The sequence below is a fragment of the Cyanistes caeruleus genome, chromosome 5 (genome assembly GCF_971803275.1).
Source record: "Cyanistes caeruleus chromosome 5, bCyaCae1.hap1.1, whole genome shotgun sequence".
Lineage (NCBI taxonomy): Eukaryota > Metazoa > Chordata > Aves > Passeriformes > Paridae > Cyanistes > Cyanistes caeruleus.
The window spans coordinates 57,098,269-57,547,548 of NC_141705.1; the positions used below are offsets into that span (position 1 = coordinate 57,098,269).

At 40.1% G+C, this 449,280-nt stretch overlaps 7 protein-coding genes and 4 long non-coding RNA genes across 63 annotated transcripts; 5 read left to right on the forward strand and 6 right to left on the reverse strand.

Moving 5' to 3' along the window:
• Positions 1-9,187: 9,187 nt before the first annotated feature.
• LOC147653145 (uncharacterized) lies at positions 9,188-23,018 on the reverse strand. The gene is made up of 2 exons (XR_015286874.1): positions 22,753-23,018; positions 9,188-14,688 (listed from the first exon to the last, which is right to left on the reverse strand). It is a non-coding gene; the product is annotated as an uncharacterized LOC147653145 (long non-coding RNA).
• Positions 23,019-57,930: 34,912 nt separating this feature from the next.
• ANAPC10 (anaphase promoting complex subunit 10) lies at positions 57,931-91,030 on the reverse strand. 6 transcript variants are annotated; one of them, XM_086889390.1, is made up of 5 exons: positions 91,009-91,030; positions 84,039-84,155; positions 82,645-82,735; positions 81,789-81,909; positions 57,931-58,311 (listed from the first exon to the last, which is right to left on the reverse strand). In XM_086889390.1, the coding sequence occupies exons 2-5, from the start codon at positions 84,151-84,153 to the stop codon at positions 58,081-58,083; spliced, it is 558 nt and encodes a 185-aa protein (XP_086745516.1). In that variant the 5' UTR covers positions 84,154-84,155; positions 91,009-91,030; the 3' UTR covers positions 57,931-58,080. The 6 variants fall into 6 exon arrangements, with proteins under 6 accessions (XP_086745516.1, XP_086745513.1, XP_086745515.1 ...); XM_086889387.1 differs by lacking the exon at positions 91,009-91,030 and adding an exon at positions 90,545-90,628; XM_086889389.1 differs by lacking the exon at positions 91,009-91,030 and adding an exon at positions 90,394-90,473.
• On the forward strand, positions 89,923-107,728 carry ABCE1 (ATP binding cassette subfamily E member 1). Of its 4 annotated transcripts, none has more exons than XM_086889351.1 (18): positions 89,923-90,362; positions 96,802-96,966; positions 97,276-97,361; positions 97,871-97,968; positions 98,352-98,469; positions 100,372-100,509; positions 100,654-100,723; positions 101,793-101,889; positions 102,840-102,929; positions 103,515-103,636; positions 104,291-104,512; positions 104,930-104,989; positions 105,074-105,132; positions 105,304-105,414; positions 105,504-105,646; positions 105,740-105,862; positions 106,844-106,955; positions 107,199-107,728. In XM_086889351.1, the coding sequence occupies exons 2-18, from the start codon at positions 96,864-96,866 to the stop codon at positions 107,244-107,246; spliced, it is 1,800 nt and encodes a 599-aa protein (XP_086745477.1). In that variant the 5' UTR covers positions 89,923-90,362; positions 96,802-96,863; the 3' UTR covers positions 107,247-107,728. The 4 variants fall into 4 exon arrangements, with proteins under 4 accessions (XP_086745477.1, XP_086745476.1, XP_086745475.1 ...); XM_086889350.1 differs by having other exon boundaries at positions 89,928-90,172; XM_086889349.1 differs by lacking the exon at positions 89,923-90,362 and adding an exon at positions 90,737-90,980.
• Positions 107,729-109,375: 1,647 nt separating this feature from the next.
• Positions 109,376-135,050, reverse strand: OTUD4 (OTU deubiquitinase 4). Of its 11 annotated transcripts, none has more exons than XM_086889344.1 (22): positions 134,408-135,050; positions 132,788-132,871; positions 129,779-129,829; positions 129,423-129,469; positions 127,579-127,651; positions 127,028-127,109; positions 126,653-126,797; positions 124,691-124,748; positions 124,191-124,308; positions 123,900-123,964; positions 122,136-122,236; positions 120,728-120,852; positions 120,430-120,610; positions 119,699-119,864; positions 118,778-118,898; positions 117,054-117,109; positions 116,417-116,500; positions 115,694-115,832; positions 114,564-114,643; positions 114,374-114,488; positions 113,672-113,712; positions 109,376-112,010 (listed from the first exon to the last, which is right to left on the reverse strand). In XM_086889344.1, the coding sequence occupies exons 1-22, from the start codon at positions 134,570-134,572 to the stop codon at positions 110,784-110,786; spliced, it is 3,324 nt and encodes a 1,107-aa protein (XP_086745470.1). In that variant the 5' UTR covers positions 134,573-135,050; the 3' UTR covers positions 109,376-110,783. The 11 variants fall into 11 exon arrangements, with proteins under 11 accessions (XP_086745470.1, XP_086745466.1, XP_086745473.1 ...); XM_086889340.1 differs by having other exon boundaries at positions 116,342-116,500; positions 134,408-135,026; XM_086889347.1 differs by lacking the exon at positions 116,417-116,500 and adding an exon at positions 116,342-116,389 and having other exon boundaries at positions 134,408-134,961.
• A 3,026-nt stretch (positions 135,051-138,076) lies between these two features.
• SMAD1 (SMAD family member 1) lies at positions 138,077-241,141 on the forward strand. Of its 14 annotated transcripts, none has more exons than XM_086889365.1 (9): positions 209,094-210,159; positions 210,801-211,024; positions 212,786-212,945; positions 217,911-218,534; positions 230,089-230,346; positions 232,963-233,079; positions 235,891-236,112; positions 238,094-238,350; positions 239,735-241,141. In XM_086889365.1, exons 4-9 carry the CDS (start codon positions 218,135-218,137, stop codon positions 239,876-239,878), a joined length of 1,398 nt encoding a protein of 465 aa, XP_086745491.1. In that variant the 5' UTR covers positions 209,094-210,159; positions 210,801-211,024; positions 212,786-212,945; positions 217,911-218,134; the 3' UTR covers positions 239,879-241,141. The 14 variants fall into 14 exon arrangements, with proteins under 14 accessions (XP_086745486.1, XP_086745487.1, XP_086745490.1 ...); XM_086889362.1 differs by having other exon boundaries at positions 209,224-210,159; positions 212,641-212,945; XM_086889358.1 differs by lacking the exons at positions 209,094-210,159; positions 210,801-211,024; positions 212,786-212,945 and adding exons at positions 197,406-197,653; positions 198,974-199,056.
• On the reverse strand, positions 154,965-159,570 carry LOC147653146 (uncharacterized). The gene is made up of 2 exons (XR_015286881.1): positions 159,166-159,570; positions 154,965-159,068 (listed from the first exon to the last, which is right to left on the reverse strand). It is a non-coding gene; the product is annotated as an uncharacterized LOC147653146 (long non-coding RNA).
• A 22-nt stretch (positions 241,142-241,163) lies between the features above and the next one.
• Positions 241,164-266,921, forward strand: MMAA (metabolism of cobalamin associated A). Of its 9 annotated transcripts, XM_086889372.1 has the most exons (9): positions 241,167-241,256; positions 242,184-242,895; positions 243,005-243,135; positions 258,343-258,819; positions 259,828-259,950; positions 261,016-261,186; positions 261,480-261,565; positions 261,911-262,060; positions 263,355-266,921. In XM_086889372.1, exons 4-9 carry the CDS (start codon positions 258,399-258,401, stop codon positions 263,640-263,642), a joined length of 1,239 nt encoding a protein of 412 aa, XP_086745498.1. In that variant the 5' UTR covers positions 241,167-241,256; positions 242,184-242,895; positions 243,005-243,135; positions 258,343-258,398; the 3' UTR covers positions 263,643-266,921. The 9 variants fall into 9 exon arrangements, with proteins under 9 accessions (XP_086745500.1, XP_086745498.1, XP_023782052.2 ...); XM_086889374.1 differs by lacking the exons at positions 242,184-242,895; positions 243,005-243,135 and adding an exon at positions 243,175-243,422 and having other exon boundaries at positions 241,164-241,256; XM_086889371.1 differs by lacking the exon at positions 241,167-241,256 and having other exon boundaries at positions 242,353-242,712; positions 242,822-243,135.
• On the reverse strand, positions 253,868-257,821 carry LOC147653147 (uncharacterized). The gene is made up of 2 exons (XR_015286880.1): positions 257,366-257,821; positions 253,868-255,651 (listed from the first exon to the last, which is right to left on the reverse strand). It is a non-coding gene; the product is annotated as an uncharacterized LOC147653147 (long non-coding RNA).
• Positions 266,922-268,334: 1,413 nt separating the features above from the next.
• Positions 268,335-283,303, forward strand: LOC147653148 (uncharacterized). Its single transcript, XR_015286878.1, has 3 exons — positions 268,335-271,454; positions 278,264-278,415; positions 282,729-283,303. It is a non-coding gene; the product is annotated as an uncharacterized LOC147653148 (long non-coding RNA).
• A 456-nt stretch (positions 283,304-283,759) lies between these two features.
• ZNF827 (zinc finger protein 827) lies at positions 283,760-438,700 on the reverse strand. Of its 12 annotated transcripts, none has more exons than XM_086889326.1 (22): positions 438,122-438,700; positions 432,657-432,823; positions 430,725-430,819; positions 428,407-428,552; positions 419,080-419,143; positions 416,293-416,364; positions 396,999-397,097; positions 391,010-391,125; positions 390,731-390,929; positions 358,856-359,866; positions 354,868-355,040; positions 344,940-345,423; positions 333,026-333,259; positions 321,309-321,560; positions 320,557-320,614; positions 315,951-316,054; positions 297,414-297,551; positions 295,690-295,861; positions 294,082-294,248; positions 290,980-291,171; positions 290,708-290,885; positions 286,199-287,885 (listed from the first exon to the last, which is right to left on the reverse strand). In XM_086889326.1, exons 8-22 carry the CDS (start codon positions 391,079-391,081, stop codon positions 287,078-287,080), a joined length of 4,242 nt encoding a protein of 1,413 aa, XP_086745452.1. In that variant the 5' UTR covers positions 391,082-391,125; positions 396,999-397,097; positions 416,293-416,364; positions 419,080-419,143; positions 428,407-428,552; positions 430,725-430,819; positions 432,657-432,823; positions 438,122-438,700; the 3' UTR covers positions 286,199-287,077. The 12 variants fall into 12 exon arrangements, with proteins under 12 accessions (XP_086745457.1, XP_086745452.1, XP_086745454.1 ...); XM_086889332.1 differs by having other exon boundaries at positions 286,885-287,885; positions 290,695-290,885; XM_086889328.1 differs by lacking the exon at positions 297,414-297,551.
• Positions 438,409-444,501, forward strand: LSM6 (LSM6 homolog, U6 small nuclear RNA and mRNA degradation associated). Of its 3 annotated transcripts, none has more exons than XM_086889391.1 (4): positions 438,409-438,527; positions 439,729-439,841; positions 442,611-442,724; positions 444,229-444,501. In XM_086889391.1, the coding sequence occupies exons 2-4, from the start codon at positions 439,748-439,750 to the stop codon at positions 444,261-444,263; spliced, it is 243 nt and encodes an 80-aa protein (XP_086745517.1). In that variant the 5' UTR covers positions 438,409-438,527; positions 439,729-439,747; the 3' UTR covers positions 444,264-444,501. The 3 variants fall into 3 exon arrangements, with proteins under 3 accessions (XP_086745517.1, XP_023782054.1, XP_023782055.1); XM_023926286.2 differs by lacking the exon at positions 438,409-438,527 and adding an exon at positions 438,721-438,796; XM_023926287.2 differs by lacking the exon at positions 438,409-438,527 and adding an exon at positions 438,780-439,189.
• The last annotated feature ends 4,779 nt before the right edge of the window (positions 444,502-449,280 follow it).

Below are 449,280 nucleotides of genomic sequence, written 5' to 3' on the forward strand. Positions count from 1 at the left end.
GTGTCACTTGTACAAAACCTACAGCAGTTCCTGCCAAACACAGCTCTAAATGTTCCTTGGAGAGCCAACAGTAAACCCAGTCTTTGTAAATATATCAATAAATGTGGTGTACATGCTGTAGTCAGGTTTTCTAAGGTATTAATTAATTACGTGTATCTGCAGAACTGGTGCCCCCATCTCCAGCTCTAATTGCAGTTTCTTCGTTCACTACTTACCTACCAACTATCAGGTTTCCTTTGCACTACCTGAAAACTACCTACTGCAGCTTTTACAAAATCTTGCCGAAGAAAAGAAAGCAGAGCAGCCCCAGTGTGCCCATCCCGTGGTCCTTAGAAGTAGCTGCTCATGCATCAAAGATTGACAACACTTTAGCCAAACATATCTAAAAGACTTTAACCATGTCAATCTCCAGTAGTAAAATCATCTCTCCAGGCCAGCAACATGCAGCAAATTTTCCCTTATAGAAATTTATCAGTGTTCATTTAGTGAGTATTAAATCTGAAATTACAGCATATCTGATACTTGCATTTCTGTGTCTCACACATTCCAGCTCCGAGGAATAATTACATTCGCCTTCCATATATGTTTGCCTGGGTTTCGAGTGACCTCATGCCAAATGGAAATTGGTTGAGGAATCTTGGTTAAGTGCTCAGAGAACAATGGTCTGCATTAAAAAGTGCATGCATAATTTTGCACAATGTAGATTCAACTGACAGTCCATTGAAAGACATCTTGGGATTAAATGAGCATGAAGACCAAATTGCCCTCTCACCCCAGAAAAGGGTGGTCCCTTATAGTCACATGAACACTTCATTGGCTAAGCAGTGTGACCAATCTTAAAATGAACCCTGTGGTAGCATCTGTAGGTTAATAGCAGCTCTTTGTCTCCTCTGCTTTCTGCCTTTAGTCTTCCCCCTGAATTCCATCACAAAAAGTTTTACAATTAAAAAATGTCCTGACAACCATTTTTGTAAATTGACCTTAGCATCTAATCTTTCCTTATTCAACGTGGGTGACAAAAATGTGAACTTCTCATGAATGAGCCAGCTGTCTAAATCTGTCACACAGCACGGTTTTATTACACTCCTCATAATCAGCAAGGCAAGAAAGCTGCTGAAGTATTTTACTTTCAGTTTAAATATCTGACAGAGATAACATCTTTAACACTTTCTTCAATGAAATATATTTAAAAATAAACCCAACTTTTACTCCACTGTGACATGTTATTTTCAACAACCAGCTGGGAAGATGTGATAGTTCTTTTTCTCACTGCTTAATGCCTTAAAAAACACCACAGATGGCACCTAAATTGAAGATTCACAATACTATATATATGCCACAGTCATGCAGAGAACAGAAAACAACGATCTTGGAGTTTTGATCTTAATAATAAATACAATTTAGTTTACTAGGGAAATCCAAAAATAAAACTCCATTAGGAGCTAAGAACTAAATCCAGGCCTCATTCAAATCAATGATAAAAACTCACATTGACTGTGCTGCAACCAGAAAATCACTTTCAAAATTAAACAAAATTTAAGCAAAATTCTTCAGATTGTTTTATTTTAAAAAAAGAAAAATCTGCTCTGAGTCATTCCATAAAAACTTCAAAACTAAGATATAATCTAAGTGAAGGTTAGGGGGAGAGGGGAGATAGTTTGTGAAACTGTTTTGGTTCATTTTTAAATCATCTTTTATATTGTGTGAAAGCAGGCATCCTTCTTCATAGGAATTCCCAGTGGAAAAGAAGTATTCTCATAAAAAAAAAAAAACAAACCAAAAAAGACACAAAAAATCCTAGTTGCTTATTTATCAAAAGAAAATTATACTATTAAAAAGAGCGAGCAAACCCCAGGCCTAGCCACCCAAGATGCTGATATAAAAAGGGCAACTGCAGTAATTGCCCTGAGAATTGGCATACAAAAAAACAAAAAAAAAGGGTCTGTAGAAAGCCTGTTGCCAGTTAGGTCATTCTGCAGCCATTCTCACACAACCTCCGAGAGTGTCCCAGAATAAAACTGAGCTTATAAATGAAACTAGATAAATGAGGCAATTAGATAAGGGCCTCCAGAAGGGATTTTATGTATGTGTTCGAGTTGTCTCTGTCTCTGTGTCTCTCTCTCCTAATCTTTTATTCCATTCATTTCTTCCTTTATTCGGAGATACTGCCTCTCTGTTCCCAACACATTTCAAGCATTCTTTCTGCCTTTCTGCTGCTAAAGGAGAACAAACGTACCTGTTGCAAGAAACATGACTCTCCCTGATGCCTGCTAGTGTTAAACCCCTGCTTTATTATTTTGGGACAGAAAACTCATCCTTCTCTCTTTAAATGCTGCTGATCAGAAAGAAGGCATATTATTGGAATATAAGGAGAAACAACTTTACTCCATAGATAAAAAGATGTTATGCAAAATCAGCTCCAAATCGTTTCACTCCATTTCAGAAAAACAGTAAACTCATTTTTCTACTATGCCCAATAAGAAATACTAGCTCAAAGCCTCCCACTCTGGGAATAAATTTCTTCTGTTAACAGACAGGAACACAGATCCAAACCCTTTTTACCTTTAAGTCCTCGCACTTTATTTCATTGCAAATGAAGTGTAAGTCAGGTATAAATAAGAATATAAATTCTGTATCACTGGCATGACACCTCTGTGTATCTATCTCCCTCTTTCACTCACTTGTCCATATTTGGTTTTGCAGCTCCTTCCTTTCTAGACCCACAGCAAACATCAGAAATCCCTGGTTGCTGCAGGGGCTTATTATTTTTGAAAGTGCCTGACAAATGTGTGCATCAAAATCTTCCAAGCAGGCTGAGGCTTTTATCTTTTGGTCATTCCACAGAATTTTGTTATTTTATAGTGACTTCAAGCACTGTGTCTTTGCTGGGCATTTACAGTTCAGGTGTACCAGCCTCACACAGCTCAGACAGACAGACTGAAGCTGGAGGAAGGCAGAAATCACTTCAGTCACTGTGCTTATCACAAAGTTACCCATTGCAGTGACCAGTGATCAGCTGCCTTATCTGAAAACCTGAATGATGTCCCTGGCATGATGAAATGTAGCTTTTCAGTACACATTTTCTCTAATTTGGGTTGAGAAACAAGGACCTTTTCCTGTAAAATTATGCAAAATGGAGACACTAGAAATATGAACAAGGAATTCCACAGGTGTAAAGTTGCACTATGGTGAAAGTGAGTATTCATACATGTAACTCTAATTGCATCCATGAAATAGGCATTTATAAGATTAGTTCTACATGGAAAAAACAAGTCTAAGGATAGCCTGTTCTGCTAATTTCTCTGTAACCATGTAAATTCTTAAAAGATATTCATGCATTTTAATTTACTATCCTTGAGGTTATCTATGTATCAGTTCATTTAGGAATTATACCATTTTGATCTTCTGTCCAACTTAAAAGTTGTCCTTTGTCTTGCAAAAAACAGGAGGAAGCCAAGTGGTAAATAAAAACTAATTATATTCATTTTCTAATATTAAAAAAATATAAAGTAACATTCTCATAAAAAATGCAGACAGCCCTTTAAATTTATTTCAATTCAAATTTGCAGAAAATTTCTACCAAATAATTTGGGTTCTGGCTACAAAAACCTGATAAATAAATATTTCCCTAAGTAGTTTTGGGACAAAATGTTTCAGAAACATTGAAAAATAAATTAATTATTAATTAATTAATTAATTATTATAATTATTAATAAATAATTATTAATTATGTTTTGCTGTAAAGTTTTGTTCTTTTCAGCAACAGAATAATTCAGTGAAATAAGGCACGTACTTTTTGGGATATAGGTGTGAAACAGCAGAAGCCACCTGAAAGCTTAGTACAGGATTACTTTAATCTTTCAGGGCCTGACTCCAAGCCCATTGATGTCAACTGATAATCTCCTATTGACTTCATTAGTTATAGGATTAAGTCCTTAAAAGATATCCACTTAGCTGGCAGAAGATCTTAACTTCAGACATCAGTGCACACATGACCTCTCTGTGTCTGCATCTGCAGCATTAGACCGATGTTTTGTGGACTAAGAGTGCAGACCCAGCCCTGCAGAAAGCCCAGCAGAGCTTTCCAGTCCTCCTGGGTTTCCTTATAGGTATTGCCAGCATTTACACAAAATCTACCTGACTTCTTGAGACTTTTTAACTGTCCAGCAATCAGCTGATGTGGAAGCTCACCGTGACTCACCTGCTCCCCTGAGCTCTCAGTCATGAAAAAGTAATGAAAAAGATTATTCTATGTTACAGACATTCACAAACATTTAATATTCTGGCTTATATACAAATAATGTGTGTCTTTATCTATTCTCTACTGCACACAGACAGGCTTTCATAAACAAAATTGTCAGACATTCTTGCACAGACAGCAAGCTGCATTACCAGAGCAGAGTTTTATTTCTACTGATAAAATACAACTTTTCCTCATTTCCATCAACGCATTATCGAGAGAGTCCAGTGTATCATATAGTAAAGTTCCTTCTGTGGACTATGAGATTGTCCTATTTATTTTCATTTTGCGATGAAGTAAATAAATATTTTAAGTGAAAAACTGCTTAAATTCCCAGGAAATTTCAGACAGGCAGCATCAGCTAAAGCATGTGAATGTACACAATGGCTGTGCTCACAATATTCTTGGAAAAAAGGCAGAGAGAGTTGGCTGGTTTGGAGACAGGGTTTTTTTTTTTATGTAGGATACATTTTACAGTAGGACAAAAGGGTGTTTTGCATCACAAGGCAGTAACAAACAAGCCCATTTTCTGAGTGTTCCTAGGAGGAGCTGCTAAAAAGAAAATGCTCTAGGCAGTCAAAACTGGTGTGCAGAATGAACTTAATTCCTATCAAGACATACTGAGACCAGAAACCACCTGGTATTAAGTCACCAGCTGTAGCTTGTAGTGCTCTCCATTAGTACCAGAAGCAGTAACCCTACCCTGTGAATTATCCAGAAATGCTATTAGCTGCCCCCCACAAAATATACTGCAGAATTAAAACTTCAATTCCCCTTTGAGGACAATTAGGTTGTAATGGGAGCCAAGCAGAAAAGGAAGTAACAAACTTCTGTCACTTGAGAACATTACTGTAGTGGCATTCCCCTGTTCAACTAGTTTTATTTCATAGGTACTGTATGTACATTTAAGATGTGGGAAAATAGCTTAGAAAATATCACTCAAACTGGGTTTAAGCATCTTCAGTAAGCTGAATTACACTACTAAGCATATACAGGCACCGATCTAGCTGGGAGCACAGGAGTAATTTTAAGCATATGATCCTCACTGGAGTCATGTGCTTAACATTATTAATATAATTAAGTGCTTTCTTGGTCTGAGACCTTGCAAGTCTACCTACACAGACTCCATATGCTATATGTGCATTTCTTTTTGGGGAGACAGCAGGACTGAAGTTTCCAACAAGAGAATTCAGTTGCTGTCTGTCACAAATTCTATATAACCTGAAATAATCGCATCTTTGTGCCTCCACTTCCCATCCAAAAATTAGTGAAATCAATCCTTGTAAAGCGCTTTGAGCTCTTCAAATGAAAAGTGCTATAAAAACTACAAATTATTATTATATTATTGAACACCATGTATGTATACACACTATTATGTAATATATAATATATGTATAATGCATATAAATTCTAACAAATGTATTTGTGTAATATCTGAGAAATGGAACAGTTGTATCTGGAAGTGATAAATACATAGAGTTGGATTTATTGTTAATCTGTGGATTTAATGATTTTTTTTAGACAAAAGGATGTTTAAGTGTATAATTTCTTTTCTTAATTTAATATATTTATGTAAATGCATGCCTGAAGTTCTGATTAGATAGTTATTCTGTGTCCCTTAAGCTAATAAAATATATTAAACTTTATCTTACTATATAAGGTACACCTGCTGCTTTAATTTTTTTTTGTTTTCATATTTTTTATGACTAAATGCATAATTTAATGTTCATGAAATTTTAATTTTAATCGGCTCTTTGATCTTTGCAGTAAAAGCAAAACGCCAGCATTTTATATATTCTTTGAAATGTACTCTAGTTTTATTTATATAAATTCTAAGATGCTTTCACAAAATGTGAGTGAACACTGCTATTATTTTTGGAATGGGAAGTTTGGAATGGCGTTTCCTGGACAGAAAATTATGACATCCATATTGAAAAGATACCTGTTGCCTGGCAAGCAGTATGTGGGCAGACATGCAGCTGGAACAAGGGGATTTCATGCACAGGCTTTGGAAGTACAGATATCTCGGAGAATTAGTTCAGCAACAGTGGGAGAAGCATTGGAGTCATTTATTTGTTGTTTATTTTGTATCTTCAGAGGAGCACATCATCAAATCAATGTATGTTAAATCCAGAGGCACCGTTTCCAGTGGTTTAAATGAGGGCCATAAAACATGGATGCAGTGTGGAATTCTGTCCTTTTCTCCCCATCCAGGTTCTGTTCCATTGAGCTCAACACCTGAGCGTGCACATGGGAGCAGGGCCAGCTCCACACATCTAACCCCCTGTGTTTTATCACACAAGAGAACAATTAATCATCACAACACTTAAATGCAAATTACACTTGCATCTGGGACAGCAAAAACCAGTTGGGATAGGGAGCACTAAAGAGCCAAGGGCTTCTTCACACACCAAGTTTGCTTTGGTGGTGTGAAATGCTGTTGAATTAGTCTTACACATTTAACTTACCTAAAGCCTTTAGGCTGTCCTGTGTTTATTTCTTAAACTAGAGAATGAAGCATTACCAACTCTACAATATTGATGCTATCTCTGTGTTTCAGATTGAAGCCAAAATAATCTTGAAATTTTCATGAAATTGTTTTTCCATTTTTTAGCTAGCTATAGCATTACTGATATGGGCTGGTGGCCAGCCAGAGAACTAGGATCCAAGGAAAATTTGAACTTCACCCAAATTTGAGGATATTTGGAAACTGTATTTTACTTCAGCTTCTCAATGAATAAATACAGCAGTTGCAGAAATGTTCTTTTAAACATACTTTCTTGAAAATTTTCTTCATTTGAAGAAGTGCTCAAAACAAGAAAACAGCTGAAAGATGGCAAATAAACAATGAAGAAATCCATGAGGATTGTTCTGATTTTCAGTGTGACCTATATATTAATGTAGAGAGTAAAAAGAATTCTGTGAGTTTTGTACATAATTACAATAAATACAGTGCAGCATGTAGTTCTGGTGACATCATGAGTCACTGAGTTTGTTCTTGTAATTTATTAAGACATTATGAAAACCCACTGACATATTTACAAGCCTTGGAATTAACAGCTACCTTTCATTCCTTTTACAACACATAAGACATGAATTTAACTTAGAGAATTATATACACTCAGCTGTGTACAGCAGGACTGTAATTCTACCTAGAGCTTCTGATGGTATCCTAAACCTGAAGGGCCAAATTCTGAATTTGCCTTTGGATTTACCAAAGGAGGTATCCTTGGCCTCTTGAACAAGGCTTGTGTGGTTTGCCAAAAGCCATCAGAACTTTCAAAAGGAATCCAAAGCCTGAATGCACAATTCAGGAACATATAATGTTAAAAGTAAAGTTACTACTCATATATTTGATTAAGTACTTAATAACTGTTCCCAAAATATATACTTTGAACAATCTCCTGTCTTTTTATTGCCTTCTTTTTATTTCCCCATACAGCTCTGTTCCTTAAGTCCATGGTTCTTTATTTTTCTTACAGTATGCTGCTTCTCCCTTCTGTTGCACTATTTACAAGTGTTTCATGAGACTGACTATAGCGCAAGTGCATTTTTTTCTGTTTTACTTTAATGAAAACACTAAGTAATGGATCAGCCCCTGGTTTAACTGTGAATTAAAAATGCACCACAAGTAAGTAGGGTAGAATCTCTAGGATGCCAAGGAATCATTTCGGTCTATGTGGTTGGATTTATTTACTTTGGGGGAAGGGTTGGTTTGAGTCATATTTGATGACATGTCTACAGATGACATACATCTCTGGCAGAACTGGGCAAAGTGGGACATAGCTTTGGTTTGGAAAACCTCACTCAACAGTGGCTTCCTTGTTTGCTTGTTTTGGGGTGGTTTCTGAGGGCTTTTTAAGTTCTTTTTTTTGTTTATTTTTTTGTCTTTCAGAGCTAGGACTACTCCTGGATTTTGCATGAATTTCAGAATTTTGGGCTAAAACAGTTGAATGAATGGCTCTTACACTGATTCAACATTCAGTAGTCAAAATTTCAGATATTGTCAGTGTTTCAGTCATCTTCAACTGTTGTTTATCTTCCATTAGCACAAATTCACTGATATCAGCATTGTCAGGAGGTGAATCGGGCTAAGCAGCGGCTTTTCCTTTTCACTCATTTTACATCACTTTAAATGCATTTCACTCAGAAGTGTCAGTCACATTTCCCACAGTGAAACTGGTGTCCTTAACCTAGCACAGTTTGCTCCAGTTGTACACACTGGAGCAGCTTCTACACATTTTCCCTTTCACCATGCACATCTGATTACTCAGAGATAGACCGAGGGAGGGAATGTAGGAGTTGCGTGCCTGTCCTTCATTAGAGCAGGAGGTGTGTTCTCCTTTCAGTGTTAGAAAACTGGGATTCTGTGATATATATGCAAGCTATTTCCACTTCAGGGAAAGGGAGCATACACGTGAATCAAATGTCTGCCTTTGGTTTGGGAGATTTATAAAGAAGAGATCCAAACTGCACAAACTTTCCTGCAGTGGAACTCATGCTTTCCTGGTCGGATGAATAGAACAGGTGCAGACACAGCTTTCAGGCCTTTAAACTACACCAGCCCAAATAAATTACAGCCACAGAGCATGTTCAGCAATTTCAAGCAAACATTAGAAATGCAATGCCCATGGTGCAGATAAAGTGCTTATGAAAAAGGTGGATGTAACATCTGTACTGGCACTGAACGCCTGTTCTAAAGTAATAGCTGCAAAATGCCTCCTATAAAGCATAAGACTGTTAGTACAGCTGCAGCTTTTAATAGCTATTGAATTTCTTGATCAGGGAGGCAGGTCCAGAGCAAGGGAAATGGACAAGTGAAACTATAAACTGCTATTTTACACCTATGAATGTAATATCAAATAAATGTGGCCAAACCCACTTTTATTTTTTTAAGAAATTCATCCCCAGAGAGCCTCATGCTAGATCTTAGCTAGCAAGCCATCAGAAGGCACTTATGTCAGCCTAACCCTGAGGTTTCCAAGATGCATAGCTGTACAGCCTGCATATATATATATATATTTATATTGCTTATTCTATCTGTATATATATATATGTATATCTTGCTTATTAAATCTGTAACACAAGCCTGCACCCACACATGCATGCTAAAACCTCATGCATCATTTCTGCACTTACTCAGGGCTATTTGGTTCTAGATCAGTGCAAACAAGCAGTGAAAAGATAAAACAATAGGCAGTTTTTAAGATGGTTCTGCAAGAAAAAATTATACCGAAGAGACTGAGTTGCACAGACTTCAGTATGGGCAATAGGATGGAACCAGTAAACTCATTACCATGTTAACTTATTAAAATTATTCCAAAAAATACAGCTGTCTGGCATTCTCTCAGGTTTCTTATTTAAATACCTTAGTAGTAAGATGAATTCATGTCTAGGAGGCCCCTGTAAATTACTAGAATCATTTTTACTTTGCATTTATAATTACAGCTTTTTGTTACTGATGGAACTTCTATGGAATTACCAGATTTTCAGTATGCAGATAAACTGCATTTTAATATTTTTAAGCTTATTGTCTTGCAAATTCTTCACATCTCCTATTAGCCTGGAAATGAAATCTCTCACTTAATACTCAGGCAGCAGTGGTTGCTGAAACTGCAGATTCACCCAAAAATACCCCAGATGGAGCACTGAATATTCACAGAATATTCTGAATTGGACCCACAAGGGTCACTGAGTCCAACTCTCCAGGAAAAGGCCCATACAGGGATTGAGCCCACAGCCTTGGTGTTGATTTGTCTCAAACACAGATTAGACAGGATTGGTTTGGTTGTTTTGTTGTGTTCAGGAACACTTTTTCCTCCAAGAAGACAGCAGTTTTCAAGCTGATGTCTACCCAAAGTGTGTCCCAGGCCTGTAAACCCTTCTGAGCCCCAAAGAACAACTTTATCTACCCAACTTCCAGTACCACTTAAATCTCCTGGCACCTGATCTCACTGTGTTTCTTTTAATATGGCTAATTTTTTTTTCTAGCTGGCACACATGCTGAGAAGTACCCAAACAGATAGATAATTATCTCCTTCTAAAAGCAATGCAGGATAAGACATACAGCTGCCAAAGCTTGCTTGAGACCTTGGAGAATCTTGAAAAGTTAGTCCTAGCCAGCACCTCAATTAACTTCATGGGTGGTGGTGCCAGTTTAATGATAAGAACACCACAATGATTCTCAAAGAGGTGGATCTGACTTCTGGTTACTTCCCAAGAAATTGTTTTGACTGCAGTCTTTTTGGTTGAATCCAAGGCACAGTAAAGCCAGAAGTGATAAAAAGCAGTGGATCAAAAGAAGAGAGGGAAGAGCACAGTCAGAATCTTCTGGCCTAGAAAGCTTATTTGAAAAGTGTAAATTAGCCCACTGAATTAGTCCTGCTAAGCAATTTAGATATACACACTCGAGGAAGCAAGACTGAGTGCCCCCAGTGCCTCCTTCCAGGTGAGTCAAACTCCCTTTTCTGCCTCTATGCTCTGCTTTTCCAAGTGGCCTGCTTGCTGTCTCTTCCACACTTCTTCACTTGGTCCTCTCTGGGGCACAGCAGATCTGAAATCTCCAATAAATTTTGTAAAAGGATTAAGGGAAAAACCCAAAGTATTTTTTAAAGGGAATAATCAGGGATTTTTACAATTATTACTATTTCACAAATTATAAAAGCCCCATTTCATAGCACAGGCAGAGCATCTCCTCCCCTCTAATAAGAGCCCACCTGCAGTGCTGCATCCAGCTCTGGGGACCCCAGGGCAGCAAAGACAAGGACCAGAGGAGGGATGCAAACATGACAGGGGGGATGATGCTCCTGTGAGGAAAGGATCATCATCATGAGAGAGCTGGGGTTGATCCAACTGGAAAAGGAAAGGCTCTGATGACACCCTGCTGGAGTCTTTGAGTTCTTGAAGGGGACTTGTAAGAAAGATGGGAGCAAACTGTTGAGCAGGGCCTGTTGTGACAGGACAAGGGGCACTGGTTTCAAACTAAAGGAGGGTCAACTTAGATGAGACATGAGGAAGAAGTTTTTTCACAAAGAGTAAAACACTGGCACAGGTTGCCTGGAGAAGTTGTGAATGCCCCTATCCTTAGGAATACTCAAGGCTGGACAGAGCTCTGAGCAGCCTGATGCAGCTGAAGACATTCATTGACTGCTCACTGCAGAGTGGTTGGACTAGATGGCCTTCAAAGGTCTCTCCTAACCCAGACTATTCTGTGACTGTGATCTACAGAGCAGAGAAGACTAAACAGAAAAAGCACAAAGCCATCGCATGAACCGCTAAGAAAACAGTGCCAACACAAAAATTACCAGCTGAGAGATACAAATTTTTGGTTTGCAAAATCCACCTGCCAGAAGAAGGTCACAGAGTAGATCCAGATCTGTTGACATCCACAGGAGCTCTGCCTGTCCTTTCAGAGACGCCAGCACACCAAGCCAAGAGATTAAAATCTGGTGAAGCTGAATAGAGACTTCAGGAAGACAAGTTCAGACGGCAATGGGCTTCAGTGGAGCGCGTGATTATCACCGTGAGCTTTGAGCTTCAGTCCCCTGACAAATAAACACTCCAATGGAAAGTTCAAAACAAAAGATTTGCCAGATGATGGAAATGAAACATTAAAACCCTGCTGGATTATGTGAATACTTTCATACATCTTTTGAACAGGTAACAGAAAGTGTTGAAGTGTTTTCTGTATTATAAAAGGAAAGACAAGTCTTTGCTGAAGATTTGAGTGACTACTGAGTTGAACAGAGGCCTGGGAGACAGCTTTGAGTGAGCTGGAGTATGAGCAGTAGCCCAGTGGTGGCATCAGGAAGTCTGGGGCAGCAAAGAGACATCCCAGGTAAGCCTGTGAAGCTCTGAAGGACTGTTTTACCTGCGAGCTGTATCCTAAAGTGCTTACAGACCCCTCATTTGGAAATGTATTCTGCTGCAGTCACTGTTAACTGCAGCACAGACACAGCAGAAGGCTCATCTTCACTATTGTTACTCGTTTAAGCAGAATCTTCCAGAGGTCAGAAAATGATGGCTCAAATTAATAGAGATGAATTAATAATTCATATTAACCTTTTTATAAAGAGTAAAAAGAAGCAAATGGGATTCTGTGCTCTGACTGCTTTGAAAGCTGCCTGCTCAGGAAGAGCTTTCTTTCAATTATATGTAATGGGATTATAAGCACATTGTCCTCAGTAAATTTCTTCTTAGAAATAGACAATGCTGATAAACTTTCCACAACAGCTATAAAATACAAGCAATTTTAAACAAACTAATATTCTCTGCATTGCAAATATTCCTATTAACATAATCAGAGCAGTGATCAGCACTCCTATAAAATGCCAGTGCACTATAGGATAATGTTTGAAGTAAAAAAAATGGATTTTGCCCATGTAAAATATTTTCAACTATTTCAATTAAATGTACAATTCTCCTGCATCTTCTGGCTCTATTTCCTGCTGTTATAAAACAGCAGCTACATTGCACTTCTACCACACAGATAGGTTAGCTATTATTACTTAGCTCCTGCTTTTTATCTGGTCACAAAAGCATAAGGTTTGGCCTTCTTTCTGTTCATTCTTGGTGACCAAATATTTCAAGTATTAATTTGGCTGCAGCACAGTTTTGCACACACAGCATGTAAGCTGCTCAGCACAAAAGAGAAAAGAGATCTGCAGGCCCAAATCCTGCCACCAAGTAAAAGAGAATGAAGTTGAATCCCAGAAATCAATGATGTGCTGTATCTGATGTGCACACTTACACAAGTGTGTTTAACTCTTAAAATTTGGCATGCATAGAAATTATACTTATTTGTAAATTAGAGGATCCTTAAGCATCACCCATATGTGTACAAAACACATATTTATTAAGATATATTAAAGTGATGCCTCAGAAATGTAGATGGTTCAGCATATTAAGTCTAAGAATACATCTGGAAGGGGTAGTCCCATCTATCAAAAACTAAACAGGTGTGAGAACATCTGGGAGTTGCTTTCAAACTGAAAAAATTACAAGACATCTTGCAGAAGATGCTACCTGCAATGTCCCATTCTCAGCATCAACTGGCCATTACACCACAGATAAGAAATGAAAGAACATGGACCAAGGGGTTTCACATCCTAAAAAAACACTAAGGCTCAAACTGATTTTTTCAGCTTGTTTCTATCAAGGAATGACCATAAGAATTTCCAAGCAATATACAGTAGAATATTTGAATAAGAGGAATGGAATAAAATGCTGAGAAAAGGAATTAGAACCTGATTTTTAAAATCCTTCTCATAGAAAAATGATGTCTGAACAAACTTGAATGTCTGGCTTTTATTTCCTGATCCTGCAAATTGCCCTACTTGTCAGCTTTACAAGTATAAGCCATTGGAATGAGCACAGAGCATCTGCTCATGGATTTTTAAATTTCACATATATAATATTTTCAGAATCATATCTTGACAATAAAAAGATTCTTTTCATTCCTGCCTTCCTATGATATGATGTGACAACCTCTCCAACGTTCAGGAAACAAGAGTATCCTGAGTTATTCAGCATAAATGTGTTTACATTTTTTTAGGCATATCAGTCACTTGCAGTAGTTTTTTCTTTCTCTCTCTTGATTAGTACATATCCTAATGCCTCAACAGCCCAAACATGAATGTGAATAGATAAGCTAAAACCTGAAAATTTCAAGAGCAGTGCAGTGCGTGCTTTCACCTCTCCCCCTTTTAAAAGTGTCAAATGCTTCCTGACATGCTTGGGTCCATGGAAATGGAACATATTTTCTCATTACATTAATTAATGGGTCTGCTTGGGTGGTATAATTCAGTATAAATTTCCTTTAGTATTCTGTCATACCTAAAAAGGATCTTATTTTTGTGATGTCTTTAAATTTTTATGACTTCTACTCTGTTTAGTCTGTGTGTAATCCTTCTTTTGAAACTTAATGTCCTAGAAAATCTGCAGGTTTCTCTCAAAACTGGCACACTCTGTAGTTTACAGTCATTTCTTTTTCTTGCCTTCTTAGAACTCCCTGCAAGTCCTTAAGGTGTAGTTCACAGCTCAGGGAATTTATGATTACATCTTCAATGTGAACCCAAGCACTGCGATACATTAAACCTGACAAGATGCCGTTCATTAATCTCTGAAATACAGCCAGGTGTGATGTAATGAAGAGAGGCTTCCAGCTCAGAGAAGCCTAACACAGCTCCCAGCTCAGCTTGATGGTGGCTTCCTTTACCTCATCTGGGAGAAGGACTGCCTGGGTGGGGACTCTCCTGGAAGTGTAATTCCAGAAAAATGTGGTTTGGGGAAAATGAGAAGGGGTAATCTCTTGCTGTGCCAGTGCTTCTCTAACAGCTCAGCTTCTGCTTTCCTTCCATTTCCAGGTTAGAACACTAACTTGGTCATGCTGTCATGAACCACAACTTCCCAAGGAAATGGTTTGATGGGCTGGAGGTACAACTTTATGCCTGAAAAAAAAAAAAAAAAGGAGCATTTTAAATATTGGAGTCTCTGCTAGCAGTGAAAGCAACAGCAGGCTCAGAACACAGAGCAGCAAGTGCTACAATTTACACAAATTGTTTAATCAAAACAAGGCTTTAACTAGTTGTGACAATTTACTCCTGGTTTTTTTTAATGTATAATTGCATCATTTCAAAACAAAAAAGGGTAAAACCAGAGAAAATATAAGGAAAAGCTCACATCATTAATTCAAATCTCAAAATAAATTGATACATGTTATTACCCAATTTTACTTCATTAACAGCACATGGGGAATACACATTGAGTAAAAATAAGGCTTTGAAACTCATCCCAATCATGGCAACAGAAGAAACTTTGTGAATGAAACTCATATTCCTGAATTGAAAAACAAACAGATGTGTTTTTTAAATGTGGAAAGAAACTGTGAAAATAAATTTATATAGAGTCCATAATTTAGCCTTTTACATCCATGAAACATTGAAGTCCACATCCTAAAACATATTAGGCCACTAAGTAGATTTGCTCTCTGCAAATCATAACCAAGTTGGTTATTGCAGCAGAGCAAATCTGATTGATTTTTCACAGGTTACTTGATTTGATTCATTTTAGGCAGCTACAAAGATAAATTTTGAGAACAAAGATAATTCCTACTATATCTACCCCAGAAACAAAAGACAGGACTTCTCAGAAGTAAAAGAATTTGGGCAACCTTTGTACTACCTTTTGAAACTTCTAGGAAAGAATGAAGAGCAAGACTAGCCTTGCATTTTCTTCTGACCATGGAAAAGTTATGAGGAGAAGGCTCCTCTTTTTAACTTGTCTTTCTAATTTTTTTTTTTGTAATTATTGTTATTATTACTTTATTAAATTCTCTCCTGTTTATTTCAGAAGAGATTCTTCCTAGCTCTTTCTGACCTCCTCATCATGGACAAAGTGAAAAACACAGGATAGAATAGTAAAAAAGATTGTGGAACTGGAAACAGACAGAAGATAGCCTGGATTTCTATCCTAACATGCACAGCCCCAGTCACTGAACACAACTTTTAGAAGAGAAATTACATCAGTAAATAGATAGGAATACACTGGGATTAGTCTGCAGAAAAATATTGTACCTAAAACCTTAAGTGTCTAAAGGATTTTACTGTATTTATGCTCAGGGCATTCAAATACTTTTTGCAAATATTCTGGAAATTTGCTTTCAGAACTGATTTAGGCAGATACTGATGGACACTCCCAGAAAGTGAATCATGTATTTAATGAGAAACCAGATTTTTAGAATTGCATTCATGCATTAGATTAGAAATTTCTCTTTTGGCTACGTTGCCTATCAAGCTAAGTTTTAGTATGATATCAAATAAGTACTGCCCTGATTAGTTGGTTGATTATCACAGAATCATAGACTGGCTTGTGTTGGAAGAGACCTTAAAGACCATCCAGTTCCACCCCCCTGCCGTGGGCAGGGACACCTTCCACTAGACCACGGTGTTCAGAGACCCCTCCAGCCTGGCCTTGAAGACCTCCAGGGATGGGAAATCCACAGCTTTCCTGGGAAACCTGTTCCAGTGCCTCACCACCCTCACAGCAAATTATTTCTTCCTATTATCTAATCTAAACCTGCTCTATCTCAGTCTGAAGCCATTCCCCCTCTCCCTGTCATTCCATGCCCTGGTGAAAAGTCCTTCTCCAGCTCTTTTTCAGCTCCCTTTAGGTGCTGGAAGCTGCTCTCAGGTCTCTCTTGAGCCTTCCCCTCTCCAGGCTGAATAGCCCCAGCTCTTACCATTTCTTTAAATATATATCTCTTATTTAATGACATTAATTGAATTAAACATATAAAAATATTAAATTACTCACTCCAACCACTTGAGAGTATCTTAAATCTTCAGAATTACTTTGAACTCGCTCACAAAGAGAAGAATAGGTGATGCACATCAAATTAAATATCCCACAAGAAGAATTAATTTAGCAACGGTCAAGGTATGTTGCAACTTCCCCAGTTAACTTTGCATTCCTGCCCTGAGTTAACATTACATCAACTCTGGATCAATTCCTGCCTTGCAAGATAATTTGACACAAGAGTACTTGCTTTTGCTAGAGGTGTGCTACCAACGCTTTATCCTGATCTGTCTCAGCCTTTCCAGACTGTTTTCTGTTGCAGGAAAGGCATTTGGCAAAGCTAGAAATGTTTCTTGTGAGATAAATATTTAAGAAAGCAATAATTGTGAAACAAAAGTACTCCAAAACTGACACTATTCACCACATTTGGAGGGGTTTTTTTTCCCAGCAATAGCCAGATTTATCACATTCCAAGACTAATAATAAAATTTAAATTCTCTTGATGCCTGGCTCACAATCTTCACTAAAATACTGAACCCTCTAGGCCTCTTCCTGTACTAATGCTACATTCATTAAAAAAATCACTAGACCCAAGCATGATGGTACAACTGTGGTCAATCATTTCAGGTAGGGGTGGACCCAAAGCCATTAGTGAATTAGTTACTTAATCCCAGGCTGTGTAAAAACTTGGATCCACCATGAAAACAACTGGTAGAACAAATCAAGAATACCTACTCATACTTCAGGAAAACTTTAAACTGAAAATTTTGCCCACAAGAATGACAACTACAGAAACTGGCTGCAGCCTTAGCCTTGCAAATAGTGAGCCATTTATGGTTTCAAGCTGAAAGAGATATCAGGTTTAGATTAGATATTATGAAAACATTCTTGACTGTGAGGGTGGCGAGGCACTGGATCAGATTGCCCAGAGCAGCTGTGGCTGCCCCATCCCTGGCAGTGTCCAAGGCCAGGTTGGATGGGGCTTTGAACAACCTGGTCTAGAGGGAGGTGTCCCTGCCCATGGCAGGGGGTTGGAACTGGATGATCTCTGAGGTCTCTTTCTATCCAAGCCATTCTGTGATTGATTCTATTATTCCATTACAAATGATACTGAAGGAATTTGAATGCTTAGATTCCTTTTAAAATTTTGAAAACATTAAGATTTTTATGTTTTTTGAGAAAGTCATCAAATTACTCACACAAGAAATAATGCAAGAGTTACTCTGAGCCAGGTTTTCCTCTCAAAAGTTCACTGATACGTGGAGAATATCTACAACTGATATTTTGTATTTCCACAGCCTTTATACTTCCCTGAAGCAAAATAACTTTCTGACAATTGTGTATTTAACATCATCTTAAATTAAATAATTAGACAATATCTCAGAATACAACCAATTATTGTAACAATTTAGGCTACTAGTCAGGAAAGGGATTCACACTGGATGCTCTTGGAGACTGTCAGAAATACCCTTCATCACTTCAAAATGCAACTGTTATTCCAGATTCCAGAAGCAAAAAGACAAAACCTCTGTAAATTCCAGGTCTCTTGCAAGAGCAAGGGAGTTCTCAAAAATCCTTCCAATGCTACAGTGTTTCCAGTGTCATGGCCAACAAACCCAAATCTCAGCTACAGAAGGAAATGAAGCTTTAACTAATTACCTTTCAATAGCTCCTAGAGCTGTTGTACAGATGCTTTATTCAGATAAGTTAACAGCAAGTCTACACTGCCTTCTGAATAGAAAATCTGCTGTTAATACCAGAAATAAGCAATATTCTCTAAGAGTATTGACACCAGAACTATTCTCTCTCTTCTTTTTCTTCTCGGTACTTGGCTAAAAGTTACGGGCCAAATTTTATGTTCTAAAATTAAATCTTGGCACTCAAAATTTATACCTTTATGTCACCTCCCACCCAAAGTTTCAGATAACTTTGAAAGGGCCAACTAATTCTCTAAATATATCATCAATATTAGCTACATCTTGCGGAAAAGGAAGCAAAGCTGGCACAATGAATCTGAATCTGATTTTTAACACTGACTAGTCTAAAGTCCAGGAACAAACCATTTCTATTCCTGGAAGACTATGAATATAGATTCTGAATAACAGCCACTAGGTTTGAAAAAGATACACTAAAATAGTGCTCGGCAGATGCGGAAAAACATGGCTGGTATTATCCAATAGCTACTTCTTTTTCTGCATTATCTCAGCCATTACTCCATCCTCAGTTCTGTAGGAACATCCACCACTCACAGACATATTTTATGTAACAACCTCTCTTTACCTGTAAACAAACCCTGATCTTTGCAGAAGCCTGTCCCACGCCACTCTGCAGATTCCCCAGAGCACAAATGCATGACTTACGGGAAAAAGTTTGAGATATTTATTCATTTGTGCTGGCACACCTGACCACACTTCTCAGTAAGTTTAATACAAAACCCCAGGTGAAGCAGGAGGCTTTTCTAAACATCTGTGGGAGTCTGTCATACCTATGCCCACGAACTATTTGCCCATTGAGCTATCCAAAAGCTGTCACGGTCTTTAAAAAGTCAGGCTCTACTGAAACAGAATCCTTCTCTAAACAGAGTGGGAGGTTAACTGATTTCATTCTATCTGCTTCTATTCTTTGATTTTATCTTTTAATATTAATATCCTTGAGACCACCCATCAGCTAACCTGCTTAACAAAACTTACTGCCCAGTTATCTGATCAACAATTGCAGTGAGGCAGAATTCCCTAAAAAGACGCGTAAGGTAATTATTTAATTACATTCTTATATCATGGATCATTCTATTTGATTTTTTTTTTAATCTAAATATTCAAAACAATATAGTGGATATAGGTTCATATTTAAGATAGTAGGACACTTTAGCACTGAGATTTGATTCAACAAGATACTTAAAGCCAAGTAGTTCTACTTGGATTAGTTTGCAAATTGTAAGCCCCAAATCTCTTACCATTAGAACTTAGTAAAAAAAAAAGAAATTCATCCTCTTTAAATTTTGAAAAATTAACTTGAGTGATATAAAAATAATTCCTATGCAATATGCAAGATTTACTGAATGACCTAAAGGTAAAGGAGAATGGAAGAACTATTTGTGGAGGACTCAGTAGTGTTAATGTTAATGTTTGAACTTGAGGATCTTAAGGGTTCTTTCCAATCCAAATGGTTCCATTATTCTATTTTTATTTTATAGTCTTTATCCTATATTGTATATGCCATTTGTTTCAAACTGATTCTAAATGAAGGAAAGCTAAAATGGAGCATTGCTCAAGTTCTATGGAGCCTCATAAGATTGTAAAGCAAAGGAGGTTTGCATTACAGATATTAAAATAGCTGACTTTTCCATCTGAACAGCACACTACAGTCCAAATCATAGGAACACACTCTGAATGCATGGCTGCTCTGGAAATGCACCTCCATTGCAGGGAAGGAAATATGGGATTAATAATGTTCGCTCCGAGAGCAGAATTTACCAGTTGTAAAAGCACAAAACACATGCTATATATTGATTAAAGAAAAAAAAGGTCCATCTAGTTTCATTGATGTGCTGTCAACACCATGTCACCAAGTCCCCAGAAACGTGCCACCTAGTGGAGCCTGTACCCATGTCCTGCAATCCAGGAGCAGCCAGACCTGCTCTGGTGCCTTCTGCTACCTTGCCTGGGAGAACTGCTCTGCATTCTCCATTCCCCTCACTGCAAACCTCCCATCCTCCTCTGCCCTCCCTGCAAAACTTGCTCTGCTTACAATTTAACCAGAAGATTTCTAGAATATCTACTACTCATGACTAAAAGCATTTAAATAAACCCTGAACCAATTCCAAAATTAGTTGAGTACAGAAAAGTGTGCAAACAGGAAAAGTCAAATGCAGCACTTTCTCTGCTGTCTGCCTAAGAGTGGAACCTGCATGAGACATTATTCCAGTATAAGAACATTTTTCCAATATCAGATATTCCTTTTCCCCTAACCAGAAGTAAAGGATGGAGATGATGAGAAAAGAGCTTTTCACTGCTAAACAGGAAGACAGACACACACATAACTTACATGCCAGAGGAAACAGCTGGGAAAATTAATCTGGGGACTGAAGAAAGCAGATGAGACCAAATAACAGCCAATTTCAGCTACCTAGAAGAGGGTATCATCTGAGTTGAAATTCTACATTAGTATGCAATTTTCCACAGGATGACTTTATTTTCCAAAGATCCCAAGCACTTCTGAAGGCAATACGATAATTGCTCCTATAAATTCATAGCACCAAATCACCTCCACCTTTCACCAAAATCTAATTGATTCTTTTTTCCTTGAATTTGAATACCAAAATACGTAGATTCTTTCAATCTTATGTTATACTTAAAGAGTGGAATTTTTTTATGAAGTTTCACTGTACACTTTTCTTTTGCATGGAATTTTCTGAGTTTAAAGATTGTTGCTTCATGTAGGTACAGTAGGCAATAAGCATAAGAAATTTCAATACAAGTAGAAAGAACATCCAGAGAAATATGAAATACATTCACATACTGAGATTCTCTGATCCATATAGATCCATATAGATAGACCTTAGAAGAATCACCCATAGACCTTTTTCCCTCTCTTCTTCAAAATTATTTGCAAGTAAATATAACAGTTAAGAAGCAAAGGAACATAACCTACCTCCCCCCAGACAGCCCTGCATGGAACCACTGGGGTTCTAGTCCAACACATTATAATTATGAATTTTTGGGAAATGTGTAAGTATAGGCATTGCTTTACCAGTCAGACATTAATGGCAGTGCACAGGTTTCTAACACAGATCCAGCCAGTGCTCTGTTAAACTCTCTGTTTGTGCTTTGAGAAGGAACAGTCTGTCCAGAGAAAACAGGCTAGGCTTGGTGATAAGGGGGGAATGCAGACACATCAGAAAGCATCCATGTGTTAAGATCACAGGGCTGTTTGTTAAGCATCTGCTGAGGAAAATTAACATCATCTAGATTTTTACCATGTTGCCCTCTCTACTATGGTGAGGCTCAAATGCTCCACTTGAGTTGCAGCTGCTTTATTTGAACAAATAAAAGAACAACCAAACAAAGATAAATTCTTGCCATGTGTCCAGTTTAAAAGGCTCAATTGGAAATAAAAGCTATAGAATGCTTTCAAACACACATCCTCACCCCAAGATACAACAAGTTCTGGGGAACAAAAATCGGCTATATTTGTCATTTCTTGTAAAAAATAAACTCAGGTGGTTATTTTTTCCCCCTCCTATCCCCAAAGCCTATGTGTTTCTGCTTCCAGGACCCTAGCTGGTAGATTGGAAAGGGGAAATGTTTTCACCTTAGGCAGGTGCAAAGATTAATAAATTATTCTATAATATCATGGCAGCTGCAAATTACCTGACTAGTCTAGTGAAGATTAATTTCCTTTTCTCCCACAATCTCAAATAGTGATTTCCTCTTCTTGTAAGAATATTTGGTATTGTGGTCAAACTGTAAGCAGAGCCACAGTATTTCAGACTTTTGTGCAATTCAATTTTCTTTCATGAGAAATAAGACTCCTCAAATTTGTGTCAGCTGGGGGAAAAAAAAAATCTAATCTAATCTAAAATGAAGAGTCAATTTTAATGAGAAAGCAGAAGCAAATTAATGGTTTCTAATGGTTTCTAAACTCTAATGGTTTCCCCAAACACATGCCCCCTGTGCTGTCCAGCACTGTCCATACCCACAGCCAGCCTGTGCTGTGAGACACACAGAGTTCCACTGCAGTGAGCCTGGACCAGAGCATCCATCAGGAACTAACGAGGGATGAGAAAAGCAACTGGTAACAGTTAAAGCAAGTGTTCACAGGCTGCTTTGCATGGGTTGCTCTGCATTCTTTTGCAATGAACAGGGAAAGCTGTGATTGGCTCCATATGACTGGCAAAGGTGATGATAACATGACTTATGAGCAACCTGCCACGAAAAGTATTTATCTTGCAATATATGAGGTGTGCACGAGGAAAGATGCTCCTCTAGAGGCACATCACACAGTAGTTAAACACACAATTTAGTGAGGTGATTATAAAATCACCTCAATACTCATGTAAGCAAAGAACTTTTGCAGCCACAAGGCAATCACAGGTATCAGAACTGTGATGAAAGTAGTGGATTTTGTTCAAGTCCCACTTTTAGAAACAAATCTTTATTTAATAATCTCAGACCTTGAAACCAGCACAGCATGCCAAACTAATGACACAGGTATCATACTTAGAGAAAGTGATAGAACTTTCCAACTCAAAAGGAACCATCATGCTTCCTGCTGTGTGACACATTACCACAAAGGCCTCCTCTTGGCTTCTTCTGTTCTTTTCCAACCTATTGTAGTCTGGATTCTCTCTTACTCGTTGCAATTTTGGTTGTTTCCTCTTTCAAGTTAAGTTTCCAGATGTTGCTCACCCAATCTTTCCCTGCCACACAGCATCCTTTGCCTGAACTTCTCCACCATTCCCTTCTGTGTTTCCCCCCCACTATTCAACTCACAATCTCAGTCAAGATTTTGAAACCTGTTGTAAATTATATTAATTGGCAGTTCTTTCCTGCAGCTGTGTGCATTTCTTAAGACCACATACTTACAGGGCTTGGGGGAGTGGTTCTTTTTTGCCTTCTTTGGACGAGTTTTATACTAAACCAAATTGCACCTGGTTCCAACACCACCTGAATAGTCATGCTGGTACCTTTCAGGGATCCTAGCAGGGACAGGTTTATAATTATTTTGTTCAGTATTCAAATGGGAGAGAGTTGTATGGGAAACTTATGAGGAAAACTGGATTATGCAGAACATGCTATCTTAGGTAGCTCATCAATTTTTTTCCTACATGCTAAATGCAAAAATACATTAATGAATAAAGAGCTTTAACAAACATGAGTCATGAGGTTGCCTGGTAAAAAAGTGAGGCCGTATGAGCATGGGCAAGGAGTTTTATTAGCCCTGCTAATAAGGAAAGTTTCTATTTTTATTTAGAATCAATTTAACCCACATAGTTTAGAAAATAATTATTTAGAAAATAATTTAGGTTGCCTTAAAATTACAGTATTAATTTTCACAGTTCATTTTATAATATGGCCTCAGAAATTAAAAACAAAATCCTGAAATTATTCAAAGAAAATATGAATAAAACCTTCAAGTCAGACCACAGCACTGTAGTATGCCAAAATAAAATCTTGAATCTGTCCAATATCTTTGAGTCCTAACAAAATCATTCAAGAAAGGGTACTGTTTCTTTACATATGCACTACAAAATCAGTAAGGAAAAAGTAACTAGGAAGAGAAAATTAGAGGGAAACTAGAGGGAAAATTTTGAGTTTAGATATTATTGTGACTTTTCAGTTTGAAATAAGGAAAAAAAAACCCTAGCTTTGTTGAAAAATGAAAAAGTGCCATCCAAATATTTCATTTAATAGATATATCTGAATCAGAAAGCTCAAAACCATGGTGGCAGAATAGCTGTAACCAGTAAGGTTATCTGTAGAAGACACTTTTACTCTGGCTTCCAATACCTCTTCCCCAGTAGAGCTGACCAGTCTAAAATCTCGACAAGACACATCTGGAGTCATGCAGGGAAACTGAAATTGCCTCCATCAGACATAATCGAGGCCCCAGCAGTGACATATCCTCCCATATTCAGTGACCAGTGATGCAAGCAAAGCCCTGCTCATTCCCAGCTCTGTGTCCCTGTCCCTGCTGCCCTTTCCCTATGCCCTGTAGCACTCTGGCTCCCTCCTATACCATTTCCCCTCTTTCCTTCATCACTTTCTTCTCACCCAAATAAAACAAATGGCAATGGAGCTCAAACAAATGCTGTTACTTCAACAAGAGCACTAATGGTGGTCTCCATGCAGTTACCTATCTCCCCAGGCATTGGAGGAACCAGGTATCCCTCAAATCTCTCTCCTTCTGCCAAACAGGTTTTAAATTAGTCAGTGTTTCTAAAAAAATATCATATGCTAAATTGTGAATAGAGTGAAAAATGTAGCAAGTAGCGACTGTCCCCATGCATAGAAAAATAAATTTCAAGTACTTTCTGGCTGCATTTCAATTTCTGTTGGCTTTAGTAGACATTGGAGGGTAAAGAGGCTGACAAATAGCTTTCTTTTCATGTCTAGTAGAAGAATGATGCCACCAACTCCAAATCCTACAGATCTTTGAGCTTGAGACTCTATTGGCAGCTTTTGAATGGCAGCATACTGACAAATTTACAGATGAATACTAAAACTCATGCAAAATGAAATAAGTTAATCTCATTTGTTTTCATCTGTTTTAACAACAGATTTTGTTCACATTTCCTCCAAGAATATACATTATTAAATTAGGCCTACAAATGCACTATCAAAACAAGTACACATGTCACTGATTTAAATTTTCCTACACGCTTTTTCTGTATCTTGCTGTGCTGCCAGGTTTCTAACACAGAGTTTCTGCAAACAAGGAGCTTGGACAGGGTTTAAATTGATGACTATTTGAAAGCAGTGAAGCTCCACAGCATTAGACCAGGAGGTCTGGTGATGCTGTGCACAAAATAATGTTCTTTAAAAGTAACCCTGTTTCTATTGAATTAACATGCAATAATACAGAAATGACATGCATTTTTTAGGATTACATGCAAAACCCTGACAAGCCAAACTTATCTGAGGTTTGTCAGTGCCCCAACACGGCTTTAGAGTGATTCACCAGCCTGCTGGCCAATCTATAATGAATTAAGAGAGCTTCAGCTGCATCCAGGGTTCAAAACCACTTGGGTTCAATTATCATCCAGTCAACTAATAAAAAATACAAATATTTTTATTTTTAAAAACAAACTTGCACTATCGATTGGACTGTGTGGTTTAAATCAGCTATGGAATTTGGACAAACAAGTAAGAGCCATTTTACATAGCCAGCTGCACATCAAAAGTAATTTTGCAACACAAAAATTTTCTGGCCAGACCTGCCTTTCAGACAGTTATAGATCCCAGTGGAGGCATGGGAAGACCAGAGTTCAAATTCAGTTTACTATGGCAGTTCTCCCAGCTCTGAATCTCAGCCATGTGACTGGCAATGCTTACTGTCACCACAGGGGAGTCTTAAAAGGGAAAAGTGGTAGCTCTGACATTCAAAGAAAAAGCAAATACTACCATACAAAACTCGTGTAAGAGTAGAATGTTTCTCAGCAGAATTTCAAGCTGTTTCTTAGCATTGTGCTGGTACCTCATTGTTGCTTGAGAATGACTGCAGACATAGAATAAATACAATTAACCCGGAAAAGTGCATTTGTCATCTCACCTGCCTCACAGCACACCCCAAATGAAGCAGATACACCATGAGGAAAAGGTAAGAGACATAATTCCTACATTTACATTAGCAAGCAGAGTTACTGAAGTCCATCCCCTACTGACAGAGCAGTTACTACACTGACGGCCTCGAGGACCCGACATCCCCGTACAAATACGCTTCTTGAGACTTTCTGGTTCAGAATTGCTTTAGTTTAGGTTTGTGGATAGAAGACCAGTAGATTCTGAAGCATGCACTCCTGGAGTAGAAGTTTCTCTTGAAAGGAATCCAGTTTTTGTCCTCGGGGACTTCACTGTGATACAAACCAAAACCGCAGCAAGTGGATACTACTGTGTTGTTTGTTTCAAAAGCACACCCATGGTCTGTAATAAACATGTACCTGATGTTTAAAAGCATGAAAAAGTGTTCTAGGGGAAACAAACTAGTACCTATCATGATCATGCTCAAGTCATAAATATCTATCATCACAGCAGCATATCCAGTCAATGGATTTAATACTTCTGTGGCTATCTTAATGCCAGTGCAATATTTGGAATGAATACGTGGCATTTAAAGGTTTTTTTGCAAACTTTCAAGTCCTTTCTTCCCAAATCCAACATTACACCTGTTCTACCAACCACTATTCTTTTGTATTTTTCACATTAAAGGTAATTAATGGAGACTTATTTCAGAGAATCACAGATTACTTAGGGTTGGAAGGGACCTCTGGAGATCATCCACTCCAACCCCCTGCCAAGGCAGGGGTGACACAGGAACAGGTCCAGGTGGATTTGGAATGGCTCCAAGGAGAGAGAGACTCCACAACCTCCCTGGGAAACTATTCCAGTGATCTGCCACTCTCAGTGTAAAAACTTCTTCCTCAGGTTTAGGTGGAACTTGTGTTTTGGTTCATGGCCATTGCTCCTTGTCCTGTCACTTGACAGCACTGAAGTGTCTGGCACCATCCTCTTGGCACCTGCCTTTGAGATATTTATGTGCATTGCTGGGATCCCCTTCAGTCCTCTCTAGACTAAACAGGTCAAACTTCCACGGTTTCTCCTCCTAAGAGAGATGCTCCAGCGCCATCATCTCTGTGGCCCTTCACTGGACCCTCTCCAGGAGCCCCTTGCCTTTCTTGAGCTGAGGAGCCCAGACACAGCACTCCAGGTGTGACCTCAGTAGGGCTGAGGAGAGGGGCAGGACCACTTCCTCCAGCCTGCTGGCCATGCTCTTCCTGATGCACCCCAGGATGCCATTGTCCCTCCTGGCTGCAAGGACACACTGCCAGCTCGTGGGCAACCTGTCATCCATCAGGATTCCCAGATCCTTTCCTGCAGAAACACTCTCTTCCTCTTCTCCTTCTGTTCACTTCTTTCAGCGAATTATTTATACTGAATCCAGCACCATGAACTTGAACACACAAACTACATGTTTATATCAATATAACTTGAGTACTGTTAATCCATCTCGAGTCAAATAGGAAAAGGGAGCCCAGGCACTGTAACTTAGCCCTACAAAACATTTCTCACATCCCTATACACCCAGAAACATTTGTAACACAGAGGTTGAGAATTTTAGGGGATCTGACACAGACATAGCTTCCTAACTTCATAACTGAGAAGTATCAGAGATGAGGAGTGACAGTAAATCTAAATTCAGAATACTGGCATTATTCAAACTATGCTGGTTGGTTGTGACATCAGCTAGTCTATTCTGAATAGAGTACCTAAATCTGGCCAGTGCACAATAATAGCCAAGATGAGCATAAATGCTGTTGTCAGAGAAACTTGTTGAGAAATCAAAATACAGCATAATAATGCAAACAGATAGTGTAGTTTGTGAGGAAAACCTATGCAACTCTGTAGTTGATTTATATTTCAATATTTGAGGTTGCTAGGTATCCAGCTTTCTGTGCCAAAAAACATATCAAATATGAGCAGATTGACAAGATACTTATTTTAAGGAGTAGTTTCGGGCAATAATGAGCAGGACTGACCCATTACTGACAGAAACAACCTCTCTTTAGATGCCTTGGCTTTACTCATTTGTAAAACTGGAAGTAATGACCTCTTCTCAGCTTTAGCATAATGGTGATTAAGCATTTAATCCAAACCTCTGGCAAGTTAATAAGCATTGCTAATCACAAATTGGAGGAACTGAGGAACAGGCTGACCCTGCAACAAGAAACATCATATTTTACCTCTTCTGTCACATCTGAAAATCTGTAAACTTATAAATGCAAAGTCATAAACTATAATAGAAGATTAGTGAACAAGAAATTTCCTTTCCATCCAACAAATTATTGAGATTTTGTGCAGGTCTTTCCATTGCCAATTTTAAATGACACTTTTAATGTACACTTTAAAAACAAATGGAAATTATGTTTTCATACAGCTGCCAATTTGTACAGCTCAGACACAAATCTGAAAAACTTTCCCTGCAACTGTCTTCAGCTTTGTAATTTTTTGATAATTTAGCATCATTCTCCACCAACCATACAAATGTCATTGACACATCTCTTTGTAAAATGTGTCTCCAGCTCTGTATTTACAGAGCCAGTGGCAGCTATGACAATATGGCATTGGCATTTGAAGGTGGTTTTGCAATCAAAAGTGCACAGAGGAACAAAATGTTTCAAGGGTATCAGACTACAGAAGAATTTTTCATCTCTAGATGGTGCGTGACCTCAGTCAGGTCATCCCAAGCTGGTGTGACAGTGACTCCCATAGAGCAGATTGGTGCTTTAACAGTAACTATCAGACAATCAACCATACCAATAGAATTACTGCTGTAGCTGCCAGCATCTGTGAAAAAGCCAACCAAGAGTTCAAAAACTACATGGGCATTCAAAAGCCTACCAGACACTGTATTTTTTTCAAGTGACTTTTATAATTCATTTTAAATCTTCCCTGCTGACGGCACTGCAGCTTAAGAATAAGAACATTTAAACTTGTTTCAACAAGCTATCTCCAGGATGAGAAACAATTCTGTTGAGGTATCAGCGAGCACGGTATTTGGTTAATTATCCTGCCAAAAAGCTGAGCGATTAGCTTAGCTAAGTGCCAAATGTAGGGAGCATTGTACAAACACAGCTACGTGTGTTGAGCCTGTGCTGTACAATCACCAGATTGCAGCACTGTCAGTCTGCTACGTGCAGGGCTGAACTGGGCTTGTGTGGCAAGGCCTTGGTACAGGGGTGGCTTCTGTCAGGAGCTGCTTTGTGATGGAGCCAGTGCCAGCCTGGCTTTGGGATGAACCAGCCGCTGGCCAAGGCAGCCGTGGTGGTAACGCCTCTGGGAGGATGTGTTCCAGAGGGGGAAAGAGCTGCTCACAGAAGCAAATTGCAGCCAGAGAAGAGAGGAGTGAGAACACATGAGAGAAACAGCCCTGCAGACACCCAGGCCAGTGCAGGATTGGGGCAGAGGTGCTCCAGGTGCCAGAGCTGAGGTTCCCCTGCAGCCCCTGGTGCAGCTCTTGGGGAAGCAGCTGCAGCCTGTGCAGGACCATGGTGGAGCAGAGATCCCCCTGCAGCCCATGGAGAAACCCACACTAGAGCAGTGGGTGCCTGAAGGAGGAGGTGACTCTGGGGCAAGCCTGCACTGGAGCAGGGTCCTGGCAAGACTTTCAGATCACGGAGAGAGGAGCTCACACTGGAGCAGGTTTGCTGGCAGGACTTGTGACCCTGTGAGGGACCCATCCTGGAGCAGTTCTTGAAGAGCTGCAGCTTAGATAGGGCTCAAGCTGGATAAGTACATGGAGAACTGTCCCCTGTGGGAGACACCCCACACTGAAGCAGAGGGAGACTGTGAGGAGTCCAGGAAGGAGTGGCAGATGAAGAGCCTGCAATGCCCCTTCCCTGTCCCTCTGCACCGCTGCAGGGAGAGGAAGTTGGGAATAGGAATAAAGTTAAACCCAAGACAGAAAGAAGGTTGGGTTGAAGGTGTTTCTAAGATTTAGTTTACTTATCCTACTCTGATTTGCCTGGCAATAAATTGAATTAACTAACCCAAGCCTCATCTGTTTTGTCTCTGACAGTAGTGGGTGAGTGATCTCTCCCTGTCCTGATCACCACCCACCAACCTTTTGTCATATTTTCTGTCCCCTGTCCTGCTGATGGAGTGGCTTGGGTGGGCACCTGGCATCCAGCCAGGGTCAACCCACCACAAGAGCCTAAATTCATATACTAAATGGTGGAAAAGCTGGTCTACACAAGATATGTGCACAGAAGAAAATAATGGATTTTGGCAGGACATAATTGAAATTGCTACGTCAAACCCATACTCATACTTTTTTAAACCATTTAGGAGACATATTTCTGATACACAGCTTATAGATAAAATCATAATTAATCTATTGCTTTCCATGCATTATTGTCACTTACTTTTAAAACAGTAGCAAAATTTCTTCTCAAAGAGAAAAGCAGTGTGCTGTTTTTAACCCTCAGATTGGGAAAGTTCTGAAAAATATTACAAACACATCAAATTGTTTCTTTGCATGTTTTTCATTGCAAAAATTGCAAAAGTTAGAAGGCAGTAGGTTCACTAGAAGGCTTCAACAAGTGCTTCCTAGCTCCAGCTACTTGGGTTCCATGCAATACCAATTTTTATCTCTGAAAAGATTATATTTCAATGATAAAACCTGGCAACTGCACCAGAAAAAGCTGTAAAGATAAAAATATATGTCACAAGATTGTAGCCCTCAGAAGGAATGGGACTATTGTTCTACCACACGTAGACAACTACCAATCAAAATTGCAAAAACAAAATATTTCTGTTATTTTGAACAAATCAAAAATGGCCCACTAAGGAAAACGCAACTGATTTTTTTTTCTTTTTTTTTTTTAATTTTCTTGTTAGTGTATTTTCTGTAAAGAAAAAATTATTTATAGGGAAAAACATTTTTTTGTTCACAAGATATAAAGAATATATCATTCCCCACATTATTTAAAATTCTGTTTTTACCAGGAAAAAAAAAATCTTACATAGAGTGTACTTAATATTCTTTTAGGTTAGGAAAGTCCCTCCTTGGAATCAGGCCTCCCTAGTACAATGGCAACAGTCAAACTGAGCCTCCATGGGAGCAAACAGGCTCACCAAGATAGCAATTCACAAAGGCAGGAAAGACAAACTTGTTAAAAGGTTAACAAAGTTATAAGGAGGAGAACATATTCTGATTCATTCTCCTGGCTGCACCACAGCCAAAGGCACTGCTGTCCTCATGGGGAAAGTCAAAAGACACCAGGCTTCTAAAAGCCCAGAGGGCTAAAAATGGATAAAAACCAAAAGTAATGGCTTGAAGCCATCAGTACATTTCCTTCATTTGCAAAAAGAACTTCAATATGTGCTCGAAATGCTTTGTTTTAATTTGTTAGCTGTTCTGCAAAGATCTCTTGATAATACAGAATTTTTCCACAATAAATGTTGGCCAGAAAAAGTTTAGAGTTTTACTCTATCGTTGAGCATTTACAAAATAAAATAAATTTAAATAAGTCAGGTTGGCCAAATGCAAACCACAAATCAAAAAAACCACCAAGCAGGACCATCCTCCCTGCCAAAGCTTAATGTGACCTAATGGGAGAGCTGTAAGAGGTTAGAGTTGGTTTTTTATGTAGTTTCATGTAATATTTGGCAAACCAAACGGGCTGGGTCAGGACTCCTGATCCTTAAGCAAACATTTGATGTAATTTTTTTTCACTTTTTCACTATAATAATACTCTGCATTCTGCCCTCCTATGACCTCAGCCCCTTTTCCCCAGGGTGGGTCGGATTTAGAACCTCCTTCTTCACTTACGAGTGCCATTTGAATCAGCCCCTTCCAGATGTGTTTCACCTCCACCCACAACAGGCCCTGCAGGTCCAGCAAAGTGCCGAGAGGGAAAGGAGCACGGGGAGAAGGAACCGTGCCCTGGCAGCACATCAGTTGGCTCCCAGCTTCTGCCTGAGTTTATTATTCATAGCACTGGTGGGAGGGCAGGGGGCAGGGTGACTCACACAACATCTTGTCTAAATTGAAAACCAATATCAACCCACACCCCTGCAGCCAAGCTGTGGTGGGTCACTGTGGTCAGCTCTGCATCCAGGGGGTGTCTGGGCCCCAGGGATTTGCTGCTCCGGGCTGAGCAGGTCACTCAGTATCACTGAAATGGGAGAGAACAGCAAGTCTCTCTTTCCCTCCAGCCCCTTCAGAAAAGTGACCTCCACTGCTGGTTCCCTCTGAGACAAGTTACTTAGTGCTTGTGACAAAAGTGACAGTCACTGTGAAGTTATTTCAAATATTTTATAATTTTCATTAAATATACAGAAGACAGTATAAACCCCCACCCCAGCACTCCAACTTAATGCTACCCTAAAAATATATAAAATTACATAACCATCTTAACCAGAGTCCATCCAAGTAGAAAAAGAAATGTTATTTAGCTTGAACTACACGGTATTTCAAATGCAAGTGGACAAGAAAATTATGGTCCTAATGAGAAATTGAAAGAGTAATGCAGTATGGCAGAAGTAAAGAGGTATTTTCTTTCAGGTACTACTGTTGAAAAAACAATAGTTTAGCTGTATTGGATTCAATTGCAAAGTATTTGCCTAGCAAAGTTAAGAGTCAACATGTGCTCCAATAATATTTTAAACTAAAAATTTCAGCGTTTCTGCCACCATCAGAGAACTTAACTACCTCAGGATATGTGTGTATCTTCAACAGAGATGATATGACTTTTCTCACTTGCGCTGCTGTGCAGGCTTTCCCCGTTTAACAATTCTCTATAACCTCACCTGCTGCTTGCCCCCTTGTGCTATTTTTGATGACCAAACACCTAATCCTGTTGTCAACACACCCTGCCCCGAAGAAGGTAAGGACAAAGTGAAAAGCTACAAAACCCCAGCACCTGGAACAGGTGCTCCCAATGAAAAGGGAGCTGGGATGTGGATCCATCAGCGCTGGCCCAGGGTTGCCAGGGAACCTGCTCAGTTGAGGAGTGATAGGAAGCTCCTGGGATGCTCGGGGTTGTTTCAGCCGCCTGGAGCGAAGCAAAGGCAGTGAGGACAATAGGAAATGTGCTGCCTCTATGCTTCTGCAACTTGTACCTCCCAAGAGTTCCTTCCTGCCTGGGATCCAACAGGGAGGAGATGCCCCATGTCTCCTCCTCAAGAGTGCCACAGTGGCCCCACGTGGTAAGTAAGGAAAACTTCAAGCAGAAACCTGCAAGTCTTCCTGCGGCCAAGTCCAAAATTGAAGGAATGTGTGACAAAGCTGCCAAAAGTGTGACACTTGGCAGCTCTCCCAGCTGCCTTCTACTACTTCCCTTCTAGCCCCCAAAGTATCTGTGATGTGAGTAAGGGGCACTCTTAAGTAGCTGTTGGCCCTTTCCCACTGCAACTGCTTGGAAGGACTCTTGGCTTCTTCAGGCGTCACTGGGTTAAGGTGCAGAATGTGGCTCCTGGGCCCTCTGCCCATTCCTATTCAGATGGTGGAAAGCAGCACAGGAGATGGCTGGCTCCTCCTGAATTGAGGAAAGTTTCTAGCAAAATTAGGCTCCTTTCTTCGCAAAGCTACACAGAAGAAAATAAAGCGACAGCCAAAAATCTCTGCCCTCGCTTTCTCTGAACCCCAGTGTCAACTGGAGTTAACTCCCACTGAACTATATTCCAGCTGAGGATGGGAATATCTCACTGTTCACATCTGTTCCACAAACCAATACCTGAGGTATTGTGCCTTCACAATCTTTTTTTCCATACCTTCAATCCCGACACCTTGGAAGTGAAAAATGTTGGCTTTAGCTCTTTTCCTTGTAGACAGAACAACTGCACCTCAATAAAGTCATAACAGTCATATAGAAAAATCTCTCCCTCCTTACCCTTCCTTTTAAGCTCTTTTCATCTGGCTAAAATTGAATCAAAATTATTTCTTCACAGTTTATATTGATATTTCTAATATTCCATCTCCAGAGGGGGTAAAAACCCATTAAATCACCAAAGTGTTCCATATTAAGTTACACTCTCCACTAAACTGAATGTCTCACTGACTCTTATCCATGTAAGGATAATTGTATTTCACAGGTTAACAATAAAAAGTATAATTATATGTCATCTTTTACCCCAAAAGTTGAGCTTTGTGCAGGTATTCAACCAACACCTCTTGCTACTAACCAAGGTAAAAGGAATATTTCTACACACAAGAAACAACTCACAGAGGAGCAGAATAAAAATGGAAATGTATCTAAGTTATCACAAGGATAATTTAATTATTCAAATTATAATTTCAGTTGGCATAGATATATACACATAATATTTGTAAAATGTTTGAAATGTATGAGCAATGCTTTCATATCTTACTGATAACTTGGAGGGCACAGGCATGCAATTATTTATGAAATTATCCAGAGGGAAAAGCAGCACTGCATTGTTTCAAGTGTGCTCTTGCAGTTCTTTGGAACATTCCATTCTGCTATGCATCTGACATTACTGAGTTGAATTTGAGATATCTGACATACAAAGTAGACATCATAGCTGGTTGTTTTGTCATTTTTTTACAGCCCAGAAGGTAGAGCCTGATGTAGGGATTTAAGTTCTAACACCTCCTGAGTCATTGGCTAATTGTGTGAAATCAGCAAAGTCTATTGGTCCCTGTAGTAATCCCTGCTGGTAAAGAACTACCTCTTGTGACCTCTGAATGAAATGTAAGGTGTAGCCATTGCTGAGGTGACCTGAGGAATCTACAAATAAGTTTTAATATAAACAGGGCTATGTTAGAGAAACAACTTTTGTGTTTCCAAACTACAGACAGATACTTATACAGAAGATATAGATGAGATATATTGAGGCCCAAATCCCTACTCTGAGTATCCTATCATTACAAAGACCCCTCAGGAAGCTGTAGGCCAAAGTAAGACCATTTGTTTTACATGACCAATGTCTTTGACAATTGGATACATCAAATTTAAATGTGTTTCAATATGGAATTTTTCTCCATCTTGTCAGTGTGCTTTTAATAGAAGCTTTCTTAGCAGGGAACCACAAAGAATTTAGTTTAGTACAAAAGATAGTAATTTCTGCTGGGAAGTCCATTGAAGAATAATTATTAAAAAGCACACATCTTTCCTTTTCTAGAATTCTGGGTCTCCATTTGGCCCTGAATGCCAGAAACCAAATGTTTCTTTTCCTACCTGTTATCCCTAAAGAAGCAATCATAGAAAAAAAAATCATACAGAATTTTTATATTCCTCAAATTTCTGTAAATGCAGACACTTTCCATCTTCCTAAATTGAGAGACCTCACACAAAAGTTAATGCTGCTCTTTTTTAAGATCCTATCTCCATGTTTATCTCCCTCTCAGCAGCACAAGTTCCTTAGGAGCGTAACTCCACTCAAACACTCAAGCTCTATTTACTCTGCATGTCAGGAGCCATTTCCTTCTGAGAGGAATTTCAAAATGGAAAATTGGTTTTCTCAGTCAAGATCTGACCATTGAGCCCTCTGTACAGCGTTCAGAGCCTGGCAGGAAGTTGCCTGGCTTGAACTGGAAACTGGAAAGAGGGAATCATTTTCATTATGCATGTATCTCTTCCCTTGGTTCTCTTTGAGTTACTTAGCTTAGAATTGCCATCTGTTTACACAGTAAGATTATTTTTAAGTGTAGGATTGAGGTTTTCTTTCACATATTTAATTTTCTCCATTTTAAAAATAATTAGAATCTTTTTTGAAGGAATGGGCTACTTGAGCACTGCCTTAATGTAAAGGGAACATTCCACTTACCTGTACTCAGGTCTCTCATGAGTTAGTATTTGATATTCAGTGGCCTCCAATATAAACTTCATTGTATGGGTGAAAAGTAGCATATCAGCACACAGCAGAGATGCTGCCCAAGAATTCAGTTTGTTTCAGAGCCCTGAAAAACACCACCATGATTTTCAAAAAGTTGCTAATTTCACCACAAATCAAGGAGGCATGGTAACCCCAAAAGAGGATGGAAGCACTGGTCATCATTCCACAGCTTGCTGTTGTATCACAGCACGAGGGAGACAGGGAGAGGGAACAGTATTTTTTTACAAGTGTACAGAATGTTCAAATCTGCTTAAACACAGGGATTTTGAAGAACAGGATTAGTGAACTAAACCTGCTGTTCTACACATCCCAAACAAAAGTAGTTCAGTGACATAGTGGTACCATAATTGCATCAGGGGGCCTGTCAGAAAATTATTGAATAGCTGAAGCATTAGGTATTTTAAAATTTATTATATTTTGTGACCAAACTGGCAACTGCAGAGGGGTTGGGACTATATTACAGTGCAATAAAAACCTCATAAAACATTTAAACAAACTCACACATCTGCAGAGAGATGGGAGGTATTATGTAATGCAAGTCATTGCTAAAGTCACCTCTCACCCTATGAGCTGCCGCAGGAGCAACGTTCAGTATAAAGTACCTCTGTGGTTTCTCACTCTGTCTCACTCACTTCAACCCCCAAAACACACTCAAACACGATCCTGCATGGATGTTATTTACAAAAAAGACACCCTGGGTTTGAGTGTGGCTCGGTGCTTTTTTCAAAAACATTAAAAATAATAATAATAATAATAATAATAAAAAGTTTAAAATAAACACTGAAAAAATCTGGAATTATTTTTGTTTCAAACAAACAAGTGTGGAGGCAAAGGAGATCCAAATCTTATTTCATCTTAATCCCCATACTAAGGAGGTCTTGGATACAGGTCTTTCCTTTAACTCATATCTAACAACCTCCAGAGGATTTCACTGGATTTAATAAAGACTATTCTGTGGACAAATTCTTGACCTACATCCTAGGCTGGCATTCCTATTGTGTTTGTTCTTAGAAAATTTAACAAGAGCTCTACAGCATTCCTTTTGCAGATTGCCAGAGAGCTTATGTCTCAATTATATGCAAATGCAGATGATAATGTGTGAGGTAGGATCCACAATTTCACTCAGGGGACTACCTCAAAACCAGTCCAACAATCAACAATACTCTGTCCAAACCACAAAAGACAATGAGAGATGAGTGCTTGGAATGTTTTAAAAAATTATGGCTGCCAAATTGTTTGAAGGCAGTCAGGAATGTATACTGAGTTCTCATTAGAGCTCCTCCCTGGCTGCTCTCTTCACTGCAACATATTCAGATCAGCTCCCAGAAGACCCTTGATGAAATATTAAGTTACTGAGCTGGAAAAAACAAATATCTTCAAAGTTTCATTTCTTTCATTCTTGATTTTGTACTGACCTACTCTGAGACATGACACAACATGGGATAAGAACACTCTGCAATGCAAAACAGCATAACCACCACCTTTCCTACTATTGAAAATAGCATTATTTTTTGCCAGCTGGAAGCTGAGCAGAAGCTTTGTAAAATGCTGAAATCCTTTGTAGCCTGGTGGTTTATGTGAACAGATATTATCTTAGAATACTGAAAACTTCCATCCACTTTCTTGTTAACTCGCTTCTTTTCAGCTTTTATTTTCTAACTTAAAAACCACATTTTCATGAATAAAGGTGCAGACCAACAGCATCTATAACCCAAACTGTTAGCAGTAAAACCACTGTAAGTAGCATTATATGCTTCAGCTTCCTCTGGTAACATGTCATTAGTAAGAATATTCCAGCACACGATAAAGAGAAAGGGATGAATGAATGGAAAAAATTCTGCCCACAAAGATGATTTCTAGGCTGCTAAATTGTTCCCAAAGAACAATTCAAACACAAAAATCTTTTTACAGTTTTAAAAATATCTTTCAGAGCTATCATGAGATAAAAGGTATTAAAAAAAACCTGCTGAAGTCATATAAACTCTAAATAACTTACCTACATCTCTCCCATATATTATTTGAATAATCTATTAGAGGGTAAATTTACACGGTGTCTCTTGTTTACCAACCTACCATAAAATCATATTGTGACTTTAGAATGGAAAAATTTTGAACTTTTTAATATTTTGGAAGAGACCTGTTGGGAGTTAGGTGGTCTTCTTCTGCATCTGTTTCTTCTTCTGCTTCTTCTTCTGTGTCTTCTGCAGGGGCACCCACAGGGGGTTTGTGAAGCAAAGCCTCTCCTCCATCCTTTCCTGTCCTGGACGAGAAAGCTGTCACGGGATCCCTGGTTCTGTTTTCTTGTTATTGCTGTAGTTATTGTTGTTTGTTTGCCTGGTTATACCAGTAAAGGACTGCTATTCCTATCCCCAGATCACTGCCTGGGAGCCCCTTGATTTCAAAATTGTAATAATTCAGAGGGAAGGAATCTACATTTTTCATTCCAAGGGGGGATCCTGCCCTCCCTAGCAGACACCTGGCTTTCAAACTGAGACAAAAACCTTGTAAAAAGTTCCAGCTTTATCAGCTTATCTAATGAAAGCAGCTTAGCTCTCCTATGAGACTCTTCTTCTTTAATCCCATGTAGTGCAATCCCACAGAATGTAATGGAAAGCTGTTCACTGAAGCACAGAACCCACTTGGCTTTGGGAAGAGCAATCTATAGAGGATATTAGGGATATAATGTCTCCATGACACCACAGAGTGGTGGATGCAACATTTAAGCAGGAGAATTCACCAAATCTACTTTGGACTTCTGACTGAAGAATTTTCAATGTCTGTGACTGGTAAAGCTCAAATTCTCCTCCAGTGGTTTTGAAAGATCAACATGCACTTCAAAATTACAGTATAAGACCTCATAAAATAAGCTCCTGGTCTTACACTTTTGGGAGCTAGCCTAGCTGGACTCTGTAGGGAATGTGTTATCTCTGCTTAATCCTTTAGGCAGATCACTGCCAGCATGGTTCCCACAAGAATTAGTTCAGGACTAGTCATAGTTTATAAGGGCATTCTAGGAACCACTATGCTGGTTTGGGAGTACAAAAGCTCAGCACTACTGTTGCTATCTTTCCTAACCATCTCTTGGTATGGCTGCTAAGAGAGTGCTTCGTGTCAGTATTTTATGACTGTCTCTCAGCAGTCCTGCAGTTCCAAATTAGGCTTCTCTCCAAAAGGAAGACTATGTGTACAAAACAAAAGCTTTAAATTACCTTTGCTGACATGAAAAGATCTGGAATGCCAGTGATGAATTAGATACATTCTAGGGTCCATGTAATTTTTTGTACTGAAAACTTTAAATACTTCGATAATGTACATTCTATAGCTCAGTACCTGAAAGCAGTAATGATGATTGTTTATGGGGAAAGAAAAATAAGAAACAGGTAAGCATAAGTGATACTTCCTGGACACATTGTCCCACATCTAGCCATGTGTGACTTAAGAGAGTTTATGGGCTATTCATGTTATCCTTCATCCTCCAAATTCAGCAGATGACCATGAATTTATCTGAAAAGATAAATTCCCAAAAAGAAAAAATATTCAAATTAAATAAAGTTAAAAAAAGAGAGAAGTATAGTTCCAAACTTTCAACCAGCAACAAGTTAATTGCTCTCAGCTGAGAAGCTTCAGTGTGAGACAGACCAGGCTCTAAAGGTTTGGGTAGCTGATGTACAGCACAATTATTACAGCTTAATTCTACAGGAATGTATGTTCAAGCTATCTCAGAGAATTGCTAACATTCCTAACAGACAACAATCACGGCGTGTTTATAGATATCAACCTATAGATTTGTATTTCATTAAAATGAAGTTTATTGTTCATTGACATCCACCTTCTGTTGGAAAGATGACTTTTTAAAACTTATAGTGCAAGCTCAGTAAGTTCTTCATATCCCAAGTAAGTAAAATGCCATCTTTACTAAAGTTCCTCTGATGGAAGTGTTTCTATATTTTTCTGATGTAGAAACAAACACTAACTTAACATTCTCCCAAGAGTGCAAAAGTACAAGTCATTCGATACCTGAGTACATTCTAAAATATTTATCAATAACAATTGAACAAATAAACAAATATATCAATAAAAATTGTGTTTGTTTTTCTAGGACAGAGTATCAAGGAGTTGCATCTTAGAGCAATGCACAATCCAAAGTTTCACAGTAGCATGTAATGTATAAAATATATAAATAGAATTTTTTGCTCATGAAACATCGATGGAACTGCCAGAATGAAAAAATAACCCTACCCTGAGAAATAGAGTGACATCACAGATAAAAACAAGGACATAGATATTCAAGGAAAATGCACTTTTCTTTAAGGAGCTTAATCTCCATTAAGTGAGGGATTTTGCACCTTATTAAGACCGCAGAACTTCTAAATACAGAGCACAGACTAGCTGTAGATTTCTTTCAAACTAAGTAAGACAAGCTACATATAGAAAATTGATCAGCCATGGTTTTTATTGTGCACTCAAGAACAGAGAGAATCCAAGCACAAATAACAGCATCTTACTGTTAAAGCAAATGCCATTTATAAGACTGTGTTCCACTAAGTGTAGAAATCACACAGTGTAGTTTAAAGGCTATTTTATAGTATTCTTGGAGGAAATAAACCACTGTTCTCATTAATCAGTCTCCAGTCATATGCAAGAAGCAGCACAACTGCTGTACCTGATGTCCTTGGCTGCTGTAAATTACAGTAATTCTGGGTCAGTAAATGAAGACTCTTCAATTGATATAACAGCATAAATCTAATATCAACTATGGGAAGTTTAGTCTAGCTTAATATTCTTTCAACTATGTATGAACTGATAACTAAATCAGTACATATAAAATTAATATATTTCTATAGGCATATATAAGAAGGAAGTAAAGACTGGAGCTGATAACTTAAAAAGTGTCTTCAATCCTGTATCTCTATCAATACCCCTCAAAAAAAAAGTTTCCATGACTGTGATTGTCAAACAAAATGTAAGAATGTTGGTTTGTTTGTGAATCAACATTATTGATGAAAAATAGGAACAGATTTAATTATGAAGTCTAATTTTTATTCTGTCTGCTTGTTTGGGAACCAGACAATCGGAAGGATGTTACAAAAATATTTTTGAAATTATATGGAGACTGATATTCTTCCACAGAGTATGGAAGGAAAGTAAGTATTCCACAGAATAATATGCTAGTCTATTGAATTTTACAGCTTGAAAAAATTCTCTAAAATAGTAGATATTTCTATTAAAGTTGTTTTTTGGATTTATTTTTTTTTTAATCTCTTTCTTCCTTCATTTTCCACACAGTAGAAACATTAGAAATTCTAGACTTAATGACAGTATGTCAGAGGACATGCCCTCTTGGGAGAAAATGAGCTCTGGAGGTATCACCAACTAAGTCTTACACTTTCAACAACTGTTCATTACTCCAATTAATCCAGATCCTGAATCCTGACTTGCCAGAGAGCAGCACATCACACAACTGAGTGGGAGACAAAAATTCAGCTTTAAATACAAAGTATTCAGTCTCACCCTATGTCTCAGCAGTAACTAGAGCTGTTTCAGCAGCTGGTGACTGCTGTGCCCATGTGCCCACACCATCTCAGTTTTCACAAATCTTACTGGAATTTGAGCAGAGGTGAGGCAGGGGCCACACTGGTACACACACAGGCTGAACTAACTTCTATCTGGCTTTTATGCCTGCATAAATATGCCACAGTGGTGCCTGGCAGCTTATCAGCAGGCCTAGTGCCTGCTGAGTGTGTAAGGAAAGTAACACCTGGAAATTCTCCAGCTATTCATAATATTACTCCTCAGTCAGAGGAGGCCTGACTTAAGATTTGAAACAATTGTCTTGAAAGTGGACATGAGAAAAGTCTACAACCACAGAAGCTTATCCAAATAACAATTATGCTTCAAACTTCATTGATATTGGATACACTTGAAATGAAGGAAATGTAAGTCCACATTCTGACTTCTTCATTCCTGTCAATTAGACTAAGTATACACACCAAAATCTGTGTGAGTGATTGCTTAAAACATCACTGACTCCATCTCAGTCAGCCTGGTCTCCTGGAGCAAGATAGTGGGTTTTTTAATTATTGAGAGACTTGTTCTATTTATACAAAAAAGATACAGAACAGATGATAAGTTGGTAAGTACAGGCTTATTTAGCCCATTTGGTCCAAGAAAAACCCACCTGCACAAAAAAAAACTCTTCTAGCAAGGGACTTAAAAATTTTTTTAAAAAAATTTTTGGTTGGGGATTAAATGGCTAACTGTATTCCCATTACCCTTTAGAAGCATGAGAAACTCAGGAGAAGAGGGTGGAGTAAGATGAAAAGAAGTTAGTTACTCAAGAACAGTTTACGCCAATTTAAAAAAAAAAAAAAAAATAGAATTCTTTCCAAAAACTGGGAGTTTTAAGTGAAAGTCACAATCTGTGTTTAGACCATTTGTGTGGGATTTCATGCTGAGGAATGTATTTGCTTACTTTTCAGGAGAAGCAGCCATACTTACCATAATCCCAGAAATATATGAACTCTATTAAAACACGTTTCAGTAGCACAGCCCAGGAATTACCACTCCACAGCACAATTTTGTACAGAGCCACATTACAACAGGGCTTTCCTTCTTTTCCTTTGAGCATTTCTTCCCCTCCAAGTAGGGCTGTGGAGATCACCCACAAGATCCATCCTTGAGAAGGGTTTTCTGTGCTTAGGCTTCTGCTCTAATCTATTATAATATCTGCATTATAATAGATAATGTCTCACTTGTCACTTTAGTAACATCAGGACTCTAAATGAAGAAAGGGCCCAAAAATTCAAATTTGTTCTCCCTTTCCCAGAGCTTTCAAGACACCAACATTGAGCCTGAGTCTCAATAAACATAAAGATGTTGTCACAGAGAATCAGAGCTATATCACAGAAGGTATTCCCTGAAGCAGCTCCCAAAGGTTTGTTGTTTTTCCAGAACAAACAACTGGAAACTGTTCTGAAACCAGAGTTGCAGGCTGGCTATCTCAGCTCCCTTGGCAGTGTTTGGTGAGAGACTTCAGGAAAGAGTCCTCAAAAGGAACAAGTTGAGCATGGAGCCGTGTAAAACTCATCTAGAACAAAAGCCTTGGAGATGGATTTGCTTTACTCCTGCAACTAGAATACATTAACACAACATGAACAGAATGCCAGTAAAGCTACACCAGCAGTGTACGTGCTGTGGTTTCCAGGAGGGATATGTCAGGACTGGGGTGCAGACACAGCCAGCCCAGAGTCCGAGATGGTGGTGCAGATGTGCTCCTGAACACCTCCCTCTGGACTAAGGGGGAAAGTAGAATTCCCTCTCCCTCACCCACCACCACCCATGTGCAGGACCAGAGCTCACCAACCTTTCTGATGCAGTGATTTCAACCCACATCTGTTGGGTCAGAAAGGACGTAAGAACAAGGAAAGCAAGGGAGGAAAACAGTTTATTGATTTTTCATGTAAAGCTGACCCACTTGAAGGAAATGTTCATCAGGCCAGCAGAGGGAAGAGAACACAATTTTTCCTAATTCCTAGAGACGTGCCCAAACAACCAGACTAGAGTATTTTCCTCTGCCTGTTCATAAACACACACACCAGTGACTCATAACTGCTAATTAAAATCAGATGTGGGTGATTCCATAGACAGCCAGAGGAAATAAACCAGTGAAAATACCGGTCCTATGGTTTTCTGGCATAGTCAGACAATAGGGTGGGCATTTGGAGATTAAAAAACTGTATTAAGAAGTGATGGATGACCTCTTATTTAGTCCTTTAAAAATTGACTTTGTGACTGAGGCCAGAGCTCACACAGATACAGAAATACAACAAATTCCTGAGGCTTCTTGGGGCCCAGAGGAGCCCAGGAAAACACCATTTCAGGTTTACTGGTACAGGTATCTCTTGGAAATTTGCACAGCTAAACTCCATTCCAAAAGAGAGAGAAATTCATCCCTGTTGTTACACCTACTTTATACAACATTTCTGCCAAGTTCTAAATTATCACTGGGGAAGAGAAAGCTTTAACTAAAGTGCCTGAAGGACCTTCAAAAAACTAGCAAAACAGAGCATTTTTCTGGCATTCTTAGGTTTGCTTCCCATACACAAGTACACCTAAAAAAGAATCTCTGACCAATTGAACAAAATCAATGTGACGTTAATGGAAACTCAGCTTTTTCCTGTCTTCTGGAGGCAAAAGAGCATTGTCCCCTCTCTTCAAGACAAACCATCATAAACTAGACTGGCAACAGCCTGGCCTTCAGAGTATCTTACATTAAATATGTCAATATTGCTTTTATCATTAATTATATTTTTGTATTGCAGAAATTTTATTTTTCTCTTGGATTCTTATTTCCCACAAATAACTTTCTTTAAGTTATATACGGCTTCATATGTGCTATGCACATCCAACTAACAGAGCAATGGATGACTCACTCCTTTCCCATCATTAGATTAAAACAAATTCTGCATTTCATGTCAGGAGAGGAGTTGATTTGGTGCAATTTGCCAGCGCCAATCTCTAGTCCTACTTGGAGTTTGCCATCATAGTCCCTGTGCCTCACCTTGTATCAGGATCTGGGAGACAGCAGGTGTAAGAGAAGGCATGGTTTGTTAGCATTCTGCCACACAGGGAAGACTTTTCCTCATGAAAACTCCTACTCCTAAGTGTTCTTGGTACTGAAAATCTCCTCAGCAGGATGGAAAAGAGTCTTTGTTTTGGTACAGATTTGTTTCTTCAAGTTTGACTGAACATCAGTTTTGATTGACCATAAATGTCAAAACCAAACACCTGTAATGTTCTGCATATTTTATACTCTCTGAACACTTTGACTTTAGAAAATTTTACACCATTTTATGACATGTAATAGTTATTTCCAGAGCAATAAAAGTAATTTTCTACTCAATAGCCACCTCTGACGCATGGAATAAGCCTTGAGCAAAATTAGGTCTCTGATATGTCAATAAAATATATTAAGTAGAGATTAATGAGCTAGATCTTAGTCTTTAAGTTAAACTTGCAACAGTCCTTCAAGAGAGGTTTGACAAATATTGTGTATATTATTTAATGTTTAGTTGCACTACTGACTTTTAGGAGATTGATTCTGCTAGACATGTATGAGAAACAAAAAATGCAAACTGTCATTATATAGATTGGTGTGCCAAGACTAAGCCATTTTAAGCATAAGCTGAAGCATTCAGTATCACAATGCTTTCTGCATGGTCCTGCAAAGTTCTTTGGAAGAATTAGACATAAAATAATCATACAAATCCAGAAGTTGTAATTTGTGATTAGAAGCAAAGTGCTACAAAAACAGGAGTCTGTTTGATTTTGCCTTCCTATAAAAAGAGGAAATGGCAAGTGTGTGTTTAGGGAAGATTAAAAACTAAAAGTCTGCTGAGTTTCTTTACCATCACAAAGGTTTTTCATCAACAACTATTTCAACTTTCTATTATTTTGTATTACATTATACATAACCTAAAAAGCCACTGTGTTTGGAGGTTTAATGGACAAATTAGTGTAGAAAGTGCTGCTCATCACCAAACATAATTTTCACTACCCACACCTCTTGTAACTTCCTGTGAATCAGCCAGCATATCCCTTTACTATTATTCACTCAGAATTTTTTGAGAATGATAGGGCACAATGATATCGTGCTACCTCATCCACTTATAGAGTTAATAAAATGTTAATGTTGCAGCAGTTTTTAAAAAAACAAGTTTTGGTCCTAACCCTTTGAGTGGAAGTGTCCTCAAGCACACTGTCATTGACAAAAACCCCTGATTTTGAAAGTTATTTTTTCTTCTTGGCAAAGTATAGCCTAACAGTGCCTTTACTGTAGTCTTGCATGAAAATAATAATTTTTTCTGTACTTTTCCTATGACAAATTTATTTTTCCTATATGCTTTTACTGGCTGGTGCAGTTGGCATGGCTTGACTGACAATGAGCCAGAAAGATGTTGAGTGTAGGGAAAACTCACAGCTCTCTCAGCTGCTGGCACAGGGGAGGGGAAGAGCACAGCAGAAGTGATGCATTCAAGCAGAGCCCTGTGAGTTAGCATTCCCTGCCTGCTGGCTTGGGAACACTGATGCCAGTGCATGCAAATACAGATTATTCACATCACTGTAAACTAACAGAAGGTGTTGGAAACTAACTGCACAGAAAAAAACATAGCAAAATGTTGTAAGTATTCATTAATTGTATGAGCAAGTGAGTGCTGTTATTTGAGCCCAAGATTTTAAGAGGTGAAGTTGATTTGCAATCCAAAATGTGCTATCATGCTTAAAACAAAACCTGCCAAGGATGTCTACAGGACCTGTAATGTTTTACTGTGTTTTGTTACCAGAACAGAATTATAGCCTTATTAGGACACCAGTCTGATGTATTCTTATAATTTATGAGAGCACCACTGGATCACAACACTGTAGCTGAGTCTTAGGGAGAGCACCTTAATAATTCTATGTGGTGATAGAGTCTATCAGGTGATACAATGCCAAAGGAAATAGTAAAGTTGGTGGTACTGAACAATAAATTTGTGTGACAACAACTCATCTTAAATCTCCAGAGTCCCAGTTCACTGTTAGCTGGGCATTAGTGATTTGAAGGTATCACTAACTACAACTTGAGTTCTAAGATGACATTTAAAGAAATTTTGTGAATTTTCATCTGAATTTTCATATGAAGAGGAAACACCAAAATATCTCTCTGGTAAACAGGTTCCTCTGATTTTTAAACAAATCCTAGTTATGCATGTGCCTTCAGAAAAGTACATTAGAAAAAGTTAAGGAAGTGAAAATATCATGCTTTGCAAAAAACAGAGGAAAATCCCATTGTCAGCTGAGAGAAAAATAGCTCTGAATCAGTGAAGTTGAATAAGAATGAACACATGGTTCTGATCTAAAAAAGCCCAGCAGACCTAATAATGACATAGGACAACATTATAGGTGATAGAACAAACATACAAGCAAGATCAGCTAATTATCCAGTCCAACAAATGCCTATAAATTATTCGTCTTTTTACTTCAGTGGAGCTCAGTAAGGTATGAAATTCAGGAGAAAAACAAAAGCATACTCTAACAAGAAGCAGATACCAATTCAAAAAAATTTATCTCAATAAATGCTTAAGTGACACGGACAGAAGAACACATACATAAAGAGCTAAAGCACTTTCTTTTTGGAATCTGTGATGACAGAAACCAAGATGAATATGACACTATCTGACTGGCCTAGGTTTACTTGTAAGCAGTGCTGGCCAAAAAGTGCATTTAATAGAGTGTATCTAAGATCCAGTTCTGCATGTGTTTGAAAAGGAATGGCGAGGAGGAATACAGAGATCTTCTGCAAACACAATCAAGTAGATACCAGAGCTAGAAGTGGAAAAGATTTAGAAACTACATTACTTGTGATATTTTTGAAAAGCAGGAAATGACAAGTAAGTTCTGTGGCAAGGAGTTTATTTTAATGGAACAGCAGTAAAAGGAATGACACAGTGGAAGCATTTTGTGTGGTCCTGTTCATATTTTCACTGGATGGACAGAGTGCTGATTCCACCATAAGCTTTTATTAACAGCCAAGTCCGACAAGATGTGATTTTAAGCTAAAATATATACATATATAAATTGTTTATTATTTAAATTTCAAAACAAGCATAGCATTCAGTCTAAGAATTAAGCTCTTGCCAATTTTATAGAACATAACACTATGAAGGTTATGTATCAGTCTAAACATTTTCTTGGTGTACTGTGATGAGAAAACAGTTAGGGTCTTTTCCCCTCCTCCTTTCTTACACATACTCCTCCTCAAAATTTTGCTTTTTGGTGTTACTGAAATGCAATAATTATCAAATCACAATGTTTCTATTCTCAGTTGGCTTCACATTCTGCACAAGTTTTGCCAACAGCAAAATGCTGAAGAACTTAATCACTGAAAAATGTACAAATGGCAGCAACAAATAAATCCATAAGATCCATTTAGTTTAACAACCTGTCCCTGACAGGACCCCAGGGAAATATCCAGTGGGTCCTTTAATATTTTCAAGCACTTTCTAGTGCTTGGAGGGTGCTCAGAACAGCAGAGAAAAATCTTCACCTTTGAACCCAACACACACATTCCTTTTCCTACATTTTTTGTCCCCTGTAGTCACTTTGTTTCTCCAAATTCTTGTTTCCCTTATCATTTTCCAAGCAAAAGTTGTTAGGTCTTGTTAGGGCTTGACACCATCCTGCTCCTAGAAAGGCACTGGTACAGACCAACGCCAGCAAGCAATTCCCAAAGGAACAGAGTAAGAGGACAAGCATGTAATGGTATTTCACCATTACACCAGTACTCCAGAAATCTCCAAAAATTTACAGCCTTTCTTTTGGATTTCATAATCTTCAAAGGATTTTTCTTCCATGAATTTCTTCAGTCCTGTCTAGAAACTATGCAAAAGCTCAAAATGTCTCCAACCTGCTTCAGCCAGGCTTAAGCTACACAGCTTAAATACAGCTTTAAGAACAATATACTTTTATTTATTTTGAACTTCTGCTGACATAACCTGATATCCCCTTATTTTTTTGTACTGAAAAGACATAGGGAGGGGCAATGAAATCAATCCCTACTCACTCCACAGCATTCATGATTTTAATTAGTTCATTTGACAGTGCTCAGCTTTTAGCAGGCTGCTTTTGAACAGGTGTGTGAAACAAGGAATTACATTCAGAAAAGGGATTTGTCTTGAGGTAGCACGCCTTTCTATCCCAATTCACCCACCCAGATGGTAATAGGAGCTACCATGAATTAGGTGGGGAGAGACCTTTCTGTGCCTTAATTATCTACCAGGATGAACAGATTGGCTTGGGTTGTTTTTTTTCTTTGGCTTGGGTTCTTTTTTTCTTTGGCTTGCTCTTATTTTGGGTTGAGTGCTTCAGGACCACCAGAGCACAAAAAGGCTCCATATGATCCAAATTGTCTTTGTCAAGTGCTTGCTTGCCTTCAGCAGAGCTTTTGCATTTAGAAGATTGAGTTTAGAAGTTCCTGATAGCCCAGATGTGCTCTGGTATTTGAAGGCCAGACAGATATTCGTACCTTGAGATAGTCAGGATGGTTGAAAGGTCTGTCTAGCAAAGAAAACCTTGCATGACAGAAAAAAATGGCTTTTTAACACTTTTTAATAGATTTGGCACATTACAGCCTTACACCAGGAATCAAGAACCATCAAATAGCCCAAAAAATGGCCTGCAGTAATGAAGGTATGCCCAGGTTGAAACCCAGTGCAAATCTAAGCGGAAGGGGAAAGAAAGAAGAAAGAAAAGTTTAATGGTGACAGAGCTCAAAAAACAAGAGTGTGAATAAGCCTGGCTCACACGAGCAGTTCAGGAGAACAGGGGCAGGAGGAGTTACTCTGCTCCTTTTATTACCACACAGACTGCACACTGGGGAAGCAGATTCACAGCAGGGTGCGGCAGACAGTGCTAGGTTAAAACCCTCTCAGAGCTCACCCTGGGACACTGCTACTCCAGCACAAATCCCCCCTGGAAGCTATAAAAAAGCATAAAAGAAAAAAGATATTTTCAATACAAATACCCTTGGCAGACTGTACCTATATAGAAAGATACTTCAAGTAGACTGGGGAAGCAAATAAATTATTTTTAAAACCCTGAGTCTATAAACCCCAAATAAAAATAGCTGTTCCAATGTACTGAAGCTTAGCTAGTTTCTGTAGAGAATGAATTTTATACCAAATGGGAAGGTCCACACAAAGTGACAAAGCACATTGCCCAGAAGATACTATTTGGTGAAATGTGAAACATTACCCAGGGTTCATTCCCTCGCAAATCTCTTCCGAGTTTCTCAAAACTTAGCCAAATTGCAACTCTGTTAGCTGAAATTTCCCATACCAGCTGTCTGCCTCAGGCTGAATTTATTTTTGAAAACTCCAGCCAAAACTATTCAGCCATTTTAGAGAAATACTCTCACAATCTTTTATTTGGAAACTTTTAGCACTCGAATGCTTTAGAGTTTCTGAAATGAGATGGGAACAGAGAGAGAGAGAGAGTAGGAGATACACATAGAAATACATAGAAGCATTTATGGAAGTCTGCCCAGTTTTGGCCAAGCCTAAAAATGCCCACCCCACAGAGCAATCCTGAACATCGTCTGGTGTGAAGTTATGGGGCAAAGACAACCTTTTTCTGTAATAGCTGCTTTCAGGTATTGCATCCATGGGCTGGGTTGAGTATTAGAACCAAAAGCAGATAAATCTCTCCCCTGAGCTCTCAATAATCTCATCATCTGTGACTTTAGTGGGATGGGAAGAGAGCTGACAGCAGAGTATGTATTATGCAATGTGGGGAGGAAGCATGTGGTATTAGCTGGGAAAGAAAGGAAAATCTTCAGAATTAGGAGAGGGAAAAAGGAAAATTAGGGGATTCAGAGGGGATACTGAGAAAATGAGTAATGGGTGAGAAAATGTATGACTAAATATGCTGCCACAGTGACTGGGAAAGGGACAGAGACAGAGAGCTCTGAGGAAAGATAATGGGGGTGAGAGGAAAACTAAAGCCTAGGGTGGAAAAGCACTCACACTTGGAGATGAAACTGGGGCTAGTTTGAAGACTGGGGAGGAAGCAAGCAATGCAAATGAAGAAAGCAGGGTCCAGACATGATGACTTCTAGAGAAAAAAAATTGGGGCTGCCATCAGAAGCTAGATAAATCAACTAATTGAATGCAAAGTTTTGTCCCCAATAAGTGAATTATATTGCTTTTAATGGAATTTTTTTTTTCCTCTTGAGCTTCATAGAATGAATGATGCAAGCAAGCCTCTGCCTTCAGCAACATCTGAGAATGCTGGGTACTCTCACTAATACTTTAGAAAATCTGAACCAGAGCTCTCAGAGTAAATCCTTCAAGACACAGACAATGAGTGATCACCTATGAAAATATTCAAGTGACTTTGCTAGAGTCATTGTGTGGGAAAATAAAGATGTAGTCCAACTTTCCAAACAGCAATCTGTCTTAATCAAAAAACCATGTCCTCCCTTTCTGCAAGACTTCACCTCATTCACTTCATACTTTCCAAATTTCCAGAAGAGACTGAAGTAATAGACTCCTTTTGCTATGTGATTTTGATTCACTCCTAAAATAAGGTGGGGAAAAATAGAATTCACAATCATATGCAAAAGGCAGCATAAATTATGGGAAGAGGAAGATTGTATAATCCTGATTTTTGACAATTTAGATAAACCTGTCATTGCAAACTTCCCAAGACATGTGTATCAATCTTTTTCCACTTAACACGCAAGAACTCTCTCCTGGCTTGCACTGTTCCACTGGTTTAACTAGGTTGCCTTTGCCTTATGTTAACATGAGAACACAGTTAATTATTCTATCTGGAAGAAATGAAAACTGCAGTATCTGCAGGAAAGCAGTCTGAACAGCCATTTATATACTCAAAAAAATATTACTGAGAGATCCAGGGATGAGACAAACATTTTCCTGCTTTTCTCAGATATACCTAGATGAATTTATCTCCTTTGAAAAGTACAACTACTTGATAAAAAGTCTTCATAAAATATGAAAATGAAGGAAACAAATTAAAAAAACCCATCACAAACAAGGAAGAATTAAAGCAAAATGTTACCACAGGTAGAAAAATGAGATTAGGGAAGAATTAAAAATACAATTAAAAGAAAAATTATTTTTTTTATTACCAACCTCACTGCTTTATTTTAAGGCCTTAAAAAAACTACATTGAATAATCAGAGCATGGAAATAAAGTAGAATTGAGAATGTAGGATACAGCAACATCTGTGCACATGTGCTCCCACTGTAATTTTACATCTCTACCTACTAGGAAGGTTTAGAATAACTTGAGACATAGTTGAGAAGTGACAGACTATAAAGACTCCTGGTTTTTCAAGAAATTAATGCTAGAAAATCAAACAGAATGAAGATATACATAACTTGTACTGAGAGGTGAGCTATCTCTGCTAGAAGATTAACAGTAAGCTGGAAACTTTCAGTAAGAATTCAGTTTAAACCTTTGTCTCATTCACACCTTTCCAATGGAAAATGCACCTTTACAAAGTGCTGTAATTCTCTCCTGTCAACTGCCAAATAATGGGAAATAGTACCAGATAGAACAGATAAGTATAGCATCTGAAATATTTAATCTAGTCTCAACTGAAAGTAGAATAAGCTTTAATACTGAATACAAGCGATCATGAGATCCTGGCCTAGCAGTAGGTATTCTATTAAAAATCACACTGCATTTGAAGATAAAAGCATTGTAAAAAATTAAAAATCCTGCCAACCAAAACATGAAGATTCAATTAAATACAACTGAAAGATTAGATTGTATGGGTTTATTTGTTCCTAATAGAAATTGTCTTCAGAGATGTGTGCCCCAGATTAAAGATTCTACTCTGAAGCACCAGAATGAACACTTCTTTATTTTATACCGATTTTCGCTGGCAACAGGAGAGCAACCTGAAGCAGCTGTGTAGACAAAGAGGTTAAACCTCTGCAAAAGAGCAGTAAGCTTACCTTTTACTTGAAATTTCTAGTCAGTTTAAGCAAAGAGAGAAATACATTTTTAAAGGAAATGCACAAATGCAGAGAACAAGACAATTCCTTTCCTGAGGTGTTTTCTGATTAAAATGCCCAGACATTACTTTGTCATAAATTATTTGCTTGTCATGGTAATGTTTTTTCTAGGGTGAATGAGAATCATTTATAGAAGCTTCCCTCTCTGTTGCTTCACATTACAGATCATATGCCAGTACAAAAATGTGGTAAATATTGAAATAAAACAGCCGTTAGGAATTTTGTTTAGATCATTCTGCAAGCTAGACATTGTCACCTACACAGTATCAGTCATATACTAAAGAATATTAAATATACAAAAAGTGAAATGTTGAAAGAGCTCTTATGCTTTCATCTTCTACAAGGAATTTTTACCTTCTAATTGTAAAAGATTTCAACAAATTACACGTTCATACTATATTGCATGTGTATGGAATTCACTCCTAATTTTGTAAATTGAAAGAAGCATTTGAGAAAGAAACTTCCAAAACTGCTCCAGGTTTGCCTCTTTATATCTAAATAACTGGGAAGTCACTGATCCCATTTAATTTCCTTAAATTAGAGTATTAAATATTGGCTAAACTGTTCCCCTAGAGTTATTTATAATTATTATTATTATAATCATATAGCTATTTATAATTAAGAACAGTAATTCACTTCAGTGGGATCAGAGTTCAGGTATTTAATGTTTCCAGTGATCCCAAACTTACTTTCTCACTTCATATAAAATTATGTCTGGATTATATCTTCTAGCAGCATCAAGTATCAGCATAATTTTCATTACCTGGGCTTTGGGTTCAGGGCTCTTTTTCCCCCATTCTTCCATTAAACTAAACCACGCTAATATTGTTGAGTGTTGCAAGAGAGGTTTATTCTTTGGTGCAAATGGAGAAACTGTCACAGCCAATTGTTGGGCTGACGTAAAACAGCCCGTTGAAATGTCAACCTGGAGTTACGGCAAAGAAGTCACGTGAAGGATGACTTTCAATTTGCTTCCATGAACAATGTTTAATGATGCTTTATGCAGCTTTATAAAAGCACCTTAACACCTTTCTGATCTAAACCAGAACACTTAAGTATTCCAAACCAACAGCAGACCACCCAATACCTTTGCCTGGAAGCCTCAGCAATCCCAGCTTTAGAGGGACATAGTCTTGATATTACGAACATTTTAATTGCATTTAGATTATTATCTCATGCTCCAGCAAAAAAAACACTATTGCATTTAATTAAAGAAGTAATGTGATAGTTAAATATTAAATAAATGGTTATTTTTGTGTATGCATGCAAAGGAATGCAAAGCATTCTTTTAATCAATGCATCAGTGTTAATTAGCCATTAACACAGAATGACAAAATTTAGGAATAAGAGCGCAAAGGTTACCAGGAATTAAACAAGTCAGGCTCTGAAAGCACAGCACTGCACTGTTTGCTATAACCATGGGCTCTTCAGAGCCCCACACCTCTACTTCCCCCATGCAGGCAAGCACATGCTGAGCTCACTCTGGGTCATCCAGTGATCCCAAAGAATTCAGATACATTCTCCTAAAGGTGCAGAGCTTACTGGTAAATTCAAGGAAAACATCCACTAAAAATTCTCTCCATAATTCATTTACACAGCAAAACACAGTAACACTATAATGACCATTTATTCCTTTACCTAAGCCTGGCAGAGGAATGAACTCTTCTTCTGTATATTACTAATAAGACCCATCCTGAAAATACAGGTTATAGAAAAACCCAATCACCATTTTGAAGCAAAGACACATATTTATGGTTGACAAATAGCTAAAGTCTTCAGGATTTCCTGAGAAGTTTACTAGAGTAGCTTCTGACTCTCCTTCTTTCTTTATAGGTTGTAATGCAATTCAGCTCTAATGAGGCTGTTGTATCACCCTGACTCACTTCAAGGTGACATGAATTGCCTGAGCACCTGTTTCACTTGCAGTTCTTGTGACAAGACAATTACAATTATTGGTGGCCACTGCTGTATGAAAAGTGGGGATTTTTCAAGCAATTACCTACTGCCTAGAGCTGTGGCTTGCTCTATTAGGTGAAGCAACAATTTGCCTCCCCAATATCCAGTAGCTCTCCATGGTCCTTCAGTCTCTTCCATCACTTCATTCATTATGCCCAAGTTCACGAGTTTTTGCTAATCAGTCCTGGCAATCTCAGTATCTGTCTCTCTCTAACATATAAACAGATTTCAAGCGTAAATAATGTTTCAATTACTTCCCTAAATTGTTTTGACACAGGTGAAGAAAAACAAGTACCACCAGTAAGATACTTCAGGGAGGCAAGAACAAGCACTGAGGCTCAGCTGAAGAGTTTCAGTGGTACATCAACAGTCAAGAGTGTTGGCAAAAGCATCTCCCCCACACATTAAACAAGAAAAGCAAAACCCAAAGTACAGTTTAAACTTTTAAATGTAATTACATACAGAAATTGCATTACTGAAAAAACTGTCTTTGAAACAGGTTCATTATCTAAATATCAGCTTCACAGTGAAAAGAGAAAACAGACAGTGATAAGACTTCAACTTTCAGCTCTGCCAGAGATTCCCTATGTGAATTCAAACAAAACATAAATGTTTTGCTGTTTTCCATTTTAGAAACCAGGAGCAGCAAATACCTCTTTTATCCTTCTCCTGCCATCTGCCTTTTTTATTTACACTGTGGTACTAAGAAGACACACAGATACGACTTAGTCAAAACACAGGTACTGTCCCTCATTACACCAGGAGTTCCTCAAGGTCCTGGTCACTCAATTACCTCTCTCTTCTTAGTGTCTGCAAAGGAAATAAGCTAAAGTTTAGTTAAAAGGAAGGTTTTTACATTTACACTGGGAATCAAATTTCTGTTCTGTGAGGCAGAAAGGCCTAGTGACCTTCCAAGAAAAGGTTTTAAATCCCATAAATTACTACTATTTGAAGCATTGAATCAGATTACTGCCAAGTCATGATTTTTCAGAACAAATACATCTTCCATTTAGTCTATCATTTATTCCAATATTACTTTTACTACTTGGTAGTTATCAGGTGCTTCTTAAACAAGAGAAAAAGAGAAAGTGATAAGATTCCAGGCAACTGTGTGTCTGAAAACAATGAGCCAGTAAAAGAAGCAGCAGCTAAACACAACATATGTGTAAGTAACTTCCCGAATGACTTGGCAGCCTGGTTTGTCTATCCCAATTCAAACACTAAGTGCAGTATTCATACACAGAGGCAGCAACTTGCTTTATTTTCAGACACACTCATCTAGGATCTCATCACTTAAAAATCAGCAGCCTTATGTCACCAAGTGCCAAAAATGTTAAAAAACAAAAGCACTTCCACAGATGTTAAATACCAATGCAATGCAATGTATCTACAAATGTTACAAAGCAACACATAAAAAATTCATGTAGATTTAGAATGGTCACTGCACTTGTTTCCAAGTAAGCACAGATTCCTTCCCCAACAGTAAAGCTTGACATAACCCAGCTTACCATGCGTGTCATGGGTTCTTAAAACCACTTGAACACAATCTGTAATTTCACAACAGAAGGATAAGTAGTCAAGCTGCACTTCAGCTTATTCAGCAACACTGCCAGAAATAACAATTCCAAATTTTTGACACAAATTCTGGCCCTATGTCCTATATAAGGATATAGCATTGATGAGCATTAATGGCTTGAAAAAAAATAAATAAAAGCTAGAATAGCTTTCTAAAGATCAAAAAAAAATATGCCTACTGATGGCAGGACAGAAATAAAAATAACAAGGTTGTGCTGACAGGCTTGTTCCTAGTTTACTGGATAATGTTTGGCACTGAGGTATCACTTGCAGAGCAACATGTACGAAAAGATAAATGTTACTGACCACAGCACAAAATTACCACAGAATTATCTGTGGTAGAATCCTTAAGCATGGAATAGTGGCTTGATGATGCAAAGCTAGGATGGATAACTGCTGTCTTAACTTCTGGGAGAAAACCAGGAAAACTCCATGCCTAATAATCTCCTTTCTTAAAAACCATCTATAATCTACCAAAAGTAACTAAAAATAATAAATAAATAAATAAATAATAAAAATAAATCCAGGAGAGGTTTACTGTTGTTTTTTAAACAGAAGAATATGAACTGCACATCAAATGTACATAATTTGCATCAATTAAGTGAATAGGTAAGTTCAACTCCCAGAGGCTAGATAAGAAAATCCACAGAAGTGACAGACTTGGTGAAAGGCACAAATTCAGCCAGCTTCTGCTGAACAGGACTTCTGCACTTGATCCATCCTTTACAGGGAAAGGTAAAGTACCATTAAGGTCCTCCTGAAATGATTGAATCCACATTTAGATAGAAACCCCAAACTAGTCATGCACTTCTCTACAAGGCTCTTTATCAGTAAATGCCCTGTTTAATGACCCTCCTTAATACTGTGGAGTTCAGCCAGAGATAAAACTTTTCAGTAAATAGCAGCTTTATCAAGTATATAAAACAAATTGCAACAGTTAAATCTTCCACCTTCTTTGACAAACTTTCTATTTTCCTCTATTTCGTCTCCTTTCTCCTCTGCAGGATGATATATTATTGTTTTATGAGCCTCCACTATTATTAGTCTTCCCTTGCTCACAATTAAGAGTGACAAAAGTTTTAGTTTGGATTGACCTGTACTCTCCCCATTGACCCTCAACTTTCATGGTGCTTGTGAGGAAGAATGGGTTTGATCAGTATCAAACATTTTAAAAGAAACCTTTGTACTTCAACAACATCTCTTTCTAAAATCTACTCAATTTTTTAAAACATTAAATAACTAGTAGTGATTAGATTGTGAGACATTAGTAGAGATGTTAAATACTCCTGCTTACAGCAAGCAGACAGAGCACACATTTTCCTTGCAATGCCCTTTACTTTAAAATATGCATTAAAATAATTCTGTGCTCTGAACATGAGATTTCTTGTGTCATACTTGAGTTCCCAGTACTTTAGAAGGTGCACTGGACCACCACATGCATTCCCACACAGCTGTAGGATGCCAGAGCATTCCTAAATCGCCTATTTTCAACAGCTATCATGTTCTAGGTGACCTACACTCATTGTGGTGTACTACAGATACCCTATAGATGGAGTACTATAGATACTCAGTGTATCTATATAAATGTATATACTACATTGAACAAGTAGGAAAGGTTTGGTTTTCTTCATGTCATTGTCATCTTCACTGAATTGTCAGTCACTAGAACAGGCTCCCCAGGAAAAGGGTTATGGCATCGAGCCTGTTAGAGCTCAAGGAGCATCTGGACAACATTTAGCCATATGGATTTGTTTTAGGTAGTCCTGCAGGAAGCAGCATCAAGTCTAATCTTTCTATGTTCCTTCCAACTGGAGATACTCTGTAATTCTATGATTTACTTTGCAGTTACAAAAAGGCTAAATCCATGCACATGGCCAATGAGCAGAAACAACCCTCTAGAGAAAAGGGTACATTAGCATAAGCAATAATGGGAAAATACTACTGGTATGTCTTTAGATTGTGTCTGTTCAAGAAGAGGAGTAGCTTCTACAAGTGCAATTTTTAGGTAGAGGAATGAACTATTTCCATGCATGATCATTAGCAGAAGAAATCATCCCTCAAAATACCCATATTATATAAAATTAATTATTGATTCTCATCCTGTCAAATACATTCTTCTAAGAGTGCCTGGATTGTTTTTACCCCTCTCAGAGAGTACAAGAGCACTCAGACTCCTAGAAAAAGAAACAAATTACAGACTACACCATAGTGTAACAGAAGATTATCTTTATTTCAAAATTGTACAAAGTATAAACATATAATTACACTGAAGTAAACCCTGCTCTTTGAGTATCTGAATACTTTAGCAACGATATAGTCATGAAAAAATACCTTTATTATTCCTCATGAGGACATTTCATCTGATGGAGCGATACATCATGAAGTCAATTGTTGTACATCTGGGAAATTTACCAATGGAGCTCTCCTCCACAGGGGTGTACACTTTGATTTGCCTCATGTGAGTGTCTCTTCCATTTTGGTGATTTGCGAGAACAGCAATCTGGATCATAAAGGTGCGAATGGGCTTCTTGTGAGTATCTGTTAGAGGAACATGGATCCAGCCACTGGGCTCCACTAATTCCAGTTGCTGCCAAAAACAAGACAGAAGAGCAAAACATTCAGAAACAGTTCACATATTTCATATAAGTGATCACATATTAAACCCATTTAATAAAGCGGTCTTGTTAATCAGATTTTAGTTATTTTTTCAAATTAATTTGAAATAATAGTTGAATATCACAGCTATTTTACTGCTCATGTAAATATATACAAATTAATTTGGTTTTCTGCAGTTATGTTTGCTTTTTCCTTTCAGAACCTACTCCTCATTTTGTGCCCCAATCTTAAAATAAAAATCAATATAAAAAAATACGGACTTCAGGATAAATTCAAGAAAGTAAAGTGTAGCATTTGGACCTCCTTACTGAAGAACGATGCTCAAATGTAACAAAATATGCATTTTAAATTGTTTTAATTAATAATTTAATAAATAATTTAATTAATAATTGCACTCTGAAGTACAATATACTAGAGTGACTTATGTAGGAAACTAAACACACATAGAGCTCTGGGTTGTCAGAAATTCTTTAGATTATTAGAGGTACTAGGAAAGAGGACAAAGGAAAAAAGAGAGGATACCTCAAACTTCATCTAACAGATGCCTGACCAATTAATAATTGCTGCACAACCATTAAATCAAAATCTTATCACATTTGACTAGCCTTTTATATAACATACCCAGTGTGACATGATTTTTTCTTTTTCAATTTTAATCCTGCTTAAACCAATGTCAAGGCAAGCAAAGAACAGCATTTTGTTAACTCTAAACCGCATCACTGACACAACAGATTGCTGAAATCAAGCTGGATGCTATGCAGAGCATGGTAACAGCTTTTGTTTAAAGCTAGCTGCCCAACATCAAAGCACAGCTCAAAACACACATGGAAGAGCACACAAGCAAATAGAAGTCTTGTGGGGGAAAGAAAACAAAACACAAAACAGTTGCCCACCAGCAAGTGGATTCACACTGCTAGGAAAATAAGAGTGCTGTTCTTAGCAGCTGAGTTCCCCTAAGAAGATGTATGTGCTTTGAGCAGCTCAAAATTCTCATCTTTCTCCCAAAAATACTGCATGGCACATCCTGTCAAATGCCTTGTTTATGCTGAAGTTTTCAAAAGACTCATCTGAGAGCTACTGGGTCAGAGGCAGCAGACACCCTGAGAAAACAACCCAAGAAACAAGCAAAAAATTTGATGAAGACTTCAGCTTAAAGTCGCAGACAAAACAATCTTTTACACCTCCACCTTAAAAGAAAGAACAAGAAAAAAAAAAAACAACAAATAACCACAACCCAAAACTCTCCACTGCTGCAGACTCTCCAACAAATTATTTCCAAAGCATTAAATTCACTAAACCTTAGCAGCAAATCATTTCACTCTGGGAGCTAGACATTTCCACAAACATACAGTCACTTATTTGTTGTAGTGCTTTCTCTTTCAAAAACTTTAATTTTTTATTTTTTAATTTTTTTTTATAGGAAACTTTAGGTAATGGCTGACTTTACAAAGGGATGAAAAAAAAAAGATGTCTTACTGAAACAGCTTAGAAAGGGGAAATTTATCATGGTGAGGTGGCAGTAAACAGCTTGAGCAAGGATGATTTCCATCTTCATAGTAAACAGAGAAGAATGATCCTCCTAACATTTTATTCAACTACTACTAAGGTCAAGTGACTGTGATTTTGAAGAGAACTACAATTACTCGTAATTTAAGTACTAATTAAACTTGCATTTTAATATTATTCTCAAAGTTTACAAATTTCGACTGTTAATTCAAAGTGGAAAATTTAAGTTCAAGAGCTAAGATACTGAGATTTTTATGGTTAGATCAGTGTGAAATAGATTAATTAACACTAAGTAACTTTTAGTGAAAATAAAAAGGTATGAGAGATAAAAATATGGCATATTTTTCAATGCTTTGTTCCATCCCTGATCAAGGGAGGTGGTTATATGCTCTATTTACAGCATGTTATTTTCCAGTCCTGCCACAAAGGCAACTAGTTTCTCCCCGAGTCTTTTTACAGAAATGGGACAAGTCATTCCTTCACCTGTAAAACTGGCAACTGAGGCATTAGGTTAATTAGACTAAAAGGTTCTCTGGCTCCAGATGTCAAACTTCACATACTCTGAGCTAGTTTTTACTGTCTTAAGTGAAATACAGGGTTTTACAGGAGGTTTAGCTCCCACTGAGTTCACTTGCAGTTCTGCATTTCTGCAAATGGATACAAGTGCTCCAGCCAGCCACAACACGGAGTCTGAGCAGGAACAGTCACTTGCATGCCTCTTGCAGAAACACCACCACGACTGAGCACAGACAGCACACAATTCATCAAGCACCACTGAACTGTCTTAGCCACAAAGACTTTTTTTATTTCCCCAAATCTCAGCTTCCCTCACTCCACATTTTTCAACTTCCCTAACAGATGAATACACAGCCTTTACTTGTACAAATCCTGGACTCATCCTCAAAACAGGCCCCTTTCCCCATTCCAGTCAAACAGTTGCCTCTTGGACAAAACACACAACACTTGTGATGAAGTTGGAGGCTACAGTGTACTAAATGCAAATGTCAGCGTTAGACTTCAATGTCTGAAAAAAGTGAGCTCTTGATTTCTGCCCACTAAATTAACATTCCTGTACTACCTGTATGCATGACTGTATTTGAGTCTAACCTTTTTTTTTTTTTTTTTAATTGATGCTCACATAGTTGATGCTCACATTAAAACCTTGGTACCCGCTTAACTACTGAGGTTTAAATGCAACAAAACCAAACTGAACATTAAGTAGAAAAGGAAGTATTGTTTTGCCAGTATGATACACACATTTTCTGTAACCAAAGCAATGGTATAAACCAGACATACACACTCTCCCAAATTCTTCTCCTCCACATCTGTCATGCTCTTTCAGATGAGTGAAACAGTTTTGTTTTCCAGAGGGCTCAGGTCCATCACCAGGGAAAAGGAACAGGACATGGGAATAGGCAGGGGTGATACAAGACACAATGCTGCCCACTCCTAGTTCAATGTCAGCACCCAGACCCAGCCGTCACAACTCCTAGCAGAAGTGGGATGAAATATGCAGCTCTACTCTGCCTGAAGCATTCCCAGTGTGAACAGAATCTAAAGGAAGCTTACTGTGAAGTTTTAAGAAATTCCTATTAAGCCCATGCAAATGGCAATCTTTCAAAGCCTTGTAAACTGGTCTGGAAATTTGGGTGGATTTTTACAGGGAGGCAAAAGGCACATCCTCAACACAAAGGCTGAACTATTGCCAAATTTCAAATCCTTGCTTTAGAGCTTGGGGGCACTGGAGCATCAAAGAAGGACACCAGAATATTCTCACACAAGCAAAACAGCATACTTTTCCCTAGCCTTGTTCTTGGAACAGAAGTGCTTTGGCCGAAACTTTCAAAAAATTCAACCCAGAGAAGATTTCTGGCATGGAAGAATCTGTCTGAAATTTGGCAAAAGTCAAAGTAACCAAGAGTTAAGCCTTAAAATGGAAAGGGTCACACAACCTTAAGTACAAGTGGCACTGGCAGCTCCACCCATAATAAATACTTTACTTGAAATCCATTTCAGCTGACTTTGCCCAAAGTCAAGCTTGTTCTTCAAAAGCACAGACCATTATACATATAGACACACACACATATACAGATATAATATTTCATCTCAACTCTATAGCATCAGTCCACTACCAGAAAATATCAGATTAAGTTTCCTCCTGTATTTTTAATCTTATCTAGATCATTAAGACTCAGTTATAATCAACTGTCTTCCAAGAAATTGAAAAAAATCAGTTTTATTACTAATCACCCAAGTAAAATTAAAAATTCAGAATTTCTTTCTGTTATGTGTTTTTCTAGAAAAGTTTTGTTTTTTAAAGAAAAGGAAAGCATAGGAATGAATCAGTGCAAGTTCAGTATTGGTAACTCAGGACAGTTCCTGCAGCTTTAGACTAATCTTAATGTACAATATACTAAAAGCCAGGGGTTTGTGGCTTTTTCATTATTTGCTTCTAATACTATAAATTTTGCAACAATTGGAAAACAAGACCATAAAGTCAAAACAAAAGAACAAAGGGATAAAAATCAAAATGGAAAAATCACTCACTTGTCCTTGTTCTTATACTCTAGCTCTTCTCCTGCTTTCTCTCCACTGCTTTCTTATTTTTCCTGTCCTCTGTGTGCTACAGCTTTACACATGGACATATACTCTCAGCTCCAGGAATCCACATTACTTGGAGCCAAAGGAAAATTAATGCTCTCAATGGAATTCTCCTCCCCAGCCTATTTAACAGCCCCTTTTCTTCACTTTATTGTACAGTCCCGAGATTCTACAGAATTCCATACATATTTGGCAAGGCTACTATTGCAAATAATGTGTGTCCTACCACAGAAGATGCAAACCACACAACAAAATAAAAATTAAAAAAATAAAAAAAGACCAAGGCAACTTGAGGATACACTTCAGAGAGATGACTAAACACAAGACCAGAGCTTTTAGGAGGAAGCTGCTTCTACAATCGCTAGCCTCTCCTTACGGGCTAGGAAGTTATTTACCCAAAGAATACTTTTCTAGTGTATTTATCCTACCTAAATTGAATATTGACCTCTTTTCCATTCTCAGTGATATTTTGTTTATATTCTGTGGTGTCTCCAAATGGCATATAACTCTAACTGCTACTTCTACTAGAGTTACAAATGCAACCCAAGTTTTTGGCTGTGTTTACAGTAGGCTAACACCCTTGAAATAAGGCATGATTTTTCCTGCCCTTTAAAGGTATCTTTTGTAAAGATACAGAAAGGGAAAAACTCACTGTAAGTAGTTTCATTCAGTGTAATTACAAACACATCCCAGATATATGCTAGACAGGGCTCCCAGCTCAGGGGAATAAATATATATATATAGGAAGAAAAAGCAGCTCACATTTTTCCTCTGGGAAGCATGTGCAGAAGAGGACCTATGTACTGACAGAAAGCTGAGAATTCTTGCTGCCATCACAGCTTCAGCATGAAACATGATTCTGAGATGTTTGTACCTCATCAAATTTCCGTTTCATCAACTTTACTACTAGATTCAAATGTCTGTGAAATAAAACAGCATTTAATTTTACTCCTTCTACTTTTCTCATAAAACTGTTAAAGCTGCTTTTGTTTTAGTGACTCAGCCAACTCTTCTTCACACATATAATTTTGTCTCTCTATGTGCTTAGCTAGTTCTTACAATACAGGTTTTATAAAACCTAAGCTTTTCAAAGCAGGTGTTCTCAATAAGTAATGTATTCTTCCATTCAGCAGATTATAAAACTAAGTTTCAGGGAAAAGAAATGCTATGTTCAGAAATTAAATATTTATCAATATACGAACTTTCCCATGCAGGAAAAGGCTTTTTCCTGTTTAGCCATTGTTTTTTACAGCTATCCAAAAGTATGTTTCCACAACAACTGGCAAGGAGAAAGAAAGCTTGCTTAACTTCCAAAATTCTGTTTCCATAACTGCCATGTCCCATCATTTAGTTACCAGGACTAAGAATCTGTGTGCCTCTGCATAATTCCAAGTATTGGAACTGTCAACACATGAAGTAGCAGAGTTTGGGCTTCAGCCATCACTTCACTTAGGAAGGAAGAGAACCAGTTAATAGCAGTGATGCACCAGTTCCAGGAGAAAAAATGAAGCATGTCCAAAAGAAACTTGCTGAGTTCCAAGTGAGCCAAAGGAGGGACACCACATTAGCAACTTAACAGGGAACACAGCAACAGGCTCAAAGGACCCACTGTGAACAGCACACTTGTGTGCTCGGATGAAGCAACGACCACCTAAGGAGGTGCCTCTGTGGTCGTAATCACCCACGTCCTTGAACGGTCAAGAAATCTCATTTCAGTCCATTAGGCAAGAGAAGTTTTCCATTCTTTTAAACAGCAGTTCCTTAAGAGTCTGAAGGAGGACAGTCCACCCCTCAGAAAGAGTCAGCTGTGGATTTGGGTAGACAGGAGACCCATTGCAGAATAAACTATATTAGAGAGAAAAAGCTACATTAGAGAGTGAAACCTACAAACACTAAAAATTCCTATCTTTTAGTATCCTATAGGCTCTTTGTTCAAATTAAGTGAAAGAAAGAACCCTTGGGAAGACTGGGAAGGTTGAAAAAAGGTCCAAAAGATCCTCGCAAGAAGTTTTACAGAACCTCCTTCAGACTACTCCGCTCCAGATTAAAACACTAAAAAATAATAAATGCCCAGGTGCGTTAGAAAGTTGTATGCAATTAAAATAAAGACAACTAAACACTCAAACCAAGCTGTAAAGAATATGTATAAAAAGGAAGAAAAATAAATCTGGAAAAGCAAATCCTTGGTGGTCAAGGATTAGGATTCACAATGCTCAAATACAGATTCTTATACCACTTTTCCAAATTTCCTGTTTGGATTACTTGAGCAGCACAAGCATGTTCGACAGCTTAAGTGGGTTGTGTCCCATTGCTGCTTTCTGAAGGGAGCAGATGATGCCAGTTGAGCCATGTATGATACAACCTAAACTCCACTTGGCAGAATGACTCACCAGCCAACTCATGAAATGGTCTTTGTGACTGGTCTATTTTGATATTCTTTAGAACTGGGTGTCCTGATTATCATTTCCCCATACAGTTAAAAAGGAGCCCTTTTATTTGATTCTGCTGCGAAACCAATGCAATATCTTTTAAGATGTACATAGCTGATTCAGGTAGAATTTCAGTATTACAACAGGAATAAAAGTTAGGAAAAGCTGAAATTTAATCCATGGAATGGTAAACAGGGAAAATCAGCTTTATGAATGCCCTGATAGTCTGTCTTTGAAATCTGCTGAAGTCAGATGACAAGCACATAAGAGGACAACAATTAAGTCTTAGGCATAATGGGGAGCCTCTGGTGAGTAAGTGTGCACATGAGCCTGCTATCAAATGGAGGAAATGGGGGTACAATGGCACACACTGTGCAATACCAAGAGTTTTAGGACATGGATTCACAGGAAAAGCAGCTCTTTCAAAAGCACCAAGTGATGAAGAATCCCATATAATGATGCCTGCAAAGGGGTCAAGGCTGTGCTGCACTGCCCATATACAAAATTCCTGACAGATGAAGTCAAGGATGGACTGGACATGCATGGAGGGGCCCCTGTCCGTGGTACTTAAGCAACCACCACCCTGCCCATCACACTCCTACCTCTGCTTCTTGCACTTCTTCCACCACTGCACTTGCACAGTCAGGTACATCCAGCCTGACAGACAAATAAATAACCTGCCAAATGCTCAACCTCTGTGAAATTGTCAGCCAGAACTGACTCAGTTGCAATTTCAGAAAATATTGTCTGCCTAACTCTGGGTGGCAGGGAAAAAAAAGCAAAGGAAAGGAAAAAAAAAAAAAATTGACAACAGTCTTTGAATACTTCATTCTCAAGAACGTGGCTGAAAACAGCTCTTCATTCTAGAAAATTTGCCTGCAGAAACCATCAGGAATTTGTCACAGATTGTTTACTAGGAAAGTCCTTCTGGAAGAAAGAAACACTGTTTTCCTGTTTGCTGTGCCATATCCACTTTTTAAGTATGTTCTGTGAAGAATAATATATAGCAAGCTCAACATTTATTACAAATATACTTACCCCAAGATATATATATATATTGCTTCAGAGAAGGACAAAAATGTTGAACAGCCTTGGACAGTTTGTTTTTAACTAATTTTCTTTTCATTTCAGTGAGGTCATTTGTACTTGCACATAACATTTTATGCTGGACACATCCATAAATTAAAACTCATTAGTTAAGGATTACTATGCTGTGTATGTTTTAAGTGGCAACTGTTTTATCCACTGGAACTTCAGGAAAAAATAAAAAAAATCTCCTCCGTGTCCCTTTGAAAAGCAGAATGATCCAACCAGCAAGTACAGAATGACAATGCAGTCTAGAATGGAATTTCATATGTGCAAGTACGGAATTAAAGCCTAAAACTCCGAGGCAAACCTTCTACCCACAGCAGGAAGCTTTCTAAGTTTAGTTTGGTACCATCTAAAAGAGGTTCCACTTAAACAGGAATCTGTTGCTCCAGAAGGAATATTGTCTCCAACTGAAATCAGTCAAAACAGCTGTGAAATTTTGGATCTCTGATTTAAAGAAAAATGGGTTTCATAACTCATTTGAGAAGGGAGTGGAGGAAGGGAAGGCAAATATTCCCTAAATGCAGTAGTATTCTCCTGCAGGGACCTAATCTCACTCCACATCTGTCACACAGGAATGCCAAACCTTTGCAAGGGCACTGCAACTCTGAGAAGATTCCTGGTATCAGGAGAAATCCTTCACACCTGAAGGGACTTGGCTCCAGTGTGAACCTGTTACTTACCCTGAGCTTGGCAGACAGCATGCTGAAGATGAAAAAGCTACAAAAAAACTCTTAAGCTTATGCTCTGGAGTGGTGACCTGGCTGACAGTATCAAAAAACAGGTAATGCAGCCCAAAACAAGCTTTCTGCCTCCATTTGCCTATTTCTGGAACCTAAGTTGGTCAAGTTTTAGTTGCAGACATATTGGCACAGACTGCAGCTGGACAGACTGGCTTTAAAAATGAATAGTAAAAAATCCATGGTTTGCTGCAAGTCTTTTCAAAATTCCAGCATTCTGAAAGAAGAATAAGGGACTTTTTAAATATTTTTTTTAACCCAGGGTACTTTATAACTCAAATTATCAGCAGCTTGTAGCATTATAGATGCAGACGTGAAAAAAGAAAAAGTACTTTTAAAAAACAACAAAAAATTGCTATAAAATTACTATAAAATATGTAGCAAACACTGAACATTGCACATTTAGAAAGAAGTGCAAATCTCATTTAGTAAAAACAAATGTTTTATACCTTTAGGGGAGCACTTCAAATTGAAGTTCATCTCACTGCAATGTTTCTTCATTTTAAGGACAAGTAAGTAACTAAGGAGGAGGCAGGTGCACAAGGTGACTGTAGGGATACTTCTAAGTAAGAACCTGGCAGATGACCAACAAATACAAGTAACTTTCAGTGTGCTTTTGAAAACCCTCAGTAACTTTCACCTGATCAGAAGCTTGGAGAAAAAAAAAAAGAAGCCACTATAACTTTCCCTATTCACTCAAAGAAATAGCACTATTTGCATTCAAAAGTTTTTAGCCATAATACAAAATAGTGACAAAAGTATCAAAAAACCCCACCTGATTAAGTATGTGTAGTAAGGTTTTCAAAACAACAAAAATAGGGCACACAATTTTTAAAAATTACTTAAGACAATACCTTATTAGCGCTTTTATTTAAGTTTGTATCTTAGTCACAAATTTGAATTTTCACCCCCCACACACTGAAAGCCCTAAGATTTCCATACAGTGAGGTATCAAAATCTTAGTCCCTCCCTTCAGAGCAGCACCCATCCAAAGTAAAGACATCACCTCCTACAACTTCCAGGTGAGTCAGGCTGCTCTCAGGTAAGAGAGCAGCACTTCAACCATCTACTGAAGAGAGACAGGGGAAACCAGTAATGAAAGAGTAGGCAGCTACACAAAGAGAACAGAAACAGATTGAACTGGGGTAGTGGAACATTCTAGTGCAAAGTCTGAATGTATATTTTAAAAAAACATTCTGAAGCTCAGGTGAATTTGCATTACAAATGGAACTGCTGACTGAAGAATGGGACAAAGCAGCTGCCTTTTGTGAAAGGTAACAGGCTGAACTTGATGTCTTTTCTTCCAAGAAAGGAAGTATAGACAGAATTTTCTGTGAGCACAAAACAAGTGCTCTGAACAATGGCCTTGTATAAGAGTATACATATACACACATATGTTCATATATAAGAATGAACATATTAAAACCTAGAAGATAGAAATGCATAAAGGGAGAAGTCCTATGAATGTTCTTCAAACTAGAACTGCTGGGTACAAGGAGCAACAATACAATTGTACTCTATGGGTGCACTGCACAAACTGATTGCAAATGGAAGTTAAGGCTGGAAAACATTTCTGGGAAATAATTAATTTTACAAAGGGGCAGAAGTTTGCAAATTCAATGAAAACTGTATTGCAGATGTCTGCAGTTCCCATCCTAACATACATAATGGAAGGATATTATGTTTGTGTGAAAGTGCAAAAAAACCCAGGTCATAATTTACCTTCAAAATTGTTTAGCCATATTCAGGAAATATGTCTAGACATAGCTACAGTTAAATTATACAAAGAAAGTATTTGAAAAAAAAAAATTATGCAAGGAATACTAAAGATTTAAGTGTCTGAAAACTGGCCACACTGAGTTAATTCTGCATCAAACCATCTCAGATAACTTAGTGGCAATAACCTAATGACCACATTTCATGCCATGCACTTTGCATCCCAGAGAACGCAGAAAATTAAAATGGGAAAAGAACAAATGTGAAAAAGATATGGGAATATCATGATAGTTAAAAAATAGTCCATAGCAGTAGTAGCAGCCAGCTGCTAGCTCTCAAGGACTCTATAGGTGAGGGGAAGAAGCTGCATCAAAACCAAAAAAACCCACCTCATTCCCCTCACTGAAAAGGGCTATTACTACATATTGAAGAGAAGTAGATTTCTGATCTTCTACCAGAAGGCAGACCCACAAAACTGCATGTCTCTATCTCTTTACCTGTTACACAGGTAGTTCCTGAGTGATTTTATTTGTCAGGAAAAGACTGGAACAAATTATACCTGAGTGCTACCAGATGAAAAAGACCCTACTCACCTTTTATCAGCAAGAGGACAAGCTGTTGCTTTTAGACACAAAAAAGCACTGGGGTTAAGGGAAAGCATTTCTCCTGGTTTCACAGGAATGGCTTGTTTCTGAGAATCACAGAGGGTTGCCTCTCCTAAAATCAAGGCATTTAAAGACCTTAAACCTCTGTAAATAATCCCCAAATCCTGCAGAAGTACCAAATGCAAAAATTCTGTGTCTGGATAAGGAGTCTGTGAACGCTCAGTAAAAGCAAGTGGGGAAAAACCTGATAAACTTCAAGATTACTGAAGTGTGTTGTAGCACACACTAAGCAAATGCAGAGTAGCATTTCACAGGATCCAGAGCATAATGCACAGTTCACAGAATATTCACCCATTGGAAACAAATGCCAAAGACTGTTGTGAAAACTATTTGTTTTGAAAATTTAAAATGCAGTGCAGATTCTCATCTCAGAAAGTTCCCAAATTCATAAACACGTCTCACTGGAGATAAATTTTCATATGAATGAATATTAAAAGAGAAGAAATATATCTGTCAGAGGTTCAGCTAGATAGTTTTATGCGAGCCAGAATACACTTCTAAATTTGCAAAGCTGGAATCAGAACTGTTACCCAATGGAAGCATTTAATTTTAGATCTAATCAGAATTTTTTTAATGTACTGAAACAAATGCAGTAGTTTTTAACTTTTGCTTTTGTTTTCTTACAAATCAATAAGAATGCATGTCCAAAAAAAAACCACAAGGCTTTTTTCTGTAGTTTTATGTGGAGGTCAGACTCTAGATTCTGCTTCTTTCAATCTAGATGAATTTTACTTCTTGACTTCTTTCTGGGAGTCAAAAATCCCTCAAGTCACCATTCACTCAAAAACTGTACAGTTAAAAAAGGTATTTAAATGATCATATTAAAAGGTATTTAATTATTATATTAAAATGGTGCTATACACTGTTGGGCAAATGACTCCCTCACTGCAACAGCATTTCTGCTACAAACAGGATCTGGAATTGCCTTAGTACTACATGCTCCAGACTAAGAACATGAGCTCTTTACCACAAACTGTGTAAGAATTAAAATAAAATTACATCCTAAGTATGCTCCTGAAAAATAAGTGGGCAGCGGAAAACAAAGCATGAGAATGAGATAATTAAAAACTTGTTTACAAGCCAGCCTGCTATGTCCTAAGTCTAGAGCTACTGTAGGGTGTCATCTTTCTGCTTAGCAAAGTGCAGTCAACAACAAGCAGATGGAATTGGACTGCAAATCTGTGTAGTCCTGTGGTTACATATGCTACTCTGCTTAATTTATTTCTGCTATGCAAGTAAATCTTTAACTCCTCATGACAGTATAAAGAAATAGAAGAAAGTCCAGTAATTCCACAATAGAAGTTCCTACCCCAGCAGTGCCAGATTTATCAAAAGCTGATTTATGATTTATGTCTCTGTTACACATGGTAACCATAATAACCAGAACAGAGACCTGGTCAAGGAGAGGGAAGCCTACTTCAAAATTTTACTATATCATTTCTCCTGATACTGAATTGCAACTCTTTTTGAAACAATGAAAAAATAAAACACGATTTGATTTTTACCTTACCAATTACACTCAGCAACATCATCTTACTAAGAAGTAACAATTTAATCTCAACTAAGACAAACAAATTAGTGTTTTCTGCATTTGCTAGGGGAAATAATCCAAAAAATCCTTCATACCCACAGTTGAATTTGATCTCTGACAGATAGAGATCAAATGTGGTGGTAAGCTATAGCAACCCTCAAAGGGGGACAAAAATAATTATTAAAAAAGAAGTATTAGGGGCTCAGCCACATTCACTCAAAAACTGTGACTAAGAACAGCATTCATAAAAAGCTTCAGTAAAAACTGTATTTGTTAACATTCCTTTAACATGAGACATAAAACACTCCAGAATTCATTCTGAAATTAAATAGGACTGTTAGATAAACCTACTTTAGGAATTAGATGAAGGCAGCTAGAGCACACAGGCTCTCAAGCCAGACACATATGCTACATTATTATTCTCACTCCACCCTCTCCTGTGTGTTCACACAAAAAAAATGGAAAAAGCCTGGGAAAGGTTTTTCCGATTCAAACACATGATCTTGGTTATCTTATGACAGATTAAGACAGAGAACAGCCCTCAGAAAGAAATAAATTTATACTTCATATCTATAGAAACATTTCCATGCAGTACTTGAGATAAAGAATAGGATAACACCACATCCAATAGAATTTAGCAAATAATTGAATTTAGACCCTGTATAGCAGTGTTCTCATCAAAGCTACACGCAGACCCTGACCAAAATAACATTTCAGTAATTACGGGAGCAAGACCTCCCTCTGGAAAGAGCTGCCATGGTGGTAGCTCTGAAGCAACTGAGTCTCTTGCTCCAGAACTCTGGATTTGTTCTAGATCTCTACCACCTGCCATGTAGCATTTTCTTCTGAACACTGAGGGTTGCTATAGCTTACCACATCAACACAATTCCTTTTCAGAACTACTTTCCTAGTGAGACCGTGAAAAAATCTCAGTTTTCCGCTAGAATGTCAGGCTTCAGAATGAAAAAAAAACAAAACAAAACGGCTAATTGTAATTATAAAATCCCCCCACATACCTACATGAAATACACTTGTTCCTTTATTTCTACCTGATTTTATGGAAATTTTGGGGGGTTTTTTCAGTTTTTTTTTTTTTAAGGACTGACTTGAGAAAGCATGGCACATCCAGTGTATTTAATGGATTTGTTTTGGGGTTTTTCTAATCCTAATTAATAGCATCCCCAGATAACTTTGCCACAAAGCAGTATGTACTACAAATAGCCAAGTGTGACTTCATTTATCTGCATGCAAATAAAGGCATTATAATATGGAAGCCACACATACAGAGAATAAGTGTTGGGCAAACTGGATAATAATTTCTTCTAAACTGGGCCACTTCCTTCTTCCACTCTGCTGCCAAACTGTTGGTTTGGCAAAGGGTGGTGAACACAGTCACAGGAGATTTTCAGCTGCTGGTGCCTACAAGTTGTTCAAGCGAAACAGAAAGTGAGGTGCGCTGGGCCAGCTGACCAGCACCAGTTGAGATGGCAGCATAAAACTTTCTTAGGTATCCAAAAATATTCCCAATCCTTTCATATCTTTTCTTATGTTTAAACCAAATTAAATGTTGTATGCTGGCTTTACTCTTTGGAGGATTTCAATACTACATAAGTAGCAGCACCCAGAGGGATCAGAATCAGTCTTGGATTTGACCTTGCTGCATGCATTTAGCACTTCAAGGTTTTTGGAAATATCTAGTGCTCCCTCCAAGGATTACTCTCCACAGTTAAGTCTATGAAGGCAATCAGGTAAATCAAAGATGATTGTTTATAATTCCTTGACTTTATCTTCCCAATCCTATTTCACAGTGTAGAAAAAAATAGCTTAAAGGCAAGAAGTTTTCCAATAGTGAGCAACCTCTCCAGAAAGAGGAAAGCGGGAGTGAGCAGCATCTTACTGTCAGCTTTGACACAACTGTTTTACATCCTTCAAGCAGAAGATGGTGGTGTGACTCCCACAATGTTTTCACATTTGGAATCCAAAACCAGAGGAGATAATTTTGGATTACTCAGGCCTATGTAGCTTATAGAATGGGAAAGAGCATGACTATAGAATGTGGTAGGGTAGAAGAAGAAAAATGAGATGGAGAAATAGGTCTTTATTTAACAATTTCCACGCAGTATGCAGGGCCCTTTACTACAGAAAAATAGAATTTCCCTTCCAAACACAGGTCTGCTGCACTTTTCCAAGATCTCCTTCCTAAAATGCTGCCTTCCTGAGATCAAATAAATGTCCTTTGTTCCAGACAGTTTCTTCAATGGTACCTACCTCCTTGCTCAGCTAAATAACTGGAAGGTCAGGTGTCTAGAGTCCACTTCCCCAAAAGCCAATAAATGATAACAGCCAGACAACAGAGATTTTCATTTTCCCTAGTTCAAAACTTGAAGCCTTATGTCACCAGGAACTCTTTCAAACACCTGAGTAAAAAGCTGCATTAAACAGTTTGCTTACCAGGGTCTCCATCCTTCTGTCCAAGTGCAGAGAGATCAAACATAAGAGATGAAGTAGAAGTTGGTACATGCTCCAGTTTGCAAGTGCACAGTATCACATGTTTTCTAAACCACAGTTCAAATGAATTCTGATCAACTGAGGGGGTTCACCTGACTGAGCACCATGAAGATGTTCTAGATGAGCATCACACTGACACCCACCATAAGCTGTAATGCTGGAGGCACTTCAATGTTTTAAAATGTCAACTAGGCACCACACTTTCATTAAAAAAGGAGGGGGAAGGAAGGGAAGGAGTTAAATATTGAAGTAGGGAAACTAAGTATGTATCTTCTGTCATGCTGTCACCTCCCCCTCCATCCACCCACCTTATTCCACACTCCCATGTTCAGTCTTCTAGAGAATGCCTAAATGAAGAGAAGAGCAGAGATCTTTCTTGTTGCAGTTGTTATGTTGCCAAATCTCTGCTTGCATCTCTTACTTCTGAAACATTAATGATTATCTGCAAGAAGTATCCAGTGAGTCTACGCTGGTAAACTGTAATTAGAAATCCATACAAACTTTGAAAAACCATTGTCCACCGAGTATCCCAGTGCACTCTCCAAACACAGAACCTTTATTCCAACAGGAACTTCCAGTAAAAAATGATGTGTGAACAGCAGACACTGATGTTCACACAAGCTTACTGCATACAACCCAGCAGGCGATTTTTCTGGTTTTTTTGGATTATGCCCTGGAGGTGCTGGCACAATGGTATTTCAATACCATAACTGCTTATTTCTCTGTGTGCCAGCCTCTGAAATAACAGGTAAAAAGAAAAAAAATACACATAAAACAAACATTCTCTTTTTTAAAATTACAGGAATCACAAAATGAAATGTTTTTAATTCTCTAGTTCAAACGATGTAATTTATAACCATGACACAAATAGAGAAGAAGCACAAAAGAAGGGAAAATACAGAAATAACATAACGTTCCCAAGGTTCAGTTTACAAGGACCTCACACAAAGTTTTTTTTTTTGCAACTCTTACTAGAAACAGTATTATTTGCTAAAAATGCAGTAGCTGCCAAAAGCTATGATCCATCTAAAGCAAACATGGAAATAGAGTGTTAATGCTGAAGAAAGACAGAATTGAGTATACAAGTTTTCTTTTTAAAGTGTGGAAGCAACTGCAGTACAGAGTTAAGTTTGTTTTTCATCTTTCTGAGCAAAAATTGATTGCATTTGCAGATAAGCACCTAAATTAGAGGGAAGTGCATTAAGACAATAACAGAAGTAATCAAATTTCAAACTTTCTAATTAAACCTCTTTTTCCTGCAGAAGGTTATTGGGAATTCAACACTAGCCTTGGTTCACATGATAGAACAATGGGAAAATTTTCCGAATGGTTGAACGCTAACCCTGACAAGTGTGGAGAGCCAACTACAATACATTATATGGTAGCATAACCTGCCACCCACGTTGCTGAGAGAACAGCTTTCAAACACATGCACCGAGCTGTAAAACCACAAAATCCCTTATTACACATTGTCCCTTACTTAAGGTGAAATACACTATTCCCCCCCGCCTCCTTTTACAAATCTTGGTGGTTTTTTTTAAACCTTCATCTCTGAAGTTTATTTAGCAGCTAACTAGACCATTTTTCAGACTTTATTTTCCAAATGCCATTTTTCCTGTTTTGTTTTCTAACCAAAATAAAATCATGTTTTTATAGTACACAGTGAAGCCTGTTGTGTCTTACACAGTTGCTTTTTTTTAAATACTACTTCCACCTGTGTGACATTATCCAAACTTTTAAAAGGAAATGTCTAATATATGACTAATTCACTTGTGAAGACTTATTTCTGGAGTGAAATATTTTCCTTTTTTTTAATGGGAAGATACATGACTCATCACTGGGTAAAGTAAAAAAATGGTTCCATCGTGCTTTTGATTGGAAGACCAGATATTCTGATATTTACTGTGATTCTTTTCCACTGTTATGCAATCTGAATATATTCAAAAAGATAAACTGCCACAGCCTGTGTGGTTATAGACACCGGCATTCATGGAAGTCAACCATTGCTGCAGAATGACAAACACACTCCACCCTCATTACAACATGCTGTAGTTACCAGCCAAACACCTTTGCCTTTTCTGAAAAGGATACATTATAATAAAAGCAGACCAGCAAACAAATCATACAGGGGGACCCACGGGACGGTAAAAGTAGTAACAACTGGTAGAAAACATAACTCTGAATATGGAAAGTGAACTACTCAATGACTCGAGGAATGCATACAGCCTCGCGCTGCAAAAGGAGCCCATGGAAAACTGCTGGTACATACAACTTTCTTGGTTAATGATTCCCCCCTCCTGCCCCCTCCCACTGCACATGTCTGCTGCCTGAATCACTGCATTCCAAGATAGTTAGAGGATATACACAGTTTCTTCAGGGGTTTTCAGTTGCAACTTTGCTGGCAATGGGAATTTTATTTGCAAGTGTTTCTATTCTACTGACAAGGTCAATTAGTCCAACGAACTATTGGTTGTTCTGTCTGATAGCTCTGTGTATTTATTCAAGCAAGCACTTTTATAACCCACAATTGAATGCAGACAGTTACCCTTGTAAACACGACTGTCCACTGGGATTTTCACTGCATTTTGAGCATGTAAAAGAAAAACATGCTTTTCTTCCCTCAGCCTGATAGCACATAAGTTTGACTACAACTTGGAAATTTCAGGCAGTGAAGGCCATGGGGGCTACTGTTTTAAATAGATAAGATCTACTGTACATCAATACACATATTTGGACCAATTCCTAGGAGCTAAAGAACACAGAAATTTGACTGATCCATCTAAGGGCTGTAAAAATTTGGTAATGCTATCAAAGGGAGACAGATCAGCATCTCTGCTCTGTCCAGGTGTAAAAAAGAAAAAGAAAAAGCTATATGCAAGAGCTAAAGGCTACATAAAATGTTTTCACAAAACCCAGAAGCACAATGTGTGTGTGTGTGTGTGTGTGTGTGTGTGTGTGTGTGTGTGTAAGTCAGCTTCAGAAGTTAGTTGGTAGAGTTAAAAATAAAATTAGGAAGAAAAAAGATTGTTCCACAGCTCTAGCCAGAATTTTTGTACATGAGCAGCATGGCCATGCCACTGGCAAAATGTGTGAAGAGGAAAAATGACAGCTCCTACTCTCACAGAACTTTTATTAACACATATATGTGCTCCCATCACCACACAGGTACTCCCTTCAAAACAGTATCTTCTTGTGAAGAAGAGATCCTTCATTTATACTAATTAGGAATGGTAATGGGGCTGGTCTATTGGTACACTGATCTCCATTATTGAAGTCTTCCCTGAATAAATCTTTCAGAGATATAGAGAAGGTAAGAAACTATCGAGGAAAACCAGCAGTTTTTCCCCTAACTAATATAATTACTACTCTACAACAGTAGTATTATCCTACATACTTCAGAAAAGTGCTAGAGAAAATTCTCACCAAAATTTGCAGTTGGTTTTCAACAGAAGTTCGAGCATCTGGCTCCTTCTCCTCACACACAGAGCACAATATGCAACCTGCTCATGTCCACCAGAGAATTTAAGTACTGTAATTAGAATACAATAGTGAAAGCTTGCATTAAAGCCAATGAAAAATTCCCCTGACATGCTGGAGAACAGTTTACCTGCACTGATAAAATACAGTTTAAAAAATCTGAATTTTTAAGCCACTAGTACCAGAAAGATTTTTACACAAGTAAAATATTTAACAAACAAAGAATTGGGGGAAATATTTTCAAATCCTCCTACTAAAACTTCATGGATAGAAAAGAGATGAAACAAGGTAATCAAACACTTGCTACAGGAAGAGAAGGTGGTGGTGTGACCTAATTGTGGCCTTCCAGTACCTAAGGGAGCCTACAAAAAGAGAGAAACAGACATTTTACAAGGGAATATAATGATAGGACAAGGGGGAATGGCCTTAAACTAAGGTTTTGATTAAGCATCAGCTAGAAATGCTTTACTGTGAGGGTGGTGATTTTCCAATTTCTTTCCCACAGTGGAACTTAAAAGAATAATCAAGAAAAAGATTGTGAGTGCAGGAGAGGCTTTCACACATATGTAACATTCAGTCCTTCGATCAGCTCCTAGGCTCTCTGTACTTGAGTTCCCATGAGGAAAGCTCTGTACTTCATCAACTTGCTGCCTTCCATAGAGCTGTTGCCACGTTGTTTCACATGGCTTTTCCTCTGCTTCAGAAAGTAGTCAGACTGACATAATTAAAAATACAGGGCCTCTTTAAGGTACCCTTGCCTAATTGAGCCCCTCTGTGGCAAGAAAAGATTTCTTCATAGAGCTGTTTCTGAATGCTCAGATACAAAAAAAAACACCAAAACTTTTACATGCAACATGTACCAGAAAAACCATGTTTAGTTTTCCTCCACAGGAGAGGTGCTTATTCCTCTTGAAATACCATTTCATAGCAAAGTAAGATAAAAATGCTTAAAAATTTTATAGTGTGTGGGCCAAAATAATCTTACATTGTTTTACTAGCTCTAATGTGGACCTCCCTATTTGTATACACACATGTCATATGCATAAAATGCAATTTCAATAACTGCATTTTGCATGACTGCACAGTAAGCTCTGCTCTGATGTCTTACTATTCCACAGTATCAAAGGGCAGGAAAATTGTAATCCTGTTCATAATTTCCACAGTTTGAAGCATATATTAGTTATTTCCATAAGCACATGAATGATGAAAAGGTCATATCACCTACAGTGATGATGATATTGGCAGAGACAGTAATGTTACATCATTTAATTTGCCTTCTTTTTGTAAAGATGAGTTCATGTGAACATCCCAGTTGGGGATTCACAAAATATCCTCTGCTGGATAGTGGAAATTTGTACAGAGTACAAATAGGAATAATCCTGCTTCTGAAATTTGATTCTTACCCTTGACATCAATCACAAGGCTTAATAACCAGCTAATACCAGTGGAGCATTCTACTCCCCACTTTGCAGATTTCCAGCACCAGTAAACCTAGATGTAAGGAACAAGTCCTTTAGATGTAAGGAACGGTCCTTACTGTGTGCATCCTGATGAAACAAATCCATGCCCAGCCAGCATTAACAGCAAGATAACAATAAAAATGAACGACTGGTGTGATGATTGTGTCTATGGAGCATCCTAGAGATAGAAAGACTACAGACTGAAATTCTATAAAGTTCACTCAGACTTTTCTTAGCATGAAGAGTAGTTTTCAGAAAGCAGACTATTTTTAATTGACATGCTGAATGTAAGGAATAATCAGTGGTCAGAAATGCCTCTTTTCTTGAATGGAACAAAGAACACAGAGGAATGGTTTCTAACCAAAGTACCTGAAGCTTAGTCAGGAATCTAAAGGAGTAGCAACTCACTACTCCACCTTCAGTGGAAAGCAGTTTAAAATGCACCTTAGAGATGTTTGATTGGAGACTCACAAGAATACATTTTCTTGGTTGATTACCTTGCAACAGCCCTATGACAAGCTAGTCCTCACTCCTCAGGATCTAAGTCTACTTCACGTACAGAAAAAAGGTGAAGATTGCTTACTGCTGGATTTCAGAAAATCTCTGGCTAAGTCCAACCTCTTCACTACAGTCACTGGACACCACACACCATTACTGTGGGGTCACTTCCTTAACTACCTCTTGGAAAAGCCTCCCAGCTTGGGCATTCCTACAGTTGGTAAATCCCCTCTCTAGTGCAGAATCTCTTCAAACAGTGAAGAAGGAGCCCTGTCCGTGGTGCTCAGCCACAACCCCACACCATCAGGGAGGCTGCTGTTCTTGTACCTGGTTACAAAACACCAGGCAAGGCCAAAAGGGATAAAAGAAAAACTGAAAACAAACCAGAGAGCAGGCCAAAGGAAAAGCAAACAAAAAAAACAAACTCCAACAAAAACCCAAAACAAAGACCTCTGTTGCCATCAAAGGTGTATTAAGATTTCACCCAGTTTGTGTAAAGACCCTACATTACAGGCTGACAGCAGAAACCACTGTAACTACAAGGTGTGTATATACATACTATATAAAGAATATACCCTGAAATACTACCTGCACTCAGCATCAAAGTAATTAACCTTCTTATAACAAGATGAACTCCTGAATATCTAAATGTCTCAGAGAGGTACAAATGCAACAAGCAGGTGAGCATCACTTGAAGAGACCAAAGATCCCTCACAGAGAGCATTTCACTCATATCCTTTGCAGTGGGTTATTTTCATATCATGGAAAAAATAATAATTTTAATTATAACCTGAGCAGTCTGGATGCTGTTCCAAAAATGCCACTACAGAGTATCTTGTCCGTCCAGACTGTTTGTACCATCATGTGGGAAAACTTCACAACTGGAAATGAGAAAAATATTTGCTCTCCAAGCTTAATAGCTGTGATACAAAGGCACCATCGGAGAAGGCTGAATTCACACACCTTAACTGTAGCAAGCAAGGGAATAATCCTGCCAGATTTCAAGGGCCATTCTCACCCTTACAATAGGGTACAAACGAGGGGGAAGAAACCTTTTATTCAGAAAAAACATTCATCTTAGGTTCCAAAAAAGATATGCCTACATACCAGAATACAAACTAAAGCTTATCTTTTATTTGTGACAAAGTTTAGCCTAACAGCATATTGCATTGTGTTGAAAACTAGACCATTAGGAAAGAAAATACATTCATTAGACACTATGAGTTGGGCAAGCATCCATGGAAAAATATAAAATGCTTTAGCCTGATTTTCCACCCAGTTAATCAGTACTGAAGCCAATGGAATCATTGTATAATTAAGCAGATTTCTGTAAAGAGCTCATAACAGTTCACACTGCTTTAATAACCTCCCCATGTGTCAGAGAAGCTGAAGAAAGTTTCAGGACTGAAGGAAAATTTAAGGAACAGTATCAAGTAGTTTAGGAAATATGAAAATTGATAGCAACATGTAACATCATGGTGATGACAGTCACAAGCATTTTACAGCATCAGAGTATTGTATCTCATTAATAAGAAGCGTGACCATATTTTCTCCTCAGTTTGGAAATAAAGAAAGCACATGAGCATGTGGTATGCATAAGAATTACTCTGTCATGGATCATATTATAGTCACATTCATATACCATAAAAAAATGCTAGTAACTTGTTTCATATAGAAGTACCATTTTTAACTACATACATTATGCATAGGATCCCGTGTTTGGCAAGAAAAGAGCTAAAGAAATACTGCCTGAGACACTGGAGAAAACTAATACACTTGTTACACATTTTATTGCTTTATAGATCTTTAATATATTAATACCACACATAACCTCAAGAGCAGAAGTTTACCACTGTGTGAGAAACTTAAGTTAGGCAACGAGCTGTATAGTGCTATGCTAAACATGATTACAAAAAGAATAATCATTTAGTTGTTGAAAGGGCAGAAAAAAGCGCAAAAAATCAAAGTAATAATTAAGGACAACAATGACATCTAGTGGACACTCGGGAAACTGACCCGCTGCCTAAGAGGGGACGGGATCCAGCTGCTGTTCTTTAGATACTGTGTAGCTCTCAAATTGCTACGATATAATTAGGAAGATGGAAGGGCAAAATTTGCAGTTGATGAAAGTCAAAATAACGTGGTTATTCATTTCTTCCAAAAGAATACTTAATTAATTAAATTAAAGAAAAATAAAACTTGTCCAGAAAGTCTAAATCATTTAAGATTTAGGATAAAAGTAGAGGTCAAAACTTGAGAGAACATCACAAATCATTGAAAGAATGTAGATAAGATACATAATGCTAACAGACATGTCTGCTACACTTCTTTTTACTCACACAGCGTCTACAACCTTCTACTAACAACTTGCTCTTGGGACTTTCGAGTTGTTTGGACTGAAAACCAAAGTGAAAAAAATAAAAATTCCAGGAGTAAAAATTCAAGCCACCATTTAGCACCACCCTTTTCTCATCATTCCAATCCTTCTGTTATTGTAATAGCTGCCATATAAGGCTGGTAAGTTAAACCTTCCCGAAATACCAGACAGTAACTGCTGAGCTCCAGAGAAGAAGAATTTGAAACATGAGGCTACCCTGACTCAGAATGAGCAAAGATACCTGCTTATGAGTAACCCAATTAGTTTCCAAGGTGGACTTCTACCAAGATCATGGATTATTTCAAATTCACTTTCACTGTTAAATAAAGGTAAACAAAACTAAGACTCAAAGCAATTCAGATCTTATCGCAGCTCTGACTAGAAGCATCACCATAAAAAATACTGGATTTGATAATTTTTTTAATAAAAACACTAACAAAACACTACAGCTCTGTCTCATTCAAAATCTTTAGCAGATCTGAGGAACTGAAAATTGGATTTTGCTTCACATTGTTAAAAAACCACATCCCATCCAAAATTTCTAGATCTCAGTTACTGCCCACTATGAAAAAGAAAAATAAAAGAAAAAATACTCAAAACAAAAACTTAATTTATGAGCATATTCAATTATAATGATGTTTGGTAAAAGAGTCTGATGAAAAAAAACCCCAGAAACCCGACTACTAAATTTACAAGATAAAAACTAAAAGCAAACATCAAAATAAACCCAGACATTTCTCCCCCTTCAAGCCCAATGCCATATTTTACTTCCAAAAACCACTTTATTACATCAGATGTCCTAACAAGAGAGGGATGTGTTTAAGACAGAATGCAAAGCATCATTGACCTACCCGGATTTCCTGTAGATTATGAAAATTATTTCCTACTCTGACAGAGATTTTGCTTGGAGTGTAACTTTCATCAGATTTGTAGTCTGCATAAATACATAAGGTCTTCACTGTTGTTTTTCTTCTGCAAGAAGCAACACAAGCTATGTAAGCATCATAAAGAAAAATATTCAGGATGAGTTTGTTGCTAGCTTGCAATAACTAAGGATTTAAACGTTCTGAAAATGAATATAAGTGTGCCTAGTGATTCCTAAGAAACTTTCTGTTGAAGAACTAGATGACTTTCCAAATTACATTATGCACACAGTTGAATTTCACCATTCTCCTTTGCCTGCCTTCTAAAATGTCAGTACAGCCAGAAACAAATGCAAATAAGCACTTGGAAATCATGAAACTTAGGTTAGGCTTTTCAAATATGGACTCTTTTATTAGACCAAGGCCTTCTCAAGAAAATAAATAAAAAAGGATAAAATACCTAATCTCAAGTTTGGTTAAAGAAAAAGTACTGAAAGCATCCTACACAGGACAGAATAAAACTCATCTGTTACGTTACATAGGAGTTATCTATCCTCCAAATGACATTCAAAGACACAAAATCAGAATATAAGTCACCTTATATGAGTAAATGTGATGCTGTCACAAGTGACATACCATTAAACATTCCTTTTCGTTGCTTATTTAGGCATTTAGTGATCACAACATGTGAAAACCTGATTCTCAGAAATGCTATCTGACTTACCAATTGGGTAACAGAACTAACCCAGGAGTTCTTGCACTTCCCAAATTCCTATCTTGGTAAACAGTAATCGCTATAAAGTTACACAAAGCACCCTAACCCACAGGGAGTATATTTTAATACCTAAATTGGATGTTCACCAAATGAGGCTGAGATCCATCTGACTGCCAGTAAGTTTCTAGATTATCATCTCGTAACTGATCCACTCCAAACCCTAAGAAAAAGAAAACGTGATAATATTGAACATCCCTTTTCTGTGATGCAAATGTACCTCTACTTCACTTGTTACAAATTAATGTCTCCCAAGTTACAACATATTAGGAAATATTTCTAGATATCCAAGGTGCACCTATGCTATTTCTGACACAAAACTTAAATAGGGAAATCTGCAGAAACTCAATGCTATTGAAGTCTGTGGGGTGTGAATCCATGTCAACATGACCTGGAATTCCCAATGGTTAAGTAGTAACCCATACTGTTGCCAGAGCAATAATTAACAGACTTTTGGACCTCTTCTGTAATTTAGCTGCTGAATTAAAGAAAAATCATTAGCACAGACTATTCACTGTAAAATTTTAGCCAAATATAACATTTTTTTCAAGTCATATCCTGAAAATTTTTTGCTTTTTCAAGTACTAGCTAGAACAGGCAATAGATGGCAATAACAGCATTCCTAAATTAATGACATCACATTTGAAGAAGCATCTCCAACTTCCTATTTTCTATTCCCTCATTATCTGTCCTTTTACTAATCACATCCTTTTATTGATTATTCATACTAGTTGCAGTTTTATTATAGCAGCTGAAGTTTAGTGTGCAATAAAAAGTTTCCTTCAGCCTGTTTAATCAACAAAATCACAAGGTATTTTTCTCCAATATTCCAGGATTTCATACAAAAGTCATTCAGCCTGGGCACAATATTGTGACATAAAGGGATCACTGACCCTAGGCTGCAGCAAGATAGCTGATCAATTCCCAACAGATATTTATGAAATAGCAACTCAACCATCCCAAAGGGAAAGAACACAGATTTTCAGATATTTTGCACCTCAGGACCACAGGTCCATTTTACTTGCAGGGTTTTAGGGCCACCCTATAATGGCTAAGCCCACATAGAGTTACGAACAGCCAGAACATTTAGGTCACCCAGCTGCATGGTCATCCTTAGTTAAAAATGGAAGACACCCAGACAAATGCCAAAGCATAGAAACAATTTCACTGTGCTAGGTGTGACTCTGTTCACATGGCTTAGTTTGTTCACTGTGTAAATAATAAAAAAATTAAAAATTAATATAAAATATAAAAGAGTTCTGTTTAGTTCATGAGAGATAGTCCCTCATAGCAGGATTTCTGATAGTTTTCTGAAAGTTATAACTTTCATATTGTAACACATATAGAGAATGCCAACATTATTTGTAGTGACTACAGCCTACACTACAGCAGTTTTATTGTTGTGGATGTATTCCTCCCAAAACACAAATGTATATTCAACATTTTACACCACTGCTGTGATTTACCTGGCTTACAGGATGAAAGAGACCAAACTGCTTGTGAGCCTATTTCTCTAACAGTACCAGTCCTCTCTAACTGCTTTGGATCAGCACCAGGTGGGGTCTTGTTTGGGGTAGTCATTTCTAGTGAGAGAAAACAAGTAAGTTAGTTGACACATTTTTAGCTTCATAGAAAAATTAAAGGATTTTGATTGTTCACATTCTTTGGCCTCACACTTTTATTACAGACCACAGAATATGTGGTTTATGGATATGCACACATACATTTTTGCTTATCTGTAGAATGTTTTATTTATATAAAGTAATACATATAAATATATAGAATATATATTTGTAATATATAAAAGAGGTTCCACATATACATAAATTTTGTGTCCTTAAGAATTCAATACATACTTGGAACATTCATAAAAAATACTTTACTTTCATCATTCTAATTTATGCATACAGAGTTAGTCAGGGTTTCAGAATTTCGTTTTTACAGTTCTGGTTTTTAAGAAATTTAAATCTAAAATGTTGATTTAAAGCCTAGCAGTACAACTTCATTCTCTCCCACAGACACGTTTAAAAGTTCTCCTAATCTACAAATTCAGAAACTAGAGTAAGAGATATTTCTCCCCTAAAAAACTCCCTAGGAAATGGGAGTTTATACAAATTGTATAATTTGTAGCAATTGGTAATAGCCACATTTATTCACAGACCATTTCTTTAACTTTACAACTTAATCTGGAGTCATTAATTTGTGACTTGCATTGTTCAAGTAATCACATTCAGTCTCAACACCCAGACTATCATCACATACACGACAACTTAATTAAGCTGGGTTTTGTATAGTACAGAGCACTTTACTATATCCTAGGAAGTAGCTTAAAATGTTAAAAAAAAAAAATTCCAAAGAAACATAAATTCCACAGAAAGAACTACATTAAAGCTTAAAATTAAACATAGAGCACTAAAGAATCAGGGAATTAGAGTTGACCTCTCATCCTTTGCTTACATGCATGACATCACGTCATGCTCTGCTAATCTCAGAAAAGTCTTCCACTGCCTCTCTCAGACAGCAAATAAGGGACTGAGTTAGGCTGGGACCCACAGGATCCTGGCCTTACCCACTACAGAACTGACACCAAGCAGAGACAACATTTTCTATGTACCAATGACACTGCAGCTAAAAATTCTTTGTGGGACACAGGAAATCTGAATTCTCCAGTGCACCAAACACTTTCTATTGAAATTCCTTGAGTAATTTCTTTTAATTTTGCAAACATAAGACTTGACATATTTTATCTGCCTTCTCATATACAAGACTCCAATCCTAACTACCATAAACAAAATCCAAAGAAATAATTGCATGTGTAGAAAAATCTAAATACAACAGCAAGTGTCAAAAAAGGCTTCAGACAAAATCCTTGTTCAAACACCATCCTCTCAGAAGAGAAGTTGGACACTACACAGTTAATCCTACAGATGTCATATATATATTCACAGACATATTAACGCTAATGCCATCTAAACAAAAAACAACCTTGGAAAAAACATTTAGTTCACAGCTACTTGAAAAACAAACATTTTTCACAGAATCACAGAACGGTTTGGAGTGGTGGAAGCAACATTCAAAAATTATCTAATCCAAACCCCATGATGCACCAAAATTCAAACTATGTTTATTAAGCACTGGGGAGACTATTACCCAGGACTTGTGAATTTTAAAGCCCAAATGACCTTCCAATCCAAACTCTGTGCAATTTTTTTTTTTTTACTTTTGTGACAGTGAACTAAGAGAGGTTGAGTTACATTCATTTTCATTCTCAGATTTACACAGACAGCAAAAGTTTTGTTCTTCCAACCTCTAAAAATATACATAGAAAATTCAGCCTCACGAAGTAAAGCCAAATTGGTCACTTGTAATTCAACTGATCACATCTCAAAAACATCATAGAAAACATCTTTTGAATATTATCACCAGCAAGTCTGGACATTCTCTTGACTTCAAGAGAAAATTAATGAAAAACTCCAAATAAGACACAATGACCATGCAAACATCCCATCAAAACCCACCAAAATAAGGTAAATCACAGAAATAACATTACTCACTCAGATTACATCACAAAGTTGATTACACATGCTTTTAGAAAAAAATTACTGGAATTTTCAAAGTACACAGAATCCCTTAAGATAATGATGCTGAGACTTCTTATAACACACAGCAAGTTCTAAGTAACTTAAAAATGCAAGACCTGTATTGCACTGATTCTCTAAATTTGGAGGCATTACATTTTGGGGGTTTGAAATACAGCAAGAAACACCATTCAGGTTTCCTTCTGTTTTAAACTGAGCTTATTTCTTTCTATCTAACAGAGAAAGCTTCTCAAACCCCAAAATTTCAACTCCAAACCACTGCTGGCAAATAAATCAGCCAGTAATAATCAGTACATATTGTACTAGAATTGTACTAGTGATGAGAAAGCCTGAAAATTTTCAATGGTTGAACTAAATGAGTCAGATTTTCATGACAGAACTCCTGCTCAAGAACAATACATTCTGGATTGCTTTGCTGAAGCTCCCCAATACTCTTAGAACTTTAAAACTTGAAAACTGATAGAAGTATAAAGGAAAAATAATGCAGCAACAGGCCAGCTCACTCAAGTAACACTTCTGGACGTTTTACTAGCAGAAGTAAAAGTATCTCATTTTAAATGAGACATCAATACTTAGCTCTAAAGGAATTTAATCACCTAATAAAATTTTTCTTTGCTTTTTCAGGTCGTGTAAAAACAAGTAATTTTTTTAGAAGGACTTCTCCTTGACATGTGCTGAAAAATGGAAAGACACACTGCATCTTTAGAAGCATTGGCTAGAAACATCTCTGATTTTCCAATTCGGTTATTCCAAAAGATCATTAAGAGACTGCTGTTTCCTTATTAACAGTGTGACTATATGAATGTCTTAATGACATGATCAAGGCCACACTTCCATTTTGCCATTTTCCACTCTGTGGTTTGCACATCCTTTGATCAAAATAAACAGCAGCTTTCCCACCCCCCCGCCAAAACTCTATCCCACATTTTCCTCAGAGAAGTTTTCTCTTTTCCAGAAAACATCCCAGCCTTGTGAAGTAACAACCAATTGAAGATGTTTTAGCAAGCAGTTTATGAAGAGAGTGAAATGGATTTAAATGGTTGGACAGTCTGCCTTCCCCAACCAAATCAGACAGGTTGTTCTCAGGGTACCAGCAGAAGACACCTTTGAAAGGTGCACATCTGGAAGCAAACCCTTGTGTAAGCACACAACACACCCAAGAGGATTCAGTGAAGGATACATTGTGGGCCTTTCCTACTAAAACTCCATAAAAATCCAAGTTCAAGGAAATCTGCAGATCCCAAAGCAGTTTTCCCCTATTAAAACTTGTAGTTCCACCACGTTGTATGCACAGAACTGTTTAAATACACACATGTAAGGGCCCTTGAGAGAACTGCATGTACCTGAGAGATTCTGTCCATAGAGTTACTTCTCCAACAAGAGATTTGTGGACACCCAGCCTCAGGTTTCATCAACCTGAAAGGTTTCCTTTAGCATCCAAATCAAGTATCACCTTCTAAAAACAAGCATCTCTTGATCTACAGAGAACTCAAAGACTTGTTAATCACTGGCCTTTATGTAGCAACCCTTCTATTGATGTGAGGGCACTCATCAAATTTGCTCTAAGATTCTTCTTCTCTTTTTTCATAAAGTGTCTGTGCCTTTCAAGCTCCCCTAACAATGTTTAACAAACCTAATATTCTTGCACAGTCTAGGTATTCAGCACTATTGTTTAAAAAAATAACCAGACCACTTTAGCTAAGGCCCTTTTTCAGCAGAGTAATCACTTCCCTTGTCTTTATATTTACTCACACTTGTTAATGTGACAAAGCAACACCTGGCTGGTTGAAAGAACGTAATTTCTAATTGATATTTGTTTTACTATGCATTACAGTGCTCACATGCAGTATAAATGCCCAGTATTTTTTGGGATACTGCTTGCTGTTCACTGACACCCTCTCCACTAACCAGGCCTCTGATTTTTTATTCCTGTGCTCTATTCTTCCCTCAATTCTTGTTAACTGAGCTTAGTTATGCTGATTATGCTACTGAGATTAGTTACGCTGATTACCAATCTTCTCAAGAAGGTTTTTAATTCCAACCCTTAGATGCACAGTGCTTGCAATCCTTCTAATTTTGCATTCAACATTATGGGAAACAGTGAAAACAGACTCAAAACTGAACTCTCCGGAAGCACGTTTCATGACACCCCTGCTTAAAAGTGAGTTACGTCAGCTTCAAAAGCTCTTAAAAAAGATCTTTAAAAAGAATTATTTTTAGAGCACACTTCAGTAGCTTGAACAATGGCAGAAATCCTGTAAAATTTAAGACAGACTCCTCACATTCCTTCCTTATTAAATGCATTGGCTACTGTAAAAACAGAAAAAGTTTGATCCAGACTACTCTTAACAAACCACACTAGAGTATTTTCTGTGTGCACACTGATGTTAATTGTCCTCTACTTACTGACAAATTCCCTTCCCAAGCCACCTCCTCAGAATCCTTCAGGGGATCAGATATCATATGGCATTTCTTTTTTTTTTTTTTTTTTTAGAGGTATTACTCTGATTACATTCCAATCATATACTTTTATTCAGTTTTAGCAAATATCTGACTACAGCCTTTCCAGGAAAACTGAACAAAGGCTCCAGTGACTACATCAGCATTTTTGCAACACCCATATGACTGTTTTTCCTGTTCTTAACAGAAGGGAATTTCATGCCTAAGGTACCCTGATTTTCTTAACTGCACTATTCATTTTACTACTCATTTATAAGCTCTTATCACTGCTCTCATTTTCTTTGGCTGGACCCTTGCTCATCTAAGGCCTTTAAATATCTCAAGATACATCTGAAAACCAGTCACCCACTATGCTTCCTATTTTTTTAATCAGATGGAGGATTAAACAGTAAACATTCCAATTACTAATGTTTAATTAATATTTAATAACGGTAGTAAAGTGTTCAGCAGCACCCTAGTTCAACTAGTTCACCTGTACATTTGATCCTTCAGATTATTCTGTCAATAAAACTGTAATACACTCATTATTTTTACCCTGCCTCCAGTGCATTGCTTTAAGACTGTTATTGAAATCTAAGCCTGTTCTTTCATTGTCAAAAATATACTTCACTAGAAATAAAGATAATTATATTAGCAATTTTATACATATATTCCTAATCAACCTAAAAAAAAAAAAAATTTAATAGTTTTGTTGAAGCCCAGACTTTCTAAAGTTACCTGGTAAGGCTACAGGCTGTTCCTTAAAGGAGGCAAGCACATATTTACGAGGAGTAAAAAGTGTAAATATTAGGTGGAAGCTGTCGTGAAAACCAACAAACAGACGACGAAGCTGCTTTGAAAAACCAACTGGTAGCCATCCCCCCCCCACGACTTGTTTGTAGTGCTTTCAATCAACATTAATTATAACTGCAACAATTATAAATCGATATAATGAAAATTAACCAGGTTTACCATGCTATATTGCGGCTGTGTCCCCCAGGCCTACAAACGGCTTTAGTATGGGAAATGAAGCAGCAGCACCTACTCACGGCACGGGCCCCGCCGGATCCCAGCCCGGGCTCCGCTCTCCGGCCGCGGGGGCGATGCGAGACCCCCGCGCGTACAGTGGGAGGGACCCAGCTGGGCAGCCCCCAGACCCGGCGCGAACGCGTCGCCTCAGCCAGCCGAGCTTCTGCCTGTGCTGGACCTTCCTCCTCCTCCTCCTTCTCCTCCCCCCGGTAGAGCCGCGGCTCCCACCTTTCCCACCTGATCCCGCCGGGAACAGCCGCCGCCACCGCCGCGGAGGGGCCGCAGTGCGCGCGCGCCGCCCCGCCCGCTCCCCCTCAGGCGTCGGGGCCGCCCCTCACAGACGCCATGGGCGGGGCGGGGCCGGCGGGAGCGCCGCGTCCCGGCTCCTCCGCTGTGGCAGCGAGCGTGGGACGTGCTCGGTGCTGGCTATGGAACCTGAGTTCCCGAGGTGGGCTCCAGGAAATGCGTCCCCACCGGAAGGAAAACGCGTAGTCCCAGTGTTTCAGATGCAGATGATACGCTGCCCAGGGCAGGTAAAGGCCAGCGAGACCTTGGTGTCGTTGCACCCCTTGTGTGGGAGCCATCCTTGGCTGTAATCATTGTTGAGGATGGTATCCTTAGTGAGGTGATGGGCTCCCGAAAGAGAACGGCAGTTCTTCCCGGTGGGAATGAAAGCACGTAGCCCCAGTGTTCCAGGTGCAGAAGACACGCTGCCCGAGGCAGGTATAGGCTAGCAAGACCATTCTATCTTCACCTTTCTCGTTGTATCAATCCCCGGGCGTATCCGATATTGGAGCTCAGTTCCTAATGCCGAAACCGCGGTCGTGAAAGGGAATGGCAACACCTTTCCTTGAGAAGAGAAGCACCCGATCTAACTGTTGCTGCTGCTGCCCGCCACCACCTACCCAGTGAAGGCGGAGGCCATGGAGACCTTTCTGTCCTGGGAACGCGCCGTGCCGTCCCGGGGACTCCCCTCGGAGCGCGGCCGCCGCTCGCGGGGCGGGCTCAGGGAGCTCGGCGCCCCGGGACGCCGCGCTCTCTCGGCACGGCCGCGCTCTCGGTCTCCATGGTGAGGAGGGCCGCCTTTCCCTCCCCTGCTATCCCCGGCGAGGGCCGCCCTTCCTCCCCTCCCCTCCTCTCCGTGGCGCGCGCCCAGGCCCCGCCCCCCGGGCCCGACGGCCATCTTGGCCGGGTGGCGGTGGCGGCGTGAGCACGTTGCGCGCGCGGGCCCGCGCGCGGGATCACCGGACGCTGCTCCCCTGCCGCGGCGCGAGGGTGCCGCGCGCGCGCGCTCCCACCCCGCCTCCCCCCGGCCCCGCCGCACCCCCCTCAGAGCTCCCGGTAAGTTACGCCGGGGGGGAATTCCCACCTTCCCGCACGGGAATGGAGGCGGTAGGAGAAGGGCCCCCCTCCTCATGCCGAGCTGCCGGCCTGGCCGCCGCCTCTGGGCTTGGCCTGGGCGGCGGCCTCGCCCGATCCACCGTGGGAGAAGGGTCAGCTCGACCGCGCCCCGCCCGGGCCTCAGGGCCGGAGGCTCCCGGGGATCGGGGGTCGCTGCCGGCGTGGGCACGGCCCGGGCCGGCACTGCCTGCACACGCGGTACGTCATCCCCGGCGCCTCGCGTTTTGTGCCATCCGGGGTCAGAGAGCGCCGTCCCTGCTGCTGCTCCTGGCCGCGGGAATGGCTTCCCTGGGGATGCAGCGCGGGATCCTCGCCTGCTGGCGGTGGCCTGGCTCTGGGAAAGGGAGCCGGCATTTTGCTCCTGTGAAGACCGGGAACTTCCTCCTCGGGGTGGGGGGAAAGCCGTATTTTGCCTTCTTCTGGGGGAAGCTGATATCCACGTGGGTGCTTGTGGGGCGGTGAGGAGATCAAGCCTTCTTGCAGGTGCGATAAGATAGCGGGGTAAGGCCGTTTTCTACGAGGTATGTGTAAAAACAAAAGAAGTAGGCAGGGCTTTTCTCAAGGACCATGGTGGTGTTTCCTGGCTGGAATGCAGTTGGATACTTCACCTGGAAGTTCCTGTGACAGTTTTCACGCCTTAATTTAAGTTTCCCTGCTGTGGTTCCTTCCATAAACTGCAGTCCTAAACCAGGTCGTGAAGTACTTTCATTAGTTTCATTAGATTGCTAATTTATGGGTTTGTTCTCACGAATTTCACTTCATGTTAAGGGGAAATGTTAAAGATTGAGTGATAATTAATACTCCTTAGCACAAGCTAAACACACCCACTCGTTGTGCAGCGTCAGTATATTTGACCATGCGCTTTCATGTTAACATGTTTTCTTATTCATGTCGTGTCTTATGAGTAACATAATGATTTAATACAGTAGGGAAATCTGGGACAAAGATCTAAACTTCTTTTTTTACATTGCCTCAGTTTCTAAAACAAATGTCAAAACCTTAAGCATAGACTAGTCCTTGTATCATTTACTATTGTTCCTGCTTTGATACTTACAGATGTTGTGATCTCCCATATGCAGTTTGGAAATCTGTTTTAGATTTCATTTCAATTTTCGTTGCCTATTCCAGTTCTTGGCTTTCTTGTTCTTACTATGGTGTGACTGTATGTAGTCCATCAGCAGTGGAATTGAAAGGCAATTCTTGAGCTTGTTTTCAATGGCAGCTGGAAATGCTGCTCATGCTCACTTCTTTCCACAGCATTTCTCTCTGAGGTCTGATGCAGTGTAATTTTATAAAATGTTTACTGGTTTTGTGCAAAGTAACTAAAGCATGGCACAATCCTGAATCCAGACCTTGCCTTCATATTTTTCATTGAATAGTTTCTGCTTCTGCTTCAGTCTTCATTTACTTTTAATGTTTTAATTTTTCTTTGTTCAAGTCTGAATAATTCAGTGCAATTACAAATGCTTCTCAGTCATAATTTTCTTGACTTAGGGAATTATAATTTAGCTTTAATGCCTGTGGAAGAAATAAGTATTATTAACGCAAGCACATTGCACTTGTTCTACAGATTGTACATTGCTGTTGCCTTCTGTGACAGATAGCAAGGTCTGCATGTGGGCTGCTTGGGCTGCTTTTTTTTTTTTTTTGTAATCTGGTGTGTCAGGGTGTGCAGCAGCTGTGTCAGACAGCCTAAGAATGCTGACTTAGAATGCTTGTGATAACATGTTTTGTGTTTTATTTTTAGACATGGTTGATTTTTTGTATTAAATGACATAATTTAACATAATGGGCAGCTTTTGGTTCAATAGATGATACTGGCAGGCTTTTTAGAACTTTTTTTTTCTCTAGCCAGCATTCTCTCCTTCCTTCACCTGTGTTCTCAAGTCCATTCTGGGAAGATTTTCTAATGCCACACCATCATCATTCACTACTTCAAAACAGCTGTTTACCCTAGTAGTTGGTAGAAAATTTATACTTTCATACTTCGTTTTTTATTCTGTTCTTCTTGATATGGAAAGGAGAAGCACAGTCATGAAATCAAATGCTTCTGAGTACCTGTTTCTCCTGGTCCTAAAGAGCTGGCTGTGCTGCTCAGTTACTGATACTGTAACACTGCTGATCTATGTTCAATGTCCTGAGAGTTCTGCATCTGTTCCTTGGAATCAGACCATCCTATTCCATATGTTAATTTAAATGCCACTCAGCTGACTGGATGTAAATATGTAACTTGAGTTCAGTCTGGTTTTGGACAGTTTATTTGTTCCTGAGTTCTAAGTCAATATTATTATTTTCTTTTGTGGACAGTTCTCATTGTAGACATCAGCACAGTCCTGGAAATATTGCAGAAGTTAAAGGAGACAAAAATTTGAACACAGTTAAGACCACTAGAGAGTTTTGGATAAACTGACACTTCTGTCACATAGATGGAAGCAGAGTGGGAGGAGTGTGCATCTTCATGCTGCTTCATTGCTTCTATTCCCCCCACCACATACTCTAATAAATGCTTAGTGTACATAGTCCTATGACCCCTTCAAAACTAGTCATCACAGATGGGCATTTTCCCATGTAAGTTAGAATTAGGAAAAAAACCAAACTTGGCTGTTTCATTGCTTACCAACCACAGTCTGATTCAGCTGTGAGTCTGATTCAACTTCAGTCTGATTATCCAGCCAAGACTGTGGAGAGCTTGCTGAGGAGGTTGGCAAGAATTGCTTGTTTCCAGCCTTGGTGTTTGAGAGCAGCCCCATCCCACTCTCCTGCCTTGGAGCTTCAGGCTAAACCCCAGCTGGAAGGGTGGGTGGCTGAGGGGAGATGTCCAGGCTGCTCTTGGCACTGCTCAGCAGGAACTTTGAGCAGGGTTTGGGGGACGGGGGAGGGCGGGCTGCTGAGCCATGGCAGGTTTGGCTTCTGGGGCTCGCCTGTGCAACCTACAGAACTGGTTCGCTGCTGCCTGCAGCTCAGGTGGAAGATCCACAGTTCTCTGTCTGTTCAGGCCTTGGAGAAAGGGCTGACCCATGTTAGGCACTTCCTTTGGGAAAACAGAGAGGGAATGATTCACCCCTCTTCAAATACTTCAAATTCTCTTCACAGTGTAAACTGCAGGATTTTAGTGACAAGCATTGGGATGTCTTCCCAAAGAATGTATCTTTATTTGAAGTAATGACAACATCCAGTATCTGTCCCCAAGAAGATTACCCTGACTCAAGCACCTTTATAGTCTTCAAAAATAAGGCTTGCAGTTTGTTGTTTTCTGATGTATTAAAATGAGAACTGCAGACCCATTATTCCATGCCTGTTGGCCTGGTCTATGGATGCAGTTTCAGTGTTCAGCCCTACTTTGTCAGTCTGGTTTGGCAATACAGAACTGTTGAATCACTTTAAATTTATTTTTTTTTAATATTCAGTCATTTATTTGAAAACATCAGCTGTGTTAATAGGACTTTCTGGCTTAGGAAATTTGAAATAGTAAAGAAAAAAAATTAAATATAAGTAGAAACGGCCACAATAAGGTTGGCAGTGTGACTAATAGTTACATTCATTTATAGGTGATGAAGAATATCTTTTGATACTAGTTTAAAAATACTTTGGAAACTGAATAAAGGAATAAGACTACCACTTTTAAAAGGAACTACTTAAAATATTTGTACCTGTGGTAGTAATGCATTTAAGGATACAATAATGTCTGCTTTTCTGACCTTTGCTGTTGGCTATCCATCTTCTAGATATTGCAGTGGTATCTGGAGGATTCCTTCCAACTGAAGTTTATAGGGTAGAGTTTAACGTGATAAATGTGCCATGCACCCATTTTATTATTGCTTCCTTCAGAAGTTTGCAAGTCACAACCTTTCTTCATCCAGTAGCCATATGTAGTAAGTATAGTCTGTAAACCACTGCAGGATGTCTTGGTTTGGTGAAGCAAAGGTAAGCTGGACATCCAACAGAAAAAACTTATTTTAATTAGAAATGTTGGAATCCTTTGGATGCAACTGCACCTTTGCACTGTGTGAAAACCTGAAGTACTTTCAGACGGCTTCCCAGTTGTATCATTGAACTTGTGAGACAGCATTGAAATGATTTTGAACATTTTTGAACATCTGTAGGGCTGCCATCCCTTTATTTAGTGAGATGAAAATGCTTTGTACTTTATGGCATCTATTTTTACCAAAAAAAAAAATAAAAAATTTTGTCATCTGTAATACCTTAAAATCTTCCAAGAGCCTCATAAGTCAGTTGTCTTTGTTCTGGAGCTGGAGGGAGTTGTCCTTAGGTGTGCCTTGTTCATAGGAAGATAAAAGTTGTTACTGTTATTTTCAGTATTATGAGTGAATACAGTAAAGGAAGTATAAATGTACTGTGTTCCTGAGGGCTTCATCTACATGTCTTTTAAATATTTCCAGGAATGGTGACTCCACCACTGCCCTGAGCTGCCTGTTGCAGTGCTTGTCCGTCCACCTTTCAGCAAAGATAGTTTTCCTAACATCCAATCTAAACCTCCACTGGTGAAATCTGAGGTTGTTTCCTCTTATCCAGTCTCGTGTTATTTTGGAGTAGAGCCCCATCCCCCACATTGCTATACCCTCCTTTCAGACAGTTGTAGAAAGTGATAAGGGTTCTCTTGAACCTCCCTTTCTTGACTAAACCACCCTCAGCTCCCTCAGCTGTTCCTCAGATCTGTGCTCCAGACCCTTCCCAGCTCCACTGCCCTTCTCTGGGCTCGCTCCAGCACCTCTGTGACCTTATTTAGTGAGGGGTCCAGAGCAGGACACAGCACTCCAGGTGAGGCCTCACCAGTGCTGAGTACAGAGGGACAATCCCTGCCCTGCTTCTGCTGGCCACACAATTGCTGATCCAGGCCAGGATGCCATTGGCCTTCTTGGACCCCTGGGTACAGCTGGCTCATGGTCAGTCCCTGTCACCAGCACCCCCAGGTCCTTTTCTATCAGGCAATTTTCCTTACAGTCTGCCCCAGCCTGTGGCACTGCCTGGAGTGCCACATGGGCAAGACTCAGCACTTGGCCTTGCTGATCCTCAGCCCATGGATCCAGCTTGGCCAGATCCCTTTGCAGAGCCTTTCTATGTTCTTTATAAAGAATTTTACTATTTGAAATCTATTATAGGCATTGATACCATATTAGGAAATGCAGAATGTAACTGTAGTTATTCAAATACTAATGAAACTCGGGATTAAAGAATCAAACATCATCATGAATGTGTCCTTACATTGACTGCTTTACTTTTTATATGCAATTACAGATTTTCACTTTGAAAACTGGTTTACATTTGATACTGTTTTAATCCTTTAATACAGAAAATACAGTTTGTAAATGTATATTCTAATCATATCCTTGGAGTAATAGTTGTAGTTACAATTTGACAGTGTGAACAATGGTGCTTTATACAAGACAACTTGTAAAACTAAAATTTGGAGCTGTATAGATTCTTATGTTCTTACTACAGTGTGATTTTTTTTTGGAAACAAATCCATTTTCAGATACAATCACAATTTTATTTTTACACTGGAAAAATAGTAATGGGATGGAAAGTTGATGTTAAAAATTTGTGCAGCTGTCTACACATCAGTACCCTTGTTATTTGTATCTCTGACTTTGCTCTGTTTGCCACATTGCTTAAAGGAGGAAAAAATAAAATAATTTTGCATTTTCCAACTCTGCACTCCACTAGCAGTAACTTACGATATGTCTGTTCTCTGTGCCGTCAGTAACATGGTCTCTTATGTTTTGGATTTTTTTTCTTTAAGGTCTGGAAGACTCCCACTACTCCTTCTAATTGGTGTATGTGTTTAACCCTAAATTGTGCATTATGGCAGACAAATTAACAAGAATTGCAATAGTCAACCATGACAAGTGTAAGCCAAAGAAATGTCGTCAGGAATGCAAGAAGAGTTGTCCTGTGGTTCGAATGGGTAAGAGATACAATGTAACAAAGTATTGAAGCAGTTTGAGATGGTTTAAATCAGTTTTACTAAAAGGAATGAGCTTTTATAACTGATAGATTGTTGTGTATCATTCAAGCTTTTCTTTATTCATAAAGCCTTTAGAAATATCACTAAAGGCGTGAACAATTCATAGTAATAGTGACACTTTTCAAGCCTTTGGATAATCTGAAGCTTCAGTGAACATTTATCAGTTACATGTTCCTCTGTGGAATTTAGTAGGCAGGAATTCTGATTAACCAGAAACTTAACTGACCTTATCTTTATTTTTCTCACCAGGAAAACTTTGCATAGAAGTCACATCACAGAGCAAAATAGCATGGATTTCAGAAACTCTTTGTATTGGTTGTGGTATTTGCATCAAGGTAAAAATTAAACTGCTTTATTTAAAGTGCTAAATTTTCCTAATTTTGCTATTATATTTAGTAATGCATACTGTAACTTCAGAAAGCAGTTTTTCTTCCTGGACTAATCAGACCAAGTTAACTTACTGTTTATAGAAAGTGAAGAACTGCCACTTGACTGAGCTGGTTGGGTTGCAAGGTGTGGGTTTTGTTTGTGGCTTTGGTTTTGCTTGGCTTTGTTTGGGTTATTTGTTTGTGTCTGTAGACACCTAGCAGCAGAAAGATGTTATTTTGTGAAAGGTGGAAAATATATGCAGTGTGCCTTATTTGTATGGTAGACTGACAGTCTAAGTTGCAGACTATTAATTTGAAAAAAGTGGTATAGAACTTCCTTGTCAGTTTGACCATGTAAAGGAAATTTGGTAGAAGTCCATTAAAAAATGTAAATGCACAGCTGGGTGCAGTACAAAACATAGGCTTTTGTTAATAAATTGTGTGCACTAATAATCTATAATTCATATCAATTCCAGAAATGTCCTTTTGGAGCCTTGTCAATTGTTAACTTACCTAGCAACCTGGAGAAAGAAACAACACATAGATACTGTGCCAATGCCTTCAAACTTCACAGGTATTTTATTTTTCAAATATCAGACAAAAAATCCAAGTTTTTGATAGTGTAAACATAGTGCACATCAAAGTGTACTTGGTTCTTACCCCAGTAGCTTCCTTTTAGAATGTTGATTACATTTTTCTCATTAGAAAGTATTATAATGAAATAAATTTGCATTAGGGATCATTTTACAGAGCCCCTATTTAAAAAAAACCTGTCCATAAATATTTCTTATGCTCTTCTATTTTTAAGGAATTTGATATAATTTGGGTTAGATATTTGCAAGTTTACAAAGGCTGTAATAATCAGAGTCTGAAAATGTGCTGCAACATTTACTTGACCACTAAATGTTGGTGTGTGATGGCATGAATCTAACACAAACTTATCAATGTCTTCTACAGGTTGCCTATCCCTCGTCCAGGTGAAGTACTGGGATTAGTTGGAACCAATGGTATTGGAAAATCAACTGCCTTGAAAATTTTAGCAGGAAAACAGAAGCCAAATCTTGGAAAATATGATGTATGTATCAGCAATAAAATAGAGTTAGCTTTTTTAATAGCTGTGTTTATATTTTTGGACTGAGCATTTTTATCTGTGAGCGTGATAGATTTGTGGGGATGTTGGCACTTTGTCTGTTCACAGCCAGTGACCTACCCCACGCAGGACCAATAGTAGAAGGTTATTGCTAACAAAGGCTTTCTTGCAAATGGTGTGTATCTCTCAAGAAAGATAAGGGTACTAATTGTAATTGTAGCTCACAGAAGATAAAAATCAGAGGTAGGTTTCTGTCTTGAAGTCACACTTAAGGGCTTGTTTTGGGTTTTTTTTTTAATACCAGTCTTTAAAAAATGTCAAGATTTTCTCCCTGCATAATTCACCTGTTCCCATCAGGGATTTCCATAGCCCAAGTATTAGAGTTTCCTCTAAGGTACCTTTGTTTTTATCTGAACAGCTCAAGTGTCTATGAGCACTTACCATGTGTCCTTGGGATCTCTTAGGCATTTTTATCTTTGATTCTTTTGACGAAGATTTCTCATAAAGTATGTTGTTACTGTAAGTTGTGGTTGAGGGTACTTTCCACTGTACACTTGAATACTGAGCTCTGAAAAATCCTTAGTTTCTTCGTGTTGCTAGTTACTTAGAAATAAGTAAGAGAGTTTTTGAGAACCAGACATGTTCTTGAAAACAATTTGTAATCTGCTGGTATCCATGGGAATTCATAATCCATTTTCCTTTGTGTTTACTCCAAGTCAAACTCCAGCCAGTGAGCAAAATATTTTACAAGAGCTTCTTCACGTAGCACTACTCCAAAGGGTGAATACATTAGAAAAAAGACATAAATAATAACTATTAGGACTCAGCAGTATTTCAGATGCTACTTCCTTATCTTCAGATTGCACAGGGACGATTGAATTCTGATGCACGCTTTTGTCCTTCAAGAAGCACTTGCAAGAACAAGTGTGTTCAAATTTTCTTCAGCAGTTGCTTTACCTGAAAAAGTAATGTTTAAATAAACTGCTCATTTCATGGCTGCTACCTAAAGCTGCAAAGAAATAATTATTCCCCAGCTACATTTTACATTGTCTTTCAAGTTTGGTTTATATTATTTTGTGGACTTCTTGTTTCAGGTGTTAGTATGGCAGAAATAGCAAAACTTTTGACTTTCTGAATGTGTACTTAATTGAATTACCATGCTTCCAAAATCAGACTTTGCTGTGAAGGAGCCATATCAGTATGACCACAGAAACACGTGGTATGAATTGAATCTTCCATGTTGCTTCTGCTCTAAAACTGATGAAGCATTTCCTCTGTGTATTTGCTTGGTTTGGAAATACGACTGTGTCAGTCTGATTCCATACTGTTTATCATCAAAGTAATTAACTCAGCACCCCTCAGAGTAGTACAGTTTGCACTTTTTCCTGGGTGATTGCTCTGAACAGTTGCTTTTATTTTCAGTTTGTCATTTTTTCCTTTGTTTTCTCCTTTGGTTTCCTTTGAAATGTTTGCTAGAAGCAGAGAAAATTACCAGATTTGTTGCATCTTCTGTGCAAGTTTGTGCTTTTATCATTCCAGTCCTTTTCCTTTGGATTAGCTGTATCAGATAGATAATAAATGTGGTTAGACTAATCAATGCTGTCATTTTCCCCATGAAGTTGTTTCAGTTTAGTAGCTTCTTAACTGTGCAAATTTAATTTTTTTTTTGAAAGCTAGTGAAACCTGGGAAAAAAAGTCTCTAAACTTTGTTTTTAGAATGTTTTTTGGGATTTCTTTGGTGTGTTATTGTAGTGGATTTGGGTAAAAGCAGCACAGTTATCTTACAAGCAGTGTATTTATTTGCCTTATTGATTTGAATTTAAAAGTAGGGGGTTTTACTATGTTTTTAAAAGGTATAAGTAAACCCAGGCTTTAATTTTGTCACAGGATCCACCTGACTGGCAAGAAATTTTGACTTACTTCCGAGGATCTGAATTACAGAATTATTTTACCAAGATCCTGGAAGATGACCTTAAAGCTATCATTAAACCTCAGTACGTGGACCAGATCCCTAAAGCTGCAAAGGTGAGACATTCCATGAGTTAATAGAAAGTTGTGAGCTTCTTCTGTAATACTTCCCATGTGTTTAAAGGTTTTATTGAGCAGCATAATTCAGAACTGTCTGAAATTTTTAATGTTGGTTTGGTTTCTTTATTATTTATCATGCAGGGAACAGTGGGATCAATTCTGGATAGGAAGGATGAAACTAAGACACAAACTGTTGTATGTCAGCAGCTTGGTAAGTAATTTTGTACAATCAAATTTTAAAGCATTTGAGAAGTTCATATTTATGGAAACAATCAAGTTACCATAATGTGATAGAACATGTAAATTATACCAACTCAAAAAAAATAAGAAAAAGTAAAGATGCTTTAGTGTAAAGCCCAGGGCATGCTGTAATATGAATAACACAAATAATACTTTCTGGTGGCAAACTAGCTGATACATGGTAGTTAACAATCTAATCCAGTTTCTGTTTCATAGTAAAAAGTGCTTATTTTTAAATCTGGAAAAATTCCATCTAACATCTCCTGTTCTTGCTTGCTCACAAATGTGGCAAAATCTGAGCATCCCCCTGGGAGAACCACTGCATGTAAAAAATATTATCCTAATATATCACACTCCCCACAAATCTTGTATGTGTCTAATTCTAGTGGGAGTAACAGTGACTTCTGAGATTAATAAAATTAATAAGAATATCTGCACAGTCCAACCCTAGTAATGTTTTGTAGGTGTTTTGTATTTAGTTGTTACTAAATTTAGTTGTTGCTAAATTCACAATGGGATTTTTTTTGGTGGAACTGGATAGTGAAGGTGGGGCTGCCATTCTGCCACCAAGAACATGGGCTTTGAGTCCCACTTAATTTATTTAAACTGTTCTTGAAATGAGGTGTTCATTAAACTGCTTAGAAAATACCTGCTTCACCCATGTGCTGTAAGGTTTGAGGGACTTGATTTTCCTGAAAATCAGAGCTCTTCAGCCAAGTCGGACAAGAAACACTTTCAGAACTGGTATAGTTTCTTTTTAGTGCCAGAAATCTTTACCAAGTATTAGGTGGAAGAAGAAATAGGATTTAGTCCTTCTGCATGATAAGAAACAGCCATGCTTCGTAACTAATGCTGCAGGAAAATCATAACTTGCTGTGATTTAGTATTAGCAGTATGATACTGATGCTGTATAAAGTGAATGCTTATTCTCCTTGTTTTCTTTTCTGTAGAATGTTTGCTATGTTTATACATGTTTCTGTAAGTAATAAAAATATGTTGTTTTGATTATAACATACCTAAAATTAACCACTTATTTGCAGACTTAACACACCTGAAAGAAAGGAATGTTGAGGACCTTTCAGGAGGAGAACTTCAGAGATTTGCTTGTGCAGTTGTTTGCATTCAGAAGGCTGATATGTATGTTTAATTTACTTCTGTTACACATTACTTCTAATAATCTGTCTCAGAATATGGTCCTCAAATTTACACTTATTCTTAACAATAATACTTCTGTTTGAAATATTGAAAACTATTTAAGAATTATTAAATGACGTTTAAAAAATATTAAAAAAACAGCTTTTGGCAACTCACCAGCTGAAAGCCATATTTACTTCATATGTAATCTCTGGATTCTGTATACTTTTATTTATCTGAGTGGAAATAGCTGATTTCAGAAGCCGGTGTTAGATTTCAGCATCACAACCTCATAACCTCTTTCTAATCCCACCTAAATGTGTCCTGTTGGACAGCACACCTCCCTTAGCCTCTGAATGAGAAAGGCGCAGCTGCTTCTCCACCTTTTGGAAATTTAGTCCTTCCTCTCCTGTCTTGCAAGCAGGAAATTTCTGCCTAATCTTTGTAGTTTCCTGACTCCTTGAGACCAAGATAGCAAGATCAGAGGAGTTTACAGTGTTTTGGCTTTTTTTGCTTTCATGAATTTTTGCTTGGTCGGTTTTTTCTGCTTGGGCTGTTGTTTTTTGTTTGGTGTGAATTTCAAGTGGTTTTCCTTGTTCAGTTTTCTATTTTTGGAAGATGTCCTTCTTGCAGTCTTCTAAAATATTTTTGAACTTTTCAGTTCATGTTAAATTTAAGGTATCTCCGAGTGAGTGCATGGGAATCCTAAATGCTGATTTTTGTAACTTTTGATAACTTTGTCACAACTTCTGGGAAAGTAATGCTTTACTCACTTTCATATGACAGTCTGCAGAGAATGAAGGCAGGTGTGCACAATTCTCATTTTTTGTCTTGCTTTCTCAGTAAAAATAATTTTTTATTTCCATGTATTTAATGGTTGAAATGCTGATATTATGTTTGAATAAGTAGAAAGCTTGCATTCACTAAGACTTCATTTTTCCTTTTGGGATTAGCTTCATGTTTGATGAACCTTCCAGCTACTTGGATGTCAAGCAGCGTTTGAAGGCTGCCATTACTATTCGATCCCTAATAAACCCTGACAGGTAAATACAAGCTTCAGATATTTTGCCAGACTGTAACAATGCATGACTTCTTACAGAGGGAAGAAATACCCAGTCCATCCTCTCAGAAGTGCTCACTTCTCAGTATGGTACACTAACAAATGCTTCAGATATTCCAAGTCAGTAATGTTTTATTCTTTTACATTTTGGAAGCATATTTCCTGTCTCATTTCAAAATTTTGTAATAAGGGTGGGAGAATACTGGTAGTTGCTTTTCACCTGAATATTGCTGTTTCATCCCTTTCTCACAAAGATTTTTTTCTTCTTTTTTTCTTAAAATGTGTTAAGTATTTTTCACTCAATCAGCATCCTTCCACTTACTGTGCATAAAGAAGTTGCCCATTTACACTGAAGATGGACTTCCAATTTATCATTCATGAATTTATTGGACAGTTTAAAAAATGCTTGTGAGAGATTTGAACTCTTTCCTTTTTTAGTATAAAGTGAAGAAACCATATTAACTAAAAATCATGTTGATAACTCCTGTTGATGCAAGACTAGAGTAAGAAAAAAAGAAAAATGTTTTACATTTAAGTAAAAAAGCATTTCTCTGGCTCTGTTTTTCAGGTACATTATTGTTGTAGAGCATGATCTAAGTGTGTTAGATTATCTGTCTGACTTTATCTGCTGCCTGTATGGTGTGCCAAGTGCTTATGGTGTTGTTACCATGCCTTTCAGCGTAAGAGAAGGTAATTCTTGTCATATTTCTCTGTTTAAACATACCCAAAAGAGACAGCAAAATGGCAAATGGCAGTTGTTTGCTATATAAATATGTCCTCTTCCTGTTACAGTTCAGTAATGAAAAAACTTGATTTTTTGCAGAATTTCTGTGTTGCATGATACTAAACTTGTAACTCAACCCAAAAGCCTTCATTATGAGATGCCCTTTTTCTCTTGCTATGGACATCATTGATGCTTGCAGGTGTTTTGTAAACAGTGGAGTTACACAAAAGACCCTATAAGCAGTAGAGAAAGGGCAGGAGGGAGATTGCACAGTACAGAGGTGTATAAGTGTTCAGTTGAATTAACCCTATTTGTAGTACTGAGACTCAGTGAAAACTGGCTTTGACAGAATGGGCCCGACAGCAGGAGTTCCTTTAAACTCCACACACATCACTAACAGTGGGTTTTCAGGAAGAGCTGCTCCAGCCCTTCTGGTTTTTTTCATTCACTTTGCATAATGTGCACACCTTAAACGAGGAGGTCTTGTTGCTTCTTTTAACATAGCATTTAAAATCCAGCATTCTCTTTACCTGAATGGAATTTACAGCCAGGAATTGAAATTCATCTTGTTCTACTTTGTTACTGACCTCTTTTAATGATCCTTTTTCCTCCCATTATAGGCATAAATATTTTCCTAGATGGCTATGTTCCAACAGAAAATCTAAGGTTTCGAGATGCGTCTCTGGTATTTAAAGTAGCTGAAACAGCTAACGAAGAAGAGGTTAAAAAGATGTGTATGTACAAGTATCCAGGAATGAAAAAAAAGATGGGAGAATTTGAACTATCCATAGTAGCTGGAGAATTCACCGATTCTGAAATTATGGTGATGTTAGGGGAAAATGGTAAGTGCAATTTGTGTTGGAAACTGCTTCTCCAGCCCTGAATATGCTCTCTTCTTCACTTAGGGAGCCAGGTTTCAAAATTACTGGGTTTGAGTCAAATTGAGCTGCTTGTTTCCTGGTGAAGACACCACAGCATGAGTCCCCTGACTGGGGAGAACGTGAAGTTGCTGAGTGTTAACAGTGCCGCTGTGTTTGCCTGTTACCCCATTTAAAAACTTAGGTGGCAGTTTTAAGATGTCTCTTCCATTTGAAAAAGCAAGTAGTAACAAACACTAGAAGTTAATATAGGAATTCTCAAAGCAGTCTAATTTTAAAATGTATTTATTAAATAGTCTTTGCTGTTGTTGTTCTATCAGTGACTTAATTGTTAGAGGTTTAAATTACTAAAAAGTGATTAATGTGTAACTTGTATTTTAGGAACTGGCAAAACAACATTTATCCGAATGCTTGCGGGAAGACTTACACCTGACGAAGGAGGTAATGTGTTACACCCAAGCTGAAACCTATTTTAAGGATACTGGAAATTTTCTTTTTTACATTATTAATTTTGTCTTTTTATAGGTGAGGTTCCAGTCCTAAATGTTAGTTACAAACCACAGAAAATCAGCCCTAAATCTACGGTACATTTCAGTCCTATTTATTATTGTGTTTGCTACAAAATGCACAGATGGAAATTCTTTTATGCCTCTTTTACATCTGTATCTATTTTAGATAGATAATTTGTTTTATTCTGTTTCTGCTTGTTTTCTTGTGGTGCATAAAACTAAATAACAGCATTTTCTTTTTGTTAGGGAAGTGTCCGTCAGCTGCTGCACGAGAAGATCAGAGATGCCTATACACACCCCCAGTTTGTAACTGACGTGATGAAACCTCTTCAGATAGAAAACATCATTGACCAGGAGGTATTAATTTCTTGAATCAACATCTTCATTGTCTTAACTCTCCACCTGTTCCTGAACTAAGCATGGCCTTGTTTCCCCCACACCACCAGGTTCAGACGCTGTCTGGTGGTGAGTTGCAGCGTGTGGCGTTAGCTCTTTGTCTGGGTAAACCTGCAGATGTTTATCTGATTGATGAGCCCTCAGCATATCTGGACTCTGAACAGCGTCTGATGGCTGCCAGAGTCATTAAACGGTGCGTACACATGGTGGGCAAGGAACTGAAATTTGCAGTAGTATTACGTTGAGTTCACATTACTGTCTCTTTTCTTCTTTCTCCTCATTTCAGTTTCATTCTCCATGCTAAAAAAACAGCTTTTGTGGTAGAACATGATTTTATCATGGCTACATATCTTGCTGATCGTGTGATTGTTTTTGATGGCATTCCTTCCAAGAACACACTGGCAAACAGGTGAGAGATTATTTGGGATTAATAAACGAGATTATTATCTCTGCCTACAGAAATTTAAGATGCATCCATGTCTGTCTCAAGGGTTCTGACTTTTGTTTTGAATCGTGAAACAGAAAATGGGATTGATCCTCACTTACAGGCTGCCTTAAACTAGAGTTGGGGCAGGGTTGGGGAACATAACCAAGCCCTCAAGAACTAGATCAGCCTTAAGCAACTGCATGATGGCTAAATTACAGTTGGAAGAGACCAAGGAATGAGAAAAGTACGAACTGTAAACTACCCTTCTGAAAATAACTTTCAGATGTATTAAAAGAAAGCAGTGTACTAATGGTACCTGTATGCAGTTGTAGTGAAGGGCAAGTCTTGATGCCAGCATGTAGTGTGCATTGTTTTACTCTTTCAGAGCTGTCCCTTTTGATGTCTGCTTTTGTTCCTGTAAATAATTTCACATAGATTACAGAGACTTTCTGATGAGCAGCCTTATCAGAAACCAGGCTTTTAGAACAGTGAGTACTTGGCACAAGCCAGAAGAAGTAAATACATTGGTCTGCCATGTGTCTGCAATCCTCTGCTACCCTGGCTTTGGTGGTATTCTTCCCAGAACACACATGTTGGAATTCAAAAATCAAAATCATTCACTCATACTTGAGAAAGCAATGTTACGATCTTTGTTAGATTTGTGAATGGTGCAAGTGTTGGAGGTTTTTTCCTTGAATATAAGTAAGTGTGCCAGCACAGTCGTGTAGATACAAAATAAAAAGAAAGTAAAAGTCACAGCTGGAAGCCACCATGAGATACTACTCTCATCTTTCAGCAGCTTCTGAGACAGGGTTCAACTAGAAATGTAGCACTTCATGTTATGTCAAATACAGCTCACATTTGCATTTCCAGACCTGAGTGAGCTTAGGACAGAGATCAAAGTTGCCTGTAATCATAAAAAACTTCTAAAAATGTAGCTAAAATACTCTTCTCTCTCAACAGTCCACAGACTCTTTTGGCTGGAATGAATAAGTTTTTATCTCAGCTTGAAATCACTTTTAGAAGAGACCCCAACAACTACAGACCAAGAATAAACAAACTTAATTCCATCAAGGTAAGAGAGGAACATCTTTACAGTACAGGAGCTGTGATTATTTAATATGAAACCAGATTTTAAAATATGGAACAAAATGAAGACTGACAGGGCAGTTCTGCTGTGCTGGAAAAACAGCAAGTGTAAACTAGGAAGAGGAATAAGGGAAGCAGAACGGAGTTTAGATAAGTGTCTTTTATTTAGTTATGTTCAAGTCTGCCAAAGACTACTTCAAGTAATGGTGACCTTTTTTCTCTTCCCAAGGACGTGGAACAAAAGAAGAGTGGAAACTACTTCTTCCTGGATGACTAAATATTGAATCCCAGCATCTTTTTAACTGGCATCCAGACATGCACATTGAAATCTAAACAGCTGTGATGAGATGGCTCAGATCAGGTTTTAGAACAATTAATCTTTTGGAGCTTAAAATCTCTTGCTGCATTTAACATGAGACAGTAGCAGTAAACATCCTAGTCTGAGTAAAACTGCCACTTTGTATATTTTGGTGACACAGCCCTATTTTCAGTGTAATAATTTCAAAATAGACCACCTTGAAATTATGCAAATGGGTCTCCTGATTTTTCAAAATTTAAGGGAGGTTTTCAATTCAATATATCCTACTCATGTACCAAGTACTGACTGAACTTCCTCATTTTAAAATAAATCTTTGAAGCCGTTTTCTGTATAAGATGAAAGTTTACTAAGAATGTTACGCTACAGGAGTGACTCCTTTTAAAAAGGTTAAATCTCTCTGGCTGAGGGTTTCAAAAATAAAATATCCACCTAACTTACAACTCTTCTGTGACACTGCAGAATTTCTTCAATTACTTATTCAGAAGCATGTATATTTATATAATCTCACACACCCTTTTCTCACATTGTAGCGCACAAAGATGCAGTACAAAGAATGTAAAAGAAGGTAGCTACACCTTTTTTTAATCTGTCCCTGTGCGCGTTCTTAGACCTAGTGAGATGAAAATAATCAGTGAAATAATCTAAAAGAAATATATGGCTAAGATGCAGAAATTACTTTTCCTTAAAGTAAAAGTATTGATCCTTATTATGAAAAAAAAGAAATTAACTTAAAAAACCTTGTTAAAAATTGACTTCCATATAAATGGAAGTCCTTCAGGGAATCATTTAAAGGAAAGTTTAAAAGTTCCTGCTTACTTAAGCAGACACATAAAAACAACTTTCAGCTATGTATCTTAAAAGGAAGGGTATTTTTCATTAAACATTTGTCTGCCTTTACTGGCATGTGAAAAACACGGCTTTGTCCGTTGTTTACAATTTTGCCCCAGAAGCTACAGAAATAAGTTGGGGTTTTCTGTGATTTGCCATTCTGTGTGTTAGTAACATGGTTATTTCAGAACTCTGGCAGTACTGAGTACTGTATATACAAACTACCTCCCTCTGTCTTGTAACAGCAATGCACCTGTACCACACCTGCAGAGGGACTCCCTAAAGAAGCAGAAGTATTGCATACATCCTTACACAACCACCCTGATCAGACAGAAACTTCAAAAAGCTGACTAAACTTGTTCTCTGTATAGCTTAACTCCCTTTGGACTGATGTTGTGTGATCTTTTCTATCAGTTGTAATAAGGATAAGGTAAAAGATGTGGTTCAGCTGTGTGTCACAGCTCATTATATACTAAATATTACATATGTTAACAGGAGGATCCTGCAATCTAAAACATCTTGCCCCAGGCCAGAGGTTGGGCCAGTCAGTCTACTTCAGCAAGAGAGGAAACCAGACTTACTTGATCAGCATTGGAGAAATTCTATCTGCACCTTCCAGTCCTTCACTGTCCTAGAGTAGAAAGGCCGTGTGGACCCAGCTGAAAGAAGCTGGCTTTTGAAAGCAAATTCTAAAAGCACATCTCTCCCAGTTACTGTCATGCCTCTCTTCCCCAGTGTTTCCCCATAAATTCCTGCAGGAAGCGTTACCACCTTCATTCTTGCAACAAAGCTTGTGACGAACTAGCTGCTCTAGGAGAGGATGATTAGATCAGTGATTGCTGCACAAATTTCGGTTGTCTACAAAAGCTGGAGTTGAGAGTTTAAAATGCATCAGAACAGCCCTCTTTACATTTTTGAATGGAGCTGAAATAAACAGAGAAACACAATGGTAACAACAGTTAAATCCCTCAGAGCTTGTTCTCTACCTGAAAATGTGAAGATTGCCTCTTTTGAAATCCTGAATACATTTCTGAATGAAAAAGTATTTAGATTTTAAAAAGAAAAACCAAAAAGCTTCCAGCATGACCCCTATCCCTACAAACAAGAACTCCAAATTAAGTTTATGGCTTCTATTTCTTCGCTGCTTGCCAGACCCTATTCATCATTCTGCTGCTTACTACAGCTGCTCTGTAAGAACAACACTTCATTGAATGCCATTGCAAAAGGTTTAAATACATTAATATAATTTAGAAAGCAAATGAAAAGACAAAACATTTATTTTAATTAGGGTTTTATACATAGCATGCATCTGAAAACAAACTCTTTATCATGTAACTATCACTCTGGTTTCTGCACCAAGGGTGTACAATCTCAGACACAATGAATGGGTACCATCACCTACACTACTGTATACAGAGATATAAAAATATACACAACAGTTCAATTTTACAGAGCAACAGAGCTGAGTGAATACTGTGCACACTGCACTCTCCGAGCCTGGACAGCTGAACATCCAGACTGCAAAGGCAACAGGAACACTGGAGATCGTAACCGGGCTCAGAAGAAACAGCATCAGAACTCTGACACAGTGTAAAAATATAAGGCAGAAGCCACTTTCTTCTGAATTGTAGGGAAGAGCAGAGCACACTGAGACTCTCCATTCTTGCTTTTAAAAGTAGTTCCAGCAAGGAGTTGTACATGCAAAACATCAACAGTGCAACAACAAAAGAATACTGAACAGTAGCTCAATCGTACAAACTTAAAAAAACGTAACACGTACTTTATGCATCTCCTCACAAAATATCTAGGATTTGTCAGTGCATTAGTGTTAAAGTGGCATTAAAAAAATTTCTGCTATTATAACAGATGCAGAATTATTTTGGAAATGCATAGCATCTACATTTTTATTGTCTTTGTAATTATTCAGTTGGCATAGGCACCATTCTAGTCACACCAGCATTAAGAAGAATTCATGGTGGAAACAGCCATTCTTATCAGTTCATACACAGGTATTCTTGACTGCTTGTCTTGATTTTGATTTCAACAAATAAATGCTTTTTAAAATTCAAAAATATACCCTATGATTATGAAAAGAACTATATACAACATACCTAAGACACAGGGTTAGCTGGCTGCCATACGTGTAACACACAAGAGAAACATTCAAGTTTGACAGATATTTTTTTCTTTTTGAGATGAAAGGCCTTTGGGTTGGAAGCATATCAGAGACAACAGTGCAGTAGGCTGAGAATTCCTTTAGCTCAGTTCAGAACTAAGGCATTGAATGATAAAATATACATTTATATTTGGTGCAATGTTACTGTCAATTTTAGAATCTAGATCACATCAAATGCTGTCATTTGTCACTCTAGTAAACGCACATACCCATCCTCTATCACAAAGGCAAACCTTTTGGGGAAAAAAAATAACCCAATACTAAACCTACTTTTTTTCCTAATTTGACATTGAAGAAAAACTGCTAAGCCAAACAAACTCTAGAATCCCCCCAAAAACCCTATGTAGGACTTGACATCCTCCTAGTCTTTACTTGCCACAAATTAGCCAAAAATTAAACATATCATTGAACTTCAATAAAAAGAAATTAAGATTTTAAACTGCTACTTCAAATTATTTTTGCTTCTTAAATTTTCCAATTATCCACTCATTTTATGCTTGCTGCCCCCTCTGATTATCTCCCAGTGTTGCCCTTCTCCTGTCATTTCTATATGGCTGCCCTCTAAAGTTTCTCTGATACTGGTAGCCGTCATCTCTGCTTCTGCTGGGTGGTCCTTTCCAGGCCTCCTCGTTTCTTTGGAACTGGTATCCTCCCCTGCTGGAATAACCCCGGTCAGGTCTGGGCCTTCTGCCTCCTCCATAAGTCTGGTTATAGAACTGCTTGGATCTGCCACTCCTCAACATGTCGGAAACCTCAGTGTCATCTTCAGAGCTCTCTTCCCTCGTTCTCTGGGCCCTGCTTTCCGTCTGCACGTTCCCAGTGCCCTTGGACTCTCTCCCTTTAGCAGGCTTCTCCTTCCGGCCAGGAGTGCCGGGTTTCAGTTCGGTTTTGGGAGGTTCTGCCAGCAGTGGCTGCGTGCTGGGCCCTGCCGTTGGCCGCTCTGGACCCTGTGTCTGCGGAGGGCGATGCTGCTGCCCATCTGCTTTCTGCTTAGAAGCAGCCGATGGACAGGTTTGCTCCAGCTGAGGTGCCCTGGCTGAAGCGTCTTTCGGAGTCCCTGCAGCAGCCACTGGGAATGGGACAGTGTTGGAGCTGCTGCCAGTGTTGCTCTTCTGGAGCTGCTCTGCACAGTTCACTCCAGGAACTGGAGGGCTGCATTCTTTGCCCACATACATGCTGGCAGAGGTGCCAACTGCTGCCTCTTTACCCTCAGGTGACAAGACAACATTAGGTCTTGCTACTGAATTCTCAATGAAACCCTGAACTGGGTACCCATACCAGAAGTGAGGAAAAAAAGGAGGTGCTATTGGAACAGCTCCTAGAAAGTGATTGTGTCCAAAGGGCGGCTGCGGGAACATATTCTTCCCTCTCAGGGACTCCTCGTAGTTCGCATGAAGAGCTTGCGCTGGATTCTCTGGTTCGACACAGACCTGTCCTTGACTTTCTGTCACCTGAGCTGAAGGTATGATCAGAGGCAGTGATGGAGATCTGTCAACCTGTGGAATCTGACCATTGGACCTGGCCTCGGTCTGGACAGCAAAGTGCCTGTTTGGTCGTGCGGTTTCATTTTCGTTCTGAGTGGGAGCAGCCTCCTGGAACCAGGGGTTGTGCGGATACACAGGAAGGGACACATTTGGGTACATTCTACAAGCAGCTAAATAGGCCTGGTGCAGGGGGTACAGGTAAGAATGGGGTGCCCACATGGGACAACTGTATGCCTGCAAGACAGCAGGGGGGGAAAAAAAACATAATCAGTTATTTGGTCTTTTGAATGTTCAGACAGACATAAAAACACACCAGTCATTTACCATTTTGAAACATTTAATTATAGGAGATAAAAGTTAATTTTCTTTACAGTGACTGCCCTCAGTTCTAAATCCTATGACTCTAGGATGGTGTTCTTATTTTTTGTTTTCCTTCCAAATGCAGTTGAAATGGTCAACAGTTACTTCAATTTCTATATGGTTAAAGACAAAGTTTGACACAGTAAGTCAAATGTCACAGTTATATGTTATAGTCACAACTATATGTTTGAAGAGAAACATTTCAAACTAATTTTCCAAAATCACAATTATTGGCAATTATTCTACTGGCAATTTATTTATATTGGCAAGTTATTCTATTAGACCTCACTTTGCAAAGGCCACAGCACTGAAGTTATCCACCTCAGATCGTGACCCCTTCCCTTTCCCCTACCTCCACCTTAATGAGCTGGACTCTGTAAACAGTCCCTGGAGCAAACCATCCTGAAAAGCCTAGACAGGCCTCCTCTGCAGGAGCCCCTCCCCTCTAAATGTGCAGTGGAAGGGTGTGGGCAGGGCAGGGTCTGGAGCAGAGCAGTAGACAGACAATGCAGAGAGTATTTCCCGGGCCTGCTGTACCCTGAGACACCAGCGGAGCAGCACAGCTGCTAGAACATAGGCTGGGACCAGCAGATGGTGCTGAAGTACCAAAAGGACAGGCTAGATCCTAATAATCCACAGTAGCAGTAAGGAGGATCCCAAGACTGTTAGCTTAGGAAACTCAAGCTGTTTAAATGCATTGTGGTGACACTTGCTAATTAACAACTAACGGACTTCCTATTAAGCACAGAAACTTATATTAGGCAGAGGTATCAAATTTACATTGGAAACTGTGCTGAATATTCCCTCTTTCCATGCCCAGACACCAAAGAATATTGTTGCTATGGCAAAAGTCCCTTGAAATAAGCCCAAGCGCTCTCAGCACCTTGCCCCAAGTCCTTTGCCTGACATAAGGAATAAGAAAGTAAAAAAGGAACATTTTTATGTGCAGAAGGGAGAAATAAAGCAAACAGCCAGTCCTTGCCAAGCAATGGAAAACGTTGGCTGAACCTCTTCTCCAACCACACACACAGATTTGCATCACATTTACACATACACACTACTGTAATTACTGAAAAAAGTGAAATACTGTTATTAACCTGAGCAGAAAGAACAGATATGCAGGTTACTTAAGGAAAAGATTTTGGGATCTGTAGTGCAGTGGCTTTGCCAGTACACAGCCAGGGCTGCACTCTGAGGGCATTTTCTCATTCCCTATGCATATGATCTGAAATAAGCATCTTCACACTTAGGATTTATCTGGGACTTTGAAAAGCACAATTTGCTGGTCGTGCAGCCAGAGCTGGAAGCCAATAGTTCTCACTATGCTGGTGACATGAATTTGACTTTTGCTGACTTGAACTGCACTGTGGACAATTGCTGGAATCCCAGTTAACAGAACACAAAATAAGAAAGTACTTCAAACTGAAAGATGCACTTGAAATGTACAGCAACAAAATGTCCTGCACTCCAAGTTCCAACAATTATTTACAAGCGATTTTTATAACAAACGTGAAAACATAAGTTTGAAGACTTACCTTCACACCAAGATTGAAGAAAAATCTAAGAATGTTCTTATCTAAAAAAACAAGAACAAAAATATTTATGAAGACCTAAAATATTTAATCTGATACAAAAACTGCATAAAGTTCCATTTCAGTAGAGAACACTGGTGTAAAGTTATTGCTTGTCTTCAGTTGATTAGTTGGGGTTTTTTGCCACAGGAAGATATCTAGAACACAACAGCAGTTTAAATTTCAGCTTTAACAGTCTGTGAACTAGTTTTTAAAGAAACAGTTCACTAAACAAACACCACTGTGCAGTCAGACATGAGATGTTCTCTATGGGCATATGTTGCATTCATAGTATGCCAAAACCTGTATTTACCCAGATTAGTAAGGAAATACTCAACATCTTTTAAATGACATGAGCAAACCTATTACTCTGACAGGAGCAGTTCTCCAAAGACAATTCTTTACGTGCACAAAACCTCAAGTTATGGTGGGACAAGCTAAGACACAAAATCATCCTACCAGATTTCCAGGTGTGACCACTTGAAAGTCACAACATTGACACTGCAAACTAAAGAGATACAATTCTGTTCAATATTCCCTCCCACATCTTAAATCATTGGATCTTTTGACAAAGAATGACAACAGGACCCAAAAAAGTTGTGTTTATCTACATTTTAAGAAAAGAAGACCTATTTGGAAAAGTGGTGTAAAATTCACACTTCTTACCTTTAGGTAAGTCTTCCCCAGTACTGCACAGGGAGTAAGGAGGTGCAACGGCTCTTTCTCCCTTTTCATTAAAAGGGAATCCAGGGTATAGCGGATCCTGATAGGGATTCAGAGTCTGAGGCAAAGGCATTAAAGGCTGGTTAACTGCTTGTAGCCACACAGGAACTCCAGCAACTGAAGCAGATGTTACCTGAGCCTGTGATACAATAGAGTCAGGTCCCGTTGCTGGTCCTGGCATCAGTGAAGAAGCAGGTATTTGGGTTGGAATACCTAGAGGGAAAAAAACCCAACAAACATACATATATATATATAAATAGAACAGGTATCAATATAAATGGATATATGAAATATGAATAATGAAAATATAATTATGGAACATGAATATATGAAAATATATATGTATATAAAAATAATCACAAACCAAAAGACATCAGAAAAGCAGGATTCAAAATGCAGAGAATAGTTTTCAGAAAGAATGAAACAAGTAGGTTAAGCTTTCCAGAAATAGCTAAATTGATCCTATGCTTCTTTTTAAAACTAGGAATGCCAGAAGGAAATAGGAAGGAGAAAAAAATGGGGGAACTGAAACTTTTATGTGAATCACTGAAGTTGTCATTCTGACTAGTCATTTAGAGTCAACTCTGAATCTGAGCTTAGATCAACTTGGCTGCACATCTTCTGTCACGGATACAGTCAAGTGAGACAGGATTGCCTCTGTCTCATGTGAACAAAGGAGGCTGATCTGAAAGCTGGTTCTCGTACAGAAACAGCAGTGTGAGAGAAAATGCAGCACCTGATCTAATGAGCACTATTGATCCTAAGCTAATTCCACAGACCACAAGATATGCACAGCACACAAAAACCCATTACACATGCTTTGCAACTCAGGTCCAAATGGATCTCATTAGTTTCAGACATACAAGCCCCAAGCTGAGGCCTCAGTCAACCAAGGAGTCTATTATTACATGGGACACAGAGCACAAACACTTACCAGGTTTCAACATGCTGACAATATGTTCTACCTTAAGCAGATCCTCAAAACTCAATGCTATCCCACTCAAGAGGAAAAACAGCCAATTAAGTACACTACTCTCTCATACCTTCAGGCTGGGAGTCAAGCAAACTATACATACAGGCAATTAAAGATGTTAGAAGTCTCACCAGCTTTCAGCAGTGAGAAAATACATTCCTATGAATGTCTGCTTTTGGAATATGGAATTTTATGAGCCAGTGTCTCCTGGGGGTATCTTCAACTTAGTAAGAGGGTTGAAGTATTTCCAGGGTTAGTAACTTCTGATTAATGTTAATATTTCTGCAAACCTGCTGGTCCATATGTTGCTGGCTCACTTGGCCAAGCTGGCACAATGGCTGGTACAGAAGGCACTGCTGGAGGTAAATGCACCTCAGAGAAGACTGGAGAGGGCGTTGGAGTTATGGTCGGCAAGCACTCCGTCAGGTTCTGTAAAAACAAACAAATCTAAATCCCATCATGGCTGCTGACCCTGATGGCTCAGTCTTATCCAGACTACCACCATCCCCACATGGAGGTACTAACTAGGAACATACCCAAAGAAACCTGAGCTGCATCACTGTGTGGAGAGCTCTGCTCTGAGTTCTGTCCAACCATGCCTGTACCACAGAGCCATCAGTGCTGGAACCACCTCCTCATGCTTTAAGTATCTCCCACCCAAAAGAAAAGCCACCCTCAACAAGCAATTACCAACAACCTCGGAGAAACCTGATAAGGAGAAGCTAAAGAATTTAAAGGGAAAAGCACAGTTACCTTGGTAGAAAAGTATGAAATAACCCCTCTCTCAGGAAAGAATAGACATACTTTTACTTTTCTATCAAGGGCTGTCCTTTTACAATCTTTATACTTGACATAACAGATTCCTAACTGTAAATATGAAATTTTAGCATTATCACCATAATGACCATGTAATTAAAAGCCAGTATTGTAATACATACGTGGCTGTGATGAAGCTCCCCTTTGTCTGAAGTGTCCTGACTGGAAAACTTTGAAATCAAACAAACATTTCTTACTTGCTCAGCAAGAATCGGAGAATCTGTTTTTACTTGTTCCAAAGGAGATGAAGCTTTTGGATAACTCTCATCTTGACTATTCTTCTAAAGCAAAGTTAGAAACAACATACACCGCTAGTCTAATAGTCAGATTAACTTTACAAACAGTTATTCACAAAATAATAAAAATAAACCACACTCCATACAAAGTGGGCTAAGCACCCATCACATATTATACTAGTGTGACATTTTGCTCATTGAAAGGACAGCAAAGGTTAAAAGCCAACAAGAGGCCACAAATCTTCACTGAACTTCAGAGCTCATGGTCTGTTAGCACAGTAGCTATTAGCAAACATCAAATCTTCTGTGGTCCCATTATACTGAAAGTACAGACTGTACTAAGCAATTACAAATCCAGATTCGTAAGTGCTCTCGATAGCCCAGGTTTGAGGACTCCAATTGCAGAAAAAGACTATGTATAGATTACAGGGCTGAGGAAAGCTGACAGAAATACAAGCCTCCAGCCTTAGGAGTATTTCACTAAAAGCTCTAAAGCAGCAGCAGCAATCACAGCTCTGAAGGCAGCTATTGCTCTGCTAATCATGTATCAGAGAAGCAATAACATTAAAAAAAAATTTGGTCTTTTCTTTAAGATTACCTCAGATGAATTTGGCTCAAGCTTCTGACTTAAGTGGATCTGCCTGGAATTTGACTCTGCAACACCAAGACATAACCTAGTAAATGAACCATTACACCACTTATGGCTATCACAACTTAAGCCAGTTAGTTTGTCTTTCCAATATTAAACTTTCAAAATCAAACCTGTATCTTAGTATATATTACTTCAGAAAACTTAAATTTGTAATTTTACCAAAGATCAAAGCATCCTAAAACAAACAGTTGTTCGGGCCGTAAAAGAGCAGCTACTTCACCCTGGGTTCTCCAGGCTCTACAGGAGTTCTTTACTGATGTTTGGAAACCATTTCAGTGATGCTTGGAGAAAGCAGGAATAAAATGCAGCTGTCCCTTTAAATATATTAATCCTAAATTGCTCCTAATGAAACAGAAGTTTGTACTTTGCTTAAAGTGAAAGTGTCTGATCGGCATTTTCATATTCAAGTGTTAAGATAACAGAAGCTCAAAGTCTTGTCTACTTCTGACTGAGTAAAAACAGTTTAGAAGGTTGCAGTGGATTAAAAGATCTAGGAAAGTTTCCAGACTGCTTCACAAACCTTCACTTCTCAAGCACCAGTAAACAGTTCAGTGGAGAAGACAGTGTTGAAAAACAGTCATGACATAATAAGATCTGAACAAGTTCTTCACATTCTGGCTTATGCTCAGACCTGGCTACCACTGCTTATCAATCACACTCATGCCCAGTTTATCAATAGCAGATACAGACTTTTAAAAAGCTTGTTATATACTCTGTCACAACTAGACAGGAGTATAAATGGAAACAGTATTGATTTTGAGAATTACTGTCAAATCCCTGAGCAGCAATAAGAATCCCTGAACACTCAGAAGGAAGTATACTTGATTCCCATAGGGCTGTTAACCTAGTTTCACAAGAGGCAACGCAATCCAGAGCGTCACAAAAAGCACATGAAGCTGAACATGCCATGCCCTTCATGATGCCAAATCCATGATGACACTGGAGTCTTTACTTTCTCTCCAGCTTTCTCTACATGAACATTCCTTAAAAACGTGAATGCTCCTTTGCTAAGGTGGAAAAAAATTCCTTTGCAATTAGCAGAGATTGGCTAACTACCTTCCTCCTGGTACCCAGTTTTCATCTATTACTGCCATGTTCCACTTCCTCGCAGAAGAGGAAAAGCTTTAAGTCCATGAAGAGAAGCTGAAGTGTTGTAACTGACTGGGAGGAGGGAGAAAACCCAAACAAAAATTTAACCATGTGACAGCATTTTCTACTGTAAACAGGTTTGTTGTTTCCAACCCTTCTGTACACTGTCTTCTCCCTCTCCTGTACCATTGTATACTAATTCTTAACCATGCCACAGTGAACACTTTTACTTGCTTTTCTCATAAGTTACTCTTAAGGCTTCTTCCACTGGCACTTTCTGCCACACACTCTCCAATTTCAAAAAGATCGAATTTAGGGTAGCTTTGATAAGTCTGTTTTGTTTCTCTCATTTCTCTTCTCATTTATTACAAAAATCCCAGCCAGAAGTCTACTCTCAGCCACACTCATGATGCAGGGAAATGTACTTTCCTAACTCCAGCCCAGTTTAGTTTGGTACTGCTACTTAGGATAACTCCCCCCTCAATGCCTAAACAGATGCCTCATTTTGAATAAATTCTGAGGCTGGTAGCAAAACCAAGCAAACAAAAAAAGAGACATTATCTAAACCCATTTAGTTTTACCTTTCTCCTTCTGCTCTTCCACCTCTGCTGTCCACTTGCTGTTTCTTCTTTCACTATTCGAGAACTTTTTCTGGTTTACATTATCCACAGTCTGTGTAGCAGCCTGACAGACTGACTGGTTCTGAAGAAGTTGACAAAAGCAGAAATATCACTTTATGTAATTAGTCCAGTGACACTTCACCATCACCTGCTATGATACTATAATGCCTTCATGACAAATAATATTTATGTCTGTGACAAGCAGAAAGGGGAAGGGGGGAATCTGGCTCAGTAGCCTGCAGATTCATCCACTCTTTCTCCTTCATTGCTAAATTTTGCCAAGTGTCCCTTAAGAGCATTCATGTCACTAGCTGAAGTGACAAAATCTGTTTCACTCAGACAAGAAATCACATCCTCCTCCTGCAAGTGAGCAAATACAGCAAACTGTTACTGCTCAGGGGGAAAGAGCAACCTCTGTCCCTTAGGCTTCAGTCTTTCACCTAGTCATTCTTTCCAGCCTTATTCTTGTTTACCACATCTCTAGAACAAACCTAAGTGGAGAGTAGCTCCTTACCCACAGAATCTGCTCACTTCCCCGGATGTACTGAGACTCCCACCTACTTTCATTAAAATTGCATCAATAGAATGATCTCTCCAAAATCCTACAGCCACAGATGCTCATGTGTCTCCCATAATTACATTCCTAAAGCCCTGTGTGGTGGATGTTCAATTATTCCCAAGATAAACTACTATGTGTATTTTCTTATCTTTAACATATAAAGCATCGCAGATACCTGTATTTCTAATTACAAAGTGAGTGCAAAATAAATATTCCTCATTTTTGAATTGCAGTGTGATTCAAGGACAGCAAACCAATGGCTAATGAAAGGTTCACAGACAAGTATGGAAAATGCACTGTTAATTACAAGGAATACAGCATACATTGCAAAGAGCAGGAAAAGCTTGTTCATCCCGCTGCTGGATCTCATAAAGGGAACGGGACTCCTCTATGGCCTGCTTCTCCCTGCGCTCCTCTGGAGACAGCCCAAAGTAGTTACAGTCCCTGCTGCCATGGCTCAGCTCCTCACTTCGCTCACGCTCCACTTTCCTGGTGGGAAAAAACAAAGCAGGATCACTTGGACTAAGAAACTCCAGATCAAATCCAGTACAAACTTGTGGGTTAGGAGGGAAAAAAGATGCAATGATGGAAATAGAAACTCTACTGCAGCAGCCCAAGGAATCAAAAAGTCGCTGCCAACAAATGCAGGCAAAACACTAAGAGTGTTTCAGAGACTTCTAACTCAGAATGCAAAGCAGCCCCCTATGACAGATTCAGCAGAAGCTGAGAGAAGATCTTAGCCATGCCCAATAAGCACTTGCAACATTATTTCAGCCCAACCAAAAAGAAAAACAAGTACAACAAAATCCACACTAACATCGATGTTCCAAGAAAAAATATGTGGCTTTGTAGTCAGTTTCTGCCATGCAAGGAAAAAAAAATGATTATAATTTCCTGTGCTTGTGTGTATTCTTAAGGACTTGGGACACTCCCTAAGAATTCAATGGCAACATATTTCAAAAAGAGTATGCAGGAAGCATCTGAAGCAGGCACCTGGGCTTCCAGAAGCTCAGTCAAGAGTTCAAGCCAGGGAAGATGCTGTTTGCAGTTTTACCTTGCAGACTGGGAAGGATTCCTGATGGGAGCTTTTTGCTCAGTTGAGGTCTGATGAGGTTGGGGCCCAGAACACAAGAACTGATGCTGCCTGGTTCCCACAGTATGCTGAAGTCGAGGAGGTAGTGCTGACTGGGGTTTGATTGACTTGCTCTGATTCTTTGGCCCTCTGCACTCTGCATCTGTGATAGCAATGTGAAAACAGGTAAGACTTTAGTTTTAATCATTTTTCTTAAGCTCTATGGGACAAAACATCTGACAAAGAAAATTCTGCCACACTAAGACAGGTACAGTCCTACCAGGCTGAGCATTCTGCCCCCATGTTGGGTAAAACTTTTTTATCTTCTTCCCTGGCACAGTGTTCCAGCCCTCCATAGGAGAGGTCTGTGGAAGAGGTTTAAGGCTCTTCAGTGAGACAGCATGCCTACAAAACAAGGAATTATGGAGAGAATAATATCTTAAAAGACCAGACTGGGACTTGCATAAATTAATACTACATGTTCATTAATACTGACAGATCTTCCCATTTTTGAGAACATTGCATTTAAAATCCTTTGCATTTATGATTACACTCAAGCAATGTGTAGAACAGCAAATCCTTTTTTTTTTTTCCTTTTTACATAAAACTGGTAGGTTGACACAAACTTATCAGTAAGGAATTATCAGCCATTTGTGAAGTGCCTATTGTAATGTCTTCAGGGCAGACAGAAAAAGGGGATGGTCACAAAAAGCAATGTACTTAAATAAAAGCAATATACTTAGATAAATTTATTACCAACACTGCAACAGGTGCCAGAATTGAAAGATGTTACATTGAGGGTGCATATCCCAGAACAATTGCTGCCTTTTTAAGTGAGGATGCTGTAGGATGCTTCAAGCAACTATTTACATTATTTGAAAGGCAGACATGGAAACGGGTTAAACTCCAATTTAAAATGGATTCAAACTGCAAGATAATCTTCATATCTTGCAGGATGTTTTTTTTAATAGAGATTAAATGAGATTAATGGGCATCTTTCTCATTTACCTTGATTGAAAGTGTTTCCTCTTCCCAAAATACAATCAATGTGTATTTTTTTGACCCAGAAGTGACAGGACTTACAGCAGAGCTCGGGATGTCTCAAACTGCTCTCTCCCAGCACCCTCCCTACCAAAACACCCCAACAAACAACAAAAAAAAAAACAACCCACCCCACACAACCAAAACCATCAAATCCACAGCAACAACCTTAATTTGTCCCAGGTGGGGCAAAGATGATGCTGATCTAAACAGCAACTCTGTATTAAAATCAGGCATAGCTACTCAACCACCAGAGGAGCTCAGTGCTTTAACAGACCTTTCAGTATGAAAAGCTTGTCACAAATCCAGCATCTAATTATTGAGTACAAGCAACACCTTATTAGCCTGGTAACAATCTGTTTAGGATTGAATCTTGTGCACAAAAAAATAAAATTAAAACACTATTAATGTAGTTACTGTTCTACACTGCAAGTAATACCCAGACTACTTGGCACTACAGAAAGGAGTATGAAGTGATAATCAATTTTTCTTTTTTGTTTAATAGTATGCTGTTTTCTTAACAAATTTGTGGTAGTACTGTTCCAAGTAACAAAACAGATACATTTCAGGGGCTGAAGTTTAACTCTGAACCAAAGTAATGCTTTGTTCGGTTTGGTGCTCCCTCCCGAAAGAGATTAAGCACTCACTTTGCTCCAAGCTCTTCTACAAATACAACAACTGGCCCATTCTGTGAAAAAACTTCTTGAATATGGGCATTATAAAATTTCCCATTATGGTCTAAGCGCACCTGTAGAGAACAAGAGTAAGAAAAAAAAGTGGATTAGCTCTAAAGAGGACTGTGAGAAGAAGTCACTTTAAAATATCAACATTAGAAACACAACTTTTCCTCTGGCCAACTAAAGACCTGAGAAATACACACACAGTTTAGTAAATGAATCAAAAACAATCTTCAATCTCTATGGCTTCTTCAAAAAGAAATAAAAATCCTGTTGAAACAAACACACGCACAACACTAAACAAACAGCCCACAAACAAACAGCTTGCTGGGGAACGCTATTTAATGAAATATGCTTTTCAAAACCACATGAGAAAGTTAAAAGCAATCGTGCAGCCAGGCTTTTCAGCTTTACTGAAAACACTCTTTCTCACAATACAACTCAAAGCTTTCCCCCATTAAAATCCACTTCACTTCAGTGAGATGTAGTCTAATTAGGAACATAATGAACACCATTTACTTCAGGAGTTATTTTCAAAAGGTTTTTTAAGAACAACTAAAAGAAGTTCTTCAGACATGATCATAGTACTATGTTTGACTGACATTCTGTGATCTTAAAATTATTCTGTTGAATAAAAAATAATTTTCTTCATGTTTCACTATAGTATTTGGCTTTACAGTTGTATTAATTTGGCCAACTTTAATTTCACTATTCATGTTTTCTTCCCATGTTTTCATATTATGTATTTACTGTCTTGCCACATACATATGAAATTTGACAGAGAGAATGTACTAATTACCAGAGTGTTTTCTCCTAATATTTGTACCCTTCAATAAATACTACACAAGACAGCCTTAGGGTCATAAATGCAAATTTTAAGCCTATTAAGTACTATTAAGCAATAAATAATCAACTCAGTATTAGGTTGGTTTGCGGGCCAGGGTGTTGAGGGCTTGTGGGGTATTTTGTGGTTGGGTTTTTTTTTCAGTTTGGAGATGTGTTTTCCCTGCAGTTTAGTCACTATGGTTGATTCCATCACACAAATAAAAAAGTACAAACTAAAAGAGCCCCTGTTTTGCATGATTACCCCAACCCCCAATTGAATATTTTGTCATTAATATTAGTAACTTTAATAGATGGTCAAATGTCCTAGAAAGAAACATGTTTAGCCAAGTACCACCAGTTTAATTAACACGCCTAAGGAGACTAATCTACAAACTGAGAATTTCATGTCAAACCTTGTTTCTTCTTAAGCAGCAACACTTCATACAAATCTTAACAGAATTTGAAAACCAATTGTGTAACACACTTGCAACACCCTGAGAGGAAGAATCATCCAAAACTTCAGGATTTGCAGTAATTAAAGCAAGCTGTACTTCATTACTTGGAAGTACTGAGATTTTATCAAAACTAGTAAACAAAGAGGAATCACTATCTCCAATGTCAGACATAAATACACGGATCTACAGTTCCATGCTTAACATTGAGACTCCCAGTCATCTTATTACATATACTCTTGGAGTTAACTTTGTGGAGCAAAATTGCACTGATCAGTCATACGTATGCTGTAAGTCATGAACACTGCCAACAATTAAAGAACAAGTATATCCTCCTGAAGACACAAGCCAAGAGTATTTAGAAAGTAGCAATATCAAAATAGTTATCAAAGAGGGAAAATGGCCACCTTGAGCAAAATGTTAATGTGTCTCTAAACTACAATTCAGTATTACTTACTTTACATTTATCTCCAATGGAGTATTGCATGCCAGCAGCAATAGAGAAATCTTGTTTTTGCTGATCTGTAAATACAGAAGCAATAATATATTGTTAGTTTAAATATACAAAAAGGATTACTTTCTTGATAGAGTAAAAATGCAAACCAGGTGTTCAGGCCCTAAATCTGCCCACTGACCCATGTGAGGAAAATCAAACTAAACCTAAACTGCCACTTGCATCAGTTCTTCGGGAGGGCTTCACTTCACACAGCTTTCAAAAGCTGCAACTTTGAAGTATTCTGTTACTCACCCCATTTGGATCGGAGCCAAACATCATATTCAACGTTTCTGTAAACCAAGGGATCAAGTGATTTCAGAACCTTTTTAGGCAACACCAATGAGGTGGGATTCCCATTGCTCTCAAGGTGCTGCACGGAACAGAACAAAGTGCTAAATGGTCAACTACACAGACATATCCAGCTTTGCATTTTTCAATCACAGTGCTCAAGCCTTGTACTGAAATATGGAAATGCTAAAAATACATAGAGCATAAAGAGCTTTGAAAAAAAAAAAATTAAATGGTGTTCATTTAACCATGCCAGAACAAATCTAAGAACTAAGCAGCACTAAAAAGGACCCTGTCCACCTCGCAGCACATCAAAAGTATACATTACTTTTCGAAGAAACAGGTAATTTTTAGAATATTATATATTAAGAAAGCTATTAACTATCTCTCATGAATATTAAATACTAAAAAATATAGCTGAGTACGAGTTATTAGAAAGAAAAGAAGTCTCAATGGACAAATACCTTGTTGCCAGAAAGAGACTTCATTCCATTCATATCACTAACTGTTGTAGCTTTACTTCTGTAATAGGACAGAGAAAAGTTAAGTTTTCATAATGAATTACAGCATTACTAAGTCCTGAAAAACAGGTAAGACACATCTAAAAGGGGATAAAAATAGTGAAACTACAATTCTCTTTATGTTTTCCTGACAATAAGCATATCAAGGACTATACTCATATCTTGAAATGAAAAAGCTTTCTAAAATAAAAAACTGTATTTCTTTATCAAAGTAACTTAAAAATAAGATTTTGGATTTAAGTACAAGTTTTAGGAAGTCTATCTTAATGTGTGCTTTGTTGTCACTCATGAAAAAAAAAAAAAAAAGCAAGGGGTAGAAGACCCGGGAAACACAAGTCCTCTTAAAATTTTTGCAACTACATGAGGAAAACATTGCAAAGTAGACATAAAAAAACTCTTAAAACCAAAACCTACTCCATTAGTTAACTTCCATCAGGCACTCTAATTTACTCTTTTTTTCCACACCTGACATCACTGGAAAAATACTTTCCACAGAGAAAGTCCCAAGTATTTTTCCTACAACAGTTGTAGGCAACTCTTAACATTAACTTCTCCCCAGAACTATTGCACTTATTAACAACATAATTGAAAAGTTTGTATTTATAAAATGAAAAGAATCTTCTGGAAAACTAGCTAATGAAACATGATGAAATCAACTTTAAGACAAGCAAAAGATTTAAGACTTCATAAACTCAGCAAAGTGTCTGTTCATTGGGTCAAGAGTCACATATACACATGCCAGCCCCTGCATTATAGGACATATGGTTTAAATCAAAAACATTGAGTTCCACAGCCTCCAGTGAGCATATGACCTTATTTCCAAAGGTGCTAAGGAGGTTAGCAGGATATTTTCTTAGGAATTCCAAAGATACAGGGTTAGGCTACTGCATTTGAATCCCAGGAAAGCTCCAAGAACAGAAAGGAGTACAGGTTTCCATCAGCTGACATTTAGCTATAATAATTGTTTCCTGAGGCAGAAATACTTTGTATTTTAATTGGCAACATTCCCTAGTATTTTTTTCCAAACGTGAAAAAAAGATAATCCCTTTCCCACAACTTTTTTTTCCTGTGATGATTCCCATCATCTTCCTCTCTGTTATTTTCAACCTGTGTGAGAAACCGGCTCCCAACAGCTCCAAGAACTTCTTCTGCCACATGCCACACAGCAGAGCCCTAGAGAAGGACTGTAACAATCAGTGGGAAGAGGGGACATGATCCACTGATACAGAACCATCTCCACAGTTTCACTGGAATTTCATACAAGCCAGAATTAAGAATCCTATCAAACAGAAGAAAACCTGCCAATATCTAAGTGCAAAAATGGCACTGTGGGTGATTGACTGTGCACAAGGAGTCAGCTCAAATTCTCGAAGCTTGCTGAAGAATTCAGCAAAAAGCAATACAAACCCACTTCCCTATGATCAAGATCAAAATGGAGCAAGCTATATCTGTATATCTCCACTAGCTTCACCTCAAGCAGGTATTCCAGTCCCCAGATGTTTGGAAGCCACGCAAGCTGGATCGGATTCCTGTAACTCTACTCAGCTGCAGAGTGAGCCAAGTCATTCTCACAGTTTACCATGCCAGACTGGCACACTAACAATTCTCCCAGGGAATTCTGCTACTCTAAACAGGAAGAGGCACATGTTGCAATGGCAATAATTCATTATGTAAAGAGACTGAAAGCTAGACTGCAGGAAGAACAGAGGAAGGCCAGAAGCCTATCCTTAGGGAAGTAAAGATTACACATTGCATTCTTTCACACTTCTAACCCTACCTCTTAGTGCTTCTTTTCTTAGTAATTTTTAAATGTTTTCAACCCTCATTGCTGGATTCCACTACTCGCCAGAAACTAAGAAAACTCATTTAAGATGTGTTCACAGGCAACTTTTCAATTTCATTTACCTGTAGTTGTCATCTTCTGAATCCGAAGCAGACACTTCACTGCTCCCATTACTTTCCTCTGTCACACCAACAGCGCTAAGTTCTGCCATAATTTTCTTTACATCCATATCAAACACTTTCTCATAGAGCAACTCATACAGCAGAGCTGGGTAAGGGGAGGAGAAAGTGGAAGAGCAAAATCAATTACCAGCTAAATCACTTTTTATTCCACTATTTCAGATGCTAATCATACAGGCATTGACAACTCAAACTGAACACCAAGCTACCAAAAATGACGATAACAAACTTCCATACAGAGCCTTTTCAGGAGACCTAATACTGATAGCTTTAAGATTTTTAGCAAAAATATATTTTTAACTAACAGCTAATACTCACACTGGCACAGAGCAGCCTTCTCTGCATACTCTATGGGATACACAATATCATAGTGGTTTCCATTTGAGAAGCACAGCAATACCTATTGAAAAAAATCATATGGATGTTTTAGACTTTGCAATTCACTTGATTTTTCATAAGCACACCCTTTAAATTTAAAGCACCCATGTGCTTTGTTATCTCTCAGGATCTCAATGTATCAATAAAACAATCAAAATTTTTGGTGGATGTCCTTTAAACCAAACAGAATTTGAACAAAAGCCAAAAAAAATTCAATACAGAATTTTCAGTGCCTGAAAATTGATTTTTACATAATTTTGTACTAGTAGAAAGATATGCCTCACCCTAAATACATCCCATCTATTTAAAAAGAAGTGTTACATGTATTAACAGCACAGCTGCCTTAAACAGACACAAAACAAACTCCTGAAATTAAATTCTCAGAACATTTCATTGTGTTGAATAATAAAGTCACATGCAACTACTTGCTGTTTTTAAAGAAGTCTTACTTCAGCACATCACAATAGCCATAGGTTTGTGGGGTTTTTTACCTTATCAGAAAAACCATTTTCAGTTACACGTGAAGGAGAAGCATTTGGCTCCTGGTATATTATGAAATCTTTCCTGGGGGGGAAAAAAAAAGTAGCAGATAAGAATTTATTTTAGAAGTAGTATCAGTAAAAATTTGAGCATTGAAGTCAAATTCAAGAAAGATACATAACCACAGTTATGTATAATCACCTAGTGATTTCTCTGCTATAATCAATCTCTGTCATGATTTTAAACTTAAATATTTCTCTCTCTCCCTTTCATCCATAATGTTCTCTTGGAGTTCTTCGCTTAACAACCTGTCAATTCCTACAACTTCTTTCTCACACAGGCAAAAGTGTTATCAGTCTTGCAAAATAACTAAGTATATTCACAGTTTCTGGATTAAAAAACAAAAACTTTTTACAACTACTCAGAAAAGGCAATTCTGAGAGGAAAAGAAGACTCATCCACTTCAGGGAGCAAAGAGAAATTTACTAGATAAGTGACCTATATTTGTGCGAGGTCTGAGGAGTGAAGTCAAACCTATTTGTACTGAATTTCTATCCTATACCTGAAAAGTCTGAAAGTCACTTATTGAAACAGAACAGGAAATTCTTACTTCTGCTTCCCTTAAGTCTGCCAGCATGCAAGAAAGAAAGCAACACTTTGCCCATAACTCTATCACTGTTCCTACTTTCCCTGAGATTCTTAATTGCCTTTTCAGTAGAAGCCTGTCTTCCCAAAACAAGCATGGCAGCAACTAGCCTTGTGGCCTCACCTCTGCAGTGAAATACCACATACAAGTTGCATCTGTGCCACAAAACCCTCATGTTGCTTTCAATGATAATTAAAAACACCCACTATTATCAACCAGGATTTGTCGTTATTCATTTATCAGCTGTGGCCCTGGATACCAGTGTGGCACGACTACAAAATAAACTACTCCTATTTAGGAGAATACATTTCTCGTGGCCCGAAATACAACAGATCATGACCATCACATCATCTGATGTGATTAAGCATCCAATTCTGCTGACTTAAATGGAGATATATCCCTCTACAACCTGGCTCAGTGTAACCATCAGACCTTCTCACTAAACCTCTTGAGGCAAGCTTTGCTCTGACTTCCAGCTCAGTCCTCCCCCATACATGCAGGACATGCAACTCCAAGCTGGCCCATTGACCTCACAAAAAATACAAAGATAGAATTCCATGCAATTTCCCACACATAACACCCAAAGTACCCAAAGGTAATATTTAACTAGCTTGATTCTCTCCTCTTATCAGCTGTCTCACCTATGGACAAAGCCATTAATTTACAGTAAACATTTTGAAATTCTGAATTTTTAATGGGTTTATAAACAGCAGACAGTGAAGATGCTGTGGATTACTCACTGTCTTCCACAATAATTAGAAAGCAATAATAAATATTCAACACATTGTTTCTCACTACTTTGTGAATAAAGATTTAGTACATAGGAAATAGGTACAGCTCACATATAAGCAATAGGGTTAGAACTAAAGACTTGGTGAAAGACAGGAAGAAAAGCAATTTTAACAGGAAAACTAGGCTATTAAAATTAACAAAATACAAACTGTATGAGATTACCCACAACTGGCTGTGCAGGCGAGATACATGGCATTACTGCAAACCTGTATTCACATCGCAGATTAAATGTCATTTCCTAAAGTCAGTTCTCTATTTTAATTTAACCCCTTGACAGATGCAATTTTCAAATATATTTATAATTTTATGGAGGACTATGGTATGGTATAACATAATTCTATCTTTGTTGTTCCAACTGATTTACTAACAAAACAACAGAACTTATCTCAGTAAAACATACTTGAAAGGTTTTCTTACTTGTACATAAGAGAAAGGGCACTTATTTCTACTTGTCCAACCCATTCCTGTATTGAAAACAAAAGAAAACCAAGTTCAAACAAACATACAATTATACCTCCTCATAAGCAGATCAAGAGATGCAAGAAATCATTGTTGAAAATAAATATATGAACACTGAATCTAGAGTTCAGCAAGACATAAAAACACAATTCCCCAAATCATTTTACAGTAGTGAGTACACACATAAAACTATATATTCACATATTTCAAAGACCTCCTAAGCTCAAACACACTTAAGAGGAAAAAAAAAATCCAATTAGCCATCAACTTCAGCAAAAGTACTTGCTTTCTATTATAAATGAGGTTTAACATACCTGTGGATTTTCCAAACTTTTTAAATAATCTTCAAATGGCCCCTCTATGAACTGTATTTAAAAAAAAAACAAAAAAACATCCAGCAGTAATTAGTCATTTTTAGTAGTGCAGCATATGGAATCCCCAACCTGTGACCCACTGTACCAATGGGAATGTACCACTGAAAATGGAAGTCTCCCCTGCCCTCAAAAAGCCTACAAACTAAATATAAAGGGATGTCGAAATGAAGAAATGAACAGCCAAACACATAGGTTTGCCTTGCAGAAAATAACCACATAAACAGCTTTAAAAATCATCACACGAGTCAAAATAAAGCAAACAAAACCCCCCCAAACAGAAACTCAGCAGCCAAATAGGGAATCTGGAAAAAAGCAAAGATTATGTCATGTAGATGTTTATAGGCAATTCATCTCAGGCATGCAGAGCGTCACTGAAGAGAATAACTGTGGACTTGAATTCAAATATCCCGTTCAATCAACAGCAATGGACAATGAGAAACAGGAGTCACATTTCCATAGTATGGAAGCAGTGGTAAGATCTAGTACAGCCAACTCAGACAGCACTTTTTTTTCTGTTCTCTATCACCTCAAACTGCTTTTACTTTCAGCAAAGGATGCAAACAATCAGGCTACATTTCAAGTGCCAGCCCAAGAAAATGATCCTTCAACTGCGTTCTCTAACATACATGAGGAGGCCAAATTCAAATGTGCCAAGAGCAGAGAAAGGTGCTACAGACAACTTCAAAGTGTTTCAGCCACACTGGCCACAGAGAGGCTGCCTTTAAAAACTGCTCATTAGTCACAATCTGTTTGATTTACTTGAAATAAAGATCCACAGAGGTGCAAAACAAGAAGGAAATCCCTTTGTGAACTTAAATTAGAAGCTGGATGGTCTCTTTACCCACAGTGAGTAAGAAACAAGATAAGGAGAACTGAGTGGAGTAGTGAATTTAAAAGTTCTGTTTAGCCATTTGGAAGTGAGAACTAACAAACCTGGCCATCATTTTTAATTTAGATAGAAGCAATCATGTGTGAAGTTGAAAAAGATGGATCAGCCCAACATGATCACAGACAGCGGTTACTTTTTGTGTCAAAATTAAACTGAAGATTTGCACAAAGGAAGAAATGAAGGACATCAGGAAGTTCTCATAGGAAACTGAAAAGTTAGAGAATAAATGTAACACAGCAGCAATTCAAGATAACACTTCAAGAAAGGCTGAGGATGGAAATGAAGATGGTGGCTACACTCCTTAAATCTTGGTTTTAACAGTATCAGTTGAAAGAAAGACACAAATTCAAGCTGAAATTATTACAACAGACAGAAGAGAACTTCAGGAAGCAGCACCATGTCAATAAAGCACAACTACTGTGGAGGCAGCAAGTGAACAGCTGAACCAGGAGATTAGGGAAAGAGACATTTGTTGTTTATGCTGTTTGGGTTTTTTAAAGAGAGAAAACAGTGCTGTATCCCAGACAGAAAACAAAGCAGAGTGAGAGACAGAGGCAGCAAAAGAGATGAGCAGAGCTGAAGCGAGGTACCAGAGGGACGAAGAACACTGGGAAATGAAAACAAATATGAAACACCTACTCTCACAAGAAACTTTTAAAATGGAGACTTTTCAGACGGACAGCAAAGATGGACAGAGGAGAGGTCACACCTTGGGAATGTATGAATGGAATGTGTGAAGGGAAATAAAGAACACTGGGACCAGGAGTTTGGATAAGAGAGACCAAAACAATACTAAAACCATGCTAAAACCAGCTAGGGCTAACAAAGCAGGGATCGGAAACGATAATATGGGAAACAACATACACTTAAGAGTCAAAAAGGGCATGGAATTTCAAAACACTACACAATGGAACAAGAGAACAGGAGTAGAGAAGCAGATACTGGAGTCAGCGGGGTAATTCTGGAAAGAAAGGGATTAAAAAGTCCGCAGTGAAAAAATGACCTTAAGAAGAGAGACGTCCAAGAGTCAGAAACAACTGGAAGGAGTCAAGTCAGAGCAGCATTGTCCTAGAGAGTTCTGTTGTATTATATATCATTATATATAATATATATATGTACATATGTACATGTATAATTATATCATGATATAATATATCATTAATTCCTGATAACTTCCACATGGTATGTGATCACTTACATTTGAGCTGAGAGTACTAGGTCAGAAATTATAGCACAAAGACACACCCTTATTCCTGCTTTCCTTCTCCTCCCTATGCCAGTGCATACCTAAAACAGTCTTTGTATTTTGGGTTCAGTAAATTTAGAACAGAAAAATAGAGTAACAATTTTCTAGTAGCAGATCCTTACACATACTCACTCCCTTTCTGTCTGTCCTGGAAATCAGGTAACAGTATGTACACTAGAACTCATACAAACACAAAGAGAAGCACCATTATTGATTAATACTCTTTTAAAATGAAGAAAAAAAAAAAAAAAGGAATTTGTAGTGACATAGTGATTAATACTGACAGCATTGACCAAATATAATGAATATCAAAATATTTTACATCCAGGGTTGATGAAAAACTTAGTTACAGATGTTTAGGGAAGAAAACCTACAGTGCCAATGCATAATAAACTGCAGACCCTGGAAAGAATCTCACTAATCTCATCAGTCAAATCCTTCATATATTGGAAAAGCAATTAATTAGCACAACAAGAATATTTTATGACTTTTATTAAAGTAGGCATTATACTACACTAAAATCCAGATTATAGTAGCTTCACTATAGACCACACTGAAGATTAAGTTTGCTTTCCTTTCTTCATGAGCACTAAAAACTCCTCCTATACCACATCACTCCAATCCAAGGAGTACACAAGTCTCTCCAGGCTTAGAAAATGAGTAATTACCACATATGTGCTAATTAATTTAAATAGCACCGATATTCAGCTACAATGAATATTTGCCACAAACACAGGGAGGTGCAAAATATACCTAAGCAGAAGGAATAAAGTAACTTTTCTTAAATGCTAACAAAGAAAACAAAAATACTTACTGCTTCAAATTTCTCCCTATGTTTTCGAAGATAGTCTACACAAGCCATCCTAACATCAATGTGCCGAGACTGAGAGTACAACACCTAGGGAGAGAGGGAGAAAGAGAACAAGGTGACATTGGATCTCAGGAGTTTTGATGACAGGCCACAAATAATTAATGACTGCTGTCTAAATACAGGCTTGGAAATACTCTAGTTTTATTTTTAAGAATATTTAATATGCATGCTCATTCAGCAACAACATCTTCAGGCAAGTCAAACTTCTATTACTTAATAAAAAATTAAGTAACTGCAGAATTCACAGGTTTGCTAAATTCAAACCTTCAATTTTATGAGGATTTACGAAGCAAATGAATAGCATTTATTGTTAATCTTTAACTGCCTTCTTTGTAAAAGACTTCAGTTAACTGAAAGGAAGTCACAGCAGGAATGGATGAGGAAGTCATCTACCAACATGCATTCATTCAAACTAAGTCCAACCAAGTCTCACAGTGCATGTTTACCTTCTCTTCAACAGGCCTGTTGCCCAAACAGTTTTTTGGAAGCCAGGAATTCAGTTCCCAATATGACGCCCACATTCTACCTCCTGTTCAAATCTCTATTTGAAAACTACTACTTTCATCACAGGTTCCAAGTTATCTCAAGTACAACACAGGGAAGTTCCAGACAATTTAAGTTGCAGTGTCTCTTGAAGTCCTTACACACCACCCTCAAAATAAATCACTTCCAAATTCAGTTTTTCTGAATGAAGAGTGCACAAATTAGACCAAATTTGCAGATAAACACTTAATAACTCTCAATTCAAGACCTTAATTTCTTAGAGGTCATTTCCAAACTAAATGATTCCATAATAAGAACGGGATGTTAAAAATGTAATAGCTGAAAAAAAGTTCTATCAACACTTGAGTGTGAGAGAAACTTTCTATGTATTAACTTAAAAAGTCAAAATAGCAATATATATATTATATGTATATTTCCTTGAGATAAAAAAACACCCACTTCCAATCGATAGTGTTTGCTTGCCTGAACTTATCAATTCAGTGGGGAAAGGAATTTTTTTTTAAAAAAGTGATCTGTGTATAATTAGCACAGGAATCTGGGTTCCCACAATCAGAAGCACCAGAGCTCCCACTGCTGTTTGCTTGTACTTAAGACAAGATGACGCTGTCGCTTTTTTCCTTTAACACTAACACTGAAATGGGGGAGGGGAATTCAACAGGAAGAACAGAAAATAAATTACTTTCTCAAATTTTATAGTCAACTAATTAACAAAACTAAGAACGTGGCTTCTCAGCTCTTTCCACTAAATTCCTTTTCCTAGACAATCTCATACCCAGCAGCTGTATTCCTATGTTGAGATCTCACACTGAAAAAAGCTCTGAGGAGGCGGTGGAAGGTCAAAACAGATAAGGATTTCTTGGTGGCATAAGGCAGCTGCACACATATAACTTCTCTCACCTCACAAGGTGGAAATCATTTTAACAGTCACGTTTTTCACTGGCACATGACTGCATAACCTTAACCTATACCTGTCTGCGTTTTAACACTAATTACCACCCACTAATGAGATCCACTTCCCATGCTTTCGTGAGAAGAAGCTTTGTTTATGTAACCAGTTACCTGCTCGGCCACAGCCCTGAAAAGGCAGGACCCATCCTTGGCCACTTTCTTCCTGTACAAGCCCTGAGATCGCAGGTAGCGGTCCATGGACGTGTCCCCGGGGGCGTCCCCGCCGCTGCCGGGATGGCTCTGCTCCCCTCCACCGGCCCTGCCCGCCGCATCCATGTTCACCGAGGAGAACGCCGGACCCCTCCTAGTCCCACATGGCGAGGAGAAGCCGCGGCGCAGCTCCGGGGCCGGGCACAGGTGCAGCGGCCGGAGCCGGGGGCAGCGCTGGCCCGCCGGCAGCCGCAGGAGCAGCGGGAGCAGGAACGGGAGCGGCAGGAAGAGCAGCAGCCGGCTTCACGTTGTCCACTCGCATGTGGGGAGCGCGGAGAGAAGCGGCAAAGTTTCCTGCGCAGCCCGGACTCGCAGCTCCGTCACTGCCGCGGCTTCCCGGCTGCTGCCGCGGGCCGGGGGCAGCTCCGGCGGGTCCCGGGGCCGGGGGGAGCGGGCGCGTCCCGGGCGCGCAGCCGGCCTGCAGGCGGAAAACAAAAGGGAAAGGAAGGACACGTGCGGCCCGCCGGGAGGGAGGGAGGGAGGGAGGGGAGGGCGCAAACAGGAGCGTAACCTGGCGCTTATTTTCACTTTCAGCCCGGGCGCTGCTGGGAGCCGTAGTCCCGGAGGAGGAGGAAGCAGAAGGAGGCGGACACAGCGCCCGGGGCCGGGCTGTCAGCCTCGCCCCCGGTCAGGATCATTTCATTGCTTCTTGGTTTTAGAACCGACACGGGTGGGGTGGGGGGTGAAAAACTCAACATAACCCGGTAGTGTGTGCCCGCAGCCCACAAAGCCAGCTATATCCTGGGCTGCATCCAAAGCAGCGTGGGCAGCTGGGCAAGGGGGGGACATTCTCTCCCCTCCGCTGAGACCCCACCTGGAATACTGTGTCCAGCTCTAGTGCTCCCAGCACAAGGAGGACATGGAACTGTTGGAGCAAGTCCAGAGGAGGCCACGAGGTTGATAATGGGAGTGAGGCACCTCCCCCGCAAAGACAGGCTGAGAAAGTCTGGGCTGTTCAGCCCGGAGAACAGAAAGCTGCATGGAAATCTTACAAAAAAGTTTCAGTATCTGAAGGAGACCTAAAAGCAAGCAGAAGAGGGACTCGGAATTGTAGTGATGGGACAAGAAATAACAGGTTTAAATTCACGGGGTGGAAATTTAGGTTAGGTATCAAGAAGAAATTCTCCACTGTGAGAGTGGTGAGACACTGGAGCCAGTTGCCCAGGGAGGTTGCGGATGCCCCATCCCTGGAAGTGTTCAAGGCCAGGCTGGATAAGGCTGTAGGCAATCTGGTCTAGTGGGAGGTGTCCCTGCACAGGGAAGTGGAGCTGGGACTAGATGATCTTTAAGGCTCACTCCAACCCTTTCACATTCTATGATTTTGTCTGAAATCTAACCACAGTATGTGGGGTTTGTGTGTTTAGTTAGGCTTTGCTTGGTTTGGGGTTTCCCCCAAAACAGATGAGATTGTAAGATTATTTTTTAACTCCATCCACTTGCAAGAAAGAAGATCAAAATAAAACAAAAATAATTAAATTAAAAATTAATTAATTTTAATTAATTAAAAATGGATTAATTAAAAATTTATTTTAAAATGCCACAGACATTCAGTATTTTTAATGTATTACTTGTATGCCACTCTTGTAAGATGCCCAAACATTTGTATCACAATTGCATGATTAAATTTTGCTTGGCATTGTAAACAGGATTTAGAAGGTTTTGATGCACAACATGTGACAAGAAAGGATGCTCTTCAAACTTGTAAGGCTGACAGTAATAAGCCTAGGGAGGGTGGTGACTTGAGATCCCTAGGTAATAATAATATTTATTATTATATATATTATAATAATATATTATACATTATTATAAAATTACTTAATAAACACAAGTTATTAGGCAGCCCAAGTCTAGTGCTCCACCAGCTCCTTACAAGCAGCATCGTTCCATCTTTCATAACAGAAGCTCAGGTTTGCCAGAAAGGAACAAGAAACAAATGCCAGTTCCTGGGATCTCTGTAGACAAGGAGAACAGAAAGTGAAAGAAGCGAAAGCAAAGCTCTACCCACAGCCAGACCTCCAAGACACAGGGAGCTAGTGAGGCAGCATGGGGATGGATATTTTAGACAAGGAAGGGGATAAAAATACCAGCAAGGGGCTGGAGGAAAAGCTCCAACTTCTCCCCAGAAGATGGGAAAGTTCATCTAACAAGGCTAAACTAAAAGCAATTGCTGCCACTGACTCAGGTGCCACATTAATTCAAGAAACTCAGCATAGCAGAGTCCTGCATGTAAGAGCTGCTTCTTCTGTAGAGAAAAGAGATTTGGAAAGATACTTTTGAGACCTATCAAACTGGTGTCCAGTTACAGAGTTTCTTAGGAATATTTTTCCTCCTATTTTTCCTCAGTCTATTTGTCATGTGAGAGGCAGAACTATGCTCTAATATTTAACAAATCTGTCTTCTCATATATTTCAGCCTTTTGTCATTGTGATTCTAAAGGCTGGTGAGGGGAAGGGCAAATGCCTTTCATCACATCTGTTAGACTCAAGAATGCCTATACACACTAGGCCATTCAGTATGTGACAAGATGTAAATGTGGTCCTGTTAAGTGAATACACAGAAAATTAGAGCATTAAAGTCTTCTAGTTGTCAGTATTTTAAAATCCTGCTCTTCCTGCAATCAGCCCCTTTAGCTGATCAAGTGATGACGACCCACAGATTTTTTTTTCCAAGTGCTGCTATACAAGAAACAATCCATTTCTAGAGGTTTAGTCCTCAATGAAGAAATCTACTCCATATGCAAATTTGCTAAGGCTCAAGGATAAATGCCTCCACCCAAAGGCACCTGAAACACCTCAGCATTAAAATAAATGCTCCATCAAGATAAGAATGACCAAATTATAACTCAGGAGTTATTACAGATGTTCTAATTAGAGTTCCTACAGATGCTCTCATTAGAGTTAATACAGATGTTCTAAATAACCAGTAGCTTTATTAACACTTTCAACCAGCACTTGTACCACGTGCAGCAGCTCCAGCCACGAGTTTCTCCTCTCACTGCCCATACCCTGAATCAGCCCAGGAAGCTGACTCAAGCTGAAAAAATTTTTTCAGGGGGAAAAAAAAAAAAAATAAAAATAAAAATCCAACTTTATCTTTAAACCAAGCTTGGTTTTGTGATCCAGGTCACGGTCTGCCTGTCCCAACACCTGGGCCAGCAACCTTGGGGAGAGCAGCCCGCTGTTCCCCCGCCTCGCGCGCGCCCTTTCCCGGTTCGCCACGCGCCTCCTCCCACCCGCAGGTCGGGCACGGGCGGCTCTGCGGGACAGGCCGGGGACAGGCACTCGGGCAGGGCCGGCCCCCCGGCCTCCCGCAGCCGCGGCTGCAGCCCCACCGTGCCCTGCCCGCCCGGCCGCCCCCCCCCGGCACCGGCACCGCCGGGGCCGCACTCCCGCTGCCGCCGGCTCATGGCACTTACCGGCCCCCTCCTCCTCTTCTCCCTACGGGCGATGCTGGCAGCGGCGGCAGCGCCTCACGCTCCTCGCCTCGCCGCGGCCCCGGCACTTCAATCTCCCGCGGCGGCCGCTCCGCCCGCGTCGCTCCCGGTGATGCGCCCGCTGCCAGCCCCGTCCCGTCCCGCCCTCCCGCCGCGCCGATCCCCCCCGCCCGCTGTTGGTTTGTCCCGCCGGCCACACCTGCGGCTCGCACCATTCGCCGTGCCGGGGGGGGCGCCGAGGTGGAAAAGAGGCGGGCGGGGGGCGCGCCCGGGCGCCGGGGCAGCGACCGGGATGTAGCGCTGGGATGTTGCGCTGGGATCCGGCCCCGGTCGGCTCGGAGGAGCCGAACAGTGTCCAGGGGAGCGTCAGGCGCCTCATGTCGTCCTCACCCGCAAGGCCCGCAGTGGTACAGCCGAGAAACCTCTCCTTCCCCTCACCCAGCAGGTCCCAGCGAGGGGCGGGAACTGCCATGTGCCGGCGCTTCCCTCGCTGCGCAGCCCGGCCGGAGCAGCCCGCTCCACCTCTGGGGTGCAACGCGAAACGCTTCTAAGCCTTTTCCCGACGGGCCATTTTTTTCTTAGTGAGGTAACAGCCCGGAAAACAGGTGTGGGGCAGGACAGGGGACAGCCCGCGTCACGCCGGCCGCAGGGATCACGCCACAGCCACACAGGTCGGAGGGGACATCCCACAGCCGCTTGCACTGCCAGATGGAGAAGGTGCTGCTGAAATGTGCCCTCTCTACGTGCGTGCAGTAATTGCGTATATTTCTGAAATATAACCATATAAAAATAGTGTATTCTCATATTTCATTGCTCTTCCTCGGAAATGCTCTAGCAAACATGAAAAAATACGCGAAATGTTTGCAAAGCAGTAGTGGGAAGGTTGTGAGAAGAGTAACCAAGTGTGTAGCAAATTCAACCATTTTCTTTGTCCCCTGACTGAAAAGGTTGTTCAGGCTGGGAACTGGAAAGCAGCGTGGCCAGCGAGGCGAGGGAGGGGATTCTGCCCCTCTGCTGTGCTTGGGGAGAGCCCACCTGCAGGGCTGCCTCGGCTCTGCGGCTCCCACCATCAGAAGGAGCTGCTGCAGCGAGTCCAGAGGAGAGGCTGTCAACTTGTTCAGAGGGTTGGAGCCCCTCTCCTGTGAAGACAGGCTGAGAGGATTGGGTTTTTTCAGCCTGGAGAAGGTTCTGGGGAGACCTTACTGCAGCCATTCAGCACCTGAAAGGAGCTACAAGAGAGCTGCAGAGGGATTTTTTACAAGGGCCTGTAGCAATAGAACAAGGGGACATGGCTTTCAACTGAAAGAGGGAAGGTTTATATTAGACACTAGGAAGAAATTCTTCACTCTGGGCGTGGTGAGACACTGGCACAAGTTCCCCGGAGAAGCTGTGGGTTCCCCATCCCTGGAATTGTTCAAGGCCATGTTTGACGGGACTCTGAGCAACCTGATCTAGAGGAAGGTGTCCATGCCTGTGGCAGAGGTGCTGGAGCTAGAACCCCTTCTATGATTCTGTAAGTCAGCTGTCCTGGCCATGCTCCCTCCCAGCTTTTTGTGCACTTCCTCACTGGCAGAGCATGAGACACTGAAAAGTCCTTGACTAAGGGTAAGCTTACTACTTAGCAACAACCAAAACATCAGAGTATTTTCTCATGCTGTATCCAAAACAGAGCATTGTACCAACTACTTTTAAAAAAAAAATTAACTCTATGCCAGCCAAAGACAGGACATCATGGCAGAAGTGTTGGAACTAGGTGATCTTCAAAGTCATTTTCAACCCAAACCATTCCATGATTCTGTGATTCTCTGATCAGCACTCAAACACATGATCAAGCCAAAGAGTTTAGGGACCATTAATAAATACATACTTCAAGCTAGCTAGCATGAATATTAATAGTGATGATAAAGCCTGGTGCTTAAGGGAACATAGTTTAAAAAAGAAAAAAAAAAAGAGGGTGATCTGGTTAGGAAAAAAAATATTTTAAGTTGTGTATTTGCTTAGTAGTCCATGATGAGATTTGTGTCCTGTCAAACCCCAGCCTGAGAGACAAAGGATGTTAGAGTTTGAGTTGTCCCAACCCCTTCTGAACTGAATCTGAACAGCCTGTTAAAGGTTTTAGTTTAATTCCTCCATGATACCATTTTATTTATGGATGTGTGAGGACTAACTTGGATTTATTTCTGCTGATGAAGACTAGACCTGGATTTCATGTCCCTCATGCAGAACAGAGGTGCAGTTATAGCAGAATATAGAAATGGTTGCATTATTCCTACATGCTGTTTATAGCTGACCGCATCTTTGTGCTTTATGCATGAGCCAAAGATTGTACACTCCCAGGATCTGCATTCCTGCAGTACATCTCAGGAAACTACAAAAATGCAGTCTGCTTGACTCTGAAATAATTATTCCTCAAAAATTTAGTAATCATGTAACATTTTGGCTTCTGGAGAGCTTTGATCAAGGCTAGAATTTTAAAAGCTTTAATGCCACATCAGATTCAAGCTGCTCAACATTCAGGTGGCCAGCACCCAAAAAGTGATGGGCTGATGGCACGGGCAGCAGCTTTATATCTCAGTACAACAGTGCTGAGAAGGGCTGGTTTGAGTTTGTGGAATGAATTCCTGTGGGAGCAACTAATTAATGCTGTCCCACATAGAATGAAAAAGACAGGATAAATGGGCTGCATGTGACATGATGGTCACACTTCTTAGTTATACCAGAAGTGTTTTTTACGCTGCTGTGGAAGGTGTAGCTTCAGATTCTGGGCAGAATATCCCATTCTCTAATTCTCAAATTAGTCTCTAATTTGGGGAAGAATATTTTCCTTGGTTGGATTTTATTTTAGACCAATGGTTACCACTCAGCATAACACAAATGACAAAAAGCATGTTGTGGTAAAAGCTGTTCCTTCCACCCTTGAGGAACACTTCATAAACTGTCTTGAAGATGGTGTTCTGAAGATTTGTAAAGTCAAGAACAGCTGAGAGTTGAGGCAAGAAGGTATTTGAGGTAAATTGAGGCTTTTAAAAGCTTTGGGAACTCATGAGTGGTTGTACTGTAAGCACAGAAGGAAGATGGCAGAACCATATCCATTTAAAACAGCGTTTTTAGTGGTTTAAGACTCGAACATGAGTAACTGTCTGTGAGCTGGGGGCTGCCACTTCAGGTAATGTGAACGGGTAGGTACATTGCACTAAAAAATTACTCTTTTCACAGTTTCTTTATGCTATCAGAGCTTTGTATAGGGTTAGTGTGCCAAGGTTTTGGCATAGGAAGCCCACAGGGGTGCCTTCTGCGAGAGGCTGCCAGAAGCTTCCCACACGTCCAAGGGAACCAATGCCATAATCCTGTTTACAGAAGTAACTGTGTGACTGCAGCTAGAAAAAAACAGGAGTCTGGCAGCAGTGTTTGCAGAAAAAATATTTCCTGTAGCTTGGAATGAGTAAACAGTAACACTTGGAGGAGTGCTTTAAATCAGTCGTCATGAAAATTAGTCTTAAGCCAGTGAACAGAAAAGTTTGGTTTAAAATTATTTTTTTATAGTAAATTACAGTTGTGTCTTAAAGACTGATTTTTAACTGTTTGGTAACCATTAAAATGTACTGATTATGGTCTTCATGCATACTTTACCATTTATTTTTGATAGCAAAGAGGATATGGTATAATTACACACATCTGACACATTTCAGACTTAAACATAACATTTTAATTTGTACATATATTTCACTATTTGGGAAGATGAGGACTGTTAAATTAATTTTTATTCTTTTTTCCCCCCAGGCAGTTATTACACTTTTACATGCGCCTCAGTATATGATACAGTTCTTACCAAACTCCTAGTGGATAAATATGGGAATTGAAAGAAAATAATGAGGGAAAAAAACCCTCTTTATAGTTGCTTTTGGTTGAATAGGATTACTGTAAATGCATTTGGTCTTTCTTCTTAAGGAGATTGTCTAAATATGTTTTGCATTGAAAAAGATTTTATTAAAAAAATTGAAGTATACTTGCAGGAAGAGAACGTGATTGGTTCATCAGTTGTTCTAGTGTGTAGAACTAGTAGAGATCATCCTGTAATCTCCACCTCTTGTTTATTTATGGATGGAAATAATGAAAAAAAACCAAAACAAAACAGCAGAGGTAATCCATTTAAGCAAGCTGGTTGAATGAACAGAAATGAAGGGAATACTGCCACCTTGCTTACAGAAAAAGATGCTTGTCAGAAAGTGGTTCAACGCTTCAGCAAATCAAGATTAATCCTTCAGCAGCTTGAAGAGAACATCCATACTTCCTAATAATGCTACTTCTGTAGTATTAGTATTATTCCTTTGTTTTGCAAAGCAAACACGTTTAAAATTAAATTTCAAATCAATCAACCTGATTGATTTTATTTTTATTATTTTATTTTAGAAACCCAGAGAAGTTAGCAGGGAAGAACTATTTTTTTGCCTTACATTTAAATTAGGCACAAAATCAGAATCTTCCAGGAACCAGGTACCTCTCTTCGTGTGTAAGGAGGCTGTGTGTGATTGGGGAAGCCTGTCTTTTTACAAGGCAAGAAAAAAATATCATTAAAATATATAAATATCTGATACTGCTGCAGCATATTTATTCTTTGAAGTGTTTTGGAAGGGGTAGCAATTCGTAGCAGTATCAACTTTGTTTAAAGTAAGTGTGAGCGCATGAAATTATATTCATTAATAAAATCAGGATGTCACGTTACTAATAGAGCTCTAGTGGTAAATAGTAAAAATACAGAGATGGACTTGTAAGAGCCAATCTTTCTGAGTAATGTCTTTTTTTATCTATATTTTGGCATTCCAACTCTAGCCTTCTGTTGCCTCTGCTGTTCTGAGCCCCAGATCGAGTGAAAATCCGCGGCATTTATAGGGCAGTGGTTTTCCTCTGGCTGGTGCGGCCGGGGGCCTGGGCTGTAGTTCAGCTTTTGGTCGTTAGATGCCGGCAGCTCCCCGGGAATTTTGGGTGTTCAAGTGTGAGGTGAGAGCGCAACAGGGACTTCGGACTGGTGTTTTGGTAGAGGAATACAGGCAGTGCACTCCATGCGTGCTGTCTGACTCAAAAAAAACCCCAAACACAATCTCCCTCCCCCAGAAAAACCCAACAAAACAAACCAAAACCACACCACAACAGAAAAAGAGATTTTTGACTGAAAATGGAGGATGCAGCCCAGCTCCAGAACAATAATGTCCATTTCTCTGAGCCCAGTCTGTCCCCAGCCATTGTACTACAACAACTCTGAGGTGTAAATAACGCAGCAGGGGACTGTCAGGTTGTTCTCCCATTTATTCTGCCTCTGCCAGCTGAGTACAGGCACAGAGCTGCACTGTTTTGCTGGCTTGATGCCACAAGAGGCTCTTTGTATGCATTAGTGGCTCCCTGTGCTGTGGCACGGTTAAGTCCCACTGTTGATGTGTGCAGGGACAGAATTATGTGCTTGTGATTAAGATAATGCAAAGGAGTGCCACTGATAGCACCTGCTTTGCTGAAAATACCACTGTGTTCCTGAGTTTGTCAGTGACTGGGAGTGATGCTCTTTGAAACTATGGATTTCCCACAGGCTGTGTTGCATTTCAGTGGGATACAGGCCTTCTGCATATTTTCAAGTGCAACATTCATGTGCACTTTTTGTAAGAGTTAGTATTAATTCAGCTGATGATGACACTTCGGGGCATTTAAACTGTGTATGCCTCTACTACAGGATGTTTTCAGTGATTAGCCAAGTTAACTGAATAATGCATTAACTGAAAAGGAAAACAATTAAGTAAGGCTGCCGTAGTTAACAATGTGCAGTTCCTCCCTTACTTTTAAGGGAGGCCCTAAAAGTAAAGGCTTAAGAGACCTTTTAAGCTTTTTACATCTCGGTCTCAAAGCGCAGAACTTCTTGAACAAGAGCTTCCCTATCCATTTTGCAGATGAGGAAACTGGAACAACAAAATTTGATATGTACATGAGGAAGTGTATATATATTTGATATATTTGATATATCATGCAGGAAGTGTCTGATACATCTGGAAATGCAGCCTGGGTGGGTTCCTGATCTCTATTCTTGTGCCTTTGCCGCCACATTAATTTTTCCATTTGCTGGACAGCTTTATATGGTAATAGAGGCGTTGCTGTTTTTCACAAGACAGTCTGAGCTGGTGTCCGGATTAGAACAATGGCCATGACAACTGTTTTCTCTTTGATAAAGTACCATAAAAATGCACAGTGCTTTCAAGCAAGCACATGTGTCAACAAAAAACGCAATGCCTGTTGCTTGACTTAAAAGTTTCCTTTGTGAGCATTGAGTTCAGACTTCACAGGATGCTAGTCCATGGATTTCCACTGTTTTTTTCTGAAGTCAATGAGGCTGCAGCTGTATAAGTGAAGTCTGAATTTTGCCTTTAGTTTCAAAGTAAGCATTTAATAATCAAGTAGACATCAGGGTGTATTTTGTGCTGGCGTTTAATGATATGCAGCACTGCATTTGAGAAGGCTTTCACTGCAGCTGTGTCTCAGCTTGACTTGCAAGGTTGCTAAAGGAATGTCTTTTTCTTGTGCCATATTTGTCTTGCTCTTTTTTTTTTTTTTTTTTTCAATATATTTGCTTTAGAGAACAGAACCAGACTTAAGCATCTGTTTCTCAATGAGGTTGGGTATTTTTGGGGGGATGTGGGGGTGTTTTCACCCAGTGTTACAGATGGTTTCACTAAAGAACGTAACAGTTAACTGAGTAGCCCAAGGTGATTCAGTGAACTGATGCTAAAAATGTTAAATTCTTCTGGCTCCTTGTCTTTTAAACTTGTCCAGCCACTAAATCATATGGGCTCCCAAACAAAATGAAACTTTGGGAACTGGAAGTCACTTTTCATACTGTCTAATTGCCATTCTCATGTGGGAAAATTAGTCTAAAAAACCTGCCTGGGAATGCTACCGAAATTGTTTTAATAATGTTAAACAAACTCCTTGCATCAAATAATTTATTATCTGTTGACAGTAATTCACACAGAGTATACATAGGAAGAGTTGAGCATGTTTTACTGGACCAAAGCAGGAGTGTGTGAGGTGATGTTATATTGATCTGCCCAGCAGAAAACAGATGCTGTTTAAGAAAAAGACAACAGTTTCTGCCAGTATAGAAACAAAGGGAAGAATTCTCTCAGAAAAGCATCTTTTCTCGTATAATGATTTTAAAAGACAAATATTTCCAGTTACTCAAAATTTTTCTTTCCAGCAATTATTCAAAGGCTTTCTTCTCTCTATGCTTTTCCCTTTCCCATTCTTTCTGTTCCAGTTAGGAAAGTGTTATGATAACCAAGACAGTTTGAGGCAGTAAGTGAGGAAAGGTTTGTGATGAGAATTTGTTATTAGACTGATAGAGTGGTAAAAAAATAACCATAGTTTAAGACACAGGTGTGATCTGGGGAAAGATTTGTTTGTTCAGTACCTTATCTGTGTTTGTTACTGTGTCACCTGGTGTAATAAAAGAAAAAAACTCCAAAACCTTGACATTTAATTTCCATTTGTCTGTCCAATTTCTCTGCCCATCCTCTGTTTTCAACTCTGAAAACAAAGGGTGAAACAAATGGAGACAAAATATGGAGAAAGTTGAATAGAAAGAGAATGCTAAAACTTTTTTCTTACATATTCATGGTGGGAGAGTTGTTGTTTGCTTTTGGTAGAGGGAGATGACTTCCAGTAGCAAAACATTGCTTAAAACCAAATGAGAAAATGCATAAATAAATTTTGCATATAAATTTATGTAAGACAAAACCCATTAAATGAAAATACGTACCTCAGTTTAAAGTTGATCTCACATCTTTGTGTCTTTTAAAAAATGCCAATTTATTTTGCACACCAACTTTTAAAACAAATTATGTTTCTTTCAGTTATGTGGCTTACAATGTAGTATTAGCTACTGATGTAAAGGTATCTTCCCCACATTTCTTCTTATTTCTTTTCACTTTCTTAAAATACAAACTGTTTTATGTAAATGCTTCTCTAAATAAAAATCTTTCCTGATTTGTTAATGAAAGGAAGATAAAGATGTCTATTCCAAGATGGGCTGACACAGCTGTTGCATAATCAACTATTTCAGGATAACGATTCTTGCTCAGATAGGCTTTTCCAGAACAAAAAATCGGTTTACTCCAAAATAATAAATCTTTTTCCAGAGTAGAATTACTCTTCACTGATTAGGCTCTTGTGTGCTGAAATAAAATGCTTACCTGAGAATAGGTGGTTCAACCAAATAACCCCTTTGTAACAAGTATTTTTGTTAGTTTCTCTGGTGCAGCTCAGGTAAGATGTTGGCATTCCCAAGGTTTTGATAAAAGGGGAAATTATATAAGTTTTTACTGAAACAAGTGCCTACCTGGCTCACTGTATCATTCCTAACTCACTGAGACAGACAGTATGGAATTTCAGAAGAACAGTAATTGGGAGATATTTCTCTACAGCAAAATGTTATGGTTCAGGTGGAGATTGCTTCACTTCTCGTTCAGTAACATTCACATTCCATTCTCTTCAACATTATCTTATCTACTCTAGCAACAAACTCAGCTGATGTGTTTGGCTGGCACTGTTCACTTCTGCTTTGAGTCTTGGCCACTGGAATTTTTAACATTTCCAAAGGGGTTTCCAGGGGTTACAGTCTCAGAGCCCTTCCTGCTGACCAGCAGATCATCATCTCATCCAGATAGTAGTCCAATGCTCAGGCAGCAGAGTGGTGACTGAGGGAGACAGATAATGGTCTTCTGCTAGATTAATCACATAATTTCTGTCAAATTACTCAACTTTCCTCCACTGGCACTGGAACTGAGACTGTCTCTATTCCCGACAAAGAGTATTCCCCTATCTTTGGCTGTATTTTAAGCTTTTCCAACTTGTGCAGGCTATCTCTGCCTATTATTTTTCTGACATCATACATTTTGCTGTCAGTAATCCTGCAACACACAAATAATTTGTTTTTTATGTCTGTAATTTATGCTCCAGAGTTGAGTAAATTGCTGCACTTCAGACCCAATCCAAAGTCTAATTAAGTCATTGGAAACATTCCAGTTGACTTCACTAGGCTTTACATCAGGACCATAAGTAGTACTTGCCTGCCACTGAGTCAGAACTTATAAAAGGCAAACAAAGCAGAGCACTTTTTTTACCATTCTTAGTCAGAAAATGCCAAGGTAAGGGAAAACAGCAAAAAATAATCCAACTAGTTTAAATTGCAACTCTTTCAGCTCCTAGTCATAAATAGTGCTTCATTCAATTTAAAAAACAATAAAAAAATCTACTTTAGCATCACTACATTGAAGGATTTATGATGAAGTTTCTTTAATTTCTGGTTGGGTTTTTTTCCTTTATTTTAATTGCCTATTTAGTGGATTCTATATCATGCTAACATGAGTAAAGCTCTTGTGATTGCTAAACGTTGCTTTTATTTTCAAAGTCTCATTTTACATGTTATGGACAGAAAAGTACTGCAGCTAACACCAAACGTGTAACTCAGTTGATGGACAAGAAAAATTAAAAGGATAAGAAAAAACCCCAATATTTATTATTTCTTCTACAGAATTCAGATAGCAGTGTGAGAAACAGAGACTCTTGCTCCTCCTAGTAATGCTAACAATTGTGCAAACCGCTAAACCTCTCTTGAAAAAACTGAACTTGAAATGTTTAAAAGAAAAAACCCACCACACTGATTTTTTTCCCCCAGAGGTGCAGCAGATTCTGTAAGGTAAACAAGCTGTAGCACTGTGCTGTGGGTGCAGGTGGCTAATTAGTGCTCATCCCTATCTTTAATCCCAGGGGAAGGGAGAAAATCTTTTAAATCTCTCTATCAAAAATGGATGTAGTCAAGCTTGAAAGGAGGCCATGACAAGCTGACTGTAGAAGCTGTGTGAACAGTTAATTCAATTAGATCTTTAATGCAAATATCTTTGGAATACAGTTGCATTTGCATATCCCTCAGCTAGGACTTAAGTCAACATTTTTAGTACATTTTTCAGCATTCACTCAAATTAAATTAGTGAAACATTTGTGAAATGTAACTTCAGCATCTAGAAAACAACAGATTAAAATACCATTTATGAACTAAATTAAAAAGAATATGAACTGAGTTTTAGGGTGCCAGGGAAGAATCTGAAGAACCTGCCACAATCCAAAGAGCTGGATTCTCACTATTCTAAACAGGTCATATAAGGTCAGATTCACAGATTTAATTAGGTGTCTAATTTCCTTTGGCCTTCTTAGTGATGTTACAAGGATCTGGTTCCTAGCTTTGCGGGTCTTGGTTCTGTGGATGTTTTTCTCGACAGCATGTCCTCAAAAACAGAAAAATAGGGAAGGGGAGGAGGAGAGCTTTTAATGTTGGATCAGCTCTCTGCTCTGGTTTATTATTAATTTCCACAAACAATCGCCGTAGAACAAACAGGGTGTGGGCACAGCCGTGGAAGTGATCAGGGATGAGGAAAGGGGGATGGAAGCACTTAGCTCTGCCCGTGTGACAAGTAGCCTTGGAACCGGAGAGCTTCATCTCCTCAGGCCTCATCTACACCACAAAGTTTTCCAAGCAAAGTTGCCTCATGTTCCCACACAAGTTTGTAAAGCTGGCAAAATAAAACCCTTGCTCTGGGTGAAACTTCCCATAGCACAGCGGCCCTCAGCCACCAACCACTTTGGTCATGACATGGCAGCAGTGGGGCCCAGGAGCTCCTGCAAATAGCAAACATTTTTTAAGCAGTCATTTTTTTATATAGAGGTGCATATCTAACAGGTCTTCTGAGAGGTGATGGCAAAGTGTTCTGGTTATATAGATAATACCTACTGCTGTTTTGTTCCATTTTTCTATGGAAGTGAGCCCTTTGCAGTCAGACTGCTTGTTACTGGTACTGTACACTGTAATAATCTTTAAATGCTTTCTATCAGGAAAATCTTCCATTTAAGGACAACATGTAAATCATAGTTATCAAGTGTGAAATACCCAAGTTTAAAAAAAGAGAAAACATTTTTTATTCCCATATGGGAATGAGAGGAATGAGAGAAAAAAAAGCATTTTCTCTCTGTGAGCAGGTTTCCAATTGAATTGCATTGAGACACTTGTCTATTGGTGTTATAGCACTTACATTGCATGGTGACTGATACTGCATTGCTTGGTAACTGTTTGGACAGGAAAAACAATGTAGTAGAGAAGCAGAAACACCTGCAGTAAACCAGCTTGGTGCACACAACAGCAGGAAATCCTTGTGAATGCAACAAGCGCACGAGGTAGATACCATAGCAAAGAAGCCAAAACCAGGGTAAATATTTTGTGCTAATTTCCTTATGCAAGATACTTGGATCAGTTGCAGGCTCCTGTGTTTAAGCCAACAACATGTTTCTTTTCTGTGAACACTGACAGTGGCATGTGGTTATGCAGAGAAGTCCTCACCAGGGAAAGCAGTGGAACTGAATGAAAAGTTTGTTCTTGTTTCTCACACAATGTTCAATCAAATACACTAAATGGAGAGAATGGGTTTATTTTTAAAGCTTTATTTGTTGTCTGAAGAATGTCTGCTGCACAAATAGGATGACTGTTTGCATTTTGGAGCTGGCATTTTTCTGTTATATCAGTTCAATTCTAGAAATGCTCAGTTAGATTTGCACAGGAGCATTCTAAGTCCTCACAATGTCTGCATTTAGTGGAAAATTGGGAAACTAGGCCACGACATACAAATGTGTGCATCTGTACTAATATAGGCTAGGCTAAGGCATTCACAAACTTTTGATAGTAATTCTCATTCTGATGGCAGCTGCTGAGAACTTTGTGGAACAACAGCCTGATTTGGAAAAAGAAGACCAAAATATGCATAATTTCAAAATTAGGAAGGCTTCTGCTCTTGGTTTATGTTATTACCCTTCTTTATACAGAAGTATCAGTAAACACACTATCATGATAAATTTTATCTCAGTCATAATGAATGTGGTTCTCTCCTCATCCTTGACTATAGCTATATAAACCATTATTATCAAAAGAACAGAAAAAGCTAAGAAATCTTTTCATACTTCTTCACTGACTCCATCCTCATCAAAATATGTTATTGCTGTTATCTGCACATCATTTTTCCTGAGATCGTAATTTCTGTCAATTTTGAGTTTAAGATCTCTTTTAGACACTGATCAGATTGGCCCTTTATTTCAGCTAAAAGCCCTTACTCTGTGATTCTGTGATTATATAGATTTAAAAACCTTTTTCTTAAAACATTTCTAAAGATCCTTTACAAATTGCAATAGCTACTGTTGATAGATACAGGATGTAACACTATGGAATAACTATTTTATAAGAAGAGAAATAATGAACAAGCAATTCAACCCTGCAGCACTAGCCCTTCTTTACTATCAAATCTTTCCATATGCTTTCAAACACCACTTCTATCTAGACTCTGCAAAATTTGAAAATAATGTAACTTTAGACTGAGAAATGTTGTCCCTGTCAGCTGTAGTGAGAATAATGTACAGGAAAAGGTGATGTAATGATCATATCACTTACATTATTCTCTCCCTAATGAATAATCTTCCACACTGAGGATGAGCTCACTTACTATTATTGGAGCCACATCTGTAGGCCACAGCACACTCTGCTGAATGTAGCAGAGTTTTGATGCTGTATAATCTGTCTGTAGCTAACACTTTTCATTAGAATTGCAAAACCATTATACGTACTACATATGGAGTAAATTTTTCTCATGAGGAATTGGACAGAATCAAAGAAACAAAGCTTTTATTCACAGCAGTTGTACTTGGGATTCACACACTTCCTAAGCACAGCTATGTCTTTCTTTGAAAACCAGTCCCAGACTATTATTAGTTTGAAACATCTAAAACATGTGATGGATGTTTTTTGTTCTTATTTCAGCCAGAGCTCACATGATCAGTATAGTAGTCTGATTTCAAACTAAGGATAGAAAAATCTTCCCTATTTCCATTCCTATTCCTATTTGTACCTTCAGTTGCAGACAGTCTGTGTGCTCAGTTGTGCAACTGTGTAACTGACTTATGTAATGTACTTTCTGTAAATGATGAATCATATTCTTTTTTATACCTGGTAATATGAGCACGGCTGGGAGTCAATTTGGAACTCAAGAAATAACATAATTAGAGCCACTGAGTAATGTAATTCTGTATTACAAATGTCTTGAATACACAAGCTTTTATTAATATTAATGAAGCAAGACTGGACAAGGAAGAATACAGTGTGTGTAGAAGTATAAAATAAATAGTCTGTCCCATAGAATAGGCACATTCCCTTATGCTGTTCTGTTCATGCATCCAATCCAGTAATTGTACTGGCTGGAAGGAATACTGGGAACGTTTTAGGCTCTGATTCAGGAAAGGGTTAAGCACATGCTTAAAATGGCACGTGTTTCTGTGTGTTTTGCTGAGTGTAGTACTAGCAGCAGAACATAAGAGACCAGATTGCCTTTTTGTGGTGGCAGTGTGTGTGTGTCTGTGGGAGCAGTGTTTCTATGGATAACTATAAATTTCTCATTTAAGTAGGAATGGAGTTTTCTCATTTCAGTGTTTTGGCTCTGTACTCATAAAATCGGTTATAGAAATCAATTTTCATAAAAATTTTTGAACTAAAAATATATCAAGGATTGCAAAGGAAACTTGAAAAACATTCCTCTTCCAAATATGGTCCTAACACTGGGATCTTCCCCCTTAGCCAAACCACCTGTCATCACAAATCCCAAACTAGACTTATTTATGTGTGCCCCCTGGTACACAGGCAACCCCTTGTGCAAGCAGTAGTTACACCGTTCCAGATTAGGGAAGTTTGCCTCCAGGGGCAGTGATGGCTCCCTCAGGCTGCCCCACACTGACATGGATGTCCCCATTCTCACAACAACTCTCCCAGCTCCCAGACCCCCTCGACTGCTCCGGAGCCCTCTGGCTCCCCGTGTCCCCTCACAGAAGGAGCCTGTGCTGTCCCTATGTGTGCAGGTAAAGTGGATGAGTTGCTGGCCTGATCTGTGGCCCAGATATGCACCCGGATATCCTCTCTGTGGAGAGTTCTTCCCAGGTGACTCCTGCTGGACGCTGGAGCAGTTTATCACATTTGTGCTGAGGTCTGCTCCATCATCAGGACTTGCTGGACTGTGGTAACAGAAAAGTTCCCGGTTTGGATTCAGCCTAGGAGGTACCATAGCTCCTTGAGGATTGCCTGCCTTCTATCCCTGTGATTATCTGTGGGAATGAAGCACCAACAACTGGCATTAGTGGAAGCTGGGCCACTCACTGTGAGAAAGACATTGACTGGACTGGAGTGAGTCCAGAGAAGGACGACATATCTGCTGAAGGGTCTGAGGCACAGGTCTGGTGAGGAACAGCTGAGGGAGCTGAGGATGTTTAGCTTGGAGAAAAGGAAGCTCAGGGATGACCTTTTCACTCTCTACAAATGCCTGAGAGAAGTTTGGGAGGTGGCCTCTTCTCCCAAGTAACAAGCAACAAAATAGCCTCAGGCTGTGCCAGAGGAGGCTGAGATTGGACTTTAGGAAAGATGGTGAAGGGTGGTGGCTGTGCTTCCAGGCAGTGGAACAGTCTGCCCAGGGAAGTAGTGGAAGTATACTTGGAAGTGTTCAAGAAACATATGGTTGTGCCACTTGGGGTCATGTTTTAGTGGTGGATTTGGCAGTGCTGGCTTAACAGAGGGACTTGATGATCTTAGAGGTGTTTTCCAGTGTTATCAATTCTGTGATTCTGTAATCCTATGTGTAGAAATTCTCATTTGCTTACTAAAATTTGAACTGGACTCATTGCAATGCAGTGACATTTTGTCTTCCTCTCTTATGCTTAACTGGTCATCTATCACTTCCATCACAAAACATTTTAAACTTTAATTTTTGGGATATTGATGTTTCTTCTAGATTTACTAATCAGAGCCACAGTGCTTGCCTTGACACATTTTATAAACATTTTTTATGTTCTGTTTCTATTAGCTCTCTTTCTCCTAGCTGTCTCCTCTCCATTTCCTTTGAGAGGCATCAAGACTGTTCCTCTGCCCTATTTCAAGACCTGAATAATTCTACAAAATTAATGCATGATGTCAAGTATGGGTAGAAATAAGCCATTATGTCCCTCATCACTGTATTAGTCATTGATTTATTCAGCTCACTCTCAACCTTCATACAAATATATCACATCTTATAAAATTTCTGTCTGTTGCTATTTTTAGTGGATAAACATAAGCCAACAAAATAAACATTTCCATTCCATAGTATGAGATAGAACGGAGGAAAATATATTTGGTTCCTCCTATTTATTTCAGTTGTCCAAGTATTTTTTTTCTCAGTGTTTGTGTCTAGTTTTTGCCTGTGTAGACATATTTCTATAAATTGTAGAACAGGTCAGTTTTATTCTGTGCAGTGCAACACCAAGTGAAAGCATCAGCTTCTACACTCTGACTACAAGCCAGTGACTAATTTTCCTCTCTCTCAGCCTGCAAAATATTCAGAAGTATATACATGTATATATGTGCATTTTTTAACTACAATATATTTTTTCAGGGAATGTGAAATTTCTATAATTGCACCAATGGGCGCAATAAAATAAGAGTACAGATGATTTCAGCTTGCACAGAGTGAAAGAAGTTTGTTTTCCCGTAGTGCAGCAGGTAAGGAAAACACATGAAACCTTTTTGTTGAAAAGGGATGATGTTTCCACGTGTTTTACAAAAAGTACTTGTTTTGTAGATTTTCTTAGTTCCACGAAAAAAAAAATCAGTCCCAAGAAGAATGAATGGAATGCAAAATAGAAATTAATCTCTTTACTGTAAAGAAAATAGTGAGGGGGTAGAAGTAGATAAGTCAGAGACACTGGTCAGGCTGCTTTTGTTCCCTTCAGTCCTGCTTCAGCATTTACTTCCATGCCTCATTTCCAATCTCAAAGCTGGATTGTCTGCAGCAATGCTTGAAAGAGATTTTTTTTTTCCTTGATTTGCAATTTTTCAGTCAGTCCTTAATAAACCGGTGAATGACTTGCAAAAAACATGTGATGACAATGTGCTTTCTTAGAAGCATCTGACATTGAAGTATCTGCCATGCAATCTGGAGTTTTTTGAAAAGTCAGGAGACTGCTTACTGCCTGTTATGCTCTATAGTAAAAGACAGTCCAAAAAAGAAGGTAAGTCATTGGAATTCTGGTATGGCTATAAAAAGAAACCTTCTTTCAAGCATAAAAATTATGAGTTCAGCTTTTATTCCCCCCTGTAAGAATCCAGATTAAATAGTTTCTGAAGTAAATCTAAATGGTTTTGTTTGAAAATCAGATTGAAAACCTCAACATCTTGCATGATTTAAGTGCTTTCTTATTCCATTTGGGTTTGACATACCACAAGAGTCAGACACTTTTGTGTTCATGTTTCAGTAAGCACATTATTCAGGATAAATCAGTATTTACACATGAAGTGTCTTCACAGTTAATGTTAAAAGGCAGATACTTCTGGGCTTAATCATGGTTACTGGTTATCAGTGCAGAGCAAAACCGTGGGACAGCTAAGAGAGAAGTGAAGTTCAGCTCAGTGGAATACAGTTACCCAGGCCAGATTTTCCCTATTCATCTTCCATTTCAATCACAGAGTGCTACAAGATGTCTCTTTTCCTGGTGTGGAACCAGCTGTATCCTGCTTACACACATGGAATCCACTGGGCTAGGACACAAGGGATACAGTGTCCAGCTCAATCTTGCAATGGTATTCTCCAAATTAAAACTCCTGAGAGAAACACAGTTTTCTCAACCACCTCTCTAGGGCACCTAAGAACAATTGCAAATCATCCCACCATGTTTTCTCTGTCCAATATGAACTTCTTGACCCAATTCCACTATTGTGAATATACAAGAAGATACATTCTAAGAAGAAAAATAGCAAACACCTAATAAGATATTTCCCAACCAAACAACCCACTGCATACTGTTCTACGAGCTAAAAATTATCACATTTCTAATTTAAATTTTTTTTTTTCAAATTCTTCAATAATACAGAATTAGATTTAATTTCCAAATAAAGTAGTTTATTAGAACAGCTGGTTTCACACACAAAAGCTGTGAGTGAATATTAGCTCTTTATTAGTTATTTCAAGTGCTTTGAGATTCATGACTAATGTATGAATTGTAGAGAGGATTTTATTTAGCCTAAGATAAAATTTGTGATTGATTCTTAAGTTCACTATTAGTAAACATCCATTTGCCATCTTTGAGGACAGATGTTTAAACTGTCAGAAAATTAGCTGTAATTTTAGCTGTCTGATACACAACTAAACCCAATACACCAATAGTACAAATATTGTAGCTACTGTTAAAAATCCCTGTATTGCAGATAAGAAATCTGGCTTGCTTTTCTGTTTATATGATATATTCTGATAATTGAAAACTTAAATATATACATTTCAGTATTTTTTTCATTTCACGTTCCCTTTATTGTACCAATACTTCTGACTGAGGATTTTTGAAGCCAACAGCACTAAAATCCATGCAGTTCCTGAGAATGTTCTCCTCACTCAAGCTTGCTGCCTAGTGCCAGAGAATTAATAAATCACGTAAAAGGGAGAGTTAAGGAACAACTTGACAGCTTAGGAAGCACTCTCTGCCCATGGGTTCCCTATTATGTCTACTCCAGTGGTGCAACTCTGGGCTCTCACCAGATGCAATCAGCCAGATTTCTCACTTGGGGCAGTGGGGACAGAGAGCCTATTCATCCCTCTGCACCGTGCATGGGCAATTCCCAACCCCCCAGGCAGATCTCCAGGCACCTCAGAGCCCCATCTGGTAGCCATTTGGATCATGTGAACCCAAATATTATTTGAAACTACCTCTACCTCTTTCTTCTTTCACTAGGTCCCATTGTTGTGATGGGACATGACAGCTGATGTGAAGCCCAGAACTTATTTCATGTTACAGCATTAGCAGCAAACAGTATTGTGAACTTCTTCCAGCCTTCTCAGAAGCTTGAAGGATGCTTGAACATGGAAGCTGCCAAATTTCATCAAAAGTTTAGATAAACTGATAGATTTAAGTATCTGTAAGATAATATTTTTCAAAAACCTCTAGGAAAGGACTTGGGTAATTATTAACCATTTTGGTTACCAACATCAAACATAGTTGGCAGTGAAAGACATGTAAATTGTAGTTCTATCCTGGTGTTTGATGGGTTATAGCAGAATATGATTAGAAGAAATATTTCCATCCCTAGGCAGCAGTGTCTTCCACCTCTCATTTTACAAGTTGGCACTGTATTATAGATAACAATAAATGGGAGGAACTAAGCAGATTTTTCAGATACTTTTCTGACTGTCACTGCCTGTAAATTAGGGTACATCATGCAGTATTTAAGCTTACTTACGTAATACCAAGTTCCCCCAAATTTTAATCAATTTGTCAGTGAGATTGCTGTAGAAATAGATCTGAAAACAGGAAAAGGTATGATATAATCAGAAGAGAAATGAGTCATATTTGCTGCCCTGAGGTCTAGGCTGACCTGTTGCCACCATACACTCAAAGATCTTAATTAGCTGGTCAATTGTAAAATGCATGTCTTGGTATATGGGGAGTCTTCATCTGTGCACAAAAAAATGGATTACATCAGCTTGATTTGGTTATGAAATCAAAGGGAAGGATTTTAAAGTAAGAATTTTAACTAAAGATTGACTGGAATGACTCAGATTAATAAAATGAGACTTTGTAAATACAGGGAAATTATAGTAGTTATATGGTTAGTCTGAGTAACAAATGCCTTCTTTAAGAAGAAGGTGAAGATGCCTTAATTTTTGCCAGAAATTAAGGCTTACCAATTCAGAATTTATCTACCTTAGATCTTGCATCTAAACACAGGAAAATCTTCATCTCTCCAAGTCCACTACAGGTAGTAGTAATCTCCTTACAGACAAGGAAAGCCATAGTTTACCTGCATAAATGCCAAGGAAAAGTCCTGAAATGTGTAGCTTGAAATCAGAGCTGTCACCACCAAGTTTCTTCAGGGAAACACCTGACTTCGATTCATTCCTTGAAGATAAGCTTGAGAAATCTGCTTTTCACTGGGGCAGATCTTGAGCTAGAAGTATCCTGTTATCAGATTTAGCTCAATACAATAGAAATCCAGTGAAGGATGCACAGGGTTTGCATCAAAATGAATGTAAAAGCTCTTAGGATCATATTCTGATATTGTCAGCTCCCCATCTCAATTTTGATGTCAAATTTCATTAATTCAACCCTATCCTAATCCTAAACTGTTTATGCTTTTGCATGGTGCCTCAGTGTATGACACAGGCTTGCATATTTAAAGACCTAGAAGGCAATATTAAGAATTGGTTGGCTCTTAGACCTTTAAATATGCCAGAGTGTTTCAGAGCACTCCACTGAACTGCTGTGAAACTTCAAGCACAGCTAAACCCTGTTACACTTCACTACTGCTGGTGCACTTAATAATAGGCCACCAGAATCCTCAAATGTGGTGCCGGGATCACTTCACTAACCTAAACTCAGAGGTGGTGCCAAAGGAAAAATCCTACTCTGCCCCAAGGTGTGCATTTCCACAGCCTGCCTCAGGCTTGACATAGGCACTAGAGCAGCCAGGAAACAGCCCAGATGACAAAATGGATGTGGCTTAAAACTCTCACTAGACGGGAAGGATCCTTCACTAAAGAACTGAGCTAGAGTAGAATCCTTTCTGTATCATATAATGATTACGTGGGCTTTTTAAGATACAGGCTGAAAATCTTCCTGGCAAAAAAGGGTCCTCAGACCCTGACCACGAACCAGCTGTGCCCAGGGGGCCAAGAAAGCCAATGGCATCCTAGCCTGGATCAGCAATTGTGTGGCCAGCAGAAGCAGGGCAGGGATTGTCCCTCTGTACTCAGCACTGGTGAGGCCTCACCTGGAGTGCTGTGTCCTGTTCTGGGCCCCTCACTAAATAAGGTCACAGAGGTGCTGGAGCGAGCCCAGAGAAGGGCAGTGGAGCTGGGAAGGGTCTGGAGCACAGGTCTGATAAGGAAGGAAGTCACAGAAGTCCCCTAACTGTGTGGAACAATGAACAATGGCATGTGAATAGATTCTTATTTTGAGAATATTGTTGTGACATAAATTTGTTCTAAAAGGCACTGTAAAAAACTAATATTACGCAGAGGCCTATAAAAGTGTAATTCAAAGGACAAATGTTTCAACTGAGTCAATGTAAAAAGTAATCTGCAATATTAGGTCATAAATGAAAATGAACATACAGAGACTTTTGTCTCCAATTACTCCCATAGCCAGAATATGAGACATTTCGGCAGAGGCCTATGCAAAGAATAATCTTTCCTTCAAAAAGCTCAAGATAGTGATAGTGGGAATCCTACAAGCCAACAGTGGGAACAGACTCATCAGTATTTGTGTGGGCATGCACACAGTCTGTCTGTGCTAAGCTTGGCTGAAGCCACTACTATGAGTCACTCACAAATTTAAACAAAAAGTGTTGTGGAAGATTAAACAGAGACTGAATAAGGAGTTCACAGTCTTCACCGTGTGTATTTAAGATCCTGTTAATTTTACTACAGATTGACAACATGAACAAAGCAAGGGAGCATTTAACAAGTGTTGAAGACAAATGCCTTCAGTGTTCCAGGTTTTGCCTCATTCTCCCTTCTACTCCTTGCAGCAAACTGAAGGCACCTAAAATAATTTGTTTAAAGTAAGTGTTTTCTCATCAAAAACTCTCTTCATGTTTCAGTGCGGCTAGCTATGTTGGCGTAGTAGAGAACAAAATTTAAGGTGTTCTGTTTGGAAAGCTTATTGACAAGTATTTTGAAAATTTAGGTCTCTTGCCATTTTCCTTACTGAGGAAAGCAGAAAATTGAGAAGGGATATTTCCAGGTTTGTAGGTGGAAAGACAGTAAGATGGGGCATTTCTGTCAGCTTTATATAAACCAAAGAGGTAGAAAGCAATAGCAAGTGATACAATAGCTGTGTTATTCTGTTACTTTACCAGTAAATGCTGGTAGTTTCAGAAGGATGAAGAAAAACCAGGACTGATTCTTCACCCTTCCTACTCTGGTTTTGTAGATCTTTGATGTTCAAGACCTGGTACTCATTACCTGGTGCCTCCAGAAATGGTGCCATTCTTGGTATCTAGAATAGATAAAAAATAAATACAGTTTAATATACTAGAGAAAGGAACTTATCTTCTTTGCCTTTTAGGTGACTGTCTAGTTAAGTTTGTACTCACACTGTGGATGTTTGTCAGCTGCCCCTCTGGAAGTAACAAATGCAGGCGATCCTTCCATTATCTTGTAAATTAAATTACATTCTAGTTAGCTGAGATGTGACACCACCAGTGTATTGCAGCACATAGTTCAATCCGATTTCATTTTTCTCATCTTTGTGTGCCACTTGTAAAATCCAGATGTGTTGCCAAGCTCTTCAAACACATTTCCAGCAGCAACATGAGCTGAACAAGAGCCTCTCATGCCTTGACAGACTCCTCAGGCAGCTGTGTGGGTGGCTTTGGAGTTTCTTTGTGGTCTTTCATGTGGTTGAGTTGCTGATGGGCTGTTTTGTCTGCTTTGCCCTCCTGGGTATCAGTTCCCTTTGATTTTGAGGAATTTACACATCTTTATCCATCTGAGAATACAGTTCTGTGTAAAACTCTTCTGAATTATGTAGAATCTACTTCTTTGTTAGAAAAATGTATCTATCCATGACCTGGATTACAGTGGGATTGCATAAAACCTCGAAATCTGACACTGAACATTTGATTTAAATTATATTTTTTTATCTGTATATAACAACAGGCATCCTTAAAAGGCACAACCTGATTATAGTTTATGAAATATCAACAGAGTAACAGGAAATAGAAATTAAATGTTTTCCTGTTTAGTTTCTCAAGCTAAATTTTGTGACTGCTGTATCCAAACAAATCATAGGTTTAAAAGATGTTGTGTAGAAACTGAATGGCACTGAATTGTGATTTTAAACAAACTGTCAAAATGTTAAGAATACTCTTGTTCTTCCTTTTTTCTTTTTTTTTTTTTCTCCTGTCTGTGATCCTAAGAGTTTAGGGGCACTGTTCCTCCCTACCTGTGTGCAAAATAGTACCACATGTAATCACATTCCCTCTTACTTTTGCTTTTTCCCTAGACATAATATATAACACAGAGTTGTACTGCATGGTTAATATGCCAATAAAGATTTTTACAAATAGGTAAGATTAGTCCTGGGCTCCTGAAAATCTTTGCTTTGAACTGCTGAAGTGTGACAAACTGTTAGATGTAAAATCTTGGAGTGTTTGTCACCACTGATAGCCTGTTACCACTTGTTACTGAGCTGGGCACTGGTTTTTTCCCTGAGGGTGGCTGTTTGTCAGGGAAGTTTTATCACAGCAGGGTTCCTGACACAACAATGTTTACCGTGTAGCAGGAACAAATAAGTGCTCCTGGCATCTGCAGATAAATATGGAGAATGTGAACAGCGATGACAGAAGGCGAATGTATTTATGATAGCTCAGCTAATTAGTATGATTAAATTAGGAACAGATGGGATAAACTGCAGCATACAGTCTAGTATTTTTTCTTGACTCTGAGTTATTTTAGTTCACGTGATATTCTGAGTGAAATGGAAGAAGCCTTTAGGCTGAACGAAGCACACTGTTGTAGTAAGTAGGATGACATAGTAAATCTTTTTACCACGAACTCCTAGGCTATATTGTTCTAAGTCTTTATGGTCTAGGGATACAGGAAGTTCTCTGACAGTAGAAATAGTAGCAGTGAGCATATGTTTATTTCTCCCTGTGATAGACTTGCTCTTTTCCACTGGCAAAACTTTATTTTGAAGCTCTGTTAAAATTACAGTCCCATAAACTGGTTTATATTCCAAGCATAAATTTTCAATATACTGTTTTTTAAAAATAAAAACTCAAGTAAAATAAAAAGCCCTACAGAACTGATACTGTAAATGACCACATAGCTCTCTCCCTCTCTCTCTCTCTCTATATATATATATGTATGTATATGTATATATATATATATATATAACATAACCAGGTCATAATAATGACAGAGCCGGTTCTGTCCATCCATTAACTGCATAAACTGGAATTTACTGAAAGGGTTGCGGCAAAAAAGGGGGGGTTACAGGTCTGCTTTGATGTACCAGTGAAGTCAAGGCTTATCCCTCTCCATTTCACACCATGGAAAAGTTTGTCTGCTTAAGATGAGTACAGGTGAGAGCTACCTAGAGATAAGTCTGGGGCAATGCTGGCCCACAGGAAGCAGGCGAAGCAAAGCTGAGAATTGTGTCTGTTTTTGTCACAGATGATACAGAACTGCTGCCTTTGTTCTCCATGGGATTAGTTTTACCTTTTGACCAAATCTATGAACCAAATCTGTGATAAAACACTGTTGAGCTGAGCGTGGTTATTATAATTTGCTGCTTGGCAGGCATGGTCTCTTTTCCTTTCATGGAGCAGCAAAGAGAGCAGGGAGGAAAATGGGATGCAGAACTCATTTCTCTGTGTGAAAGTGCCTCTCAGTGCTTCATCTGATAAATAAACCAGTTTGTACTCTGCCCATCCATCTTGTAGAAGGGAAGGGCCTTGAGCCACGCTCTTGGCCTAAAAGAGATGAGGCATGGATGAGAATAATAGACTCATCAGCTGTTACATCAAAAAATGGAAAATAATTAGTAGACATTTTGTACTACAGTGGTTCTGTCTGTATTGATGATAATTTCACCATCTACCAGGCAGACTGTTAAGAGAACATTGCTTTTCAGTAATGGTGCAAGGCAATTGGATTAGGATCTATGAAATCATGGCTACATGAGATATTCAAACACACCATTTGAGTCTGCATTTTTCTATCTGTTGTGGTGCGTTTTCAGGCAGATGTTGTAAATTAGCTATAAAAATATTAAAGGCGGGCCAAAAATCCATTCTGGTATTTTTGAGTGTGATGTGGAATCCACACAGACTTGCTCATACAGACACTGAAACTGATATGACTCAGCAAAGACCCTGAAGTAACTTGAAATTATTTTCTGCTGCCATTTGCCCACTTCTTGGCTTACAGCCTCAGCCACACATCTTATTAGCTTCCCAGAAATCTGTGAAGTGTAGAGCTCTGATGCTTTCCCTCAGCCACAATGAGACATGAGTGCTTTAACCATTAGTCTCCTTTAGCACACCAAATAAATACAGCCTAGTGAATTTGAATTAGGAGACTTGTCAATATAGAATTGCAGCACCTTGGCAAGTTACAGTTTAGAAGTAAAATTCATAAGGGAACTTCAAGGACGCAAAAATTTTGCTGTGTCTTTTAAATAAACTTGTCTGTATCACTGGTGAGTTATCAAGTGTTGCCTATTGAATGCATAAAATATTGTCTCCAGTTATGGTAAAACATGCACACTATTTTAATCAATATTGAAAGTCGTTATTGAGAGGATTTTGACTGTATCTGCTGACAGATAAATGTGCATGAATAATGTACATAGATATGCTTTTACTGCTCTGCCAACTTTCTCTTCTGGAAGAATAGATGCAGCTAATCCAAGTAGCTGTACAGAAAGCAGGTTTTTGTTCCTATTGTCCTGAATTGTTTGTATATAAAAAATCTAAAAAGCACAGTCCAAATCATGGTCTTCTACTCAGCAGCTACATCCATGTGGCCATGTTGTTAAGGAACTGAGTTTGAGCTGTGTGATAAAATAACAAATTTGTTTCCAGCCTGATACCTGCCGACACGTAAAGTGTGTGACAGCTGGTGATAATCTGCTGTGAAAAATCAAACTCCCTTCCCCTCTGTCCTCACAGTGAATTTCTGACAGGCTTTCTTGATGCTCCCCTTAAAGTAGAAGAGCTGCAAGTATTAAAAAAAATACTTATTCTTGAGGAAAAATAGATTCTGAAAAACAGGGAGTCCGTGAGCATAAAGCTGCTATTTGGAAGCACTTTGCCTCACCGTCTGTGTGCGTCCCAGCAGTGTGAGGAGAGGCGGGCTGCTGTGTGTCAGCAGTTTACCTCATCAGGAACCCAATCCTAGGGGCTATTTATTGGCCTGGCTTTCAGAGCAGTGATGAGGACACGAGTCTCAGCACTTTTTATAGTTTTGGGTGGAAGGACAGAACTGCTGCTGTGAGGGAAGCCCAGTAAGTATTTCTCAAACAATCTCTTATCTCTATAAAGTGTCTCTTGAAACTTAAGTTTTAAGGAAGTTGAGCCATTTACACATGAGCACCTTCCAGGTGTCCTTAACAAAACTTGAGTGATAATTACTGAGATTTGAACATTGCTAGAAATAAAGTTTATTCATGCACTTGGAGCAGATTATCCTTTGTGAAAATGACAATATTTGAGCTAGCTGGCAAGTATATTATTGTTGCTTGTAACACACCTGGTAAACTAAATATAGCAGTGTGGGTTACTTCATTCAGGATGAGAGGACATAGTCTGAAGATGCACGAGGAAAGATTCAGGTTGGACATCAGGAGGAATTTCTTCACAGAAAGGGTGATTAAACATTGGAATAAACTGCCCAGGGATGTGGTGCAATCACCATCCCTGGAGCTGTTTAAGAAAAGTCCCATAGTCTGGTTGACATGGTGGTGTTCAAAGGTTGGACTCAATGATCTCAGAGGTCTTTTCCCACCTAATCAACTCTGAAATTCCCTTATTTCTTATTGTAGGCTGCTACTCTGAAAAAAATACTATGAAAATACATCTTGAAGTAATTCTGTAATAAAAGGAACTATCTTGGCTAACAGGAGGAAATCAAGAGCACACTTTAGTGAGTCAGACAAGGAACTGGAATTCATAAGAAGGAGCACTTGGGTTAAGCCAGAATTTGCTGTATATACAAGAAAAGATTTATCCATACACTTCCTTTCTTATAACTGATGTCAGTTGTGTACTGAAGTCTGTTGTGTGATAGTCTGTTGTGTACTAAAGAATGTCTGTTTGGCCATGAATGCCTAGCTCAGCCTTTGCAATACCTAGGAAGCAGGTGGTTATCCCATCAGAATACCAGTGTTAGGTACCCAGGCCCTGAGTGGTGTCCCTGGAGAGCCAGAGCTCTGAGCAGGTCACTTTGGTGATAATGTGAGTGGAACCTACATGTGATGGGGAGCATTTGCTCAGCCCCCTGCTGAGCTGATCATCACTGCTTCTGTGTCAAGTCTTAGTGAGACCACAAGCCCCATTTTGGCTAGCAATACAACCTTTTCCATACAACTACATTTTTGCTATATATTTTTCTGGTTTTTGTACTTAGTCTACATCATTTAGAAACTTTCCATGGAGCTTCTCTGTCTTGCAAACATAATGTTTGTTGCACCAGCAACAAATGTTTAGGTGTATCATACATCTGGGTGTATGCTATCTGTGGTTATAAAACTTCCTTTGTCTACGTACTACAATGTCTGGAATGAACAGAGTAATATAGCATTCTCCAGCTTATTTGCTCTCTATATGACATGTGCATATGTTCTCAGTTTTCTCCAAAGGGACTGCCTTTTCAAGTGCTTTGCATGTCAAGAGATACAGGGATAAGTGGAGGCTGATGAGTTACACAAGATGCAGTAATATTTCTTTCTAGCTCCATTTTCAATGGCTTCCAGCTCTACCCAGATAATCAATGGATAATGAACCTTGTAAAAATACTAACACTGGCAATGTAATTTTTGAGATTTAGAGCAATGCCGAGCCTAAGGTGGCTTGAGGCAGAAGTATACAGTTCCTTAGGTATGCTTCCAGCTATCTGTATCCTTTCCTAATGTTAATTTTTACATAATTGCTTAAGAATTACAATATACTTGCTATAAAATAAAGATCTGAAGTGTTTATTACAAAAAGAACTACACTGAAGAGAGCTACATTGACAAGTCTGGAAACAACCAAAAATACAGACTTCTGTTTCATATGGTGGCTATTTTCTTTAAACCAGAATAGCTAAGAATTTTCTTAAAACAGTATCGAAATCCTGTATAGACTGAAATACCATGAAGTGTCTGCAAGAAAGATTTTAGTACAATAGGTTAACTGAATGAAACTGGAAACACCAAAGTCTAGTGGCTTTTTAAAATTGTTTGGAGTCAGAAGGCCTAAGGTCTCCTCTTATCCTGCAAACAAGCAGTTTCAAAGAATATTTATCAGATGATAGATATATATCTATTTCTATATCTCTAGATGTATGTATGTATATATGAGTTCTGCATGACACCGCTAAATGACTTGACAGCCGTCTCTAAATGTGTATTTCTGATACCACTGCTCACTTTCAATAATTGCACAAATAAAGTTTGGATTATTCTGCACTTCATTCAGCTCAAGTATAAGGTAAGCTGCAGCTGGGATTTGTATCCATGAAGATGGTAGGGTTTATTTCTCTCCCTTTTAAACACATTCCCTCGCTATCAATGATGCCAGTTCAGAAAGCAATATGAATCTGAGTATAAATTTAAGCATTTTAAATCTAATGTCATTAGCTCCTGTAGATCTCAGGCAGGTTTTTTTAAATTATTTGCAGACAGGGTTCTCAGCTACATTAGGATTAATAAGCTTTTCACCCTGAGCCTTTCTAAGCAGTTAATCCTATGCAAAATCCACTTTCACACTCCTGATAGCTCTTTTTTTCTTTTTTTTTTTTTTCTTTTTTTTCTGCTTGTTTGTAAGAGCTTTTTTAGGTTATTTTTAATTCATTTATGCATCTAAAAATATTGGAATGTCAGGTTGGCTATCGCAGGTTTAACCTTACTGCTGAGGTTTGATTACAGGTAATGGAAACAATATAACCATTCTAGGGTTTTAAAGTTAAAGTTTAGCACCTTTGAAAATGTTCCCAAGTACAGAGGAGTTTATTCCTAGCTGTGGCATTGGCATCTGCTACTATGTTTTCTCATTAGTTCATTTTTTCAAAATCAGTGAATGCAAATATTTGTGAAAGATGAAATTTGTTCAACAATCACACAAAAATTCTGGTATAAATGCATCTGTGGTCTCTGAGAAGAACTTATGTATAGAACAACATGAGCATATAGGTTCTTTATGACAGGTATTTTTCTGTTTGTTTTATCTCTTCAACCCTTAACTTAATCACCTGGCTTTTAAAATCCATTGTCTATATGGTGTTAGAACTTAGAAAGAATAAACCCTGTAGGTTAAAGTCCATCATGTTCATTTTCCTGAACAAGCAGTAAAAAAATTTGTTATGTCCCAACTAAAACTGAGAACTGTAGTAGTGATAAGCTCTTTAATAATATTGATATTTTAATTGATACTGGTAGGATTCAAGGCCAACACATAACAGTGACTTTGCAAACTTCTTCAGATATTTCTGTACATGGACCTTGTACAGGCACAGATGGTTCCTCTTTAATTGTTGATAACAGTCTAGGTCAGGCTCTCTATTTGCAGATTCACAAAACATTCTTTATGGCAGTGCAGCTATCTGCCCAGCAAACTTTCATTTGCTGGTTTTAATTCCTTATCTCTCTATGACCCTCTGGAAGCCACCCAGAGACATCTTGAATTCCACAAGTTCCTGCATTTTTGTGGCTCAGCAGCTGAAAGTTGTTCAAGGTTCTAGTCCTGTCCAGGACCTGATGAAAAAACTTACAGAAAGATTATCTCAAAAGTCTGTGCACTTTCACACATGCACAGACACAATCACTTTTATTTTCAGTATAAAATGTTAACTGAAGTTTATCAAAGTTCTATTATTTCTTCAGCATGTTAAAATATGAAGAGTAAAATCTATGTATGTTTTCCAGCTTATATTCTCTTGGTTTCAATCTGCATTTAAAACTACTGCTCTACCTTGTGTTGGGATTTGAGAGGCTGAAACCATGGTTTTCCCACAGATTTTGATGTGACCTGGCCAGCAATAAAACTGCCTATGGCTCTGAAAAACCATGCTTCATGCTTGCCTGCCTAGTGTCGTTGGCCAGAATAGCTCTTCAGAATAATTGTGCATATGTGTACTGTCATCCAAAATAAGTCAGTGATTTTGTGGAATAAAAATGTCACAGTAGGAAGTCATTCCAGGCTGACACCACCATTCCAGAATAGCTGCACTATTCACTTTTCCTGTGAAGTCCTGCAGTGTTGTCCATGCTTTGCCCATGTCTTATTGCCTTCCCTGATCAAAAACTTCCACTTGCTCACATAAAGTAGATTTTTAAAGGAAGAAAGATATTAATGGAAACCCCCAATCTCTATGCTAGCAACAAATATTAGCTCAAATTAGATCATTTAAAACCAGTGACATTCTGGAAAGGTGTTTCTCTCCTCACTCCACCATCACATACAGTGACACTATTTTTTATCATGCATGTATCAATTATGTGTAGAACAGTTTGGGGAGAAGTGACCTTAAAGATTCTCTAGTTCCACCCACCCCTGTCATGGGCAGGGAGGCCACCCATTAGATTAACTTCCTCAGGGACCCCATCCAACACCTGAACACTTCCAGGGGTGAGGCATCCACAATTCTCTGGGCAACCTGTTGCAGTGACAACACAGCATACTCTCAGTAAAGAATTTCTTCCTACATCCAATCTAAATCTCTGCTCTTTTAGTGTAAAACCATTCCCCCCATCCTATCACTATCATGTAAAAAGTTGCTCTCCATTTGTTTTATAAGCTCCCTTTTAGATACTGAAAGGCTGCAATAAGGTTACCCTGGAGCCTTTTCCATACTGAACAACCCCAGCTCTCTCAGCCTGTCTTCACAGGAGAGGTGCTCCAGCCCTTCATCACCTTCCTCTGGACTTACTCCAAGAAGTTCATGTCCTTCTGATGGTGGGGACCCAGAACTGGCCACAGCTTATGACACAGACTGGACAGTGTTGCTAAAACTAGAGGTTGATGAAGAGCTAGGAAATAATTTAGAATAATATGTTCAGAATATTTGAACATAAGAACTGCTCACATGAAGACAGATGAATCCATGTTGCCTAACTTCTGTCTTGGAGCAGCAGTGACCAGTGAGAAATGCTTAGGATAAAGACAATAAGCCAACAGACAGTACTACCTGCTTGTTAATTCTCTGAGCTTGTGTGCCATCGTGTTCAAAAGGAGCTGGAAGATCAGGTGACCCCTGTCAGTGTACTAGAGCATGCTAAACAGTTCACCCACGTTGCCCCATTCAGATGTTAGGTCAGGGTATGATGTGCTAGGACAAACAGAGTCATCACATACTGGATTTGGAAATTCTTTCAGACAGCTGCTGTGCCAAGGCCAAATGGAACCCAGTGAGATAAACCTGACTGTTCAAGGTCGAAACCCAGGAAAACAAGGACTCTGTTATTTAGGCCAAGTGCTGGAATGAGATGGGCTGGCCTAGGGATGTATTCATTTTTCCGTCGGTTTGCATCTTCTTGTTTGGCAGAGTGTCCCAGAATGTGGAAGGTCTGACTGACTTTTGTTTTTCTCATAGTCTCAGGACAATATTCATAAAGGGGGACTCTGTGGATTCACAGATGTTTAATAATTTCATGCTTCTGCCTTTCCCTGACACATACCTGATGGGCATAAATAGAGAAATATTTTCAGAGTCTTTGCCCTTTCTGCATAAAACTTTGTAGGAATCTAATTGCCTTGAGATGTTTATGCTTTATCAAATCCAGCTGCATGGATGCAAAAGGTACTCAAGGTGACAGAAAGATGTGCAGAGAGATACTGGGATCTTAATGGTTTTGTTTTCATTAGGACAAAAAGTAAAGAGAAATTTTATTAGGCACTCTTAAGAAGTCCAGTAACCTTTCAGCTTTCCAAAACTCCTAATGATAAAGGGAAAGTCTCAAAATTGTTAATGCAACAGGCCTGTCCCATAGCTTCTCCAAAATGGGTCTTTTTACATGAGGAGAGTGGTTCAGCCTGAAACCTGAATTCCATCAGAGTGCTAAAACAAAGAGCTCCCATTCTCAGACAATGCCTTTAGCTTAGTAACCACAGGGAGGGGAGAGATGTATTATTGCTGAGGTGGGAGGTATCAGGATTCCAGCAAGCTGCTGCTCATCTGGAGTACACTCACTCCATGTGCATCCCATTGATTCCTCTGTTGTACTTAAATCCTAAGAGTCACAGTGGGTGTGCAGATAACAAAGAGGGGGTATGCATGCTCTGAGTTCTATATAGGGGTGCTGGTAGAGCTTTTCAAGGTGTCAGAGGCTGTTTATTTAAGAGAAATAGCTGCATAGCACGACTTTAATTTGTAACTTGGGCAAGAAAAAATACAGTCTGGAAGACATCTCTAGAAAGCTGTCAATCCTAGTCTTTTTTTAGCCATACAGGTATCTTTTTCATGTATTATTGATTAGATCATATTGGTCTTCAAACTGGATGTGCTGCCGTGGAAGCTTTTTCTGTCTGACAGCAAAATCATTACGACTACCATCACAGCTATTACCTTTGCTAGTAGTCAAAGTAAGAAGATAAAGTACCAGCTGGAAGTAAAGGCTAGCATTTTGTAGATTCCCAAAGCCTGTGACTGCCTATCCTCTCTAGTTTGTGAGCCCTGGAAGATGAAAGAGATTTTAAAATACTTCTGGTCTTTCTCCTTACAAAGAGTGCCTTGAAAAGATAGCATGATTTAAAAAAAAATCACTCAGGTGGAAGACTGGTCACAGATTTTTCTGAGATTTAGTAGGTTATTTGTGGTTCTCTGTCAGAAACTTATATGTGGAGAGAAAAACATAGCTGTATGCCACAGGGTTTGCTGGGAAGGCAATCTGTGATGCTATCAACCAGAGCAAGAGGTTGTGGCAAACTCCCTAATAGGTATCAGGAAGGATAATCTGAGTATAACACAAGGTGCAGTTTGACCAGGTTGAGCAGAGAGCACTGGTAGTAACTATCTGGCTGGCCTATGTAATATAGGTCAAACATTCAAAGGACCTAAAATTGCATTATGTGTTGCATTGTGGTGTTATGGTATCACTGCTTACAAGGTTTTCTTGTTCCAAGAAAGATTGGATAGGATAGGAAACCTGGACCTTCTCCTACTGTGGAAAAAATAGAGTTTCAGAACCTGTTTTATGTATTGGCAAATTCTGTAGGCATTACACCTTTAGAAGATTTAGGACAAAAATTGAAAGTGCTTCTTTCTGGCAATAGGGAAGATACTTTCAGTACCAAGCTTTTATTCTGAAACCAGGTATAAGCAGACACATTAAGAACAGCTCATCATTTGTGCTGTGCAGGCTCCTTTTTACAGACAGATATCTTTCTCCAGTGCCTGTGCAACTCACCCCTGCAGGGACTCTGACCAGCTCCACGTTGCTGCTCATAGCTGACATGCTGACACTCAGTGGTAGGTGGTTTTTTGCATTTGAGCCAGAGTGTCTGCACTACAAGTGTATTGGCCAGCATTCTGCTCTGTGGGTCCCTCTTGCCGTCAGTGTTGTTGCTGTCACTTTATCTTTGCTTGTCTGGCTGCTTCTACTAAAGATGCTCTTTAATTGTGGTGGCAGCTAAATGTTGGGAATTTGATAGCCAAACACTGAGATGCCAAAACAAAATAGGCCATGTTTGAAAATGTAAGGTCTCCATCCTAGTCCCATGACAGTGTCCCAGCATCATCCCAGTACTGAAAGGTTGCTGAAAGCCCTAGACCTTTGTTATTGGCCCTACTTTGTTATCTATTGAATTTCTTTAAAGCACTGTCCATTGTTTTCTGCCAGTCACTCCTGATGAAGTGTTTTTCTCATTAGCAAGGCAACGCCATGTGTAATCCTGCCTGATTTACAAGAGAAGATACACAACAGCCTGGAGCTGAAGCTGCTCCGCTCCTGGAATGACTCAGAAGCAACAACATGAGTGGTACTACCAATATTAAATCAAAACTGTTGGAGTGTCTGGGGCCTGTTTCAAAACACTTGTGTTCAAATGGCAGGGAAAGGGTACTGCAGAGAAATCAGGTTTCACTTCTAAAACTACACCTGAAGACAGATACCAGTACCTGCTGTGGAACTGAAAGTACTGAAGGCAGAGGAATGCATTTATGTTGTGGACAACATCAACTATAAATCTTAATTGTCTGTGGCATTTAATAGTCTAGAACTCAGCTCAACTTGTAGGCAGCATCTCCTCACCTTTTACTGCTGTTAGCTCAGGCCCTGACTTGTTTGGAGAATTGTCATTTGAAAATATTATGTATGCCAGCAATTATGCCAAACTGTTCTGTCAGTGGAGTGGATCAAGCAGTCAAAATGATGCAGCATTTACAAAGTGCTTAGTTTCTCATTTGCTTACTGCAGCATATGAATAAACATTAAGCCGTGGTCTACTCCGAAGGAAAACTTTCCCACAAATTCTTAGCACTTCTAACCTATATTTGGGATATTTAAAAATCGTTGGTGGTGTGCAGCTCCAGCTCTGGGGACACACTGCACTTGGAAAGTGATTATTGGGCTGGGACACCCTTCTTCGCTGTTTCCAGTTCAGGATCCCGATGTCTCTCAGGCTTTGCTAACAAAAAAGGGTTTCCTTCCAACAGCGCTGTGGGAAAAACACAGCTCCATTTGAATATTGTCTGTATGACAGCTTCCTCGGGCTCTACAGCTGACAGCAATCCTGATTAAGGGCTACAGGTTCAAAAAAAAATCTCACAGTAGGCAAGGCCCTGCTGACTTTTATTAAAGTCACTCACATGATGACTACAAAATCAAGAGTTGTTTTTCCCATATAAAGACCTGTTTGAGAAAAGGTCTTCAGGAAGAATTGTTTAAATACAAACTAAGTATTGGAATTCTTTAAAAAAGCTGCCACTCAATTCACACTAGAACAAAGTCTGAATCTTTAATTCAAGGATTTCTTTTTTTCAATAGAACATTAAGTAGATTAGCAAAACAAAAGCATTCATAGCTCAACATCCCTGCTGCCTGTTGTATCTTTTAAACAAACCCATTTTTGAGTTTTCCCTTTGGAACTTTTTCCCTAGACTGATTAGCCAATGTTTGTTGTCTGTAGTTTTGTAATTTCCACATCTTGGGAGAAATGTAAATTAAGGCAACTTTATTATCTCGGAGCTTTGTATTTCCGTGAAAAAAAGGCAAAAGGTTTACTGTTAAGGCTATGTGTGAAAAGTCATCTTCTCATATGTAGAGAGCTCAGCCCTCTGTCTTTGTTTTGATGTGGGTGTGGATTAAGCATTTAACAAAAAGTGTTGGTAAAGTTCACACTACCTAATGTTTTTGTGAAAGCTTTCTTAAATACAAACTTTCTAAAATAAAACATAATTCGAGGCTTCTCAATAAACAAACATATTTTAATTCCTTCTTTAACTCATTGATACTCACCTGGGAGCCTTTACTCAATTTTAATACTGTCTGCATCAAAAAGATGTTCTGTGTTTTATATGTGAAAGCTTGAATGATTTTCCCATCCCTAACACTTTTTGTAGTAGAAGACATTACTTCTTCCTGCAAACCTTGGTTTATTATACTGCAAAGCATAGCAGAAATAGATGGAATTCAAGAGGTTATTATGGAGATATTTTTGAATGAGAGTCTGAAAAGATCAGAATCATTTTAGAGAGGGAACCAAATACCTGGCAGAGGTATTAAAATAAAAATAAATAACTTAAAAAGCAGAAAGGAAATAAAACTGATCTGGTTTCATTGCACCAGTTTATACGCTCGTGACCAGACTGAGGTTTGTGTTAACTGTATTTCTGTTGCACTGAAAATAAAGTTTGTATTAATTTTACCCTGAAAGAGTACAGCAATACACAGCTTTTCTTTTTTAAATATAAGGGATTAATAGTTTTACTAGGAAACTTCTGTGGTTTGAAAACTCCCCAGAGAGAGGCTTGCTTCCATTTCTTTTGCAGTCAGGTTAACATCACTTCCTACATCTGCATGGTTATACCATTCATACATGACAAACATGGGCAGGTCATCATGGTTTGTAATTAGGATGTGTTTTTAGGACTCAGGAAGGTCTTATTTTCCAACACCAATTCTATAACTGATTTAATGAATAATTGTGGGCAAATCATTTGCCCTTTCTACTTCAGATGCTGCATTTATAAGATCTCACCTCAGGAATAACATCCAATGAGGTTGCGTGTGATCTTTGATTAATATAAGAATGTTCCTTGTGTTAAAAAATGATTAAAATTTATCTCACAGATATTACAGGCAATATCATTATATACTGCAAACATTTTTGAATGTCAGTGGACTGAGACTTGGGAATACATTCTGAGCTGGAACAGTAAGGAGCTGATAATTTTCCTGTGGGGTTTTTTGTCCTTAATAGGAGAACCAAGCTTGTCTTACTCACACTTTGGATATCAATATGACTGCTGTCTTGAAGGATGGGATTGGTGACTTGCAGAGTAGGAGTTGTGAAGTGTTGCCCTATGAGGGTAACTTTCTGCAGGATGCAATAGAATTCTGTGATTTCTAGCAACACTAGTGGCAATTACAGGTGAAAAATATTGCCATTGCCCTGGAAAAATGGGGGCATATACTATTAATTTTGACCTTTTTTTTTTAAGTTAATATCTATTATTTCTATCAAGAAATAACATTCCATAGTTCTTTGCTTTAAGAATAGATTTATAGGGGAAATGGGAATAGTCTGTTCAGGTTTTCCACATTCACTAGGCTAAACCTATCTGCCCAATTGCATTCCATGGCATCCAAACTGCAGCAGTGATTTTAAGAAGCCCCCAAACAAACCACTAACTTCTCTTTGCAACTAGCTTATCCTAAAGCATTTAACATGTATCTTTGTAGAGCCCAGTAAAGCAAACACTTTGCCCAGTTAGTAATTACCGTGAGTAATTAACTGTTTACAGTGTTCTCAGGAAAAGCGTGACATTTTGTTAATGTTCTACGGGAGCATAGAAATATAACCAAGGGAGAAGTTTGTTGTGAGCATCGCAAAGATAGCTGACACAGAAGAACTAGGGGAGATTGTAATGCGGGAGAGAAGGAAGGAAGATTAATTACTGATACATTTGTTTCCTGGCATTCACCTTTATGGTTTCAAATCTTGTGGTAGCATCTCTCCTCCAATCCATGAAGAAATATGGAGGTCTGACTCCTGTAAATTCAGTGAGTTTGTAACAAAGATGTGTTCTGTAGATAGCATTTTTTTTGTTAAAAGCAGTGTTTCTCTTGGGTTTTCAGAAGCAATTGCCTTTTCCAGGTGCGAGATTTCCATTTTACTTAACCCAGCACAGAATTACCATTTTGCTGGCTTAGTGAAAACTCTGTAGCAACTGAAAGCAATATTCCTATTTCATTTTTCTGATTCTGACTGGGACCTTTTTAAAAGGATATTCTTCTGCTAATAAAAGGGAAATTATTATGACAAAGTGATACAAATCTCATAAATGCCAGGCAGCTGTCTGGCTAAGGACAACAATGCATATTAGCAGCAGGATATTGATCTGATGTGTATTTCAGTCTTGCACTTCTCTTGGGCCAGTGTATCACCTCTCCAGGGAGGTCTGCCTAATGTTTAAAGGAGCTTTAAAAAGGGAGAGAAAATAATATGCATATCTTGGGAGAGAAGTGGGAAGAAAGAAGAGGGAAAGGCAGCTGACTGGAGAACATACAGCAGTAGATAGCATAGTAAGTTGAAAGCGGGGAATAACTTGGCTCACAGAAAAAGCCTTTGCTTTCAAGAGCATCCAAAACACTGCCTCCTCCTCCTCCTCCTCCTCCTCCTCCTCCTCCCCTGTGCCCTTCTCTCTGCTGGCCCAGGGTGAGCCACGCTGCTGCCACAGCATCCCGGTGGTTCTTCCTTGCCTGCCAGAGCCCAGGCTCACCGGTTTGGGCACGGCAGCTGTGGAAGGCAGCTCGGAAGGGCAAGGCTGTAGGGCAAGAGGTGGTTGTCTCAGGAGGTGCCTTAGCAAGCAGATGATGCAGGTATTAGGGAAATGAAGGGAAGGGCCCGGAGGCAGTGCTTTGATGAGGCTCTGAGGAGTGCAGAGAACCAGCTAGAGGTGCTGGGGGCTCCTGCTGGAACATGGGCAGCAGGATTGCCTGGATGAAGCCTGCACATACACTGCTATATATTTTTTCATGCAAAGACTTGGGGCAGGGAGAACAGAAGGTGGGCATTGTTTCACTTGAAGAACTGGAGCGCCTGGGTTGGGGTAGGCAAGAAAGTGAAGATGGGAATAAACAGGAATGGAACAAAGAAGGATGACAAAAGGACTGAAAATGTGAACAATATTTTAAAAAAACAAATAGGAGTTGGAAAACTTCCCAAAGCTGGGAGGTTACTTAAACTGGTCATTACTTAAAGGTTGTAGCAGCCTTGAACTTTTTTTCTCTTGCTTTAGCAGCTTGTGAAGATTGTTTTGGGAAGCAAGGCTGGAGGTAAAGAAACCACCTAAAGCAAAAAGTGGAACATCTCTCTGGCTAGCTAAGGATGGAAGAATTTCCTGTGTCTTTGTTTCTCCAGAAATGATGCCTGGTCATTTTAAGTCCTTTGTCATAAAATCTTTCATGTAAGCAATGTGTCCTGCTGCCCAATATTAGCAATGGCTTTGTCTTGATAGCGAGGTTGTCTTTTACTGATATGAAGTGGTTAGGAAATATACCTCCTTCTTGTGAGGTAGCTCAGTGAACAAATGCAATTTTTTGGAATACCTGACAAGATCTGCAATTGTGTTACTTAAAACAGATCAAACATCCCACCTGCCTCAGTGGACTACTGTGGTGTGGAAGGAAGAGTCAGTGGCAGGAGCAGAGGAAAACTTAATGCCAATGTTTCTGCAAAATCCACATAATTCTGTGAATCTGTATAATTTAGAATCCTAAATTACTATTCTACAGTGGCTTTGTTAGAATATTTGCAAGTTTCTCAAAATTCTTCCTTCTTACTGACATCGATTTGAATTTGCAAATTGTTTTTCTCACCTTCACTGATCACTTTCTAATACCATACCTGAGGATGCAAAGGCATGACTCAGTGGATTATCACCTGTTTATTGTAAAGTCAGCATATGGACCTCTAGAATCCCTCACTCTTTAGATGTCCTTGTCTAGACTTGGATAAAATCTTAATTTTTGAGAACAAGTTATCTAGCTTCAGCCTAATTATCTAAATCCCATAACCATGCTATTGCAATTGCCCTGTCAGTATCAGAAATTTAGACTGTGTTACAGCTCACTCACCAACAAGCAACAAAATAACCACTCTACTATTGCACTGAAGGGCAAACTTGACTAGTTTGGGGCAGGTGTTAAAAAGAAAATGGGGAATTTTACATCTTAAGGGGCTCTGGACAGTAGAAAGATAATTATTGGAAACTAACTCCCCACTTTCATGGCTCTCAAATGTGTGTTGTGCCTTCACTTTTGAATCACTTCTGATACATGCTGCATGTTGTTACACTCTTTGTTCAGACTACTTGCTCTGCAAAAGTCTAGACACCTTTTTTTACCTGGATCCCTTTTCTGCTCAATTGGTGATTTGAACTGGCCTAGGAAAGGGGTCTGACAATCTCTGAGGAGTGCAGCTGGTAAGCAGAGTGATCGTGCTGCTGTGAGAAGAGTGGGGAGACCAGGTGAGCAGCAGTGGTGAGCTGTGAACTTCATTTCCACCAACTGAACAATTTTGGAAGGTTTAACAAAGCAAAGATGTTCTGACAGCAGTGGAATCCATGGTGACCACTCTAAGAGCCTCTCCTAAACTGAGCCCTGTTCATATGGGTCATGAAAAGGCAATAGATTGAGTTACTGCTTTGCTTGCCTGGGCATCTTGATTTGGCTTGAATATGTTTTGAGTTCCACTGAACTTTTTTCTTCAGAGGGACAGAAATCAAGGTAACTTCAAATATTATTGAACTGTGGCACCAAAATGAGACATTGCTCACAGTTAATTGGGCAGGTCTGTGACTTAATCTCCTGCCTACTGCTGAAATAGTTAACGGTGTTGACATGTAAATTATCTTTACTGTTCATTTAATAAAGAGCAGAAGTTGTTTCTCCCAAACAGGTACAGTCCACCCAAGGAACCTTTACACAAACACCCCAAGACTTGCTCCTAGCTACCTGGTTGCTTAATTACGTGCCCCACCTCTTCCTTATCAGACCAGGAACCCTATTTCATCAGCAGCAAAACTATCACAGACACAACATAGCCAGCAGCGTTCCTTGGATAACTGCAATCCCTTCACCTCACACACACTGCCAAAACACTGCTGGCCAACTCACTGTCAGGGGACACGGCTCTCACAGTGGACAGACCAGTGCTAGGCAGAGCCTGCCTACCACAGTGCAGATTTCACCAGGGCTGGAATATTTGGACATGGCAGAATTGCCATCTCCAAGGCCCACATACCTTTCCAGTCAAATCTGTCAGCCGAGCAACCCCAGTAATCAAAACTGACAACAGCAATGGGAAAGAACCTCTGACACTATTTTACTTCTGCATCCGTCCCAGTCAGGTGAACAACTAGCTGCCTTTGGGCTCCTTTGCTGCTTCTGGAGCCAGTTTAACTGGTTTGGATCTGGCATGGTCTGCTCTGCCAAAGCCAATACTGCCTGGGGCACCCAGGACAGCCTGCTGTGCCTGTTGGTAGTGCAGAGGGTGCTTTGCTCTTGCTCGGTAGCTTTTCTGTTCCATGCTGGATGATCGTCTTAAGAAGGTTGCTACAGATTTGGATGTCATTGATTGTTTTGTGACTGTTTGGGTGAGTTTTGAAATTGTTTTAAGCCTTGGCTTGTTTAAAAATACAAAATGCTTGCATAAATAATGAAGTGGATGGAGAATTCCTGTTTCTTAGAGCTATCTGCTATTATAGACTTTAACACAGAAATCAAATTGCCTGTGTTCTGGCACAATGCAGGAAGATGCTCAAGGATGGGAATATGCCATGGGGAAGCAAAAACAACAGTGGGGATTTCTGTAGGGAAAATATCTGCAAATATCTGCTTAACTATGGCATCAGTCAGATGAGCATATCCCACTACCTTTGTAGCTTGGCTGTGAACCAGAGAAGGGAATTAAGTGCCTTTATTTTTCTTTCTTACAGCTTGATTAGGTCCCTTATTCCCATTCCCAGGCACAGCTGTGCACACTGGCACAAGGGAAAGGGTGCTGTGAGTGAAATTTGGACAGGTATAAACTCTCTGTGTGTATTACAGCATTCAGCTACACAACAAGCCAGTATTACTGCTGAAGCTACAGCCTGAGGCACTACCTCCCCCCAGAAATAAAAGGGGGCAGCTGGAATATTTTTGTTGTGCCTGAGTTTGGATATCCACTTTGCAGCATAGTCCCAGAAAGTGGCAAAGCTGAAGGAACAGGATGCAGCAGCTTGAGGTCGGGACAAACAGGAGGGGGATGCTGGGAGTTCCTGCAGCCTCAGTGTCTGCACAGGGAACCACAGCCTTGGGACTTCTGATGAAGTAATATATGTGAAGACTTGGACAGTAACTCAGCACAAATGAAGTTGTAGGTGTAATGATGTTTTGAATCAACACAAACTAGTTCGAAATTTAAATCAATGACAAGTGCTTAAAGCTATCATTCAGGATAGAACTACTACTGGCATAATGGTCCACAGTTTTGAAATGCAGATCAGCAAACCTCTCTGAAGGCCATTTGTTGGGCTTCCTGTGAAAGTGTATGTGGTTCCTGAGATAGGGCTTTAATGCAAAATGTGTATCAGCATATTCTTAACTGTAGGTATGTGAAATCTTGTTTACCTGCATGGCTGAAATGAAACCTAGGATGTTGTTTCACAATACTTTTTTAGCTGACATAAGCCAGCACTGCTGCCCGAAATAGTGCAAGAGTGGAGTTAGAAGATCCAGTTGAGCCAAACTAACAGGTCATTGCTGCTGAAAGGGGGAGGTTCTTCTGTCCTTCTCCTCAGCCTGTCTCCCTGCCTGCTGGCCAAGCACTACTTCCACTTCTCTTTCCCTGGCTCTGTATTCCTCTGTTCCTTCAGTGAGCCGTTCCAGCTCCAATGCACTTAAAACACATCAACAGCTGTCCCATAATTTAATGAGCTGAGCTGGCTCACTACAAGGTCACTTGGACTTTAGGGATGCACAAGCAAGAAGGACCTGGCTCCACAGCTACAGACAGGTGCAGAGGAGAGGGGGAAGGAGGGTGTGGGACCGATGTTTTTGGCAGCAGCAAACTGGTAAATCGGCTTGGCTGCCTCTTCTAGCTGCAAGCAGAGCTAACCCTGTTGCAGTCTCACAGAGCTCTTGGGTTTCTCTCCCCCCACACTCCATCCCCCTCCTTGTGCCAGCACCAGCATTTGCACAGCTGATGAACTGTGCCAGGCTCCAAAGCCAAACCAGCCAAACCATTGCCCAGATCTAACCAAGATCAGCTTCACCGATGAATGACAAGCAGGCAGGAGGAGTGGGGCATGGGAGTGGAGGGAAAAGACTCAGGGATTTTATTTCAGCAGCAGAGGCTGCTTAAGGTGTTGGTGGAAATACATCCCTGCAGGCATGCCACTGTGGTTAAGCCCTAGAAAATGAGGCATAACCGAGTTTCCAGAGCAGATTTGCATGAAGCTCAGAGGGTAAAGTGGATTCCTCTGTTTCACATTTTGTACCCTGACTTCTTCCAGACGGTTAACTTGACCCAGTTATGCATCTCAGGCAACCCCAAATTTCTCCTCCTGTTAAAATCACTCTGTGATTTAGTAAAGGGTATGGAAATTAATCACTTTGTCAAACAAGTGGAAAAAAATACAATGCCTTTCAATTTTTTAACATCTTAACTGTTTGTTTGCCAGATATTTGTTTTCAAACATAATAACTGTTATTACTGCTGAGACAAACACAATGCCAAAAGCTAAACTGGATTCACTGTCAATTTTGTATTTTAAGTTCCAGTTACCCAGGCAGTCTGTTTTCAGTTCCAAATCATCACAAAACAACCAGTTTTATCTTCTCAAGAAATGTTGGATTTACTTGAAAGAACTTCATAGATATTAAGAGATTCTTGGATGTGCTTTAGTGTTGGCTGTAATGGCTGAAGCTTAAAAGCTTGAATTTTAGATTACACAAGCCTAAGGAGGGTAGAGCCAAAAATGGAAAAGCTGGAGTGATGATGTGAGTGTAGCCCACACATTGACTGCAGGGCTGAATGCACAATCACACTTTTCCTCAAGAATAGCCTTGATAAGCTGTCCCACAGAATGCTCATGATGTGACTGGGCTTGGAGGAGGAATGGTTCAACAGCTGGGCCCCTGAAAGGAACATCTGTATGGCTGTAACCTGCAGGGATATGTTGGTGGGCTGCAGCCAGAGGGAATAATGATGATGTGGAGGGTGTGAGGCTACACTGAGGCTGCCACCAAACACCACCTTCAGGGAAACCTCACCTCCAGCTGTGGCCTTGTTCACATGTATTTAGGACAACAACTTTTTTATTTATGATTGGGAAAAAACCCCCTCACTTTTCCACATTACGGCATCTTTACTGCATTGCTTGCACATTTAAAAAGCTCTTTATTATTTGTTTTATGCTGGTGTTTAGCTGGCTGTTATTAGCTAGGTATGCTATTTTAATGTGCAGGAATTTTCTTTTATCTATTTTCTTTCTACCTGTGAAAGTAAATTGAGCTTCTTCTGCAACACCTGCAGGACACTGAAATTTTCTTTCTGTATACATGTATACACAAACAACTTCAGTGTTCATGGGGAAAAAAAGAAGGGTCAAGGAAAAGGATGAATAAAATTAATTTTAAAATATTTTTAAAATCACTTTAGATTTTTTTTTTTTGTGCTGCAATTAGGCTTCTGAGTTCCCTTGCTCCAAGTAATCCCCTCCATTAATTGAACATCTAAATTAACTCTTGGAATGACAGACTAGATTAAATCAGAGTATTTTAAAGATGCATTTTATGAGAGTCAGAGCCATAGTTATCACCAAATGCAAGAAATTATTATAAGTCAGTCAAAATTTGGGGCAAGTAAACACAAATCCAAAATGTTCATTCCACGAGTGCTCCATTTAGTTTGAGGCAGGTTGGCCATGTACACAGATTTTTAGCATGCTATAAAATGCTTTTAGGAACAGGCCATCTTTGGGCAAAGTCCACTATCTGGTAAGAAGCAGGAAGAGAAGAACTTTTTCACTGCAGAAAGAAATATCAAGAGAGTAAGAGACAAGCCCATATTATCACATTACTCATGGTAATGATGAACATCATATTTCATGGTATTAGAGCTATTTAAAAAGCATCTCCTTCAAAGCAGCAGCTCTTTTTTTCAGTCATCTAAACCAATCTTGCTGCTGCAGCCCTTCTTTTACACTAGTGCTGACATCTGTCTGAGCTGCCCCATTGTGCTCATCCAGCAGAAAGTAAATTCAATAGTTTTCTGCCACATAAGGAGTACCTCTACTACTCCTAACATCTATCACCATTACTTTTGCTTACCATGTGTCTATAATCCCCTTCTCAATTCTTCTTGCTATATGAAAATGTTATTTGGACAAGTGAAAATGGTTTAAAACTAAAAGAAGAGAAATTTAGATTAGATGTTGGAAGAAATTCTTTACTGTGCGGGTGCGGAGGCCCTGGCTCAGGTTGCCCAGAGCAGCTGTGGCTCCCCCATCCCTGGCGTGTTCAAGGCCAGGTTGGATGGGGCTCTGAGCAGCCCAGTCTAGTGGGAGGTGTCCCTGCCCATGGCTGGGGGGCTGGAATGAGATGATCTTTAAGATCCCTTCCAACCCAAGCCTTTCTATGATTCTGTGGTTGCTATGATTCAATTATTCCATTTCTGTAAGGTTCAAGTTATATTGGTGACTTTGCAGAGGAAATCACATGGCATTTCTTCATCTTGCCCAATGACTATTACTAATTAAAATTGACCCTTTTTTATGTTTGTTCTTGCATATATTTGTTTGATATGGGTTACCAATTTATGGCTTTGTGTTCTTAAATCTCTTAGTACATTAAAATTGTATCAATTTGCACTGCCAATTTGAAATTTCACCTATTTTTTTAAACCTAAATGTAGTTTTATACTACAACAAAGATAAAAAGGAATACAAATATTTTATGAATTAAAAGTTCCACTATTCAAAATAAGGGCAAGTGTTACTGCATTTTTTATTTGGTTGAGCTTTTTTATACACGCTCAGAACATAATTTAAGAACAGCTTCCATATTTTACAAGCGTGGGGCAATAACATACAAATCCCCACTGACACCTGAAAATTTAGAACCATATTATTCAAGACTGTTATACTTCAGGGATTTTAGTATTTTGTGTCATGCATGCTGCTGAAATAAAGGCACATTACACCTATGCAATTTCATCACCTTGTCATTTAGACTGGACCATAACATGACCTGAGATGATGCAGGCGGGGAAAATACAACATACCACTCATTTCACTAACTCACATGCAACATGCTGAAAAATGTTGTTACTCCCTGTGAATAACCCTGTCATACCCACTTCTACTAAGGCTTCACAGCTTAGTCCTTGGAAGTTGCTAGTGGGGTTGAAAATGATGAAGAATGATGAAAATACCATATGAATTAAACTGTGAATCTCTCTGTCCTCTCTCAGTGTGTTCCCACTGTTGCCTTCCCTCACACATGGTGTTGTAAGGCAATTAATATAAATGGAGATTATTCATTTTGCTCATCCCAGAAGTATGAAGTTTCATGAATGTATGCCAAATTTATTGTCTCATATATACTGTAGTTCATGTTTACCCATGTTTGGAAGTTTCAGAGAGCGCATCAGAGGAAAATAGATGTAGTTTTTCCATTGCACAGTGAAGTAGACACGTTAGTCCAACATTATACCTGTGTCCTGTTTTAATATCTTTGTTAGTTTAAAGACTCCAAGTCCCTCTGGGAGTGTCACAAATCCACATAATGTCCCTCTGTGCTGGATTTTTGTGTTTCTATCTCTGACTTAGTAGACAGATGTGAAAAAGCCTACAATGCCAGATAACTCCCTAGTAACCACACAGCTGCAGATGTTGAAGAGAGCAAGTTGTTCTGGCTAAGGTCAGTATTCATTTGTGCTCAAGTCTTTCCTTCCAGACTTGCTGTTTTTTGATGGCATAATATATCTTACTGGTATTTTGGGCTGATCCCTCCCACATTGATCAAACTGTTTCCCCATCTGTGGCCTCTTCTAGTATAAAGTTGCTTTTCCTGGGCAAGGGGAATAGTCTTAATTCACGGACAAAAGCAAGACTGGGTTAAAAAAGTTTTGTTACAGCGGAATTTCAAGGCTTTATGATCTTTTATATCTACAAGAGTATGTAAAAGCAGTTTCCTCTCTACCTTCATCTTGTTATTTCTGCTCAAAAGTTCAAAATAATCAACAGAAAAGAAATTCTAGTTTTCTTTCGTCACAGGCCAAATTCTGAACACTCATGTCTCTTTTTCCTCTTCCCTTTGATCCATCTAAAATTCTTACCAAATTCCCATTCTGCTGTGACCCCTGGTTTGGCAGAACCACATGTTAAACTCTGTTTAATGTAAACAGAAAATACGAAATAAAAGAGCTGCTTTGCAGTCAATTGGCATTAGCTAGTGGTCATTCACAGTAGGGTAATGTGGTTGTATAGTGCTTTAAAATTTGGGGTGGGCTGGGTAACCACATAGTTTTAAAAGCTATTTTTAAACCATAAACTTGTCTTGTTTAGCTTGGACAACTGTCTTTCCCATAAAAGAAAAAGTTAGTTTTAAATTTTTAAAGCATGTTTTAAAATATTCTATGTTAGTGAAGGTAATTCAAAGTCTTAAAGTCCCTTCTAGCATCCTTCCGAGTTTAGTAGGAGTCTTCCCACCTCTGTCAAACATCACTGGATGTTGAAAAAGTACAAGCATCCCACCTTCAGTGGGAATGCTTGAAACACAACATGGAATGTTGCAGGCACCAGCCTTTTTGCTGTTCACCAGAGAGAAAAGTTATAGAGCTGCTCTAACCTGGCACTTTTAGCAGTTCTTACTAGTTCCAGCTCAGTACCATGGTCATGAAGCTGAAGGGCTTCAGCCCAGCTTGGAGCATGGAGTAGGAGCAATTGTCATCTGCACAAAACAGATTGTGTTGCTATACCTACAAAAGATCACCCCCCACACACATTGTCCAGTGTTGAATGGATCTATCAGATTAGGCCAGTGCCCCAGAAAATAATCTACTGGCTCTGGGATTAGAGCAAGAGGAATTCATTTGGAAAGGAATTGATTCAGGTTTGGAAAAGAGTACCAAAAGAAATGTCATAACCTACTGGAGCAGGCTAAGAATGGTACCAGTGCTATGGTTTCCTTGGTATTATTACACAGAAATCAATTGTGCCATGAGATCAATGCCTGTCTGTGTAATATATGCTGTAAAACTTTCCTTACCTGGCACATAAACACCAGGTTCCTCACAGGAGAATCTCAGTATTGGCCCATGATCATGACTGGGAAAAGACTTTTAATTGGACAAAGGACAAAGGACACAGGTCTTAAACTAAAAGAGGGTAGGTTCAGACTAGATATAAGGAAGACATTTTTATGAGGGCCGTAGAACACTGGGAAGGGTTGCTCAAAGAGGACGTGGATGGCCCATCCCTGAAAACATCCATGGTCAAGTTGGATGGGGTTCTGTACAACCTGATCTGAAGATGTTCTTGCTGGGGGGTTGGAATAGATGACCTTTAAAGACTCCAACCCAATCCATGCTGTGATTCTATGACTTGTGTCACAACACACAGCATTGTGGTATTCATGCCTGGTGATGGAAACAGCTATTTTGTTTCTGCTACTTTACAATTTTGCCTGCAGGTTTTCCTCCACATGCAACAAAGGTTCAGTGTTTGCATTTAAGGCAGTGCCAGAGGATTTTTTTTTTCTTCCTTGTAGCCACTTGCACTAGAAACAAAAAGACAAAGTCAGAGGGAAAAAATGTATGGTCTCAAGGAAAAAAACAAAACCAAAACAAAACCAAAACCAAAACCAACCAAACAAACAAAAAAAAAACCAAAAAATCTTGCTCTTGCAAAATTCAGATAATTCAGATCTGGAGGAAAAATATGAGGAGACTATTGTTGTTTGTAATTCAGTGACCAGGGGTCTGGCCAAAGCATGCCATGGCTCCCCCTCAGCTAGTGTGCCTGTGATTCTCCCCCTGTGGTGAAAGGCAAAGTGGGAGCCTGATGAGTGCATCTGTCTTGCTCCAAGATAAGGCTGTAAGGTAGCTGGCTTGCACCCTCAGGAGTTCAGGAGCGTTCTGGATCCTTAAGTTGAGGTCTAGTTACTGTGATCTTTAGTAACAATAAACCAGCATGTTAACTGAGTGGGTTTAGTGTGGTTGTAACCTTTTGCATTCTTTGGACTTTGCTGTTTATCTGGTATCAGATACACATTTAAGACACTCCCTAGATCCTGGTTTTGTTAGTGTATCTCTACTGCTTATGCCAGTGGTTGTGTTCTATTCTGAGAGGTGTTACTTTGTCAATATACACTGCCCCTTAAAATCACTCTTATTTATTGCCTACAGCACACATGCAATACCCATCTTGAGCAATTTGCAGATGATCTCTTGGAAATGCTGCCAAAATTCCAGGAAGGCTTCATGATGGTTCCTTTTACTTGCTGGATAGAGTGTTTAATGGCAAGCTCATTTCATAAATGCTTGCCATGTTTGTTCAGCTGTGCACCTGCTTTGGAAAGAAATTTGCAGTGGAGCCTGGTGCTGCCCTCACAAGACAGAGCAGGATCGCACCACGAAGCAGAAATTCCAGTTACCAGGTTTTGCAGATGCCAGATCCTAAGCTTCAGCTCTCCAGCACTAAGCTGCAGCGTGCCACGGATCTCATGCCAGAATCAAGGTTGCCTGTTCATAGTATAGACATGTCTTTCATGTTTGAAATTATGTCTAAGGAAGAACCAGAGATAAGACAGATATTGGCAAAGGGAGAGAGGAGAAAGGAATTTCTACACTTATTAGTCATGTTATTGAAGAAAGAGGGAAGATTTTATCATGCCTGTCTTGCTGAAAGCAAGGCTCTGGGTTCACAAGACTGCTGGCTAGAGTGTGTAACCGAGCCTACTTTCCTACAGGTTGATGCTCCAAGGCTACCACTGCTTTCCTCACAAAAAGGGGCAAAAAGGTCTGTCAGCAGGGTGCGTGCTGCATGTGTGCCTCTGTTGGCATGGCCTAGGTGAGAATGAAACTGGCACTTTATCTAACCTTCCTAAACTGTGTGTGTGGTGGGGGAGACCACAGGACTAATCCCCTCAGGGATGGGAGGAGAGTGATGGAATGCCCGCTCTGCTGGCCACATCTGCTGGATGAAAGGGCTGAAGTCCTCCCAGCTACCCACTGCTTGGTAAACAGGTACCTCCTGATTAAAGCACTTATCAAAAACGAAATAATGACTAATAGTGTGAAGGGAACTACAGCATTCCTACCTATGGAAATCCCTTTAATGGACAAAAAAACAAAACAAAACAAACAAAATAAAAAGGACTGACTAATGGGTTTTGCTCTTTCACTGGTGAGAGGAGCATGGTCCCTTTAAAAGCCTTGGCCTCCTTTTCTAAACGCTGTTGCTGAGCTGTGCCCCACCCCTGCATAAGCAACACCTGCATACCTGCAGGGTATTGTCTTCTTGATAGCTTGTACACCTTAATAATACCTGGTGGTGGAGTGGTCTAGGTTTGGGATGTTTCTCTATCCAGCCTATTAATGTAAGGACGCTGAGGTAGCATCTGCCAGATCCCTGGTGATGTAATAACACACAGCTCCTAATATCCTTTTTACAGCATTTGTGTTCTTGGTAGCCACTGAGCTGATGAGTTTTAAAAGGAAAAATAGGCACACAAGGTCACCTCCCTCCAAGATAAACTCAAATGGCAAATCTTAGCAAGCAGAACACAAAACAATTCCAGATGATGTGCGAGCTGTGCACCACAGTTTTCTCATCAAACCAATCGTGTTTCAGTTTTGCAGTGTTGACTGACTGTTTATGACATATGTTCAGCTGAACTGGGGTATGTGCAATTGCTGTGGATACAGAAATGCATGACATGTCCAGGAATCCTCAAAGTACAGATCCTATGCGGTCTGAGGAAGTCTGATGGATTTTAAGGAGGAATGAGGCATTTGGGAGTGATAGAATATTTGAGGCTTCCAGAAATATTTCTTCAGCATGCTGTATATATGTGCATCGCTCTGGGAAGAAATAGCTAGCTTGCAGAAAAAATGTAAATGGAGTAAATAAGATGATCTTTTGACAGAATTAATGAAGTCTTCATTGTGTGGGAAGGGGAGAGAGAAAGAACAAAATGTTAGGGGTTAGATCAGGGAAGTAAATACACAGAGAAAAGTAGTTCCAGAGCATAAACACAATGCAAGCTGCAGAAAGAGACATAGAAGAAACAAATGTGGGGTTTACTGGATTAGGATAACAGGAGTCAGGGAGACGGTTGGCAGGGAAAAAAATCAAGCCATGTGCATGCCCACCAGAAAGAGCTGCACAAATATCAGCCATGCTCTCCAGGACCAAAGAGCAAGTGCAGTGTTTCAGTGTGTGTTTGTACAGTGTATAACACATGCAATTTCACTCCTGATTACTAGTAAAAGACAGTGTATACACAATCAAGAATTATCACATAAAAGCCCCAGTAGGAAACACAAGACAAGGGGTTGGCAAACCACTGGCTGACCTAGTCTGTCACTCCTTGTTTTGTTCCCAGTTACTCATTGTAGAACTAATTAGTGGCAAATTGCAGAACTGAGGTCATTAAGACTTAGAACTCCTTGCATCTTCCCCACCTAATTTTAAAACCAGCTAGAGTGCTTTGGTAAGTTTCCTTTTTGTAGGCAATGCCACTGCATTCATACCCGTCCCCCCCTTCATTTTGGCATTTGCAGATGGCCACTGCCATTAGGAGGGCTTCTTTAAAGACAACACACTGGCTGGAGATTTCCCAGAGACAGGAGACACACTGCTGTTCTTTCCTCCGGACTGCAGTCATTCCCTGGAATAGGTGGGAGCAGTACCCAGATTCTGCCCCTCACAGTTCACATCCAAAGGACCTTACTTGGCTGTAGATGGAAAACCGAGCTGCACTAGGAAAAACTTCCAGGATGACAGGCAGCTCTGGAAAATCCAATCAGCTTTAAAGAGAAACACACTGCATTCAGCTGTCTCCGTACTGATAATGAGCATTTACAATCCCGAGATTCTGACAACTGCACCATGCAGGGGTAATTGTCTGTTATAAATGGCACAGGAGTAAGGAGGAGACCAGTGATCTGTCCTTAACGTGATTATACACCACAAACCATAAGGCAGGCATTGCTCCTCTGATTCACTTTCAGCAAAGATGAATGACCATAAAGCAAAGAAAAACAAAAGTCAAAACAAAGCACACAATATGGGGATGCTTTGCAGACTAAAAAAACCTAGAAATTAATTCTTTTGTAGACTGATAAACTGCTACATCAGAGCAATTCAATCATAGAGAGAATGCAAGCCTTATAAATTCATTTTGGCCTTAGCATTCACTCTGCAGCATCCTGCACCACACAGCATGCAGGAGGTGTTCTGCTGAGAGGGCAGTTGGAGAGCAGAGTGAGTCCTGGCCACTTGAAATCACCAAAATCTGTGAGGATCATATCTCTGTTTAGCCCATCATGTAATTTCAGTGTCCTGGCTAAATTTCAGTTTGATACGTTACATTCTGAGTACTTAATTTCCCAAGTAACATGCCTGTCATCATCCTTGATGATTTGGAGATAAGAACTTGTATGTCTTTTTTGAGAATAATAGCTACTCATAAAATTCTACTCTAATACTATTTTTTCAGGCTGAGAAAAAGATACAGAATTGAAACCGAGGAGCTGAAAATCATTATAAAAATGAAACCACATTAGACCAGCATCTGGGGAAATGAGTTGAGGTAAAGATTGTTAGGTGTGAGTGTAAATGGATGGGAAATGTGAATGAAAAGGAATGTATCTGTAAAGCAACAGATTATATAATTTACTTTGTTTTGCATGTGTCTTGCTCAAAAGTTCTCATGATGTTTGCAGTCTTAAAGGAATTTAAATTTCTTGGGTCTGGTGCCCTAGTATTGGAAAGCTTTAAAATGGGATTTTGCAGGGAGAAGGCTAGCAGGTTGTACTAGGATCACAGAAACCAAACAAGCTCCTTTTCTCCATTTATGTTGCCTCTGAAAATGTCGTGTCCACAAGCAAAGGCAAGCATGATTTATTTAATTAATCACAAGGCATGACTGTAATTTTATTTCTCGTCTGAAAAATGAGAAATGTGGATCCAGCAGTACAGGCCCCCTTCTGCATAACAGACCAGGGACCTGTTTGGGTACCTCAGATGTCTGGGAATCTAGCCTAAAATCGGGACTGTGCCTTGGGACCTCTGTCAGATAAATACTAAATCCCAATCCTAAACTGTTCCTTACGGTATCCATGTTTTCCCTAGAGTGTGTCTCATCTGAACACTGACCAACCTTGACCTATTTTGTGCAAGATTTGATTAGATCACAGTGCAAGCCTGCCTAACTGCAGGCCATAAATTGCAATCCTCCATCTGGTCGCTCTCTGACAAGTGAACGTGGTCCATCAGCGCTGTCCCCCAGGTGCTGCAGGCTTGGGCACATGAGCAGGGTGGAGTAGCTGTAAGGTCCCTCAGGATGTAGGGCTCATGTCCTGTGCAAATGGACATTGTAGCAGCTGGACCAGCTGTGCACCAACTGTGAGGCCTCTTTGATTGCAGGTTTTCAGACAGAATAAGGCAGCATTGCTATCCCTTGCGGTTTCTTTCTGGGGCTTTCTGTGGTGATGTCCATGCTGAAAGTTTGATCTTTGTAAATATGATACTTTTAGATATCCAGATAAAATGCTTCACACTGGAAGCTACTAGTGGTCTCAAGAGGCAAATGTGCACCTAAATTCTTTTTTCTTCATTTACTCTCCCTTTCTAAAGAGCCACTGACTGTGGTATTTAAAGCCATGGAGTCCTTTCCCTTCTCTCTGACACCTCCAACACCAGCAGGGTCTCTGGATGTGCATAGGGTGCTTTGGTCCTTTAAACTACAGTATTAGTGGACTGAGATCATCACTTGTAATTCAGTGATGATTTGTGGAATGCCCAGTGCTTCCCTCATTGAGACTATATTGATTTTATGTGTTTAGAACATCATCAAATGTTAATTGTCCTTGGTGTGTGCTTTGGGCAAAGTATACATAGAAAATATCAGTGAAACAGGTTAAGTATATCGGAAAAGAGGATAAAAAAACGAATGCATTTATTTGTCAGGGCTGAAAATACTAGAGAATTTTTTTTGAGAAGCTCTAGTGCCGCTGTTCACTCAAGATGAGAGCTTAAATTTGGCAGGGAAAGGGAAGATGAGGGATGAGCTGTGTTGAGGGATGAGCTGTGAGTTGCAAGGCAGTCTTAGTTTTGCAACTAAGTATTGCAAAACCAGCGTTCATAATGGCTAGCTCCAGCATGAACCTGGGGAGAAAACAAAATAACTCCCCACTATTTGATCACTATTTGTTCTGTTCACTGAGTAAGACAGGGTCTTAAGGAAGGAATATATATTGAGGTGCACTCAATTAAAGACAGGATGCACTCAAACTGAGTGGTTAACTAAGATTAAACTAGCAATGCTAATTTTGACTGGTTGCAACTTTCAAGTATTTAACTTGTTTTTTTTTAAAAAAATTTACTTTTACCTATGTGATTTGTGTAACATTTTGTGAAGTGTGGAGGGTTTTTATTTAAAAGCTTCTCAAACCTGTTTGTCAAAAATTTGGCAGTTTTGGGTCAAGCAAGAAAATAGTGGCATTTAAAATTGGTCTAAAAGCTTTTGTCGTGTGGGCAACCTTTTCCAACACTTTGTTTGGGACTGCCAGGTTGTCTGAAACCTGCAAGGTAGTTTCCTCTTCAAAGTGCAAACGGAAACTAATGTAACACACATGCATTCATTGTCAGGGCTGTCTGCTATTGAGAACTCACTAAGAACCCATTGCCATGTGATGACTAATTAAATCTGATTTACTTACTCTCCAAAGTTCAGTTTCTTCCACGCCTTAAGCAAAGAGCAAAGGAAAACTCTAGAGAATAGGGGAAAGAAAAAAACCCATGGGAATGCAGGCATTCCCATGCTGAGCTATCGGCTTCTTTTAAGTCAGCTGAGAATAACTCTGTCTTTTGAAGAGTCAATGAATAATTTTTGGTGGGATCCTTGCAATTCTTTGGCCTCTGGTTGGTTCATGAACAGCAGAAGAGTAACAAGTCTTTTTCTTTTTACCATGTAGTGCAATGTATTAACAGCTGCCTTTTCTAATATGCAATGATCACATCAGCTCACTGAATTTCTCAGTCCAGTCACACATGCTCCATGTCAGCCCTCTTTGCTGGTTAGTGCAGTTCTAAAACCATCTTTGCAGTTATGCTCAACATTAAAACATTTTACCTTGGCTTAAAAAAAAAAAAAAAAGCTTGCTCAGTCTATAACTAAGTTTCATAACCACCTTAAACTGGCTGAAGTCAACAACACAATCAAAAAGATAAGTTTCACCCTTCCTCCTACCTCAGTCCTGCCTCTGTACAAGATCAGCACAAGGATTTGGACAACTACACAACAAGCCGGATCAGGAAACTGATACAAATTAAAAACGAACTTGGCCCCTGAAACATTTGCTCTCCCCAGCCATCTGAGTTCCCTAGGCCTGTTCAGCTCGCAGCTGCACAACAACTGTGCCAGCACAGAGCGGGTGTGTGACACGGGCTTAGGGCTGAGCAGCCCTTGTGGAGGAGGGAGGGTGGGACTGTTTCACTACTGACTTATTCAGCCAAGACTGACACTGAGCTCAGGCAAGCTGACTTAGAATCCAGAGCCTTTTTCCTTTTATGTTTTTAATCATTATACAGAATGGGCCGAGTATTTTCTCACAAAATATCAACAAAAACATGGAAGTAAAGGGATGCATTTAGATGCAGTATGTGTCCTTTTGTTAGTCTTCCAGTGGTGTGATACAGTAGTCTCCTCTTTGGGTATAAATGAGACAGAACCCTCTATTGAGACAGTTACCATGGTTTTTCCAGTCTTCACATATTGCCACGAGCAGTCCTGCTCCAAGGCTCCTTATCCCATGGGTGCTAGGGCAGCTGTGTGACCACGGCAGTCAAGCTGTGCCACACAGCCTCTCACACAGCCCAGGCATTTGGGCACTGCTTGTGCAGCCACTACAACCCAGGGACCAAGAAATAACACCTCAGGATTGCCAAACCACCTTTGATTTCTTTTCTCGTAGAAATTTTGTCTCTGCCACCTGTCTGAATAAATTTTAATATATCATTCTCTGGTGGTTTTCGCAACAAGATGTAACTGGGACAAGGACTGTAAGAACTTGAAAACAGTAATTAAAGTGGGAGATAAGATTAATCTTAGCGGTGTCTTCCAAGAAACCAGCAATAGAGCTAGGCTATTCCAGTTATGTAAATCTTTTTAAGCTGAATGATTGAAGAGAAATTAAATTTTCAAAGAACCAATAATGTTTGATTACATTGAGTCCATTATCCCTTGCTGAGGTGATAGGCAGGAGAAAGTGAAACTGCCTTCAAAAGCTTCTATGTGGATTCAGGCAAGATCCAAAGGGAGAATTCCATGCTCTAGGAAGTACAATACTGGTGCAGTGCAGCTGGCAGGAATACTGGGCTTCATGGAAGCACGTGATGAGCCATCAGAGCAGAGGGCAACCTCCCTTCTTTACCAGAAATGTAACACTGCTGGAGCAAAGTCCTTACATCAGAGTCTAATGAGAAAACAGCCAATAAAGGAGATAAGGGAGTGCCCTGCTTAGTACTTTGTTTCAGCCCAAACCTTACAGAATCGTAACTCTTAATAAGGACCTTGGCAGCTTTAGCTGGGCACATTAATCTTAAGAAAGTAATGAATTTAGTTCTGATTCCTATCATCCCAATGGTGGAAAAGATGAATGACTACTCAATCTGATCAAAGACCTTTCTGGTATCTGCAGATTTATTTATGGCAGAAGCCTTATTTAATATAACAGAGGTATACATGTAATAACCTTGTAAAATTACCAAGTTCCACATTTATTCTGTACGAATCCCACTTAATCATGGTGGGCCAGTTTAGGAAGAACTAGTGAGAGTTGGGTTGGATTCTTTGTTCTTTTGCCTATAACAGTGAGTCAGAACACTAAGGCAGGTCTCAAGAAGGTATTTGACTCTATAGAGTCAAACTCATGCAGGGTTCATTCTAGAAAATGGCTAGACACCCCAAAGCAGGACTATAGAGAACCCTCGTGTCACAACTGCTGCCTACAGGGCCTTTCACAACTTAGTTCCTTTTTTCCTGTGCTTGTACTGTGGCTAGACAGGACCTCGTATGCAGATGGGCTTAGAAAACCATATGCAGTGCTACACAGTTACAATGACCTCCTAAAAAATTCTCCTTACCTTCTCCCACATGCTGTCTTCTGCCTGAGGCACGTTTCCCAAACAGACCTGTGTAGTTGCTAAGCAGTCTGCATATCCTATGTGAATAATGCTGAGGTGGGAGGCTTGTTTAATACCTCACCTACTCTAAGATGAAGCAGACAAGCCATGAAGGATAGAGGGTGATAAATGGTACCAGCCAGCCAAAGAAAGAAGGAAATATTGAAATCTAGTATCCTTAGAAAGCTATTATTCTTGAGAGAACCGCCTCTTCTCTCTGAAAATATTGTTGGTATTTTCCCACGCTAGGACAACAGTGTAATGGCTGAAATGAAAATTACTCCAGTGATTTTAATGCAAATAATAAGCTGTGTGTTTGATATAATTTAATTATTTAATTATCCATGAAACTCTTAATTTCTGGTAGAAACCTGGTGTACATGAAGGTGAAGCAAAGTTACTGACTTTGGAGCTAAACCGTCTCCAGAAGATGCTCTCCATCCCTGGAACCTCTTGATTAAGCCAGATGAAGCATGGCTGAAGTTAACAAGAAATACCAAATCATAACCTGCAAACAAACTTGGATTTTAGAGGAAGATAGAAAGCTAATAGTTGTTGTAGCTACATCATTAGTAGTAGTAGTATTTCTTAAATACTTGTTACATAATATGATATTATAAAATATATACTATAGCAGCATAAGGAATGTCTTTTAGCAAAGCCTTCTGATAATCGGTTTCTGAGACACAGATTTTAAAGGTGATTGGGCAGGTGCTTGGTGAGATGTTAGAAAGTGTCTATGAGATTAAAGTTTCATTTGAGAATCATATTAGAAGTTTATCTGCGTAAGTGCCCCAACTCCATTAAAATTCAGGTTCACTGGCCTTATGACTGGTGGTGTCATCAGACTGTGCACCTAATCTGATGAAAAGACAGGCTGTTTACAGAAGGAATAGCTCTTCTCTTTCTTCATTTGCCCCAGCCTCACGGCCTGTTTTCCTTGCACCAGTCTGAATGATTATGTAGTTTCAGAGCAAAAAGAGAAAAAACCCATTCACTGCTGCCTCTTGGGGTAGCACAGTTATTCAGCCCAGTGCAAAGGAGGAGCATCAATGTGCAATGTAAGACACTGCTGATACTACTCACCCACAGAGTAATGGGCATGGACAGCCAGCTCTGACTGCACATCCTAAAGCAGGGGGCAGACCTGAAGTTTTGTTCTGGCCAGTGTGCCAGAACAGCCCAGCCAGGGAAGCCTCAAAGTAGGTCTGACCAGGGCACACTGTTTCTGCCTTGTCCCCTGGCCTTCTCACACCACTGCTCTGTCTGAAGCCAGGTCTACCCAGCCCTCTCCAGGACAACCACTCTGGTTATTAAACACCAGCAAAAGACTCTCCTAGGCTGTTTTCCAGCCTTTTTTAGGGAAAGCAGCATATTAATCTGATCCTCCCCAAGCCTCAGTGTAAGTAGAAAATAATTTAATTCTCTCATGCCAAAGCCTACCTACCAGTCAACCCTAACAACAACAAAAGCAGTAAAAACGTGGTTTTAACAAGACACCTGACAAACTGCAGTGCTTCCCTAATTATCTCCTTGTCATATCTGTTTAGTGTGAATCATGAATTGATACTTGAGCAACCAGGATCCAGTGGATGGAGTTTGTGCCCGCCAGGTCAGCGTGCAGAGCAGAGCTCAGGCACACATAAGGGCTTTTCCATGTATTCCTCTGCGTGAGACCATTTTACCGAGACTGCCAAGCTCTGGGGGCAGATACTACTGCTGCTTCCACTACTCTTGATCCAGGCCACCTGGACCCAGATTAAGCACCACCACAGTACAAAAAACAGTATCAGGTTCATGTTTCTTCTGTACCTTGCTTGCAAATGTCTTCATTACGCTGACAAAATTTAAAGACCTTTCAGTTTGTCTTGAGATAAACTTTACCAGCTGTATATGCAGTCCAGTGCTATACTGTATCTGTGATCGCACCTAAAAGGTAAAGTTTACTTGCTAACTGTAGTTGTGTGCAATGTAAGCACAAAATATACCTTAGAGATGATTACTGAAGTTCACTCATCTTGAATCATTTAAGGTCCAAAGTTTAAGCAGAAAAAGAGTAATTTTATTCCAGGCTTTCCCCATCAATACTATGGCATCACCCTGTGTGGGAGTTCCTCTACTATTATTGTAGCACAGTACCTAACAACCAAGTACAATTCACCTGTTTGCAATTTATGTGGTATTTATGTGTCGCTGTGCTTGAGTTTGGGGAGCCCAGGCTAGCCCCCAGCACAGCAGCAGATGTGTGGGCTGTCCCCCAAAAGCCTCACTCAGGGGTACAGCTGGTAGAGTTACGTGGGTCAGGCTGGCACACTCCATGGCTTTTGATAGCAGGGAAAACACCGAGGACAGGGGTAAAGGATGGAGAGGAGCCTTTGGTATGAATCCCAGAGAGCTTCATTGCCCAGGGGGATCAGGGAGCAAACAAGCTAAAGATCCAGGGCTACAGCAACTTCTATATAGGGGAAGAGCAAGGGGGGGGGGGTCCAAATCATCAACCAATAAGGAGTCTAAGAGGGGGGAGCAAGGGGAGGAGAGTACAATATCGGGACCAACAGGGATGAGAGGGCAGAGAGGACCAGTCACCTAGGCCAATGGGGCCTCGAAGGTTAGGAGATGGACAGGGAAGGATCTGGAATATAGGGCAGGGTTTACATTGATGGGCAAGGAAAGATCTGGAATAAAGGGCAGGGTGTATATTGATGGGCAACTGGGAACCTGGGGTGATTGGACAAGAGGGGGAATGACAGGGACTCACTCTGGAAGATAGGGAAGGCTTTCAGAGTGCGTGACACTGGGGAAAAGATGGGGAAAACTCAGGAAGGAACTATTCCCTTTTAGGGGGAAAGGTATTTGGGAGCAACCAACTGTTATAAACACTTAAACCATTAACAATTAAAATACACCACCACATTTATGTGGCAAAGAAGTGGATGAATTTTAGATTATGAAGTTAGACAGAAGCACTGATACCCTCACAAGCAAAAACCTGGGCATTTTTTTACTGCTGCTGTTGTGCTCCTTCTGTGACCTTGGGCAAGCCATACCAGTTCTGTGTCTTCAGACTCACAACGCGCCGGGGTGGGCAGAACCACTGTTCATCTGGTAAAACTCTGGGGGCCTTAAGTCCTACAGGCCTCAGTGTTGCTGGATTTTAAAATGAGGTCAAAGTCACACCCAGAACTGTCTATACATGTGCAAATTTACTGGCCTCAGTATAAGGATGTAATTATGCTAGCACAGGCATATCAGAATATTTTGCCACGTAGAAACATCTTGCACTTGTTGCTTCATATGTCCTTCTAGGAAAGATGACTGGGTAAAAGCCAAAGTATTTGTTGAAGAATCAGTTTCAGTTCAATCTTGCTTGCGCAATACTTATCTGTCTACAGTAAAGATCCCTGTAAACACAGCAGGCAGGAGAGGCTCGCTGTTCCACACGTGGGCTCCAAACTTCCAGCCAGTTCCACTTTGGAGCTGACACTTGCAGATCCAAACGGAGCACGAGTGCATTTCAGAGGGACAGCGGCTTGAGGCTTCATTACTGTGGGTCTGACTGCACAAGAAGCCTCACACACTGTAATGGGTTTACTCGCATGAATGAGGAGTAAGTGCAGCAATACCTATGGGCAGGAGGATGTCCACGTGTAAAACACCTGGGGATAGAGAGTGCTCTGCCATTGGGAGGTATTACAGCAATTACTTCAGTATTAAGACCAGACCAAGTCAAGCCTGAATCACCGGCAAGACACAAATTCGAGCAGCAATTGACTTTAACTCCAAGTCTATCAGCATCCGTCGCTGTCCCCGGAGCCCCGCTGCCGGAGCTCCCCAGCCCCTCCGGCGGGGCAGAAACGCCTTTTGCGCCCCAGTGAGGGTGTCGGAGGGGGCTCACAGCCGGGGCGGGGGTCGGGCAGTGGGTCAGGGCACACAGCGGCCGGGCCGGGCCGTGCCGGGGCCGCTCTCCGGCGGCGGGCGCAGCGCTCCCAGCGGGACCCGGCGGCGCGGCGGCGGGGGCGGGAATTTGGGGAGGATCCCTGGCCGGGCCGGTGCGTGTGTGCGAGTGTGTGTGTGTGTGTGTGTGCGAGTGTGTGTGCGAGTGTGCCGGTGAGCGGCGGGGGCGGCTCCGGCCGCCTGACGCCGGCCGGGCCACATCCATCGCGATCCCGATCCCGATCCCGATCCCGATCCCGATCCCGATCCCGATCCCGGCGCGGAGGAGCTGCCTGCTGGCCGCCCGTCACCGCCCGCCAGCCGGTAACAACTTCGCGTCCCCCCGCGCCTCTCCCCGCTCACTGCCCCCGGGGCCGGGCGGCTGTGCCCGCGCATCCTCCTCCTCCTCCTCCTCCTCCTCCTGCCCTGCGCTCCCTGCCCGGCGCTGCCGCGGTGCTCCCCGGCGGCGGGGCCGGGCGGCGCGGCGGGAGCGGCTCCGGGCAGCGCTGCGCTCCCGCTCTCTCCTCCTCCCCGGCATGATGGCGGCCCGGCGGGCACCGCTCCCGGCTCCAACTTAGAGGGTAGGTGCCGCGCCGGGCCCGGCGGGCGGCAGAGCCCTTCCCCGCCGGGAAGCCGCCGTCCTGCGGCTCCTCCCCGGCCCCGGCCCCATCGTGGCCCGCGGGGACGCGGCGGAGCCCCGGCCGGCCGGGGCAGGGGCCGCCTTTGTGTGTGCGGGAACAGCCCTTCGCCTCCCGCCTCGGCCCATCCGCGTCCCACTCCCTCTAATTTATCTTCTTGCTGCTTTTTCCCCCCTTTCTTTCTTTCTTTCCGCAGCCCCTTACCCTCCTGGTTTGTTGTTTTTTTTTTTTTTTTCCTTCCCCTCCCCTTCTTTCTTCTTTAATGACAAATCTGTGCTTAGAGGTCAAGGAAAGTTCACTTCTTTTTTTTTTTTTTTTTTTTTCCCTTTTCCCTGTTAGAGGGTTTGGATGCTTGAGATTTTCCCCTCCTCAGTATAGTTGCTTCATATAGTTGTTTCGTACAGCCAAATAATCTTATCCTGAATATAGATCTTTTAAAGCTTATTAAAATTTACTGGCGTGGAAATATTCAGTCATGCGTTCTAAAGGATCTGGGCCAAATACCGACCTTTTTTTTTTAATATAAACTCAAGTCAGAGGGAGTTCTGACCGAGGCAGGGTTGCTGTGATTGCTCTTTTGTTAATAGATCAATCTGAAGAAGGTACGTGGTCCGACCTTGCTGTTTGCTTTTACAGTATCTGGATAACAACAGCTTATTCTGAAAATTAATCGTTATTTTGGTGTATTTTAGGATGAAATGATGCTCACTGCATGTCTACAGTTTTATTTGGGGAAGTATTTTGAACAGAGATTAATAAAAGCAGTATTGTTAGAGCCAGATGGAGAAGAGTAAAAGTAGATGTGTATTTCAGATACAGGCAAATGGAAAATATCATTGCCTGAGACATGTCAGTGTTTAATGGATGTCAGTGTTCAAAGATACTACACCTTAAAACTAACATGCTTCCTAGGAAAGAACTGTCATAACTGATAGCTTGTATCTCTTTTGCACACAGAGGGGAAGTCAGAAAAAGAAAACTCGTTTAATATTTTTTCTTCCAATAGTTATATGTGTTTTGAAGCAACACTCAGAAGTAAGAATGAAAACTGTAGCTCACCCAGCCCACGGAGAACACTTTTCTTCCCAGGTGTGTGTCTGTAATTCTTCATGCTGCTGACTGCATGCACCTTGTTGTGTCAAACAATAGGAGCAAACCATGTGAGGGAACATAAGTTTGGCTTATTTCTTTCTTTTACTTGTGAGAAATGACTTGGCTGAATTATGGGTCGTGAGTTTCTTAGTTGCAGCTGATTAGTACCTAATTTCCCTCTTGAACCGGAGAGCAGTGCTATGAAGCTGTTTCAAGATTCTCACTGGATTTTAGTGCAGGTTTTGAGTGCTCACTTCTCTGTTGTGACTGGAAGAACATCAATATGAAAATGAGAGAGATCTGGCCCTTTCTGGAGTTCTTGCTGTGTTTTTAGGGATGAAGTCGTGCAATTTACTTCAGACTGTAAGCAGGCGCTTGAGAGAAATTTCCCTTGATTTGGGTGATCCAGAAGGCTTCCACAGCTATGAGAAATGATCAGTTCAAGGCATGATCAGGTTACCCTGAGGGTAGGGATTTGTCCTTGCATCTGTTTTGACCTGATTACCATTGGGTATGTAATCAAATACATTTTTTTCCTACTCTGTTCTGTTCAACTTGCTTTTTTGTGTACCCTTGAAGATGTGATGATCTGATACATTTGAGAGAAGTGACTGAGTAAACAGATGGAGATCTTTCTGTTTTGGTATAAATATTAACTATCAAATCAAATATTTGAAAACTGATGAGTTTGGTGTTTGCTTTTCCTCTGTAGTTTGAAAACAGAAGTAAAGGGTTGAACATGAAGAAAAACAATACAAAGGTTAATGAAAGTGCTACTTGTGTTTCTGAGTACTGGCAAATTATTCAATTTAAACTGTGAATTTCCTTGCTTGCTATAAAGATTTAAATTTTAAAAATTAAAGGGCTATGACTGTTTTGTTCTTATTTTTTTTTTTTAAATTAAAGCATGAATGCACTGGGATATTACATATTGCCAGTGTTCTGCTCTGTGCTGCCCAAGCTGTGTGTGTAAAATATCATTTGAGTAGTCTTACAGGCCTAATGGAGGCATCATCTCAGCTTTATAAATAATGTAAGTTGTGTATAATGTGGAGTCCCCAGAGACTGCAGAGAAAGCATCATTACCAGCCTTTTCAACCTGCTGGAGATCTTAAATTGATTTACAGCACTGAACTGGTGCAAAATGATACATCAGGATGACACAGGGTCAACCTGTAAAAGTCTATGATGTGAGCCTGTTAGTTCAGTCATCGTAATTAAACCATATTACGAGGGCAGCGAAGCAAGTGTCTGTGACATGTCCCATTGTGCTTCAGATACGGCTGGTTTAAGAATCAAATAAAGAGAGCATCGTGTGTACTATTTAAGTTACGCAAAGAGTAGTTGAAATTAAAGTTTGTGGCCCTGTGAAGAGCAAAAGCTGCGCCAATTTAGGTTGACTGTCAACCTCTCCCTTGCAGTCATTAGGAGCTGAAATAGATGAAGGCATGTGCAGCCTCAGGATGTACGCGTAGGGAAGTGCTTGTGAGTGGATCTCTGAAATTTATACATCCTTTCTCAAGGATCAGCTTGAGAAAGCTTTTACCTGCAGACTGTGCTGTCAGATATCAAAGGAACAAACAGACAAACAAGCCAACTGTTTGGCTTTTTTCCCCCTAGTATTTCTCTCCTACTGAAGTTTGTAATTGCCTGTTGAAACATTCGTGCTGATCTGAGTTCTTGTATAAGACAGAGCACTTCAGTAATTTCTTGAACTATATGGCCAAACTTTTTCTATAACAGAGACTGTAATTTTGAATATGAGTTTGCATAGGTCGCTTTCCTTAGTGAAGACAAATGTGGCTTCAGATTCATGTTTTCCTCTAGCAGCCCTAGAAAAATAGCATGCCACGGGTAGTGAAATGTTTGCTAAATACTCAGCATCTGAGGTCTTGCTGTTTCTGCTGGTAAAATCATTATGATGTGTTTTGGGAAAAATCCTGCAAAAACAACTTTTTTCCTTCTTTCTGCTAGTCAGTGTGCTGCTTGGGGATTTGAGAGTTTCGCATTTGTTAGTGTTTAAACCAGCTCCTCATACCTGAATTGGTGTGAATTTTTAATCTCCTTAGGTTCTCCCAGCACAGAAAGAAATGTACCTTATTTTTAGTCATAAATATAAGTAAAAAAATAATTTTAAGGCATGCAAGTGAAGCAGGCAGAATAAATGGTCACTAGTGGTAAGAGATTTATTAGTTTCCAGGTTCAGTTGCACCTCAACAGCATGTACTTTAGCTAATGTGCTTTTTGAGTGACACATAAAGGAATTAAAGCTCACTTTGGCGTGCAGTGGCTTTTAAAATGTGGATGTGGACCTGTCTTCTTCTGTGTCAGTGCAGATGAAGAAACTACAGTATTGGAGAGAAAGCCATAAAATCTGTGAAAATGAAAGTCAGATTGCACAAACTGCTTTATGGTTAGTGAAGTGAGCCTACCGATGTGTGGGGGTTTTGTTGGTTTTGTTTCTGGTTATTTTTTTAGTTTTTGGTATAGGTTTTCATTACAAACTCACCCAGTTTTGCTTTCAGACTCGGGAAAGATCTGTTCTGCCCATAAAAACGTCACTTTTTTCCCCTGTAGTTACAGCAGACTAATGTTCTTCCACTGGCCTTTCTTCTGTGTATAGGAAAAAACTGAATGCATGCCAGTCTTAACAATTAAAAGATGATATGCAGTTCCTGGAAGTTTTCCTTTGAAATGTACTGGGTGGAAAATTCGAGTTCAAAATATAAACCCCAATTTGGCAAGAATAGTTTGAAATGCTGGGCTCATCTACACAGTCATCTTGCAATTTTCAAGCTATTTTGCTCAAGGTAGAGAAGTCATACAGAATTTTTATATTAGAATGGAGGGTTCTGCTTGGGATGGGAAGGAAGTTATTTTAAATTGATATTTTTCAAGTTTTAGAGTTGTATCCCTGCAGTCTGGGGTATAACTATTTCCATTGTAACGTCAATATTCTTCAACATTTGAAACAACCACAGAACACTTTTGATTGGGCCTTTTGTGGAGGGCTTTACAGAGGGTGGATTCAGGGGTGAGGACACCCTTGGCTGGCTAATGGCTGCCACAAAGATCCCTATCCTCCTCCTCAGACAAATGGTAATTTGCATTACAGAAGCTTTTCAGGTTGCTGTGTATTTGAGTGGGGGATGCCTGTGTTTTTTAACGGGCAGAGAAAGCAAACATTTCATAAAATGGGCTGATTTTAAGGAATGAAAACATTTTCTAGAATGGACCCAGATCATACAGGATTCTCTCCCTGCATCCATTTGACACTTGCATATATTGGCACTGGAAGTTCCTCTTAGTTTATTAGGAACAAAGGGCAATTCTACTCCTAATTAGACTGTGTGAGGTCACGTATCCTACACATGAAACACTGAACTCTGTTGAGCTGTGGAGATGGGTCCGTTTTTATTATTTTTAGTTTGGGAAAGGAGGAAGGATGTGTCAGAGCTGTGGCAGTAGGATTGCTCTGGTGGAAGGATTTTGGGGCCATAGTGCCACACAGCAGCTGGGTTGAGTCGTCATCAGATTCCAAGGGCTTTTCTGCAAGCACAGAAAGCTTTGGTCAGTTGTACTGTTCTGGTGATTGCTGTCTGGGAGACTGTTTAGAAGCTGTGTTTAGATCAGGGGTTGAAGTTTTTTCTTCCTGTCTGTAGACTTGCCCAGTGTAGGGAAGTAGAGCTATTCTGGGCACTTGCACAGTTTGGTCGTTCTAATGTAGCTCTGTAATTGTTCTGGACTATGTCACTTTTATTCCAGTATGTATTATGTATGTACTTGGGAGGATGATATTAGAACAGATGTCACCAGTCTCTCCCATTTGATTCTTCCCCCACCCTTTCTCCAGCATGCACAGGCGAAGTCTAGAGTGCAAGGAGGAAAACAAATTATTTTTAAACATGCTTTTATATAAGTCATTATATTTAGGCACTGTTCAAAGTAGTATCATCCAAACCCAACTATTATGTTGAGTTGGCATGTAAGCAAATCATTAATGTGGTTCACCAGTGATTTCTGAAGCATTATTTCATATTTCTGTACTCATAAAGGGAACACTCTTCCCAACATGGCAGCAGATGAGACTAAGTCAGTGTAGACAGTCTGAATTATAGCACTTAATGGCATTCAGAAGTATATCACTTGCATGTTTTTGTCATTAAGACTACTAAAATGCTAATCCACATCTAAGTGAGCTATGGATTATCAATCCAATATTGGGTAACTTGAAAATAAGATACCCATTAAAATTTTTTGCAGTGATGAAGTGATTATAGACAGAATTTTGAGAGTTTCTGCTGTCTCCTCATGTTTTTCCCCAGCATGGGTCTAAGACTCTCATCTGCCCTCCAGTTTTAACCGATGGACTTTGCTTCCTTCAGTACTTGGAACTTGTTTGCGGGGAAGCTGAAAATATGTCCTCTCAATACAGATTTCATTCATGAGTAGAACTTGGATTTCAGGGCTTGCAGCATTACAGAATTTTTTTTCTACAGAGGTGGCAAGACTAATGTACATGTTTAAGGACGTGTCTAGGTAAATGAAAGCAAAAAAAAAGCATATCTGCTTGCGAGCACATGCACTTGACACTTCTGTAGCAGGCTGAAAAATTTGCCATGAGTTCAGAGAACCTTGTACATTCAGACTGATTGGTGCATGCAGTGATCATAGTTGATAATACCTTTACTTGCTTTTCTTTCTCGTTGTTCAGCACTGCAAATTGATATCTCATTCTTCTGTGTTTACATGAAAGATTAAATGACTGAGATATTTTTCTTGTAAATAATTTCAGACTTCTGATTTCAAGCATTTTAAGGCATTGAAAATAATACCAGCATTCTGTCTGGTGCAGTATGTTGAAACCAGGGCATGAGACTCTTAAAGATATTTTATTTCAGTGGTGTATATATAGGATCCTTCATGTGGATAGGTGTGCTATAAGTGTGTGTGCACATATGAATACCTAAAATAATAGTCACTGCTGTTGAAAGTTACATTGTTTGGATCAGATAAAGGTAGGCTACACCTCTATATAGTTGAGAAGAGCCTGTAAATTTATCAAGGTCTGTGAATGTAATAACTATTTATATATAAATACTTAAATGCCGTTTAAATGCTTAAAAGCTTAAAATCAGTTTTGATTAAAGATGAAGTAAATAACTGGAGAATCGTGTTGCAACAAATTGTGGCTTCCCCTTAAGTGTGTTCCTAAGGGTGATAGGAGGAGGAAACATGCTGTTTGGTCAGATGCTATTAATGAGCTGCATATTTGACATCATTCTGCCAGTGTATTTCACCTTTGTATCTGTTAGGTTTCATTTGAATATTGATGTGGGAGGAATTAATCAAGCCTCCTTGTTGTCTTACATGCATCTTATTAGTAAAGACTTTGATTCAACTGATCTGTTGAGGGAAAAATACGTAGCTTGTAACTGGATATATTTTCTGTGGCAGGGAAGGGAGTGGTCCCAAAATTTTGTCAAGATAAACATGGCAGTGTGCATAAGAGAGGGGGTGGAAGGTGGTGTGGAACTGACATCTCCTGCTCTTTCAGTTGAGGGTTTAATCTCCGGAGTGTTCCTGTAATTTATCCAGCTGAAGAATAGCAAGAAGTGTATGGGTTGGGTTTTTTTGTTCTCAGTTATTTTTTAACTTCTTGTCCTTTTCTTTCTAGCCCTCCCAAGATGTTGTAAAACAAACTCTGCTAGTGTTCTGGTAGGACAAAATAGTTGGCAGAACACCCTTGCTCACTGTTGGCCAGTTGTCTTTCTTCCAAGGATTTCCGAGCTGTCTTACATGAAGCAAGAAATTTACTTTCAAGTTAGGCCACTCAATAGCACCTGCTTAGGAGTGTAGATTCTGCTCTCAAGTCCTGAAAAGTTATTCAAGCTGGTTCATCAATAAAACACAGTCCTGTTTGATAAAGGGTCTTTCTCTCAATGTCTAAATAGTCTGGTGTGAAATTTCACATATTTTTACCACTATTACGGTTTCTGGGCTGAAATATACTTTTCAGAAGATGGGTTTGGATTTATTTTAATCTAGGAAGGGCATTATTCAGGTTAGTAAAACTACAAACTACAAGATGATTTTTTTTTCTGTTGACTTAATTCCACGTGTAATAAAATAATCCATCCCGCCTTTGCAGATAGGCTGGGAGACAAACAGGACGTGAACATGACAGGGCTTAGTCATGGTTGCTTAAGGTATCTGCTGCTATAGTGATGAGCATGGGATGGGAGCCTCTGTAGATCAGAATCTTCCAGTAGCTCACAAGCAGTGGAAAAGAGGGCATAAAAGTGGCTTCTTACCAGGGCTGTATGTGAAGCAGGGTGACAGTGATGAGGACTTGGTTTTAATGGAACAGAGCCATATATGAAGCCAAACGTCAGGGGTACAAGCATGAAGGGAGGAAGAGTGATGCAACTCAGAAGGCTTCTGGATTCTCTGAAGTCACCAAAATCAGGGAGAAGGCAGCTTCCTTGTGCGTCTGCGTGTGCACAGCAAACAGAGCTCAGTGTCTACCTCAGAGTAGTAGAACTTGATGCGATACAAGTGTGCCAAGGCAAGCAGAGTTCTATCCAGTTTTCTTGAGCCTGTTGCTTTTCAGATGTGTGACCAAATTAATTGACAGGTGGCTGTTTCGAGAGCTTCACAGAATCACAGTATGGTTGAGATTGGAAGGGACCTCTGGAGGTCATCTGGTCCAGCCCCCTACTCAGTCATGGCCATATAGGTTGCCCTGGACCATATCTGTGTGACTTCTGTTTTTCCAGTTGTGTGACAACTGCTCTATTGTTTTGTCTCAACAGTGAATAAAGTAGATTTGAAATTTATTTGAACCTCAAAGACCTGCCAACATGTACATGATGGCTTCAGGGATTGCTACACTCATAGCGCCATTGCAGTGGTTAATTTCAAATGTGTGGTAGTATTTCAGGAATCCCAAACACATCTAAAGCATGTGCTCCCCTGTAGAGGGAAAGAAGAGGGAGATGGGAGGGACAGAGACCCAACTTAAGTGGCTTTACTGAGGTCTTACCATGAGTCTCCAACATTCAAGACCAGAATTTCATCTCCTTTTACACAGTCTCTTGTTCTTTGCTCTTGTCAGACACTTCTTTTCCTTTTTATCACTAAGAAGGTAGAGAGATAGATAGATAGATAGATAGATAGATAGATAGATAGATAGATAGATAGAATGAAACTTGGTTATGTCCTCATCTCACCTGGTGAATGCAGTGATGAAGTACACTAATCTGAAAAATGTGAATTTTGACCTTGCTGAATATCTTAGAAAAGCTGACTTACATATAGGTTGCTTCTTGACTATTACAGTTTCCTGTTCTGCATTTTTGCCCGCTGCTGGCTTTACAGTCTGGCATATTTAGTAACAGGCCCTTTATTATCCATGCTAGCTAGTGTCAGTGTTAAGTGCTTTCTCTTGGATGTAGTAGCCAAGGAAAAGTCTTTGTCTTTATTAGCTTAAAAACTTAGGATAATGCAATTATAGTTTCTGTAATGTGTTGTATTATATTTCATGTGGAAAATATTTTATAAATGCTCTCGGCTTAAAACTGCAGTGTGTGGTATTTTTGGACAGGTGGATATGAAATTGCTCTTTTTTTCCCCAAGTTTGCTGTCTAGTTACTGGAGCAGAGGGCAGTGGCAGTAGAGGAGGGTTGAATTGCTTGTTGGAGTGTTTGGTTATTCAGAACCAGCCAAGGCAGGGCTCCTTGCTCTGGGGATGAGAGCAGGTTTTGCAAATCAGCTGAACTATTCATGTCTGAGTGTCAGCTAATCTTTGACCTGGGTATGACTTAAAATTTGAGGGTGGCAGCTCCCTGACAAGGAAAGAACTCTTAAGAGCTGGGTTTCTCTCAATTCCAGCCATGGATTTCTTCGTGTAGGCTGGCTGGGTGACTTCAATGCTCTGAGTTGATCCCACAGAACGTGTTTTTTTGCTTTATGTTTGTTCTGCCAGGTTCGGAAGGTGACTGACTGACAGGTGGAGGGGAAGTTAGGTCGCAGTACCAAGGCTGGCACAAGGGAGTAAGGGGAAACATTTTCTCTCTGGGTGGCAGCGAGCCCTTGGGGCTGCTCACTGGCTTGTGGACCTGTGACCTTGCTGGCCAGAGGCAGGTGCTGGAGGTAGCCAGTCATAGGCCAGTGCTATAGCACTCCCAGATGAAGACTTCCTTCAAGTGCTTGCCAAGGAAAGGTCTAATTTACAGGGTTTTTTTCCCAGATACTTATGTTGGTGATTAGCAGGGGGAGACTGGCTGCCAACAGTTACGTCAGCCATAAAGCCCCAGTGCAGCTCTATTGGCAGCAAAACGACAGTGATTAATGGTGCAGTATCTTTTATGGGGGGTGAGGGAGGACAGATGGAGAGCAACACTTAAACAAGCTTTCCTGGTAAAGTCTTGTTTTGCTGGTATAAACTGCAAGCTGTCTTAGACATGTTTTTCTAGTTTAATGCAACTTCATGTCCTCTGTCAGACAGGACAAGTGTTTTTCCTCAGGAGGAAAATAATGTCCAAGTTTAACTTCTTGGTAGTAGAAACTTTATTTTTCTCTTCAGAGGATGAAATAATTTGAAACAATTGGCAAACTGGGTACAGTTAGCAGCGTTATCAAGAAATCAGAGAAAAGGCAAATAGTAAATTCACTAAAAGCCCTTGTGTGAAAGCAGATTGGTGTTACCAGCAATCACTGCCGGTGACAACAGTTCAGACACCTGAAGCTGGTCTGTGCTGTGAGCCAGTGCACTGTTTGTAGCTTTCCTGGGTTCTGCACCACTACATAAACCACTTCCAAATTTTGGGCTTTCAATCCATTTTTCTCAAAAGAAATTTAGAAAGCATTTGTTTTGGTGCTATATGGTAAGTGTGTTTAAAAGCCCTTACTCATTTTTGTTACTTGCATCTTTGTAGTATATTTCTTAACTTTAAGGAATTGGACTGTCTACATATTTAAAATAAAAACTGTGGGTGTTTCCCTAGCAATGGGAGCCACTACTTTTTTCCTAGTGCTGGAAGGAGATACTCTCTGAATTTCCCTGTAGTCTTCTGCTGTGTTGAGGAACTCTCCAGAACATGGAAATCTGATTAAAACATCTTTTTAATTTTTATCTCTGGCTTGGCTAGAAGTTTCTCTGCAGAAAGCATCAGCACAACTGGCATAATTGCTCCGGGGCTGATTGCTGCAGTTGGCTGCATAACTGCTCCCTTTGCCCTTCTCCCCACTGGTTTATCCGGAATGACTCCTGCTCATGGTCAGACCCAGTGCATCTCCTGTGGTTTGTCAATGGGGAGCAGCTGAGAAATGGCAGTGCTGGTGGCAGGCTGCTTTGGCTCAGGTCTGATATTCCTGATTTTTTCCATCACACCTTTGCCTACCTTCTTGCTTTCACTGATCTGGGACATGAGGGCTCTCAATCTTCCAGGCCAGCCAGCAGTCAGGGTTGTTTGAGCCTAAAGGCTTCCTATCTTGGGAGCTGGAGAGTGCTGGTTTCAGCCCCAGAATTAAGGACATGTATGTAGTAGCTAAAATACAAGGAGTCTGAAATCTTTGTGTGTTCTTTCTGTGCACTAGCTTGTAGCCTAGAAGTAAGTAGACTTGGCACGCAACTTTGGAACTTGGAGTTCTTCTGTCCATCCTCAGTACCAGGCCAGCTGTGACTGTTTGTTCAGTAGCAGGCAGCAGTGGAAAATTTGGAAGCATTATGGCTGTTTTAAGCTAGCCTGCTGCTGACCTTGCAGAGCACGGTGTGTTTGGAAAATGCTGCGTTTCGGTGTCTCGGCTGTAAGAGGCTTGCAACTTTGCAAAACCTGACTTTTGAAACTTCAAACTGGTCTCCAAAAATTATGGTGGAGTGTTTAATAGGTTGTCTTATTGCCAAATGCGGAGTTATACAGGCTCTGTTAAGAAGAAAAGCTTGCAGATAAGGGAAGGGTACTGAGTAGTTCTTTATGTGGCTTCGTTCCTCTTCCAAAAGTCATGAAAAGCTTACAGATAACCAGAGAATCAGACAGACAGATTACAGCCCTTTTCTCCTGTTGTAAAACCTCTGTATTCCCAGTAAGCCATGTAGGAGGATAACTCCCACTTCCTTTCGAGCTATGCTGTTCCCAACTGCTGTATTAACTATCAGTTCCTATCTGTGGGTTGAAGCCTTTGTACAGAATGCTGCAAAGCCTTGATCTCAGGAATATGAGAAAACAGTTTGATGTGAGATTCTGCAGATGTTCTGGCACAGGGCTGTGACAGCTGCTTTTGCCTCATCCCCCAGGTTTTTGTATCTCTCTGGCTCCTTGTGTATGTCTGCACCGTTGTTTTGCCCTTTTGGAAGGGGAAAGGTGTGTCTGTGACTTCTGGGTCTGTTTTTAGAGTAGGCACACTGAGTTGTACCTCATCTGCTGGTAAAGGCTGTGATCAACCCTTTATATGTGTTTGTGGGAGTATTTTAAACGTTACCCGAAGCGTCCTTGACTTGGTCTCAAGAGGATCCCTGATTTATACTTGCCTGTAAATCGTAAACTTTAAAAGAGTTTAATTGTCTTGTGTGGAAGCTGAAGGGGCATCTATAAACACTGTGATCTTCCATTTATAAAGAGTCTGTGACTTAGGCTGGCTTGATAAATACCAAGGAACTGCCAGGGAGTATCTGCTGTGATGGGGTTGTGCAGCTGCTCCTCACTGTCCTGAGGACCTGGAGCACACTGGGCTTTGTGTCATCTGAAGCCCAGTCCCGGTTTTCAGTAGGTCACTCGTGACATGCTGTAATTAAATAATGTTTCATTGGATGGTGGAAGTCTGGTAAATACTGGTGTTTGTGTCCGAGTTGTACAAACTTGGCTTGGAAAGCTGGGTCATGTTTAAACACTTTCTTTGTCCAGAATGGTAGTTTGTGAATTGCAGGGCACTTGATTAAATTCAACATGGACGTTTTAAAGACATGAAGAAGATACATTGTTTTAAAAGTTGTTTAAGGGCAAAAAAAATAGCTCTTCAGTTTTTACAGATAAGGCAAAAACCAGGAAAGTTGGAAGAATCCTTTAAAACCAGGAAAGCTGGAGGAATCCTTTAAAAAAGGTAAAGCATGCATCTCATGAAATGCACTGAAATGTCTTTAGTGTTGGCAAACTGACTGTTCTTATTTCAGGTGTGTAAGTGGTGGGTGGAGGACTAATTTGTGGAAAGATTTATGTAATTTAACAGCATTACATTTTTGGTTTAATTTTCATCAGTTTGTTCTGCTTTGCTGAGGTTTGACCCAATAACTCTTTTGTTAGTGAATAAGTAATTTTTCTTCTCAGTTTTTGTCATCTCTTGATTTGGTGAAGGATTCTGCTTTAAAGCTGGGGATCTTGAGCTGTAATTTTAAATCTTAATCTCCGATAAATTATGTCTGGGTCAGTCTTTAGAAGTGGTTTAATGCAGCTGATGTAACTGTATTGGTGGATGCTCTTGGTGATATGAATCATTTGTAGGAGCAGTGACTTGCCTCAGCTGAGCATAACTGGAGTGCATTTGGTAGGGTTTCCCTCCTTAAAACATACCCTGTTGGAGCACTGCTCTGGCTGGGGATGACAAAGCCCTTTTTGAATTCATGCAGTCTGTGCTAGGCTGTGCTGTTCTCTGAAGACAAAACACATCTTGCATTTTATGGGCTTCACTCAAAAATTTTGATGCCTGAGTGGTGATGAGCATTTTTCTTTCTCTTCTGTTTAAAGGTTTTCCTTCATGCTGCAGATGTATGTTTTAACTGCCTAAAAAAACCCTGAAAGTGACATGTCAGTAAATTTTCCCAATCTCACCTGTGAAGGAAGTTCCTCCTGCCCTGTGCTGATGAATTGGAGGGAAATGCTTTTTTCAGCTGATAAAAAGAAATAAAATTCCATGCCCTTCCCAAAGGAGGAATTCAACAATTGGACAAGTGATGTGGGACCATGTGTTGGTTTGTAAAAGGATATAGTTTGTAAAGATGTTTCCTTTGATGCCTGTGATGAATATGGATGTGTTTCCCTTGGAGAGGGTTTTGATTAAATTATGCAATTAGAGCTGACCAGACAGATCTAAATATAGGAAGAGGTTTCAGTTATCCTGCCTTTGTGTGTATTAACACACCCACACAGATGTGTGTTTGTTATTGTTGTAAACAACACCTGTTTTCTAAAGACAGTTCAAAAAGTCAGGAAAAGGAATGGTCTTTGTGGAAAAAGGGAGTTATATAAAAAGGGAGTTATATGAGTTTTATGATGAAAGGAGAAAAAAAAAAATGTTTTCCTCAGGTTTTTCACCTTTTAGAAAAGGACTTCTAACTTAGTTTGATAGCTAGGCTAGTTCTGGCATCGTAGTGGGTGTTCACAACGCCATGTGCTCTAAGACTGGTCTTAGAGGTTCTTCTGCATTTTTCAGGACTTGTTCTGTGTCACCTAACAATGCTGACTGAAATTCTTGGCTGCTCCTCCACTCCTGAGTGCTCTTAGTGTCCTGGTGGGACAGTGTGTGGAGTTTAAGTACACCACAGCACAAAGGAAATGGATAAACCTGCCCCAAAGATGCACAACGAAATACTCACTGTGACTAGTAATTCGTGATGTCTCTTGACAACTGTTTCTTTGGATATGCTTTTCTTTTGAATGCCTTGTCATAGTTTAAGGATTCCTTTAAGAGGCCTTTAGCTTGGAGTGAGTGAAGAATGAAGAGTCTCTTTCTACATAGCATTTAGGGAAAAAAAAAAAGCACCTTATGAACACTATTCTGGCAAGTTTTGTGATTCACAGCCTTGTATTCATCTTAAAGGTTATTTGAATGAGTTTCATATTTTGCAGTACCATCTGTGCCAGAGTTTTGACTGAATCATCAAGTTGCAGTTCCTTCCTGACCTTGGTTAAAGTACTAGGCTGCGGTTTTAGAGATAATCTTTGAAAGCACATCCGATTCAGTCCGACTGCTTGCCGACACCAGAAGGGATTTGTGCACACCTGGGTGGATGTTTTGATCTATCCCACTTGTATTAGCCCTGCTGTGCACTGGGCTTACCCAGCTTCCTGACCAACTGTCTTGGCAAACTTGGTTTTAGTTTTTTCCTATAGTCTTGGCAATATAAAATATATATAAAATAAGCATGGCAAGGAGACCAGCAGGCGGTGAAGGAAGAGCTGATGTTTTGTGACTTTGTGGAATCCCACATGCATCCGAATGCAAGGAGCGAAATTCAGCAAAATTCAGTGTGTTTTTCCTCTCTGGTGAAAAAGGCAGGATTTGAGGATCTGGTGATCACTTACAAGGCTGTATAGTGCTAGTGTTTTTAAACATGTAAGCATGATGGAGATAAAACTCATGAAGGATGTGCTGTTTAAATTTGTTTTCAGGAGTATGGTTTTCAGTAGGTCAAAACAGTTGCAAGGGTATTGGGAAGAAGTGTTCTTAACCAGGGCAAGGGCAGATCTGATTGTTGATGTGTGACTGTTAAAACTGGGAAAGCACCTTTGCTATGTTCATTTCTCACAATGATATACTTGATTAGAAAGACTTCTAAGTGCCATTTTTTTTTGTATTGTAACACAGGATTCAGTTCCTAATGTGTATGGAAAGTGGGTATTTTTTCTGCAGAAGCAACAGTGAAGTTACCATAAATCTGTCAAATCTGGTACCTTCAAATCCAGAAGACCTGTAAGAATTCGCTGTTGTTTTACTCTTGCAATCACGATAGTTGAGACTCCAAGGGCAAGGAGCAGTGCCTCGTCTGCCAGAAGCCAAGCGGGGAGGCGGGCGGAAGAAAAGCTGCGGTTCACTGTGGAAACTGGCCGAACACCGTGTTCCTGGTTTGAACTGTGGGGAGCACTGGGAAGGAGCTGGCAAATCCTGATAGTGTAAGGTTATCCCTTCATGCTCTGGACTACAGAGCAATGGGCTTTTTGGGTTTTTGGGTCTCTGTTGCCCTCCTTCCCTCCACTGGTAAATCCTACGTTGCCCCTGCGGTTTCATTTTGCCCTCCCCTGCCTGCTGGTGGGTATCTGACAGGATTTTCCCTGTGGGCTGTACAGTGATACATTGGAGATTTTCTTGGAAGGGCAGTCCCTCAGCCAAATAGCATGAAGTATGGCCCAAGAGGAATTTTGACAGAGTGGGTATTTTGGGCTGTAAGCGAGGTTACTTCACAGAACTGGCTGCAGATACCCATCCTCCTGGGCCGTGCTGGGTCTAAGTAAGGAAGGGAGTCTCATACAGTGTCAGGAAAAGCCCTGTTAGGTATGGTGAGGTATTTTCAACACCAGTGTGTCCCTCTTTCCTCGAACAATGTGTTGTATATCAGAACACAGGATTGCATACTTCAGTGGGTTTTGGAATTCTTTCTACCTGCTAAGAGAACATAAAAGAGTTAATTTTTTTTTTCTTTTTCTTCTTGTCATTTTCCAAACTACAAAGGAAGCCAAGTCAGGTTCCGTACAAGCTCTCCAATGAGTTCTACAGCACTCTGATGTGAAACGTCCTTTCTTTTTGCATGTGTGTTATAATGTTACTGAGGTTTCTACCAGGTTTAGTGCATTTTTTCAGGCTGAGCAAGATCTGGATCCTCTGCCATAAGAGGGTGCAAAGAACGAATTTGTTGACTAAAAGGAGGGTAATTCAGCAGAAGATCACGGACTTCGTTTCACAAATCACATTACTTGAATAAAGAAATAAAACTTTTTTGCTGCTTGCTCCAGGAATAGGGAGTTAGATTAAGTTAGTGTTGTTACACATTCTAGCATTGCAGCTGCTTAGACTTCATGTCTTTTAGTAATATATGGAAAATGTACATGGAGATAGTTCCTGCTGGAATAGAGAGACAGCTCCCTGGCTTCTATGGCAAAATCTGTTTGGGTTTTGTTTTGTTTTTAAAAAAAGGTCTAAATAGTATACTGATTACATGAGTTGCTGAAAATACATGTCTCTCAGAGAGGGTAGATGACTAAATATTTTAAAGTAGCAAATTAACATCTCTCTGCTTGTTATTTCTTTATAGTGTTACTAAGTAATGGATGCTGGGAAGAGGTACGTTGACTAAGATAAATAGAATTTTTAAAATGCAGTCATAGACTAGACAGTTTTCTCTATTAACAATTATCCTCACTGTGGTTCCTGCCCGTTTTTATGTCTAACTGTGCTAAGCATATATTAAAAATATTTAATAGGATCCTTTTTGCCTGCATCACTGAGCCTGTAATACAAATAATGAAATTAGTAGAAGAGTTACAGTCACTTCTTGTTTGCCTGAAACTTGGGCTAGAAGTTTCCATCCACCCCTCTGGGAGAGGATCATCTAATTGTCCAAAGCCTTCTCCACCCATCAAAAACAGTCATTTATGCAAAGTGGGACAGTTTCCTATGGGATCTCCTGTGGGAATTTTAAAGCACTCTCATTGAATATTTTACTGTCTGCTTCATGTTGCTGATGGAGTAACTATCTTTTTGAGGGCTAGAAAAACAGAACTTCATTCTTAGACATTTTGCCTAAATGTATTGTTTAAATACATTTAACATTTAAGGCTGGCTAAACAGATACTTATATAAATATAATGCTCACTTATTTTTTTATAGGCTGCTTACAGGTTTGTTTGTGTTAATCCAAAGATTACAAAAAAGACAACAGCAGTGAAGGAAGACAAATAAAACAACACTGGGATTTGTAAGAAGTTTGTTGATTCCAATACATCCATCATCAGACAGAACTCATAATAAAAAGTGCATGGGTTTGGATGTGTAGAGTGTCCGAAAAGTGGAAAACAACTTAATTTCCTTTAAACTGATGCCAGACTGCCTTTTGGAGAGTGTCCTGTTGTTTGGCCTAGGTCTCTGTTTCATCCCTACCTCATGAATATACAGACCCTTCAAGGGCTGGTGGTCACTTAGCTGTTGGAAATAGTAACTCCCACTTTCCCAGAAGGGCACATGGATTTGGGGAAGAAAGACGCACACTGTGTCATCTGCTGACTCGTGGTTTAATCTCTATTTTGCACTTCCAGCTGATAAGACCACTTTGTGCAGAAGTAATACAGGAAATGATGCAGTGCAGAAACCAAAAGTGGCAGAAAGGGAAATGGAATGTACTGGCAAGGGCTCAGCCCTGCAGACAAGCTCTCTACTTCTTGGAAACGAAAATCTCCACATACATTGTGGTTTGGGTTTTATTTGATTGGTTTTGTTGGGTTTTTTTTCTTTGTCCATCTGGTTTTTTGGGGTTTTTTTTAGCTTAATATTGGTTTTGGAGCTTAGAGAAACAAGTGTACAGAAGCCTGTGAGTTTTGTCCCCCTTCCCTTATCTTTCTGCTTGTTCAAGGCTTGGGGTGTGCTTTGTTTTGGAGGCAGGACTTCAGCAGGAATCCCTGGCTGGAAGTTGGTGCCCAGCTGGGTCCTGCTGAGCTGCATTACTTCCAAGCTCACCTCCAAGCACTGTGCCTGCTTGCTGTTCCTCCTGCTCCCAGCAGCTGTTGCCACAGAGATTCCACCATAGCTTTGATGGTGAGGGTGAAACTTGTTTTGGAGTGTGTGATTACGGGAGTTGGATGTGTGTGTGCTGCAGGATTTGATCCAAAAACTTGGAGAATCTGTTCTTTCGGTCTGACTGCTTGGGGCTGCATCTGAGCATCATCTAGCCCATGTTAGATGTGGGCTAGACAATGCTCTGTATATTCAGGCACAGATATAAACATACAGTCTTAACAGACAGGACTTTTCCTTTTTCACAGCAAGGAGCTTGGTGAAAAATGGGTCAGGCCTAGGTAGAACCACATCTGTAAACATTAACAATGTTGAATGAAGCTCAGGTCGAAATGTAGACTTTGTACTTCCTCCTTTATTAGAGCTTCAACTCAAGCCTTCTAAATCTTTTTTGTTTAATTCAAATGGAAATGAAGGAGAAAGCTTTACTCGATAAACTACTGGAACTAGTAACTTTTGTGTGTGGAATTTGTATCTTTTGTTTGAAAAGTGCAGAAAAAAGATACTTACAGTATTTATTGAGATAAATTCTATATATGAATTGAGAATAACTTATGGTTATTCTCAGTTACAAACATATTTAAAGCACATGCACTGGGGTTCTGGTACTTCAGTTCTTAAATTAGCACAGCATTTTAATAGAGCACTTTATAGTGCATGTAAGGGTAAAGTATACCTGGAGTACAGTCAGTGACAGTAATGGAGTTTCAGTTAATTTAACAGTATAGCTCATGCCCACATAACAAAACAAATTCTTAAATTTGCTGCAGGCTCATGCAAATATTCCCTTGCATTAACATTATTATTTCAAATACAGTTCTTAGCATAAAAGAAGTGGGATGTACCAGTTTGAAGCGTAGGTAGATGTGGCCTGCATCTTAGTCCATAATAATTATTCACATAAATGTAGTTTATGCATTCAGCCTAATAAAACTGAACCTCTGCAATTAGATAACTGTTCTAGTGACAAGTTAATTTGAATAAAGTGGATGGTTTTCAGCTCAAAGTTCTTCAAATACAGGGGTATACTATGAAAGCATTGCAGTGTATGGTGGTCAAGAGAGTAAGTGTGCCATCGCATTTGCAGTTTTAAGGTCTGCAATGTTTTCTTGGTATAGCTGTGAAGTACTGTCTGATGTGGGTGTGCTGACACCTTCTATTTTTCTGTGTGTATAGATTGCTGATTGGTTGGGTGTTTTTTGTGTTGTTCTGACGGCAACAAAAACATTCATATCCTTTTCCCCTTCCCCCTTCCTCTGCAACCTGTTGGTATTCAGTCCAGGATATGTTTCCTGTCTTGTCTGTCTATTTGAAAATCAGTGGTGTGGTGCTCTTTGTCTCATTTCCCCCTCCCTGCCAGTCTTGCTCTTCTGTTTCCCTTGCTAGAGCCTTTTGCCTGGTCCCAGCCTGGACAAGGACAAAACCTGCTGCTCATAGCTGGGACTCCTTCAAATGTCGTATTCCTCCCCCTCTTGACCCATCACATCAGTCCCATCCCTTGTCTCCCAGCTTGAGGACTACTGTGCTGTCTAAAATCCTCTTATCTGGACTTCCTTGTCCTTCCCACTCCTTCATGAGTCCTTGAGTATATCAGGCAGACATTGCAGCATGAAGGGTCAGTGGATAATTGGTGAAGTTCATGATAGCTTTCCCTCACAGGCTGCTTAGGAGCTCTGGGGCTTTTGCGGGGGGGGTGGGCAGATGCAGTTTTCTTTCCCACGTGAGTGATGGCTAGGATCTTTCTAGTTCCACTTTTTTTTTTTTTTTTTTTTTTTTTTTTTGCTTTGTTCCTCAAAGTAAGTAAGAGGTAAAACTGAACTGGTTTGTAGGTGTTTTGGGTTTTTTTTTCAGATTGAGTTATATTCAGGTTTAGTGCTGTGATTTTTGAGTTTCATGTCTGGCAGTTTGGAGAGAGCTAGGCAGCACATTGATGTTGAGGAATATTGCTTCCAGCCACTCTGTAAAATAAATAATAAAAAAAGCACTAGTGATCCTGTTTCCTTGGGATGTTTTGCTGGTTGTGGTTGCAACTGCTGACAAGCAGATTGTAGCAACTCTCAGAGTTAATAGCGAAAAATTTAAATTGAGGGACTGTTTTAGGCTAGATTTAATGTGAATTACATTTGTAATATAGGGATGTACTGGGTTCAGCAGCAGGTGCTGCTGCTTAAGTTTTCATCAGATGTGCCTTGGGTCCAGTCCTGGAGGTTGTCAGCATTTGTTGTTGTTTTGTCGATGGCTGTTTTTTGATCACATCACTCTTCTGGGTTGAGGTGGGGGTATTTTTAACTGCTGTATGTCAACTTGAAAGGTAAAGTCCTCCTTTCTTCTCTTTCTCTGATACTGTCCTTTAGGTTGTCAACCAGAAGGACTTAGAGCAATGAGAAGGTTGTGACCATCAAGGGGGGATGACAGCGCTGCCTTCCTGGGACTGGAGGATTGAAAAGGAGAAAGGACCAGAACTGTTTGATCCAGGCTGCTTTTGACTGCTGACACAGCCTGCTGTACCCCGGTAGTGGTAGAAGAACAGGGCAGTTGTTCCTGCTTGGTTCTGTGGTATCACCACCACAGGGTCACCATGAATGTAACAAGTTTATTCTCCTTCACCAGCCCAGCAGTGAAGAGGCTGTTGGGGTGGAAGCAAGGGGACGAAGAAGAGAAATGGGCAGAGAAAGCTGTTGATGCATTAGTGAAAAAACTGAAGAAGAAAAAAGGTGCTATGGAGGAGCTGGAAAAAGCACTAAGCTGTCCTGGTCAGCCCAGCAACTGTGTCACAATTCCTCGTTCCTTGGACGGCCGGCTCCAGGTGTCGCACCGGAAAGGGCTCCCACACGTCATTTACTGCAGAGTGTGGCGCTGGCCAGACCTGCAGAGCCATCACGAACTGAAACCTCTGGAATGCTGTGAGTTCCCCTTTGGCTCAAAACAGAAGGAGGTTTGCATCAATCCCTACCACTACAAGCGGGTGGAAAGTCCTGGTAGGTTCTTCCTTGTTTGTACCTTTACACCTTATCTGAACAATGCAAAGTGTGGCAATTAATTATGTGACTCATTGGCTTAAATAAGCAAAAGTGGCTGTTTGCACATGTCAGATTCTTCCTCTGCAGTTTATCTGGATGTAGACATTAATTAGCAGTTCTCCCTTTCACGGGGCGAATGCTTCACTTGTGTAAGTGTTTTATCACTACACAGAGGCAGTCTTAGTATGTGCCTCAGGCTGCTGGGCCTGGTATCACCTGGGAATGTTGGTACCCACTATCCCTCAGCTAATTTGTTGTTTACTCAACTGTGCAGATCTTTGATTTTGTGTGAAACATTGCAGGTTAACATAAAGGATTTATTTGCATTGTCTGTGCTTGAAAACCATTCTGACACACAGCAGTAGTAATACTGCTAGTAGTAATGGTAGTACTTTCAAATTGTTATTTCACTTTATCAATACAGTTTCTTCATCCTACAGAAAATAATACTGTTTTTTGTATCTCTCACAATTGTTGCCTTTTAAAAAGACTTTGAGTTTCGACATCAGATTATAATCCCCTCAATTTGAACTTTGATAGCACAGTTTGCTTGTATTTGAAATACTGTTCTGTCAGCTGTTCTGCAAACACAGTTTGCTTGCCTGTTACCCACTACCTCAGTTTCCTTTCTTAAGGTGCCACCCATTCTCTCTCCCGTCTCCTCTTCAAGGGCCAAACCTCTTTTTGATAACTCAATGCTTAATTTCCTTCATGCATGTTTATTATCGGGGAGACTTCCAGGGACTAGGTTGAACTGTGCTTGGATGTGTCATCACTAGTCTCCAGATGTTTGTGAGGGTTTACAGGGACAGCTGCAGAAATGCACCGCAGGCATGGGTGGACTTCCCTGGTTTAAATGTGGGAAGTCCATCAGTGTTAGTTAGATTTCATAAGATCTGCAGCTGTCTGTAGAGTGGCAAGGATACACAAAACCACGATGGAAATGAGGTTGTTGCAAGATTGTTTTGCTGTGGATGGAAATTGCATTTGTTTTGGATCTGCAATGCACAGTGCATATCTTAATGTTAAATATTTCCCTTTGCTGTGTTAGTATTAACTTGGAAATCATGTGAATGGCAGATGCAGTACCCATAATGTATGTGTTTATGGAGCAGCAGCTTGAACAAAGGAACTCAGCACTGGAAAAACAGTTCTGAAAAAACTTAAAATTAAAAAAAGTCTCAACAATTTCATGTTAAGTACGAGAGGGATAATAAAATTGTCATGTACTGCTAGCTGTTTGCATATGTCTGGGTTGTTTGCTTGCATTCAGTATTCCAAAATACTGAAAATTAAGATTCCTGAAACGCCTCTATTTCTGTCAGACTAGGGAACAGTTGGGCTCTTACTGTTATGCCAGATTACATGTTCTAACTCATTTTGTTTTAGTATTAAAAACAATTACTTAGTTTGAGAACATTTTCAAATGGACCATTTATGTTATGTTTAAAGCTAGGTATTTGTAAATATTGTCACTTCAGAGAATCACAGAATGACTTAGGTTGGAAAAGACCTCCGAGATCAGTGAGTGCAGCCTTTGACTAGACACGGCCATGTCAACCAGACCATGGCACTGAGTGCTCCATCCACTCTTTCCTTAAACACCTTCAGGGATGGTGACTCCACCAGCTCCCTGAGCAGCCCATTCCAACATCTGATCAACCTTTATGTGAAGGAATTCTTCCCAACATCCAACCTAAACCTTCCCTAGTGCAGCTTGAGACTGTCCATATTCTTTGTTCACTTCAGTAAGTTATGCAAGATAGAATAAAACTTTCAAAAGATATCTAACTAAAATGTACATTTTAGGCTGGGTATGTAATGTAGGAGGGGTTTGTATTTAGTCAGCCACAGATTGTTTTGAGGGATATTGCACGGAGCAGAGTGGGAAAACAGCTTTTGGAAACAGGTGCTAGTTGAACTTCCATTTGGCTTGGAGAGCTGTGCTCTGTAACTTTTGACTTCTTTTTTCCTGTCCCTTCCTTGTTCTTGCTGTCCTCCAAGCATGGTCTTTATCTTCATTTCCTGACAGTCACTCCCAAATTCTGCTAACTGTTTTTTCCCATTTTTGCCAGGACATTAAAATACCATTATTGCCATGTAAGTGCTTGCACTTTGAGATTAATGGGTAGTGGGAATTCATGCATGAGTCACCATTTACAACAGTCTATGGACTGGAGCAGATATCAAGGTTTGTGTTTCCCAGAAGGCTTAGAAATGTGCTTTCTCTTGACAAAGCAAAATTGGAAACTCAGATTGTGCATGATACATGTTTTGTGTACAAGGTACATTATGAGGTTCTGGCTCTGCTTGACAGTATGGTCTGTGTTTAACTGTTTTGTGCAGAACCAGTTACTGGAGATCTGAAGGATATGATCCATGCATGGGATGGCATCTATCCCTTCATTCTTCTGCTGATTGTTGTGTGATTTGTTTCAGTGATGGGTAAGGTTTGAGGAATCTTAGTGGTAAATCCTCAAATAAGTAAGGTAATGTTCTTTGTTGGGAAATCAGTGCTGTGGATATGTCTCAGTTTCCACAGTTCCAGAGGCAGGAATGGATTTTTCTACCTCGACACCTTATTCCATCCTCACTGTTTAGCTTGTGAAGATAAGCTTGGAAAGCATGAGAACTGGCACTCTGTGGTGTGTCTGCCAGCTGCAAAGCTACACCTGAATCCAAGTGAGATTTTTCTGTCAGCCAAGCTAGATAGGAGCAAGTTCTAAACAGTGAGAGGAGGCAGGAGACTATCAGCAGTCTCCAAGAGGGAATCTCCCGGTGTCCCTGCACACCGAGGGGAGTGTGGCAGGCACATGGGTGTGACATGATAGACCGTGCTCATGCCTGACCTGACCAGGAGACTCTGCACAGGCACAGGGGCCTGTCTGATCCTGTGGAGCATCGATCAAGAAAATTAAACTCACAGAAAACTGCTTTTTGGCACCGTTAACTTGGCAAGCTCAGCACCCTCAGCTTGCTCATGTGGAACCAGATGGAGGCACAGCAGTGTGGGGGCCAAGGTTGGAGGTGAGGAAGGGTGGCCTTCCTGTGACACTGGGATACACTTTCAGCCTGGAACCAGCGAGCTGATGGAGCCATGGGGCTGGGCTCCATGGCAGGACTGCTCCTGCTTGCTGTGTTGTGCCAGCACAGCTGTTCCCGTGGCCTTGTGCTGAACCAGATCACAGTCACTCTTCCTCTCCCCTGCTGTGTTATCTTTCAGGCTGATCAGGGCAGCACAGGGCCTTTCGTTCTGGCTGCAGGAACATCTGTACCAACACGGCCCTGTGGAGGACATCTGGGAAGCAGTGGAGGTGGAGGAACATGAGAGGAGAAAGCAGAGACTTGTTGCTGGGAGTGGGAAGGCAGCCTTGCACTTTGAGTGCCAGGAGGAAATATCTCCTCGAGATGGGTTAAAGTAGCACCCTGCTGCTGTTCCCTAGGTCTGTTGTGTGCAGAATTATTTCTGGAGCAGGGAAGTTAATGGCTGTCAGATTTCTCCCTTGGCAAGGCAAAGCAAAGCTTTTAATTAAGGAGGGCAAGGTCTGAATTTGATGCCTCTTAAAAATTGGCACGCTTAGCTGAGCTGGTGTGCTTGCTTGGCTGAATCTGCTTCTTCTCCTCAGTTTTAGTTTTTGGTTTAGAGAAAAGTGTTGGGATTATTCTTAAGTATGATCAAGACTTGCTAAATAATTAGGTGTACTGCATACACAGAGGCTGTGAGGAAAAACCTGACATGGTGTTTCTCATCCCTCTGAAAATGCCACAAATGACTTCTCAGGTTTTGCTGGACAATGTGTAAAGTCCCTCCTGAGGCACTTCCTTCCCGTCTTTTATTCCTTAGGTTTCTGGGGAGATACAGCTTCTGCTGCTTGCCTCTGTGCTCAGTTATGTCAATGGGACCAGATGAAAGCTATCATCCAGATTTAAGCGGGGGGAAAAGGCACGGATCCTGTTTGCTCTAGCAGCAAAACAAAAGGAATGGAATACGGAACAGGGAGGATGAAGAGGTGCTTAAATTGACACTGCTATTAAAAATAATAACCATAAGTCACACCTCTAATGTGGCTTTAGGAGAGGAGGTTCAGTTCTTTTGCCTTAGCTAAAGGGGAAGGAAGGAAGACTAAGAAACTGCATGTTTAATTTTCTTAAAGTGCTAGTGAACACTAGCTCTCCTCTGTTCTAATGCAGAATTGTGTTTGCCTCTGCTAAGTGTCCTTTCCCATCATCCTGCTAGGTTCTGACTTTATAATATTGTTACAAAGGAGGCAAAAGAGAAATTAACTTTGTTTTCACGTTTTGTGTGTGGCAGTGTTTCTGAAAATGGCTATGCCCCATTTTTTTACCATTACCAATAAAACATAGATGAAAAAGGCTGAATAGTTTTCCTCTGTTAAGCTTCTCTTCTTCAGAGAGCTGGCTGCTCTGTATCAAGGAGCTTTACAAAGCTGATGGTGCCAATGTTCCAGCCAAACTGGGGGCAAGCAGTGGTCGCTTTTTGGTGACTCAGACAAATACAGTTGAATTTTCAATTCTGCCTGAAAACTGTGATGTTCCTTTCAATTATAACCATGAATTCAAAGTGTATGTCTGCTTCAGCAAGCTTGTTGCTGGCCAGAAAAATTCTACCTGTATGTACAGCTGCTTTTTGCCACAAGAACAGGCCAGGTCCCCAGGCTCTGAGGGGAGCGGTAGGTGTGTCATGCTGCTTTTGCTCTTGGTGTGGACTCTCTGCCTATGACTTTAACCTGTTTATTTTAATATTTGTCTTTGATCTCCTTTGCTTTTTGCTCTCAGTGAGGCTCTGAAAGACAACACACCTACTGCAGGCTTCCACAGAACCAGGTGGAGGATAATGCCAGTAGTGCCAGGCATTTGGGAGAAGGGGAGAGGAGGGGGGAGGGAGGAAAAGGCGAATGGGAAGCTGGTTCTGGGATCTAAGGGAGGGCAAAACTGCTGCACCCCTTCAGACATTATGTAGAGCTGAGTTATAAAAATCCTTGTTCCTGTACAGTTCCCGCAGCAGGATTTCTGCACCTCTGCCGGCTGGGTGTGAGGGAGCAGAGTGTCATCCCTCAGAAGTTTTGCCGTGCAGCCATGTGTGCACTTGGGTGTGACTTTAAAAATAGCATTGCTACAACAGGTGGGCACAATTATAGGATGGTTCCCCAAAATAGCAAAAGCAACTGTCAGTTTGCTTGGCAAGCAGAATAAAACTTCCTTCATTTTGGCTTTGCAGAATTCAGTTCTAAAATTCCCCACCAGAGCTGACCTGGGGGAGAGGAATTGAAATGAGGAGGTGGAAGGAGGGAATGGTCTAACAGCAGGGCTTTCCTTGTCTAGCTTACCACGTGTCAGAAAAAGAAACTGCAGTAAAGGGATAAAAGTTGTCAAGAAAGGTATATTCCTGTCCTATTTTGTCTGTGTTTTCTTTCTTCAAAATTAACCAGATACAGATGTTTCTTGTGATTTGAAAGACCAGACTTCCAAGTTTTAACCTACTCAGTAGGATGGTGACTGTGGCTTTTGTGCAGGTAATTTGAACTCTGGTCTGTGTAAATGTCTGAATTAATACACACTATCACTGTGACTTCCTCCTGCATCAGGACTGCTCCTCCACCAAATCTCCTTAAAAAGACTCCCTCACTAATGTGTGTACAATTAGTACTAAATTCTGATATTGGCCTTGACAAATGTCAGTTTAATCAGAATGTCAGCTTATCAGAGCATCCGCAAATAAAATCTAATGTCAGCTGAATATTGTAATGCAGGAAATGTCCTAATATTACTTGTCAAATGCATTTAGACCAGATGTCTGATGTAAAAGCAAAGTCAGTAAAGTAACAACTGTTTTGCCTTTTTTATTTTTTATTTTTTTTTTAAATGAAGTCTTCATTTGTAACTATGCAAAATGACAGCTCAAGCTGTGGGGTCTCCCAAAACTGCAAAATAAAATTAAAAGTTGAGAAAACAAGGCAGCTGTCAGCTTTCTCCTGGAGTAAAAAGTTTGTCTTTCTGTCACCTGAAACAGGTTGCTGAATAGCGACAATTACTAGAACAGAGGTTTGGAGCAAAAGTCTCAAAGGCTGGAATTTCTCCTTTTGAGAAGCCAGCAAAGCGAAGCTGTGATACCACAGCCAAGGGTTTTTGGAAGAGCTTGAAGCAGTTTGATCCTCAGAGATTGCTTTTGACACAATGCTTATTAATTTTATATTTTTAACCAAGAATAACTCAGGCAACATGAGAAAACCTAATGACATTAAAAGTCTTCTCTCTACACAGTGTTTTACTATTTACAAGCATGATCTTGGCAGGGCCTTGCAGTCGGAATGCTTCAGTGACTCCCTGGTGCTGCAGAGAGCAGCACGTTCAGCTGAGCATGTGTTGGTACCTGCTCTGTTCCCACCGTGGGACTGGAGTGCTCATCAGGATGCCACAGCCAGCTTCAGCTGCTGTGACCTCAAAGGCAGGAAATGAAGCTGGGAGTCTTCAGGAGGGTTCAAACTTGTTAGTTTAACGCTGCTGCTGTCTTTTGTTAGTTTTGGTTTTGGTTTTTTTTTCCTTCTCTTAACTCTTCCTTTTTGTTACAATTTAGTCTTTGCAGGATTTTCCTATTTCCAGATAGTGTGAACTATTGTTTTAAGATTTTCCTCCATCCCAACCTGCAGTTCTGTTTTTTTGGCAAAACATATGTGCCTTTGCATAAATTCAGATGAAAATGCCAGCTGTGTAATGTTTGGAAATTAAAGTGCTCTGTCTAATGATAGTGTTGTCAGGTCTTCATTAGCGCTGAGGGCCCTGTTGTGGTACACAAACCCTTTTAGAGAGCATATGCCATCCAAGTCATGGTTTTTAAGGGCAAAAAGCGCAGCACCAATTGCTTCTATTTTTCTTTTTTCATTTATTTTATAAATAATTTTTTTACAGAAGAAGTAGAGTCTACTTTGGCAAGGAAAGTGGATCAAAGTCTGCTTTCTTATATGTGGCCCTTTGTATTTCATTACATGATCTTTCAATTTCCATACATGGAAAGAGATACACCTACCCAAGTTTTCACATAACATGCAAAGGGTGTGGAAAAAATGAGCCCTTGAGGGAAGCTAGCTGTCATCTGGGCTTGTGTAAGATAGTCAAAACCCATCTGGATAGAAAATATGCTTCTTTAAAAGTACAGCAGGTCCTTTGGATTGGATTAGTTTGGGGTTTTTCATAGAGAAACTTAAAAAAAAAAAAGAAGTTATGTTCATAACTTGGAGACTTTCTGTGTTTGCTAAAATCATTATCTCTGGAATGTGAAAATAGAACAAAAAAGAAAAGCAAGAAGATCTTTATTTAGGATAGCACAGCTGTAAGTTTTCTGAAGAAGAACAGGGTGACATGCTGGAGATAAAAAGAGTAGAGATCAGTAAGTTTCTTCAAAGGCCACTATTACATTTTCATAAAAGCATTTCTTCCTTGGTGTGGTTAGTCAGAACATTTATCTGAATAGCCAGGTTGCCTTTGGTCTATCTTCTGTATTTTTGGCATTCTTGGCTCCTAGATGAAATAGCCCTGTGGGTTAAATTGCCCTGTAGCTCTAATTTCTTTAATACAGCTCCTCTTGTTTGGTGCAGGCAAACTTGGTCTTATTTGCATGAAAAACAAGCTCCCCAATTCCCAGGCTGTCTTGATAGACACAGGATCTCAGCTGCAGTTCCACAAACATACCCAGCCTGCTTCCTGGAGGTTTATCCCCCTCTTCCTTATTAGTAACCTTTCTGGTAGTAGTCATGTATTAACTCTCAACTCCAGGTCCACATGGATTGAAAAACTTGGGAGCAAAGTTTAGGCACAATATAGCACATAAAACCTTTTAATCCGGTGTTTGAAGAATTACAGAAATCAAGCTGTCGGATGACTTGTGGTTCTACTCCATTAACTTTAATGAGGTTGAGTTGGCAAATCTGTTGCAGCAGCTTTTTAAGACACTAGTGTATTCAATATTATGTTTCCTTTAAATATATGCTTATGATACTGATGTTAAAAAAAAAAAAAAAAGAAAATTAATTTTTTATTGTATCAGTGTTCCATTCCACTGAAGAGGAAGGGAGGAATTGTGTTTGCAAATGGTTAGAGCCACATCCTGCAGAGATCTGCACAGCAAGGATGTGCACTGCTTCATTATTTCATAGCAACAGGTGTGCTGGCTTAGCACTGAATAACTCTCTCATGCTCTCTCCCCTTCAATTATACCTCTTCCTGGAGCTGGCAGCTGCAGCAGAGATCAGCCTCCTCCCCTGCTGGACTGAGCCTCAGTAATTTGTTATTCCATGTGGCTGAGGTCTGCAACCTGACCAGAAGCTCAGGGCCTTACACAGGGGCAAGGGGAGCAAGAAGGGTGTGCATCCCCCTTTATGGTTTGCACTCCTGGCAGCCTTCCATGCTCCAAAGGGCCCAGTCCCTGCTCATGTCCTTACTCCTGAGTGAACAGCACTCAAATTAACTCCCCTGTGGCTCTCTAGGAGCAGCTTCCCTGAAAAAAAGCCAGGAGCTGCAGAGAGATCAGGTTATGGCAGTGAGTGGCTCGGAGTTGGACTAATTGGAGCACTGCAGTCTCTGTCCCACCTGATGTGGCCTTTCAGGGCTTTTCCTCCTCGTTGAAGGTTTTGTGTATGTAGGGAGGATGTGAATTAGGGGCAGCATTAACAGTAAATTCTGCAATGATATTTTTGAGACTGTTTGTGCCGTATCAACACCAGTTGTATTCTTTTTCCCCCTTTTCTGTGTGTATTTTGAAGAAGTTGGCATTTAATCACTTGAGGTTGGCGGAGTTGGACAAAAAGTGTGGGTTTGCACGAAGGACACCTGGGAAAAAGAGACTTGTTTTTATCTCAAGTCCTTCTAAACTTTGCCAGTGGTTCTGCCCAACAGGAGAAAACATGTATATATACCTTGGGAAAATCTGGCACTGCATTAATTTAATTACAGAAAACATACAGAAAATATCCTGTTCTGCTGTTTCAAAATGCTGTAAATCATGTGGCTTCCTCTGATGTCATGTGTGTCATTGTTTAATGTGAGGTAGGGGATGGAAAAGGTAGGTGATGTACTTTCTGCACAAATTAACTCCATAAAAGTTAATGGTTTGACCTTCATCCCTAGGAAAGGAAGAGATAGGAAAGCTGTGCTTTTAATGCTTAGAGAAATAAGGAAGAGTCATAAAGACAGGAAAGGGAAAACACATTTTTAACAAATGATCTCATTGTTAATTTTTTCATTGGTAATTTATTAGCCCAGCAAATGTTGACTATGACAATGAAATAGTACTTGACCTAGCTGCAAGAGGACTGCTTGGTTTAACAGTACAAGCCCAAATCTGAGAAAACCTAATATTCAGAGAGCTTGGCTCTGACATGTTGAGGATGAGGGGATTTGTGATGTCCAGCTGAATGCTGAGTAACTTTTTTTACAGCCTTTCCAGTGGCATGTCAGAATGGTTGTGCTGGAGCAAGAAACAGTCTGCATGGCTGGGGGAGATGGAGCTTCTCCTGGGGTGTTTTGCAGTTGAGAACTTCCATAGAATGATAGATGGATGTGTTTTGTTCCAGAAAACACCATAATTAGGAGCTTTGTCTCCACAAGTGGAGTTGTGTTTTTTGACATCTAAACAAATCTACTTAAGGGTGACTTCTCTTCAAATATTTGAAATCTGTTGGTTTCTCAGTGAAGTTGCTCTAAGAAATTGAGAGATCAGATTAAATGCTTAAAAGCTGCTTCTTACTTGGGCAGCCTTTATTTCAGTAGTGCGTGTTTGGGGTTTTGTCAGTGTATGTTCAATGAAGATTTCTGGGATCAGACTGCTCCTGCATTAATACCACTAGCAGGCAAAAATGGGAGCTTAATTTCTCTCTTAAGCATATGCAGAAAAAAAAAATCTGAGCAAGGGAGACCTACTTACTTTCTTTTTACTTACTTGGTGACTTTAGGAATAGAGAGTGAGTTTTTCATGTGGCATTCATTTATATCCCTTTTAAACATGAACCTAGACCTCACACACCTGGTGTATGTGTCGAGTGATTATCCTGGTACTCTTGGACTCCAGGACCAAATTTTAATAAATAAATAAATACTTACTTACTAAAGTAAATACCTGAGTGCTGCTTCTGTTACAGCAAAGTGCTGGAAGAGTAAAGATGCCCCAGTGTCCTGGAAGAACCTGTTTGTCATGTCAAGAAAATGTAGTGCTTTTTTTTGTTTTGTTTTTGGCAATTAGTTTGTAATTCAGGCTTTTAATAAAGCAGCTCTCTCCAAAACACCTTTCTTAATCTGAATGATAGCTATGTCTGTATAGGCTTGTTGACACTGCTACTACTGTTGACTACACATGCTCCTGTTCCTTTTCTGTATGCCCAAGTGTCAAGGCCAGAGCAAAAACCTCAAGGAGAGGGGGTGGTAGCCTTGGCTTGTTTTCCCTAGGTGTGGGGTTTTTGGCACCCTCTCTTGAAGGCAGACTATCCAAGGGGGAGTTTCTGTGAGTCCTGCTCAGACATGGAGTTGGGAAATGGAGGTTCTAAAGGGGGAAGACATGAAGAGGACTTGCCTTTTTATTTCTCTTCCACTACTTTGTGCATGGACCTCTCTCTCCCAGACCTTGCCTCTCCTCTTCTATCCATCACCCAAAAATTTCTGTGGAAAGAAGAGCTTTTAATCCTTCAGTTAGCTTGGTCTTTGCTGTGAGGCATTCAAGGATAGAAGCTGAGGAACTGGAAAAAGACGTGATTCTTTTATCTTAGTGTATCTGGTGTCATGTTCATATTCCCAGTTTGAAAGAGACCTTTGTTTCGCTGCTGAGAAGGCTTCAGAAGTGTCGTGAGACTCGTAGTTTCTGATGTTTCTCTGATTCCCATAGTAGCACGCAGTTGCAGCTCAATTGCTGCTCAGTTGGTTTTTTTGAACTACATAATTTTGTTTAAATTGCACATTTTGTAAACTGCCTTGAAGAGTTAATAACTGTTTTAATAGTAACTTGTAAGAACATAGTCCAGGTTAAAAATAAAATTACAGCTGTTGGGACCGGGCCGAGTTCAAGGCTTATTAGTATTGTCTTCAGAAAAAAAATTCAATCTATTCTTATGAGCAAGGGTTTGGGTTACAGGCCATTAGGTGATCAGTCGGATGACGAGTGCAGCAGGAGGAACTGCATGTCAGCATTGTCAGGTTCTTCCCAGCATCTCTTCGTGCAAGTAAGACTGAAAGACAGAACTGTGGTTTGTTCTTGGCTCCTCTTCACTGGCCCTCTGTGAAGACGAGCTCCTGTCTAGCAAACCAGGGAGCTGCGGATTTGAGCAGTGCAGTAACCGGATGTAAGGGAAAAAGTTCTTGCTTGGACATGTGCTCCTGGGTTTGACTGCCTTGTTTCTGAGGCAGATGTGGATATGCCGGGAGGGGAGGGAGAATGTGGGTTTTTTCCCCCTGTATACCTTCAGAGCTGAGTTTCTAATGCTGTGGCTTTTCTCTCTTTCTCCCTTCCCAGTTCTTCCTCCAGTGCTGGTTCCGAGGCACAGCGAGTACAACCCCCAGCACAGCCTCTTGGCGCAGTTCCGCAACCTGGGACAGAACGAGCCCCACATGCCGCACAACGCGACGTTCCCGGACTCCTTCCAGCAGCCCAACAGTCACCCCTTCCCCCACTCACCCAGCAGCAGCTACCCAAACTCACCTGGAAGCAGCAGTAGCACCTATCCACATTCTCCAGCCAGCTCAGACCCGGGAAGTCCTTTCCAGATGCCAGGTAGAGTCAGCTTCCATTGAGAAGGGAGAAGGTGGTTGGACATCACGGCTGTCATGGGTTTTTTGCTTAATAAAACCAAATGATCAGCCAACACTTGTGTTCAATATCAAGCTAAGAGATGTAAGGCATTCCAAAGAGTACAGAATCTCTTTGTCTGTAGTACTGAAGGCTTTAATATTGTGCCTCTTTCAGACCCAGTTAAAACATTACAGTAGAACTCTTGGGAGGTGTGGGGAGGGATCCAAAATGTTTTGGGGGACCAGTTCAGCAGTTTAGCCCACAAAGTGTAGTGTTCAATGCACCAGAAGTGTGATGCTAGAGATTATCCTTGTTTATGCACATCCCTGTTCAGCACAAGATTTTAGTTCTGCAGAAAAAGGATATTTCTCAGGGTGATCACATTATTGCTACCTGATAAACAATTTCTTCTCATAGTAGTGTAATTCCAAGAAGCAAATATACTTCAACTGAAAAACATGCCCTTAAAGCTCTTAAACTCTTCAGGCTGTTTTACTACAGTCATAGAAGAGCCTTCCTTTGTTGATTGGTGTCTGTAGAAAATTCAATGGAGCTGCTTTTTTTTCATCTTTACACGCGGCTGCAGAAGCAGTCTTTGGTGGATTTGTTGATCTAAATGCTGAGAGAAGGATGCAGTACAAATGCTTACTGATGTTGTTTGCCTGTCTCCTTCAGGGGCCGAGGGGAGGGTGTATGTAAACAAAGCAGCAGATTTGTGAAAATCTGTTTCCTATTACATGAAGTTAATATCCATAGATTTCTTCTCTTGATAATTGCTGCAAATTTTTCTCTCGTGTGTGAAGACTACTGAATTTGCTGGAAGGAAGGAAAGAGTTTGTGTTGGCTTTTCTAAAAAACGTGAGAATTTGCTGTGAAACCAGCTGTTTTGTTTTGTTTTGTTTTTTCTTTTTTTTTAAATATGATTGCTGTGGTTGGGGCTCTTCCAACAGAGATAAAGACCTAACAAGGTCTTCCTGAGCCTGCTGGCTTGTGGAAGTTCACTTGATCTTTGAAGGTCTGTTCTGTCCACATGCCCTTAATATCAGCAGCTGCAGTGAAGAAATTGAGTTACAGGGGAGGTCAGGATACTGATGTCCTTGGTGCTTAGCCCTGGACAGTTGTCCATCTTGTGCTAATAGGGAAAGAGACTGATTTCTGGAAAATAGAAAAATAAAGGGGCAAAGCAGTTAGCCTTGAAAACTTTTTAGATACTGGTTAATTTGGTGCCCGTGGCCTTGGAATCTTGTGTAGGACCAACATCATGCTTGAGCATACACACAAGCATTTAAGGCTTAGTAAAACATGACACTCAAAATCCAGTGCAGTTTGTTAAGCTCCTAATGCAACCCTGCTGCCATCTCTGTCTTTCTTTGCCGCTTTCTCATCCAGCTGAATGTGTTCAAGTCAGGGAATTAGCCAGGCACCTACCAGCATTAGATGTAAAGATCTCAACAAAATACCTGCTAAACAGTAGGTTAGTTAATAAATTTCATAAACATGTGTTTCCTTAAAAAAATACATTAAAAAAATCCAAACAAAATAACTACTCCACAAAAAACCCCAAACTTACAGAGTATTCTGCCCTTCGTTGCTAATTTGGTTTTCAGAGTTTTGGAATCCCCTGTGATTATTTGCTGTGGCACTTTGCAATCCACACTCTCAGTAATGGAAATAAATGTGGGATGAGCAGCAGCAGAAACAGCACAGTGGTAATCTGATCCCAGCTTTTGCAGCAAAAGCTTGCAGGGATCAGGCAAGGGTTTCTCGCTCTTGGATGTACCTCTGTGCAGTTGATCTGAAGGAGAGTGTCCTCCGGCGTGTTGGGAAATGGTGACATTGGCAACTTCCTGCGGCTTCTAAGAAATCTTTTGGGAAGCTTTCCCAGGAGTGGGAATAGGCAGCTGAAGGGCAGTGCTGGCTGGGACACTTCAAACAGGACTGAAAGCCTTATGTTAATGAGTGTGGTCATTGCGCACGGGCTCCTGTGCTGGTGACACAGCCCTGGCTGGGACAGAGCAGAGACACTGACAGAGAAATTCCAGAGCCACAAGGCCACTTCTGTAGAATTTGGGTTCCTGAGCACTTTCTGCCATTCCCAGTCTAGGGAAACAGAGCTAATACTTTGCACTGACAACAAGGCATATAGTTGGGTATAGTTGGGATGTTTAAATAATGTGCTGGAATTGTGTTGGAAACAGAAAAGCTCAAACTGGAAGTTTTCTGCTCCAGCTTCTGTTCACTTTTAACAAATCCAGTATCTACTGCTGGCTGGGCCCTGAGACCTCTTTGTGCCCTGATGTCTGCATGGCACTTTCAGCCTGCAGAACTGTGGGTTGGAAATACAGCTGAGCTTTCTTTTGTGGCTTTATATGGGGGTGAAGTGACTTGTTTTTATTGCAGTTGTGCTTAATATGCACAGTAATTCTTCGCTTTCCTTATTCGAGGTCCATGATTGCTTTTTCAGATTTCTGGTGGGTGGAAGTTTATAGCTGAGTCAGGCTGGAAGCATTTCCAGGCTCAAACTGTTTATGTGGATATGTAGTTATGCTTTAAAGAGAGGAAAGGACTCATGTATCTCTCTGCCTTTTCTATATTTAGCTGATACTCCCCCTCCCACTTACCTGCCTCCGGAAGATCCGATGACACACGATACTTCCCAGCCCATGGATACCAACATGATGGCACCTGCAATTCCCCCTGATGTGCACAGAGGAGGTAAGAACACATCCTTCGTGTTTTCTCCTTCACTTCTTAAGAGTAATGAACCTCCAGAACTTACAAGTGACAACTGAGTTTTAATTTTGGATGAATGTTGTTCATGAAAATTTTTGTCTGCGGAAAAGAAAAAAAGGCCATGTAATTTTTCTTCTGTTGTTGCAAGGGATTAAATAGTAAAACTAGAGATTATTCATAAGTGTAAATATTTAAGACAGGAATCTATTCCACAACTCTTCAAAAATGTAAAATATATGGGGTTTATTACTTTCTTACTCCCAACCAACCCAAAGACCAAAGTAATTTTATGTTTTCTATTGGGAACTTCCGCTAATCTCTGAATGGAAAGAACTCCTATGAGGCTGCAAAATACTGAGTTATCTATCTGATGTGTGGCATTGCTACAAACTTGAAAAATCTGTATGAAATAAAGGCCTGTTGCTTTATCTACTGTGACACAGACATCTTTTTACACATTGCTTGTTAAAGCCGCAGCAGCAGCCGTGGCTGCTGAGTAAAGGATTCGGTGCATTCATCATCACATTGTGAGAAATGGCCCCTTCAGAGAACACTTCAGCTTACACAGTTGTGGCCCATGCCAAGAAAGAGCAGCAAGCTGGATGCTGTGCCAGAACAAGTATCAAGATCACAAGAGTATGAACAGTTTAACTGTTGTGTTCTGGATTTTTTTGGTGTTGCTGGGGTTTTTTTAGGTTTTTGAGTTTTGTTTTTTTTTTGTACTTGTTTTGCTGCTAAGCTCAATGTGTGGTTTCAGGAAGTGTATCTGCCTTCTTAGAACAATTTGGATGGCTTTAGTGTTAACCTGTTTACCCTCTGCTTAGAATGAGTTTTGTGTGTGATAAACCCCATCTGCAGCACTTCCACTTTTTTGCTGATCACGCAGACTACACTCTTTGTGTATGAGTAGTTGGCAGGGATTTTGGGCCAGAATTTTACTGCCCCAAAATACATTCATCAGATTTTATGCCTAACTGCAGACCTCTGCATGTGTGTCCCTCTCCCAAAATGCATGACAGTTATAGAATTCCTCTACTACATGAGAGATGATAAAGAAAAGAGGGTTTACATTCTTCTTCTTGCTCTTTATCATTCAGCCATTTCAAAATAAAAATTGTCTATTGATATTTTTACCTTCTAGTAGTTCAGTACAATGGATTTTCACCTCTGTCCCTTCATTAAAAAGAAAGACTTTTGGGTGTCTTCACATCTTTATTACTCATATATGTATGTTGTGATTGCACTCCTTAAAAAAATAAGTCTGCCGCAGGTTGTAGAAGAAAAGTTTTTACTGTGACCTTACTGCACCATTTTTTGTTGCAAACTTTGTAGAAGCGTGTTCTTCATGGTGATTTGTTAGTCTTAAGAGATTTGATTTAACAAGCTGCATCCTGTCAATGAAGTTGGGTAATTTCCATTGTTGGCCCATGCTGGGAATAGAGAGACTAGGCGCACCTGCTCTGCATGACTTAAAGCAAATGTAAGGAAGTCAGTATGAAATCTGTGTGAGAGAGATATGATTAATTCTGTAAGAATGGCCAGCTGGCAAGATTTCTTCCTGACTTTGAGAACTGGGGCAAAGCTGCAGCTTTGATAATTGCTGGCATCTTTATGTGAATTAAAAACATAGGAACCTCTTACTAATAATTAAAGACTGTTTTTTCTTCTTCTGTTTTTTTTTTCCCTTTTCTTTCTAAAAGTGATGTGAAGGGATGGGAGAGTGCCAGAGTATCAGGAAAGATCAGCTTTTTACCGGTGTTTTTAAGCAAGTTATTAGCAGTAAACGGTATGCTCAGAAGTTTTGTCATAGTGACGTAGGATGTGTTACCCTGCTCTTGAGTATTTTCCACCTTTTGTATCTACTGTGTACTGCTGGTTTGAGGGGAACTTCTGGTTTTTTGTTTTTGTAATGAAAACTCATAGTGGTGTGATCTATGAACAGAGGAAAATATGAACACTTATCTTAGTTGATTGATATCAGTAAAATCTTGGAGCTGGGAGAAAGAAATCTTTGGCCAGAAAAAACAAGTTTTCCCATAATACCAGTCTGATTTTCATTTTGGCACTTTGCTCTGTAGGTGGGATCTGCAAAGCTGGTGTTTCAGCAGCAAGTCCAACTTTTCTACTCTTAGTATTGAAATAGTGACTTTCATTTAAAAGAAGGCACACATAAAGCAACCACAACCCCTCAGTAGCTTCCTTTTATTTGGGGATGTGCTTCATGCACATTCAGAAAAATATCAATCTCAGGTTTTTTGAAGTCTCCTACAGTTCTCCCAAAAATCCCAGGAGAAAGATTTGGTCATGCTCTGAATGCTGAAAGATTGATCTGCTGACTGTATATTTAAGTTGCCTTGCTGTACTTCTTTGTAAAGTGAGCAGTAGTCTTCGATGCAGTTACGCGATGCTGTTTCTTCCTGCTGCTATACAACTTTGCAGTAAGCAAACAGGTGACTTGTAGCTTGTTAGTAAAATGAACTGAAGTAGAAATCCATCTATTGAATAGGAAAGAAAGTTGAGTTGTACAGTTAAAGCATCTCTCTGCTGTTTGGGCACGCACTGTAGCATGTTGTAAGAAAATGGGGCCAGGGATATTGGGGCACTGCTTGAGATGTGCCCAGGAGCTTTCTATATTTCTCTGTTCATACCTAGTGCCAGCCTTCGTCTCTTCTGAGTCTTGAGTTGAAATTATTTTACTCTATGTAGCCCAAATCTGCAGGGTTACGACTCTTTACTCCTCAAGCCTGTGTTCCAGCACTGTTAGGCTGTAAGCTTTCCATGGTGCCTTTCCAGATGTCCAGGCAGTTGCTTACGAAGAGCCAAAGCACTGGTGCTCCATCGTCTACTACGAGCTGAACAACCGCGTTGGGGAGGCGTTCCACGCGTCCTCCACCAGCATCCTGGTGGATGGCTTCACTGACCCCTCAAACAACAAGAACAGGTTCTGCCTGGGGCTGCTCTCCAACGTCAACCGCAACTCCACCATTGAGAACACGAGGCGGCACATTGGCAAAGGTGAGCTTGGGATCTGGCCATCCATTCTGGATGGGGGTGGTGTTTCCTGAGACATGACAACCTGGGCCACTTCCCTCAAGAGTAAGCTGCTCTTCCCTAGCATGTGGGAGAAGTGCTTGTGTTGGTAAACATATAATTTTCTGGCCTAGTCTTATAAACAAAGTATTGTTCCTACCTGGTGTGTAATTACAGGGAGCTTTTACCCTTAATCAATTTTTAGTTGCCTGAAGGCTATCGAAATCTAAACTAGAGGTTAAGCCAGTTTGTCTAATGAAACGTCTTGATTTATCTTGATTATTGCTGTATATGGAAATCCAAATTGTGGTTCTTGGCACCAAATGCTTTAGCTAGCCTTAGTTCTAACATAAATTAGCTACCATAACATGTATTTTGGGAGATAACCTGCTAAAACAGTTTATTCCAAATGCATTTTTCACAGGCTGGTGATTCTTTCAGTGGGAATTTTGTGCTTCCCTTCTGTGTCTATGACAGTCTTGCAAAAGAGAAAATCTTCACCTTTATGCCTGACTAATACAGTCCTCTTTCCTGAGAACTCACCTGAAATGCAAATGGCAGGGAAAGCTGATGTTGCCCCCTGCAATGGGCCAGTCCTGCAAGGAACATTTTTTAGGTATTTACACTTCTAGCAAACTGGAAATTTTCTGAGACAGTTGGGGGTTCAGCATGCCCAAGCAGTGGGGTAGATGTGCCCGTTCATGAAGAGGAGGAAAGAACTGAAGCTGAAGAGAGCTGTCAGGTCCTCGAGTCTGAGCCCCCAGTCTGGAGAGCTTTTCTCTCCACGAGAACTTGTGCAGCTCTCAGTAGTGCACCACACCTGTGTTGTGCCACTCAAGTGCTAATACTTCTTCCTTCTTTTCCTCCCCATCCATCTTCCCAAGTATCAGGATATTTATTTAACACCTCATTCATTTTTCCTGTTAGGAGTAACCCAGCTGCAGGCAGAGTTCTGCTGAAGCACTTAACTGCGTGTGTACCAAAGCAGAGTGTGGGAGAGACAAGGATGCAGCTGAATAAGTAAATGTGTAACAGTAACGGTGATGTAGAACTGTTAGTCTTTGAGAAAGGAGGAGTAAATCCCAAACTTGAAGACATAGCCATAAATGTTTTTGCAGATCAGGTAGGAGTATGAATATACCCACACAGTCAGTGGCAAAATCTTACATGACAGAGCACAGTCAAGGCTTTCTTACTGGACTGCAGTCGAGTTTTTTAATTCTCTGTGTTCATCTCTGTGATTTGTCACATTGTGGGAGCTGAAAGGTTTAAGTAGCGAATAAACCACTTTTAAAGACAGAAGGTAAATTTTCTTGCTTTCTCAAAACCTTTAAAATTGACTCCTACTGACACAAAGGTTCTCTGTTACTTTTCTGGGGCTTGGCTGCTGTGGATGACAGGTGAAGGAGCAGACACTAGAAGGGGAAAGGACTGTAAAATTGTGTGTACCCTCATTTGGCAGATAGGTCTGAGGAATATAAAGGCTTTTTTTTTTTTTTTTTTGTCTTCCCATCTAGCTTTCTGGAATTAAAGCTAGCTGACAAAACTCATGCTACCCATATTAGCATTCAAGACTTTTCCAGAGAATCAAGCTTGGGGCTGCTTCAGTGTCTACAAATGATGCAGCAGGTTTCTGCTCTCTGCTTGCATTCCCAATTACTGCTTAATTTAAATATGAGAAAAAGTTCAGGTGGTCAGGTTGTCCAATGGAAGGCATCAAAACTACTGTGCTTGCTAGTTCAGTGTTGTTGAATATGCAACATGTTGATTCCCCATACATACATACACACATACATACGTAACTTTATTTCAGATTGCCTGCTGATGAAAGAGAAAAGTAAAAATGAAGAGAGATGATACTCTGATGTGTAATTAAGGTTTATCTCTTTGAACAGAAGCCTATCTCTGCGGAGACAGAGCATGAAAACAGACACAGAGTATGAATTTGCCAACCTTCTCCTTGCAGGTGTCCATCTGTACTACGTTGGAGGGGAGGTGTACGCTGAATGTCTGAGTGACAGCAGCATCTTTGTGCAGAGTCGGAACTGCAACTACCACCACGGGTTCCATCCCACCACGGTCTGCAAAATCCCCAGTGGCTGCAGTCTAAAGATTTTCAATAATCAAGAGTTTGCTCAGCTCCTGGCTCAGTCCGTGAACCATGGCTTTGAGACAGTGTATGAGCTTACTAAGATGTGCACCCTCCGGATGAGTTTTGTAAAGGTATGTGGGCATTTTCTTGAGATTATTTTGTAAGCAAAGTAAACTGTTTTTTCTTAATATAGTGATTTTGAATGGTCCAGTAACTCCCTTCATCAGCCTATTAATGGTTGTTGAATTTTAAGGATGAAATGCTTGTTAAGTCTCAGACATCTTAGTGAAATGAAGTATTTGTGGACAGAAAACCATCTGGCCCACATACTTGGAAAGCTTGAGGTGACTTCCAGAAGATGTTTCTTCACATAAGTCCTCTAAATCTTGACCAGCAACTCCCAAATTAGGAGCTGCAGTGATTATTTAGAATAATATGCATACCTTTCTATTCTAGGAAGGCATGCAAGGTCAGGATTTGTGATGTGGGTTGTGTGAGTGTCAGCATAGGTACTGATATGAAAGGGCTGGTCCTTAAATGAAAGTAATCAAATGAAGATGATGATATGCTGCAGTCCTTTCCATGATGGGAGGATGAGAACTTATAGATGTGTTAAAACAGGGTTCCTAAAATAGAGTAGGTTGTTTACAGCACTGCATCCTAAGGAGTTGTATGGCAGTATTGCCTAAATAGTCAAAAAGGACATCTTGTGTATTGGAAGTTGCACTGCACGGTGTTCAGAGCTGCTGCCAGCTGTGCTGGGAGCTGGGAAATCCCTTCATTAGGGATTAATACAGAGCAGAGCAAACTGTACCTGCAGATGTCAGTCTTCTCTTCAGACCTGCCCTGGAAATGGTTCACTTACCTAAAAGTGTTCAAAATTGTTTTGTATCTCTTTATATCTTTGGTAATCACTGTAACATAATAATCAGGTATGAGCTGAAACAAATTCTGTCTTAAGTTGAGAAACAGCCTGATGGGGGATGACCATGTCCTCTTTTGTCAAAGGAGGAATGCTTCTGACTTAGTGCTCAATTTATCATCCCCATCCTGAGAATACTTTGGTTCTTGTCAGACAGATGCCTCATCCCCATTTCCACACCAGTCTTATCACCCCATCTTTTAATTTTTTGATCTGTTTGGCAGCATTTCCACCCAATTTGTTCTATTTTCAGTCTTGGCATAGAAGATTTGAATATCCCCCTCTTCAGAGGCTTTATAGGGACCTCAGGCAGCTGGCAGTGATGTATGGGGAAATTTTGCACTGCTACAGCTTATGACTTTAAAGACTTCCATTCCAAGAGCTCTGAAATTATACTTTCCCCACATTTATGACTATTTAAGCTTCTGATTTGTTTGTTGAAATGTGATAATAGTTGGTGGTTGCTATGGGTGCTGTGCCACCCTGCTGATAATGACTGTTGAAAGCTATTTTGGTAAGAAGTATGCTTTTCATGTATAAAGTATTATAAGGTGATTTGCTTTTTCCTTCCCTGCTTATGATTCTGTTTTCAGGGTTGGGGAGCTGAATATCATCGTCAAGATGTAACGAGCACTCCATGTTGGATAGAGATACATCTCCATGGTCCCCTTCAGTGGCTGGATAAAGTTCTTACTCAGATGGGCTCGCCTCATAATCCTATTTCTTCAGTGTCTTAAAAGGTCCCAAGCCTCCTGCATTTTGGAAACAGTTGAGCCTTGCATGTACTTGAAAGATGTATGAGTCAGACACACATTTTTATTTTTTCCCCCTCCCCTCAACTGGCAACAGCTGAAAAAGAGCCATGAAAACACTTGACTTCTGTGACCAACTGTTGGATTCAGAAAACAAAGATAAATAAACCCCTTTGACATACTGTTGGTATAAAGAATTTTAGTTTACATTGTAATGTACTATTGTGGAGTTGATTTACAGGGCTTAGTACAAGAGGGACGACAGAGCCAAAGCCAAACACAGTGTGCTAGACCGAGTTCCCAAAGGATTTTTCTGCAGCCAGCACTCTTAAGGTTCTTCTTCCTTACATTCAGCACTCACTGGTTTCCCCCATGTCCTCTAGAGCTAAGAGCGGATGTTGGCCAAGTCTGCTTCTTGCAGCCTCTCTTCAGTACTTCTTATAAACATTACATTGATGGTTGCTGTTCTCCTTAAAAGAAATCATAAGGTTTAATCTCCATAACTGTGTGCTATCTCTGAAATTGTGTCCTGACCATACTGCTGTAAGAATGTTAGGTATGTTCTTTTGCTAAATGTATGTATGGTGTATTTGAAAGTTTAGAAATTAATTAGATTTAGACCATAAAGGAATTAGGAATATTTGAATGGGGGGAGGTGGGAGTGGGAGGGGGAAACGACAGCTGAAATGTAGAATGTATTGTAAACATAGCGTCTTAGTTTAAACTGAGGTCTGAATTTCGTTGAGCATTTTGTTTTCATACTGGCTTCATCTTGTAAGTTCTGACTATTTTTGCCTCTTCTTTTACCCTCAAAGCAATTGTGCAGCTTCTTTTATCCATGAAGAGGACAAAATGATTAATTACTGCAGTTTGAAGGCTGCAGCTCTATGTATTTCAAGACAAATTTGTACAGAGTGCTCTTTAGCTATTGAGCAGTTTTATACAGTTTATGTAACAAAAATAGGCTTTTAATTTTGTGAGATAATCTTGTTTTGCCAAACCTAGTAACTGTTAATTGTTTGGAGGACTTCAGTATCCCTGTGGGGGTCTATTTCAAACTTTTAAAAAATATATATATTTTTAATTTTTTGTTTGTTTTGTTTATTTGCTTGGTTTATTTTCTTCTCTTTGCTCTTTTATATTCATGTAAGCTGTAGTACTTTTAAGTACTTTTATTCCAAACTAGTGGGTCCTCTTTACTGGAAATTTTGAATAAAACCTGTTGTTACTGCTTACATTTGATTAAAACCTTGTCTTGTCCACTTCTTAGCAGACTCTTAACAAACCAGATAAAGGTGTGGTCTTGGAGGAGGAACAACTAGAAAAGAAGATGTGCTGAGCTTAGATATAATGATTAGTACAGGTTAGTAGCCCTGCTAAACTCAGGAGTGAGGGGAGGCTGAGCAGCAGAACTCTGTGTGTGTTCAGCCAGACACAGAATGCATCTGTCTCTAATGAGTAATAGCCCTTTTTGGAGTATGAGTCAATCCCACCTCAGTCTCTTATTTTTTTCCTTTTTTTTTTTTTTCTTTTTGTTAAAGTTAATTCCACTACTTGGCTCAGTATACAATTTTTAAATTAAAAATTGTCCCCTTTCTCAGGGGACAAAAGAAACCCATAATGTACAAGTTCTCTATCGAGAAGAACCTGCTACTTTTATTTTGCAGGAACAGGTTTTTGGTTTCTTTTCAGATACAGTTTAACATATCTTTTTCATAAAGAACCAGCCATAGCACAAATGTAAGTCTTTAAAATAAATAGAATTTAGAGATGACCAAAAGGACAAAGAATGCTGTTTGCTCCTCAGGCACTGTCTTTGGTTTTGATATCTTCAGCCCCTGCTACATAAACTCCCAGCTGTTCCCAACAGTTTCATTCCTTTTTATGGAATGCAGCTGTGAAGTAGCGACTTCTTTTTTAATTAGTACTGTAACCATCCATCATGCAAGTCTTAAGGAGTGTTTCTACTTGGATGTTTTCATATTTGGATGATCCTGTGAAAGTTTTGATAAACTTTGAAAAAGCGTTGGAATAAGAAAAGACAGTTTTATGTTGTGACTGCTTTGAATGTTGCTGGCTTTTATTTTTTGGGCTGCAATGCCTCCCTGTTTTTCCTAAATAGGGATTAAAATTAGAAAATAGTAGCTCTGCAGTGTCTGAGAAACTTTCAGCTGTAATTATTAGGTGGGACATGCAGGATCCCAGTTTTTCTGAGTTGCTTCTGTTGTCAGTTTTCCTAAACTACTGTTGAAGTGCTGAGTACCTAATATTTTCATTATCTGTTATCCAGCTTTTTGCTTGTGGTGTGGAGACATTAGGTGCAAGGAGAAGGTGTACCTTCATATGAGGGCACAGAGTATCTCAGCTGTACTTCATTGAATGAGTGGATTGGAGCAGCACCTGAGACTTTCAGGTGGTTTTGTTTGGGTTAATATTTTTCACAGTACTGGTGTGGGGCTGGTTTGGATTTGTGTTGGGGACAGCGTTGGTAACACAGGGATGTTTTCCTTACTGCTGAGCAGGGCTTACACAGATCCATGGCTTTTTCTGCCTCCTGCCCTATCCCACCAATGAAGAGACTGGGGGTGCACAAAGAGTTGGGAGGGGACACACTGCTGGGACAGCCATCCCCAGCTGACCCAACATATATCCTGTAACACACAGAGCCATGCTCAGCATGTAAAATGGGAAGAAGGAAGGAGGGGTGTTTGGAGTGATGGAGTTTGTCTTCCCGAGTTAAGTTACAGATTTCCTGGAGAAGGCTGAACACCTGCCTGCCCATGGGAAGTGGTGAATGAACTCCTTGCTTTGCTTTGTTTGTGTGTGCAACTTTTGCTTTACTTATTAAATTGTTTTTATCTCAACCCACAAGTGTTCTTACTTTCACCCTTTCAATTTTCTCCTCCAACCCACCTGGGGTGAGTGAAGGAGCAGCCTCTGCATGGTGATTAGTTATCAGCTGGGGTTCAACCACAGCAGACTAACAGCCAGAAACACAGGAGGTAGGACAGAAGTTACCTGGGAGGAAGCAACTGCTGGCCTCAGGCTGCTGTGAAAATTTCTGGAGCATTTCGAGGAAGTTGTCTTACTGACTTGCCCTGCTTTGGATAGCTGGAGTCAGAAAGCTGTAAAAGCAAAGTGAAGAAAGAAAGGAAAATAGTTTCTTCCTGACCTCTCACAAAACAGAGAATGTTGAGAACTGAAAACATGGACAGAGCCTACAGTGTCAGCTCTGTAACCAGGTAAGTTCCTGCTGCTTATTTGGTTTTTTTCCCTTACAGTGTTTTCCGTTTAGTCCCCTGAACAAAAGAGTTAAACACAGAAGACACTACTTAAAAGCCAAGACAAGCCCCCGTTAGGAGAAACTGAAAAGACAGTGATACCTGTATTGAGGAAAAGCAGTGTATGTGGACTCAAATAATGCCATGGAGCTGAATGTGTTTTGAAGTCTCTGCTTTGGCTTTTAAGTGCTGGAGAGCAAATAATTCTCTCCCAGTGGAGATGAATTTTTAACATTTAAGAGGATCTGGTAAGTGTTTAAAAGATTCATTGAAAGCTAAGAAAGATAGTCATGCTTACCTCTATGAGTTTAGGAAGGTATGGATAAAAAAAATTCATTTTCTATCATATAGTGTGATCATGGGCCTGATCTTTCTATGCTTGCTAGCCTGGTATTGCTGTCTATTCTGTTAAAGCCATTTGCTGCTAAATCACTCCCCTGGCTACTATAGCTATTGTCCTTTATTGTCTTAGGACAACTATAGTTGTCTTTTTAGCCTCTAAACAATACAGGTGTGAGTATCGTTGTTTGAAGCCAATAAATCAGTGTAGAGGTATCTGAAATTGATACGGAGCTGTCTCCTTGATTTTCCTTTGTCTTGTCCTACTCTAAACCTTTGATGGGCATCTTGGAAGTTAACTGTGTTTTGGTGCTCTCTTTCATAATTGCTGCTGGTTTGTTCTGTGAAGCACACTGTAGCCTCTTAGTGTGCTCTTGAGATTTGTGATTCATGGCCATGAACTGGCAGTCACCTTTTTCTGGATGCTTGCCTAAATATACAACATAACTCTACCATCGCCAGCCGTGGTGGAGCAGTATATTTTTTACACGCATCATCTCACAGTTCATTTTCTTAAATACATTTGTGATTCTGTGCAGGAGGGAAAGGAAAATAGCTCTTATTTTCCTCTGGCCCTCTTTGTCCTTGACTTAACTCAGTGGAGAGATACCCTTGCCCTGTTGTCCTTCAGGGGATGTTCTCTCTTCTCTGTTCCCTGAGGTCCCCTCACTGACTTCTGTAATCTGGATAACTTTCCTTGGTTTTTTGAACTCTACAAATTGGTTTCTGCTATGCTCAGGAGGTGCTGTCCCTGTGCCACTGTGGGTCACGTGTCTGTGTGTCTTCATGTGCTGGGAGCTGCTAAGGCAGAGGGTTCTGGTTCCCCACTTTTGTTCAGTTTAATTGAGGTGGCTGACAGGTAGCTCCTGCTTCATTCACCCCACCTGTAGGATCTGATGGTCCCTTCAGCTGCGAGGGCTGTGTCCCCTGGGGTGTGTGGTGAACTGTTTTTAATGAGGCAAGTGTGATGGAGAGGCAGCCTCCTGATCAAAGCCTGTTGCAAACACAAAAGTGACTCCAGTAAGATTTATTTTATAATGTAAGCATCCACTGGGCTTGATGTGCTTACAGAGCTGCGCAGGTCTATTACAGGGAAAGGACAAGATGGGTACAGTTTTTATGCAAGTCTGATGAATGCCTCAGTGTATGTTGTTAATTGACCTTGTGTAACCAAAGTAATTAAGAATAATGTCAAATTTTACAAAATATCCAAAATGTGGAATTTGATTCAGTCATCTTTAAGGAATTTTTTTTTATTCTAATGTGTGCAGATTGATCATTTTTTCTTAAGAATTGGTTTGTGATTTCCCCTTTTCATCCTGCCATTAAAGCATGAAATGAAAAATCTGTATGTTCTCTTCATGATCCTGGCAGTTCATCTGAGACTCTAAATCTGGAGGCTGCTGTAGTTTAATTTTGAAGAGGTAAGCACTGTCACTTGCTCCAGATTGTAGACAGGAGTTAAGATATCTCATAAGAGTGATAAAAACCTGCCACTTAACAGTTGTCTACTGCAGTAAATAGAAAATGAGCTAGAACTATATTACAGGCTTTCTTTGCTCGAAGGGTTTGGTGTATGTGGAGTGGTCACTTGCTTAGATGTGTTGGGAAGAGCACGGTTTGCCTTTGTAGAACACCTGATTTTCCTGTTGCAGCTTTCTCCGGTTTCCCTTTAACAAGTAAAGACATTATTTTCAATAAAGAAAAACGGCATGCATAACTTTCCCTTCCTCTTTCTCCTAATATAACTTTGAACTTCCTGGTCTGCTGTTCCTTTAGATTACTGAGCTGAGCTTAGAACAAGCAGGAGAATGAGACTTGATGTGTGTAGTGCTGCATTAACACTTTACTATTTTTTTGGAGCGCTTGGTTCTTGGCAGGAGAGTAAGGTCTGTCTCATCTCTGAGCCCTTCACTTGATAGTTTAGGGATTGGTAATCCGGAGTGTTTTCAGATATACATGTGGAGACTGAAAGATGGCTGCTGTCCCATCAGATATTTCTCCAGGGTTGTGGACCAGTCTCCTCAAGTCAAAATCACCATGGGCCATAGTGTTGGCAACAGCATTATTTGGAAATTGGATCCAAGCATGGCTTCATTTTGAATGTGATTCGGCCGATGGTTTGACTACAAACGCTTTTCAAACCTCTCAAACACAGCTTGATCCCTCTGTGTGCTGGATTTGGGCCATGCTGTTTCTCAAGCAGCACAGGAAGAAGCTACCTTGATCTGCATGCTCTGGAGACTCAAAAGTCCAGGAACTGGGTTTTAATCTTATGCTAGGAGAGCAGTTCTATAAATACTCTTTCATGGGGTAGCTTTTAATTGCAGTGTGGAGTTTCTTTGTACCTCTACTGCTAATGATTGATATGGCTCTAATTCAGAATACATTCTGGGCACTGGGGCCATTCAGTTTTCTGACCCACTGTGTTGCTCTTGGTCTTTCAGGAATCATGTCATTGCCTCGGTTGTCCCTGATTTCCCCAGGTCACAGGAGCAAGTTTGAAGAGATAGAGTGGTAGATCTTCAGTTGAATTGAATCTTACACTGATAGAAGTCAGTTTACAATCAAAATATTATCTAAACTCTCTAGAAATTGACCATCTTCAAAATGATTCTTAGGAAAGCACTGGGATGTATTAATGTTGGCAAGGGCTCATACAGCAGATTGAGCTGTCACCTCAAGGCAGGAACCTCGAGTTTGGGGACCCTGACTTGGCAACTTGTACTTTGAATAAAGGGCCATCCATTCCCTCACAGGATCTGCTGGCACCACACAAACCCCAGATGAATCCATATTGTGAGTAATCAACAGAAGCAATGGAAAAAGATTAACGTATATATAGTGGCAAGAGAAGGTTCACAGCCAGGTTTTCTTACCACCACTTGAGAAAGTACAGGAAATGCCCATTTCTGTGCCAGCAGCAGTGGGTGGTGACAGGGGTGTGGCAGTGCCATTACATGGAACAATCCCAAGCATGGTCAGAGAACTGAATGTGCATGGAGGCTGGTCTTGCATGTGAGCATTCTGTTGAATAAAACAAGGGGAAAGGATTACCTGACCACACTGTGAGTGATCTTGTATTTGGTGTTTATTTTCACTGTTTCAGAGTTGTCTGGGTGCTCTTGCACTGTTGTTCCTTAGATAGTAAGGTGGATGAAAGGATATACAGAATATGTGGGTTTTCCTCTGTTTTTGTCCGTGTTCTGGTTGCCCCTTGTGTTTTGTAAAACATTACTGTGTCTCCTTGGGTTGGGAATTACCATGGCCTGACACAGACTGGGTATGCAAGAAGCCCAGTCAAAATAGATTCTCTCTACAACGGTATCTGGAATGCCTAAAAAATGTGACATGGCCTGTCACATAAACAGGAAACAGCCCTGTAAGGCACTGAGTGTAGCTGAAAGCCTAACCCAAATAACTGTTAGTCATCTTCATTTGGGAACTTTTCAGTGCCACACAAGTTTGGAAAACGTGGTTGTGACTGGCTTCCACATGTGGGATGAATGGCAGGTACCAGATGTTGCCTTACACATTCAACTCTTTTTCTCTAAATTCCATCCGAGACACAAGTGTTCTGTGTACAGCACTTGTGGGTGAAAGCCTGTGCATGTGAAGGTTTTGGTGTTTGCACAGGAACAGGGCTGGACCTGCACCACTGGAAGCAGGGTTGAAGTTTCTCTGGTCATCTGAAGTTTCTGATGACAGCAGTAAAAACCAGAGAGGTAGCAAATTAAATACACAGTTGTCAGAGGTGGAATGCACTGTACTTCTAAGTACTGGCTAGAAAATGTCTGTGAAAGCTGGCTTTATTTCCTCAAAAAAAAACCACGATGGAGTGTAACAATAGGTTGATGATATCCTCTGGGCATCTGTAATAATTAAGCACTCTTAATTTCCATATTTTCAAATATATAGGCTGTGGATTATATAAGTCTGGTTTTAGTTTTTCAAATGCAGAACTAGAAGGCTCCTTGTCAAGTTTCTTCCTCTCTGTGCTTGTAGCCTGCTCCCTCTTTCCACCTTTCTTCCTCTATGCTTAGAGAAGTTTGGAGAGCACAGCAAAAGACCTGATTACTGAAAAAAGTAGAGTATAAGTTCATGTGATACCATGAGAAAATACTTAGTGTGTACCTGGGAAAACAAACAGTTGTGTGTGTGGGTATTTTAATTTCGGTTGTTGGGCATTTTTGAAGTATCCTGTTTATTTTTTGTGGGTTTTTAGAAATGTAGCTTCCAGACTACAAGTCTGAGATGGTTAACCTGGTATTGCTGGTTTCTAAGGTACAAATCATAGAATTGGAAATAATTAAAAATTCTGTTTTTTAGAGAAAGCAGATTCTATATATTCCTACTTTTAAGGAATACTTTTGGTTGGGTTTTTGTGCTTTGTTTTTCCTGGAATGCTGGATGAAAACGGGTGAGAAATTTAAGTCTTCTTACCTGTGGAGGGGGAGTACAGGGATCTGCTTCACTTTCTTCCCTGCCACCTCCCCAAAATGAATTATTCTTCTGTAGTTTCATGGAAGGAAAGGGAAAAATCTGGAGGGACTTGCTCCATGTGGTTTCCCTCTAGCTAAAGCTGACCCAGCCACGGGGAGAGATCTTGCAATGGAACAGATGCTGTGTTCTTCAGATGAATTATGAATTTCAGCCTCTGAAAAGATCAGTCTAAAAGCCGGAGGGCTATGAGGGGAGGGAAGATAACTTTGAAAAACTAAAACATCACTTTGGGTGCATAAAGATTAGCGAGAAATTCTTTCAGGAATGCTGCATTGGAAGCGTATTTGAGCCTTGTATGTGTTATGCAAGTGCAGAAGTGCATTTAAATGCCTGTCAGGTGAAGGGCTGGCTGCATCGTGCGTCCTTTCAGTGGGGATGTATGGGATAGTCAGAAGGGCTTTGTGTAGGTATAAAGTAAAATTTAGAAGGTATTTTGCAGCTTTCCTACTTATCCTGCTTCACTTATTAATCACTTTTGTAGTTAGAATGTTTCTTTCTACTATTTGGTTAAAATTCACCTTTCCTACAAAATGGGTTTGCTTTATAGTTATGTATTATGTCTATGTATTTTATATTGTCTTTTGCATTTGCCTTTAGTGATTGTCACTCCACTAGAAATACAGCGGGTTTCCATCGTGTTTTCCTGGGAATTCAGGAAAATCCTGAATTCTGAGGCATTCATCATGTCATGATGCTTTCATAAGGCTCTTGTGAGAATGAGCAATGATTCTATGAAAAAGTTGCCTTAATCTCAGGACTCTTACATGATTGAGCTAAAAATTTTAAGTTTTATATCTCCTGGGAACTGTTCAAATGGAATGTCCAGATTAGAGCTCTGAAAAGATTAATTAAACTAACTGACAAAAATTATCCCCTTGGATTAAACTATTTTTTTTGTTCTTGCCTTTTCTTTTTTTCACTGTTTCTCTGTCTTCTCCTTTTAACACTAAAACTCCTAAAAGTGTTGTTTGCTTATTTCCTAAATATTCACTGTTTATTTTTAAATAAGAGTTAAAACATTTATCCAAGAATCATCCGAGAGTTACTGTTTAAAAAAATTGCCTTAAAGTGAGGAGGCAAAAGTTGGGTGGTTTTTTGTTTTGTTTTGTCTTATTTCAATGGAAAAAATGCACTTGCTGTCATTTTTTTCTTAGATCACAATGAACAAAAAGAGTTTTCTTTTGCAGGTCAGCCTTTAAAATGTGATCTTTGTTATTTAGAATGTATTCATTAAGAAAGTATGTGGTTAGATAACTAGCATTAGGTCTGTATTTGTAGTCCTCTTCCAGAAAAGCTGACCAAAGGGTTTTCAGAAGTAACCTCTGCTGAATTACTTGCTGCCCTGATGTCTGAGCCTCTGAGACACTGCAGTCATCAGTAACTAATGCAGGAGTGTTTGTGTGCAAGGTGGCAGAATCAAGTGAGGAAACTGCCTGCACTAACTTTTGTTCTTAAACCTCATGGTAAATAAAATGTGCTTTAAAATTAGCTGAAAGGGTCAGACCTGGAGGTTTTGAAATATGTGTAGATAGCTACTCTGAGGAAGAAGAGTTCAGTTTTCTCTGCTTTGAAGAGAATAGGACAAGAAATAGCAGGCTTAAACTGCAGAGAATAGAACTGAGTCTAATACTGGGGGCAGGGGGAAGGGATTTCTGTCTGTTAAGATATTAAACACTAACAAGTTATCTGGATAGAGTTGGTCATTGGAGATTGTCAATGACAGGTTAGAAAAATGCATATTGGGAATAGCAAAGGTCTTCTTGATGCTTTCATGGATGCTTTCCTGCTGTGTGCTGTGAGTGTTTAGGGCTTGGTCTGAACTTTGAAGAGCTGAATTCTGTCAGAGATGTTGAGGATGCTTTTGTCACCTGAATATATCTTCATACCTACTGAGACACAGTGATTTAATATAAAGCAGGGCAAAGCTATTTTTCCCCCTCTTCTCCTTGTTCTGTATGCCTGTGTAGTTAAAGATGAGTTGCAGCTAAAAGATGTGTTGATTTGCACAGCTATCCTAGTAACAAACCTCACTTTCTGCTCAGGAATGTGTTCTGTATGAGAATTTAACTATCATTGGGAATGCTAGAGTACGAATGCCTCATATGAGACCATCTGGAAAAGAGTTTTTCCTGCAGCTTATCAATATTCCTAACAGGAACCTACAGAATGTTTGCTCTCAGAGCAGCAAGACTGAAGAAGCAGTGACACCTATAATGGCAGGGCACTAATGACTTTGGAGAAATGTTACTTGTGTAATTGGAGATGATACAAATACCATCATTAAAACAGATTGTTGATGGCACCTTTATTCTTCTCATAGGCCTAATTGCAAGAATGGATTCACTTTTAAGGAGATGATATCAGAATTTTATGCTTTCTACAACTAGATGGGTAGATTATGAGGGTTTAACATACGAAATGTTGTTTTTCCAGAACACCAGCTAAAGAAAGTATGGATTTGAATGACTGCATACTTTTCCTTCACTGGAACAGGAGCACTGGGAAGGTGAAATGTGCTTGATAATATGATTCTGAAATGTGGAATAAGAGCTGAGAGCTCTGACTCGAACTCTAATTTTCTTGCTTTTTTTTTGATTTGGTGTTAGCAAAAAATTCTTTATAGCTCAGTGTTTGGTATAAAATATGAAAAGACAAAATCAAGATCCCTTCAAGAAACATCTCATTCTGAAAGTAACTGCTGTTTTAATCCTTTGAGTCTCCACTCACTGTCTTTTTTAGAATAAGTACATACAAGAAGTCAGCAGCAGAAAGGGATGGTGATGGGGAGAGACTGCAACACAGGAGGCCTCCTAGAATACTTTTAATGCAACATTATCAATTTTTTGCTTATTCCATCCTTTTAGATTATTTAAAAAAACTAATGGGCCTGTAAGGCCTTCTGTCAGCCATCCATTATTGGTGACTGCACTCTCCTTGACGCACTCAGTATCTGTTGTAGTATCAATCTTGTTTCGTGAGAAGGAAGTAGCACCAGGGATATGTTCTCTTGGAATAAATGGCAAACAGGGACAAGGGATTGGGGGGTGGGAGTGTAACACAGACTTGTATTTAAGAGTTCCCATGTTCATTTTTTGATGATTTGAATAGTCTGCCTCTGGCTGAGCAAGACAGAGCATTCCTGGAAGTTCCTAGAAGTGGAGTATTCCTCGAGGTTTCCTTCCAGAAATGACAGAAAGCCTGAGTCTAGGCCAGACTAGAGACATGCAGATAGATGTAAAATTCTGGACAGGCCTAGATAGAGTTTTGGCATCTGTCTGCTGCTGTTTCTTTCTACAGCACAAGGGCCATCTAACATGTCTGCAAGATTAGCTTAAGACACATAAACAGCTGGGTTTCTAATGCTGAGAAACTGAAATGGAATAGTTGATCAGAAAAAAAGCAAACCCTCAGTCTGTCCCCTTCCATACTAAAATTGCAAGACATCAGATTAATCCAGTTGAATCTGCTCTGTAAAGGTTGAAGGATGCTGATAACAACAAGCCATCTGAGTTGTGAGTACTGCAGATTTCTTGTTTTCATTCTAAACAATAAAAGAAAATCCTTTAATGTTAAAGCAACAAAGCAACTATTCATGCATTTCCTATGAAATTTTCTGTTTGTTTCCCACACTGGTACTCTGAGCAGGTTTCTTAACATAGCAGCAGAATTCTGGTTAAAATGTATGCTTTGTATTATGTTTCTGGTGTAGGTGGGGAAATAAGATGACATTTCTGTGTAAGCCTTACGTTACACAGAGATCCCTGACTTGCTGCAGTGACCAGAGATAGGGCAACAGCAAAATCCTGCTGGGAAGTCAGAAACTTGCTGTCAGGGACTCCTAAACAGGGTTACACCCACTTGCTGCTGCGATCTTCTGTGAGTAATTCTCCAAACTGAGGTGGAACCCATGCTTGCAGACAGGCTTTTGTATTTTACACTCTGAAGCCTCCTGAATGCACTTTGAATAAATGTTTGGTGTGTTTAAGTTCCTCAGGTAGTTAAACTCTGCCGTGGCCAGACAGGGCAGATGTACGATGGTGATGGTGAAAGGAATTCTCGTGTGTTCAGAATCCAGCCAGGCTGTGTGACTCTACCACATAGCGCTAGCTTCCCCTTCTGGCCAGAAGAAGTAAGGGAAGCCTCATGGCAAGAGTCATGGGAGTTACTTCTCAATTTTACTCCTCTGCACTAAAGAGAAACATAAATTTTCAGAGAACAAATTAATGGCTAACTTCCAGTGGGGGGAAAACGCAGGTGGAACATCTTTGATTCTTGCAATATAATGATATACTGAGATGGGGTTGCTGCTTGAATGTAGAATTCTTTTCTAAACATGGACCTAATTGGGAAAGCAATTAGATGAAAATACCAACTTCTGGACAAAAAGATCCCAAATTTCCCTTCTGGACCTCTATAAGCTGGTCTTCGAAACAAATACTTTGCTTCTTTTCATATGCTCTATGCTAATTTTCCCCATGCAACTGCATCAGTTACGATTGCAGTGGGGTTTGTTGTTTCGACGCTGGAGTTTTTTGCTTCCCTTTTTGTCTTATTTAAGGATTCTTCTTTCATCTTAATTCTGTGGTACAGAATTTTGTATCATTAGGCTAAGCTTTGTAAATGTAGGGTGTACTTATATGAAGGTGTTTACTTTGTGGTGTAAAGCAATGACACAGTATGCTCCAACAGGCTTTTTAACAAGCCCTTTCTGAGTCAGTCTGTTAGAATGCTGTTGTGCTGTTTTTCTGGATGGGTTGATCTTACAACACTGAATCTTAGCAGAATCTTCCCTTTTTGTCCTGTTCCTGCCCATCTGTTACAGCTGCCTGGAAAAATGGCACACACACAATTTTGGGTTGTATGACCAAAGTCTTGCTTTTGTGGGCATGTTGGAGAGTAAGCAAGCAACTACCTACACAGCAGAAACTTCCAGCATGATAAACAGTACCTCGTGTTTAAGGGGCTTGGGCAGCCTGCCAGAAACAGCCTTCCCTGTTCACACCACAGGTTTGGTTCCAACTGGAAACACTTAGGTTTTCCTACATCTCAGTCTTGAATCCTGCCTATCAGATTTACTGTGGCCTTGGTCTTCCTCCTCATCTTGGCTGTGTCATCTTGGAACAGAAATGTTTTGAAATGTTTTGCTGTAATGTTATGTTCCTATGGATAATTCTCCCCACTATCTCACTTCTACCAATTGTGGTTTTCATGTGCTAGTGAGGCACTCAGGGTGGGACAAAGATCTCTGAGCACCAGTGCTGTTGGAGATGCAGGGAAAAACATGGAATGTATGAGAGATTTATGCTATCACTCTCAGTGTTCAAATTGTCCTCAATGGTAAACTGACTTTTGCATTCATCATTGATTCCTTGCCCCAATGGATGCTTCACCTTGTGGACCACAGTAGTCACTTTTTGGTGAATAAGACTGTGCTCACTTCAAACTGACATAATAAACCTTTAGCACCCTGGGCTGGAGGGAAGGAGGGTTATATTTAGTCACTTCTAAGTCTCAGTCCTCTGCTCAGGAATTGAGTTTTACTACAGAACTTAAAAACTGCAGCCAATCAGGCTTTTCCTTAAGCAAAAAGTAGCTGGGAATGAGGGTGTCTCAGCAAAGTCAGGTGTCAGATTGTATTATATTTTTTATGTTTAAAAAATATATGCTTGCTTGCTAGCATATATAAAAATATAGCATGTTTGCTATGGTTTCATTGCTGTATTGAAAAAAAAACAAAACAGGAGGAGGCAATTAATGATTTCCTTTTGAGCTGAGCAGTAATGAACTACATGAGAAATACTTTGATATCATGAGTCATTGGTAGCCATGAAGAAAAACATACTCTTTAAGCCAAGCTTTTAAATACTTTTTTAATTGAAAGAAAAAGAAATAATATTTTACTGGCAAGTGACTTGCTCTTTCAGGTTTATAATTTTAACAATGAATCAGTCTTGGAGAACATTATTTAACTGGCTTTTACAACAAGTAGTAGTGTTATGAATGTTTGGGGGTTTTGCCTGTATAGTAAATGTCTTTACTTTTTTTACAGAAAAAATAGTTGCTTTTATAAAAAAGATTGTTTTGGCTGTCCCCTTTAAAAATGATTTCACATCAGGCAGCTCATCATTAACAATTAAAAATCTGGTGCATGAGCAGTAAAAACTTTCCTGTAATGGCTGATGTCTCACTACTGTGCAATCACTGCCCAGTTCATACCAACAAGTAAATGTTGAAGAGACTGCTGTAAGGTTTTGTAGAAGAAACTTCAGCTCCCTTGTTTATAAAATTGTTACACAAATACAAACCGTAGTTATTTAAGATCATTTTTCCTTCTGCTTTCTTCAGATGCTCCCTTACAGGTCTCAGCCAAAGCTCCAAGAACAAATCTATTTTTTCCAAGCTTTTAAGCTCCAGCAGCCCTGACAACCTTGTGGCTCCTCAGCAGCACAGGTACAGAGAATCTGCTCAGCTGGGGAGTTCTCCCCTCTGTGTAGGTGGCTGACCTTGGGAAGCTGTGGAAAGGCTGTTTTGTCCATTGCTAGCCAGGCAACTGTCCTGCTATCCTGTTCTGGCCTTTGTAGGAAAACCTTGGGATGCTCCAGTCAGCCATCACCTCTTGATGTAGCAGTTGCAGAGCTTTTGGGGAGATGAACTTTTTTCCTGGCATTTCCTTGCCTGAGTTGTGTTTGCAGATCTGAGGCCTGGGCTCAAGTTGCATTTCAACAGGCAAACTTTCAGCTATGAATATGCTTTCTAGTGATTTTGTTTCAGGTGCCCACTTATCTTTTAAGATAAGGCAGGAGGTATATTTTGTCTAAGAGTGCTAAGGACTTGAAAGGCTTAGCCTTTCTTCATGAAAGGAAGGCTGTAACCAGCGGTTACCTTACTTTGTGTTTTGCTCTAAAGAGAAGGTTGGATCAAACTACTCTGTTTCTGTGAAAACTGAAATGAATTGAGGGATGCCTTCTGAAATAAAGGGCAAATGGTCATTTGGTCACCACTGCAGTTTCAGTTTGTACCATGGCAGGGACTGTGATTTTGTATTGGCCTTTTCTGTAAAGAAAATGTTTTATTGGTGCATTCTGTAAAGAAATGTATAAAAGACTATATTAAATATCATTGTATTATTTACGTGCACAAACATTACTGTGGGGGTTTTTAAAGAGGGGCTGAACAGAGCAAGGAAATCAGTGTGGCCAGAGAAAGAAAGAAAGAATTAACTAATCCAACTAAAACTGCAAGGGCAAACCAGTTAGAAGGAATGTAAATTTGCATAGTTGAATTTTGTAGACTTTAATGTTAATAGCATTCCTGCTGTGAGAAGTTGCAGAAGGGTCTTTTTCTATTCTTTTGTAATGATCCGGGTTTGGTTGCACGTTTTCCTTGAATATCTTCTGCCTCCCTGCACCTCTAGGTTGTGGCACAATATTTATAACACTTTACAGGATGTTTGATTTAGTATTGGCTCAGAAGGAAGACTGCTATTTCATGAGTTACCAGCAGTACCCTTTTATTTAACACTGGGATAAATTTGCAGCAAGGAGGTTAAAACTGATAATTTTCTTAAATCTTCGACAAGTTTGCAGACTGTGATGGAGTAACTATGGGGTGCGCATTTTTATTCTTCTGACACCCCTGGGGAAAAGAAGCAAAGAGAACACAGAATATGAGTTAAATTTGAAATTAACCTCCCCCAAATCCACAAACACACTCCCCCCACCCGAAATCTGAAAGATAATTTTTAAGATAAAGGAGTAACAGAGGCTGATGTGGAACGCTACTGAATTACCCTCCTGATTAGCTCAGCAACAATGTTAAGTAAATTAATGATGAATGGATAAAGAATACAGAAGCCAAGAGAAATCTGTATGCTGGAGATGAGAAAGCACAAATTACAGTGAGTCTGACCAAAATTTATTGGGTGTAATAACAATCAAAACATCCCCCTCTTCAGTTGCATACATTAGAAGACCATAGGAGAAATAGAAGAACACTGTATAGTATGGCAGGATGTAGATTAAGAAGACTCTAGATATGATGCAGCCTCTAAGGGAGTATTTTGCCTATTTTGGATGAGGTTAGAGTAAAAGAAAATCAGAGTGGTAGAAGAGCACATAGTTCTAGGAGACCTATATAATCTTCAGTATATGAAAGAATATTGAAAGAAAGGGTGTATATAATTGTCAAGGAAATAGAAAGTCTTTCTTTCATATCTGGCATTTGGAGACTGTAGTGTCTGACTGATGGAAAGCAAACTTCTCAAATAACAGATTTGGGGGGGGGAAAGAGGAACAAAAAAAGAGGATGACTTGAGCAATTTAGAGTTCCAGAACTCATCAGTGTGCAAAGTCTTGCAAACAGTTCTTGCAGGAAGACACTCTAAAACAGATTCATGCCTGTTTGTGGCCATTTCAGATTGGCAGTACAGCTGATGGGCTGTATAAAAGAGCAGCAGTTTTGTTCTCAACTGCTGAGTGCACACTAATCTCACTCCTATTATTACGGTCCACAAGGTTATCATAGAGAACTGAACAGTCCCCTCTCCTCTTCAGCATTGATGAAATGTGCAATTTTTCACGCCTGTTCATCGAGGTCACTGACAAAAGTATTCAATTTTGGAGAACACAAAGGGGCATAAATTGAAGGATAAATTAAGTAATAGTAGAATGTTTTTTGTTGTTGTTGTTTCTGTTTTTATTAAAATAATAGTGGGGATGTATTACCTAGGTGTAAGCCCAGCACTTGAAACAGAGAGCCTTAGAAAGCTTGTAAATGAAGAAATTATAGTGATCCATGCTAATGCTGGTGAATAAATATTTGGTTAAACAGAAAGACCTCACAAGGCTATTTTGAAATGGAACTTCTTGCCTCTTTCTGCCATGGTTTCATCCCATGCTGATAGGGACACAAAATTGCATATTTTCTTAGCCCTGAAGTGTTCGGTTCTCTGTGTATCATCATCTTCTGGACTGGAAAAACACCAGTGAAATTAAATCGTGCATTTGGCAGTTCGGAACCAAACTTTTACTATTTAATAATTTCTCATTTTCACTGCCCATGTTGATGACACTGAAAAAGTCTTTGCTGGACAGTGCAAGGCACTGGGAACAGCTCAGCCAGTGGATTATGTGCATTTACGTTTATTGGAAATAGATCTGTGTGCTTTAACAAGAAGATGGGCAGAAACAGGGTGGAGAGATGACTGGAGAAATAGTAATAGTTAAATAAAAAATAAGGAAGCAAAACAAACCCCGCCTCACAATAAACCAACATTCCACAACAGGAAACTTTAAAGAGGAGGTTTAGTAAGACTGAAAGTCAATGTGATTTAATAAGTACATGCGGTGACCTGAGCATTTCTTCTCCCTTTCGTGGTCTACGAAACGAAGCGGGAGGACTAATAAATCGCCACGCACGGATTCAAGAGTGGGTATTTCTAAACCAGGAGAGAAATGGTTTGAAATATCCTCCACTGTAAGGCCAGGGCAGGGAGACAGTGACTCCATGGCCATGGAAGTTTGCGTACTCATGGAATGGCCAGACGCGAGCCTTGCGGCCTTGACCCCTGGCTCTGGGGCCCGGGGGCTGGCGGGCCCGCTCCTCGCCCTGAAGCCCCCCCCCTTTCCCGGCTCTGCTCGCCCTTTTCCCGGCGGGGCAGCGGGTTCCGGCTCAGCCCGAGGGCGTCACTTCCCGGGGCGGAGCGGGGCGGCTCCGGTAGGTGCCGGGAATGGCGGGCAGCGGCCGGGAATGGCTGGGAGCGGCGGCTTTTCCCGTGCCCTCATCCCCTCAGCGGCCGCCCCGGGCTGAGGCGGCGGAGCGGGAGCAGGGCTGGGGCCGCCCGGGGGCCTCAGGGAGGCTTCAGCTCCTCCTGTTTATTTCTCAGTGTTCTTGTGTCTGAACTCCCTGCCCAGCCCCCGTTTTTTCTTCTCATCTCTCTCTGATGGAAATAAGTGCAAATATGCTCTAGTTCCGAATAGTTGTTAAAAGCAGCACTAAAATTAGCCCTTCAAACTAGAATATACCGCCATTTCCATAAGCGTAAGGATTGATTGTTCCTGGACTAGTAATGTGCTGCGTGTGCTCTCGGAGGCTATTTGAAAGTACTTGCTTATATTTTCGTTTATGAAGTATGATAATAAAGAGATGCTGTGCTTTTGATTCTATAGCTTGTTTTTTATTGTGTCTTTAACGGGAAAAGTGGACAGTCACATTTTTATTCAAGGCACAGGTACAGGTCAAATACAAGCTGATTATCATGGGTGTACATAAATTTGAAGTCCTCACAAGCACTTTGAAGAAAGTAAAGATGTTTTTCCTTCTCTTTAGGGTGTGTGCAAACAGAAGAGAACTGACAACTCTGGTACTTTTTAATTCCAAACAAGATGAAGATCCCCTCTTTGCTGCTGAGATTCCCTCGTTGTTATTTCTCCAGAAGAACATACTTCATGAGCTTTTGCTTCACTTCCCGAGCAGATTTCCTGGGCGTTGAATCTCTTGGGCCAGCACATCACTGTCAGACAAAATGGATTTGTTCATCAAACGCTTTGAGGAGAGAGCTGTGCCAGCAAGCAGCCCCTGAGCAGCAAGTAGAGGGACTTTCTGACCAGGAGCAGAGACTTGTAGACAGGCTTTACCATGGGCTGATCCAGGGTCATAGAGCCTGTTTAGCTGAAGCCATTACACTTGTAGAATCAACTCAGAGTAGGAAGAAGAAAGTAGCCCAGGTGCTCCTTCAGAAGGTATTATCCTACCACAGGGAACAGGAAAAGTTAAATCAAGGAAAGCCACTTGCCTTTAGAGTGGGTTAGTCCTTTTATGCCTTGTATTTTGCTTACCTGTATTGCTTACATGTAATTACTGACCTCACTGTTTATTATCACTGTTATTTGTGGTCTGTATTCTTGGATTTTTATCTTTTTGTGTTTTATAACCAATCTAGATTACTTCTGTTTTCTAGTGGAATTATGGCTTGAGATGAAAATGCTTTAAAAATTATCATTGCTTTTCGGGAGTGTGTTATTCAGGGTGGGTTTTGTAACCATTATAAGGTGAAACATTAGTTAATTTGCAGATTGATGCAGGTGTTATCTACACTTAGGGAAAGATGTAGCCAAGCACACCTAGTCTTTTCCCAGAGTTTTTTTCTTGAACACTTTCTGAATCCCTTTTTTTAGTCTACAGAAGGGAAAACATGCACCTTCCTTTTTTATGGCCCTCTCTTAAGCAGCCTACTTTTCAGCTGAAGGAGACTTGAACCTGCATTTCTTGGAAGCTGTAAAATATTTTTCCCTTACAAAGAGATGGACTGCTAACATGTGTCACGCCCAGCTGTCATCTCTCCTGTCTGTACAACGGTAGTAAGAACAAGAACTGGGGCATGGGAGTGAGAAAAGTTTGGTGCTAATCTTAGTTTGTGAGCTTTGACATGCAAATAAGTGGCCCCATTTTTTTGAAAGAACAGCTCTTCAAGGTAAGGGCTTGCTTTTCCTTTTGTAGTGTTTCTTTTACAGTAAATCTGAAAAATGCAGTTCTAATATATAACATTTTGAAAGTTCTGAAGGGTAAGTCATACAGTATAAGTGATTTTTTTTGGAGAGGATAAACTCAATGTTATGTTGGTGTCAATAAGATGAGGGGTGGTGAAGTGCTGCTGTGTTGCCAAACTCCTCTTTTGTTTTGGCGTAGCTTTTATTTGCTTTTGTTGTGATGCTGTGTTAAAGTATGCATTGTTATCAACTTAGATGTTGATATATGAGATGTATTATTTATTTGACTAACAAAATGGTTTTTCTTCCTAATGTGATTGTTTAGGGTTGTCTGGTCCTCCTGGTGCTGGAAAATCGACCTTCATAGAATGCTTTGGGAAGATGCTTACAGAAAGAAAACACAAAGTGTCTGTGTTGGCTGTAGACCCTTCCTCTAGTACAAGTGGTGGTGAGTGTGAATTAAAGTTTGAGTCAAGTTTCTAATACCTTGTTAACTGCAGAAGTATGTCTTCAGACCAAGTGGAAGAAAATTTGGTGCCTATAACTGTAAAATAAAAAATAAATCAAGTTTTCATATTTTTTTCCTATGTGATACATAATTGGGAAATAGAATCAGTGTTGTAATTCTTTCAGATTTACTCTTTTCCAGTGTTCAAATGTTGCCTTACAGGTTTTTTCCCTAAATTTGAATTTTTTGGAAGTTGTGCAGGATTACTGATGACAGGCTGTGATCTGTAACTCTCCAATAAAAAATTGTAGGGAAATTATAAGCTGACCATGCCTGATTTGTGGTATCTCTGATACAAATAATACAATCTTGATTTTCATCTTTTTGTAAAGGACAGCTGCCAGGCAGCATCATTAATTCTTCCAGCTTCTGTGCTGTTAGAGGTGTGTAACTATTTATAAAGAAATAACTAGAGCATTGCAATGACGTGGAGCTAAGACAGACTGTGTTCTTGAATGCATGCCTTCAGGATGCATCAGTAGAATAGCAAAATGTGACAGCAAGACTGCACCAGTTGGAAGACTTGAGCATCTCTCATCTTTTGGAGTGTGCATCGAGTGTGTAGATCTCACGGAATCTGATTTGCAGTTTGTTTGAGTAGAAGGGAAGGCAGGGACACGTGTCAGCTCTCTTAAAATGAAATATCCAGCATCAAGGCACATCAGAATCATAATGCAGAGATTTGTGTCCTTGGACAGGTACCAGGTAGAATATGCATGGCCTGATGTGTATAGGTTTCTTCAAAAAGCCATTCAGAAATTGTAGAACTCATTCTGACCTAGCACAAATTCTTTGTATTTGGTAGCAGTCAGGCCTTTCCAGCTTTTGAGAAGTAGAAGAACCAGGCAGTAGCTTTCAGCTAAGTGTTGAGCAACTATGACTAGGATATTCTTATTTGACTGACTTTGTACAAAAGATGTGTCTTTACTCACTCATTTATTGGTGGGGTGAGGGGAGAAGGGCAAGTTTGGCTGTGTGGAACTTTTGAAATAATTTAACATTAAGGTTCCCTGCTGGGTGATAAAACACGGATGACTGAGTTGTCAAGAGACATGAATGCATACATCAGGCCATCTCCAACCAGTGGGACACTGGGAGGTGTCACAAGGACCACAAATGAAGCCATTCTGCTCTGTGAAGGAGGAGGCTACGATGTTGTTCTCGTGGAAACAGTAGGTATGTGTGTAGGGATTGCTTTGACTGTCCTGTTGTGGTATGAAAATAAGATGTGCTAATAATGGCATACTTCTAGCCTTGATTTTGCCCATGTTTTCCTTCATGGTCCCCCGTTAAACACGAATGCTCATTCTGTCATATTTTCTAGTCCTCTATATCTTTTACTAAACTGTTGTGTTTCCTATTGTCTTTGTTCTGTTAGTGGGATTTGTTTGTGGGGCAGTGCTGGGATCTGTCATAATTATGTGACTGAAAGTTTGTAGTAATGGTCAATTCTGAATTTAATTCTTTAGGTGTGGGCCAGTCAGAATTTGCTGTGGCTGATATGGTTGATATGTTTATATTACTGCTACCACCTGCAGGTGGAGATGAATTACAGGTATTTTTCAGTTTCTCTTATTGGTTACTACCTGAGACTAGGAAGAGAAACTTAAATTCTGCATGTAGTATCTGTGCAGAAAGTCCATATCAATAGTGTTTTGCCCATTATACTGTTATTGGGTGTTTTCAGTGTCATCCACATTACTTACAAGCACAGTTAAGATCCCTTTTTAGGATGGAAACTTTTGATGCTCTGTGACTTAACTTTGACACGTTTACTATTTATATATATTTTTGGGGAGGAAACTAGAAACTACCAAACCATCTTGACCTTCTTTTTGTGATGAATCAGTGTGTCACAGCCCCTCTGGGTACTCCTGATTTCTGTCCCTGTTGCATTTAGGGCATCAAACGGGGCATCATTGAGATGGCAGATCTGGTTGCTATCAATAAGGCTGATGGGGATTTAGTTGTGCCTGCCCGGAGAATCCAGGCTGAGTATGTCAGTGCTATGAAGCTGCTTCGCAAGCGTTCAAAGGTTTGGAGGCCAAAGGTTCGTGGACTTCCCTGTCTTTTGTGGGGCTCTTTGGGTCTGGTTTGGTTTTGTTTGGGTTTTGGTGATTTGTTTTGGTTTTTTTTTTTTGTATTTCCCCCCCCCACCCCAGAAAGTTTGCTGCTGCATTAAGATTGGTATCTTCTCATCTAGCTGTCCTAGTCTCCCTGGGCTCTTTTTAAAAATTGCAGTTGGTTGTTTAGTCTCAATGTGCTGGAGAGGTGATTGCTACTGTCTGTGCTTCACCTCTGATCTCAAGGTGCCACATCAAACTCTGCAAAGGCAGTTCTCCTGCCCAGGACTTCTGCCCTGAGCTACAGTCTCTGCCCTAGCAGAGCTATTACTGACATCAGGGGTGCTGAAAACTTTACTTGCTTTCTGTAAACTGTGCATATCTGAAAATGTCCTTTTAATCTGCTTCTCCCTCCAGTATAACTCTAAAGCCAGTGATTATCTTAGGTCTTTCACGTGTTCCTTTATTGCTTTAATTTTTTTTAGTTTCTCACATGATGAAAATTGCTAGATAATTTGAATTCTCATCCTGTGGATCTTCAGCTTTAATGCTGTATTTTATCTACTGGAAAGTTTTGGTGAATTTTTAAGAAGAAGATTCAGTACTATTTTTTAATATGTGTATATAAAACAAGCACACACACATTGTCACTTCCTTTATAAATAAACTATCTGTAAAGGTTTGTCCTACCATGGTATTGAAATTGGCCCATTAAGCTGAGTTTAAATCAGCTGGGCTTCCTGAGGATTAGCCTTTGTTTTGTAAGTGTGGAAAAGGAGAGGAGCTTTTTTTAAAAGAAACAGGCTGTTCAATTTGAAAGACTGTGCTGCATGTCTGAAATATTATTGGCAAAATTAATTCCTGGTCTGGGAAACAAAGGCAAAAAAATTAGTCAAAATACTTCACTTCTGGCATATTTTAAGTGCAAAAGAATAGCTACCAGAATATGCACTTAACTCTAAATTTAAGTAAAAGAGCAATAATAGCTGAAGGACTTACTAAAAATGATTCTCATAACAAGCAGCTGGACAAATATCCCAAATAGTATGGATCTCAGGGTCTGCTTCTAGTTAGTAGAATCCCAGATTTGGGGGGGGTGGGGGAGGGGAGTGGGCTTGGGGCGGGAGAAAGGCACAGAAATGCTTAGAGCCTCATGAAGTGAGTATTGAAGGAAGCTTCCCTCACACATTTCTTAATTTCCATGCAATCTACCTGGTGCAGCAATTGAAGCCTCAAGGCCAGCAGGTTACAGGGCTTTAACAGTTCCTCTGAATCCAACAGGTAATGCGCATCTCTGCCAAAACCGGGGAGGGGATCTCGGATATGTGGGATAAAATGACCGAGTTCCGTGAGCTCATGCTCACAAGTGGCGAGCTGGTTGCCAAACGACGGAAACAGCAGAAAGTGTGGATGTGGAACCTCATCCAGGAAAACATGCTGGAGCATTTCCGGAGTCACTTGGCAGTCAAGGATAAGATCCCACTTCTGGAAGAAAAGGTTCTTAAAGGAGTCTTGTCTCCTGGGCTGGCAGCAGACCTGCTGCTGAAGGCATTCAAAGATGGTCTCTAAGCATTGTTTTCTACTCTGTTCTTGATAAGTGCTTTATGTAAACATGAACATTAAATACACTTTTTCTGTGTGTGAATTCAGCTGTTTTACTGCAGCAGACATGAATAGAATCCAGTACTCTGCAAAAGGATTCTGTTGGATTCTGTATCTGCAGCAATCATGACAAAGTTCATCACTCACTAAGAGGTTACTTCATACTCTGTTGGAAAAAAATAAATTTCCAAATCTTCTATTTGTACGTGCATACAAATAAAAACATAAAAACTGGATGTCCATGTAAAATGAGTGGGTTTGGGAGGGCAGGAGAGTGAGGTTTCTGGTGGTGTAGGGTTTGATTCTGGTTGTGGGGTCATCTCAGAGCAGTTGACACTGCTGCTTTCCATTCTAATATAGCAGCAGCTGTTGCCAGAATGGGGTTGCATTTTCTTTCCTCACCTTGAGTGACAGCAAGAACATTGGACTGCCTGACAGCACCAGACCACAGCCTTAGTTTTAAATAAATTGTATGCATATAAATAGAACATAGTGGTGCTTGGTCCCTCTTTGGAAGCTGCAGTTAGTTATTACATGCTGTACAGTAGGAGAAGGGAATTTTAACCATCCTGGTTTCAAAACATGTTTTATTAAAAAGCAAAATGTAGTTAGACTTTTTTTTACATGCAGATATCAGATGGAACAAATGTTACCCATGATGTTTTAATAGCAAATGTCTTTATACTAGAATAATTAGCTCTAAAAATAATATTTTGTGGTTTTCTTATCTGACTTATATTTTGGATTTAAAAAAAAGTGGCCAGTTGTGTTTGGTATTTTTTCTTTATCTCTTGCAGAAGACAGGACTGTTTCCAACCATAAGCACTTTTATTTTTCCTTGAGAAAAATCTGGAGGAAACGTTTTCCTGATCCGTGATCTAGAAAGCAGAGCTCATCTGGTACCCACTAAATGTTTAAGATAAAGTGGAAAAGTGCTGATTTTTGGACATCTGACAGAGAATCTGATCATCTGAACAGAATTTGGACATCTGAAAGAGAATTTGTGAGCCTGTTGACGTTTAGCTAAATTCATTTTTAAAGAAATATGTTGGAAGTTTTAATTTTCTGGACATGTACATAAAAGATACAATGGCTTTAGCTCAATTTCACCAGTTTGGCTTCTGGCAACCCAATTCCAGTATAGCAGTGAATTTGATTACTCAAATCCTCTTTTTAGCTTCATGGTGTTTATTTTTGTCTGGGTTTTTTCCTCTCAAAATAATTTTTTCTCTTCTTTCCCCTTGTTCCAGTTGTTATATCATGTTCCCAACTTTTACCCGCTAGGCACCGTTTGCAGTGAAACGCAGGAAGGGAATTGTGGTGTTTTGGGGGCCATACAGCTGAAGCATTTCTTTGGTAAGAAAGTTTGCGCTGGGGTAGGTGGTGTAGGTGGTTTCCACCACCTAAATTGTCAGAATTTCTGAGCTCTGGCCACTTATTCCTGTTTCTTAGTTGCTCCTTTGGGATTGCTGCAATCAGTCACAAAGAAGCAGCTGAAGGAATGTTTTGGAGTGGCAGAAGCACAGTGACTTTGTTATGGCCATGCTGAATTGTGAGAGAAATGCAGTGCTTACAGTTTCATTTTTATTTAAACAACCTCTGTTGAATATGACAGAGAGTGCCCCAAACCAAAAGCAATGTCTTGCGTCCTTTGAGTCCTTTCAGCTTTAAATACTGACTGTATTTTATGGTACCTTGTAAAAGAAATGAGAGTCAGGTGGGAAGTTAATTATTGAGAGCTGCAGCATTTTAGCTGGTGAGTTTTCAACTTTTTGATCATCCCTTTGTTTCAGGTGGTAGTTTTTGAGGTGACCTCATTTGTGTTTTATCTGTTAAATCAAACCCTTATTATGGTCATTACTTCTGTCAGGGGCTGCTGTTTTCCTTGTCTGTTATACATGAGCTGCCAAGCAAGTAAAACAGAACCTGCAGCTTTGTTTAAATGGCACCTGCTCAAGCAGAATATGTTCTTCATAAGCTTCTTCAGTATTTATTTTTGGATGCAGATATGTTGATCCACTCAAGCCATGGGCTATCATTACTTTCTCATTTTGTTGCTTCTTTTATAGTATTGTTAATTTACAAATGAGCTCTTAGCAGAAGTTAGCAATGGCTTAAGCAGGTTCTTCAAACTGCATTTTCCTCTTAAAGCAGAGCATTAAATGAAAATCTGATTTGCCTTCTTTATGTGTTCAGTTATGCCTCATGCTTCAGTAGATGGAGAAATATCCTTACATTGAAAGAAGTCTTTGGAAATAAAACAGTAAATGAAGGTCCCTGTTTTGTTTTTTCAGTGATTCCTCTACCAAAATGAAAAGCTGTCCTATGCAAACTGTGAACTGGGCCTTCCATGTGGTAATGAAATAGTTTGTTTTACAGCCTGTAAAATTTTGCTGTGATGTGTTTTGGAGTCAACTGCTATTCAGTTAATTCTGCAGTTTTGTTTGTGTTCTCGTGGGGTGGGCAGGTGCATTGTCTTCAGAAGGACTGCAGAACTGGTCAGCAGCAATTCTGTAAACAATCCACTACATCCCAAGATAGGGAGGAACGTTTCAGTTCATAATTTTTAGCTCTGTGGGATTAACTTGGCTAAAATGCATTAAAATATTGTTACCCAAGTAAACAGGCTTCTGGAAAAAAGATAGTAAACAAATCTGTTGAGTACAATGTTGACATATTCTTAGTTTCTGGAGCTGTCAAGCTCCTCTCATGTTAACACTTAAACCCACAACTATTGCAGAATAGTGTGGGAAAATAATGTAACTTCATGAGAAGCCAATAGCAAGATGAAGATTGTAGATGAAGGTATGACAGACTGTTAGACAAATTAGTATGGGAGGTAAGGAGTAAACTTCAGATACACAAGGTCGATTCCTACAAAGTCTTGCAGTTGTCTGTAAGTATGAAACTTTTCCCCAGGTCCCTGTGTAATAGATGTTTCTGGTGTTTCACAGCTGGAAAAAACAAGAGTGGTGAGATCAAGTGATTTACCCAGGACTCTGAAACAGGTCAGAGAGTGTAAGGGTTGCAGTTCAGTAGTCTTTACTCTGAGCCCCACGTATATTTACAGCCATGTTACTTAAGGTTGAAAAAATGCTCTTAGCAAGTTCATGCTCTTAGTGTGACTTATTCCTTTCATATCTAATCTCTCTGTTTTCAGTGACAGGACCCAGTGACCCCTTCTTGACTACTGTTCTGTTGTAATGTCCTGCTTTAAGTAATAAAAAACTTTTCTTTGCTATCTAATCTGCCCTTGGCTTCTGTAAATGCATTACTTCCTGTTCTGCATGCTGCTTCAGCCTTTGTATTCTCCTCACATATATTGCTTATTTGTGAAATCTGCAATATGTTGGCTATTCAAGATTTTGAGGCATGGGAGTTTAGTAAAGCTAAATAATACAAAATAACTTCTTTTAAACAGATTGGATGTGGCACTTGGTGTTATGGTTTAGTTGAGGTGTTAGGACATGGGATGGGCTTGATGATCTTGAAGGTCTCTTCCAGCCTAGTGATTCTGTAAACTGTATGTACTCCCCTTCCTAAAGTTTTCTTTCTTAAGAAAGAAGATTCAATTACTGACTGGCAGGATTCAATTACTGACTTGCTCTCTACTGGTGCAAACATCCTTATTTCCCCTTTATTTTCCTTTCTCAGAGTGCTCTGTTGCTCCCCCTTGGATGCAGAGTCATAAGTAACATACTCCATGAGTTAAAATGAGAAAAATATTTTCATAGAGCTTAGTGCTTCTGTAAGTATTCCTACTGGACTGTTCTGAAACATCTATAATTTGGTGAGAGATTGAACAAAAGTTGATAGAGAGTGTATTTAAGGAAACATTAGCGTGTTCCCCTGAAGAGCTGGATAATCATCAGCACACAGACTGACTAGCAACAGGATTCTTCTTCCGAAAACCAGTTCAGCTACTCTACAGTAATATTCCTTACAGTTTATTTAAAAGTAACCCACCTCATAATGGAACATTACCAGCATTTGTAAACTGAGAATAAAAATTTCAGAATTAAAAACTCACAAGCAATTAGAGTGCATACTTAGAATGAAAGGATGACAGACTTACTCTGTTCCCTCCTGTCATACTGAGGTATAGTTCAGCTGATGAACAAGGAAGGAAAAGAAGAGCTGACATTCATGGTAGTATATGGAGAAGGTACATTATGGAGCAGTAGGAAGAATGCCTATTTTCTCTATTTTTCCTCCTGTGGGAGCATAAGAATTATCTTGGATAATTCACTGTGAAACCACAGAAACTGATGTGACTGGCAGTGTTTGCTGTGTGAGACTTACAAAAATTATAAATTCAACTCCCATTCCTAACTTTTGGATTTGTGTGTTGCATGGGACCATGTGGCACTTGTCCTTTGGCACTAGGTGGGTTTGTTTCCAATTTTGCTCTAAGTGGGGAATAATTAGAAGTTCTTGTAATTTGAGTAAAACATTGTTTATTTCTAACAAGTTAAAAACTTCACCTTTCAGAAAGCATTATAAAATTCCTGTATTTTTCCTTAAAATACTGTGTCAGAGTGATTTCCTGCTCTGTGTTACTGTGTCTTTATATTCTCTTACATCTCTTCTGCTGGTAGAGTAGCCTATAAAAGCTCTAGTTATACACTTTTTAACATGACTCAAATATTCATGAAGTTAATCAGGGACTGACAACACTTCTGCTTTGTTTCTTCAATTGAAAGTGACCACTACAACCTAAAGATTACAACTGACGAGAAGCCAAAGGCTGCTACAGCTTCAGAGGCCTGGGCTGACCTGCCCTGTGCAGGCTGCAATGGCTGGGGATGCGGAATGTGTGTCTAATGAGAAGTTGCTGCACAAGCTGTGTGGCTGGGAGCAGTGCACACTCGCTGCTAAAGGTTTTCTCCCAGCCCTGAATCTGTGATCCTGTTTGTAGTTCTCTAATTGCAACCAGCAGAAGACAAGGGTGATGTTGGTTTTTATGACTTGTTGCTTAGCAGCGTTGATCAACAAAAGTGCAACCTTTTCTTTTGCTGTAACCTCGGTGAACCCGGGCTTGGATGGAGCTCACCAGCGGAGAACAAGGGTTTCTGAAGCCGTGTGAAACTCCTGTGCTGTGCCTTGTTAGCAGCATCTGAGGGAATGCGTCTCTTCTTGACCTCTTGGTTACCTTTGCCCTTTACTCCTCTTTCTCTCTCTCATCAAATCTTAGAAGAAAGCAGACACCATCCTAGGAAGATGTGGAGGATGGGAAATACAGGGACAAGTTAACTATACTAAGGTGTATCCTGCCTCTGTTCAAGAAGAGGAGCTAAGCTGGTTCCCAGACTGTGATGTCAGACCCTCCTCTCATGGAAGGAAAAAGACTTCAGCCATCACTGTAAGGTCTAGTCTTATTTAGAGAAGCTTTCCTAGTATTTTGAAGTGGGCAAAATAATCCATAGAGGAAAGGGAAATTGGGGTGCTAAGAATTTCTGGTTTAACTCCTTTAGAATGGATTTCACAGACTGAACCAGAAGGGGTATTGAACGTGGTTGAAAATGATTGACGGTCTGCACTGAATGTGTGCCTTTATCTGATCTAATCTGGCAAAGCCTGTAAAGTAAGAGCAAGAAGTTGCTTGTTTCACCTTAACTCTGAATTGTAAATTGTTAGTCTGACTGGACGAAGGCTCTTTAGTGATACCAGAAGCTGCAACAATTAATGTGCCTTGCAACATCAGAAGCTAGACCAGGAGCTTTTACTCTTGCTCAGATGCTTGTCTTTTACACCTAGATCTGAGTAAGAAACAGCTGGGTGTACTTTTTCTGCCAGAAATATTGTTATCCTATCACCTTTGTGCTCATGGACACTAGGTGGAAAATAATGCCTTGTCAGTGTGGTGGTTTTCTCCTTTCCACCCTGTCACTTCCAGCACTGACTTCTCCCCTCTATTCATTGGTAGCTTTTCAGAGCACGACAGGTCAATGTGTTGAAAGGTCAGCATGTGTTTCACAAGCCTGTTATGCTCTGGTGTCCCTCCTCTTCTGAAGTTTAAAGAGAAACTCTGCTGTTCAGCTATCCCAGTCTTGTAAAATTCACAGAGGACTAATATTACTGTAATTGCATAATTGAGGTCAGATAGATCAGATTCCAGAACAGGCAGCTGCATAAGACACATGCCATGTCAAAAGCATGGCAAGTGCATGGTATCTGGCAGAGCTCAATCAAGTAAAATATTCAGCAAATGGGAAAGGGAATTATGTGGCAAATATTGGTTTGTTGTTTTTTTTTTTTTTTTCTTTTCTTTTTTTTTTTTTTTTAACACTGCATGAATGTTAAAATGATCTACCTGTAAATCTTGACTTCTGTTTGAGGCTAAGAGGAATGACTTTTCGTGCCCTTGATGAACAGAGCAAATTGTGTTCACCCAAACAGGATTTCTTTATTTTGAGCTGTGAGTATGATTTGTCTGTCTGCACTGAACAACAGCTGCTAATATCTGATATCTGCAGGACTCAAAACAAGAAGCTGAAGTCATGTTCTTAACTTCTGATTTACAGGAGAAGTAAGGACCTCTGGTCAAGATCAATAAGCTTTTAGAAACAGCTTCAGTAAAAGTAAAAAAAACTCTTTTTTGTTGTTTAAGACTGCTACAATGCGGCACTTACAACCTGACTGGTTCTTTCTGTATGCAGTGGCAATAGAAACGGATGAGATTTGAGAATTAATGTTTCAGATTTCAATTCAAATATTGCTGTCCTTCACTTTTCTTTTTCACTATCCATTAGAATGTGACATTCTTAGAAATGAAGGAGTCTTTAATGTGGGACTCTGTAGTACCGTCATTTCCATACCTACAACGATGGAGCAGAGCACGGCCACTGTACAGCACTAGCACGACTAAAAGCCATTGAATGCTTTATTTGTGTACTGACATTAAGCAGTTATTCTGAATTATGATTTGTTGAAGGTCCCAGTTTTATGTCTTGCACGATGCACGTGGCTTTCAGTTTAGCTGGAGACACTGCTCCAGACACTCACTTTCATCCCACTCAATTCCTTCCATGTCAGAAATGCTGATGCTTCTCCACACCCTGAGGTCAGGAGAGGTCAGCAGTGGAGCATGTGCCGACATGTGATGGAATAAGGTCCTAGAAAAAAGGCTGCCTGAGGTTTGTCCTGCTAGGCAGGTCAGTTCTCCGTTTTTGGGGTGGTAAACTTCATCTGCAGTGGGACAGGAAATCTAAGAGGGAAACTGGGATAATCCAAATAATTTTGTTTGGCCCATTGCCAATTCTTTCATCTGAGAAAACATTGCTGTGGAGACAGGAATGGATCCTGTAAACCAGTCTATTCTGAATATCTTTCATCTAACATTTTTAAATGTTGAACCTTAATGAACATCTAACATGCAAGGCATTTCTGCGGGACAGTTTGAATACTTTTGCTTTCATAATTTTTTTTTTTTTCTTTATTGGGTGTTCCTTGAGATTGAGGCTGGACTAAGTGGATCCTCTGGTTAGTATGGTATTTCCTTAAGTAGATTGCATCACAAAACCACTGCAGAAGATGATATTTTCATGAGCAAGACTTGTATAAATTACGAAGAAAAAAAAAATTTGCCTGGAGAAGCTGAAGTAGAGATTTAAATACTGCACAAGCTGGGTAGAATTAAAACTACTCTTTTTTCTCAGTTTCTAAATCTAGAAGCTATAACATTTTCTCCTCCTGTTCTTAGAGTGTTTGTAATGAACCACCTTGTCTGCATGCCAAGAGATTGCCACAGAGAGAAACAAATTTCTGCCGATGACAGAGGTAAATCTTGTTATTCTGAAAATTATTCCTCAGGCAGCTTCTCAGTAACTTTGTTTTCCCAGTGATTCCTGAGGAAACAGTTGCTCAGAGAGTTTTGCTGTGGGGACACTGGTGTGTGCCTGGCTGGGAGCATCCACGAGCCAATCCATAGGTGTCATTCCATACATCCCCTCAGCAGTACTTATGGAGAGCCCTTAGATGGTGCTGTATGGCAACACTCGGCTCCTCTGCTGCCTTAAGGGGTGCCTGTGCCCCACTTCAGGGCTGACATTTGGCCGTAGTTCAGGCTAAAGAAGGTGAAAATGCAGTCTCTGGGCACTGGTAATTAGGAGGGTAAATGAAATCTGTCAGTAGAGACAGATTAAACATTAAATTCAAGCCTGGATTTCAATAACTGCTGTAATGTAATCGTTATAAACCTGAATCATGTCATGCTTAAACTTCCATGCCAAATGTATTGCTGTCTGTCTGTAAAACAAAGGGCTTTTAAATAATAGTTAAGGAGTTTTTAAAGGGCATTCGAGGATCATCCTGATGGAAGAATAGTGCTCACCCTGGGAACTTCCTCATGTAAATATGGGTGTGATGATGTGGCTTTCAGGTTAAATCTTCCAGGCGGTGAAATTTCATTTCTGAAGAACTAGGGATACAGATTTAGGAATTTGAGTTGTGCTGTCAATTACAATGCAATTGAAATGGAATTTCCTCTAGCAGGACGGGTTTCAAAGCCGCAAAGTAAATTTTATTTGGAAACTCTTGGTTAAATTATTAAAGAGAGTTATTAGACAACTTTCAAATACTGATGGTATCATCTGTAACAACACAGGAGAGAAGTGAGGTATTGAAAACAAATTGATCTCTGCCCCATGGAAAGGAGTTATGTGACTGATTTTTTCCTAAGTTGGGAATATAGCCTTCCTATAGTTTCACTGCATGCTTATTCACATTCTTGTATTTTGTGTTTTACACCTGTTCCTGCAGCTTGAGGGGGTTAAGCCTGGGAATATTCTGCCAGAGCAAATAAAATACGCACATGAAATAGTTCATGTTTTCAGAGTGACTTCATTTAGTCATGACTTTTATTTATTTATTTAGAGAGAGAGAGAGAGAAAGAGCTGGTGTTACAGTCTCCGCTCTCTCTGCTCTATGTTTTTAATCTCTGAAACTTCCTATAACTCAACTTTTTTTTCTGACATTTGAAATGTCCCAGGCTGAGTATCTGCTGTGTGTTCCTCTTGTCCCAGGAATTCTCATCCTGTGGTCCCTGTATGCTGTTATTTTAGGTGTATGGGTTGTTAACATTACCCTGAATTCTGCTGCCATGTAGGTGGGACCAAGCACTGACATTTTCTTTCTTGTGAGTTGAGAAAGAAACTCTGGCTTGAAAACACTGACAAGTTACTGGGTGGTGATTTGTAGCCTAAAGCTGGTGACTATAAATTCTCACCTGTGAAAAGAGAATCTTGTAGCTCAGCACAATATGTTCTTCCAGCTGCAGCTGAATTTCTGCTCTGTTAATGTCCTTAAGCAGCTGCAGCAATGTGTCACACTGATGTGGCATTTTGCACCCCCAAAGCTCTGCTCAAATATTTGAACTTAGTAAGGCACTCCACTGAGCTGAGAGGGAGGCCAGTGTCTACAGCTTTATAGAAAAAGAAACAGCACCTGGGACATTAAAGCAACTTTCCCTCACCACACAGCAAGTCAATGGTGGAGCTGGAATTACAGCTCAGGAGGTTCCTGGCTTGTGCTACACCACGCTGTGGAGAAAGGTCATTTCCCAAAATAGTGCAGGAGGTTTGTTATTGATAATAGGACAACAAAGGGCTCTAGATGTATTAACAAGTCACTGTGTAATAGGTCACCCTTAGTAATACATAATTTAGCAACCATTCAAAATGGGCTACATCATATTTTTCTGCAGCAGTATCGCTTTCACAGTTAGTTTTGTCTGCTATACTCTGGGTAGGTATTTTTGTTTTGGCTCTTCTAACAGTTTTATTTAAAGTAAATAGAGACACTTACTAAGTAGGCATGAAAAGCCTCCTGATTAGCAGCCACATTAAACTGCAATATCCAGCTCACCTTTCAGGTCAGCACAGCTCCTCTGCCCCTCGGAGGCCACTGAGCAGAGCTCGCTCTGCCCGAGGAGAACAGAGAGGTGACGGATTTTGGTAGCAGTCATACCTGGCAGGGCAGCAGCTGGGGTACAAGGATGGGAGCCCACAGGGCTGCCAGGTTTGGTGATGGCCTTAGGCCTCCCCAGAGGGACAGGCAAACCCCATCCCCACCCAGTGGGACAGGGTAGAGGGTGCTGGCACTTGTGAAGGGGTTTCATTGAGGTTTGGTCCCAGCTGTTCCTCAGATGACCTTGGGGATGGGGTATGTGGTAGCTGCTGTTGGATCTTGTAGATTTTTATTTCAACTTGCCTTTTATAAAATGCTGTTGATCCCCTTTGAACTCTTTTACTTCAGCAGTGTACTTACTGAAGGATTTTGTTTCTTCTCAAAATGAATTATTTGACCTGCTAGGTTATTCAGCAAATTCAAAAGTACTGTGTAGGAAACAAGTTTATTTTTTCACCAAGCACCCAGATCTATGCATCTGCAATTGAAAGAAGAACAAAATGGTATTTTGCCTTAGCCAAGTCTGAAGAATTGCAGTGAATAATGGTGGGAAGAATGACATTCACAAAGCAAATAGGTATTGAATCAATTTATTAATTGATATTTACTCATTATGGTTTGAATTTGGGGTGAAGAGTCTCCAAACAGGGAAACACCAGGGAAAGAAATGGGGAAGCCAAAATGCATAAGGAAAGTTAAGCAGAGCACGTACAGCATCCAGAGATGGCAAGGGTGCTGTTGTCTCATCTGAACTCATGTCTGTGGATATATGTATTTGAATTAACAGAGCAATGTGAGCTTTATGTGCTGCATTTGTTTTTTAATGCTTGTTGTTTGAAGTAATTTGATCTATTGTTGTGGGCATTGGGAATGCCAGCTTGGCTCTTCCAGCCACTGACTAGTGAGCATGACCTTCTGGAGGTCAAAACACTGGAGAGCTTGCTCTGTTTCATTCTCAGAGGTACCAGTCATAATAGTCACTGCTTTGAAAAAGCAATGTCAGTGTTCTCTGTCTTTATCTAGTTTGTTGTTTGTGCTGAATTGTGCTGTTTGGTTTTGTTCTTGTTTTACTAATTCATCTCTTTAACTATCTTCTGGTGGGTTCAGAGTTTTTGAAGTTTGGTTGACTTTTTGTTCCCCCCACCCCGTGTGTTTGTGTGGTTTGGTTTGGTTTTCTTGAACCACAGTTGAGTTTTCACAACTGAAACTTGTTGATCAGAGATTGAATTGTAAATGTTAGTGCCTTTGAGTGATGTTTGGTACTTGATTGGGCATCCTGCTTTCATTCTTTCAGATGAAGAGGTCAGCCAGAGGTAGTCAAGCAGTGCCACATAGGAAAAACAGTACACTTCCTGGGAGAGTCAAAAATCCCATCTTGTGATTGAGGCCAAATGATTCTTGGCAAATGCTAATGGATACATAATTTCAGTATTGACTACATCTGCTTTACCTACTAGGGAGCTCAAGAGAGACCCAAGTAAAACATCCAATAAAAAAAGAGACAAATGATTTCTCTAGAGTGTCTTAGTTCATGCTCCTGGTCTGGAGGATGCTTGAGTTCTTGTGGCAGAAAGGGAGGTTTCAAAGTCTGTGTGGTTTGTATTTTCTGGCATCAGATGGTTTTGTGGTTCTTCATGGTTTGAATCCTTTCCAGGAGCTCGTGGAGTTGCTGTCATTCCTCAACTTTCCTTGTCTAAACACACAGGATTAAAGCACCAAGCATGGCATGAAACAACCCATAGATTTTGTTGGCCATCACTGGATTGGCTGGCCTTAGAGCAAAGCAATCATGGCACTGGTGATTAGATTGCCTACCATAAAATTCCTGGATGGTTCACATGGGGGTAGTTGTGCTTCCTCAGAGCCTCTTTATTTCTCCCTAAAAACTCACCAGGATCTAAGCTATCCTGTTGCCTGTTTCAAAGATGTTGTTTTAGCTGATTTGAATATGTTATTTCCTAGTGTTTAGCCTTCTTGCACCACACTGCTCCTTAAAAATGCTCACATTACCAGCTGAAATTTGCATCTGTTATAGGAATTCTGTTTGGGAATGTGGGTGGGCTTACTCTGTCTAGGTAGTGGTGTTGTTTTTCTGGAGTTAGCAGAGTTTAGACCTCCTTAAAACTAAGAACTCCTGCTTACAATGGATTTGAGTATTTTTATGTCTTGCTAGAGAGCCTTATTTTTTTGTGCTGCTCTGTGGCTTGATCAGGGCAAGCAGCATGTTGTATATCTGCCTGCACTTGTTTGGAATTGATGCTGTGCCCTGGGTGTTGTGCTCAGATTTACAGCTGAGGTAAAAAGAACAACCACTTGTTACCATCTTTTTTTCCCCCTCCTCAATGTGTCAAACTGCTCCATGGTCCTTCAGAAGCGTATTGGGCTACTTGGAACCAGGGGGAAAAAAAATGGTGAGCAAAGTCCTAAATCAATTGTCTCAGGTCTCATTTCCTTCAGAGTTCTGCATTTCTGACACTTTTTGGCAAGGGTTTTTTCACTGCTTTGCAACGGGCAAGAGCTGCTGAGGATATAAAATGTTTTGTCGCTGGAGAAGAAGCAGGGTTGGGAAAATTCAGAGTCCCAGCTGTTGTGTAAATAACTTTAAGGGCATAACTTTTTTGAAGAGGCCTGTTTGTGATTAAGTCATTCAAGGCATTCTCTTAGGAAACCTGTTTTTTGTAGCCCAAACAGATTAAAATCCATTTGGATCACCTCACACTCTTCCTTTTTCCTTTTTTTTTTTTTTTTTTCAGGGTATCTTTTGCTTATGTGATGTGGCTTTGCTAAAGCTATCCATTCCTCAAAGCTTCCTTCTGCTCATACTTTTAGATTCTTAGGAAGTACTGTATAATGCACACAGTGAATTGTATTGTGTGTTCTCCTTTTCCTTATTTCTCCCTGTAGAGGGAAAGCTGCTAGAGCTGGGGTGAAATCCATGCTACCTTTAATTACTAGAGGCAAAATCCCACTTTTGCAAAGCACTTCTCTTTCATTTCTTTCCACTCTGTATCTTTGCATCTCTGTCTTGTGACTTGTTTGGCGATGACTGACAGACCCCTTTCTAGCCTGAGAGGGCAATGCTGGCACAGGTACCTCACAGGTGCAGCTCTCTTCACCACTGTTAGATGAGGGAAAATGCATTTTTCATCTGGAGTTAGAAAATTATCCATGCTATAGTCTCTTGCCCAAAATCCTGGCTGTTTCTCTTCAAGAGATACTGAAGTTATATCCTGCATCTGACTGGCTGATGCCACAGTATGAAGCCTTTATTTATAGATGTGTATAAATAAAATCAGTCTTCTTCTACAAACTGTCAAATTGTATTTCCCAAAAGCTGAGGAATCTGCAGTCCATTAAATCTGAAGGTAATGAATGAGCCCAACTCTATAGAAAAAGCACCTTTTGTTCAGAAAGACTGGTTTGTTTTAATCTGGCTTCTGACGTGAGTTGTCTACAGTTTTTTCCTGCAAGAAATAAAAATATTATTTCTGATGTGTTGAAAAAGTTGCTGCACCGTGGCAACTTTTATTTAAAAAAAAAATTAAATAAATAAAATTATTAACATTTTTTATAAATGACAGTGTTAATTTTATTTTATTTTAAATTAAATCGTGTAATTATGTTAATTCATGCTTTGAATTAAAGAGATGCTGAACAGTTGAATGTGTATGTGATATGAGCACAGACAAACCAACATGTGCAGGCAGGGGATGAGGAGGGGGAATTACTTAAAGAAGGTGTTCATCTTCTGACATTTGTGCAAGGGAGAGGGCAGATCATTGGCAGCAGGTGCCCTGAGCAGTTGGTAAGGCTGGCTGCTGTTCGCCTTTTCAGGATGTGAGTTTGAATTACAGTGTTCTGTTTGATCATTATCAGGAAAAAAGAACCACATTTTGAACTGAAGTACCTCAAGGTTAACTCCCATGCCTTATAAATTAAGAAAAAAAACCCAGTTGCTTGTCTTCATGGCCAGCCTATGAGATATGCATTACCCATTTCCTAGTTAAACTGCATTAATCTGTTTTCTGACACCTCTCATGTCCAAAACAACCTGCAGGCTCTGTCAGGGCACAGCCGTATTGAGCTTGCTGGTGAGAAAGGGTTGGTTTCAGGACCCTCCAACAGGTCTTTGATTAGAGTCTCAAACTCCTGCCTCTCCATTCCTGGAGAGATTTATTGCCAATCTCAGGTCACATAGTGACTGAAGACTGGGTGGGCTTTGGCACATGCTTGCTTGTCCATTAGCAAGAGAAATTATGCTAATTGCCAAGAACCCCACAAGATACATTGGGCTGGGCAGACAGATGGTGTGAGGACAGGCTGCTGTCTTCTCCTGCCTCTGCCCAGTGTGTCCCAGGCTGCCCTGGAGTCAGAGGGTGTGATTTTCCTCTGCACTTAGCAGCAGTCTCTGTCTGTGGCTGGAAGGTTTCCCTGTGCTCTCTCAGCTTGCTGGGAGGTCTTTCAAAGACCGTTGAAAGAGGTGGGAGTGTATCTTTCCTTGAGGGTAGCTTTCTTTGCTGGCTGTTCTCTTTATAGCCAGGAGGGAGAGGGTAAACAAGGATACCCTCAGAACTCAAGCTGAATGCATCCTTGGGATGGTGTAAGATGTCAGATTTCACTTGGCTTGACTGACAATGTTAATTGTGTTCTTGGGTAAGTGCTTTTTCCTTTTTGGTTTACAGGAAAGGAGTCTTCAGAAAGTCCTTTTCAGAAAGCTTGTGATGATGTGAGGGACTTGGCAGTCTTACACTGGAAGCAAGAGAAGTGATTTGAGTTCATTATGATGCTGCAACCTGTTACAACAAGCAGTCCACCCTCTGCAAGAGGAGACCAGGTACGTGCACTTCTGCTGGGGTGGAAGTTCTCTGGCTTCCAGTGTTTGCACAGTGAATTCAATGTCAACATATGTACAGACAGCAGATCTCAGAGGAGTCAGAGGTCAATAGCCTGGCTTTTTGAAGTTTCTAGAAAGAACTGCAGAGCTGAGGGATTTCTTCTGAGTTTTAGGCCTGTCATGAATTGGCAGATGACATGGGAGGAGGTAGTCCCTGGTCATTTGGCAGTGCCAAGAGCAAGCTTTGAACCATGCAAACTTCTGGCAGGTTAGGAAACATTCCCACTAGACATTTCAGAGTCCTGACCTCTTTGCTGCCAGTGACAGTTTTGGGTGATCTTTTTATTTATATCTGGTCATCACTATTGAGTTGTCTCAGTTCCTTTCTTAAACTAGCCCAAGAAACTAAAAGACTTCAATGGGAAACAGATTTTCTGAACAGTGCAAAACCATACCACATCCATTTTCTTTTGGCTCTCTAAATGTGGAGGATTCTTGAAGTCTCCATCACCAAATAAGAGCCTGGATTTGACAAGCTATTGATTAGGTGACAGAAAAAAACTAATGACAGCACTCATGTGACTTGGGTTGAATGGCAAATACAAAAGTTGAGTGTGGCTACTAGTTTTAATAGACTAGTCACAGGATAGTAACAGTTTGAAGATGGGGAAGAAGACTCGCCTGACTGAATAAGAAGCTTTTGGTGAACTCAGGGAAGAAGGGGCAGGCAACTTAGGAAAAGTACCAGGATGTCATTAGGTCATACAGAGAGAAAATTAGAAAGGTGAAAACTCACCTGCAACTCAATCTGGCCTTTCCTGTGAAAGATAACAAAAAAAGTCTTAATAAATTCATTAAAAACAAAAGGAGGGACCTGGAGGTCTTTTCTAACCTTAATGATTATAGGATTCTGTGAAATACATTTATCCTTGAAACATGATACCCTAATTTTTGTGAAATGCTTAAATTCACCCTTACTTATATTTTCCTGGTTGGAGTTGCTGGAGCACTGAATTTCCTGGCTCTGACTTAGAGAAATCTGTCACTTTGAGTAGGAATGAAACTTGACTGATGCAATCTTATCACAGTATCACTATATAAATGGATCTTATTTATTTTTAATTGAAATGTCAACTTAAAAGATGCAGTGCATATTTTTAAATCACACTGACATTAAATTTAGATCTTTTCATTAAGTTCTGGGTATGCAGTCCCATTAAAAATAGGGATCTAAGTATAAAAACATGAAGTCTTAATGCTTGCTTACTAAATGTTCAGAGTGCAAGTGGGCATTGCTCTGGTAACACCTGTGAACAGAGCTATTCTGGTACATTTTAAAAGTGTCACTTGCATGACTGACAGCCACTGATGTATTCATATTATTTCAGAACCTTGCTGATGGAAGGAACTTTCCTGCAACTATTTATCTTTACTTACATTCCCATCCCATTTAAAATGTTTTCTCAGTTTCAGGAAAGAAAGATCCGGTGATTTTTATTGCTAAAACAAGCACTGCTTCTAACTGTACTGGAATGCAATTGCACACTATGTACTGGAAGTCTGGATACCAGGGAAGTGTTAATCCCTGCAGTCGAGGAATACCAGACGTGGATAGTTTGTCTTAATTTATTTTGCTGGTTCTAGCCCTGAGCAGGGCCTAGACCAGGCTCATGTGGTAATTTGGCAGTGAGAGCAAACTGGGAGAAACCTGCTCCTATTCATTGATGCAGTCTTGCATCTGTGGCTCCAAGGTCCTCCTCACCCATGTGTGAGCACATTAGTTGGGGCATTGACCCTCCCAGCTGGCTTCCTGGTAAATCTCTGAAATAACAAATTCTTTGGCCTGGCGTGTGAATGAATGTTCCAGGCTTAAATATCAGGGAAAGAAACAAGAAAGTATTTGATGCTTTGTTGGTCAGCCAGGAAGCAAGGCCTATTTTTGGGTTTGGTCACTTTAGGCTGTGCTGCAAACATTGGCATGAAGGTCTAGGGGCTCAGCGAGAGAACATTTTTCTCTTCTTTATTTAAACAGGCACATTCCCAGAAGAGTAACAATCCAAAGTTTACACTTCCAGTGAAATGCTGTCTTAGAAGTGCTGGAAAAAGAAATGTGATAGAAAGTAGATGTCTAAAAAATAGAGCAGAACTAAATGCAAACAGAAGAGGAACTTCTACTACAGAAATTTGAAATATTTTAAAATCAACTATAGGCTAAACTGGAAAAAAAAATTGGGGAGGGGGTTGACTTTTTTTTTAAGAGATGTGTCATATGTTGATTTTAATCATGATTAAGGTGAAGGGAAATTAAATAATTACAAAGAAAACAAAACAAAGCATAAGAGAATGTAAGAGCATAAGAGAGCACAAGAATGGAAAGGCCTTCCCCATTTTTAATATGGAAATAGGCTGCCACAGGCTGCCAAAATAGTACTATCACTTAATGCACTGCTCTTCTCCTGTACAGTTGTTGGGTTTTTTGGGGGGATGCTTTCTCTTTTTTTTTTTTTTTTTTTTGACTTAATGAAACATTTCCAGTCAGTGTGTTCCCCTAGCCTTGCTACTGCTTAGTTCCAGCTCTAAATTTCTTCCCCTTTCCCTTCTTTTGTCATACCTGAAATCAAACTCCTGCCAGGTTAATAAAAGGCAGGTGTTGTGCCCATGTGGAAGCCCAACAGGTGCATTCCTGATGTATTTCCTGGCATCCACCTGGATGGCTTTCTAGGCTATGTTCCCAAAAACTGCAAAGAGCCCAGCAGCCAGGTAAAATCAGTCTTTGGTTGAAATGGAACCTGTGGATTCAGTCAAGGTGTGCCCCCATCCCTTTTCCAAGGGCTCTGCTGGACACTGAGGCATCGGCTGCCCCATGTTCAAGGTTAGCTGTCAGTTCAGGGATTTTTTTAATTGCATCTCAAGGAGATTTGAAAACTTTGGTGCAAGAGAAGATGCCTTTTTCCTTTGCAGGCTCCTTGAGTGCTCTGTGCTGGGAGGATGAGGTTCCATTTGCTGCAGCTCCAGACACCGTGGTGGCTGGCAGACTCTAGGCTGGAGTGATTGCTCTGGTTGTTTTATTAGCTCCCAGAAAATATATAGCGGGGAAAGAGGCCATGCAGGCTCCAGCACGGTCTGCCTGAGCTTTGACCCCTCGGGCAAGAGGCTACATTGCTTTTACAGCCAGCACTTAACCTTGCTGCTGAGACTTGTCAACAAGGAGGCCAATTAGCAGCAGATAAGATGGTGGATGATATAATGCAGATGTTGTCTGTTAGGAGCATAACTGATGTATTTTTAACATAACAAGGATCTTAAAACTCTGCATAAATGATCCCATCCCCTCCACTGTTGAGAAGTCCTGTTGACAGTGAAGTGTTACAGAAAATTGCAGGTTTGTTGGTTTAGCTCCCTACCCCCAAATTCTCACTTAATGCCTTGTTCTGCTGGGCTTATGATGACTATGGCATGTGTAGGATTGTAAGAAATACTACTTGAAAAAATGCCAATTTAAGTTTATTTTTAAAACATATTAAAAATGTACATAGATTGGGAATGAAAACAGGGCATTTTTGTTTCACTGAAAAAGTAGTACACAACTGGAGCTGTCTTCTATAAACACACATGGATATTGGAATATTATTGGAAGAAAACACAACCAATGGAAAGTTGAGTTAGTTGATTAAAATCATGCAGGTCTACAAGCCAGTTACAGCCACCTGCTGCAAAGGGCAGGGGCTCCTTAGCACATCTCTGCCTGTCACACTAATTCCCCTCTCTGGGTGCACACAGCAGTTTTCTGTCACACTAAAGCTTCGGGGGGTGACTGCAGGCAGTTTATGTTTTGGTTGAGACTGGGCTTGATCTTTTAAGTAAAAGCTTATTATAAATGACTCAAGGACTGGAGTTTCTACAAGACTTGCGCTTAACTGCTAGCTGACTACAGTCAGGATAATTCAGTAAGATAATTCAGGCCCCTCCCAGCTTATTTTAAGCAATTCTTCAGACTGGTTTTGGTGATTTAGAACTTTTTTAAACAATTAAGCCACTTCTTCATAGAATACAGAATGGTTTGCACTGGAAGGGACCTTAAAGTCATCCAGTTCCAACCCTCCTGCCATGGACACCTTCCACTGGACCAGATTGCTCAGAGTCCCCTCCAGGCTGGCCTTGAACATTTACAGGGATGGGGCATCCACAGCTGCTCTGGGAATAATTTCCATGATTGCCTTTTAATTGCTAGGATAACTATTTATGTCTAGTGCAAGAAACTCCACAGAGAGCAACACTGTATATTTTCTATTACTGTATATTTTCTATTACAGATACAGCGTGGGCAGGAAGAGAGAGAGACACATACCACGTCTTCTTGAGAGACACTGTGACTTACCAGCTCTGTGTCTAAGCTTTCCTTTCAGCTAAGGAGTCAGCAGCAGAAGAGGAGCAATGAATTCCAACACCCAGCAACACGTACAAGGTACTTATAAAGGCCCTGAAAATTAGTATCCACATCTCAGTAGAAATAACTGGAAGAAGTTTTTGCAGTTGAGTAGACATTAACACTGTCCTGAAGGCAAAAAGGCAGTCTGCATGTATTTAATGTTGACATTAATATATCTGAGGACAATTCCTATCTAATGAACACCCTGATTATTTGCTTTCCTTGGTTAGTGTTTAAGTAGTCTAACTTCCTTTTAGGATGTTGAGTATCTTTTCTTGTCCAGTGGAGTCAATAGTACCTTTGCTTCTTGGAAATTTGTCTGCTCTTAGGGTTTCCTTCTTTAGTGTCCTCTGTGCATTTTAATTATTCCAATAATCTCTGGTTAAAAAAACAGTTTTTTCTAAAACACTGAAAAATGAGTACACAATATTTTTAAATTAAAAAGAATTATTTTCATGACAATGTTTTAGTGCATCATGTTCTTTCATTCACTGCTTAGCTCATCTTTAAGGAAATTTCCCTGATTTCATTTGGGCTACTTCCAAGCAAGAGCAAGTCCACCAAACTACTGCTTAAGGATCTGATTTTTCTGAAATGCATGACTGAGCAGAGTGTGCAGAAGAGGAATTATCCCCCTTGCAAAGCTGACCTGGAAGGTTGCTACAAGCACAGAGCCTACAGAGTGAAGGTCTAGAGCTGTCCTAGGACTATTTGCTGTATTTCTTCATCAGGAGCGAGAGCCAGAGCTTTCCTTTTCAATTTCAAAACTGAAGATTAATATAATTGATAAAATGAAAAAAAGGGAAGATGTTATCTTCTGGTCTTGTAGGAGAATCCTTTACCCCCCACCTCCAAATCAACTCTAAATCTATTTAAGATGAAAAAAAGAGGAAAGAAAACCAGAAGAAACCAGTATATAGCCAACCTTTTTAATTAGAGTATATTGTACTTCCAAACTGGATACACTAGAAATTGGCAATGCAACATAAGATGCAAAGAAATATACCAGTTACTGTCAAAATGACCCTGTACAGCCTTATAATGCAAAAAGCTTTATACAATACAAATTTTTATTAATGTACACAAACCTTGACAGAATGATATTTGAACATAATACAACAAGTAAACAAAAAAAAAAAGAAGAAAAAAAAAAAAAAGTGCTGAGACCTTTAACTGAATTACTGAATGGAAAAACACGTCAGGTTTAGTTAAAGGATGCATAGTGAAAACCAGTATGAAATTACCTTTATGGTGGGGGGAATTTATCAGAACTGTTGGTCATTAATCAGTAGGGGGAACCTCTGGAGAACATTCCTGTCTTTAGTCTTGAACTGCAAACAAATTATTTTAATATGCGAGAGCTCTGATAAATAGTGTATTTTTTTTCTTAAAAAAATAAAAACCTCCTAACACACTTTTCCTTACAGAGAAAACTTCTATAACTTGCCAGAAAGAATCAATTTATCCTTTCCAAAGTGCTAAACAAATTTCCCAGGTACACTAAACATTGCCAGGTGCAGTGGAATATGGTCAAAACACGTGGCGGTCACATGCGGGCAGCTCATTCTTGGAAGTTCCAGCCCCATTTAAACTGCCATTTGGTTTAGATACAGTGGCCTGCTATTATAACAGTCCTCCTTCTTCTTCCTCCTGGACAGCTGTACCTTACCTGTAGTTGGTGTGAAAAACAAGCTTTTTGATTTGGGAGTGTTTGATTTTCTGTGGTGTGGTCAGAGATGCACGTGTGGAGTGTGTTTCACAGAACTGGTAGAGCTGCTGGATACAGATTGCAGATGTCACGCTGTGTCAAGATAGTGACTATTTTATGCTCTGAGTACTTACCAACACAGTATTTTCTATTTTGTCTGTAGTCCCAGGGAGGTGTGAGCAGGAGCTCTGATGGAGTAAAGCATGGTGAGCAGGGCCCTGAGTTAGGCAAGTTGTTTATAAAGGTTTACAAGCAGTTTGGAGCAGATGGGTTTTCTTCACTGCATACACAGAACCGCCGGGTGCTCATTAGAACCAAAACTGTCTGCTGGAATGTAAACAAATGGTGACACTTGTCTGTCCTGTAATTAATAATGCCAAAGGATAACCTGCAATGATTTTAGATATTCCCCCCTTGTAATTAGCTTCCAGTATGGTAACAGGAGTGTGCAGGTTAGGATGTCCTCCACAAACAGGAAGAATTTGGTCATGACAGTGGAAAATGTTTGGCCATCTCAGTACAAAACAAATGTAGGACTCTTGCAAATAGGTTAAAGTGATGCAAGTTTTGCATCCAGAAAGTCTTTCTACACAAGCTTCATTTAAGACCTAATGAAGATTGCGTTACATTTCTACTTGTCCATATGGCTAAGAGCCCTTGTGGACAAGAAATGCCTTCCTGAACTGGGTTGTTGCTTTCCTGCTGTCACGAACAAGGGGTGGTTGGATCCCCCCATCCCACAACAACCTGCAGAGGAAGTTCCTTCAGGACAGCATGAGGGTGGGTAGATAGCATGAAAGATGTGACTCAGGGCACCTCTTACAGTGGCTTGGCCAAGGGACTGGGAGGGGACAGTGGCAAAAGCAAGGTCAGACAGTTCTAATAGCTGATAAAAGATAGCCAGATCCAAATCCAAGAAAAACCATGGAAAACAATAATTCAGTCTGAAGGCATTCCTGCATGTCATATGATCATTTTGAAATGTTTCACATTTTATACTTCCAATTGTAAAACAGAATGCTTTTAATCCAAATCTTTCTTCCCATGTATTAGTTGTCTAAGGAACAGAAATCAATTAACAGTCAGTTAGCTTCTCTTGCATTAAGATCACTCATGGCATTTTGAGATTAACAAAGGTTATACAACCAATCTGCATTTGCTTCTTCCTGCAATAAAGTGCTACATATAACATGTCATTTTAATGACCACAAGTAGGAGCATTAAATAAGTACAAAGTTAGCTTCCTAGCAGGACACACTTTATCTGCCATCAACAGAAAGGAATAAAGTATTACTGATGACATGGAGGGGAGCGAGAGGACTGTCAAATTTGCAAGTACAATTGAAATACTGAGGGTATAAAAGAGAACTTTATGGTTCCAAAAGCATCTTTTTATAGCTTTATATTTCAAAGAAGTTACTGGTACCTTTTCAAATAAACAGTCTTATTAACTTCAGCCCACAATTTGTTTTTTTTCTTTTTTCTTTTCTTTTTTTTTTTTTTGCAAGTGAGAAACAAACTAGTGCAAGACTAAAGCACTGTGCAAAACTGCCTTTTTTTTAGTCTGAGTATTTATACCCAGAATTTATCCATACCTTTTTTAAATCCCCTTGTTGGATTTTTTTTTTCCCCACCATAGAATTCTAGTTATACAAGTTGTTCCTGCAAACTAAAAGGTAACCACTGCATAATACAGTATATATATAATATTTATATGCCCTTTTAAAACAAAAGATGTATGCTGTGGCCCAGAGGCAGGTGTTTGTCACACCTGTGTAAGAGCTGAGAATCGGGCCTGCTGTGTGGGTGTGTAGGCTGCACACACTGCAAGTGTGTGGACACACACACTCTTTTCATTGTCGTGCTCTCATCCTGCAGTGCTGAAAGCAACTTTTTTCTTCACCAGCTCCACCCCAAATCTTCAAACCTTGACAACTGAATGGAAGGCATCAAACAACTAAAGGAAGCTGCAAACAGCACTGAAATAATACACCAGGTGTCCCCCTGCCCCGCCCCAAACATCGCTCCTTCTACAGCTCCACAGTTTGGGGGAAGGCAGGGGGAAGGCAGGGAGCCAGTGTGTGAAAAGGGAAAAAGAAAGATGATTAAAGAAGCCAATCCAAGGGATGTGCAAAAGCAATGTCATGGCACACTACAGGCAGCCTCTCTTCCACGCACCCGCACGCACACAAAGCCCAAAAATAAAATGCATCAATATGTCATCTTACAAGTGCTGATTGCCAATAAGGACACTCTTTTCTTTTTCAGCTTAACAAGACAAAATAGTTTCTTAGATAAGAGTACTGGGAACATGCCTCTGAAGGTAGAAGTATGCAGTAGGTCACCTCTTGGAGATTTAATAAAGCAGCTTTCATGTCAATGCAATAAGTATACACACAGAGCCATTTGCTAAACCTTACTAATGATATAGTACAAGTGTTCGTTACCTCTTGGGGCTACGTTTTGCAGCAATGTGTAACCTGCTGGGTTTGTTGGGGGATTTTTGGTACAGAATGCAACTGCCCTCAGACAGTTTCTGCCCTTTCTGTTAGTCCAAGGTAGGCGAGGAAGGAGTGTTTAGGTGAAGAGGCACCTCCCGGTGCAGTCTGAGGTCTGGGTGGATGGAATGTGAGATCGTAGTGGTTTTTGGGGAAAAACATTGTTAAAGGAATAAGGTGGGCAAACTCTGAGTTCCAGTATTTATCAAAGCATAGGGAAGTACCGTTGATGGCCAAGGCTTTCACTGCCAAGTTTGGCTCTGCCCCGCTGCCATGTGCAGCAGACATAGCCACTGTTTGCAGAGCCTGGGAGGCAGACATAACTGAGAGGGGCGACAGAAGGTTCCTGGAGCTGTTCACTGGTAGGAGCGGACTGGCTTCCTTGGAGGTCGAATACTGGCCCTTCTTCTCCTCTTCGGAGCAGTCCCCATTCTGGTGCTTCTTCACGTGGCGGCTGAAGACAAAAGGGTGGGTAGTCTTGAACAGGCACTCGTCGCAGCTGAAGGTCTGGCGTGGAGCGTGCTTCAGTTTCTTGTGCAAGTTGAGATTGTCTTTGCGTTTGCAGCTGTAGCTGCACTGATCACAGTGAAAAGGGCGCTCGCCGGTGTGGACACGCACGTGCTCGATCAGCTTGTTGGCCGTCTTGGACAGGTAGCCACACTGGTCACACTTGTAATGGTTGCCAAGGCGGTGCTCTCGGATGTGCATCTCCAGCTCCAGCTGGTTGGCTTTCACTGTCTGGCAGATCCGACACTTGTACTCCATCTTGTAGTGAGTCTTCAGGTGGCACTCCATGGCTGCGGGGCGGTTCGTGGAGTAGATGCAGAATGGGCACCTGGCAACACAGCAAGGAGGGGCAGGGACAAAAAAAAGAGGAGTCACTCAGCTGGCAGACCTGTGTTCCTGCTTCAGCCCTGGCACTCAGCCCCTTTCTGACCTACTGAGGAGGAGAAAAAGGCACTCAGTTCTTCCTGTGAAGCCTCTTTCCAATATTTGGTTCACCTTGACACATCTCTACTTAGAGGAGGTTTGCCCATTTAATAGCATTCCTAGGAAAATACTGATTCACTCTGAAGGAGCATCCCTTTAACCTTCTGGCTTACCTTGATGGGGTCTTCCCCCAAAGCAGGCCGGGAAGTGCAGGGTGGGTGACTGATGCACGGGTACTTTGTGTAACGATTCCTAGTGTTTGCACGAAGTCACTTTGGCCATTTTTTCCATTAAGTGGTTTAAAGTGAGTGTTTACAGATGAGTATGAAAACAGCTGTTTAAGTAAAGATGGAATAAACTTGTAATACCACATGTACAGCAAAAGCTTAGGAATTCCCTTTCATGTGACCTTGAACAATAAGCTCGCTGGGTATCCTGCTAGGAGCAGCTGAAAGCCAGGCTGTTCGGATGATTTGTAGGGACTCCCATTTCTGGGAGATGAGCTAGCCGTGCTGAGAGGGGCGTGGGCTTGGCACTGCTTGCCTACAGCTGCCTCTGCCATGGCAGGAACTGCTCCTGTGTAGGAACAGGATGTGGGTTCTGCTTCCTCACAGCAGCAAGCGTCCTGCTTGCCTGGGGTGGACATGGCAAAGGGCCTCACCCCAGTTCCTGAGCCAGGAGAGGCCAAGAAGGGTAGAGGAAGGAATTGTGAAACTTTGGGAAGAAGCCTGAGCTGCACATAGAACAAGCCTGGCCACCCACCAAACCCAAAACACACCCACTGTTGCTTGGTGCAGCTGAGAGGAAGTTGGTGGGGACAGCTCCCTGCCAGGGACCTCTGCTGTATCAAACCAAGCACGCACCTTCCACGTGGAACTGGGGAGCTCAGAGAGTGGGGATGGACAAAAACTTGCAACTAAGGCAGCTGGCTACTGTCTTCCAACATCCCTAGCTGCCACACATCTGCATTCACTGTTTAGCAGGTCTGCTAATTGTGTTCTGGCATTTTGCATAGTCTCTAAGCTGAGATTTTCTCTCTCTCCCTATGCGTGTTTTCCTTGCTACATCTGGTTGCACGTACAGGTATAATATTACTCTAAAAGTTAATCAAGAGATTTTTGAGGAAAGTGAGTAATAACAGGAGGACAAAGAGATATTAAAACACCTGGACGCATATCCTGATGCACATCAAGTACTCTGATCCAGAGAGGGAACCTGTCACTGAGGCGTCTAATGTGATTCTCTCTTTCACCAGAGGACTTGGCTGTCAATGCACACATACCTCTCCTGGGCTGGGTGCTCTCTGGATCAGAATCTCAGATTTTGACCTGGAGCTGGAAGAATCATGTTTTTTTTCTCTTCCCCCACAGCAAACAGGAGACAGAAAAATACAATTTACTTAGATCTCTTCAGGCTCTTCTGGATGCCTTAAAAAAAAATAAATCAGAGCTTTTTCTTAGATGCAGCTTTCAAGGTACCTAATTATCACTTGAGTTGGATAGGAATATAGACTGAGAAACCCATTCTGTCGGGAAGACTTGAGTCATACTATGGTCCTGGTTTTTCCTTGGTAAATAGAGCAGATTTTATGCAGCTTAAAACAAATGTTCATTAGACAACTGGTCTGTATGTCAAAGGCAGACATCCCATCGTTCTCACAGACTTCTTGTTTCTCAGTCTGGTCTTCTTCCTAGATTCAGTCATCTCATCTCATCTCAAGTTACCACAGATCCCAGCCTGTGGAACTACTGAGTTGGAGACCAGAGCTGCCTGGCAAACAGGACCAGTTTTCCAAAGCTGCAGACAAACCGAGGGAGCTGCACGCGGCAACGTTGAACGTGGTGCGCTCCTCGTGTCCCAGCCACAGCGCACTGAAAACATCAGTCTGCCCAGCAAGAGCAGCAGAAGCTGGGAGCCCTGTGCTGGACCCTAGCTGGGCTCCACGTGGTTCCAGCCTTTTTTCCTGCAGCAGCTGGACCAGACAGAGACCAGGGACGTGCCTCTTTCATAACATCACACTGCCTGTCCACAGAGCAAGCATATGGCCCCAGCAGCCCCTCCTTCCCTCAGGAACCGACTTTGACATAAGGGTACATTCTCTAGAAACACTACTCTGCCCCAAAAGACCTTAAAGGACACCACCACAGCCAAAACCAAAGGGCTTTTATCTCAAAAGACTGCATTACTCATTGTGTTAATTTATACAGTTATATGATTGTTATGGGGCACGCAAACAAAGCAGAAAGTGTCCAAGTTATTCATTATTGGAGAGAAATGACTTTGGATTTGGGTATACAAAAGCTATAACCTTTGAGGTTGTAACTTCATACCTCGTTGCAGAGGCCATACAGGATTCTTTGAGCCAGGTGCAAAACACAGCCCGTGCTGGGCGTTTCTTTTTGCTGTGATGCCTTGAAAAAAAACCTTTATTCTGCCCAAAGCTCTTTGGAGCACTGCCTCATTCTCTGCAGGACCCATCACATACTGTTTTCTCTTTGTCTTGAACAGGTAAAGGACCACAGTTTGTTACATCTCCTCTGCTGCTAGGTTACCAATCTGCTGTAAAGATGCAAACCTGAAGAACAGGCCTTGCGTCATCTAAATACAAGGAAACCCCAAACCTGAATTATTAGTTAACCAACCCTTTCTGACTGACCTCCTTTTGTCCTATCCCCACAGTATTAAGGTGCTTAACACAGTAAAAGTTTGTGTACTTGCTTTCCTTACTTGAGCCCACCAGTGGGGACAGTGTGGCATTTCTTGTGCTCCAGTAATTGCTCGGGTGTCTTCATGAACTTGTGGCACACGTCACACTCGAACATCCGTGTGATCAGGTGGATTTGCAGGTGACGCTCAAACATATTTTTTGTTTTGCAGACAAAGTTACAGAAAACACATTCAAAGCCTGAAAAATAGAGCAAGAAAACTTAGTCCTTACACTGTGGCCAGATTGACTGCATAGAGAGTGAGAGTTTGTATTTCTTAAACAAATTTTTTACCTTTCTCTGACTTCTCTTCAGTGTTCACTGAGGTCTGACTACCAGGCACTACAGAAATGACCAGCAGGTTATTTGACCCCTTGTTTTTGGGGGCTATATCTGCATCTTCTTTGCTGTTGGCAGAATCACTCAGTGCTGACAGCGAAGATGAAGATGGACTGTTAGATTCACTGGGTGTCTTTCTCTCTTCAGCTGAAAAACAAAGAACAATAACTAGGTCAGCAGATTAGATGGAATCTCCATGATTCTGTTTTAAACTTCAGGAAGTACTTATATTCAAAGATAATTCAAAACAAGTCTGAAATTAATCGAGCTGATTAAAAAAACATTGTTTGGCCTCCTTCCTTTTTATTAGTGTTTAACCACAGTACATCTCTTAGTTTATCCTGCAATTGAGTGTTTCTGTGATGGTAGTGGGAAGGGATCATGCAATTCTATTTCATTACTGGACTGAAAAAATTCCCAAGAAAGCACTTTGATTACTCTGAGTTCAAAAGCTTGTCACTGTATTTCTGTAGGTTTGAGGGGCAGAAACCAAAAGTACCTACTGGTGCAAGCTAAACTTCCCCCACCTTTCCATTTATGTGGGTTTGGTCCAGTGAGTAAGTTTGGGATGAAAGGTAAAGGAGAATAATTTCCCCTCATTGTACTGAAGAGTGTCCTCAGTATCATTGCAGAGGTAATAGCGTGGTCTCACGATTTATACGTTTTTATTAGGATCTCCAAAATTATCCAAAGATAATTGAAACACTTGTTATTTAACTGGGCCTAGAGATAAAGCTTCTTTGTGAAAGAAAGAAAGCATCACAGCTTCCTTATGTGTGCAACAAATGTATGAAGTCCAAATCCCAAACCCTATCACAGACTAGAACTGAACAAGAGAGAGAGTTCCCATATGAGAACTGCCATAAGACAATGAGGCAAGGATGGGCAAATTACTCCCTCCTACCCATGTCCTGGTTCAATGAGAGCTGTGTTAAAAGGAGACTTCACTAAAACTTCAAATTCTCCATGTGATACAATCCCCTGATCAAAGCCTCTGCAAACACCAGCACCTGTGTACTTAACTTTAAACTGATGAGTGGCACCTTTAAGATGAAAACGTAGGAATGCACTAATGAAATCTGATGACCCAAGCTGCCAATAGGGAGGATGACTGGATATCATACAGAAAGATTCACTGACCTTGGGGACAAGAGTGATACAAATGGAATGAAATTTAATAGCACAGAGAACAAGGTTATGACCTGAAGGGCCAGCAACAATAATTTTTGCTACAAATGAGAAGTGCTTAGGTTGGAAATAGTCAAGGAAAACAAAAGTAGAACTGGAGCAGAACAGGCGATGAATATGAGCAATCAGTGTTGGGGAGCCTCCAAGGAAGGTAAATGTGATCACAGAATGTTATTGTGTGACCTATCCCCAGTAGCTGCTGCTGGTTTGCACTGCCACCACTGCTTATTTCATTTCAGCATGTACAGCTGTGATTGCATATGTCCAGAGAAGGGGTTCCAACAAGAACACATGCAGTGAGGGATTGGTACAGCATGAAAACTGTGTTCCACATAGGAAAAGGCTCGGTGTTCATTAGAGGGGAGAGTGTTGTTCTCCAGAAATATACTAAGGGAATAAATACTGTGGAAGGAGGGATGAAAGGTGGAGGGAGGAAAAGGCAGACTGCTGCTTCAAACAGAGGGTAGTTCTGGACAAGAACAATGTATGTGTAATCACTATGACACACAGAGGAAATTTTAAAAAGGTCCCTAATCTTTAATGCAAGAAAGTCTACAGGTGCCCATCTCTCAAAATAGTTTGTTTAAAACAATGATACTTCTTTGAAATCATATGCCATATCCTCACAAACAGTCCCTTTATGACCTGGTAACATCACAGGATAGGGAACTGGAGTCAAGTGACCCAGAAAAAACATTCTATTTTTTTTCTCTGTATTTGCTGTATGTGTGAGCATTTGGCTGAATCACCAGCTGAAGGGCTCAGTTGGGCAGGGTGAAGGAAGAATGAGGGAGTTTTGCCTGTCTTCAAAAGACAAGTAGCAGTTTCAATCTTTTAGCCACAATAGGAAAATACAGCAGAGCACAGCTCACTTTTGAGCTCTGAGGCTTTTCACATAGCTATGGGTGGTGTTTCTCATTTGCCTTCAACTCCTATTTATGAAGTGCAGTAGTGCTGAGAGCTATGCTGGCATAAAATCCCTTGAGAGCTTTCCAGTAGTTCATATTTCTGTAGTTCCATTTAACTTATGTATCTGTGAACACAACCAATTGTATTCTTCTCTCCCCTTTTCATCCCTCCTGTTTTCCCAATTTTATTCCTGGTAGGACAAGAAAAGCAATTTAGCTTTTAGAAAAGTTGTGCTGGATGCAATCAGGTTCTGTATTGTAGATACAACTGTGAGTAGTTTGTGGCAGCAAAAACACTACTGCCTGGTCTTATAAGAGAAATTAATGAAAAGGATCTCAATTTTCTTCTTCTTAAATTATGCCAGGCTTCGTTAGTTGGACTAAGCATATGGAGCTTGTTTGAAAACTGCTATTGCTCTTATCCTTGGCTATTAAGTGAGCAGGAGTTGTTCTGCTATTTAATATAAAATACATTTATGGTATTGCTGAATCACAGTGTCAACTAAATATCAGTGTGAAATTCCAAACTGATGGACTGTGGGGGAAAACACAGTGAGGAGCAAAGCTCAACATAATGTTTATTTCAGATTTAGACCAGGTATGCACAATTAGCCCTCAAAGTCACCTTATCATCGCTGAAGTCAAAGCAGGATTTTGATGAAATAGTAAACCAGAAAAACAAATGAAATATTTGACTGACTCCAGTAGGGAAGGGGATTTGGGGGATAAGGGGAATAGGAAGAAGAAGGCTAAGTAGTCCTTCATTTATTTCACAAAACTTGAAAACTGATCTGCACTACCAGATAATTTGCCTGGCTGGAGTCCAATTCACTTCAACTTTGAGAGATCAGGCCTTAATTAGCAAGCATTTCAGTGAAAGCAGAGTGCTAATGGGAAGTGTGAAGGTTGCACCTAAAAAGCAAGGAAGAGATCACTGCAGCTGGGAGAGAGGGATCATCACCTGTGTGCTTGTTGTTGACATGAGCCTTCATATCTGCCTCTTCCATAGTGACAAAATCGCACGCCGTGCAGCAAATGGAGAACATCCACTGCTCCTTATCCACATGGAGGGACATATGACTGACAAACTGGACATTCATCTCCGTCTCAAACCCACACACATGGCAGCTGCAGGCAGAAGAGAATTCAAGAGTAAAAGAAACGTTGAAAACCAAAAAACAAACAGAAGCCTATTGCCTTTCCCCAAATTTGCAAGAGGAAACTCACAGCAGAGTTCCCTGCTCCACCTCGCTGCCCAGTGTTCACTGCAAAATTCTTTTGTCTGCTGAACTGCCTTTGAACTGATGGCCGTGCCAATGTGATTAAGGGCAGGCACAATGCAACAATCCTGTACATGCTATAATGATGCTAAATAATCATAAAGTTAATTAAAAACTACAGATTCCAGATGCTGTGCATCACCTAACTGATTCCTTTGGGCAATAAGAGGCACTGCAGCTTTGCCAAGATGTTTAGTACAGCTGATACACTGACAAACAGAGAGCTTGCTGCACACTCCAGGAGTGATTTTCGAGCCCTGGAATGGTTCCCATGCCAAACTGGGATCTTGTGCAAAACTGCCTGGCAGTTTCAGTGTAAGCAAGTAAAAATGGGTTCAAACATTTCTTATGCTTGACTGGAAAACAGCAGTCTTCAGCTATGTGAATAATTAGCAGGGATACAGATTTTGCAGCCAGTATATGAACAGAGTGATACTGAGAGGCAGTGGAAAGGACCCTTTAATTTAACTTTCTTTGCAGAGTCCTCCTCTTGCTTTGATTAGGTCATTAACATTTAAAACAAGCCAGAAAGATTGGAAAAGGCATATACTCCAGGGCACTATTTTGCTTTCCCAAAGGGAAGTACTAGATAATCTAATCCGGCAGGTCTCATTTATTTCTTACTTCTATGATTTTGTAATTAAATCTGCTCTTGGCACTTTGACTCAAAGTAAGAGTGATTTGGTAATCTGCTTGGCCACTAGAGTGCACATCACAGTTTGCAGAGTGCACAATAGTGCATACAACAAGAAGAATGTCTAAATACCCATTTTATCTGGGCAATTCCTTTCAATTTTTCAGGCAAATTCTCCAGAAGGTTTTCTTTCTTTCACCATGTTGGTCACAGAACGTATAAACCACTAGCAAACAGAGGAAACGTGTAGATTGATAACACTTTTACACTATTTGATTTCCTGGATTTGGCTGAAGACAAGGGAACAATCAGAGGCAACTGGAAGCATCGAGCTTTAGATTTGCTGTGAATCCATATACATAACGGGATGTTTCCAAACACAAAACTTTAAGGAACACTGCTTAAAAAGTTAGAGAGGCTTCTGAGAGGCCCAGCTGCCTCACAAAGCCACTTAAAAAAACCAGCCCTACAGCAAACCCCCAAAGAGCACGAAGCAGCCAGCCAGGGCTCCCTGCTCATCCTAAACCAGATACGGGCAAGACAAATAATTCAGCCATGGCTCCAACCCCGCAGCACCAGAAGGGTGGCCCTGTCACAGGTCCCCAGCAGGCACAGGAGACGGTGCATGGCTCACAGCCCTCGCCTGGGTGCTCACCTGTAGTAATAAGGGTGCTTCTTTCCGTCGCTGCCCTCGGCCGTGACGGCACTGACGATGTCCTCGGTGTCGGTGCTCACCAGCTTCACCGAGTGCACGGTCAGGTGCTGGTTCAGGTTAGCACGGCACTTAGCAGCATAGGGGCACAAGTGGCATTTGTATTTTCTCTCTTCTGAAAAAAGGAGCAGAAAGATGTGAGTGTGTACCTCCGTCTGAAGCCAGCTGCTTTGGAAGCTGCCAGTAACCAAGTGTGCATTCCTTTGGGTTTCTCCAAGCGGCTTTCAGGATGAGGTACTTTGGAAGCTCGACATTTTAGAAGTTTATAGGAGCAATTACTCAGAAAAAAACCCCAACTAATTTGAAGGTAGTTTAGGGCTACTTTTTAAATTTGCTCTACCATTTGTAGTTGGATAATATAAAACTTTATAAGCTGGAAAACTGGGGCTACTTCTGTTCTGGGAGCTGCAGAAAAGCCAGTGGAGAAACAGGTCAATAGTCTGCAACTACCTCCTTTACCCAGCATCTTTTATTTGATTTTTGGACTTCGTTATTGTTGAGGTTGCCCACATGATCATTTGCAGAGAGCTGATAGTTGATGATTTTGTATTAAAATCTGAGGGTGGGAGGAAGTGGAACACTGTGTATCATCAGTCCAGTTGCAAAAATAAACTAATGAAAAAGCTCACTCAAAGAACAGTCAAAAAAATAAACTAATTCATCATGAGTTTCTAATGCTTCACATTTTAAAATATTCTTCTTTTTTTATTCTAAATTAATAATTTCTAGATATTGGCAGCGCAGTTTTTGTGCATGCAGCAGACTGCATTTTGTGAAGGGTCCATTAAAATAACCAAACATTACATCAGCTTTTACAACCTTTTCCTTTGCAGGTCTGCACCTCCAAAATTGAAATATGATGCTACAAGTGTGAGGGGAAACTCATTCCATAAAGCAATTTAGGACTAAGGAAACCCCACTAGACCATGGAGCATCTGAGCCTTTACAGGATGGCTCTGCTGGATGGCTCAACATACACTGGGATTGTACCAACAGGATTTCTCAGCACTACATGGGAAATTCTTGCTTCTGAGTGTTATTTTGTGCGGTGCACCTCAGCAGACTGACAGAGCACATCTTCCATATAAAAACTCTGTTTGTCCCAGCTGATTTGAAGCAGATTCACTTTAAGAAAGTTGATATGGGGTAGAAACAGCCCCTGTGTTCCTTTCAGAACTGAGAGGATGAAAGCAAAGATGAATGAGTTATTCAATGCTTTCAGTTTCACAGATTTAAAACACCAAGGCCAAATCTTTTGTTGATCAGTGACACTTGAAAAGCTCATCAGTGTGGTGGATTTAGCACTAGCATAATCAGGTGAATGATATTTCTGTCCAAAAAAAACCCAAATCCATAAAAAAAAAAGGCTGTGCCTTCTCTTCACTCCATTACCAGTCTTGGTTACCAGTTGGTGTCTACAGTCTGGTGTGCTGGAACCTGGACAAGCTTGAATTGACAGGTAAGGAGAAATTTCATGTAGTCTGCAAAGAAATAAGATGTTCACTCCCTAAGCCTGCTCTGACATTGTGTCCTGTTCCAGCCATTGCCTCTGCTCCAGGTGAGCCCAGGATGGCTCACACACTCCTCACTATGTTCTTTCTCCTCCTCCAAACAAACCCCACAGAATTCCCGAGTGCTGTACCCACCACAGGTAAGCCCTGCCTTACCTGTGTGCAGTGAGAGATGCCGGGACAGAGTCTGCTGGCGACCAAACACTTTTCCACACACATCACAGGGAAACAGCTGGTCATTAAATTTCCAAGATGGCAGTCCATTTCCCACCTCCAGCCCCAGCTTTTCTGTTTCTATGCCAATAAACACAAAGTCATCTTAAGAACTCTGAAGACTTGCAGATTTCATTCAGTAGAGCCCTGTAGGCATCATATAAAATGCAGCACTTCGGCAGCATGCTGTATGATCTGGCACATGAGTTCATTTAGAAAGGAAACTTCCAATGCTGGAAAGGAAATTAATCTTTCATACAGCATCTTTCATACACACTCTAAAGCAAAACGCTGAGCCAAAGTGTTCTGGACATAGGCACAGCCAAAGAGAAGCCAGAGAGAAAGTCAAGAGTGAGCAGGGCAAGCATGAACCTCTAATTATGGTTTTGTGGAACAACCACTCCTTCAGCTTTTTCAGTCACCCACCTTTGCCTGATGCATGAAGAAGCCTGGTCTGAGATGGTCTGTCTAAAACAGGATTATTATTCATGGCTGAATAAAGATTTTCAGATAGGTTTTTTTCCTACTGAGGCAGGAATTTTTGCTACATAAAATCATTTAGGTTGGAAAAGATCTCTATGATCAAGTCCACCCATTAACCCAACATTGCCAGGTCCATCACTAAAGCCATGTTCTAAAGTGCCACATCTACACACACATGAGCAGTCTGACTCTGAAGACCAGAAGATTGCTCATACAAACATTAGAACAAAAGGAAGCAGCACCCCAGTAAATGGCTGGCATCCAAGGTAAGCTCTACCCAGCATTGCTATCCTCTGGCATCAAAATCCCCAGCAGCTTAGAGGGCCATTGAAAAACTGTGACCCAGAGTGAGCTATTAGCTTTTAATAAGTGGTTTAATTGTTTCAGGAGCAGAGAGAGTCTGCAATACTGAAAAAAAGAAACCCCACAGAGCATAGAGCACAGATATGAAAGCACTTTGTAAGGAAGTTGAGAAAAAGGAACTGGGAATGAGGAAGAGGGAAAAAGGTTACACAATGCTTCAAAAAACTGAAAGCATGGCCAGTTTTGATTTGGACAGAATGGAGCAAAAAGCAGGTAGAGACTGGGGAAAGCAGTGTACTGCTTAAAACAATAAGAGAAAGAGCATCAGCAAGTCCTGAGTAAAAAAAATACCCTGTGCAAGGGTCCTGTTCCCTGAGGAGAAGGGACTGCTGCTGTAAGAAATGCACAGAACTGCAAGGGTACTTTTTAAACACAGCAGCCAGCAGTGAGGAGCTTGGTGTAATTCTTCTAGTTCCACTGGAAGGAAAAATGCCACTGGCAGAGCACCTTTCCCCAGACCAACACTGCCTCTGGGATCGCTGCCCAGAACAAGCTCCACCAGTGCGTGTGAACATGCCCTGATGGAGGAAAAACACTTGGCTGGGATTTCCAGGTAAATGCAGGGAGAGGAGCTGGGGACAGGGGTTCAAAAACATTGTAGTGAGCATAAGTCAATATGGTGGAGTTTGGCATAAACTGCAAAATCTTCATCCCATGAAGCACCGAGAAATAAACACCTCCCCCCCTTGTACTGGCAGCCCCTCACTGACAGTCAGCTACCACTGCAGATGTGAATACCATGGCTGAGAGAGTCTCCTTCAGAGAGAGCTTTTCAGATAACTCCACTGTGGTTTAGGCAAAGAGCTGTCAAATACTGTATTTAATTTAAGCAATAATAAAAACAATGCCTCATTTGGGGCAGAGAGTCCACATAGCAATCTCAGCAAATTTAGGGCTGGCCATACTTGCCAGCCCCTTCTCCACTACTGTTTTGTTCTCCTGTGACCCTGTAATATGTACAATATTCACACCAGAGGAATTCTGAGCAACCTCTGAAAGCTACCATCCAACAACACATTTTTCTTAAAATAATTTCTAGTTAGAAAACAAGTTCTGCCTATTCAAAATATTCATTTTGTGAAATTAAAAAGGAAGACACCCCCCCATCTCCTAAGGGCTGTAAGTGACCCATAACCTCTAAGAACTTCAATAAAGAAGGATTCTTTTTATTGCTACCCTTGAGTTCCAAACAATGGAAAAATCTGACTCTGTGGTAGTGCTACAGATGTTTCAGCAGAGCTTTTTGATAATCAAAACAGTGCTTCAAACAAGGAAAATAGTAATAATTATAAGAGAAGGTCACAAGGGTGTAGGTTGCTTCAATATGGTCACAACAAAAATGAATTAATTGGGACACGTACCAAACAAGCAGGCTCAATTAAGTAAATAAGTTTCTTAACAATTCACTTCAGTATAAGTTTTCAGCCCTCTTTTATCTCTTAAGAAAAAGAAATATTATATCCTTCCCTATGAGGGATTGTCCTGGGAAGCTCATGAGAAGCTGGAAAAATAGCAGCTCTCTGATTATCTCAAGCTGGTGACAGCCAGTCCCTTGCAAAGCAGCTGCATATTTTCCATGGATGCAAAAGAGAACACTGAGGTGTTTTGAAAGTACTTCTGTTTGCTTTAACGAGGTATTTCTGAAGTCCTAACTACAGCACTTCTTCTCTTTTGACTGAATCTTCTCTCTGCAGAAAAGTGCTTTTTCTATTCAGCAGCTTCTTATCTTGCTCATGGCAAACCAGAACTGGTCTCTTGCAACAGGAGCCTCAGCACTTTGTGAAAGATTTCTCAGCTCCAAGGAAAACCACCTATTTCCACCCATTCTACCCTCTGGGCAAGCTTTGACTGCATGCTGGAAACTAGAGCTCTGTGTCCATACACTGGTCCAGAAATCTTCCCAGAACATGCCCGGCACCTGACCTTGCCAATGACCTGAAAAGTCATGTGAGTCAACTTCCACATTCATTCCTTGGGCTCTGGCTCCAGTTAATGCCAGGGAATGGTGTTTTCTGGGAAGTGAGTGCAGGCCCGGTGAGGCTCCAAGACAACAACACTGGGCTGTGCAGTGTTCTCTGTGCATCCCTAAGCCTTATTCCAAAGCAGTCAGTATTGTTAGCCTTAAAGAACACCTTACACAGTGGCCAGGAAGAGGATGGAATGAGACCAACAAATGTTAAATAATAAATCACTGTTGTGAAAGATGTCTCACAGAAATCCATCGTTCACCATGACATCCCTGTACTAAAATGAAATGGAAAACAAAAAGAGAGAAAAACAAAAAGGACTTGATACAAGATTTCTGTAAATGTCCACAGCTAATTCCAAAACTCTTGTGTTAGAAAATCATACAAGACAAAATTATGTTGAAGTTATTAAGCAATAGACTGCATTTCTGTGTGAGCTTTGGAATTTAAAACAAAATATGTGCTCAGTAAAATGAAAGGCCTCCAAGTTCTCCAGTACATTAAAAAGAAACAGAAGGATTAAGACTCAGGTTATTACAAAGCTAGTGATAAAATTATTTTGAAATAACTTTGCGTAGAACCCTTAAGAGCTAAGAATCTTATGTAAAGGTAAGACTTTAATTAAATATAGTGACATACATATTTGTGGACTTTTCCTGTCCTCCTGCATCACTCCTCTTTTAGCCACAAGTCACCTTTATAATGAGTAGCTGCATAGAGCTGATCATCCAAGAATGGGTTAAGAACTGCCACCATCTGTATTTTCTCTGAGATGAGGACATGAACTGCAGAAACATTGTTCTGTGCCTCCTCTTCCTTTTCCAAATAGATTTAATTTCTGACAAACAAAGCACTGCAGTTTGAAAGAGTCACCATTTACCCTTTTCCTGAGGTGTTGGGCATAATTCTGAACACATATGTATTTTCAGTTTTCACATTTAGTGATTAATCTTTTCCTCTTCCTTTCCAACTGGTGATATCAATACAGAAAGTGTGTTAACCACCCCTTCTGAAAAGTCTTTACCCTGACTTTTGTCAGGATATGTTTGGAGAGAGGACACCATATCTGGTGGAAGCTGTAACTGAAGAAGAGGACAAGGTGTAACCTGAATACAAAAGTGACTGTCTGGAGTCACCCAACCAGCCTTGTGACTGCTGGTGGCTGTCAGGCACAAGAACTCCCCAGGGACTGGCTTTGGACTCTGATACTTTGATTATTTATTTTATTTGACATATCTGTCAATTACTGCTTCACAATGTTTTATACTACATTGTGTTTTAATATGCTGTCCAATGCCGTGGCCAGCTTTATATCGTATATATTAAGAATGAAACCACTATTTAAGTGAAAAAGACAAGCCTAGAAAGATAAACAAAAAGTGTGCTGAGGCATCATTCAAAGAAGATGAATTCATGTTTATAACCTCTGCTGGTTTACTGTCTGCTCTCACATCCCGTAACTCACTTAAACAGCTGCTTCTCTGTTTTATCTTCACACCTCTGTAGACCTCAGAAGCAACCAAATCCACAAGGGCAGATCCTTATGATCAGATGGAATCCCATGGATATAAATTAAATAAATTGTTCTTTGCAATAAGTATTCCTTATAGAGATGAGATTGAGAGGTGCTGATAAGCCTTAACATGGAAAGTCAGAATTCATTTTCTCTCCATTCTTCTGGAAGTGTATGTCAAAGTTATATTTTGGGTTATTCAGACAGTTTGACACCACACAAATGGTCAAGGAGAAACCAGATAAGTAATTTTGAAAATTAAATGAACAGAAATCCTGTGGAAACAGAGAGTGGTGGTTAGAGTGTTTTCAGTAAGTGCTGCTTGCAAGCCACCAAACCAAAAAATTAATAAACTGGCTGAGAAACAGTAGACAAGGTAACCAGGGTTCTGTGAGCTCATGGCAAGAGGATAAACACTCCTGTGCAGATGTCCAACAGCAAGGCATCTCACTTTGCTCAGAAAGACTTGGGACATTAAACAGTTACCAGGTAACTTTTGGCTGCTCCCAGCCTGAGATCAATTGCTGCTTTTTCCTTTGAGATCTGTCAAGTACCCCACATTTACACAAGAGGTAAATACACTGCATGCAGCTCTACAGGAATGTCACAAAAGCTTGCTCCATTTTTAAGGTTATTTCTGTTTGGTTATGTCTAAAAGACAAAAACTTCAAGAAATTATTTATTCAGAAACAAGGTATTAGGGTCAGATAATCATCCAAACATTGCTTTATAAACATTTATTTGCTCAAAGAAATTTTCTTTCCTTCTCCTGTCTGCATTTATCTATCTTATTACACAGTCTCCCTATTTCTGCAGTGTTCCCATCATCAAAGATGCATTTTATTGCTTTGGAGTCTTCCCCTTACATGTTCATCCATCACCTCTGGCAAGAACACTGTATTTAAAAATTGAGAACTCCTTTTATGAAATATGTAATTATGGCTCTGTTGCAAGCTTGTTTGCCAAAAGCCTGTGAAAGGTTCCCAAGCTCAAAAATATATTGACTATATGGAATTGCAGTGCTCCAAATAGTATATATCTTACTCCCTTTCCAATTTGCTTCCACAAAGGTTTTATTTGTAGGGCCGGAATCCTTATTTCTAGTAATTCAGTTAAAATAAACAGTGTAATCCTTCCAGGTACTGTAGTTCCTGACTAAGATATCTCTCAACTTATCTAAGGTATCAGAGATCCCCACTGGCCTTGCACTCTTCATTTGTCGCTCCCTGCATCACTGCATCCTGTCTGGTCTTGGTTCAGGGTGGATCTTTTATTGCAAGCAGACCCCTCCACTGTTAACTGAGATAAGCAGTTGCTTTCTAGGCATAACATTTTTCTACATTCCCCACAGAAATACAAAGAAGATAGACTAGCTCTAGTTCCATGTGTGAGGGACTCATGTCCTATTTGATTCATAAGCCCCAAAAAACTGCACATAATCAATCTGAACAACAGAACAAATGTACAGAGGAAGCAGAAAAAGTCTACTTTCCAATAAAAAAAAAACCCTTTACTAACAAATGCTCTTATTTTCGTCCCCTCAAAAGCTTTGCAAATGTGTAATGTTACTATGGAGCTTGATAAAAAGTAGTAATGTTATGATAATTTAAAATCCTTTATATGGAAGGAAGTAGAACCCAAGTGATTTTATGTATCAGTAGCACAGTACTTAACCTGCTCTTTCTGAAAACAGCAATCATCAAAGTTGGAAATACATCAGTAAAGTGCTTGCACAGCCCACCAAAAGAAACATTAATATTGTGCACAGAAGTAGTCCAAGAGCACAATAATAGACAGCAGCACTTGAAAAGGTCACTGAGAAACAATAAAGATGTCAGGGTTTGGGAAAATAATAAAAACAGGTAAAAGATGAACTTTGAAGCTGACTCCATAGACAAACATGGGGGAAAAAAGTGAAGCCTCCCCCTTGTCCCTTCACTGCTTAGACTGGGCCCATTGCTCAAAAACGGACGATCAGAAGCAGAGGAGAAAGGGCAAAGAAGAGACTGGGACAACAACTGACTTTAAAACACAAAGCCACTCCCATCATCTACCTCTGCATCAAATCTCACACCTATTTTCACTTCTCTGTTGCAACAGAAGACTTCTGAGCAAGCCATGAGATACCTTGTGATAACCTTCATCTGCATTACAAAGCTCTGGGATTTGCTTTAATTCTCTGCATTAAACTCAAAACTTAAGAAACAACCAAGAAGAGAGAAAAAATACAATAAATTCCGTGCAAGGTGGCTGAAGCTAAAGATTTTTAAGGAACCCTAAAGCTACAGTAATGTTTCATTACTTGAAAACCACTTTTACAACGCATACATCATGGCATCAATTTGAGGATAGTGCTGGCTAACAGCCTCCTTTTCCCCCAGCTTGTATTACCACTGCCTTGCTTTAGCATAAACAAGACTTTCGTATGGTAACTGCATCCCTTACACAACAAGAAAGAATAGAACAGTGTAAAATTCACAACAAATGCAAAACCAGGCCCTCCCCAAGCTGTGAATTTGCTGACTGAGAAGTAGCAGTCCTGGCAGAGTCCCCTTATCTCACTGCATGACTCCAAGAGCTCCTCCATCATTCAGTTATCATAGGGAACATCAGCTGGGTTTCGTGGCTGCAGATGAAGTCATGCAATATGGCCCACAGGAAAAAGGTGGTTTTGCTTATTTTTTTTTCACTGAGAGTGCTGAGATTGAGTGATTTCAAGAAAGGCAAAGGAAGCACCAATGAATCTGCTCCCCAAAAAGCATTTCTCAAAGCTTTTTCTGATTATTGTTGGCCAAGAACAACTGAGCCTTTAAGTAGCAAAAGGCTCTATCACCATTATGACTATTTTTTTTCTCGTTTAGAAATAACAGCTAAAGTTAAATCCTGCATCTATTGCCAGAGAAAAACCTGGTAATGTTATCTCTTATCTCTGCACTATATATTTAATTTCATTTCCTCCCAAAAATATCTTCATGACAACAGTTAGATGTGCCATAATAAACTTTCATAAGTTTCCTCTAACTCCCAAGCAGGTGGACCTCACATCTATCTCAAGCATTTACACTGCTTGTAACACTTATTTTGGGTGCTACAACTCTGAGTTCCTATGAACTTAGGAAAGTATAATTTGGTCCTATTGCTATTTTTAAACCACAAATAATTCATTTCCATAACACAAACAGGTTTCTACCTTTTTAACTTTTCCCCTACAATTTTGCTTAAGACACACATCCAGAAAAACTCTTAAAAATCACTCAAACATTTGTGCACATTAGGACCATTATGGGGCATACAATTTTTCCTTTTGTGCTTTTGTTTGTGTCAGTGTGACAATTTCTGCTTGTAAGTCCACGGGAAATACAGGTTTTTCTTTTCTAATGAGAAGATAATAAACACACCGAGGACACTTGGCAGAGACTAACACTAGTAGTTCCCCATCCAGCATTCAGATACAAATGAAGACAGATTTGCCCTTAGATTGTATTTTTCTTTTCAGCTTTCTGCCTCTTTTTGAGTGAAGCAAAAATCTCCTGTATTTGGAAGAAGCTGATGACCAGAAACCTCGGTGGGGGAATGCAAAATAAAGTGCCAAGTGCAGGTTGATTTCCTGAGCTGAGTGAATTAACACAAAATAATCAACATTGTATGAACAAGTAACTACAAACATTCAGCCAGAGCCACCTTTCCCAAAGTGCTTGTGATTGCTGCTGTGAAATAAATGTTTTTGCTGCTTTTATTGCAGATTCCCCAAGTGATACACACTGATTCTGCCTTTCACTCACTCTTTTTAAGATATTAACATTTCTCCTTGCTCTCTCTCCTATCACCAGCACATGCATCTACCTGTAAACCATCCCCTCCTTCTGCATAATTCTCCCATCTACATTCTACTTTTACAGGGCACCAGTGAGCACCACAATTGCCCCAAACTCAACTAAAACACCCAGCAACAAGTTAGGGTAAATTTGTACTCAGATTGAAATCATGCTGTAGAAGGAAAAAACCATAAACTTGCCTTCAGCTTTGCTTAGATTATTTTTAAACAATACTCTTTATGTCTATCTATCCATCTGTTCAAACAGCTGATGAATTTTACATTTAATTTACTCTTAGGCAGACAAATGTTATAGAAGACAAATTTGTACAAGGTAAGATAGGTGAAGACTGAAGAGTCTCAAGGTAACTCTAAAAAGAAATGTCAGGAATGATGTGTTCCAATTCCTTCTGCAGAGCTAGAAAAGTAATTTTAAAACCTGTCTTTCTATTTCATGTTGAGCTTGTATTTGGAAAAATTTCATCTTTGGGAAACAATCGGACTCAGTGCTGATGCTTACATTTACAAAAGATTCTGATATTAGGAAAGACAAAAGAGGATATGAAACCAGAGATAGGTTTGAATGCAATGCAGATTCTAAACCACAGCATGCTGAGTAGCTGTAAGCCAAATGCCTCATCTATCAAATCTCTTTCAGGAGGTTGTTCAATCACCACTGTAGCTTTGTTACTGAATTTATATCCCAGAATTATATCCCAGACCAGCTTGTCTCTCCCTCACCCAGAGGCACATCAGCCACTCACCAAATTTACCCATCATCCCGACAGGTGCTTTTCATATTTTTTTAAAAACCCTCCTGTGACAGGGGCTCCAGAGGCAGCTCTGACTGTTGTGTCAGTCCAAAACCACCCCACTGCTAGAAAGTTTCACTTGGTGTTTAGCTCCACATCCTACTGCTAGAAAGTTTTACTTGGTGTTTATCTGCAATCTCCTTTGCTGCCATTTAAGCCTGTTATTCCTTATTCTGCTCACATGAACACAGACAAGGTTTATTATTTTCCTTTCAAAGCTGTCATTTTACATATCTGTATGCCATTATCATATCTCCCCTCTTTTCTTCTCCAGACTAAATAAATTGGTAAAATTCTTCGATGTTCACACGCAGCTCATGTGTTCTAAACCTCTGACCACTGCTGTCTCCTCCACATTGTTCTTGGATTACAGAGCCCAAAATTGAACTCAGGGCTCCAGCTGCAGAGCAGAATTACCACATGGGCCTTACACACAACATTCCCAACACCTCAGCCAGATGCAAAGCCAGCTCTAAACACGGTGTCTGACCAACACTAACCTGAAACCCTGCCTTAAGCTGCACTGCCTGGGCATTCATCCCTCCCCTTTCTTCATGGCTCTCACCATTCCCCCAGACACAGAACTTTGATCTCACTGCATTGGCTGCTATTTTTCACAGTTTCTTCAGTTCCTCAGGGTAAGTCTCAACTCTAGTTCTGTCCTCTGAAGTGCTTACAGCACCTCCTTGCAAGGTGTGTCCCAGACATTTAAGAAACATCCTTTCTCCTCCATCATCCACAATGTTAATAAAATGAATGACTGCCAGAGCAAGCACAGCCTCTTGCAGGCTCCATGTGATTCCCGGGCTTTGACAGCTACACTTCACCCTTAATTAGAGCTGTACCCACCCTTAATTAGAGCTGTACCTACCCTGGGTTTCCTTGCTCACTATGGGCATATTGAGGGAGGACACATCGGAAGCTTCACTCAAGCCCAGAGGTCATTAACAATTGTTAGGCTTTTTTCCATATGCATCTCCAAGTTGTTTCCAGCTGTCCTTCCTCAAGCCAACAGGCTTAATTTTGCTGTTTTCCCATCTTCCTTTCCCAAATCCAGTTCTACAACTTTGTGTCATTCTCCCCCAAGCTGTCTTCTATCACCTGCATCAAAAGGCAGCTTCCAAGAACTTGCTGGGCAGCCCTGTGCATTCACTTCCCAGAATAATACATGGTCGACAAACTCTCACACTTCTCACTAAGTACTTCCAATGATTGTAGCTGCTAAAAAAAACTTTCTTAAATTTGATCTCCACTTGTGTCATCTGGTTAAGAATATTTGTGGAAACAGTGATTTTACTTTTTCAAAAATCACTTGCTATTGAGTAACTATTACTCAGCAAACTTATTATGGTAAGTTAAATAATAAGAGTTGCCAAAATAATAAGACATGTCAATGAGTATCTCTGCCAGTATGAGAACATTGCACAGTATTGGAAAATAAAATTTACCCTCTATAAAGACAGCCCATAGCAAAACAAGAAACACAAGTTTTCAGATCGATGTCAAGTGCCTTTCAAGACAGCCATTAGACACAGACCTGAACTCTTTCTGCTTGTTTTAATTAACACCTTTCATCTTGAAGGTCCTGTAAACAGGAATACTGCAAAATAATCAGTGCAGTGACTTCACAGGGAAAAGAAGTGAAATCTATGTGGCCACATCAATTTGTGCGAAGTCTAAATTGGTATTTAGCCTGTATTGAGAGACTGGCCAGTTCACCAGGAGCTTCATGCGATGCTCAGAAGGATATGATCACATTCTCTGCCCAGTAAATACTGAGGGTTAATAAAAACTGAGACATGTACAACAATGCACATGCTGCACATTTCACTTGTCCTGCTTTAGCCAGAGAACACACCATACACATGCTTGAGCAAGAGGCTGCTTGCTGATTTGAAATGGTTTGTTCTGCATAATAAACTATATTTTCAACTCTGAAAGAGACTCTGCTACTTAAGAAAACTGTGTGTCTGCTCAGGACACAGCCTCTATTGCTGCACCACAGATCTGCACCACTCCTGCAGGAGATGCAAACCTGCTCAGGAGCAGAAAACACTGCAATCAGTTGAAGCTGGCCTTTGTTTCAATCCCATGGAACCAGAAATATGGAAGCCTCTGCTCGATGGCTGTGGCGCAAAGTGGTTGTCAAGGCAGCTGAGCGCACAGGGAGAGAAGGCTGCATGCAGGCAGACGGTCATGGGAATCTGAAGACAGGATGTGATAGATGGAAAACGTGCCAGAGCCACTATCAGGCAGTTTAGCACTGAATTATGTTGAACAAATTCTGCAAAATCTGTCTTGCTTTGGAGAACTATGCCAAGTACAGAGCACTTCTATAGCAGTCCAACTATGTCACCTTCCTAGAATGACTTTCCACAAGTTGCTGTCTCCTGCTGTCAGACTGCAGAGAGACCTGGCCTTCCAGAGAGCTCACACCAGTCACCTGTACCCACAGAACACTCTTTTTGTGGGAAGAATTAGCATGTTGGAGATAAGGAATTCTAATCAGTTACTAAAAATCAATCTGCCACTCTGTCACAAAAAAACCTTTCCTACTGTCTGTGAAGCTGTCACACCGGTTGATTTGTCACAGGGACATCTCTCCAGTATCCTTTTTCATGCACCTGCATAGTATGTAGTCATACACATGCACACCCACACACAAAGAAGAGTATTTGGTTGAATCTTACTCCCAGACAAGTACCAGAAGAAAAGTAAAATTAAAAGGGTACTTTGGAGGACCAAGAGAGGCAGACTTTGCACTACAATTGTGCCCTGCAGGTGGCAATGACTGTGTGGCATTTGCTTTCAGCACCACTTTCCCCAAGCACATTTCACAGAAATCCTAAGACAGAAATGAACAGCAGGACCAAGTGCCTGATGGAACATGCCTTGGTAGTGAATTAAGTGCCACTCTCACTTTTCTACCCTGACAGGAAGCCAACAGGGGTCAGGGACTCTCATCATCAGGAAACTGAAGGGGGTATCCAATGTCTTGGATGGGCAGAGCTCATAACTCAGACCAAAACTGAAAGGAGATAAAATGATCATAGGCATTAATAATGGGATAAAGCAAGGGTGGAAAAAAGCACTATGTAAGTCAATTCACATGCATGTGCACTCCCCCTCTGCAATTACATTGGCAATAAAAATTGCTGTTCCATTACAGGGACAGAAACAGCTGCCAGGGTCTTGAAATATTCTTTTAGGCTTTCAAAAAAAAGCCTAAAAATCTGAAGTCTGGCAAACATGAGCAGCTGTCATACAAGGAGACCCTGAGAGAACTAGGACCGCTCAGTGTGGAAAAAAGGTGACTTGGTGGGATCTTTCCATCCTGGATAAATACCTGATAGGGGGAAATAAGATCAAGTCGGACTCTTCTTAGTGATGTCAGTGGAGAGGATGCAAGGGTACAAATTAAAACACAGGAAAATCCAATTAAACAGAAGACGACAATTCTTCTTATGGTGAGCAAGGTCAAACATTGGCACAGCTGGCTCAGAGATTGTCCAGAGTCTCCATTCCTGGAGATATTCAGAACCTGACCAGACACAGCCTTGAGCAGCAAGATGACTCGGCTCTGAGGAAAGGACTGGAACTAGACTTCATACCTCAGCCATTCTGTGATTCTCTCAAAAATAATAACCCACAGGTTCTGCTGCCCTGAATAAATTCAAAATCTATTGCTTGTAATCATGCTCTTAAGCCCAGGCTTTCATTTACAAATTCTAACATTTGAACATTTTAAGAAAGCTTTCCTACAGTAACTAGGAATACCCACAACGTGGAGTTAGAGTCTTTTTGGCAGATGTAAGCAAACAACTATAAGAAGGTGTGAATCATTCTAATTAACTCCATGGGTTCATAGCAGGGAAGGTATACAAGGGCAATTTAAATGCCAACATTTCACTGCTGGTCACTTCAGTGGCAATTCACAGGGTTTGTGTGTTTCCCAGGCCCTAAGGCCTACGGGTATTTTCTGGGGTGATAGAAGTGGCAGTGATCCCACACACAGAAATCAAACCCTCACGGTGTCTCTTTATTTCTCAGTGTGCTTACAGTGGTATCATGATGACCCAAAATTCAGAGCTGGTTGCTGTAGAAGGGTGCAGAAGTTTATTTTGCTGCAGAGCACAGGAAACCAGAACAGAGCACAAATACTGCCAGAAAATAGTGGGTATGAGCACTTCTGCTGGTTGGACCACAAGACTTCTTGCTATCTACTTTCTAGATGCTTGGAGTCACAGAAAATTACAACATCAAGAGCTAAACTGACCTTAAAGCATCTTTCAAAAGGAATTAGGAAGGAAGATACATGCAAACTCATACTAAAGTGGCACCTGCACAACACCACCACTGTGATTATTTATCATATTCAACCTAAAATTCTAAACCTTCAGGAGGTATTTCCCAGCTACAGTAAAGGCAGAAAAAACAAGATTGTGTGCTCGTGGGCATACCAGTCTCATACAAGTGCTGAAATTTCACATGGTTGAAGGATACAGCCTCCCTTCACCCTGCTCACATCCCAACATTCCCACAAACTATTAGGGAAATAAAGGAAAATTAAAAAAAAGAGAAATTAGTTCACTACTTCCCCTGATATGGCCACACAGGTGCTGGTACTGCTGTGAGCAGAATGTGCAAATATGAGTCCCTGGGAGCAGGCAGGTTTTCACCTTTTAGTATTATTGAAGTTACAGTGAGATTACTACTCTAGAGAAGGGGACAGTGTGAGTGTGAACAGTAAAAGGAGATACCTGTACACTTGCAGAAGTCCTGCAGTTCCAAACATACTGGAATCTTTGTTACACCTATTACCTTAGATCAATAAACATAAAAAGTGGCTGTTCCCACTAATTGTATCATCAATAAAAGAACAACTAACAGCTCCAAAATGCAAAATTTTTGCACTATGTTTCCAAATTTCTACTGAACTAAGCACCATGCTGCTGATTCTGGATAATGCTGAAGAGGAGGCACAGCCTGTCTGTCATCTTACAGGTCAATGCAGAGTGTGCTCACACATGGCAGAGGAGGCTCTGATGCATTTCAAAAAGGAGCACAGAAGCTTTACTGGCTTTATTTCACTGAAACAAACCAACAGCCAGTAAATTAAGCTGTGGCAAAATGAAAAAAGAGGGCTATTCCTGGACTACAGCTCCCGAAGACCTACATCCTCTGGTTCCAAAAGTTTCTTTTAGTCATGTGAAATTCATTTACCATCGTCAAAATTACAGTGTTGTAAGTAGTAATAAATTCTCACAAAAAGATGAATTTAAAAAAAACCCGAAACCACTACAGATGGGATTGTTTCAATATTTGGCACTGACAATGCAAACGAAGAAGAATACCTGGTCCTTGGTAAACAGGAGAGGAAATAATGAAATACTATTATGCTCCACACAGATATACATGGAGAAAAAATACTCCCAAAAAGCCATGGCTGAGGTTTTCACTACTATTTATGAACCATCCAGAAAAGGAATAGTGACTATCACTCATCTGGCTTCCATGAAGGCAGGTTTGATTTACAGAAGGAGTCAATAAGATGGTGGAAAACTATTAGAATACATTAAAGACTGACGAAGGGTCAGGATCAGCAGCATAAGAGCAAGTTTTTAATTTATCCAGTGATCTGAACTGAACTATATAGTCTGACAAAAACTATTCTGTCAAAAGAATAATCTTATAAAACAGAAGAATAAAATGTCATTTTTTAAAGTGACTGTTTGAAATAAAAATTTTAGTTTCTTCTCCCTACCTTTTGCTAGATTAAAAGAGGCCACACTCTTGTAGGGGGCAGCTGAAATTATTGAATTGGTTTGTATATGACTTTGAATTAGATATTACTTTGATACTACGGTAATTTTTGAGCAAAGAGTGTTTGGTTGATGTAGATATCAAAACTATTTTATTTCCATTTTTGAGTAAAAATGAAGTTATTTGGACAATAAGAATAATACAGAAAAGTGCAATATACCAATATGATTATTAACATAGAAAATACCTTAAAAAGTGAAAGAAGCGATTCCCCAAATCTAACCAGTAAATTTGAACTATATACCCTAGGAAACTGTCTTCCCTTCTCAGAATATTAGGAATTCACCATGGATTTATCAGGAGATACCATGACTTCTGTGGGTCTGATGAGTCCCTTTCTGACAGCTGTTGGAGATTTCATTGTTATTTCCTTGAATACCTGAATTAGAATCAACTCTTCTGCCTGTGATACTGCTGCTGATTAGAAATACTCCACCTTTTTTTCAGGCCAAATCCATCACAGTATCATTATTTATTTTGGATTTTTTTTTTCCCCCTCCACAAAATGCCCTGATCAGTACATTGCGTCCACACATCTTTTAATATTCTTTCCTAATTATTTCATACTCCTTGGGGGATCTTATCTAATCAATGCCCTACAAAGAGTGCTCTGCCACTTAAATACCCAAATTTGCAATTTTCTTATAAACTGACTATAAAGTGAAGTGGTTTGAGCAGAGGATGCCAATAAGCTTAAGTCTCAAGAATTGAACTTTGGAACCATTGTACTTAAAAATCCTCTTTAATAGCTTCAACACACACACATACAAAAACCACCAAACAAACCAGAACTGCATTGATAAAAGCAGTATCAATATGCAGAAATTTCCAAGTACTAGAGAAATAATCTTCAGAGCTAGAAAAACAAGTGAAGCAGTTCATATTACAAGGTCATATGCCTAAGAGCGTAGGAACAAGAATTTCTGTTGCTGAAATCATTAGCTGAAATTATAAAGGAAAAGAAGAACATGTTACTATTTGACCAGCAAGAGAGACACCAGCATGTTCTAGTTACAAAGGCTGTGATTAATCAGCAGAGGCATTTCCAATATGCACTCAGAAGATTGCAGGCTACTGAAAAAGTCAGGGGTAAAAGCTTCTATGAAAGAGCATATATAGCTCTGACTACTCATATTTGCAGGAATTAATACCCCTAAACAGAGGCAGAAAAAGGCTGGGAAATGGAAACCCTATTGTGCTAAGAGACTAAAAGACATTGGTTGGCTCACTTTCCCAAAATGAAGGCAGGATTTGAGGAATGTAAGATGGCACATCAGATGGTGAACATTGCAAGGGAGAAGAATTATCAAAGTTGAAGGACAGCACTGGTGAAATAACAAAAGTAGAACTTGCTGTGAATAAATTCAGGCTGGAAAGAGTGGTCCCAATTCTTCAAAGCAGTGAGCTTCTGAAACAACATCCTCATAAAAATAATACAGATGATGGGGTTTAAGATGGAGCTTGGTAATGAATAAGGTTGCATAATGTTACTCAGTACAGAAAAGAACTGAATTTGACACATGAAATATCTTACTGTCCTATGTTCCTGTGACTTTTCCCAATTCCTCTGCATCTAGGGTGCCAAAAAGTCTGCAGACAGAAAGTTGGCAGCCACCTGTTTTGGTGCTCACTTGAGAAGAGGCAACTGCATATGTGGGATTCCACCAGGGCCACTGGACTGGGAATTCCCTATCATTTTCTTACGCTGCTCTTTTCTGCTTCTTACTGTCCTGTTTCAAGGATGGAGTAATCCAAAACAAATCTCAAGCATTTTTATGTGGAAGACCACATACACACTTCCACAGCATTTTCTGTAGGCCTTTCAAAATGGTTTCTGTTCCTTCATGCTGCTCTTTGAAGAAATAAAATGTTTTCAGAGCTATCCATAGCACTACATAGGCTATTTTTTCTTGCAAGGCTGAAACTAATAGGAAATTTACTTGTGGGAATTCTGTTACTCTTTTACATGAATGTAATATTTGTAATAGATTACAAATTTAAATTACACTCTTGGTGCTACTGTGAAGTAGCACTTCAGACCCAAGAATTTGTTGCGAAGCTGAGAAAAAACAACATATTTGGAATTATATGAGTTGTTCCAAAAACAGAAACATAGCAGAAATTGGCATTTTAAAATTTTCAGTATGCTTGCTACTATGTATCAGAATCTCATAACCACAGAGCAATATAATACACAGACGTATCAAAGTTCCACAAAACAGATTATGGAGCAGCACAAACACATAAAAACCCAGTTCCTCAGAAGCCTTTCTAACATTCCAGGATGATCTAACCAACAAGACACTTCACATCTTTTAAGCAGAAGATCAAACATGTCACCAAAACTCACCCATACTTCTAGTGGCCTCACTTAAAGGGAAGTCTTAGAGAGAATTAAAATTCTTATGCATTTATCTCGGTATGACGTTAGTCTTGCTGCTAGAGGCCATGTCCTCTGAGGTATTGAGCCCTGCCTGAGGAGTCTGTGAATTCTCATCTTTCATCTGGGCATATGAATATTCCATGTTATGCCAAGGTCAAAAGCCAGGATTGAAAGTGCTAACCTGGTTTACATTTTAATACTTAAAAGCACCACACCTGATCTGGGTCTTCTCACCCAGAGGTACAGAATCCACTTCTTCCTTGTGGAAGTGTGTCTGTGCACAGCCTGGAGACCCTTGTTCTTATTCTACATTTTTTTTTCTTCTTGCTATGCATATTTACCCTTCGACAGCATCTAGCTCTTACCCTCATCTGCCACTTTGCAAGCTGTCAAATGACTATTCAAGCATTAAAAAAAATGAAGGGTCTGTTAAGTTGTAAATTAAATGACAGTCTATAGCTGAAAATTAGCAGTAACGTGCCCAAAAGTTTATTGATTGCTAAGAAAAGGTGAATAACCCCCCCTACAGCTGACTGTGTAATTACTGACCTTTAGAACCCCAGAGCTATTAATTTAAGAACAGATAGCAGTGAACTAGCAAACGAGTTATTTTGCAGCAGGACAGCAAAGGCACATATCAAGTTTTTGCATGTGTTCAGTGCGACCTTGAATAGCATTATTACATGCCTGTATTTTCCATTTTAATGCAGAATATAACCCAAGCTATAGCTGGACATAAAGTGCCTGTCAAGTAGTTCAGAAAATCAGTGGGAAGGCACCTACAAACACTGTGGCCTTTCAGTATATTTGAAGAACTCCACATCCATCCAGAAAGGTTCTAAATTACTGTTAAAGGCAGGAAAATTGTACTGCCAAGCTTGTTTTTGGCAATTTGGCAAATTGCCATTGCCAAGTGTATGTCCTGCAAACATTTTCATTCCATACTCCACAGATGGAGATGGAAATGCCCAGGAACAGAAGAATAGCAGACAGCAATTCAGCATCAGTACAGAGGCAGACACACACACACACACAAAACACCCTCACCTCTCTTGATACTGCTAAATTTAATATGCTTTTACACATTACTATTACACAATTCATAGAAACAGCAGCCTAAAGACTATTAACACAAATGCTCCAGCAATATTTAACTTCTCTCTTTTTCTTCTAAGTAATAAGCACTTATTATAATGGGGAAATAGCTGCCTTCTGACAAAGCAAACCATAATTCAAGAGCATTGGTCTGATGGTGGAGTTTACAGTAAGAAAATTTAAAAATATCTGTTAATTTGAAGTAATGAAAGAAAAAGGTATCTGACCTGGTGCAGACGTCCTTCCATGAAGAGTAGTTTCGTTGGGCAGGAGATCTTTTGAGTTGGAAGTAAATGGTGATTGTCTAAATGTGTCTTCAGAAAAGAAAGGGCTATAGGAGAAAACAAGATGCCTTTTTTTAAAGAAAACAGCAGTTAACAGAAGAAGTAGTAAATATGATTTTTGACCTCAACATCTTAATGTTGTAAGAAATACCATCTTGTTAAAAAACCTGTTTCACTTACAGAATTCATGCTGAAAAATAGGCAGACCATGAGGCAGTGTGCTTTGGTAATCCAAATTGCTTTTCAGAATGAAAAACTGAAGACCTAGCTAAAATCTGCCTTTTAGCTAGATTTCAAGATCTTACATTTACTATATCACAACACAACATGGATCATTAAAATTAACACTTCAAAAATTTGTATTCCATTTTCATATCTGGAAAGGGCAATCAGGAAAGGTAAAAAAATATTATTTAATAATCTGAAGCATACAGTAGTTATCTTTAAAACACAACTTTTCAAATATCAGATTAAGATGCTGAATAGTTCTATTCTGACATGGCCTTCCATGAATGAAACTACCTCCATTTGATTTTTAAAGCAGGAAACAGTTCATAAATTGAAAGGGTGCATCCCAAAGAATATAAAGCACAAGAATTACCAGCTATATGATTTCAAAAATAATATTTTGCATTAGTTTTAATTAACAGGCAGAAAAAAAGTTAATAGTGAAATGGCATCTTTGTCAAAGTATGTTTTCTACTCAATTAAAGACCATAACAAACAACAATTCCTTGTCTGCAGCACAGTCAGACATCAGCAAGAAGTACATAAAAAAACCAAAATGGAAAACTACAGTCTTTCTTGGAAAAATGCTTTCTAAAGGAATGCATTCCTCCTGCATGCAAACTATCAATTTCTTCTAAGCAAAATGAGAATCAGTTTAAATCTGATCTCTCCCAGACTGAGAATCCTTAACAGGCTGGTGTATAGTGGGTGTTTTAAAGGTGCAGGACAGGAGGCCAGACCATTTCTGCAGCCTTTTCTTACCCATGAATAAAATCCAAGAATCTTTTCAGGATAAAGGACCTACTATAAGGTCTTACAAGGTGTTGCACAGTGAGTAGTCCTCAAAGAAGACTCAAAGTACGTGCCAGCTGCACCAAGCTGATCTCACCAGTCCAGACACCCAAAGTTTCTCTCCAAAAGGCATCACTTTTGTGTTTTCCCTTGTACACTTTTTCTGCAGAGAGTGAACAAGTCACTTGTATCCTTGGTCAGATCTCTTCTGCCTCAGGAAAACTTCTGGGTAATTAGCTGACTTGATTATGAAACACTTTGGCCAACTACATTCTTTTACCTTCCTATTAAGTTTTTTGGACATTATTAATTTTGTGCTGTTCCATATGAGACAGTTAATGGGATATTTTGGTATTTCTACAAAAGTCTGAACATATCCATAAACAGTCAACATTAGGCTGTGCTGAAGGGGAAGGTGTGAAGTTGCCCCAAACCTAAACAGTTTGGTGAATGCAAATATCTGAACAATGCAGGATTCTCCAGAAAACAAGTGACCAGGATAAACCAAAACAGCACCAATGTACATTTGCAAAATTTAACTTCTTCCAAGACTCATACTCCCACTCAGGGGTGACATAATACAAAACAGACCAACGCTGTATAAAAATATGTCATGATTTATTGCAACATTCTTCTCACTGGTTTAATAATGATTTGAAAGAAAAACAGCAATAAAAAATGTTTTATTACTACTGTAACTCTTGAAAATCTTGTAATCCTCTCGGGGTTCCCATGTTGGCCTTCCTGCTTGTGCCTTAGTTTCAGTCACTAGGACACTGCTCACTGCTGGTTCTAAGCAAAACAGATGGTGCAGGGCTTATCTATTTCAGGTTAGGCCATAGATCATGAGCAGGTACTGCAGGAGGCCACATTGTGCCATATCCCAAGGATTTCATTCTCCTCCACTGCTGCTGGTGAATTACAGAGCCATCCTTGGATACCTCTTTTCTGCCTCCCTCTAGAACGGCAGCTGAGTCTCTTCAGTGGTGGGCCTATTATTATTTCCATTTCTGCAGATACATCCTCCAATTCCCAGTGCAAAGTATGGAGGAAGGAGCTCCTGCTTCATAGCAAGAAATTACACACATTGTCCTCAATCACTGTGTAAAGTCCTTTCTGATGAAGGTTAAGCTTTAGGATATTTTTTATTTTTCATCTGGCTACATATTTCCAGTTTCATGGCTACACAGTTCTCTAGATGAAAGAAACTTATCTTGGCGTCTTTTGCTGGTGTACTACTTGCTTCCAGATCACTCACTTCTGCGCTTTCTGTCTTCTCATCACAGATGGAAGGCTCTACCATCTCACTCAGCCATTGAACTGTGAGGAATCCTTGCCAGTTCTGGCTGCTTAAGCAAAGTCACATGGAAGTATATGCTGGCAAAGTCCAGGGGTACTCACAGGAGGAACAGCAACAGATAGTTGATGGTTATAAATGTTAATAACAAATAAGACAGCAAAAAGTGCTTGTGTACCCCATCTTGCTGGGGTTTGCAGATTTAAGCCTCACCAGTGCTCACCAGCTAAATCTTTGTGCTTCCCAGCTACTCACAGGTGGACAACAATGACCTCACCTTGGCTCTCTGCAGCTGTCAGCACATTTCACACAGCAATTGTGATTCAAATGCCTTTCTGTCATTATTCCAGATGTGGGTTGGTGAGCCAAACTGCATCACCACATTTTTTCTTAATGCAGTCCAAGTGCCTCTATCCTCCACTGGCTGCTCAGCCACATTCTATTTTCAAGAAGGCATCATACCCTTACCAGTAAAGACTTCCAGCTGTTTATTTGGTTTGGGGTGTTTTTTTGTTTTTTTTTTTATTTTGGCAAGGTCTTTCAAGTCAATCTCTTTGAACTCGCAGGATTTAGTAGACTGACTCACTTCCCCTCTTAAGAAGCTCTCCTCATTCATGTTTTCTTCTGCTGATAAATAGGCAAGATAAGAAAAGCACCCAGAGAAACTGAACCAGGCACTCAGCATTTCACGTCCTGATGCACAGCAGCCACTCTAAGGATATCTCAGTAAAGCTCAACACAAGTTTAACAACAGCCAACTGTGCTACCCTCTCAAAAATTGGCAGCCAGAATAAGGGCAAGTTATCTTTGAACTGTCCTCAACCTTTCCAATTGGAATTATCTTTGACAGATCCAAAAGTAGCTCTGGATTCTCACACCAGTCCTGCTAGTAACATCATGAGACATTGAAATCTATTTTCAACTATTTGTCAGCCCATCCCTGCAGCACACCCTGGATGGTTAATGAGTAGTTGGACAATATGTACATTTCTCTGTTTGTATCTCAGGCTTATGCTTTTTAAGTAACACAGAAAGGCTGTGCAGGCTGCATATCTGACAAATTCCCACACTAGCAAGCATGAGAAGCATTCACTGTAACCAGAAGCCAAAAGCTCAGTTGAATTATCTTTCAACTTGTAACATCAAAAAGTCCCTAATGTACATTTACTGAGCTGGTCAGTTTATTAAAAACAAGTTATTTATTGCAGGTACCATGAATGAATTGGACAGGCCTAGAAATTTAAGTACAATGTATTTCAGAGACCTTTTCTTTGCAACTGAAATGTTTTTCCATTCTGCCTGGGCAAAGCTGTTATAAGTCAGCGCTGAGAACTTCTATAAAGGGGCTGCAAGATGCAAGCAGCTCTTACTCTGTTTTGAATGAGCTCTTCATCACTTCAGCATGCTCAGTCTCCAACCCATCCACAACAATTAGGGAACTTTCAGGTAGGAAATAAATATATCCTTGCCAAATCTTGCCTCCTCCTCCTACCCTACCAAGGGCTACTAAGTCTTTACCAATTCCAGCTACCACTTACTGCGTAAGAGCCTTAAGTCCTCCCACAGGGACACCTTGCCTTGCTCCATATCCTTCACCTTGATATGTAAACACCTTGTGGGCTTCTTCCCAGCCACAGTACTGTAAAGTGCACATTTCTTTAATAGCACAGGCCACAACAGGATTATGTTTTTAACTCCTGCTTATTTTAAATTATTTTAATAGTGGATCTGTAATCTTTTAGCACTGTCTTACAGTCTGACTTTCAAAAATTCATCTCTAGAATGTATTGAGATGGCAGAAATACTAAACTGAATTTTTTCTAAAGAAATCTAGGTAGACAGAAGACAATCAAAATCACCTCTTCTTAAGTTGGTCCATGTCTTAAAATCCAGTTGTCAGCCTGGTCTTCCCTCAAGCACTGCAGGTACCATGCAGTTTAAGTTTCAGTTTTTATTGAAAAAAATAGAACAAATAATTCTTAAAATGATGTGTGACTACTTGATCAGAGGAGAATGGAAAAAAAGCCCTTTGGGCCCTTTTGACTTACAAACCCTAAGCAATCAGATCTGTAATTGTAGCTTTTCAGATATGGGTTCCATTACTCATGGAAATATCTTACATTTGTACTGTCAGGTCCCATTTTCAGGAGACAGACAGGTTTGAGCTCACAAGGCAAAAGGAGGCAATGCTATTTACAGTGCAGCTTTGCAGTAACCACGGGCGGTACTTACCTGGCTGTAGTTCTGATGGTGTTATCTTTATTGTGGTTGTGCTCTTTGCTCACCTTTTCTGCAGAGGAACACACATGAGTTTTGTGATTAGCATATGTCATATGTTCTCGATCGGATTTTATTCAGTGGAACTATTTTAATGCTTTCAGTTAACAGCATAACCCGGGGTAATTTAGGGTAAATGGTTCCAGCATGATTAGAGAATGGGCATGACTTTATTTAAATTAACACCCAACAAGTTTTTTCAGCTCCACACATCAGCGTTAGAGTTCCATGCAGAATGTGCAATGCAAGTGTTCATTGAACACACTGCTGGTCCTTTGTGTGATAGATGAGGTTCACCTTCTTTGCCAAGGGAAGCAGGCAGTGCAGCCCCAGGAGTGCTGAATCTTGTAGCCACTGGCCACTTCAGCCAGGAACTGCCATCTGCAGATTCCCCTCTACAGGGACCAAAGCAGTCGTCACAAATTATTTAATTAGCTTTCAAAAATACAGGAGCTGAACTCTGGCTTTTCCAACCCAGCTGAAATACTGTGAACCTGACCTGGCTGCCACAGTGCTTTAAAGCATATGCAAACTATGGGGGACATTTGGCGAGGCCTCTGTGTTTCAGCTGTGAGGGTAGGAAGGGTCTAACTCCTATTAGTTTTCAGCCCTGGTGATCTTAGAGTTTTCACAGAACTTTGGGATTACATATAAAAATCTCATTTTGTTCATTAACTTCAGCTATTGAGCAGTTGCACTGGATTTACCTGACAGCTGGAAGAGCAGCTCAGATGCCATCTTCACTGATATGTCCTGGCTGAACAGATTTCTCTCTGGGAGCACACGGCCTCCTTCGGGTGCCTTCTGGATGTGCTCGCTGATGTCTCGCCCCAATAAAGTGCTGTAGCCAACGTTTTGGCTGGGTTGGCTGGGTGACACCAAAGCCTGCGAGTCGGGGATGTCAACTTCCATCGGCTCTTCCTTTATCTTTACCGTCTGGCTTTCCTTGAAACTCTCAGCTGCAAATATGTATTAAAAAAAAAAAAATAGAATAAACAACTGCCATAATTATTTAATTAGGCTGTAATTTTTCAGAGTGCTCAAAGCAGAAATCACAATTACCAAGTTATAATTTGCGTACCACATCCCTGCAAATGGGAAGGAAAGCAAGCAGCTGACAGCCTCAGTATTCTTCTGCCTGTTATAAATAGAAGCAAGCTCTTGAAAATAATTTTTCAAACTAGAAAGCAGAAAACAGTTGCATATTTGCAAATATGAGAGTTACATCATTTTCTATGAATAATATGTGTGTGATGACACACCAGTTACTGAAGCTTTGTTCCCATTTATTAAATAAAGTTGCAGCTCCACACAGCTCTCCTAAGGTGGGCACTGAAGGCCCCTTGCAAACTCCAAATTATTCTGTATCAGCAGAAGTACCAGCACCAACAGTCAGAAGTATCTGTGGGGGGACAGGGGCAGAGGAAGAAACATCATCTTCTCCTCTTCCACTCTTTTTCTCTTTTATGGAAAATTCCAGACAACCATGTGAAGAACCTGTTTGTTACACCTGCACAAGCTTTCTAGATGAGAGGAGTATTCTGGGTCTCATGCTTTTCTCAGGGCTGACAGATATTCCCTCATACATTACCAGGTCCATTAACCTTAATGAACAGTTTTCTTAACTCTATATCTCCCCCTCCTTGCCTTGCTCTCCAGTGTCCCAGATCTAGCAAACAACATTATAGTCTAAAAGACAATTTTTAGTTCACTTTATACACTTGGGATTCTTTGGGAGTTGTTGAATTCTTTGGTTTGGTTGGAAGGTAAGTGATCATTTTTTATTCAGAATGAAAGCCTTGAAATCTCAAAATCAAGACTCCAAGGTAATTTTTTTACTACACCCCAAATACCTATACAGACCAGATTCAGACTTTCTGCTGTGAAAAGAGAGGTTGAAGACCTGTAGAATTTACTCTCAATTTAGTTTCAGAGTGAGAGGAGGGTTTTTTTTGGTAATGATTTTCATTCAGAGCACTTGTGAAAGGGCACTGGTATCATGGCAGAACTCCCCAATAAGGTGTTACTTCTGCTGGCTGGATGCTGACCAGAAACTCCAGAGACAGACAACATAAAAAAGGCAATAAGCCTGGATAACCAAGAACATAAATAAATACATGAACAGAGTTAAGTACCAGAAGGGACACCCAAGCAAGGAGTCGTTAAAAAAAAAATTTTGTTTTCTCTGTTTTTCCCATCCTCTCTAACTCACGTGTGTCAGCTTCACAGATTTTATTCCGAGTGTTAAAGATTCAGGCTTTTCATTTTCAATTAGCCAATATTACAATGGTTCTCAGAGGCACCAAAACATGGCTTGGTTATCCCCAAAAATGTTTTCAACTTGCTCAGCTGGTTGGCATCATATTGTCACCTCCAGCAAGAGATGGACAGAATCCCTTTATTATGAAGGCATAAGCATTCTATCTAAAATTAAACTGATATGGATCACCAAGTTCTTTTTCATTACCTTGGTTTTTGCCTCTCTCCACATTCCTGGAGCAGAGAAAAAGTGGTTTTACTTCCCACAGCTCTTAAACAAAAAAAAAAATTTGAAGCCAGGAGATAAAAGCCACTTGGATATGTTCCAGGAACAATTTACATGAAGTGCTTTCAATCTTTTCTTATGACATTTCTTGACCTTTAAAAGACACATATAAACATTGATAGAAATCTATCTACTATCCACAGATGCATCTCAGACTTCAGAAATTTTGATAGTGAATTCTCAGCTGAAGACCAGTTAGAAATATCATAATGCTTTTTTTGTCATGTTAAGAAGATTTTTCTCTCTTTAAAATTTTGTTTAAATCTTCCATTACTCTCTTATTATAAAACCACAGAACCTTGCATCTGTGTTTAAAAGTGTAAAAATAGCATGCTGTGCATTGAAAGTGAACACAGAGCAACAAAGGAACGCATCAGGTAATAGTGTCAGTCAAAAGCTCAGGTAACTCCACAAACAAATGAGTTCTTCAGATCTCTGACAGACTGAGCTCTGCACCCAGCTGCCAAATTTAGGTGCAGAGTGAAGCTGACCTTTGTTGCTCTTTCTTCTTTTAAAATATTCTTTCTATTTCTGTTCCTGCTCCACACAGTTTAATTCCCTGTCCTGCAAATGCTTTTGTATCAGACAAGCTGATAGGACCCCAACTAAGGCAAGAGTCAAGCAATACCAGTGACCTTCTCTCCCTCACCATCAGTGAGCACTGCAATTGCCCTAACTAAATCTACATATTTGATCATTTCCTTTGACCTTTATCTTCCCAGCTGCACCCTTTTGATCTGACAGAATGTCCCTGCCAAATGTGAATTCTGTCATACTCTAAATCCCCAAAGCAAACACACAAAGAGAAGACTGAAGGAGAGTTTCTGATAATTTTACAAGAGCTAATGAAAGGGAAACAGTCAGTCTGTCCCACAAGCAAGCATAATCACAGGCATAACCCTGCTGTGCTAGATCTTGTGCTGGCAAAATACTGTAATTAAGGTTATGCCCATACCTATCTCATCATATAGGCAGTCAAACTCCAGCTTCTCGAGGATTATTTTCCCTTCTGTGCTGTTCATTGTGGAGTAAGGTGATAGCCCTTATTTCTTTACATAGGTATCTCACATGGTTATAGTGCAGTCAAAGTTTTTCAAGTCAATTACAGGTACACAAAAAGGTCTCCTGCTTTAAATAATGAAATAATTTTAACTCTTATAGCAGACCTAGTAGATGAGCTGGTTAAATAATCTGCAATGTATGAGAATATGATGTTAGTGTGAGAGTCAGTTTTTTTTCTTCAGGTCAGATTTCTACAATAGCACAGGCAAAATCTGTGAGCTAAGAAGACTCAAGCTCAGAAGAATCCAAGCCATGATCTCCAAAACACAGTCTACTATTCATTCAAAACTAACCTGGGTGGAGCTCAGAATAAAAGCACAGAAGTGCTGAGACACTTCATAGGGCAAAAGATGACCTATATCATTCAAAATGTCTTTTTCTGTTAATAAGTTTGTTGTACAGAAACACCTTAAAAAAACAAGAGAAAACTGTTATATGGATGTACTTTATCAAGCCACAGAGATGCTGCTTCTTTACATAGCAATGTAAATTTTAATCATCTTATATATGAAAGCCTTAATGAATGTCATCCTAATCACATTGAGTGAGACAACTTTCCACATCAGAAATGAAAAATAGAGTACTGGACAAGCTTGTTCCAGGAAGAAACAATTTCTTCCACAGTTTCCAGGTTCTCTGGCATTCACAACTGCAAGGAATCACAAAGTAGCGATACTTGCTAAACAAACCCTCCAAACCTAGAACAGCAGAAACATAGAACAATACTTGTGCTGCCTAAAAGCTCAGGTACAACATTTAGCCCTGAAGGCCTGACAGTGTCACCTCTATATAGTGTAGCAGTAAGAGCACTTCTGAAATTTAGTCTCAGACAACACCATTCTACATCCTAGAACAGAGGCTGGCAAGTTCTAGAAAGACCTTATTTAATGTCTCTGAAAGTTGGGACTATCACAATCCAGCTCCAACTGAGCACAAGTCAGCAAAATGCCCTTTGTTGTGGCATCCAAGGCCAGCCTTATTTTGGGCCACATTATCGGGTCTGTAGCCATCAGGCAGAGGGAGGAGATTCTTATACTCTGTTCTGCATTCACAAGGCTGCATTTAGGGTATTGTGCCCTATCCATGGCTCCCCCAGTACAGGGCAGACACTGACATCCCCAGAGCATGTTCAGCAGAAGGCAACCAAGGTTTTCAGAAGGCTGCTTCAAGACAGGAGAGAACAGCTGTGAGAATTGGGTTTGTTCAGCCTCAAGAAAACAACACCAAGGGGACACTTTATCGCTGTTGACAGCTCCCTAAGGAATAAAGGGAAGGTGTAGAGAAGCTAAAGTCAGACTTCTCATAAGTGCACAGTAAACGTATCAGTCAACAGACAAGCTAGAACATGGGGAATTCTATTGATACATACAGGAAAAAGAATTCCCATCATGATGGGGAGATACTGACCCTCAGCAGCCTGACTGATTTGACCTGCTCTGAGCAAAGGTCTGGAATAGATGACCCTGGAGGTCCCCTCCAAACAAAATTATTTCATGAACCTTCAGCACTAGGCCAGCAGCAGGTTCATCTTGCAGAACTTTCAAAAGGAAGACAACGCTTGTTCTAATGCAGCACTATTTTTCTTAATGTCCACTCTGAACTTCCTGAACTGCAGCTGGCAGCTGTTACCCCTTCTTTTACCATCTGCCAGCAGGGAAAAGAGTTTAACTCTTTTCCAAGTTTCCTTCAAGTAGGTGCAGGCTGCAATTAAATTGGCCTTTAGTTCCCCTGTGCCAGACGGAACAGGCTCAGTTCCCCCAGTGCCTCGCAGCACAGGGAAGCTGTGACCTGATGGACCTGATCAGAAGCTTGGAACACTTTCCCTGTGGAAACTGGCTGAGAGACCTGGGGTTGTTCAGCCTGGAGAAGGGAAGGCTCCAGGGAGATCTTACAGCAGCCTTTCAGTACTTAAAGCAGACTTGTAAGAGAGGAGAAGACAGACTGCTGAGCCTGTTGTGATAGGACAAGAGGCAGCAGCTTTCACCCAAAAGAGGGCAGATTCAGACTATATATAAGGGAAGAATTTTTTACAATATGAGTGTTGAAACATGGTAACAGGTTACCCAGAGAAGTGGTAAATGGCCCATCCCTGAGAATACTCAAGGTCAGGTGGGACAGGGCTCTGAGCAACCTGATCTTGATGAAGGTATCCCCGCTCATTGTTGAGGGGTTCAACTGGAGGAAGGATCCCTTCCATCACAGGCCATTCTGTGATTCCATGAAGCACTCACATTCTCTGGAGGGGAGACTGAACATACCCATCCTAATGCAGCATACTCTGCTTTTCCCATTATTTGAGATAGAAGTCAAAGGTAAGGGATAGATTTCATAAAAAACACAAGTCATGCCGTAAATATTGCTTTGGCTGGCACAACAGCTGTCCAATAGCCTTGCATTGCCAAAATCAAATGAATACTTGTTAAATCATTCCTGTTTCTTCCAGCCATTTACCCTGCGACTAAAATTCTAAGTTGCTCATATTTGCTGAAATGCCCATCAGCTTTACAAACCAACTTTATGAATCAACTTAGAGAAGAAAGCCTTTCCCACATGTCTCATAAATTGGACTCATGTACCAGTCTCCACAACGAAGCAGACAGGGGTAACTAGTGGGTCAACTTGTACCAACTTCAAAAGCTTTCAGCACGGAGAATCAGGCGTTTTGTTATGCTAATTGTTCTGATTTGCTAGAAATAAACATGCCCTAAAACAGCTTAAATAAAACCTCAGAGGTAAGGAACAGTTGGCGAGCCCTGAAGGTTCTGCTACAGAGACACAACAAGGAACATCTGACGTTCCCTAGGGCGCTGTGCTTGATGCTTTATTTTGCTAGTATTTTTTTCAAACTGCTGTTTTATATAAGACAATGTCAATGAATCAATGTAACAGGATCCTATATTAAAAAAAAAACCAAACAAAACATCCTGAAATGGCTCATATTTATTAAAGTGGAACCTCTGAACTCCCATGTTACAGAATTTTGCAACTACAAGCTGCTTCACAGAAATGCTAGCCAAGGAAAAAAAATAGAGCAAATTAAACCCATAGACTAATTAGAGTTGTGATAGACACCTGCTGCCCCTTCCATTTAAATGGTAGGATGATGGTGCTTACCTGCAAGACCCTATTTAAAGAACCTGATTAAAAGAAAAAACCAAAACAAGAAAAATCCACTTGGCTAGTAGCAGGGTTTAATCTAGGATTGTAGCTTGACATGGTTTGCCATTTCTCTACTTCCCACAAAGAGAAAGTCTTATTTCAGATCATACATGCCCCCACTTATGTTCTGGGCTCTTTCAGAAGCCCCAAAGAACAAGACTTCTCTGTATTTTCCCTTCTCTGCCCATTATCAAGGCTTTCTAAGCAGGGATGAAAGCCTTGACAGCTCTCCTGCAATCAGTCCAGGTGCAGGGACTCTCACGAGGTACCGGCAACAGGAATCTCCAAAGACGGCAGCCTAACTCCACACTCGCACTTTCCAGAGCAGTCCACAATGTTGTGGAAAAGAAATATGCAGCAAGATTAGGTCTGATCTTTACCTTATGCTAGAATTGTACCATTGTTCTTTTCTCCTTGTTTTACTCTTTTAAAATAGTTGATCTAATCCATGTGATTTCAATTAAATGTATGATAGTGTCAAAAAACAATAACTATAAAGCATGAAATACAAAATTACCATAAACATATTAAAGCAGATAAAGGCTTAATCAAAAAAATGCCAGAACCCCATCACACCCCTCCCCTGTAATAACCAGTTGTTCCAAAAGAGGAACTATCATATAATTAGGTGACAATAAATGGAGTTGATCAGGAATGCTTTTGGATTCAATTGTAGGCAGCACTCACTTTGTGTGCTGAGGTCATGAAGTAAGTCTGCACTAATTGCATGTGCTGATAACCCAGAATTAAGACTCTTGGTTGATACTGGTGTATTACAAGAAAACACTGTGACCTGAGGACTGAAGAACAAAAAACCCAAAGGAACCAAATAGCACAAATGTCATGCACTTGCTTGGGCTAACAAGGAGATACAATACATGGGGAATTGACCCACAGAAAAAAAAGAGGAGGAAAACCACCTGAGTTACATGCAAAATGAACACATCTCAAAAATAGGATATATCTGAAATGAAGGCAAATGTGATTCAGGCAACATTTCTAAGAAACACAAGGACATATAAATGTCTCTGGGTAAAATATTACTTAAAAAGTGCTAGTACCTGGGATGGATTTTATACACCTCCACCTATATGTTCATTTTTGGAGAAGAAGCCAAAACATTACATGCTTCTAAAAGCTAATGCATGCCCCAAACATATTAGCAACATGACTATTTCAGCAAAAATTTAGTTTTTCAGCTCTAACATTGGGATGTATATGCAAATATTTATTTTTAATTTCAGTCTCCTCTGAAACCTACCTTTCAATTTATAAGACTGAGTGTATAAAACTGACCAGGAATCATTGAGGGTGCCACTTAATTAAACATTTTGAGAAATAAATTAGCTTTTCCATGAAAGAACAGCTAAAAATGTAGGAGACGTGTATTTGAAACACATTACTACCATTTCTTCTAACTGATTTTATGCAATCATGGGAATTTAAAATCATGCATTGATGGCACCCTTCCAAACAGATGAGAGCAATTTGCCCCACTCCACTCTCTCCTCAAATGTGTTTGCTTACCATTGGATCTAGTCTCAGTCAAGACTTATGGGTAGAATTCCCAGCTCACCTTTGTGCACTCATACATATCACAGTGGTAATTTTATTTTCTTCTGCAGAATGGAGGTTGAAAATCTGCTCAAACTTTGCCTGTTAACTTCCAAACACCAGTTTTTTTCAAATGGGCATTTGATTTATTCTGAAATAGCAACCTGATTGTTAGAAAGTTTTGTCCTGGCTGTTTGGGTGGAAGTGGGTTCTGCACAGACATGCCCAAGAGACATGAGCCCTTTGACCTTGGATAATCCTGTGGAAGAGGTATGAGTAGGTAACAAGGTGTGAGTAGGTAACTGTGTGGTACAAGACCTGAATCCCAGGGGAATATGGGAGAGAAAGAACTGGTGTAAAAGGTCCAATTCCACCAAAGTAATATGTGGGGCAAGGGTCTGATCCCAAACTCTGGTTATGTTGCTAGAAGCAAGAGTCTGAAGAGCCCTTGAGCTTGAAGGAGGGAGTCTTATATTCTACAGTGGCAGCCAAAAAATGTTCTGCTAATGTTCTACTACAGGAGAAGATATCTACTCTTCTAACTTTTCCTAGCTCTAGAGTAATTTCTGAGTGGCTGACAAATGGAGGCTGACAAAGGGCTGATGATTTGGAGTAAACCTACCCTACAGAATGCACCACACCAAACCAGGCTCCAGAGCTGGAAAGGCCTTCCTCTACCCATTACAGCCAAGGGCTGGCAACACAGCACCTACATTTGGGAAAAGAGATTTCCCAGTGAAAAATACAAACCAGTTCATCCTTGACATAGAAGGAGAAAGCAAGGTCTATGCCCAAATCCCAAGAGGCTCCCACCCATGAGGCTGAAACAAGCAGCAGTATTCTTGCTCAGAGGGTAGCAGCAGCATGTATGTCAGGAATGCAGGAAGCACAACACTGTTTTGTTGGAAATTCCTTCTTGAATTTGTATGTGATGTAGGTTTTGGTGATCAGTATTATGCAGAAAAAAAGTGAAAATAACAAAGCAAGAACACAATCTATTCAGTCCTTACCAAGAATATAGAGAATCTGGAAGAACTTGACTTAAACCAAATTATAAAATATATCAAATCTATGAAGGGCACTTGACTGAGGATTTCCCACACAGAGTAAAACACCAAGATATACTTATTTTTTTTTTCTTTCCAGTACCATGAAAAAAGGACTAATTTAGTTTTTGCTTTCCTTTTCACCTCAAGATCTGGCTCAGGAAGAAATATGGATGCCTCATCCCTAGAAGTGTTCAAGGCCACATTGGATAAGGCTCTGAGCAACACTGTCTAGTGGAAGATGTCCCTGCGATGGCAGCAGGGTTGGAACCAGATGATTGTTCTCTACAGATCCCTGAAAGGAGGCTGCAGCTGGGGAAGTCTCTTCTCCCAGGCAACCAGCAACAGGACAAGAGGAAATAGCCTCAAGGTGTATCAGGGTAGGTTCAGGCTGGACATCAGGAAGAATTGTTTCACAGAACGGGTTGCCAAGCATTGGAACGGGCTGCCCATAGAGGTGGTGAAGTCACTATCCCTGGAGGTGTTCAAGAAATTAATGGATGTGGCACTCGGTGCTGTGGCCCAGAACAAGGTGGTGATCACTCAATGGCTGGAGTCAATGACCTTGGTGGTCTTTTCCAGCCTAAATGATTCTGTCATCTTTGAGGTCCTTTGATGCCTTGAGAGGCTACCTAGAACACAGGCTAGACAGAGTTAAAGGAATAAAGTAGGTATTTATTAAAAAGGACTTCAAAGCACACACCTTGGGAAGTACTAGAGCCTGGCCAGAGCTACACCCAGATAGACAATGGATCACACATTTTCACACTTTTGTAAGTTTTGGTCCATTTACATATTGGGGTTAATTGCCCAATTACAGCTTCAGGTTATGAACTCCCATCCTCCCAGTTTGCTCTCCTCAGTTCACTGTTTTTTATACCTTTTGGGTCTGAAGCTGCAATGGTGTCCCTGGTTCTCAGGCTGGAAAAGGATCATTTTGTCTAACTAAACTGTGAGGAGAACTTGCTAACACTCTATATGAAGTTCAGAGTTACATACCAATGCAGCACAGAATCTGGAAAATATGAAAGCTAAAACTTACTCATCACCTTCTATGATTCCTTGAAGAAGTGGCATAATTTTTTAAGTAAGTTCTAAGTCACCAAAATCAGGCTGCAAAATTGCTTACAGTAGGTTGTGAAGTCAACAGTAATATGGGAGTATTGTACCAGATAAAGATTTTAAAAAACCCAAAATAAACCACTAAAGAGGCTAATAATTTAAAGATTTTCCTCTGGTAGTTGTCCTACATTGAACTATATCTCAGTGTTTTCCTCTCTAGTTTCTGCCTTAGATGGCAATTCAGGGAAGTGCAAGTTGAAAACTGTCCGTGAGAAGCTGGGTGTAACCCCACCCCCTGGCTGATGCAGGAATATCAACAGCAGCAATACTAACTCCATAAATCCAAATCACTCTTCACTTCCTAATCTCTGGATTAGCCAAAAAGACCACTGTCAGCAAAAACTGCTCAGTCTCTAAGAGCTTGTAAGAGAAACGTTACACTGGTGTAGTTCTTACTACAGTCTTTAAAGCCTGGGAGGTCCCAACACCAGCTGAAGATGACCAAGATTTAATATACACTGGATTTCTCTCATACAAACAGGTATTTAAGGCACAAATATTCTAATATAATAGGCAGCAATAGAACTATTTAAATATAGCCTGCCAGTGTTCAACTCCAGACTTACAATCCAGAACCATTGTGTCTCTGAAGTACTTGACAATATATTAAATTATAGAGCTCTTTCTATATAAAAGTAATTATATAAGTTTATATGCACCAAGAAAAACAGTCACAGCATTCATTAGGTTGCAAAGTTTTGTTACCAAAACACCCCACTCAAACCAGTTACCAGCAGCAACTGTGAATTACACCAATAACTGAGTGTTTCGTATTTGGGAGTCTGAGAAAAAAATCTGGAACCTGGTGTTCTGGTCAGCTTTTGTACCTGGGGAACACGTTTTCTGCAACACTTCCATTAACATGGAAAGCTTTCAAATCAGTGATTCAAATTCCTCAGCAAATTAAAGTGTGGAGGCATGAACAGCAGTGAATTAATTATGTGTTTTATGGGGGAGATCCTAGTCAGCTCAAGTCTTTCAGATACAAGTTTGAGCTCAAATTCACGGTTGAGAGTGTCCAATCAAGACAACAGATTAGACAGGCAGGTTTAACAGGGATCCCAGAAGTTACTAAACATGCAAGCATTCCCACCAGCACCTCTTGCATGATTTTGGCATAATGAAAAAATTAAATCTTGTCCAGTTTTGGAGAAGACTTAAAATCTATCAGATCCAGTTCAGGTGCAGAAACACAAAATCCAGCCTGCCAGACTGACTTTCATGCCTTGGTCCTAAATATTGGTCTGTTAGAAGTTCAAAGCCTTTCCATCATTCACTTAACCTGATTCCAGTGGGAAGAATTCAACCTTTTTACTGTCTCTTAAATCTCGATTAATTAAATGATTAATTAATCATAATTAGCAGAACATGCATTTTTATTTGACTCCCTCCAGCTTTAACACTACCTATGTATGTACACTGTCTACTTGTCTGGCAGAAGAATCTATCACTGAGGCAATGTAAGCAAGTTCAAGTGGTCTTGCTAAATGCAGAAAGCTGGCTCAGTTTACACAGTTTTAACACTGGATCTTGCAATTTTGAGTACAATGTATTGTCAGAAAAAAAAATAAAAGCTTTAAAAGTACAGTAAGGTACAGAAACTTTCTTACTATGTTAATGAAGTGACACGTGTGAATAAATTGGTACTAACATGGTTTTGTACATTTTAAAAATTACAGTACCTAAAAGTATTAAGGCATCGTTTCTTCTGACTTATTCCATAGTCATTAATTTGAAAATCAGAGCAGAGATAATTAGATAGTGTGGCTACAGAACAAACTGAGATGTTTCATGTACTTTGCACTTTGTAGACAGGCCTTTTCAATTGTTCCTTGGCTTGCTACTAAAGCTGAACCTACCTTCTTGCAAGGTAACCCTGCTAGCATACACAAAAAAAAATAATCAGAAATTTAATATTATTAAATGAAATATCTACCTGAGAGCTTCATGAGGAGCTCAGATGCTGCCTTAACTGACATGTCCTGCCTCATCACATTTGCCTGTGTTTCTTGTGGCTTGAGTTTCTCTTCAGGCACGTTTGGAGCTGAGGCTTCAGATTCTTGGCTGAACACATAGCTGGGTTGAGACGTGGCTGAACTTCCAGCTTCTTCATCCTTAGGCTCCTCCTTCACTTTAAAATTAGGAGTTAAGGGCTCTTTTTGATTTGCAGCTGTCAAGAGAAGGAAAGAAGTGAGACTTAGTGTAATATATAATCCTGGAACAGCTAGTAACAGGAAGAAACCATAACCTGAAAAATACTAGAGCACGTACTGGAAGCAGACACATCAAACTGTGCTCAAAGATGCTTCAAGGGACAAACTTCTGCACCTTTTCTACAGAGGCAGTTTTGAAACACAACAAATGCATGTGCCAAAATTCAGAAGGACATCCTCTCTCTTTTCTCCCTCTACTCCTCCTAAAAGCTCTTCCCTGGTCATTGGTTTGTAGGTTTTCTGCAGGCTTGGTGGAAGTTTAAAACATCATTTCACTTAAGGACAAATTTGCCAATGCCCATGGGTATGACATACTAAGGCTTTAAAGAATGAAAGAGAGGCGAGAGATGAAGAGTAGGAAGATAGAAAGCCTAAGAGGGGAGTGAAAGGGAAAAGACAGCAAATTCTTAGGTCCTAGAAGTTACTGTATTAAGAAGAGAACTAAGGGATTTTCAGAAGACAGCTCTGCAATGTTTCAAACTCTAAATCCATAAAAATAGAGTAATTTTAAAATATTTCTTTCGAATACTCCTCACAGCCTCGGAGGAGGGTAAGGAGACTTTGGGGAGCTGCTTAATATCTACACACTGAGCAATGCTTTTCTTGAAGGGGCTTTCCAATACCCCTTGACAGCAGCAGAACCTTTGCACGGTGTTTGGTTAAAAGGATAAAACCAAAGCAGCTCTTAAACAATACTTCCAAGCCCAGACAACATAAATTCATGGGCTAAAGAAAACTAAAGAATTTGCACTACTTTTCAAGTAAATCTTCTTATAATTTTTTTTTGTTTAACCATGAAGAGATACTTCTTTCCCTATCTCTTTGTGACCTTTTCTTGGCCAAAATATCACTTTAAACTCCCAGTAACACACAGCAGATGACTCATTGAGTGCCTTTAACTTTGGTAAGTTTACATTTTTCCCACCTCTCTAAACTTCTGTTTCCACAAACACAAAAGACTGAGCATTGTACCTGACAAAATCTGGCAACATTTACCTGCTTAAACCCTCGGTCTCCTTTCTCCAATTCACAGTTTCTTACCTACTCTCAGTCTCCTGACTTTTTTGGCTTATTTCCTCAGACACTCTCCTTCTCAGCAACTCCCTCAAAAGACCTGGAGAACCCGAATTCCTGCATCCTACCATGAAGTGCTCACTATCTCCCAGAGACCAGAACTCTAAAATATGAGGTACAATTGCCATTTTTATCAGAATTAGACACATTTACTACTTTGAGCCTTTGTTCATTTCCACACTCTTCAATTTTTTTATGTTTGCCTTTGGGAGTGTGCTAATGATTTTTAAAGCTACTGCATTACCCTGTAACACAACACATCTTTTCAATTTATATTTCAGAGTTGTTTGATTTTCCTCCTTGTTGGTTGGACAGCAATTACCAAAGAACAAGATTAAGGCAAGTAGTAAAGGAGTGCACACATAAGCAAGGTGCACATACACATTAGTTCTATTCACTTCAGAAATAACATTACTTTATATCTGGAATTTTTAACATGACCTATAGACACTTTCACCAGCACTAGGAATTGCTTCTGAATTTTTTATTTTTTTTAAAGAAGAGCAAAACTAGAAACATGAAACATTAAGACATGCTTTAAACCATAAAAATACAAGTTAGATCTCTCAAGCCAATCCTAACTATACTAAGGTACTAACAAAAAATTTCATCTATCTTCTTTAGCCTGGCCTCAGTCTATTCTGGGGTTTGTCCTGGAGTGATGAACAGTCACAAAAAAAGAGACCCAACCCTTCACTGCTAAATTACCTTCTGCTCTCCTTTGCTTTTAAAACATGCCACTCCAGCTGCTTTGCTGATATGAAAAATATCTCCACCAGGATCTGAGAGAGAGCAGTCTGCCTGAACTTTCAGAGAACATTGGGGAAAGAAAAGGTCTTTTGAATTTATTCCTTTCAAAAAGGTATTAATTCAAATTTGTCCCAGAAAATAAAGGAAGCATGAGTCCATGTGAAGAGGTAAAGACAACCCACTGAGAACAACCATTAACCTGTGGACCCAGCCTTGTCTCTGCCATGAACCAGGGCAGAAAACGAGCCAGGTAGAGCAAGAACTACAGGCTGGGTGAACCTACACTCTTCCACCATTTAAAACAGAGGTTACATTAAACTTGCATAGATCAGTGTAAATTTGCAACCATATACCATGGCAAAAACTTCCATAAACAAAAAAAATGTAACAGAATTCATAAAATATCACAGACTTAAGCAAGGAACTTATTACAAGAGTTAGGTGCTATAGTATGCAGTGACACATGCTTATTGCATTATCTACCACAAGAAAAAGGATCAAAAGGAATGCTTTTGAAAGAAATTAACATTTTTTTAACCCCTCTTATCACCAAGGCAAAAGTCAGCAGCCAATTTGACCCAAGGGCAAAGTCCAAGGGCAGGTGTAAGGTGGTGCCTCCATACTCATCATCCCAGGGTACCCTCAAACCCTACTAAGATGAAGACAAGTTCTAATAGCTCAGAGGACCAAAAAATTCAAGGTAGGTCACATAAGAGTTTAAATAGTGTAGCAATAGTCCAGTCCTTGGCCCCTCAATTCAGGAAGAACACTGAGGTGCTGGAGTGAGTCCAGAGAAGGGCAACAGAGCTGGTGAAGGGTCTAGAGCACAAGTTTTATGAGGAGTGGCTGAGGAAGCTGGGGGTGTTTAGCCTGGAAAAAAGGAGGCCCAGGGGTCACTATCACTCTGCTATTCCCTGAAAGGAGGCTGTAGCCATGTGGAGGTCTCTTGTCCCAGACAGCCAGCAACAGGATAAGAGGAAATAGTCCCAAGCTGCACCAAGGGAAGTTTAAGTTGGACATTAGGAAGAATTTCTTCCAGAAAGAGTGATTAGACACTGGAATGGGCTGCCCAGAGAGGTGTTTAAGGAAAGACTGGATGTGGCATTCAGTGCCATGGTCTAGTTGAGAAGGGGATGTTTGGTCATGGATTGGACCAGATGATCTCAGAGGTCTTTTCCAACCTGACTGATCCCAAGAAGTGACAGATCCAGAATGAATCAAGTTTCCCTCCTTTCCTCTGTACACCTTTCTCTTTCTATCCCTACCCCACACGTGATCGCTCCTGCAGCGACAGCATGTGCTGCCAGGAGCCACTACCTCCTCAGACTTCTGAGCCATCATCCAGGGTAACAATGAGAAACAAAACCATGTTGATAACAAATCTACCAGCACAGCATCAGACACAATCTAAATGAGCTCTTCATGAGCTATGTATACTCTGTGTGTTTACAATACTTCACCAATGAGAAAAAGAAAACAGTCAGGGTCCCCCAACCCAGAGGAAGCCCTGAAGGTGTGCCTTTGGCAGTATTACATGAAGGAAAAGAATCCCAGACTGTTGTTCTTACCTATGTCACTGATTCTGCCTACTCTAGCCGCTTTGTTTTGGACAGAAGAAGGAATTAATAAATTAAGAAAGAAGTAGAGTCATATTTCTTTAATTATCTGGCAGCACATTCCTTGAACTGATGATGTTTTCTAAAAACCAAACATTTAAATTGTAGATAAATCACAAAAATAGAAGAGTTATTAGCCTCATTTTTCTTCCTCCAGAAAACAAAAACAAAATCAAGCAACTACTGGGTCAGTTTCAAGCCAATTACTAAAATTAACAGGTTTTTTACCCCTTCTTGAAATATACTAAAGCAGTATGATTTTAATGTAAATGAAGCCTAAAACAGAAGGACAAATAAAAAAGGTTGTCTCATTTATCAGATCCATACATTAAAGCAAGAAGGGAAGAAATTGCACAACACAAAAAAGACCCTCTAAACAGCAAAAGTCTTCACCACTCTTGTCTCTGTCCCATGTTGGATCCACAACTATGGACAAAATTACTAACACATGGTTAATAGCAAGGGTGATGCATCTACTAGTCATTTTAGGGAAAACAATAAACAGATGTAAGAAAAAAATGTTGCAAATAGAAGTTTACTATGACCAGTTTTTACAAATCTCATGACTGAGGAATCCTTAAAAAAAATTAGAACTAGACAAGAATGAAAAAGAATATGTTGAAGATTATTAAAGTATATTTGAATGACAAAATTATTAGTCCCCAGAAGGGAGAGTATCTTCTATCTTCATACAAAAATAGATACACACACATATCCTAATTTGTATTTAATTTACATTCATTCTGAACAGCAGTGAGAACAGAATGAAAGATGTGTTGTCTGCAGACTGAATAAAAAAAACCCCAGCAATTTAATTTTGAAATGCACGGTGAAGAAACAAAACAAACCCACGTAGCAAATGAAACCAACAGGCAGGAATCTCTCAAGCACGGTGGATAATGCTCCATTTGTTCCATTCCATATCCAGAAAAAACACAGATCAAAGAATATTCCAGACTGCTGATTTTTATCTTCCTGGCAACTGGAACCATTTGAGCCATTTGGCAAAAGTAGATGATGAAAGTTGTAACACTTTCCTGAAACTGCCAAATGCCACAAGAAAAGCTTTGGGCATCTGCCACTAATCTGAAACACTCTGGTAGAAGCTGCTAACTCCATCAGTCCACTTAAGAGGATTTCTAAATGCTCAAAATGTTTATAACTGAAAGAGGAAAAATGGGCTGATTACTTCCAACCGAAGCTCAATGTTACAAGTCACAATCAGCAAGAAGTTGGTCACTGCTCCATCTGAGAGAAAAACATAAAGGAAAAACCAGAATCCACAACAAAATTCTGCCACAAAAAAAGTCATGAAAAAAAGCATCCATAGAGTCTGAGTTGAAAGGAACTAAGATGAACCTTCCATCCCAGATGGTAAACTCTGAGATGTGGTGGTTAAAATGAACCAAGGGCCTTAGATCGGTTCTGCAGTATTTGGAGGACACAGTCCCATGACAGTGCACATCACATCACCCTGAAGGCAGCTGTGGTCAATAAAGGGTGTGACATGGGTCATCTACTATTTTACTCTCTGGCAATTGAAATGTCTAGGTAGGAATTGGCATTCTGCATGGAGACCATGGCTTATATTTGATGATTTGATTCAAGAACTGAGAAAGGAGCACAAACACCGCAGAAGCAGCCCCCAAGTGGGCTAATTGCTTTGCAAGAAAAATCTATGGAATTGGAACTTGTTGGAGAATCTCCAGACTAAAATCCAATTGGCCTGATAAATTATGTTCATCTTATTAAACATAGAGGCTGCATACACTGCAAGTGGCCCAAAAGGAGAAATACTGTTCTTCTGGCAGGACAGTCTAGCTGGTCTATCATTTCCTTTTAGTGCCTGTTGCCCTGGAGTATTAAGATGTCCCAGAGCACTTCATGCTACCTAGCCCTTCTAGGAATTCTCAGTCAATTACACTTGAATTTTAAAGACCTCTCCTCTGCCCTAGGCCAAATAAACTATCCTACAGGGCTATAGAGCACAGAATGGGCATTATCAATGAAAAAGCTACTTGTGACTCAAGGGTGCTCAGCATTACAACATTTCTTTTTACCAAAGCAGTGCAATGGCAGAATAGACAATCACAAATACAATGATACCACAACTTGACACCCCTGGGCTTCAGGATACCACTTAAAATATGAGGCCTTCCAAACCATATTGCTTAAGTACATTAAAAACTGCAAGCATAAGTTGAGAAAGGCCAGCTAACTAAACTGATCTTTAAAGCTGCTCTGTGTTTAGAAAGCTGGAGTCAAGCACAATGAGAGATAGCAAAGGAGAATGACCAGTCCTGCTACTGTGCCCTCAAAATTTCACAATGTTCTAGTCCAAGTGGAATGGAGAAATCTGGCAAACTGCTAAGGCAGGTGCAGAACCACACATCCCTCCCAACACCCCAAGATGTTTGTTATGCAGCCAAAGTCCCACAGGCTAAACAAGGCTGTAGCATCTGCCAAGACCATTTCCTCCTTTCCAGGTAAAAACCAGAACAGCAGCAGAACAGGTAAGGTTGTGAGGACACTGGAGAAAAGAGAGGGGAGCAGTGAAAGGAGCAAGGAAGCATTTGTTGTTGATAAGAGAGAATTGCTTGCAATATGGGAATGCCTTCTTTCTACAAACGAGCAAAATCAGAAGAGAGAAACACCACCAGACTGACCTTTATATTTGTTTAACAAAACAAAAACCAAAACAAACAATCAGAGATGATTGAACTAACAGCGTTTTCAAATCCTGTTTTGGATGGATGCAAGAGAAAGGCTCATGAGCTCGGACTTCTGCCCAGAATAATGGTGTATTCAGGGAAGCAAAAAGCCATCAGCCTAGCCCAGTCCTACACTCCAAATGTAAGAGTTTGTATAGACATTAAATTGTAAGCACAGACCTGGTTCAGGATAATATTGCTGGCTTCTTTTAAGTTGTACTGGACTAAGTGCACAAAAAAAAGGAGTTTGTTATTCTACATTTTAAATTGCTGAATTAGACCAGAGACTACACTGCTCTATCTTGCTAAATTTTATCCATTCCTTCAAGATGTAAAACACGATGGGTGTGATTTTAAGGATGCTGCAAAATTGTGGATGCAAGATTAGTAACTGCTGAAAAAAGATTACAAGGGTGAAGATATATCAGTAGCAAAGACTAGAACAAGATTTTGTTTGCCCAGGTTTTAAGTAGATGTGCTATTGCACATCAGAATTTTACTTGAAACTAAAGGTCTATGTGGGAACTAGGAAAATGTGAATGTGGAGAGACTTCAAAGAGAGAGCTTGATGACATCAGGGATATTTACACTGACAGCAGCATCATGGAACTGATAGTATTTTTAAATTAAGGACATGGCTCGATAATTGTCAGTCCTGTGCACTTACATATTCCAATTGAAATTTTACATTCTGACATAAACGATGTCAGAATCCCAAATTTAGACAGCATGTTTTTTCTTTGGAACTGGCTACTCAAATACATCAATTATGGCTATTTAATTGGATATGCTTTTATTTTATTAAAAAATAGCTGTTTGAAGAGTTCAAGCCAGACAGTTCAGTACAGTCAATGGCAAATGATAAAACATTTCAAGTTATTTGTGTTACCTTTAAGGAATGCAGTAATTTTCGTGAGCCAAACAGAACAAATAATCTAAGTGATTACTTAGCTTATCTACTAATATGCTGTATGTAGCTGTCTGATGATTTACTCTCTCATTATTCCATTAGTGGAATCAGCTAATAAAACCACGAATGAAAAGCCCAAATATTTTGGATGGTCATTGAAGTCCCATGGTGGCTTTATTTCCCAAAATAAAGTCTTGACTCTTCGCACGACAGTGACAGCAGATAAGACAAAATGAGAGAAAGCAGTTTCTAATTGGTTTAACGCGGACAGCCCCAAACCCTCAGCATTTTAGCTCCTTCCTCCTGCTTTTTTTAAGGTTTTCCATGCAAGTAACTTGGGGGAACATAAAAAGAACAGCAGAGGCAGGGCACACTTGATACCACTCCAGAAGATGAAGAGAGCTGCTTGCTGGAGCAATGCACTTGTTTAAACGCAGAGAGGTGGGGGAGAGAGGCCAGCAATGAAGGATGTGTACCAATTACTGTTTCCACATGGAATCCCATGGAGAGCAATAGTGCAAGAATTCCATTCATTTTGCTGGGATCCATTTATTTCCAAATGTTAAAAGTTACTGCAGCACATAATGTAGGCACAGTAATAACATCACTAGGGTACACTGGCCATTGTAGTTTGGATCGTTGTTAAAGAATTTTTTATTATGAAAAAAAAACCCAAACAAAAAAAACCAAATCACAAACAAACAAACAAACAAACAAACCCAAAAAACCAAACCAAAAAAACCAAACCAAACTCACCTACCCCCCCAAAAAACCCCCCAAACCCAAAATCAAAAAACCAAAAAAATCCCCAAACCCACCCAAGCCTGAAAAGTGGGTGGAAGGACAGCAGTATTTAAAGAGATGTGCTGTATAATGTCTGTCACTGAAACCTTTGAAACAGAAAAATTAAATACTCTTTAAATTAAGATATGAATGTGTTATAAAGTTTAAACATGAAATTAATGGACTGGGGGAGGAAAACATTCTGACAAAGCATTGATACATCAAAATACTGGAAAAATTTGAAGTGTACAAGCAGACCTACTGAAACCAGAGGAGCAAGATTTGAAGGTAAAAACATGCTTAAATATTCTTCTCTTTATGTGTTGAGTCATCTGCTAATTATCTTTACAAAAAAATCTGAATAAAGTTTCAGAGAAACCTTTTAAATTTCTCGTGAATTTAAAATCCTCTCCTACCTTAAACTAGGACATAGAGAATTGAATCTAGGGGAAAAAAATTGAAGATTTGTTCTAATTTTTAGATTTACATTTGGTGATTTGTGTTATGCCTTATTTCATAAAACTCATAAGTAAAGATCTTTCTGGCAAGTAGTGGCACAGAATTTGGCATGAAATGATCTTGAAAAGGTCACCCACACCAGTATTTCTCAATCTCTTTAAATCTAAAGCTCCCCTGAGCCTTTCTGAAAAAAACCTGAATGGCTGTTTTGAGCAATGTCACCATAATTCATCTCTGGCCCGCTCCACATCAGGTCTAACTTTGAACATCTGTAAATTTCCCCCACCTTGCATCTCCGCAGCTTGCTGCTTGTTTTTGTTCAGATAGCATTTCTTGCCACTGCTTATGACATCCTATGGTCCACTGATTGTGATACACAGATTTAGTCCATATTACTGCTTAATATGTGACCAGCCATATCTGACAGACAGCTGTTTTTGCATTTCCCCTGTGGCAGAGATGCCACAATCTCTCCAGCCAAACTATCCTAGAGGTACAAATACCTCAGCTTGGGAAAGATTTTCCTAATACCTAAACCTTACAGTGATACAATCCTGTTACTTTTTCTCCTAATTACAATGATTTTATGATTATTTAATATAATCTCCATATTCCATTATTTAATATAATCTCCAGTTTCCATTCTGAAAACTATGCTAAGGCACATGGAAAACAAAGAGGTGGCTGGTGACAGCCAGTGTGGCTTCACCAGGGGCAAATCATGCCTGATAAATTTGGTGGCTTTTTATGGTGAGGCTACAGCACTGGTGGACAGGGGCAGAGCAGACTTGTGCCAAGCATTTGACGCTGCCACATGTGACACCCTTGTCTCTAAACTGGACAGACGTGGATATGATGGACTTCAACAAGTTTCCCATGAAATTGGAGGTGTACAGATTGACACCATGCAAGAAGAGGAGTAATATACATTGGCAAGTAAAAATAAATGTTCATTTAGAACATCAATATTCGATAACAATAAATGCCAAATTCTAGAAGTCTATATATCTATCTACTGCTTCTTTCCTAGCCACAAGGCCTGTCAGAGAAGAAAATTAGATTGTTTTGACATAATTTGGTCTCGAAAAATCTGTGTTGGCTGTTACAATTGGCATATACAATTTGAGATGTCAAAAGATTTATATCATTGGAATGGTAGGGCAAATAATTGAAGCTCTGATGGGCCTAACAAGACTGTCGTAATGAAGAAATCACTCAAAGGAACTTTGTTCAGCAGAGCTGAACCATCAAAACTGCAGCTAATTCTCAGCCAACAGGCTAAAAGAGAACTACTTCTACTCTAAATTTATGCACTTTGTATAGAGGAAAGCATGAACCAAATGTATGTAACACAATATAAATCTCAGAAGAAAAGAAATTCCCTTCCTTCTGACATTGCTCTTCCTGTGTAGCAAACTTGGTGACTGGCAGTACATTTTAATCCAAATATGCACACATACAAAATTACAGATACATCTTACTCCCCCAGCGACTTTATAACATGTTGCTAGGTAACAGTGCATACAAGTCAGGTTTCAAGACCTTTAGTAAGTCACCATAAAATAACTGCATAGGCCTTTTGCATGAATAATGTACATTTGTATCCTTTCTCTGATGCCAATAGAGCAGACACTGAAAACATGACCGTCTGCCAAACTGTGAACAGCTTCCCATCTACTGCTACATGAAAAGCCACACACCAAATTGTTGCACGTTCTCTCAACTTTCAGGTTTTTCCCCCTCTCCTGCACTCTGCTCTCATTCCTGCTACATGCAGCCATCATGAGCACCACCCTCCCCAGGCCAGCTCTGCTGATGTGCAGAGCATCTTCGTGCGCAGCAACCCGAATTTAAAATTGACATCAAAACAGCAACATGTGTGGGACAGCTGTTGGACAGCGTAAGATAGATTTCATATAAAGTCCAAATTTGAAACTCAAGTAAAGAAATGTACAAGCAAATCCAAACAGACTCATCCTGCCCACTTTTTGTCAGTCAGAGTAATATTTTATATTGACAGATTATTTAATATTTTTTCAGGGGGAGGTCCAACACAGCAAACCATTTTTGCCAGCCCAATTCACCTCCTGCTTGCCCTCAGCTATTTTCTCTTTTCCTCGCTGGCTCCATGAAGCCCCAATCTTGATTTCTTGTATTAACCCTCTCAACTCAATTCCTCACAGTACTGTACTCCCAGAGGTATAAAGATCTGGGAAGATGAGGAGAGAAAGATTTTCATAAACAAATGGCTGTGGTTTCACCAAGGCTGGGCATTAAGACAGAGCTAATTCCTTAGTTTACCTGACAATAAAATCTGCTCAAATACAACTTACTTTCCATTTAAAGGAGAAAGCTGACTAATTATTTTCTCTTGTAAAGATTATCTTCTATCTCCAAAGCCTAAAACTTCCCACGGGGACCAAGATCTCCATGTGAAACAGAAGCTCCTTGAGTGACATTTTTCCTGACTTCTTTCTCTTCAAAAATTCAAGGCCAATTTTGAAAACATTTGGCATAGAACACCTCCCCAGCATATCAACTGTTCTGAAGTAGTCAGTCAAATCAATAAAAGAGCACATAAAATATAACAGATCCACCCTGAACACATCCTACACTTCAGTTTCACACATGAATATCCTTCTTACAGCAATAATCTGAGCGAAAAAACACTAAACATATGTTTGGCATTAGATATGGATTTAAATTAAAATAATAATTCTTAAAAGCTTACATGAATCTCTAGGAATACTCTTCTTTTAAAAGTGTTAGCAACAAAACCCAAATTTTTGTATGAATGCAGTATTTTTGTTTATTGTATGAATTTTTTTATTGTATTTATTTATTGTATGAATTTTGAATGCAGTAACATTCACATGCATTTACTATGTAGGCCTCAAACAGTACTTGGAAAAGAAGGTGACCAATACTCTATTAGTCCTTTGTAATAAGTGGGTAAAGGCAGAGAACTTAAGAACTGATTTTTTGAATATGCTGGGCACTTGGGTGACCCTCAGCAATTTCAAACTAGAGCTACAGGTATTCAGCATGCCTGGAAAATGCGCCACAAGAGATTTGCCAAGGTAAACACTAATGAACGTGAAAGCCTGGATAAACAGTTCTCACTCCTAATCCCAGCAATTAAACAGCAAAATCCCTCTCTCCTCTCACTACTTCCCCTCTGCCCTCCACCATACACCTCTGCTATCAAAAGAAACAAGAAATTATAAGTTAAGAAGCTACAATGTTTTGCTCCTAGCAATTCTTTGACTTAGCAAAACCAAGACAAAGTATTTCCTAGCCCATAAAGGAGCAGCCAATGCTGCTGCTCAATTACCTGACAGCTTCATAAGAAAATCTGATGCCATCTTGACAGAGATGTCTTGGCTGAATAGTGCTGATGCTGTATTGGCCACGAAGTCAGAGGAGTCTTTCAGTTTTGTGTTGTTTGGGGCTCTGTCAACAGTGCTAAGAGCAAAAGGTGCAGCTGAGGCACCAGTGTCGTCTTTGGGCTCTTCTTTCACCAGCAAAGGTGGAACCCCCCCACCAGGCTGCCCAGCCACATCGGGTGTTTTGGATACAGATGCTGATCCCGTGAGGTCAGGCCCCGCTCCTTCCCTCTGTGGTCCTGGGCAGGAGTCACTGTTTAGCTGTGGTGACCCCTTCACCTCAGTTTCTGGCATTTCCTCCTTCACTTTAGACTCTGTCCTGAGGAAATGTTGATGGCAGCGCATGTGGAGTTTCAGGCTGAAGTGGCGGGAGGAGGTAAAAGGGCATAGCTGGCATTGGAAGGTCTCACCCCTGTCTTGGTGCTGATGAACCTGGTTCAAGAGGTGAGAGATAAAAGCATGTATTAAGCCAAGCAGAGTAGCAGAATTGCAGGAATCTCAACTCTGCATTTCTCACACTGTTAAAAAAAGAAAAAAAAAAAAAAAAGAAAATATTAACTAATGAGTGAACTCTTCCTTCTGAGCACTTGGAAAGTCAGACCCCAACAACAGTAGAATTCTTTCACATAAGTCAAAGAACGTAAACATCAGACTCAAGTAAAAACAAAAAAAAATCAGGAACATCTGTTTCTGCAGCTTGGAAATGATGAAGTCTGCTTTGGATCAAACAGTCCTTACAATCAGATCCTGGTGACCTGTCAGTGTATAAAGACTTCCAAGCTATAACTAATAGCTTTCTTGATTAAAAAACAAACATCACTCTCTGAAACCTAACTAATAAAAAATTGTTCAGAGCAACCCAGGAAAAAAACCCAGCCCAACCAACACAGCAATGTCCATCATTGATTTATGTATCATTAGAGTAAAAACACAGCACCTGGCAATACCAAGGAGCTATTGAAACAGTTTGCTGCAAATTAATTCTACTAGAAAATAAACAGCTCTTTTATGATACAATAGAAACATGAGAGATGGTGTCTGCCATTTATTCTAGTTTATCAGTCAATTAAGGATCCCAGTTAATCTTACTGTCCTCATATTTTGACTGCAGGCTCTTTGTCATAGAGCCTGCATGCTCCAGAATGAATACAATGCCTGTTATCCTCAGGCTCGATCCCAATTACCTTTTAGAGGGAACTCCATCCATCTGTATGTAATGGCTCACGTACTATATGAACAGACACACACATTAAACTATATAAGCTACATACATATAATTATACAGTTTCCTGCTTCATACAGTAGTCATTAAAGAGAGGGAATAACTGAGCCCAGCATAATAGCAGCAGGGCTATTAAAAAATCTTTTTGCTATGGCTTCACAAATAAATTTTACATCCTGACAGCAGCACTCCAGGCTACTCCCTGCAAAAAGGCTGGCAGATACATACATTTGTTCCTTACTAATGGATGAACATGTGATCAGGGCACACTGGCAACAGCTCAGCTCCACACATTCACTTTCACTTGTGACTCAAGTTGGTTGGAAACATTTCAGTGAGACAGATTTTTGTTGGAAAATGGCAATTTGTTGAATGCAAAATATTTCACCTGAAACATGGAGAGGTTTGATGAACTCTTGGCAAACAAGGTGTGATTCTCCTCCCTAGTGAGTGGCATTCTTCCTTCCCCCTGCTCCCTGGGCTTGGCTCAGAAGCAGCCAGCTGTGCCAGGGATCCAAGGCTTGCTGCTACAGCCTGGGAGTCCAAAAGCCCTGAGGGCTGCAGATCTACACAAGGGAGCTTGGAAAACATAGCTTTAGCTGAGATTTTCAGCACCTTCCAGCCTCCTGCAGAGCTGAGATCTAGATCCTGAGGGCCCTGGTGCAGAGACTGCAGAGCTCTGGGGTAACAGCAGTGTTTCCTAAACAAGGCTCCGTCAGAATTCAAGCTGAAGTTTCCCACAGTGGTAGACTTGGCCTGACTGATTTCCTATGTTGCAAGGGGAGCTGTGTCACAAGCTCAGATCCAGGATTTCCAGCTCTACACAGGCCCCTGACTCAGGTCTGATGAAATGTGAAGCTGGGGGATGTCACTCTTTTTGTACTTTTTGCATTCAGTGAAGAGACATTTCACCAGTGCTGTGTAACTTTTCATTCAGTGGTTCTCTGGTGGCTCTGGATGTGCCAGACAGACAGCAAGAGAGAATTTCTCTTGGCCAGAATGACATTCTCAATACTGTCTAAGCGTGCCATTTACAGACTAAGCAATTCTGGAATCTCATCATTGCACCTGACAATGACAAAAAAGAAGCTAATGCTAATCTAACACAGATTTAAGGCAACCTTGCAGAATAGCAGCACAATAAACTCTAAACATTAGTAGGTTACAATGAAAATGGCAACCAGATTGCTTGTCTACACTACTGGAAGCAGGATGGTCTGTGAGTACAGCAGTGTGTGAGCGCTCTTCACAGAGAACATCAAGATGTACTCAGGGCAGCAAGCACCCTCACCATGGCAACTTTATCTCTCACACCCACAGATTCTGTGTGCCAGGGTTTCTCTCCAGGATCCCCTTCAATCAGCATTTCCCTGCCTATGTGTTTAACCACGTCTTCCAGAGGCCTTTATCACAACCAGCCATCAATACGATGCCTTCAGAAGGCTGTCACTGCTGCAGGCAGGTAACAGAGCCTGTGTGGGAGCCCACCTTCTCTCTCTCCCCAGGAGTATGGCATGCCACCCCTGCAATGTCTTTTGAGAATGGATGAAAATAGGAGCCACTGATTCATTTGATTTTAATTTTTTTCTCCTGCCCAAAGACAGTAACTTCATCACCAATGGATATATCCTAACATAAAGAACATTTCTAACCCACAGCCAAGAAATGACAGAGTTCAGACACAAATATTTTGAGTATTGAAAGGAAAAATTTTAGACCCAGAAAAAGAAAAAATTTAAAAAACATTAAGCCAAAGACTTAGCCCCACAATGTCCAGAGTCTTTTCCTGCCAGAAGACTTTAACTTTTATTTTATTTTCAAAAATAAATAACACTAATTTAAAAATCCAAATACTAAAACTAAGCTAAAATCCCTCTACAGGAAAAACTATCTCTTATTTTCTGATTCAAAGGCAGCTAAAACAGCCAAGAATTGCCATACTCTGCCATTTGGGGGAAAAGTCAAGGCAGCAACTACTTGCTACAAAATAAAAAACAAGAAACCCCGTAGAGCTACACAGAAAGCCACAGGGGAGATTTAGGGGATGCAATATTACAGTCCAAAAAACTGCCTGCTCCCTCCATGAGGCAGAGAATGGCTCTTAGATTGTGCTAATGCTACCCAAACCATCAGATGTCTTCTTTAGACTCAAACAGGCTCTTCCTGCAAGAACCACAGGCAGGAGACAAGAGTGCAGCTGGCAGGTTTTCCCCAAAGTGCCAGTCTGAGCTCAGCTGCTGCCAGATTTGGATCTCTCTGAATTACACTGCAACAAGCCACAGTGCACAACCTGCTCATACACAATGCTTCTTTCAAAATCCCATAAAACTACTGTTTGACTTATGCCAGAACCACTTAAGGGCTTCTGGCTTCAGAGTTTATTTCCTTTAACCAGGGATGTTCTTCTTGACTAGGGAAAGGACTTGTATCATCTTTATTCTAACCCTACAGCCTGCCCAGTCTCAAATGATATTTTGTAGTTTTGCAGTTTTTTTCAGTGTGTGCTTGCTATGACACATGCAGTAATTTGCAACAGAATTATGGTGTCCTCACAAACTTTAGGCCTTGTTTGAGGACTTGGGTACATGCTACGTATTGGTCAAATTTTTCATTTATTTATTTTTTTCTCAGTTTGTCTTGCTGCCTCCTCATTCTCACATTACAAGAAAATAAAAAAAAGAGGCCATTCAGTTCATCTTCCCTGTCAGGCACTATTCTGATCACACCTCTCTCACCCTCCTGGCAGTCCCATTCTTTTCAGCTTCATTCTTCAAAGGCAGTCCTTTCTTGCCATCCCACTAATAATTTTCACTTCCAGCTTTTAAAATCCCTTCTTATTTCTCATATGTGTTTTCTAATGCAGTAACCAGAAGTGGCAGCATACCATATGCGAATAATAACATTGTTACATTTTCAGTGTTATTTTTGTTTTATTCTCCAGACACTCAAATATCTAATGTGCTCTTTAACCACTGCTGTGCATGCCAAGAAAAGGTTTTCATTGAACTGTCTACAACAATATCCAGATATTTTTCCTGAGCAGTTACAGTTCATTATATCCGACAGCCAGGTGCATTATTAGACTCTGGTTTCCAAGGTACAGTACCTTCTATTTGTCAACAATAACTTAATTTCCCCCCTTGTTTCTTGGGCAGCCAGCCTCCTTTTGTTCCCTTTCAAGCTTTGCCTTTTTTAATCTCGATTCATGCACATAAGGTTGTACCATCTATAATTCTCTTACCCACAGTCATCACTCTGTATACATCACATTTGTTAAAATATGCACAATTCCACTTTTAGTAATGGAACACCCCTCTGTTAGCCTTTTGTCATGCTTAAAATTGCTAATTCCTTCCTACCCTTTGTTTTACTGTCTCTTGGTGAATTTCTAATTTGCCACAGTACATCACATCGCTTAATTTATTTGGCAGCTTCTCTGTGAGAAGCTTTGCCAAAGGCTTTTTTTATAGACCAAATAAATTTCAGCTGATTTTAAAGTCCGTGATTTTCCTGACATGCTCAAAACATCTTAGTAGAGGAACACATGATTTTCTTTTACAGAAACCACATGTCTCTATCGTATCACATCATTTGTATCAATGTGCTGGCTTTTCTGTTACTTTTTTTTTGTGTGTGTGTGGACATTGTAACTTTCCCAGTATCATAAGCCACTTCTTATGTCATCTTTTCATAGTTACATGCAACATCTCTGCAGATTTACCAGCCATACAAATGTGCCACTGTTAGAAACACATGTGATCCCACCCAACAAAGTAAAACAGGAGTAGGGGTAAGAAGAAAGGTGACACAGGCACAGCCTACAATTTTGTGGTACTGCTGAGATTGATCTTTTCCCTTCCCTAAAGATGGGAAAGGCTTAGCACAGACTCTCCTTTCTGGTTATGAGACACAGGCATTCACGTTTCTTTTGTGGCATTATTTTAAAAATTGAGTACACTTTCCATTTTAAAATCAATCATGTGCCGTCTGCTTTTTCATTTCATGCTCTTTTCCAACAAATTCCCTCAGTTTTAGAATATTGCATTTTTAAAAGTTGAGTGCTGTGGTGCTAGTTTGATCTGATCCTTCCCCTCAAGACACATATGTTATTTATACAGTATTTTCTTCTTTAAAGTATTTCCTCATTTTGCTTGAAAACAAGGGGAGGAAAAAAGGCCTCTGCAGTGCTGGACTGGATTAGGTGTTATAAAAAATATTTTTTGGAAATATTTAAGATCCTGTCTTATCTTTGTTTGATATGCAAAAAGTAAGATTAAAAGGGAGATACTTGAAGTCATTTGTGGTACCTGTCTGAGACTCTGGGCACAGATTTTATATATTGAAAAGCTGTGCAAGTTTGCATTAGCTCCCCTCAGATGATGGGGATGTCATAGAATCACAGGTGCCTCCCAGGGCTCTTAAAGTTCAACTTAAAAATAAACAAAAACCCCTCCTGTAAAACACAGTCAACCTCCCTCTCCCAAGAAGTTGAAGATTCTTTGAAAAGAACTGGTCCCATACTTCACCAAAGTGGATTAGGAAAGCTTATTCAGTTGTCTGACACTATCTGAGGAAGAAAGAGGGAAAAGCAAATCACCAAGAGGCACTGAGCACCTGGCCCCATTCCTCAGGACCTTCCCTGATTCCCATTATCATATAATTAATAGGCACCCTAACTGCAAGGCTGATTATAACCCTGTTTGTATTAGACAAGAACATTAATCTGGATCTCACTGAGATGGTTGCTCTTCATAAGCAGGAAAATCCTGCAGTTGAGCATCACATGACCTGCCTACCACTGCATTGAACCTTCCTGTAAAATTTCATCTTCCTTTCCCTCATTTTCTATCAAACCCTCATGTTTCAGCACATGTTCACAATGCTAAACTTCTTTTCTACTGCTACAACAGATAGCTCATCCACTTCTGCCTTATGACTATATAGCAGCACAAGGAACATTTATAGGTATTGTTTTTGGCCATATGCTCCTCTTCCTCACTCCCCCTTCCAAGTCCTCAGCTAATACCCTGTTGCTTTCTTGGAACATAACCGCATGATCTCACAGCCTATCTGTCCACCAATTGCTGACAAAGATATGTGCATGATCCAAAGGCACCAATTGGCCAAAGTCTGACTGATGCTTGTGGTATTGCTCTGAGGAAAATGTAATCCCTTTCAGGAAAAACAGAAAAGCCTGACTACATCTTGCTGAATTACACCACAACTTTCCATTGCTCTCTGCAGAAGAAGTACATATGATACTGTCTCAAGAAGAAAACATATTCTAACTGAACATATATTTTGCTAAACAGACAGAACTCAAGCATAATACTTGCTGCCTGCTTGGACAAGACACCTCTCTCAGCTACCCGTTCATTTTGTCCACCTCCATTTTCAGTTCAGTACTCTCAGCATCCCTGGAAACCATGCTATGATACCAGAATCAGCTGCTGAGATGTTCCCCTCCAGATTCCCGGGAATAGCAGCCCAAACTTGTGGTTATGCATGCACTACAATTTGCCTCAAAAAAAAAACCCAAAAACAAGCTAATAAAATTCTGTACCGTGTCTATTTTAGGATTTTTCTAAGGTGCCTATCACTGTGGAATCTAAACACAATATAACAATTATAGTTAACACTCTGTGCCTTAAAAGGCATGCTACTCAGCCCCGCTTGTTTGTTGTGTGTCTGTGTGGAAACTTTCCTTCTGTTTCCCTTCTTGTGCCTTTCACTTCCTCGCCTCCAGTTGTGAGCTGGCCCTGGCAAAGTGCCCTTAGCAGAAGAAAGCTTCATCCATGTGGTGGGTAGCACATGCAGATCTGAATATGGGTCAGGACAGGAATCATTCCAGATCTCTATTAAGTTTTTCTCCATAGCAGGGGATGGGACACCAAAAATGTTGGCAACGTTGTGTTCTGGGTCAGTCACTTAGACACATTGTAATTATCATAAAATTACACACTCTATATATTATATAGTTATTGGTCAATATGCTAAAGACATGGTAAGGAAGGCCCATATGGACACACACGGACCACTCATGGAAATTAAATCTCCAAATAACCAGTTGCAGTGGTGAATACCTACAAAAACCTAGGAAAAAAAAAAAATAAGGTGGTTCAAGCTCATGGCTATGCTGCGTAGGAGGATGAAAAGACAAAATAATCAGATTTTGAGGACTGCAGATGAACAAAATACATTTTGCCTGTTATCCTTATCAATAGAGCAAAACTACCTGAAGACCAAAGAGCAACATAAAGGGAAAAAGCTTTGTTACAGCATCCTGGAATAAAATTTGCCTTGTAATGAATGACAAACACCAACTCAGTACCTTAGCTTTAAGTGGCCTTTTTGGTTTTGAAAAATGTGTCTTCACCTGTAGCCACAGCTGACACATGGGGAGAAATGGGTGGAGAAGCAGAAGCAGCTCTGCCTTCATGGGCTGCCTGCCAGAAAGGAGATAAGTCCAGGTAGCTCCCAAAGGATACTAAGACAATAAGAAAACCCACTACTCAACTGGCATAACCAGAACACTGCACCCTCAATAACTCCCAGCTGTACTGTACCATTTCTGGTGTGCATTCAGTGCATTTTGAATGCTGTTGGCTTATATATGTGACAGTTTTTATAGTGTCACGTACATATAAATTTAAAGGCAGAACTGTTTATAATGAGAAAGAGATCTGGTAATTTTAAAATTTTTATTCTTGTTATCAATTTATACTTCCACCAGAAGGAATTCAAATTATGTCTGACACTTTTGGACACAAGACTAACATGCCCTTTCCTCATACTCCTGCTTCAGTTTTGATGTGATAGAAGATAATTCTACTGATGGCTTAGTTATTTGAGAAAAGTGTATGAAACTGTTTGAAACAAAGGTAAAAATGCTGTCTTTCAGACTGTTGTGCTTGTGATTCTTTACATCTATCTATGAGACCAATAAACAGATGCAAACAACCTGGTTTTGTAAGACAATTGCTTTCACCTCAAATAAGGACAGTTTTGCCAGCAAAGATGCCCAAGTCCATCATGACCTTTACCACTGGATTGCAGTGATGGAGAGACTTCAGATTGGGCCTCCACAGCAAGACTGAAGGTGATTGTCATCTCTTACATTGAGTTAAGCAGGTCTGTCTTACCTCAGGGATTTCTAACTGAGCATTACCCAGTCATAATCACAATATTATCAAATAATTAACACTACATGCTACATGATTGTACAAGGAGGTATGTTTTAGGCAGATGCAGGCTTAGTTAATGAAAGCATTAATGCTGGGAGGGGAGCAGAAAAGAGCACAAGGGCCTCAGAAAGCCATCATTTTGGGAAAACACAGAGACAGTGAACTAGTGTCTGATTTTGTCCAGCATCCCACCTGCAGAAATCACCATGCCTAAAAGGAAGGGACAGATCCTCAATCTTCAAACAACAATTTTTGCCACAAACACTGAGCTTACTTGATAATGATTATCATGATACACTGAGGATGCCTGGGAATAGTGTGCTGATCTACAGCAGAAGTGTTAAGGAATGAGCCTTCAAACTTTAGGGGGACGATTTAAGACCTAGCAACAACTTAAACCATAGCAAGATATCATGTTGTGACCAGAGGAATCTGAATAATTTACACAAAAGGGAACAGTTTCTTGAGCGTAAGCAAGGCCATACTCTTGTCCAGTAAGCTTGGATTCTGCAATAGCATGTATGAAACCTGAACAGGCATTTTTGTCCCCCCTCACACCAGTCTGATACCCTGTTACACACATTCATCTAAATCAGACAAAATTGCAACTATAATAAAACCTTTCACTATTATTATAAAACTCAACTGCATTAACAAGGGAAATGTTTTCACTTCAGCTTATTAATCAAAGAGCTAAGAGGACAGGTACCATTTTAACTTCCTCAATAATATTCTACAGCTTCCAAGACTCAGCACTTTGTGTTGCAACCATGTAGAAGTTCAGCTAAGCAGACAATCAGTTTCTTCTCACTTTTATATTTTTCTTTATCAGTACAGATGTTGCTTCCTTCAGAAGGTCATCTTCAGCTTGAGCCCAAAACTTAGGCTGAATTAAAAATATGCTCTAAACTTGAAAACAAAATATTACAGCATAATCTATCATTCATTTTGTTTTGGATCATTCACTGCTGAAATGCCTGCAGTTATAAGCTACAGCAAGAAAAAAGTTGAAACTGCAGGCCTGTCTGTAGAAAGCAATGGAGACATCCCTGCTAGAGCTAGCCAAGTTGCTTTGCCCACTTAGAGTGAGACACTGGCATGCAGGGTTATTAGTTGGCATCCTGGGAGAAGCACCGATAGGATTTGCTTTGTGTCACTTGTAACTGTGTCATTCTAACCAACATTGCAGCTTCTGGTGGCTCCAGGTCTGGAACACAGCCACAGACAGCTTGTGCTGCACCCAATTGACATAACCCAAGGCAGTTTCCACACTGCATAAAATGGAAAGGCAAGAAATGGAATAAAATTTCTTTCTTCCTTTTTATGGCCTCTTTACTTAAGTACAGGCATCATTTGTAGTACAACTAGGGAAATTTTGTTATTGCAAATGCAAATGAAATAGCTTTGTTATACTCTCAGTTTCTGACTGATGATTTGAGAATTTTGATTGTCAGTAAAGATTTCCCTTACCTTCATGTGTGATTTGAGATTGTCCTTGCGTGCACAGCGAAAAGGACAGAGTGGGCACTGATGGCTCTTCAAACCCGTGTGAATCACCATGTGCCGTTTCCAGTAGCTCTTCCTCTTGATAACCAAACCACAGATGGGACACTGGAAAGGTTTTCCCCCTTCTTCTTCAGAGGCTTAGAAGGAAGAAAAAGAGGATCCTTTACAGCCACTTGTCAAATACTTTCCCCTTGTAAACATACTCCAGATATCATTTCTCAATGCTAGAGTTTCATCTGTAAAGCGACATCAGTTAAACAACAACAGGTACATGAAGATTCCATTCCCTCCTGCATATACTTTTTCCCCCTAGTTATTATCCCTGTGACAAAGGTCACCATAATTTATAAAGGTTAATTCCCCAAACTTCCTTTCACTAATCAGTAGAGGATGCTACTCTCTCTCACCTGGGTCCTAATGTTCCTTATAATTTAACTGCACTGAGATGAATGCCTCTCATAATCATCACTTTTCAGCTTCATTTCCTATCAAGGGCTAGTTGTAGCAGAGTATGGAAAATATGCATAACTGTTAAAAAATGATCAATTTCCACATCTGATGGTGAGCCAGCAGGGAAGCAGGATATAAAGCACAGAAGAATCCACAACTTAACTGAAATGCATGGTGGTATTGCACAGCAGATATATTTAATACTAGAACTGAAAGGCTTCGGAAGTCCTGCTGCTGAAATTGTTTAGTTATGGCTCAAGCAGATACTGCTGCAGCATCAGCCATCAAAGGTCTTCAGGTCATAGGTTTCCTTCTGCTCCTCTAATTGCCAGGGCTTTAAATCTACTGCTTTCCTAAATGTCTGCACTCTGCTTTACTGCCCAGTTCACCTAAAAAAGGATTTGGTGGCATTGATCAGGAAAATATGGTTAGACTTTCAAGTGCAGAACCATCACAAGGTTGATGGAGAGAGAAATTTCTTGCTGCTGACTTTGCACAACTAACCTTGCATCCATCCAACCTCTCACAACAATTTCCTCTCATTATTATAAAGAAAGGCCTACTATTACAGTGGAACTGAATGTCCTTTTCCTCACTGTAAAAGACAAGACTGTTTTCAAATATCCAGAGCTCAGCAATGTGCATCTTGCTATTCAAAAATTCTCTCAGACTATTTAATCTCATTACTATCACTGATAAGAATATAGCAAACATCAAATTCCCTTGATGAGGAATTAAATGATAAAAACCTTCAGAAAGATCTGTCATATCCCAAAATACAATTCTTGCTATCAAGTAGGAAACAAAACCACTGTAATTCAACTGATTAGGGAGTCATTATGTAAGTACAGAAAGGGACACAATGTCAAAGCATGTACTATGGCAAGTTCAGAAATTCTCCTTGTAAAATATTCTATCACACTTAAAATATCAAATTGCTCCCTTCTCTGCCTCTCTAAAGAGTAGGCTAAAACCAATGTCATAGCTGCTTATGTTTGTTTTAAAATATTTTTAGTTTTTTCTTCACAAAAGGCAGGAGAGAAACAAACCACAGAAAAAATAAATGGGTATCTTTTTTATCTATAATTTCTTTTCCTTCTATCACATCTTTTCTTCAGCCCCAGAAGAGAAACGTTTAAGAAGGTATTACCTAGTTTTGACCCCCTTAAAAATAAATCTGCAATCAAGCTGAATCAACGGTGATCTAGCACATTACAAAATATGCAAACAAGTGGGATAAATGCATGTGACTTCACCAATAACAATGACAATTAGTGTTACTCAGGAATTGTACCAGTGTGCTCCAAAGCTGAACCATGTTAGCTCTATACTGCATAAGGTTCAGAATGAGAAGAAAATCAGGGGTTTCAGCTTTTCTTTGTTTATATTGATGTCTATTTTATATCACAATGTTACTCCAGTGAGGAGAGGATCAGCCAGTGCTTCCTAAAGGAGTTTTGGGAAAAAAGCATCAGGCATTAAGTTACACCAAATAAGTATCCAGTCAGTAGAAGAAGTGTCTGTCACCCACACCCTTTCAAAGCAATCAGAATTTAAGAGATATTCCAGGCTTTCTTTTCAACTTCATCCCAAATGTGTGAGTAGTTTATAAAACTGGCAATATTAACAGATAGATAGAAAAGTTAGCCTCCTCTGTACCAATTTACTATAATAAAAATGCAAGTAATGATTAGGTTGACCAAGCCTGACATGCCATTTCAGAGGCAACTACACTCTGATAAGCCATGGCTCCAGCTTCTTGCCTGAAATAACTCTGAGCAAATAGCTCAACACGGTGGACAAAAGAGCAGCAGGCATACTCTTGTTATTAACTTTGTCCTCTTTAAATAGCCTCCATCTTTGCTGCTCCTTACTTACATCTAATTAATCTCACTGAGTATTGATCTCATAACCAAAGCTACATGTTGCTGGTGGGGAAGTTAATCAGATTCGTAACAGCAAAGCAAACTCATCAATGCATTAAAGGTTCAAAGTATGAGAGCAGGGAAAAAGACCTCTAAAGCTATACCTGCTGGGAAAAGATACACCTCTTTGGGAACAAGACAAAAAAAGTCTCCAGGAACAACCAGACAGACACAAAAAGATAAAGCATTATATACTTTTTTTTTCATCTTTTAGTGCCATTAGGTTTTCTGAGAAAAAGGAATCATGAATGTGTAACATTTATTTTCATGGCAAATGTACACATTCAGCTTTTAGCTTATGTTATAGCAAGAAGGACTTCATCAAACTAATGAAAACCTTAGGACAGGCCTGTGCCAAGAATAGTTTGCCACTTTAATTGCCTTGGCAAAACACAGCAGTAAAACATTTATAGAACACATGTATAACAGAGCAAAAACTGATACTGGCTGTAACTCATTGCATCCCTCTCCCTCCTATTCCAAGGGAGGGATGAGCATTGCTATCTATCCTATAGCTTCTAACCCATGAGTGTTGACAGAGCTGCACAGGGACAGTTCAGGCCTCAGGATATCCCTAAACAAAGAGGTTAGGCCAGAAAAACAGCAAGGAAATGACACAACATCCATGTCAGGCTTCATATCTGTACCATGGCTTGCTACACCTATGCAGCCAGGCTAGTACTCCTGATAGAACTCAGCCTGATAAAACTACTTTGTGCATCTTGTGAAGATACCTGCCATGCTTCCTTTTCCTCTGCAGCAGAACACTGACAACATCTGAAGCCGTATGTTCCACCAGAAATTTGAATCTGTGATGTGAACTTTTTATAGAAAGATATGAAAAATCATTTTTCCTTGTTTTGAAGATGGATCATTTAAATTCCCCTGCATGGCTTGCCAGGTCTTTAAAGCTTTTGTTACCCAGACAGTTTCTTCTTCTTCCCTATAACCCTGATTCCTTGACTGTCAACAGCTGGAACTGATGGAAGAAAGTCAGATGTGTAAAATGGTTCTTGTTGAGCAAATTAGAGAAATGCAGTTTAGTTGGATTTTTTTTTTTGTTACAACAAAGGATTGCAAAAAAATTTTAATGAAAAGTGGCAACACAATAATATACTCTGGTAAATTAGGACAGGGTAGTAAGCGATTACACAAAAGTCCATTTGTGACAGAGACAGCAGGAGGGAGAATTCTCCCTTGTCCAATATTTCAAAAGCACTAGTTTTGTACATGCTCACTGATACTGTGAGCTCCCTCACAGGGATTCTTTGATCTTCTCCATTAAATATTTTTGTGGACACATTCTAAACTTGGTAAGAGAGGAAAATACTATTGTATGGAATAAAAGGGGGAAAAAAATGTAACTGTACACTCATACCTTTAAAATAGGGAAACATTTGTGACAGCTTGGTCTCAAAGTGGTACTTCAAAAAGCTTTTCTATTGTTCACCTAAAGTATCTGTTTCTTATTTTCATAAGACATGGGATCAAACAAATCCAGACCCACTGAAGAGACGTTATATAAGCCTATAGCAAAACAAACACATTCTACTTAGTATTTCAAATTGTGTCCATACCTGTACTAGTGGGTTTGGATGCTCTTCCCTTCGGGACTGGTAGTAACAGTAATTCCAAAGACTGTGGTGGAGTTGCTTTCTCTTGTTTCATCTCTGAAAGCTGCAGGGGCTCCTCAGGAACCAGTGATTTCTTCTTCTCAGCCAGGAGGGTGCCTGCAGCCCTTGCAGCAACCTCCTTGAGAAGGGCAGCTGAAGAGGTCATGGAAGCCAGGGAAAGGAAAGAGCTGGCTGGAGGTGGGTGCTCCTGCCCAGGAGTCATGCTTCTTTCGCTCACTTTCTTAGATAAAGCTGCTAACGTGGAGCTGGCTGACTGAGAGCTAAAAGGCGAGGAAAAGGATTCGAATCTTATCGTGTCCTCAGTCCTGGAAAAAGATTTGTCCTGCAGAACGGCATTGGCTGCAGCTTTCAGCTTCAGGATAGCTGAATCAGGGGACAAACCACAGGTGGTGGTTGAGTTTGGCAACCACTTACCTTGATTCCATATAAAGTGACTTCCTGCATTGTATTGGTCACTTTGTTCCTGTTTCTCAGCAAGCTTTCTGGCAAGCACACTTAGCTGCTGGGCATGGTGAGCAGGTGGAGAGAAGGAGATATTTGAGCCAAGATTTACAGGGGACTCAACTCTGCCATTGACTGTAACAGCAGCATCCAGTTTGAGGGAGCCAGCCTCCAGGAGCCGCCTCAGGTTACTGCTCAGTGGCTTGTTTGGACCTGGAGGCTCCTCTTCACCCAGAGTGGACACATCTGGAGAAAGGTGCTCCTTGCTCTGTAGAGTGTCTCTTAGTGCCTCATTTTCAATGGGTCCCAGCTCCGCTGTGTTGCTGCTCGGTGTTGCACTTCCCAAAGAGGTATCAGGGGAGGTGGACTGCTCTTGTATTCTGTCCTCAAGAGACAACTTAAAGTTCTCCTGGACTTCTCCATATGATGCTTCCGAAGGAGTTTCTGAAGAATTCCCAAACCAGCGTTCTTCTTCACTGAGCTCACCTTCCACTTCTTCCTGTCTGGTACCATCTGTGTGGAACCATGGACAACAGCATTATTCCCAAATCGGTGTAAAGCAGTTTCTTAGTATTAAGCATACTTGACCTCTGCATGACCCTCCTGAATAGTCCCCCAGCACCTAAAGTGCACAGGCTTGGAATCAGCCTGGATTCAGTGACCAGAAAAAAAGAGCTTTTCAAAATGAGTAAATCCTTCTTAGAAGACAAAATGATGACAAACCTGTCGTCTTTCAGTCTGCATAACTAAAGCAGCTAAAACTGCAACAATACATATAAACATAATATATATTCATATCTTGCAATTCTTTATTGACATAGTCTGTACATCCTGCAAAATATTATGAAGTCTCTGGTGTAAGGCAGGGATTTACAGATCAGAAATTACTGGATACTTGTGTATTTGTACAGCCAGCACAGGTGTGCCTTCAAAGGTAGATCAGGTTTGTAGTTACTCAAATCTCAGACCAATCCCGCAGTGACCCCTATCTAAAATAAAATAAAATTAATTTGTACTGATAATGACTGCAATGACTAATACATGAATGCAGGCTAAAGCTCTCATCTCTCCAACTACTTGGGAAAGGAACATCATACACACAGCGTTGTCTTATACAGACTCTAGTTGTTCTTATTTATTTGTCACTCTTTAATAAAAGTTTTAAAGATCATCCTAAACAGAACATAGTTTAGGTGAAAAGAAAAATGTGTTGGTTTCACTGCAGTTAAATAGACTCCTCTCTAGTAACTACAAAACACCTGAGTCTCTCCTGAGACCTGCCAGATTTTAAAGCACTGTGACCCTGGATTGCTCCTCTTCCTGACAGGTATTCAAAGTCATACAGATGTGACCAAGACCTTTTTTTTTTTTTTTTTGGCAGATCTTCCTGCCCAGAGCATAGTAAAGAACAACAGCACTGTTAGAATTAAATTCATATTATCTCCTCTTGCCAGATCTCACATTTCTTGCTTTTAGACACAATGTCCCAAGTTGCACAAGCATCTTTCTAATCGCACCACAGCAAGACAAAAGTATTTAATATAACCCTCCACTGACATTCTGGAAATAAGCCTGCATGTGATATGCATTGTGCCTATGATCATGTATTATTCCCAGATTCCCAATTTAATTCCAGCAAATTACAAAACTTGGAGAGAAGTTAATGAATAAAAACTTAGATTTCTATTATTGCTTTGATCCAAAGAATTTAAGGAGGAAAACCTCAAACAAATGTATCATGAGTATAGAGATACAAATGTACACTCTGAAAGCAAAGTTTTGGGACTTTTTTATGTTATACAGAGTATGAGGCACAGTCTCTCACAGAAAGTTCTTTTACTCAAAACCCTTCAGAAAAAAGATACCAATATTTTAGAAGCTGGCAATAAACTCAGTTACCTTAGGTCTGTAATTCAAGTAGAAGAGGGTTAGCTTATTCCCTTTTCTAAACAAACAAAAGCCAAACAAACATTCAAGCTCTCAGCTAGAATTATTTTGGTGCTGTCAAAGTTAACAACACAGACTCAGCAATAACATGTGCATAAAGGCCAGTACCCATGCACATTCAAATAAAGGAGAGAGGTGCTAATCAGTTGAACCAGCACTTATGCAGGTTAAAGGAGAACTGAATGTATTCCCTTTTCACCCCATGAACATTAAAAATGTAACTTGAGCATGTCTGTACAGCTGGGTGCACTCACATGAGAGATCCACTCATTCATCCCTGATGCAAACAATTTCTGGATTGGAAGTCAAAAAAGTATCTTATTGGCACTTTGTCTAAACTGATACACCAAGTGTAAGGCACATCCTCTCGGAGAGCCTGGAGCTGACACCACTACATAGCTCTGGAGCCAGAGCTAGCCTGCTTCCTACCACTTAATCTGTCTGTTGAAATGATCTCCCCTCTCCCCTGCAAACCCCACTCTGTCTCTGTAGTGGCCATCCATTCATAGGGAGGAAGAATTGCATTTCCCTTTACCCAAAAAGCCACTCAAACATTACAGTCTGAGGCATATTTTAGAGTAAATGGATCCAAGAAGAAATGGACTTTTGTTTTAGAGAGATCTACAGCTTACTATACCCCAAATTTCTCTGTTCCTTGCTGTGTACCTCAATTTCTTTCTTTTCCCAGACATGCACATTCCCCATTGGTCTTGCCTAAACAAAAGGGCAGCCACCACCACGTCATTGACAGGGAGCTGCAGGAGAGGAAGATTCTTCATTTAAAGGCTTTCTCCAAAGCCCAGGATTTCCCTCCTCTAGGTTACCTAAAGGATATCGCTCTCCTGTTGCTAATCTACCTGTGACCACTCAAGGCCTCTTAAAGCTACATGCAGTTTCTATAATAAAGGGCAAATTTCTTCTCCAGGCTCACTATCCCAAAAGCCAGCAGGATACTTTTTTTTCCACCAGTGCAGCTTCTTTCTGTAGCCAGAAACCAGACCTCTGACTGCTGACACTGTTCTAATTTTCCTCTTCTCAGTAATTCCCAGTTGCTGCAGCATCAAGCCCACTGTATTTGAAGCCTGTAAGGTTAATGCTGAAAAAGCCTACATCAGTGTCTTATCACTAGCTCAGTCAAGTCTCCCTTTAAACACCGGTGAATTGGTTTAGAAGCAGAACAGTGAAGCCTGGCAATTTCATTTCTAAGCAAAGTTGCCTGTCAAGGCCTTCAGGGCAGAATTTTAATTCACACTGACTTGTGAGCCTGTGAGTTTGAACAAGCTTGAGCACTCCAGGAGAAATCAACCCAATCCAACTACTTCTTTATGATTTGAAATTATATAAAAACCTTCTCTCAGAACCCAGGGGGGTTCATGGGTCACCCAGATCAGGTTTGTCTGAAGCAGGAGCCAACCTTCACACGTCTGTCAAGAAATTCCAGCTGTATTTCGCATCTGTGACAGAAATCTGCATGACATGTTTTTCCCTTCTCTCTCAACACAGTTATGGAGCTTCTCATCATGATTCAAGAGTCAAGACCTGTCAATACTGCTTCTTCCTGATTCCCAGAGTGTTCCTGAAATGAGAACCGCTTCCCAAGCCTTTTGTCACTGGCAGGGACCAGTTGGAAATTACAGACAGCCTGCATGCTTCAGGACTATCACATCGCACAGCACCCAGGAGCCTCAAAAAAATATTTTCCACTCCTGTCAGCAATGACAAAAGTCACCAAAGTACTGCTGGGTGACTGCTGCCACTGATGTTGCCCATGTATCCATCTCTGGCAAAGCCACAAATGTGTGCAGAAAGCAGTGTTTGAAGAAGAGCCAGTTTCCCTCGCTCGCCAACTCATCTGCTTGTTTTCAAATACAGAGAAGTTCATTTTCCTCTTCAAGAGATCAGTTTGACAGACAAATCTTATTGATCCCAAAGTGTGTTATTTCACTTTGTGACCATCTGCCCTTTTATTTAGAGTGCTGATTAGAATCTGACCCTGGTGCCAATAGAAATGTAAATATTAACTTACTCAAACTACTTATATCTCAAAACTGAAAAAGACAAACATGTTTGTTGATTTATACACTGAGCCACTCGTTTCAAATGCTGGAAACTTTAACTGTACCCAGAGCAATGTACACATGCCATTCCTGAAAGTGGCAAGTGTGAGATGATCCACAGCTTCACTTTGTAGGACCTGGAGGGGGGGAAATATCAATGTACTGAGTTAGATATCCAGGAAAGGGAAGAGTCTCAAAGTTGTGTTACTGAGCAAGACGCAGGCAGTGAAAACATGATGCAAAGAACACCATTTGAAACACTAGAAATTATCTGAGAAGAGGCTACAGCTAAGGAACCCACCTCAGAGACTGATTTTTCATGTTAAGCAGAACAAAATTCTGCTTTAATCATTCACTGTAATGAGTAAATTACAGAACTTCAAAACAGAAATCCATATGCTACAATGATATGAAACATATGGAAATTGTAATGATGGGATTACAGAATGAAAATTAAAGCAAATGCAAAAGTAGGTAGAAGTCAAATAATTTCAATTTTCATGTGTGCATTTCAAAGAAATGCACACAGGAAAATTGCTGATAAGTTAATCAAAATTGCCCTTTCTTCAGCACTTACATTTCAAGGAAAAACTGGGAACCTACAGAACCAAGATTTAAAGATATAGAAGAGCCAAACCTCATCTTTATTATCTTGATATCAATTACCCTGATTTGTATAAGGATTTCAGATATGATCATTCAACTTTGTGTCAATCTATATACAGTTGCAATTACAATTGTTGTCCATTTGACAACCTGATCATCTTCCTAAATTGCTGCCCCAACAACTCTATCATTTCATCTCTGGCACCTACCATAAACCATCCTTTGGATTATTTTACACTGAACACTGTACCTAGGCCTTCTGAAAGAGCTAGGATTAAGTGATAGCTTTACACTAGGGAACCGAGGAGCTCTGCAAAGATACCTAAAGAATTTAAAAGAACGCATTAAACTTAAATGAAGCAGGAAGCCATCCAAGAGGAGTTCTGCGGAAACACTGGCTCGGTTGAGCAATCAGTTTAAGGCCAAGTAAATAGGCAGATGCATCAAAAATAAGGCAGGGACAATACCTGAGCAAGCTAGGACTTAGCCTTGGGTGACTTATCAGTGATAGCAAGAAAAGTGGAAAGAGTGAAGAGAACAAACAGCCAACAATCAAGAATGCAAGGATAACTGTAAAGGCTTTTAATCAGTCATGGACAAGGAGAGGTGAGACAGATAGTGAACTGGAATGCTCATATCCAGCCTCCAAAATGGGTTCTCTTGTTCCCTGCTGATTTTCTTAGAACCCTCAAATGAGGACTAAGGAATCAGGCCATGATGATAGAATTCACTGTCCTGGCAGTTCAGTTCAGGATACCCTCTCCTGCTGTAACCCAGGTTCCATCATGACTTGTCATCACCATCATATCCAAATAAGACAAGTTTTCCCATCACATGGTGGCTGTTAATTCAAAATCAGCACAGGCTCCCCTTGTTGCCATCTTACCTCTGCAGACCAGATAATATGGAGGAGAAAAGAATGAAGGAGCTAAGGACCAAATACAATGGATATCTTAAGGTAAACTGTGTAAGCACATCACTTTAGCAAAGGTCAAGAATAATTACAAGAGACCACTTACTAATATCACATCACTTTCTAATTCACATTTTCTCTGGGTGTCAGCTGCACATAAGCCCTTGCTGATTTCACAATCAGGTACTATAGAAACCAGAAGGCACAGACATAAAAATGACAGTCATATCTGGAAAGCCTATTCTGTGGTATCCTACATAAATTGCTCAGTCTAGCTGCCTGCCTACAAACTACCCTTTTGGTATTCAGGCTGAATTTTAAGCATTTCAAATTAAAAAAAAAAAAAAAAAAAAAAAAGGTGAATGTAATATCTTTGGGCTGAACAACTTTTATGGGTTCCCACACACACCAAACCATGCAGATGTGTGTGCTGTAAGACTACCTCCAAGAAGCTGGGCACAAGGTGCACCAACACCCCACAGTCTCCACCTCTAAAAAGCCTTTACTGCTACAACTGATGAGGGTACATATCCAGAACAGCAGCTGTGTTGATTTTTCCATAGGGATGTTTGCTAGAAAATAATGATTTTAATAAAAATGCAAAGGCCTGCCTTAAATCCTTTTAATATATCTACAGCCACAAATAAGACATAAAAGTCACAGTTGCATAGTCATGTGCTGGAATGCCATTGGTCTCCCATTTTCTCTTCATGATTTCTGTGACCTCTAATAGGTAAGCAGCACAGGAAGTCACCGTCCTCTTTGAATGGAATTTCTGGCTTACCCCTTATCAACAGGATGATTATTCAACTCTTGACCTTCTCATAAAATGGTTTAGTAGTGTTGCTAGTGCTTGAACCAGATTTCTCTGCTGCAGGCTGACCTAAAGAGAGCAGCACAGCTGCAAGAAGGATCTGCCAAAAAGCCACAGCTCTTCTGTTCTGTCCTTCTCTGTGTTTAGGTTATGTGAAAATACTCATACAATTAGACAGGGAAAGAAGCCCTGGGTAGGACTCTGTATTTCATCTCCACATCTTCCAAGATAACGATTTTCCTAACTGGAGGGAAGGAGGATAGGGGAAAAAGAAGGCACAGCTTTTAAAGACAGGGCATACATTCCCTACTTTTATCCCTAACTTAAAGTGACTTTGAAAAAATAGAATACTCACCTAACAATTTCCCTAGTACTGCTTTTTTGAAAAAGAACTCGGGGCCAAAAAAAGATTAGAGAATGTTAATTATTTTGCAGTAACTAGAACTCTTCCAGATGCTTTGCCTATACACACAAACAATTGAATATGCCCAAATATTACACATTCATGTTTTTAAACTGCTAGACAGCCATAGATTATCAAAATGCATGTACAACGCCTCAGTTTCCTCTCAGAGGCAGAATCCAGGAGTGATGGACTCTCCTAAGGAAAAAGGGAATCAGGACAAATTACTGAAAAAGCTTTTCACAGACAACATAAAACTACTTTTATTTCCTTTCCCTCAAAGGAGAGGAAAATTGTGGTAGATGGGAAACAGAGGCAGTGGCCTTCTACTTTCAGCCACAAGCCCCAGAATAAATAAATGTGCCAAGCGGGTTTCATTAGCTGCCAAAAAGTTCCTTTCTTTACTAGGAAGCATCCATGGAAGGAGACAAACACATGGTTTCTCTTGAGGAGAGCTGTCACTACTTGTTGAAGGTTCTCAGGGCTGGTGGACAGACCACAAGATAGGACCTTACAAAGACAAGCCTGATCTCCCCCAACAGCAAGTTCAAAAGAGAACTCCTAGAATGATGGATGTTTGACATCTTGCCTCCAAGAAAGATTAGCTATTCTTCTGTTCTAGGCAGGAAGTTTTACTTCGTATCTGTGGGATTACTGTTTAAGGAGGTTTGCTTCTACTGGGACTCAGATATTTTAATCTACAAATGAACAGACATCACCTTACAGTGCAGTGAGGTGACAAAAGCTCAAGACCAACAGAAATGGTGGCCCTGTACCCTCCCTTATATTTGCTCTTTTGTTTGACTGCTTCATCAGCCAATTCAACTCATTAATTTGGCAGAAAACTACTCACTCTGTCAAGGAAAAAAAAAAAATTATGCAAAGGAGACAGGAATGAGAAAACAGGTGGAGTCAACAATCTGAGCCACCTATATCCTCTAATCTTGTGGGGTGCAAAGTACATCATGTCTTGTTAGTGAAAAACCAACTGAGGACTCTCTCTCCCATCCCAAATCTCAAAACACTACATCTCTCAGGGAAGAGCTGGCCTGCGCACTCAGGATGGGCACAGGAATTAATGTCATGCAGACTTCTTCAGAAGAATAATCTGAGACATCTGTAGCTGTCTTGGCCCCCAAAAACTGTGATCGTAATTAAAAAAAAACCCTCTTCTCTATGACTGGTAGGCAGCATCTTTCTGAGAGGAGTTATAAAGACCCAGAAATAGTATCTTAACAGTGAGGCACAGTAATCAGCAACCACGAAAGTAGGAGGGCAGAGCACTATGTCTGATAAAGTAATAAATAGCAACGTTACATATAAATAGTACAAGTGTATAATAATACATGTATGATATTTGCTTACTATAATTTAGAATTAGTTGATTCTAGCTGGATTTTGCCAGTATTTCAGGTCCAGTAAGCTGAAGAACTTGAGGTGTGCATGTGAAACAGAACAGAACACACACAGCCTTAGAGGAGGGGAATGTTTTTGAAGACTATCTCTCAAGAGATGCACCACAAAAGAACAGCCTGCACAAAAAGCTTCCATCAGCTGACTTGACCCAACTTGATCACCAGGGAGGTGATCCTGCCTTCTCTACTCTCTACTCTACTCTACTCTACTCTGTGCTGAGGCACTTCTGGAAGGCTATGTCCAGTTCTGGGCTCCTCAGTACAAGAGAGACATGGGGCTCCGAAACAGCTACAAAGACATTTAAGAGACTGGAGCGTCTTTCTTACAAGAACTGGCTGAGAAACTCAGACCCATTCAGCCTTGAGTAGAAACAATGAATTAGGGACCATCAAGGTGTAAAAGTATCCAAAGGAAGGGGTGTCAAGAAGATGGATCCAGGCTCTGCTCAGTAGTGCTGGGCAATAGGACAAGAGGCAACTGCAGAAACTGATGCACAGGAAGTTCCACCTGAATATGAGGTGTGCAGGAACCATGCGCTGGAACAGATTGACCAGACAGGGTGTGGAGTCTCTCCTTCTGGAGATATTCAAGAACCATCTGGACACAACCCTGTGCCATGTGCTCTGGGATGACTCTGCTTGAGCAGGGAGGTTGGACCAGATGACCCACCATGGTCCCCTCCAACCTGACCCATTCTGTGATTCTGTGATCAACACACAGAATACCTGGAGAGAAGGTATACAAACACGGTTGAATTTTATGATGGAGGTTTTCAGAAGAAACAAATATTTCTGAGGTCAGCTTACACTGCAAAGACTGCCTAGTAGCCCCAAGACAGGTTCATAAAACACATGAAGTGTCAGTAAAACAATAGAGAATCATGTTCCTTGCAAAAGCTATTTTATGTTCCCAATGCTCGTGCAACAGTTTTATGGAGGCTGAGCAAAATACCACAGCCAGACTTACTGTAAGTTTCTTCCACAGGCCCTTACAAGCATCCTATAATAACCTGTAGCTGAGGCTGGGCACACGTTTCATAAAGCACAAGATACCGATCAGACTGACTTATACACTACAGGAATATGGAACTGAAAATCTGGAATTGGTACGTTAACATATCAAAGGAATACACCTCTTCTTCCTGATGTAAACAGAGAAGATGATAAACCATTTTCTATAAAACCAAACAATTTTTAGGCAGCAACTTCTGAGCCAGATTAAAGTCCCTTATCAGGAATTTCAGGCTTCCCTGTGTCTTTTAAAACCAGCTACGATATCAATTTTTGACTCAGATTATTATAAAGTTGAGGAAAAACTGTATGTGTGGGAGTTCCACTGTTATTCCCACAGCTCTGCTGGAAATGGAAAACAGTATTAATAATCTGTGGTGGTTCAAATGGTTCATGTGCAAGTCTATCCAGAGAGATTCCCTGCACCTGGAATGGCAGTGTATCCTTAACATCAGTGAACATTTGCCACCTACATGTAAAGCTCAACACAGCAATCAAAAATTCTACCTTCTGTTATAAAGAAGCTTAAATATTGCTTAAAATTGTTTTTAGTTAGCCAAAATTTACTTTGCTCATTTGTTTTGCTCTAGATAGATGTCCAACTCAATAGGCTGCTGCAGTGAGAAAACATCAACTACCAAATGATAAGAGGCACCACCAAATGATAATAGGCTGGCACCTCCAAAATAAGAGGAGCCAAAGATTATTCTCTTATCTTTAGCATACAGAGGCAAGACCTATCATGTCAGCCTGTCTCATAAAGGAGGGAAAATATTACACAATTTCATAATATGTGTCTTCAATGAAAATGAAATCTCAAACAATTCTAGCAAACGATTTGCAAAATCTGGCTACAACCAGAAAAGTCCCAATAGGAGAATTTTAGTTTCCACCCTAGATCAAATTATTGTGAGAGAATTACATGAATGCAAAATATTCAATATAGGAACCCATAATATTTTAAAGCCATCCTTCAGTAACATCTAACTCCATGAATAAGATTTTAATCCTTTGGCAGGTCATTAATGAAACCTTTAAGAAGTTGCTTGTGGAACACAGAACTGGTGTGTCTACTAGGAAATTCTAATCAGAAACCCAAAACGACCTTATCTTAAACATAGTCTAGCTGCAAAACAGAGGCTCAGTTACTCATTTCCAAATGGCTACGTGCTTTCTGGTAGTTCAGTTCTCGGTCACAGAAGCCTCCATACCAAAACTGAAGTAATTATGAATACTACAGTTTCTTAGGTCATATTTTGTATCTTCTAGGTGCCAAAAAAAAAACCAAAACCACCAAAAAACACAGCCCAAAACAAACCAAAATCCAGCAACAACAAAACAAAAACTGAACAAACAAAAAACCAAAAACCAACAAACCACAGGAAACCTTTGCTTTCTAATCTTCATTTAACCTGGTAACATAAAATTGGTGGTGCTATATTTTGCATACCTGCATTCTCTGGTCTTGAGCTACACCTATAAACTGCCTGCTCTTACTGAGTGCCTTCATCAGCCAACAATTCATCTTAATTAAGGCCTCCCCCTGACCTGCGACCTCCCCAGAACCAGTTGCAGTGATAGCTGTCTCAACTCTTTACTGCGACAAAATGCATCTTCATTGCCTGAAATTCACTGCAAACCTCAGCAGTCACAACCCCAACAGTAAAAAAAAAAAAGGAGGCACAGGAATTCTCAAATATTCCTCACAACTTACAACAGCCACGAACAAAGTGATCCATTTGTGCTACAGATTATTGCACCACTGATTAACCCTCAATAGCTGTAACTCATTTTATTGTGTCTTCTCATCTAAAACTGACAGGGTCACCACAGCAACATGATTTTAGTTGCCCTTGCAGGTGGAAAGGAAGCAGAGGAGAAGTTGCAAGCGTCAATGCAGCTGGCAAAAGAAGTGAGTATAATGTTCAAACATACTGCTTTGTTGTACACAGACAATTTGCAACAAAAATAAATAATTCCCTGACCACAACTGTGCTAAAATATCCTGCAATTTGGCATTATGGCCTGGGAATGGCCATAAGTTTACAAAAGTTCTCTCATTACCTGAAAGACTAAAATTGATCTAAAACCTCCATGAAAAAGCTGTAAATCACCTATGTTCTGAGCTGTGCATAGCAATTCCCAACTTTCCTAGGAGACAAGCCATTGACCAAAAGGCTAATTGAGGCACCAAAACCAAGCTGGCTGATTACCTGCTCCTTCACCCATTCATTCCAAGGAGTTGCCCTCGTGTGTTGTACACACCATATAGGATAATGCCCTTAAGCAATCCAGAGTAAATTTACCATAGCCACCACAATGTATCAGAAAAAATTGTCTGCTAAGGTTGATAAATCAGTCAATTACCTGCTTCCTCGACTTTTATTCTTGTGTAAATGTTTTCAACCTGACATTAGCAATACTTATAAGAAGACGACCTGCACATTGCCAAAACCAACTATTTAAATTACTAGCAAATCCTTAATTGCTATAAACAAGATTACAACAGGCTTGTTTAAAAAACATTTCTAAATACCAAAGTGATAGCTCCAGAAAATAAAGCTCTCTTGCTGTCATTATTTGAGGCTGCTGGTTCCACATTAACTCTGGCTCTGTGTAGGACCCTCAGAGCTCCCTCAGCCCACTTGAACATCACAGCAAGAGCAGCTGCTGTCTCTCCATCACTGCTCCTTGCCTGGCTGAGCACAAACAGGGCAGGAGGTTCCCAGCCTCCTTAACTCCTCCTATGAGGTCTAAACCACCTTCCTCCCCAAGCCATGCATGTCTATAAAATAGGGAGAAACCTTTAATGTACAGAGGAAGGTAATGACAAGCAAATATTACTGAAGCACTGCAATTACTGATTTCATCTTCAAGGCAGAGCTGCTTCAGTGCCCCTGGTGGGAATCTTAAGAACAGTCCAATTCTCACAGGTGGCAGAAGAGTGTCAAAAATCTACAGGCCATGGTTCTTGCCAGTGAGCTAATTTGGGCTAAAAATAGAATATTAAACCTAAGGCAAGGTAGATGCACAAGATCCCAGGTAAAATTTCCCTTTCCATACCTCCTCTCTCACTGGTAATAGCAAGAGATTCCCAGAACAGGAGAACAGAAAATAGCTAATGCACTATTTGCACTTTTGCTGAAACCAAAAGAATAATTATACGTATCATCCTTCTTTCTCCACACAAAGTCATTAAACACAAAGGAGTGTGCAATAAAACTGGTTTCCTGTATCTCTTCAAAAATATAGTCAAGTTTTGAAATTGAGAGGTGACAAACTGTGACCAGGTTTTGTACAGGTACAGGCTGATGTAAGCCTAGCACAGCTTCAATATTTGAGGAAAGCTCTATTAGAAGTTTTCAGCTGTGCTGCAAAACACACAGCAGCGTCCAGAACACATCTAGTCATTTAAAGCAGTATGTTTTCTAACTTTTTCCCCACTGACCACTGCTCCTCTGAGGGACAACTGCTCTACAGATGCTCAGCCTCAATAACTTAACTCAGCTTACCCAATAACCTATTAAGTGTATCTTTCCTACAGCACCTAACTAGAAAACAGGCTCTCTTTTAGGCTTAAACTATTTTTTGTTTGGTCATATGTGCCTAGGACAGCAGGTTAACTCTCTGGCTTGTACTCCTATGCACTGTACACAACCAACAAATGCGGAGGAAACAGAATTTCCTTGTCTCTCATGCACAAGGTGATCTTTGAGAGCACTTTCTGATGTCTTACTGTTGCTACAGAAAACAGAAATTCAGGAGATATTTGGCTGTAAGGGTAATCAGAAGTCCTGCATGGTATTTCTGATCTGCCTTCTCCACGACTATTGTCTCTAATTTCCTAAGCCAGGCCAAAAATGTCAGGGATGATACAAATGGCAACCTTTACTTTTCCTCTCCTCTCCAATGCTCAAAGGCATTTTGTATCTTCTCTTGAATCAGTTCCAAATAACTTCTCTTTCTATTAACTTCTGAAACCACCAATAGCATTCAGGGTGTGACACTGATATAGTATTGCTATTGCCAAAATGAAAAATGGTTATTTCTTTCTCTACTTTCCTACCTTTTCCTGGCCAATCTTCTTCAGCTGGCATAGAAAGCTTATCATAAATACTGACTAGCAAAGGGTGAAAAAGAGAATTATTAGTGATAAAAGCAGTGATTACACCCCAAGTGTTCTTGAAGAAAGAGAAAAAGAAGAAAAATGCATCCCACCAATGTACTTTTACTATACAAGGGTTAAAGCTGAAAAAAGCTGTGTGTGAAGCTTTGCCAATAGGTGTGAAGATTCTCTAAAGAAAACTTCCTGTTGAGCCACAAGGAAAAAAAACAACAACCAAACAAGCACTCAAAAAGAGAGATCTAATGTCTGTATACTATCCTGCTGAGCCTCCAAGCATCCCCACAACCATCATATACCCCAACAGCTCTGTCATTGCAATCTAGAACTCTTGGATCCAAAACTGTTTAAGGAACACAGTTTCAGCTTACAGCACCAGTAAAATAGCAAGAGAAAAAATCTTGCTTGCTGAAGGCAGGTTTTCATCTCCCAGGCACAAGTTTAAACCAGGTAGCTTCTGGGGAGGGCAGAAGAACATATTCTCTCTGTCTCTTTATTGCTGCAGGTGTCTGGCTGGCTGCTCTTCATAGAAAGGACATACTGGAGTTTGAAAAACTGTCAAAGAACTGGTTGTGTTTGCCTACTTTGATAAGATGATGTGCTGTTGTACATCCTGACCTATGCCTACTTTGACTTTTTTGGGCAGCTTATTATCTCCTTCTCTGAGCATGAATAAGACATCATCTCAATTTCCCAGTCCCTCTAGCATCCTGGCAAAAGCAGTTCATTCCACTCAATTCAGAAGCATAGTTACCACTACAAATTCAGTAATCCCACCACTTCTGTCTGATTTACACGCGGGGCCAAGTTCTCTCCTGTGAGATACGTGGGTATTTGGCAAAGGAGAAACACAGCACGAGCTCTGATTGTCCCTTGTGTTTTCTAACCCAGCCTCAGCCTGGAGATCAGCTTAGCAGCAGCAGCTGGAAATGGCTCTTAACTAGCAGTAAGTAGATCAGAACACATTCCAGCTGTGGTTTCATCTCTAACCCTTTCCATCTCTGATTCACAGCCTATTCCAAGCTGCAGTGATATGAAGACATATGAAATAATAGGATTATTCCTCTTCTAGAAACATCCCCATGCAATAAGAATCTCCATCTGGGGACCAAGGCAACTTCCATAACATTTGCATCACCCTAGGACTACAAGGGAGATCAGAAGAAGGCTGCAGAGATTGCCCATTTCTGATAATAAACATTAAGTTCAATTTAAAAAATAATGTTAAGGGAACTCACTGAAGTCATCTTAAATTATTCTAAATATTGAAGTCAGAAAGGTAGCAACAACAAATACTGTGAACTTTCCCTTTTACTAACATACAGAAAGATAAAAACCCACATTAAACACTCAAAACATTGACTCTTAGAAAAGGACTTTTAAAATACATGAAATTGTTGCTTTAGAACACATTTATTAAAGATGTTCCAGGAATCAATAAAGAAACAACAAAGTCAACTAGAAATCCCTGTCATCTTAATATGCAGGTGGCAATAAACAGAACATTTAGATGTTCTCTTCTCAGATGAAGCCTCAGATCAAGGTGCTATAGTGCCTGTAATTATCCCTACTGTGCTCACAACCCCTATGAAGAGGTCACAAAGCAAAAGGAGGAGCTCACAAACTGTGTGGATGGCAATATTCAACCACAGCAGGTGACAACAACCAGAGTATCTGCTTTAACAAAAATCCCATTTCGTTTTAACTAGTTTCTGTTTATTTTTGCTATAAGCAACTTCTCCTGCTCAATTTCTGGTAAATAATGGGCTCCTCATTTACCATTTTACTCTGCCCCATTAGTCACCTGAGGTGTTTTGTTTTCATTAGCCTTCCAACTAGTTCAAAACCAAAAAGTTTAGATTTCAGATACTGAAATTATTCCCTCCTGTACATGTCACAGGAATGTATTTGCCTATAAATTAACCTTTTCCTCTCTCCCAAAGTCAGATTAAAACATGGTAAATTATATTCCCTGAGTTCCTCATTCCTCCCACAAGGATGATGTTATGGTGAGGTACCTAAGAGAAGTTTGAAGAAGTGTTTGTTTTGTCATGCTGTGTTTGTTACCAAAGACAGCTGCTTTCTCTGTCCCTGAGAGGATTGCTTGGGGTTAACAAGCAAAGCCAAATAAGAGAGGATTAGGAAGCTACTCATAGTGGTAAGAGAGCATACAGGCACAGAGATACAGCAGAATAAGCACTGCTCACTCCCAGACACATGGTTTTAGGCACTACACCTCAGCTTTCAACCTTAATTCAGAGGTCACATAATTAATGTGCAAGCACTCAATTAGAAATAGACATTCTTCAAACCTTATCTTATTTTGAAGAAATTTAGGATTTTGAATTGCCAAACTCCCAGTAGAAGAAACTACTGCTATGGCTACTTAGGGGACAGATATACCAGAAATGACAGCAATCTATTTTGATATTCTGCCTAAAAATCCACATAAAATTTAGATAAAGAGGAATAGCTAAAAGTGAAGAGAAAGTTTCACGTTTCCAATGTTCAATTCATTCATGGCTTTTTCTGCTGAACAAACAAGCAGGTGTGACAGTGCTGGTGGAATTTGATTTTATTTTTCCAAAGAGCATTTTTCAGCTGAAAACTCTGTGGGCTTTACCAACAACTTTTACACAGGCCAGTAAAAGCCTTCAAAGACAACAACTCTGAATCTCCTGGGAGTGTGTCCATACTAAATAACGCAGTGCTATGTGGTGATATCTGAGCCAGCTGGAGTATACCCACAAGTAGTAGAGCTGAATTAACCTGGGCACACTGCTGTGATAACAGCCTCCTGTACACAAGGCAGCTTATTTAGAGCTTGCTTTGTTATCTCAGTGTGGCACAGCACTGTGCAGGAAGACAATATAAACAATTATGATGAAGCCTATTTAGGTCTTACAGGCAATGTTCAAGTACCTCAAGGTGGGCAGAAGAGCTCCCTTCAGAGTTATTTGCTGTGCAAAGAACTCCCTTTGGCAACGAAGAATTGACAAAAGGATTATGTCAGCCTTTCCTTTCCAGAATGAGGAGCAGGGTGAGAGCCTGGAGGCAGCAGAAATTGGAGCAGCTCTAGGCTGTTATGCTTACTCTGATGCCTGAGGAGGGCTCTTCATGGGCTCAAAGTGACAGAAACACAAAGGTAGATAAGAGGAAGTTCTGCTCCAAGCACATAAAGAAATGGGTCCTCGGTCATTAGTTGCCAGGTCTAGATTTGGCACAGTATTTTATAAAGGCAGAGACTCTGGCTGTGCTTCAGGAAAGCATGCAAACACAGCTACACCACCAGCTGCTGTCTAAATACTCTAGTCTGCCACCCTCTCTGTTCCTTACTTTGCACTCCAGATAATGATCATCTAGTCGAGGAAGATCTGTTAGTATTTTAATTTTTGAGATGAGTAATTATTTGTCCTACTACACAAATCAAAGTGAAGTCTAGAAGCTTACAAAGAATCTGCGTTCATTAAAGTCACACATGAGGATTATTCATTAAGCTAAATACACACTTAGTAAAACCAGCAGCTCTTTTAACACATTTTTCTAAAAGTTACTTGCCCTGATACAAAATCTAACAGGCATAGAGATTCAGGACATGTCCAAAACATTCATTCAAGATATGAAGTTGTAATTTTAAAGCGAGCTTGTGCCAAGTCTTTTCGCTTTCAGAAACTTTCAGATAAAACTTGAGACAATGCAGGAGAGAATTCTTGCGCCTGCCTAGAAAAGCATAGAAAGCCTTGCAACAGAAGAAAACTATATCCAAGCTGCAAACCCCAGATGAGGGCCAGCAGAGCTACAAACCCTTCTTGAGGAAGAGAATCCTTGGGGCAGGGCCATGCAGAATTCGAAGGGGTGATGACAGTCGCTTGGCTTTGATTTGCTTCAAAAATGTTATTTCTACCCTAGTGAGAGCACCCCAAATAAAAGAAACAGTGCAAAGGTTTGGAACCTGATTTCATTTACTGAAACTGCTGATTACACCACTTATTACAAGACCACTACCACTTGGTAACCCTTTAATTTTTAATGTGATTTATTCTAAACAGCAATTAAATCATCAGTCTCATGTGCAACCTTCTCTCTCCTGGTCTGCTGTGCTATCAGCACTAGTCGCTCTTTCCCCTCTGCTCCCAATCCTAAGTTGTCTAAGTACTGAAAAGAATGAGGGAGAGGAGTATTTATGTGGGCCGGTTTCTCTCTCTTTACTGAATGTTTCTCAGAAAAAAATCTCAAACATGACTTTTGTGTCATTCCAAATTACCTGAACTTGGACTCTCTATGAATACTTAACCTGCAAAATGAAACAGCTTTACTTAGTGTTAGGCTTAACTTGGAACTCCAATACTCAGTATAATTACACCACAAACAAGGAAATTCCTTGAAAGGCAGAAGAAATTTCAAGGAATAGAGCTAACTCCTAAGCTGTCAGGTTTAGACAGGACATTCAAAATATTTGGTGTCTAGACAAAGAAGGATACCAAGCAAGAAAAAGAGAAACTGTCTTTGGGAGCATAACACTACCATAAAGGTGTCTGTAAGATTGCAAAAAAGAAAACCTGGAAGACAAGCTTTCAAGTGAGCTTATGGGTACAAGCTGCTGACTCCCTCACTGCAGTAGCCACAACGCAGTGTATAAGTGCAGCATTGATACTGTCTGTAGCCTAGAGCACATATCCTAAAATGAACTATGGGACAGAGTTTTATTATTTAACCACATTTAAAAAAGAAAAATCCTGGAAAAAGGGATACTATCTGCCTTTTTGAGGTTTCCTTTTTATCCCTTTAGACCAATATAATTTATTATTTTTCATGTCCATATCAATATATAGCATGTGTTGTTCAGAGAAAACATTTAAGATAGAATGAAAAAAAGTTTTGCTTTTGGGAAGCAAAAAGGGAGAGGAAAAAATCTCCCCCCATTCCCATGAAAACTGGATTCTGTTACATACTGCTGGCTACTTTGCAGTCCAGGTATTTTGCATATTTTATTATTTTTGAAAGGCATACGATACTTTAGCCTCCAAACATCCCAGAGGGATTTGTACACGTAAACCCAAATGATACAAATCACGTACCATGAATAGAAAACTAGGCAACAAAAAACTAGGAAAAATCCCCAAATTGTTATTTAGAATATATACTCTTACAGAACTCCATAGTCATGCTTGAAAAGCTGCAATAGTAAAATGATTTCAGACAATCTGTATCAGCTCTCCCTAACCATCTGAACTCATGTCTATATTATGATTTCTTTACAATGTGAAAGGGAAATAAAAAGTCCTCTATACAGTGCTTCATGACAAATCACATGCCTTGTGAAGCTTCATGTTAGAAACCCTTTTAACTTCCAAAAAGTCCTCTTTTGTAGGTCATGCTCTCATTATCTTGCTCTGGGATCTGGTCTGATTAAATTATAGGAAATTACTAATACTTCACTTTGAACAGCCAGCTCCTCCTGGCTCCTCTTCTTCCTTCTTTTTTTTCTAAATTTAATTCCTCCTACTCCTGCCTTCTTACATATGAAAAAGACAACAATCACTCTCATACAAAGATTAAGTAATATTCATTCTTTATCCATTTTAAAAGTAAAAATGTGTTCTGTCCGCATGCTCTTACATTTCCCATTCCACTGCTCTGCCTGCCAGTTTTCCTGTTTGGCCAACTATAAAGTTTGCAGTTTTGTTCTAAATCTTTGACACCCCTACTCCCTCTAAAATCTCACTCAGAAGATCCTGAAGACTTAATTAGCTTAATGAATACAATACTGACTCTTTGGTAGCCTAATCTATATTCCAGTGTGACTTATCCATATTTTGTACCATCAAATGATCTTGTAGAATTGACTTAATTTGCATAACACAAGAATATATAAATAAATAAATCAGCATACAAGTTTAAAGAGACAGACTTTGCATGTCAGAAAGGGTCCCCATAAAGGGAGAAGGTATTTTTGAAAAGTCTGTGAGGACTTCACTAGTACAAGAGGGACAAAATGAGAAAATTGTTTTTAGATGGAGTAATGGGGTTGTTGCTCAATCAACCAAAAGGCTGCTGTTTATTTGAGAGGTGTATTACAGCACCACCAGGACAAACATAATGGGAGTATTGAAATTATTAACCTCATAATACCAAGAATAATAATTTTCCTTGTGAGGATCCTCTTGCGGACTATGTGCTATATCAAGATCCCTGCAGTGGCAAGAGGTCAAAAATAGTAAACATGCTAGAAGAATAAATAAAACATGTTAGAACAATAAATAAAAGCTTCCCCTTATACATACTGTGTATGCTAGTAAAGTAATAAACTCATCTGAAAGAGAAAGATTCCTGTTCCTGGCAGAAGCATTTTGTCTTGGAGGCAACTCTTAAATACCAAATAACAGCAAAAGCACTCCTGACATTGGGAAGTCTTTTGAAAAGCCCATCCAATGCATCTTGTCTTGCTATTAGAAGGTATCAGATGAAGCAAACTGCACAAATAAAACATGAAGGAATCTCTAAATCACTGTTAATTTACTTGTTTGACAGCACTTTTTTTCCTCTGATGATATAATCGAGCAATAAAGACACAAGGTAATAAAAAGCTTCACAGAGTTCAAGTGGTTTTTTTACTCTATAGAAACAGCTGAACACTTCAACAGAGTATCTGGAACATCCAACACCGCACCTGACCATGAAAGGAAGGAGAGTTACACCCGCTCATAGTCAGATATCCAGCTTTTGATATGGAAACTAATATTGTATCAATTCCTCATCTCCTCCTTTAACAAAACAAATCCAACAGAAACTGCCACTGCAGTTTGTCCTGCACTGAAAACATTCTTCAGAAACTCGCAGCAGTTCACACTTCTCAATGTAGCATTTAATTCTGCCTGAGACTCCGAAATAAATACAAGCTTTGAATAAATGGAATTGTGGCATTCATTCGCAAATTGCATTGCTGACAAGCCTCTGAGACAGAACCAAACCCCAAGGAGTATTGATTGCTGCACTTAAGGCAATGTAGTGCTCTAGGTCTTAAACATTTACTCGAGTGCCTGAAGACTTCCCAAAACTTTTACTTTTCAGGCTGAGCTCTTCCGAGTCACATCGAGCAGTTCAGAGGTAGCAGACTTCCAGGAATCCTCAGTAAAAAAACAACAGCCGGAGGTAGAATGGAAATCGAGGCAACAAGGAGAAGAAAGAAAAGGTTGTGTTTATAAATATATTTTCAAAGATTCTTATGCTGATTAAATGAGAAACAAATCTCTAACTGCTAAAGTAGCTGAAAGGGAAAAAAACTCCTAACACACATACACATAGAAATTCCTTTAAACATTCCAGTGAAAATGAATTGACATGTCCAAGTTAGCCACATCTAAATGCAACCATAAGACACACAAGTACTGGGCAAAATTTTAAGTTATAGACTTAATTCTGACATTGTAAATGAAGTTCACACTGCTGCAGTATTTTGTTTGGGTATGAATGAGCCAGTGTCTGTCCAGGAACTTCTAAAATCCTTTCCTCATTCATTTGTACCTTAAATTAAGAAGGATGCACTTTTTTTTTTGTATTTTACGTGATTGAAGACATTCTGTTGGCATCTGTGACTAAACAGCTCCCCAAACCTGACTTCTTTGGACACAAAAACTCCACTTTACAATACATATAAATACTGGAGTCTCAAAGGGCCCATCCATCTGACTGAACCCTGAGGTTCATCCTGCTTTGATCAGAGGGCTAGGCCATACGACCTGCAAAGGACCCTTCCAAGCTAAATTATGTTGTAAACAACTCCAGTGACTGAAAGTTCAACCTCAACTCTGTCATTTTAAGCAGATGCCACCCAAACACACTATTATTGCATCTAATAATATCAATCCTTCTCTCCCTTCAAACACTGAGGCAACAGTATTTAGCAGCTCCCTTGGAACGGAAACTCTGGCAGCAGCCTGAGTTTCCAGCAAAGTCTTGTAGAGAGAACTTCTTCACCATTGCATGTTTTTTGGCAGTGCAGTCTTCTGAAGTGAAACTACCTGCAAATGTAGGTGAGGGCTGTCCATTGGAGGCAGTGGCAGAAGTATAAAATCAGGGTGCTAGTCAGCAGCGACAGCAATCCTCAGGTGCTCTGCAGGGTACGTAACAATTTATGAGTAATTAATTAAGGCCTAGAAATCCTGAGCATACAGCTTCCTACCCGAGCTGTACTAGAGCCAACAAGGACTTGCCACACTAAGTTACATTTGCTCAGTTACACTGTAACACTCAAATTATTCTGTGTATCGACATCTGACTATAAATTCGCAAACAATAGCAACAGAATCCAAAATATCCCAAGGAGGTTCGTAAGATGCTACATTGCTTAGGTGCCCTGGAGAGCATTCACGCCCCAGCAGCAACCTGTAACATGACTTGGGTGTGAATCACAGCACGGTGCCCTCAGTGGGGCAGAGTCAAGGTGAGCACAGCAGCTGACAGCTTCTTTTGGGATGCGCGTGGGGCATTTTACATTCTTCTGCCACCATTAATACCTCAAAATGAAATATATTCTTTGTCCCGCTAAGAAAGGCATTGCTAAAACCAGCGAGAATCAGAGACTAAGAATGTATTTTACACTGAGTACCCATTAAAGCAACGTGTTGCTTAAAAAAACCGAACACCCAAACAAAAAACCCACCCAAACCAAGTCACTATTTACATCATCTGCACACTGAATTCCAAGCTATTTGCTTAGTCTAGAACACTATTATTCTGAGTTATCTAAAGCACTATTACTATTGTTAGATAATAGCTTTTGATCCAGTCCAATCTAGTTGCAAAAGAAATTAAAATTAACTAATCCCACTGGAAGGTGGGATTCATGTGGGACAAATGGCGGGTGCACCTTTCACACACTAGGAAAAAAAAATATCCTATGAACTGAACTAAAAAATTAATCCGAAAGAAGTACAAATTAGGCCGTGTGTTAAAAAAAAAAATAAAATCAAAAAAATCAAAATAATAACACAGGCCGAACTCTATCAGCACAATGAGGGCAATTGTTCCTCGGCCCAGAAAAAGCCGTGACTTCCCCCGGCGCGGCGGTCAGGAGGTCGGGGCCGCGGGCGGCCTCAGCCGCAACCCGGAGGCGGGGGCAGCGCAGGGCCGGGCCCGGCGGAGCCGCGCCGAGCCGAGCCCCCGCCGCCGCGCTCGGCAGCGCCCGGCCGAGCTAAGATGGAGCCCAGGTTTGATGTCAGCCCCAGGGGCGGGCGGAGGGCAGCGCGCCGGGGCGGGGGCGAGGGCAAGGTCAGCCGCCAGCCCGGCGCGGCCCCGCCGCCTCCGCCCGCCCCGGGAGCCCCGCGGGGCTTCTGCCGAGCCGGGCCCCCCACGGCCGGCCCCCGAAACGCCCCTGCGCGCCCGGGCTTGGCCCCTGCCCTCGCCCGCCGCACCGGGGCCGGGGCGCTGCAGAGGCGGGCGCCGTGCTCCCGCCGCCCCCCCCGAGCCGAGCCCGGCCAGGCTCTGCGGGAGGAACCTCGGCTCCTCCGGCGGCCGGACCGCCAAAGGGCTATGCGGGGGCAAACGGTAAGAGGAAGGGAAGGGGAGGAAAACCCCCAAAACCAACCTCAAACATCAACCCCCCCGAAGCGAAGCCCACCACAGCTCAAACCCTTGCCTCGAGTCGGCAGGAAAGGAAAAGGGCAGACAAATCTTTGCGGGGCTGCAAGTGCTTCCCCCTCGCCCCCAGCCCGCCGCCCCCCGCGCCCACATCCCCCATCCCGGCCCATGTGCCGGTGCGGGAAGGGCGCGGGGAGCGCTGCCCCAGCCCCTCCGCCCGCAGAGCGGAGCGGGGGCCGGGCCGCGCTCCGCCCGCAGCGGCACCCCGCGGGCAGGGGCAGGAGCCGCCCCGGTGAACTCCCGGTGACCGAGCCCGGCTCCGGCACCGGCGGCTCAGCTCTCGCCCTGCCCCGAGCTCGGCGCGGAGGAGCTGCAGGCACGCTCCGAGCAGATGCGTCGGGGACAGACAAATGACCCCTCCATCCACCCCACGCTCTCCTTAAACCAGCCCTGGGGCCATGCAGGGGCAGGGTATTTTTAGGTCCCTTCCCCTCCTCTCCGCCTCCCTCTCAATAGCTGCCGAGCGCTGAATACAAGGAGAGGGGGGGAGAGGGAGCGGGAGAAAAGTTAACTATTTTGCAAAGAGGGGAGAAAACCGGCAGGGAGGGGGGAAGGAGCGATCGGGATCAGGGCAGGGTGAGCCGTGTCAGGGGATGTGTGTGTGCGTGTGTGTGCGAGGGCAGTGGGTGCCCGCGGGCGGAGGATCGGATGCACTTTAGCCCTGTGCTCTGCTGCTCTCGTCTGGGGCAGCGCCGGCGAAGCCTGAGTCTCGCCTGGCTCGCCTGACCCTTCATTTCACTGCGGCCAGGAGGAGCCCGGAGCCCGCCGCCGCCTCCTCTCCCTGCTCTGCAGGGACCTCGCCTGCCACGGTCTGCCTGCCCGCCGCCCCCTCCCACGCCGCCGCCGCCGGCCACGGCCCCCTCCGGGGTGGCCCTGGGGTCGGTGTGGGGTGCCCTGCCGGCCCCCTCCGCCGCCGCTGCCCGCCTACCCCCCGCTCCCGGGCCGCCCAGCCCCGCCGCAACCTTTAGCCGGGGACAGACCTCTCGGCTGGTTCCGCGCAAGACGCCAGCAGCCGCTTCCCCTCTCGCCGCCCTCCCCTCCCGTGTTTAGTCCCCCTCCCCACCCCAATAAAACAGACCCCCCTCCCTCCGGCCCCAAAGAGAAACCCACACCGCCCCCCCCCTCCGCCCCCCCCCCCCAGCACAAATGCACAATCACGGGCGAGGGGAGGGAGAGGGAGGAAAGGGCGAGAGACGCGAAGAAAGAAGGGGGGAAAGGAGAGAGAGGAAAAATTAAAAGGGCACAAGGCTGTTCATCACCAACATGGCTGCCTTAGCTCAGACCTAAAAGAGGAATAACCCAGGCTGTGTCTTTGTCAGTTTCACCTCTGTAACCCTAAACTAATGCACGAAACGACGGAGGCGGCTGCAGAAGGGAAGGAGACGGGGAAAGGAGGAAGGAGAAAATGGCAAAAAGAGGGGGCACTTACGTGAAGAGAGGCGCTTGGGCTGCTCCTGCTTCCTCCTGGGCATTTTCCCCCTTTTTTCACATTCTCCTCCTTGGTTTAACGGGAGATCAAATAAGACCGGGAGGGGGGGGCACGGACAGGCACAAAGCCGGGGCCCCCGGGGGAGCTGCTAACCGGGGCGGGTTTTCCCTCTTCGCCGGGGGAAAGGGGGCTTGAAGCCGGTTTTCTCGGAGCCACCGCGAAGAGCTCCCTCTCCCCCTCTCTCTTTCTTTTCCTCTCCCCCCCCCCCACCCCCCCACCCCCCCCCCCGCAACCCGGTCGTGCACCTGGCTTGTCCCCGGTCGCAGTATCCCTCAGCGGCCGGGGATGTGTTCCCGGCGGGCGGGCGGGCGCCGGGCGCCGTGCCGGGGCGAGGGCTGGCGCGGCGGTGCCGAGGGCTGCGCCCCGCGCTCCTCCCGGCCCCTAACTAACACTAACGCCGGGATCAAAGGGCAGCGGCGGCGGCGGCGCTCCCGGCGCGCCCACGGGCGGGCAGGGACACCGCACACACCCCCGCACAGCCCCGGCGGGCGGGCACACGCACAGACACACGCACAGACACACGCGCGCCCCGCTGGAGCACAGGGGACGGTGCCCCCGCTCCCCGCGGGCTCCGGGCGCGGCGCTGCGCGGCGGCGGAGGATGCGCTGCCCCGCTCCTGCACCCGCTGCTAATCCGCTCTTGGAAAAAAAAAAATAAAAAAATTAAAAAAAGAAATAAAAAAAGAGAAAAGGTGTGTGTGTGTGTGAATTTGTGGGTCTCGACCATTCGCACTGTATTCCCCTCGTTTGTGGTGGGAACGAAAATAATAACATCAACCTTTTTTTTTTTTTTTTTTTTTTTTTTTTTGTTAAATTAAGGCGTTTTGTCTTCCTGTGTTAGAAAAGCAAAATTGTACTGGTGTACAGCTAACCCCACAGAATTTCTTGGATGGGCTCAGCTACCCCTTCACAAAGCACAGGGGCCAAAGGGGCTTTATGCAGCTAAACTTCGGTGTGGGAGGGAGAGGCTGCTGTATGCACAACTCCCTCCAGGCCAAAACAAGCACCCAAAATAAAGGTGCGCAAGCTGGTATTCTGACAATTTCCAGTGCAGGTTTTAAAAAGTGGAAAGAATACAAGCGGCATGAAAATCACAACTCCTTGAGAGTGTGTGCATGTGTGGAGGGGGGAGGAAATCAAGATTAGGTCACCCCTAATGGTTGATTTAACTGCTACATGATACTTCTACAATGCACACCACAATCTGGACTTCTGAAATTTACTTTTTTTTTTTTTTTTCCTGCTGTAATGTAGGTATATGAAGCTTTATCCTGAAGCAAATCCAGTGTGCATTATGAAGCCAGGATAGCAGCTTTCATTAACTGATACATACTCTCATTACTTCACAAATCACACATCTTTCTTCAAAGACAGACATGAAGGTGGGGAAAAAAATAGAAGAGGGATTGGGTCTCACTAAAGCACAAAAGGTACTCCGTGAAAGAGAAGTGCTCTCTTTGTGATTTGCAGTCATTTGGATAAAAGTTCACACAGAGGTTGTTAATGATTTAAACTCCAAAACCTGTTACTACAATTGAAGTAAAATTATTTGAAGCATGGTTGTTTCATATAGCTCTCTCTTTGTGTAAGAAAACTTTGAACTTGGCAGAATACATAATCAAAATCGTGAGTCAAATGTTGCAAAAATAAAAATACGCATTATTCTAGCATGTATACCTGTTAGAATTTTTTGGCTTTTGACAACCTGACTCATCATTTTATCACACCCTTTTTTATCCCAACTTAATTTTAAAAAAAATAAACAGCTGCCTAGGAAAACACAAAACACCAAATCTGCAAACTAAATATTTTTAAACAGTAAATTTAAACTCTTAATCACCTCAATTTAGAATGGTTTCACATAAATTTATACTCAGTTTACAGCCATAATGAGCCTTTCAGAAGGAAAAATTAAATAGTATTTAAAAGATTACATATATGACAATCTCAGGTTCACTACCATGCCTATGCAATTCTGAGTTTCAAAACCACACGTACAGGGTACACATCTACTGAGACAGAGCAAATTCCTCCTGGCTTCAGCTGGTTTATCATTTCACAATACTCCTAAAATACTTCATTTTCATGGAGCAATTTATTTATTTTTAATCCAGAGGTAAAACCAAAGTGTGCAACTGCCAGTACTGGAGATTTCTGGGGGGTATGGATAAGTCCCAGACAGCTGCCTTACACTTACTCATGACCAAGAGCACCAGAGACACAATTCCCTCAGAATATCTAGGTCCTGTCTTTTCCCTCCTTTCTCCAGTTTATGCTGGTTTTGGAGACTTCTACAGTGTTAGCAGTGATAACCAAAAATATCAGAGGCATTCTTCACCGCTGCTCACAAACCTCAATTTCAACATGTCTGGGACTAGCAACAGAACTTTGTTCACTGTAGGACTTGCAATGCTAGACCCACTGACTTATGTTTTCAATACATTCTGATGGCGACCGTGTTGAACTAAGCCAGCTTTGTGAGCAGTGAGCGAGTGATCCTGTCTGTGCAGGAGGCCACAAAGTAGCCATTTCAGAGGGAAAGAGTACTGCCTCTGTGCTATGATCCACCACTGCTGTGGCAGCCCTTTCCCAGGTGCTCCAGGAGAACAGGACACAGGAAATACTGTGTTCTTCACTATCACTCTTTCCACCCTTTATTCCTCCTGCGTTTCTGGCATAAATTAATGTTGACATTGTCAGCATTAATTTACAATGTGCCATGTGGGTTTTTTTTTCCCCCTCTATCATTTGAAACCCCCTTTAGGGGAGTTGAGGTGGCTGCAGCAAAAAGGCACCACGGGAACACAGCTCTCTGAAAGGGCCATGGGGACTGGCACACGGCAGAGCAGCATTAAATCTCTCTGAGGGTGACCTTGGCTTCCGTAGACATCCTAACAGTTTTCCTAGGAGTTTAGTGGGCCAAGCCATGAGCGTGTTCTGCAGTGAAAGTAATCCCAATGCTTGAATGAATTATCAGGGAGAAACTTTATCTACTCTAGCTTCAAAGAGTTTCTAGCCCCACACCTGGAAATACTCTCTTTGGGAACAACTTGGTTTTTCATCTCTATCCTAGCTAAGTGCATTACTCCAGACCTTGTCCTATGGATAGTATCCAGTCTTCCCACTGAAACAACAGGCACATCAGTCCTCACTTCCCACTATTTTACATATGGATTTAAGGAAGGTGACTAAGAGCATAATGCCACCTTAAAAATAATCTCCCATTATGTGTTTGGTGTTATAGCACAAAAAGAAAAAATTAAGTCATCTGACCACACTTTTGAACATTTTTAGTCCAAACACAAGAAAATAGTTGCAAGTCTTCCACAGATAACATAATATAAATAATGCATTGCTTCTGCAGGTCCTGCTATTAATAAGTAATGATTGTATGGCACCTTCCAAACACCAAACCTAGTTACACATATGAATTAAGTTCAGCTCCAGAAACCACTTTTGAACAAAGCAAATATTTTCTTCGCTTACATATGAGAAAAATGAAACAAATTGAGTAAATAAGCTTTTAAACAGTAATAAATGATGTAACATTCCTAAAACCTTTGCAGCGTATCTAGTATCCAAACTGTATGCACTGTACCAAATACTTGAAAAGGTTGCTAAACAGAAACTTAAAAATTAGCTGGCATCCTTGCTTTATTCTTTGAAACTTTAAAGAGTCCTGCTCCCAAGGTCAGATTTTTTTGAAAAAGTGTACTGAGTAGAAAAATGAGACCATTTTAACCATTCCCGGACCCTCTCAAATCAGACTATGGCTGCCTCTGCTTTAAGTATAGCCTACCAAAAGAAAGGCCAGGTCAGTTGTGTGTGTCCCTGAGCATGGAGCAATGAGTTATTCAGGCTCCACAGGCTTTATTTAAAGTTGCTCCTATCTTTGGATTAATTTCATGTTGAACGTAGGCAAATACCTTTTATAGCCTCTGTATCTTCTCTGCATGTACAATGAGGCCCACTAGTTTTAATTGAAATTACCATCTCTCACACATGTTGGTCATTACCCTTAGCAGCATAAACTCCTCTGGCTTTAATTTATGCCAATATTTCCATGCTCAGCAGTAACTACGAATCAAACAACATTTAATTGTGTCTTCTCTTTGCTCCTAAGCATTTGAAAGGCAAACACAATGGGATGAACAAGCCCATAGGACAACAGCTCATGGATCATCATCCATACCATCATCCATATTTGCAATTGCTCTGTAAACAAATAACATTAAGTAACAGGTTTGTAGGAATAAAATAGTGACAAGTTAGTGGCTGGCAAGGCCACCAACCAACCCCACAAAGGACAATGAGCAATGATCAGAAGCCATTGCTGTCTGATGAGTACCATCCTAGGGCAGATAACAAACAATTACCAAGTGGGAGATGTGCTTGCAGAGCCAGTAGATCCTAAATGACACACAGGCTTCAGCTTTTTAAAAAAGACAACCAAATTCTACTTCTGCAGAGTTTTTAACCTCTTCTTTCTTAGAATGAAAGGCCCATGGCCACTTCTAGGCAAGAACTCCAGCAGAGAGCATATTAAATCACAAATGTTCTTGAAGACCAAGAATTCCACTACAGTCTCAAAGCCTCCAAATGGAGAGGCATCAAAGAGGAAGAGTGCAATATGACCTATGTCTCTTTGCTAAAACACAACCAGTTTTCTTGGAATCTTTTCTGAATCCTGGAAAACTATCTATCCATCATCACTTTATAACAAACTTTAGCACTAGATGCTTCTAGTTGAGGTGCAAATTTAACACATTAATATTTCTTCAGAAAAAACATGGTGTTTATAATTTTCAGCTGTTATAAAAGAACACTGCCTAGGAAAGATTACATAGCTTCTAATTTCAATTTAAAAAAAAATAAATTAACACTTTAAGGCTGGTTGCCTTAAAACCATGCTGATATAAAATCCTAGATTTCACAGGCCAGAAATACATTGTCTATGGGTCTGAAGAAGGACCACATATTAATGTCTACATAATTTTGATGCTACTTAAGTACCATAGGATGCTTCTTCAGAGTTACCAAAGAGTTCCATTATTCTTATTTTACCATAATTGCAGTTGGCTTTTCAATTTCATAATTACATAATTTATATATAATGTCATGATATTACATATAATATAATTACATATATTATATCACCCTTTCACATCCCTTTTCTGTAAGCCTATTTTGCAAAAAATACCCAAAACCCCAAACCAACTAAACATCCAAACAAAAAACAACCAACAACTCACCTGACCCTAGGACTATTAGAGTTAGGCCTACAGATACCTGAAATGCAGAATTTCTCTCCCAAGTCTGAGTGAGCAATCAGTACAGATTAAATATAGAAAAAATAAATTAATATTGTACAACATAAAACACTAAGCAATTTCTGAACTGATGAAAAAGAATTTGTTTAGTCAACTGAGGACTGGAACACTTAGCTCAGGGCTACTGCAGATACTAATGTGGAAATAAAAAAGGATAATTATATGCTCTAATCCTGATCTTTTTGCATAATTTTATATTCTACATTTAAGTGCATTGAAATCAATAGCTTTACCCCACCCCAAGAATTGTCTAAAGTAAATCAGAGTGAAACCCAGAGAACTCCCTCTCTGATTTTACTTCTGCTTAATAGTTTGCTAGCCACTAGTTAACTGAAAATTTAGGCACAGCCTTATAATCAAACAACTGCCATGGTTTAAGGCATTACTTCCTCCTGGAAAAACCACCCCCCCAAACTGGCAAAACAGAATGTATTTATTCTCCTGTCTGCTTCCATAAGAAACGTGCAGCTCTGTTAAGTAGCAAGGCAACAGCGTTTTAAGCCACAGCTGTTTGCTAAATGGAAGTGTGTCCAAGTTTTTAAACACCTTGTTACATTTACGTTGAAAAGCAGCGTCTTTCAGTCTTGCTGGCTGCACCAGCAAGGTGGCAAATTCCTCAGGGAAATCAATTCTGGTTTCTCAATTAACTAGCTAGTTTTCTATTGTTAAAACACTAGAGTAATACTGAGACTGTGCTGCACCATGAGAGCTGACAAGACCCCAGGGAGCTCAGCTACCATCTAGGACTGTGCATTCACCAAACTCATGTCCCTCTGACACAGCACCTTATCAGAGACACAGCAGGAGGAAGTCAGGCACAGAGAGGCATGGCAGTGGTACTGATGCCAAATATGCCCTCTTTGGAGTACCTAAAGAAGGGTGAGATAGAAGGGCATCTGAGAGACAAGAAAAGATGGTGGTGCTGAGACTTCACATTCCCAAGGGAAAGAAATCCATTAGGATAAGGGAGGGAAGATCATGCGGAGATCAAGCTTCTAGCAGAATTCATCTGCCTGGTGTGATGAATTTCACAGGGAATTCAGCTATGCTTGACCATGCTGCATGTTCTCAGTGATCAGCCCTCACCTACTGGCAAGGCAGAAAGGTTTGGGCTGCAAGTCAGCCTGCTGAGCATGAAGACATGCAGCCTGTAGGGAACTTCTCCTTGCATTGGCACTTCTCCATTGGGCTGTACAACACACAGAAAAAGGTTATTTGTCTTTTGAGCTATTAGAAATAAAGACTAGCTTCCTCAACCCCACTAACACTGATGGAAATACTGTTTCTAGTCCCTACTTTTCAGCAGCTCTAAGGCAAATAATGCTCTTTCAAGTCTGTAGTCTACAGTAAGATGCAAATTATTTGTCCAAAATAAATAGACTAATAATAGTGAAAAATCCCACAGAGAATCACTAAACTTTGTGAGTAGTAAAAAGGAGAAGTGGTAATACCTGGAGGGAAGCAGCTTTCATTTCCATACAAAGAAGCTGAGGATTGCATCCTCCACAAGTTTGCAAATGATTTAAAATTGGAAAGAGTGGCTGATAATACCAGATGTACTTTCAGAAGTACTACCTCAACAGAAGTGGGCAGAGGAATGTCCTGAAGTTCAAAAGGGGAAATGCACCTACCAGCTGGAAAGCAGCTTTTCCAAGAAGGACCTTTGGATCCTGGTAACAAGAAGGTCACTACAAGGCAGCAGTGCACCCTTGCAGCCAAGAAGGCCACCAGGAGGAAGACAGTTGCCAGCAGATTGAGGGAAGTGATCCTGTACCTCTGCTCAATGCTGGTGAGGCTGCTTCTGGAGTGCTGCATCTCATTCAGGGCTTCCTGGCACAAGAAAGATCTGGACTTACCGAAGCAAGTCCAGTACAAGGCCAAAAAGATGATTAAGGGACTGAAGCACCTACTGTATGAGGAGAGGCTGAAAAACTGAGACTGTCTGGCCCAGAGAAGGGAAGACTCAGAGGAATCTCATCCATTTGTACAAATGTCTGATGAGTGGGAAGGAGGTTGAAGTCAGACACTTCTCAGCAGTATCCATCGCCAGGATAAGAGTCAAGGGGCACAACATGAAAAAAACAAAAAACAACCAAAAAACAAAATCAAAACCAGAGCAACACCCCAAAACCAAACCAAATGACACAACACCAATGTTCCATCTGAACACAAGAACGTGATTTATTTTTTTAACATTAGAAGATTCAAACACTGCCACAGGTTGACCAGAGAGGTTGCCTGAACAACTTAGCATACCTACTGAGGCAGGTATGGATGATCTTAAGAGGACTCTCCCAGTCTAAGTGAAAGTGTTGTAACGTAAGGATTTACTCTTTCCTAAACATAGTACTCATGTCTGGTTTTATGGGAGTAGTTTACAGTACACTAATATTCTACCAGGCTTTTTTACCTATTAGGACTCTTCACCAAAAAAAAACCCTTATGATATCCAAAAATCTTTAATGTCCAAATACTTTTTCTTATAATTGCTACTGGTTTATGAGCTACTTAATGGAAAACATTAATTAATCATTCCAAACTTATGGCTGGTGTTTTACTTCCTCACTTTTCTTCTCTCAGTATCCTGAAGATTATACAAACTAAAGGAATTTATAACTGCAGAGCAGGTAGAAGAGTGACTGTATTTTTAATCCCTCTAAAATGAAAGCACTGGAAGTTGGCTGCCTTTTTTCTTAGACATTTGCAAAGCATCATTACCTCTACCTTTCAGCTGGGGACATGCACTCTGCCTATGGTAGTTCACCAACAAAGCTAGATGTAGAATTTTAAGGCTGCTGTTCCCAGCAAACCATTATCATCATAATCCTGTGGCCACAGGATTTAATTGCTTTTCTCAGTAACCTGCAGCCATACTTCCTTACTGTTCCTTACTTACCAGTAAGCACACACATTTACACTTATAACCTCTCATATATGTTGCCTGCTAGCACTAAAGGTGCCCAGGTCATGGAAGTAAAATTCATGAGGTACCCATATAATTTGATTTCTTATTACTCTTATTCTCATTTAGGTTTTGGGAAGGATAAATATACTTCTGTGCACTGAGAAACTGGGGGATTTCAGCAGTGCCACTCAAGACCTAAAGGGCTCGATGCTGCACGGAGGTCGTTGTGGCTCTCGGTAGAGAGTGGCATGCTCCTGCCTGCAGATGGAGTCTCGGTCCCAGGGAACAGGCTCTCACACACTTCTTTTCCCCCAACTTGAGCAACGAATAGTTGAAGGAAGTTGTAGGGCAGGGGTTTGCCCCTTTGTGCACTCCCCTCCTCAAAAAGCAACTACATGAATGAAGAACCGAGGGTCTGAAAATGGAAGAATAAACAGATTCACTCAAATACTTTCTAGTCTCTCTCTTTGTATTTGTCCCCCTCCCAACAAAAAAAATCTCCATATTTTTTGTATTAAAGAAGAAAGAGAGGAAGAGAGAAGATCAAGTGCTCTTAAAGGGAGGAGTAGTTTTCCCATATTTACTACATGGAGGATTTTGCAAGAGCCAGAATCAATGGAAGCAGGTGGGAGCCTGAACAGTAAGTATTCCCTTATAAGTATTCTGCGTAGCCAGAGAAGGTATGGATCTCCCACTTAGTCTTGGAAAGGTTGTCAAGCAGAGGATGAAAGAGAAAAATCAAGGTGATTTTTAGAGAAGAGGTTCAGAAAGGTCATAGACTTGTGCAAGATTCAAGATGTTATTGCTGGGTTTTCTTGGAAATCTTTATTAAATTTCTGAGGTTTTATTCATTCTAATATATTGAATGGCAACTTATAAGAAAATGAGTAAGCCTTCTTGATCTCAACAACCATTAAGTTAGATGGCCTCTCCCCCAGGGTGCTAAGAACAGTGTTCATCAGAAACAAAACCTTTTGGTTGCCTTATGAAACCTACAATAGCTGTATAATTTCAGCTTCTCAGAAGGGAGACACTGCGATGCTTTCATTTACATGGGGAAAAAAGCAAAATCAGGACCTTTAAAATCATCTGTGTAGCAAAGCAATGGGGAAGTGGGCCAAGAAGATACTCAAGAGCAGCTTTCCAAGAGAAAACAACATTGGAGAGGATACCACAATTGAGCTGAGATTAGGAAGAAACAGTGTGGAACATCTTTCTGGTCTTCTAGTGTAAAAAAAGAAAAAGTCTGCATAGTGGAGCAGAGAAAACTCTCATACTGAGGGTTTGTCAGGCTTCTGTGATTCATACAAGCCTCCAGTCCCCACAGCTGTAATACCATGTCAGACATAATTACTTCTGCTGTCCAGCTGGGTATGCTAATCAAGGAAGCTGGGTCAAGTCTGACAACACACCTACTTCTCTCTCTTCCATAGCTCTTAACCAACTTAAAAATGTTGAGAATTCCTAACATTCTACATTGGAGAATATAAGAGTATGAAGACTGTCATCCTTCATTGCTGACATTGTTGGAGACCTTCACAGCACATGGGCTTTTGCCAAAGGTCCTGCTTTATGCACTCAGTGCCTCTGAGTTATCATGAAGTAATTAAGTCCAACAAGTTACTGGGAGCTAGATACTCCAGGTTCCAAAATAAGAAACAAAAAAAGAAAACCAGAACTAAAACAGCACCCAAACCCCACCCAAAGCTAAAAGGTGGAAGCTAAAAAGATGAAGATATTTTAGGTTGCAAGGAAAGACTGAAGACTTTCAGCTTGACAGCTCAAAGGTTTTAGTTGGCTGAAATTGTTGCACCATCATGTAGTTAAGAGATAATATCTAATTTATACACATTTTAAGCTTAGGGTCCCTCTCTCTTCCCCAAGTTACTTCTAAACTGTTACATCATCCAGTTCTTTACATCTCCCTGTTGCTCCCTGCTCCTCCTCTTTACAACTGAGGCATATCCCTCCCCTTCATCCCACCCCAGAATGAACACCTAAGCTTTATATTCCTTCTCTCATTGACCATCCTATCTAATTCAAAGCTTCTAATTTGCTACCAAAAGTCAATCATCCTTACCAAAACCTTTCCCACCTCCAAACTAACATGCCTTCAGCCACTGCCTGTAGTATGAAGACTTTTCTGACCAGTGTCTTTCAAAATGGCTTGACTGTACTTTTCAAACTGACCTTTTGTGGCAAATTGTTCCTTTCCAGGCCCTGTTAAAGTCTCCTATTACCTCAGTGATACTGTCTCCAGCAAGGCTTCCTATACTACTGAGTGTCATATTCTTTTTAGCTGCTCCCTGTACAACCGAGCCTCAGGTTTTTACTGGTGCAATAAAGGCTTCTTAGAGATAAAGTGGTAACACATTATTTTTCCATAGGGTTAGGAAAGAAAGAAAATTAAAGAAACTTCAAGGGCCTTTAGAGGTCTGTATTAAGGGACTGTACCTGATCAGACCCCGGGCTGAGGTACCTATGCCAGCAGGCACTTGGAAGGAAGTGCTTCTTTCATGGCTCACATCTCAAAGCCAGGCAACTTTTCAGGCCTTGCTCACCAGCACTTTAAGAAAGGACCTCTACCCAAAATCCTGTTCCCAAAAGGAAGTCTGCTGAGGGAAAAGGCTGTGTCAATATACAGAGGATGGCAAAGTCACCAATGCAGAAAGGTTAGGTTACAGGCCAATACTTGTTTCCTAGTGATAAGGTTAACAATAGTAAAGATAAGAGTGACTTATTTATGGGAGCAAGAATAAAAAATCCTGCGTGAATTTAATGACTTTTGCATCTCTCTAAGCAAGGACTAGCTTGCCACTCCATCGGCCCAAGACACGGGTACCTGCTGAGACCCCCCCACACGTCCGTGATGAGCCTGAGCCGAGACCGGCACAGGAGGCGAGCAGAGACAGGAAACCCAGAGCAGTGCCGCTCTCCCAAGGCACTCCCTTGGCTCCGCGGATCCTTTTCCCGAGGTCTGGGGGCAGCTCCTGTCCTTGTAGCTCCGAGCCGGGCGGCGGCGGGTGTCGCTCTGCCCCCGCTCCGCTCCCCGCGGGCTGCACAGAGCGGCCGCTCCCGGAGCGCATCCCCGGCTCCGAGCCGCCCTGGATCGGGACGGGACGGCGATGGGAGAAGGGGCCGAAACCATCTCGCTCTCACACACAACAGGCAGCGAATTTAAGGATATGTTTGCCCCGCTCTGCTGCGGTATTGGGGCCTACTGAGACCATTCGCTTCTGTCCTTACCGCCGATTCTTAGAGAGTGACTCTTAGCATGGTTTGGATGGCACCACGCTCAGCTCAAAGGAAATGCTTTTTTTCCCCTATGTGTTTAGAAGAAGTACCAATAAAACACCGCCCCCAAACCAACCAAGTTCCCTAGAAACACACACAGCAGTCTGTGGCACTACTGTTTCTACTCCTTGAAGTTAAACATGCTGAATAACTAAAATTTAGATGATGAAAGCAAAATTTCAGGCAGGCTTTTAGCTAACATATAGTAATTCCAGCTTTTGAGTAAAACTAATAAAAGAATTAGCAGGGGGAAACACCCAAAAACTCAACAACAAACCAGATTTCATCAATGCCAGTTTAGAACTAACCAAGCTGGTTGGCTGTCTATTTGCATGGCTCAATTTGTGCTTGAGCATTGGCCCAATGATATTATGTTTAGCAGCCAACTTTTCCCTTTTGCTTAATTAAAACTTCAACATGGATAGCAATATTTTAAAGAAAATTACATAGTGGAACAACACATCTATACCTGCACTTTTAAAACCTCTCCACATACTCTACTAGATCTTTGGTGAGCCAAATCTGCTGTCTGTCCCTTGACATCTCCCCATTTCAATATCCCACAAGATCTGCTGCTTGAGCACTGGCTTTCACTTGGGCCATTTTCATGGGGGTTTAGCTGTGGAACTGCTTGCTATTAATGCATAAAATGAGACTCTGGAGGAGTTATGAATTTCACTCATTAATCTCAAACCAGTCACAGGTGTAAATGCTAGTGCTGTTAACCATTCAAATGCCAAAACAAGTTTTCTGGTACTGCAATTTCTATTCTAGAAGTTCTTCACACAGTATTTGTGAACGTTCCTCCCCACCAGGGAAACACAGAGAACAAGTGCTGCAAGAATGCACATGCTCCATAGCGGTGTCAGAGAAAGAGCTAGACACAAAAATCAGAATAAAGATGACCCTGCATGGTATGCAATTGTGGCTGAGCTTCCCTAACTGTTCTTGCACACCCTCTTCAACTGTTGTAATGGCAAATACAATATGTTACATTAAAATACTTTTCTTTCACTTCAGATGTGCCAGAGAAGAGAAAAACATGCAGTTAGCTACCTCATTATGCCATTGTAACTCAATAGCTTGTGATAATCTGTACAACCCTAAAACAGTTCGTTTTCAAAGTTCTGAATTGAAGAACATGTACTGGAAATAAAGCAGTCACTCTGCCAATTCATTCTGGATTTAGAAGCTGAGTTTTCACTTGTTACTTTGTCTGTTTTAGTTCTACCACTTTTATTATATTTTTGATGACCATGTAATGAGTATCTAGAAAACTGGTACTTTTACCACTGACCTCAGGTCTGCACTTTCTACTTCTTGATTTGATTTTAAGTTGGCCATAGCAGTAGCACTGCTGATGCAGTCACATTTGGATGTGAGAGAAAGCATCACACAAGGTACAAATACAGAAAAAACTGGTTTAAAAGATGGATATTTTTGTAGTCACACCTCTAGGACAGAATCCAGAATTATGTTAGGCTACTGAGGTCCCCACGTAGCTCACAACTGCAGATGCCTCAGAACCATATCTGCGATACAACCACATATTGAGAAGCTGCCTAGGACTAGCAGAAAACGGATATTACTTTTACTAGCGGCTTATGCATTCTCCTAAACAAGCTTCCCCCTCTGACAAAGCCAAATATCAGGTAATACCTGCACATTTTCCTTCAAGAAAGAAACTGAGATTAGCTTACCTGTATCCTGGGGCTTACTAAGTGGTGGTCTGCACTATGAAGGTCTGTGTGTCATCAACCTTTCTTTTACCTTCTTCCCGTCTCCTCTGCTCCTTTGATCTGGAAGAAAGGAGTAGCAACATTCACTGGTCAAACCATATGCTGTGGTTTAGTCTCAGGTGGAATCCAGAGAACTTATAACAATGTAAGTTAAGTGCAGGTACTTCCAGGGCCAAACAGCAGCTGAGGCTTTTTACCCTTAATTGCAGTCATAGATGTGGGTAAGGCTCAGGCTGGGGGAAGAAGTCTGGGTAGGTTTGGGTTTTGGCTTTTTTTTTTATTTTTATAACTGTTGAACACTAGCCCCTGAACACAATCTGGGCAAGCAGAAGTGTGAGGCACCTCTTTGCATCTTCCCCACCACTACATTCAACAGCTCCATTTATTTTTGTAGAAGAGAAACAGTAATAACCCTTCCTGGGTGTTTGATGGAAACAGGCTGTAAAGTTAAAGGAGCTAAAATAACCAAATTTTGCTGTTAGCCTTCAGCTACCTTTCTGACAGTCTGTCGTCCTAGTCTGCCTCTTCATTCAGGGAAGTTCTCCTGCTCACCAGACTCTCTGACTCACTGTGCATAAAGAGTTTCCTTCTGAGGAAAACCAGGATTCCTTCCAACACAGACTCAGGTAGCAGCCAGGCTGCTAATTCCAAAACCAAGACTTGCAGATGCAGCTGATCAAAGGATTATTTTTTCTTCCCTTTGGTGGAACACCCCACCTATTTTTATTTTTTTTATTCCCACCTCCCTCAATCCCCCTTCAGTAGTGAGTGCTAAGGAAAACAGAGGATCAAACCCTGATGCTGAAAGCCTACCAAGTACCTTTCTGTTCTACAGTATTTTTTTTCAAATTAAAACCAGCTTTTTTCCAGACTTCTTAATAGGAATAAATTTAAAATTTGAGTTTCTTTTCAACTGTCCTGATAAAGTCACCAGTTCTTGCAGCTTGTTTTCTAGGCTCTTTCTTGAGGCTTGAAAGTATATCTTTCACTATCACAGCTTTCTAGAAACCAGACTGGGGACAGAAGAGATCTATTCTGAAAAAAAGAATCTCCTCAAGAAGTATCTATAAACGGAAATTGCTATCACATTAATATGAGATGAGAATACTTGTATTTACCACTGACATAATGCTAGCATTTTACAGAAAAATCCTTTTCTATGAGTTCTTTTTTTTTAATCAGCTTTTTCTACCATACCTGAATACATGTCCACAAATATTTTGTTCAGTTATTTGGTACTCTAAGGTTAGCAAGCAGTGTCTGAGAGCCTAAGGAGGAAAGAACTCATCCTTCATTCACTTGAGTGCTCCTTCCATGCATCCATTGTCATAAGCCAAATCCTACTTTTTGTAAATAACACAGGGATTTTTGAGCCCTGCTTCCAATGCTGAAACACCAAAAAAACCCCGACCCTGAAATAAACAGTTCAGCTCTAGGCAGCAACACCACTGCTGCACATTTGCCATAGTAAGTAATTACTTTCTGTGATTACCAATTAGTCATGAATTAGTGAAATTCTGGTCCCAGTTCAATCAATGACAAAGTCCTCACAGATCTGCCCCAAATAAGGGTTTTGCTCATACAGGCTGATGATTCCAGCTCTCATGTATGAAAGCAAATCATTCCAAGGTTTGAGCCACTTTACTGCCCCCAACTGCTCTTTCCCTGCTTTTGCCAGAAACCCATTTTCCCATAACAGAGTCAGCAGAATTAATCATATACTTTCACCTTAGCCACTGCATTTTGCAGTTCAGGTGTTAAGACACTGCCAGGAAAACTCAGCTGCTCCTGATCCAGATGAAATGGCTTCTGCCCCATTTGTGATGCCCTGGTAACCCCCTCCTCCTCCTGCTCTGTTGATTTCACTTTCTGCATTTCCATTTTCCAGTTCACATTTGAAATCTTATTGTTTTAAGGTTGGGGTTTTTTTTCTAATTCAAGAGCATGAAACTTAGGGTCATACACTAAGCTTCTGCTGGGGACTGTGCCAGAGGAACACAGGTAACCTGCCAGAGGTTGAGTGCCGCTTCACAGCTCTCTCCTCCCAAACCAGCTCCACTTAATCGAGACACTTTGCTGTTGACAGAGCTTCAGACATGCGGCAGTGTCAGGTTTTGTTCCAAAACTCTTTGAAATCAGTGGAAGATACCAGGCTTGGGGAGTTTTAAGCAGTAGATAAATGTGAATTTTGCTAATCTCTAGTATGACAGAGAGAGAGAGAATCATTTCATGTTACCTAGATTTCTAGTTTCCCTGCTGTCAAAAGAGAGAGTTAAGCAATTGTTCCCCATCCTGTGGAAGTTAGGATAAATTTCTCTGGAGAAGCCTTGCTCTCTCCATAGACTGCAGAGGGAACTGAAAGACTGGTTCAGCTCAAAACAATAAATTCATAGGTTCCTAAGCTTAGTTTAAAGGCAAACCCCAACTTTTAAAAAGCAATTATTATTAATTTAACTAAAAGGAATGCCATTTGGCTAAAATGGATGATATTTAACTAACAGGAATGCTGTATCCACACATAATCTGACACAGCCCAGTAACATGGTGTGGTTTGACACTGAGTGGCAGTACAGAGAGAGCAAACCTAAGCAATTGCCACCCACCTTGTCCATCATTCTTCCTTTTCTGCACCACACTAGGAAAAGCATTTGTGTAGCACACAGTGAATAAGGCTGGAAAACAGATGTTGCTAAAATTAACTCAGGAAAACAAAAACTTGGAGTCACTCACCATTCAGATGGGTTCCCAAAGACCCTACAAACTGCCCCTCCAAAGCAGCAAACAAGGACTGCCTATGACTGAATGGGCATTAAAGCCATGTTGGCTGAGACCACACACTTTGCCTGCAGTCCCCTAGGCTGTTGTACACTGTTAAGCATTTCATTTGATTCTCATTCTCCATGCAGATGCCCATCTCTTAAGAAAAGAGTAACACACCCCCTACCTTACTGAGTGTTTTGACCCTGAAAATATGACGAGTCATGAGCTGTTAGTGTGTATGGTATCCCAGAAGCTCGTTTAGGATGCACACGGGCAGAGCAACAGTGTCAGAAGCCCCCCTGCTAAGTCTCTCTCTCTCCCCATCTCAAATCCATCCCTTCCAATTGCTCAGCACACAAGGCAAGTTACACAAAGGTCTATTTGCTCACCCGCAGTTTATCAGAATTAGCTGCTTCTGTGTTTGCTAATCACCCTCTGGAAGGCTTTTGTCACAGATCACACTTCCACAAAAAGCACACTAGGCCCACCACGTTCAGGAGGCCAGCACTGCAGGAACTACAAATTTTCATTTGTAAAATATACAAATTTCTGATAAATCCTACTGAAGACTCATTGAAACAACCAGTTTCCTCTGAGAAGTACAGGGAAGTTTGCAAATATCCTCCTACAGTGACCTGAGCAATTATACTTTCAGGTAAAATCAAATAGTCTGGCCCTGGAGGGCAGTCCTACTGGGGTTTACTGTTTCTCAGGCCAGATGAAGAGGATGCCTTTCCCCCTCCACCCTACCAAAATGTAATTGGGCAACTTGCAGGTTTTCTCATCTGAATAAATCTGTCACAGATTCTTGTTGAAGGAACTTCACTGCAGCCATACTTCCTGCATTACCATCCCAGCAAGGCTGCTTCCACCTCTGACAGAGATCAGGTAGCATAGCTCCACCCATGAGCTCCTAGATTATATCATCCTCCCATGGGGCTGGAGAAAGATCTGGGTCAGCAATTTCTAAACTGCAAGGTCACATGTCAGCTGAGTGACCTTGGGGGATTAGGAATGTAACAAGAAGGATGTCCTGCATCCATCACACTGTATTCCCATTACGGCTTCTGTGAATTCAGCTTGCCACCTGATTAAATACATTCTTGAAAGTTGCTTCAGCAACCCTCCCTGCAAATTAAAATGATACTTGTCACTAGCAGTGAAGCTGAAGATAACAGAAGAGAAAGTGAAGAGGAAAGAAAAATCCCAGTATTTACATTCTAGAAATACTTTGCCTGTCCTTTTCTCCCTCATTTGCATTACTGATTGTTTTGCGCTCGACTATCTGGCAAAAATTCTTGAGTTACCTACACACCTTTCCCTGCTCTGATGAACTGAAACAAGTTGGAGGCCTTTATTTTCTCCTCTGCAACATTTTTCACACTTTGGTGTAAAGCATATTTAGAAGAAATGTAAATAAGCTAATCAATACTTTATACCACTGTTAAATTACTGCAAGCAAAATGTGGTTCTGACTGTCCTTCTTTTTTGAAACCCAATTAGTGAGGAAGCTTGGACCCAATTAGTGAGGGAATTAAAGCAGAGGGGAAAAAAAGATCTGAGTTTTGAGAGTTTTTGTACTATTGGCTCACGGATTTCTCCCCATCTTTACAGTAAAATTTTAAAAAATAGAAAATAGAACTTGTTTTTTTTACCACAGTCTCTGGATGATGCTTTGAAATGTTTAATTAACATGCTACATAAAACAATGTAAATGAGACTGACTTCACCTGTTTTTCAGAGGCTAAAGTAATGAAAATAAATGTAATGGTAAAGAAAATGAAGGTTGAGATTAAAGAGGCCTACAGTTAACGACAGGCTGAAGTAGTTCAACTGTCATGTAATCGAAAATATTTGAGAATGGACAATAATTAAAGTCAGGCAAAGGATGAAGCCCAGATTATTATAATGAGATATGGTGTGTTCTTCAGGCTATTTGGAGGTTAATGTTACTTGGTTTCATGTGGTTACGGGTAAGTAAGTACTGTACTACCATACAGTAAAATAATGTAACTGGACACATTCTGCTTCACAGTGACCCAAGGTTAATGGTAGTTGCACTTAGTATATTTAAAAGGTTTAGAAGAGATGTAACAACCTCAGCATTACAAATCCAGTGCAATGGCACTAGAAAATGGCACCAAACAGGCTGGCAGAATACTGGTGCTCTTGGTTCCATGAAAGCAACTTCCATTGTAATCTATGTCGGCTTTTATCTGTGTAATTACACTGACTGTGTCCATGAATTCTTTCATTCCTGAATAGCACCACCTTTTGAGCAATAGATCATTGGTATGCATCACTCTGATAAGGTATTACACTAATATATCATTAAAGCAACAGATGTATTAGTGTAATACATCACTGGGACAAAGCACTCTGATGATGATGTATTCCTGAAAGGATGGCACCATGCAGAGGAGACGAGACCCAGGAGAAGACTTTTGCTCAGTTTAATAGAATAAAAGACATGCCTTCCTGGCACAAAAAATGTGGTGCTCCCTATAAAGATATGGCACTGCTATTAATTGTATTCCCATTTGTAGTGGTAATTTGAGGATCATATGGCTTGGAAAAAATTTACTGTGGATGAGGAAAAGATGTAATTTAAAAACATAACCTATCAGACTATTTCACAGTCTTTTCCCATAATGTCTGATCTCCTCAGCTCCCCAAACACCTCATCAGAATCCTCCCTGTGTTAAAAGCCTCAAGACACCTATCCTGTTCTGGAGCAATGAGGCTGTGGGAATGCTTCAGGACAGCTGGTGATAACATGGTCTTGCAGAGTTTGCCTGAGAAATGGGACTCTGCTAGATAAACAGGCAGAGGCCAAGGAAATCCCTAAAACTGGCGTTGGAAGCTCTTGCTGAGTCTCTGTTTTTGAGGGCTGGGATTATGCCACAGCCCCCATGCCAGCCATCACAGAAGTTGTATATAAATACTTAGAGAGCTACATGCAGCTTTAGGGCACAGGCTGGCCAGTTCTGTCCCGGTCTCTGTGTATCGGCCTGACTCAAGCCTTCCCACCTCTCTGGATTTCAGAAGTCCCAGGTTATCTTGCTTAGCAGTTCAGGGATATATTTCAAAGGAATATCATGAATTTGATTACAAAAGGTGTGTGCTGATGTATGAAACAGAGATGAGGGCTGTGAACAATCAATCCTCTGAAGCAGTCATCCTTTATGTTCTATCCATTTTCAGCCCATAAAATTTCTCATACAAACTACAATTCAAATTATTAATTCATCTGAAAAAGAAATTAAAATAATTGCTTAAACACAAAGGTCTGTATTACAATATCTTTGGTCGTGCAGAGTTGGGCTGTATTCCTTGTAAGGCAATGGAGTGTTCAGGTTCAGTGGTGATCACAGTTGGGTACTAAATGAAATTAAGATGTAAGATTGAGTATATTGTCCTGTTTAAAAACAACTCTGCACAACTGCAGTATTAAGTGGTAAGAGCAGGATGGCAATGTAGAAAGAAATAGGAAGAGAAAAATAAGAATAGAGAATAAAAATAAAAGCCATGTAAAGAAAGTAAACAGAAGAGCTCAGAGAAGAGTTCGAGTGGAAGGGATAGAAGAAAACGGGGCAGAATGCTTCTCCTCCCCCAGTTTACAATGGTCATTTTGGTATTCAAAAGTTATAGGCACACACACAATTTCCAATGTATAATAGAAACAAATAGGCCCCCAGGACCCATTTTTACCATCTTATCTCATCATAAACTAATGTTTATACAAAGAAGGGATGATGATCTACCAGATTAATGTCATAAAGTTTTGCAGGCCAAAATGACTGCAGAGGGGATGAAGCAGATGGGAATCAGGATCATGAAGATTTTGAAATCTTTATTCTAGCACTGTGGTATTGTTTTGCTTAAAGAGTTTTATTTTCAAAATTATAAAATGATAAGGCAGTGGTATTAAGATGAAAAAATAGCCTAACCAGATCTCTCTTTCTTTGTCTCTTAATAGGACTGTTGGGACTGTTAGTACTTTCACAGTCAGACCTATGTGCTCTAGTCTGGGGAAAGTGGGTGATGTAAAATAATTAATGTGTAGCATGTCTTTATATAATTTAGTTTTACAGTCAAATTATTATCTAATTCTTGTCTTTACCAAATGCTCTCCAGCAGTTTTCTATGATACTATTAAAAAATATTTGCATAATTGTTGTATAGAAAAAGATAATAGTTTTTCCCTGGTAATTTTATTTTAAATTATTTTTTCAAGTGCATTTTTTTCTCATATACAAAGTACAGCACCAAATTCTCACTCCCTATAAATGAAATTGTTCTAACGGACCTATATTGATTTATAGTGGCTGAAGACCTGTTTCACAATTTGATTGTATCACACACAGGGAAATAGATGGAGTCATTATTTTGTATTTTTTGTTTGGGTGTGAGACCCACTTTCACAAATGATGAAACCCAGTGTCTTGCAAGTCTGAGTTGAACAGATGCACTATGGGGGGAGATGATATGTAGGATTTGGAGTCTTCCCTTTGCTTTTCTAAACAGATGAGCATCTGCCAAAAAAACCCTAAACCCCAAAGTCAGCTATGCATTGCACAACTACTCAGCTCTACAAAAGAAATGTTACTATAGTGTGACCACTGGTATTATAATCTGGTCAGTGTCCATGAAGATGTGCTCTCACTTTGCAGAAATAGTTTATTTCCAAGACTGTATCTTTTCTGTCATACTTATAAACCTGTGGTCTGCAAAACTCAGAGAGAACTAAAAAAAAAGGGAAATTTAAAGAAGCAAATTTATTCTAAGTAGGTTAAATTTGCCACACACCTACACTGGAAATCAAAAAGGATTAAAACCCACTGATATATGTGAGATACAGTTTTACATCTTATATCCATCTTAAATATTTCTCTTAGTGGTTTCTTCTGTCTTACCTGCCTTCTATCCAATACCCTATAGTTTTCTATTTCAGTTGGAAACTGAGACATACTTCAAAGTTGTTTTTTGGTTTTTTTTTTAAGAGAGAAACAAATTATGCAGTACATCTCTGTACAACCTGTCACAACTCTTTGCTTTTATTCCAGGATGGCCAAGACTGCCTCCAATAGAGGACCATTCAAACATAAGAAACATTCTCTGGGGTAAGGCCAATGGATCCATTCAGTCTGGTATTGTGTCTCTGACAGCAGGAAAATAAATGGGGAGGAGGGGTAGTTCTGGCAACTGTTTCCATTTTTCCATCCCTGGAGGTCCAGAGGAAGTAATAGGCACACCTGGGTGCTCTTTTTTTTCCTGTGTTTCCCACTACTTCTCTATCTATATATTATTTATATTCTGACCCTCTTACCCCTGCCCACTTTTTTTTTTAAGATACTGCACCTGGAGCTGTTATTTCACCTCAAACAGTAGGGTTTTTCCTCTTTTATTTTTGAACTTAGACCTTTCTCCCTTGGAAGTTTGGGGGGGGGTTGGGGGGGGGACAGGACGACAGTGGTGGTTGTGGCTAATGCCTGGCCCATAACAGAAGCCTGAGGGATAACAACAAAAGGAAAAGTTGTTTCAGGAGGGCATGTGACTTTGGCAACTATTGGAAATGTATTCCTCTTCTACTGCTCCAGCATCCACTGTTGCTGTAGAGGTTTTAGAGGTTGTATTCCTGCATAATCATTCATGTGCATACCTTCATGCACATCCATGAAATTGTCTAATTCCCTTCTGAGCTTTCTGATACTAGGAAGATTTAGCTAATCCATTACATCTGTGATTTTGTAAACCTTTATCACATCTCCCCTCACCCTTCTCTCCCAAATGAAGAGTATCAGCTTTTTTCTCTCCTCACTAAACTGTTGCTACATCATCACAAGCTTTTTGACTGGCCCTCTCTGTATCTTCTTTGCTTTTACTGACTCTTGGGAGGTGGAAAACAGAACTGGCAGCACCAAATAGAGGGTGTACCACAGCTTTGTACGGTGACAGAATGTCCCCTCCCATTTGTACTCAGTACTTTCCTTGCATTTGATTTTTGTTTGGGTTGGATTTTTAAGGGGTTTTTTTTCTGCTGTAGCACCATGGGCTCATGATTTCAGAGAACTGAGAGCAATTACTCCAAGATCTCTTCCTGAATTAAAGAGTTCGTATCTCTGTTCTTTGTTCCACATCATGTCAGTAGGGATTAGATTATTTTTCATAAGATCACACTTATCTACACTAAAACTTGTAATGCAAAACCAGTTAAAATCACCTTCAAACCCAGAAATTCCACTGTTCATTCTCTTCTCTAGCTCTTTGATGAAATACTGAATGTAATAGGTCCCAGGCCCAGTTCCTGGGGGACCTTACTGCCAATTCTTTTCCATCCTGAAAAACACCCATTAATCCCTACTCCTTCCTTTGCCTAGTTTTCAGTCCATGCAAGGACCTTTCTTCAAGTCTAACTTTACTTTCTGGAATAACCTTAGACAGCTGGACTTAGATGATATGGGTTCCTTTCCAACTGGGACTATTCTATTCTATTCTGTCCTGTCCTGTTCTAGTCTATCCTTTGGTGTTGCAGTCTGTTGTTCATACCCTGTTTTAAAGGCTTGTTCTGTTCACGCCTGTGTTACTGAATCTTCCCTAAGTTGTACCCTCCCTCTGAGCTTGTTGTAACTCCTTCCTTTGTTCCTGAAACCTTCTTTGCCAATCCATTGTAAACCCAACCTTTGCCTACACCTCCCTTTTGGAAATCTGCTCTTCTTCGAGGCCCCATTGGCCCGTGTGACCCACTTCCTCCTCCCCTTTGTATCCATTGGCTCCGGGAGTGAAATCTCCTCCTCTCACTCCTCCCCATTTGCTCCCTATTGGTTATGAATGCGCCTCCTCTCCCCATTCAAAAAATCCCTGCGCGCCCTTGCTTCGGGCCCTATAGTCCCTGACTGCTTTGAGGAATAAACCTTTCCCTGGAATCCAAACCAAGAGCCTCCCTCTCATCCTTTGCCTCCTTCTTGCACTGACAACCAGACGTGCCATAGAGAAATAGCTCTAAGGTGCAGCCCCTGTCACCCTGCTCAAGGGCTGTACCCCACTTGGTGCAGTGCTGATCTGTGAGCTAGCCTGAACTCCGGCACCGTGTCACTTTGGAACCTTGGCAAAGGCATTTTCAAAACCCAAATAGATTATGTCCAGTTGGTCCTCTTTGTCCATATTCTTACTGTCACCATCAAAGAACTTCAGCTTAGTGAAGCTGTATTTCACCATACAGATGCCAACCTGATTCCTTCTCAACAAGTCAAATTTATCTTATTTATTACCACTATTATTATGACTACTGCTACTAGAGATGGTACTCCACCATTATGTTAGGAATGAGGCTAAGGTTCACCTGTCTGTAGCCCTCAGGATCCATCCAGAGCCTTTTGGTAGATGGAAGTTGGCAATTTCCACCTTCTGTCTGGGACTGTCCAGCCACCCTCCAATACAGTGGTTCTTTGTTCTTGTATTCCACATCATGGCCAGCAGTTCTGCGATTTCATATTTGAGTTCTTCCAGGACTCCTGGGTGGATGTTGTCTCATCCTAATAACTTACTGACCTCCGACTTGTCTATTTGGATAAACACATCCCATGTATTTACTTCAAACTGATCTATTTTTCTGACTTGTTTGCTACAAAGAATGACTCAGAATTGGGAATGAGAGTTTCTGCTCTAAAAAACTGCGGAAAGAGTTCACACCGAGGTTCCTTCATCTGCCCCTTCTACACCTTGGTCATCATTTGGTCCCACTAATCCTCAGCTGGCTTCCTTCTTCTGGTGTATTTACAAGGCTCTTTTCACATTCTTTTTAGCTTTCTTAATTTCTCATTTGAAATTGGCCTGCCATTTTTATGGGTTTTCCTGTTCTCATTTGAGCAAACTTTCCATTTCTTAAAAGCCTTAATCTTTTTTTTTTTTTTTTTTTTATTTTTTGATTTTTGGACTGCCTTGTTTTCCTTTTGAATTGTGGCACACTTTTTATCTATGCTTCTAATAGAACTTTTAACAGCCTTTAGGTTTCTTTTAGATTTCTTATTTTTCATTATTTGTAAGGGGGAACTCTTGGACCTGAAATACCTAAAACCTCAGGAAATTCCAACCTCAGACTGGACAACTCATACTATGGAGTATATATATCATACTATGGATATATACATGATCACAGTGCAGCCCCAACACCTCTGGCAGTTCAAAAAGACATTCTTTATAATGGTCACTTTCAGTCTGCTGGACACCAGGAGTGAAAAAGGGTCCTGGATGCATCAATGACTTGTAGGTTTACATGCAGCAGAGGAGAGAAATCCATCTAGTTAAAACACAGAGGAGAAACTACATCCAAAGAAAGATGGGGAATGGATTGGGAGAAATATGCCTGGATGTGAAACATGAGTGAAGGTCAGTGGCTGACTGAAAGGAGGCAGACAAACTGCTGCATCCCACTGCAAAAGCCAACAATCACATAATGGAAGATTATCATAAGGCAGACAGTCTCAAAGGACTGAGATAAGGGTGTACTGCAGCACTGACACTGACACTTCCCAATCCTGAAGGCTTCATTCCATTCCCTGTCGGAACATGCTGTTCATCCAGCTCTGTGTGGAGCAGATGGGGAGGCTGTCCTGCTGTACCTACTGACAGGAGCCAGGTCAGTGGTGAGGGACCACTATTGTTGAGCATCTGCCATTGGAAGAACTGGGCTGCACCTACTCTGAAAGTGTCACTCCTTGTTTGGAAGGGGAGTAAAAGTTTAAGGAACAATTAGGCTTCCTACCAAAGCTGGAGCATAACCAATAGATTTAAAGAAGTCCCTGTCATTACACTGGTGCTCACAATTTTGTTTGGGGCTTTTTTTCCCCTACCTGTCTTGAGTTGGTTGTCACCTTCATTTACTTATCTTTAATTATTAATATAATTTAAAAATTAAACTACATTATGAATATAAATTGCCACTCTTTTTTCTCTTTGGCATGGTAAGTGAATATGTGTGTGGATATGACATTTTTACGGAGATGTTAAATAATCTGTTAGAGGGTTTTCTTTTTTATTTTTATTTTTGTGTCAGGAATGAATTAAAGTGAGAAACCTTCAGAGATTAGTTACATAATTTTGAGGATTCATACACATGCACATACTACACTTTGTAAATTCTGCTATAAATTCAGTGCACTCAAAAGCATGTAATGAGGAGGAGTATGAGGAGAAAATATGCCTCAGTGATGCATATTTTACTAATATGTATAAATCTAATGCAATGCACATTAAAATGGGATGTCTCCTTGGTGAAGACTTGAGAGAAATAAAGTAGCAGCAATGGGTCCTTGACCTTTCTTTCTTATTTAAAGATTAAATAGGGACTATATTGCTCTTTTGAAAGCCTTTCTGCATCTTTCCCAGTGGCATAAGAGGTCAGTACAATCACCAGGACCTGACATCCTTTTCTCTGTTTTGAAAAGTCCTTAATAATATTTATAGTTAATAAAGCCTAATTTCCTAATTCAAGTGTAATCTCAGTCATGGTGCCTGTCAGTGTGTCAAACCCATCTTTCATCATAGGTACTTTGGTGACATAAGTCCCCCCAACTATTTGACTTCTCTGTGAGTAAGAATGTGCACTTTTAAATATTCAGTAATTGTAGGTTCTTGTCTAAACCCAACCAAATTTGGCACACTGTAATAAAGCAAAAGGTCATTTCTCATTGCTGCTTCTCTGAAGGTGACATTTCTTTGGTTGAGCTTCCTGACACTGTGTAATTCCTCCTTCTGTTTATTTTACCACTCTGGTACCTCATTAGCCATTGCAGAAAAGGGATTTCTTTGACTGTGGTTTGCACAGAGGACAGAACATATCAATATGCACTTAAAGTGTGTTAAAATGCAGACTATGTAAAAGCCAGTGTTTAGGGACAACTTGTAAATGTAACTTAATGAACCAACAGACCATAGCAGCTTCAAAGCACTGCAAATATAAGAACAGAATCAATACCGAGACTCAGGATTGTTGGTAGGTTGCTTTAATTCTTCTGTAAGGAAGAATTTGATTTCAAAGAACAGTTGATTTCATTATGTCTAAATTCTTCTTAGAGAGATTCCACATCTCAGCTCAACCATACCAGGACAGCCATTTCTGCAGTCCTTGACAACCTCTACTACAGAAATAAAATGGGACCAGAGTCAAACTGTACCTGCTGAAAACTGCCTTGCTCTCCCATGGATTCATAAGAAGGAAAAGGAGGCAATTAGATTTTACAGGCTAGGGACAACTTTGGGGTACCAGCACAAAAATTCCACAGCAAGACTGCTGCTCTCCTCCTGCCCCACAAGCTGAACTCATGGTGCTCTTCTTTGCCTGCTTGAGTTGAAAGACAGAAGCTGACTGCCACCACAGACCCTCACCCCATTCCACTTACCTCTAGCATTCTACTTGTTTTTCCCTGGCACAACCCTCAGATGGAGCTATATTTCACCTAAATCTACAATTTGGACTGTTCTTTTTCATTGGCAAGTCCAAGTCCTCTTTTCTTTCTAACAAATATTTTTACTTATTTTTAAAATTATTGCGTGTCACTCAGCTTTGCTTTTTCTAGCTGAACCACGACTAAATTTCTAAGTCTCTCTTCAAAGACCCAATTTTTCAACTTTTTTAGATTTTTGTTGCTGTCAACTAAACTTTTCCCAACATACTAAGGTAATTTTCAAACCTGGGCCCCACAGCTGAGCACATCCTTGCAAATGAGGCTTGCATGGGACTGTCAAATAGAAAAACTGCCTTGCTTGTCTCTGCACATAATTCATTATCAAAACTTGTACAATACTAAGCTTTTAAGGACAATGTCTTGTTTTTAATTCATGCTTGGACTGTGGTATGGTTTAGTGCTTGTTTTCATTTAATTTTATTCTATGCTACATTTTTTTCTCAATTTCTTTCCAAGTTGTGTCTAATAGTAACAACATGATTGTATCTTTAGCTCTCTCCATCAAGGATTTTTTCTTCGAATTTTACTCTCTGCTTTTGTCTCCCATTAGGTCTCCCTAATGTCTAACACTTAATTTCTGCACTAATTTCAGCTCCTAACAAAGTGCAATGTCACAAATTGAGTCCTCAGTGAAAAACATTGAGAAGGAAAGGTAATTACAGTGGAAGGAGAGGAAGAAAAATCATTATTATTTCCCTGAAATTTTCTGTAAAACAAAAACTTTCTTCTACACTTGAAAACTGAGAAGGAGGGACAATTGAAAGAAAAAAAAAAAAGTGATTCTCATGTATTCAGAAAATATGCCATTTTATACTTCTTATACTACTTTCTGGGGAGAAAAAGCTAAAATACCAAGGAAAACACAGAACCATGAGTTAAGGTTAAAAAACCTTGTGCTTTCATTAGAGAGAAATTAAAACCACAAATTTTAAAGACAGACATTAATAACCTATTATTTTTTTAAAAATTCAAGTAATTTTAAAAAGCAAATAAAAGGTGTTCATCAAGTGCACCTTTTCTCTCCCAAAAGGGGCGAGGCAAAAAAACCCCAACAACCAAAAACCAACCAACCAACCAACCAACCAACCAGACAGGAGGTCTCTTTAATTTAAATCTAGAAGAAAGAAATAATGTTACAAAATTTCAGCATTTCTTAAGAGAGATTCATTAGTGGTCCTGGGGCAAAGAAAATAGAAAAATGTAAAAGAAAAAAAAATCAACAAAAAAAACCAACCCAACCCAAAATCCCCAAAATACTTAGTTGCTGATGTAAACACTTGCTGTCTTTTGTTACTTCACAGGGTAACCTCCAGTGAAATGGGAGGACTGAAGAATGACAGGAGATTTATCTCATACCAGCCTGACTTCTACATTACAGGTAAAATGAAGACTACTGTGTATTACTGCCTTTAAAATAAAAATGGGGCCTGTAAATATACATTGTAATTAGGAGGCTCAGCTTTCCCTGCCTTGATTTCCATGACACATCCATGATTGCAGACACCAGTGGAATGCTCAAATGAGATGTGTCACCTGAGAGGCTCCCCTATTGCTTCCTGTGCATGGTAATAAGTAAAGGTTAATTGTGATCCTTTGTATTTCCCAAGAGAGACCCAGGAAATGCAGAAAGGTTCAGGTGTCTGTAAACACAGAGGTGTTTGGAAACCTGTGCCTAAGGTGGTTATTTTGCTGGACCTGCCCCTTGTGTCCTGTAGTTCTCAGTGCCATCCTTCTGACAACATCCCCTGAAGTATCAATAAAATTATTCCACAGGACACCAGAGTGTCACCAAGGCTAATTGACTTGGGCTGCTGCAATGATCCGTGGCTGTATACATCCAGACAGCCAGCATTGTTTCCAGCCAAATGTATACATGCATCTGGAAATGGAAACTGGGATTTGAATTCATAACCTTTAGTTCCCCAAATGCAGGTCTTTATGCAGAGAGTTAAAAGAGCAGCTGTAGTCACACAAAAAATACTGTTATTCATGAGGATGTTTACCCTGTTGAGGTAAAGAGCAGCAGTGTGTGCTCACTTTGGCCAAAGTGACAGATTTCCCAGGGAAATCTGCTTCTGGAGAAATGCCATGGTTTCCTTACAGTATTTTGGGAATCTGTGCCTGACTATTACTGAATAGCAGATACTAGAATCAGACTGAACTGTTTCTGTTTCTTTTGCCTCTGTGCCTCAGTCTTCTCCTTGTACATCCCATTCCTCTTTTCCCTCATGTTTTGTCTGACTTACACAGAAACACAGTTTGCAAGTACATTAAAGCCGCTTAAATTTAAGTATGAGAAGCACTGTTCACAGCACAACTACTGATATTTGGTTAATAAAGTGAACATGCTCATAATTGCTGTTATGTATCAGGCCTTAGTACAACTCATTGCTAAGCTCTCTATCTCATGTAATACTCCAGTCTAAGGAGATCCTTTAGGATTTAAGTATGTATTTAGAAGGATTTTCAATGCTTATACTTTTTAATTATATAATTAGGGATGAGGAGGATGTGTTTGCAAAAACTTTCTGAAGGATTATACTAACACATTCCCTGTTGAAGCAAGATAACCTTACCTGCCACACCACCTGAATTAGGAAACTCCTGTAGTTACAGAGGCAACGCTACTTACATTCAGGAGCTTCCTCAGAAACCAGGAGAGCTGTTTGTACAGAGCAGAAAAATATGCAAGAAGTATTTCAAGTGTCCTTTAAAGAACTATTCAAAGCATTTGCTCTGGTTATAACACATCTACTCTATTGTTTGGAGGAAAACAGGATTACCACAAAAACACCTGGCAGGATGTTTTGGCTGGTGTCCAAGGATCCAGATCTCCATCCCAGGAGAAAACAAGAGGCAACCTGCTTATACATTCACTCATTTTCACTCGTTTCCACCTCTGTGCACAGCCCAGGAATCACACTTGGAAACAAGATGTCCCCATTTGTACACATGGAGGCACAGAGATTCCTGCTTTCAGTGACCTGCATGGCATCTGTTGCGGTGACACAGCACCAGGTAAAACAAAACCCTCCAGCCAGTGCAGGAGAGGTGGTGCCATTTCCTTCATATTGTCCTCAACATGGCAGTTAGGGACTTAGTGGGGAGGCAAAGGATTTAATGTGTCTCCCTGGTGTGGGATACTGCATAGCCAAGCCAAAAGACAGGTGATGTCACTGTAATATGACACAGAGATGTCAGAAATGAAACATGACTCCAGGTCTTACCAACAGTTACAGCTGGGCAAGACTAGTACTGAACAAAAGCAAGATAGAAGAAAATGAGAAAGATAATAACCAGCATAAATATAGACCTGTCCCACATAATCAAAAGTCTTAAATACCAAAAAGGGATTGTATACAGATTTTTATATTTTGCAAATGCAGAATAGCTACAGTTATGTTGAAATCATTCAAGGACATGAGTCAGATTCCTTCAGTGTTGTTATTCCTATTTTTAATCAAAATGCCACAGTGTAAAGTGCAGATATCTTAGTTTTGTTCTCTCATAGTATAAGTGCAGAATAACAATCATTAAATCAAATTGTGCTTACTAGCTTTAACTGCCTTTCACATCTAAATAACCCAAAGCATTTTACACATCAGAAGGGTCAGTGAGACCAGGCACTCAGCAACTGTCAGGGTGAAGCTGCCTGTAGTGACATCAACCTGCTCAGGACAGGAAGCCAAATGATACTGAAATTTATGAAGATTGGATTTAATTACCTAAAGAGGCTTGAGAAAGGCTAGGACTGCTACTCTTACAAAGAACCTTATGTGCCCAAAATGACACCTCTCTAACTGCACTACTCATTTCAGAGCTAGGACTGCCAGGTATTTGTTAACTCCTTTTATTTCCTGGTGCATATGTGTGTGTTGCGATGATTTACCATTCAAATAAAACCCCTTTCCAGCTTAATGAAATCCAGATTGGCTGCAGCATCAAGATGGCCAGCTCATAAAATATAACTCTGGTTCTTTTTTCTCCAAACATAGGGCAAAAAGCTCAACTTGTACCTAACACTAAATACTGTATCTGGTACTGGATCAATTATGTTACTGAGGTATTTTCTGAATGCAATGCCTTTCCCCCTTGCAGGGTGGTTTTGACTCTTGCCTGTTGACTACTGCCAACTAATATCTGATGTCCACAAATAATGGTCCTAATGGATTGCATAGCTCTTCTATAAGCACTGAAGTATAGTTAAATACCAACATAAAGGATGTGACAAACAACATTAGAAATGGGAAAAGGAGAGGGGAAAAAAAGGAAAAAAAAGGAAAAAAAGGAAAAAAAGGAAAAAAAATCAATTTTAATAATAGCTTGACAATTACAATTAAGTAATCCAAAGCTCAAGCTGAGCATTTTTGTTACACACCGCATGAATGATGTTTGTACTTTGGAGCCTTTAAAATATTTAAGCAGAGAAAAAATGAAATGAACTGCAACCAGTTAAGGTCATCCATTTAGGACAAAATTGATAAAATATTAAAATGAAAGAAATAAATTTTCAAACAGAGATACTGAGGCTTCATAGAGATGTATTATTCAAAGCAGAGGAACATGTGTGACCTCTAGGCTATTACATAATGGAGAAAGGATATGACAGTTCAAATGTGCAGGAACAGCAGAGGCAGAAAGGGAAGATGGATTAACCATTCCATGAGGCAGTGCCAGGCTTCCAGGGTATTTTAATTGGACCTCTGTATTAAAGCATTGCACTCTCAGAGCCAGTTCTTGGACCCCACTATTGTATTGGCCTTCAAAACCTGTGGAAAGATCATGGATTTTAACTAAATATTGATTTTGTGTCTAGATGAGTTTGCTGGTTCCCAGATGCTGCCATTTACAGCAGGGGTGGTCCCAGGCTGCTGAGTTTCAGTATCTCAGCTTCTTCAAAATCCTCATTCTGTCCTTACACATCTTTCCATAGAACAGCCTGGAGTCAGGGCAGCAGGGGCTGGCCAAGGTGTAATCATCACACTTCTTCCTTGCTGTGGTCAGCTTTGCTGCCTCACAGCCAGCCTTCTCCTCATCCATCATTGCCCTAACAGGCCTTGAAGATGCCCAGTTTATTCTTTGGACATCTTCAAGGGGAATAGTCAACTCTAGCAATAAATTATTCCATTTTAATTTAAAGCCAGAGTCAGTATTTATTACACAGGATTTATTATAAAATGGGGGTTTGCAAAGATCTTTTATGTCTGAAGTTTTGGGGATAAATCTCCCCAAAACAAAGAAATAGCTGCCTAAAATGAGATGTATTTTTAAATCCCAGCAAAATCTGCCTAACAGCAAGGTCTTTGCTCCTTTGAAAATTTAATTTCCACCTATCAGAGGGTTCTTGCCTTCAAGCTCAGTGTTCTGAAGAAACTCCATTGCTCTCCTGTTGGCAAAATGTTCAATATTCACACAGCCAGAAATGCTGCACCTAACTTAAGGTTAGGAACTGCACATCAGGTGCCAGGCATCAAAAAGTTAGGGCACATAATGCCAGAGCTTTTTCTTGAATGCATCTTAGCCTCCCTAGAGGACATATGAAAGCAGCTAAAACATTAGGAAAATTAGTGTCACTGACAGTCATTTGTAATCTTGAGTCTTCCAAATGTTTTTGATCCTCTTCCCATTTTTACTCAGTTACGATCACTCCATGTAAAAAAATAAATCTTTGCATTTGCAGAGTAAGCATTTATTTCTAGCTCTCAAAGCTCCTTCCAGAACTAAGTATAAACATTATTAGCTTGATTTTATAGCTGTCCTAAGTGGAGAGAGAGGCACCATTTACAAATGAGCTTCTGTGCAGGATGTAGGCCTAACCTATGATGCTTCTCCTCTGTTCCTGGTACTTCAGGCTCTTATTCTGACCAAGTATTCCCTCAAATAATGCAAAAGTTTCAGATCACATTTTAGGTGTCCATATATTTTACCCCAGAATTTGAAAATACAACCATGTTCCTTGTGCTTCCAATTGTCAAAAGTGATCATAGAATATGAACCTATGAGTCAAAGTTAATTTTTTGTTGACATACCTCAGACTAACCAGAGTGATCAAGTCAAAGGTCCAGGCCACCAGGTACCATTCTTCCAGCAACAACAAATGCCTAAGGAAATGAATAAGAAGTGGCAAACATGCAGTGACACATCCTCAGTACGGTCCTATAGTTCCTAGTGATCTAAGATTCAGGGATAATTTTTATTAATGTTCTTTTGAGAGTTACTATCTGCATATTTGAAAGCCCCTGATAGGTTTTATTCTCATTAAGTTGTCTGATTACGTTTTCAATATATACAAAAAAGTGAGATTCATAAAATCCTGTAGCAATGAGTTAATTACAAGTTGTATGGAAAAAAACCCCACAAAAAACTCCTCTCACGGTTTTCCCAGATTTCAGCTTGTATTGCTCTTTCTGCTTAATCCAGCAGAAAAAGCCATATTGGTATTGGTGTGTGGGAGACTGGTCTCAGAATTACCTAGAATACATAAGAAATAAGTTTTCATTAAGCCAATCTATCTTCCTCAAAAATCTGGATTTATATGGCAAGACTTAAGAAGAAGTGAGCCACTCTTTTCAGATAGTAGAGGAACAAAAACTACAATCAGATAACTTGGGAAACTCAAGCACCAACTTTTAAAAAAAAATTGCAGAAACATTCTGCTATGCCTTCAGCACAGACAGGAATTTTGCAGCCAACATAATTTTTAAAAGTGAGATAAATATGTGTGTGGGGGGAGGGAATAACAGAGCTTTCTATTAATGGAAAGCAGTCCGGCTGCAGCCTGAACTGTGGTGTTTGCCCTCCCCATAATCATGGCTTTAATTACTTCATAGGTCAAATGATGTTTCTGTTTGAAAGAGTTTGGCTATCTATGTGAATCAGGGCATGCATATTTAGATCTACTGTATCCTCCAGCATGGGCTTTTATTCTTGTTTGATGCATGCAGGCTACTAATTTAGATTTTCATTGAAGATGGCTATTTTTTCCTCTCCTGCACAATGGAAGTCCAGTTCCAAAATATACAGAACAAGCACGCATTAAGTGAATCTGAGGGCAAGTATACTTCCTCCTCTGACCATATGGACGAGATTTTTCTTTAAAATAAAAAGGCCAAAAAGTGACTGGAACAATGCCCAAAGGGGAGAATAGAGACAGATATTTAAAGGTGAGCTCACTAGATGTATAATAGCAGGGGACACTATCATCCTTTCCAGCCAGATACCCAGTTAGCAGCAATGCTTATATCACAAGAAGGGCCCACGACATCCTTCCTTAGAAAATAATAGCTACAGCTATTAATACATGGGGGAAGCTGTAGCAATCCACTTCAGATACTGATAATAAATTACATTGTTCAGATTTCAGATTACACACTCCAGGCAAATAAACAGAAAAGCAGGGTTTTTTTTGTGTGTATCAGTGTTATTTAGAAGAGCTGCTTGGAAAAGTTTTAAGGAATTAGAGAGCTTCTGTCCAGAAAGAACAGCCAAGAGCTTTGAACAAAAATACTGCTCATCATTTAAGCATATTAAGAGCCTGGATGAAAAAGTAGCTCAGGGTTCATAGGGAAGGTGCTTCTTATACTAAGCTGATCCCACTATTTGTGGGATCAACTTGTGAATTTTCTTTGAATGTATCAGAAGACATAGAGAGAACATCAAAATATTGTAGTACATAGCAGGATTTCTTCAGTCAATGAAAGCCTTTTCACAGCAGCATTAGAATCATCTTTAAGAGGGCCAGTAGTGGCCCAGCAAGCCACCCACTAAAAACCAGGACACACCAGTCTTGGTCTCAGAATTTTTTAGAGGATTAGCTTACTTCCATGTGCAAAGAGATGTAGGAATTTTGTTGTTTAAAACTTAAAATAAGAAACACAATGAGGTAACAGGAAACAAGTCTGAAAATGCCAGGATTGATAATTCTAAACACATAAAAAAATCCCACGAGCTTGTTTTAAGAATTACTGTACTTCAGAACCCTGTGATATTTCAGTCATCTGTCTGGTTTACTGGTGTTGAGATAAATGGATTCAATGTTTCTACATTTTTCTCAGCCACAAAGATTAGACATTTGTTTATCTGTATAATGATAGCAAATATGCTCATGTTACCACAGCTATGGGAGCTGAGAGCTGTAAAAGCCCTTAAAAATAATGACCTTGTGGGTAAGGTTGTGAGTGTCATGAGTGAGCTCCAAAGACATTTCTAAACTCTGTTCAAGATCCCTCTCTTCCGATTTCTGAGCATACAGTACAAGAATTCCCACCGAAGCCCACAGAAGTTAAAATCCCTTTTACCTGAGGTGTTCAGTGCTTTGTAGTATCAGAGCATAAGCAAGGCTTAAAAATGAATACAATCAGAGATTGTTGGGGTTTTTTTAACTGTATCTTTTTAACTGTATTGCAGTCTTTAACACCACCTTTAAAAAAAAAAGTCAGACTGTAAGAGGATAAGCATAATACAGCAAGTTTGAAAAATTCCCTGACTCTCTGGCACCACCATTCAAGTCTTGGGGTCACTGAACCCTTCACCTTTCTCAGATAGATAAGATGACTACTGCAATATTTAATACAAGATAAGCCACACAAGCATTTGACTGGATTTGACCTCTCAGACAGCTTACAAACCCACGAGCTTGTGTAACCTGAACCTCTGCAAGGAAATGGATATTTGTACATTCTCCTGTAGCTCCAAGAACTGGAGACTGTGGAAACATCAAATATCATAAGACATGCTGAAGGGGTTATCCAGAAATACGGCTGAAGACCCTTCTTTAGCTGTACCTTCAGGTGTCAATGGCCAAAGCTGCTACTCACCCAGGTATGAAGAGTAGACTGAGCTTTAGGGGTCTGTTCTGCTTCTTTCCAGACGCAGCTGCACCTTGGAGACAAACAGTAGGCACATAAGAACACCAGACAGATCTGCAGGACAGAACCTGCTCCTAAGTGACAGCAGGACACTTAGAGACAGCTCTTTGCATGGGAAGCCTGGATGGGTTATTTGTTGTCACAGGTATATCACTCTACCGCCATGTAATTGATGGTGTGGCAAACACCCTGCATGGTCAGATACACACAGTTATGTCCTTCACAATCAAAGAGGAAACTCAGATAGCCAAGAACATCCACCTCACATGATTTTGCTGTCCCAAGCATTGTCCTGGTGGTGTGAGCTCTGGTCCACCAGAGAAGACAGAAGGCTGTAGGTGGGCAGCATGGACAGCCACAGGCCTGGTCACACTCCAGGGACTCTCCCATTCTCCCTTAACCAGCTGGCCAGGAATCCTTAAATTATTCACCCAGCTTCTGTACAAGTATTTCTACTCACATGAAGCAGATATACTGTTTCAGAGCACATTAACCTTGTCTTCCCATGTGACAAGGTTTTTCTCAGCGGCTACTGTCACAAAAGAAAGAAGTGCCTGAAGAGAGGTACTCAGTTTGCCTGCCTGCTTAGCTCAGGCTTCTCATGTACCTGCAGATGCTGTCATTCATATTGCTGTGGCATCCAAATCTGCTCCGAAAAAAGTTGTTATCTCTTGGTAAGGACACACATGGCTTGTCTACAGTTGAGGCTCTGCTAGTTCCACATTCAGACTAGCAATAGTGGAAAATTCTGAAGTGTAGACAGCCTCAGACAGACACAGAAATAATCCACCAAATGTCAACAAACTTATGCAAAGCTTTCCCATTTCAGAAGCAGTAATTCCTTATGAAAGTATTTCCATTTTATTTCCATCCTTCATACTTCAGGGTGCACTCCACATGCCACTGAAAGTCCAGGATGAAAAATTCTTGTCTTAATCCAGATGTCCTCTAAATAGCAATAGAATTTTGCAATTGCCTGTAAAATGTCAGAAACCTGGGGGCTTTTTCCCCCTTCTGTTGCGGCATCAGCAGAAATGTAGATGGCACAAATGCAAACTGCATAGATGGAACTAACATCCCCCTCCTAGCTGAGTTTTAAACAACAGACGTATGTGTCTTGTTTAACATAATTTGTGAATCATGTTAATGTATGACATCAACTTCTGGGGAAGTTGGGACCACTTCAAACCACTTTGACTAAGAAGAAATAAACCAAACCATTGCAAAAAAAAAATAGGAAAAAGTATTAAATTGAAATTAATGAAGAATTTTTATATGTTCCTAATGCTGTGCTTATTTGGTAAAAAAAGAAAAAAATAATGAGAGAATAATAATTAGAAAAATCTATTATTTCATAATGTAATTGCATTTGTCTGTGCAAATATAGTAATTCCTGTTCCAGTTTGGTCCTAACACAGTCTTGTTTGTATTTGCAGGTGGCAGGAAAATGCATATTACTGTTTGTGATTTGAAGCTATCTAATCAAGGACATATTTCTGGTACTGGAAACAACAATAGTAATGGAATTTTATCTAGCCTATAATTATTTTTTTTTTTAAGAATGGAAAGTATGGTACACTATAGATCACATCTGGTTATGATGAACTGGAATAAACTCCTATTTCTGCGTTTATTTTTCTTTTTACTAAATGATTATCAGTGGGGTTTATTTTTCCTTATTCTGACTGATGTTGCATGAACTCTTCCATGCATTATTGCAAGTCAATTCAAGAATTTTTGTTCTAAGCATTTCACATTACACAATTCAACACTTAAAAAATGTGGAATCAAACTAATCTATTGCTTCTGTAGTATTAAACTTGATGCAAGCCAGCACAGTCCCAAATCTGAAAACATTTGCCTTAAGTTATGCAAATAGTCACAATTACTTCAGTGTGTCCACTGTCATACTTAAATATGTGTGGTTTCAGGTACAGGAACCTGGTGAGTCTTCACCAGTTCTATACCTGCACGTCCTGCAGGTATGTATTGACTGCAAAATGCTCCTGCAGAGGAAGAGATGAAATCCACAGGCTGGGCAACTGCTTGAAAGATGGATAAATACAATCAACTTGCCAGAGGTACTTCTTTTGTGTCAGATTTTTGCAGTCAGGAAGACTTGACAAGCTGTGCCTTCAAAGGCAACAGTTCAAGGTGGCTAAGATCAGTTTCCTCAATCTGACATAAACAAGTATTAGGGATTATTTCCCTGACAGAGACAACAAGCTGACCTAGATTCAGATGCAAAGGTTATTTATGTGTAAATGTTACATGTATAACTAAAATTATAGAGTGCTTTTAAAATTAAAAAGACTATTGTGTGGTAATGGTTCTAAATACGTGTGTAATGAAAAATAGGTAGCCCATAAAATCTGAGATCTGCTGACCCTGATGGCAGTGACAGTAAACTGCTGCTGAAATAGTCCAGGCTGACAAAGGTACAACTCTGGCATTGCTAGGAGCAAGTCACCTGCTCACTTTCTTCTTGTAACCTATAAGTCAGCACTAACTGGATGTTACTGCCCACTATGTAAATGCTGTGCTTTTATTATAAACACATACACAAATATATATATTGCACGTATAAAATACACACACGCATACTTACATGAAAAAAATATTTTAAATGAGGATTCCCTGCCCTTCTAGAATTGGCAGAGACCCCTCATTGCCTTCTTCCAAAATGCACAGCTCTGAGTTAATTTGTTTTATTAATTTTACCTAAGCAAAACTTTTTTTTTCCACTTCTGCTTGGGTGATTTTTTTGAAGTGACCTTCTAGGTAAGCTCTGTTCCAGCCATGAATAAACCAGTAACAGTTAAATGCCACCCTTCCCATGAGCTGCTGTTGTATGAATTACTCACCACATGGACTTGGTAGATGAAATCCAGTATGATGACATAGTTCCTGTGACAGCAGAAGACACAGCATTACTGAGTTAATTTCTACTGCACTCCCCTCTAAGGAGTGGAGAACTCCTTTTTGAACTGATGGTGGGATAGACTGGGATAGTCTGGGACAGACTCCAGCTCTTCTCCCCTGAATGTATTGCAAGTAGCAAGGGACAATGTTTCCAACCCTTTATTGCAACGGGCTTCTTACACTGAGTTTTCATTCTGAAACTTTTCATGTTAACTCAGTGACTTCTCGCGTGGTGTTGGGACTGAATATTCTGTGGTGTCTTATACTATCTTAACATTTTTATCCCTTTTGACCAAAGTGGTTATGGCAATGTTAACATGGTGATGACACCCCAGAGCTGTGCCTCTTTTCCCTACATTACTTAATTTTCATGCAATATAAGTGGTATATTTTAAAAATGAGGAAAAAATCCACTTTTAAGTACTGCCTTAGGATGTTCACCTAAAACAATGTTTCCTTCCAAAAAGAGACGGGATGGTAATGATTTCGCTATAATGGCAAGATCTGAGGAAGTTAGTGATCATTTGGTTTTACAGTGGCCAATAGTAACTGAATATTTCAATGTAGACATGCTACATTTTAATGTAGACATTAAATTGACATGTTCTCTGTCTCAAGGCCATAAAACAGAGAAGGGAAAGATAACTATGAAAGAGATTTCAAAATTTCAGAGTGACATTTAGGTGAGCAGCTTTTGAGCATGTTGAATATTTTTGTACATCTGGAAATTGTGCCTTTCATAAAATAATTGTGATTTTTTTTTCAGATATCTTAATAATGGTGTGAATTAATTTTATTTAGGGTTTTCTTATTGAAAATGATCATATTTAGTTCTGATATACTTAATAATATGCTCTGAGGAGGAAAATTAAGGGACAAGAGTATGTGCAAATAGGGTCAAGCAACATGAAAATTCTTTGTGACAAAAGCATTCTGGTGGAACCAGCTCAAGAGCCAGGAGTACAAGAGAGACAACCTGATGAAACTTGGCCCCAATAAGCAGAGTTCAAACATAATGGGAATCAGCAAACAGAAGCTTCAAAATATTTATGCATATCCAGACAGAGAAGGAAAGTTCACATCCATAATGAATGGCCATTAGGGGAAAAAAATCAAAGCAAAATGAAAGCAGATTTTTAGACAAAGCTGAATTTCAACCAGGGCTGATCGCATCTGCTTTAACGGCTGAATCCAAAATTTGGCTCAACCTTAGTTAAACCATAATCTGACACATAGCCTTTCTTTCTTACAATTCTCTGCTGAAACATTTAGTTTGTGGAAGAAGCGTGGTTCTGGCACCATAACTAAAATTATGATAACTATGAGATCACTCTTATGATGTAAAAGGGTAATATCAGGCTCATTTACTAATCTCCATAGCTTGCCCAGGATATTTTTTGTCCAGGAAACCCAAATGCTACAGTGTTTAGAAGCCTGTAAGGCTTATAGTAGTGGCAGTCCTTTAGTTACCTTCTCAAAAAAACCCTGTAGTGTATGTAACCTTCTTAAGTTCCCTGGGGCTTTTTTTCATTTTATAAATGGGTTTTGCCATAGACAATAGTATGAAGTGTTCAAAGTTGTGAGTGACATAAATAAGTGGTTTCCAAACAGAGGTGCAAATACAAGAAGTTGTATATAGATAACTTATGGGTGGTAGATGATGTTAAGTTGCCACTACCATGGCATTCATGCCAGTTGCTAATGAATGGACTTTTTAAGATGATATCTCCAAAGTAGGGTACACACAAGACAGACCACTGGGATGAAAGAAGACATTCTTTATGTGTGCCTCATTGATAAATAATTTTTAAAAAATCATTTAATCTATTTAATTTTCAATTCATCCTTTTTTAAATTTATACTTTGTACATGTTTTATAATACTTAGAAATTAGTAGAGAAGCACATGTATATCATTCATAAATAAATAATTGATTGTACATAGAGTGGGAGTGTATTTTTCTGCTGATAGGGGTATATGAGCCAAAAAGTTTGGAGACCAGCATTTAAGGATCAGCCCCTGACTGACCAAAGTGAGACTCCCATTATTTGACAATTCTTCTCTAAAAGGCTGACAAACGCCTCTTGGGACTTCTTGCAAAGATCAGTGAAACAAATGGAAGACTTTGTAAAAACTTCCGGTGGATTTGGATCAGGCCTGTCAGAATTACAGCAGCAGAGGTAAGAGGAGGTATCAGTCACTCCTGAATCCTGTTCCTACAGCACTGCTGACATTGCTCTCCACAAAGTATTGTATAGGTGCAGAAGAAAGAAAAAGTGCTTATGTGTAATTCTGCATAGCAAAGGAGTCATTTTATGGTGAATAAAGTACTGATGTGGGGCAAGATAAACACTTCTTGGATCACAGTAAAGGTTACAGTTAGCAAAACAAATTTAGCTGCCAGCTCTGTACTTTTTCTAGCGTTACACAACATAATCATAACACACAGAACACTTTACACTGCTGTTATAAAATAACAATGCACAGCCCACCAGTTTTGACAAACAATTGCATTCTATCACCCTAAAAAAGGAAGCCATCTTATTCCTTAGCCCATGCCTTGTCCACTCAGGGCACAGCATTGCTGCTAACAAGCTCCACTTTGTGGTGTGAGGCACAGCCCTCTCCTGCCATGGACTTCCTTTATTATTGACAGATGTGTTCGGGTGGCCATTGATCAGCACCAGCTTTTCACTGACCTCGGGACCACAGCCTGGACAGGAGGTGTGCTCCTCCTTGATGCCAATCATGCTGTCCCTCAGGCAGCTCAAAGGCATGTTCTTTTCTTGGGCCTGAATGATTAAGGATACCTGAAATACAGCTATTGCTGCCACTGCACTCTACAAATGTGGCAATGTAATGCAATACTTTTATGCACCAGAAATAATTCCATCACTAGAAAAAAAGTAGGTGCATTTATTCAAAAGTCTAAAATCAATCATCAGCTACCAGGAATAGATCATGTCAGAAAAAGCTATTGCTTATCCTTTTCAGTTTCAGCAGTGATTTCAGTGGAGGTCTGTCTCTAACATGCCTGAGTGGAATAGGAGGATCAGAATGAAGAAGTTTACAGCATCAGCATATTTTTCTTGCTGTGAACCTCTCTTCACTAACTGAAACTTCTTTCCAGTTCTCTCAGCTGGCTTTTGGGCTCCATATGGATCTACTGCAACCCTCTCCATTGTACCATATACAAAAAGATGACTGACATTTCCCAGACATTTTTAAATTAATGAAACACACGGTTATTCATGATACTTAATTATAGAGGATATCATTGAAATTACATTAGCCCCAGAAAAATGCACACATATAAAACCAGGGCAACATTTAATACTGACACACTTCTAGTCCATTTTTGTTAGTATATCAATAGGACATTGATTGATGGTTCTGCACTGGCCTGTTCTCCAGGCACTGCCACGCTTGTGCTGTGGCTGCTGGTGTAATTTCGATCTATACACAAGGGAGGGACTCAAATCATTTCAGAGGGTGCAGAGGGGCTCATTCATTAGTCTGGCCTCATAAAAACTTACTCTACTGCAAACATCGAACTGGCTACACCTATTTTAATGCAATTAAAAGACTGCATAAATCAATGTCGTAACAAGTATTCCACTTTAGACACCCTCTAATGATCTTAGCTCTTAGGAGAGAGCTCTGTTTTCCTCTCCTGAGTGTCAGGTCACTACATCTGGTTGGCCATCCAGAGGCAGCAGAAGTCAGATCCTGGATAGCCAAGTGGCTACGGGTGCTCTCTGACATCACCAAGCTACTGTAGCCTCGGAAGCTGTTCAACAGACTTGCTTCTCTCCATGCTCCTGGCAGAGCAGGTGTGCTGGTTTTGGATTGGGGGGTTTGGTTTTTTCCACAGTTAGCTGATATGGGTCTGTGTTTTGGGTTTGTGCTGGAAATTGCATTAATAACACAGGGATGTTTTTGCTCTTGCTGAGCAGGTCTTACACAGAGCCAAGGCCTTTTCTGCCTCTCGCCCCACCCCAGCAGTGAGGGGGCACCCCAGAATTGGGGGGGAATGCACAAGGAGTTGGGAGGGGACACAGCAGGGACAGCCAATCCTAAGTGACCCAAGAGATAATCCCACAACATATGGAGTGATGCTCAGTATGCAAAATTAGGGAAGAAAGAATCAGAGGGGGATGTTCAGAGTGAAGGAGTTTGTCTTCCCAAGTCCCCACTACATGTGATGGAGCCCAGATATGCTGGGCATGGCCAAACACTTGTCCGTCCTTGTGAAGTGGTGAATGAATTCCATGTTTGGCTTTGCTTGCACCTGTGGCTTTTGCTGTACCTATTAAACTGCTTTTCTCTCAACCCATGAATTTTCTCACTCTTACCCTTTCAATTCTCTCCCCCATCACACCAGGAGGGAGGGAGAGAGTGGGGCTGAGTTTCTGGCTCGGGTTACACCACAACAACAAGCACTGCTGACAATTTCTGTATCTCACTGCTGTCCTGCCTTAAAGATCACTGCTCTTGGTAGTCTAGCAAAGAGGCCCTGGCACTGCCTCCAAGCCCTTTACAATGACAATATATGTCCCATTATGCGCTTTCTATAAAAGGGGAGTCACAGAATGTTTAGGTGGCTTATCCAGGATCCAAAGAAACATCAAAGTGGTAATTCTTACATAACTCTTGGGGAAAAGAGCATATTTGACTGAATCATGATGCCTCCCAACCATAAATTACAATACTTGGATTCAGCACTTTTAAATCTACGAGCTGTTTGGTCTCTGACTGATGACTAATGAAATAAATTGTTTTTATCCTCCAAAACCTGAAGAGAAATGTGGTATGTTTCAAGCCTGTTTTATTAGTGACTATATTGTGAACAGATAAAAAAGGTGGTGGTTCCCAGGAAACTTTTCATTATAAGCCCAACCAGGCAATTTTCCAGAGACATGCATATAATATTAAAAATAGAAACTCCAAGGAAACAGAGACTGGCAAAATCACACCATGCAGAAAAGGGCTAGGTTAAACTAATATATCTCCATCCACAACCAAGAGCCCCCCACAGAACCCCATGGGCTGCACATGAGGCAGGGAAAGGCTGCTGAGGCGTTGGAAGGAGGTCTGTCATACAGACAGGTGGATCCCGAAGCACAGATCACTCCGGCTTTATCCCTTCCCCCTTCACCAACAACACCCCAATCTGCTGTTCACAGAGGTGAACTAAGTGAAGGGCACAAAACCCACTGGACACCTTCATAAGGTTTATGTTTATCTGAACATGGCTTCTGTCATTGTTTTATAGTCTGGAGCATGTCTACAGGAGATAAAGAGAAAAGATGACTGAGGAATTAAATTATCTGTAGTGCTGAGCAAGTCTTTTTCAGCCCACTGTGGTTTAAATTTGTCACCTGACATGATAAGGTAGAAGAGGTTATGTTACACTTCAGCTCAAGATGCACCTGCCTGGGAAGGCCTAACATTCCTCATTAAAGGGGACAGTGCTTGACCCAGCACTGAGGTTAATACTGAAGTATTCCCCTGGAGCCAGGACTGTGGGCCCTCATTACCATCACCCTCGGGATGTTGCTCTAAACATGGGCACCCTAACTGATGAACAGAATCAGTCCATTTCAGACCTCAGAGACAAGCAGATAGAATTTGAGATGGCAATCCTTTGGTAGGCAAAGAGTGCAATTTTTACTTTTTTTTTCTTGTGTACATTAGGTGTCAGCAGAACTTTAATCAATCTTCATGTGATGCCAGTAGTTCACAGATAGAGCTGCAGTGCTTGAAGGAAATAGGTTATCGTTATCCACTGTGAGATTCTAGCTCTGAGGAGTGTTTAATGCAAGTCTGAAGAAACTGCACACTCTGAATTTGGAATGGAAGGACCATTAACCAGGAAAAATTAACAAAATACTTAGAAATGACTGAGCTTGGCTGGCCAGTTTTCCAGCTATGACCTTTAATTCTCCATAAAGAGAAAGTCCTTTAAAAAAATCAAATATTCTCACCAATCTGGTTAATCAAACAGAATGGTGAATGTTACATGTGTGGAAGGAATCCAAAAACAGTTTGGGTAGAAGAAAAAAATTGCAGTTATAACCCAGTCTTATTTAAAGAAAAAGATAAATATTTTAGCATATGGTATAATATTTTATGAACCTGTGAGAGTAAATACATAATTGCACTAAACATATATAAATATTGCACTAAACATTTTAAATAAAAATAAACTGTGAATGAAATAATTTTCCCCCTAATTTTTCTTTTAATCAAAATACTCAGCGTATACATATACATATTTTGGGAGAGAGTATAGGCACACTAGCCAAGTGTTGTAACTTGTAAGCCATATCAAGTTATTTATATGAGACTCACACTGATTAGTGCAGATTATCTGGGTACATCTGACTGTCCTGGTCTGGCAAGGATGTTGTCTGACTGTGCAGGCCAAGAACAAATGAAACCATAGGCACTGCCAAGTCAAGATGTCAGCACTGGATTCTCTTGGTAGCTTGCTGTCTCTAGAGGTGAAATTTGGAAATTAAATGTTAAAAAAAAAAGAAGCTTTGGTACAGGCAAACCATGGAGTTTATGTTGAAAATAAGTGTCTGCCAGCCTGTTGATCCTATTGATTAATTATATTCAGGTATAAATTGAGTGCCCCTTTCCCTTAATGTCTTAAGAAGGACAATAGGAATACTGTATAAAAAGCAATTGAAATTGTCCTATTTCCAGTCATTGCCCTTAAACCTGACAGAGTGAAAAGACAGGGTATGGAGGTCCTGTCACAAATCTGAAATCTGTAAGTTATTACATCAGTTAGCAGTGTTCTGTAGTAGCTCACCATAGGTAGTGTTCATAAATAAGTTGTGTTTATAGAAGTTAATTTCTATTAAGATTATTTAAAAGATCTCATGATAACTTTCATAACTTCACACAGGACATGATCTACTGCTGAACTCTAAAAAATAAGTCTGGCTTCTGACTGTACCCTCACACTACCATGGCATCCTGCTGCTAATACTCATGGTGCTAAATCTAAGTTTAGGCTGGAAGAATTAGATCATACTTCCTTTTCCCTTTCATCACACTAGAAGGTGAGTCCTTACCTTGGTGAGTACTTGGTTAAATATCTCCTGGCTGTTCTCTTTCATCAGCAGTAAATGATGAGCTCCTGGTCCAATATACAATTATTTTAAAACTGTATTATCATAGGGCCTAATGGTCCCTTGGACTTGGCACTGGACAAGCATATTGCAAAGGCAAAATTCACTGCTCAGATAATTTTCAATTCAGTTATGAATAAAGCTACGATAGAGGGATTCATCATGGAAAGCACAAACGAGACTGGTTAATGTAATATAGAAGATTGAAAAATGTTGCTTTGATGTGGCTCTTCTTCTACATCTCAGTCTAAGAAATGTTAAAAATAGCTAAAATCCTTTAATTTCTTCCCTAATAATACTTTCCCAGGTGACCATATGCCACAGGGATGCTGCATGATCACAAATGGGAAAAATACCAAAGATCGTAAGGGGAATGAGTCATGAAGCAGCAAGACATGTTCTAAAAATATTTACAAATCCTTAGTTAGAAGAAAAAAAAAAAAGGCTGCTGCAAATAGCACTTCTTGGACAACAGGATTCTTTGTATGGACAAACAGCACATGTAGCATAACAAATGGTGAGTTTTCATGCAAGACCAATTTTCAAAGAGCTTATAAATGTCTCTCTCCCAGATTTCTTCTTCAATTTTTGCTTAAACTACTCTGAGTCTTACATATGGAGAAGGAATAAGCTTAATCGGGGCAACTGTAAGCCTTTCATCAATTCAATTATCCGGTAAAGGGCTCACTCGTTGAACTCAGCCATAAAATGTTAGAGTCGCAGCGCTGCTCCTGTCTATCAGCTTGTGTCCCTGAATTCTTTGTACCCTTAGGGATGTTTTATCTTTTGAGAAATGTGACAGTCTGCCTTTGGAGACTGGCCTCGGCACAGCTCCATAACCAATATATTGACAGATATAAGGCAGCATAGAAAGTGAAGCAGTTCATGACTTGTGTCTGTCAAGCTGCTTTCCTCTCCAGACATGGGACCTTTAACAGTTATTACAGGGCCTTTCAAACTATTACCTTACATTAATGACATTAGATTTATTTTTATAGGGATCTGTGGATCCACAGCAGTATCACATTGTATCTCATTTCCCAGTATTTTTACTTTTTGGAAAATATAATTAAAATATTATCATAACTCTAAGCATACATAGGGCTTATCTTCCAAAGGTATCTTTGCTGTTGGAATAACAGACTTAAAATGGGGAGAAGAATTCACTGATACTGCTAGTATTTCTGACATTTTCCACTGAAATATGACTTGATTGTTTCTATATGCAAACTTGAATTTGCAGTTTCTCTTCCCTCTGTTTTGAAGAGGGAGTAAGGGAGACCACTGTTTCAAAGTAAATTAAAACCAATCACATCACCTCTAAGAATATACTAATCTACAACTATTAAATTCAAATGAACACAGGACTAGCAGTGGAATTATTATGGGCATCCTCATGAGGTCAACCATCATTTCTGATTTTACAGGACACACAGATATGCAGCTGTATTGACGTGAGAGCACCATGTTGGGGATAACACTATACTAATTGTTCAATGCTGTGATTTCCTCCTTGTTTTACCTTACCTGACTGCCACTGTTTCTATGCCCCAGCACCCTGGTTAGGAGCACATGATGGTTCAGAGCCTCCCGAAAACCATATTCATTTAAAATCAGGATTCCTGCCAAGATAACAGAAAACAAAGTAATTCTTTCTTATGTTGTTCTTTTACTCCTTATTGCAATCCCTTCAAGACCATACTGCCAAAATATCAAAGGACATAATATCCAAAGTTGATTTTCTGAAATTTTAGTTTGGAGGAAGCAACTCTCTTGAGGAGATATCTGTATCCATATATATGACAATGTATTTTAATTTCCTGTCTTTAATCAAAGTCACCAGCCCAATGCTAACATGATGTACTTATTGGACCTTGAGAATTCTTGCTATTTTATGGCCTTTTAATCTTATGCTCTTGTATATGATGTTTAAGAATTGTGCATCTTCAAAATGACATGATAGAAGCTTTCAGTCAGGAGCTGGGAGCGCATTTAAGAAATGCACATTTTAAATCAGCCTTTAAAATCACTGGCAAATATTTTCTAGACAAAGTAGTAAATTCTCTGTTCTAATGTAGAATGAAATAGGTTTTTGGTACTGGGTTCCTGTCCTTTCTCTCAATGAAATAATCATGTGTCCAGGTAATGGTGGACTATATTGCTGTCAATATCACTTTCAAGTTATTAGGTCCAATCAATGCTGAATAAAAGGAAAAAGGGTGGTCAACAGGCAATCTGGCTTTCAGTTTAACACTCCCTTGAGGATTTTCATTATCCTTTCCTTTTCTGTTCTCAAGGTTAGCTTGAGCTAGACTATTTGTAGCTTCAGCTTCCTGGAGATAATGCACATCCACAATAGCCTTGCTCCTCCAACGTCAGAGTGCCCTTCCACCTGAGTAAGCAGAGTCCCGTCTTTTTTCTATTATTTGTGACCTTTTCCTGGGTTAAAAGGTGACTCCTGAAGCAGACAGGTTTCACTTCTTATGGTGATTGTAGTGCAAAAAGCACGCTTCTACCTTGTTAGAAGTGACATCACTGTACATTAAAGACATCATATCTCCTTTCATATTAAAATGCCTGTCAGTTCTGCTGCTCACAGGCTGTAAATCTGCCACAGTATCCTGTGCTTGGGAGCCTTCATTATGAAAATATGGAAGATAAGCACTCTGCTTTACTGTCAAAAGGAAAAAGTAGCCTGGTAGTAATGAGGTTACTTTAAAAAAAATTACACAATTCCTTAAACATAGATTACTTGATGCGGGGCAATTTTTGAAAGAAATCTTTTTTATTTGAATAAAAATATTCAAGCTTAAAATACAGTATAAGTATGCATATACAGTCCTGTAGAATTTATTAATGCATAGATTTAGCACTTGCTCATGCATTAAATCATTAGATTTTCCTTTGACTTTGGCCCTCCAGCCTTGAGAGAAATGACATACTAGAATTTAACCTGTTTTCCATCTTTATATACTATACATACAAAAAGACTTGTATGTTCATCAAGACAGTGACAACACTCAGCTGTTGTGCATTTGACTGGAGAAAATACAGTCAGTAGAAAAATACCTCCTAAACAGCAAAGAAAAATATAAATAATTATTGATCATTTTCTCTCATGGCATCGTTAGGATCTTAATAATACCTTCTTACTACATAAAGATTTCATCCATTGATCTGAAAGCACTTTAGATACATCATTCTTGTTGTTTTACAGTGGAGAAGGTGAGACACAGAAAGGTGACATGACCTGTCTCAACATTTGAGAGCAGCTCAGCAGCAGAAGTGAGAACAGATCCTCCCTCTCTGGACTAACCTGTCCCACACTTGATTTGCTAATTTCCAACTGGAAGTTTGCACTGTTTGTTGGCATAACCCTGAGGTGTTTACACAGCATGTAATTTAGTATCCGTTATTCAACAATGGGATAAATTATCACAGATATTTCTTTATTATTACCAAAAAAAGAGAAAAATCTTCTTATCCATTTTGTGTGAAAACAGTAATCCAGCATTATTCCCCGTTTCCACCAGAATTCCCTCCAGCTAAGGAAACTTCAGCATGTGAGCACAGCACTTGTATTTTCACATTTCATCTTCCAAATTATATCCTCCATTGTTGATATGCTGTTTGAGGAGACAAAATGAGCAATTTAAGAGTTATTTATGGGCAATGAAGCCTTTCACCTCCCAGGCATTGATTTTAATGTCTGAACCCTACATCCAGAGACAGGAATATATATTTAGGCTGTCCTGTGTGCATTATGTGAAATCAATTGGTAATGTCAGTCCCAAGTAGACAAGCACACAGATGAAAGCCATGGGGGGAAAAAACCCAACAAAATAAAAACAGAAAAAGGAAAAGAAAGAAAGGTGAATGCGTGGGAAAAATGCAGTAGCTGAAGAGGTGACACAGTTGGGACATGGTCTGATGAGGCAAGACCAGAGGATTGCACATGTCATGGAGGAAACCAAGAACATGTGCCAGTCAATGGAGATGGAAGCAAAATGAAACCAGAACCAAAGAAAAGCATGTGAATGCACTGTGTTTCTTCACCTTTCTCTGAGAAGTAATGAGAGCTGTAGTTTTTAATGATCCAAGTCATAAGGATTTATAACCCGTTTTACAGCAATGTTGCCAACACCTTCTTGTCCACAAAAGCCTGCAAGTACTAATCAGGCTTCTGTATCATCTGTCTTCTGCTCAGAAGAGGCTTTTGAACCTTTGCAGTTCCATAACAAACCCTGTCTACGCTGAGTGCTTTTGGAGCGTTCTTCTCTGTTTCCAACATCCATGCAGGTCCAGCAGCAGCAGCAGCAAGGGTGAGATTTCTAATGCCAGGTGGTCTGGATGGCTACAGGCACTTTATGCTTCTGCCCTCTCAATTTTCCAGGCAGGATCAGGTGAGTGAGAAAAGATGGGTGTTGTTTTTTGCCCTAAAGCTCCTACAATTCCTGGGAGTGGTGGAGCTGCACTGATGGCACAGATGGCAGTTTTGCCTGAAAGGCGTGAACCAGACTGTGGAAGAGTGAGTCAGTTGCCCTGCATCATTCCCCTCTCCTAGAAGATAACATTCTTCCAAACCTGTTATTTCAGATCTGGAAGAGTTAGTACCTAACCTTCAATAGGTTTTATGTAATTTTTCCAGGAATATATTTTTTCTTATAAAAGCAGATAAGACTAAAGTATAGAGGAATATTTTCTGGCATGTGTGAACACCAGGGAATCAGATCTGAACATTGTGTTTGAGGTTATACTACCTCTGAAACTGCAGGCCCCGGGGATTGAGCCACAGGCAGTCACACAAGATTGACAGATCTATATTTATAGATAGAATCTTTATTTTCACTAGTGTATCCATTGAATTTATATTAGAGTTAAAAAGACAGGAGGGTTGTATGATGTGAAAAATTAACTTTTGACATAATATGGAACTTTATACTATTGTTCTATCCTAGCAAAACAGTTTATTTCACATAGATACAGCCTTCCAGTGTTCCTTTTTTGGTTTTACCCCTTTTTGTTGTCACATTACAAAAGAATTGTTCCCTTCATGAAATAATGACTTTTCAGTCAACAGACAAAAATTTAGGCCTATTGGAAAATACCAGCTCACAAATGCTCTAGGAGTGGCCTAACATTGACATTAAATTGCATTTTATTTCTAAAGAAATTGAGCTCTCTTGTTAGTAAATGGTGCTGGTAACATGATCCCTATTATTCTAAATGCTTAAGGTGGCTGAACACGCTTTAACCTTCCTTTTTCACTGAAATTCAGGACAAGGTATGTATTGCTATTACCATTCTACAAATCTGACTCATGTTTACTTCATATCCCCAAGTCTGCATCAGAAGCATTTCTAGGGAGCTGGGAATCAGCTTTGCAGATGTTTTGTACCAGCAGGTCAGTTTAGTTTAAAGCAACCACTTCAACTCGTGTCTGTGCTTAAACTTGATACCAGAGTTTTCAACCTGTACTACAGAATCAGCTTCATCGAACTGGATGTGGGAAAGCTTACATTGAAATGTCACCTGGAATTGATACTCCACAAGCAAAAAATATAGAATGTGTCTTTACCCTGATGTAAATATTCTATAGAGTCTAAGCACAAAAGGCTCCATCATATTTTAGAAAAAAATCTAGCTAAGCGGTGCAAAAAGGAATCAAGTGGGGCTTCCGGCCTTTACTTAATAGAAAACACAAACCTGACATGATCTGTCACACTACATTTTAACTGGACAAAAAGTAGGAGAGACAAACATTTAACAAAAGGTTATCATGCCACTTAAGCTATATAGGAGGAGATGAACATCCCAAGGTGGTGAGCACAGTGTAAGAAGTTGAAGACAACAGAAATTTGTTAGGCTCTTCTATCGAAAATCTGTAGCACAAACCAAATACTTTTTTGAGCAACATTCCATTCAAAAATACATTAACTTTTAAATTGAGAACATGGAAGGAAATCAGTGTACTAGAACTTGGAGGGGGTTAAGTGAACTCTGAAAACTTCTGAGGATCTTCCTTTCTTTTTTATGGAACTGAAAGTGTAGGAGACAGAGAGAAAACCTCAGGCTGAGCTCTTACATTATTCTCTCCAGCTCCCTGCAAGAATTGCTGACAGTTCCTTGTCCACCAGGAAGTCTGCAGAGGAGGAAAAGGAGGAAGGTCCCAATACTTCCTTTCTTTTGCTTCTTCATGCACCCTTAATGTCCTATTTCTTACACTCAGAACATCAGAAGAAGACAGTTCTAGGAAGCACAAATTACAGTGAAAGAACATAGCCTCAGAAGGACGGTTTTGAGACCTCAGGTGTATTTTCAGTAACTTAAAGAGGCATACTAAGTAACAGAGCAGTAATTAGCAAAATTTCTGCTGGCTTCAGTGAGAGCAGAATTTTGCCTCCCACCTCTCAAACCCCAGAAATGCAGTATCATGTTTACTTCAGGGCCCTCAGGAAAGCCTGCAATAGCAGTGCTAATCCTGAATTGCAGAGCTTCTCCACCTCAATACTATTTCATGGAGGCTGATACCTCCTTCTTCCTCCCCATTCTCAGCAACTCTGAACAAGAAACGTTCCCCTGGGTTTAGAACTTGATCTTGGCCTCTTACTTCATGCCATAATTTTAAAAAAAGTTTTTTTTCCTTTTTTTCTAACCTAAGAAGGCACCAAAGTTAATTGTTAGAATCATGTGATATGCTGTGATTTGGGCCAGAATCGATTTGTCCTCTCTGAGACAAGTTTCAGGTGAGGACTGTTTAAAGATTGTGGCTTTTGTTCATCTACTGAGTGTAGCTGGGGATTGTTCAGGCTGAATGCAAAATGTGCCACAGACATTCTTTTGTCATCTGGGTTGTTGTTCATCTGCACTTAACTTACAAAAACGATGTGCAATTCACAGGAAAAGGAGAAATTGGTCACTCCTTCTGACCCATTCTGTGTTCTCCAGCCATCTCACTCTGAAAATGCTTTTATTTCAAGTAGCTGGGAGAGAAAAACCTTTCTAACTTTGAAGTGGGTTTTATTGCATTGGTAGGAGAGAGACAGAGAGAATGAAATCCCATTCCATTTTTAAAGTTAACTGTAAAGTTTTAATTAGGTCCTCTGAACACGTATTCTGTGATGCTTTATGTTTAAGAGTTATCAATAGTACATGATCCACAGACTTCCATCTTAAAGTTCAGTTGACAAAGGCCAACACAACTCTTTTCTTTGTAACTCTGTAACCATTTATGTTTGAGGTGAAGATGTTAATATGGAAATTTTGTGAGCTAGAAACGACTACGAACTCTATCATTGTAATTTATAACCTTTCATCTGAGGCCAAATGTAAAGGCAAGTGCAATTGTTCTGTATCTCAAGGCCAGCACATAGCAGATGTGTGAAATTTGGAGTGCTAGACATAAACTTTTATTACCAAATTATAAATAATTTCTATCACTTACAATGTTCACCTCTCAAGTTCATCTTGATTAAAACGCAAGGGCAGCATCTCACTGATTTCCATGAGTTATGCAGCTGAGAAAGCATGGTACACTAGGAAAGGATAAAGCAATGCAGTATTTAAAACAACCTACTGAGAGCCAGGTATGCAACATTTTAGAACAAAATACTTTTTCGTCTAGAGGACAAACAAAAGATAATCATTAGCCAATGACATCTGAATTTTCCAAATTGGAGATCTGAAATCCTTAAGGAGTCCATTTAAGGCTAATTAACCTATAGGAACAGCACATGAGACTGCTTTGAGATCTCTGGCAAACCAAGGAAAATTACCCAATATTTGAATTCATGATTTGGTCTCAAACTGTCAAAGAAGGAAGCAAAGGATACAGAATTTGCCAATCTCAATGCCCATGATTCAAATCTGAAGTGCTTGTGAGGTTCACAGGCTGTGAAGCAGAAAAGTACAAGGATTTTGTTGACTGACAGCAGACAATCAAAGTATCCACACATATCTAAACTGTAATTAAGTATAAGCCTCAGCTAGCTACAAAGCAGCCTATTGAGCAGAAGGTGAAACAGCTTATCATTTTCTGATGGCTCAGAAAAAAAAAAAAAGCAAGCTCTGGAGGAAAACTCCTAAGAAAGAAAAAAAAGTGGAAGGCTCACAAAACAAAGTGTCCCTTTGGTTGGATTTGCAAAATTGCCATGCAAATTTACCAGGCCAGACATGAAAGTTTTATTTGCCCAATCTTTATACTGGAGATTGATAACAATGAAAACAGGAATAATCCCTTATCAAAGCATTACTCACTGAAGCCAGGCAGCCAAATAAAACTTTGCAAGTCTGTTCCCTGGAGTAACTATTTTATGTTCCTTTTCTGCTTCAAATACTAGATATAATCAAGCACAGTTGGATGCTCCTGATTAACATGACGGTTGCCTGGAAACACAAGCATAGTGTGGCCAAACTTCCCTGTCCATGTCTGTGCTTGAACTCTGGGACAGGCAGGTGAATAAGGTTGAGTTTGCAGCTCTTGCCTCTTAAAAGCCTTTTAGTCTAAGCATTGGAGAAAAAAATGTTACTGGACATGTGTTCAAAAAGAGAAGATAAACAACTTTAGAAAGAAGCGAGAACACAAAACTGTGTTCTGAAAAGCCATGGTACGTTTTCTTTGTATGATGAGAATTGAGAGGTTTGGCAAGATACTACATCAGTAATGGACAGATAAAAAAACCCAACAAAACAAAACAGTCCAGAAGCTTTCACAGATGATTAACTCTTGTCACAGTACTAAATCCTAAAAGAAAAAAAAAAAAAAAAAGTATTTTCCAACCATCAGGAGATAGCTGTGGGAAAGGAGGCAAAACAAGTGAGATGATGGCGAGAAGTAGAGAGTAGAAGGTGAACTCAGTTTCTTCTTGTGCCATGTTATTCCCAGGTGACTTTAAAAAAAAACCAACCAAACAAAAAACTCTTACGTTTCTATGTTCACTGATTCCTCTGTGAAATGACGTCCAGCACTTTCCTGTCTGGTCCTGGACCCGACGCCTGTGAGGTGCTCACTGTGCCTCTGATGAGAACAAGATCATTTGGGAATTAACAGGGTCTTATCAGAGTAGAATACAATAATGTGCTGGACCGTGTTGGACATTAGGAGGAATTCCTTCGCAGAAAGCGTGATTCGATATTGACTGGGCTTTTCGGGGAGGTGGCGGAGTCACCACCCCTGCAGGTGTTTAAGGGAAGGCTGGGCGCGGCCCTCAGTGCCACGCTCTGGCTGACAGGGTGCTGTTGGCTAATCGGCCTTGGATTCGATGACCTCTGAGGCCTTTCCCAATTTAACTGATCCTGTGGGGCTTTTTTTCCACAAGATATCTTTTTCCTGTAAGATTTCTCTCCGATGGGGTATTATTTTGTGTGGAATTCTAAGCAAGACATAAAAACCCCCGCATCTCCGTGAAGGTGCGGGGTTCATCCCCCGCGAGGCCTCAGGGGTCGGGCGAGGCTCCCCAGAGCCCCTGGGCAGGCGGGGCCCGCTCCGCGCTCCGAGCCCTGCGCGGGCTGGCCCGCCCGGCCGCCGTAGCGGGGCGGGGCCGCGGCGGGCGGGGAGCGCCGGGAAGGGGCGCGGGAAGCGCCGGGAGCGGCGGCGGGCGGTGAGTGCGGGGCCGGCCCGGGGCCATGCGTGTGCTCCCCGTGTGGTTCGCCATGGAGCCGCGGGCTGCGGCCGCGACCTCCCTCAGGGCGCTGGGGCCGGGCTGGAACGCGATCGTTCCACACGGGGGGAGCTGCTCCAAACGCGTGTGTGGTCCGGGAAAGGGACACAGCCCTGGGGCGCCAGCAGCGCTGGTGGCGGTGGGTGTTGATAGGGGAACAGTGAGGATCCCTGGATTCACGGCTGGAATTGGCCATTGCGATTTGCCCCCGGAAGCAGCGGCCTGAAGTCGGCACCGTGCGGGGGATTTCTGCCTTTGGCTTAAAACGCAGAACAAAGCGGCTTTAGAGCAGAAGTCAAGCGAATACTGAGAGGGGGTCCTGCTCCAAACTGGGTGCGCCTGCTGCGTTTTTAAATCACAGCATCTTTTCTCTGTAATCTAATTACAAGCCTTAACTTAGTCTGTTTTATTATCTGAAGGCATGCTTTTAAATTCATACTTCTGTTTGTGAGCTGATAGCAAAACTATTCTTGCTGTTCCCGCACATACTTCCGTGTATAGAGCATGGATGGACTGCTCCCTCCGCACCTGAAGACATGAAACACCTATTTATGACTTAGTCCTCTAAAACTGTTTTAGCAAAAGATTTCAGGGATGATGATGCCTTCGGCAATGTTGAAATTTAAAAGTTGCATAGTATGGCAAACAAGGATTCTTATTAACGCTTTCAGAAGTAATAAAAATGCCAAAAGGAAAGTTTAATGCGATAGCTATATGAGCTCTGTCTTCCCACCTCAACCCTTAAAGTTTTGCTTTAATTTCATTCAGTATTTCTTCTACTGAATGTATTACAAATCAGGGGTCTGCCTATCTGTGCAGTATTTAAAACTATGTGGAAGCATGTCTCTTATCCTAATGTTTTCACTTTTCAGGTTACCAGAGAAGATCAAGATGAGTCTACGGAAGCAAACCCCCAGTGACTTCCTAAAACAAATTATTGGAAGGCCAGTTGTTGTAAAATTAAATTCTGGAGTTGATTATCGAGGTAAGTTCTCCATCTGTCTCTCACAGTGAGTAAAGTGATTCATTGAGGAGGCTGGAATGGATGCATTGATTTTGAGAAGAAAAATGGTGTGATCCACAATCATGGAGTACGAGAATAGAGATCTCAGAATGGTGACAGTAAAAATAGAAAATCAACTCTGGAGAAAGTGATAAAAAGAGGGGTAACAACAGTGGATTTAGAGATTAAAATTACTGATGTAAATCATTAGTGTCCTTTGTCACAGGTGGTTAAACTGGATGATTCTGAGTTTCTAAACTGATACTTGGAAAGATTGTCTGGAATTACAACTCCTGAAATGGCCAGAAGCACCCCTTGTTGGAACTAGACTCACCTTTCTGTTCTCTAATTAGATGTAATATAGATCTTGGTCCAGGAAAGCTTCAGAGTAAACTGTGCTGTCAGTCAGAATTCTTACATGAGGGATGAAAGCATTCTTGACATTCTTGGTTAAACAACTGCCTAGATGTGTGTTGGATCGAGACTCACAGAGATAGAGGAAAAAGTTTAGTGTAGCTTTTGCCAGCTTCATTTTAGCACAGCCCATCAGTTTTATTCCTGATTTCTTCAGTCTGTCAGTATACCTTCATGTGTATAGGATTATAGATTTTTTTTTTTTAACCAGTAAATTAAACTTCTCTGTGCAGTGAAGTCCTGGTCCTGCTCCCATTAAGATAACAGTATCAACCTGACAATTTTTTTTTACTAGTATCCAAACTCAATCAAAACTAATCATGTATCTTTTGTTGTGCTCAGTTAAGAAATTTTATTCTGTAATGACTTAAACATTATTGTTCTGCAACAGATCCCTTCCACAGAGAGGTTTACTTCAAGTGGCTTAGCTTGGCACTTGTGAGGGTGGAGGGGAGACTTGTTTGTGTTTGTGCTGTGACAGTTTTAAATTGTTACTGTTCACTGAGAGAGCAAGCACTGCCTTCTTATCTCTTCCTGTTTCTCTTCAGTGTTGCTCAGCTGACAAAATTTGTAGTCTCTCATTTCTTTGAGAACCATGTTGTCTGAGCACTCCAGGTGGGGTTGGAGGCTTAAAAGGTTCTCTGCCTCTCTGTAAATTCTTCAGGGCAGGAGAATATAGAGAACTCACTGAAGTCAATTAAAGCAAGTCATCATTAACCTGAGGGGGGTACAAGGAAGGCAGGGCCAAACCAGATTTGGGGTTTGCCCACTTTTTGAGACCACTGCTGCCTTTCCCTTGGTAAGATCCATTTGTAAATGCTATAGATGAACTACTCAACCTTTCCTTCAGCAAAGCTAGTTTCATGTGCCTACGGTCAGACACCACATTAATTGAACAAGAGTTCCTTGAACACCCTGATTTGTCACTGGATTTCCCCCTGCTTTCCCTTCCTTACTTCCTTGCACTCTTGATCTTGTGACAGAAAATCCGGGTAGTGTTTTTGTTTGAAACATATGCACTTACTTTGTTTTCTGCAGAAATGTGACCAGCATTTGTAAAAGCCAAACATTTACAAAACAGCATCTCAGGCTGTTGTTGCAGATGTACCAACGTGGCCTCCTGCAAGTGTTGATGTGTAACTGAAATGTCTTGAACCATTGCCGAGTGCTGCAAATGTCTGAGGCAGGAAGCCTTGGGAAATGATCAGGGATACATTAATGTATGGTTTCTATGGGTACATAGAGATATGTGTATTAAAACATCTCTATATACAGATAAAGCAGATAAATCGCTAGCCAGGATGGGCAGTGATAATATTTGCTGCCATTAATGGTGTAAGAGTAAACACAAAGAAAAGGAGGAAGAGAATGAAACAACCATGCATGCACTCTAGGAACAAGAGTTTGAAAATACTGCATTTATGGCCTACTGAGATGTAGCTCAGTAACAGTTCTGAAAAATGAGAATGTATCCTGAGTTTTCTCCCTCTTCCTAAGTACAGCCAATATACTATACTTCAGGTTTCACTGCTAGGTAAATAGGTAGGTGTTTTTCAGAGGAAAAAAAATATTTAGGTAGTGCTCTCTGTGCAAGGATGAAAACAGGAAAACTGACATGCAAGAGAAGGATAAAACAACTTATAAAAAACTGTAATACCCATGTGCTACTAAAATGCATATTTTTCTGATCCAAAAAATCATCTGATATTACAAATGACAGATTTTTTTTTCATTACTTGCATTATCAAAACAGTGTAATTTTATTTTTGTGGGAAGATTTCAGTGACCTTTTTTGAAAATTATGTAGAATTTTGTTGACATCAAAATAGAGACTTGCAGCCAGTGTTCTTCTGGCTCTGTAAGCATGAAGACAAATCTGTGTACGCTGTCCTGTACTAAAAGGGTTGTTTTTCAGCTATATCCTTCACAAGTTTTGTTGGTAACTCTGTTTACATAGCTTTGTCCTTACGTTATCCAGTTACACTTAATGTCATGGGTGTTTTTTTGGTGTGTGCTTAAAACACAAGTGAGAAGGGACAGCTTAAACTTTCAAAGTGGAAATTGTCCATCTTTTGAAATAATGTCTTAATAACTCATTTTTTATTTTTTTTTTTTACTCCCACAACTCTTACACCAACTGATATCATTGCTACTAGAGTGCTTGGGATTCCTTTCTCCCAGCTGAATTATTTGAAGATGTATGTCCGTGCTTGGGTTTTTAGTTTGCTAGATGGATAGAGGGCGGGGTTTTTTCCTGTACTGTTCAAACACAATGCATTTTTGTTTATTTTAAAATAAGTTCAAGCTGATTCCCTTTTAAACTGCCATTGTTTACAGGTGTCCTGGCTTGCCTGGATGGATATATGAATATAGCTCTGGAGCAGACTGAGGAATATGTAAATGGACAGTTAAAGAACAAGTACGGGGACGCATTTATCCGAGGAAATAATGGTAATTCCCACTCCTGTTACTGCACGTTAGAAAATTGTGTTTTGATATTCTGAATTTGAGGGGTGGCTGAGGTGTAAGCAAGCTATCTATAAGCCTAAAACTAACATTCTTTCTTGGAATTCTATACAATATTTGCTTTTTACAGTTTCCAGGGTCTGTACTTTCCTGCGTTCCTGTGGTCTTTTTTTCCTTTGAAGTTCATTTAGAGAAGCATGCTCTTTTCTAGCCTTCTTGGAGCTTATTTTCTACTGTTTGACAGGCTTACTCTTTTGCACTTACTGCTTGCTTAGATGGCCTCTGCACCATAAGAGTTTGTGTTTTTTAGGCAAGCTGCTTGCATAAATCTATGCTACAGTGCAGATATTACAGTGACACAAATATTTTCTGGTGAAGCGGTTTTCTGGGACTGAATGAATGCTTATCCTTAGTCCTGGAGGCTATTTTCATCTTCTGAGTAAAGATTTTACCACCAGTCAAAAAAATCACTCATGCTTTAGTATCGAGCCTTTGAATATCCAAGTGCAGTAGGTGGATTTTAGCACACTTCAAGGACAATCCCAGGCTCCTGAAATGACTCTGTGGTATCAGGCTGTAATAGCAGGACATGCCAGGGAGAAGAGTATCTAAAAATAGAAAAGGTTCACAAGTCAGATGTGAAGAGATTTGTAGAGGAGGTAAATGAAGCAGAGTTTGACTAAGTTGCTTGGGAATAAAATGGAGCTCAGCAAGGAGGGATGGAATAAAAAGGCACAAGGACCGAATCCTGTGTTAGAAAAAGAGTCTAAGAGAATGTGGCACCAGTGTAAAAGAGCATTTTGGGTGGAGAAATAATCTTTGAAATGAGGCCAACCCTTGCTTTTTGCAAGGCATTCGGACTGTTACACTAAGAACTGGAGTGACACTACAGCTGGAGAATTAATTAAGGAAATAATCTGTTATGAAAGTTAAAATAAGTGGGTGAGAGGCAGAAGGCTCAAGAACAGGCTGAACAGAGAAATGAAGACATGTGGCAGGTTTAGGAGCACAGTATCATTTTATATTGTGACTGGATCTGTTATGGGAATATCATCAGCCAAGCAGGAGGAAGATGTCTGTTCCTTCATAACTAATCACCAGCTTTGCCTTAAGTGCTTGGGATTTCCAGCTTTTATTGATAGATCACAGCATTAATGTCTGACACCTGTAATTCTGCTGCTGAGGAGCTCTCTCATACTCCCCTCAGTAATACTGCAGGGCACTGCCTTTGTTCCTGCTCTGTTCATCCTGCTGGAGCATAGGTGGGCTATGAATAAAATAAATACTGAACCAAAGTAATACATAATGTTTAGAGCTAATGGCATTTTTTGAAACTTGGACTTAAAGGTTGCCTGGCTTTGTTCATGCTGAGTGGGATCTATTACAGTGTCAATTTATATGCCATGGAAATAAGATGTTTTAAATAAAAAGGCTTCTGCATGTTATTTACCAAGGCCCTCTTCTTTGTGCTGCTTTCTGTTTTTCACAGTGTTGTACATAAGCACCCAGAAGAGGAGGATGTGAAGGTGCCAGAAGGAGGCTGTTTTTTTGTACTTGTGAACCTCTTTGAAGTAATGAGCCCTTATTTGATTTGTAGTTCAAAATCCACAGGTGAAATACACAAGTGTTTAAGTATTTTTTTTTAAATAAATGTAAACGTGAGTGTAAACTGCCTGAATGCTTTTGTTTCAAAGCATTGCTTTGTTCAATTGTACAGAAAAAAAAAATAAAAGAGAAGCATGTGATAGTGCTGCAAGACTAATTTGAATCAACAGCTGATTTAATTATGCTAACAGTTAACAAAAATACTGATTGGAAGGTAAGCAAGCATGGAGTAATTGCAAATCAGAGCCTTGTATTGATGGCAAAACAATAGTTTAACTGATGGTGGGAAGGGAAATGCTGATGGTTTGGTGACAATGACCTGTCCCTTGTGGAAAACACAGGGTCAGCTTTAAATGCCAGTCTAGTAAGAGTCATCGGCTAAAAAGTTCAGCTGTCCAAAAAATCTTGACTTGTGGATTGAATCAAGGGATGTAATAGTGACACTTCAATAGTTAAGGGTGGGGAAAGAATTGAATCAAATGGAAGAAAAGCCTTAAGGGTGAAAAGAAAGCTCTGTGCCAGCTGAGGAAGTCAGTCAGAGGTGAAGAGCTCTCAGTTGGTATGTCAGCACAGCCTAGTAGCTACTTCACCTCCTGCCTGTGTACCCCCCACCCTTCCTCTGCTTGGGGTGACCTTTTTATTGTGCCTCTCTACCAAACACAATGGACTTCTTCAGTAAAAAGCAGTTTTAACTAATATCTAAATCTACTCCTGAGAACACACTAGGAATGTGTGGAAGCTTTTGTAAACATAGCACATGTGTTCTCTCCAGCCAGTTCCTTCTTTCTCCCATCCACTCCCCACACAACCTGGTACCATCTCTATATTCCCTCTGGCCAGAAATGAGAACAAGCACATTAGACTAAGGGATATACATTAGGGAGGGGGAACCTCTGAGCAGACAGCAGAGATGGAACTTGCTTGTGTGTGTATTTTGCAACAATGCTCCCAGATATCAAAGCACAATGAATGAATGCAGCTCACTTTTACGTGGATACTTATCCCAATTTATAAAGTGTATCTTCTCCTTTGACATGCAGTCTGCCAAGAAAAAAACCCAAACCAACAGATACTCCTTCACCTGAGTGTTCCTGCACTTAACATCACACACTCAGAATGTTTCCTTGTTCTTCATGGCAAGGTAGTAAGTTAGGGTAATGTACCTCATGGTGAGGTTATTGAGTCAGTTTTTTTGCATGAGCTTTCTGAAGCCTGGCTTTATTCTTTGGACAGTTTATAATGCCTCTAGGAACAAAAATACTTCTAGTTCTGGATGGATTGTGAATTCTGTGTCCCATTCTTCCCAAGTACAGTAGCTCTGATGCAAGCAGGGAATAGTAACATGTCAGTTATCAAAGGCAGAGAATGTGAACTGCAAATTTTTAATTTTACTGTATTTTAAGATGAAGAAACAATTCTAAATTATTTTGCAGTCAGTAGTTAACCTTTCCACATTAAGCACTTCAGAAGCCATGACAGAACACACAAATAGAGTTGTTACCATACAATAGGCTTCAATAATTTATCATCTTCTGCCAAGGGTTGAAAAAGGTCCAGGATATAAGACAAATCACCAACTTGCTCTTCTGTAAGTAACTTTTTTTTAAAAAATGAAGATGTACCTCCAAGTGGGGCATGCAATTTTTCATTTGCCTTGTTGTCTATATGTAGCTGGTGGGTAGCTGTCTGCTTTCAATCCTGGAGACTGTCCACATTTTGTTGTTTGGTTTTTTGTTTTAATATAGGGTTAAATTTTTTTCCCCTCTCCACCTTCCTGACCCCCTCCACACACCTATCCATGTACAGCAACACATTTTGAAGACTTTGACTTAATGCTGAGTTTGCATTAACTTTTAAGCTGTGGTTCTGTTTCTACAAGTCTAATTATAAAACATGTTTCAGTTGTAATCCGCTACTTCTGGTGGTCTGATCACATACTAAACTCTATATAAATATAAATACTATGTAGTTTACACAAGGGGTTTTTTAATGTATGCTATGTCATGAGGTTGCTATTACTATGTGAGGTAAGCAGGAAGATTTGCATTGGAGGTCAGCTGTTGTAATTCATATTTAAATTTCAAAAGGGGCAAAAGAAGCATTTACTTCCCATGGTCTCTTTCAGTTTATTTTATAAATTCTCCATGTGACCTCATTTACTATATCCTGATGCTGTTGCCCCAATATCTGTGTATAAAGCAGTTTCACTTGGGGATCAAGCTCACAGAGATCAGAACTGACCATGAAACATTAATTCCTTGAGCAACCTGCAAGCATTTGTCCACCATTTAGAAGAATGTACCCAAAACCAAGCAATCCAAAACTAACAAAAATTACTGAATTTCAAAGACCAAGGCTGCACTCATGTTGACAGTCAGTATTTTTATGCAATGAAATCACACTGGAACTGTAGCCATTCAACCACTACCCCACCCTCAGCTACACACTCAGTTCACAGACACTCCATGAAGAGCAGTAACTAAATTTGCTACATGCCCACATCCAGCACAAGTTTCTTGCACTTGAAAAGCCAAACTGAGTCACATCTTAAACAAAAGCCTGGCTGGGAGCAGCAGCAGCACAGTATACCTCATGGTACACCTCATGGTAACTAGAGAAAGCCTGGGAGGAGGAGGCAAGTAGTCACTGTGTGGTGGCACAGACAAAGCCAAGTCACTACTAAACACTGCAGTGCCCTAGAGTTGCCCCAATATAAAGGGAGCAGAGCAAGCTAGGAAAGTTATGTTTTAAAGCTGTATACCCTGATCACCACTCACTTTTAAAATTTGTTTCCACCTGGTTCCTAGTTCCAAGGGAATCTAGTGCAAACCACTCTGAACATCATTCATTTGAGTTCTTTCTATCTTTTTTTGAGATGTTACAATGACAAAACAGCTCCTGAGAGCCCTTCTGGGTATGACTTGGCCATTAGTTCCTCAGGCTTTTTCACAGCTCTGAAAACCAGCTGTGCCCCACAGCTGTGTTGTTCCTGGGAGATAAGAAAGCATGAAAGTGTTTGCAAAGTGACAGCCTTGCAACATGTTACTGATGGTACCAGAGCCATGCATGATCTTTAATATCCCAACTCATACCCGTGGCCAGCTCCAGCCATGTGCTGGTTTTGAAAACAAGCCTGGGGAGTCAGCAGTTTCAAACTCTTGGATTTCTGTGCCAAACTGTTCTCCAAGCCCTGAAGTCAGATGGGAGGGGGCATTTCCTGGGCTGCTGTATTGACCCTGAGCAAGGGACTTGGCCACAGGATTCCCCAGCCAGGTCATCCTAAGGGAGCTCACGGGCAGCTCCCACTCGGTGCTATGATCACACCACCTGCCTGGCCTTGCCTTTATCTAACAGAGCAGCAAGAGATCGTCCTTTAGAATAGAGGGTTGGTTTTGTGTATGGAAATTATAAAATAGCTCAAGTGGTGAAAAGGGAGAGCAGCTCTCCATGGATGGTTTGTATCTGCTTTGTGCAGCACACTGCAGGAAAATCCATGTGGGCTCTGGCTGATGCTATGTGCACATGAGGAGTCCAGTGTCTGAGGGCGTTTTACCTGCTGTCTGTATTCCTCATCTTATTCAGTCTTATTAAAGCAATCATTAAGTATTTGTACCTAGGCTGTACCTCTCCATCTCTCTCTTTTTTTCTCTTTCTCTTTCTCTCTCTTTCACTCTTCCCTCCCCTCAATCCCTCCTCTAGAGCAGAACAGCTGCCCAGGTTGCAGTAGTTACCAAATAAAATAAAGGGTTATTTTGGTTTGAATTTGTAAGGGAAAGAGGCTCACAATGTATGATGCATGCATGTGTATATATGCCAGTTCATTGCCAGCAGTGACATTTTAGACATTATCACACTTCAGTAAGTGACAGAAGAACATCAAGAATAATCAACTGGATAAAAGGGGAAGGACCTGCCAGCACTTTTGCCAACCCTCTGCCTAACTAGTATCAGAGAAACATCCTGGTCTCCCCAAAGACAGAGGCACAGTGTGCACAGGTCAACCCTGAAATGCCAGTTTGTAGAGCTCGTTCTCCATTCTCCCTGTGGGACTACCATGGCTTTTTAACCATTCATCTCACAGCTGGACACTGCTCTTTGTTTTAAAGATTACTTGAAATATTCTTAAATAAGGGGGTGCTGCCAGCTTTGCTGGTTTAATGATCAGCTCCTCGTGATCTGACCTCAACTCTTGCCACCTTCAAGCTGTCTACTTGATCAACCTGCCCATTCTTCCCTAAACCCCCTCAAACTTTGTTCACAGGACTCAGGTGGCTCCAGCTGACCAGGAGGGACTTCTGTCTCATTAAAACCCTTATTATTTTGCAGCAGAAAAGGATTTCCCCACCTGTCAATGAAGCAACCAGCTTGCTCTGGAGTGTAAGCTCTGAGTTTCTTATGTCCATGCCCATATTACAAACTGATCTCCACTGCACCTGCTCCACATGTGCTGTCCCTGTTGTGCCCTGGTGATGTGGAGATGTAGAAGCAATCTGCAAGAAGGACAGAGTTTCTGGACCAGAGAACCTTCAGTGTTACTGGATTTATAATCTTTCTGTGCACTTTCCAGTGACATTTCAAGTTATATGGCTTATACTCTATCTTAATTATCAAGTCATTACAGAGCATGCACAGTTGTCCTCAGTGCTATTTCAAATTCCCAGCTGTGGTCTGTGGGGTTTTATTCCTTCTAGAAATCCACTAAACAAATGCTGCTGGGAAAACAATAGGCAGGGTGTAAGTTGTCTGACATCCTATTCTTCTGGCAGCTTACTACTAACGAAGACATTTATGACAAAAAGCAAACCTCTCTCCAGTTCCAGAGGTGCCACGTGGGCTGTCTGGGCCCCATGGTCAGAGCTGGGCCCGGCTGAGCTCAAGTGACTCCAGCAGGTCACAGCCCTGGCCAGAGAAGGCTGAGGCAATGCTGTGCTGGTGG

Coding starts and splice junctions, on each gene's coding strand:
- ANAPC10 (XM_086889390.1), bottom strand. CDS start 84,153: ATGACTACCCCAAACAAGACCCCACCTGGTGCTGATCCAAAGCAGTTA. Junction 82,736..84,038: donor TCTTTCATCCTGTAAGCCAG/GTAAATCACAGC, acceptor TCTTTTTCTTAG/GGTTTGGAGTGGATCAGTTA. Junction 81,910..82,644: donor TTGGTGAACATCCAATTTAG/GTATTAAAATAT, acceptor TGCTTCTTGCAG/AAGAAAAACAACAGTGAAGA.
- ABCE1 (XM_086889351.1), top strand. CDS start 96,864: ATGGCAGACAAATTAACAAGAATTGCAATAGTCAACCATGACAAGTGT. Junction 96,967..97,275: donor TTGTCCTGTGGTTCGAATGG/GTAAGAGATACA, acceptor TTTTCTCACCAG/GAAAACTTTGCATAGAAGTC. Junction 105,133..105,303: donor AAATCAGCCCTAAATCTACG/GTACATTTCAGT, acceptor TCTTTTTGTTAG/GGAAGTGTCCGTCAGCTGCT.
- OTUD4 (XM_086889338.1), bottom strand. CDS start 134,572: ATGGATGCGGCGGGCAGGGCCGGTGGAGGGGAGCAGAGCCATCCCGGC. Junction 115,833..116,341: donor GGGAGCTTCATCACAGCCAC/GTATGTATTACA, acceptor TTGTTTTTACAG/AACCTGACGGAGTGCTTGCC. Junction 114,644..115,693: donor AGCAACATATGGACCAGCAG/GTTTGCAGAAAT, acceptor TTTTCCCTCTAG/GTATTCCAACCCAAATACCT.
- SMAD1 (XM_086889360.1), top strand. CDS start 218,135: ATGAATGTAACAAGTTTATTCTCCTTCACCAGCCCAGCAGTGAAGAGG. Junction 218,535..230,088: donor CAAGCGGGTGGAAAGTCCTG/GTAGGTTCTTCC, acceptor CTCCCTTCCCAG/TTCTTCCTCCAGTGCTGGTT. Junction 230,347..232,962: donor AAGTCCTTTCCAGATGCCAG/GTAGAGTCAGCT, acceptor TTCTATATTTAG/CTGATACTCCCCCTCCCACT.
- MMAA (XM_086889374.1), top strand. CDS start 258,399: ATGAAGATCCCCTCTTTGCTGCTGAGATTCCCTCGTTGTTATTTCTCC. Junction 261,187..261,479: donor TGTTCTCGTGGAAACAGTAG/GTATGTGTGTAG, acceptor TTAATTCTTTAG/GTGTGGGCCAGTCAGAATTT. Junction 261,566..261,910: donor CAGGTGGAGATGAATTACAG/GTATTTTTCAGT, acceptor TGTTGCATTTAG/GGCATCAAACGGGGCATCAT.
- ZNF827 (XM_086889326.1), bottom strand. CDS start 391,081: ATGGATGAGATTCCTCTGAGTCTTCCCTTCTCTGGGCCAGACAGTCTC. Junction 355,041..358,855: donor ATCCAAACCCACTAGTACAG/GTATGGACACAA, acceptor CTTCCTTCTAAG/CCTCTGAAGAAGAAGGGGGA. Junction 320,615..321,308: donor GCTGCTCTTCCAGCTGTCAG/GTAAATCCAGTG, acceptor GTTCCTCTGCAG/AAAAGGTGAGCAAAGAGCAC.
- LSM6 (XM_086889391.1), top strand. CDS start 439,748: ATGAGTCTACGGAAGCAAACCCCCAGTGACTTCCTAAAACAAATTATT. Junction 439,842..442,610: donor TTCTGGAGTTGATTATCGAG/GTAAGTTCTCCA, acceptor CATTGTTTACAG/GTGTCCTGGCTTGCCTGGAT. Junction 442,725..444,228: donor ATTTATCCGAGGAAATAATG/GTAATTCCCACT, acceptor TGTTTTTCACAG/TGTTGTACATAAGCACCCAG.